This window comes from Siphateles boraxobius, unplaced genomic scaffold (genome assembly GCF_051911475.1).
Source record: "Siphateles boraxobius isolate OS27281-9 unplaced genomic scaffold, OSU_SipBor_1 66, whole genome shotgun sequence".
In the NCBI taxonomy this organism is placed as follows: domain Eukaryota; kingdom Metazoa; phylum Chordata; class Actinopteri; order Cypriniformes; family Leuciscidae; genus Siphateles; species Siphateles boraxobius.
Window position 1 is genome coordinate 18007005 of NW_027509193.1, and position 576716 is coordinate 18583720.

General features: G+C 39.1%; 26 protein-coding genes, 2 long non-coding RNA genes and 2 other non-coding genes across 49 annotated transcripts; 12 read left to right on the top strand and 18 right to left on the bottom strand.

The window, feature by feature from the left end:
* Nucleotides 1-27329: 27329 nt before the first annotated feature.
* LOC143721821 (protein kinase C and casein kinase substrate in neurons protein 1) lies at nucleotides 27330-46581 on the bottom strand. 3 transcript variants are annotated; one of them, XM_077212657.1, is made up of 12 exons: nucleotides 46439-46581; nucleotides 42198-42789; nucleotides 41293-41329; nucleotides 38749-38815; nucleotides 36016-36172; nucleotides 33165-33400; nucleotides 32817-32972; nucleotides 31444-31619; nucleotides 31176-31296; nucleotides 30345-30418; nucleotides 28600-28679; nucleotides 27330-28510 (listed from the first exon to the last, which is right to left on the bottom strand). In XM_077212657.1, exons 4-12 carry the CDS (start codon nucleotides 38806-38808, stop codon nucleotides 28401-28403), a joined length of 1170 nt encoding a protein of 389 aa, XP_077068772.1. In that variant the 5' UTR covers nucleotides 38809-38815; nucleotides 41293-41329; nucleotides 42198-42789; nucleotides 46439-46581; the 3' UTR covers nucleotides 27330-28400. The 3 variants fall into 3 exon arrangements, with proteins under 3 accessions (XP_077068772.1, XP_077068771.1, XP_077068773.1); XM_077212656.1 differs by lacking the exon at nucleotides 46439-46581 and having other exon boundaries at nucleotides 41293-41332; XM_077212658.1 differs by lacking the exons at nucleotides 41293-41329; nucleotides 46439-46581 and having other exon boundaries at nucleotides 42198-42741.
* A 105-nt stretch (nucleotides 46582-46686) lies between these two features.
* Nucleotides 46687-48056, top strand: LOC143721823 (uncharacterized). The gene is made up of 3 exons (XR_013196785.1): nucleotides 46687-47026; nucleotides 47369-47405; nucleotides 47753-48056. It is a non-coding gene; the product is annotated as an uncharacterized LOC143721823 (long non-coding RNA).
* Nucleotides 47464-47553, top strand: LOC143722510 (small nucleolar RNA SNORD88). Its single transcript, XR_013196918.1, has one exon. It is a non-coding gene; the product is annotated as a small nucleolar RNA SNORD88 (small nucleolar RNA).
* LOC143722511 (small nucleolar RNA SNORD88) lies at nucleotides 47842-47932 on the top strand. Its single transcript, XR_013196919.1, has one exon. It is a non-coding gene; the product is annotated as a small nucleolar RNA SNORD88 (small nucleolar RNA).
* Nucleotides 48057-49316: 1260 nt separating the features above from the next.
* Nucleotides 49317-190315, bottom strand: shank1 (SH3 and multiple ankyrin repeat domains 1). The gene is made up of 28 exons (XM_077212665.1): nucleotides 190052-190315; nucleotides 148682-149209; nucleotides 130017-130220; nucleotides 127006-127077; nucleotides 120128-120236; nucleotides 118773-118927; nucleotides 118499-118666; nucleotides 117374-117490; nucleotides 116980-117057; nucleotides 116246-116312; nucleotides 115722-115891; nucleotides 115213-115337; nucleotides 114876-115024; nucleotides 107577-107690; nucleotides 107130-107205; nucleotides 77295-77377; nucleotides 76412-76536; nucleotides 76127-76262; nucleotides 75951-76031; nucleotides 63079-63087; nucleotides 62839-62865; nucleotides 62682-62738; nucleotides 60830-60942; nucleotides 60534-60654; nucleotides 53829-57375; nucleotides 52392-53294; nucleotides 50506-52111; nucleotides 49317-49863 (listed from the first exon to the last, which is right to left on the bottom strand). The coding sequence occupies exons 2-27, from the start codon at nucleotides 149156-149158 to the stop codon at nucleotides 52024-52026; spliced, it is 7371 nt and encodes a 2456-aa protein (XP_077068780.1). The 5' UTR covers nucleotides 149159-149209; nucleotides 190052-190315; the 3' UTR covers nucleotides 49317-49863; nucleotides 50506-52023.
* A 5892-nt stretch (nucleotides 190316-196207) lies between these two features.
* Nucleotides 196208-231250, bottom strand: kmt5c (lysine methyltransferase 5C). 5 transcript variants are annotated; one of them, XM_077212664.1, is made up of 11 exons: nucleotides 230958-231244; nucleotides 227187-227319; nucleotides 222666-222831; nucleotides 221984-222093; nucleotides 221594-221757; nucleotides 221448-221467; nucleotides 205036-205172; nucleotides 204653-204813; nucleotides 203549-204460; nucleotides 203240-203410; nucleotides 196208-197045 (listed from the first exon to the last, which is right to left on the bottom strand). In XM_077212664.1, exons 2-11 carry the CDS (start codon nucleotides 227297-227299, stop codon nucleotides 196945-196947), a joined length of 2055 nt encoding a protein of 684 aa, XP_077068779.1. In that variant the 5' UTR covers nucleotides 227300-227319; nucleotides 230958-231244; the 3' UTR covers nucleotides 196208-196944. The 5 variants fall into 5 exon arrangements, with proteins under 5 accessions (XP_077068779.1, XP_077068778.1, XP_077068776.1 ...); XM_077212663.1 differs by lacking the exon at nucleotides 196208-197045 and having other exon boundaries at nucleotides 197329-203410; nucleotides 203549-203653; nucleotides 203729-204460; XM_077212661.1 differs by lacking the exon at nucleotides 196208-197045 and having other exon boundaries at nucleotides 197329-203653; nucleotides 203729-204460.
* Nucleotides 231251-233884: 2634 nt separating this feature from the next.
* Nucleotides 233885-246496, bottom strand: ppp1caa (protein phosphatase 1, catalytic subunit, alpha isozyme a). The gene is made up of 7 exons (XM_077212699.1): nucleotides 246057-246496; nucleotides 238769-238900; nucleotides 237489-237719; nucleotides 237179-237283; nucleotides 235960-236183; nucleotides 235735-235869; nucleotides 233885-234791 (listed from the first exon to the last, which is right to left on the bottom strand). The coding sequence occupies exons 1-7, from the start codon at nucleotides 246109-246111 to the stop codon at nucleotides 234678-234680; spliced, it is 996 nt and encodes a 331-aa protein (XP_077068814.1). The 5' UTR covers nucleotides 246112-246496; the 3' UTR covers nucleotides 233885-234677.
* A 13286-nt stretch (nucleotides 246497-259782) lies between these two features.
* cldni (claudin i) lies at nucleotides 259783-267485 on the top strand. The gene is made up of 3 exons (XM_077212705.1): nucleotides 259783-259899; nucleotides 261073-261205; nucleotides 266324-267485. The coding sequence occupies exons 2-3, from the start codon at nucleotides 261074-261076 to the stop codon at nucleotides 266825-266827; spliced, it is 636 nt and encodes a 211-aa protein (XP_077068820.1). The 5' UTR covers nucleotides 259783-259899; nucleotide 261073; the 3' UTR covers nucleotides 266828-267485.
* coro1a (coronin, actin binding protein, 1A) lies at nucleotides 267473-275926 on the bottom strand. The gene is made up of 11 exons (XM_077212692.1): nucleotides 275558-275926; nucleotides 273684-273887; nucleotides 271990-272112; nucleotides 271182-271311; nucleotides 270707-270888; nucleotides 269856-269975; nucleotides 269669-269773; nucleotides 269432-269577; nucleotides 269266-269323; nucleotides 267973-268188; nucleotides 267473-267837 (listed from the first exon to the last, which is right to left on the bottom strand). The coding sequence occupies exons 2-11, from the start codon at nucleotides 273879-273881 to the stop codon at nucleotides 267748-267750; spliced, it is 1368 nt and encodes a 455-aa protein (XP_077068807.1). The 5' UTR covers nucleotides 273882-273887; nucleotides 275558-275926; the 3' UTR covers nucleotides 267473-267747.
* An 8668-nt stretch (nucleotides 275927-284594) lies between these two features.
* Nucleotides 284595-301036, bottom strand: paqr4a (progestin and adipoQ receptor family member IVa). Its single transcript, XM_077212702.1, has 3 exons — nucleotides 300747-301036; nucleotides 285849-286067; nucleotides 284595-285144 (listed from the first exon to the last, which is right to left on the bottom strand). Exons 1-3 carry the CDS (start codon nucleotides 300910-300912, stop codon nucleotides 284711-284713), a joined length of 819 nt encoding a protein of 272 aa, XP_077068817.1. The 5' UTR covers nucleotides 300913-301036; the 3' UTR covers nucleotides 284595-284710.
* Nucleotides 301037-305346: 4310 nt separating this feature from the next.
* On the top strand, nucleotides 305347-310012 carry prf1.9 (perforin 1.9). Its single transcript, XM_077212666.1, has 5 exons — nucleotides 305347-305463; nucleotides 306931-307485; nucleotides 307958-308096; nucleotides 308182-308399; nucleotides 308635-310012. Exons 2-5 carry the CDS (start codon nucleotides 306956-306958, stop codon nucleotides 309488-309490), a joined length of 1743 nt encoding a protein of 580 aa, XP_077068781.1. The 5' UTR covers nucleotides 305347-305463; nucleotides 306931-306955; the 3' UTR covers nucleotides 309491-310012.
* A 420-nt stretch (nucleotides 310013-310432) lies between these two features.
* On the top strand, nucleotides 310433-314237 carry prf1.1 (perforin 1.1). Its single transcript, XM_077212667.1, has 5 exons — nucleotides 310433-310507; nucleotides 311277-311833; nucleotides 311970-312108; nucleotides 312238-312455; nucleotides 312975-314237. The coding sequence occupies exons 2-5, from the start codon at nucleotides 311322-311324 to the stop codon at nucleotides 313843-313845; spliced, it is 1740 nt and encodes a 579-aa protein (XP_077068782.1). The 5' UTR covers nucleotides 310433-310507; nucleotides 311277-311321; the 3' UTR covers nucleotides 313846-314237.
* Nucleotides 314238-314569: 332 nt separating this feature from the next.
* Nucleotides 314570-334532, bottom strand: LOC143721828 (uncharacterized). Of its 7 annotated transcripts, XM_077212668.1 has the most exons (26): nucleotides 334359-334532; nucleotides 332191-332235; nucleotides 332044-332070; nucleotides 331896-331952; nucleotides 331663-331680; nucleotides 331361-331432; nucleotides 331109-331261; nucleotides 330989-331021; nucleotides 330642-330677; nucleotides 327962-328012; nucleotides 327631-327678; nucleotides 327374-327424; nucleotides 326628-326678; nucleotides 326335-326379; nucleotides 325660-325719; nucleotides 325492-325542; nucleotides 324220-324276; nucleotides 324080-324127; nucleotides 323615-323695; nucleotides 316791-316940; nucleotides 316536-316568; nucleotides 316392-316448; nucleotides 316240-316314; nucleotides 315525-315575; nucleotides 315390-315440; nucleotides 314570-315296 (listed from the first exon to the last, which is right to left on the bottom strand). In XM_077212668.1, the coding sequence occupies exons 1-26, from the start codon at nucleotides 334423-334425 to the stop codon at nucleotides 315292-315294; spliced, it is 1473 nt and encodes a 490-aa protein (XP_077068783.1). In that variant the 5' UTR covers nucleotides 334426-334532; the 3' UTR covers nucleotides 314570-315291. The 7 variants fall into 7 exon arrangements, with proteins under 7 accessions (XP_077068783.1, XP_077068785.1, XP_077068784.1 ...); XM_077212670.1 differs by lacking the exon at nucleotides 325492-325542; XM_077212669.1 differs by lacking the exon at nucleotides 325492-325542 and having other exon boundaries at nucleotides 324220-324279.
* Nucleotides 331196-332190, top strand: LOC143721830 (uncharacterized). The gene is made up of 3 exons (XR_013196786.1): nucleotides 331196-331253; nucleotides 331398-331417; nucleotides 331871-332190. It is a non-coding gene; the product is annotated as an uncharacterized LOC143721830 (long non-coding RNA).
* An 8991-nt stretch (nucleotides 334533-343523) lies between the features above and the next one.
* Nucleotides 343524-345969, top strand: cox6a2 (cytochrome c oxidase subunit 6A2). The gene is made up of 4 exons (XM_077212708.1): nucleotides 343524-343701; nucleotides 345143-345220; nucleotides 345404-345546; nucleotides 345706-345969. The coding sequence occupies exons 1-4, from the start codon at nucleotides 343539-343541 to the stop codon at nucleotides 345793-345795; spliced, it is 474 nt and encodes a 157-aa protein (XP_077068823.1). The 5' UTR covers nucleotides 343524-343538; the 3' UTR covers nucleotides 345796-345969.
* A 181-nt stretch (nucleotides 345970-346150) lies between these two features.
* Nucleotides 346151-355344, bottom strand: armc5 (armadillo repeat containing 5). The gene is made up of 7 exons (XM_077212688.1): nucleotides 354778-355344; nucleotides 354626-354656; nucleotides 353335-353445; nucleotides 352024-352921; nucleotides 350443-351248; nucleotides 350222-350354; nucleotides 346151-348008 (listed from the first exon to the last, which is right to left on the bottom strand). The coding sequence occupies exons 1-7, from the start codon at nucleotides 355198-355200 to the stop codon at nucleotides 346778-346780; spliced, it is 3633 nt and encodes a 1210-aa protein (XP_077068803.1). The 5' UTR covers nucleotides 355201-355344; the 3' UTR covers nucleotides 346151-346777.
* Nucleotides 355345-356011: 667 nt separating this feature from the next.
* LOC143721849 (uncharacterized) lies at nucleotides 356012-358500 on the top strand. Its single transcript, XM_077212703.1, has 2 exons — nucleotides 356012-356270; nucleotides 357615-358500. Exons 1-2 carry the CDS (start codon nucleotides 356177-356179, stop codon nucleotides 358241-358243), a joined length of 723 nt encoding a protein of 240 aa, XP_077068818.1. The 5' UTR covers nucleotides 356012-356176; the 3' UTR covers nucleotides 358244-358500.
* LOC143721843 (uncharacterized) lies at nucleotides 358454-361728 on the bottom strand. 2 transcript variants are annotated; one of them, XM_077212694.1, is made up of 4 exons: nucleotides 361614-361728; nucleotides 360986-361294; nucleotides 360208-360448; nucleotides 358454-359898 (listed from the first exon to the last, which is right to left on the bottom strand). In XM_077212694.1, the coding sequence occupies exons 2-4, from the start codon at nucleotides 361292-361294 to the stop codon at nucleotides 359177-359179; spliced, it is 1272 nt and encodes a 423-aa protein (XP_077068809.1). In that variant the 5' UTR covers nucleotides 361614-361728; the 3' UTR covers nucleotides 358454-359176. The 2 variants fall into 2 exon arrangements, with proteins under 2 accessions (XP_077068809.1, XP_077068808.1); XM_077212693.1 differs by having other exon boundaries at nucleotides 360986-361726.
* Nucleotides 361729-366578: 4850 nt separating this feature from the next.
* Nucleotides 366579-379114, bottom strand: elob (elongin B). Its single transcript, XM_077212709.1, has 4 exons — nucleotides 379003-379114; nucleotides 377782-377916; nucleotides 368050-368158; nucleotides 366579-367972 (listed from the first exon to the last, which is right to left on the bottom strand). The coding sequence occupies exons 1-4, from the start codon at nucleotides 379003-379005 to the stop codon at nucleotides 367860-367862; spliced, it is 360 nt and encodes a 119-aa protein (XP_077068824.1). The 5' UTR covers nucleotides 379006-379114; the 3' UTR covers nucleotides 366579-367859.
* Nucleotides 379115-379498: 384 nt separating this feature from the next.
* Nucleotides 379499-385679, bottom strand: LOC143721845 (uncharacterized). 3 transcript variants are annotated; one of them, XM_077212695.1, is made up of 13 exons: nucleotides 385478-385679; nucleotides 384397-384595; nucleotides 384226-384252; nucleotides 383595-383662; nucleotides 383406-383502; nucleotides 383236-383313; nucleotides 383049-383123; nucleotides 381605-381844; nucleotides 381373-381479; nucleotides 381121-381286; nucleotides 380319-380406; nucleotides 380185-380229; nucleotides 379499-380053 (listed from the first exon to the last, which is right to left on the bottom strand). In XM_077212695.1, the coding sequence occupies exons 1-12, from the start codon at nucleotides 385564-385566 to the stop codon at nucleotides 380198-380200; spliced, it is 1266 nt and encodes a 421-aa protein (XP_077068810.1). In that variant the 5' UTR covers nucleotides 385567-385679; the 3' UTR covers nucleotides 379499-380053; nucleotides 380185-380197. The 3 variants fall into 3 exon arrangements, with proteins under 3 accessions (XP_077068810.1, XP_077068811.1, XP_077068812.1); XM_077212696.1 differs by lacking the exon at nucleotides 385478-385679 and adding an exon at nucleotides 384871-385080; XM_077212697.1 differs by lacking the exon at nucleotides 385478-385679 and adding an exon at nucleotides 385021-385062.
* Nucleotides 385680-386657: 978 nt separating this feature from the next.
* Nucleotides 386658-397371, top strand: LOC143721847 (uncharacterized). 2 transcript variants are annotated; one of them, XM_077212700.1, is made up of 2 exons: nucleotides 386658-386952; nucleotides 387154-390233. In XM_077212700.1, the coding sequence occupies exon 2, from the start codon at nucleotides 387356-387358 to the stop codon at nucleotides 388265-388267; it is 912 nt and encodes a 303-aa protein (XP_077068815.1). In that variant the 5' UTR covers nucleotides 386658-386952; nucleotides 387154-387355; the 3' UTR covers nucleotides 388268-390233. The 2 variants fall into 2 exon arrangements, with proteins under 2 accessions (XP_077068815.1, XP_077068816.1); XM_077212701.1 differs by lacking the exon at nucleotides 386658-386952 and adding an exon at nucleotides 397207-397371 and having other exon boundaries at nucleotides 387211-387896.
* Nucleotides 397372-400446: 3075 nt separating this feature from the next.
* On the top strand, nucleotides 400447-402314 carry LOC143721832 (uncharacterized). The gene is made up of 4 exons (XM_077212677.1): nucleotides 400447-400922; nucleotides 401489-401650; nucleotides 401834-402035; nucleotides 402180-402314. Exons 1-4 carry the CDS (start codon nucleotides 400800-400802, stop codon nucleotides 402290-402292), a joined length of 600 nt encoding a protein of 199 aa, XP_077068792.1. The 5' UTR covers nucleotides 400447-400799; the 3' UTR covers nucleotides 402293-402314.
* Nucleotides 402315-402789: 475 nt separating this feature from the next.
* arl6ip1 (ARL6 interacting reticulophagy regulator 1) lies at nucleotides 402790-421218 on the bottom strand. Its single transcript, XM_077212676.1, has 6 exons — nucleotides 421055-421218; nucleotides 420026-420159; nucleotides 414497-414616; nucleotides 413776-413893; nucleotides 412153-412237; nucleotides 402790-403665 (listed from the first exon to the last, which is right to left on the bottom strand). The coding sequence occupies exons 1-6, from the start codon at nucleotides 421088-421090 to the stop codon at nucleotides 403547-403549; spliced, it is 612 nt and encodes a 203-aa protein (XP_077068791.1). The 5' UTR covers nucleotides 421091-421218; the 3' UTR covers nucleotides 402790-403546.
* Nucleotides 421219-421797: 579 nt separating this feature from the next.
* On the bottom strand, nucleotides 421798-477292 carry smg1 (SMG1 nonsense mediated mRNA decay associated PI3K related kinase). 2 transcript variants are annotated; one of them, XM_077212686.1, is made up of 62 exons: nucleotides 477031-477292; nucleotides 474334-474491; nucleotides 472835-472987; nucleotides 472601-472737; nucleotides 472449-472507; nucleotides 471833-472046; nucleotides 471624-471749; nucleotides 471468-471540; nucleotides 471290-471387; nucleotides 471036-471209; nucleotides 470640-470861; nucleotides 470383-470484; nucleotides 470033-470302; nucleotides 469712-469842; nucleotides 468613-468774; nucleotides 467956-468074; nucleotides 467707-467794; nucleotides 467494-467595; nucleotides 467220-467360; nucleotides 466783-466982; nucleotides 458703-458899; nucleotides 458421-458582; nucleotides 455715-455869; nucleotides 455474-455610; nucleotides 454818-455019; nucleotides 454609-454718; nucleotides 454093-454237; nucleotides 453851-454007; nucleotides 453632-453752; nucleotides 452866-453111; nucleotides 452500-452769; nucleotides 447987-448131; nucleotides 447743-447881; nucleotides 447258-447479; nucleotides 446996-447176; nucleotides 446731-446892; nucleotides 444461-444681; nucleotides 444218-444372; nucleotides 443882-444104; nucleotides 443550-443796; nucleotides 441411-441640; nucleotides 435856-436104; nucleotides 435615-435753; nucleotides 435430-435539; nucleotides 435111-435329; nucleotides 429936-430129; nucleotides 429623-429795; nucleotides 429248-429527; nucleotides 428368-428640; nucleotides 428002-428236; nucleotides 427683-427909; nucleotides 427436-427592; nucleotides 427070-427259; nucleotides 426475-426947; nucleotides 426261-426398; nucleotides 425848-426180; nucleotides 424834-425061; nucleotides 424488-424699; nucleotides 424306-424406; nucleotides 424050-424226; nucleotides 423165-423271; nucleotides 421798-423078 (listed from the first exon to the last, which is right to left on the bottom strand). In XM_077212686.1, exons 1-62 carry the CDS (start codon nucleotides 477105-477107, stop codon nucleotides 423001-423003), a joined length of 10926 nt encoding a protein of 3641 aa, XP_077068801.1. In that variant the 5' UTR covers nucleotides 477108-477292; the 3' UTR covers nucleotides 421798-423000. The 2 variants fall into 2 exon arrangements, with proteins under 2 accessions (XP_077068801.1, XP_077068802.1); XM_077212687.1 differs by lacking the exon at nucleotides 474334-474491 and having other exon boundaries at nucleotides 477031-477183.
* A 4555-nt stretch (nucleotides 477293-481847) lies between these two features.
* On the top strand, nucleotides 481848-486818 carry clec19a (C-type lectin domain containing 19A). Its single transcript, XM_077212680.1, has 5 exons — nucleotides 481848-482055; nucleotides 483050-483227; nucleotides 483327-483420; nucleotides 483898-484030; nucleotides 484540-486818. Exons 1-5 carry the CDS (start codon nucleotides 481968-481970, stop codon nucleotides 484626-484628), a joined length of 582 nt encoding a protein of 193 aa, XP_077068795.1. The 5' UTR covers nucleotides 481848-481967; the 3' UTR covers nucleotides 484629-486818.
* syt17 (synaptotagmin XVII) lies at nucleotides 486084-507339 on the bottom strand. 2 transcript variants are annotated; one of them, XM_077212678.1, is made up of 8 exons: nucleotides 506138-507339; nucleotides 504372-504389; nucleotides 502984-503132; nucleotides 499929-500080; nucleotides 499226-499842; nucleotides 495773-495893; nucleotides 494548-494703; nucleotides 486084-488861 (listed from the first exon to the last, which is right to left on the bottom strand). In XM_077212678.1, the coding sequence occupies exons 1-8, from the start codon at nucleotides 506150-506152 to the stop codon at nucleotides 488665-488667; spliced, it is 1425 nt and encodes a 474-aa protein (XP_077068793.1). In that variant the 5' UTR covers nucleotides 506153-507339; the 3' UTR covers nucleotides 486084-488664. The 2 variants fall into 2 exon arrangements, with proteins under 2 accessions (XP_077068793.1, XP_077068794.1); XM_077212679.1 differs by lacking the exon at nucleotides 506138-507339 and having other exon boundaries at nucleotides 488524-488861; nucleotides 502984-503118; nucleotides 504372-504385.
* A 2165-nt stretch (nucleotides 507340-509504) lies between these two features.
* On the bottom strand, nucleotides 509505-512614 carry itpripl2 (ITPRIP like 2). The gene has a single exon (XM_077212681.1). It carries the CDS (start codon nucleotides 512220-512222, stop codon nucleotides 510747-510749), a length of 1476 nt encoding a protein of 491 aa, XP_077068796.1. The 5' UTR covers nucleotides 512223-512614; the 3' UTR covers nucleotides 509505-510746.
* Nucleotides 512615-518071: 5457 nt separating this feature from the next.
* On the bottom strand, nucleotides 518072-521698 carry LOC143721850 (NADPH-dependent 3-demethoxyubiquinone 3-hydroxylase, mitochondrial-like). The gene is made up of 6 exons (XM_077212704.1): nucleotides 521522-521698; nucleotides 520952-521121; nucleotides 520612-520726; nucleotides 520074-520213; nucleotides 519647-519715; nucleotides 518072-518263 (listed from the first exon to the last, which is right to left on the bottom strand). Exons 1-6 carry the CDS (start codon nucleotides 521610-521612, stop codon nucleotides 518186-518188), a joined length of 663 nt encoding a protein of 220 aa, XP_077068819.1. The 5' UTR covers nucleotides 521613-521698; the 3' UTR covers nucleotides 518072-518185.
* Nucleotides 521699-525986: 4288 nt separating this feature from the next.
* On the bottom strand, nucleotides 525987-528270 carry apnl (actinoporin-like protein). The gene is made up of 3 exons (XM_077212707.1): nucleotides 528043-528270; nucleotides 527309-527440; nucleotides 525987-526834 (listed from the first exon to the last, which is right to left on the bottom strand). Exons 2-3 carry the CDS (start codon nucleotides 527410-527412, stop codon nucleotides 526384-526386), a joined length of 555 nt encoding a protein of 184 aa, XP_077068822.1. The 5' UTR covers nucleotides 527413-527440; nucleotides 528043-528270; the 3' UTR covers nucleotides 525987-526383.
* Nucleotides 528271-529608: 1338 nt separating this feature from the next.
* Nucleotides 529609-531513, bottom strand: LOC143721837 (DELTA-stichotoxin-Hcr4a). Of its 2 annotated transcripts, none has more exons than XM_077212682.1 (3): nucleotides 531356-531513; nucleotides 530461-530574; nucleotides 529609-530236 (listed from the first exon to the last, which is right to left on the bottom strand). In XM_077212682.1, exons 2-3 carry the CDS (start codon nucleotides 530559-530561, stop codon nucleotides 529810-529812), a joined length of 528 nt encoding a protein of 175 aa, XP_077068797.1. In that variant the 5' UTR covers nucleotides 530562-530574; nucleotides 531356-531513; the 3' UTR covers nucleotides 529609-529809. The 2 variants fall into 2 exon arrangements, with proteins under 2 accessions (XP_077068797.1, XP_077068798.1); XM_077212683.1 differs by having other exon boundaries at nucleotides 531345-531458.
* Nucleotides 531514-576716: the final 45203 nt, after the last annotated feature.

Sequence of the window (576716 nt, forward strand, 5' to 3'; positions counted from 1 at the left end):
AGAAGATGTAAGCTGGTCGTCAAAATAAATCAGACATAGTCAACAAATTGGAACTGGGCATCAAGACCTGCAGTGTAATGCGGCCTAAAAGATTAATTCACTAATGAGTTCAGTCTGCTGGTTACATCGCTGCACTAGTAGGTGGTGATAAGTGAGTATTTTGTGTCACTGGGTGAATCATTCACTCATCTATTCACTCATCTACAAATCTATGCTGGGAGTACACTGCAGTTTTTTACACACTCGCCAACAGTTTTGTGGAAATCACAGACAAACGCGTGTAATGTGGAGGCAATTCAGTGCTCATCCACGTGAGTGACAATTGCGTAGTGTATTATCAAAGACAAGATCTGAGTGCCGATGACCGTGATGCCGGGTGCACACTGCAAGATTTTTAAAGTCGTCGGATCGCTGTTATTCTCCCACTACACGACTGTCTGAGGTACCATTTAATTGCTGCTGTTTGCACATTATACCAGTATTTCCCAACAGTGTTCCTAGAGGCACAACAACAGTCCACATTTTTTATGTCTCCCTTAGGGCGAATTCACTCTACAGGACTGTAAGAGTATACCTGAACTGCTGTGGTGCTCACACTAGACAACACGTTTTCTTGTCACCTGTCATTGTCTTGTCATAGCAGCACACATACTACACAACACAACACTGACGAGGTGCACCAATACAAGACATTTGGTCAAGAGGCAGTCCTGACCAACAGAGGGGGAAAAATCCTTCTTCTCAAATAAATTAAAGCGAGAAATTCACCCAAGTTATTATGAGAGCTTTCCATTTATACCATCTGCACTGTGATTGGATGAATTAGTTCCACCTTGTCGTTGCACTGCACACACTACAAGATAGACTCAGATCACGTAGCCGATGGCCTACTATTCCATAACGAGCATCAGCGACCTCAACGAGCACCGATTTCAAAAAAAGTTTCTCTAAAATACCGGTAGTCAACTCCATGAAAAAAGTCACTGTGATGCACTGATGAGATTATCCTGTCAGTCTAATTTATATAATACCCCTGTATTATATGTCCTATATTTGGACTCATTAACTACAACAGATCCTGTGTAATTATTTCAGATGGGATAACAACGTGGGCTGTATTAATATATACAACTTACAGCCAAGGGTGCTTTCAAATTTAAAAATCAAAATTATTTTAGGTACAGAACCTGAACATATGCATTTCACTCTGTCTAAACTGTCCAATATTACAGTCCTCCAGGGGCGTTATTATGAATAATCATTACTAAAGGTACTATAATCCTACTAATAAAGAAATACGAGCATCTGTCAACACACCATGAATTAAAATGTCCATACAGCTAATCATTTTGTGCTTGAATGTTTACTGTTCATATATTCCATCATCAATGAGATGGTGTCAGGATCTCACACATACAGCTGCACTGAAAATTCATACAGTGTGAAGTGCATGATGCCTGTGCCTAGAAATCCTTCCTTTTGACACCATGTAAGAGCAAATAGTCAATTTGGAAGGTCAGAAATCTTTTTAAATAATATAGTAGCAAATTTATTTAAATCAGCTTTTATAGTGAATGTTCAGCTGTCTTTATGAATCCAGGTAATAAAGCTATTTCAGAAACATGAATGCCTCCCAATGATTTATACACAATCGTATACAGTATCGATGAGGATTCTGTTGAAATAAAGGCCACATAGAGAAGTAGCCTGAAGCATTGAGCACAATGATTGGGGTATAAATGAGTGTAAACAGCTGCCTCTGCTAACTGTCAGAGCAGTGCACGCTGAGAAACAGAGGGGGACAACAGGAGAGGACAGGGCAGAGAGAGAGAGAGAGAGAGAGAGAGAGAGAGAGAGAGAGAGAGAGAGAGAGAGAGAGAGAGAGAGAGAGAGAGAGAGAGAGAGCACAGCAGTAAGGCTATCAAGAGAAAAAGAGAGAGGGAGAGGACAGACTTAAAGACAAACTAAAAGAGAGCAAGACAGGTTAGAGAGAGAAGATCTGAGACAAAAAGGGCTCAGAGAGGAAACTGAAAGCTTGGCCTCAGGCGGCTACCACTGAGAGCTCATGTCACTGAACGAACATGTACTGGCACTGCTCCTGTTTCCTACTGGAAATTATATTTACACACACTCATGTACACAGAAATGTGCATATTCTTGGACACCCATTTCTGGCTGAGGAAATGCTGCAATTCAGCTGTGGAGACGTTTTCATGTGCACAAAATAATGAGCCCATGAAAAGCTGCACAGTGGGATTTACACTAGTAGGACGTGTTCCTGGATATTCTAACTCAGAAACTTGTACAAAAAAATACTGGAACCAAAAGGATGTCATGACATTCTGTTCTATTAACTTCCTTCAGTGCTGCCCAACCAATGTAGCATGATTCGCCAATGAATGGCTTTTGTGATTACAAATACGAAGACTCTTTTGAGCCAGTTCTTTTTAATGAATCGATCAAAAAGACTCTTGGATGCATGATTTCATATAAAAACAGGTCTAATGACTAATTGACTGAATCTGTCTTCATGTATTAAATGAACTGGTACTTTTTGTTTGACTCTTTTAACTCAGTTCTATTTGGCCAAAAAGATCAGTCGTGAACAGTTATGTTCTATATGTATATGTACTTTATTTGGTACTCATGTGAAGCAGTCGAATGACTCTTTTACTGACTGAAGCGGCCTTCATCAAGCACTACAATATTGCAATATTGACTTTGTTTTTGAACTGAATTGAATCAACATTGAACTGAATTGAGCTGAATAATGATGACACCCTAGCTTTTCTTCTTTATAGCTGCTTATAGCTGACTTGAATTCATTTCATTATTGATTAAATTTAGTTATTAAACTGAACTTAATCAACATCGAACTGATTTGAGCTGAATAATTGAATCTTCTGAAGAACTGCTTCACAGTAGAATTAGAATTTGTCATATCTGATGTTCAGAAGATCATTGATCATTATTTTCCTGTTCATTACTGTGAAGCTGTTTTGAAACAATCTGTATCGTATAAAGCCCAATAGAAATAAAGGTGGTTTGACTTGACTACTAAATTAATCGGTAATGGAATTGATAAGGAATGGTGACATTTCTCACAATTTCCATCACTATTCATGCATGGATAAACATCCTTTGTTGCTAATGTAACAATATTACAGTCAACCATTGTAGCCATAACACTACCTATAAATAAATGGGTGAAGTTGATCCAAGAACATGCCCTTCTTGTACGAATCATGTTAAACATGAAGAGCCATCGAAAGTGACGTTTGACCTTATTTTTTTTAATCTATTTTGACTCCTGACTGTCTGTAAAATCTCGCACCAGACTTGAGAGGTAAGGTGGCGCGCCGTGCTGATAACGTCTCAATCCTCGGTGCCCAAGTTCACCTCTCTCTTCCGCAACAGTTTGACTGCCCTTCTTCACTGGATTGCTCCTTTTTGAGTTCTCCATTTTATTTTGTTACCATGACAACCGTCTCTAAGTGAGTCGCCCACATCTCTCATTCCCTTTCCTCTTTCATTTTTTACTTTCCTTGCAGTGACTTTCATCTTTCTGTCTTCTCGACTCATTCCCCTACTCTTTCTTGCACCATCATTGTGACTCTAACTTTTCCACTCTTCAGGCTTACCCCCCTTTCTCACCACCACAATATGTGGTACAGATTTATGTTCAGTCTTCTTCACTACAGTCTGCTATAAAATATTTATGCTTCATTGCAAACATCTCCACCATATACTGTGGAGTTTCAGAAGGGTGCGGAGGTTACTTTTTCTCCCTTCCTAGTACAGTGTGTCTGAAACTGCAACCAAACAGACTTTAATAAAGGCTTATTGTGAGGATGACAAAGATCAGTAAGCAAAATATTTAAAAAAAAAAAAATATATATATATATATATATATATTTACCAAATTACACATTAAATACATCACCTAAATTTGGATGGATGGATGGGGATGGATGGGATTGGGGTGGATGGAATTGGATTGGATGCTTTCATGCTGTTGTCCTCCAGGAACAGGGTTGAGAAACACTTTACTAGATCTAGTCTCATTACTAGTCTCATTCTAGCATTTAATGCTGAGGACGACTCTAGCCTACAAGCATCCAAAGGACTGGTCTAGGAAGGCCACATCCTCACTACACTCTAAAAAACGATTCGTTGGCTGAACAACCATTACTTATAAAAGTAATTAGATTGAACCCAAAAAATTAAGTATTCATAACTTTTCAACCTCTACTTAACATCTATAGTGTGTGTAACACAAAAATATAAGTTACTAGGTGAACTTAAATGCATGCATAAATAAAATGAAAAAACATAAGTCATGTCAACTACTATAATAATTGCTTAAAAATTAAGTAAATTGAGCATAAAAATTTAAGTAACTATACGAGCCACGTGATATGCAATTTCCCGAGATGCCCTTCCAGCCAAAAATTGGAGCCATTTTGTGAAGCAAATGTGAAGACGCTGAAAAGAGGTAAGCTTAACTTTTTTTTAACTTAAGGTACACTCGATTGTTTTTTGCATTTTTTGGTCAAGAAATTAACTTTTAAACTGAATTTCAGAATTGCTACGGATTTTGCATCAACAATTAGTGACGTGTTACTTACAAAAACGTATTAAAACGTTTGTAGCCTAGTCTACATGTTAATGTATGAAATGAGTGACTTTGCACGCAAGTATATTTGAATTATTAAGCGAGTGTGATTCCTTCGAATGTATCAAGTCGTGTCAAGTGTTTATAGTCAGAGTATTTATTGTGTTTTTCGAAATGTATGACCATGACGTTGCGTATGCATTAAGAGGACAATTCGGACTGTGCTCTCCCCCACGGATAAATTCGTAGGCCTAAATTACTTTATTGACGAGTTGTCACGTAGCTTATACTTGAGTATTTTATTAGTTGGCCTAAATGTTATTATATTTTATGATTTATTATATGCAGGGCAGGCTATGAGTTTTCGGATAAAAAAATTTACTTTGCGTATTTACAAATTCCCATATTCTCTAATATCTGGATTACGGGAAAGGGGGGGGGGCGTTCAGTCCTTGGGCGCGGGTTAGCCTACTTTTGGTAACGTTAACATACAAATATTAAATTCGAAAACACATTGGCTACAGCTCCGTGCGCACGATTTACCATTAAATAATGGCGATCTTGATTCAAACACAATATTATTCCTAAATGACAGCGACAACCCTGTCTATTAAACCTTCAAAATTATTATCAAAATAAGTAAATACCCTTTAAACAACAGTTTAACTTCAAATAAAGATTGTAGATCTTTATTTACTGTTTGGCTATTCCAGTAGTGACTGTTAAAGTGTTTTTGAAGAGATTCATTCAAAACCTCTGGAAAGAAGTCTTCATTAATTAAATTCTGTTTTGTTTAAATTAATAGATATTATTTAATAGACTAATTTTTATATTTATAGGCATTTAATAATGGATTAATTTGTAACATTTAATTATTATTATTTTTTCTTTTTAGATAGATTTTTGATCACCAGAAAAAATTAATTGTATATACACACACACTACCAGTAAGATTGTTAAATGTTTAACAAGTCTCCTCTGCCCACCAAGCCTTCATTTATTTGATCCAAAATACAGCAAAAACTGTAATATTGTGTTTTTTTTGTGTGTTTTTTTTTTTTACAATTCAACTGTTTTCTATTTGAACATATTTTAAGATGCAATTTTTTAAAGTTTTGGGTCAATTAGAACTTTTTAAAAAAAAAAAAAAATTAATACTTTTATTCAGCAAGTATGCATTAAATTGATAAACCGTGACAGTATAGACATTTATAATGTTGCAAACTCTTTCTATTTCAGATAAATGCTGTTCTTTTGAGCTTTCTATTCGTCATATCCTTAAAAATATAAAAACACACAACTGTTTTCAATATTGATAATAAAAAATGTTTCTTGGGCATCATCATCATATGAGGAACTCCAACCTTTAAGGACACCAATTTTCTTTGTGAATGAATAATGTATCGTAAATAAATGCTCTTCCTTAAAATACAGTTTGCATAAGTCAGGACACTCCCATGTTAAATTATCATGATATGAACCAGATCATCAGCTCATTAGATGAGAGTTCCATGGACTGAACTAAGCGTGTCAGATAAGTGAGACATACAAAATGTTTAGAGTGGTGGATCTCGAGGACCAGGATTGAAAAATCACTGCTTTAAAGTGTTTCATTTAATATTTTTTGTTTGTTATATTTCATTTTAATAATGTGAGGCAATATTAAAAGTGGGAGAAGGTGCCAGATTTGACTTCCAAAAGTAATGTATAATAAAAACTGTAACTCTATCATTATCAGTGATTTTATGCTGCTAATTTTTTTTTTTTCTCTCCATCCTTTAATCCATGCAGCTGTGCAAAAGGTTTTGGTGCAAGAACTGGGATATGAATAAATTGAGGTAAGAATTCACAAATATATATGTGTTAATTTCATACTTGTCTAATTATTGTTTTTGACAAATTAGCTTTGCCAAAAAAATTGATCATATATCACATTTAGTTCATATGGTTCTATTTTAGATATAATATATTTACTGAAAAAGTCTGTGCTAGTGAGAGGCTGCAATGTCTTGCACATTCACACAAAATTTAAAACAATGTATTCATTCCCGAATTAATGACAGAATTTTCAGATCATTGTTGTGGTGTATAGCAGCAGAACTTGAGTAGAATTTTCTGCTCTTTCAAAATTAATTTGGCTTCCAACTTAATTTGCCATCAGTAGTTATACAGTCAATGAAGATGAGTTTGTTACATAATGCTCCAACTCTATGGGATATCTTTATAATTGTTTTGTGTGTATGCACCATGAAAAGCCACATTTTGTATACTTTTCAGACCAGTCCTGTGGAAAAATGCAGAGAAGTTGTAATTCGATGCTTAATTGTCTACCTCTCGGAAAATCCTGAGAATCTCATCAAGCATTATGAGGTGAGCATTTAAATTCGATCAATAACCAAGTTGAGCTCCAAACCTAAATAAACAACTTGTATAATGGCAATTAATTAATTTAACCAAATTAGATGTGAGATGCTGTAAGAGATTTATTTTATTTTAAAATATAAAGGTACATTTCTTTCTCATTCTGTGTTTCAATGCAACGTATTTTCAATGCAGTGTATTTTTTGCAACAATCTGAACAATAACAAGTGATGTTGCAAGTAAATGCAGATTTGCTGTTTTTTGTTGTTGTTGTTTTTTAAGGAAACTCATGGGAACGAAGAGGAACTGGAACATCATACATTGAGGATCATCACGAAAGGTGGCTCAGCAGATGATCCTTTACAGACTGGGGTAACGCTGGAAGGCATAGAGGTGATGACGGGGTTGTCAGGTGTTGCGAAGGCTTGTGTTTATCTACTTGGCCTAATTTATGCAATCAATCTGAGTTACCCCAAAGAGCTCAGATACTCGTTTGAATTTTTTCAGAAGATTCTACTGGAACTAGACAGTGACAAACTTTCTCCAAAGGTTTACTCTCTGAAGAACAAGCTTCTTTGTTGAAACTGAGATATTGAGATATTGATGGTGTTGTTCTGACCATTACGACTCAAAATATGTTCACAAGACCTGTTTAGCCAAACGCATCTGGCTTTAGTACAGTGTTAGTTTGCAAAGATTTGATTGTAGTCTTGTTTTATTCTCAGGTTGTATGTTCCAAAAGTGAATGTTGAAAAATTTTGCATATTTGGAGAAGTGTTGCAAAGAGTGAAAAATCAAGAAAGTTTTGTGAAACTTTTGTAAAGATTGCAATCTCTCTTACAAAAAAAAGGAAAGAAAGAAAATACTTTGGTTTTGTGCTAGTTTTATTCTTAAAGGACAATTCTGGTGAAAAATGAACCTAGGGGTATTTAACACATGGTTACCAAATCGATCGTTCTCTGGGATGCGTTTTCATGATAATCGAATGTAGAGTTTTATCTCTAAAAACAGATTAGCTTATAACGCTAGTATATGGGGCATAGAATAAGCAGTAGTAAATCGCTAGTTAATACCACTAACAAAGCTCAAAATAGCCTCACACTAACACGGTAGCATAATGAGGGTCCCTACATGCAAAACGAAGCATTGAGAACTTTGTAAGTGTACAGACAGTTTAATAATTAGATACTTTATAAAGACAGTACATTACGCGTATACAGGCAGGAACCATCTTGGAAAACAGTCTCGACTAGCCGAGCCACGAACGCCGAAATGATCTGGTTGATAGGAATTACATTTGTGAAACTAATCATATGGAAATGCATGAATTATATCTGTTTATTAAAATAGTTTCTTCCGGAAACAACGGACCATATGAGATTCAAAGTCACAGTTCATCTCACTTAGCACACCGTTCGTGGCTCGGCTTGTCGAGACGGTTTTCCAAGATGGTTCCTGCCTGTATACGCGTAATGTACTGTCTTTATAAAGTATCTAATTATTAAACTGTCTGTACACTTACAAAGTTCTCAATGCTTCGTTTTGCATGTAGGGACCCTCATTATGCTACCGTGTTAGTGTGAGGCTATTTTGAGCTTTGTTAGTGGTATTAACTAGCGATTTACTACTGCTTATTCTATGCCCCATATACTAGCGTTATAAGCTAATCTGTTTTTAGAGATAAAACTCTACATTCGATTATCATGAAAACGCATCCCAGAGAACGATCTACTCGGTAACCATGTGTTAATTACCCCTAGGTTCATTTTTCACCGGAATTGTCCTTTAAGAGTTTTTTTATGTTCCAAAAGTAAATGTTGGAAAAATTTCCATTTGTCGAAATTTTGTTAAATTTCATGTGGTTTCAGGCTTTCAAGCCTTTGGCACAAAAAAAATAAAAAATAAAGTTAAATGCTTTATTGTGTGTGTTTTGCATGTTTCATTTATTTTAAGACATTGAATGTACTGGAGCAGTGCAGTAAGCAGACCAATAGCTAAAGATCTAAAATAAGTTAAAATGGTTGGTTCAACTCATTTAATTGTCTTATTTTTATATATTAATGAGCTTAAATGTTAAGTTAACAACTAAAATTTGTTTTGATCTCACATGGCCTGCATTCTGTTGGATTTACTTAAAAAGTATGATGCAAAAATGGTGCATATACATTTTAAGTAATCCCAACTTGGAATAATTTTACTTAAAATTAACAAGAAAAACTTTGTTATATGTACTTAAATATTTGAGTTCACCTAACATTCTTTACTTAAAAATATATGTAATGTGATGCATATATTTTTAAGTAAAGAATGTTGTGTGAACTCAAATATTTAAGTACATATAACAAAGTTTTTCTTGTTAATTTTAAGTAAAATTATTCCAAGTTGGGATTACTTAAAAAGTATGATGCAAAAATGGTGCATATATATTTTAAGTAAATCCAACACATCATTTTTTAGAGTGTAGGATACAGACTCCGTTTGAGAACACCCCATGTCTACATGCGTAAGGGTAGTTTCCACAACAACGATATGCTTAAAACGGAGAAGTTTTTCCTTTGAGTTTTCCGTGTACAGACGACAACATTGTCAAAACGATCCCCATTCACATGGATCTGCGAAAACGACTAAAACCCTGTATTCTGCTGCCAGGCCATTAGATGGCAATGAAACACATAATACGCAAGACGTCATCGTCATGGAGACCGTTTTCAAAAGTTTTCATTTTCAGGCACTCAAAACGTTGTTGTGTAAACGAATGGCCAAAACGCATAAAACGTTTTTAAGTTTTTAGTTGAAGCCCCTAATTGCACTGAGTTACTGCCATGCGGTTGACTGATTCCATATTTGCGTTAATGAGTAGTTGAGCAGGTGTTCCTAATAAAGTGGCTTTAAAATTTCAGCTTCTCTATCCATACATTTGGAAGTAAAGAAGCTACATTTGAATGAGCAATATGAATAAGACACATGAATGACATAACCATGAAACTATTTGCCCTATAGTGCTAAGAGAATATTCAACCACACATGCTGCTGTCTGGCATTAGTATCATCCCCATCAGGAAGTCTGGGAACGCTGTGAGCCACAATCGAATGGGCAGTCATGAATGAGATGCAAGAATGGAGTAACTGCAAATCTTAAATGTTAATTGCCATATGGGGCAAAGAGAGTGTTTGAAAAAAAACTTTGCTGCAGAATTTAGCATATAGCCCAGGGATAGTAGATTAGGCTTCTGTCTGAGACATTTGCTTGGCCAAGTTTAAACTGAACGTGCAAACCTAATCGGATAGCAATCCAAATGATTAAAGAGCATGAAATGACAAAAGTATAAATGCATCCTACGTTGCAAAGAAGCCGTGCTTGCTTATTTAAATCTCTGAGAAGAGAAATATGTGCATGTTACATCAAATTGTGTTAGGGCAAAATGTGTCTCTAAGACTTATTTGGCATGATCATGTCCCTTTCCTTTTAAGCTAAAGAGAATAGTGATGAATATTCATCGCGTGTGGCTGTTTGCATGGGAGTGATAAAGTGGCTAAAAAAAAACAGCGAGTCCACTTCACCCGAAGCAGTCATCTCCTCAGCGTCTCTCTTCAAAGCAAATACTGCTGTTCACACATTTCTCACACCCCAGGGTTACACTGTGGCAAAGGCAGAGGGTGGCATAGGGAGGCGTCTGCTTTCACATGGGCTGATGTTTTTCACTACTGAAACAAGGGGCTCTATATATCACACTTCTCTGGCTAAACTACTCTGCTGTTCAGATGTCCATTTTAAAGCTTGATGCATTGTTGGTTGTATGGAGTTGGCCAGCAGACCACTAAAGCACTCTGCACAGAGAAGAGAATTAGAATTGGGAGTTCTCTGTACGGGTATGAAAGTACATGGGGGATAGATTTAAAGGTGACACAGGTTACCAGACACTCAAACACTGCCAAATACAAAGAGATGCAGGGAGGTAGACCAATGCAAAGAGAGGCTGTGCTGCATTCCGATCTCTAGCTGCCTACATTGTGAAGGATTTTCAAATAAATGCTTTTTTAAAACATCATATTGAAAGAATCCTGAAAAAAATGCTACATGGATTCCACGTCAAATATTAAAGGGTTAGTTCACCCAAAACTGAAAATTATGTCATTAGTAACTCACCCTCATGTTGTTCCAAACCAGTAAGACTTTCGTTCATCTTCAGAACACAAATGAAGATCTTTTTGATAAAATCTGAAAGCTTTCTGTCCCAGCAATGACAGCTATGCATTGACCACTTTCAAGGCCCAAGAAGGAAGTGAAGACATCATTAAAAGGAATCCATGTGACTCCAGTGGTTTAACCCCAATTTTATGAAGCGACGCGAGTGCTTTGTTTGCGAAAAACAATTTACCACTTTATTTACAAAATATTAATCTCACACGCATTCACAAGAGCACCATGGCACATGCGTGTTGTGTTGACGCTACCTTTATAGGGCTTAAAAGTGGTAGTTGTCTATGGAGGGATTTCATCAAAGAGATCTTCATTTGTGTTGCGAAGATGAACTAAAGTCTTACGGGTTTGGAACAACATGTGGGTGAGTAATTAAAGACAGAATTCTCATTTTAAGTAGCACAACTGTCTTCAACATTGATAATAATAAGAAATGTTTCCCGAGCACCAAATCAGCATATTGAAAGATTTCTGAAGAATCATGTGGCACTGAAGACTGGATTTTAATCTTAAACTGGATGGTTGTCAAACTTTTATGTCAACCGTCCCATTTAATTATAAGGGCCTTGATTTTCTAAACTCATTATGAAGTCACACATTAAGTGTATTTGGTATCTATCAGCAACGTCATTGTAAAACACAGCATTATGTATTTTCATATAAGCTTTTAAAAAGTACAGTGCTATCTTGAAATATGGGCAAGTCCTGCATTTTAAGCAAAACTGATATGTGTAAACATTGGCATTCAGACATTAAACTAATATAATGCACATAAAACTACAGAACATACATAAATGAACAAAATGATATGTCTGTGGGGGTGGGCTTTAATCTTTATTTGCTCTTTTAATCTAGAAACTCTACTGTACTATTTCCCTTTGCATGCACATTAGGTATGAAATATAATCTCTGCTCATTATTGTGATTACTTGAGAGTAATTTTCTGTCCTTTACAACTGCTACTTGTGAGACAATGCGACCTTAGTGAGAAAGTCGAGGCAGACTGCGTATCATTGGTTATCTTGCATGTCAGACTGTATCAGATACATTGTAGTCAAGACTTTGGTCATGACCGACATCACTTACGGTTTTACGTCATCAGCCCATGTCATGCATAACTACAATGATAGCCACTCACCTGGGAATTGTATTTCCTCTGCTATCTCTCTCCGGGTCCATTCTTGGAATTTCAGTGAACTGAAACGATTTTGACAATGGGACACTCTTAGAAATGGCCATATATAGTAAACACATCTTGAGAAATGCAGAGAAAAGACTTTCTGTTGAACCTGAGAGAAACAGTTCAAAAAGAAGGAGTTAAAAGACAAACATCTTGAGAGAAATCTCAATGAGGTGGGGGAAGATGGGGTGGTGAGGGACCTGAAGGAATAAAAAAACAAAACAAAGCAAATTAAAAAAGGCTTTGTTTATTTGTTGTGTCAGGGATGTTTGGTTTCACAAGCTAATGAGAAGCAATTAGACAGCTGCCAATTAAGCATGACCATTAGACTGTGACTGAGAGGATGGGGAAAGACAGAAATACTGATGAGGGATGGAGCCCAGTGACAGGAGACTATTGGGCTTTAGGGGAGAACGAAGGAGGAAAAAACGCAGGAAGTAATTATACAAACAGAAACTTCTGTTAACCTAGCAAACCCCCAACGTGTTCATCTCTGTCTGTAAACAAGGAGCCCTCAGGGCCGCCTGAATACAAGCACTCAGTGATATTGGTCAGTCAATGTGAAACCCATGTGCATGATATCTCCCTCAACATGGTTGAGTTTTGGAAACAGAGCCATCACTGTGGCAAATAAGCTACATGCTCACTCAGTCGTTGTGCCTGGCACTAGGGAGCTCCACTCCTCATGGCGGAACAGTCACACTGTGGAGGAGCAGAAATCTGGAAACAAGTGTGTCTATGTGTGTGTGTGTATGCACGCACATGTGTTTGTGTAAGTGTAGTCCTGCAGGGGGTGCTACACTCAGTTCTTGCTCTGTCTCTGTGAGGGTTCCACTCAGCCATCTGGCTCTCAGCTGAAGAAGTGATGCTGAAGTAATGATTAACCTCTACAGCGCTATGGCTCTCTGCTAATGGAGGCTATTTCTCTCTCTCCCTCTCTCTCTCTCTCTCTCTCTTTCTCTTGGCCCTTCCCCTCCTGCTGCTACCTGAGACTGGTCACTCAGAGAGATTGCATTGATGGTTGACTAGGGGTGTACAAGGGTAGATGTCACACATAGAGTTTTTTTCCCCCCCATAAATGTCAAGATGGGGCAAGTTTTCATATGTGTTTTAAAGGGTTGGTTCACCCAAAATTAAATTTCTATGATTAATTACTTACCCTCATGTCGTTCCAAACCCGTAAGACCTTCGTTAACATTTTTGATGAAATCTGAGAGCTTTCTGACCCCCTATAGACTGCATTGTTATTACCACTTTCAAGGCCCAGAAAGGTAGTAAAGACATCATTAAAATAGTCCATGTGACTCCAGTGGTTCAACCTTACAGCTACAATATGTAATTTTTCACCGTCAGAAGTCGCATTTTCAAAACAATAACAAAGGCGAAGCTTGATGATGCTATGAAGGAGAGAGGAGCGATGAGAGATGTTGTTTTCACCATCCAGAGATGTATGGTATAATTCATATAATTCGCGAATCATGTTCACGGATGGGGTAATAAATTCGTTTTTATTACCTGTACGTTTAATCACACTATTTTATGTCATCGTAATGAATTAGCTGCAAGGAACATGAAGTGTAATGCTATATTTGCCTGTTACTGATATGTGACTATTTGTCAAATGATTTGGTGGGTTAAAGCTGTGCAGTTTTACTCGTTTAAAACAATCGTACAAAAAGTACATTTGAACGAAACCACAGTATTTGCAAGTAATAGCTAAATATTTTTGAGGTAAACATACTGTATTTAATTTCACTGCCATAGACTTGGTCACCAGACTTTATAAGTGTTACTGAAGTACAAACAAAGTGCAATATAACTGTATGTGTACAATATATATTTGCTTACCTGTCAGCAGAGTCTCTGTCAAATCCAAGTTTGTCGCGAAGCTCTCTCCGTCCTGAAAACGCCACGCCGATATTGATCATTGTTTTATTTCTCTGTTTTTCCCAAAGCCTGCTTGCCTCAGTTGATCTACAATAATACTTTTTGTGTGGAAAAACACCTAAATCTTATTTATTGCTTATTTGGTGCTCATGTGAACAGCGTCAGAGACAAATATTATTCTTGCACAAAAATTATTCTCGTTGCTACATAACATTAAGGTTGAACAACTGTAGTCACATTTCTTGACCTTTCTGGGCCTTGAAAGTAGTAAAAACCTTGCAGTCTATGGAGTGACACAAAGCTCTCGGATTTCGAATCTTCATTTGTGCTCTGAAGATGAACGGAGGTCTTACGGGTTTGGAATGACATGAGGGTGAGTAATTAATGACAGAAATTTTATTTTTGGGTGAACTAACCCTTTAAATGTATATATTCAATTTATCAATTGCAATACTTGTTGACCAAACATATTTGTTGATATTTCTGTTACCTTTTACTTTTTTTTTACGTTTCACATGGATCATTTTGTGTTTTCTAAATGTTCAATAACTTGACAAACTTGGCTTTTCAAGCTAAAATTATAGTTGTGTTAACTAATTTTGAGTTTATTTTCAAATCTATGTTCTTATATTCAAATACAAATTGTAACTTTGCATCCGATTTGCTACCTTAATTCAAATTCAGGATTTGAACTAGGCTACATTTGCATTCTCATTTCATTTCTGAATGGTACACAACCAGGTACAACTGTACCAACTGGGAATTGTATCTTTTTCTCTGTGGCAATGACAGCTGAAACGTACCAAAGCCAATACAATTAAGGTATGTAACTAACACAAAAAATATTTCAAAGTAAATCTACCCTGAGAAATAATTAAAAAGAGAGATATATAGCCACAGTTTTCCCTGTACATTCATACATACTGAAAGTATCCAGAGTGTATTGCCCATCTGAGCCTTAAGCTTTCTGAGGATGTTGCACACACACACACACACACACACACACAAAAACGCACACGCACACGCGCACACACACACACACACACACACACACACACACACACACACACACACACACACACACACACACACACACACACACACACACACACACACACACACACGCACTATTTCAAGTCCCTCTTCTCCAGTCGACTCTTATTTAATTAGGCTAATTAAGAAGCTAGAATAACCATTTCCTGATTACTCATAATTTTGTTCAGTTAAAGAATTGAGCAGACAAATAAAGCCAGCACGAGTCTGTTCCCTTAACTGACCCAGTACACACACACATTTTCTTGCTGTCTCTCCCACTCACGCTGTTAGTGTGAAGGATGACTTGAAGCTCTACTACTTTCTGTCAAAGGTTTTATATGATGTGACACAATAAGCTCCTTAACACATGGAGTTAATGGACTCCATATGGGGGAAAACGAAACAACGAAGATGAGTGTCCTATACCGAACCTTGCTTAATTTACAGGCTTTGAAGATGTTTACATCTGAATATTTAAAAGATCTGATAGTGTTGGTGTAGTCTAACAATACTATTTCAATACCAGTAAGGGGTTTTTTCAGTGTCAACTGCTAGTGTCGCGGAGCGGGCATGTTACGGATACATGGTGTAAAATTTTTAGTAATCTATGAATTTTTTTCCCACATTAATTCTGTGTTGTGTTTCACATGAAGACATAAAACATTAATTTAATTTCTTTTACAGTAATCATATGAAATTAAAAAAATTTGAGCTTTACTGTTAAAATTAAAACATGGAAGATTTTTTTTTATTATTCATTATAAAATAAAGTTTTGATGCTTATTTATTTGTTTTGTTGTTTATTATTCACTTAGCATTATAGAATTATATTATATATAGTATTATACATATATTCACTTAGACACATAGTATTGTATTAATAAAATAGTGACCTTTTTATTACATTATTATTTTTTATTATTCACTTATAAATAGTATTTTATTAAAGCTGCAGTCTGTAGTTTTTCCTCTTTGTCGGGTCCGGTTGCAGTCTCTTTTTATCTGTAGCCACTCCAAAGTCCGAACAAAGTCTTTTGCATTTTACAACGAGTGAATCTCCAGTTGTCACTGGTGATTGTCGTTTGAACCTTTCTGGATCCGCCATCAAATTGATAAGTTTATATCAAGTGAGAAAAGGCTATAAATCTCCACTTCTAACATCCTCACATGCAACATGCAATATAGCCTACTAGCTGAGACACCTTCTTTATGTGTACAGATGTGATGTAATAACGCAAAGACATGCTCGAATTTCCCGTGCCACTGTAATTAAAAACATTATTACTAGCTTACCATTTTGAAATGAGCTAAGGGAAGCGGATAGTTTTGAACACTGGCTGTTTATGTACTTGCTCAAAAATCTATTTTGGATAATTTTTAACCCAAAAAAGTTACGGAATGCAGCTTTAATAAAATAGTGACCTTTTATATTACATTGAGACATATCTAAATTCCACTGTACGACAGTAATATATTTATGTCAAGTTAAACCGAACTTTTGGGAGGGCCTCCCCCAAAAACAATAATAGGGGAAACACTGCCAGGTAAAGGCCAAAGAGATGGTACTGGATGAGATATGAGATACCACACCATCACTTGAGCAAAGGATATCCTCCTTCAATATCCTCCACAAAACATTTCTTTCAATTGCTGGTCAGATGCACAAAGGTCAGGAGAGATTTTTCACCATTCCTCTTTACAAATAGTGTTTCAGCTCATCAATAACTTTGGGATGTCTGGTGAGAATCGCCCACTTGAGGCCATCCCAAATTTATGGTAAATCCAATCAATTGCTTTATTGTAGGAATTTGAAATAAAAATGTTTTCAACATTTTCTTTCATGTCATTCAAAACCGGATTGCTTTTTGTGTTTGCTGTTCAGTGGGACATAAAATAGTTTATTTAGCAGAATATCCAAAGTTATCTTCTCCATACAACAAAAGTAGCAACAAAAACCCCCATAAAAGTCCACTATATTCCAAGTGATGTGATGATGGTTCACAGGATGTTCATTTTTGGGTGAGTTAACTCTTTAACTGGTATTTTCCCTGCCATTAGTCTGTGCTTAAGGTCACTACAAATTTTGATAAGCAAGCAACCAAAATGTGTCCTCATGTCTGTGCTGACCTCAACCTCTGCAACACCATTTATTTGTACCTTAACTGGGCTAAATGGAATTAGGCTGCAAGTGTGACATACATCTGTGACTGGATGAAGCAACTAGCCATCTTATAACTCTTTGCTTTTTCATTACAGCTCTAGGGTCAGGGAAAAAACATTCTTTGGCTGCCAATTTCAGTCAAAAATCTTTTGTATTTTTCTAATAATAGTAGCAGGGGGTCAGGCAGCTTTGTTGCACACCAGTGAAGACTGATGTCTTGCTCTAAAGTGAAGCTTTTCTTTTAGTTTTTGAAGCTTTCTTATGGTCGTTTATGCATCGATTAGTCACTGTTTTTGTCACAATGAGGTTGTGAGCATATGCTGTAAGGAGGTGTTACGGTCAGCCGATCATTATCACAAAATAAACCCAGACAGGGTGACCTGGTATCACCCTGAGGGGGTTTATTTTGTGATAATGACTGGCTGCTGCTGTACATTATCCTATTTGCTTCTCACAATATAAATAAGCATGTGAAAGTTTGAGCAGAGTAAAAATTATTTTATAATCTTACTGCTTATCTTAAAGCTTCCACTAAGGATAATTTCTGTCCACTGCTAGGTCCCTGAAGTAAAAACTTCTTTCATTTTCACCACATAGGAAAATTGATTTTTAAACGTTTTTTTTTAACTTACAAACCTTTAAAGAGAGACCTGTTGTGAGATCAGAGTTTGTTAATCAATGGTAGTCTATATGTTTTGTTGAAGCGATCAGTTCCCTTTCAAAAACGTTCACTTCGTTTTGGTTCTATACGCAGTGAGAAAACTCCCTTTCTCAAGAATATATAAGTCATTATTTTAAAACGCAGTGCAGCTGCACAGCGAGCACTGAACAGAGCGTCTAGCTTGCTCATTGGCTGTGCTGCAGCAACTGCACGAACCTATGGCGAGACGGCTGAGACGCGTAAACCAACCGGGTCAATTGGTCAATCAGAACCCGCCAGAATAGGCGTGGCTTATGCCTATATAAGCAGACCATTTCGCCATAGAATCAGATTTAATCTCCTTCAGTGAACAGTGAACACCTTCTTCTCTGATCCCCGAGCTGTCACATGCCTGTCCTGTCTTGTGTTGCACATGGGTGTTTTGTTATTGTGGGCCATGTGCTCTTGTCCTTGTCTGATCCCTCCCCCTCGTTACCTGATTATTGTTTGAGTTCTTCCACCTGTCCCCTCTTGATTTGTTCCCTTCTTAAGTCTCCTCTTGTTTGCAGTCTTTGTCGGATCGTTGTCTAATGTTTTGTATACGTCTCCTGTTTTCCCGTGACCTCCGGTATGTTTAATGTCCCCACACTTCCGTTCCTGTTGTTGCTTCTCTCTTGTGTTTTGTTGTTTATTCTTGGACTGTCTTTGTTGGAATTTGACCCTTGCCTGGACTGGATGTGAGTACGGATTACCCCTTTTAATAAATACCTGCTATTGGATCTACGCTGTCTGTGTGTGTGTTCGTGACAGAACGAATCCGTCGTCACAAGATCCAGCGGTATGTTTTGCAACATCTCTTCCCCAGCCACCGATCGGGAGAGAAGGGAGTTGTTTAAGGGGACCCGGTTGGTAAAGTTCCGTGGGACCCGTGGAGGTCGCCGCAGAGGAGGTGAAAGGGAGATGTATCACGTCCCGTCTCCACAGTCAGAGACTGTTCACGTCCCGTCTGCCCAGTCAGAGACTGTTCACGTCCCGTCTGCCCAGTCAGAGACTGTTCACGTCCCGTCTGCCCAGTCAGAGACTGTTCAAGTCCCGTCTGCCCAGTCAGAGATTGTTCACGGCACGTCTCTCAAGTCAGAGACTGTTAACGTCGCGTCTGTCCAGCGAGAGACTGTTCACGTCACGTCTGCCCAGCGAGAGACTGTTCACGTCACGTCTGCCCAGCGAGAGACTGTCCACGTCACGTCTGCCCAGCGAGAGACTGTTCACGTCACGTCTGCCCAGCGAGAGACTGTTCACGTCACGTCTGCCCAGCGAGAGACTGTTCACGTCACGTCTGCCCAGCGAGAGACTGTTCACGTCACGTCTGCCCAGCGAGAGACTGTTCACGTTCCGTCCGCCTTCCTGGACCTGGACTATCTGGAGCGTCTGGCTCGGATCCTGGACATGCCCGTGTCTGCTGTTCCAGAGCCGGAACCAGTGTCTGCTGTTCCAGAGCCGGAGCCCGAGGCAGAGCCAATGGCCATTCCAGAGCCGGAGGCAGAGCCAGTGCCCGTTCCAGAGCCGGAGGCAGAGCCATTGCCGGTTCCAGAGCCGGAGGCAGAGCCAATGCCTGTTCCAGAGCCGGAGGCAGAGCCAGTGCTGTCTGCCTTCTTGGATCTGGACTATCTGGAGCGTCTGGTTAGGATCCTGGACATGCCCATGTCTGCTGTTCCAGAGCCGGAGGCAGAGCCCATGCCCGTTCCAGAGCCGGAGGCAGAGCCCATGCCCGTTCCAGAGCCGGAGGCAGAGCCCATGCCCGTTCCAGAGCCGGAGGCAGAGCCCATGCCCGTTCCAGAGCCGGAGGCAGAGCCCATGCCCGTTCCAGAGCCGGAGGCAGAGCCAATGCCTGTTCCAGAGCCAATGCCTGTTCCAGAGCCAGTGCCTGTTCCAGCGCCTGAGCCAGTGTTTGTTTATGTGTTTGTGTGTGTCCTTGTTACCATTTCTGTTCTTGTGACTGTTCCTGAGCCGGTGTCTGTTGTTCCTGAGCCGGTGTCTGTTGTTCCTGAGCCGGTGTCTGTTGTTCCTGAGCCGGTGTCTGTTGTTCCTGAGCCGGTGTCTGTTGTTCCTGAGCCGGTGTCTGCGGTACCTGAGCCGGTGTCTGCGGTACCTGAGCCGGTGTCTGCGGTACCTGACCCGGTGTCTGCGGTACCTGACCCGGTGTCTGCGGTACCTGACCCGGTGTCTGCGGTACCTGAGCCGGTGTCTGCGGTACCTGAGCCGGTGTCTGCGGTACCTGAGCCGGTGTCTGCGGTACCTGAGCCGGTGTCTGCTGTACCTGAGCCGGTGTCTGCTGTACCTGAGCCGGTGTCTGCTGTACCTGAGCCGGTGTCTGCTGTACCTGAGCCGGTGTCTGCTGTACCTGAACCGGTGTCTGCTGTTCCTGAGCCGGTATCTGCTGTTCCTGAGCCCGAGCCACCGTGGTGGCCACCCGAGGGGTCTTCGCCGCCCTGGCCTCCCGATGGGGGGTCTTCACCGCCCTGGCCGCCCGATGGGGGGGTCTTTACTGCCCTGGCCGCCCGATGGGGGGTCTTCACCGCCCTGGCCGCCCGATGGGGGGTCTTCACCGCCCTGGCCGCCCGATGGGGGGTCTTCACCGCCCTGGCCGCCCGAAGGGGGGTCTTCACCGCCCTGGCCGCCCGATGGGGGGTCTTCACCGCCCTGGCCGCCCGATGGGGGGTCTTCACCGCCCTGGCCGCCCGATGGGGGGTCTTCACCGCCCTGGCCGCCCGATGGGTCGTCTGCTTCGCCCTGGCCGCCCGATGGGTCGTCTGCTTCGCCCTGGCCGCCCGATGGGTCGTCTGCTTCGCCCTGGCCGCCCGAAGGACTGTCTGCTTCGCCCTGGCCGCCCGGTGGACTGTCTGCTTCGCCCTGGCCGCCCGATGGGTCGTCTGCTTCGCCCTGGCCGCCCGATGGACTGTCTGCTTCGCCCTGGCCGCCCGATGGACTGTCTGCTTCGCCCTGGCCGCCCGATGGACTGTCTGCTTCGCCCTGGCCGCCCGATGGACTGTCTGCTTCGCCCTGGCCGCCCGATGGACTGTCTGCTTCGCCCTGGCCGCCCGATGGACTGTCTGCTTCGCCCCGGCCGCCCGATGGACTGTGTGCTTCGCCCGGGCCGCCCGATGGACTGTGTGCTTCGCCCTGGGCGCCCGATGGACTGTGTGCTTCGCCCTGGCCTCCCAGGACTAAGCGTTCTGTCCCTCCCGTCCCGCCCTGGTCTGTCCCTCCCGTCCCGCCCTGGTCTGTCCCGCCCTGGTCTGTCCCTCCCGTCCCGCCCTGGTCTGTCCCTCCCGTCCCGCCCGTCCCGCCCGTCCCGCCCTGGTGTTTCCCTCCCGTCCCGCCCTGCCCTGGTCTTATGGAGCGTCTGGTAGCCGCTCCGTAGGGAGGGGGTAATGTCACATGCCTGTCCTGTCTTGTGTTGCACATGGGTGTTTTGTTATTGTGGGCCATGTGCTCTTGTCCTTGTCTGATCCCTCCCCCTCGTTACCTGATTATTGTTTGAGTTCTTCCACCTGTCCCCTCTTGATTTGTTCCCTTCTTAAGTCTCCTCTTGTTTGCAGTCTTTGTCGGATCGTTGTCTAATGTTTTGTATACGTCTCCTGTTTTCCCGTGACCTCCGGTATGTTTAATGTCCCCACACTTCCGTTCCTGTTGTTGCTTCTCTCTTGTGTTTTGTTGTTTATTCTTGGACTGTCCTTGTTGGAATTTTACCCTTGCCTGGACTGGATGTGAGTACGGATTACCCCTTTTAATAAATACCTGCTATTGGATCTACGCTGTCTGTGTGTGTGTTCGTGACACGAGCCTTCGCCGCAGTAGTCAAGACATCGGTGGGAAGCAACGCAGCTCGCTTCCTTCGCACCGAATGGTCAAACCTACTAATGAAAGGAGCTGTCGAGACAGTTCCCCCATCAATAAGCAAGTCTGGCTTTTATAGTTGCTACTTCCTCGTTCCAAAGAAGGATGGCCGCCTCAGACCAATTCTAGATCTCAGACACCTGAACAAGGCCCTTATGAAACGGCCATTCAGAATGCTTACAACCAAACAAATCCTCGCGCAAATACTCCCAGGGGATTGGTTCTTCTCAATGGATCTGAAAGATGCTTACTTTCATATCCAAATAGCCCACCACCGCAGGCCATTCTTGAGATTTGCCTTCGAGAGGCGGGCTTATCAATATACAATCCTACCTGTCGGCCTGTCTCTGGCACCCCGTACATTCACAAAATGCATTGATGCTGCGCTTATTCCCCTGAGACAGCGGAACTACCTTGACGATTGGCTCGTCCTAGCCCAATTATATTGCCATCTATAATGCCTGGGTCTCAGGCTCAATCTTGCAAAGAGCCTGCTGTTTCCCAGCCAGCATACAGTCTTCCTGGGAACAGTTATTGACTCGAGACAAATTAAAGCGTGGCTCTCATCAGACCGCGTCCTTATTATTCAGCAGCTAGTGATGTCATTCAAAGTGGGCTCTCACAGGCCGCTCAGAACGTTTCAAAGGGTTTTGGGCCTTATGGCCTCCGCGTTCTCAGTACTCCAACTAGGCCTACTGGTCGAACCTGGAGAAGTGCTTACATATCAACTGCCTCGAAATGAAAACGGTTCATTTATCCCTTAAAATCTTCCTCCCAGATCTGGCAGGACACCACGTCCTGGTCCGCACAGACAACATGTCAGTGGTGTCCTACATAAATCACCAGGGAGGCCTCAGATCGGCCAGCCTGGACATTATGGCCAGCCTCCTACTCCTTTGGGCACATGCCAACTTGCGCTAGCTAAGAGCGGTGCACGTACCGGGCATCCTGAAACAGGGCGCGGATATGTTATCCAGAGACAATGTTCCCCCAGAGGAATGGTCTCTCCTCCCTCAGACGGTTCACATGATCTGGAGGACTTGTGGCAAGGCAGAGGTTGACCTCTTCGCCTCAGAAGACAATGCTCACTGCCAAATATTCTTTTCAAAGAAAAGGGACGCACGCACTGGCCCACAACTAGCCCAGCCGCCCCCTTTATGCGTTCCCTCCGGTCTCGATGCTCCAACAGGTCATCGAGCGGATCAGGGAGAGCAAGTGCTCGATCCTCCTCATAGCCCCCCTCTGGAGAACCAAAACTTGGTTCCCAGACCTGGCGAAACTGCTGAAGGCAGCTCCCTCGCCCATTGCGCAGAGGAAGGACCTCCTTACGCAGGCGAACGGGTCAATCTGGCATCCACGCCCAGACCTGTGGCCGGCCATTCCATGGGGAAAAGTAACCTGGTCATTCGTTTCCTCATGGGGGCCAGGAGGCTTAACCTGCCTCAGCCCCCTCTGTTCCCTAATCATGGTCCTTGGGGTCCTTAGGGGACCCCCGTTTGAGCCACTCCAGACGGCTGACCTTAAACCGCTTTTACTCAAAACCGCACTCCAGCTAGCGCTGACGTCGGTCAAAAGAGTAACCGACCTGCAAGTGCTTTCCATAAGAGTTTGGGCCTGGCGACTCCAGAGTCGTGCTCAGACCAAGACACGGCTAGGTTCTAAGGTGCGGACAGTCGGAACAGCTCTTTGTGTGTTTTGGTGGCCGCACTAAAGGTCTGCCGGTCACAAAACAGAGACTTTCTAGATGGATAGTAGACGCTATCTCTCTAGCCTACACCTCCATGGGCCTTCAATGCCCCATAAGTGTTAAAGCTCATTCCACTAGAGGCACGAGCTCCTCATGGTCTTGGTCCAGTGATGTACCAATCGAAGGCATCTGGCTGGTCCTCACATACACATTTGTGAGATTTTATAACCTAGAGGTCCCTGGTACACGGGTACTTTCTATCTAAAGGCCTCGGCCCCGAACCTCTGCAACATTATACGTTAATAAAGGGCCTGACCTTTGTCTGGTCCTAAAATGAATTGTGACTTCCAAACTTTACTGTTGACGTCTGGGTTGAATGTACTGTTGAAATGGGTTCCCACTGCATATAGCTACGCAATACGAAGTGAACGTTCTCGAAAGGGAACGTACTCGGGTTCCCTGAGAGTAGGGAACGAGTATTGCGTAGCCTGCCGTGCTATTACGCTTGACTCAGGTGCTGTCGCTTCAGTCGATTTAACCTGATTCTATGTCAAAATGGTCAGCTTATATAGGCATAAGTTTGTGCGTGCAGCTCTACTGTGTTTTAAAATACTCAATATTCTCGAGAAAAGGAGTTTTCTCACTGTGTATAGGTACGCAATACTCGTTCCCTACTCTCAGGGAATCGAGGTTCCGTTATTAACCTAGTACGTTCGCAATATTTCAGCTTATTTTTCAAATAATCATGTTTAATAGCATTATGTCTGCAATGTATTTAGGATAGCTGTATAAAATTTTAGCATAGAAACTAACACTAAAATTTAAGATGTATTTTTCTTTCAAGGGAAAATATAAACTTAAACAGACCTACTCAAATAGATAAGGATATAATCTCCATGTCTTAGTGTGACTGTTTCAATCTCTTGATCTTTCTCGTTCTATTTTCACACACACACACACACACACACACACACACACACACACACACGACAGTGAGTGGGAGCCTATATGACAGATTGCTGAACTGCTCATGCTATACCTTGCTGAAAGAGCGTGAGTCACCGCACAGTTATTCATGTGCATATATCAGAGACGCATGGAATAAAAATCATCAACATACATCCACGCATGTTTGTTTGCATAAAGCATTAGTAGACTTGATGATTTGGTGGTTCAAATAAACATAAATATAGACCTCCATAATCACGAGAGGCTTTCTGCAAGCAAGCGTGCAAATCCTACTTAAAATATAGTGACTCGCTTCTTTTGTCTGTTGGTGTAAGTAATAGGATAGCAAAATCAACCTGTTTCTCAATTAGAAGTACAGCTAGCTAATGCCAATACAATATTTGGCCTAGGGTTTGTTGTTTCATGTGCTAAAACTACCCTTCTGTTTTTTTAATTTTTTTATTATTATTTACCTACAAATGCGGCGATTTTCGTTTTCAGTCTATGTCAAGCTAATATTTGTGCACGTTTTGGGTACATGTAATCAAATGTTTGTTTTAAATACATTTTTTCTTACCTTTTTACAAAAAAAAGTTGTCACTTGATTTCCAAAATAAAATGTAGGTCTTGAAGCCAGACCCAGTTGTGTTCGATATCAGCCTTTAGAGGTTTAGCTGTAACACCATCAGTTATCAAAGCTAATTGCTTCATGAATCAACTGCGCCCTCTGCTGACTGAGACCATCGTCAACTCTTACACGACAGCAGAACGTAGGCCTTGCCATCTATTTCTATGGAAGTTATATAACAATTACCCACTGGAAATGATAAATAGAGTACATCAGTATTGTAAGATAATCAGCTTATGAGAACATGCAGGCAAATTCTGAAATGTGAGAGGCACTTGGTGTACGTTGAAAATAATATCGATCTATAAAAGCATCCAGCATGGATGAGTTTGGAATACAATGTTCTTTCTGACAGACATTAATGTTCAGTAGGACACAGCGTTCACAGCATATATAAATATATTCATTCTCTTTGCTTAGTCTATTATTACCATGTATTCCATTTTGAGTGTGAGATGTTCAGTTCTCACTGAATGAATATGTATCTTTGCATATTAATGAACTTCATGAAATGTGAGAGAATGTTATGTATCTAAAATGCATAAAATTAAAACATTAAATGTGTGTGTGTGTGTGTGTGTAATAATTTAAATACATGATACATTTAAAAAAAATCTGTGCTCTGTAACTGTGGAACTAATGGTGTACAAAAATAATATGATCTCAGCCAATGTTGATTTGTAGAATCCACAAAGTGTACATAATGTACATAAAGTTCTGTTGTGGTGAAATTGGGAGATAGGATGGGTTTTATGAGCAGAAAATTACCTATATTTTAAGTAAGGAATATATTTTTTTCCTTTCGTCAGAACCCTCACAGAAATGTGCCTACCAGCAGGAAGATGATTTTTAAAAACCCTTCATTTACCATCAATATTGAAGCCTTTTTGTACAAAATATCCCAAAATCTGCTAGTGGAGAAGTTTAAAGCCCTGCAGTGTCCTGTTTGGTGAAGGTACCCACCCAAGTAGCAAAAGTGCTGCCAGCACTGACCGCAGAGACCACAGTGGCAGAGGCGCAACATATGCACAGTCAGTAGGGAGGCAATCGGCCTGACATCTGGGATTTAAGAATTATGGATAAACTGAACAGAGCATGGGACGCTTTTAAGCCTTTTCACTAGGCCTACTGTACGGTATGTTTGGCTATAGTTACTGTCATACATGCAATGGGAAAGAGTAAAAAAAAAAAAAAAGCAAATTGCTTGGTAAACAGTGTGTCTGTGAGAGTTTTAAAACCTGTGAAATTAAAGCACATTTTTGGGTTCATCATTGACCTACTCATAGTTTGTGCCAGCTTTACTTAGCCTGAGTGTTATTATTTTCCCTGTAAGGTATTTTATGCAGACAGAGAGCAGTAATCAGCACATTTTAGGCTGTGCTTATTTTTACAAATGTGAAAGGTTAATGTTGCTCAAAACTGTGGGAAAGGAATTGACCGTAGGAAAATCAAGCCCAGAGGGAACATTTCTGACTCATGTACTCGTCATGATGCACGATAAGCATGTATGTGACTGAGAATGTGTGTGACAACCACTCAGGGCAACACACTGAATGATCTGACACTATTAAAAGATGTGCTGCCTGTGGGGTCCTGAAATCCTGAGATAAGTAAGCAGGCTGACTAATATGAGTCTGCACACAAGCACGCACGCACACACACACGCACGCACGCACGCACGCACACACACACACAATGCAATCTCTCTAGCTCCTCATCCTAACCCATCACAACTAAGTGCCTAACCCAAACTCTTACCATTAATCTAATTATATAACTTTATCCCTAAAACCAAGTCTTGACTTTCAAAACAGACCTTTAAAGGGGTCTCAGAAAGTGAGGACCATCCAAATGTCCTCAATTTACTCTCCTTATCCTCACTCCGATGGTGTAACGCTCAAACCGGTCTTAACACACACACACACACGAATGTTTATTTAAAGCCCCATATATTAGCACTGACATGTGGCCAGGGGACAAGCGCAGAATGAAATATGAACAGGAATAATAAAATGTATATTATGAATAATAATGTGTATGTGCATAATGAAAGTTTTTCCAAGATGATTAATAAGAACAAGACTCCCAGTAATCTGTATCCTTTTTAATACTGGTAGTATTTGCATTTGATTAGTGATGGTGCATAAACTACGGCCCTGATCCGATGTAATTTACTCCCACTACTGCATGCATACTTTTTCTTTGGTTAGAATGACATCTTAAAACACAACAGAAATACACAAGAAGAGACCGTAATGGGTCCCATGGATATCACTTTAAAATGGTGTTGACTAATACTGATACTGCCCTTGTGTAATTCAAATTATTAAATGTGGGACAAGTGACATTTAATAACAAGATCAAAGCGGATAAAATATAGCACATTATCATACCTATTAACACCTTGCATGAAATTGGCAGCTGTGAATGACATCATACCCATCTGGCCCCTTTTACACAGGCATCAGATGTAACAATTCTCATCAGAAGAAGTATGTCTTTAATAAAATGTAAATATGCACTGAAGTCTTTGGTGTGAGACATTGTCCTCAAAATACTCTGTAGGTTCATGCATACATCAAGACAATGCAGTTCATATTCTCTATATATTAGAGGATCTTTGCACCAATTCATATCATAATTGTATGAAAATGTCTGAATATTTCGATCTAAAGCCACAATGTGATGCACAATAAAACATATATGCCCAGTTTCACAGGCAAGGCCCAGACTAAAATGCAAGTTTTAACTGAAAGCAACTTGCACTGATGTATATTAAATTATGTTAGTGCCATTGTTTTGTCTCAAGATGCACACTAGTAATGTTTTTTTTTCTAAGGCCCATTTATAAAAGCTACTTAAATGTCCTAATTGAACTAAGGTTTAATCCTGACTTAATCCAAGCCCTGTCTGTGAAACCAGGCCTACATTACAATGTTCTAAAGTAAGATCGTAATGAAAGCACTTTGGATGCATTTACTCTTTCAGATCCCAGCTTCACACACTTAATTCAGCTCTAAACCCATACCTGCACCATCTGTCATCCGCTCAGAGAAAACAAAGCAAACTTCAATAAACATGGCTGTGAAACTGGCTTAAAACTGTGTGCCTGTAGGCATTTATGTACCCCAGAGCGGGAGCTCTGTGTCGGCCTGTGGATCTACACCACCTCCACGTAGTTAGCAGGGTAAAGACCCTCTTTTCCTCCATCCATCATGCCTCTGCACCAACCCTGATCATCCTCATCCTCGATCTTTAGAAACTCCTCACCTGAACACACACACAAACAGAAAGCATCAGAGGTGGTACACGTACATATAGACACAAAATATGTATATACAAACACAAAGACAGCTGACCTGCTTTGAAGGAGAGTTCATCTGTCTCCTGTCCAACATAGTCATAAAGAGCTCTGACTCTCACTCCTCCAATCATTACACTGAGACGAGGAGGGAAAACAGACAGACAATAAACTAAGCCCTGCATTAAAAATGTTGCAGACCACTCCAACCTTATTACACCTCCTAAATATCCACCATATCAGCAGACAAGCGTTTGCTCTTTTCTAATGCAAATCTTGTGCTTGGATCGTTATAATCATTTTTTTTGTGTGTCTTTTGTTCATAAATTACGGAAGCCCATTTCCGCATAAAAAAATGCTTTGTTAAATAAAAGGTCAAAATGATGATGACATTAAGTTAAAAAGTCTAAATTATGACAAAAACATAACTATGACATAAAAAAGTTTAAACATAAATAATGGCAAAATGTTATGAGACAAAAAGTCATAATTATAGCATATAAAATCGAAATTATGAGATTGGTCTCAGACTAAAACGCATGTTTGAGCTGTTGTAACTGAAAGCAACTTGCAGTGGCATATCTTAAAATATGTCACTGCCGTTGTTTTGTCTCAAGATGCACATCAGTAATGTTTTTTTTTCTAAAGCACATTTAAAAAAGCTACTTAAATGTTCTAATTGTACTAAGGCCTAATCCTGGCTTAATCTAAGCCCTGTCTGTGAAACCAGGCCAAAAAGTTATAAAAACTCAAAATGGACCAAAACATAACAAAAATTTGAAATTATAAGATAAAAAAGTTATAATTATGACAAAAAGTTGAAATTCTGAAATGATTATGACAAATTTTGTCAGTTATTACAAAATTATTGACTTTGTCGTAATTATCTCAATTTTGACGTTGTATCTCATAATTATTACCCAGTATGTTGATTTTGATGTTTTCTCATAATTATGACTTAGTATCTCATAATTTTGACTTAGTATTTAATAATTGTAGCTTTTTATTATAATTTTGACTTTTTATGTCATAAGTATGATTTACCACTGTATTTTTCTGACACAGGTTTCCACAGTAATACTGTACATCAGAAAAACCTGATCATCTTTTTTTTAATTTCTTATATAAAACTTCTAAGTACCATATAACTCACAAAACAGTGAAACACTAGACAAAAGAAGGATATCAATGGAAGTTAATGAGGATAAGATAACTTTAGGGTCGATTCTTTCAACATCTGAGCAAAGAGAATGCCACATACTATAACATTTCGGATTATTACCTTCCTTGGACAGGTTTAAAAAGAATGTATCCGATACTCTAAAACGTTGCTAGAGCACTTGCGTATAATCATGACACATGATTTACTAACTTAACATCTTTTTATTATCATATCGATTCAGTTCATTGAACTGTATTGTCCATAGTAACTGTAGTGAATGTGTTGTTAGAAACATTAGGAACAGTTCTGTTGTTCACTTACACTAATGTTATCACTTGTAATGTCTTTCAAATGAGTTTTTTCTCTTTTAAGTCGACTGTGATCAGCATTTGCATTTGTAAAGACCAAAGATGTTTTGCAATGTTTTCACACTTCATTTAAGCATTGTGTGTAATAACTATCAATGTTTGCTACTGTATTTTCCTGAAAATCACACTGTTCGAACTCCAATTCATGTCCTGTTAAGCTTGTCTGAGCAACAGTAACCAAGTTGGCTGAGTTTAGCAAAGGGTCAATACACAGCAGAAAACAACAACAAGGCTGTAAGAGCCCCACAGCAAATATCAGTGTAGTAAACTGACCTTCTCTCCATCATTGCTGCTTTCTGCTCCACCTCATTCTTTCCCTTTTTATGCTTCTTGTCTGGAGTCCACTCCTGAAATAGAAAGAGAGCGAAAGACAGAGTGAGAGAAGGAGTAAATGTGGGTTTTGGCACAACAGAACGCAGACTATTTGAAGATGTGCCTCTGTTAGATACATAATTAAATATCACAGATAACAACAGAAATGAACTCTAACACACTAACTCTGACACCCTCAGGAATGCATTAACCTCAAAACAATACTTTAAAACAAACCCTATTACAGCTTTCTTTTGCTTTGGACATGAGTGATATGAATGCCACTTATTGCACATTTCTCATTGCAGATGATAATATAAGGGAAAACCCCATAGACTTAGTGAATAGTGAATGAGAATCCAGGATATCAGAGACACATGAGTGACCCTAACATCGTGGCAGTTATGCACAAACAATCACCACGTATTACTCAAGTTTTAGTCAGTGTTTGGGGAACACTCAATAAGGTTCATTAGTTAACATTAGTTACACACACACACTGACAGCATTTATTAATCTTTGTTAATGTTAATTTCAACATTTACTAATACATTATTAAAATCAAAAGTTGTATTAGTTAACATTAGTTAATGCACTGTGAACTAACATGTACAATGAACAAACAATGAACAGCTGTTTTATTAACTAATGTTAACAAAAAATAATAAATACAGTAATAAATGTACTGCTCATTGTTAGTTCATGTTAGTTAATACATTAACTAATGTTAACAAATTAACCTTTTTGTAAAGTGTTACCGTGTTTGAAAGTAAAAATGTATTTGCAATATACCTGAAATTGAGGCCAGTCAGTGGGCATTCCTGGCCCATGTGTATTCTTCCACCAGCGCAAATCCTCCTGCTCGCTGATGGACATCAGAGTGTTATGGAGCTCATTGTACACATCTTTTATGCTAACAGAGAGAGAGAGAGAGAGAGAGAGAGAGAGAGAGAGAGAGAGAGAGAGAGAGAGAGAGAGAACTTGTATAATTCACTCATTGTGAGTAATACTAAAATTGACTGAAATTGAGATTTTGACCAGAATGACCATTCTCACACACCTGTCATTGTTGGTAACATCCAAGTGTCTGTGGATGGAAAGGAAAGCCTGTTTGAGGAAACTTATCCTCTTCCTCTCCTCCTCTTGTGATTGGTCAAAGATAGACTCCATTTCCTCCATGTATCGTGGAGCATAACGCGTCACTTCCTCGAGAACCTTCTCATAGCGGGCTCGCACCTGCACACAGGAATTTGCAGTCAATCAGTCAGATGTGTTGCTCAGTGCTTATGTGACCCATCAGATTGACTGTCATCAAAGGATCCTAAAAACAATGTATCACCGTTTCCACAAAAATATTAAGCACTACAGTTTAAACAATGACAATAATAAAAAAATGTTTCTTGAGAACCGGATCGGATCATATTAGAATGATTTCTGAAGGATCATGTGACACTGAAGACTGGAGTAATGATGCTGAAAATTCAGCTTTGCCATCCAGGGATAAATTACACTATTCAATCTTCAATCGGCCTGTATTTCGGTCTTTCGACGCAGACCACAACAACTTCGCCAGGCTTTTTGGTCCCTGGCCAGACCCATCCAGTCTCTGCCGATGTCTTGTCTAAGCAAGTCCTACCATCGGGTTGCGGGGCGGCCGAGCAGTCTTTTGATGTCGGGTGGGAGCCATTCGGTCACGTCCCGCGTCCATCGCCCGTCCGACCTCCTGGCCACGTGTCCGGCCCAGCACTTTTTGGCCTGTTCGGCCTGGTTGACGTCATCCTTGACCTTGCTCGTCTTCCTCAGTAGCACGTTGCTGATGTGGTCCGTTCTCTTGACGCAAACCATCCGCCGCTCAAAGGGTTCGGTCACTGCCAGCTTCTGCCTGTCGGCCACAGTCAGTGACCAGGACTCAGCCCCGTTTTTACTGGTTTTACATTTCAATTGTACTGTATTTTTGATCAAATTAATGCAAATGAATGCAGAACCCAAACGTTTCAACGATAGTGTATATATATATAATTAAATCTAATCTAATAAAAACATATTTACATAAAAAATTATTTTAAATATTAACATTAATTAAATAACAACCCATGTCCCCTTAAAAGCCAATCAAAGATTGTCACAAGACTAACATGACCAGATTTACATGTGTTAAGTTGTCTCTTTTGTTTCCTTTTCACCTGAGTTGGTTTTCCACCTCCTCTCTTTTCTCTTTTCTGTTGAGTGCTGTAAATTTACTCTTGATCATTAGCAGTGTGACATACATTGTCACACTGTAATGTACATTCTAATGTACAGTCTACATTTACAGACATTGCAGTCTGTAAATGTACAGTAAATATAGTTTTTTTCATGCTTCCTTTTTTTTCATTGAATCTCCATTATTTTCTCTCTCTCTCTTTCTGATAGTTTCCCCCACACAACACTCACTTTCTCTGTCTCCTGGTGAGCCAGTTCAGTCTCTTCCTGGATTTTCCTCTGTTTCTCGATGGCAATGTCAGGGTTGCCTTGGGAGTCGGTCTCCCGCTTACGAGCCATGTGTTCCTTGCGACAAGCTTTGTGAAACACTGTCATGGCCTTCTCTAACTGTCACAAAAAACACACATTCAGAGTGGTCAGATTCATTCAGTATTGCACACTGTATACATTCATTTTCAATAATTCAGTTCATTACTCGCAATTATTCCACAGTTACTCTATATAAACATGCTTATCTGGAGACAGAACAAGTGAAATAAGTAAAAAAAAAATATCCCAAATCCGTGCATTGCTTTCTACCTTCTTCAGTCTCTTGCCCCAGGGCTTCTGAGCACGTGAGAAACCAGTTTCAAAATCCTTGGACTCCTTGAAACCTCCAAATATCTTCTTATGGAAAGTGTCCTTCTGCCACGTCCGAATGCGATCTCCATCCTCTGACACCAGAGCCCGGCAGATGGAGGAGTGCTGTAAGGAGAGGCGGTCAGCAGAAGAGAGGAAGCACTGCCACGCTCGTAACAGAGAGCCGTAGAGAGGGCCTGGACAAAGACAAACATTCATGAAATAAATGAGAGGTGCTTTTAGGGTCACAAGTAGACACTTCTTCATCAGATACTAAACTAAAGATAATGTTATGTTAAATATGCTACTACTCATACTATTTTTTCAGTATGCACTATGTAAACACACAACAGTATGCACATTTTCATTTAAGCCATGCATTTACTAAAATGTGGGAAATACTTTTTTTTCTTGCAAATGAAAGGTTACAGACATTAACAGTGAGAAAGAAAAAATAAAGGGGGGGGGGAAATACGGACATTATAAGAGAATGAATTAGGCTACACAAATCAATACAATATTACATTTTTCAATATGAAAAATTAAAGGTTCCTTACAATAGACTCAAGGATGTGTGGGAAATACTGTATACAACAATACTTTTTTCTTCTCATTATTTACTTCTTATTTGATCATTCTGTCCATATTTAACTTATTTTTAGACAAAATTTGATGTAATTTTATATGAATTTAAAAATATTCATATTTATTCCCAAGATTAACTAAACAGTGAGATCATGTGACAATATTCTAGTTTTAATTTTGTATAGTTGTAAAATTAATTGAATGTAAACATAACCTCAGGAAAACATTTATTGTTATTTACTGCATACTATTTTTTTTTCTTTGGCACACAATATATAGTAAGCAATATGCTTGTATTGTGTTCTAAATTAAAAATTTGAATGAAAATGAAAAGTCTTATAAATACTTGACAACACAGTGAGGTCATGTCACAATCATTTAGCATACAATTAGCATAATTGTAATGTTAAAGTAAACATCAAAATGCATAAATAAAACAACATACATAAAACATTTATCATTATTTACTATTATGCATACTTTTTTATAAATATGACATAAAATCTACAGTACATACCGCACAGTACGCAATAGGAAATACGCTAGTTTTGTGTTCTAAATATTCAAAATTTGACTGGAAATGCAAAATTTTCCAGAGGTCATAGATCCTCTTCTCAATATCATAAATTCATCTTTGTCACTAGGATACATACCGAAAACTTTTAAGCTGGCTATGAATATACCACTTGTTAAAAAAATGCAACTTGATCCTATAGAATTAGTCAATTACAGGCCGCTGATGAAGGACCTGCGCCTGGACACGACGACAACGCAGTCCTGAAGTGTCAACTAGTCTCTCCCTTGCTAAGGCCTCCTTCTCCTTCCCTTTACCTCTGTACTGATAAAACGTTGTCAGGATAATTCCGATTCACGCGGCTAATAAAAAGCAATAAAAAATTCTCTGAGCCACCAGGCACTGTTCTATGCAAATGAACGGCCGGATTGCATTAAAGAATTTTCTGTTAGAACGGTGTTGCGGCACCTAATGATCGTTGCGACGGAAGTGAATCAATCAAAACTAACTTTAGCTGGACAATAACTTTATTCTAGAGCTGCTGTAAAGCCAAAACAATCTCTATTACTTTAATTTCCTTTTATCCTTTACTGTAAAGCTGCTTTGAAACAGTGAAACACTGTAAAACAGTCCATATTGTTAAAAGCGCTATATAAATGAAGGTGACTTGACTTGACAAAATATTAATTTTTATTATTTCTTGTTGAATTTAATAACATAGTCAGGTCATGCGACAACCATTTAGCATTAAGTTAGAATTGTTGTAATGTTGAAAAACAACATAAGCAAATATGACTTTTAACATTTATTGATATTGCTGAATATAGCACACATTGCATAGTACACAGTAAGCAATATGTTAGTTTTCTATTCATACATACAGTTCAAAGGTTTGGGGTTGGTAAGATTGTTGGTACAGTAATATGCTTTTGAAAGAAGTCTCTGTTGATCACCAAAGCTGCAAAGCTTTTTTTTTTAAAGTAGTTTATTCCTGAATTTTCAGCATCATTACTACAGTCTTTAGTGTCACATGATCCTTCAGAAATCATTCAAATATGATAATTTAAAGCAGGGGTGTCCAAACTCAGTCCTGGAGGGCCACTGTCCTGCAGAGTTTAGCTCCAACCCCAATTAAACACACCTGAAACAGCTAATCAAGGTCTTGATTAGCTGTTGAAGGTCATTAGGCATGCTAAAAACTTACAAGCAGGTGTGTTGAGGCAAGTTGGAACTAAACTCTGCAGGACAGTGGCCCTCCAGGACCGCGTTTGGACACCCCTGATTTAAAGCATCAAAACTTTTTTTTATTATTATCAATATTATTCTGAGAATAATAATTAACAACAAATCCTGAAAATAATAGTTTACATGGTTAATACGGTTTACACAAAAATACTAAAGTGCACAGCTTTTTTAATTTTTTTAAAATTTGATAATAATAGTGTCAAATCAGCATAATAGAATGATTTCTGAAGGATGTGACTGAAGACTGGGGTAATGATGCTGAAAATGACAGGAATAAATTACATTTTAAAATATAATAAAATACAAAAGAGTTATTGTAAATTGTAATAAAATTTCATAATTTTTGATCCAATAAATGCAGCCGTGGTGAGCACGAGACTTTTTTCATAAACAAAAAATGTTTTGCCAACCCCAAACCTTTGAACAGTAGTGTCATGTCAACGTTCTTGATAAAACTGCAGTACTTACTCGCATCCACTAGGGGTTTCCATTTGGTACTCCACTCACTAAGTTGCTGCGCGTACTGTCTCTCGACCCTGGCCCTCTCCTGGAAACACGTCACTATGTCATTACATGCCTGGAAGGCATCTTCGGTCCTCTTCACTGTTCGGTGGTAGTTCCCTGGCTGAGAAAGAACATGGACAGAACTGTAAGGTTAATAGTATAATATAGAGGGAAAAGAAAATGAAAGACTGGCTTTTGGCGCTAAAGGTTTATAGTCTATTTAAAAGGTCAAGAATGAGGTGTATACTCTATGACAGGGAAAATGTCCCCCTGTCATCGGAGCGATTGGCCTCATTTCTTTTCCAGCAGGGTCACTGGGTTTGTTTGCTATGGATTGGAAAAGTTATCAGTATAGTGTAAGCTTTGTTTCTAATATAAACGGCAGAAGACAACATGTGGTGTGGAAAACCAGAGCACATTTCAAACATTATACCCCCGAAAAAAACATCTGTGACTAGATGAGGACCAGCGAGACGAGAGAATTCAGGCCATAGTAAGTGGAGCATAGCATGGACAGCGCAGTGAAAGGGGTTGATTAACTGCAATAACACGATAAATGAGAGAGAATGCGAACGTAATGACAATTTCAGAATGGGCGTTTTGTTTGCTGATGTGGAGCGTGTTCTACTATTTTGCTGGCAACCATTAGTGGCTCCCCCACGATTTTATCAATTCATCTCTCTCTTCTACACCTTCCTTTTGTGCTGTTCTTTGTCGGTTCTTCCCCCCTCTCTTTCTCTCTGTCTCTCTCTCTCTCTCTGCTGTGGTTTGCACCACATATTTTCCTCAGTCTTAGAAAAAAGTAAAAACAGCTGAGGAATTTCAACTCCGGCCAAGAGCGGTGCAGAGCAGCACCTGCCAACCAATCAGAGAATCGCAAAAACCCAACAAATAACACAATCCCTGTCAAACGAATATAACATTCAGCTGGATTCAAAGCTGCAGTATTTAAACAGAGCTGTTTCACTGAACAGACAAGCCTATTTAAAAATCAACCCCATTCAACTCTGGCTAGAACTTTCAGCATTTCATCTCTGCCAATGCTGTGGTTAACCAATCACAGCGTCTGGGATGAACACAAAAACCCTACTGCACTCAGTTCTGTTCAGCCGCCAGCCAATTACAAGGTAGGACATGCAACAAAACCCTTGCAGGCGATATCAGTGTGGTTGTAAACTGACTAAACATCAGTGGTCGGAGCATTTCACTGAAAACCGTACCACTGGCCAAGCTCCAGATGGTATGGCAACTCAGCAAAAAGTGCTCAGGCTAAGAGGAGAGCTGAGGAGAATCTTAAAACAGCTTCATACAAAGTGGTAGTGGGAGCTCTAGATGGCATGGCATTGACAATAACAATAAATCACCACAGAAAACAATACATACTAATTAAATACAACTTACTTGATGCTAAATTAAATGCAAATTATATGCAAAATAACAATTTAACCAATGAAAATATACTGTAATGATCATTTTTAGATAATTTATCCCAAAAAGGACAGTAAAACCTAAAATTACCTACTTTGTGGGGACCAGCCAACAGTCCCCAAGAGAAAGTATAAAATTAATATATTTATTTAATAATATCGAATAATGTCAAATAAAAATCTGAAACTGCACAAAGGTTTTTGTAAGGATTTTGTGAGGCTTAGAGGCTAGAAAATATCATTAGTTTAAAACAAAGACAACAATAGAATGATACAGGAACAAGTTTATATATGTGTGTAACTAACATCAGGTTGCTCCAAGGGGACTGAATAACTTTGCTAAATAACAGTTTTCTATTTGCTTTAAATATAAGTCTGAACATGAACATGACAGTTAAAAGTGCCTGTATATAATTATATATACAGTACCATCACATTATTGCCATTATCAGTGTCACAAGAACCTACACTATTAGGAATATTTTAACGACTGCAATAATTAATATAAAGTATTTTACACACACACACACACACACACACACACACACACACACACACACACACACACACACACACACACACACACACACACACACACACACACACACACACACTCACACACACACACGCGCCCGAGTATATATATATATATATCCCCTCATGAGCAAAGACACCTCATTTTTATCCACATACTGTAGGCATTCACATTTCCACATGTGTTTTAGATTAAGACAGAAAGCCTCAGAACATCTTTAAAAAACTACAGAATTTCTACAGTAGAAAAATACTGTATTACTGAGAACTATTCTCACAATGGTGAAACAACTAGACAACAAATTAATAAAGGTTATAAAACTATTAAAAGGCAAGCTACTGCATGATTCCCAGCAGCAGTATTGGGGAACAGAAACGTAAAACAATTAAGGAGCTGAGAGACAAAAGCTAAGCTAATTAAAATGGGTTTCAGGCACAATGGATGAAATTTATAGATGGAGATTAAAGTTTAAAAAAAAAACTTAAACCATGCTGAAATAAACTCAAAGAGGTGAAATCACTTGACTTGAATTTCAATCTTAATTTGGCTAATAGAGAGTGTTCAGTAGCTTTTGTGAACCATTTAACTTAATGTCCGAACAAATCTTAGGTTTTAAAACCCAAGACAAGCTACATCACCCACGTGCATTTCTGGTAACACATATGCGGATGGTATTTCTTAGAGGTCCATCATCCTGTCTGACTCATTGATGTCCTTCCTCCCCCTCTCACTTACCATCCAGAAGCTCTGTTTGTTGGCATCCTCAGGGCCTGTCTCTGCCGGGAGGGTTGACATGATGAGTCTGGAACAGAGAGAAGACATTTGAAAGCATTAAAGGTGCACTCATTTTCCTCATTGAAAAAAGTTTACAGAAAAAGTAATGGTCACACTTTAGTTTAGGGTGCAATTCTCACAATCAACTAACTATTAACTACTTAAACTTCGACTTTTTCCTCAATAAACTTCTATTTTCTGCTTACTAATAGTTAGTAAGGTAGTTGTTAAGTTTAGGTATTGGGTAGGATTAAGGTATGTAGAATATGGTCATGCAGATAAGGCATTAGTACGTGCTTTATAAGTAGCTTACTAATAAACAGCCAATATCCTAGTAATATACATGCAATAAAGCAACTTTAATAGTGAGAATTGGACCCTAAACTAAAGTGTTACTTATATACAAATAAATTATACCTTTATAAATTACATTTGAAATATGTTTAAAATCACTATATTCACATGAAATCAAGATTATTTTTTTATTCTATATGAGGTGAATACTATTTCACCTTGGTAACCACTCTGTTGTTGTACAATTTCAACTGTGCAATAAATTGATCCTGGCATCGACAACAAAATCATGTTTGTGTGTGCGTGTATGCGTGTGTGTGTGAATCTGCATCCACACCACTAGATGTCAGTATAAGTCCAAGATGACTGAAGTATCAAACAATACAACAAACAGCTGTTACTGATGTATATTTAGAGCAAAATTACTTGTATTTTTTATAGATTCATTTGTTGTGAGTTGCAATATTAGCTATGAACAATAGAGGTCAATACAATAGTTTTGCTTGTACTCGCAATTTGACATGTCAGAAGGACAAATTTGACATGTCAGAAGGACAAAAGGCTGGAATTTATTAACAGGCATACAATAGTAAGATATGTGTAGAGCTGAATATTGTACTGTGTCTAATAGAATGCTGGTAAGGCGTTGTGTTTTACAAGCTTTCTTTTATTTGAACTACAGTTTACGAACTGTATTGGAAAGTGCATGGCTCCAACAAACAAGTTTAATGGTCTTGAAGTACATGAAGAAAGGAGGATAGTAATATACAAGGTTATTTACTGAGGATCAAAGAGTTTTCTGGATGAAAAATGTTACTAGTTAAAGTGTAAAAAAAAATTGAAATGGCTAAAAGCAGATGTGAGTGTCGTAGTGGCTTTGAGAGTTGTGGGTTATAGTGAGACAGACAGTGCTCGATATTTTCCACTGCTATCTGCCTTGATCCAGAGCTCTGGGATTTGAAACTTGAGCCATCCCAAAAATAAACAGGGGTGAAAGTTCACCAACACCAACATATACTCAAACACACACACACACAAACACACTAGTTCTCTTCTGAAACACGTTCATGAGCTAGCAAACACTGGTACATGTGGCTGACCGACAAGCCCACACAGGCACATGTTTGAGCTGCCCCAAACACACGCCATTGACAGCCCAACATGCCTGTGGCCATTTGTTTCTGTAAATGTAATAAACCACATTTTGTCACAAGACACGGAGTGAGAACAAGATGACAGAGGGGAAGTGCATGAACAAGCTGTTATTTGTCTGTCTTCTTTCTCTCTCTCAATCCCTCTCATGGGTCTATGTCCCTCAGTGCATTATCCTAAATGGTCTCTTTCTATCCCCTTTTCCCACTGCAGGGGTCATGGGTATAGTAAATCACCCTATATTTGAACTTTAACCTCACTTCCTGTTCCTCTCCCTCCAGACAGCCTTGTGCTCTTAGAGAATATGAGCAGGGAGCACAAGCTTAAAGGGATAGTAAACCTAAAAATTGAAAATGCTGTCTTGAATTTCACATCATCATGTTATTCCAAACCTGTTTTACTCTCTTTGATGCTTTGAAAAACATTGTTTGCTGAACAGAGCCTAAAGCTTTCAAGCTTCCAAAAGGATGCATAAAACACCAGGAAAGAATCATAAAAGTGGCCCGTAGGATTCATACACTACATTCCAAGTTTTCTGTAGCTTTGTGTGAGGAACAGACTGAAATGTAAGTTGTTATTAAGATGGATCTTTGGAATGAGACCTTTCATTTTGTTAGAAAAAAAAAACTGATCTAAATGGAACGTTCATAAATCAAATTGATACGTTCTTCCGTATTGTGACTTCCATACATCTGAGAGAAACAGATTGTAGGGTGGGGACTTTGTTTTATCTATCAGTTGTTGATTGGACAGAGACAGATCTGAATGCAAGCTTGTGTTGTTTGTAAAAAGAGGCGTGGTTTAAGAGGACTGAATCATTGGAGAAGTCCAGAATATGTCACCAGAGAGAAGTCTGTCAATTCACTGGATGATTCAGTTATAACATTTTGATGAAAAATGACGAGCTCAATAAAGATAAAGTTAAAAACATGTATGGATGAATCATTCACAAAAAGATCAATACAATGCATTTAGAAAGTAAATTGGTAAATTTGCATTTCATGTTGACTTTAAGGGATAGTTCACCCAAAAATGAAAATGCTGTCATCATTTACTCACCCTCAAGTTGTTCAAAAACTGGATGAATTTCTTTCTTCTGCTGAAGACAAAAGAAGATAGTTTGAAGAATATAGGTAACCAAACAGTTGATTGGCCCCATTAAATTCCATATTATTTTTCATACTATGGAAGTCAATTAAAAGCTCACTGGAGGGGAAGAATTTCAGTGAATAAATAAAAGAGTCTGTTTCACACCCAGAACGTATGACTAAGACTTTGTACACTTTTTTGCCTGTTTACATTCAGCCTTTTGTGTAAGGTTAACCCAGAAGAGTTAATTCTTCGTAACTCATCTCTGTGGGTCACACTGGACCCTAATGCACTGTTATGTGTAAGTAAATAAAAGGATGAACACATCTGCTTGACTGAATTAAATCATCACTCCTCGGAGGGTGGGGGGATTAGATTGAAGTTTTGAGGTATTGTAAAACACCCCCAAAAAACATAATCTAGATTAGCAGATTACAAAGAATAGCATTTTAGAGAAGACAAAGTGCAATCAAATTGATCAAAATCGAGATCAAAAATAGTTTGAAAGGTTCAATAAATTTTGAGAGAAGGGAATGACTCATTTCTCTGAAAAGATCATCATGCCGACGTTGCTGTTAATCTCCCTTTTCTCTCCTCTTATTTTCTATTTTCTCCCCCTTTCCAAAGGCCTTCAAACCCCAATACCCCTCACCCACCCTGGCTCTCTTTCTCTCTCCTCCCCCTGTCCCCGTTTTGAGTGTCACACATAACTCAACACACACCCACACACTGAAGAAATATATAGCAACTTATGAATACATCAGACAGAAATAGTGTATGAATGCTGCAGAACTTATCAACGCAATATGATCTAATTTGACACAAGCACATCAAGAATAAATGAGGGGCAGAGAAAAACGAGACAACAAACTCACCTCTTTCTTTTCCAGGGAAAGTTTCCTTTTAGTTTACCCTTTTCTTTTCCAAAGTAACAGATTTTTCCACTTTTAAGACCACCATATGGTTATGGTATGTTCTGGACACCCTCTTTCTCCTCTTCTCTGTCTTTGACCCGCTGTCAGTGTTTAATGATGTGGCTTCCTGTCACTTTCTTTCTCTCCTCTTCTCTCTCTCTCTAGTTCCCCCTCTTTCCGAAGCAGCTGCGGACTTTTCGCTCTGAGGATCGTACTACATGACAACACTCCTCCCTCTCCCTGTCTCTCTCTCTCATTTGAGCAGAGAGCTGTTCCTCATAGTATAAAGTAGTAATGAAGTGGGTTCAGTCCAGACAATTAGTGTGGATGCATTTTATTCAAGAATAACCTAAGAGACCCATATCTGTTGCACACTTTCTCTTTTTACTTACCACCCCTTATTAGGTAGAACTATTTCATTTTCTGTGAATTGTGTCTGTTGTAACAGCCATATTTATTACGAACACAATGTACATACCTCAGAAATGCCCATGGTCCACACAACAGCTGTCTGCCACATCCAGTGGTTCTTAAGGAGGGAAAGAAAGGGGGGCTTGGGGAAAGGAGTGTGAGACCCTCAGATTGTGTTGAACAAAGTATATGACTCAGTATTAAAAATATGGCAGCTGTTGTACACACTGGCAAGAGCCCATCCCAAAAATCTCTATGTATAATCTCATATTTAAGCATTTTGAAAATTCATATAATTAACCTTCATAATTTATATAATTACACACAAAATAATATTAATAATAAATAAATTACTTATATATTTATGCTGATGCTGGAGCTTTAAATGTATACCACTCTTAATGAACCAAGCAAAACTCTCTAACTAGTGCTGTATCCCAATTCGCCTACTTATCCTACGCCGTAAAAGTATGAAAGTATGTACGTACTCTAAATAAAAAGTACATATTTTGAGTGTGTAGCAAGAGAGTAGACAAGCTTTGGGACATACTATCATGTCATTGAATTGCATCTTTTACATTTACATTTATTCATTTAGCTGACGCTTTTATCCAAAGCGACTTACAATTGCTATATATGTCAGAGGTCGCACGCTTCTGGAGCAACTAGGGGTTAAGTGTCTTGCTCAGGGACACATTGGTGTCTCACAGTGGATTCGAACCCGGGTCTCTCACACCAAAGGCATGTATCTTATCCATTGCGCCATCACCACCCCCCAATGGTGGTGGATGCTCTATCGCATAGTTAGTTTTACATGCATCCTGTCACTGGCTGCATCCGAAATCGCATAGTTCCCTACTATATAGTAGGCGAAAAACAGAATCCGAATTCACAGTACTCAAAGAGTAGACAAAAAGAAGGGAAAAAGTACCCAGATGACCTACTTCTTCTGGCGAGATTCTGAAGTGTGCATTAGATGGACACTTGAGGCCACGGGGGGCTATTTATGAATGGCAGTGAAGCGACGTAAAAGAGTGGTGCAGGTATGACATCACTTTGTAGGCCAAAACGCATAAACTTACAAGTATCATAAACTTTTGTTGATCACAAAGCTTGTTTTTAGCGATAATCCAAAAGCATATGGGAAATTTTGTCAAATTTTGCCTACAAAGTGACGTCATATCTGCACCACTCTCACATGATAATGATAACATGGCAAATGTAGTATGTCCAGATTACATTCACACACAATGGGTCTCATTCATGAAACACAAGCAGAACGAATTTTTGTGTAAATCGTGTGTAAAGTGGTTCTGGCGTAAATTTTCGGATTCATTAAAATGTTCGTATTTTCCAAATGTTAGTTGGTATACGCAAGAAATCTACACCTGCTCCCAGCCACGCGTAATAGTGCGCTTAACACCCGAACGTTTTGCTCATTAATAAGGCTGCATTTTAATTCACCTTAATCGGGTACATATTTACACAGCATTTTGAAAAAATATTATATATAGTAGCCTAGGCTAATTACATGCGGTTTTTCTTATTATGAGAGCCAGTAATAGCATCTGCGATGGTGGTCCTTCTCCAGTTTTAATACGATTTTTTCGAAGTGAACTAATTTGTTTTTTGCTCTCAAGCTTAATGTCGAACCATTTTCTTCTCACTTCTGGGAATGTTCGATTAACAGATGAAACTCCATTGACTGCATCTGTAATATGCTGTAATATGCTGTAATATGCTTTTTTTAGGACCCGATACGCCACTATGTAGGCTACGCTTGAAAATAAAATGTGGCGTTTTGAATGAACTTCTGATAATAAAACTTCAATTTCTGCATCTGAGATTTTTTTTTTCATTCGCATTCATGTCATAATATGATGCCCATATATAGTTGTCAGTCGGATTTAATGGGCGGGATTTATGGTAATTGAGAATGAACATGGACGCGCATCCCATTTAAGATTGATTGGAATTCATTAACACACACACACATTTCACTATCACATCTGACGTTTACGAAGTATTTGTGAATCAGGAGAAGAGTTTTCGGGAAGGTCTCTTTACGCGCAAATTACTCGCATATTTACTCGTATATTTACGAATGTTTCATGAATGAGACCCATTCATACTAGAACGTAATTTTTTGCAGTTGTGATTCAAAATAAGTAGGCTACCTGAGAGTATGCGATTTTTCTTGCAACCAATGTAAAGTGGCCTAATGTAAAAGTTACATTAAAAGTTACATGTACAAGTTACAATGTAAAAGTTAGGCCTAATGGTCAAATGAATTTTTATAAAAGTCCACATTGTTGTTGCAGATGAAATATAGCCTAACACAGATAAAGTAAAAAAACAATTCTAAATCAGGTTAAATGTTGATTATATATTAGTCCCTCAAACCCCTTAATAGAGTTTTTTTAACATTTTTTTATTCGTGTATGTAGTTCTGAGCCAAATCCTCCTCCAAAGCACAATGGGTTGTGGGCAATATTAGCTGTTATAGCCTGCACGGATCAATATACATAATAAATACATAGACGCCCCATTGGCTGCTTTGGACGTTGCTGCGATACGTCAAAAAGTCGGCCATATTGATCCAGACAAGACCACTCTATTAACAATGCAAGAAAACGGGGAGCTGCGGCTTTTCTGGACAAAAAGCACAATAATATTTATTTCTTAACCAATATCAATGGTTTATAATCTGCCTGGAGTACGAAAAAGGTTTTGTCTCCAATTATTAAGAATCTCGTAGGTTGGAGCTTGAAACTTATTCATTGTTATTAGGAATTGTGAAACTCATGCGTGTCAAGCATAGATTTGGTTTATTTTTCTGGGTTAATAATTGTAGAGACATCCCTAATGTAATTAAATTTAATGTACATGAAATATGCATAGCGTATTTCATTGTGAAAAATGGCTTTTTCTGTCTTAAACAACATAATATGAGCTTTCTCTCTTGAATCACATGTCATAGGATGTGAAGATAATTTGCACTTCAACCTTATTTTTCTGAAGCATTTATCTTAAGGCTCTTTTCATTTATGCAATTTATTTCTATATATAGTTTGCCTCCAAACCTTGTGCTGCAAGATTTTTTCATCACAGCAATAAATGTCTTTGTAGAAATGTTATAATATAGTGAAAGAACTAAAATTGTCTCTTCATTTTAAATAAACAGCATTACATTTAATGTGTCTGGCAACTTGAAAATGTGTTTTATTGTGGTCTAATAAAATAAAGCTTTAGACTTTATTGTCATTGTACATATTACAACTTAATTCTGTCTGGTGAATCTCAGTTAAAGACCTAAACAAAAACAAAACTTAGCGTTTCACTGATTTTTACTGTCAGTAGTTACAAATGAACTAAATGCATTTATTTCCATTCAAAGGGATGTAAACCTGTAGAAAAGGATTGGGCTTAAAAGATTCCTTATCCTGTGGGTTCCTCTAATGGGCAACATTATTAGCACAGCTTGGACCCCTAATTATAAGATAGTCTTTATGGATCCAGTTAAAAAATAGTACAACTACAGTATAAATTGCATGAAATATAAGCACAACATAAGGTCAGATGTAATAATTCAATACAGTATATGGCAGTTTTATTCTATAGAATATTATTATGATAAATAATATTCTTCATAAGAATCATGTGAACTTTATATTATCTCTTATAAAGTCTAATTTTTCATAACCAAAAACCGCAATAGTTTGACTTTGGTGGCCAACTAGCTGTGTAAACATAATGTTGTAATACAACCAAAAACAACTGTTCAGACTTACCAGTGAAAGGTAATTCGCCGAGATCTGGTTTGGATCGTACGACGGTTTGTAAAACCTCAAAATAGTCAGGCACCTTTTCTTCAGTCCACTTATGAGAGTTACGGCAAGTTGCCCGGACAAATATGGCGGTGCCGTTGACGTACGATCCAGCGGCCAATGGGGCGTCTTATGTCTACACTGTGGAAATCGACCAGTTCCGGGGACTTTTGGCATACTTTTTTCAACATCTTTTCGGGGACACTTATTCTAATCTAACCTACTATTTAGGGTGGATAGTATGCACATAGGACGCAGGGAATTAGTATGAAGTAGGCTCAACCACAGACTAATATTTAGTGAACAAGTTTGGTACAATTGAGGGTACAATAAAAAAATAATTTAAATTAATTAAATTGATAATACAAACAAAACATCTAGAAAGATGCAGATCACTTTTAAACTTCATATTTATAAGTAAATAAGAATCTTAAATTTGGAAAGGCGATATTAATGGACACCTAAAGGTCCTACTCAGGCTATATATACCGCCACACTGCCAGCTACAGAGTTCTCAGTCAGCATTGATAGAAGTTGGTGCAACATGTGCTGGTAAGCTCTTGGGTTTTCCATCGTTTAACTGTGAAATGGATATTACCTGTTTGTCAGAGGTTTCTGTAATTATGTAAAAAGATTACTAGAGGTTAGTTCATAACATAATTTTCTAGGTAAGTTTAGTCAGCGCTACCTTCACCACGTGGCGCGTGTAGATCCTGTACGTGAGCGGACAGAATGCTAATTTACTTTAATAAAATACAAATTTGACTTTTGCCTGTCAAATGGTTCCAAGGTGCTTTTGCACTGTATGCAAATGAACATTAATGAGTTTTGTCTCAAAAACAGATAAGCCTTAACGTTAACTTACCTGCGTCCATCATTTGCTATCTTTTGCAGAATACGAGTAAATCAGGGCTATCACCGCTTCCTTGAGGTGAGATAAAGCTGCGCAGCTTTAAAATGAGTATACATTTGTTTTGTAGGTTTGTTAAACGCTTCTATGATGTTTTAGCACTGGGCTCTGAACTTTGTGTAGACAAAAGTGCAGTTCTGCTCCTGACATGGCAGAGGCTGAGAAGTGTTGAAATGCAATTAAAGACAACATGGTTTGATCATCCAGATTAAAAGTTTACCTTCATTTGGCATTTAATGTAGAGTTGCCGCTTTGGGCATCTGAACATGTACATATTTGTGTATGAGTGTATTTTGGCTCGGTCTTAAGTGTAAACATCTGTTATGTGAGATAATGGCAGTACTAAATCATTTGCTTTTCTTTTGCAGAAGACCGTAAATCAAGACCCATCACTTTCCTTGAGGTGAGAGAAAGCTGCATCGCTTTAAAATGAGTATACATTTGTCGTGCTTGTAAGAGGCTTCTATGATGTTTTAGCACTGGGCTCTGAGCTTACGTGTAGACTAAAGTGCGGTTCTGCTCCTGACATGGCAGAGGCTGAGAAGTGGTTTTGAAATGCAATCGAAGAAAGGATTAAATGCAAGATTCATAATAAAACTGGTCTTTTCTTACAGGGTGAAATCTGGTGAGAGTGGCCTGTTGACGAGTTTCCGCTTTTCTACAAATGTTTTAAGATTTTTTTCCTTTCTTGACAATAAAAATGCTTAGTTTATAGCACTTTTTTTCCAAGTGTTTTTTTCTGTTGTGACAACCATTAAATGAGACTTCAAGACCCCACAAGCTCTGCACTGTTTTTAAATCGCGTGATCTGAAATACTGTTCTTATGAGATGGATGTTATACCAGGGTTCCCACAGTCATTGATTAAAATAACTTCAAATGGTTTCCAGACCTGGGAAAAGTCAAGGTAATTTAGTCATAAACTAACTAGAAAATGAAGTGCTAAGCAGTCATGACGATCTCGTTTCTGAGTATTTGTAAGTACATTTCATAATGCAATATTGCCTCATCGTATGTCAAAATAAAGTGAAAACCAGCAGTGACTAGCATGGGGGAAAAAATGCCTGTTCAGATTAGAAAACTAAGAACCTATCTTCCTGGCAGTCACATAAGATTGTAAGAGTTTTACTGCCATTCAGAAGCCATCTACATTTTAAGTAGACAAAACAATTTAAGCAGATCATCCTTTTTAAAAGTTTACATCCCTTTGGCGTTTCATGTAGTGTTGCTACCTTCTGTATCTGAACATTAGCATATTTTTGTAATTATGTCCCAGAGTTCTAAGTGTGAATAGTTAAATCTAAATTATATACCATTCCTTTTGGGAACGCATGCAGAAGATACTGGAAAGCCAAGGAATGTGTAGGATTTTTAGCTTCATTATTCAGGACAAAGCAGGAACAGCTATTACAAAAAGATCAGAAAAAGATACATGCCATAAAAAGAACTGGCTAATTTCAGTACATTGTGCTATTATATTGGCTTGTGAACTAAGTGTAAACCTCTGTTATGCGATAGTTTATTTAGGGCAGGGCAGTACTAAATAAAAAAATCCTTTTTTCCAATAATAAACATTTGCAGATTCTGCAAGGGGATGTACATTTATAAGATAAGGTTTAGAATCAATGTCTATATGCCAAATAAATAACTTGGTAAAATAGTAAAAAAAAGTCACAAAGTAATTCCTGAATCATTTATTATAATTCTAATAGCCTTTATTCATTTCTTAAACGTGTATATGAATATGTATAAACATACACATATATATTTTGTAAATAACCTCTTATCTGTTCATAGTTAATTTTCTTCAATTTAAAAGAAAAAATATGCTTTCTGCACACCCTGGATAGCTACTGCATCAATTGCTCCTGTGTGTAATAAGTGACCTTCCTGGGTCACATTGTCCAGACCCTTCAATTACTATGTGATCTTCAATATCGATAATTTTGCAGCTTGAAAAGCTGTCTGCATACTGTTCTGTTGTTAGAAGTTGTAATATTTAAACTGTCTGGGAAGAGAGAACCATACGACTTTTACTCCACCTAGTGGACAATACAAGTGAGAATTACCATTCATTAGGGTACAACAGCCATTATTGAAGCAAATCAGTTCGATGAATTTGACTGTGAAAAGTGAAACAACAGAGAACACAGGATGTGTAGAAAGCATGATTCGATTACACGTTAAACTCATGTTAAACATTTGGAAGACAGAGATTCTTTAAAACTTGGAATCCTTTTTTTCCATCTCAGAATGATAATTTCTTTCATTGTCCTTACTGTTATCAACATCACTATACTTACCAGTCTTAAACATCAAAAATACAATAAGTTCTTCAATCTTTTTATCCAATATTGGTGATAATGCTAAAGCGAGAGCTGTGATGAATGATGCATAAATCCCACACGTTCTGAGAAGACGAACAGATGCAAGATGGGTAGAGGGAGATGAAGGAGGGGGCGAGATCTTTACTGATGGTCCTGAAAGAGACACAGACAGGTAAGTAACAAAGGTGAAGGCGTCAGTGGTTTGGACTCAAGGTGACAGCAGAAGAATGGAAGAGAGAAAAGAGGAGAAAGGAAGTGCAGTGCAATGCGATGAGGAGCCCTTTTAATTGATTGAGCAACTATTTGTGATGTGGGAGATGAAGGCTGGAGGTCACTTGATTTACTTATTAGTTTGGGAAGTGAAGGGATATGAATGTAAAGGGTTTATATACTACCACATACAATAAACTCCTTGATAGTCCTTGCATACAAAGTGGTCACATTAATTTTGTGATAGAAGGGAAAAGCAGGAGGGTAAGGAACATTGTAAGATATGAAAGTCTCATCTCTAATTTAAGTCTTAGAGGTACCAAAGATCTGAACACATTGCATGTTGTCACACACACACACACACAAAAAAAAAATCAAGAATAAACACCCGTCCAGCTTTTGCGCTCAGAAACAAACAAGAATCACTGCATAATAGCGATAACAGCAAGGACGATGAGAACAGTGACTGCAATAAATAACATTATCTCTTGTTAAATCAACAACAGAATTCCAGACTCATTTAGAGTTTAAAAATTGTTATAGGAACAATCATTGTATTAAAACATATTAGCACACATCCCTCACCCATGTCAGAGTTCATGTTCGTCTTGCCTTTGCTCCATAGAAAGAGTGTTTTTTGGAAGGAGAGAGGGAGAGTGACTTGGAAAGAGAAATACAGGCAGTTTGGTTTTCCCTCTCCCTCTTCTCCATGTTGTCTCCTCTTTTAAAAGTGAGCCTTGATATCGTCAATAGGTTTGCTGAAGTCGTAGTCACCTCTATATTTTGAGAGTCTGTGGTAAAAATGTTGATAAATTTTCAGTATATATAATACTTTTCTTTGTACAATGTTGTATGATCTTTCTTCTTTAAAAGATTTTTTGCTTGTTTTAACATGATCTTTATCTTGTATCCATACATTGATATTTTAGCAATATAGACATTTGTGTCCCATTATGTTATATAAATAAAAGTATGTTGCTATCAGTAATCTGAGGATGTAATGTCTTTGCATGTGTGTGTGGTAGAATGCTTGTGTGTCTATTCTGTTGGTCTGGGCACTTATTTTTGCTACGGGTTTGTAATACAGTGACCAGTCTGTATATGTATGCATGTGTATATATATATATATATATATATATATATATATATATATATACACACACACATATAATTTCATTATAAGACATGAGAAGGTAAATAAGTTCTAGTGAAATAAAAGATAAGCACAAGCCCCAATCTGGCTTTGGCAAAATAGAATCCCTCCATTGGTGAGGTAAAAACACATAAACCACGGTCATGCCTCTAGTGATAACCTTTCACATTATCATGTATACACACAGACACATGCGCGCGCACGCACGCACGCACGCACGCACGCACGCACGCACACACACACAGACACACACACACACACACACACACACACACACACACACACAAACAAACAACAGGAACCCACGCACAGTCTTACCAAATAAGTGCCTGTCGTTAAACTGACCTCTATTTTAAGGGCTTCCCTAGTCATGCCAGACAGGAGGTTTGTCAGTACTTGCCCTCCCTGCATTGGTCTCAATTGAATCTGCTCTAAAAACGAGACCGTTAGTAAATGTTTGTTGATGATTGAGACTCGGCTCAAAATCTGAGAAAAAGAGAAAAGACAGCAAAGGAGGTTTCAATATCTCTCTTTCTCCCTATCTCTTTCTAAAGAACTACAGGAAAAACAACAAAGCTAAAGAGCATTGTGAATGCTTTCCTCAAATTATTTGGCTCAGATATGTAGTATGTTACCTTCTCATGTTGTTCATTCATTCAATTATTTCCATTTTGATCACCTTGTGAGTGCCTGCAAGTTTAAACTATGTGTTCTGTTTAAATGTTGATATGTACGAATGTGTATGTGGGTGTTCATGTTTTCGTTGACTGAATTACACATGTAAGTGCAGGCGTTCACAGTTCGACAGGCCTTCAACTCTCTCTCTTTCTCCAGTATCGCTTCATCTGCAACCTGGAAGTTTGATATCGAAGTCACCTCTTCTTGCGTTTTTCTTCATTCAGGGAATAATCTCTGATGGCAGCAGTTGTCACCTCATCTTTCTTGTTCTCTCAACTCCGGTTGGCCTCATCTCTCCTTCTGTCTCTCCGTTCATCTCGAGGGGAGAGGGCGGAAATGGGGAAAGTGCTAGAAGAGAGCCTGATAATAGGGGGGAAGGTGGAAAGTCTTTATAAGGAAGTAAATTTAGTTCTGTTCATCCCCCACTTTCTGTTCTCCATCTCTTTCCCCATGCCATCCTGGACCCCATGCAGCAGCCCACTCCAAATGTTCCCATAAGTTAGCAATCAATAGCATATCAACGTTTCACCTCATCTGTACTAGCTTTATTTCTCATGCACTAATCCTTTCTCACCCTAATCCCTCTCCATCGCTGTCCTCCCTTGTGTCTCTCTGCCTCCCCTTCTTTCTCTCCTCTCACCTGTCCATCACTCTCCTGAGCGCCCTCTCAATGTTCATACGATGGCCAACCCTGGTCACACCCAGGTCCAGGTAGTCGTCCTTAGTAAGAGAGGGCAGGTGCGTGCCATCGATCTCGTTGTCTAGGAAACGCTCCCTGTGCTCACCCAGGTTCAGGTAGCCCAGCCAATCCGCAACGTCATACTTAGTCCAGTATGGGAGTGGTTTGGAGGCAAAGGGTTTGGTGGGTGAAGGGGGTGGGAGGTGGGGGTAACTCAGGCAAGTGGGTGGAGGAATGGGGTGAAGAGGTGGGGATGAAGTCCCTGACAGGAAGTGGGTGGGGGACAGGGAGCGAGAGACCACCAGAGAGGAATTCGGAGGCGGGGGAGCACCCGAGGGGGCAAAGAGAGGGGGAGAGGGGGAGAAGTAGGGGTCCCCAAGGGGATTGGCAGGTGAGGGTGGAGTAATAGAACCACGGAGGTCATAAAGGCTGCTATAGAGGGGTGTGGTGGGGAGAATAGGAAGAGAAGAGGGGCGGGGAGGGCCAAGCTTGGGCCGGTCAGATGGAGAAATTAACGGGCTGGGTGCTCGCCTGCGCTGGGCGTGATGTGACTCTGCCTTACGAGACTCTCGGCTGGGGATAAATTGGAACTCCAGGGCTTTGGTTCGATAAACGGGCCGGTGTTTGGGCGAGGTGGGGTATGGTGAATATGAAGAGGGAGATACAGGTGAGTGGGACCTGGGAGGAGGCTGGGATGAGGCAGCAGGGGGCTGAGGGGAAGGAGATCGAGCCCAGTTTGGGAAGAGTGGCTGGGAGGAAGGGGTCGGGGAGGGAGACAAGGCAGGCTGAGAGAGATGAACAGGAGATGGGGAGCTAGAGCGGACCGAGGGAGGACTCAGTGCACCTGTGGAGTCCTCTGAGAACCTGAAATAAGAAAATTTAAGCACAAATTACAACATATTATTAAAACACAAATTGAGTCAAAAGACTGAAAGATTAGACAAAAGGAGAAAAAAAGAAGAAAAAAAGAAACGAAAAAAATGACAGTAAAGAGAAAGAGAGCAAGACGGTATAGTGAAGCAGTTACCTGTGTCTGATGTGGGACAGACATATGGACATGGACAGTGCAATAAAAAGCAGAAATCACAAAAAGAGAGGAACAGTTTAAACAGACACAATTACACAATACACACACAGTTCTGTGGTGTTTGAGACATTGTTAATAAAAATGGCAGTTACAAAACCATTTTAGAGCAATGTCGTAAATTAACTGTTAGTCTAAATACCCAAGGAGTCATTTAACTAAATGGTTCAGATTTCTATGACTTCAGGCATCCCAAATCACACAATGCTCATGCAGCTGAGAAACTCTCATGCCAAATGCCTCCTTTCAAGGCCACCATGCAGACATTAACATATAGCCATGCACATAAACCTTTACTGATAACACACAAATACCTATGCCGGCTCAGTGATCTCTGAGCCCCCCAGTTCTCTGTTCCTTTGCTCCTCTGCTGTAATTTGGTGCTTAGTTCGTTGATGATGCTTGCCTTCATACCGGACACGGGAGGATGCAGCTTACGTGCCTCCACATATGTCCCCACAGTCTGGCCCCCTCCCTCCCCCATGGTCCCAGCCGACCCATCACCCCACAGAGGTTTTATCTCTGGAGTGTGTGGACGGTCAAAGTACATTACAGAGGAGCGAGCGATCCCTGGCCCTTCCCTCATCACATAGCCATCACGGGTATTAAAATCTTCCTCATCTCCCTCTTCTGCATCATCCTCTTCCTCTTCCTCCTCCCTACGACGGTGGTAGGCAGGGGGTGCCGTGCTGGTTTGGTGCCGAAGATCTCCAGGCCGGCTGCCTTCTCTGTACCTCTGTGTTTTTGGGTAGGTGGATGCAGTGCTGGCGGCTTTGGCATTGTGCATTTCAAAAGTCTGTCCATCAAGGTAGCTCATGTAAGACTCTAAAAAGTCTGCCCCACTTGTTCTGTCAGCCTCGGTTGACCCACCTCTCTCTCCAACTCCTCCAATGCTACCTATCCCTGCTCTCTCTAACCTCTCTCTGACCCCACTACCACTGAGTGCAAGGATGTTGTCTAAGTGATGATCACTGCTGCTTCGGCTGTCCAGCTCCTCAATCCCAGAATCCACCACTGTCTCCTGGGACTCGCCGCTCTTGGCTGCAGCTGCACAGGGTGGTGGACGATGCTCTGCACTAGGCCGCCTGCTACCACCTGTAGCTACTGTGGAGACAGTTGCCATTCGTGTGTGTGGTATGACAGCGGCAGCAGAAGTAGTACTAGAAGAAGAGGCAACAGTTGTAGAAGCAGTTGTAGAACAGCTTGCGGTCACAGTTGAGGCGCCTCTGAGAGAAACAGAAGTTGCAGGGGTGGATGTTGCTACTGGGGGCCCCCGGTAGGCAGGTGGAGCTGGAATAGAGAGAGGAGGTGGTGTGGGAGAAGAGGAGCGCCCAGTAGAGTGTGTACTGTTGTATAAGTGTTGCGACTGAGATAGGCCAAACGGTCTATGGTAGGAGGTGGGTGGTGGCGGAGGTGATACAGAGGGAGGTGGAGGTGGCCCAGAGGGCTGCAAGGTAGAGGGGGAGGGAGGCGGAAGAGGGTTGGGGGAAGATGGAGAGGGAGACGGGGCTGACTGGGTTAGGTTGGCAACCTCACTGTCATAGGAAGTAAGACTGGAAGTTGTGGAATCTCCTGCCTGGGGTGAAGGCAGTGGTGTGTGAGGTGGGAACCCAGCCATAAAGGAGTCTTTTGTAGGGGGAGGAGGTGGTGGGGGAGGTGGTGGTGGAGGATGAAGCTGCTGACGGGCTGTCACATTGTGAGACATCATTGCAGAGTAGCTCAAACCACGATCAAAACTATTGGCAAACTCCAGAGGTGGAGGGAGGGGATCGACAAAAACAAACTCATCATCTGCATCTACCGAGGGAGCTGGGGGAGGAAGAACCATCAGACCTGTGCCACTTCCACCTTCACCTGTGGCTCCTACTGAAGGACGTTTAGGGGCTGATGTTGAAGGAGGAGATGGTGGTGTTAATGAAAGGATGTATGCCCCAGCCTCACTCTCCATCCTCAAGAACGAGGGGCGTCGAGACTGCTGGGTCGTTAGCTGTGTAGACTGTTGCAGTAACTGGGTCTGAGCTTTTTCTATTTCTCTCTCTCTTTCTCGTGACCTCTCTCTCTGACGCTCTCTTTCACGCTCTTTGTAGGTGGGCTGATAGTGCTGAGACTGATAGTGGTGCGTGTGGACAGTTTTGTCCTCAGAGAAACGAACCCTTAGGCCTTCTCTGGGAGCAGAGGTGCTAGCAGCTTCCCTATCTGCACGCTCTCCTACCCCTGCTTCCTCACCCCAACTGCTCCCTGCTCCACGCAGGATCCTAGGAGATGGAGGGCGAGTGGATGTGGTGGTGGCAGCTAATGATGAGGAGGTAACAAGGTATGAAGAGGAGCTTGAGGACTGAGCAGCAGAGGAGGTTGCAGTGGAAGAAGATGCCATTGAGTAAGAGTTGTGTGATGTTGATTGTGCAGTGGATGAGGGAAAGGCCCCAATGCTGGACAATTGACGGCTAAAATGGTGTTCAGTAGTCCTCTCCCTACGTATGCGACCATCATCCTTCAAGGCACGTTCACGTGCAGCCAATGCCAAGCCTAGTGGGGATGAAGGGTCCAGGACTTTCCCTGTTAATGGGTGAATGAACGTTGTAGTGGAGGCTTGCTGCTGTTGTTGTTGTCGGCCTTCTGCCCCATAGAAGTCAGCAGGTACAGACTTAGGCTGGTAATCCCCAGGAGGAGCAGGTGAGGAGTACTCAGGCAGGCCAAAGGCAGGAGGCATACTGCGTGTGTGGTGGATAAAGGTATCACCTGAGAACATGCCTTCATCTATAGATTTGGATGGTCGCAGACGTGGTGAAGGCTGGGAACTCAGCTGTTGTTGGGAATTCTGGGTCCGTCCTCCTGCTCCACCCAACTCTTCCTCAGCAGAAAGAAAAAAGGAGGCACTCTTTCGTCGTGCTTCATGGAATCGCTCTCGATCCCTGCGAGCTGCCCCTACTATGGCAGCACCAAACTGGCTGGTGAAGTCCAAACTGTCTTGCATACGAAGTGATGGCAGTGATGGGGGTGGAGGAGCAGGTATAGATGGAGGGACTGGTGGTGGAACAGTGGGTGCAGGTGGGGGAACAACAGGTTGGGGTTTAGAACTGTCACTCTCTCCTGGAGGAGGCGGTTCAGCTTCCACGCTGCTGCCTTGGCTACTGCGACCACTGCTGCTGGTGGAAGGCGCTTTAACAATTATGGTTGGGATAGGAATGGAGCTCTTCTCCACGGACCCCTTCCCTTCCAGTGTGCCCTGGCCCTGACGCAGATCCTCCACCTTTGACTGCTTCACCAAGGGCCCCTTCCCTCTCCGGGCACCACCTTTTGGTACACCACCTGCCCCTGCTCCTGTCCCTATCGCACTGCGGTCCATCCTGGAAGGTTGGCCCTGTGTAGTCTGCTGCTGTTGGGGTATCACAGTAGCGACACTGGTGGGTGGGACTGCGTTGCTGTAGCCCCTTCTCAACACTGTAGCCTTGGCCCCTGCTGCTCCTCCAGACCCTACAAGGTCCCCTGTGTACCCAATCACCTTCCTGGAGGCAGTCCTGCTTGGCACGGAGGGATGGGCTTGAGCATGGGAATAAGCAAGGTCCCCGGCCCCGGGTCCAGTAGGTGGTCCAGGGGACCTGTCTCGGGGTCCATGAGTGACATGTACTGACTGTGAGTAGAGCTGATAATGTGCAGAAGAGGAAGTGGATTGGGACACAGAAACAGACGGTTGCTGGGATGTCTTGCCCCTAAAGCCAAGAGGAGGAGCTGAGGAGAAAGGGGGCTCAGGGGGAGCTGTAGTAGGAGGAGGAGGTATGTCATCTGGGCCAGGTACTGAAAGACTGCGGGCAAACTTCATGGTTGGAGGATGAAGGAACTGCTTCTCCTCCTCAGGAACCCCTGAAGAAAAAGATAACAAAGAGGAGAGAGTTTAAATACCTTTTCAAGGAAAGTAATGAAGGGAGAAATAATAGAAAGGATAACATGTTACAAAACAAAAAAGGTATGCTTGAGAACGAAGAAGAATGTATGACAGCTGGAATTGAGAAAAGAAGAAAAATAAAACATATCTTCATTTCCTATGAGCAGAGGGCAAACAAAACGGGATACAGAAATTGAGACCATCTTGTAGTATGTCTGTCTGTCTGTCTGCTTGTCTGTTTGTTACCTTAACGGGTTAGTTCACTCAAAAATTAAAATTCTGTCAGTAATTCCTCACCCTCATGTTGTTCCAACCCCGTAAGACTTTCGTTCATCTTCGGAACACAAATTAAGATTTTTTTTATGAAATCTGAGAACTCATAGGCTACAAGGTAATTGATATCAGCCCAGAAAAGTTAGTAAAGACATCGTTAAAATAGTCCAAGTGACTACAGTGGGTCAACTAAGTTTATCAAGCGACGAGAATACTTTTTGTGCGCAAAAAAACTAAAATAATGACTTTATTCAACCATCTCTTCTCTTCCATGTCATTCTCCTAAGCTGTTGACGTAGTGTAACAGCGCAACGCTTCTGGGTTGCATGTCAGAACGTAGTGAGCCTACGTTCTGACGTATAACCCAGAAGCGCTGCGCTGTTACACTACGTGAACTCACTCAGAGGCCCACACAAAAGAAAATTAATAGTTGAATAAAGTCGTTATTTTTGTTGTTTTTTTGCGCACAAAAAGTGTTGTCGTCACTTGACAAACTTAAGGTTGAGCCACTGTAGTCACTTGGACTATTTTAATGATTTATTTACAAGTTTTCTGGGCTGTCACATATCAATTACCTAGAAGCCTATGAAGGAGTGAGCCAGCACCCAGAATTCATCAAAATATCTTAATTTGTGTTCCGAAGATGAAAGAAAGTCTTACGGTGTTGGAACAACGTGAGGGTGAGTAATTACTGACAGAATTTTCATTTTTGGGTGAACTAACCCTTTAACTGATCTCCCAGCATGAACATGTACAAGCCATTCACTTCTCTGCTTTCGCAATGCTGTTTTGTGTCAGTGCAGACTTTAGTTACAGTATATTAAAAGTTATATATAAAATTTCACTACGGCTGTTAAAAACCTTTGTACTACCATTGGTCTTTGGCAATTAAGTAATAGGTAGGTGTGCACGGAGGCTCCGCCTTCTTTCAAGCTGAAATCTTTATTATTTAAGGTTAGGGTGAGTCCGTCGAGGTCAGATATATGTGAGTAAAAACATGAACACACTGGAGAGCCGCTTTACAGTAGAAAATGAATTTGTACTTCTGATGAGATGAGGCACTGACACTGTTTATATCTAATATGGTAAAGCTGCTTGATTTTAAGCAATCTATTGTATAAAGTGCTATATAAATAAGTGTGACGTGACTACTAGAGTGCCGAATTGCAGAGCTCATGCAAACACATCCACGTTGCTATGATCAGATGCTTTTCTTATGCTTTATTAAAAAATGCTTGCTGTTTTCTCAATTTTGTTGTGCGTTTATTTTTTTATTGAGAGGAAAGTGCGCAGCACATATATACATATTCATCTAAATGCTGTTCTCAGCAGCGTAGGTGGCGTCAGATGTTCTCTAACAGTATATCGCTGCTCAAGTATTTCAAACTTCGTTTTACCCATTGAAGGGCCGTGCATTTCAAACCTAGGCCTTCAGTGAATTAATAACTTTTAATAGCATGGCAGTGCACAGATTCTCTATAATTGTTGTGAAATTGCTGTTTTCATTTTGCACCGGCAGTTATAGGGTTAATGCATTGAGTTGAATGCGGAAAAGGACGGGTAGAGAGAAACGAGCGAGTGAGTTCGGCTGGTGCGTTAGTGTTCAGTTGTTCTTGAATTCCGATTATAAGTTCAGAAACGGAGCCTCCCTTGTCTTGTCCTTCAAGGGTTACAATAGTCCCTTGTCAGACGTTACAATAGTTTGAATATTTGAAAAAAAAACATTAGATCATAAATTACCAGAAAAATTAATTAAAAAAAATTAAGAAAATCCTATTCACCACGGAAAAAACGGGGGCAAAAAAAAGCAGTATACTCACCAAAACTACTGATTATGTTTTACACAAAATCCATCCTAATTTCTTTCCTCAAAAAGACTTCAATTACTCTGCTGTACAGGTTATCTGTGAATAAGGGATTTTTTCCGGTAGTATTGAACCTGCTGGGGGTCGAGGAGGGAAAGAAACATTAATTTGTGGGTTGAAAAACTATTAAATCTACAGGAATTTATTTTAGTTTATGCAGTTCGCTACAGATGCGGTTAGCTAGCTCAGCCTCTGACTAGTAATAGTACGCGCTCTGACCACCCAATCAAAGGACGTGAAAATGCCGACGTTATTGTGCGCCTGCTAGATGGCCCCGGTGCAGTCAAATCGAAATCTGATTGGCTGATTAAATCTGACTGATTATCTGATCGGTCAAAGGAATGGTTTCATTTCCATTCATTTAAGCTACAGGCACCCGCACTGTCGATTCTGAAAGCCTCAAGGCAGATTTATTCTACCCTGGCAACACATGATGGCTAAAATATAATTGGATAAAAGCGCTAAAATAAATATATAATACTGGAAGCAGCGCAACCAAGAGAAAAGCTGTGAGATTAAGAGAATGGACTATTGGGAATAATTTAATACTCATTCATGGAAAAAATATATTAAAGTGCAAGACAGTGATTCTGATAGTGTTTAGGCCAGCAGAGGCCTTGCTGGCCCTGACGGCCCACCACTGGTTTTACCCCTAGGCGAAGAACAAAAAAAACAAAATTTCGTTGCGAGTATATCGGGGCCTTTATGTTGAGCGCCAGATGAAAGAAATAACATTCCCCTTTGCTATGACAATTTATCTCTTCTGTAACCCAGGCAAACTCCTGACAAGATTCTTATGGACCGTTTCAACAAACTGAAATGTACAGTCAGACTAGAGCAACTAGAGCAATAAAGCATTACAGATTATAAGTATTAAAGCAAACCCACAGTTGCACTCTTTTGAGTGCTCTAAACGCACATACCATAGACGTATAGCAGTATGGCTAAACAGACAGACAGGTGGGCAGACAGACAGGTGGACTAACAGACAGCCTCACCGATGGACTTCTGTCGCAGCATACCGTGCGGAGGGCCATGGCCAGACACAAATTGACCACGGTCGTAGCCTAGCCCTGCCCCAGATGATGTCATCCCCATTCCCGATTGGTCGAAATTTGGCTGCCAAAAGACATGGGGAGAAAGTAGATGATTTTCATTGAACATTATGGATACATTTTTAAAAGTCTGCAAATTTGCTGAAATAATTCTGCAAAACATAGCTCAGTAAACCCAGAGCGTCAATACCTCATTCCATAATCATCATGATCTTTGTGATGGTAATCTACACACATACCTCATTATAAAAGCCTCTGCCCCGTTCTCTTTTTACCCCCTGAGCCCGGGGTCCTGGAGCTTCATTGGTACTGATGGACTGCTGTGCTGCTGCTAAAATCTCATCCAATTTATCTGACATAGAATAATAGAGAGAAAAAAGAAAGAATTAATTAATTAACTTACAAACAATTTATTCTTGGCTTGAATTAGTTTGAACTAAAGGAATTGTTCACTCAAAAAATAAAAAATAATATTTTTAATAACATTTTTTGTGATTTTCCTACCCATATTATTTTGAAATCCTTTTTTTTCCCTTCCACTGAATAAAATAGTTATTTTTAGCAAAATACCCAAGCTGCTCTTTTCAATACAACAAAAGTAAATTGTGGACACAGCTGTCAAGCAAGTTTGTCAATGAATTATAGTATAAACTAAATTTCAGCTTACGCTGTAAACCCTTATGCTCAAAAAAAGAATTTGTTTAAGTAAGGTAAACTTAAATTAAACAAATTAGTTTATTTAATTTGTTTAATCAAATTAACTTGTATGAGTATTTAGAAATGTATTTTGGGTGTCTTAACTGTTTAATTGTTTTGAGTTTTATGAATTTGTTCTTTTAATTTAGACAAACTTAAATTTAACTGAAACTGGGCAGGGATTTCTATTTCCCAGCATGCTTTGCCAAGACACTCGAAAGGGAGAGTAAATGCTAAAATTAAGTGTCAAGTGTATGAATTAGCTTACTCAAATATTTAAAGTTAAGAGCAATCAAAGAACTGTCAGTTCTGCTTGCTTAAACTTTGAATTTCTTAACTTAAAAGATTTGATGGAACTGATTACCTCAAATTTTATTTATTCGGGTTTAAAGTATACTATACCACAGTGGTACCTGCAACTGTATGCTCTGTCCAAACCATGAATGACCTGAGAAAAAATTTATCTGAGAATATTTTAGAAATTATAATGTTTCCCGTATCTCTGTCGGCTGAACTAGCAATGCCAATGAATCATTTGTGAAATAATCATTCAATCAAAAACGGCCTGAATTTATTAGCAATTCAGTTTAGATTAATTTGTATCACTTCATTGAATCATTTGGTTTCTCGGTCAGTATATGCGAGAACACAAAAAAATGACGATGATGGATGAAGTGGATGTTCATACCAACAATCAATTGAAACAAAAGGCTGAGGTAACTTTGAGAAACTTCAACAAGTGCTAAGTGAATAAGGGGCCATTCACAAGGAAAAGGTGTACACCCGCGCTGTTTTAAATTGTAAACATGCACTATATGTATATTTTTTTACAACTGTATCACGTTTTGTTGTTTATGTGTTTTAAAATTTGTGCTGTCAAAAAACACATTTTCGTTCTGCTCAGGTGTTGCGTTCATTTATTGTTTTGTCGAAGGGTCTCTAGATGTGCATTAGCCAATAGATACATGAATGGATGAATGTACTGGAATTCATATTCTCAAGAAAATGATAAATGCTTCATAAAAAGTTGAATTGAACCCCGACCTCCCCTTTTCTGTGTGTACCCTTAGATAAAATCCTGCAGGTGCCCCTGCTATACCCCACACAAAACAATAATTTGGCTTCAGAAGACTTGGAATATAGTTTACAAGACTTGGACTATTGTTATGATGCTTCACAGTGCTTTTTTTTGTATTTTTTCAATTACAATTACAATTTTCATTGTAAGACAGCAGCTCAGTAATTCTGCTTAACTTCTATTTAGTGCTCAGTCATACAGGTTCGAGTTAATAAATGATGACTGAATATAATTTTTTTTGGAGAAATATCCCTTTATTTATTTACTTTATATATGACTAGACATATGACAATGCATACAACTATTGACCCTCTTACTCAAAGCCATCTGATAAACTGTCCTCTTCTTCTCTGTAGCTTGTGAAGACTCGAACTCTGTAACAGAGGGACAAGTTTTATCTTATAAGAATTATTTACAGACCCATTAGGTCAAGTGTCTCATACAAGACACAGAGAGTGGAACAAAGAGCTTTACCTGATTTTTTTTTCCATGGGGCAGAGGCTGTGATCAAGCAAACAGAGAGTCTATGTAAGGTGGAAAACCTAATACTCTGTGAGCTGTTAATGCTGCAATCACATTCCCTTCAGCTAACAAATAGGTTAAAGACTTTTTTACATTTTATTAACACTCCTTTCCACGATACACACAAAATGCACACCCAAACTTGTACAAATGCAACCTAAACAAAACAAGAGAAACTGAAGTGCCTCTTACCTCTGTCCACTGTGTAGGGAATGCCAGGACAGACAAAAAGATTAGGGAGGTTATAAGACAGATTAGTTAGGGCTTCAATCACTAAGAAAACAACCTGTGCGACAAGTGTGGAGGAAAGGTTAAAAAAGCCACAGGTGAGTTTGTAGGGAGAGTGTATGTGTGTGTAATGTCTTATCCTGTTATTGTCACTTGCACTTTGTGTCACATGTATAGTATAGCCTTCTCTGTCAGCGGTGAGGACTACACATGTGATAAATGTAGGGGGATAGTCAGGCTGACGGAGAAGATTTCAAAACTAGAGATGCATCCAAACTTTAATCGAGGATCATAAGAATGCAAGGGCTTTAGATACTGCTTTGGATGCGACTAGCATAGTGAACTCTGTACATTGTTCGGTAGGGATGGGAATCGAAAACCGGTTCCACTCGAGAACCGGTTCTAAATTTTACGATCCATCGATATTGTATGCCCTCGACGTTAACGAGTCCTCTTATCGATGCTCCTGCTCTGAGTCAGCCATAGTATGTACAGACCGTGAACTCACAACTGTCCCTTTTGTCCTTTATCAAGCACCATAGCACCGCGTCCAAAGATAATCTTTGTCCTGCAAAGTCTTATTTGATCAGTGAGTAAAATTGTCTCTCTCTGGTAATGTAGATGAACCGCTGCGCTTGTGACAGGGCGCATGTTAAACTGATCGAGCAGAGAGAGAGAGAGAGAGAGAGCCCCGGTCGCGCGCACGCACTCTCTCTCTTCGGAGCAAGGCGAAAGTAGGCTTCACCGTCTCAAAACCAAGCGCTGTCTTCCTCTCTCCCTCGCACATATTAATCAAAATAAACGACACGATGGTAAGGTAGGGAGACTAAAGTTTTATGTGGAGCATTCGGCGATTTGTTTTTCCTGAATTGCCGCTGGGTGTGAATTGTGCTAAAATACGTTGCCTTATCTTCTCTGAAAAGTCTTCCGCACATTCAGCTGACATAATCACACTTCAAATAAACGAAAAAAAACGATCCAGTGATGAAATGTTTTCTGTGATGACACACATCTTGTGGGATGTCCCAACTGGTGGGATAATCACACAACGCGCACACGTCCGATAATGACACGTCCAATTCGCGAACTAATGACTCATTTGAACCGATTCGTTTTAATGAATGGTTAAAACAACTGATCTTTCCAACACTGAACTCACGGGACGTTTAATCGGTGTATAACTAATCGGTAACACTTTACAATAAGGTTCCATTTATTACAGAAATTACATAAAAAGTACAGTTTGCTTAGTCAAGTGTAAGCATTAAAACGACTTGTTTTCCCCCCCGAAAAAGACTACTTTTTCCCACACAGTGCTATCAGGAATCGATAAGAGAATCGTTAAAGAATCGGATCGATAAGCAGAATCGTTAGTGGCATTGATATTGATAAAATCTTATCAATTCCCATCCCTATTGTTCGGTTCCGGCTGTAGAGCCCGTGCAGCAGGACAACTGGGTGACCGTGAGACGCTGTAGTCGCGGGAAAAACACCGCTCTTCTGTTCCGATTACAACATTAAACGGGTTCTCCCCACTCAGTGAAACACCTACTGAGAATCCTGCTGAATGTGCTCTAGTTCAGTGGTTCTCAACTCCAGTACTCGGGACCCACTGCTCTGCACATTTTTTATGTCTCCTTATTTAACACACCTGATTCAGATCACCAGCTCTTTAGGAGAGACTCCTTGATCTGAACTGAGTGTGTCAGATAAGAGAGACATACAAAATGTGCAGAGCAGTGGGTCCCGAGGACTGGAGTTGAGAACCACTGCTCTAGTTATTGGTGATTCTATTATACGGAACGTGAAAATAGAGACACCAGCCACCATATTCACATATTTACCGGGAGCCAGAGTGCCTGACATCAAAGCAAATTTAAAAGTGCTGGCTAATGCTGATTGTAAATTATCTAAGATTATAATTCCAAGATTCCAAGATTATAAACACCCCCCAAGATTACTGTTATAAAAAAACGAGCCAGGTTTGAAAGGAAAAGGGGGTGGTGTTGCTGTAATCTATAGTAATATCTTCAGAATTACTGAGAAGTCTAGTTTCAAATATAATTCTTTTGAAGTGTTGGTGCTTAATGTAACACTATCTAGTGTAAATGATAAATTGCACTTGACATTTGTGCTAGCTGTATACAGGCCACCAGGGCACCATACAGACTTTATCAAAGAATTTGCTGACTTTCTATCAGAGTTAGTACTGGCTGCAGATAAAGTCCTAATTGTTGGTGATTTTAATATACATGTAGATAATGAAAAAGAAGCATTGGGATTGGCATTTAGAGACATTCTGAACTCTACTGGAGTTAGACAACAAATGTCAGGACCCACTCATTCCATAATCATACTTTAGATCTAATATTTTCACATAGAATCAATGTTAATGCCGTTGAAATTCTTCAGCAGAGCGATGACATCTCAGATCGTCTAGTCTTGTGTATACTCCATTTAGGCAAGGTTGCAAAGCCGACTCCGTGTTACAAATATGTTAGAACTATCACTTCTGCCACTAAAGATTGCTTTATTACTAATATTCCTGATCAGTTTCATCTCCTTAGCATCCCAGATAGCTTAGAAGAACCTGATATTGCGACAGAAACTTTTGACTCTCCATTTTCCAGCACTTTAGACACAGTTGCTCCTTTGCGCTTAAAGGTGCTCTAAGCGATGTCGGGTGACGTCACTTCTTGTTGACGTTTAAAGTATTGTCAAACAAAACGAAGGCTAGCTAGACCCTCCCTCCTCCTTATCCGCGCACTAACCCCCCAAACCCCACCCCCAGACCCTTCTTATCGGTTATTGGCTGGAACAGTTTGGTATGTTTCGTGGTGCGGGTAAGTCCAGTTTGTTTTTGTTGTCGTTTGTGGAGCCTGGGGTGTCTAGCGCATAGTGAGTAGATGTTTTTGTATGTGACAAAAAATGTTTTGCCCTAAAAAAGCGTGACATCGCTTTGAGCACCTTTAAAGAAGATTAAAGAAAATAGTCCAACGCCGTGGTACAACGAACACACTCGGGCCCAAAATAGAGCAGCCAGAAAAATGGAGTGCATCTGGAAGAAAACAAAACTAGACGTCTTTCGAATTTCGTGGAGAGAGAGCACGATTGCGTACAGAAAAGCCTTAAAAACTGCTAGATATGCTTATTTTTCGACTCTCTTAAAAGAAAACAAACACAACCCTAGGTATTTATTTGACACAGTGGCTAAATTAACAAGACATAAAGCTTCTACTTCTGAAGTTTCCAAAGAGCATAGCAGTAATGACTTTATGAACTTCTTTACTTACAAGACTGATAATATTAGAGATCACATTATAACTATGCAACCATCTACTACAGGTGCTGGTCAACGAATTAGAATTATTTTAAATAGTGCAATCATGAAATTCTTTGAATGCATTTTTTGTGCAGAAAGCAAATCAGGTGTTCACCGCACCTGTCCTACTCGTTAGACTAATCACAGAACTCGTTATCTGGAAAAAAATTTGCTCAGCTGAGCTTTCCAAAAGGCCCATTTAGGCCATTTAACTGTGACACTGTTGTTTTATTGAATTAGAATAATGGTGAAAGCGTTTCATTGAATTGCAATAATTTTTATTATAATTACAATCATCACTTTCTCAGTATTTTGTGGCTGCCCCTTTGGCTTGTATGACTGCCTGAAGTCTCCGCGGCATCGATTTGACCAGCTTGTCGCAAGTTTCCGCACTCACAGCTTCCCAGGCAGTGGCGATGTTCTGCTTCAGTTGGTCCAGCGTAGTAGGCTTTCTGTCGCGAATTTTCCGCTTGACGATGGCCCAAAGGCTTTCAATGACATTGAGGTCAGGCGAGTTGGCCGGCCATGCCAAAACTTCAAGCTGTTTTTTAGTGAACCAATCTTTGGTCGACTTTGCCGCATGAGCCGGTGCAAGATCCTGTTGAAATATGAAGTCTTCTTCGCCGAACTGTTCCTCAACAGTCGGAATCAGGAACGTTTCCAGAACATCTTGATATACGGCAGCATTGACAGTCTTCTTGAGGAAGCAGAGTTTCCCTACACCTCGAGCGGACATGCATCCCCAGACCATAAAGCTCTGGGGAAACTTGACGGATCTTTTCACGCACTCGTGGTTGTAGGTTTCGCCACCACGACGCCAGACACGAGGACCTTGGTCACCGAAGGAGATGCAGAAGCGTGATTCGTCACTGAAGACCACTTTCTGCCAGTCTTCAGCAGTCCACTCGCCGTGTTCTTTGGCCCACTTCAGCTGTTTCACCATTTGTTTCTTGTTCAGCATCGGTTTTACTGCTGGAACGCGAGATTTGAAGCCGAGTTCGCGCAGACGACGGTAAGTGGTTGATCTGGAGACGTCAGCGCCGGTCTGCTTGTTCCACAAGTCGGTGAGCTCGGAAGTGGACTTGAACCGGTTGCTGACTGCGATCTTTCTCAGCTGCTTGTTGTCGCGAGCAGAAGTTTTTCGGACGCCGGAACAGTTGGTGCGCTTGCTGCAGTTTTTCTTGAGAGCTTTGCAGACGGAAGACTGGCTGATGCCGAGCTGCTCAGCAATTTTAGTTTGGGTCAAGCCTTGTTGGCGAAGGGCTTGAATTTGAGCCACTATTCCGGTTGAGAGGTCGCGCTGCTTACCCATGATTGATTTTACAACTTAGAAATTCTACTCAACCCTGACTTTATACTGCACAGTGAACACTCTTCACAGAAAACAAAAATTTGAGCATTTATTCTAATTCAATGAAACGCTTTCACCATTATTCTAATTCAATAAAACAACAGTGTCACAGTTAAATGGCCTAAATGGGCCTTTTGGAAAGCTCAGCTGAGCAAATTTTTTTCCAGATAACGAGTTCTGTGATTAGTCTAACGAGTAGGACAGGTGCGGTGAACACCTGATTTGCTTTCTGCACAAAAAATGCATTCAAAGAATTTCATGATTGCACTATTTAAAATAATTCTAATTCGTTGACCAGCACCTGTACAGTATCACCTCAGTCAGGGCATTGTAATGTCCCTGAGGAAAAATTCCATTCATTTGTTGCAATAGGAGAGGAAGAATTGTCTAAATTCTTTAAATCATCTAAATCATCAACATGTATGTTAGACCCTATATCGACTAAGCTACTGAAAGAAATGCTTCAGAGGTCATAGATCCTCTTCTTAATATCATTAATTCATCTTTGTCACTAGGATATGTTACAAAAACCTTTAAGCTGGCTATTAATAAACCTCTTATTAAAAGAGTTTAAAAATGTAACTTGATCCTAGAGAATTAGTCAATTACAGGCCGATCTCAAATCTACCCTTTTTGTCAAAGATACTAGAAAAAGCAGTATCCTCACAACTATGCTCCTTTTTTAGAAAGAAAAGGTATCTGCGAGGATTTCTAGTCAGGATTTAGACCGTACCATAGTACTGAGACTGCTCTCATTAGAGTTACAAATGATTTGCTCTTATCATCCGATCGTGGTTGTATTTCTCTATTAGTGTTACTTGATCTTAGTGCTGCATTTGATACCATTGACCACAATATTCTTTTAAATAGAGTAGAAAATGATGTTGGCATTAGTGGAATTGCATTAGCCTTCTTTAAATCATACTTATCTGACTGTAATCAGTTTGTAGCAGTAAATGAAGAAATGTCTTTTCGATCACAAGTTCAGTATGGAGTATCACAAGGCTCAGTACTAGGACCGTTGCTGTTCACTCTGTACATGCTACCCTTGGGAGATATCATTAGGAAGCATGGGATTAGTTTTCACTGTTATGCCGTTGATACTCAACTCTATATCTCTTCGCGCCCCGACGAAACTTGCCAATTCCAGAAATTAACGGTATGCATAGCTGATGTTTGGATGACTAGTAATTTCCTATTACTTAATTCTTTAAAAACATTTTCTAATGATTGGACCAAAAACGTCTACACGTACTAACCTAGAAAACTGTCTAACAATTGATGGCTGCTCTGTCAAGTCTTCGTCTTCAGTTAGGAACCTGGGTGTGCTCTTTGACACCAATCTTTCATTTGAAAGCCGTGTTTCTAGCATCTGTAAAACCGCATTTTTCCATCTTAAAAATATATATAAATTACGACATAAGCTTTCAATGAAAAATGCCGAACAGTTAGTTCATGCGTTCATGACCACAAGGATAGATTATTGTTTTGATCTTATGGGTGGTTGTCCACGCATAATAGACAAACTAAAGCTGGTCCGAAACGCAGCAGCTAGAGTTCTTACTAGAGCCAGGAAGTATGACCATATTAGCCTGGTTCTGTCAACACTGCATTGGCTCCCTATTAAACATCGTATATATTTTAAAATATTGCGGACTACTTAAAAAGTACTAAATGGTTTAGCTCCCCAGTACTTGAGCGAGCTCTTAACGCATTATAGTCCTTCACGTCTATTGCAATCTCAAAACTCTGGCCAGTTGGTAATACCTAGAATATCAAAATTTACCACCTAAACTCTGGAACAGTCTTCCTAACATTGTCCGGGAGGCAGACACACTCTGTCAGTTTAAATCTAGACTGAAAACACATCTCTTTAACCTGGCATACACAGAGAAAATTATACATTCCTATTATTCAAATCAGTTAAATGATTATTAGTCTGCACTAATTTCTACCGGGAACACTTCCTATAACACCGGATGTACTCGTTACATCATAAGAAGAATGGCATCTACGCTAATGTTAGTCTTTCTGCTTATTCTCAGGTTAACTGTTATCAGCTGGATCAAGGCCGTTTCCAGATCGGATGGTGGACCTGCTCCTAGACACGATCACAACGCATGATGTAGTCAGCCGGATCCGGGCCGTATCCAGACCAGATGGAGGACCTGCACCAAGACACGACCACAACACATCTCTGAAGTGTCACCAGAGATTGTGTCAACTAGACTCTACCCCTGTGAATGCCTCATCGACACAACAGCCATCGACACTGATCCTCAACAAACCCGTCTCCATACCGGCGTGATTTCGATCTTCAACAAGATAGAACTGGATAATATTCTGATTGTTCCAAACCAATCTGACTTCTGACCTATAATGCTGCCTGAATCATAATCATACACTGTTCGTTCTTTGGCCAGAGGAGAACTGATGAAGTTTTGGTTCCTTGCCACTGTCGCCTTCTTCAACCTTTGTTGCCATTGGCTTGGCTTGCTTAGTTGGGGACATTAAATGTAACATTTAATTTAAAATTCAACAATAACATTGATCTGCCTGCATTGACACTATTATACAAGAACTGAACTGAGCTGGATGATGACATCACGGTTTACTTCAGAGCGGCTATATATAAATGGAGTAAATGAATAACTTTTTTAAAACAAAAATGAAACTTCACTGAACTTACTTAAGCTGGACTGTGATGCTATTTTCTTCTGGAAACAAACTTTTTTGCATTATTTTCCTGTTATCTCTCTAAAGCTCCTTTGAAACAATCTATATTGTAAAAAGTGCAGGGTTCTCAAGTCTCACGCATTGGCCGTGAGACACACGCAATTCAACTAGTTCACACGTTCACACGCCACACCGTGTATTTCTCACGCTGAAAAGGAATGCCAACCAAGTTGTCCTGCGAGCTTTATATATAACGTTGTATTCGAGGCGCAGGCACACAAAGTGAAGTCTCCTGCCGCCAGCACGTATCTCGGCCAGATTGCGTTCGTTACTAGCTAGGCATCATAGATGCGCGAAGCCGCGAATACGCGGAAGTTGACGGAACATTCTCGGCGTCCGTACGTTCGTTACTAGGTAACCAACAACATCGCGCGAACACACGTCGTGATGGAGAAGGTAAATTGGAAGAAAGCTCGTCTAACATTTTGAGGCTAGAACATTTAATATATAGCCCATCGTATACATTACTATTGATGCAGTCAAAAACTCTACAACTACTTTGCAACCAGGCCAGAAGCTTTGGCTCAGTTTGGCTAGCTTACGTTATCTGAAACTAAGGGAAATGTTAGTGGGGTATGGGAAGGAATGAAGATGCATTTCTTCATTTTATTTTAAATTATATATTATACTGTATTAATAGTCTTTCTAGTTACATTAAGGCAACATGTATTAAAGCAAAGTGCTCTGGCTAATATTTTATATCCTGTCAAAACATACATTAATCTGGGCCATTGCATTTGTATTTTTCAAAGATGTCAGGGAAAAAGCAAAAATATATTTAATTTTTCTGGGCACCAAAGGGTAAGCCCCCTAAAAAGGTTGCAAGGCATCAAAATGTGCAACAAACACTTACAACACAAAACACATTTCATAAGCTGGATTGTGTAGCCTACTCTCTTGTGTACACAAACACAGACACACATACTCTAATATGTCCATTTGTTCACAATGTCCCACCACACAATAATTCAAAATGCAAAAAGATTTGTAATTCCAAACTGTTTGGAGCAATTTGTTATATTTTTGTAATTTTGAAATATAATATTAAAGAGTATATTTGATGTGATGAATTGCGCTGTCATTTATCAGATTTACCAATTGTTATAATTTCAATTTGTGCTGGTTAATTATGAACAATGGGTAAAATTGGGGGGCGGGGATGGGTGGGGGCGGGGCTCCATTAGGGCTCATCCCCTAACCGCATGTGATCTCACTCCAAGCTTTTGATAAAACTTGAGAACCCTGAAAGTGCTATATAAATAAATGTGAATTGACTTGACTTGTAAGTGTTTCTGTGTGCATATAAACCTGAGGGATTCTGGGGGAATTAGAGGAGGGCCGATCTGCTTGCCTGTAAAGGCTAATCATCTGCCCTTTTGTCTTCATAGAGTTGTTTCTGTCTTTTTCATTTAACTGCCTTTTATAAGGTACAGTACCATTGCAGCGAGACATTAATGCCAGCACAATCTCGGATATCTTTAGATCCCGGCAGCCAATGAGGTGAGCTTGTGAAGATTCGAACTTGTAACAGAGGGACAAGTTTCATCTTATAAGAAATATTTGCAGACCCATTAGGTCAAGAGTCTCATTAGAACAGCACCGACCTTTTTTATTTTTTATTTTCAAGGCTTGCATCTTGGAACCTTTTTCAAGGTTTGCGCTCTCGAGCCACCAGACACTGTTGTTGTGCAAATGAGCGGTTAGAACGGTGTCGTGTTAGCGCCCCCTAAGCTAATAGCTAATGATCTTTGCAACGGAAGTGAATCAATCAAAACTAACTTTAGCTGGATAATAACTTTATTCTAGAGCTGCTGTAAAGCCAAAATCTCTTTTACTTTAATTTCCTATTATCACTGTAAAGCTGCTTTGAAACAATCTATATTGTTAAAGCACTATATAAATGAAGGTGACTTGACTGCACCAGGTGACAAGGTGAGTGCGTAAAAAATGTAAGAGTTCTTCACTCACATTAAATTGCTGCAACTGATTAGGCACATGGTATATAAAATGGTATAGATGACATAATATCTGCAGACATTAAATACCCGAGACAACTGGAAATGTTCTTCTACACTGAGAAGAAACATCAGTAACACATCAAAACCACTCTGATCATGTTATTATAACAGAGTATTAATTTAAACAGCGTTAAATGTAAAAGCACACATGCATCGCTATTATATGTCCTACATTAGTCTCACATTAACATCTGGATCTACATAGCACACCAACCACACATTGATTTTCTTGTGACACCACAATAATAAACTGGTATGCAACAAAGTGGTAGTTCGCTGAATAAGCTGAATATTAGAGTTGTACAGATATTGAAATTTTGGTTAATAACAATTATTGACAAATATATTTTGATCTTTATAACTGATATATTGGCCAATATAAGATATACAAATGTAGAGCTATCAACCACTGGAAATAAAGAAATTATACATACCCATGGCCAACGTTCTTTAATAAAAACTAAATGGAAAATATAACGTTCATAAATATAATTAAGAAGAATAACAAACTGAGATAATTTGCCAATAATTTATTGACTTACACTTCCATTCAAAAGTTTGGGGTCAGTAATATTTTTAAAATGTTTTTGAGAGAAGTCTCTCATGCTCACCAAAATAGCAAATCAGAATTTTCAGCATCACTACTGCAGTCTTCAGTGTCACATCAGAAATCATAGTAATATGCTGATTTGGTGCCCAAAAAACATTTATTATGATTATCATCTATGTTGCAAACAGTTGTGCTGCTTAATATTTATGTGGAAACGGCGGCACATATTCTGCATTTACAATGCATTTATTAAAAGTATAAAGTCTGGTGCATTTTGATAACTTTTTGATCAATAGCGTATCCTTGCTTTCCTTGCTAGTGTATCCTTGCTATCCTTTAATCAGCACTCACTATTACTGAATTGCATTACCCTCACACTAACCCTGACTACTGAATTATGAGAACTAGGCTGAGGAGAGAGTTGAGCATCTACAGTAGACACAGTGCCACAAGGGGCTCTGAGAATATTGCTGGTTCTGCAGAGAAGGGAGAAGGGTAGAATGTGCCTCAATGAAAGGTAAGGTACAAAGGTAAGGTACCCTACTGGTCTTGATTTTGGTTTTAAAAGTTAATAGGGGAAGGTCGTGTATACATTGATTTGGAGGTGGACCGTTAAAATGATCTAGTCTGATTCCATTGATGTTATAGAAGCCTGATTGGTAAACTAAATGACTGTAAGTGATCGTGACACCTCTCTAGCAATTCCCATCGCCCGCTGTGTTAATAGCGACCCGCACAGTGCTCAGAAACCCGTTTCTCTGACAGCCTTAAGGGAGGTGTTTTAGATTTAGGTTTAGGGTTAAAGCTAAGAGGAGTTGCATGTGGAGGATTCGGGGATAAGGTGGAAGGCAGGGGAGATATAAGAGTTGGGAGGGGGCAGTTTTTGGGGGGTTACCTGTAGTGGGGGTGCTGGTAGTGACAGTGTGGAACTTCTGAAAGAACAGTGAAAGAACATTCTTAATGCTGTCTCTCTCTTTCTTTTTCTTTTGCTCTCTATCTCTATGCCATCCTGTTCATATGCTTCGCTCCATCATTTTGTACTTCCTTTTAGTGTATCACTGTGATAGTTTACTTTTCGATTCATTCCCATCCCTCCCCCTTCTGACCATTCAAACTATTCCTTTTGGCTCTGTCATCCTCTCTTGAATTCTTCTCTTCACTGTCCTCTCTCTTTCTCTGTCTCTCTCTCTCTAAGTCTTCTGGTTCTGTCCTCTAGTGCAGTGATTCCCAACCGAGGGTATGCAAACACCAGGGGTAACATAAGCAGGGAGTGCTTAAAAAGATTTTGCTTTTCTTGTCACTACCAAAACAGTGTGTGTTTTGGCTGAGACTGATTTTAACCACACCCCTACATTTTTGATCAGGAAATATTTTTGGGTAGCCTCTCTTTCATTGTAGATAGGTACCATCATTTTGAGGGAAATGTGTTCAAAAGTCTGAAAATCTGTGTGTAACTTTAAGGGACGTCACTATCAAACACCTTTTTTCCTGGAATTAAGCAAACTTTTTTGGGTGTAATTCCATAAAATGTAGTTTTTATGTGTGTACAACTGTTCAGAACTGTGCTAGATAACCATGTGCTGGTTATCATCGTTGAACTAGGCTCAAAAGTATCTTAAATTGTCACTACCGAAACAGTCATAACAGAAATATGCAATCATTGTTTTGGTAGTGACAAAAAGGAACACATAATCATTTATTTGGGGGAAATAAACAAAATGTTTGTACATTTTTGAATTTTTTTGTACAAATCATTAGTTTCTAAGTATGTTTTAGTAGTGTTTTAGTGTGCGAGTTAAAATTCTGTAATGTGATGTGGTCGCTACCAAAAAGTAAAGTATACTGAATGATCAACTAAGATGTTATTATAGTGTTTGCTTCAATGTATATTCAAATTAATGAATCCTTAACTTTGAAATCAGTATGATTAACTTAATGCCTTTTACAAAGAAAGATTGGGTTCAAAATATAACAAATCTTATAAATTACACTTGAAATATTGTTAAAATTGTAATTGTTATTGATAGACCTGTGAACACTTTTAAACAGCAAAAAATATATTTACTAAGGTAGATGTAAACAAAATATTAACAGGTCAATATAAGCCTTCTTATTAAATTATTTATTATTGTGTTTTGGTAGTGACAAATTTGGGGAGAGGAAAAATATTCCAAAACATTCTGAAAATACAATATGATAATTAACTGCACAATTACTAGAAATGTGTACCTTGGATATTATACATTTTTCATACATACAAAATTTGTGGAAAAGACACCTTTTTTCTAAGACATTTCCAACTCTGACTTTGAACCAATTCTGTAGAATGGCCCATATGTACTTTTATTCAGCAAGGATGCATTAAACTGATACAAATTACAGTAAAGTAAAATATTTCTATTTCAAATAAATCTTTCTATTAATAAAAGTATCCTGAATTTTTTTTTATCAATTTCAACAACAATACTAAACAGCACAACTGTTTTCAACATTGATAATACAATACATTTTAGAAATTACATATAAAAAACAGTTATTCAAATTATACTAATATTTCACAATATTACTGTGTTTACTGTATTTTGATCAAATGAATGCAGCCTTGGTGAACATAAGTGACTTTTTTAAAATGAAAACCCTGATGACCCTCAAACTTTTAAACAGTAGTGTATGTGCATATAGACTACATAAAACAGCTGACAGATTTCGGTGTCACTTCATTAAACCTTTGTGGTTTGTGTTGATGATGGGGTACTTCAGTCATACTGAGGGGCTGTAGGGGCCAAAAAAGGTTGGGAAACACTGCTCTAGCTTTTTTTATCCCTTAATTTTTCTATCCTTGCATTTCACAAGCCTTACCCATCTCTTCCAGTTCTGATGTCATGGATTTGGAGCGCAGAGCGATAGCTGGTGTGCTCAGTCTTTTACTCTGCTGTGGGACTGTGTTGAGAGAGAGAGAGTCACCAGTGTCATGATCATCACCACCATCATTATGCTTCACTGATGTCTTTATTGTGTGAATTTGTATCTCTTACTTTTCTTTCTAACCCCTTCCTCCATATCAGGATTCCGGGTAACCATGACAACCTTGACCATGAGACTGTTGCCACCTTGCCTGATCATATTGACCACCTGCCTGTGTCCCACCTTAACCACATTCTGACCATTTACCTAGAAAAGAGAAAGAAACAATATACAGAAAGATACAGGAAGAGAGAGAGAAAGCCTTAAGTAATAAGGGAAATTCTAGAGAGAAACATCAAGTAATGATACAGAGGGTTGAACAGAATACAAGTTCCATGATGCAGATATGCGGACACCTCGATAAGGAAGTCTCCCATTCGCAGACCAGCTCTCCAAGCCACGCCTCCCTCGTCGACAGACTCAAGGTACTGCAGTGCTGGAAAGGCTGGGGTGGGAGTGAACTCTTCTATAGGGGTCTGAGCTACAAAGAGAAGACATTTATACAATCAGTCTAGCGTGCTTATCCAAAATGTTTTTTTGAGGTTTACAATACGTGGACAATTATAAGCAAGGAAAACTATGAATAATGATGAAAGATGTTTTTTGTCGAATGTTCTAATTCCAGTTTGGAAATGCAACAGCATAACACACACTCTCTCTCTCTCTCTCTCTCTCTGTGTGTGTGTGTGTGTGTGTGTGTGTGTGTGTGTGTGTGTGTGTGTGTGTGTGTGTGTGTGTGTGTGTGTGAGAGAGAGAGAGAGAGAGAGAGAGAGAGAGAGAGAGAGAGAGAGAGAGAGCGAGCGAGAGAGCGAAATAACAAAAGTGAATGTGCCCTCTCTTATGCTGTGTGTGAATTATTCAATGACTTTCAGGGGGGTCGACTTATCAAAATAATTGTTGTCAATAGTTTTTGGGGCACAGTCAGTGGTTAATGTCACACACAACCCAATTGTGTTTTTGTCTTGTCACAACAACCCATCAACTTTAATCATATTAAAAGTTTTTTTGATGTATGTTTGATATATTGTGATGATCCTGTTAATGAGTGAATATTTAGTGCACAATGACAAAATTGTGATCTAATTTTGTGGCTAATAAAACGCTGAAACATATTTATATGTAAAAAACAAAACAAATGATATGCTTTTTAATCCCCCAACCTGATTTTGACTTTCTCTGGAGGGTTCAAGCTTTAAGGAACCCTGCAAAACCCCTACTAAATTGCCCCCCTGCTCTTACCCTTGGCTCCTCTCAGGACAAAGCCAAAACCCTCATTGTCTTTTTTCTGCAAGAGGACTGTCTTCTCCTTGATTATGTAGTCACTAAAAGAAAGAAAGAAAGAAAGAAAGAAAGAAAGAAAGAGTAAAGGATAGAGAGATTGCAATAGAAGAGGCAGATAAAAGAAGAGAGAAGAGATGGTAAATATCTAATTCCTGAACAAGCCATTGAGTGGAGGAGGTGGCGGGGGGAGGGTCAGAGGCCAGAGAAAAGCAGAGTACAGTGTATGAACCATAGACTGTAAAAAGAATATGTATAAAAGTATGAAAGCATACATTACAGGACAGCCTGTACTGACTCTTAAAGGTGAAGTGCTAAAACAGTGGGGAAGCACAGATGTCATATCAGTGGAAAAATACACAATACACATGTATAATGTGTTTGTAGACGTGACATGGCATTTTCACTGTCACACAAGATAAAAATGAATGTAATTAGTATTGTCATCATTTAAAATGCAGTAAATGGTTAAACATTTCTCTGTCTTACATGGACCTGTTGTTTTAAAAACTGCTTTGTTATTAGATTTAAAAAAAAATCTATAACAAAAAATTGTGTGACTGTCTCAAGCATGGTTCAATAAATTACAACTTGGTGTAACTACCCATAATATGTATAATAATATTTTATGCTTTCATTTGCATTTTAAAATGCAGTGATACTGTATGCACAGTTATGTATTATAAATATAAATTAACATTTAAATGTGTTACGTATAAATAATATAACAGGGCTCTAGACTGCAACCTTTTTTCTTGCCGGTGTGACCACCACGTTGCCCAAATGATAAGAGCTGCCATTTCTGTTGCATATGAAAAAACAGAAGCTCAGAAGGTTTACTTGCGGGCCGATCTCAATCACGCGACACCATTACTACAGAGAGCTGGGAGATCTAGTGCAAAAGCTTTTAAATTTACTGCAGTATAATAAACTTAACAAACTTAATGATTCTTGGACATGAAATTATCATATTATAATGATTTTTGAAGGCTCATGTGACACTGAAAACGTCTAGGTTACTAATGTAACCCTCGTTTCCTGAAGGACGGCACGCTTTGGGCCTCGTAAGCCAAGGCGATGGCATCCACTATCCAGTAGGCCATCCTCTGCTTGGAGACAGCCTTTCCCTTCTGCTGGCCTCCGTAACAGATGAAGAGCTGATCTGAGGTCCTGAGGCTTTGCGTTCTGTCCCCGTACAGGCACAGAGTGCGGACGGGACAGAGAAAAGCCAGGGCTGGGTCTGCCTCCTCCGAAGGCAGCGCTTGCAGGTTCACCACCTGGTCCCGGAAGGGGTCTCCGGTATCCGGGCCGGGGTCTCAGAATAACGTGAGAGTTAGCCGGGCCGAATTCGTCGACCGAAAATGCATGCAGGTCCCTTACCCTCTTGATGGAGGCCAATGCAACCAGGAGTACTGTTTAACAGGACAGAAATTTTAACTCCGCTGACTGCAAAGGGTCAAAGGGTGGTCTCTGAAGTGCCGAAAGGACAAGAGACAAATCCCAAGAGGGTATAGAGAGCGGGCGAGGAGGATTTAGTCTCCTCGCCCCCCTCAGGAACCTGACGATCAGGTCGTGCTTTCCCTACGACTTACCTTCAACTGCATCGTGATGTCCGGCGATAGCGGCAACATACACTTTGAGGGTGGAGGGAGACAGCCTTCGCTCCAACCCATCTTGCATGAAGGAAAGCAAAGCTCCGATCAAGAAAGTTTGGGGGTTCTCCTCGTGAGAAGAACACCTCTCAACGAATAGGTTCCACTTCAACGCATAGAGGAATCTCAGAGGAATGGGCCAGGAAGGCGCTGTCACGAGGAGCACTAGTTCCAGGAACCATGTCCGGTTGGGCCAATATGGTGCAACTAACAAGACCTGCTCCTCGTCCTCCCTGACCCTGCACAACGTCTGTGCAAGAAGGCTCACTGGGGGAAACGCATACTTGCGTAGGCCCGGGGGCCAGCTGTGTGCCAGAGCATCCGTGCTGAGGGTCCCCTCGGTCAGGGAATAGAACAACTGGCAGTGAGACCTGTTCGGGGCGGCAAACAGATCTACCTGTACGAAGCGCCTGAAATCAGCTGGACCACCTTGGGATGGAGTCGCCATTCTCCCGGTAGCACCTGCTGCCGTGAGAGCTCGTCGGCTGCACGGTAAAGCAGGCCCGGAATAAAAATGTCACGAAGCGACCTCAGATGCTTATGACTCCAAAGGAGGAGATGGCGGGCGAGTTGTGACATGCGGCTGGAGCGTGCAGCTTTTGCGTGCAGCTTTTGGCACGTTTGGCTTGCCATATTGGCACCAAAATGCTTCCATATAACAAAAAGTTTTTCACACACATCCGGGAAGGCACGGGGCGGGGCAAGGCGATTACGCGTTGCACTGCGCCCCCAGTGTAACCCGGGAAAGCATGGCTGTCAAGTCTGAATCTGATTCAGCATGAGCATGCACACCATTATAGTGGGAGCTCAGCATCATCTTCATTTCCAGAGGAGCAGGACCCTCTCTCTGATGCAGCAATCGACGTCTAATCCTCCCCTGGAGCCCCAAATGAAATGCTAGGTCCATCATGAAAATGACCAGCATCCCATCCAGAAGCTGCCAGGCATGCGAGACAGTGAATGTGGCCGTCAAATCGACGGCACACAGCATGCTGATCGCTTAACCTTAATGAAAAAAGCAAGACGAACAATGTGCTGACGTGGTCACGTTCTCATTGGAGAATATAACATGTTTGCGATGTGATAGAGTGAGGGGCCCACACGGATTGGTTACCGGGCGGGGAAGCCCTCACTATAATCCTCCGGTCACCCTGGCTATACGCAGAAGTAGCCCTTTTCTGGTGCACCAGAAGAACTAGATTGGGGCATAGGCGAGGGGACTCCACCTAGTTTGAGGCACTTGAGTCTCGACCGCGCATCTAGAGCGCCGAACCACACGCGCAGGGTTGCTGTGACAACCCGCGCTGTCAGCCGGTAGCTCGACGTCACACGGCATGCTCAACACTTAAACCTTAATAAAGAAGGCAAGACGAACAACGTGCCAACGTGGTCATGCTCTCAGAGCGAGAACATAAACCACACACGAGCACAGTTTCAGCACACTTAACCACAGGCATGTGAAAGTGATTGTGTCCGTCACATGAGGATAGAAAACGACCGAATCCAGAAACACACGGTTTGAATGACGTCTTGAAAAAGACGCAGTGTCAAACCGTGTATGCTCTTTCAGGAAAAACTGCTCTCTCTCTGGTGCTGAAGCACCCAGGGATGACCGCGGCTACATAACAGGACGATAGTGCAAGCCTGATGTGAGCACTCACATTCTCATTGAATTCGCAACATTCTGAGCTGTGAAAACAGCTGTTTTGCCGGCTCTCTGTGAGATTGCGGCTAGCGCTGTAACACCAACACCAGTTTTGAAGAGGCATTCTCCTGAAGAGCAGACTCGTTTTCTTCTTTTGAAATTTAACACTGTCAGAAGATTGTAGAGCAGGAACAGTAGAACCGCTCGGCTGAAAGACAATATGCGATGCACCTGCTGCTCGTTATATGCGCGTGCTGCAAGCAGAGCAGCTGATGCAATTATAGCATGCCAATGTGCATTGGCTCGTTTTAATACTCTCGAAGTAGATTGGTCTCTCAAGGCGATCCCAATTACGTAGTCACATCGACGTTACGTCGAACGTGAACGACTGAAAGGGAACTGGAGTAATGATGCTAAAAATTCAGCTTTACATCAAATTAATAAATTACATTTTAAAATATAAAAAAACAGTTATAATTGAATTGAATATTATAACATTTTGGAATATTACTGCTTTTACTGAGTTTTTCATCAAATAAATGCACCAATAGATAGTTCTGTCCCACTAGTGGTTTCCATTCATAGCAGAGCCCCTCTGACTAACTCCACAGCTTTGTTTACAATACTCTGGCATCCGTGTTCTTGAGTCAACAAGTGCACTGCAGTTCAGAACACAATATCCCATCCTTTAGCTCTATGTTCAGGAGACTTATCCAACAGTATTCTCTCATTGCCCGAGGACCAGAGGAGAGGGACCAGGGGGACAGACCAAGTCAATGCAAAACACAACAGCAGGTCAGACCGAACATGGCGATTCTCCTTCTCTAAACAGCATAACAAGAACAATTTGGCGGGAAACCAGTCAACGAGGCTTGATTTGAAGGCTGTCTGAAGTTCATCCATTGGACAAACCTTCACAACATTGTGCCAATCTTGAATGAAGCTCAAACGTCATACAGCAGTGGACAGGGTAGGACAAGTCTACTCACATCAATAACACAATCTCACTGTTGTGAAGTTGGGAAAGAGGCTCCATATCTTCTGTAATGTTTGCATGTGCAATGGGCACTGCAAGTAAGATGTTGGCGGTTGCCTAAGCAACGGACAGAACTAGATATAGGAACTAGCCAGACTAATATGTAGACATGCACAGTGAGTGATACAGTACACACACTTGGCAGCCATATTGAACAGAATTAGTCATACCAATGTTCACCTCGAAGGTGTTTTCAAAAGCAAACCAGATTATGCTGGGTCAAGTACATAACTGGTCAAAGCAAGAATATAAAAAAAAAATGGCAAATGCCTGGTTATTATGTCTGAGATCACATCTATATTTAGGCAAAGGACTGTTTGAACTGAATAGTAAAAGGTTTGCAGATATTTGCGCACACACATATATGTATGTGTGTGTGATTTTTACAAGATAAACAATCTACCACAAATATATGTTAAAAAAACAGGTATATGTGCAAGTAAATAAATAAACTGCCATTTTAATTTTGGTGGTGGGGCCAGTAAAAGTGAGATAGATGTGTTTATCCTCCTTAATGAGTGAATTAAGATTCATAGTATTCCAGAATGATTCATGAGCAGTCGAACTGATTCACATTTTCTTTTGTCATTATATACCTCACTCTCATTCAGTCACTGGTCTGATATATCTGTGAATGTGTGAAGTCAGCAGTCAGCTATGCTGCTGATACTAGGATGGTATAGGTTTCAGTGAGTTAGATGAGTCAGTTATTGTGTTAGTGAGTCAGTATGGTTGTTTGTCCAACAGTGTCTCTGTCCATGAGTCATATGGCCAGTGATTTCATGAATCATGTGTTGCAGCTCTGATAAATGGCATCAGAAATACTTCTTTCATGCTATACAGCTCCAAACTAGCTGCAGGTGTGCACATATATTATCATGTACAGGCACATATATTAGTAAATGCACTGAACATGTGAGCGTATTTAACTCACTCTCCTAGAATACCCTTGGCTGACCTGGGTTGAAAACAACGGAAGTTCACGGCTTGAATTGTGGTTTTAAATTTTAAAGTGCCCCTATTATGCTATTTTAAAGGTTCCTAATTTTGTTTAGGAGGTCACCTACAACAGGTTTACATGCATCAAAAGTAAAAAAAAACATGTTCATTTTCTCATAAAAAACATTGCACTTCACCACATTATTCAATGATTCTCAAACGACTCGTGGATTAATCAGTCTCTGTTCCGCGAGCCTTCTCTGTTCTGATTGGCTAAATGGCTCAGTCTGTTGTGATTCCACATACAGTGCCTGTCGGAAGCAGATGCCCATCACCATAACTGATTTCAGCTCAGGATACTTCCTCAGTCCTCAGCGATAGTACACACTGTAAAGACAGTAGTGATGACGTCGATTTTACAATATCAGTCGGAGTGCGAGTCCAATGATAATACATTGGAAGAACTAGTTATTAAACAGAACCTCCATCGCAAGGACGACTTGAGTAGGACGTTTCTCAGTCATACGCTACTCAGTTTGAGGTACATTATGAAATGTTGCAACTGTAATTCCTCACCAGTATTAACAAGAGTATGTCCATCAACAATGTATATTCAAATTTATTGTGGTGCAAATGCGGGAACTGTATCAATAACAGCGCATATGTTCGCCCAGCACTAACGTGAATGACCTAACAAACGTTTTAAAACAAATCTTGCTCCATCCTTTATCTTTACTCAAAGTATTAAGAACGTCTCGGTTACGTATGTATTGGATAACACTGGGAAAGCGTTCCCTCAAGAGAGGAGGGAACGCTGCGGAAGCCCCAGCCTGACTGAGGAAGGCCAGGAATACACCTATGTACTAGCCCGAAGGAATTGTGAAACATATGGCAGTCCCTGAGGTAGTCCCAATCCAAGGGAAGTGGGAGCGTACTCAACAGGGACGACGAACGAGTCCGTCAAGGGGAAGACACGGCTGAACTGCACGTGGCCTCATGGGTCACAAATAGAAACCACTGGAGCACCCAGTCTATTGCAGCTCCTTACTAGAGGTAGCAGACCTGGTGCCGGGCGGTCCGCCACGCCCAGCACCGGAGGGGTGAAGGAGGAACTCACGAGGCTCACCAACGTAGGGCGCCATACGGAGCAAAGAACGCACGTATCCGCTGTTTGAGGCGGAGTGGCGCAGCAAGCCGACACAACCTATTCCCTCGACCCACTGGCCGTAGCCAGAACTCGGGAGGAAACAGGTTCCACACGAAGGCTATAGAACCTAGCGAACGTGTTAGGTGTCGCCCAGCCCGCAGCTCTACAGATGTCTGTCAGCGAGGCGCCTTGAGCCAAAGCCCAGGAAGCGGCAACACCTCTAGTGGAGTGAGCGCGCAACCTGGGAGGACAAGGCTCACCCAGAGACTCATATGCTCGGGTGATAGCATCCACTAACCAGTGGGCTAACCTCTGCTTGGAGACGGCCTTCCCCTTCTGCTGGCCTCCGTAACAGACAAAGAGCTGATCTGAGGTTCTGAAGCTTTGCGTTCTGTCAATATAAACCCGCAGGGCACGGACGGGACAGAGAAAAGCCAGGGCTGGGTCTGCCTCCTCCTGGGGCAGCGCTTGCAGGTTCACTACCTGGTCCACGAAGGGAGGGGTAGGAACCTTGGGCACATATCCGAGCCGGGGTCTCAACACAACGTGAGAAAGGCCCGGCCCAAACTCTAGGCACGATTCGTCGACCGAAAAAGCCTGCAGATCCCCGACCCTCTTGAAAGAGGCCAATGCCAACAGGAGCGCTGTCTTAATGGACAGGATATTATCTCACCGTCAGCAAAGGCTCAAAGGGAGGACTTTGAAGAGATCTAAGTACCAGAGCAAGGTCCCAAGAGGGTACAGAGTGCGAAACACGAGGTGGATTTAACTCCTGGCACCCTTAAGGAATCTGATGACCAGGTCGTGCTTCCCTAGGGACTTACCTCCCACTGCATCGTGATGCGCAGCTACTGCTGCGACATACACCTTGAGGGTGGAGGGGGACAGCCTCCGCTCCAACCCATCCTGCAGGAAGGAAAGCACGACACCGATCGGGCAAGTCCGGGGGTCCTCCTAACGGGAGGAACACCAATCGACGAACAGGTTCCACTTCAACGAATAGAGGCGCCACGTAGAGGGGGCTCTAGTGGAAGTGATGGTGTCTACCACTGCCTGTGGTAGACCACCTAGAACCTCCGCGTCCCGTCCAGGGACCAGACATGGAGTTTCCAGAGGTCTGGACGCGGGTGCCATAGAGTGCCCCGTCTCTGAGGAAGAAGGTCCTTCCTCAAAGGAATCGGCCAGGGAGGGGCTTTCCCGAGGAGCATGAGTTCGGTGAACCAAGTCCTGGTGGGCCAATATGGCGCCACAAGAAGGACCTGCTCCTCGTCCTCCCAGACCTTGCACAGAGTCTGTGCAAGAAGGCTCACTGGGGGAAACGCATACTTGCGCAGGTCCCGGGGCCAGCTGTGAGCCAGGGCGTCCGTGCCGAGGGTCCCCTCGGACAGGGAGTAAAACCACTGGCAATGGGTCGTGTCCGGAGAGGCAAACAGGTCTACCTGTGCGACTCTGAAGACACTCCAAATCAGCTGGACCGACTGGGGATGGAGTCGCCACTCTCCTGGCAGGGGAGGCAGCCGTGAGAGCTCGTCTGCCACACGGTTGAGCTCCCCTGGAATGTGAATGGCACGAAGCGACCTCAGATGCTTCTGACTCCATAGGAGGAGGTGGGAGGCAAGTCGCGATAAACGACGGGAGCGTAGACCACCTTGATGGTTGATGTACGCAACGGTCGCAGTGCTGTCCGTACGGACCAGTACGTGCTTGTGTCTGAGAACCCCTCTGAGGCGACGCAAGGCTAAGCGTACTGCTTGCAACTCTAGGCAGTTGATATGCCAATGCAGTTGAGGCCCCGTCCACAGACCTGAAACTGCATGCCCGTTGTACGTGGCCCCCCACCCGGTGGCAGAGGCATCTGTGAAAACCACAGCATGCCTGGAAACCTGGACTAAGGGCACTCCGGCCCGTAGAAACACAGGATCCGACCACGGGGAGAAGTTTTGGCGGCAGTGCGGGGTCACTTTGACCCGGAACGTGCCGCTGTGCCACGCCCACCTCGGGACTCGATCATGAAGCCAGCGCTGAAGCGGTCTCATATAGGGCTGCAACTAACGATTATTTTGATAATCGATTAATCGGACAATTATTTTTTCGATTAATCGGATAGAAATTAAATTAGATTTTTCTTTTTATTATAACTAAATAAAACCGTAAATCAGGGTATTTATGTGTAAAAGTGTACTTTAAAAAGTGCAAAAGCCACACATTGAGTTTTACTAATATCAATATTTGCATTGTTTTTAATGATAATTGCTGATGGCAAGTTGACAAACATGATTATTGTTAAAAAAATGATATCCAACATATTATGTTTTAACACAATTTTTGTTAAAACAAATTTACACAGACATGTTGTTCAGATGTGAATATCTGAACTAAAAACAAACTAAAAACATCTAAAATATATAATTCATTTAATTTTTATTTAAAATTAATTAAATATAAGGAATATAAGGATAAAGAATATAATATATATTATATATATAATATATAAAAGAATATAATGTAAGGATAAATTGATTAAATAAATATAGAAAGACTGAAAACAATTGTGTGAATGTAGAGCCGCAGTAGATCGCGTTTGAAAAACAATTAAAACTTAGTAGACAAATGCTATAAAAAGAGAACGGAATGGAGGTAACGTTACCCAGCAAGCTAACAGGCTTGAGTAAAGGACAGGAGAAATTATGCATTAGTGCACAAGCATTCGCTGAAAACCACTGAGTACTGTGACTAAAAAACAATATTTTACTGCTGCTGTTATTAACTGCCTTTGTATTTAATGCTTCACTTTGTAAACACCGTTTTAATTTAACCTATTTCTGCGGTAGCGCTATTTTAATCCATCACTTACGTTGCGAGCGAACTGATTGCACAACCTGATGCTCGAGACAAAATACAGACATCCCGGAAGTCCCGGGAGTCTCCCCAAGGGGGTAATCCATCAGCCGGAAGTTGAAGCTGCCTCCGGGGGCCGCCATTGTAGCTGGCTATCACCTGCTGTTAGCATCCCATTGACTCCCATTCATTTTGGCGTCACTTTGACAGCGAATAACTTTACATCTGAGGTGCCCAAAGACTCCATTTGTCCATTATTTATTTCTAAAGAAACACGACAATGTATAAAAGGCTCCATTACTTTGTATCTTACGTTATGGCCCCGTAGAAGCCATTCTTGTAAAAATAGGCTAAAAATTGCGTCATAACCACGCGACTTTATGTCGCACAATAGAGACATTACCGTATAGACAGGAGGAGAAGCTCGCACAGTCTCGCAGGCAGTCTTTTACTGTCTAAAGTCAGCCCATGGCATAGATACAGTCCATAAAAGCAACGCGACAAAATATTTAAACAACGTTTTTGAGGAATTGGACATAATTCGATATGTGGCAAGTGAATACATATGAAGTAACATTTATCCACAAACTTTAAATTATTTATCTACTACTACACCTACGGGGGATGGGGAAATTAATTATCAGGAAATTAAACAGGCAATGGAAGAAGAAAAAAAACATCTCAATGTCTATCGCGGTTAACGTTGTTCCTTTATTTTTTTACACATCTACGCTTGAAGATGAATGTGATCCCGTTCGGAAGCCATATGTACAAAATGCCTACATAACGTGAAATAAAGAAAAACGGTTTTGTTCAAGTGTTTGTGACCGTGATTTATTAGCCAAAACTACATGATTTTACACCTAGCTCACAATTCTTTATATATTGGAATATTATATGGTCATGTAATATTGAATGGATACGAAAATGACTCGAGGGGACATCATTATATGGTTCCTGGGCTCATACTAAGAAGTATTTTTTGGATGGGTTATTATTCTGTTTGATGTAGAAGGAAACGAAAAAGAAGGGAAAATATTATTTGCATATGTGCCTATATTTGAATCATTTTTAATAATTTTGGAAGATTGTGCTGTAGCCTACATGCATTTATTTATCTGTTATGTTTGATTGTATTATGTGTGTGTGTGTGTGTGTGTGTACTAGCCAAATATTTAAATCTAATGGATATATACATAAACATGTTCAAAATAAACTAAACTAACTAACTAAAATTACTAGAACTGCAGATAGGCTACTCAAACGATTACAATCCTAAAGTAGGCTATTTTAAAGTCGATTTTAGCCACTTCTTTTATCATGTCATATTGTAATTATATAGCGTAATATGTTATATTAAATTAATTATTATAACCACGTCCATGGGGCTGCTTTGACAGGGTCAACCACACACACCCACACTACTCTTAAAATGTTACTGTTATTAAACTGCACATATCTGTCTATATTGTTCATACTGCATACCCATGTGTTCTGCTCATAATGCTACTGTTAATACACTTCACATATTCTTGGCACAGCTACTAGAAGATTTACAACTGTCAGTCAGATTGCTCACGTGACATCTACGTCATCAAGCTCAGTTTGAGCCTGCGCAGAACGCTTGGCTATCAGGAAGTGAGTGCCCATGTTTGGCTTCAACTCCCTCCGTTGAAATCAACGGGGTCGCTGTGTCCATTTCTTTTACTGTCTATGAGTCTCCCGCATATTGATTGCGGCTCCCTGATGCACGCGAAATAGTTCAAACTCCCGAAATCTAGAGCGCGCAAGCAAGAGCGCGCATGCGAGACAGAAGAGACTGCTCCAAACCGTGTAGCGCGCGCGCTCGGCAGAGCGCCTGAGGGAGAGAGACCTTGCGTGTGTGTGCGTACCAGTAAACGCTCCCCGTGACGTAAGCAGACCAACTAATCGATAATGACATTCGTTGACAACGATTTTCATAATCGATTATAATCGATTTTATCGATTAGTTGTTGCAGCCCTAGTCTCATATGTAACAGGCCGAGCGGCGTTACTGCGGCTGCCATATGCCCCAGGAGCCTCTGAAATTGTTTCAGTGGAACCGCTGTCCTGCCTCGAAAAGACCTGAGGCAGGTGAGCACTGACTGGACGCGTTCCTCTGTGAGGTGCGCAGTCCGGGCGACCGAGTCCAGCTCCATACCGAGATAAGAGATCCTCTGCACAGGGCAAAGTTTGCTCTTGTCCCAGTTGATCTGAAGCCCCAACCGGCTGAGGTGCCGAAGCACCATGTCCCTGTGATCGCACAATACATCTCGCGAGTGAGCTAAAATGAGCCAGTCGTCGAGGTAGTTGAGGATGCGAACGCCTTGTTCACTCATGGGAACAATGGCCGCCTCCGCGACTTTCGTGAAGACGCGGGGTGACAGGGGCAGCCCGAATGGTAGGACCTTGTACTGATACGCTCGACCGTCGAAAGCAAACCGAAGAAAAGGTCTGTGTCGAGGGAGAATCGAGGCGTGAAAGTACGCATTCTTCAGGTCGATCGCTGCAAACCAATCCTGGGGACGGATGCATTCGAAAATGCGCTTCTGCGTAAGCATTTTGAACGGGAGTTTGTGCAGGGCCCGATTCAAAATACGCAGGTCCAGGATTGGCCGTAACCCACCGCCTTTCTTGGGTACAATGAAGTAAGGGCTGTAAAACCCAGACCTCATCTCGGCAGGAGGGACCGGCTCGATCGCGTCCTTCGCCAGCAGGACATCGATCTCTTTCCTCAAGACAGGGGCGTCCAATGACCGCACACGGGTGAAGTGGACGCCCCTGAACCTGGGAGGCCGGCGTGCAAACTAAATTGCATAGCCGAACCGGACGGTGCGGATGAGCCATCGGGACGGATCCGGAAGCGCTCTAGCCAGGCTTCCAGATAGCGTCGCAATGAACCCACCCGAACCACCGGCGTACCCGCGGAGGGGCAGCGAGGTGGAAGACAGGGACTGACGTCACTGCTATCTGCAAGCTGGGGAGAGGGGAACGGGAGTGGTGCAGCTCGGGGGCGGCACGCACTGCCATTCTGACCCTCTCGGATGGAGGAAACTGGTCTTATTATACTGCCAGTCTCGACCGTGAGGGGAACGAGGGACGAGGCCCGGGGGCATCGAGTCCTGGTTTCCCCTCACCCAGCGAGAGACGAGAGTGACAAGGCCGTAGCCCTCACTGCCATCTGAGCGCTGGGGCCTGTGAACGACTCAGAGGAAGTGGACTGCTCAAACTTTGGGTACCGCTGATACAGCGGCGGAACAGAAAAGAAAAATTCTCCACCCGGCCCTCCCCCGGGGGAAGGAGTGGTGATGACACGCACTCCCAGAGAGCAGATCGTCACACACTCTGGGTCGCTCATCTCAGGGTTGCTTCCCTGCGCTGGGGGAAACAAACTCTGAGCGGGCTGGTTTTGAGGCGCTTCTGGACCACCAGTGTGGACATCGTCTAACCGAGGGCCAGCGCTGTGACTAATCACGGTCAGTCACTAAGCACAGCTCAACCCCGAGTTAGAACTACGCACGTGCAGTGGTAGTGAGAGAGGAAAAACTTCTGCAGATTTAGGCATGTTTGGCTTGCCATATTGGCACCAAAAATGCTTGCATGCTGCCAAAATTCTTCACACACATCCAGGCACTTTAGAACAGCCCAGGAAAGTGTGGCTGTTAAGTCTGATTCTTCAGCATGAGAACACACCATTATAGTAGGAACTCAGCATCATTTCAGAGTATAACAGCCCTCTCTCCGATGTAGCGATCGACATCTGTCCTCCCTGGGGCCCCGAATGAAATGCTTGGTCCCTCATGAGAAGGACCAGATTCTCATCCGAAAGCCTCAACGGCACACGGCACGCTGAGCGGCTCAACCTTTACGGGAAAGGGGAGACGAACAACGTGCCGACGTGGTCATGCACTCCTGAGAGAACATGAACCACCCACGAACGCAGTCTCAACACACTGATTAGGCATGTGAAACCGTGATCGTGGCCGTCAACCAGGCATGCAAGATAGTGAACGTGGCCATCGCTTCGATGACACACGGCACGCTGGGCGCTCAAGCCTTCAGGCAGGGCGAACAACGTGCCGACGTGGTCATGCTCTCATAAGAAAGCATAAACCACCCACGAACACAGTCTCAGCATGTTTGCGATGCGCTAGAGGAGTGAGTGGTTCGTGCTCACTGAAACCCTCAGATCACCAATGTTATTCACCAAAGTAGCCCTCCTCTGGTGCACCAGAAGAGAAACTAGATCGGGAAATAAGCAAAGGGACTCACCTCATAGAGGCACGCGAGTCTTGATCTTGACCACGCATCTTGAGCGCCGAATGACGCGCGCTGGGTTGCCGTGACAACCCACGCTGTCAGCCGGCGCTCGACAGCACACGGCACGCTGAGCGGCTCAAGCCTTTACGAGAAAGGGGAGACGAACAACGTGCCGACGTGGTCATGCACTCCTCAGAGAACATGAACCACCCACGAACGTAGTCTCACACACTGATTAGGCATGTGAAACAATGAACGTGGCCGTCAAATAAGGACAGGAAACGATCGCATCCAGAAACACACGAGTGAAACGTCATCCTGAAAAGGACGCGATCTTCACTCGTGTTGCTCTTTCAGGAAGAAAGTACTCTCTCTATCGTGCTGAAGCACACAGGGACCCAACGCGGCAACACAGCGGGGAAACTGCAAGCCCGCTGTGCGCACTCAACCGTTTACCAGCTGTGAAAACAGCTTTTGAATTAACAGCTATAGACGCAGCCGGCAGACAGGAAACCGCGCGGTCGCTGAAACGCCATCACACCAACACAGAGAGATCCCCTCCCGAAACAGCAGACTCGTAGCCGTAAGAAAAATACAATCTTAAAGCTCACTCACTCAGAGAGGACACAATCGGTCAGCTCCGAAGCTAAAAGCATTGCGCAATGTTTACCTCCGCCTTTTATACCCGCGCTGGTAGGCGGGTCGCGGAATGCAAATCTTGCATGCCAATTTTCATTGGCTCGTTTTAATTCACTCGAAGGCAATTGGTCTCCCTAGCGTGATCCCAATTCGTCAGGGAACTCCCCCGACGACAAGTCGGAGTTCCCAGGACGAAAGGGAACGACAGACAATCTACATTAATAGACAGTTTTAGGTAATGGCGGTCCACGGCTGATTAGCAGAAGTATTTCAGTAAGACTGTAAAAACATGAATTTGCCGGAAACATGCACAATATAAAACACAAAACTACGAATTTTGAACAAACAGTAGAAAATATATACACCAATAATTATTCATACTTCCAGGTTGTGATGAGGATCTAGCTGGTCTAAAAAAAACTGGGTACGGACTCATATTTCAAGAGCAAGCATTTTGTGAATCCCGAGTTGAACTCCAAGATTTGAGAAGTCGTCAGTAAAATGACGTTTGAGGGCTGGTCAAGTTGTTCGCGGACGGACGAATCACAACATAGGCGGGCATTATGCAAATGTATTTTCTAGTGACGTAGAAACATAAAGCAGGAAGATTTTAATTAAAAACGACTCTTAGCCCTTTAAAGCCTGACACATTAAAAAAATGGCAGAAAATTATATATTTTTGGAAATTAGATGTTTATTAAGCCTTGAATCAAAATCAAAAAAAAAAATTTTTGCCAACTCATTTTGTTTATGATTTTTTGTATCACATTTGATACATCAGGCTTTTTGGGAACATTTTGCTTACAACAGTGTAGATTTTAGATACAAAAAATCTATTATGCCTTTAACATTTTGAAAACATAGAACATTTTAGGCAGTTTTTCTCTATTGTATTTTTTTTTCCAGTCCTTTTATTTTACTTTGTGGTAGTCATAACATTACTACAATTTGACATTACTGTTTAGACATAGAGCACCATTAATACCTGCAGTATCAAATTTGATACACAATTTCCAACACGATTTACTTGTAATTTAACGATTAAATTATTAAGTAATTATGCATTATTTCAATTCAGAAAGTGTTAAATTAATTATATCAGGCGCAATCCAATATTATTTTTTACCTTAACAACTTGAAATTAGCCTTTATTTTCCTGCCGAAAGCGTCTGGCTTGATCCAATCGCAGCCGCCATTTTGAAAAGCTAAAAAATCACCCTTCTACTGCCTGCAGTACTGTGAAATTCCACAAGATGGCAGAATACACGTATCAAAATAGATACAACAGGTTTTCAAAGAAAGTATTGCTCTCAGATTCAATATATGTCTTAGAAACTCGTGTATCAAATATGATACGTGCGGTTTTAAAGGGATATAGGCACTTCAGAGTCGATTATTTCTTTTGGGAGACAATAACTTTATTTATCGTGAACTTTCGACTTTACCACTCTGCAGAACGTTTATGTTCACAGACAGCTATATTACACACTGCATGAAATTTATGCATTGATTTATTTGCTGTAAAACAAAGGAGAGAATTACCAAATTAATACACACAGATGAACAAATCAAATAAATGATGTTATTTTAAATTATGTTGAGTTTGACACACTGAGCCCACAAAGCTGCTTTTATTTACACAGTAAAGGAAGTGTTTTTCATGTGTTTTTTCCAAGAGGCAACATTCTAATCTGAAAAATGAAGCCTACCCGGAAGTGCGAAAAACTCCAATACATCCAAAATCCGCTAGGGGCAGGTCCCAAAAGGGAGCAAATGTCTATAGCCCCTATGTTAAAATGTCCATTTTCACAGCATAAATTGTAGGAATTGTAGGAGTACTTCGCCCCATTTTGTCCTATTTCACATAGTTACGCACTATTTAGCATTTGTGGGCAGTGGCACTGCAACAGTTAGCATTAAATCGCCTCAGATAAGTTAGCGTCCGAAGTACTTTACCTATGGTTATAACTGACGTTTGAAACACTGTAAATGCGTCTGCCAAATGAATAAATGTAACATAAGAATAGACTGATATGTACCACATTGTGAATATATTTTTAAATGCCACTGACCACTCTAGCGCAATATAGATGTTATATTATGTTAAAAAAAATAAATGAATGTACACCTAATACAATACTAAGATTTTGCAAAACGTTGACGGAATAAAGCGAGCTAGTTGATGTTAACGTAAATGAATGTTAACAATGAAAAGGCCGCTGCATATTCAATGTCACAGGGTCATACGGTCAAGTTAAAGTTTCATAACTACATTACGAATAATAAAATGAATATAGAGATGGGCAACGTTAATCAATAAAAAATAAAGCCAAAGATCAATGTATCTGTAGTGAGTTGGAGTACCTGCCTAACTTACTGTATATTTTATACTCCATATATGGATTGGCCAGTAGGTGGGCGGGGTTAGGATTTCACAAGATTTTCAAAGATGGCGCCGCCCATACCCCCCATAAATGGCCTCAAAGCCGTTATTCAGAAAGTCTATGGGTGACGTCACAAACGCTTTGTCCATTTTTTTCTAGTCTATGGTTTTTTCCCACAAACTTCTGTTAAGACAAAAAAACAAGACAAAACAGGCTAGGCCACTACACTGCCTAAATGGGTGGCTGAAAACTCTTCAGGTCTTGAAAAGTTTGCCACAAAACTGTTCTAGTATAAAGGCAGCGCTAAAAGCACAAAAGTTAATGCTGTGTTTAGCAATTATGTGTATACACACTCAGCAAAAAAAAAAAGTGTCTTCTCACATTAAAGTTTTTTCCCAGCAAATGTCTCAACATGTGTCAAAAGTAGCAGTCGGTATGTGGTGTGACCAGCAGCTGCTTAGTGCATCTCATCCTCATGGACTGCAGCAGATTTGCAAGTTCACACATCTGGGGCAACACATTACACGTGGTTTGGCAATGCAAGGACGATCAGCTGTCCTTCCTGTCTCCCTATAGCACTGTCTTACATTACGGACATTGCAGGTTATTGCTCAGTTTACTGTACATCTGCAGTCCTCATGCCTCCTGCAGCAGGTCTATAGCATGTTCATGCAGCATATCAGGGACCCTGGGTATCTTTCTCATGGTGTTTTTCAGAGACAGCAAGGTCTCTCTAGTGCCCTGCAACTGTGTACCTTATTGTAACTGTGACCTCAATTGTCTACTACTGCATGTAAACTGATATGGCCTGTTTCACAGACAAGGCTTAAGCCTAGTACCAGACTAAACTGCATGTTTGAGCTGTTTTAACTGAAAGCAACTTGCACTGATGTATCTTGAAATACACACTTAAAAAGCTACTTAAATGCCCTAATCTAATCCTGGTTTAATCTAAACCCTGTCTGTGAAACCAGGCTTTAGTGTCTGTTCCACAGGTGCATGTGCAATAATTGTTTATGGTACATTGAACAAGCATGAAAAACATTGTTTAAACCCTTTCCAATAAAGATCTGTAAAGCTTATTTAGATTGAATTATTTATTGGATTATTTGGCAAAATGATCTTTAAAATACAGTATCCTGAATGGATGTTTCTTTTTTGCTGACTTTAAATACTGCAGTATCAAGTAAACGTGCCACTTTGCAGCCAGATTATCTGACTTGCATGTTTGCTTGCAATGCAAGCCTGTGTGAATGCTCGTGTGTCCAGTGCTAATCAGGTGCTGCTGAAATATTGTTTTAACTGTACCATACTGTACCCACATGCTGATAGTCACACTGGCTGATAGTCACAATCAGCCCTCAACCCACTCCATCTGTTCATTTCTCTCCCTCTCTCTCTCTCTCTCGCTCTCTCTCTCTCTCTCTCTCTCTCTCTCTCTCTCTCTCTCTCTCTCTCTCTCTCTCTCTCTCTCTCTCTCTCTCTCTATCCTTGAATGCTTCTGAACTCCAGTCTCCATCTTAAAGCCAAATGTAAAAGCTTTCAGTGAACCTCTTAAAGAACACGAACCTGAAGCCAGGGGTCGCTCATATCTCCCTGTGAACTCTTTCAGTTACTCCTCTGTGTGTCACCTCCTACCCTGCTTTCTATCTTAGTCCTCTCTTCTCTCCAATAGTCCGTCCACACTCCTCCTCACATATCTTCCATCGTGCCTGCACAGAAGGATGCCAATGGTGGCCATTCTCCATATCACCCACTCATCCCTGCCCAGATCGAAAACAAGCCAGGAATGAATTGATGTGCAGAAAGTGATGGTCTTGCTTCAAGTTGGCACACCCTTTTTAAAGTTACAGACGTCTCACAACCCGCTGAACCTCTCTGCCACAGACATCTCGCCATCCTCTCTCTCTCTCTCTCTCTCTCTCTCTCTCTCTCTCTCTCTCTCTCTCTCTCTCTCTCTCTCTCTCTCTCTCTCTCTCTCTCTCTCTCTCTCTCTCTCTCCTCTTTCGGCATTAATTTCTCCTATTAAGTGATACAGACACAGTTAATATAGTGGCCACATCTCTAACTACTGAAGCCTACACAATCTCAATGTACAACTAACAAAACAACACTTGCAAACCACATTGCAGGCATCGTAAACACCACATGATGAAGAACGGTTGTCTTTTTTGAACTTTGTGAGTTTTAACCACAGACAGGTCTAATAAGAGCCACCACATGATAACATCACTGAACATAGCACACAAAAAATGCAGAACGGACACTGTACAAGATCATCAGCACCACATCAAACTAAACACGCAGCAGGGGTTACAAGAAACCAGCACAAAAGTCCCCTCGTGAGTCGTGAACAATCATTATTAATTCCTCGAATGTAAACATGCAAATCACACACACACAGTGTGCATGATCACACACACAGTAGAAAACCCAACAGCATCAATCCCTTCCAGTGAAGCTGGAACTCCTCTAAAAAAGCAGCTAATAGAGCCCAGCACAGTCTCTCTCGATCCCACACACGCGCCAACTCGCAAGCACAGAAACACACCGGTTTAGCATTCTGTCCATCAGAGCAGCGGTCTATCTAGCTGGAGGCAGACATTGTTTTCTGCGGCCGTTAACAGAGAGACAGAAGCTGCGATTCACACACACACGTGCGCACAAGCATGCATGCAGCTGTGGAGATGCGTTACGCTGCCTAATGCGCTCGCTCTTCAGCACATAGACACGCACACGTCCAATTGTGCGCACACACGCACGCATTGCAACACATCCCTGTCTGTCGATCCACTCCATCACTCCGGCTTGTTCCTTGCACACATGCGGCGCTCTCTCAAGGCAACCTCCCTCCCTCCCAGCCGTGAGAATAACATGAAAACAGCCAGTACCTGTAAATGAACCAGACGCTGCGATTCATAGGGCCTAGCGACGGCCAGGACGACGAGAGGGAGAGGGAGAGAGAGAGATCCTCCTCTCCACATCCTCCCATCGCCATTTCCCCCCCCTCCTCCTCCTCCTCCTCCACCTCCTCCTCCTACTGCTGCTCCTCTTCCAGCCAGAGAACAGCGAGCGAGAGCCGCGCGAGGGGAGGAGAGGAGGAGAGAGAGACGGAGAGAGTGAGAACGAGGGCCTAGCTCTCCCAACCCTTTCATACTTAAGACGGAGAGAGAGAGCGAAAGAGAGAGAGAGAGAGAGAGAGAGAGAGAGAGAGAGCGATGGTTCACTGTGACTGCGACAGAGGAGGAGGGAGAGTGAGCGAAGCAAGGAGAAAGAGAGGGAGGGAGGGCGAGAATGAGGGACAGAGAGAGAATGTGTTCTTGGAAGACTTGGTTTAGCATGAAAGAGGACAGAAATGATGTAATTTGATGAAGGGACAGAGAGAGAGAGAGAGAGAGAGAGAGAGAGAGAGAGAGAGAGGAGCTTGAGGTGACTGAGTTTGTGTGCTGATTAGCTAATGCATGCATTGAATTTAAAGGATGCTAAGGGGCCGTTCACACATGACACATTTTTGCATTTTAATAAAGCTTGGAAAGAAATGCAGGTGCCTCGAGAAGCATTTTTCATCATTGCACCTCAAAAACGCAACAACACTCAGGGCGTGAGATGCTGAAAAACAGCATGTAATGGTCAAAGGCGTCCTGCTAATGTAGGGGAAAAATGGCACATGCCTAATGCGTGCATACGCAGACCAGCTGCAGTATAGGAGGGTCAAACCGTTGGGAAGGTGCAATTGATATGCCAAGCACCAGTTTCACCAGGGTAAGACACCTGTCACACACACACACACACACACACACACACACACACACACACACACACACACACACACACACACACACACACACACACACACACACACACACACACACATCTGTCTCTCTTTTACTCCTCATGTACACATCTGCCTCTTCTTCTCTTCTTCAGCGCCCGTGTGAGTTGAACAAAGCGATGTTTCTATCATTGCCTCCACTAGTCACCGGTTTCCCATTCATAAAACTGGCAGCAGCGTTTGAGAGGTAGAGAGAGACAGGAAACGAACAAGAGAGAAAGAGAGAGATAGAGTGCTCTTGTCGGGTAGCCGTAGAGCACTACAGCTCTGAACCAACATCCGCTTATTACATCATCAATATCACAAGCTTCTTGAATGAACATTTGTTTTTTTTATTTCTACACACAGGTGGATTTTTCAAAGCCATTGCCTGTGGCCACACCTGATTCACAATCTTCGGGTTTATTGTGCACTGATTGACATGTAATACAGCAGTCTGTTTTCTAGTTATATTTTTCAAATTTAATATATTTCTGTGATGTCAAAGCTGAATTTTCAGCATCATTACTCCAGTCTTCAGTATCACAAGGTCCTTCAGAAATATTTCTAATATGCTGTTTCGGTGCTCAAGAAACATTACTTATTACTATCAATGTTGAATAATCTTTTTTAACATTATACATGTTTAGTAACATTATGAATCTAACATTATAAAGAAATCTTTTGTAACATTATATATAGTTTTACTTTCACTTTTGATCAATTAAATTAATCCTTGCTGAATTAATTTCTTCTTCAAAATTCTTACTGACCCCAAATTTTTAATGGTAGTGTATATTGTTACAGTATATGCTTTATGTAGAAGTATCTTGTATTCTAAAAGCGTAATAAAATAAGTTACTGTAAAACCTTCAAGAATGAAAGGCATTGTCTAAGACGTTAACCTTTAAATGTATAAAAGAACACAAAAAGTATTTTGTGCAGAGTTAAGCATGACTGATCTATAATAATATTTGAATAAAATAATTCACATAATTACATAAAATGAATTAACTGTCAAAAAGTCGTTGGCGTTTTAATGAGCTCAATGTTTGTAATGGTCCGAGAGTCTCTACATGTTAATCAGGTTAATAAGAAGACCATGAGTCAGTGTCAAATTAGCCACGCATGCTACCACTAGTACACAGTTGAGTGATCACTGACCACGTTTACATGCAGCCAATTTTCGGGTTAAGGTCTCTATTCGGGTTTCTGAAACATTAGGAATAACCCGTTAACATGCGTGAGCAGAGAGAGTTTCTCCTGTATGGAATTGCAATATCCCGATGTAAACGACAACGCACGGTTAGCGTCTGGACGTACGGACAACCTTAAGACGCGATATGCGTCATTTACGATTCTTCTTCCTGTATCCAAAGACAACAACAACAGCAGCAGCACACGGATAATGAATAGTTCGGGGCAGATAGCGATCGCCTTTGTTTGCGCTTTGGTGCTGGTACTGAACTCGCTCCAAATGTATGCTGTGCTACGTCTCGCCATGTTTACTCGTTACATGTTTACATGTTATACTGCACGCGAGTTTTTGTATGCGCCGAGAAGTTCCTCTACTCAAAAGACCAAGATTCCTTGCGAATAGAACATGCGCAGAAGACAAATCACGATGGGGTTATTGCTAATATCCCGGTTTTGAAAGGGTTATTGGCTGCATGTAACTTAAACGTAGTCACTGTCACAAAAGCAATAAGAGTAAGAGAGATTAATAATAATCTCATTGGACAGAGCCAAGTGGATCTGTTTACTTACACTACCAGTTTATCTCTAACTCTTCTTACTGACTCTTAAAGTGTATGTGGGTGTGGAGAGGGTGGCGTGGTTCCGCAAGGTCTGTAACGGGAGAGAGAGAAAGGAGACGAGCAAGTAAGTAGGTCAAGTGCAAATGACGAACACCTGTGTCTTGTTGCAGTAATTGCCGTGGAGAGACCGGATATAAGCCGCTGTGGAGTGAGAGACAGGAGAGAGAAGGACTGTGGATTCATACACCATAAGCACTTGGAAAAGAGATCCGGAAAGAGTTGAGCTGATCCAGCGGAGAGTGTTGAATTGATAGTGATTTGAGCTGTAGTGAATGCTACGGTGAATGCACTGTGTTTTGTTTATTGTTGTTTTGAGTTTGTACATATAAAACATATGAGTCCAGTCACGCCGGCCTTGTCTTCTTCCTTCCAAACGCTGAACCTCATCACAGTGGGTATTGCTCTTTTTTGCGGTGTATTTTTCGTCCTTCTCTAAACTTGTTGCTCTGTTCCTGTCTCTGCACCGTGACAGATGTACACACTTCCACGTCCATCTGCTTCCTCTTCTGCCTTATGTCCATCTGACCTTTGTTCCTTCCTCTTCCTCGGCTTGTCCTCTCACACCTATCACACTCTGTCCCTTTCTTCTTCATTGAGCTCGCTGCTCAACCTTCAAATACTTGGTCAGCATTTGCGGTAGCAGTACAGCACGCTTTCAGAAACCCTCCACCTTCCGCCTGTATAGATCTGCTACGGACAATACAAGTATGCTATATTGTACAGCAGCAGCATGTCTTACTTGCTCACAGCAGCGTGTCGTGTATGTACTGGCAGTAGCAAGTCCCGTACTTGCTCTGCAAAAGCAGCAGCAATAGCCAACAGCAGCATATCAACACTGTCATATCCATTTAAGGCTAGAAGCTTACACTGCTATTTTGAACCAATAATCCAAACAAAAAGCAGTTGAAGGGTGACGTGAATAATTCAGTTATTTATCTGCCTCCTATATAATTAATCTGACTCCATTAAAGTTGTTGTTATTCTTTAACCTCTTATTAACTGATAAAACATAGGATTTAACCTGAATGCTTAGATAACAAAAGTTACGATCACTTTAGCTTTCAACATTATAAGTGTAAAAGATTATCAGTGTAAAATGAAAGTTTCTTAAAGCCTTTAAAGCAGGCACAGTTATTTATTATGTAACATGTTTAAATATACAGACAGTAGAATGGAACACAATCCTGTACAGAAAAACATAGCTGTAACAAATAACGCACTGCTGTGGAGGAGGGGGCATATAAAAAGCCTTACTTGTAGTTTGAGGTTACGCACCGGTGTGCAGGAGTGGCAGGGTTAAAGCCTTTCTCCCCGATCAACAGTTATCTTTCCTTTTTATACCCTGAGCAAAGCATTGTTAAACATGAGTGGAATACCAACACCAAAGCCAACTGACAGGAAACCAAACGATATGGCAAATGAATGATGATCAAGAGGGGGAGAAGAACATAACATTCTCCTTAATGCATGTTTAAGTAATAGTGCCTACTGTAGATTGTACATTAGGATACTCTAATATCTCTATTAAGTTCACCACCTTTCAGTTCAGTTTATAAGCTGTCAGATAAGACCAAACAAGACAGCTTTATGTTAGAACACAAAAGTAGATAAATAGTAGTAGAAAGCACATGTGTCACATGTGAAACAAATGGTACTGATGTGTCATTGAGGTGTAATTGACTCAATTACCCCTTTTCCACCAAAGCATTTTGAGAGCCGGTTCGGAGCCGGTTCGGAGCCGGTGCCTGCGCGCGAACCAGTTCTTTGTGTTTCGCCAGCCAAAGAACCGGTTCTCGGCCAGGAAAACTGGTTCCAAAGCGGCACCAACTCTTTGCTGAACTAGAACAGTTCTTTTACCACGTCATGCTTACGTCGGGGGCTGGGGGCGGGTTAAGATGTGTTCTAAACATCTTTTCTGACCATAATATGGATTGCAAAGCCAGGAGAAACATTTGCAGAAACACGATGTAGTCCGCCATTGTAATTGTTATGCTTGAAGTTGGCGCAAGCGTTTTGTAGTTTTTTTTTTATTGAAAACATTATGTAAGCAAAGAAGAAAACAGTCACAATATAGAACAAATAAATGGAAAGTAAAAAAAGACACAAGACAGGGGTACATAACTAATCAGAAAAGATTACATATCAAAGGAAAAGGTTGAAAGACTTACATATTTCAATTGTTTTTAAAGCCTTTTTGGTTCACGAGTTAGAGATAATCCCAAAGTAATGTTGTAGGTTTGCAAGCGTTTTTAGCTAAGATGTATGGCGACGTACACAGTGACGTAACGACGTCATTCGCTGGGCGCTCTAGTCAGTGGAAAAACAAACAGGTTCTGAGAAGGTTCGCAAGTTGAACCAACTCCGAACCAACTTTGAACCATCACCAGTTCCGAACCAGTTCTTTTTTGGTGGAAAAGGGGTAAATGAGTGTCCCAACAATCCTCAACCAGCATATTGATGAAGCCCTTGCAATAAAGAGGCATTAGCAGCATACTGTGATAAAGAAGGCCATTGTGCCACGTTTAATTCACATGTATACCTTTAAAGGGATTTCTGAAGTACTAGGGCAGTAAAGAGTTCTACTCATATTCGCTCAGCCTTACCATGCCAGCCATCCATTACCATGCCAAACACTCAGAGAGTTGTCATGATGGAAATCTTATATGGTATCAGATGACTTTGAAAACAGTGCACAAGTAGTGCACATTTTATGGAGTTTTTTAGCTTGACAGCCCCCCGAGCATTTTTCCCAGTATTTTTAACCCATACATTTTCATGACTTTTCCAGTTGGTTTATGATTTATTGAATAAAGATTAAGAATAATGATTCTTTAAAAAATTGGTTTGTACGTGCAATTTTCCACCCAGAATTTTTTGGTAAAATTTATGTGACTTTTCCAGGTCTAGAAATCACACTTTTAAAATTAGGCTAACTCATATATACTGGTTCATCAAAGAACGCAAACAATTGGTTAATGGGTGAATTAAAATCCAAAGTATCTTGATTTTTAGTTGTTTTAGCTGATTTTACTTCAAGTCTTGTCTTATTTTAAATAATTTTAGTCATATTGAAGCCCCTATTGAATAGGTTATTGAAGGTTAGCTGATATCCCTTAGTGGACTCTGGCCCCATGATTGAGAACCACTGCCCAAAACTGAAAACAAAACGTAACATCTAAATAAAAGTCAAAAACATTAATAAATATCGTCGAATCAACCAAAATACTTACCTAAAAAAATTGTTTTGAGATTAAAACATGAAGCAATATCTCTTTAACGTAACAATTTTAGGTTACCACTTTTTACAGTGTAGAGTCACCATTCACTTCCAAATGTGTATGTTCTAAACAACATGATAGAATCATCATTTTAGTGTGAACTATCCATTTAAAACCAAAGACACAATGTACCCGCCAGCGGACAACGCAAACACAAGAAGGTAGAGAAAGACCCCTCCCCCTACCCTTGTCACCTCCCCCTCCTTTAACAATGTCTGTAAACAAAGCGGAACCTATGAATGCAGGAGGAGAGGGAGCGAGGGAATCGAAAAAGAGGGAAACACAGCCATGCATCTCCATCGCTCAGGAGGAAAACGGTCAGGGATGAGAGAACCGGGAAGAGAGAGACGTGAAAAAGAAGAGAAAGAGTAAGCTAAAGGGGAGAGAAAGCAAAAACTCACATCATCTCTGTCAAAGACTCTTTCGTTGGATGTCGATGTTGGTCCTCTTTGCCCTCCCCCTCCGTCTCCCTCTGCCTCCTTCGCTCTCTATGGCATTGCTGGATCCACAATCTACTGCCTTATTCTTCCTCTTTCTACAACTCTCACACTCTTTTTATCCTCCAGCATGGTACATGGTACTACACCACACCGCTGTTCATTCAGAGCATGTGTGTGATGAAGAGAGTGTGAGAGAGAGAGGAGGAGAGAAAGAGCGAGAGTGAGCAAAAGAGAGGGAGAAGCAGCAGGAATAGAGGGGGTAAGGAAGTGTGGATAGTGGCAGAAGGCGTATGTGTTCCTGTACAGTACAGTATGTATTTGTACACGTGTTCTTAATGCCAGAAAACTTGCTGGCACATTTTCAGTGAAGACCGCACAGGAATCATTTGGTGAACTTTTACCTAAAATTATAATGTACGTCCTTGACCCTATTTCACAGATCACTGTCCTATAAAGAGATCACGTGCGTTGGAAAGGGAAAAAGAGAGTGCTGCAGGGCGCTCAGGGACAGGGGCGCTGGAATTGTGACACAAATGAGCGTGCACGGACCGAAGGAAGACAAGGAGCAGAGAAGGATGATGCAGAGTAGGTTCATAATTATTTACCAATATAAAATGTGTTCATTGTTATTTGATGTTCATTGATGACACATGAACTAATATTAACCTTAAAATGTATTAAATGTATAAGTAGACATTTTGTAGAATATGTAGAAACATTAATCTAGATCAGGGGTAGGCAAGTTCGTTCCTAGAGAGCCGCTGTCCTGCAGAATTTAGTTTCAACCCTAATCAAACACACCTGAACAAGCTAATCAAGTATGTAGCTAATCAATGTCTTCAGGATGAGGTTTTTTTCAGTGTTGGAGCCAAACTCTGCAGGACAGCGGCTCTCTAGGACCGAACTTGCCTACCCCCGATCTAGATTAATAAATGCTGTAAAAGTATGTATACACTTAGGGTCCCCTTGCATGTTAAAAAGACTTTCTAAGGTGCCAAAAAGTTGATAGTTGTCAATAGTTGCAAGATGCCTCTGCATCCATTCATTCATCCATATATTTCTCTCTCTCCCTCTCTCTCTCTCTTCCTCCTTAGTGCCCTTCATAGTCTGACCTCCAGATGGAGTCACCACAGGGGTGGGAGGGTGATGGAGAGAAAATGAAAGAGTGCAGGGGGTGAGTAAAATGGGAGGAATTAAAAGAGAGAGAGGGAACGCAAGGGAGAGTGAAAGTGGGATGAAGGGAGTGAGGAAGCCAAAAATAGAGGGGTAAAAAAATACTTAGAAACAGAAAACAGAGTAAAGAGTATTAATGTGTCTGTTACTGTATTTCCACATGTGCGCAAATGGGAGCAAGTGTGTACGACCCACGAGATTTAGAGAATAAATAATAATGTGACTTATAATGTGTATATTTGTAAGTAAATAATTTTATGTGCTTGTACTGTGTTGTATCACAGGCTGCTGGGATGAGGTGAGTGTGAGCTCTCTCCATGACTGGGACAGAATGACATCACATGAAGCAGCTATGTTTACTGTGAGGCGCTAATGAAAAGAGCTCAGTAGTGTTAATTTACCAGCACGGACTCACAGACAGCTAGACAGACTGAGAGAGAGAATTAGATTACAATATGGCCATCAAAAACAAATATTACAGTCTACAGTTTCATGGGGCCGTCATTTAAATTCAAAGGGGCTGGGACAATCGTTTTTAGACCCACCCTACTCCCCGAGGCAACAACATAGAGGATTTCAGTAACTCCCCTCATTTTCCCAAGCCCCTGAAGATGGCCCCGAGTAGATGACAAATTTTAAACGCTGCAAAAGATGCAAAATGCAAGCGCAAAGGTCAAGTGCACATTTATATATACACTAATTGTCCAAGTCAAAATATCCAAAACAAAAACTTTTGATATATTTAGAATTCTTTAAATCATTACAAAGATGCAAAACATTTTTTGTCCCTTTTGGGGCTCTGTAAATTAAAGACTTATATAAAATAATCAAATGTATCACTGCTTAGTTTTCACTTTATGAATTAAATATATATTGATTCTTATTAAAGCTAAAAAAGTTATTCAGCCAAGAGCAGTGAATGATTTTCTCTTTGTCTTTTTTTCATGACCCAGATTATTGCAAGCTGTTGCGATATGTATATCACGATATATACATTTGCAATATTTCGATAATTTCTATATATTGTGCAGCCCTACACCTGTAATTAAGATATATTGGAGAATTACAATCAATGCATGTATCGCTTTACACTAAATAGACTACATGAATTATCATGTACTTAAACCATTGAAGTGACACATATCCCATTCTTCAATGTCAACCTCAGCTATTTAATTCTGAAATTAATTTAACATAACAGAGTCGCATCTGACTTCTAAAACAAGCTTCACAGATCCCAAACATTGCAATGCATGAATCCCATACTGGCATCTCCATCTCCATGCCTGTAAGTCTATCACTCACTCACACTCACAGCAGTGCAAGAAAAGGCGCCAAGGCCTCCTCAGGTGAGCCGATGCCAACGGCAGCAGTTCAGAAGAACCGACAGAAAATTCTCCACGTGCACAAATGAAACTCATTCAAAGACATGAGACACACGAGTAAATGATAAAGAATGCACATCTCTTTAGTAGGGATGGGAATCGAAAACCGGTTCCACTCGAGAACCGGTTCTAAATTTTACGATCCATCGATATTGTATGCCCTCGACGTTAACGAGTCCTCTTATCGATGCTCCTGCTCTGAGTCAGCCATAGTATGTACAGACCGTGAACTCACAACTGTCCCTTTTGTCCTTTATCAAGCACCATAGCACCGCGTCCAAAGATAATCTTTGTCCTGCAAAGTCTTATTTGATCAGTGAGTAAAATTGTCTCTCTCTGGTAATGTAGATGAACCGCTGCGCTTGTGACAGGGCGCATGTTAAACAGAGAGCAGAGCAGAGAGAGAGAGAGAGAGAGAGCCCCGGTCGCGCGCACGCACTCTCTCTCTTCGGAGCAAGGCGAAAGTAGGCTTCACCGTCTCAAAACTAAGCGCTGTCTTCCTCTCTCCCTCGCACATATTAATCAAAATAAACGACACGATGGTAAGGTAGGGAGACTAAAGTTTTATGTGGAGCATTCGGAGATTTGTTTTTCCTGAATTGCCGCTGGGTGTGAATTGTGCTAAAATACGTTGCCTTATCTTCTCTGAAAAGTCTTCCGCACATTCAGCTGACATAATCACACTTCAAATAAACGAAAAAAAACGATCCAGTGATGAAATGTTTTCTGTGATGACACACATATTGTGGGATGTCCCAACTGGCGGGATAATCACACAACGCGCACACGTCCGATAATGACACGTCCAATTCGCGAACTAATGACTCATTTGAACCGATTCGTTTTAATGAATGGTTAAAACAACTGATCTTTCCAACACTGAACTCACGGGACGTTTAATCGGTGTATAACTAATCGGTAACACTTTACAATAAGGTTCCATTTATTACAGAAATTACATAAAAAGTACAGTTTGCTTAGTCAAGTGTAAGCATTAAAACGACTTGTTTCCCCCCCCCGAAAAAGACTACTTTTTCCCACACAGTGCTATCAGGAATCGATAAGAGAATCGTTAAAGAATCGGATCGATAAGCAGAATCGTTAGTGGCATTGATATTGATAAAATCTTATCAATTCCCATCCCTACTCTTTAGATTGTTGACAATTGTGAGAAAAGAATCTTAAGGTTTGGACATTTCTTAACTACCTTAAACAGCAATATTTCTTTTGACTGCCAATTTTTTTATTTTATACTGTATTTAATGCTTTAGTGTCCTTCAGTACAACATATCAGCAAAGCACCAACATAAAAAGTGTAAAATTGTTCTTACCTGGGCGCGTCAAAGCTGTCGTAGGATCCAACGGTGTAATGTCGGAAGAGTCGTTTGGCTCTCTCACTGCGGCTCTCTGAAAGACGCAAACACAACCGCATCCACATCATCATGATGGTCTAACTACAGCATGACAAAAAAATATATGTCCATCTCGAAGTTTCCCGCTCTGACAGAGCGTGGTGGCCCAAACCACGGCGAGTTTAGCCAGCGTGAAATGGCACAATGGGTCTCTCTCACACTCCAGTAGTGCTGTAAACTATTAATAGTCATCATACAGTACCTGCTCTCAAGTCTGACATAACAACTTCACAGAGAAGCAGTGGCAGTCCGACTGTCCTACAATTACATCTGGGAAAATCAAAATGACAGCTCCGAGTGTAGCGTGGATGTCTTTGATACTTATAACGTGAATGTAATGTGTGTGGTGCGAGAGAGGAGTCTCACCTGAACGAGACTCCAGGCTGCGGTGAGCCACCTCCTCCACGCAGTCAGAAGGGAACCAGCCCGTGCGCCCTCGAACCGTCCCCTCCCAGTAGCCTCCTTCACCCACACTCAGCACTGAGAGAATCAAAAGAAAAACAACAGTGTGTGTGTGTGTGTGTGAGCAGTAAACATATGAACAGCGTACAGCCACAAATATACAGTATATAGACCAGAAGCGTCATGACCAAGAAACATTTTTGAGTGGATTTTAAAGGTAACTACAATCTTTCATAGAAAAGTTTCATGATTATTGTAGGCAAAAAGTGTTTGTCTAAAATGCTGTGACAGAAATCACTCATTTAAAAGTCTACGTTTGTTCTGTCCAATTGAGTTTCCACCGATTATTTACTTTAAACTTTATGGCTTTTTCGGTTCATGACTTTTTTCCAGTCATTTTTTCAAACATAGCTGCAAGCATGGTTCACATCCTTTTTTACCATTAGTTTCCATGACTTTTGCATGACTGTTCCATACAGAAATTGGGCAGAATTTCAATTTTTTTCAGACAGTTTTTGAAATTAGTTCAACCAAAAATGAAAATTTGGTCAATAATTACTCACCCTCAAGTTGTTCCAAACCAGTAAGACTTTCGTTCATCTTCGTAACACAAATAAAGATATTTTTGATAAAATCTGAGAGCTTTCTGCCCCTTTTTGGGGGACAGCTACAGCTACACAACGGACACTTTGACGCTTCAAAAAGTTCATAAAGAGATCGTAAAACTAATCCATATGAATTGAGCGGTTTAGTCCAAAATGTCTGTAACGCTTTATATGATGAACAGATTTAATTTAGGCTTTTATTCACATATAAACATTCATCAACTCACACATCAGTTGTGGTAAACAGAAGCTCAAGCATGTTCACTTGACGTGAGTGAACCAATGAGGTTCATTCTCATGTTACACAGCACATTTGAGCTCCGCAAGAGTTTTGTTCTTGTGCATCAAAAGCAGCTTCAGTTCAGCTTCTGTTTATGTGCACTGATCAATGTTTACATGTGAGTAAAAGCCTAAATTCAATTTGTTCATCATATAAAGTAGTGATCGACCAATATCGATTTTTTATAACCGATACCAATTATTTGCATGTTTATGCGCCCGATTGCATACAAAAAAAAAACCTTTATATTCATACACAAATAAATAGAGGGGTCTGAGTCCAAAAAATAAAGTGCACTGTTACTAAATTACCGGTACCTGAATTTTTTTCTGCATAGCTATTTTAGTAGTATAACTTAATACTCCCAGTTAAGCAGAACTAGGTTGTAGTAGAAAACAGAGTCATTCAGCATTCTGCCCTGTAAGCCTGCTTCGTTTGCTTTCATAAATGGTAAATAAATCAAATTCGAATAAAAAACATTTAAATTATTACATTATATAATTAATATCTAAAGTATACATATAATTTATAAGCATCAGCAGCAACAATATTAACAATAGGCAAAATAAATGTTAAAAGTCTAATGTTTTCATATAGCCTAGAGAAAATAATTGACAGGGGAGTCATATCACCTTTGCAGAAATGTAATTCATTTTAAACAGTTTTAGAAGGTTTATGTGCCGTTTAATAGGTTTAAACTAAGAGTGAGGAATAATTCACTGGGTATTATTGATTCACTGAATAATATTAGCTGGAATATAACATTGTCAGAAAAGTAACAAACAAAACAGCATATACATCATTGCATTTTCCAACTAGTATGTTATTTATAATTAATAATATTTTTGTCGGTCTAGATCATGAAATGCTTTCTGACAGAGTGCTGTTTATCTATGCATTTACACAGAACAATACTCAACCGCGATCGCGCGTGCAGATAACAAATAATTAATTTCCACAAAGCGGTATATTTAGATGTGTATTAGCGAAATAATTGCTATGTAGTAAATTATAATATAATCTAGGGTGTTTAAACAAGATAATCTTGTCAAAAGTTTCATTCAGTGGCCGTGCTTGAGCATTCCTGATCATCAACCCAGTGAGTGCTCAGCAATCTGAACGAACTTTTTTTTGGAGACTAATGATGAGCAAATACAACAGATAGAGAATTAAATTCAGCGCTTTTATTTTCAACATGCACTCATTCATGTCTGTTTTATTGAATTCATGTAAAGTTACGTCTTTATTGCGGCAGGACATGACGGATTACGCTAACTTACGTGACTCCATGAGTTCGTCTCAATTTTTTAGAACTGCATAAATAAACTATATCAGGCATTTATGTCTCAAATCTCATTTCTGCATGTCTGTTATGTTAAATAAAGTTGAATAATTAAAGCGAAGCAAGTAGAACATACTTTACCTGTGCACAGAGCTGTTGTTGACTGATCTCCTCAGACGCGTGCTGCAATGGCGGAATTCTCAAAACGGCCACAAGATGGCGACGTTTATCGGCGAATCCGATATTACAAAACCGATACCCGATTATGGGAAAATGCTTAAATATTTGGAAAAATATCGGTAAACGATACATCGGTCGATCACTAATATAAGGCCATAGACTCTTTTTAGAAAATTTGGATTAAATCGTTTATTAAAAATACGGATTTGAAAAATCGCTTTACATTACAGCCCGGAAAGTACTGCGTAATTAAGATAAATTTACAGTGTAACTTTCAGTTATTATAGTGTACCTATGAAGTACTTGCATGAAGTATAAGGAAACAATATGTAAAGTTTGGGGAATAAAGGCGTAACAACCAGGAGAATTAAAAAAACATTTATACTGTAAGTATTATAGAACTAAGGGGTACTTATTTACTATTATGATACAACAATCTTACATTTGGGAGCAAGTTAGTGAGAACATACACTGTACCTTTTTGTAATAATTGTGTACCAATACAAACTGTATAGGCTTTTTTAAAAATTACAGGGTACCTCCCCTATGGGTACATCTATACATTTATACAGTTTGTATTTTATTTGTATTTTTTTGTTAGCAAAAGTGCACTGAAAACAAAAACATTTGCAACTTATGCTTAAATATTGGGGAAAGATAAACCCGTTTCATGAAGTGGTGCTTGTTACCCTCTTGTTCCATGTAGTTACAGGGTAAGTACAATACAAATACATACACAATATTATATCAATGACTCGGAAATCTTTATTTGAAAAACAACTTAATTCAAAACAGATTTACAACTCTTCTTTTTTGTTTAAAACTGCTTTTTTAAATCAATTCCTTTCAAATGCTTAAAAGGATAGTTCACCCAAAAATGAAAATTAGCCCAGGATTTACTCACCCTAAAGTCATCAGAGGTTTATATGACATTCTTCTTTCAGACGAATACAATCAGAGTTATATTAAAAAAAATGTCCTGGCATGACACGGCTCTTCGGGTCTTCTGAAGTTAAGCGATGCATTTGTGTAAGAAAAATATCCATATTTAAAACTTCATCAACTTAAAAAACTAGCTTCCGGCAGACGGCCGTACAGACTTAAACACTTGAACTTGACGCACAAATAAACAGGGCTGGGTAACCGCGTTTGTCATAACGTTGTGCGTCAAGTTCTACTCTTATGGCGTGAGTCGATGCATGGCCGTCTGCCGGAAGCTAGTTATTTTAGTCGATAAAGTTTTAAATATGGATATTTTTCTTACACGAACGCATCGCTTCACTTCAGAAGACCTTTATTAACCCCCTGAGATGCGTGGAACATTTTTATCATGAATAGATGCGCTTTGATGGACTTCCGAAGTCATCCAGCCATTCACTGCCATTATCAACCTTGGAAGAGCCAGGACATTTTTTAAAGGGGTGGTAAAACATGATTTTAATTTTCTAACTTTAGCTAGTGTGAAATGTTGCTGTTTGATCATAAACAACATCTGCAAACTTACAATGCTCAAAGTTCAAAGCAAATGGAGATTTGCTTTTAAAGAAAAGGACTACAACAAACGGCTGGTAGGGACTACACGACATTCCTCCCGGGTTAGTGACATCACCAACCCTAAAATGTATATAAACCCCGCCCCTGGGACACTCAGTCCATGTTGAGAAGAGGAAGAGCTGTTGTATAATGGCGCTTTTCCATTACCAGTACAGTACCAGCTCGACTCGCCTCGTCTCGGCTCACTTTTAGCTCCGTTTTCCATTGCGGATAGTACCTCCCCAATAGTACCTGGTCGTCATAGCGAAGCCGCAGGAAACTGCCGTGACGTAATCTTCAACGCGAAACACACCGGCTATCCACACACAGGACAATGGAGGAAATCGAGTGTCTGTTTTTGATCCTCGGGATGTGGCTGTTTCTCACACGGCGTATTCTTCCGAGTTGCCATGGGCAGGGGCGTAGCACAAGATCCCGGGCCCTATGTATAGGCAGTCCTGGTGGGCCCCCATGTTCCAAATAAAATATATTCCAGACTTTTCAAGGGCCCTCTCTCCCCTTGGGGCCCTGGTAATCAGTACTGGTTTTACCCCCAGTCCGACGCCCCTGGCCATGGGTAAAGTTATATCTAGTATTTTTAAATAAATCACGCAAACTCTGGCCAAACTATTTAAAATGGCAGGGTTATTCAGGATGCTCCGTCTGGCGCGTGCAATGATGACGCAGTGAATAGTGTCGATTCTCTCTGACCAATCAGCAGTCTGCTGTGTTTACACGTCACATTTTAGTATCGCCTCAGCTCACTCAGAGAACCTCGCCGGAGGTGATACGAAAAAAGTACCAGAAAGCAGATACAGGTACAACTTTTACCCATTGGAAAACCAAACAAAGGCGAGTCAATTCGAGCTGAGGCGAGCTGGTACTGTGTAGTGGAAAAGAGCCATAATAGTACATTTGTGAGTTAGCTCAAACTTTAGCATCCTTCTTTTCACATGCAAAAAAAAGTCACTCTTTGTGCATCTCACAACAGCTCCTAACTTATACGAGCGATTTATAGATTATCATGACAGAATATGCTAACTGAAGATAGTAAACTACACATCAGCAACATAAATTCAGCAACTAACCATTCAGAGACGTCCTTTTGCATCCTACATGTTGTCACTTCTTGAGTCTCTCTATCTTTGTCTGACTCTGTTTTAACATTAAAGTCAGCACAGTTTCTGTCATTTTAGTGTGTCTACGTGAGGTAATCGCTCTGCTAACACACAAGAGCTCTTGAAACCCGCCCCGTCCTCTGAGGCAGCTCATTTGCATTTAAAGGGCCAGACACAAAATGGTGCGTTTTTGCCAACCCTCAAAAAAGGGACAACTTTAACATGCTGTACAAAAATATCTGTGGGGTATTTTGTGCTAAAACTTCACACACACATTTTGGGGACATCAGAGATTTATTTTACATCTTGTGAAAAGGGCATTTTACCACCCCTTTAATATAACTCCGATTGTATTCATCTAATGTCTTTTCATTTTTGGGCGAACTATCCCTTTAAGCATTTGAAAGGAATTGATTTTAAAAAGCAGTTTTAAACGAAAAAGAAGAGTTGTAAATCTGGTTTGAATTAAGTTGTTTTTCAAATAAAGATTTCCGAGTCAGTGATATAAGATTGTGTATGTATTTGTAATTGTACTTACCCTGTAACTACATGGAACAAGAGGGTAACAAGCACCACTTCATGAAACAAGTGTATCTTTCCCCAATATTTAAGCAAAAGTTGCAATAAAAAAATAAATTAAAAAAACTGCATAAATTCATAGATAAATGCTGTGACCCTGGATCACAAAACCAGTCTTAAGTAGCATGGGTATATTTGTGGGAATAGCCAACAATACATTGTATGGGTCAAAATTATCAATTTTTCTTTTATGCCAAAAATCATTAGGATATTAAGTAAAGATCATGTTCCATGAAGATATTTTGTAAATTTCCTACCGTAAATGTATAAAAATGTATTTTTGTGAGTGAATGCAGCACAATCGCAAACATAAATGGACAACTTTAAAGGCGATTTTCTCAATGTTTCGATTTTTTGCACCCTCAGATTAAAGATTTTCAAATGTCTCTGCCAAACATTGTCCTATCCTAACAAACCATACATCAATGGAAAGCTTATTTATTCAGATTTCATGTGATGTATACATCTCAATTTCAAAAAAATGACCATATGAGGTTTTGACATCCAGGGTCACAGATATGTACCCTGTAATTTTTAAAAAGCCTATACAGTATGTCTTGGTACACCATTATTACAAAATGGTACGCAGTGTATGTTCTTGCTAAATTGCTCCCAAATGTAAGATTGTTGTATCATAATAGTAGAATAAGTACCCCTTAGTTCTATAATACTTATAGTATAAATATTTTTTTAATTCTCCTGGTTGTTACCCCTTTATTCCCCAAACTTTACATATTGTTCCCTTATACTTACATGTAAGTGCTTTATAGGTACTCTATAATTACAGAAAGTTACACTGTAAAATCGATTTAATTACACAGTACTTTCCGGGCTGTTATCTAAAGTGTTACCGAAAAATTCATACGAGTTAGTTTCTCTTTACAATCTCTTTATGTACTTTTTGAAGCATCAAACTTTTAGTTGCATAGCTGTCAACGGAGGGACAGAAATCTCTCAGATGTTATCAAAAAGATCTTCATTTGTGTTTTGAAGATGAATGAAAATGTTATGGGTTTGGAACAACATGAGGGTGAGTAATTAGTGACAGAATTTTCCCCTATTTGGGTGAATTAACCCTTTAGTATATTTAAACAATTAGGCCTATATGTATGCGTCTAAAATGATCAGAGATTTAACTCTAGCTCAATGATTTGGCTTTCTAAGCCAGAGAAATTTATATCCATAGATTTACATTTTTATTTATACTACTCTTTTTTTTTTTATGAAGTCTCTTATGCTCACCAAGGCTGCATTTATTTGATAAAAAAAACATTAAAAACAGTAATACATAGGTGCATGACGCCCCTGATAAACACTCACTGAAACACACACACATTAAATCACAAATCACATGCAAAGTCACCATCACTTAAGAGTTTACTAATGTATGATGGGATATGATATGATGCATATATGCAAGCTATGGTGACAGATCTAAACATGACACACACACACACACACACACACACACACACACACACACAAACTTGCATGCACGTTGACATTCTCACAAACAGACATTTACTGACATACCAACACGTATCACCAGAATACATACACAGACAACGTTTATCCACACCTGTGAAAAACATACAGAAACAAACGCACATTTAATGGCACTCTTGTCAACAGACAGAATATAATTGCCCCTGTCCCACACACAAAGAGTCAAACACACACATTCACCTTTGACTTTGTCTCCCTTGTTGAAGCTGATCTCACGGTCCCCCTGGGTCGAGTGCGAGCGGGTGGCCACAAACACACGGCCAGGCACGGCACTGTAGAGACGCCGCCGCTGCCCGCTTGCTGTGCCCTGACTACTGATGGAGCCCGCACTTACAAAGGCACACATATCAGACAACAGGGTTAACATTCTTTTAATGCACATTAATTATTACCGGCTCTACTCAGTCCAGTGGCCATTTTTATATAGAAATGAAGACGTGTATATTGATGACGATTTAGGCATAGAGGTTCAATGAATGACAAGCTATAATCCTTTTACTTTTTTACTCTTTCTCACCCTTGTCTTCCACGCGTTTGCCGGCTTCGATCGTCTCTGTCACCTGTTCGGCCACGGGATGGGGAACGGGTTCGTGCTCCACGGGGACTGCTGGAGCTACGCAAGGTGCCGCCATGCTTTAGACCCTGACAGATACACAAATACAATGAGAAGTAGAGTAACAATGCAAGTTTCTGTTAAAATCTATGGGTAATTAGTTTGTGCAAATCAACAGAGTAAAACAATACTGTACACCCAGTGTCAAACCACGGTTTGACTGTTTAGTATGGCCCAGTTAGTCCCTTAACTCCCATTGAGATGAACAGGAATGCTAATGAATAGCTTTAATGAATTTAAATGTATAATTTTCACATTTATACACATTTTTAATATTTATTAAAAAAAATACTTTTTATATTACTAATTATATATTACCTTTCAAAAGTTGAATGGTAGTGTAAATATACACACACACACAATAACATTTTGGTGGGGGAAAACACACACACACACACACATTCATAAATTACCTGCACAGAGACAATGTTCGATCCAGCAGCATTGGGAAAGGCGATCCAGTCTGGTACGTTCATGCTGTTGTCACTGTTGGCCCGCAAGAAGGGGTGAGGATGGGGCAATCCAAGAGTACGTGAGCTCTCCCTCCTCTGGGGGGCATACTTCGGAGACTCCAAAAAGGGAACTGACATCAAATTAGGAGAGAAATAGTAATACAGAGAGAGAAGAGATGAAAAAAGAGACAGAAGTACACTCCAATTGCCCCAATACTGTCCTGCGAAATAGATTTCATAATATATGCACGTGTCATCTGTGTTTGATGACGTTGCAAAGCATTACAAATAAAGTGAACTTCAACATTTCCCCTGCTGAGTGTGTTGGGAGCAGTGAACACTGCTTAGGGACTGTGTGAATCGCAACACAGCTAAAGAGAGACAAAAGTATCAAGCTCCAAATGTCACACAGTTTGCAAGGCAAATGAATTATATAACACAGAATAAAAATACAGGCACAACCAAAATAAATCTCCGCTCCTTACCTACGTCTGATTCTCGATGGTTTTTAATGATTTCTCCCAGCTCAAAATGGCCAGACATCACAGCCACCTGGAAAAGAAGTTCACACACGCTTAATATTTGCATCTGTGAATGACGCACAGTGACGCAAGGCTTGGGAATAACATAATATTAAACAAACACACACACGCATCCACTTTCCTCCATATTAAACACAAACGCATGATCACAGTCACAGCTGGGTCTGTGGAGATGGCTGAGGTTAAGTAAAACTATTTCGGCTCGCTGCAGCTTCACTCCACCTGGGACTCGCAATAGCATACAAAAATGCTTCACGATAACACTCTACAAACTACAAAACAACAAGGGAAATGTGTCAATTCTGTGCTACTAGCAACACCAGATGGAAGTGCAAAATTAAAAAATGTGTTTATAAGCACTACAAAACATCACATTTTAAAACCTTGATCATAAAGACTCCAATAAAGAGTTTTTTCTCCAGTTTTGCCATCAAACAGAGACGTGCACTAAATAAGCTGACAGAATTATGAAATTTACATCATCTTGCACATTATAAGTATTATTATTATGCTAACGTAGAGTATTTAACTGTAACAGAAGGATATATTTATCAGGCTGGAAGAGTGTTTGTTGGAGTTCGGTTTTCTTTAATTACTTTGTTTAAGCTGTTAATAATATGCAGAGCGTTTAAAAACAAACCCAAAAAATAACGTGCAAGTGACAGTCTAATAATTACCTGGAAGGGGTTCTGCCCACTGTTATTCTTTATGTCCTTATTGGCTCCTCGATACAACAGAATTCGGACACAGCTCTCCTAAAAGTAGAATTAGCCAATAACAGCCACAAGACATCTGATCCAGGCCATAAAATAAAGTAAGAACTATTCATAAAGTTTAGCACCGTAGTAAATATACCACTTGTACACAAAATAATAATTCCTTCTCAGGGACCTTTAAAGCATCACTAGAAAAACCATGGTACCAGCTTTACCAGTTAGTGAAAAGCATGGCTTAAATTATGAGGATGAAGAGCATGGAACCAAACCAGCAGTAACAAGCATAAACCAGCCTGGAAATTCATGTAGATTTTAATATATGTCTTGATTTTTGTGCCTTTTATTGCAGTTATACCTTGTTATATAATGCACATATGTGCAGGGCAGTGTTTCCTGAGGCATTCTGGGATGAGGAATCTGCACCATAAAAAAGTAGGTGCTCTAAGTGTTGAGAGTTCCCATTTTGACAAGCCTGGAGAGAGGGAGAGAGAGAGAAAAAAGGGAAAGGAAATAGGATGGATAAAGAACAGCAAAGGACCCACAGGATCGTTCAGAGAGGAGGAAAGAAAAAAGAGAAATGGATAGGAAGAGGCAGAAACAGTCACTTGACATGAAGGTTGAAGAGAGAGAGAAGAATAGATTTGTATACATTGTCAGAACAGACACCTTTGCTAATTAACACCGCAGTGAATGTGAGAGTGAGAGGAAGAGAACGAAAGAATCAAAATAGATATGGAAATGCACACATGCACAAAGAGAGGACAAAGACTCAGCAGAGATTCTCAACCAGTGGTGCTTGAAAGAAATTCGAAATTGTCTCTGTTGCCTATACCTATGTTTGTATTATGTTTGTTGTAGTATTATTATTTCACTTAAATGTGTAAAATTTACAGTGAATTATACTTTTCTAGCTTTGATGATAATTGAATTAAGACTGCAAATGACTTTACTTTTGTTCAACATTTAATCTGGATTTCAGTCAAATACCAAGTCAAATACCCCATAAGGACTTTCTCTGAGAAAGTTTCTGAATGTTTTTCCCCTGAACTTGAATGGCAAAAAAAAGCTTAGGTGACTTTTTAAAGGGAACAGAAACTTAGTGAGTCTGTTTTTCACCCACTGTACTGCTGTATTACAGTAGTTTAAAAGTAAATCATTGTAATAATACCCATAATAATATTAAAACTTATAATGCTAAATGAAATCTAATATAATAGAACAATATAATCTAATATAATAGGTACTTGAAAGAAGCTGGGACAATAATATAATAGAAGAAAAAATAACATTTTGGGGTTTTGTTTCGTTCAATGTTTTTGAAAGAAGTATAAAATTGTTTTATCAGCATAAGAATAACTGAAAATCTGAATTCAAGAAAATTCAAATTGTATGTTTAAAATAACACTCACTGACAATTATGAAATGGCACGTGTTTCCTGTATATGTCACACACAGTCTTCTTCTCAGCATTTCTTTGTACCTGATGGGTCTCGTCCCAGCCATTCTCATCACGGAGCCCCAACTTGGCTCTGTGGTACAGGAGGGTCTCGCAGCAGGAGGTGTCCCCCCCTATCAGCACAGTGTGGTAAAGAGGTGTGAGCCCACGGCGGTCCTTATAATCAGGAGATGCCCCCAAAGACAGCAGTGTCTAAAAAAGATAAAAACTTAGATTTAAATATTAATATTTAGTTATGAGTATAATTTCATCCCGATCATGAGACTGAGGTTCTGTTGTGGTTTTGTATATGTGTTACCAGTAGGGCAGTGTGTCCATGTGCTCTGACAGCCTTGTGGAGAGGAGTCAAGCCATCCTTTGCCCTAAAGTCAATGTGAGCTCCACCCATCACCAGCACCCTGATGTTCTCCCCTCCGCCCGACTCAGTCTGCACGGCCAGAGTGAGTGGGGTCTCTGCCACACACACACACACACACACACACACACACACACACACACACACACACACACACACACACACACACACACACACACACACACACACACACACACACACACACACACACGCGTTTACTTGACTTTATTTATCTGCCGAAATGAGGACATTACATAGACTTCTATTGATTTTATATACAGCTAACCCACACCCTAACCGAAACATTTAGTTTATTTTTCAATATTTTTATTCCAATATTTATTTTTATACTCTTCTTACAAATTAGGTTTTGTCATGTTTACCTTTCTTCAGGTCACAAATTTGTCCCCAAATACATTTAAGTACATACACACACAATACATTGAGTACTACTGAAAAATATCATAAAGCTGTTAACCACTGCAAACAAATCATTATTTAGGTTTGGAACAACATGAACAACATTATTTTGATTTTTGGGTAAACTATGACTGTAAATGCAACAAAATATCATAGTTTTCCAGATCAGCCCCCTAGTGGTTGCAAAGAGTGCATCAGTTCTCACTCCACATTAGCAGGGTCTGCTTTGAGAAATGACTGTCAGCCTGCCAAGCACAACATCAACTCTGTTGCAACGCAGAAAAAAACAAACTGTGAACAACACTCAAGGTAGTTGTCTGACACGTCACACTCTGCTGCAAATGGACACTAATATTACTCTGCATAGTTATTTTCCATAAAATGACTTTCACAGAATGTCTTGCCACATCTCCAGCTCACCAAAGCGCTAAAAACTTGTATTAATATGGCATAAAAGATGCTGCCCTGTTTCATTCAAATTAATAAGTGGCTGTCCTTTGTTGACACGCATTGAACTGAACCACTGAGCTGCAGTAATAGTCTCATCTCATTAAACAGCCCAAGAGCAGTAATTGTGTTTTTGTTTGTTTGTTTGTTTAGTAAGCAGCCACTGAGTCTAAAGTTAACCTTACGCTTTTGCTGCATAATTCAAACTCCAGATGACTTTTGTTAGAAAATGCATGGATCGCTTGAGAAGATGCAAATGTCCATTCCTGTAAACACTCACTGAATATTCAAGTAGCCCTATTTCCATAAGTATATAGCATGTGTGGGCCAGTTTATGCTCTGCTGCCAGTAATTCATTATTCAGGCAGCTGCACTAATGGGAAGTTCATTGACTCTCACAGGAAGTAACAGCGCAGTGCCTGACACCTCACCTCCTGTATCAGGGTCGTGGTAGTTGGGGTCAAGTCCTTTGTCTATAAGTTTGGCTACCTTATCCGCAGCGCCGGTCTGTATGCAGTCCATTAACTTCTTCAGACTGGCCTGTAGAGAGAGACACATACAACTTATGGCTCACAGCCGTTCTTGCCAGAGCCCTGAGGATAAGCTACTTATCGTACATCGTACATGCACATTCGTACTTAAAGGGTAAGTTCGGCGTTTTACAAGCCCTGTTTTAAGATAGTTTCTGATGAAATCAAACGGTTAAGATAAAAATTTGGACACATGCTGCTGTCCCGAGAATCTTAGGTTTTTGTGTTAGCACCCCCCCCCCCAACCCCCCCCCCCCCCCCCACCTATACAATGGTTTCATAGGTGCATTAGAACAATCATTCATATAAACGCATTAACCTTTAGTTTACAAAGACATGAAACGCACCGAGTGGTCTGGGGTGTTCACTGATATGCTCACGCAAAAATCGCTGCAAAAGAATCTTTTAACCTAAAATTCTCGGGACAGCAGCATTAGTCAAAATTTTAATCTTAACCGTTCGATTTCATCATAAACGATCTTAAAACAGGGCTTTACTTGTAAAACGCCGAACTTACCCTTTAACGAAGTACATTTACTTGAGTATCTGTACTTTATTTGAGTATTATTTTTTCTGGAAACTTGTTACTTTAACTTCACTACATTTGAAAGACAATATTGTAATTTTTACTCCAGTACATATCTGTCAAGGTCCCTTGAGTAGAAAGTAGTTATGTTAGTCAGGGCATGATTTTTTTCATTTCTAAAAGGGGATTGGATTTTTGCGGGCGACAGACAGCCGATCAGCAATCACTTGTGTAAGGTCACGTTTCGTGAAGTTCGGCGATTAGTACAATTTCTTTAGTACGAATTTTCATTTTCATGGCAAATAAGTATTTCTGTTTTGCTCTTTGTTAAAGCAGTATTGCTGTTGGGCAGTTATTATACAGCTATGGTTGTGTAGCCGGTTTTTTTTTTCCTGATCAGTCTGTATTTACAGAACGTCTCGGTTACGTATGTAACCCTAGTTCCCTGATAGGGAACGAGACGCTGCGTCAAGCTGTGGGAACGCCTCTGCGTGTGTGCGTCATGAAGCACGTATGGAATCAGTCCAATGGAGAGACGGAACGTCATAGGCGGGTGACGTCATCGACCAGGAAACTATAAAGCACCCCCAAAACACAAGCGCGACAGCTTCTGATAGGCCTGAAGGAAGTGCTAATGGGCATGCTGGGAGTATGGCAAAACGACGCAGCGTCTTGTTCCCTATCAGGGAACTAGGGTTACATACGTAACCGAGACGTTTCCTTTCAAGGGAACTCGAGCTGCGTCAAGCTGTGGGAACGCCAATACCCACGTCGCCATAGGAGCAAATGACCGTCATGTGCGAACTAGCTCACAGAGGACGAGAGCACCTGCGCCCCAGGAGTGGAACTTAAGTCCAATTCATAGAACTTCACAAATGTATGCGGTGAGGACCACCCAGCCGCATCACAAACATCACTTAGCGATACTCCTGACAACAATGCTTTAGAAGCAGCCATACTCCTAGTAGAGTGGGCTCGTACAGCCAAAGGTGAAGGCTGACCAGCCGACTCATAAGCAAGTGAGATGGCCTCAACCACCCACTTGCTCATTCTCTTTTTAGACGCGGGACACCCTTTCCTGGGTGGCCCAAAGCACACAAATAACTGTTCTGATTTCCTCCAAGGGGCAGCTCTGTGGACGTAAGCGTCTAACGCCCTAACCTGGCAGAGAAGGTTAAATTTCTCCTGATCTGATGACACAAAAGGAGGAGGATAGAAAGCCTGCAGCACTGTAGGTCTAACAGCATTAGTAGGGACCTTAGGGACATAACCTGGTCTAGGGTATAGAACAGCTTTAACCATACCAGGCGAAAACTCCAGGCACGAGGGTGCAACCGAAAGGGCCTGCAAATCTCCGATTCTCTTATGTGAGGAGATTGCAAGCAGAAAAAGAGTTTTATAAGTGAGAAATTTCTCAGAAACTTCCTCAATAGGTTCAAAGGGGGCCAAAGAAAGGCCCTCTAGTACAATGGCCAAATCCCAAGTCGGCACCCTCGTACGAACTGCAGGCCTCAGCCTCACAGTGCCACGAAGGAAGCGAGTTATAAGTGGGTGTCTCCCAAGAGAAACTCCACTGAAAGGGACATGGAAAGCAGCTAGTGCCGCCACATACACCTTTAGTGTGGAGGGGGATAACCCTGCAGAGAAACGCTCCTGCAGAAACTCCAGCACTGCACCCACTGGGCCGTTAACTGGGTCCTGCCGGTGTTCTGCACACCAAGAAGTGAAAAGTTTCCACTTCAGGGCATATAACTTCCTCGTGAACGGAGCTCTGGAGTGAAGGATGGTCTCAACAACCTCAGTTGAGAGACCAGATTCTATGAGCTGGGCCCCCTCAGAGGCCAAGCCCACAGTTTCCACAACTCTGGGCGGGGGGTGAAATATCGTACCGCCCTCCTGAGAGAGTAGATCCCTCCTGATCGGAATCTCCAAGGGAGAGCCGTCCAGAAGAGATATTAGGTCCGCGAACCATACTCGGGCCGGCCCAACGGGGCTACTAGAAGTAGGCTGACCCTGTCCCGGCGAACCCTCTCCAGAACTCCTGGTAGCAGAGCAACCGGGGGAAAAGCATACAGACGTGAACTCGGCCACGGCTGTACCAGAGCGTCCAACCCCAGAGGGGCTGGCTGACTGATGGAGAACCACAGATAACAGTGCGTTGTCTCCTTGGAAGCGAATAGGTCCACCTCGGCGCGACCGAAACTCAACCAAAGGAGCTCCACCACCTCGGGGTGGAGCCTCCATTCCCCCGGCCTCGGCCCCTGCCTCGACAGGGAGTGTGCTACCACATTCAAATAACCAGGAAGATACATAGCTCTCAGAGACCGTAACTTCCCCTGGGACCACAGGAGGATCTGACGGGCCAACTTGTAAAGTGGACGCGACCGCAGGCCCCCCTGATGATTTATATACGAGACCACCGACATGTTGTCTGACTGAACTAACACATGATGACCTCTGAGGTCTGCTAGGAAGTGTTTCAAAGCTTGGAACACCGCCAACATCTCTAGACAATTTATATGCCATGATATGTGATGGTCCTGCCACAGACCTTGGGCTGGACGACCACTCATGACCGCCCCCCACCCGTTACGCGACGACAAAGAGCCCCCAACACAGGCCCTTTGGATAGGAACCAGGTTTCTTTCCACATGACCAGAGCACGAAGGCAGCGCCGCGTGACTTTGATCGTGCGGAGGGGATTTCCCCTCGGGGAGAATCCCTTGGTCCGGAGCCACCACTGCAGTGGTCTCATGTACAACAGGCCGCAAGGTATAACGTTGGACGCTGCTGCCATCAGACCCAACAGTCTCTGGAATTTTTTACAGTGAGTAGCTGGCCTAGCTTTACTTGTTTCATAGCTGAAAGAATCGAAGCGATGCGGGTCGGAGAAAGTCGCGCCCGCATCGAGATCGAATCCCAAACGACACCCAGAAAAGTGGTCTTCTGAGAAGGAGATAATACACTTTTCTTTGCGTTCAGCCTCAACCCCAACTTTCTAATATGTGCGAGAACAACATCTCGATGCGGATCGCCATCTGCTCTGTCTGAGCTAAAATCAACCAATCGTCGATGTAATTGAGGATACGAATGCCCTGAAACCTCAGGGGCGCTAAAGATGCATCCATGCATTTCGTGAAAGTGCGGGGAGATAAAGCTAGGCCAAATGGAAGAACCTTGTACTGGTACGCCTCGCCCCCGAAGGCGAACCTCAGAAACTTCCTGTGTTGTGGAAGGATGGAAATATGGAAGTACGCGTCCTTCAGATCTATCGTGAGAAACCAGTCCTCGGATCTGATTTGTGACACGATCTGCTTGATAGTGAGCTTCTTGAATTTTAGCTTCCCTACCGAGCGATTCAACAGGCGCAGATCTAAAATTGGACGCAACCCCCCATCCTTCTTTGGAACGATGAAATATCGGCTGTAAAAACCTGACTCCAACCTGGGAGGAGGAACCCGTTCTATAGCCCCCTTTTGAAGGAGCGCTTTCACCTCTTGTTCCATTACCAGAGCCTGCTCGGGGCGCACCACTGTGGGCAGAACCCCTCTGAATTTTGGTGGACGACACCTGAATTGGATAGTATAACCCTTTTTACTGTGTGCAGAACCCACTGAGATATTTTTGGAAGGCTTTTCCACTCTGCCAGAAATACTACTAAGGGTACCAGTCTCTCGAGACTGGCCTCTGGTGTAACTTGAGCAGCAAACACAGCGCCCTGTAACGGCGCACCGGCAGGGAACGACTGGCTTAACTGCTCTGAGACCCTCCTCAGAGGGGGCGAGCGTCCCTTCGGGAAAGCGCTCGCTGGGACCGTCTGTGCCCCGGCATGAAGGCGGGGTTGGCAGAACGGGCCCCTGAGGGCACCGAAGAAGAGCGGGCACCGTGTAATGCGGTGAACACCTCTCTCCCACGGCAGGGACCACCCTCAGCATCCTGACCAGTGGTGTCAGGACTTCCTCTTTGCCGAAGCCTTCTTAGCCATAATAACTGTCCTCAGATCAGTTTTGCCAGAAGACTTCGGCTGAGAGTGCCGCGTCTGGTCCCACTGTTTGGAAGGGGGAGCGCGAGACGCGACACTCTGCTTCTGTTGATCCCTATGTTAGGAGCTGACTGACGGCCTGGACTGCTCCCGCCCAGCAGTACCGGGGACATGAATTTTAAGAGGCATACATTTCTGAGACGGTGCCGACTGTTTCTTCTCTTCCTGAAATCTATCTATGACAGTGTTTACAGAATCACCAAAAAGACCATGAGGAGAGAGCGGAGCGTCCAAAAAGAAAAGCTTTGTCTTTTTCTTTCATACCAGAGAGATTTAACCATAGATGCCTCTCTGCGGCCACCAGGGCTGCCATAGTACGGCCCATTAGCTTGGCCGACTCCTGGGTGGCGCGCAGAGATAAATCTGCAGCCTGACGCAGTTCGCGAACTACGTCAGTGCTGACCTCTTGAGTGTCACTCACATCCTTTAATAAGCCAGCCTGGTATGCCTGCAAGATGGACATCGTGTGCAGGCACGCTGAGGCTTGACCGGCCGCCGAATACGCCTTACCCACTAAAGCTGACGTAATTCTAAGAGGCTTAGAGGGTAAAAGTGGTGCTTTAAAAGAAGATGCAGCTTCAGCAGAAAGATGACTAGCAAGCGCCTCTTCTGCTTTGGGCATCGCCCCATAACCATGAGATTTAGCCCCCACAATGTTTGAATAAGTGGAAGTTTGAGGGCTAAAAACACGATAAGAGACCGGCTTTTTCCACGATCTCGAAACCTCTGTGTGGAGATCAAGGAAGAAGGGCAAGCACCGGCGTGGAGGTTGAGAACGGGAAGGCAAAAATCTGTCATCTAATTTAGATTTTTCTGTAGACTCCTGCCTAACAGCTGGCCACTCGATGCTTAATTTAGAAACAGCACGAGTGAGCACCTCCATAAGCTCCTCACTTTCGGGAGAGCGAGATGGCGAATCATCGACATCTCCCGCATCCAGACTAACAACATCCAGATCCTCAGAACTGGATAGTTGCAGTACTGGGGCCTCAGTTCAGGGGGAAGAAACCGCAGAGCGTGCTTCCGAACCTGAGACTGAGGCACTGGATCTAACAGGTAATGGCTGAGATAGGGCAGAGCCCGTCTCAAGCCCCGCTGTTAGATCCATCTGCGATCCCCACAAATGACGTCGCCGCTCAGCCTCGGCATAAGCGGGACGCGATCCGTGGGGATCGCGAACCGAACCACTCTCCTCAAAGAGTGATCGGCGGGAGCGGAGCGTTCTAAGAGGCAAACGCTCGCAATGCTCACAATCAGCCGCCTCGAGAGCTGACTGGGCATGCTGCACTCCCAAACAAACAAAACATAAGCTGTGTGTATCCCCGCTCGTTAAATAGCGCGAGCAGGGAGGAACACACTTCTTAAATTGTTGTTCGCTCGCCATTGTCTCTCAATATTATATATATATATATATATATATATATATATATATATAGTTTTTGGAAATAGTGAAACTCCTCCTTATTGACAGACAAAAACACTTGAGACAGATCCACATATAGCGCTTACTGATGGCAAAGAAGCTGTCGCGCTTGTGTTTTGGAGGTGCTTTATAGTTTCCTGGTCGATGACGTCACCCGCCTATGACGTTCCGTCTCTCCATTGGACTGATTCCATACGTGCTTCATGACGCACACACGCAGAGGCGTTCCCACAGCTTGACGCAGCTTGAGTTCCCTTGAAAGGGAACACTTGATTCAACTGTGCATGAATGGATAGATGTGTAGCCTACTTCTTTTATGCGGGTGGCAGGAGTGTTGAAGATGATTTGAAGTCTTTTTTTTTTGTAAATTCATTTTAATTTCTTTAGGTTTTGTAACATTCTAAAAGCTCTTAATTCCACATATTACAAACTGGTAGGTGTATTCAACTAGGTTGCTTCAGAGGCATAAGGTAGCCTACTGTAAGTATTACATACAACAATAATAAACCAATGCATTGGCATTTATTTTTTACTTTTGATACTCAAGTACTTTTAAAAACAAACACTTCTGTACTTTACTTAGGCCCAAGTAAAAATCAGTCTTTACAATGGAGTAATATTTGTCCAGTAGTATCTGTACTTACACTCAAGTAAGGAAGTTGTGTACTTTGTCCAACCATTGCTTATCGTATTTAACACACACACTAACACGCAAGTAGCACCCCTTGAATTTTCACTATATATTTGTTTGCAACCAAGAATAAGATGATTTCTGTGGAGATGCCTACCTTAGTGTGTAGTTTGGCCAGCTGTTTCTCATCTAGATTTGTCTGTTTGTACACCCTGGTTTTGTAGCGGAACTGTGTGAAAGTAAATCAAAATTAGAGAAAGAAAGATAACCGAGAGCTGCCCAAAAAACTTCAAGGCCTTTCATCAGTTACATGTTTTTAGTAATGTATAATAAGGAGGGTTAAACAGCAGTTTTCTGGGGGTTTTTTTTATAAACAAATTGTTCAGAAAATGGCACAATTCATTTATGGACACTTCCTTTCATAGTAAGGTTGTGTATATCAGATAACAGTAACTTTAACTAAAACTATTTTAAAAAAAGTTTTAGGTGATTGAAATAAAGCTGAAATAAAATATAAATATTACATGAAAAACTTTTTAAAAAACTGGACATTTATAAATGTTGCCTTGTTTAAACAAATATGTTAAAGTTGAAGTACTGAAATGACTAAAACTAATAATAAAAGCTAATTTAAAAAAAATAATAAATACTGTAAAGACTAGAACTAGAACAATCTTTAATGACAAAAATCATAAACTGAACAGAGAGTATATATGCAGGGAATAATTAGGGACTGAATAAGATACCGCTGATGAAAGTTTATCACAGAAACAAACAGGGGTATAATCAGAAACCAAGAAAAACCAAAAACTAAACAGAGTAGGGAAACAGTCCATAATCGTGACAGTACTCCCCCCTCCTGGAAGGTGCGTCCTCATGCCGTAACTCATAGTTTGAGCGAGGAGGGAGGGAGGGAGGGGGCTTTGGAGGAGTGTGTGGAGCTGGTGGTGGACAGGGATGAGGAGCAGGAGGAAGCGAGAAATACCACGGTGGAGCTGACGGCAGGAGGAGCCAGGGTGGAGCTTTGGCTGAATCCCCAGGCGGAACCCGCAGACTGACGGCTGGAGGTGGAGCCAGGGTGCGTGGAGAATCCGGCGGACCAGGGCGACATCTACAGCCCGGAAGCCCAAGGTGGAGCTGCTGGTTAACAAGACTGAGGCAGAGACGGTGGCTCGGCAGACCGGGGTGACGATGGAGGGAGGACAACGGGGAAGCCAGAGGGAAGGAGAACCCTGGTGGAGCCAAAGGGGTGGAGGGTTGAAGCGCAGCCAGAGATTCCGTGGCGGAGGCAGAGCGACAACTGACCGAGGCTGAGCCGTAGGGACGAGGGAACCCAGAGGAGTCTTAGGGCTGATGGATTACAGTGGAGTCTAGGGAGCACAGAGCCATTGCCGAGCCGATGGGCTGACAGGCCGAGGTGGAGACATGGCCCTGGAGGCTTGGGGAGAAGCCAGGGAATCCGCATCCTTTTGCCGTGCTGGTGATCGGGAAGCCCGAGCTGAATCCAATGAGCTGCACAGACTTAGTGGTAGGGGCAGAGTCGAGGAGCAGGACAACACCAGTGGAGCCGATGCATCCAGGGGACGTAACCAGCGGAGGAGATGGGACCAGGAAGACGGGCGGTAACATCGGATGAGGAATATTTTTGGACAGGTCCAGAGCATCCAGATAGCCGGACTGGACTGGCAGAGAAGGCGCCGATTTGAGGGTGGGGACTCAGGAGGGAACTGGATCCAAGGACTACAGATCTATAAGGAAAAGGTCCGCTCCTGACTCTGGGAAGGACTGAGTAGCGCGAGTAGACTCCGAGACTCTGATGTGAGCCGGCTCTGGCTCAGTGAACAGACTCGGTAGTGGTCTCTGGCTCGCAGATGAGGATATGGGAACGATAATCAAAACATAGATAGAGTAGATCGAGTCCATCAACATCCCAAAAGCTTCATAGTCCTATAGCTCGTCCTGGGTCGACATTTCATTCAGTAACGTTAGGCAGTTTTGATTTATATGCTGTTTGATCATGTGTTGATGATCACGTTATTTTTGCATTTGCAATCGTTTAACATATGCTATCATTTTTTTTGCTTCTTCTTTACATGTCTTTTGATCATGATTCAGTACTCAGATTCAGTACTCAGCACCCCCTACCTTATATCAGTGAAAACATGGAAAGTAAGAAATTTCTGTCAGTGGCGGGGAAAGAGTTAAAGACAAACACTCAGGAGAATACTGGAAACACAACCATCGAAGTAAACATAACAATAATCAACAAAGGACTAAACTGAACAGAGAGTATATATGCAGGGGATAATCAGGAACTACATAATCTACAGCTGATGATAATTAATCACTGAAACAAACAGCAACATGATCAGAAACCAAGGAAACCAAAACTAATTAGGGAAACAGGAACTGAAGGAAATAGAATATCAAAATATGAATCTATAATCGTTACAATAAATAATACTAAAATAACCTCAATAACCTTTTGCATCAACCTCAAGGTACTGTATCAAAGTATCAAGCATTGCAACTGAACAAGCAGAAATGTTGAAACCCCTAAATTAAGTTGCTAGTCTTATTCTGTAATGAATTATTAAAATTAAAATAAATTAAAACTGAAGCATCCATTTGATATATATATATATATATATATATATATATATATATATATATATATATACATATATATATATATATATATATATATATATATATATATATATTCCATAGTAAATGTTAAAAAGTATGGCTTTTAAATAGATTTATGGAAGAGGTGTCATTATTTATAGGCCTTGGTAAGTAGCAATTGGTATCAGATTGAAAAGAAAATATCAACTTCAAATGAAAAGGGCTTGGCTTCTTGTGAGTTAATTAGACTTTGAGTTGCCTATTGTTGTATAATAGTAATTACCCTGTGCTTTAAAAAAAAAAAAAAAAACATTTTAATCTTTTTCAGTGCAAGACAAATCTCCAGTAAACTATATCAGGGTTATTAGGATTCATAGTTACCAGAGAAGCCGCTTAAAGAATTATCATCACCTAGGCAACAAACAATTTGAAGCAGCAGTTTCCTAGCACCAACATTAACATTCAATTATGGAACAAGAGTAAAAAACAAAAGTAAACAAAAAATGCCTAAAATGAAGAGGAGAATAAAAGGAAGGGTACCTCCAGGTAGGGTACTCCTTTCTCAAAGGATTGTGGGTACTCGCGGAGCGGCCTCTCTTCCTCCAGGAACTTGGCATCGTGCCCGTCAGTAGCAGGTTGGAAAAGGCCATAGTTTAAAACATCCCTTAGGGATTCGGTTAGACTACACAACACCTGCTGCTTCGCCTTCCATACGGTTGCATCAGGGTTGAACCTCAGACACTTCTACAGAGACAGATAGGGGGAAAAAAGACAGTTAAATAAACAAAATGATTCAGCTATTTGCATTTTATTATATACAAATCTTATATTTTATTAAAATATAAATATATTATATATAATAATAATATTAAATTTCAATTTTAAATATTTGTTTTTATATATTTTATTTATATTTAGACACTACCGTTCAAAATTTGGGGTTGATTTGATTTTTTTAATGTTTTTGAAAGATGTCTCTATGATGTATGACAGTAATATTGTGAAATATTATTACAATTTAATCGTTTTGCATTATAACATATTTTAAAATTACATTTATTCCTGTGATGTCAAAGCTGAATTTTCAGCATTTAGACTTCAGTGTCGCATGATCCTTCAGAAATGATTCTAATATTGATGATTTGCTGTTTAAGAAATTTTACACATCTTGAAAACAGTTGTGCTGCTTAATATTTTTGTGGAAACCATGAAAATACAGAAAATCCTTTTTTTCGGGATTCTTTGATGAACGTAAAGTTCAAAAGAACAGCAAGTATTTTGTAACTTTACTAATGTATTTACTGTCACTTTTGATCAATTTAATGCATCCTTGAAAAATAAAAAATGTTTTATTTTAAAAAATGACACCAACCATTTGAACAAATGTATTGTATTTTTTAAATTATAATTAAGTATTTATTTAGATATATTTCACATTTTATTACATATTAATAAATATACTTGTTTTTTCATTAACTAATAATAACACAAATTGGACCCTATTTATCCCTATTGACCCTGAAGAGGGGAAAAAATACAGTTCTGTCCAGTGTGCACTAGAGGGAGACATTGTGATTCACTCAGGTGAAACAGTGGTGCTTGTCGGATTAGCCGACCCCTGAGCAGCAACTGGCCATTAGCTTCATCAAGATCTCATTTGAGTCTTTGGTCACACTGGTAGTGCTAAATGGCAATGCTAATTGATTAATTAGCCTGTAGTAATAGCTATAATTCATAGCCTGCTAAGGTGTCATAATAGTTGATTATTAAGAATGTCAGGAATTCCGCACGGTTCTTGCTATGACATTGCCCAAAACTCCTTGCAGCCTTCTAGCTTGAGCGCTAGCTCCAGGCTAAGGGATATGTTAGCTTCAAGCTGCTCAGGGTGGATTTTAGGACAGCAGCACTGTTCCAGGAACTGTGAAAATGGAACAACCCTGCAGCGGGGTGCTTGAATCAAATCCCATCCTCTGACCTTGAGGAGTTGCTGTGATTGGTCCATGCATGTGTTTAGGGTTTAAGTCTGAAGCAGTCAGTTTCCTGCTTTCTCTACCATGTTCCGCTTGAATGTGTGTGTTTGTACAGAGAAGTGTGAAATTTCTTCCTCCCTCTGTTATTCAGTCTCTCACTTTGCGCACAGCCAATCCCCATCACCATGGCAACCAGTTCATTAGTGGAGCAAGCTGCAGGTTGCCATAGAAACATCTCAGCAGTCCCTTGGTGCGCTATGGTATGGTGTGCATGTTTCAGTGTGATCTGACGGACTATATGTGCACTGGTGGGGGGGTGGGGTTGGGTTCTGCTCGATAGAGGTCATAGGTGTAGTGGATGACTTCACAAACAATTTGGAGTATCAAACCATGTCAAGATCAATCAAATGGCATTGTATAAAAGTGAAACATCTTGCATATGCAAGGATATGCATAAAGGAATAATCAAAAGATGATGGCTGTGTCTGAAATTGCATACTCTCTTGAGTAGGTACTTCTTGCTAAGGGGTGCAAGACCGTAGGGTGTCCCGAATCGATCCTCTAATGGTGTTCTCCAGGGGTGATCATCAGCGCACTTAATGCACCCCTTTCGCAAGTGCGCATCAGACAGACCTCACTTTGCTATGGGCTCTGACCATAGACCGTAAAAAAGTATGGACGTAGTGTCCATGACTTCACCCGTAGGTTTCTGAAGAGCGTTCTTTGAAGCCTAAAGTGGGCGGAGTCGGCCGTCGCCATCTTGGCAGCCCGTCACCGCGCGTCTCTCAAAAATGGGTAAAAAGGTGGGTTTTGGGTGGAGTTGAGGTGTCTGGATGCTGAAACTACGCGTACTTGATCGAGTTTGCTCAGACCAAAACCACTTTAGACACCAGGCTGTAAACATTTTTCTGCTGTAAAGTTGGGCATTTTAACATGGGGGAGATACAGATTTGACTCACTTTTGCTGCCAGCCTCAAGCGGCCAGTCGATGAATTGCAGTTTAATTCACTTCCATATTGGTTTGAAGAGAGAGACCATAGATATATACACTTTAAAGTGTGTATATATCTATGGAGAGAGACAGGGATGTTGCCGCTTGGCTAATACCCAGAATCCTTGTAGTGTCATGTCGTTTCGAAGAGCTAAACAATGGGGGAGCAAAACGGTTGATATTGTACTGGTCGGCAGCGGGAAAACTCAGAAGAAAAAGGAAGCCGGATTGGTGAAGTGTTGGGTCCCACCGAAATATTGGGTCCCAGCTTAGGACCCAAGAAATCCGATTGGTTCAAAGCACGTTTTATGGGTAATCGCTTTAGTGCCTGGCAAACATCAGAAGGACTAGCCGAGTTAAGGCTGTTCCAGGCGGGTTATATGAGCGCTGAGCGCCCAGTGATCGCCTGGATCTCACAACTCCGAAGACTTCAGATCAAATTTTTAAATAGGTGCTATCTTTACAAATAAACCACTGATTTGAGATTTAAACAACTACATTCTCAACTGAAAAACTTTTAAAACTAAATTTCGTGATACAATAAAAGTAGTATTTTTTAATTTCGCAGCCTTTCTCCTCTGCTGTTGACGTAACCTACTATGAAAAGCGCTATACAAATAAAAGTATTTCTTGATGGCAACAAACTGCTTTTATCGAGAGTGACAGGCTTTTCACGGGGCACAGAAATGCCTCTAGCCAGGGTTAAGTTAACATGGCCATAACATGAGCAGACAAGTTTGTTATTTGAAAGTAACATAGACAGTAAAATAAATGGACACAGCGACCCCCTTGATTTCAACGGAGAAAAGTGAAACCCATTAGAAGCACTCACTTCCTGATAGCTGAGCGACTGCGCAGGCTCAAACTGAGCTTGACAGCGTAGATGTGACGTGAGCAACCTGTCTGACAGTTGTAAATCTTCTAGTAGCTGTGCCACATACCGAATTATTTCCAATTCCTCAAAAACGTTGTTGAATTATTTTGTCCCGTTGCTTTTATGGACTCTCTATCTATGGGCTTCTCCCTTGACTTTATGCCTCTATGTTCCCCCGATTTCCTCATAGAGAGTAAAAGATTGCCCGTGAGCCTCATGTCTATACGGTAATTTCTCTACTGTGCGACAGAGTCGCGTGGTTATGACGCAATCGTTAGCCTATTTTTACAAAAACAGCTTTAACGGGGCCATATAAGATACAAAGTAATGGAGCCTTTTATACATTGTCGTGTTTCTTTAGAAATAAATAATGGACAAATTAAGTCTTTGGATGCCTCAGATGTAAAGTTATTCGCTGTCAAAGTGATGCCAAAATGAATGGGAGTCAATGGAATGCTAACAGCAGGTGATGGTCTGCTACAATGGCGGCCCCCAGGGAGGCTTCAGTTTCCGGCTGATGGATTACCCCCTTGGAAAATAAGGGCTTCATTACAAACAGAAGTGACGTAGATAGTGACGTGTGCAAAACTGTCCCAATTCTGCTCTTCACAGCTTCGGCCCTTGCACACTTTACTCCGCTAAGTGCACTTTCAACCAGTGTCCACTTCGAGGAAGACCTTAGGGCTCAGTGAGAGTATTGGGACAGGGCCTATATGTCCAACTGGTAATGTCATACTTTGTAGTAGTGCTATTGTGGCGTAATATTCTGTTTGGTTGTAAAGTGTATTACCTGAACGAAATGAAATCGAATGTATCGTCCTGTGGAATCATTCATTCACAGGCAGTATACGAAGATGCTCAACTAATAAATATCTTCATCGCATTGCTGGCAAACAAAATGAAGAATTTGCAGATTTGCTTTCACTTGACTGTAGGTCCACGGAAACTTCATCCAACGCTTCCTGTTACGACTCTGTGAAACCACTTCAGACAATTCAGTGCGTGCAGGAAACTGACCAAATCATTCAAACTGATTTGCGAACCAATTTTGACAGATCTGCCAACTTGTTTGATGTCTTTGAACAGAATCGACTCAAAAGAGTGATTCATTTGTGAACTGAGCATCGCTCATGTCCCAGAAAAAAACATACAGCGCGCTTGGAATAAAATACGCATTTAACAACATGTATTGCATTAAAATAAAGTAACGAGAGGAACTTTACCCAATGTAACCAAGTAAAAGTACAGTTTTTTCATTAGAAATGTACTCGAGTTAAAGTAAAAGTATACCCACATTTAAATCTACTCTTAAAAGTACTCTTAAAAATACTCAAGTAAATAAACCTACTTCGTTACTACCCACCTCTGCCTACCAGCGTCAGTTACGTCGCTTCACTTCCATTCACAAATCCTCTCCCATGACCTCATGGGATTAGCCAGGCTATCATGGGATAGTAATGTGTTCATCAAATGCACACTTCAGAATCTCGCCTGAAGAAGTAGGTCATCTGTTTACTTTTTACCTACTCTTTTTTTGAGTAGCCTACTGTGAATTCGGACACTTCTTTTGTCACATACTGTTTTTCATCTACTATATAGTATGGCATGTGCAAAACTATGGCTTCAAACATATAGTCTATAGAATATAGCGCACAAGTCCTTTGGATTACTTTTACCCCTATAGTTCCCATCCACTTTCACTGAATGGAAAAAAGCAGTGTGAACAATCTTCACAACATCTCCTGCGTTTTCCATGGAATAATAAAAGCCGTACAGGAATGAAACAAAATGAAGGTTAGTAAATAATGAAAGAATTTTCATTTTTGAGTAAACTATCCAGTAACACTTTAGAAAACGGTTCCTTCGTTAATGAATAACTACACAGGAACAAATGAGTAACACAATATAAACAATCTAGTAACTACTATTAACTAACAAGACATTCTGATTAACAAATTAGTAAGTAATAGCACAAAGGTGAAAGTGGCAGTTCACTATTAACTAATCAATAACTACAATTTTTTTAATGCTTCCCAGAGAACTACTGAAAAAGTTTCATAATTCATGCAAAACTAATCAATAACTAATGCAGGACAAATGTCTAGCACTACATTAACATTTTAACTGCTACTGTAAACTAATACACAAGGTTTATCAATATGTAATACCATAGCAGACTTATGATTTGGGAAATAATTAGCCTATGCTCTCTCCTAGAGAACTATTTATCAACTGAATAATTTTAAAGAAATTGATTTTTAAATGCAGTTGTCGGGACCTTACTTGTCCCGTTGCCAATTTTCCGGCATTCCTCTGGACTCGCATTGAATCACTAGAGTCACGGTGACGACTGGAACATATTGAGTCATCAGCCATCCAAATACCATATAGAGTGATTTTATTATTTAACCTACCTCACAAAAAATATGTTTTTATGTATGTCTCCTAGCTCAGTGGTTCCCAACCTTTTTTGGTCTGAGACCCCCTTTTTCCCAAAAAAATATTTTAGGGCCCCCCTTCACATTTAATGATATTATCGCTCTTGTAAGCTTGCAGCAAGGATGACAAAATATGTTGTTTTCAAACAAATGGTATATTTACTATAACCAGATATGTTTATGCACAAATAATAGCCTATATTATTGAAAATACAATAACAAAAACATCAGTAGGCCTGTTGTAATTTAAAAACTGCAATGCAAAATTGAAAAAATATTTTCAAAAAAAATATTCCCACTGGTGTGTAGGTAAAAAAAGAAAGAATATAGGCTATTATTAAATGACTGCTGTCTGGGGCCTCAATACTTGCAAGTTATTTGTGAGGCTTTATCAATGTGAGGCTTTATTTTTTACGTTTTTGGCGCTTTAGCGAGCTATAATAAACTTGCGTTTATTAACAGAATAATGCGTCTTTCGGAAAAACATTGTAGCCGGAACTACTTCTCTCTGTGTAGGTCTATGACGAGTCACGCAGGTACTGGGCTACTCCGCAGCGGCAGCGATCCGAACCAGTGTAAAATAGTCCCAATGTAAACACTTATTATAGGTGTACCATAGTGGTTCAGGATAAGACAAAAACACGGATTGATAGATTCATGATGAACTCGCTCATTATATAAATTTTGAACAGGAAAAAGTTAAGGACTTTTATTTAATGCTCATTGCTCCAAACTTTTCAAAATATGACGCGACCCCCCACAGAGCTCGCTGAGGCCCCCTTGTGGGCAGCGACCCCCCTGTTGGGAACCACTGTCCTAGCTCATATATGTGTGTGCAAATATCTTATTAGAAGATTCTACACTTTAGGATTGGCTTTTCATTAGTAACTACTGTAAGAATCATGGTAACTACTAGTAATGACTCTAGTGTTACTACATACTTCTAAAGGAATTACTAATTATTTGGATCCGTATTCTAAAATGAAGATCACGGTAACTAACTAGCAATGACTAAAGTGTTACTACATACTTCTATGGGAATTACTATTTAAAACTTCACCAAAAACCTCAAAAGCTTAAAATAATTAGTAATTCCTTTAGGCGTATGTAATAACACTGAGCCCGTTCTCATCCTTTGGCGGCATATGTGACGCCATATGACAAAACGGCGTAATACTACGCACATGGCACCCTTTAGCGTGAATATAACACGCGAACCCAAGGCGTCATAAAGTTGACTGGCATCCTTTAGCGTGAATATGAGACGCAGACCCTACCCCACACCTAAACCTACCCATCACAGTGCGTGTTATATTGACGATAAAGGGTGCCATGTGCGTAGTATTTCGCCGTTTTGTCATATGGCGTCACATATGACGCCAAAGGATGAGAATGCGTTGTAACACTTGAGTCATTACCAGTTAGTTGCCATGATATTCACTTTAGAATACGAATCCAAATAATTAGTAATTCCTTAAGAAGTATGTGGTAACACTCGAGTCATTACTAGTTAGTTACCATGATCTTACAGTAGTTCTCTGGGAAACATTTAAAAAAATAGTAGTTATTGATTAGTTAATAGTGAACTACCACTTTCATCTGTGTGCTATTACTTACTAATTCGTTATTCAGAATTTCTTGTTAGTTAATAGTAGTTACTAGATTGTTAATATTTTGTTAATCATTTGTTCCTGTGTGGTTATTCGTTAACAAAGGAACCGTATTCTAAAGTGTTACCAACTATCCTTTTAACACTACGCACACAATGCAAATTATTTTTTTTAAAAAGGCACACAACACAGATGCACATGGGACTTCATTTGTACCCTTGTGAATAATTTTGTTGGAATGATGATAATCAACCTGGAAAATGATTTATTATAATGATATATAATTATAGTAATTTAGCGTTAGTCTAAGAGCCATTATTTTCAGATCCAAACCACAGCCTTCTTCATAATACTGTCCTCTTTTTTCCACTGGCAATAAGCGTGACATCCTGTGTTGAGAAACAATTTATAAATAAAGGTTCTAAACAGATTATTTAATTAAATAAAAAGTACCTAAATGTCCTTGCTTGCATCTCCTGGTCTAAAGGGTTTGTTGATAAAGATTCCGTTTCCCTCTTTTGCCTTTTACATACTTGTTTTATATCTCATTAAGCTTGGTTTCAAGATGTACAACATTTAGTTAAAGTTAAAATATCAAAAATGCTTCATAGTTCGTTTAATAGTGAAAACTGTTCTGCTCCAATGACTTTGAGACGGGTCCTCATAATCTATTTAAATGTACCAAGTTAATGGGAACAAATCTTTGATATTTCATGTGCAATGATGTAAAAATATTTTTAACGCGCCTCTTTTTTTAACAGCATCTCTATTACTGTATGTACAGCACCCTCAGGAGGAAAGAAATTGCACATATACTTTACATACATGAAGAAAATAATATTTTGTGCAATTTTGACTGTCAGAGTGACAAATGAGTCTTTATCAAATAACAATCAGGCAAGAATATGCTCATGTTAGGACAGATTTGCTAACGTGACCCTTACAAAAAAATGCACATAATCGCATTTAGTTGTTCCACATTATGTCCTTAGCCTGATTCAAACTGCATTAGTGATTCAGGGGGCTAAGATCCCTACAGAATGCATATAATATACAAAAGAGAAAAGTGCCAACATTTGCTGCTATAACACATAATGGTTGTTGTGCATGACAAACAAATTCATTCACAGTGCAGGGTGAAAAAAAAGTAAGAATAGATTTAATAGGATTTAATAATAACAATTCCGGTCGAATCCTTTGCCAGCAATAACCTCCACCGAACATTTCCTGTAATTGCGGATCAGACTCGCAGGAGGTCAAGAGGAATTCTGCACTATTCTGCTTTACAAAACTGCTTCAACTCTGCAATAATCTTGGGATGTCATGAGTGAATCACACTCCTATACTCGTTTCAAAGCATCTCAGTTGAGTTGAGGTCAGGACTGGGCCTCTTGAAGTCATTCTGTTGTTGATATACTCCTGTGCTTTAGGTTGCTGTCTTGTTGCAACAAGAAACTTCTGAAAACTCAAAAAAGGCTGGAAAGCTCTGAACGACATCTCAAAATCAGTGACATTCAGTAAAGATATATGGAAACTTATCATTTTTGACTTTTTTTGTTTGTTGCAATTGTGATACAAGTAACTGAGCTAATCATGGAGAGACCATTTCAATATTATCATGAAAATATGCTCATAAAAGTAACTATCCCCAATAATAAAGAAGGAAACCATTGCTGTAATCTGAAACGGTCTCATGTAAATGTTACATGATGTCACTGGCTCATTCCATGTCAAATCAACCAGAGGTCCCTGGCTCAAATGTTTTATTTTGTCAATATTTTTTTCTGTAGAAAGACAAACATAAATAGTGATGAAAGACAAAATATTAAATGTCTCAGATGTATATTTTCTGAGTAATCCATTATTTTGTAGAGGGGGGTCAAAATTACAATTTTCACCAGAGATTGATACAAATTAGAGGAGTGTAAAAATGACTTTAGAAAGATGGCAGCATTATTATTTTATTTTAACACAGAGTTTTATTTTTAACTTTGTGTCATTATATACCAACAGTGACAGTTCCAAAAATGACAAAAAGCACTTGTGACGGCCCTCGATGGTTCAATCTCATATTAATGAGATCTTAATGTGGCTCTGTGAGTAAATTGGTCAATTGTACACATTTTCAGTGGTCAAAAACCAAATGTGGGTCACTTTGCATACAAATTATACTTTTCTTTTAAAGAGGAATATCTGAAGAACAAAATGTTAAAACTATAAATGTATCTAATTTTTTTCTATCAGCTCAATTGCATAGAACATACCTGTCTTGAGTGCCATACATATTCTTTTTCTAAAGTTTTCATCCCTGTAACTCTAAAAGTATAAATATCTTTCTAGATTCTCATTCTTAATGAACTTTTCTTTTGGAATCTTCATTTTCAAGGCCCTATATTGTTCAGTGCCATCGGTATGGGGATATCAAAGCAGCTCCATGTTCAAATAGTTGAATTTTATAAATTTTTAATTGCCAAGAACCAAATAGGTAACTTTTTAAACAGCTTATAGTTATTTTGTTTAAAGAAGAATGTCTGAAGAACAATTAACACTGAAACTAGAAATGTATCTGGTTTCCCTCTATCAAAACAATTGAATACAACATACCTCTCTAAGTGCCAAAAACAAACATTTTCTAAAGTGTACATGTATTTAATTCAAAAAGTGTTAAAGATATCTTAATGTCATTTTAGATTCTTGTTCTTTTCTTTTGGAATCTTAATTTTTAAGGCCCTATATGGTGCAATCCCAGAGATATTGGGATGTCAATGTGGTAACGTAGTTACGAAACTGCACATTTTTTAGAAGCTGGGCAGCTTCAGATGCTGTTAAAACGAACAAAATCCCATCTTCCAAATATCCCTAAAACTGATTCAAATATAGATTCTTATAAATACACTTTTGAGAGCAAGTTAATGTGCCTCAACCATTTTCAGTGGATTTTTGGTACTCAGAGATTATGTGATAGAGGGAAAAAAGATACATTTCATGTTATTTATTCTTCAGACATTCCATTTAAATGCAATAAGTATTATCTGTGCGCAAAGTGAACCACATTTTGTTTTCGAAAATGGGTAAAACTCAAGAATTTGAACATGGAGCTGCTTTGAGATCCCCGTATCTATGGCACTGAACAATATAGGGCCTTGAAAATTAAGATTTCAAAAGGAAAGTTTATTAAGAATGAGTATCTAGAAGGATATTAAGATATCTTGAATACTTTTTGAGTACCAGGCAATTACACTTCGGAAAAACAATATTTATGGTACTCAAAAAGGCATGTTCAATGCAACTGCATTGATAAAAAAAAAACACACAAGATACATTTCAGGTTTCAACATTATTTGGTTGTTCAGATATTAAGAAGAAAAAGGATCAGCTGTATGCACAGTGACCCACATTTGGTTTTTGACCCCTGAAAATGTGTACACCTGACCAATTTACTCACGGAGCCGCATTAAAGATCTCCATATCTCTGGTATTGAACCGTCCAGGGCCTTTAAAATGAAGATACTAAAAGAATAGTTTGTTAAGAACCAGAATATTAAAGGATAAATTAAATATTAAAATATTAAAGGATATTAAAATATCTTGAATATTTCTTGAGCTACATTTTGAACTGTCACCGTTGGCATATAATGAAACAAAGAATGTTAAAGTCAACAGATTTACTAATAGACCAACCAATCTCTCTGTGTAAAAATAAAATAATGATGCTGTCATTTTTACCCCCCTGTAAATTGGCTCCAAATCTCCAAATTTGGTGAAATTGTCGGTTTGACCCGCCCTCTACAAAATAATGGATTACTCTGTAAATATACATCCATGAATTTTAATACTTCGGCTTTCATCACTATTTATGTTTTTATTATATAAAAATATAAATATTTAATATTAAACATAAATATTTATTGTTTTAACTATTTATGTTTAAAAAATATTAACAAAATCAAAAATTTGAGCAGGGAAGTTTCCAAAATTTGGTTGACTTGACACGGAATGACTCTATTACTAAAGTGTTTACTCATGTTTGACTGGTACATTGTTTGATGTAACCCTCCATGTGTGTCTCTCTCTCGCTCTTATTTCGTCGGCTCCCTCAGGCCCATTTCTGCAGGGCAAGAGCAGGGAGGATTAGTAGTCTTTAATGAGACCTATAGGGAAATAACCTTCACTGCCTCCTCCTCCTCCTCTATCTCTCTTGAAAAAATAACGACTTTTTTTGAGAATTTCTTCGCTGTTCAGATATAAACACAGTGCAGCACTTCCGGGTTCCACGTCAGAATGCCGGCTTTGTATTGGCCGGCTCCTGCATCAGCATTACACGCCTGTGTCATGGTGCTCACGTGAAAAGCGTCGGCCAATTGGCATCGGCGTTCTGACGTAGAACCCGGAAGCGTTGCACTGTGTTTATGTAAACAGCGTAGTAATAAAGTCGAAAAATGTAAAATTGAAAGTGGTCGTTACGTTGTTGTGGGAATCAGAAAGCTCTCGGATTTCATCAAAAAATCTTAATTTGTGTTCTGACGATGAACTAAGGTCTTACGGAACGACACAAATTAATGACAGAAATTACATTTTTAAACCCTTTAAAGTAAAGCCAATGGAGTAATACAAACAAATTTAATTTAAGATATACATTAAATCACAACTGTTTTGAACATTGATAATAATAATAAGAAGAAGAAATGTTATTATCTTGAGTATCAAATAATCATATTATAATAATTTCTGAAGGATCATGTGACACTGAAGACTGGAGTAATGATGCTGAAAATTCAGCTTTGCCATCAGAGGAATAAATTATATTTTAAAATATATTTTTACTGTTATACATGCAGTCTCATAGTCAGTATAGGAGACCTCTTTTTAAAAAATCCAAGAAATCTGAGTGACCTCAAATTTCGGAATAGTAGTGAATTCTCTAAAAACAAGTCGTATTATTTTATGGAAGTTTGGTTATCAAGTACAATAGATGTATTTTGTTTTAAAGATGTTATGATACACAAAATACTGAGAGATTTATTTCGCAGTTTAGTAATATTTTCCCTCCCTGACTTCTTTCCTATCCTCTTTCCATCCAGCTCACTCTCTTTCTCCCTCCAATCCATCTTTACTTCTTTGCTGTTGCTCCCAACTCTCAGTGATCACTAGTTCATAGACCTTCAGGCAGACTCTGTGGTTAATGAATGTGAGATGCAGGCTTGCTCTGTTACTGCCCTGAAGCCCCTCAGGGTTCAGCGCCCCACACTGCCAACACAGCTGTTCCAGTAAATAAAGTCACATATACAGATTTCCTATTCAGTCATGTTAATCATTTTGCTTGCAGCTCCTTTGTTTGTGGTAATATTAATACATTTCAATATTTGATTTCAAGGACATTTTGAACGATAAACTGTTTTGATGTCCGTTGTAAAATCTGTGTCCAAAAGCGTTTAGTGTATTACAGGGTGAGTGGGCATTCCATTTGCTCGGTTGTGTTTGTGCACCTCGTGTCTCTCCCTGAACTCATTAAACCACAATTAACAAGCAATTGCAGTTTATTGAGGGTGAATTAGCTGGTATGTAGAGCAGGCCTAATGTACTGGGATTATACAGACATATTACTCCACACAGAGGAAACCGAGAGAAAGAGAGAGAGAGAGAGAGAGAGAGAGAGAGAGAGAGAGAGAGAGAGAGAGAGAGAGAGAGAGAGAGAGAGAGAGAGAGAGAGAGAGAGAGACTCAAAAGAACATGGTTTGAGGCAAAACAGAAATCAGGAAGACATAGGAGAGAAAGACATGAAACAGAATCTGAAAGATATCCTTCTTTAATGAATACAGAGAATAAATAACAAATTATTTAAAGTCGCAGTATAACGTAAGTAGCAACAGATCTTTTCTTCCATATGTGACGCATCAGAGTGAAACGAATTTTCAAAAAAAAGAAAAAGTAGGTTGGTAACTTGGTTCTATTGTTGGTTGTTGATTGGTTGAAGGCTGATCTGATTGCGAGCTTGCGGTCGATTGTAAGAAAGGGGTTAGGGTTTAAGAACAGAAGTCTTTCATTCCACTGGAAGATCCAATTTGATTAAAAATGAATAGGTAAAATAAAATAAAAAAAATGTAAACATATGCATGGCTGAATTGTTCAGAAGAACATCAATAGCATGCACACAGAAAATAGATAGGGAGAACTCAAATCAAGATACTTTATTTCAAATTACAATAGATGAAATTATGTTAAAAGCTGTTTTAATACTATAACCTAAAGCACCATGAATGCATTGCTATATTGCAGCATTTGAGTCATTATATCATTTTTGCACAGGCAGGTGTTGAAGATGGGCTGAAAATCACAAGAAACAGAGTTTGGCAGAGTGTTTCGATCCAGCTCAGATCACCTCCAGGTGTTTCACTGTCATCCTGTTTCATCTATCTACCAATCTTATACTAATTACAATTTGCTAGTGGCTTGCTGGACTAAATATGCAGCTTTGGATAACTGGAACAAAGAAATAACCACTCATTGTCTCTCTCTTCCACTCGCACACAAACTTCCCCCTCACAAACATTGATTCTACATTAATTCTTCAATCCCACAATAGGAGAGGGGGGAAGGGGGGGGGGGAGCAAAGCAGATACTGTTCAGTTGTTCCAAAAACTAAACAAAAAGGGAAAGACAGAGAAAGGCTGTCAGAAACCTTAAATATACTGCCTTAGGCACGTCCAAATCTAATATTTGCTTAACATCCAGTCTACTAAAATGCCTCCATATGGTCAATATTTAAATGCAGATATCCCACAATCCGGTGCTTGTGGTTTGGCAGTTAGTTGCAAGATTAAAATCCTGTCCGACTGAGTGATTTAAACAAAGAAATTTCGCCAGATTGTTTTTATTTTTCTAGAAAAAGCATTACTTAAATTATTAATCTACCAAGAAAGTCTCTAAATATTTGCTTGGTTATGTCTAAAGCTCACAATCATTAATTCTGCATCATTAGTGTTGTTGTCATTAACTAAAACTATTAAAAAAACACTTTTGTTGATTGAAATAAAGCTGAAATAGAATTAAACAAACGTTAGATATTACATATTAAATGTTGCCTTGGCAACTAACTGAAATAAGTTAGTTGCCAACTGAAATAAGTTGGAGTACTAAAATTACTAACTGGAAAAAAACCGAATTAATTAAAACTGTCTACAGAAATATTTAAAAAAAAAAAAACACTAATAAAAAATTTATAAAATGACAAAAAATAATTGAAATAAGTTTAAGCTGAAGTAATAAAATTACTACATGAAATAAAACAAACTAAAAAGGAAATAAATCTAAATTAAAACTATAGAAACTTAAAAAAAAACTTTAAAAACCCCCGATAGAATGGCAAAAGTACAAAATAAAATTACTAAAAATAATCTCATTCAAAATAATAAAAACTATGTTAGTATATAAATAATTCTAAAATAACACTGGTTATATTATGGTGCCAAATTATATTAGTGCCAAATAGCGAGTTATAAAAACGTTATGTGAGTCATTGGTCGACTGGGCTGTTTAGAGGCAAAGCTGCCTTCAATTTGAACACTCTGGGTCCATGTCTACCAACATTTTTAATTAAATTATCATGCATAATCATATTATTCATGAATCATTAATCTTTTACAACTTCCCACAGTTATAGGGCGGGCTGTGGAGCATTATAGAACAGTAAACCTCATTATTGACATTCGAAGGTGTAAAGTGGGTGCCAGAAAGTCGGGGCTACCCCTCGTGGAAGCAAAAGGCTCTCCTGAGAATTAACATTTGAACCCTCCCTTGCATAATGATGTATAACAGCAGCAACCGAGACGCAGCACACAGTGCAACTCACACCTCACACCTCACTTGGACAATCTCTCCCTTCTCCTGCTCACCTGAAACTCACTGAAAACCCATGAAATGTTAAATGTGTACAAAAAAGTAACTATACATGTTTGGTATCATTTAAAGTGTCTCATTGCGCCTGGTAAAATGGTCTCATTTTCCCAACCATAATGAAAAGCTAAAAGTTTGATTTTATTCTGATTCTAAATTTGTTCTCCCAAGTAGATTAACTGGATTCGTATGCTCCCGCAAGTTTGCGTCAGATTGGCGACGGCTAATACTTTGGCACTATAGTTCAAGTGTACTTGTTTTGCAGAGATGGGGTTTTCCGTTTAGGGCAACAAACTCGCTGCTTGACCAACCTAAATTTGGGTATGTCTATTCTACCTCTGTCTTAATTTAATGTTACTTTAGATAAGTGTACGTGAGAAATCACGGGCAGTAAATCAATCCAAACTATTATAGGGAAGTATAGTTGGTCAACTCATGCCTATAATAGGGCCAAAACCTCTACTAAAGTAAAACGATTGAATTAAGTTCAAGTGTATGCAATTCAAGGGGACTAAAAAGAAAAAGTATCTTTGATTGTGTAAGGGTGAATCCGACCGTCTGAGATATTAGTCAAAAACCTCTATTTTGGTGTCCAAAAACTGGCGAGATTGTGAACATGAGACCCGCAGAAGATGCGAGGACCTCTGAGCGGCATAACTTCCTGATCTGAACGGGTAAAACATTTAAAAAGAATAATCAAATATTTTTTCACTTAATGATACCCAGATATCAGTAAGACCCTTTTCATTTATGGAGTTAGATGAAATAACGAGTCAATACATATGAAAAAATGTATTTCATTTAATCTTGAATGTTGCGGAGAAGGAAAGACTTGTAACACGCAGAGCCCTTCACCCGCTGATCAGAAGACCCTCATTGGCCTGACCCAGCGTGCGTTTACAAAGGAGTGAAGCACAACTATAAACATCCTAGATGCTGTCATGTATTTCTGGTCTGGGAGGGAGCAGAGTCATTGTTTGCATCCCTCTTGGCAAATAGGTCCACAGTGACTTTAATTAAAAGTGCCTGCTTTAATTTGTAAAATACAATAAACGGTTTACAGCAGTGATTTCATTCCTCAAATCACTGAACCTCTTAATCAGTCTTGTAAAAAAAGAGCTTCACTTGAACCTTTTCATTGGGATACTTTAAACCAAGATCTTTTTCCCCTCTCTTTCTCTCCATCTAAAACAGTCACATTGAGTCTGTTTCCATTTGAAAGACATACAATTGTTAACAGGATTTTTGTTGGGCAGGGTTTTATTATTTGATGTTTGACTAGAGTCCATTTACCTATACTTTCCCTTGTTCTTTTATTCTTTTTTCCTCTCTCTCTCTCTCTCTCTCTCTCTCTCTCTCTCTCTCTCTCTCTCTCTCTCTCTCTCTCTCTCTCTCTCTCTCTCTCTCCCTCTCCCTCTCCTTTATCTGGGAAAAACATAATTTTGCTGACATTCGCACTTCTGCATGGAGGACACGTTTGGATCAAAACTACTCTCACACACACACACACACACACACACACACAGACACACGCTGTACGAGTGTCCACTGGGGGGGGATTTCAGCAGATCCAGTCAGCGTCAGCCCATATTTAAATATAAATTCCTGAGCTATCAGAATCCTGTAAAACCATATACCATATAAAGAGATGTAAAAATATAATATAGTTTCAGAGTTCAAAGTAATTGGACAAGTCAGTGATTTATTTGAAACTCGTCCTGACTTTAATGAGTCCTGAATAACTAAAGTGAGCAGTTATCAAAAGTGATCAAAACTGTCAGTGGTGAATCAGTGAATCAGTTCTGATGAAACCAACCTGAATGTAACTGAACTGAGTTCAGTTGGATCACTGAGCCACTAAGTACCATTACTGTTCAAAAGTTTGTGATGATGGGTAAGATGTTTTTGGCAGAAGTCTCTCTCTCACCCAGGCAGCATTTATTTGATTTATTTTAAAGGCAGGGTAGGCAATTTTTTACTAACACTTTTTGTTGAAACTATTCACATCCTGATAGCAATCAGTAATAGAAGTGGTCTAAATATAAACATTTTTACATACTCTATAACTTCTGTGGCAGTCTCGGCACCAAAAGATTTCATCCAATCACTGATACGATGTCCTACCTGCCTGTCAACATATGTATTTCCATACCTTTGCACACCCTGTTCACACATACAACATGTCACCAGCGTGTTACGCAAGGCTATGCAGAGTTTTGGACAGCAGCCGCCTTTAACAGTTCCTCCTGAACCAAAACATCGAGCTTATGCTGCGTTCATGCCATGTCATATCCGTAATTACGAGATGACAACCTGAGATGTTCTACCAGGAGCTGTTCACATCCACGGATAAATGCATTTCTATGGCAAGACTATTAACGCCAAAGTAAGTAGCTCAAAGTAAGAGCTGTGTACGTTGTTGACATTTATTATTATTGTAATGTTATGTGCTTTGAGACATGAGGTAATTTATCGCTGTCTCTCGTGATGCTTTGTTGACTCTGCTATGTGTGTTCATGCGTTTTAAAGGAGGCGTGGCTTTGGAAACGCTCTGAAGGGAGGGTGAGATCTAATCCTTTCAATGCTAGCTTGCTATTGCTAGCCTCTCTGAAATTGCATACGCTACATTTAAGTAAAAACAGTAATATTACTACAACGTAAAATAAGTGAAAAAAAGGAAAAATCTTCCAAAAAAAAATGTTTCATACTAACCCCAAACTTTTGAACTGACATATACATATGCAAACTGTAGTCTAATGTGCTTATAAAGCCGAACTACAATCACATCAAGGAGGTTTGTTAGTTCGACTTTTGAGAAATCTGGAATGGTTTTAAGCATGTAAAAAAGATGAATTATTGCTTTAGTCAGACAGAAATCCAACATTTAAAGTGCATGTAAACAAACTTATTGAAAGTGCTAATGACACATCTGCTTTGTGGTGATAGAAGCAGCATTAAATACGTGTTTGTTGAGTGTGTGGCCCACCAGCTGGTGCGCACTGGAATCTATTTCAAAGTCAATTCACATTTTATACATGTATAAGGTAGCAGGTCTTTTGTGCAGCAGAGGTCATGTGTATTGACCAAGAAAACGTCTGGCTCTATTGAGGAGAGAGCGAGGTCTGACCTGCCATAGCAGAACACATGCTCCAGACTGTTTCAGATGTTCACACTGGCACTGAACACTTGAGAACAGCTTTCCCAAGTCTGTGTAATTTTGTCCTGCCCCCCACCCTCAAAATTGTATACTGATATCACTCCCGGTATTCGCCTAATTGATTTTTTGAATGGTGTTTGGCGGCACTCTGACTGCCTGGTTAATATGTATAGTGTGGGCTCAACCAGGCATGGTTACCAAAAGATGGATATTGCACAGAGTATTAGTGGGTAATTGGGAAACAGGTGTGGGTTTGTGTGCGTGAGACCAACCGTCTGTTTGATATCAGGAATGCCAATCCGAAAGACCATCATAGCTATGTGTGTGTCGTCAGGTGCGTTGCTCGAGCTCCGCTCTCGTAGCTTCCGCTGCTGTTGCTGCTGATTCGCCGGTGTTTGGTGGGTGGGTCCAGGGTTGGACGAATAAGGGTTGGCCGCATGGCCCGGGTTGCCAGGTCGTAGCGGTCTGTCTCCTGGGAGTCGTCCAGCCATTGTGCCTTTTTGCCTGTGCCCCTCTTCCCTGCCTCCTCTCAAACGCCCTGGTCCACGCCTGATGTCATCTTCGTCATCCACCTCCTCTTCGTCATCCAACTCCAGCTCTCCATTCTCCTCCTCGCCTTCCTGGTCCACGCCGTCATCGTCCATTTCCTCTTCCTCCTCCTCTTCCTCTCCTGGAAAAAGGTGTTGACTGTTTCCCAGCATCCTTTGCTGCTCCTCGTCACTGGAGAGGGGGCTGAGCGGCATCGTCATGGCGACAGGGAGAGTGGCACTAGCGGCAATGGCATCATCCCCAGAGACACACTGTGAAAAGAGAGGAGGAGTGCAGGCATGAGAAATAGCGAGAGGTGGATAATGAGAGGAGGAGAGAGTAGACTGAGAGAACAGAAGTAGGACTTCGAGAGAATATAAAAGAACAAACAATTCCACATCACTCCATCACTCAGTGGCTCCCACCAAGTTGCAACAGGCCATTCATGCCAGAAGTATTCTTGCATCTCGGCATTTTTAAACATGCTCTAGAGTGACATCTTTGACTGTCACAACATGTCTCTGTTTTTTCTTGTGGCACAAGCATTACATTTCACTCTCAGAAAAAAAGGTACAAAAGCTGTTACTGTGGCTGTACCTTTTCAAAAGGAACACCTTTGTACCTAAAGAGTGCATATTGGTCCCTCAAAGGTACATATTGGTACCAAAAGTGTACAAATTAGTGTACTAAATGGTACATATTTTAACCCTTTTAAAGGGTCCTGTCCCAGTGACAGCTTTTGTAGCTTTTTCTCTGAGTGTTTGAGACTCAGTGGAATGGAACAGAATCAAGACGAACTTCTTTTAACTTCTCAAAACGTGGCGCTCACGGCAGGACTTTGAAAAAATAAGTGAGATTCGTTGCAATGGTTACAGCGTCCGCTTAGTGCATGTTTACAAAGAAAAACAATGAACAACAGCCAGACAGATGCACGAATGCATCTAGTTTGAACAGTCCCTAAAAGGAACTGTACTCCCCCAAATTTTCTTTGTTCATTTTATTTATTTATTCTCACAAAAATTCAGTCATCATAGTCATCATCATCATCATCCTGTGCACCAGCTTCACAGTTACGTCCAGTATGTGGCAGAAATGTGCAGCTGCACACCAAACACACATTTAATTTCCTTGTGCTCAAATAAAACTAAAAGCTGTAACACTGCTTACATATAGGGTTGTTTTTCTGTTTTGCAGATTTCTTAAAATATTATCTGTATTATTATTATTATTACTTTTTAATAGGTTTTTACCATGTATACCATAAATTGGTGTAAAACATTTCTTGACTTTAATATAATTTTTTTTGTTTACCAAAACAGGAGCACTTGACTGACCAGTGAGCTGCATGTAGTTGTTTGCTGACATTCTTGGGTGCCTTAAGCATAAGAGGTTAATCACGATGCCATTGTATTGAATTAACAATCAGATATTCTTTTGTGTTTTAAAGTAACAAAAAAAGTAAAAAGGAGGCATACAGATTTTTTATTTTTAGGTGAACAGTACCTGTAATGGCAATTCCAAAAAAAAAATCTAAACACATTATAAATGTTAGAAATATATTGCTAAAACTTTACAAAGACTGAACTGTGAAATACTGAATTGTGGAGTTAGACGGTTAAACAGTTTTTCACCATTGCTGTGTTCCAGATTTTTTGGGCGCGGCTAGAACAGGGGCACGATGACGCACTGGAGCCCCTGAGCTCCTGGACACGCCCCTACTTGATGACACACTGGAGCCACCGAGGCTAGCCCCTCCCCTAACAATAGAAATAGAGTACAGTTACATCAGTTTACCGCTTAATCGCGAGTTACTTCGTCACGGAAATCCGTACTACCTGGATGCGATCACGTACAAAACAGATCGGTGTCCTTATTTAAATTTCCGAAAAACGATCAAATCAAGAAGTGGTGGATTAATTTTGTTTAAATGACGATTTTAATCACTCGTATTACTGCAATACCTTACTGCGTCCAAATCACTGCCTGTGGGTATGGGAATCGGCCTTGTTGTGAGTGCAATATTGAATGAAGCCTTGTTTCAAAAGGGTGTTACTAGCCTGGCTAGCGTTGCTAACTGAAGATAAACTAAAACATTAAATAAAGTGAAAATTTTAGAAGTTCAAATGGCTGCGTTTTGATAAGCGCCTGGTACTCGGCCAGTGCTACAATAGCAACAGCTTTCTGGGTGGCGTCCAGGGTTTTTTTTCGACTCGGACGCACAAAACATACCAGAACGCTTGAAGTGTGGAAGTGACGTCATATCCGAGGGCCGAGTCGGTTCGTTGACAATGATAGAACGCAGGGTAAGTTGCCTTGTGTGCTTTTGTTATAACATAGATATATACACTAGATGTCGCCTTGGCTACGGCAGTTCATTGGAACGAATGCGTCAATAGAGCCGTCATCATGGAACAGGGGAGCCCCTCCTCTTTAATGCATCAGCGTCAATGTAGGAAAAGGTCTAACGGAAATAAAATCACCATAAATTGTCATGAATGTGATTTTCTAGTTTTTTTGGTTCGTTCCAATGGTCAGACATGTATTTATCATTGAGTCTACAATCTAATTTACAAAAAATCTAAAAATTTAAAAAATTTCACATTCTTGTGAAATGTAATCCCTAGCTGTCTGGTTTTAAGATTTCGTTCGTGTGAACATCCATACACATGAATTCGAAGTACAGGCGGAGATAGCAGCGTTACCTAGCTACTTCCTATGACAAGACCCCTGTTCCAAGATGGCGGAGGTTTTGACGCATGCTTAGAACCCCAAGTCGACATCGAGTGTATATATCTATGATGTTATAATTATAGTAGGTAGTCCACAGTAACTCGACGGCAGCTTTCCCGCAACACCCCCCCCAGCGTTTGAGAACAGCTAATTTTTTCAAGATTTTGATAGCTTATTTTATGTAATTGCTGGCTTTTTTTATCATTCAGATCTGGCTGGGTGGCTAATAACACATTTTTTCTGTGGTGTGACAAACTCAGAACACATACTTAATTTTTACTTTACAGAGACTTTAAGAACATTTCAAATTCTGAAGACACCTACATTCTGTTCCATTCCATCGCACACCGTCAAGAACAGTCTCCGTGGGAACGGCCCCTCGGCAAGAGGCCAATTCTCATTCACAGACTACAACCCCTAATGTCCCACTTGCCCTTGTGCAAAACAAACACACTCCTTACAATGACGAGAGTGAACTGTCCATGTACAGACACTTAAGCACTGCTTGTTTTACAACAGAGAGAGGACGTTTGGCTTCCACCGGCTCTATTTCCCTACAAGCATGCACTCTTGCACCTCTCGTATTACAGCACAGACGGGACTCTTGCCTCCAAACAAACACACACACACACAGACACAGCACAGTGTTGTATCTCCTACTATGTCCGAGATCAGCAACAAAACAACTGTAGCCCAGGACTCTCAGGCACTGAGAGTGTCTCTCCTTCAAACAGACCTCTTCAAAATAGGATTACTGTGTTTAGCTGAGGAAACAAAATACTCCTCTGTAGTGCCACTCACACCCAGCTGCTGTAAGGGCTCAGATTTTGCACCCACACTTTAGATGAAGAGGATATCATATGAAAACGTGTCTTGTTCTTGTGCCAATCTGCTGTGGCATCCCAAAGTGTTCACTATTATCCATAAAATAAAGTTTTTCAAATATTTTGATGCCAGGGACCCTCTAATATGATTCTAATATGATGATCCCTGGTGTGATGTGATACGATATAATGCATTTTCCAAAAATAAATCATATTATATAGGCAGCTTTATTTATACTGTGAAAAAAATGAAGTATTATATTAAATTATATAAAGTAGTACTTTGGCAGCGACTGATGACGTTTCACAAGTCCACAAGAAAACAAGTACAGACAAGACCGCATATTGAGAAACGGCCAGGGTGTGTGTGTCACTGCCATAGTGAGAAAGAGTTGCGACACGCTTTGATGTCGCCGCTATTGCTGTCACGTGGTTCATGTAAGCCCCAATAGTTCCAAAACATACGCTGGCTGTCATGTTCTTCTATGGGACAGACAGCAGCGATTACATTTTTGAACGGTAAATATAAAATAAAACACACACCCAAGAACTTTTTCAGTTGTTACTGCATTATTGCATTTAGTTAATGTCAGTTTTGCATTTGGAGAGGCAGGGTGACAACGAAATACTGTATATTTCTTAGATAAGTTTCAGGGTTTTTTTGGAGAGAAAAGCTTAGTGTTCATGTTCGCATGGGTAGTAGCACTGGCTTTAGCGGCTCATCTGATGATGGACGTCTCATGATATTTATTTTAGCACAACTGGGCTGTATTAGGCTATTGATCCGTGATCTTGCTTATAAATTCCGATTCAGCCATTAGCCTACCTTCGTGATCACGCAAAGAGGTCTGCAGTGGCGGTCCGTTCAGAATTCCAACCAACATAAAAGATAAATAATTACGCTGTGCATGTACAAATGAATGATTTAGGAGGGAAATGGACTGCTCCCATAACGTAGAAAGCAACGACTATATTTGCAGCAATGTTCGGTAAATATTAACTTCATAAAATGAAACCGGAGAGATAGTTAATGAGTGAATTAACTATGCTTCTAAATACGTAGCTAAATAACTGTTAACGGGATTCATTTCAGTATGGCTAATGTACCCCTTCATCCTACCCCAATCATAGACTAAACCATTCATCAGAAAACACACACAAATACATGTATACGATGTACTGTGTAAAGGTAAACATATATATTTCAAACACACTACTAACCCTAACCCATACACGTAATATATTAATTGAATATATATATATATATGAATGCATGTGTATTTATGTAGGCCTGTATGTATTACACAAACACACATTTTGACAAATATGCATATATAAACACATAACCCTAACCCATTTAAATAAATAAATTGTGTGTGTGTATGTATATATATATATATTAAGTAGGCATATAAAAATATTATTATTAATAATATTATATATTATATACATCAGGTTACCGTAAGTTAGCTAACGTTAGTGTCACGTAAGCTATAGCTGCAATTAACCTATTATCTTCCAATAAACATTAACTAAAACTGGCTACATAAAATATAACTACTGACTAGATTCACGAGAGGTCGGCTAATGTGTTTAAAAGTAATAAAATACAGTAATTTCATTAATTTACCAGCGAGCGTACTTCGGAAACACTGAAAATGAATGGGGTTCAATGCTGGAACTATCAGTGTTTGGAACTATTGGCTGATCCACGACACGCGTTACTTCCGCATTCCAAAGTTCCCATGGCGGTCTATGGGAGTGTCGCAACTCTTTATCTCTATGGCACTGGTGTGTGTGTGTTCACCTGAGCCTCATTGGTCTGTCACTGCTCGTCAATGTCAGAATATTTGAGATGACCAATTAAATCAAAGTAGGCGGGCTTTATGTTCTTAGAGCGAATTTTTGCAGAGCGACTCGACGGCGCCATTCAGTTTACGGTCGGTCAAGTGCGAGATAGTTTGTTGTAAATTAAACATTTCCTATTTGACAGTTTTTTTTAGGTCATAAATGTTAAACAAATCACAAAAATAATCAGGCAAACTAATAAACTTTTGTCTATTTTCGCCATTTTTAACTGAAAATAGACCACTATGTGACGTCACGTGACTCATGTAATGTAACGTTAGCCTAATAATTAGTTTACATTGTGGGGGGACAAGACACATTAACCAGGGTACCCGCGGGATCTTAAAAGCATTGAAAAATAATCTCAAATTAAGGCCTTAAAAGCCTTGAATTTGGTACAAAGTCTTGGATTTCGTTACGTATTATATATTTTTTGCCTTTACTAGGATTTAGAAGGATTAAGTTCATACCATAACAAAATTAACTTTTACTAAAAATTCATGCAACGTTGAGTGCACCTCGCACTCCACGTCATAGGTCATAGCAGAAAGCACGAAAGCGAAAAGCGAAAGCGTTACTATGGTAAAACGCGAAAGCGTTACTATGGTTACTAGGCAAGTGAGTTACAGAACAAGATAGTAACGTTAGCCAAGCGTAGTTTGTCGTCTGAAATATGAACGTTTCAGTTTAATCCGCTTCTTTATTATATTGTTTATTTTATAAAAAAAACTTGTTTTCTACCCGGTCTTTTCATAGCTGGCAACCATGCGCGCGCTCTACACTGCTCAAGAAGCCCGGATGATCTGAAAACACAGACAAGCTGGAGTTCAGCAATCTTCATTTTGAGATTTTCAACTTAAATTGAAGTGTAATTCAGTCGGTCTATGTTCTGTCACGAGCCGCTTGCACTGTTTGTGCGAACAAAATGCAGGCTGAAATCCAGCAGTTTTTAATGTTGATGCAATGTTTCCCGAATCCACACGATATCAAATGTGACATTGATTTTATACAACAGTTGAAAAAACAAAACAAAAGGGTAACATTAAGTGATTTACTACATTTAAAACAGTATAGTCAGGCTTATTGCTCTATTTTGCAACGATATCTGTGGCTTTGAACGAATCGTGAGATTCAATGAATGACTCGATGACTCACACATAAAGACAATGAGTACCGCCACCTAATGGCGATTTTAATATAATATTTTTATTAATATTAAACGATTTTTAACATTGCCTATTTATTGAACATTGTTTTATTTAAAGGTATAGCGGAGGATTTTCTTTTTCCGGGTGGGTAGCCTATACTATTGGTCCACCTAAGTGTCAATCATTCTGGTGATATGTTTACGTAAGGCCGTTGTACGTGCTCGTCCCTATGTAGTTTTCGCTTTTCTGCGCATGCGCACTTTCAGGTGTATTATGTGTGATGAGTTACGGTTTCAGCCATTCCTTTGAAAATAGCTGAGGGTCGAAAGAGAAAAAATTTATACGAAGTGTATGATAAGAAGAGAAAGGCCGCAGAATATAGAAACAAGACCAGAGTGATTTTGGGTGAATATTTCAGACGCTGGCGTGCGCTAAAAGCACAGGTTGGGCTTCCCACTGATGCCGCAGTCGCGAAGATTCTACTGGACAGGTAAAGTTTGTCATGCTATTTGGAGAAATCCATTTAAAATCACTGCTAGTAAAAGTTAATGTAAGCTATGATTAGCGATGCTAGCCCTGGCACAAGTCATGCACCGCGTAGACACGGTAAACATCTCAATTTGTCTAAAGTAGCCTTATGACCAAATGGTAAATGGTATCACGCTGAAATATTCTAAAACCTTGTCTGTTCATTTTCGATAATTACAATGTGTTCACCATAGTATTTATTACACAAATGCAACAAGCTACTTCTCCGTTGCATATCATGTCTTGAGTCCTCGGTCACTCAACACGTTTAATAGGCGTTCCCTCTCGGGAGCAAATAGAGTGTTGCGCATGTGCATTTTTTTAAAAATTGGAGAGGGCGGGTCTTCTCTAAAATTCGGAAAGATCCTCCGCTATACCTTTAAGGAATTATTTATTTTTTAAAGGTATTACAAAGGTAAAAAAAAATGAAATGGAAAAATTGATTAAAGGGGGCAAATATTGTCCCTTAATGGAAAAGGTGTGGCGCACTGAATCATTCTTTGTTTAAATAGGTCAAAGTTACTATTAGATGTAATGTTATTACCTTGACAAACTATACATCATTAAAAAGATAAGTTTCAGTATTTGTCTTAATTTGTGTCAGGAGTTATGCAATTCCATATATACATATATATATGGAAAAACAATTATTTTTGACCCTGTCTAAAATAATCAAATTTTAAGGGGCGGCTCCTTTAAGGCTTGTCAGTAAACAGCCAGTGTTATGATTGGCTAGCGTCATTGCATAGGAAACTGTATCAACGCACACCTGCTATTGCACGTGAGTGCGTGTTTAGAAAACATCCAAATAAAACCGTCATTTACATACAAAGCATAATGAAATCGTTTACTTATGATTTGCGATGTAGCCGGTGTCAGATCATCCAATACAGCTGCCTGCTTCATCTATCAACAAAAGTTTCTTTGCGAACTCATTACACTGTCCCTCATTAACAAAATCTGCTGTTAAATTCTCTGAACAATCAAACGAGCTAATATTTACTCTTCCACTGCTTCAGGTGTGTGTGTCCATGGTTTGCAGTTTGTGTGTTTGCTACTCCTAATGTGTGTGCATTAAGGATTCAATGCAGAGGACAAATTCTGAGTATGATTTACCGTACTTGGCCTTGTCATGTCGCTTTTCACATTTGTCCTCTTGTCGGAGTACAGTATATTGTATCCAGTGTAGACAGCATAAGTGATTATAATGGGCTATTTGCTTTTGACATGGCGCTCTCATCCAGTGTAGGCAAGTGTTTTAGGTGGCTGAACGATCAATGTCTTGCTTTGGAGGCAATCAAATGCAGATGTATTGCCCGTGTGACATCTCAAGTCTGGTTAAATAAATGCTTTGTTTATGAAGAGGCAGTTTTAAGCTCTGAAACATGCAGGATATTTTAATGGTACAAATAACTCTTCACAAGACAATAAGAACAATATGTCACAAGAAGGCAAATTTTATTTCTCGTTATTGTATTTTATTTCAATATAAATGACCCCTTTAACTTTCACAGCCATAAAAATACATTGTCTTTTTTTCTGTCTTAAATTTTTCATGGACCACTCCAGGTTGCCCTCATGGTACCTTAGGGGTCCCCAGACCCCCAAAAGTCCATGTCTGCCATCACCTCAACTGAGTTTTCATTAGAAGCTCGGTTTTACCTTGGAAAGATAGGAAGCGATTGAAGAATTGAGCAAGACAGTATTGCCTGCCCGCCACCAGGGTTATTGACTCAGTACTGGAGGGCAGCTGGTGTTAAGGCTGATTTATACTTCTGCGTCGGACCTACGCCGGAGCCTCTACGCCGTAGCCTACGCTTCGGTTTTAATTTATACTTCTGCGTCGTTGTCCGCGTTGACGCACGCAGAGGGAGCATGTGAAACCCGAGGAAGCGGTTTGAGCAGACCAATCACAGCGTTTGCGTCCGTGTAGAATTGACGCGTTGTTACATTTTTGGAGAGGTGCACGTCAAGGTACGCCGAAGGGTACGCGCGCTACGCACAGCCTATGGCGTAGCTACGCGTAAGTTCGACGCAGAAGTATAAATTGGGCTTTAATGTCTCTGCAGACACTTAATTCACAAGCTGTTCCTGGAGGTACTGTAACATAATTTCTTTGTCTCACATGCCCATATCCTCAGCACAAAGCAAACCATTTAAAAAGATAGGAAAATAGCCCTAGAACAGCTTAGCTGCATGAAGAAGTTCAGTCATTCAATTGGGGGGGGGAACTGTAAAATATACAGCGAGCGGCGCTGTCAAAGATGACAATGTGCCAGATACAATTACACCCAATTTACATCTTCAACAAAGCACACAAATCATAATAGCTGTGAGCTTGTGGATTTGTTGTGAAGTGCCCACAGTCAGTGAAAAAGACAGGCTTCCTGAGACGGAGTATCTCTACACGTTGCAACATGCTTAAGGACTTTCCCGAGTTCAATGCAATATTCTTCTGAGCGTTTAGATTGTTGACCATCAGACATATAACGCTCGAATATGTTTATGAAAAGAGAAGTCGATTGTGTGTGCGTGGGTAATGAAATTACAACACTGATTGCCTTTTATTCTCTCAGAGGTTCGTATGTGTTTATGCATGAGCATGATTCAATTTCTGAGCGTTAATGAGTTTTATGCTATTGATTTAGCCTATCACTTGCAATGGAAAGTGGCAAAGAAACTGCACCTGTAGTAGTATATATACTATTTAGCCGATGTTAAGACCAATAGCACGATTTTGTGACATTGTTTCATGATAAATAAGAAGTTAATATTGTATGACTTAGCCTGTTTCATACATAGTAGTGACAGTTACTTGGTCTATTTTTGCTCCACAAATGAATAAATATATCCAAAGGAAGCCGCTGCAGTTCTATCAGTTCTATCTATTCAATTCCATTGAAACGCACATGTTTGATTCCCAACTGAATAAATTGAGTAAATGACTCGCTCATAATAGTCCAAATGCATTACTTGTCGCCACCTATTGGCGTAGCGATTCAACATGCTTTTTGCATAGAACTAAATGGATGAATATGCCTGTGCTGAACATTCCAAAAGGTTGGCATCGGCTGGCATCATTAAGATTTGTAATGTCTCTTTTGCTCACCAAGGAACATATTTACGGTGAATTATTATTACATTTAATATAACTGTTTTCTCTTTTAATATATTTTAAAATGTAGGCCTACAGCTAACTTTTCAGCACAGCAGCCTTTACTCCAGTGTCACATGATCCTTTAGAAATTATTCTAATATACTGATTTGGTGCTCCATTCTTTTCTTTTTTTATACTGACAATTCTTATTATTCTTTGGAATATTGCAGTATTTATTATAAATTATTTATCCATTCATCCCATTAATGTTTTTAATTCATGTGCCCTTGTAATCTTTAATCAAAATAACTTCACCTTCTTGCAGCAACATCTCTCCTCTGATGATGTGTTTACTGGCTTGAGGGCAGGATCAATCTGTCGCTCACATGACATCACAGCAGTAGCAAACCACAACCATCCAACTAATTTCCATTGGACAAAGTCAAGTCCTGCCCTACATTATTTCATGTTCAAAAAAGCCGTTCACTCGGATATACATCACAATAGAGAAGAAAAGACTATATCAACTTCTGTTTCATTCTGACTTCAACTTGGCTGATTAAATCACCTTTGGAGTGAAATGTGACTGCATAAAATAGAATACAAAAAGTGAGAAGTGTTATGGAACGGGGCATGTTTGATGCATAATGACAGGCCTGACCTGATCTGACAAAGAGTGAGGGACAGAAAGAGGAGGAACGGCGATAGATAATGGAGAAGATATGGATGCACCAGAGGGATGAAAAAGAGTAAAAAACTAACAGAAAATATGGGATGGGAACATTAAAGGGTTGTAAAAGAAATAATACGACTGTCAGAGAAAATAAATGGCAATGGCAGAGAGAATTGGAGTGGGAAGAGAGGGTAATATGAAAGAAATACAATAAATGAAACGCAAAGCCCTCTTATTTACAACCAATGATCAAACTAATACCCCTTTGGCAAGCTCTGTGAAATTGTGCAATCCTCCTTTATCATTACTGGCGCCCTGAAACCAAGAAACTGAACCACAAATGGTGTGCAATTTGGGCAGACACACTGACCATATTCATGATACTGGCCACCCAGAAAATCCCTGTTCAACAAAGCAATGAAACAGACCCCAAAAAAACATGATAAGGTGAGTAATGACAGTACAGAGAGTAAAATAGAGGAGGTTGGAAAAAGTAAGATAAAAAATAGTAACGTTCAGTGGTAGAGCAGCTGGCAGAATCTGAAAAAGCATATGGATAAGGAAAAAAAGAAAGAGTGGGGGGGGGGGGAATGGCAAAATAACAAAGTAAATTTTTTTCCTGCTGACTAATCACAGATGAGGGGGGGTGGAAATGAGGGTGAGGGGAAGCGGGAGGGAGCTGAGATAGAGGGCAAAAGGAGAAGGGTGGAGAGAGCTGCGGTGAGAAACTGAACAAAAGATAGAAAGAGTGGAAGGCCAGGATGGTGATAGAGAGGGATTAGTCTCGGCAGGTTTTGGATCCAGGGAAGAGGAACTCTGGCACAGCATGAGGAGAGAAATGTGAATTGAACAGATAGATTAAAAAGCAGAACACTGAGGAATGTGGGGAAAGGTGTATAAAGGCATGCTGGGACGTATGTGAGAGTTAAAATAGAGAGGAACTTAAGAGCTAAAAGGAAATTTAAGGAATCTAAATTCTGTCATCATTTACTCACCATCAAACCTGTATGACTTTCTTCAAAAGGAGATGATTTATAAAATGTTCATGTTGTTCTTTTCACTATAATGAAATGAGCTGAAAGCACTGAGAGTTACAAAAGAGCAAGTTTTTTGAGTGATAGGCAGAACAGAGCAAAATTAAATATTATTCATTGATAATTTTCACGCCTGCAGTTACCCTCCAATAATGTTCAAATGAAACACAATAAAACCTTATTAATACTATAATTTTTTATTTAGTTTTTGTGTTTTTCAGTGCTTGCCAACCCCAGTTACTAAACATTACGTAAGGAATAATTTACGATGGGCCGTGCATATAATGTACACCTGAGGTGGTAAAGTTTTTATCCTATTGTTTACCACATTTATTTGCTTGGTCAGTGTCATTGTGGGTTTTGGTTCTTTCGCCCTTAATTATTGGCCCAAATAATTGCTCACTTTAGAACGTTCGTCAACCAATCAGATTCAAGCATTCAACAGCCTCATATATGGGTTTGGAGTGACATGGAGGTAAGTAGAGTAGACTATTTTGGACAAGCTAGCAATAGCAAGCTAGCTTTGAAAGTATTAGATCTCCCTCTCCCTTCAGAGTGTCTCCAAAGCCACGCCTCCTTTAAAACACATGAACGCACACAACAGAGTCTACAAAGCATCACGAGAGGCAGCGATAAATTACCTCAAAGCACATAACATTACAATTATAATGAATGTAAACAACTTACAGAGCTCTTATTTGTACCACCTGACTGCAGATTCATTTTCGGCGGGTAGAACAGCTCTGGGTAACGTTATGGGTTGTCATAGAAATTTTAAACTGAATATTAAACTAACCATGTTTTAACATTTGACCTTATTTATCCTGCTAAATCTCTGTTACAATGTACTAAGACATCCTGTACTTTGGATGAATGTATGTGTGTCAGACCCCTGACTGTGTATAAATAACAAATATGGGAAATGAAAATAGACAGATGACTAAGTTAGAACCTTGAGATTAACAATGAAGTAATCATTAAAACAAAGTTTGCTTTACCTAGTAACAAAGGTTTGCATATGAAGTACCAATCATATTAATGTCATTTGACATACCTCCCCATTGTATAAAAACGGTTGTATTATTGTTTACTGCATGGGGGATTCTCAATGGGATTTGTCTGAGATCCACCGGCCTTGCTTCTTCTAGGGAGATTCTCTGAGAACAGCTTGAGAACTCTCCTGGCCGTACTTAAAAGCATTTAAAACTGCAGTAGGGAGTTTTGAGAAAATGTTGACTTAGCCTGAAAATATGAACAAGCACAACTTACAGGTCAAACCCCCTTGCTCTCTGCTGCGCTACAGCCCTCCCTCCACAGCTCCTCCCTTCACAGCTCCTCTCCCACAGCTCCTCCCCCACAGCTCCTCCCTCCACAGCTCCTCCCTCCACAGCTCCTCCCCCACAGCTCCTCCCTCCACAGCTCCTCCCTCCACAGCTCCTCCCTCCACAGCTCCTCCCCCACAGCTCCTCCCTCCACAGCTCCTCCCTCCACAGCTCCTCCCTCCACAGCTCCTCCCCCACAGCTCCTTCCTCCACAGCTCCTCCCTCCACAGCTCCTCCCCCACAGCTCCTCCCTCCACAGCTCCTCCCCCACAGCTCCTCCCTCCACAGCTCCTCCCCCACAGCTCCTCCCTCCACAGCTCCTCCCCCACAGCTCCTCCCTCCACAGCTCCTCCCTCCACAGCTCCTCCCCCACAGCTCCTCCCTCCACAGCTCCTTCCTCCACAGCTCCTCCCTCCACAGCTCCTCCCCCACAGCTCCTCCCTCCACAGCTCCTCCCCCACAGCTCCTCCCTCCACAGCTCCTCCCTCCACAGCTCCTCCCCCACAGCTCCTCCCTCCACAGCTCCTCCCTTCACAGCTCCTCCCCCACATCTCCTCCCTCCACAGCTCCTCCCTCCACAGCTCCTCCCCCACAGCTCCTCCCTCCACAGCTCCTACCTCCACAGCTCCTCCCCCACAGCTCCTCCCTCCACAGCTCCTCCCTCCACAGCTCCTCCCTCCACAGCTCCTCCCCCACAGCTCCTCCCTCCAGTGCTCCTCCCCCACAGCTCCTCCCCCACAGCTCCTCCCCCACAGCTCCTCCCTCCACAGCTCCTCCCCCACAGCGGAGCCTGCCGTGAACGCGCAGGCTAGTAAACAGGACCACCGATGACGGCGGATTATAAACAGTTATGGAACATTCACTAATAGGGACGAAACATCAACAATATGCTTTACATTGACTATGGCCTTCCCATACTTTGACTACAAACTTGGTCCTCAAATCATTCTGTATTTTGCAATACATGTAACTTTATAACGTTGCACTCTTTCTTTAAGTTATAAATAGCTAGTAAGATAACGTTAAAGGATTAGTACACTTTTAAAAAAACTTTTGCTGACTCACCCCCATGACATCCAAGATGTCCATGTCTTTCTTTCTTCAGTCGAAAAGAAATGAAGGTTTTTGATGAAAAAATTCCAGGCTTTTTCTCCATATAATGGACTTCAATAGGACACAAACGTTTCAAGGACCAAATGACAGTTTCAGTGCAGCTTCAAAGGGCTTTAAACGATACCAGACGATGAATAAGGGTCTTATCTAGCGAAACGATCGTTCATTTAAAAAAACTAATAAAAAAACGCACAAATGCTCGCCTTGCTCTGTTCTGTGATGTTAGTGATCCTGTTCGAACTCGTTCATCAAAATGAACAAACTTTTTTCGAGTCATTTCGTTCGTTGAACGAAATGACTCGAAAAAAAGATTGGATGAACGAGTTATGAACAGGAGAGTCACGAACGACAGTACGCGCTCGCGCTGTGCAAGAGAGGGGTGATCAGCGCGTACACGAGCGTGATTGTCACTGCTAAGTGCTAAACTCGGCTGTAGTCGACTGTAGACTCGCTGAAGTATAGGATTAGAAGGATGCTGTAGTCAACTGCAGACTCGCTGAAGTGTGAACTCAGCTAACGTCAATGTATAGGGGCGCTGGAGTATAAGTTATTCTAGGGTAGGTTAGGTTTAGGGAAAAATCCACTACAGTTGTCATCTCATAATTACAGATATGACATGGAATGAACGCAGCATAAGCTTGTTTCTTTTGGTTCTGGAGGAACTATAATAGGTGGCTGTTGTTGTCTACAACTCTGCATAGCAAAACGTAACGCTCTAATGATAATAAGAAAATATTTTTGCATTTGGACCGAATGTTATGATTGGAGGAAAATATTTTGGTCCTCCTGAGACTTCCACAGAAGATATATGTAAAAAAATATATATATTATATTATAAAAAAATTTATATAATTTATTAAATTTATATAACATATATATATATATATATAAAATAAAATATTTAGACCAAAATATTACTGATTGCTATGTGAAGAGAGTTTCAACCACTATAACAAAAAGTGTTTATGAAAAAATATTTAAATTAACTTTTCCTGTAAGGTTTCGATTAAAATGAAGTAGCAACAGATTATTTCTTCTGTATTGTGATGTACATCCAATGAAAAATGTTGGTTCTTCTATCCATTAGTTGTTTATTTTGAGATGTGGGTGTTGCACTCATAAATGAATGTGAACTTGAAGTTGATTGTGGAGGGATGGGATTTAAGTTGACTAAATGATTGGAAAATGTTTGGTACACATCACCAGACCGAAGTCTGTCATTTCACAGTAAGACACTTTGATTAAAAATTACGAGGTCAAAAAAATAAAAGTCAATAATAAAACATATGCATGAACCACTCACAATAAAATTTATAACACACATTTACAAGATAGGGTGGATTTTCATTTAATGCTAACTTTAATCTTTTTTGCATAAAATATGCCGCATATCAGTTTGGAGCGACATGCAGGTGAGTAAGCAGATCTAATTTTGGAGTGAACTTTTTCTTTAAGGACAGAGTTGGAAAGGACATGCAAGATGTCAGAGCACACAATGAACTGAGCATATCTTAAATAATCATCAGCAAAGGAGGAGAGATAAATGAAGACAAAGGAAGTGATTGATGCTCTCTAAAGGGGAAGAACGAAATACTGTACAGAGCGATAACAAGATTACAATATCTCTCCCTCTACAGTATCTTTCTTTTTTGTTCTCCTCCCATAGGTTCCTTCTAACATTTACTCTGTCCAAGTGAACTTCCACTTTGTAGTTCTACACAATTGTAAAAGGCTTCAGGGTTATGCTGCCTGTTGAACGTTTACTCAGTATCATGGTTTCTAAAGTTTGACGTAGCACCTCAGGTTGCCATCATGTTATGTAGTTTAGAGTCTTTTTTAAAAGACAAATCTTGCCTTTCCTACATTATAACATGTTAGATTGACAATTTTCCCCTAAGTGTTGCCCCAAGTAGCATCATTTACTCACCCAGATGATGTCATTTCAAACCTATATGACTTTCTTTCCTATATTGTTTTTGTAACCAAACTGTTTTGTTTACAATTGATATATTTTATGGACAAAAACAAACCTCTTTAAAGATATTTCTCAAAGAAAGAAAGAAAGTGATACAGTTTTGAATCAACATTTTTGGGTGAACAATCCCTTTAAGAATTATATAAAACCATTAATTTGAGTATTTTAAGTGATGATTTGCTGAACAAGCTATCTATATTTGTCTTGATAACAATTTATTGACTGAATAAGACATTTTGCATTTACTGCAATTAATATTATTATTATTTTAATTGCAAATTTCAATGCAACATGGTGCTTTTTTAATTAATTTTTTTACTTTTACTCAATTTAGTTTTTATAGTATTGAGACTGAGAAATAGCAGCTATTTCCCCAAAAATACAAAGAGATTTGTGTCTGTTTGAGTTGTTTTAGAAGGACTTTTGTGAACTTTTCAGCTGATCAGGCAGGGAGACCATGCTTAAACCGGTTTAAACTATTGCTTATAGTAATTGTTAAGCCCCTGGACGCACATGTCAGTCATCAGCTCTTGAAGTTTATTTATGTTCACCAACTGCAATAGTCAGATGTACAGGACAACTAACTGGTCATCTCTCACCGTCAAGACCTCCTGTGAGTTTTCAGCTGGAAAATCTGAATAGGCCTTCCGCCATCCCTAAAATGGCTGTTCTCTCTTATCGCTGAACACTCTCAGGTGTTCTGAACTCTCTCTCTCACGCTCTCTCTCTTTCACCCTCTCTTTAATGTAGGACAAAGCATCTATATAGATAGATATTTTCAGTATCTCGGCCCCCAGGACATTACACTGGGAAACTTCCAAGGAACAGACCGCCCCACTTTTACACCATGAAACTGGAGCGGCCAATTTCTCTCTGATACACACAAACGCATACACACACACACATACGTACATATATACACGCCCTTCCATAGGTAATGCTCTATGCGTGTTAGAGACCATACAGGTAGGACAGGAAATGACGTGTGTGCACCATTATTCAATAGTCTCTCACAACCTCACGATTTTGTGTGTTAGAGCACATACCAATCAACCAACTAAGACACAAGCTCAGCCCCTCAGAGAGTTTCAGTCCTCAGAGAGTTATTCTGCAATCTCCTCCGCAAAATGGAAGCAAGTCATTTTAATTCCCTCCCTCCATCAGCCATCTTTACACAGGAGCTCATAAAACAATAACCGCCACACCATGACGACAACTATCACCAAATATCATGATGTGGGTAATAACAGTGACCTACTTTTGATGCTCATTTCCCCGCCATTTTCTACAAATTTTGAAGTGTTGGGAATTTACAATTATGTCATTAAAGCCGTTAAACGGGCCCAACTGAAGACACCATACAAGGTCACATTTGAAACTATCAGAAATATATTCCCACAGCAAAAGATGCCGAAATCTCAAATCTCTACTGTTTACTCTGTAGGATTCTGGTCTGGTTATATAACAGAAATCACATTAGAGAGCTGAAAACAGCTGTACTTCCACATAGACGTACCTTAGGGGAAGCTACAAATCAAACTCCTCCTCTGAGTCGACAACTCGCCACCATGGGGCTAATTAAGATCTCAGATCCCGCTCTCTCAGACTGTCTTCTCCAAAATGGATGCCATTTCAAAAGACGTTTAGAAAATATTACAAGATTTGTTAAATATTTTGAGGATATTATGCGCTCGACCATAACATCTCTATCTCTTTTTGACATTTCTTACAGATTTTGTAGATAGGTAGATAGATAGATAGATAGATAGATAGATAGATAGATAGATAGATAGATAGATAGATAGATAGATAGATAGATAGATAGATAGATAGATAGATAGATAGATAGATAGATAGATAGATAGATAGATAGATAGATAGATAGATAGGCAGGCACACATTTTTTTGACAGTGATAATAATTATAATTGTTTCAAGCACTAAATCAGCATACTAAGGATCATGTGGCACTGAAGACTGGAGTAAAAGTCATTTTAAATTCAAATAATATTTCACAAAATTTTGAACAGTAGTGTATAGTTAATCATACTTAATACATACATTTTTGTAGATCGGGGTGGAAAAACACATAATTTCCCGGAATGCATTAGTTGGTTAATTTGGTGTACTTCAGTAAATTCCTCTTTTTGACTTTCCAAATCAAATTCCAATTCAACTTCCTGTGATTCATGGCCAAATCAATTCAAATTCCAACTTATGAACTGAAAACGAGACATTTTCATTCTGCAATGAACTGTTCTGTACTGTAAGCACACTATTCGGAGTCAGAATCTGCTCACAGTTTTGAATAAGCTCACACCCTTAAAAACATTCTAGCGTATGAAATTGTGGCCTGTCAAGCAGATATAAAAAAAGAGAAGAAAAAGAGCTTGAAAAGAGAAAATTTCAAGGGCCACTAGTCTCCTGAAACAACTCAGCATCATGTCTACATTACAGCTGAGTGATTTCATATTCTTTTCACACAACATCAATCACCAGTGACCTGTGGTTCTATAAGGAGAGCGAGTGTGAGATTCTTACACAGAGCAGCGGTACACATACAGAGTATTTATGAGCATGTTTCATAGAGACAGAGTGAGAGAATAAGCGAACATGTACGAAATAGATGAAGAGGGGAGAGGTCACAATGTCTTGCAAATAAGTAATGGCAAGCGACTTCCACCTTTCTTTTACTTGCTTGTGACAGTAATGTCACATCATGGCCTGTTCATCAGCCAGCCATTGCGCACATGACAGCGTTGTATTTCCTCGGGGTACAAACCTGGCTCAACGGGCGCAGTGATAATGTCATAACAAGAAACCAGCTCTAGCCCAGACCACCTCGGAGATGCCGAACAATGTCTCGCTAGCCTGCATTTTCTGGCTAGACTGATAAGAGCACAGACATCTCAATGGGAAAAGAGCTTGCCTGAAACATTCCTGAATGGAAGCACATAAAGAGGTTACACACATTAGAGCGAAACGCTGCAGGGGGGAGAGGGTGTGTGGGCTCGAAGCTTGGGTGCTTCATGCTTAAAAATGATTGGAGACACCATGCATGATGGCACAAATGCAGGACGGATCATCCCACTACGAAGTACGAAGACGTTAATGCCATGCTGCTTTTAGTCTGTTTCTTTTATAATACTGCAGAAGATAGATGTAGATGTAGTCAAGAATGTTGTCTTAAAGGCACAGTTCGCCTAAAACTCCAGTTTCCAGTGTTTTCGGTAATTGAAATGAATCAATAAAATAAATATTAGTTGAAAATGTTTAACAAAAATTAAAGCTAGCCTATATAAAATTTAAAAAACTAATAAAAATGACAAAAGCAAATACAAATAAAATGAGAATATATAAAAAGCTCATGCGAAATATTAATACTGTATTGATTTAGTATATATAATAAAAGCCAATGGGTTCCAATATTGTTATTGTATGGAAAACACAGTTGACACACTCTATAGTACAACCAATCTCATTACATATGTTCTCCCATTAATAGTGTGGAGAGTGCCATACATAAATAAATGAGGTTTGTGAAGCAGAGACAAAATAACTGCATTACTGCTTAATTGTTAAATGACACGACTGTGTTACGCAATCAAACTACCTCCTCTTATTTTCCAATACACTCTCCTGGCCTTTCTTTTTCCTTGCCTGCATGTCTGAAAAGACACCCTCAAGTGAACTTTAACAGAACAGAGCGCTTTGGATCTGTGCAGTCCACAAAAGCTTTACTGACTCAGCCGTTGTGGTCAGTGTGTAGGTTTTCTGAGCTAATGCACTGAGGTTTGTGTTAAAAACAGAACTAATGGACACGGATTATATAATACAACTAGGAACAACTTAATAAATTCAATGTAAGCTATCATAAAAGCTAACAAAAGGATCAGACACATAATATGCTCACAATAAATCAACATTGCGAAGTGAAGAACCGTTTTTTGTTCTTAGTGTAGGTATAGTTTTGGATATTACAAATTAAAGCTCAGGCAGGTACAGAAAAAAAGGTAATTGAATGTAGTCTGAAGTAAATCAAAGAGAAAGATAAAACAAGTGGAATCAAGACCAAGATCCTTCACTCATCAAAGCTGCTGCAAATATTAAGGTGCTTCCCATAAATCCCTTAAACACTATAAGCTGAAGATGTGTTTGTGCATTTCTCTCCATAAACTCCATAAACTGAGACAAATCCCTTGTTATTTCATCTTGGAGGTAGATTATTTAATTTACAAATAAATGTGTTTGAAAGTATTAAAAATGAAACTGAAAATTCTTCTCTGACTGCAATTGGTTTGTAAGGAAAACGCATCGAATAAATGGAGTCCAAACAGATTTTGCCACAAACTAATCCTCCACAAAAATATGATGATGTTTTTGGGTAAATCCTAGCTATGTTAACATGTCAAATAAAGCTGTTGAGACAGTGCTGTGTGACGATGTGTCATCACCGTGGCCTGAGGGCTTCCTCCAACTGATGGTGTTTGACAGAGTTTCCTGACAGGCCACACTGCTGTTTTGCCACGGCTCCCTCGGGTGCAAGCCAAGCTGACTTGTCGTTTTGTGATGGACATATTTTGCAATGATCCAGCCGTCAGAGGGATTTGAATGGGCGAACACTGGATTAAAATCTCTCTGTGTGTGTGTTTCAGAGAGATGGCTGCGAGGGAGGGCGGGAAGAAGCTGGATCAGTGGGGCTTGCACTCAAATAAGTGCACGCTTCTCTCTTCCTCCGCAAAAGCGCAATTCACAGGCGCACTTCAGATGTCAAAATTCAATTTCACAAACATAGGCCAAACCGAATAGTGATATGGTAATGGAAAATGGGAAAGATTACGACACGTCCCATTAAAACAACCCCTTTTGGTGTCTGGTAACTTTTTTTAAACAGTTGAGCACAAATTATGTTTGTTGTTGAGAGAACAGTTAGATGTGTTAGATAAACAATTATCCAATATGAGTGAAAAGTAGCTATAGTTTTAAACTATTTCGGCCTGTCCCACCTTTGGAATAATGAAATTGATGACTGCATAATACAACAAATCATATATTTTCATAATTTTGACATTAATCAACTTAATTAATATTCCATTCCTTGTAGTAAAAAAAAATCATTTTAATTACCAAAACATAATATTACACAGTATTAGCATGCAACCCTGTAAGCACATTATTTTCACACATCACACACACAAAAAACATTCCTTAAATTTGTGACACTCAATAATTTATATACATTTAACATTTTGACCGTTTCTACAGCATGATTGTAAGAGATGTAAATAATATTTTATTTTCTCAAGTTTTACATAAATTGTAGTGTTGAGTGCATACACTGTAAAATTTAAATTAATTGATTTTCATTTAATTTAAATTATTAAAACAATAATTTAAAGGTATGCAATGTAACTTGTATAATTCAAAATTAACAAAATTTAAATAGCGAGTCAATACATCATCAATCCTTGTTCCAAAACGTGTTTTTGTCTTACCCTGATTCACTATGTTAAGTCTATTACAGTTTTTTTCAATTGCTTACACACTAAAATTAAAACTTTCCCACTATTAGCAAAACCTTACACTCAAGGAGCAAAACACCAGCCTAGATTTGCACAATTGTAAGCACGTTGTCAGCTTCACCCTTTTTGCAAAACATTACACACTGTGATTTGTAAAACTCTACACACATTTTCACACCTTAGACACAGATGAGGATTGTGAGGTTACTTCCTTGTCATTACAAAGCCCCGGTTTGCCATTGACCACACTAATGAATGAATTGGATATGCACATCCATCAGGCGTGGAAGCACACATGTGCTAATTTGAAAACGCAGCACTCAGGTGTGCTATAAATGGCAGCAGGTGAGTTCACCTGTCTTCAACAAAAATGGAAGGAGCTAGAAGAAGAAGAAGAAGAAGAGTTAGAATAAGAGGGGGAGCTCAAAGAGGAGATGAAGGAGGTAGAGGAAGAGGAGAAGGAGGTAGAGGTGAAGGAGGTAGAGGAAGAGGTGAAGGAGGTAGAGGAAGAGGTGAAGGAGGTAGAGGAAGAGGAGAAGGAGGTAGAGGAAGAGGAGAAGGAGGTAGAGGAAGAGGTGAAGGAGGTAGAGGAAGAGGTGAAGGAGGTAGAGGAAGAGGAGATGGAGGTAGGGGAATAGGAGAAGGAGGTAGAGGAAGAGGAGAAGGAGATAGAGGAAGAGGATTAGGAGGTAGAGGAAGAGGAGAAGGAGGTAGAGGAAGAGGTGAAGGAGGTAGAGGAGGAGGCCCAGGTAGAGGAAGAGAAGGAGATAGAGGAAAAGGCATAGGTAGAGGAAGAGGAGAAGAAGGGGATAGAGGAAGAGGCCTAGGTAGAGGAAGAGGTGAAGGAGGTAGAGGAAGAGGCCTAGGTAGAGGAAGAGGTGAAGGAGGTAGAGGAGGAGGCCCAGGTAGAGGAAGAGGAGAAGAAGGGGATAGAGGAAGAGGCCCAGGTAGAGGAAGAGGAGAAGAAGGGGATAGAGGAAGAGGCCTAGGTAGAGGAAGAGGTGAAGGAGGTAGAGGAAGAGGTGAAGGAGGTAGAGGAGGAGGCCCAGGTAGAGGAAGAGGAGAAGAAGGGGATTAAGGAAGAGGCCCAGGTAGAGGAAGAGGTGAAGGAGGTAGAGGAAGAGGCCCAGGTAGAGGAAGAGGTGAAGGAGGTAGAGGAGGAGGCCCAGGTAGAGGAAGAGGAGAAGAAGGAGATAGAGGAAGAGGCCTAGGTAGAGGAAGAGGAGAAGAAGGAGATAGAGGAAGAGGCCTAGGTAGAGTAAGAGGTGAAGGAGGTAGAGGAAGAGGTGAAGGAGGTAGAGGAGGAGGCCCAGGTAGAGGAAGAGGAGAAGGAGATAGAGGAAGAGGCCTAGGTAGAGGAAGAGGTGAAGGAGGTAGAGGAAGAGGCCTAGGTAGAGGAAGAGGTGAAGGAGGTAGAGGAGGAGGCCCAGGTAGAGGAAGAGGAGAAGAAGGGGATAGAGGAAGAGGCCCAGGTAGAGGAAGAGGAGAAGAAGGGGATAGAGGAAGAGGCCTAGGTAGAGGAAGAGGTGAAGGAGGTAGAGGAAGAGGTGAAGGAGGTAGAGGAGGAGGCCCAGGTAGAGGAAGAAGAGAAGAAGGGGATTAAGGAAGAGGCCCAGGTAGAGGAAGAGGTGAAGGAGGTAGAGGAAGAGGCCCAGGTAGAGGAAGAGGTGAAGGAGGTAGAGGAGGAGGCCCAGGTAGAGGAAGAGGAGAAGAAGGAGATAGAGGAAGAGGCCAAGGTAGAGTAAGAGGAGAAGAAGGAGATAGAGGAAGAGGCCTAGGTAGAGGAAGAGGAGAAGGAGGTAGAGGAAGAGGTGAAGGAGGTAGAGGAAGAGGTGAAGGAGGTAGAGGAGGAGGCCCAGGTAGAGGAAGAGGAGAAGAAGGAGATAGAGGAAGAGGCCTAGGTAGAGGAAGAGGAGAAGAAGGAGATAGAGGAAGAGGCCTAGGTAGAGGAAGGGGTGAAGTAGGTAGAGGAGGAGGCCCAGGTAGAGGAAGAGGAGAAGAAGGGGATAGAGGAAGAGGCCTAGGTAGAGGAAGAGGTGAAGGAGGTAGAGGAAGAGGCCTAGGTAGAGGAAGAGGTGAAGGAGGTAGAGGAGGAGGCCCAGGTAGAGGAAGAGGAGAAGAAGGGGATAGAGGAAGAGGCCCAGGTAGAGGAAGAGGTGAAGGAGGTAGAGGAGGAGGCCCAGGTAGAGGAAGAGGAGAAGGAGATAGAGGAAGAGGCCTAGGTAGAGGAAGAGGAGAAGAAGGAGATAGAGGAAGAGGCCTAGGTAGAGTAAGAGGAGAAGGAGGTAGAGGAAGAGGTGAAGGAGGTAGAGGAGGAGGCCCAGGTAGAGGAAGAGGAGAAGAAGGAGATAGAGGAAGAGGCCTAGGTAGAGGAAGAGGAGAAGAAGGAGATAGAGGAAGAGGCCTAGGTAGAGGACGAGGAGAAGAAGGAGATAGAGGAAGAGGCCTAGGTAGAGGAAGAGCTGAAGGAGGTATAGGAAGAGGTGAAGGAGGTAGAGGAAGAGGAGAAGGAGGAGATAGAGGAAGAGGCCTATGTAGAGGAAGAGGAGAAGGAGATAGAGGAAGAGGCCTAGGTAGAGGAAGAGCTGAAGGAGGTAGAGGAAGAGGTGAAGGAGGTAGAGGAAGAGGTGAAGGAGGTATAGGAAGAGCTGAAGGAGGTAGAGGAAGAGGTGAAGGAGGTAGAGGAAGAGGTGAAGGAGGTATAGGAAGAGGTGAAGGAGGTAGAGGAAGAGGTGAAGTAGGGGATAGAGGAAGAGGCCTAGGTAGAGGAAGAGGTAGAGAAGGACTTGTAGAGTTGATAGAACCTGAACAAAGACGACGAGGACCAAATTTGACTCAAGAAATCCGTGCAACACTTATTGGCCATGTTATCAACAATGGACTGACACCGATGGAAGCTGGACAAAGAGTTCAACCAAATCTCTGGTTGATACTGTAACTGAATAGTTACAGTATTCTTGTTGCTTTTACAGTAGTTTTTCTTCAGAGTCAAACTGTATGTACTTAATGCAGTAATTTTTATTTGTCTACAGATTTTATTTTTTTCATTGATTTCATTGTTGGTTGATTACTGTAACTGATTATGGTAAGAAATACTGTAAATAAATACTTGAAATATGAGTCTGCAGAAATCAGTGTTGTGCAGTGCATGGTAAGTTTATAGTAGGCCTATTTGTGTACATTCTCCCTATATCTCAAACTAATCATGAAGAATGTTGTTTATTTGTCACAATTTTTTTTTTCATCTAAATTATCCCTTACATAACAATGTCTGGCCAAAAATCTAGCACATGCTATTTCCTAAAAATAGTTTTTTTACAAATGTGTTTTTTATTTATCACAGCAGTGTGAAACTGGTTGCAATAGTGTCTGATCATTGAGGACTGTGTTGGTTAAATGAAAACTAATAGCATTTTCACAAAAATGTGTATATCTTTTGACTGAAGTGTGTATGTTTTGACAGAAGTGTGACATTTTGCAAACAATCTTGGAATTATGCCAATTGAGTGTGGTGTTTGGATAATTGTGATTACATTTTGAAAAAAAGAACCCAGTTTTCAAAATTGCGTGTAAACAATTGAAAAAAAATGTATATTATATATAATTATATATAATATATATTATATAGCCTATAGTGTTTATATTTTTGACCGGGGGATGGTTTTACGGGAAATTGTATACAAACGTTACTCGCCGGTTTGTGTCTGTAAATTGCTCATGTCTGTAATTAGAGACAGTATGGTATGGGAGTGGCAGAGGTTAGTTGTCACAATGAGAAAGGAACCTCTGGGGAATCAACATTGGCTTGGCTTTTTGGAGATGGCGAGAACTGAGCGATTTGAAATGCTGTAAGGGTGACGCGGTGATGCTGTTTTTATTACTCAACAGGTGAGTAAGGTATTTTATTGAACAGATGATTGCCTTAAGTATCACTAACAGAGTGCATTGTAAAGCATTATCGGTAACACTTTACAATAAGGTTCATTAGTTAAAGGGACATTGTGTAGGATTTTCTCCCATCTAGCGGTGAAATTGTATTTTGCATTCAAACTAATTGTGCTCTCCAGCGCCTAGCTTTTTCAAATGCGTGTTGCATCTACGGTAGCTTTTATGTACCAAAAAGCTATGACAAGATGTCTTCTAATAGCACTTCGTCGAGTTTTCCTTCGGGTGAACAGGTTTGTTATTTCAAACAAACTGCAACTTGACACAACGAACAAACGAATGTTACAGTATGATCTACTGACTGACTTGCCGGGGCAGTGACAAGCGCCTCTCACTGCTCTGCGCCTCCGTTTCTGCTGCTTTCAGTTACGTGACGCTGGCTCTGAACGAAAACGCATTGGCCTAGTACTTTTTGACCCTCTTTGCTATTATAGTTTTTCAAGATGGCGTTATAGTTAAGCATTATAGTTTTTCAAGTTTTTATTATCTGTATATAAAGATAATAAATTCTTCGTTTACGAGGATAAGTCAGATAATTGGCCGAGGTATTTGTACACCATTGAGGACATATTTATGAATAAAAACATTGATTTTAGATAATAAAATACCTAAAAAACTACACATAGTCCCTTTAACACAAGTTAATGTATTAACTAACATGAACTAACAATGAGCAATACATTTGTTACAGTATTTATTAATCTTTGTTAATATTAGTTAATAAAAATACAGCAGTTCATTGTATGTTCATGTTAGTTTACAGTGCATTAACTAATGTTAACATAATACAACCTTTGATTTTAATAATGTATTAGTAAATGTTGAAATTAAAACTAAACTGGTTATATCTCTTAAGCCTTTGATAACCATATTCATCCAGACAGTCACGCAGAACCAAAGCACAAACAATGTTCTTCCACAACAATACTTAGTTTTGATTTTTAATCACTACAGTGCCAAAAGTTAGTTTATTCTTAATATAAATACTGACAACTTAAATTTGGTGTTAATTTAATGTTTATTCTAATAACATTTCAAATTAAAATAAAAACACAGAAATCATGTTTTATATAAAAATAAAACGGCACCAAAGTATTTAAGCACCTCTTTTCAATGAACTTTTTTAAAATTTGTTGAAAAAGGCAATATTTTGTTGCTTTTTAAAAGTGCTTACACACACACACACACACACACACACACACACACACACACACACACACACACACACAATGATTTGAGCAGTTCATCCATCAAACAGATCTATACAACCTGCTGTCCCTTTCTAATAATAGTGACTTTAAGCATCAGCTGTGGATGGAACAGCAATGGAGATTAGATTAGTAAATGTAATATTTTATGGTTATGTGGCATTTTAATTGTATCTGTATTTAATTTAATGCAAAAAGCAACCCTTTTCTTGGGTTTTTAAATTACATTTTCTTTTTGTATTGTGATCAATGATTAAATGATCCATTACTCTGTGCTCGTTATTGTTGCTTAGTGATTCTTGCGTTCTTTGGCTATGGCAGTTAACGGTTTACTACCAGTGCCGTTCCATCAGCAGCTGTTGCTTTAAGTCCCTAATAGGCCCGTTTCACAATGACGTCAGAAAACCAGTGACACAACATCACTGGGATTTGAGTTCCAGTATCAAAATCTTAACCTTCAATTTAAATCCACCCCATTTGGGAAACTGACAATATGAGTGACAGAAAGGACATGTTAGCTATTATACGAGCTACTACTGTGCCCTGTACAGTGTATTTTCATTGCACCCTCCAACGCTTGTTCTTCCACTATTCAATTCTATATTATTTTGTAATATTGTGCATTTTGTCATTTGTCACCTTTCTTTTCTGCAGCACCATCTGAGCATAAACTACTGCCAAGAAGTGTCACCTACTTGTGTAAATGATAGCGGCCTGACATTTAGAAAGCTCCTTTTAGCAATGTCAATATTGCAACACGTGGTGCTGATGTCATGGATATCAGAGCACTCTTCCTGAGAAAATGAAGTTGCTTGGTATTTAATGGAGTGTGTTCAGTTCTGTGGGCAGCTCTCTAACCGCCTTCAACATAATCAATAATAAATATTCCTGCCAGCCCTTAGAGTGACATGACCACCATAAAACATCAATGGCACGTAAAAAGAAAAAAAATCTGACAGATGGCAGGCTCTCACGGTTAGATTTCCCGCTGTGTTATATATACTGTGAATGCCATAGCACATTTATTAGTTAATAAAACATAAAAAAAAATAAAGGTCCCAAAGAGAGTTTTCACAACGATGGCATAGAAGAACCATTTGGGGTTCCCCAAAGAACCTTTTAGTGACCAGTTCTTAAAAGAACCATTTCTTAGTGTGAGGAACAACCTTTTTCCACTGTAAAGAACTGTAAAGTTCCACACTCTTAAATAAGTTTCTTTATCTGTGTAACCCTTTCGAATTTAACATTCAGAATGAAAGTATATTTATTTGTAACTACGGTTGATTTAGGCTATATACCATAAAAGGAGTTTCTGTATTTTAGGTGTAGTATTATCCTTAACCTCTAGAGGGTTAACGCTGTGGTTTGTTGAGAGTCAGCGTATGTTGAAAATTAGATGAAGAAGCCTGCTGACTATGTACGCACGAGGTTAGCGTGTTGATGCAAAAAGACGATCTAATTTTCATTTGTTCTTCGGTTCAATGTGCATATTCTTTTATAAAGAGTAATATTAGTCATCGAGGTTGTTTATTTATCCAGTTGCTGAGGAAAACAACCGGTCAAAGCTTTTGGTTACTGGTTTTTCTTTTACACGAACTCTGATTGTTTTTTTTGAATGCTGATTCAATTTGAGTGATCTAATGTTACCATTTGAATGGCGAGCCAGACCCTGATCTGCCCCTAAAAGAATCGTCGTGGTCCATCACGGATGCACACAAGAGAGCTTGGCACATACATACTACCCGGGTAGCAACACAACAGGCCTTTACACACAAATACATTGAAGCTCTTTACACATAAATACATTGAAGCTCTTTACACACACACACATGACCATTGGAGCTTAACACATGGACATTTGAGTTTTTTTCATATGGACATTTGAGCACTTCATATACTACAAAGGATCCAGAAGAAATTATTGACACTGTTTCATTTTTGGTATTTACATTCAACTTCTGGTTTGATATGAATCATTTTGTGGTTGGTTCATAGAGTTGAGTGGAGACCAGACAAAGAGTCAAACTGTTAGAATATTGTTTAAATATTGAATGTGAATCATTGTAAATAAAATTGCCGGCTGATAATTACTTAAAATTGATTTGGTCCACCCTTTTGCTTTTAAATCCTCCCAGAGCCGAACCTAGGCTGAATTTAATCTCTGTAGAGTAACATAAATAGAATATTACATTTGTTGTCCACGTTACATCTGCATTTATGGTTCCATGAAGAACATCGACTGAACATTTGCATTTCACAAAAGTTTATTTATGGTAAAAAAGAGAGGGTTCTTTAGATTTTTTGAATGTTCTTATCACTAAGAAAAAATCTATGGCTTCACTGTAAATACCCCCATTTTTGACTTTTTTAACCTTTCTTTTTAAGAGATATTTCAAACCATTCATTCCACATTCTCCATGCATTCAGAGTCATTAGCTTAGCATCTATGAAAACATAAAGATAGTTGAGAGTGGCTTTTATCTCAACTACATGTTTTTTATGTGCATTAATTGCATTATTCATTAACATGCACTACTGCCTCTAAAAGCTTCTGCCTCTGACAGTTAACGACAGAAGCCTTGATTTTCTAATTAATTTTAGAGGAGTTAGATGGAAAACAGAGAGAAGAACACCAAGAACCCGAAGATTAAATTTGACTTTGTGCGTTCAAACTGTGGAAGAAAGGTGAAAACCGACATGAGAAATAGTCTTTATATCGTTCTAATCTATTCTATATAGGCCAATCAATATGGCAACACTTCAAACAGCACTTCTCTCCCGCTCCCTCTCCTCCAGGCCCCTGTGCTTCAACAATACATGTACTTCGTAATTGTGTTTGCATTTTGAATTATTCAAAGCAATAAAAAGAACAGAAAAGACACTTAGCATTCCTCCAGCTTCCACTTGACTCCAAATCTACGGCAGTCACGCAAAGCCGTGCATTATGCTTGAGGAAACGCTGAAATGATAAAGCGTGATTTCATGACAGCGGTATTTGATTATAATTAGAGTAATGCTTAAAGAAACATCTGCAATCTTTGTCAAATTTCACAAGAAAGGGAGGAATTTTTACTCAATTATGATGTAAGCAGGCATGGGATTTTGAGGAGGTGCATATGCACAGTACAAGAAATTTTGTCACGGTATAATCTTCTTAATTATTTTTAACATAATTAGTCTAACTTTATAAGTCATGTTATTGATTCTATAAAATCACTTTCCAATAAACACTTTTGATGAAGACACAAATTAAGTAATGCTCATTATTTGCTTTAATCTCGAAGACTGTGATCAATTAGGCATTCAATGGCCCATGGCTGATTTGAAAATAAAGCAGTAATCTGGCAATAATGCCTTTGAGGGATGTGAACGAAATCAATCCTGTCTAGTGTGATGGCTTTCTGCATTCAAATGTTAATGTGATCATTACAGCCATCATTATGCAGTCCTTTTTCATAATTACCAAAGCTCTGGAGAATCTGCGCCCTGAATGACATAAGATCACCCAATTGGATGGAGTATGAAGAGCCAACAACATTGACCTTACGTTGAAAGGAAGCCAGAAGTAAGACTTAAGGAATTGATAATGGGGAGAAAATACATTAATCCGTTGTGTTTGTAAGAAAAGCTTAAAGGGGCATTCGGCAACTATTTTAACTTAATAAAACCGTTTAGAAAGCATTTGTATGGTTTAATAACCTGTTCTGGTGAGAATGGTGACTTCCACGCTCCCCCCAACGTTCTCAGGCGGAAAAACAACCTTGCAACATGAGGACTAACGTCCCGGTAAGTTGGAAATAGGAAGTCTTGTGAGAAGCGAGAACAAGCGAGAAACACAAACTGCTTTACGGCAATTCAACATAAACACACACGCCATATGATACTGTGTATGATGTATTACCCACCTCGGTAGACACAGCTCCACACGATAAAGTTGGCCGGCTCCGATAATAACAAATACACATGAGCAGCGGTAGAAAGTGGGAGGAGGGGGCCACAAGTGAGTTTTTTACGACACTGTTGTAAAATATACACCTCACAGCTGTAGGGGGAGCTCGTTGAGAAAACATGAGACAACAAAGGTGAAAATCATCAAAGAAATGGCCTAGAGTTGCCGAATGCCCCTTTAAAGAAATGTTGGGTTCAAGTTAAGCTCAATCAGCAGCTAAATCTGAGTCAGAGTGAGGCACTTCAAATGATTGAGGCCAATTTGTAAATGTTAAAATTTCACTGTTTCAGTAGTATAGCCACAAGACGTAAACAATATTTGTGTTAACATGGTTTTATAAGTTGGTTATATTCAACTTTACAACTTTTTTTTCTGAAAAATAAGTTTTCAGGTAAATGGAGCACTGAAAGCAGCAAGTTTTTGTTTGTTTGTGTGCATCAAAGTCTGCCAGTGTACATGCACGTCTTCAGTACCCACATCGCCCGCTATTTCTACAGCTGTTAGTCATGGCATTTGGCGTCCACCCCCAAACCGGCCTCGCAAGCAAGCAGGAGGGTTAGGGCTGAGCGGTTAGGGAGGTTGTGTCATATATCATTACACATTCACAGCGCCGCCACCCTCCACTGTTACTAAAAATACAACCAGCAGCGCCTCCATTATTAATGTGCACAGCCACTCCAGCCAATCACACCAATCTATCCTAAATCCATCATCGCAAGCTGAACGGCACCACCTCCAGATGCCTGACTGCCTGGTTGACCCACCCACAGCTTTCTGAATAAGGCCTGCAGCTCAGCACAGGCTTTAGAAGAGGATCAACACAGGGATCCTGATGTGGATGAGGGCCTGGCTCATTCACAATAATCTCTTATAAATGGGATGAACGGATGACCGAGCACATAGTGAGGGCAATATAACTGCTCACACACCTGAGGACACACTGTCCCAATGCTACACTATGAGAGAGTATTACAATAATATATCTCTTTTTGTGAAATATTACGGTTTGTTTCCGGTTAATCTCTTGAGATTAAAATCTGGATGTTTTCGTTCGAGGCACAACACATGACAACAATATGAACAACAAAAACAGAGGATGATGTGAAAAGAAATGTGACTAAGTACATAAATGCCAAAATGACTGCTTAAAACATCTTGAACCTGAAACCATTTAAAGGCACTAGAGCTTGTAATTTCATAATCTTTTGAAGTGTAAAAAGTGATCAGTAACCTGACACTGAGCAGTCCACAGCAATATTGCAGTAATATTAATACTGAAGTCTTTGGTCATTTTCACTACAACAATCGATAACGGAGATGCAAGATGGCGGTGGTTACATTTGTATGAAATGAGAAAGAGCAAGTCCACAGTGTGAAACATCAAAGTAGTGCTGGTTTTAGATAATAGTGAATAATTTAAAATACCTAACAGCTTTTTGTTGTGAGTGACCAATTAGAATAAAGTATTCCAGAGAGCCACATAATAATATACATCCTGACAGAGAACGTCTATTATGGTCATTATTACAACTGATGGTTGAAATTTGTGTCATATGTAATAAATCTGCAGATAACAGGTATCACAGCCACTTGTTCTTAAAAAAAACTTGTAAAATATAACTCAAACCATAAGTGATTGTTAAAAACTTAAAGCAAGTGCACAGATGGATCCTTGTTTTCTTATAATTTATGCTGCCACATATTGCTCATCTCTTCAGGCTAATAGCTTTAGGCTTGAACACGCACCTGTTTCGGTGAAAAAAAAAACTGTTCTGAATCTGTTTTTGTCATTCTCTCCTCTTCCATTTCTCAAATAAAAAACCCCCACAAATGCCTATCCTTGTATTATTTTTGTTTAAAACACAAAACAGCAGGTTTCCATGGTCCTGGGAAAACACTTATCCAAAACTTGGCTAATTAATCTATGGTGATACCAAATATACAAAGTTCTGAGCAAGTACATGCATGTTTGTTGTACGTTTCAAGGGATAGTTCGCCCAAAAATTATATTATGATATATAGCCTAATATCTGCCTGATATATAGATAATATTTATAGAAGATATTTTGATACCTTTCTTTTGGGGTGAACTATATGCAACAAAAATAAAAAATATTGTATAATAAATCATATATTTAAAATATCTTCTTTTGTGCTCCACGGGAGAAAGTGCTGCATACCTGCATTAGTAAGGGTAAGTAAAACAAAAATGTGTTACAAAATTAGTGAGCTATCACTTTAAGTGCCTAGAAAATGCACAAAAAACAACATCACAGGTAAAATAACAGATAAACATTCAGAAACGCAACTAATTACACAAGATAACCTATCAATTACCATCAACCCAGTTGAACATTAGTCTAGAAAAGGACATGACTGACGAGTTGGGTGGCTCTAAAAGCCTATTGATCTAGTTGTTTACTTGAGCTGACACTGCCAGCGCAGCTAAGCTGAAGGTTGATGAATGCAGCTGACATGGATAAACTGAGCCAAAACCGTCAGCACATGGAGAGGTACATTAGAAAGTTTAGCATAGCTGCTGCGATAGAGATCTAGAGCTGTGAGCTGAAGTATGTGGCCATTAGACCTGCAGTAGATGAGCAGAAACTGAAGGATAGCAGGCATGCATCACTGGCCTTCAACAAGCTATTCATCAGCTAATGCAGTGGATCACACACAGAGTTAATCTGTTCAGCGCAAGTCTAAAACACGCTCCTAATAAACAAACCGGGTGGCGTCATTTGCCTTAATTGCATTCAGTCTAAAGGATCTGCATGGGGGAGCCATACCCATTTCAGCTAACTGGTATTCTCATCAGAAGCGTCAGCTGTGTTATAAAGAAGAGCAAACGTTGGAGGATTAATACAGGTTTTGTGTGCAACTGTATGATTTTGCCAACAATGCGATTTTATGCCGAAGTATTCATGAGTAATGGATTGTTTCCTGTCTTCATTAAGCACGTCTCAGTAGCATAATCCCTCTGGATGAAGATGAGCAATTCTTAGCCACACACACTTCATTCTCCATTGCAGGTAACAAAACACGTTTGCCCAATTGCCTGACATGTGTTACTGATGAGACTGAATAGTATTATGCATAATTGATAGGAAATTTGGTAAAACATTTGCACCCATAAAAAGCTTTAAAGGCTGCTGAGATCCGTTATGTGATTAAAAGTACTGGATGCTGCATTATAAAGTCAGTCAGCGATGGTACATTTATTCAGCAGTGGTTCTCAACCTTTTTGACTCCAAGGCTCCCCTTTGTCCATAACTGTTAGAAGGCCCAACACCTCATAGTTTCTGTAAACTTTTAACAGCTGCATGTATTTCAAGGCTAATTTTAATTCATTTTAATGAATTTTCCAGTGATCATGATTTACTTGATAAGAATTAGGGATAAGGTTTATTTTAAAATATTTTCTACTCACAATTTCTGCCTGATACAATATTTTAGAGCTTGGCATAACTAGAAAAATGTATAGTAATTATATATTTTCAAAAAGTTACGTTTTAAGATTTTATTAATCTACAGTGGTTTTTCTAAGTCTGGAAATTACACTTTTAAAATTAGGGTACATCATATGACAGTGGGAACCCTGGTTCTTCAAAGAAAGTTGTTAGAGGAATTGATTAAGAAATATCCTGATTTTGAATTAGTTGAGAACCACTGCTATACATTATACTATTATTATAAAACTATGGCTCTCAATAAAATCAAGACGATCATGAATGATCTCATGATTTCTGTCTTTAAAAAGTAGCGGGGAAACAGTAATGTAAATGTATTTATATATATATATATATATATATATATATATATATATATATATATATATATATATATTATATATATATTTATTTAATAACTTTTTTTCCCCGCTGAAATTTAGATTCCCTAGCAACCCCCGTGCTGACCTCAGTTTGAATACTCCTGGAATAGGGCATTAAATACTCCTAAGAGTCATCTTACTGAACCTGAACATCAACACTTGATAAATGTGCATAAGCAGCAAAACCGTCCATAGAAAAGTCAATATGGGGCGTAATGCACTGCCACGGCAGAAACTGCTGTTCTGGGCCATCTGGCTCACCACCACTACTTGTGAGTCTAAAAATAGCTGTACTTTGATGATGCACTGGTGACTGCTGGGAAAATTCATGCCCCACTCCCCCTTTTTTGCTGCATCCCTTTTTCCCTCTCAATGGTGCAATTAGCTCTAATACACTGGATCTGGTCCACAGAAGAGCAGGAGACTCCAGCGGATCATTCAGATCAATTGGCATGAATGAGCTCATCCTCATGCAGCGAGCGGGAAGAAAGGAAGGGGTACGGCAGCATGCGGCTGCATTATTGCAACAACATATCTCTTGCATTTGCAGCAAAGCAACGGGAGAAGATAGGGAGGAAGCGTCAGGAAGAGGATGAGAGAGGGGAACAGAGATTAATGCTGTCCTCTGAGATTCACAAAAGGATTCTGTTCCACTTATGTGCATACACACGCTCAACCACTGCTGTGAGAAACACCCCAATGCCCTGTGCTCACACTGATGCAGACACGATCACATGCTGGCTGTGCCCGATTTTCCAAAGTGCTAGACCAATCTCAGCAGCAGGATTGTGTTTGGGTCACAAGGGGGAACAGCTCTGTCAGGGCAAGGGGGCTTTGGCAGACCACTCCAGATATCCAGTTCATAGCCAGATAAGACCAGAGTGCATGACACCTGTCTCTGTATAATGCTCCAGCAATCATAAACTAGACAATCTGAACAACATCAAACTCCGTTGCTGAAAAGACCATGCTTAGACCAGCATAGTTATGGTTTGGTGCTCATTAGCTGATGGAATAGCGCTGTTATGCTATTTACCTGCAAGTTGTGCTGGTCAACAAGAATGGTCTCTTTTTTTTTTTAGTAAAGATGTTTGACCCAGGACATTTGCTGGTTAATATAGCAAAAAAAAAAAAAAACCTGCCATTGCATCATATTCTGATGAACCATTATGTGGCGAGCAGGTACGACCGGCAAAAACCTTGCCTTTTTCGTGATCATCAGTGTGCACTTTTTCGCAATATAGCCATATGATGCAAAATGGTCAAGCGATAAACATAAACACACACACACACACACACACACACAAACACACACACATGGTGGAGGAAGAGTTTAAAGTCAGCTGTCAATGATAGAAAGTTACACAAAAGTAATAATGCAACAACTTAAGTAAGAGCAATGTAATATTGTCATGCGTTAGTTTTACAAGGAACTTCCCAAAACACTAGTCATCAGCCTGTACACCAAATAGAGACACTCAGGGCAAAAGAGGGAGAGACAGATGGAAAGAAGGAAAGAGGAGAGAGTTTGGGCAGGTGAGAGAGAAAGGACAGAGCTGAAGTAGGCCAGAGCGCAAGGGAGACCGCCTGTCCCAGATCAGTCCTTTACCGCGAGCAGAATGAGAGAGGGAGGAAAAATGTGAGCGGAAGTGCGTAAAAAGACTGAGCTAAGTCCTGAAAGCTTGAACTATCCCTCCCCAAGAGCCTATACAGCAAATATTAGAGGAGGGAGAGATTTCACCATCTTAAACTGATGGACAAACACACAGGGAGGGAGAAGACGACGAAAGGTCAAGAAAAACTCACTCACTGTGCAGGGGACCGAGAGAATTAAAGTGCATAAAGAGAGGGCTAGGAGGAGTTGGAGTGGTCAGGAATAGCAAAAAAGACAGGATGTAATGAAGAACAAACATAACCTGACAGTAGTTGTGTAAAATAAACAGGAAAGAAAACAGTGAACACCATATCAAGTCTCCATGCTGGCTTAATTCAAACTGATCCATTGGTATCGATTCAAGCTGGCAAGGTAGCGCCCACTGCCTAGACTCATCAGCTTAGACATGCAGGCAAACGTGTCATTAGAAAACACTCAGGATGGAGATGTTTTTAGCATGACATTAACCGATTGCATGTTTTTATCTACTCATTTTATAGGACAGCGTGAGAAGAACATCAGACATTCATCACAATTGGCCTGTGTTTTCGTCAGGTTGTCCACACTTTCAGTATATTTTATGCGAGTGTGTGATCCTTTATATAAGCCTGTTAAAATGGTTTGAGCAGTTACTATGTTAAGATGAGAAAATTTCTCCTCATTCAGTTAAAAGTGTGAGGATGCATGGCAGGAGATCGTTGTGCTAAGCATAATGAGAGAGAAGTGTTCGAACTACAAAAAGAGTGGTGGTTCTCTCACTACAGCACGTCTCTAAATAAAGTCATGGAAGAGGCAATACACACAATCATGAAGTAATTTGAAAGAAATAATTTCACTCTACGCATTAGGGATGATTCAGGAGGGTCGACTGTATACTTGCGGCGGTACCTCACATACAGCAGTATCCCTTTTATTCAACAATACTTCATTTAAATTGTTCAAAAGGGACAGTGAAAACTTTTACAGTGTTACAATTAGTTTATATTTTAAAGTCAGCATGAAATGGAAGTTTCCGACCTTCTTTTTTCCCCTATTGTGACGGATATCTAAACGAGCTCCTCGAACAAGAAAAACGGGTGTTTTTAATTTGGATCGTGGTTTGCTATTGCTGTGATCTCATGAGAGCGCCAGCTTGCTTTCGCACCAAAAATCACGTCATCAGAGAATAAAAGATATGTCTCTGCAAGAAGGAGAGGATGTTATTTTGATGAAAGATTATGAGGGCACAGGAATAAACGAAAATAATGATGTGCATTGATAAATCATTGATAATAAATACTGCAATATTCATGTGAAAGATCATGTGACACTGAAGACTAGAGTAATGATGCTGAAAATTCAGCTTTGCCATAAAGGGAATACAATACGTTTTTTAAAACAGAAAATAGTTATTTTAAATTGTAATAATATTTTTACAATATTATAGTTTTTACTGTATTGTTAATCAAATAAATGCTGCCTTGGTGAGCATAGGAGTTTTATTTTTTGTGTATGTGTGTGTGTGTGTGTATATATATATACTCTAGACACGTTCACGTGAATGCATGAGATGGAGAGGGCAATGCAGATGAAGGGAGAGGCTGGGTTTTCCAGAGCATTGAGCAGAAGGGTGTCAGTGCCGTTCTAGTTTCCCAATTTATCAATGGCCCGTTCGATGTTGCTAATTTTAACTCCCTTTGTGTGCCTTTGTCTGATTATCCACTCTGTCATCCTATCTCATATCCCCCCCGAAGCGAATACACTCACACTACACAGGAGAGACTCTGTGTGTACGTGTGTGTTTGGGGAAGACGGAGGGAGAGAGAGAGAGAGAGAGAGAGAGAGAGAGAGAGAGAGAGAGAGAGAGAGAGAGAGAGAGAGAGAGAGAGAGAGAGAGAGAGAGAGAGAGAGAGAGAGAGAGTGTGGGAAAAAAGAGCGTGTGACAGTTGTGACAACGTGTGACAGAGGAAGAGATGTTTTATTACAAGCTATGTTGGCAACACCATTCTGCCCCAATATCTGTGCCAGGAAAACATTTTGTTTCTCAGCCCATTTGTAAATTAATAGTTTTTTTATGCTGTTTTTATTTATTTATTTATTATATTTGTGAGGAAATAATCTACTGTTCAGTTTTTACAGTATATAATTTTCACTCCATCCACTGCAAATGAAAATAATAATTCTCATTCATTGAAAAATTATTTCTAGTTTTAAGCATAAATCTTACCAAATGTAGTCCTTTAAAACACACTCTGAAGAACAAGTCTTATTAGTTTTAAGAATATTTTATTATTTTACTGGAAAATAAGACTTAAGACAAAGATTTTTTAAGGGTAATTTTTCTAAATATTGTCTTTATACACCTATATAAATACTATATTACACAGTAGGTCTTTGGCTTCATTGCATATTATATTTCCCTCCCCCATGTTCTCTCTTTCTCTCTCTCTCTCTCTCTCTCTCTCTCTCTCTCTCTCTCTCTCTCTCTCTCTCTCAATAACTAGAAATACATATATCATGTAATTACGGGTGACCGTAAAGACCTGCAACAATTTCCCTCTTCTGTGCAGACAGTGTATCAGAGGAGGATAAACACGCGAAATAAAGGCTTCTAATAATAGATTCAGCAGATAATGGCAGAGGAGAGTCCCAAACCAAATCCACACACACACTCCCTGTGCAATAACACACGTATACACACTGCTGCTGCCTCAAGATCACTTCACATCTGTGCAGAGGATAGAATGTTTTCTTGTCAGTTTACTGCCTGAGAGATGAGGAGTTTGCGATCTACTTGAGGGGCATTCAGTGGGTTGCCTGAGCACCAGTTTGTGTCTGTGGGCGGAGAACAATCTGTAGCAGAAACTGTGATTAAGGAAATTGCCTGAACGTACCTGGACCACTTACTGTATATTCACAACTTGTTATATTAAATATTAATCTTGGATAAATGGCATGTACCAAATAAACAATGAATGAAAAAAATAAAAAAAAGTTCACTCAAAATTTCACACTGTTTTTCCATATAACTTGTTTTCCATTTTCATTTCCATGCACTTACATTTAATGAACACCGAAGCTTTTAAGCTTTAAAAATGTTTCAAAGAATCATAAAAGTGGTCTATAGACTTTGCAATATTCTGCATCATCTGCAATATCTCTTTGCATTGAAAACACCGATATTTAAACTGTTATTCACTGAAGACTTGCTATAGCTCTCCTTGCCTTGTTTGTGGAAGTTGAGACAAATCAGTTTCAATGAATCGTTGAAGCACATCAGAAAACCCTGGCTGAATGTGAATAACAAAGTGAATACTAATCTAAATTTTGGTCTGTTCTAACACAGAAAGCTATTATGGCTTCGTAAGACTTGGGTTATAGTGCACTAGTCGTGTGGACCACATTAATGATACTCCTATGGGGCTTTTCTGGAGCCTCAGTTCAGTGTAATTGCATGGAAAAGAGTGGCTGGCATAATATTCAATATTCCACCTTTTATGCTTCACAGAATGAAAAGTCAGAAAAACATGAAACGACATGAGAGTGAATAATTGACTATTGAAATGTCTTTACTTAAAGCCTATATAATGTATTATAAAAGTATTTTTAATGCATTAATGATGCGTTGTAACGCAACTTATAACGTGTTGTATGGCCACATGAATCATTCTAACCACAGATTACAATATGTTACACCTTTAGAAGCATAATGATGTAAAAACATGACAAACAGCCAATTTCAGATGTAACCAGGAATCTCCAAACATTATAATGCATCTTAACTTTGGTTACAATTATTTAATGCATTATCAAATACACTATGAATACCTTTATAATACATAAAGGCTTTAAGTAAGAGTGTTATTGAAATGTGGCATTTAAGAGCAGCAATCGCATGAGAGATCTGCCATGCTTGCAGATCAGTCCGTTAGCCCTGCTGGGTGAGTAAGTCTGCATGCATGCCAATGTATGTGGGTGGGTGTGTTTCAGGGACATACTGCATATCAGTCTTTTCCCTTTAAAATACACTCTGCACAAGGAACTGATTTACATTCACTTGTAATTCTATCATTATGATGATCTCTTTCTGTGCCAAGCTCTTTCTCCCACACCAACGCACATATATCCAGAAAAACTTACTACCTACTGATCCATTATCATGCACCTCCTGTTTTAATCGAACCTCAGCAAATGTGTTCCCCCTATACAAAAACATACACCGTTGCAGCCAAAATACAGATAATGAGCAACACCAACCTAGCTTGATGTCCTCACATCATTCACTGCCTACAGCAGATACAGCACATGCATAAGTCGCCTCTGTTTCCCAAAAGCTCATATTTCCAGATCTGAATGGTTCAACTTTGAATGGCTACTACTCTTAAAAACCTCTTCAGGATCCATTCAGCTCTCATCCTGTGCACATTTTAGCCAGTCTCCCGTTCCATGCATCACCCCGGCACAGGCGTGAATAGAAAAAAGCCCCACTTACTGTCTTACTGTGGTTGCCTGTATTTGTAGATCCCTCCTTTGTAAATGGAGAGAATGACAGCAGTTATAAACGAAGGGGAAAATCCAGCAGCTGGTAAAGAAACGGGGGGAAAATACAACAACGACAAAAAAAAGGAGAAGAGAGGAGATAGAGAATGCAGATAAAGCAACAAAAAAAAAGAAAGAAAAATGAAATGGAGGAAAATAAATCACCGTGGCAACAATTAGGCCTTTGGAAATTACATTTTAGAGTGTGTCCTGCGAGCCGGTGAGCGCTGGGAGCCAATGCATATCCTCAGCGGGCAGACACCGCTCCAGTGGCCGTGCAATAGTAACACTTCTATTTCCTCGGTTCTGACAATCGATCTCACCCTCTCTCTCTCCCTCCTCCCTCATTTTCTCCATGCCACGTTCAAACAGCCCCAATCGCTCGTTCTCTTTCAGCTGGTTGGTTGGCTTCATTCCTCTCTCATCCTCTTGTTTCCCGCCCTCCATACGTGCCTTTCTCTCTCTCTCTCTCTCTCTCTCTCTCTCTCTCTCTCTCTCTCTCTCTCTCTCTCTCTCTCTCAATTGCTGTTGCCCCTCCCCCTCTCCTCCGCTGTCTTCTCCATCAGAACCCAGATACAAGGCAGACCCCTCCTTCCTGCACTCCTTCTCCCCAGCTTTCTTTGATGTTGTGAGGAGTTGTAGACTCTTAGCCGAGGACAAAGAGGAGATGTCTTTGACAGACTATAGCGGTTGCTGAGAATGGCATGAAAGTAGGGGAGAGGTGAAATAGAAAAAATACATTCTGCACAAGGCAATAATGTGAACTCTGGAAGACAATAGGAAACCAGTCGCTGCATGGGGCAAAAATGACTGAGGACTACACGTTAAATTAATAATTAATTAATAAACTAATAATAATGAATATTAGACATTATAGATGGGATAAAGAGGTTCAGTTGTTGAGGATTTCTTTCTTTCTTTCTGTTGAGGGGGTGGGGGCGGGGGTTACATTACAATGTAAATGTCTCATACATTAGCAATGCCCAGGTTGCCTAATTATTAATGAAGAGAAAATATATTCAAGAGCCCCCCAAAAATGCCACATATGGTGTTTCATATATTTAAAAAATTGGATTTTAATTTGATGGATTTTCAATATTAAACATCCTTAAATAGAGAGGATACTTCTTGGTGCTAGTGCCCTTCTAATGAAGGAAATAAACTTAACAGAAATACATTTAAATAAAATCAATTGATTGAAATTTATATAACCCTAATGGGTGTAACAAGACTTAACTTTTTTCCCCAAAAAAACGTTCAAATGTTTTAAAAGCCTCACAGACAGACGGATCAGGGTAGAAAAAGAAAACTATCCAGGATGCCATTAATTTCTTTGAACTGAAATTCCACTTCATGCCATTCCAAGTCAGCTTCCTGTATGGGTGAATCTATTTCAATTTAAATTTTCACTCACATCAACAAAAAAGGGAGGCAATTCTTCAGGTCTGAGGTGTGCCTAGCCCTGCTGTCAATACCAGGTGTAAACAGGGTCACATGTGACTGGCTGGCTCCATGTTCAGCTTGGTTAAATGAGCATGAAGTTTGTGTTGTCACGTGTGAAGGATTACATGTGCATGAGAGATCCGATTCATAGCACATCAGATGATCATGATTCATGACTGAAAAACAACAAAAATTGTTTTACATGGACTGTATATCAGTTTGCAAAACTGTAATGATGCACAACAAATCAAACATCAACAATGCTCTTACCTTGTGGTCAAGCAGTGCAGTAGTGAATGTGATATTCATTACCGTCCCTGCTATTGTCACAAACAATACAAATCTTTCTCCACTGCAAACGTTTGTCTTTACAACAGCTCCATCACTTCCTTTCATGCTTCCTGCTACTAGGGCAATTCTCAGGAAGTCCCTCTATGGTTCTTCAACATTAAATCAATCATGCTTTTAACTTCCATCTACAAAATTATTGCTCCATTTTCATCCATTGTTGTTATCAAGCTTTTATTACTCCTACCATTTACTTTGCTTTATAGAACTACAGGTGCTTTGTCTCAGAAACTCCCCATAGATCTTTCCTTACTCATCCATTATCTCTCTACAAGCAGATTCTTTCAAGCCATCTACTTCAAGACTGATTTATAACACTTCCTTGTCTCCCTTTTTGTTTCATCACACAACTGTTCCTCATAATTAAGCATAGCTGTTTTACATCAGTGGCTCTAATGTAGATAAATCTGATTTTAACATCTTAGTCTGTAACATCCAAGCAACAACAATCTTAAACTTAAACCCCCCACTAAGATCACCTCCAAACCACATTCAAAAAGGCTTAATATCATTGTGTTTATGTAATTGTATATTATATCAACGCCAACAGTCTTTGATAATACTGTCTCCAGTCTCCAGCAAACATAGACAAAAACACTGAGAAGAGATAGCTTACAAACAACGTTACAGAGTAAAGGGCTGTTTCATAAAGAGTAAGACGCTAAGAACACCTGATTTGAATGAACATAACCAATAAATTTGGGCTAAAGCGGTTAGGTCATTGAAGTTCACGCAATCCCACTAATTTGACCCAGGTTTATCTAGTCTCAATAATTGCGTATGCAAGCTTTTCTTAAGTACATATTTTGTGCTGTTTTATGCGTTTGAGACATGTTTTTTTCTTCAGTACAAAACTTACATTTCACAGGTATATTCTACATCTGTAAATGTTAGAAAGTCGTGCAAATATTTCAATTTTTGCTGCTAAACTTCACATAGAACGATCGCTGCTGCGCACCAAATAGGAGCTAAATAATTCTGACTAAAATATACATTTTGCTTGGGAAATTAATATTCGATATTTTATAACACCAGAAATATCTTCTAACTATTATCATTTATCTTTCGGATGCTGGATAAGTTGCAGTGAATAGCTCAATACACAGGTTAGCTATTCTTGTAGCTATAAAAAAAAGTGAACAGAAATAATTCAGGGGAGATATTTGTAAGAAACCAAATATAATAAAGATACAAAATATAGTTTTTGGTATAGGACATATGCTATTTAATAAAGATGAGTTATACTTATTTAGATTAATGAGAATGACAGCTTTTAAAGCAATAAAACATTTTTGGAGAAAGCAAGAATTCCCAGTTTTGAATGATTGGTTAGTTTCTATGGAGACTATGGAGAGTATAAAATGAAATTAAGAACAAAAGTATACATTTTGAACAGATATGGGCAACTCTAAAATTAAAGGAATAGGTATATTACATTAATTACCTTATTTATATATCCCTCCCTCCCTTTAGTTATTTATTATTTTATTTATTTACTTATTTAATATTATTATTATTTGATATTTCGGCAATATTACTTGAATTACCGATTAGGAATTATGTGTGTTTTATCAAAATTATAAGAGTTTAATATAAATATGTTAATGTAAAATTCTTTATTAATATTTTTGTGTTTATATATATTATATATATATATATATATTAATATTTTTTATGTTTAAAAGTGTCTAACTATGTACTTATTGATTATTGTTCTAATTATGTGTTTTTTATGGGTTGGTGGGTATAATCACAAAAGTAAAAAAAGAAAGTAAAAAAAGTAAAAGTAAAAACAAGGAATAATTATTGGGGGAAAAATATGTCTTTAAAGGAAATGCCCATTTGTACAATTGTGTTAAATGTATTTGAATTGAAAGACATAATAAAGTACACACACACATCTATATATATACATCTATACATATATAAATACATCTATACATATATATATATATATATATATATATACACATATGTATATGTATATATATACATATATACATATGTATATATACATATGTATATATATATATATATATATATATATATATATATATATATATATATATATATATATATGTACACACACATATATATGTTCTTCTTATAACCATAAAATGTACAGCTGCCAAACAAAATCAGAGAGAATACTGTAAATAGGCTACAATGATACAAGACCTACAAATGTGTTCATTATATTGTATAATATCAATTGTTAATATATAACAACTTTAACATAAACATTTCATTTACAATATAATTGAAAAAGTTTGTCTATATTGTATCATTTATCATTGTAGCCTTATTTGTTGATTTTCTTTATATTTATTTTGGAGTGATAGTGGTTAATAAAGTCTAATAATGGTATGGAGAGTGTCAGTGGTAATATCATTGTGTTCCTGGTGTTCAGTGTTAGAGGAACGGTGAAACAACTCAGGCTTATTAGCCTGATAGTTAGCCTGCCCTGGACCAGGTTAGTTTCCCTGCATAAGTTGCCAGAGTAACAGAGTTTGAACTATTTTAAGTTTGCTTTATGAAACAGAATTCACAGACAATAAGTCTGACAAACCAAAATAAGCCTGGAACAGCCTTCAGGTTTTAAATATACAATTTTGTGCTAAATTAGCATGGAAACTTTGTAGAACTTGAAGGTCCAGTTAAGAGCAGAATTCATCATTCACTTCTGGATCGATTTCATTCCCTTCCCACTAATACTGGCAGCTTGTCTACATCACCAGTTTCAAATCTAAAGGGATGCACAGTTCTGAGGCCGCTGGCCCTTCATGTAGAAATAGATAAATGCTACAGTTTTAGGGGCCGTTCACACAGAACGCGTTTTTTCATTCCAATGCACTACTTTTCCATTATTTTTCCTGGGGTGTAAAGTCCAGGTTCAGAAAGTAAAAGTCCTCCTCAGTATTTTGTTCCAATCACCAGGGTCCTCATTTATAACCATTGCGTACGCACAAAACAGGCCCTGAAAGAGGCGTAGGCTACGCCACTTCCGACGCACAAGTTGTGATTTATAAAAACAAACTTGACGGGAAAATTTGCGTCCCTGCACGCAAACTCTGACCCATGCGTACGAACATTTTGGAGATGGAGCAGTTTGGCGACACTGATGGTGAGCTGGAGTTAAATGTCTTTTTGGTCACTTTTAGACAGGAAATCTAAAAAAAATTATACATATACAGAAAGATAATACAAATATAATTTCACTTGCCAAGCCTATCACATGAAGCAAACATCCATCCCTTCTTAAATGTCCGCGCCAGCGAGCGCGTTGGGCCGTTTAGTGAAACTGACGCATAACGCATCTAAAACCGTATAAATCTTCCTTATAAGTCCTAATCATAAATACAGTTCATGTTCACAATAACAGTTTAAATAAATAAAAGAATGATTTGAACTTTGTTTTACTTCTGTTGTAAAGATTTTAGATTATATATGCCATTCTGAATAATGGTGTTAAAAACTTAAATGACATGAAATAATTACTGAGAAGTTACAAAAAAATGTATATTCAATAAATAGAAATATTTGTTGTGGATGCAATGCTTTCGAACACTTTTCCTCTGGCATGCTGTGTTTTAATGTTTTAACTACAGAGATAATTGCTTATCATGATAATAGCAGATTGTCTGAGAAAATAGTTTTGTGCAAATAATGCACAACAAGGTCTATCTGTTTCCATTAAAAACATAAATCAATTAAAAATACTCTTTGGCCACTGGAAAAGATTGAGAAAAACTTTCTCCGAAATGTATTTTACACTGTTTGATTTATTTATTCAAAAACAAGGCAAGGATAGGCTACTAAATTATTTGTATTAAAGTAACTAATGTGACAGCACATCCGCATTTCATATTTTCCTAATGTCTTGTACCGTTAAACATGTTATCATGTGGATGAATAATCATATGCAAATGATATGCAGATGAGGATATGCATAGTAAAACTAGGCGTTGTAAGCTCCATATATGGTTATTTCGGGGTGGAGACACATGTGCGCACAATCTTCCGCTAACTGGGATTTATAAAGTGAATTCTCGGTAGATTCTGGCGTACGCACGGTTTTATAAGTCTGAATATTCTTTTGCGTACGCCATTTTTAGCTTTCTGGAGCACGTACACTTTTAGTAAGGATCCTACGCACAGTTTTATAAATGAGGCCCCTGGATTTGCTAATTTGCAGTTTTTCAGCCAGGAGATAGAACTAATTAGTGAAATCAGCTGGCTGAGTTCATGGGTGGAATAAACAAATGGTAGGACTTTTATTTTCTGACCCCAGGACTTTACACCTCTGTCTTTTTCTATGTAAGCACGTGCTAGATGGACATGTATAACCATTGCATTTGTGTCTTTCTAAAAGGCGTTCTAAAAAGTTCTGTGTGAACGAACCCTTAGGTTATAAATTTCCTTTACAAAGTTAGAAACATCATAATATTTTGGAGAGGGTATTGAAACTAAACGTTGAACTGTGACAGAACCAGCAAAAAGAGGGATGGACATATGGTTGGATGTACCATGAACGAACACATAGAAAGGATCATCTTGTCATTCTAAACTTAATTTTTAGTAACATTACATGCACAGGAACGTGGCATTCCATCTTTTCCAAATTACATGTTATTACATCACAGATGGTAAGATCCAGAAATTTGAACGATGTTTAAGTATTTTACGTAGCAGCTGCTACATTTCTCTTATATGACATGCAGGAATCCAAGTAGAGTACATGCTTGACATATGTGCACCATTGACTGCACAGTCCTATTCAACTTGATAAACAGCCATTGAAACAATCCTACATTAAAAGCATATGAACTTTGCTGTGGTCCTTAATGTGCAGACCCAAAGAAACATTCAAGTTCATTTCACCATTCTAAACTCAATGTTTAGTAACATTATGTGTACATGAAGGTGGGAGGAAGGGAGGGAGGATGGCTTGGTGTGGGAAAGGATTACTGAATAATTCAAAAAGAGAAGAAAGCACAGATGAATCAAGCAGGCTAGTGCCTGTTTCAGACACAAGCATTTTAAAATGGAGGATGCTACTGTACATCTCTTTTGTTGCACAAATACGTCAGTAATATTTGCCAGTGAGGAATATTTATATTTGCCACTGTCTTCAAAAGAAGCAAAACCTTGGGGCACTAGATGTTGAGGTCTTTCTTCACCTGCTTTAACACAACTAAGGACAGGGGTTTATGAATGATTACATCTGAACCAAAGAATTCATGGTGATACAGTAAGGCTTTTGGATCATACAGTGTTTTCCGCAGTGCCTCAAAGGTTCAGCTTTTTACCGCCTCACTCTCTATCCACTGCCTTGCTGCCTGTGTCCTCGTTATGAAAAAAGCTGTTCCACTTGGCTTCAGAGTTAACCCTCTGCTGACTGTTGAGGAAAGAAAAAATGGGTCATGGGTGGGGAAACGGGATGAATAGGTGGCAAGAAGCAAAAAGAAAGTGGACAAAGGTTCAAAGAAGTATTGTGAGATGAGGAACAACCAAAAGCACTGTAACAAAAGGAGCAGGGAGAAAGTATTTTATAAGTGTTTTTTGAAAGGCAAAAGGTAAGAACTAAATAGTTTAGAGAAAGACAAAGTCAGAGAGAGAGCGAGAGATCCAAAAACAAAATATCGCTGCTACATTTCAGTATGCTAAAATACCAAGAGCAGTTTCTTTTAAAATCATTTTATTTTAATTGCATTACTTTCATTTTTTACAATTTTACAGTGGAACATTACAATTTAAAATTCATCTCAAATGTCCTAAGTAACAAACAGGATCGCCATACAAGACATACCGGAAAGAGACATCTGAATTGTAGATATTAAAAAACGGTAAAATACACAAAGTTCAGTACAATCAAAAAATTAAGTTATATTGAAGCACCATGTTAAGAACATATTAAAATAAATATAATGAATACACTAGCTTTTTATAGACAAAGGCAAGGCTTAACACAACTATGTCAAAAACATGTAGGACAGCCAAGGGCTCTCATGTCTGCAACTGTTAAAACTGAGAAGAAGCCAACAAACGCTTCAATCTCTGACATGGACTGGGGAGGGAAAAAAAACAATAAAAAAAAATAATATTATAAGTTTGGAGATGTCAGGTTTTGGGTCTTGGTGACCTACAGGGCTACAGTACATTATCGTAACAATATTCTATCAAGTGTTAAGTGAGTCCGATTAAGGATCAGCTCCGAAGGACACTAAACATCGCTCTAGAGTAATTCATGTATTTACTATTAAATTAAGAGAAATTACTATTAAATTATGCATTTGCCCAATGTACCAAACCAATACCCAATATGATACAAAACCCATGAAGCTGATATAGACAAATGTTTAGAGTTAGAGGAAAAAAAGCATCAAACGTCAAAACACATTTGTGCTTGAAAAGTGTGTGAGATTTGTGTGGAAAAGACGGAATGCTATTCAAATACATTTATTTGAATAGCAACCCATCTTTTCCACATTACATGTCATTACATCACAGATGGTAAGATTCAGAAATAGGTGTTATTTGTAAGCATTTAATGTAAAAGCTTCTCTTCCATGACATGCAGGAATCCAAATACAGGACACCTGAGAGCTGCTCCAAGTATATGCTTGTCATATGAGCACCATTGACTGCACACTTCTATTCAACTTGTCAAATGGGCATTGAAACAATCCAAAATTGAAAGCACGTGAACTTTGCTCTGGTCCTTCATGTGCAAACCCACTAAACCATGCAAGTTGACAAACACTTATTTTTCCTCACATTTGATAGGACATGTTCTTTTAACAAAAAGCAATCTAGATTGCCTACTCTAAACTGAAAAGGAAATAGAGAAAATTTCCACATGGTGGAGAACCGCATCCCCATCATGTGGCAAGTCTTGTGTACTACAGGATCAACAGAATATCTATTTTCCTTTGTGTTTGTACGTACAGTAACCACTAGCATGAAAATATTATCTTCTATAATAATGTACTAAAACTTCATTAAATGTAGCATACAAATAATTAAGCAAGTGAGCTAATAAAAATATGTCTTTAAATATTTCAAGAAAAAAGTCTGTTTTGATGCTAAGAACAGGACAATTTACATAAATCCATATAAGTTTAATGAACACAAAAAGAACACCTTAATACATTGAAGTTTTAAATAAATAACTTCTTAGCATATCAACAACAAAAGGATGTTATTAATCAGTATATTGTAGGTCCAGATCCACTGTACCGTCAGTTACCACAAGCCTCAGTCTCTTGGGCTTCCGATCCGTTATGGCGGTGCTTTGCGAGTGGGAGGTGGAGAAGTGTAGAGAATTATATGGGTGAGTTCCAGGCTCCCCCTGATGCTGCTGAACCTTTCCAATTTGGTCTACGTGGACTTTAGACCTACTCCCAGAGGGAGAAGGTGTGAAGTTTGAGGGACCACACGCTTCTACAACCAGCTTTCCTTGTGTTCCTGAAGGCTCCATAAGACAATGATAAGTGTAATTCGCAGGTCCTGAACCAGTGTAATTTAAGTTTTCACCATCACCACTGTACCCCACAGTCACAGAATGATCTCCGGTGAAGTTCACTACGTAAGACTGGTGAGGAGGCTGACTGTGTTCAAAAGTGGTTGACTGAGTTTTAGTCAATGGGACCTCATGGATTGAGGATTCTCTGCATCCCAGATGAGGACTGCTGTGCTGCGATACAGGAGGTGAAAGAGAGGAGCTGAAGTTGAAATCAGAAGATCCACAGTGAGAAACGTTTGGACACATCTGATTCTTATTGGGCTGAATAGAAGACACCCCAGAAAGTTGAGTGTTTTGAGTGGGAGCAACAACAGCATGGGGTTTTTCTAATTTTGAGAGTTTGCTTTGTGCTGTACTGTAACATTGAGAACCTTGAGATGAGGAAAATAAATATGTGGAGGGCAGGGATGGATCTTTATCATTTCTTGAAATCTGAGGCTTCATACCTGCAATGTTCTTGAAAGCGTTTGTTGTGGTTTTGCTAGAGCTGACGAAATAAACAGGGTGAATGTGATCACCTTGCTGACTGGGATTTGCAGGATACTGTTTGGAAAGGATGTTCTTTGGGCTTTTTTGCAGATTTTCAGGAAATCTTGAGGACCCAGCATTAGGCCATCTAGCTGAAGAATCTTTCCCACTGTGAGAACTTGATGGGCCGGGCCAAGCAAAGAGGCTTTCCAGGTTGTTGTGAGATTTTGAGCTGCCTGCAGCCATGGAAATTTGACAAGCATTTTGGCCAACCTCGGTTTTCGAGACATTCTTGGGGTTTGGAAAAAAAGGAAGCTTCTTGTCATTGTTACGAAAATGTGCATTACCAGAGTTGAATGCACCTGAACACTCTGCAAGTGAGATTGACTTATTTCCTACGTGAAGGGAATGGAAGGGTGTGACAAGGTTACTCTGAGTTCCGGCACCGTGTAAGCTTTGCGTTGACTGGTTTGCAATTACAGATTCAGATTTAGTATTAGAGATTTGCAAATTGAGAGGTCCATGAGTTTTGTCTTTAGCATCAATTTTAGCAAGGCCTGACTGAGAGGACTTTGTGTTTACAAGGGATTCAAGAAAGTTTAACTTTTTATCCTGAGGATGCAAGCGTACAGTTGGGTGTACAGGCTGTTTAGCACTTGTAGATGGATTAAACATTGTCAGGTCTTTGGGGAGATATGGTGTTGCTGAATCTTCCTGCACCAGGAGATCTATGGGACTTTTTGACAACTCGGCATCAGACAAATACAGATCTTTCTCAGGGTCTTGAAGAGGAGCAGAACTTGTGGCTGTATTACATAACTTATCTTTGAAGAGTAGTTGAGGCGCACAAATAGATGAGGATGTGTCAGATTGAGCAAAGACAAGATCCGGGAAGCTTAGATCTTCACCGCTACTAAAGTTACTCACTGGGCTTGGGGATCCTAGGTAAGGGGTCTCCGGATTCCATGCATCAGTGGGACTTTGGGAGAAGGGGCTGCTGAAGGATCCGGTGTTATGTGGTTCCCCAGGACAGTAATCTATCAAAGAGCTCGCCAAGCTGTTTTGTGCAGGCATCTGATCATAGCTTTCTAGATTTAAACATGGAAAGTCAAGCACATCCTCTGAATAGTTACTAAAGCTGCACTCTGTGGAAAAGGGAGAGATGGGAGGAGACTGATTCTGAGAGGATGTTACACTAGTATTAGTGGGAATACTTTTCTCACATATTTCTGACTGGCTCAGAGCCTGGAGTTTTGACAGACTTTTATTAATCTGAAACAAATTGTGACTCAAGCACATGTCATTCCTTTCTTTATTCTCAGTCCTACTAACTCCAGTCTTAAGAATATTGGAATTGTCTGACACGTGCTCTCTTATATCCTCTTTTGCTTCAATACTCCCACTGACATTACTAACTCCTGTCAGCCCATCATAACAGGGAGAGTAAAGCGATAAAGGTGAAAGGGATAATGGTAGAGGTGAAGTTTCAAAACTCACTGGATCTTTGAAGGTCTCAGTCCCCTTGGTACAACTACGCACTGCCATTATTTGCTGGCACGGAGAAGGGTTTTCCTCTTTAACTTTGCCAAGAGGCATCTGTTCCAGTATCGCTGCTGTAGAAGAGACAGATGTTAACTTATTTGGCTCCCTGTACACAGTATCAATGCTCCCATCTTCATTTTGAGCTTCTTTCCACTCCACCTCCCACTTGCCTTCAGCTCTCCTGCACAATCTAATCAAAGGTAAAGGTTTAATGTCATCAATGTCTGTTTCAATTTTTGGACCAGATGAGTTTTGTTGGAGTTGTGCATTGATAACCTCAGTAGTGTCTTGAACAATTTCTTTTGGTGTGCGTTTACTGGTTTTCTTGTTGATGCAGACTTTTGATACTTTTTGCTGTCTTTTACATGGTTTAGTTGCACATTCTTTTCTGCAATGCTCTAGCACGTCTTGGACTGCTTTGGTGGCTTTCTCCAAACCTATGCCTTTATCAGCCTCCCCATGACCCCGAATCCTCTCCATTTCTGCATTTAAAATTGAGACAGAATCCAAAATGGCCCTAAAAGGGTCAACTAAAGCCAAGCATTGCTGTGGGCTTGATTTGTCCGCAACACTTTCGGCTTCATCTGTACTATCCATTTCCCACTCCTTTCCCCTTTTCCTCTTAAGGCGGATTCTGACATTTAGCTTCTGTTCTTCTTCGGTCTTATCCAAAACATTTGAGGTAGACGACTCATCTCCGATGGCATCTTCTATATTATCCATAATCTCACAGCTCTCTACTCCTTTAGTTCTTTCTTCCACTCCTTCCACACTTTTCGCTTGGTTCTCCTCTCTCATGTTGCATTTAAGAAATGTTCCTTTAATTTTGGATTTTTCACTCTTACGGTCATTGATTGTCCTCTCACAAACAGGTACATTATTTGTGCTATCCCTGTATTCACAAACTCTGACATTGTTTCTCACTGGTCTATGTTGAGCACTCTGAAGAACTTTAGAGCATTGTTTCAACTTGGATGAGCTACGCTTTTTGGACCCAACGCCAACATTGCCTTTATGAGTTAGACTTGATTCTAGCAATGAACATTTCAGCAATGTTGTCTCCACACTACAGCATTTTTTCAACTTGGATGAGCCACGCTTTTTGGACCCAACGCCAACAATGGCTTTATGAGTTAGACTTGATTTTAGTGATGAACAGTTCAGCAATGTTGTCTCCGCACTGTTGCTTTCACTTGGCTTAGGTAACAGATTGTCCGAGTTGAGTTCTGTGTCCTTATTGACATTTGTACACGGTTTTGCAGGTACATTAACATCTTGTTCTGGGTCTGTATCAAGCGATTCTCGAAATGCTCGTTTCTTTAAGGGAATACTGCTCTGAGAACTATGATCCAGACAAACCATGCACATGGATGGAGGCTCTGGGGAAATCAAAGTGTTTTCTGACTGTCTCACTTGAGTATCTTGATGTATATTTGGCTGATCAGCTGCAGTGAGTCCCTGAATAGAGTGCTCATTTCTGTTAAGTGCATCATGCTTGTCCTTTGTCTCGTTATTGTCAGCAAGTGATAGTGTCTTCATATTATCAACTTCTCCGTTGCCACTGTAACTGCATGGAAGTTGGTGGTCATCAGCATATTTATCTTGTTGATTACACTTGCCACTCAAACTCTTTTTAATATCCGTCAGCAGTACCTTTGCCTCTTTAACAACAACAGTCTTGCTCCCAAAATGCACTGTTAACAACTTTTTCAAGTGATTTCCATCTCCCAGCTTATTGACTCTTTCTCCATCCTGCACCTCAGGTATACTCTCAACATTTGTTTGTTTCGTATCCTTGTCTACTCCTTTCTTTTTCTTTATAGAATCTTCAGATTTATTTGGAATTGTGACATCAACAGATGCAACCGTTACAACATTATTATCTTGCTTAACTTCATTTTCATGCTCACTGTGGCTATCCTTAACATACATATCCACAAGTTCTTTCACAGCAGGTTGTGTTTTGCCAATCTCTAAATCACATGTTACTTTTAGGTACTTATCTGCACTCTCCATATTTACTGGTCTGAAATACAACTCCTTCACACCTTTCTTACCTTGTCTATTGCTTTCTTCGCTCCCATTTAACTTTGTGCTCTGCTGTACAGATTCAGCTGCTGTATCATTGTCTCTTTTACTGTCTGACTCCCTCTGACCTGTACTCTCAACCTCTGGTTTACCTGGGATAGGCACCCTGACCAGACTTACTTTGAGGTAACGATTTAACCCTGAGAGGAAAGAGATAGGACTGTTAAGAGATGGTGAAGACAAGGAGGGTGTAATGCTTAAATCGCTAGATACAGACTGCCTATGGTTTTGCTTATTATCCCCTGAGGTCTCTGAAGCTACACAATAACTAACATCACCTTTCCTAGAAGTAATGGAACCGCTGATGTGTCTACCGCTCCCAGCCACTTCCCTGAGGCGATCCCTAAAGACTCTCTGCTGCGCCTCTCTGATCACCATGCTCTCTGCTTGTGATGATTTGTCACTGTTAGCTCCAGCATCTCCATCAAGATGTACATTTTTATCAGTACATGGTTTACCTGGAGAGATTAAAACAGGATTAGTGATCTCCTTGCACTTAACCTCACTTCCTTTTTGCTGCTTCCCATCTTTTGTCTGCGAGTCAGAGCATTCATTTCGGTCTGTAGAGATTTTAGAGTTCGATTTGATCCGTCTGGTCCTCCTCTTGTTGAATCTGGAGCGTTTAGATCCAGTTCTTGCTCGGAGACTGCTGCAACGACTACGAAGAATATTCCTGGTCCTTGAGGAAATGCCCTGGTGGACAATTCTGACAGAAGATGCATCAATATTACGTCCCTTGGCCTTCATACTGTTTCTTTCATGTACACTTGAAACACATCCAAGAGTGAAGGGTTTAAATCTAATGACAGGGTCTCCATTTAACACTTCTCCATCCTCACCCGTTCTCTCCTCTGGTCCATTTATGTTAGCCCTGCTGGGTATTGGAGAGACAGATTTGCTGTTCTTTGTGATCCTCTCTGGTTTTGGTCGCTCTTTCTCAATTAGGTAAAGCAGGGCTCTTTCTTTGCTCAAGGGGTCCTTACAGCTTAATAGGAAATTTGTGCTGTGCTGATGGAGGCAGATGCTCAGCTCCTTTAGTTTGAGGTGAGGAAAAGATAAGAGGTTTTGTGTTCTCTTTTCCACCTGTTTGCAATGCTCCACCCTCCTCCGCTTATCGGTCTTTCTCATCTTGCTCGAAACAAGGGCGTTCCTCTTCGTCCTTTGGGAAAATGTATTCCTCATTGGCAAGACTGACAAAGAATGAGATGAGAAGAACAGACAGCCAGAGTTAAATGGTTGATAATAGTGAGATTAGTTGACAATACTAGCTTCTTCACCACATTATTAGGCAATTGCATTGGATGCTTAATTATATCCTTTGCGATTTTACTCTGGGACACAAGTAATATAGGAAAAGAAAACAAATGGTATAACAAGCATACCCGAGTTTGAAACAGTGAGGAATGGCTTTGGAGGGCCATTTCCCCTATTCCTGTTCAGCCTTAGATCGGTCTCTCTGAACTCATATTTCTGTCCTGAAGGATCCCTGGAGCAAGCCACATCTGGGAACTGGTCTCTCTTCTTAAACAATCCCTCTCCTCTCCTGCATAGATTGGCATCATTAGATAATTTATCTTGAAATAAAAGCATATTTAAAATGCTTTGAATGGATTTGTGTCATTAGAAACCTAATTGACATTAAAAACCTAATATAGCTCAGAATAATTTCACGCATCCATTGAGATAATTATGCATCATAGACCTAACATCACTAAAATATCAATAGCAGATGGCCATAAAACAGTATTAACAGATTTACTCTCACCTCTCACATGTGCAACATTCACACATTTCATTATTCTCCCCAAAAAAGCTGTCCCCATAGTAACAGGTTATCTCTTCCCCTGGAGAGATGGGCCGCATCACTTTTACACAGGCTCCATTCTTATCTCCCGGGACAAACTAATAGGTGGAACAGAAACAAACATTATGAGCAAATTTCTTTTCAGTATGAGCTGTTTGACTATAATCTGTTTAGTCATATGCCAGGAAACAAGTAAAATAAATTAAGTAAATGTAGCTGGGGGGGTTCGGATGAGATCTGTGGAAACTGCGATGCATTATTTTAAGGATTATTTTATAAATTTCAAAAGAACAGTATTTATTTGAAACAGAAATATTCTGTAACATTATAAATGCCTTTACAGTCACTTATTTGCTAAATAAAAGTATTAAAATCTTACTGCCCCCAAACTTTTGAACAGTAGTGAATTTTATTCCTATATACGTCTATGTATAAATTGTTGGCTACATTTAGGACTACAAATGACCCAGACTTTTGACAAAACTAAAGAAGTCATAAATACCACATAAAAATTAGATAGATAAAAAAAAACATTTAAACCTAGCTCATGTTTTAATCTTATCAAAATAATGGACCGCGTTTAAAATGATCTGTCAGTTTTTTTTTCAAAACCATGTATATGACAGAATATTTTTGGCTAATACTAAGGTGGAGTTAAAAATATTGATTTCTTGATTTTAATCAATTCTTAATCAATTTGACCAAAAGAGCAATTCTTGCGGTTTATGGGCTTTTTCAGATATGACTATCTGAATGGACGAAATAAGCTTATGCAATTTAAACATGAACGCGACCGGAGATGGTGGAAAAACACATTAGCAGCTTTCGTTTCTAAATCAGATATAGATAAGGTAGCACAGTACAAACTACATATATATGAATGCAATAGTGAAAGAGCGATTGCATGTGAATTAATTGTACCTGGCAGGATCTCTTTAATAATAGTGAGGTTGTGGGTTTTGGTTACTAAGAAACATAAGCTAGATCTATTAGTTTCTAAGATATTTTATTGATAAATAACAGAAGATTGTTGACAATAAATTTCTGCGCTACTGAATGTTTCTGTGCACACAATCTGCACCTGATGTGCGAGCTACAGTCTTGTATGTGTGCAAATATTCAATAATGGATGTATTAGAAACATTTGTCAATTATTATTAAGCATTGCAATAAGCATACTAAAATTAATGTTGTTCACTTTTATTTGTTTGTAGGCTACTTGTAAAAGTCTACTTAAAAGGCTGTTGTCCATTACATGATACGCTGTGTACTGAAATTCCCACAAGGATTTCAACAATATTATTTGAAATGCATCATAGATACATTTTCCAAAGAGGTTTAAAAAAGTTTGTACTTGTTTAAATTCAAACAATAGCATAATACACGTGACTAGTCCTGATTGGTCCAGAGTCGTTGAATGGTTGTGATTGGTTCTTATGATAATGAGCTCGCTCGCACCTCACTCAGACCTTAACAGATATGCTGTGCGTGCGTGTGTATACATTACTTGAATCTGATTAGGTTTAGAAGTCTAAATTTAACCTGTTACAAATATATATATATATATAGTGCGATCGTGTCTCTTTAGAGGACTAGGACGAAACCACGTGATTTATATGGATTAGGTGATGTTTTTTGCGATTAACGATGCGATGTAAATCTCTCAGGTTTAATTAAAATATGTCCGTTTTTCTTTCGAAGATGAACGAAAGTCTTGAATAGTTTGGAACTACTTATTTGTACCCAGCTTCTTCAAGTTTGCATGACGTGTGACATTTGGAAACTCATTATATTGTGATTCTAGGTAAGATATGCATTACATTATTAACGTTACTTGTCAGTGTCATTTGTTTTTTTTTTGACAAAGTGTAACACGTCCTTTTCAGTTCAGCTACATTAAATTTGACCAATCAGAGCCAAGCTTTTCAAGTCGAAGCAGACTCGAAGAGTTGAAGATCTGTTTATTCCAAGCGTGCTGTATCTTTTTTTATGGGCAGGAGCGATGCTAAATTCACAAATGAATCACTCTTTTGAGTCGATTCTGTTTAAAGACTTCAAACAAGTTGGCTGATCTGTCTAAATCGGTTCGCGAATCAGTTTGAATGATCTGTTCAGTTTCCTGCACTCACTGAATCACTGAAGCGCTTTCAATTCACTCGACTCGGAGTCGTAACAGGAAGATTTAAAAACATCAAGAGCATTGGATGAAGTGGCCGTGGACTTACAGTCTAGTGAAAGCTAATCTGCAAATGCATCATATTTTTGCCAACGATGAAGATCTTTATTAGTTGAACATCTTCGTAAGCTGTCTGTGAATGAATGATTCCACAGGACGAGACAATCGATTTCATTTCATTGATTCAGGTAAAACATTTTACAACCAAACAGATTATTAGGCGACGATAGCGCTACTACAAAGTATAACATTATCCGTTTTTTGGACATATACATTAATTTATAGGCTACATTAAATAAGCTTGTCCACAGTTTATGAAATGAACCCCACCCGCAGTAATGTGTGTGTATATTGCGCAGTGGCGTGCGAACTCGACTTGAAAAATGCCTTTGCCTGCCTTAGACACTGTCAGTTTACCATTTTAAACATGCTTGCAGAAATATATATTTGATTACATTTTGGAGAACAGACAGAAGAAGATCCGTCGATGTGCATTTGATCGTTGTTTGTGTTCAGATGTTCAGTAGGGGTCATGAGCGCGAGCACACGTGAAGAGTTAACTCTTTCTTCTCTGTCAATGGTTCCCTTACATGCCTTTGAATGCAAAACTCTGCAGAGTCAATTTATTTCGACATTGTCTAATAATCCAAATGTAGTTGTAGTTTTCCTTGTGGTTTTCCTGTCACGAAACCTGAAGACTGAAAAATAAAGCAGCAGGACTTGACAATTCACTTTAGCGGCCCAACAGCCGAATACTTGTTCAGACTATTGCCCTTTTATTTTGCACTATTTAAAAAAGGTTGTTTATGTTTAGCCTAATTAATAGTTAATTATTTTATTTACAATTTAATATAAATGTTAATTTGCTGTTAATAATAAAGAAAACTGCTTTATAATGATTAAAAGGTTGTTTAAGTTTAGCACAATTCATAGTTCATTATTAATATTTACAATTTAATACAAATGTTAATTTGTTTATTTGTTAATAAAGAATACTGCTTTATAATTATTCATTTCCATTGTCATTTACAAGCTACATGTTCTTGATCGCGTCTGCAGTGTGTGACACGGCACGGGTGAGTTTATTATTATTTTTTGTTTGGGGGGGGGGGGGGGGGGGGGGTCTCCCGCCACACCACGAGATTTATTGCTTCTTCACCGCGGTAAGAAAAAATCCAATACCGTCACAGCCCTACACGTGGAACACTGATGTTAACCGCTGTAACATGATGGTGAGAGTGATTTCTAACTTAAGCACTGGGTATTTAGTAAAAGTCTGAAGTCTTTGATAAATGTGTTTAAAATCTATGTGGATACATTTGTCTGTCTTAAAAAAAAAATAAAACATTATCCAATGCATCTGCAAAAAACACAATTTGTCATTATTATAACATGTACAACATTACATTAACATTATTTTTATTTGCCAAAATGAAGCTGTGTATTTATTTCTGATTTCCTGAACAATTTGGCTTCATTGTTATGATGTAAATGATCTTTGAAAAGTTTTTAAAAAACATGTTATGAACATAAAGTTACTTTGTCTTGAGAGGACCTGCCAATTGGTACTGTGTGTTGATTGGTGTTTATATCTGTTCAAGCTTGACAACCTTATTGCCTTTTTGATTACTTACTAATATATATTTAGAATTACAAATAAGTACAATTATTATATTGTTAAAATGGATGCTTATAAGAGAGCATACATTTGAAACTGCTAAGTCTGCGAAGGGTTTTGATTATATTACCCACCAAGTACAATGTACTCTGCGTACTATCATTGATACAAAGAAAACAAATCATTTATCATAATTTGCCTGCCGTGTGTGTCTGTATACATATACATGTATATATAATCTCTCTTTTTTTCATATTAATATTTGTTGTTTTTCAGGCCAGCTGCTATGGAAGAAAAACTGAAATCTGATTGCAGAGACGAGCAAAGAAGAGAGTAGTAAGTGTTGGGCTTCTTCTAATCTCATGTTCAATGTAACTCGTAGAGTGCTGTATAGTGATGACAGACAAGAGGATAAAAGTGAACACTCATGTCTAGCTTGATTAGGATATAGCCAAAGCTTTTAAAGGTAACTGAGAAGTCAACGGAATTCTAATGCATTTCTATGCAAATTATTATACATGTATACAAACATGGATACAAAAAGGTTAATCATTGGTTAATTTTATATAAATTCTTCTTCCCTTTAACAGGTCCTGTGATTAAAGCAGTTTTCAAAAACTACCATGTCTGAACCACAAGCCCTCAGTTGCAGAAAATGAGTCGTACTCAAAGAATTGACCGTCCACTTGAAGATGAAGATGTGACATTCAAACTCTTCTGTTCTCTTTCATAGGTTCACTCAACGCTGCGGAAAGCGCAGTGGGATATTCTCTGAATGTGCCGATTGTCTGAAGCCTTATAGAATCACGCCAATTCATTGGCTGATGGCGTCCGCGCGATATGGCTCCGCCCCGACGCTCTTACGTCGCATCATTACATATTCGCGCGCGCGCCATCTGCTCCTCAGATTTCTCTACCTTCAGAGCGAAGCGGTCACGTTGCCCTTCGCTCGTGATTTTTCTGAGCTACAAATACATCTGGATTATTCTCGGCGCTTCTGCGACTGTTCAAGCGGAACTCTGTTTCTCCTTACGGTGAAGTTGCCATGGATTTCAGACGCTGTACTCCACCATGTGCTCGTTACATCGCTAACGACGACCCACACAGTAAGTGCGTTAAGTGTTTGGGTTTTTCACATGCACGTGAGGCAGTTATAGGATCGTCTAAATGCAAATTCTGTGAAAATTTGTTGCTCAAAACCCTTAAATCGCGGCTCGCGGTCTTTGAGAGGGAATAATTCGTCTCCCCCTGTCGCGCTCCCGAGGCCTCTCGAGGATCCGCGACATGGGGTTCGGATGTAGAGCTTGAGGATGTGGAGTTCGAGCAGACGAGCCCCGCTCTTTCTCTCCCTCCCTCCCCTCGGCACGCGCGAGGCATGCCAGTCGAATTTTCACACGATTATTTGCGCCCCAGCCCGGGAGCACGCGACGCGGTTTCTTTCGGGCTGGAGGATATACTTTTTACCGAGGCTTCCGACTCCGAGGATTTCGGGCCTACTCTCGCCGACGAGGTTATCCCGCCGAGCGGCCAGGAAGCGCGGCCTACTGCGGCCTATGCGGAGCTCGTTGACGTGCTTTCGCGCGCTACGGAGAAGCTCACTATTGATTGGCCCGACGAGCCACGTGAGTCTCAGTCGTCGAAACTCGACGAAAGGCTTCTCAGTGGCCCTAATTCTAGGCCTCAACGGAGGAAGCTGCCATTTTTCAGTGATCTGCATCATGAGATTTCCAGATCCTGGAAGCAACCTTTTTCTTCGCGCCTCACTAATGCGGCTGCTGCTGATTTCACCAACCTGGTAGGCTCTGTGGAACAGGGCTATTCAGCCATTCCGGCGATTGAGGAAACTTTAGCCGACCATCTTGCTCCGTCGTCTGCGCCGTCCTGGAAATCGCGCCCCCTCCTCCCTTCTAAAGCATGTAGGACTACTTCCTCTCTCATTGGGAAATCCTACATGGCGGCTGGGCAGGCAGGCATGACCCTGCACACTATGGCCATTCTCCAGGCCTACCAGGCGGACGTCCTGAAGGAAATGGACGAGGGCGACGGCGTGACTCCTGAAGCGGTCAAGGAGCTTCGTAAGGCTACGGATTTAGCCTTAAGAGCCACCAAGCATACCGCACGCGCTATAGGTCGCTCTATGGCTGGTTCTGTTGCGGTGGAGCGCCACTTGTGGCTTAATCTCACGGAGATCCGTGACAAAGAGAAGGTTTTCCTCTTGGACGCCCCCATTTCTCAAACGGGGTTGTTTGGTGAGGCGGTCAACACAGTGGTTGAGAAATTCCGCTCCTCCAAATCCCAATCGGCCGCGTTCAGACAGTTCATGCCCAGGAGGGCTAGGGAACCTTCTGCTCCCGCCCCGGTGCGACCCAGAGAACGTCCCTCTCATAGACCAAATTTCTCTTCCAGAAGAAGCGAACCAGGGCATCTCCCACCTACCACGGTTTGGGGAGCCCGCGGTCGCCCGTTTCCCCGTCAACGGCCTCACAAGCGCCTCCAGTTGAGGCGGTCCGACAAACCGACTGCTCCGGCGGCCCAGAGCCGTTCCTGACCTTCCGGTCAGAAAAAGGAGAGCTCCTCTGCTTCCTCAAGGTTGGGTCAGACCGCACAAGCGTTTCTGCCCACCTCCCAGCTCTCCTTTCCTTGCCCTGTCACCTTCGCCACTCAGAGTGTCTCGAAGTGCAGGTCATATTTCACCTTCTCTACTCAGTCTGGTGCGGGAGGAAGGAGACGCTTTCTGCTTTCTCCCCTCACCCCCCACACTCTCTATAACTACCGGCCGCATCCTCGGAGGCACTTTCCGTTTTCCTCCGGAGCAGGCGGATCTGGTCACCATGACCCCAGCATCGATGCCTCCCATCACGTGCCAGGACGCCGATGGCCCTCCTGCACAGTCAACCTCTTTACTCCAGGAGCGTCAGCACGGCACCCTCACTCAGGTATGTCGTCTGCATTACAACATCCCTCCTCCTCTATCACATTTCCTTCCAGAGTGGGAGCGCTTACCAGGGGTATCGTCTTGGGGTCTTCGCACAATTCGGTTCGGCTACACTCTTCAGTTTTGCCGCAATCCCCCCTGTTTCAACGGGGTGTTTCCTACTGTAGTAGACAGCGCCACTCAGGCTTCTGTACTTCAGCAGGAAATCTCTTCCCTCCTTCTCAAAGGAGCAATAGAGGAGATTACTCCAGGGGAAACCGAGCGGGGCTTTTACAGCCGTTACTTCCTGGTCCCGAAGAAGGGCGGCGGTTTGCGTCCCATACTGGACCTCCGCCGACTGAACTTCGCCCTTTACAAAGGGAAATTCAAAATGTTGACGCTGAAAGCTATCATATCTCAGATTCGGCCAGGGGATTGGTTCGTGACGATAGACCTAAAGGATGCTTATTTTCACATCCAGGTTGTTCAGCGACACAGGCAGTTCCTCAGGTTCGCCGTTGGAGGAAGGGCGTTCCAGTACAGGGTCCTTCCCTTCGGCCTATCTCTGGCCCCGAGGACATTTACAAAGTGCATGGATGCAGCTCTGGCCCCATTGCGGCTCCAGGGCATCCGTGTTCTAAATTACCTAGACGATTGGCTCATTTTAGCCCAGTCCAGGAACCTAGTGGCCCACCACAGAGACATCGTTCTGAGTCATATCCAGTCTCTCGGTTTGAGGTTGAACTCGGAGAAGAGTGTTCTTGCTCCGGCTCAAAGCACCGTTTTCTTGGGGGTGCACATGGATTCCGTTCTCATGCAGGCCCGCTTGGCCCCTGCACGGATTTCCAGCCTGATGACATGCTTGGCTCGTTTTTTGCTAGGCCATCATGTGTCTGTGGGCACCTGCCTCAGGATGCTGGGCCTTATGGCCGCGGCCTCCTCCGTGCTACCGCTGGGCCTACTCCACATGAGACCCTTCATGTGGTGGGTGAAACTCTCAGGGGTTCGACCCTCCGGGTCAACCCTTCGCCTACTGAAGGTATCGCGCAGTTGCTTTCGAGCCCTGTCAGTTTGGCGGGACCCTCTTTTTCTTCGGAAAGGGATCAGCATGGGTGCGGTATCTCGTCGCCAGATGATTACGACGGATGCCTCTCTCACCGGCTGGGGAGCAGTTTTCGAGGGCAGACCAGCGTGTGGGGTCTGGACCGGAGAGGCTCTCTCTTGGCACATAAATTGCCTGGAGTTAAGAGCCGTTTTTCTGGCTCTGCATCATTTCCTCCCTCTTCTGGAGGGTCACCATGTCATTGTCAGAACAGACAACATGGCAGTGGTGTCTCATGTGAACCGGCAGGGAGGTTCTCGGTCGCGCACCCTAGACAGGCATGCGCGTCACCTTCTCCTGTGGTCTCAGAGCAGATTCCTATCTCTAAGAGCGGTTCATGTCCCAGGGGTTCTGAACCTCGCGGCAGATTTTCTGTCGAGACAGAAACTCAGATCGGGGGAATGGATGTTGAACCGCCAGACGATGGCCCTGATCTGGGAAGTTTTTGGAGAGGCGGAGGTGGACCTCTTTGCATCTCAAGAGTCGTCCCAATGCCCGCTTTGGTTCTCCCTGAGTCCCCCGGCCCCATTGGGGATAGATGCGTTCGCTCACCCTTGGCCAACGCAGAAACTCTATGCCTTCCCGCCCATCAAACTGATCCAGGCGGTCTTGGCCAGAGTGAGAGAGAGCGGAGTCCGCCTCCTCCTGGTAGCTCCGTTCTGGCCATCTCAGCCATGGTTTTCGGAGCTAATTCCTCTACTGGAATCTTCCCCCTGGAGGATCCCGGTCAGGGAAGATCTTCTGTCCCAGCTACAGGGCAGGATATGGCATCCTCGCCCAGACATGTGGAAGCTGTTCGTTTGGCCGATCAGAGGCCGTCGGCATTAAGCTCTGGTCTCCCAACTGACGTTCAGGAGACCATTGCGAGTGCTAGAGCCCCTTCTACAAGGAGATTATATTCTTCCAAATGGAGGGTGTTTGAGACTTGGTGCTTAGCACATGATAGGAGCCCAGTTAACTGCCCTGCTGGTTCAGTACTGGAATTCCTGCAGGAGAAGTTTGCTGCTGGAGCAGCCGCTACCACTCTCAGAGTTTATGTCGCGGCTATTGCAGCGCATAGGGAATCGGATGAGATTCCCCTGGGCAAATTAAGGTTAGTTTCTGCCTTCATGCGTGGGGTGAAGCGCCTGAAACCGGCTCGCTCCCCTAGAGTTCCCCCATGGGATCTTTCTGTTGTCTTAGAGGGTTTGACGAAAGCCCCCTTTGAGCCCTTGGAGTCAGCTCCGGAGAGGATTCTGACTCTCAAGGTTTCTCTTTTGTTAGCTTTGTCCTCATTAAAGCGGGTGGGAGATTTACAAGCTCTTTCTGTTAGCGAGTCTTGCTTGGACTTTGCCCCTGGCCTGGTCAAAGTTTCCTTGAGGCCGAGACCAGGGTATGTCCCCAAGGTTCTTTCCTCAACTTTCCGCTCACAGGTAGTTAACCTTAACGCTTTCCACCCTCCTCCATTTTCGTCTGAGGAAGATAGGAAGCTTAACTTGCTCTGCCCAGTTCGTTCTCTTAAGATATATGTAGACCGCTCAGGCGGTTGGAGGAAATCTAACCAGCTTCTGGTTTGCTTCGGTGCTAGCCGCCGTGGGCTTGCTGCATCAAAGCAGAGGATTTCTCACTGGGTCACAGAGGCCATCTCGTTGGCTTACGAGGTGCGTGGCTTGCCTTCACCTCTTAGCATTAAAGCACATTCCACCAGAAGTGTAGGATCTTCTCAAGCTCTTTTCAGAGGAGCACTTTTGGGGGATATTTGTGTTGCGGCAGGCTGGTCCTCTCCGCACACTTTTGTAAGGTTCTATAGCTTGGATCTTGACATGACCCCGGGTTCCCAGGTTCTTTCTGTTTGAACTCATTTCGGTCGTTGTTTCTTTTATCTACCAGTTATAAAAGCGCTCTGGCTTGGCGAGTTTGGTAGTCCGTTCCCACTGCGCTTTCCGCAGCGTTGAGTGAACCTATGAAAGAGAACGTCTCTGGTTACTTGCGTAACCTATGTTCTCTGAATAGGGAACGAGAAGCTGCGTTAGCGGCCAAGCTCCTCGCGCTGCTGACAGTTTCTTTTCGGCAGAGAAATCTGAGGAGCAGATGGCGCGCGCGCGAATATGTAATGATGCGACGTAAGAGCGTCGGGGCGGAGCCATATCGCGCGGACGCCATCAGCCAATGAATTGGCGTGATTCTATAAGGCTTCAGACAATCGGCACATTCAGAGAATATCCCACTGCGCTTTCCGCAGCGTCTCGTTCCCTATTCAGAGAACATAGGTTACGCAAGTAACCAGAGACGTTTCTCTGGTTCAGCCATTTGTAGGCCTAAGTTACTTTTATTTTTTCAGAAAATTGCATTTATTGATGTAATATTCATAGTGTACTTTTCAGTAATACAGGTATAATTGAAATGTTCTACAAAAAATATATAAATATAGCTCTGCCATTGCATTTCACTTATCTTTATGTATTTTGTTCAAGAGATTATATATCCTGCTGTACTTTTTTAATGTACTCTTTTGTATTTATTTTGTAATTAATACAAAAGATACAATATTAAAGTTTTCTTGATTTGAAAGTCTGTCTTAACATTTATATTTAATTATTTTTGCACTTTTAATATTCGATTTTAAATACTGAATAAAACAGCTTTATTATTAACTATTAGTTAAATGCTAATACATTTTTAATACTATTTAAATGTTCTTAAAGTACATTAAAATCAAGCTTCAAATATATTATATGTACTTTAAGACATATGAAAGTATATTTATAAAGAACTGTAAAGAAATACACTTAAATGTACTTTAAGTGGTTCAATTTTAGCACAATTTAATATATTAAAATATAGTATAAATAGCTTAAAATTGATCTTAAGCATATCTTAAAATACACTAATATACTTGAAGTTGTTTCAAAATAATACATTTTACTGGGTATATTGCTTGTATGTTTCGAAGACACTCATAATGTATTTGTAATGTACTTGTAACACAAAGTACACTTTAATATCACTAAGCATATAATTAGTCCCTACACAGGCATATACTTAAAGTAAACTAAGTATACTTAAAGTTGTTCCACTTTAGTACACAAAAATGTACACAAAATACACTTAATGTAATGCTTTACTACAATTTAATTACCATTAAAATATACTTAGTACAATTAGTTGTTCCAAAATAGCACACTTCAAGTTAACTAATCATTAACACACTTGAAGTACTGATAAATAGTCTGGCCACTAGTACACTTAGTATTTTTTTTTTCACTAGGGTCAAGCCTACTTTTTGAGGACTTGTAAAACTCTGAAGATTAATAATCCCCTAAAATCGCCAAAGGTTTTGAAATCTTGACTATATCCAAGTGTTCTTATTACTGTATAGATTTCATACTCCATTGCTATGGAAATAATCATGTGGTTCAAATGAACCTGATTATGCCCTCGGGCACTTGAGTAAGTAAATAAATAAATTAAATATGTGGCAGCAGTTGTGTGCAGTAAACTTTCTTTTAACAAGCCTGTTTTACTGATGTGATGACCAGTGATAGTTTTAGTGCTAGTAAGCCAATTTAGAGGTGCGGATTAATTCAGGTAGGACTGTGTGTAGACATATTTTATTATGTGTATTATGAGGTGGTCCGTGAAAATTCTTGATTACAAAGTGGTCCACACACAAAAAGTTTGAAAACCCATGATGTAGACAACAGGTTAAGTAAAAATATAAGGATTATGTAAGTGCATTTTAGAAAATTTCCCCTTTCTATAGTTATTTTTTCTTGCTGACTAACGAGTTTGAGCATTGAATGGATTTTGTGAGGTAAATTTGACGTTATGTGACAAGCTGTTCAATACAAGCTCTTTCCAAGGTTGAAATCCTGATTGAGTTATCTGTCAGGTCACAGGTTCAATTTTTACTAAAACTAACAAACACATTAAAGGTGACAATTAAAGGACAACTCCGGCGCAAAATGAACTTTTGCTCTAATTACACGTTGGTACAAAGTCAACCGTTCTCTGAGATTTGTTTTCATGATTATCGAATGTAAAGAGTTTTATCTCTAAAAACTGTTTAACTTGTAACGCTAGTATATAGGGCATAGAGTATTGAAAATAAAAAAATCGCTAGTTAATACCACTAACAAGGCTCAAAATAGACAGTCCACACGGGCTCAACATAAAAAAAAAGCCCACTGGCCCCAGGGCCAGTATATCAGAGTTTTACTGGCCCCAGGGCCAGTATATCAGAGTTTTACTGGCCCCTTCTATATTTTTACTGGCCCTGAAAAAATATAAGCACTTTTCCATTAAACTATTTATTGTATACATTAGGATTAATTTTTCTTGTCCCCTCACAATGACAGTAAACTAATTATTACATTACATGAGTCATGAGTAAAGTAGGCCTATTTTCACTTCAAAATGGTGAAATTAGACAAAAGTGTATTAGTTATGGAAACAAATATAAGGAATGTAATGTAGGCTATGATATATATTGTGTGCAAAAAGGTGGTTAAAATCACATCACATTCTAACATTGTAACATTACAATCTAAAAACAAAAATAATGCTTTTATTTTTAAAATGACTAAAGGCTAAACTAAAAATCTAAATAAAAACAAAAGCACAAGCTAATTATATTAGCCTGCATTTGATTACCCCATGCTCACTTTCATAAAAACATTTCATAGGTTTAAAATTCCCCATATGGAACATTTATTGTCTCCAACAACAAATATTTTAGCAATATGTATATTTTAGTCAGAATTGTTGCGCTACTATTCTACTGTGCTCCGTCTGTTTGGTGCGCATCCGCGGCGGCGCTTATTAACGGAAGCTTGAATATTAGCGGAGATTCACTTGCAGAAGCTCGTCCTCTCCTGACAGTGAAATTGACATATTTGTTTGACTTTCTAACATTTACAGATGGAGAATATACCTGTGAAATGTAAGTTAAACACTGACTACGTTTACAAGCAGCCAATTTTCGGGTTATGGTCGGGTTAAGGTCACTATTCGGGTTTCTGAAACATTAGGAATAACCCGTTTACATGCGTGAGCAGAGAGAGTTACTCCTGTATACATGGAATTGCAATATCCCGCTGTAAACGGCGACGCACGGTTAGCGTCTGGACGTACGGACAACCTTAAGACGCAATATGCGTCATTTCTGATTCTTCTTCCTGTATCCAAAGACAACAACAACAGCAGCAGCACGCGGATAATGAATAGTTCGGGGCAGATAGCGATCACCTTTGTTTGCGCTTTGGTGTTGGTACTGAACTCGCTCCAAATGTATGCTGTGCTGCGTCTCGCCATGCCACTGCATGCGGGTTTTTGTATGCGCCGAGAAGTTCCTCTACTCAAAAGACCAAGATTCCTTGCGAATAGAACATGCACAGAACAAAAATCATCATGGGGATATGCCGATACGCGTTTACATGACCAAAAATTCGGGTTAGAAAAGGGGTACCCCAGGGATCATATCCCGGTTTTTAAAATCCGGGATATGAGCATATTCGGGTTTTTGCCGGTGTTTACATGGTCGTGCGTGACCGGGTTATTGCTAATATCCCGGATTTGAACGGGTTATTGGAACGCATTAAACAGCGCAAGTATCTGTCAGTCAGCAACAGTATCTGTCAGAGCATCTGCAGGGCAAGCTGCTTTAAACTTGTTAACTATATATTACCAGTTATTTTGAAGCGCTTAATATAAGCTTTTGTCATGTTTAGGACAAATTGTACTATGTACTTTCACTGCAGGAGATCACACGGCATACTCCGCTATTTTTCAGATGTGCTCGTATCAAACTACTGTATTGAGATAAACGGTATTGCTTGGAATTGCCCTACTAGGAATGTCCTTTTTCTTGTATCAGCCTCGTAGTTCTTTGACATTTTAACACGTTATAAATAACCTGAAGTAACATTGACATTCTTCGCGCCACTGTGTATGACGTTTGCTGTTTGTTTTGCTGATGGCCCGGGTGGGCCAGTGACTGGCCAATCAACTAGCCCAACATACTCTTTTACTGGCCCCGGGCCATTGCCTATGTCAAGCCCTGCAGTCCACTTCGCATATACAGGCAGGAGCCATCTTTAGAAAACAGTCTCGACCAGTTGAATCATGAACGCCGAGCCAAGTGCGCTGGTGAGATGTGAAAAGCCGGGAAAAGCACAAACACAAACCATTTTCTTCTCGTCAATATGTACACGTAGCCTACTGTTCGCTCACCTTATCAAAACTTCTGGCTCGTTCAGATCTCACCAGCGCACTTGGCTTGGCGTTCATGATTCGACTGGTTGAGACGGTTTTCCAGAGATGGCTCCTGCCTACATACGCGAAGTGGACTGTCAACAAAATATCTTCTTTTTAAACTGTCTGTACACTTACAACGTTCTCAATGCTTCAGTTTGCAGGTAGAGACCCTCCTTATGCCACCGTGTTAGTGTTGGGCGATTTTGAGCCTTGTTAGTGGTATTAAAGGTGCAGTGTGTGATTTTTAGCGACATCTAGAGGTTCGGCTGTGAGTTGCACTGAGGGCTCAGCCCTTACGAAGTAGCTACGGTGTCTAAAAAGCTTGATATTTTCGCTTTGACATGCGTTTTTGACACGGAAAGCTGACCCTCGCTGTCCCCGTGCTCAAACTCAGTGAGGTTTCTTCCACTGCAACATTGCTGCACGTAGTCTTATTTTATTACGTTATCAACATAATAAATGCTCATCACAGAACATGCAGGTAAAAAGGTACGCAATTTTTATTCATAACATGTAAATTTATATTGTCACCAGACGCAAATTAATATATGTGGTCGCAAAGGCTAACGTTTTAGCCACATTCTGGAGCCTTGTGGAGTATGCATTTATTTGTCATTTGATTTTAACCATTAGGAACAGAGCGTAAAAGTGGACTTCAGAGATTTCTTATACAGCTGTGCCCTGTATAGGCCACATATACTTTACATTAAAAAGATAAATTTGTAAATTTAATGTAAAGTATAAAAGGTTTAAGATTGATGGAAATTTTTTAGCTTGAGAGATTGTTTTACAAACTTGACAATGGGAACCTTATGTATAGGAACAAATTGTTTTTTTTTTATTTATAATCTATGTTTGAACTAATGTTCTCAGAAACTCATGAAAACATCAGAAGGATTACTCTGGATACAATGGTTTAATTACTGGATTGTTTTGATTATAATGAATGTATGGCATGTAACCATAATGAACCAGAGAAAGAATTTTATAATAAGATATATTAATGCAACAATTATTACAAAAAGAGTTTGTTATATTTCATGGTACAATGACGATATCTGAGAATGTGTTAATGCTCAAGAAATGATTACTGAATTTAGTGCAAGATATTTGAATGAGAAAATGAGTTGCTTTAAAATATTCAACCCAGAGGTTAGAAACTGGACATTTACAAGCTATGATAGAAAATAGTTAAGAAAATGGTTAAGTTTGACAACGTGAACAAAGTTTGTGCCACACCTATGTCTGAGAATGAAGGATAATGAGTTATGATAATTGCATGAAGGGGGAGTTTTATAATAATCAAGGAAATGCAATTACCTGCCTCCTTTTTTATTGTAGATGCCTTTTTGTTCCACATATTTAGCCAATTTATTGAATATAATGCACTGCATTCAATGTTATTTATTTCTGTTTGTAAAAATTGGCGTATTGTATTGGCATAGATGTACAGTAATTGTTTGTTACAGTAAATGTATACGTGCGTGTGCCTACACATGAGAAAGAGGAGCAGAAGTGTGTGCAATTATGTGTGCGTGCTCAAGGACACAAAGAACTGTGGTTCTACTCCTAGAACCTTAAAAGGAAATCAGCCATCTTGGTTGAGATTACTGGAGTTAAAGGACATGAAGAGGTCGATAGCTTGCACATGCAAGCCCTTGAGAAGAAACTGGGAAACTTTAGGAAAGTCACAACTTAAGTCAATCAAGAAGATTAGAAACTAACACCTGTGGTAAACAACAGGAGTATAAAAGACTGATGAGCTGATTGTCTCTTTGGATATTGACACGTCAGTACCCCCAATGCCTAGAAGACCAGAACTGAGGACAAGAAACTCGGAGCGGAAGAGAAGAAGCCCAGAGCTGACTACACGTTTGATTCGAAACGTGATTATTGTATTTTATACTTCATATAAGTTTTATTTGCCTTTACATTTTTGTTTATTATTTAAATTAATCTATTTAAATCGAATCTTCAATTTATGGTGTTGTAAGAATTTTAATAAGAAAATACCACAGAGAAGTCTTCTGACTAAATTGTACGTGATTTTAAAATGCTTATAATTAATGCCAGACTCGACTTACTTAACCTAACCAGAGAATAATAGCCTAAATAATAAGGTTAAAGGAGTTAAGGTCAAAGTACACACCACAAAACTAATGCAAGACCACATGCACCGATCTATTGTTACTCCTCCTTTACAGAGGATTTTAATGCATTAATTGTACAAAATGTACATTTACGCTACAACATATGTACAGGGTCTTTCAAAAACCAATCAATTCAAAAGATTCCCCACAAAATTAAAAGTAATAATTTAGTATCTTACCTTACAGTTAGGTCTGCAGTCTTTTCCAAAGCAATTAAAAAGAAAAAAGAGAGAGAGAGAGAAAAAAAATCAGATTTTGTACCTTACCAAAGACCACATTTTGAAAAAAATATTACTGATCAGTATAAGTATAGAGACTCTCTCACCATGATTAATGAAGGCAGCGGGCCCCAACCAAAGCTGAGCACATCTCTTGCGCGTCGAGTACATGACACTGAAGTCATTCACTCCTGCTCTGAGCACGGCACTATCCTCAGGGCTCAGCTCAGCTATACAGCCCTGAAGTACCTCCACCCGTTCTCCCACAAACCTGGAGAATTCAACATCATATCCTCAAATATGGTGGTCAACAAAATGAAAAAGTAGACCAATGTTATGATTACATTTCAAGTCACCTTTATTTATATAGCGCTTTATACAATGCAGAGAGTTTCAAAGCGGCTTTACAGTGATCAACATGAAAATAATGATAAATTGATCAATTATTAAATCATTATAATTACTTTATAATTCAAAAAAAAAAAATGTGTTCTAACCAGTGTCGGGTGGATGTGATTTTGGCTCCATTTGTCTCAGAGGAATAGCGGGTACACGGCTCAATGTTCACGCCGTTGTCCAACAGAAATGCTGTCATATAGCGATACATCTAAAGACAAGAGATGAATTAAAAAAAATAGTTTAAGCGCACAGCAATATTCAATTCCTTGCTTGTCTTTAATCAAGACAAAATGTTAATGGCTTGCATTACAAAAGCCAAGCCCTCACAGACAGGACACCACACTCAGAACGTTTACAACTGGAGCGTTCGGAGTCAAATTCAGAGAGACAAATTATGGTACAGCGAGCTTAGTAGGTACTAGGTACATTTCTGTTGTCTTAGGGCAAAGTATCAGACAGTGTAGATTTCCAAGAAAGTTCTCGATTTCATTTCAGTTTCGGAATCATTTGGATTTCATTCTGTATATTTACACTATCAATCAAACATTTGGGGTCAACAGGATTGTCCACTACAGTCCACTAATGTGTGCATATAGATCCAGTGATCCAGCAAAGACAAACACGTTGAAGTAAAGGCAAACCAATGTTACTACCCTAAACACAAAAACAGCTACACATTCAGCTCTTTCAACATTCACACATTCCTATTTGGTGATGATGACATGTACAAAAAGAGGAAAGGTGAAAGTTCATACATTTTGGATAACATTATATACTCACATGCTGCTTTAACAACTCATGTCGGTGTGAACCCAGCCCAGTGAAATAGCCACTGACCCATTCCCCATCCAACAAAGCATCAAAGGTGGCCTGGAAGTCATGTGTGCGTTTGAACCGCAGAAGGGTCTCTCTGAGGTAGCCCCATCGCCGGATCTCAGGGGGAGGACTTTGCACATTCACACAATGAAAAATCAAATAATTTCAAATGGAAGAAATCATTGAAAATAAACTAGAGTTCAAAAGTCTAATATTGATAAGAAGAAATGCTTCTTTAGCATCAAATCATCATATTAGAATGATTTCTGAAGGATCATGTGACACTGAAGACCGGAGTAATGATGCTGAAAATTCAGCTTTGCATCATAGGAATATATTACATTTTTAAATATATTCAAATAGAAAACAGTTATTTTAAATAGTAATGATATTTCACAATATTTCTGTTTTACTGGGGGTTTTTTATCAAATAAATACAGCTTTGGTGAGCATAAAACATGAGCCTGAAAAACTGACTCCAAACTTTTGAACAGTAGTCTAGTATTGCTGCATCCCAATTTGCCAACTTACACTATGTCCTAAAAGTATGTACTGTTTTTGTGAAGAAAAACAACATACTTTTGGTGTTTAGCAGATTAGCAGGCAAGATTTGGATCATACTACTTCGTCATAACTTAACTACTTCGTTAAATGCATCCTGAAACTGTTAAAACCGCACTGTCAATCATCTTGTAATAGTTAAAATACTCCACATTCAATTTAATTTAATGTCCTACCGTATCGGAGAGAAATGTAGTAGATGGTTCTAATCGAATCCTCCGTACAACACACAATGGGCTGTGAGCAATATTATCCGTAGAGCATGAATATACACTTCTGGGTATCTTTGGAATACTTATTTCAAGTCCCCTATGATTTGGGACACATCAATTCTAATTTCGAATAATATTTAGGACGGACAGTATGCGAATTGGGACGCAGCATGTTTTACATTACTATGTAAAACAAACAGATTACAGTTCAGCTTTTATTATTCATCGGTATATGAAAATACTATCAGAATAACTGAACAAATATTTTTCTTTAAATACTGTGCATAAAATCTGTCCATCATTTACACACACACACACACACACACACATATATATATATATACATATATATATATATGTGACCCTGCCTGTGAAAACCCAGCTAAAGTCATTTTTTTGTGATTCACTGTTTTCTACATAAAATCATCCTACATAATGTAAAGAACATTCTGTGAAAATATAACCTTGATATCTTTAATATTGACTGAGTAAGGCTATGTCAAAGATTTGCTGAATTTCGGGCTCAGAAAATCATGTTTTTGAGAAATTCCAATTTTAAAAAAAGCTTATTTTTAAAACTGCAACACATTTGATCCATAATTATCCTCCATATGTGCCATATACCACATTAAGGCTGAGATTATCCCATTTTTAGTGATATATGACACATTTATGGGAAAATTCTCATAAATTTTGTAAAACAGGCGTATTTATTATGATGCGCATGTCCAAAAAGCTAAAAGCATAAAAACAGAATAGTAGTACCAGAAGAGCTTGATTGTAGCAACAATTACCATGTCAATTCAGTTGAATGATTTGTATAACTTTATTAGTAAAATGAAATATCAGTGAAAATATAATATCAGACTAATGGCTTGGGGTTCAGTCACCAAAACTGGCTCATCTTCATCATCATGTTGGTCACTGCCTGAAAAAACAAGGAGAATTGTTTCAATTCAAAGTAAGAGACATAAAAGGAGACCTAAACATGCAGGGGGAGGGGGGTTATCCATTTTAAATCCACATTTAAAATGGATAATGAAGCATTTTATATGAAAATATCAGACTGGATCAGATTGATTGAGGGGAGGGCATAGGGACAAGAAACAGGTAAGTTGGATATGGCCATGGCTTCAATTCAGAGTGTAATCAAACAAATAAACATCATTTTATAAAAGTAATTAATTTAAACTGACTCAATCCCTATCAACAAATGTAATAAACATTTAAATCCACTATTTTTGCATCACAGGATACATTCTGTGTTAGCATTACATTGGCTGAACACTGACAGTATGTTAACGTTACATATTCAGCATAAAAAAAAAAAATGACAAAAACTTACCGTCAAATTCCTCGTCAGTTTTGTCAAAGAATGTGTCCTGTTCATCATCACCATCATCCTCCAGAAACAAATCCACTATAAAACCGGTTAAATCTAGGGCTGGTCCGAATACCATTTTTTGAGCTTCGAAGCTTCGGTAGTAATGAACATCGAATATTCGAAGCTTCGGCGAGAGGGGGCTGAACATATTCTTTTCACTAATAAAGGCAGGAATCTCTGTGTTGGTCTGTCTTTTTGCATTTTGATTATTTCGAGAACCGTTCATCCAACCGACTTCACAAGGGAGTGCAGTGTTGCATTTGGTGCAATATAGATGGACACGCGAGACGCGACACATTCAGAATTAATAAACTTTTAGTCAGCTACAGAACAGCGCGAGCGGGAAGCAGCGCACCTCACGCGGGCAGGGTTTATATGCTCCGAGAACGGACACTCCACTGTGATATAAAACGCACACACACAGGTCTGTTAAATTAAGCAATACTTTTAAGGTAGTCTAATATTTTTCTGACTAACAAATTACTGACACAGTAAAGGGTAGATTTAAATAAAGAAAAACGAAATTTAAATAAAGAAAAAAATAAATTTAAATAAGGAAAAACGAAATTTAAATAAAGAAAAAAATAAATTTAAATAAAGAAAAACAAAACTTAAATAAAGAAAAACGAAACTTAAAGAAAAACGAAATTTAAATAAAGAAAAATGAAACTTAAATAAAGAAAAAACGAAATTTAAATAAAGAAAAATGAAACTTAAATAAAGAAAAAACAAAATTTAAATAAAGAAAAAAATAAATTTAAATAAGGAAAAACGAAATTTAAATAAAGAAAAAAATAAATTTAAATAAAGAAAAACAAAACTTAAATAAAGAAAAAAATAAATTTAAATAAAGAAAAACAAAACTTAAATAAAGAAAAACGAAACTTAAAGAAAAACGAAATTTAAATAAAGAAAAATGAAACTTAAATAAAGAAAAAACGAAATTTAAATAAAGAAAAATGAAACTTAAATAAAGAAAAAACAAAATTTAAATAAAGAAAAACGAAATTAAGTTAAATTAAAAATGAGATTAATTTAGATTGATAATAACGGGTAAAAGGCTAATACATTTTGTTTCTATTATTCTATTTTCCACAATGTCAAAGCAACGCAGCTTAACCCAAAACACAAGCTCAGGCATGCACTTCGGTCCATACAAACTCCGCTGTTCTGCGCTCTAGCCAGAGAACACTCCCGTTGCAGTTTGGCGTCGGTTCTATTTCTAGCATGCACGCATTTTCCGCGTGGCTCGAGCCGCGCCTGAGACGCGTGTTTCACACAGGCAGTGTGCAAACTCCAACCTGTTAACATGGGAGCTGAAATAAAAACGTACATGCCACACAGCTGAGACGCTCACGCCATGCAGCCAGTGTGTCGCCGGCCTTATTCAAGCGCGAGTGAGAACCGTTTCGCGGGGGATCCCAGGTGTGCAAAAAAAAAAAAAAAAACGAATATTCGAATGTCAAATTTTCAAATCGAATACCAACCCACCAAACGAATATTCGAATATTCTGGTCCAGCCCTAGTTAAATCCTAATTTGGGGCAATTCCACCGAGATTAATATCTAACAAGCTGTTAGCAATCAGCTAACTTATTTTACGTTCCTGCTCATGCTTCGGTGCTGCCATGTTAGATGTCAAAACAACGCAGCAATTTACCATCCAGCAAACGAATTATATTATTGACACTTAGCAGGCCTAAAATGTCCTTAAAATAACATTAATATTATTGGCAAAATACTGAGCTACAAAACAAATAAGCTGTTCTTAAATGTTTGACGATGACACGAAACAATCTCCTCAGACATCTGAAACAGGCTTAAGTCGCATTTTTTTTTTCATTGTTTTGACCTGATTGCCACTCGTGCGGATTGATATTAAGGTCTGTTTACTCTTTCTAATAGAAAATAAGTAGAAAAGAAGTTCCTGAACTGAATGATATAAGAATCAGCAGGTGTTATTACGCCGAAAAATAAACCCAGAGACGATTGAAATGTTTAGGAAGCCCACGTCCGGTATTTTTTTTTTGCGCAAAAGTATAACGTAGTGTCAATAAAATCATTAATTTTAGTATTTATCATGTTATAAATGAAAATTTGAGTATTGCATCTCTAAACCCTTGGTATAATCTATAATTTACAGCAATAAAAACACATGACCTATTTTTGTCATTTTTATGGCTATGACTACTTTGACGCTCTTTTACTCATAATTAGATTCTGCGACTTTAGATGGGGGTTCACAGGCGGGGTCACATATATATTACACACACATACATAAAGGCCTATATATTTATAGTAGCAGAACAAAAGAGTCCAAAATAAGTACCTTATGTTCATCTTATGGGTGCTGAACCCCAGTAAGGGATCCAGCACCAGACTCGTGGCCAGATCATCGGTCTCGCAAAGCTCTCTCACACTCATTCTATAAGATCCCTCCATGGTAGCCCACCATCAACATGCTGGAACAAAATGAAGCCGGTGAGTTACGCATTCAAGCAGCTGCAGGTCATTAAACACAAGCATAACGTATGGAAAAGAAAGGGAGCAACCGAAAATTTATCCTCTCAGGTCCTGTTTACAACTGGTACTAAGATGCATTTTGGTCCATGAATCACAAGTAGACAACGCTACATACAGGTATAAACGGGGTCTGAAACGTTTTGAGCTTGTCCACTTTCATCTATTTTCAGAGGCAGTTGAAAACTCATTCGACCAGATTGCTTTCGTTGTGTAGACGCTCATGTGGTTGAATGTGTTTGAACAACCAAAAAAGTCCACCGACTAACCTAATGCGAGCTAGCCAGTGGGGATTAAACTTTGTCAGCTGAAGACCAAAGTTTGGTTTGAAGAATCGTACCAAGCACAATGTTCCCTCACCATTCCTAATTTCTAACATGCACTCACCGCGTTCGGCTGGTCTTGCGGCTGTCAGAGCAGTAACGAAAGCTGCTGCTCTCCGTATGTTTTTCCGTCATCTCCAGTCACGTTCATATGTAAATTGCGTGAGCTTATTTCGTCCATTAGATTGAAAGATCTGAAAAAGCCCATACATTTACCCACCCATAGACCCTCCCCTCAAAGAAATCAGGAAAGAAGAGGTTGAAAGTGGACAAAATAGACGGATTAAAAAACCAATTGTAAATGGGAATGTGTCTCCCTCATCTACTTGTAATACATTCGAACAAATCGCACCTTAATGCCAGGTGTAAACAGGCCCTTTATCTTACAGTAAAATAAATCGATTTACAGTGGTGTCCAAATGCTAACCTCTATTGAAAATTTCTATTTTGAAAGAAATTATTTATTACAAATTATATTCATCACAATTGAAAATGTGTTTTTTTTTTTGCCCTAATGACAACATTTTCATTCAAATAGTCAAGCAGTGCAAATTCAAGTTCTATGTAAAACCTGATGATCAGGTTCAATGACTTGAGAATGTTAAGAGTATCTTGAGCTTCAACGTAAGCAAGAACATCTGACCATCTGTACTAAGTCTAGACCTAGAAACAGATTCTGAAATATCTCCAATTTATTTTTTATCATAACCTTATGCGTGTTTTTTAAAATTCCATAAAGCTTTGTTTTTCCATATTTGGATCAGATTTTTAAACCTAAATGATTAATGCACTCTCAGGCTTTTAGAGTCCATTGTATTTTCCACAAATTTAAGTATCCTTAACTTATTTAGATTGTGATAAATTCAGTTTTACAGTCTAGTTTTCCCTCAGTGTTTCTGTGTTCAATAACATTTAAAATATGCATAATCCATTTATCACATATCAAAGTAATAGCCTCACTGCTTTGATATTAAATAGTTTACATGCTCTCATGGCACTTTTTCTTTAAGCTGTCAGGAATAATGTGTATAGCAGTGCTGGTCTTTCAGTGCTGGTCTTTCAAGGAGGGAAGCTCATTTTCGCCCTACATCATACAAATTGTTAATTTATTTATACTTATATACTGTATGAATGAATGAACAAATGATCTAAAAAAAAGATATTAAACTCGACGGAGGAAATGTGGGAATTAGGTGTATAATTGTATGAAATGCATGATGAAACTTGCCCTAACAATTTCACCAAGCAAACACCAAGAAATAGGTTGCAGCAGTTTGTCTTTCGACTAAACTTGCAAAATCCGCGATGGTACAGAGCTCGAATAGCTTCAGCATCAGCGACTTTTTATAGTACAAAAGTGCTGCTGTCAATCAAAAGGAGATGCAGTCTTTGGACAGACCCTCCAATCATCACGCAAAAGCCCGGACACCAGCCCCGCCCACTCCTCCATTCACCCCAGAGACGCTGATCATCCGCGGGCGGGACATAATCGCAGATTTATCCAATGACCGTCTAGTTTCGAACCACTGAAAAAAAAACTGTTCAAAGCAGCCCCATTGATGTCAATGGACGCTAGGCTCCAACAGTGAAATGCACTGTGACTCCGGGAATGAATGAGAAGGAAATCGAGTCAGCTATATGAAGCGGATTCTGAACGAACTCATCTTTGAGATTAACGTGTTCTAATGCATTTTTAGTCAATAAAATGTTAACACAATAGTACATATTTGACTATTAATCTTTTGACATTATAGGGGAAGCCTTGCAGTCTTAAAGAAATCCCCACTGGTGTATAACAAAAGTCTAATGGTGCCTACCGTACCTATATCATTAAACTATTGAAATATATTAAACAGCAGGCACGCTAAAAACAGTCTCGAAGAGACACTGTAATGAACACTCACTGCATATATTAAATATTTAAAAGTCATAAAGTTTTCATTTTTACAACTACCGTACAAATCCACCAGAGTGCTAACAATGCATAACAAATATTCTTCACTGTTTGCTGACTATTTTTAACCTAGGTTGTTTTGTCATTATTGTTCGTAACTTTTTGTTGTGAATTAAGAGCTCATCTTTTTACATTTGTTGATTGTCACCATGGATCAAGTGCTGAGGTCTATGTCAAACATCTTAATCAATATCCCAGTCTGATATCTTTGATTTGAAAGGTCAATGCACCTTCAGAAACAAAGATAGCAAGCATGGTTCAAATATTAAGTAAATTACAGATCAATTCATTGTTATAATTGAAAATGTATTGAACAAGAAATCTTGATACATTTATTGGTTGAATGTGGCAATATGAATTAAGGACAATTACTAAAACAATAGTACATTTTGAAAGGATAAGGTTCTCTCTACAATTAATTTTTACAGTGTGTACACAGCAGAAGAGCAAAAAGTATGCCAAAGCAAAAGCGATACCATACTTATTTCCTCAAGAAGAGACTATAGTTGGCAAATGCTGAATTAGAGGCCTCGATCAAGCTTGTTTATGACAGATGCCATTTAGTGTTCAATTGTATTTTTTCATGTTATTTACCCAATTTACATACATTATTGTATACTGTATAACCTTGTTGATTCTGTCATGCGAGCAAATATCCTCCTCTTGTAGATTACTATATGTATAAAGCTTCTCTCCCCTGACAGGTCAGGAGTCGCACTACAAAGCAAATATTCAGTCAGAAAACACTTCAGCACTAGAGTAATCGAGTTCGAGTAGTACGTGTCGCGAGCGTGAAAAGAAGAGCTCCGAGAATATGCGTGTTAACACCAGCTCAGAAAGATCTCAGCGCGAGCCTACAGTGGCGAAAAAATGTAAGAAAAAACATATATAAAAATTGGAAATAAAATTAGATGATAGCAAATAATACATAAGATACAATACGCATGGTCTCACGGTTACACCCCCATCGGTCATCGACCACCTTTGATCGCGCCAATTAGTAACTGTTATTAAACAACACACCTCACAGGAGGTAAAGGGATCATTGATTTTTTCAATTCATAAATGCTGATTATTAATGGTCACAGGCGCGAGGGGCCATATATAACTGTCTTGGAGTCGAGTTTACGGACTTCAACCCAAACCACCGCGGTCCATTTAGCTCACTGGACAACATAAGCAGACCCTCACGGTCATATTTGAATCTTTTAAACATGCTATATTCTTCACTTTGCATAATGTATGATTTCCAAAAGTGGCGCCAGCATATCCATGTAGCATATTAAACAGCAGAGTATTTTACCTGACGGGCTTTCCTTCAAATTTATGGTCGGTTTTTCCGTAGTGAAATTCGCCTGAAAGCTAACAGGCTAGCTCTTCCTGTTGGTTACGAGTGCTGCAGCCATCTGCTCCTGCGGTCTCCATATTCCATGATTCTTTTGTTTCTGCTTTGGATATATAATCATAAACCAGAAAATGGACAGCTGAGTTGAAACGATTCGGGAATTATTCAAATATTATTTTTTCTGTACTGCGTTTGTTTTCGAACGTAGAAGTCTTGTCCTCCTGGAGTCGAAATGAATTCAACCAATCCTTGACATCAATGGTCGCGTTCCTATTGGTTAGTGTGAAGAGTGGGCGGGATCTCGGCGTATTTTACCATATTCTATTGGCTGGCCAAGTTACACGGCGTTGAGATTGGCCTATAAGAGTACATATGTAGAAAATTCCACAAGCTTCTACCAATCAGTGGGCGAGAAAGTAGCTCCGTTCCCCGCCTCATCTCTGTAACCGTGTCCTGTTGACCTCATGGAGTTACGCAATTTAATAGCAGACTGTTTGTTAGGCAAAATGCATGTTTGATGGGATTAAGGTTTTTCTGGTTCTGCTCAGTAGATGTTTAAATATTCATTACCCTCACTGTGTTCTTTGTACTGTTTAAATTTAATATTTGTTGTCTTGCACATTATCTGAAAACAATAAGCATTGGTTTTAAATATTTTGATTGTTTTTAAGCTTATTTAAAATATTAAAAGTTGAAAAATACCAAATTAGGATTTCAAAAATCTTTGAACCAACAAATAACCTACAAATTTCCCAAACTTTCCCCTGTGGGTTTCATGCTTCAAGGCAAGCTGTTTTTTTTTATTTTAACAATTCTTAGCTGTAAGAGTAGTCTACTGTCAGGGTGGAACATATTTTGTACAAAGAAAAAAAACTTTATTCAAGCAAATCATTGTATGGTTTCAACCAGGACCAATTTAAAAGACAATGTTTCTCATACTCAATTAGTATCTTTAAGACACCTTATTTAGAAGTGAAAATCGTTCACATTTAGATGCCCAATTATTAAAAATCTTGAAGGAATATCAAAACAGCCAGTACAAATACACTGTTTTATTTTTGTTTCCAGTAGCTGAGAAACAGGATTTGTGGTTGGAAATCAAATTGCATTGAAAAAGCAAAATCTCGAAAGCCCCTCCCCTGAAGCCACCAATTAGCTTATTTATACCTATGGTACAGTTGAAATAATGTACTACACTGCATTAAGGAAAAACATCCCTGATTGCTTTATAAGAGAAAGAAAAATTACAGCATCTAAATATCCTGCTCTCTGTCAAGTAAAACAAATAAAAGTACAATTATATATTGATAAACAACAACAAAGAAGTCTACTACTAATAAAGTCTTAATCTCAGTGTTGCTGCAAAGCAAAATGTGCAGAATCTACCAGCCTTGCTGAGGAGATCAGAGATAATAGAAAGGCCATCAACCAAAAGGAAATACATCAACTTTTTGCTTCTTTTTTTTGATGGCATATACTCAGTTCACCCCACCCACCAAAACATATACAAGATCTATCAGAAAAGAGCAATATTATGATTGTATTATGGTTATGATACTTGATTTGAGACTGACCATAAGATGCCAGTTGAGGAATGACATTGATTTTTTTTATTCCGTTGCCACTGTTGTGATCTGTATGTGACAGTCAGTTCCGTGATGCAAGAAAGCAATTAGTGTGTCTAGCGTGGTCAACTACTTCTTTGTATTACTCATAACTCTAATTTTTCAGTGCGTCTCCTACATTGGCCTAAAATGTTACATCAGCAATGAAAGACACACCTTGACCTGAAGACCTTTCTGAGCATCTAAAACATTGTTAACCATAGATTTTTTTTTTCAAACTAGGCCACCGTATACTGTATTTTATATCAGGAGTGTCCAATTCTGCTCCATGAATACTAGAAACTTCCAAGCAGCCGTGTTGAATGTAAACTCTGTAGGACAGTGGTCCTCCAGGACTGAGTTTGGACACCCCTGGTTAATATTTTTATCTTTCTCTTTCATATTATAAAATACATTTAATCTACATGCTTAACCAAAGATTACCTGCTTATTTAAATAATTTCAGATGTTGGTACTCTGCTTTAAATTACAAAACTATTAATTTCAGAACATATAAAGCAGTTGACAACATGGGGGGGACGACGACGACTAATGTCAGTGTCTTTGAGCCAGCAGAGGACACTAGTGTATTGCTTTGCAATATTCTTATCCCCTATGAACATATTGAACTACTAGTATTTTGTGAAATGTGCCACCTGCTGGAACCAGTGATATGAGTTTGAAGCAAACAAAATTCTTAAATCCTAATTACAGTAGCAACTCCTCTGAGATTTAAATGGATCACACTTTAAATCCTGTCCGGCAACTCAGAACACACAGTTTGAAATGGAGGGAGGGGAATGAAAAGGACAACAGATCTCTAGAGGTAAGAAGACAAGTTGAGCTGGCAAAGCAAGATCCAGGAGTGACGCCCAGTGCTTCAAAACCCAGATAATGCTAATTAGCAAAAAGTGAAAAGAGAAGGACAGACTAATAGGACAGATAAGAGTAATTCTGTTTGAGTAATCAAACCGGTAAAATGGAGAATAGCATAATTGGAAAGAAAGGGGAGACTGAGTTTACTGTTGAGAGGAAGCAGACAGAGAGGAAGCGGCAGCAAGCAAGTTGGAGACAAACAGAAAATGATAAGGTTTACAATCTCGATCCTTCACAGCAAATGTCAACTTTGGTCAACCTTAAAAGACTACATTCAATCCACTTTAGTTAAATAAACTAATAAAACGAAAGAAAATAGAGAACAGGACAGATTCGCAACACCTGAGGAAGAGAGTCATCATAACTTGGGAGAATGGGACACAGTAAGATAGATAGTACAGGATGTTTAAATAAAGTTCTCTTTATTGATAATTGTCTTTCAAAAAAGACACTAAAAAAACACATAGTAAGCAAAGAATTTCAAAGCTTTTGTTGTAATCCATCTACAAAAAAGAAAAAAGAAAAAAAAAAAGAAGTAAAAAGTTCCAACATGATTGATTGTTTTAAATCACTGGATCTCTAAATGGAAATTATGCAGCTGTGACAGTCTCTCTCTACCTCACGCTTTCTCTGCACATCCATTCTCTCTGCGTGTGTGTATACATTTATCACATTTCACTCAGACTGGCTCTCTAACTAATGCAGGATGTGCAAGTTCTGTGTTTAAAACATTGCAGGTTGGTGTCAGGACTTCACCCGCACCTCTCGACCTGCCCCCCTTGACTCAATCAGTCTCAATCTTTCCCAGAGCCTGGCTGGGAGTTCAAATGTAGACTTTGTCAGAGGCTCCCTGACAGAGACAGGTGGAGAGATGGGGGCAATGAGCGGTGGAGGGGAAGCGAAGGATGGGTGGAAAGACAAACACAAAGAGCCTAACAAACATAACCGAAGCACACACACGCAGTCTTATATATATATATATATATATATATATATATATAAACACATTTGTAAAGTTACATGAAGAAGAAAAAAAAAAAGAGAAAAAAGAAAGAGAAAAGGACTTCAACCCTGGGTACTGTTTTGCTTTATAGCCATTTGGAGATGGAAAGAAAGAAGGGAGGTAGAGAAAGAGTAGGGAGAACAGGGAATTTTCAGGAGAGACGACGTTAGGGGTGGAGGGATCATCCAGCGGGTGTTATTTCTTGGCTTTTCCACCCTTGGCTGAATTTCGCGGCGGGGTGACTGGACGTCCTGAGCCCATTCCACCTCCTCCACCGTAGTACAGCTTCTTATCAGCTGGCTTAAGGATCTGAGAAAAAGACAAGATGAGAGTGAGCAACGGCGCACGACAGCTCACAGACTTCCAAATATAGACACGTCCTCCCACAGAGAGAGACCTTTGGGGCACATAAGCTCCGTTTCAAAATCTAGCGAGCTACCTACATAGGGACCATCCTGACCACCGTAGAACCTCACAACTGACCAATTCAAAACCCTCTAGATTGGTAGAACCTCTGTGTGAGAGACTTGACTAACAATTGATTTGAATGCAGTTTGACATTAGCAATACAAAGCTACTGATTTTTGTTTGCAAAAAAAATCTTTTCCTTTTAATCCTCCCTTGTTTGGCTTATGCTACTCTTGAGCAATGCCTGAACTTTGTATTTTGAGCACTTCATGCGTTTTTTTTTGCCTCTTCACAATGACTTGTGTCACGTAAGTCGCTTTAGATAAAAGCGTCTGCTAAATGACTAAATGTTAACTATGCCAGCTCCTTTAGCTATTTTCATAGCAAAAAGTTTTTTTTTATTGAAATAGAAACTGAAAGATATTTAAGGCGCATTTCCCCCCCAAATTATAAAAATAAATTAACTTGATTAAAAAAATCACTACAATAATGACGGAAAAACGTGTCTTGTTTCCCCACCATTTTGCTAATGTGACTGCACATTTAGAACGAGCAATCTTAGATGGTAGTAAAATTAGGTTGCCTAGTTTTTTTGTCTTTATGCTGAGAGCGTGCCCATGATGCCTTAAAAAGCAGCTGTAGGCAGAGCACTGGGTTTTGATACAGAACAATAGAATCACTGTAAACGCAGAGAACAAATGTTCCGGAGAAGACCTAATGCAAATTTACAGAGGAAGTTGGCCAGACCGTCATATTATACTTTATGTAGTTGCAGAGAAATTGGAAAGCCTTGTAATCAGGTATAGGCAAAAGAGAGGGAGGAAAATGACAGCTCATCTCTTACCTGGAAGGAACACATGAGTGTCTCATCCACACTCATCATGGCCCCGGCGTTATCAAACTCGCCACAGTAGTTGGGAGCGGAAAACAGCGTGACTAACTGTCTCTTCGCAAAAAACTCATAACCATCCTCCACCACCTGCACACAAGATGATAACGTCACATTTTGTAGTCTGTTAATGTTACAAGGCTTTGTTAAAGCATTCCTACAACAGCAGAACATACTAACCTGATGTGCCCTGCATATTAGGTCCATGTCATGTTTGTGAAGAAATTTGGCCACCACGTCTGCACCGAAGGTGAAGGACACACCACGGTCATTCTCTCCCCAACCTAGCACATCTTTGTCTGGGTCGGCCCAAAGCAGGTCACACAGCAGCCCCTGGTCAGGCACATCCGTGGGCCGCATGACGCGCCGCACCTGCTCCATTGACTGCAGGTCTGGAGAGAGGCCTGGAGCAGAAAACAATTCATTATATTTTTAGGGAGCAATTTTTTCTTTTATGCATCCAGACACTGTGAGGCTGCAAAACAGCACAAGAAATGACAACACATTTCTAAACAGCTTTACAAGCTAGATGAAGAAATTATGTCAGAATCCTTCAATACATGATCAATGTCTCCTTCAATTGGTGATCCAAATTTAAATGAGATACGGTCTTAACATGTCTCCAATAAAAAGTTGTCAAGTATATTTATTTTTCACTAGGGGAATCTAATTCAAACCAGTCTTTATGAGAATAATTTAAAGAACCAGGTTTTTTGTGTGAATCCGACTACACTAGTCGCGTTGCATTTCCTGTATTGTTTTGAGCTCAGTCAGTAAAGACAACTAAACAATTCAATTCAGACTGCACGCTCACAAAACGGTAATAATTTATTTTATTTTTTACTGTGGTAGTGAAATTAGTAGTGCAGGAAATGCTGGTTGTTTGTGCCGTTTCTCCCATGTATGCATTCATGACATCAATCAATAGTTTGTGAACCCCTTAAGTTTAAGCTGCTTAAAGCAAAAGTAAAAAAAAATATATACCTTAACATCTTCATATGAGCACTCCATCTGGATCTTTATGTTTAAAACAGTTCATATTAACTGCATTTCATTGCTAAGCACAGCAGTTATTGAGGATATGATGACGACCACAAAAGAAAAACACTAATCAATTAGTTCATTTCCAGAGCAGATTACTCCCACATCATTTGCAAAACCACACTAGCTTAAACGAAGTGTACACAAAAGTATTTCTTTTTATGAGGACTGTAGTTAGTACCCTGGTGTGTTGTTGAGATTTTGTGCCAATCAAATGAACCAAACTTTATGGTCTCCCAGTCATATGGCTATAAACGGGTATATTTTAACTTATGCAGGGAAATTGCAAAGTCAATACAGGAGTTATGGCAGAACATTAAAATTGCCATGGGGACAGAAGACCTCTGCCTGCACTCACCTCCATGGCAACAGAAGATCTTCTCGTCTACAATGGCAGCCACAGGTAAACAATTGAAACAGTCGGTGAAGGTCTTCCACAGCTTAATGTTATACCGTCGCTTACCTTAGAGGATAGAAAAAATAGCTTATGAGCACCAATTTCTATTTTCTCATCAAATCAATTCTCTTCTATTCCTAACCCTACTAACTGCTAGCCTATAGAAAATGTTTGTCGTCTGGTAACTGACTGTTATAATCAACATTGCGACACTTGCAAGACATCGTCGATATACGACAAGATCAAATTAAGAATTTATACTGATACCTACACTCATCATAGAAGCCATATATACGGTTGATAGAGGCGCACTCGTGGTTGCCACGCAGAAGAAAGAAGTTTTCAGGATATTTGACTTTGTAGGCCAACAGGAGGCAAATGGTCTCTAGAGACTGTTTCCCTCTATCCACATAGTCCCCCAGAAACAAGTAGTTGCTTTCAGGAGGAAATCCCCCATACTCAAAGAGACGAAGAAGGTCATAGTACTGGCCATGAACATCACCTGCACATGCAACAGAAAAAAAAAAAATATGTTCAGTACAATAATTTCCACTACTTAAGATCTGAATTCCTTTAAAGGGGTCATATGATGGGATTTCTTGTTTTCCTTTTTCTTTAGTGTTTTATGTAGCTGTTTGTGCATGTATAAGATCAGGAGATTTACAAAGCTCAAAGTCTCAAACCCGGAGAGATATTCTTTGTAAAAGTTAAGGCGCAGCCACGCCTTCCTAAAACACTTCGTTCACACATGCCCCCACTAATCTACAACAGACTGTTTCCAGAACCTGGGAGAGTACAAAGCCGGCTATGCACACAGGCTGATTCTAAAAAGTGGGGCAATTCCATCTTTGCAAGTACAGTCTGGCGCTTCTGACTCAGACTGTAAGTATTTTTTCATTTAAGAATTTGCTAAAATATGGATAAATTATTTTGAGTTTTGAGCAGTATAGAGTAGCGCTTGTTTGTCACTTCTACGATCACATATGCAGGCATGGTTTTATGTTTACAAAGTGTTCTCCCCCAGTAGCACGGTGCGTAAAAAGACAGTATAAGTCATTATAATCAACAATTAAGAACCCAATGAAATAAAACCATACCAATCTGATATGTTCTGATCCAGTCACGCTGGCAAAGTTGATCAATAAGTTTGGTCATCTGCATTTTCCGGATCAGTTTCGGGCTCGAATTGATAAAGTAGAACCAACATTATCACCTTGCTTTGGGAGCTGATGTTCCAAATATGGTAAGGGGCGTGACATTTACACTCGCTTGAGGTATTCGGGCCAATCATAATGCACTGGATTGCTGGCCAATCAGAGCACAGTACACCACGCTTTTCAGACCGATGAGGTTTGTAAAAACATGTTTCAGAAAGGAGGAACATAGAGGAGCAATAATAATGTACGGTATGTGTAAAATTACTTTTATGAACCTAAAACCACGTAAACGCATTGCATTAAACAAAATCTGCAAAATATGTTCTTTTTAGAACAATCATATGACCCCTTTAAGGTTTTCCATGATCGTGGGAACCCTGTAAGACAATCATACCACAGATCTTGAGCGGTGCTTCCAGCTCCAGCAGGATCGGCTGGCTGAGGAAAATTTCTCGGGATTTGAGACAGAGGCCACGGATTTCACTCTCTGTCAGCTGTACGTTCTTGCCGGGCCGGGAGCCTTTAACTGGAAAAAGCACAAAAGAGACAATGAGAATAGTAGGAATCAGGCCAAAACAAACAAAAAGCAAATGTGCCAGATTAGACCCAGTAATCAGAAAATAAGTGCTTTTAAAAACTAGGAACAGCTAGAAGATGAGAGGCTCTCTGAAATGATGGATGTACAGAAAAGTGACGCACAGACATCAGTTCACTCAAACACTAGATCATATGTCTCTGCTGAAGCAGGAACCCCACCCGCGCAAGACCCGGCAAAGGCATTTACAGTATTTAGCAGGTTTGTTAAAGCAGTCCTTAGTGTTTCAAACTAGCACAACCACACATATGGCTTTTATAAACCAATGTTTAAATATTCACACAAAAAAAAAAAACATAGGTCAACAGATCCCACCACACACAAAAAAGCCCCTAATACCCCTTTTCCACCAAGGCAGTTGGAGTGCCGGTTCAGAGCCAGGGCCTAGTTTCAAATCAGTTCTTGGTCTTTCGACACCCAAAGCACCAGCTCTGAACCAGGAAAAGTGGTTCCTAAGTAGCACCAAAATATTGCTGGCCTAGAAGTAAGAACCGCTTGCCTCAGTGGGCTGGGTTACCGTGACCAACAAGACGAACAAACTTGTGACCACCATTTTTAAATAGCAGCTAATCGAGATAATAGCAGCTCGATTGTAATCTCCGTCTATGCAAGTTACAGTGAGTTGCACGAACGCGTCGGATTCGCCGTGTTTGGATGTCGATGTAGGTTCGCGAACCCATGAACATCAATAGTAACGCAACGACCGCTATTGTTGATGGAAGGCTTGTTCGAGATGCATCGGAGTGGTGCAACCGATCAGAGTGCTGCGGGAGTGTTTGAAGAGCATATGACTCCAAGTGGTTTTGGATTGCTCTCACAGTGCTTTGATGTCATGCGCCGATCGGTCTGCGAGAAGCCGATGCATCTCGAACAAGCCTGGTGTGTTTGGCGCTGCTGTGCTTGCGTTGCTGGGCAACATGAGATGTATACAGTGACGTAAGATCTGGCTCTGTGGTGGCTCTCTGGCCTGTGGAAAGGCAAACCGGTTCTTAGAAGGATCGTCAGTTGAACCAACTCCGAACTGGCAAAAGCTCTGGCTCTGTACTAGCACCAGGTTCTTGCTGGTGGAAAAGGGGTATAAGAGAGTTGCTGGCATGCTGTGACGAAAGGCTTGCAGGTCTAAACAGACTCATCTCACACAACGCAGACCTGTGGTATTATTCAAACATGCCCTTTTAGATTGGCAGCATGCCGCGATGTTTGGAGAGCTCAGTTGGCAGCAGCAGATGAAAGAAAGCACATATGATGCATCTGGAAAGGAGGAATATTGCCACCTATTTGGACAGGACTGAAGCGGCCATCTCCGAGGTCACAATGGCCAAAAATCCGAAATGATGCATCTGTATGGGGTTAGGATTGTTGCATTATTCCAAATAAATAAAGTGAGATTCACAAACAAATGTAAAGAGATTCACAAAAATGTATCAAATTCACAAATACATAGATTAAGATCCACAAATAAATGTAAAATTATAAAACTCAAATAAATAAAATGAGATTTGCAAATAAATAAAAAATATTAATTTTATAAAATATTATGCTCGGGATCTGTATGATGATCATAATTTGTGTGTAATCCTGAGTTTATCCTGATGGAAATATAAAGAAGCCTTAAACTCCAACAATCTTTTGGAAACGGGGTGTTTTAACAACACAAACATCTCAATTTGAATGAAGCGCCCATTACAGCTCCTTTCAGGGGTGCAATTCTGCAAAATTAATCAGATCCAGTTCTCGCCCCAAGTGTAAAGCCTAACATGATTGGTTGTAGCGAAAATGTGCTACAATTGGTCAGCTCAATGTGGCCATTATCTGATTGGCTTAGGTAAACGGTGGGTGGAGTCCACTTATTTGTGGATTTATCTGCACGTCGATGCTAGAAGAGTTTCAAAATCCACAGATGCCCGAGGGGATTTACAAATACACAAGAAGTGATTCACAAATAAATGCTAGGCAGAGTTGTGTTTGTGATATTAAAACACATTTGCAGATATTTTTTATTTGCAAATCCCATTTTATTTATTTGTGAGTTTTATAAAATTTATGTTAAACTCTTTACATTTATCTGTGGATCTTAATCTATTTATTTGTGAATCTCTCTACATTTGTTTGTGAATCTCAATATATTTATTTGGAATAATGCAACAATCCTAACCCGTACATCTGTGCATGGGATGTTCAGAATGTAAAAATAAAAGACCAAAAGGCATCCCTGCAGTTGTAGTCAAGCCACTTTTGGGTTTTAAATATACATTTCACATGGCTTGCTTCAGGCAAGAAATATTGTAGCGAGCACAGAGCGTATCCCGGTGACTCACATAATCGGGCAGTTATGCAAGGATTTGGAAGACGGCTTATTTGTGCACAATCACAAAATCGATCCAACCAGCCTACACCTCTAAATAAATGTTTAAAGAATGTTGCTTTACAAAAATTATCCAAGGACACAAATAGGCAGTACTGAAATGTTATGAAATCACAATGCCCACATCATACAAACTGAACAATTTTACAGTGCATGACAAACTGCTTCTTTGAATCCACCCATCTCTACAGATGTCGTCTCATTCAACGTGACATTCCACAGAAAAAACAGCTGGCTGACTGAATGTTCACCGACTGAATACATATTCGTGCAGCTGCGCAGACAGCTACAGCACACTTCACAGTGTAAAGTGAAAAACTCCTGCATGCCATGCAGTGTCACATTACTAAAATGTCAGAGCATACCACTGAAATTTCGAAATTGTCAACATCAATTTACATACCACAGCAACAATTAGTTAATTTTTAACCTAATGATATCACTTCAATTCAATTTAAAACTTAAATTACATCAATCACTATGATACATCATCACTATTTTGACCAAGTAGATGCCATTCAAGCATGTATTTTACACTACTATTCAAAAGTTTTTTTTTTTAAGAAGTTAATTTTATGCAGCAAGGACATATTAAATTGACCAAAAGCTACAGGAAAGATATATTATAAATGACTCACATTTCAAATAAACCATTCTTTTGAACTTTCCATTAATCAAAGAATCCTAAAAATTTGTTTTAAAAAAGCAGCACAACAGTTTTCAACATTAACACCATAATAATTGCTCTTGAGCACCGAATCAGCATATTCGTGACACTGAAGGATGGAGTAATGAATGGCTGCTGCTGAAAATCCAGCTCTGTCATGACAAAAAAAAAATACATTTTGAAATGTATATAGGCAATATATATACACACATATATATATATATAAATTGTAATAATGTTTCGCAATATTTATAGATGTATTTTTGATCAAATAAATGCAGCTTTGATGAGCATGAGACGTTTAAAAACATTTTTGTTTAAAAATCATACAGACTTTTGACTACTTGATGTAGCTTTTTTTTACCATGAGGACACTGAATTCATTCTGTATATGATGCTTCTAATACTGCAGAAAGATTGTATGCATTATGAAGATGTATTAAAAGAATTGAAAAACTATTGTTACATTTCCTTTATTTTAATATCGATTTGGTTCAGAACTAACTAGTGTTGTTTGACATTATGTGCCCTTTATTTGCACTATATTCATCTTGCCTTGGGTTTATAGTTTGTACATTTTGATAATGCATATTGTATGGTTGCTACTACTTTGTCACGAACAGCGTGTGTTTGCATCAAAGTTACCTGGGAAGCTACATTTCACTTTCTGCCCTGCAAAAACAAAGGAGAGATAATACACTGAATTTTACTTTCATTTTAGGGAACAAGCACTTCACTTTTTTTTTTTTTTTACTGATAACTGACGTTAACTACCTTGGTTTGAGGACTTTTGAGAAAACAAATCAGATGATGTACATCAAACATGCACCAATGGTGTGGTATAATAGTTAGGTAGGGTCTCAAAAAAGGAGGCTTTTAAGGTTTCAGCACTTGAGTGATCTGAGGGCCAGGTCGGTGACCAGAAGCCTGTCAGCTCAGCCAGTGAAAAGTGGGTATAAATAGGATCCTGCCACTCGTCACTTTAAACCCAGATTAAGGCCGGCTAATGCTTTAACAGCACTTGCTCTAAAGTTAGTCACGGGGCCAATAAGCATCACAGAGTTTAGACCCAACACAAGGTTGGGGGTGGACCTATACGACAAACAAGCAAATAAAGCACTCAAACAATAACCATAGGTGTTCTAAGTTAGGTGTGCTAAATTCCATACATAAGCAGAAAAACAGTAGTGCAGAGAACAGTTCAAACACCCACCAAAGAGTACTTGGTTGATAAATAAACCATTTTAACGGTAGCTTGTAGGTGTGTTAAGTTCTTTAAATAAATCACAGAGAACAACAAAGGCAATCAATCAACTTTAACTACAAGTTTGCATCTCGCCGCCTCATGCGAAGGGTATATACAGTCATGCTTAATCGTAATGAAGACGGTTATCACATGGACATCCAGGTGTTTTCCCTCGGAATCTGCAAGTTCTCAGAGGTGATACCCTCTATACTTGATCCAATGAAGGCAATGAGACAGAGGGACAATCTGAGGAGAAGTAAACAACTTATTTATGTGACACCTCAACAGAATGACAAATGTTAGCAGATGCTGGGAAAAAACAGCAACCAGCATAAAACAACCAAAAACAACAGCCTGTGTGCAAAAGTTTCCTTCATGTCACCTGTAATCAGTACAATTGACTTTCCGTTGGTTGGCCATGAGGCTTTGGGCACAACAGCGCTGCAGTATAGAACAGCATGAACCAAAAGGATCTAGACTTAAAGGCTGGAATCACTGAACATTCCCCCGAACAAGTCTTAGGATCCGGATTTTTTAAAAAAGGGTACTGCCTGTCAAAAGACGCACCGCTGGGTTCATTAAAAGGGAGGATTTAGTTATGTAACTTGTAATTATTTCCAACCTACAAGCCTAGTAACCCAAGTACACAAGAAAACTTTGGTAAATAGGACACTCTGATACGTTCACTGTTTTATACGTGTGTATTGTTAAGCACAACTGCCTGCATACAGAGTCTGACCATATCTGCATGTCAGACAGAGCAATGCGCTTTTTTCCCTACCCTCAAAATTACTGACAGCAGCAACAACTTGGGTCCAGAGAACAGCATAAAATTACATTGTTTTGATGTTTAATATTTACTACTTATGGACCAAATGGCTGTCCATTCTAATGGTTTTGAATGTGCTTATAAATAATAGTGGAGTTGAGAACATGAAAATATTAATTACTCAATCTCTACTCAGTAAATATTCCCTACATTTATATAAAATCAGAGTAGATATGACCATTATAGGCACAATAAATTAATACATATATGTATACATGTATAATATCTATATGAAATATATAATATTATCTATAAAATAGCGATATCTGTGTAATCTACAGAGCAGCCATAAAAAAAATATCATCCTCAGGAGAATCAGGACTTCAGATGAAGGCATCAAGCTTTGAGGGAAAATAGGACAGCAGGATTACATAAGGAGATTTACATACAACTATTATCAGGCTTGTTTATTTATTTTTTAACTGCAATTTGTAATAGAAAAAAAAACAAGGTTTACACAACCGTGCTGCCAACAGAACCCAAAGGCAATAGGTAAAAGATACGATGTACGTGGAAAATGTTTTCTTTGGATGATTGTGAGTGTCTTTTCCTTTTATTAGGCTACATATGAAAAATACTAAAAGAGACATTAAATTTCATGCCAAATAAATAAAATCGAAACGGTTCAATCACTCTTGCAAAGGCAGCCAAACGACCTAGCACCATCAGTAATTGTGATGTCTAAACTTCACAACTACTCATGAACAGGCCCAAACAGAATCTGCAAATACATGTAATTTTGTAGAATGGATTCAAATATGGCAAAATTTGTTAAATGGCGCTGAATGCACAATCAAACAAGCCATTTAACAAACATGGGGCAGAGATTTGTATGAATTTTATGAATGCTGAATACCGCAGAAACTAAAGAGGTCTCTGTGGAGTTCTGGGGGCTCAGATGCTGTGTGGGCCAGATTACGACTTTACTCAACTTCCTTTGCAACGGAAACGGCTGGAAAGATGGTACATAGTTTACAAAATGGCCTGAGGCATTCCCATCTTGCAACACACATGCTTGATGCGAGTCAGATATTTAATAAACTCCTTGCTTAGGTTTATTAAGCCCATCTGTGCTATGGTTCACCCTCAGTAAGCATTATGTTCAAGAGACATTTCTGGTGCAGCTAAAGAGACAATGAACAAATTCTGTTCCTACTACCCAGCTTGATTAAAACCTAAACCGTTAATTACAACCAAGTATTTTCTGAAATATTTAAACTTTGCAGAAATAAACAAACTGTAAAACAGCATTACAAAAAACTCTGCAAAAGGGCTAAAGTATCTACAATCAATGTAAATGCATAAACATTTATGTACAGAGATGTTCTCTTCAGATAATAAAACAGCTTAAATTTAGAATCTATATAAGCAAAAAAAGAAAGTGATTACGTTTTCCACGACGTATGCCGTATTGTGAAGGCCTCTATTGTGAAGATCACTTGGTAATGCACTTCCATTAACTACATCCTCATTAGTTAAAGTAATCCTATTGCTGCAGGTTTTAATTAGACACAGGACTTCCCCTGCTAAAATTGAAGGTAACGTTAAACAACTGGACACAGATAGAAATGAAAAGCACTTGAAAAACTGGAACACCAGTAACGTTAGTCATTGAATGAAATATTGGCCGATTTTCAACTCATAACCTTAACATTAAGAAAATATGAAAAAAAAGAGCATACACTTGTCATCTATGCGTGTTCTTTATTATGACAGATATGTGACCGACTGTAAAATCGCATGCAGCGTTTTAGTAAATTAGTGTAACATTAGACTGGTTGTTGGCTAGTAACGTTAACTGCTAATTCGCTTCACTTCCCCCGGCTTTTTTCAGAGCACAAAATATGATTAACACTTACTACTATTCTATAATACGAAATACATGCAATACAAACACAAACGCACAAGTATTTGATGGTTTTACACGTTTCATTTCGGATAAACAGTTAATTTTTAAAAGATATTTGAATTTCTTCTCACCTTCCAGGAGACGCTGTATTATGGAGTCAATGTTTAATTTGTCCGGCTCCGCCATTTTAGTGGATTTCTATAGGGTTTATTCAAACAGGTCGAGTCTTCCGTTTTCTGTTATCTTGGTCAAAAAATAAGACCCCAATCCGGAAAAGCAAATCGTATAAAAGATATCGTTACGGAAATGTGAATTTACTGGCTATATTTCCTTTATCGTTTGGTTGATAGCTAGCTGCTAACGCCGTTAGCCTGATGGCGCTAGCTATTGCCTACCCGTATTTAAACACCAGGAAATGGTTAATATGGTACAAAAACGCCCAGATATACTCCTTCACCTCTTCTTTTTATTATTTTTATGTCCCGCGAACATCTAAAATATTCAAACTGTCCCTATTTTCCGTATCTTCACAACCCCCCTTCTCTCATCGTCTACGGAACTTTAAAAAAAGACCGTGTTGATGAAGAGCGAAATCAACGGAGGCTGATAGGGCCCGCCTCCACTTGTAAATGAAAGGAGATGATTGGCTTACATCTCACATTTGAACTGAGGATTTGGTCATTCATTGGCTAATGTTCACTCACATCTCATTTCCAGAGTTCCACCCCGAGTTGTAAAGTAATGACGTCAATGAGGTGAAAAAGGAGAGAGCGGGTGAGGTGATGTTCATGTACTATGAAATTGCTGGCACTTGTAATGTACTATAGGTTTAGGGACAATATGCTTAATGATAGACAATAGTTTAAGGCAAAATTATTATATCGAGGCACTCATACTGTGATTCAAATGGTTTAATGACAGGTTTGTTCATGTTTGTGGATCATTTTCTAACACACTAGCGCCCTCTATTAGACGTTACGGAACACCGCACCTCCTTTTTCTTGAGTTTTTTCCGTTTGCAAGTTTCACTGTTTGATTGTTGTAAAATAAAACAAATCACGGCTGGTCAGTTTCAGTTTAGTTTTCATTCTTTCATTTAGTTTTCATTTCATTCAGTTTAGTCTTTCATTCCTCATTAGGCACATATTTTACACCAGGTTTGACATAGAAGATTCTGCTCTATATTTTGATGAAAAAGGCTGAAATGTTTTTGTGTCCCTTTTCACAAACTATATTGTGCGAATTTTTACTGACAACAACAGCTTAAAATAGCCATACAAAAAGCTGGTTTATTGTTTTTTACAGGCTGTTTTTAGTGAGGATTAATGCAATTCTTGTTGAAACATTTAATCTATTCTACTGAAAAGAAGTGTAGAATTAGTTTGAATACAATAAAAGCCAGATGTGTTTCTAAGGCCTTGTTGTCACGGTATACTATTCTCTGGTTCCTTCTCGTCTCGTGTTTATGTTGTTGTATGAATGCACGTGCGTAGTGGGCGTGAGTGTGATGTCATTACCTGATCCGCTCCAGCTGATCATCATATCACCACCAGCTGCAGTCCATTTCCTCACCCTATTTATACTCACCGGTTTTTGTCCTCTTTGTCAGATCGTTGTTTGATGTCTCCTGTGTCGGTGTTCCAGTCCTGTCATCCCGCTCGTCCGGTGTTCGTGTTCTTCGTGGATTGTCGTTTCGTTGTGGATTATCGTTTGGGTTGTGTGGATTCCGTCTTCTGTGTTTCACCACTTCACGGTTCCTGTCATCACTTCTGGCCATCGAAGTCCCTGCGCCATCATTCCACGCCCGTGTCATTGTTGTTGTCATTAATAAATTGAGTAACTTGCTATTGCTTCCTGTGTTCTGTTCCCCGCCATGACAGAACGATCTGACCAAACCATGGAAGCAGCGAGTGCACCATCGACTTCGTTGGAGGACTTCATTCGGCACAGCATACGAAGGATGGATTCCCAAGAGAGAAATTTGAATGACACGGGTCGTGCGGTACAATCTTTGGTGGCGCAGGTGTCCGAGCTTACCCAGCAGATCCAACAAATGCGAGCTCCCACTGCGCCACCCGCACCAGCCGTTCCCCCCACACCACCAGAGTTCCACCACCAGTCTGAGCCCTGCCTACCGGTTCCGGAGGCTTATTCCGGGGAGTCCGGGTATTGTAGAGCCTTTCTGACACGATGCTCGATGCATTTTGCGCTACAACCAAGAACTTTTCAGACCGAACAGGCCAAGGTAGCGTTCGTCCTGACTCTTCTGACGGGAAAGGCGGCGCTATGGGGAACGGCGGTGTGGGAGAACCAAGACCCATGCTGCGCCTCGTTCCAGACACTCTCCTCTGAAATCAGACGAGTTTTCGACCGCGCCGTCGCGGGGAGAGAGGCCGCCAGGGTGTTGGCCGACCTGCATCAGGGAGAGAGGTCGGTTGCGGACTTTTCCATCGAGTTCCGGACCCTGGCGGCCGAATGTCGATGGAACGAGGAGGCGCAGTGGGACATGTTCCTGCATGGGTTGGCTGACCGCGTCCAGAGGGAGATCTACGCCCTGGACCTCCCCACATCTTTAAATGGACTAATCGAGCTGGCACTGCGGGTGGACGCTCGACTCTCACGAGTCGAGCGAAGAGGGTCGTTCACCCGCACACCGGAAGGAGCCGAGGGTCCAAGGTCCAGCGGCAGGGACGCGGTCAGTCCCGTCTACGATCACGAACCCATGCAGGTGGGGCGAGCTCGGCTTTCCCGGGAGGAGAGGGAAAGGCGGAGGTCCCAGGGCCTTTGCCTCTACTGCGGGGGTACGGGACATTTCGCATACAACTGCCCGGTAAAAGGTCAAGCCCGATAGTAAGTATGAGGCTACTATCGGGTGGGATCTCCGCCAAGAAGACCTCATCCACATCTACCCTCCTCCCGGTAAGACTAAGAAGGTCAGTCCACCAGCACGACTGTAGAGCACTTTTGGACTCCGGGGCTGAAGGTAATTTTATGGACAAATCATTTGCACTCAAGTTTCAGATTCCCCTCAAGCCCCTCACTCACAGGATTGCAGTACACGCACTTAATGGTCAAGAACTTCCCACTATTTCACTCACGACTGAAGATATTACCCTCATCACATCTGGCAACCACACTGAGACTATTTTTTTTTACATACTGGATTCACCCCTCGCACCCATCGTTCTTGGACACCCCTGGCTCATCCACCACAACCCCCGAATAGACTGGCAGCAAAGAACTGTGCTGGAGTGGAGCAAGGAATGTCATAAGTCCTGTCTTGTGTCTGCTTGTTCGTCTGTGCCTGTTTTTATGTTTCAGGAGGAAGCAGGGGATTTGTCTAACGTGCCCAGGGAGTACCTGGACCTGAAGGAAGTGTTTAGTAAGTCTCGTGCTGCTTCTCTCCCTCCGCATCGTCCCTATGACTGTGCCATAGATTTACTGCCAGGTAAGTCTCCGCCCAAGGGCAAGTTATACTCACTGTCTGTTCCTGAGAGGGAGGCCATGGAGAAATATATTTCTGATTCTCTAGCAACCAAGTTCATTCGCCCTTCCTCTTCTCCAGCGGGGGCGGGGTTCTTTTTTGTGGGGAAGAAGGATGGTTCTCTGCGACCTTGTATCGATTACCGGGGGTTGAACAACATCACGGTAAAGAATACTTATCCTTTGCCGTTGATGTCTTCAGCTTTCGAGAGGTTACAGGGAGCTTCCGTCTCCACGAAATTGGACTTACGTAACGCATATCATTTGGTTCGCATTAGGAAGGGGGATGAGTGGAAGACTGCGTTTAACACCCCCAGGGGGCACTTTGAATACTTGGTCATGCCGTTCGGGCTGTCCAACTCCCCTGCGGTCTTCCAGGCACTCGTCAATGATGTGCTGCGAGATATGATAGATCAGTTCATTTATGTCTACCTGGATGACATATTGATTTTTTCATCTTCTCTCCAGGAACATGTGCAGCACGTCCGACGAGTGCTTCAGAGGTTGCTAGAGAATGGGCTTTTTGTCAAGGCGGAGAAATGCGAATTTCATGCACAGTCTGTTCCTTTCCTAGGGCACATCATTTCGTCTGAAGGAGTGCGTATGGATCCTGAAAAGGTTAAGGCTGTGGTCGAGTGGCCAAGCCCAGATTCCCGTAAGGCCCTACAGAGGTTTCTGGGCTTCGCCAATTTCTACCGGCGTTTTATTCGCAACTTCAGCCAACTAGCCGCACCTCTGACTGCCTTGACCTCCCCCAGAACAGCGTTCAGGTGGACAGACACAGCGGAAGCTGTGTTTGCCAAACTGAAAGGCCGCTTTGTTTCAGCCCCCATCCTTATTGCCCCTGATTCTTCACGTCAGTTCGTGGTGGAGGTTGATGCGTCAGAGGTGGGGGTAGGTGCAGTGCTATCCCAACGCTCTTCTACAGACGACAAGATGCATCCCTGCGCGTTTTTATCTCATCGCTTGTCCCCAGCCGAACGTAATTACGACATCGGTAACAGGGAGTTGTTGGCAGTCAAAGTAGCGTTGGAGGAGTGGCGTCACTGGTTAGAAGGGTCAGGGGTACCTTTTATCGTCTGGACTGATCATAAGAATCTAGAATACATTAGAACGGCTAAAAGATTGAACTCCAGGCAGGCTCGGTGGGCACTTTTTTTCGGCCGTTTTGATTTTACTCTCTCGTACCGCCCGGGTTCTAAAAACATCAAACCCGATTCATTATCTCGTATTTTTGAGCCTTCCGAACGCCCGTCTACTCCCGAGTGCATTTTACCCGAAACCCTATTTGTTTCCACACTCACATGGGAGGTCGAATCGAAGGTCAAGTCGGCCTTAGAAGGGGTAACGCCTCCGCCCGGTTGCCCACCGAATCGTTTATTTGTGCCGGAGGAATTACGGTCCGACGTCATTCAGTGGGGTCATTGCTCCAACGTGGCTTGTCATCCAGGAGTCAACCGAACCAGTTTCTTGGTTAAGCAACGATTTTGGTGGCCACTTATGGCTCGTGACATTCACAGTTTTGTCTTGGCTTGCTCAGTTTGTGCCACTGGTAAGACTTCTAATCGACCTCCAGATGGGTTACTCCAACCGCTGCCAGTCCCTTCGAGACCCTGGTCCCACATCGCGCTAGATTTTATTACCGCCCTCCCGCCCTCCCAGGGTAACACAGTCGTTTTGACCGTGGTGGACCGGTTCTCGAAGGCGGCTCACTTTATCCCCTTACCCAAATTACCCTCAGCTAAGGAGACAGCGTTGACTGTCGTAGATCACGTCTTTCGTTTACATGGCCTCCCGATGGACGTGGTCTCCGACAGGGGACCCCAGTTTGTGTCCAAATTTTGGCGAGAATTTTGTAGATTACTGGGTGCGACGGTTAGTCTGTCCTCAGGGTTCCATCCCCAGAGCAATGGCCAAACTGAGAGAGCCAACCAAGATCTGGAAAGGATGTTACGGTGCTTGGTCTCCAAGAATCCTTCCTCATGGAGCCAACAACTATCCATGGTGGAGTACGCCCACAACACGTTACCGGTATCGTCCACGGGCCTTTCTCCGTTTGAGTGTAGTTTAGGTTACCAGCCACCTATTTTTCCCAGTCTGGAATCCGAGGTCGCGGTCCCCTCTGCTCACGCCTTCGTCCAGAGGTGTCACCGTACCTGGACTAGAGCCCGTGAGACTCTACTCCAGGTGGGGGCGCGCACCAAGGCCAAGGCCGATCGCCACCGGTCAAGGCCTCCCGTATACATCGTCGGTCAAAAAGTGTGGCTTTCTACCACAAACATTCCTCTCCGCTCCGTCTCCAATAAGCTTGCTCCCAAATTCATTGGCCCGTTCACTGTCACCAAGATCATTAGTCCGGTGGCAGTCCGCCTCAATTTACCTCCGGCGTACAGGAGGATTCATCCCGTCTTCCACGTATCCAAAATTAAGCCCGTGTTTCATTCGCACATTAATCCGCCAGTCCCGGTTCCCCCCCCGCCGCGACTCGTAGATGGGGAGACCACTTATTCGGTTAACCGTATTCTGGACTCTAGGCAGAGGGGACGCGGATTCCAGTACTTGGTGGACTGGGAAGGTTACGGTCCGGAGGAGAGAAGTTGGGTACCTGCTAGAGACATCCTGGATCACTCCCTTATCGATGATTACAATCGACAGGTAAGGGAGTCTGAGAACGCCAGGAGGCGTTCTTAGGAGGAGGGGTACTGTCACGGTATACTATTCTCTGGTTCCTTCTCGTCTCGTGTTTATGTTGTTGTATGAATGCACGTGCGTAGTGGGCGTGAGTGTGATGTCATTACCTGATCCGCTCCAGCTGATCATCATATCACCACCAGCTGCAGTCCATTTCCTCACCCTATTTATACTCACCGGTTTTTGTCCTCTTTGTCAGATCGTTGTTTGATGTCTCCTGTGTCGGTGTTCCAGTCCTGTCATCCCGCTCGTCCGGTGTTCGTGTTCTTCGTGGATTGTCGTTTCGTTGTGGATTATCGTTTGGGTTGTGTGGATTCCGTCTTCTGTGTTTCACCACTTCACGGTTCCTGTCATCACTTCTGGCCATCGAAGTCCCTGCGCCATCATTGTATAATAATCTGATTTCTGTAGCTCTGACTCCTGACCTTCTTTTGTAGAGAAGACAATTTCCTGCAACATAAATTAAGACAAGACAATTTTCCACAACATTCTCAGCTGGCCAACTTGTACTTACCAAGGTTATTTTCATAAATTAAAACTGAAACTAAGACTAAAATTATTGGTCAAAAAACATTTTCGTAAAATTAAATAAAATAGAGATTTCAACAAAAATGAAAAACTAAACTAAACTAACAACAGTTACTGGAAAAACTAACTGAAATAAAATAATAATTAACTAAAATAGATTTTTTTACTTTATTCTAGTCTTTTGCAGCATCTCGCGCATGGCTAAGTTCTAAAAACGCGGTACTCAAGTTAAAATAAGTTAAACTTTTAAAAGGCACGCCTCGAGACCTTGCGCTTTTTCTCCATTCCACTGCCCGCGTCTCGCGTTTTTCAATGCAAAAACGCTTTCCGTGTGAAACAGCACTCAGTAGCAGAAACGGCCAAATAAGTATTTGCAACGCTATCTCACGACCTCACTCGTACGAATTTGTACATTTGTCTAAACCCACGTGATGGGTAGGTTTAGGGGCGGGGTCAGTTGTAGGTCATTCGTACGAATTCATACGTATTTAGCAAAAATCCTACGAATTTGTACCTGTGAGTAGTGTTGTCAAAAATATCGATATTTCGATAAATATCGATACTGAAATATCTGAACGGTACCAATACTAATTTCCCGAAGTATCGATACACCAATACTAGCCGAGCAGTCACTTTCACTTCTCTCCAAAGGCGCGTTGACAAACACCACACGTGACGCACTCGTCTCATTCGCTCTGGTTAAATAGCAAAAGTGAATGGAAAGATGGCGAGTGCGGCGTCCCCGCGACCGGCTTTGGTTGATTGATAAAGAACACCGCGAGCGGGCATGTCGGAGTCGGAGAATGGCGTGGACAGGACACGCGCTACACACCGCGAGCGGGCATGTCGGAGAATAGCGCGGACACGCGCTTCACACTGCGAGCGGGCTGCGGGCACCCAAAAGATTGTTTGACTATCAATATCCCTCTCATCACTCATTTTGTAAAATTATTTTATAGATGAAAACATTTAAGGAATTGGCTCTAGGGGTACCATTTAGCAAGCATATGCTCAGCATCAGGGGTGTTTGTTTTTTGGACAGACCTGCACCACTGCTAAAAACATCCTAAAACACTGTAACTCTTCTCATTTTAACTTTTCTGAAACATTAACCAAGATGGCCTAGTATTGTTGTTGATATGAGTCTGTGTTTCGTTTTTTCACTGTAATTCTTAAAGTTAACATAATCTGACTGAGGAATCGTAGACAAGTAAATATTGTAAGTGGTCAGATGTAAATTAACTTGTGTCTGTTTAACTTTATTCAAAAATTATTATTTAATTCTGCAATTTGCCTTCATTAGCGATTATCATCAATTTGATTACACATATACTAATTAAACTAAACTGAGCTAGATAGACAATGGCATCTCTGAATTCAATAATGAAATGCCTTTAACTGAAAATTGAATGTTTAACCTTATTATTATACATTACTGACACTCTATCCTCCAATTTGATACAGTTAAGTGCTTCGACACAATCTGTATTATTAAAAGCAATATATAAATAAAGGTAACTTGACTAGATGCTGATCCAGTGAGCATTGTTTCCGCGTGTGATGCACACACGTTTGCGTTTAAATCTGTTCATCAAATTAAGTTAATGTATTAACCAGCATTTATGACCGATGACCAATGCATTTGTTACAGTATATTTTAATCTTTGATAACAGTAGGTAATAAAAACACAACGGATCATGTTAGCTCTGGTCCAATGAAAAAATATTAACAGATAGAACTCAGGACATTTTTGTTCATGTAAAATATACCTCATTGTCATGTTCTAGACTTGTAATATTTAGCTTTAAATAAAAAAAAGACCTCCTTAATATTGTGGCAGTTTTTTTCTCTGTGGTATCGAAAATGGTATCGAATATCGATATTTTTCAAGGTATCGTATCGAAGTTAGAAATTCTAGTATCGTGACAACACTACCTGTGAGATCGTATGAATTCGTACGAATTAGCCATGTTGTAAAATTCGTAGGCTATCAGGTTGGTATTTCCATCATGTCTCCTTTACATGCGAATACAGCTGTAGGTCTACCTTAATTCCAGGTTAGATAAGCATCTCATTTAAAACTTAAAGGTGCCCTAAGCGATGTCATGCATTTTTTAGGGCAAAACATTTTTTGTCACATACAGCAAACATCTCCTCACTATCCGCTAGCTGCCTGTCCCCTGAACACACTGTAAAAAAAGCAGTCTCTGCAGAAACCCCAGGCTCCACAAATGGCAACAAAAACAAACTGGGCTAACCCGCACCACGAAACATAACAAACTGTTCCAGCCAATAACCGACAAGAAGGATTTGGGGGGGGGGTTTGGGGGGTTAGTGCGCGGATGAGGAGGAGGGAGAGTCTATAGCTAGCCTCCGTTTTGTTTGACAATACTTTGAACGTCAACAAGAAGTGACGCCACCCAACATCGCTTAGAGCAGTGATTCTCAACTCCAGTCCTCGGGACTCTGCACATTTTGTATGTCTCTCTTATCTTGACACACTCAGTTCAGATCAAGGAGTCTCTCCTAACGAGCTGGTGATCTGAATCAGGTGTGTTAAATAAGGAGACATAAAAAATGTGCAGAGCAGTGGGTCCCGAGGACTGGAGTTGAGAACCACTGGCTTAGAGCACCTTTAATAATAGGCTAAACAAGATACCACATAGACACTGAGCTGAAAACGGAAAAAACAAATAGCATGTCTAGCCCACATAGACGCAGGCCTACATTTTCTGAACTAAATATCATGAATATCAGTATAACTGTGAGTATGATTTTAAAAGATACAATAGATTAAAAAAAACATAAATGGATCAATACAAGAATAATATGTTTGAAATCGAATAATCATAAAAGAATAATCATAAGCATTTTATTTCTTACATACCACATGTTTAACAAGATTTCATCTGAAATATGAATGAGTTTGAATTAATAATTTTTACATTCATACTTTTAAGCTGCATTTGTTTGGTTCTTCGTTTAATCTCAAACAAAGATTTTATTTTTATTATTAAGAAGTTTGCACAAGAGTTTACTGTAAACTGCAAACATTAAACTTTGCTGAAATTAAATATCTTGGAAGTGTTCTGTTAACTTTGCTAAACTATAATTACTAAAACTAAATAGAAATTAGGGCTGGGTATTGACACAAATTTCACAATTCGATTCGATTTCAATTCACAAGCTTCCGATTCGAGTCGATATTGATTATTTTGGATATCAGATAGGCTACAATACATTGCAAATTCTCAAGGAAAACAAATCTCTTAACTAATGCTGTAAACTATGGGAGTCAGTTGTAGCGTATAGGCTTCATTAGCCTATAATATTGAAGGTATTGATTCGTATACAAACACTTAAATTACACTTTTATTTATTTTTATAATAATAATAAACCTTAATGTAAAATAAACATTTAAATGGTGGCTGTCATAAGAAAATTGCATTAACAGCATTAAATATTGAAGAACATTAAAAATTATAATGAATATGTGTTATATGCATATATTTAGGCAAAATGCTCCTCTCTACAGTTAATTTTTCTAGCTGACTAGTTCATGGTCACTGGATATGTTTTTTCTGAGGTAAATGTGACGTTACATGACATTGTTTCTTTGCAAGCCGTTTTACTGACTCTTTCCACGGTTGAAACACAGATTGAGCGATTCCAGGTAACATGATACGGATTTCGATAAGTTTTACTATCTTTTAACAAACTATCAGATGCTCATTCATGCACGCTGTAGCCTCAACTGGTATTATTAAGACGGAAGAGAAGATCATGTGCTTCTCTTGAGCTGCGCCAGAGCGATCTCACGCCACAGCGCCAAAAAGGTAATTATGTTTTGGAATTTCGTAAGAAAATGGACGTAAATTGAAATATGAGACTTTGTTTCATAGCAATAGTAACAAAACACAAAGATTATTGCGATTTATTGGATGGGAGGCGCGCTACAATGTTCTATTCATTCAACTGAAAACAGGATGACTAGCTAATAGATTCGGGATTTAAGAATCGATATCGATTCGTAAAAATGAGAATCGATTAAAATCGAGAAATCGATATTTTTTATCCAGCCCTAATAGAAATGTGTTTACAAAATAAAAACTAAACTTAAATTTATAGGAAATTTGAAAATGATATTAAAATAAAAACTTACCAAGACCAGTAAACCAGTTTATTTCAGCAAGGATGAAGCTGCACAAAAATTGGCATCTTAGTCATATAGTCAAATAGTCATCTACAGACCTGCAAAGAGAGAGAGAGAGAGAGAGAGAGAGAGAGAGAGAGAGAGAGAGAGAGAGTCCATATGAATTGAGCGGTTTAGTCCAAATTTTCTGAAGAATATATAAATGTAAACATTCATCAACTCACACATCTGTTGGTAAACAGAAGCTCAAGCATGTTCACTTGAGTACGAGAAGCAATGAGTTTCATTCGCTTGTTACGCAGCACATTTGAGCTCCTCAAGAACCTATGAGGTTCATTCTTGTGTGTTGTGCAGCATGTTTGAGCTCCTAAAGAGGTTTGTTCTGATGTGTGAAGCAGGGGCCTGTTTCAGAAAGGAGGTTAAGTGAAATCTCTGAGTAATTTAACCCTGAAATGAGGCAAACTCTGGGTTTTCCATTTCAGAATGGGAGGTATGTCAAACCCGAGAAAGCAGCTAGTAAGTCAAGCCCGTTTCTTAAAGAGAGGTAACTTATACTCAGAGTCAGTTACCATGGTAACTTACTCCGTGAACCTAACCTGGTCAGGAGCAGGTTTTCTTATATAAACCCAGAGTTTTTCTTTTAGTAAATGCATTTTGATTGAATAATTTTTAGATAATGCTATAAAAAATGCTAAGTAAAAGCTTTTTTTTTTTTTTTCAGTGCAGTACATTTATTAATTGCACATTTTTCTATATACATCGGAGAGAGCACATTAGTAAAGCTGCTGTATCAGAGCGGGAAGGGAAATGTGCCTCGCTTTCACACTCATTCTGAGAGTTTTTGTGTTGTTTCCTGGACACAAACTCATGAGATCCATCAAAGAGAAGTTTCACAGGAATGCAGGACAGTGGTGGAGAAATCAGTTTAAATTCTGATAAATGACATTCACTTGATAACATCTTGCTGTGACCTCTGAAAGTAACCTAATAATTAGATTTTCCTTTAGGATTTCCAATGTGGTTGGATGCATTGATGACATGCACATTCCCATCATCGCACCTTCCGAAAATTAAACAAATTACTGTATGGAATGGAAGGATAGTCTGAGATATATGTTGTAACCACCACAGCTGTTGAATACACACAAATTTACTTTTTATTTACAATTTATTTCCTACAAATACACGAGCAACATTTATTCTTTTTCCTGTTGGATTTTAATATTCTTCCAATATTGTGTATCTCCTTATATGTGGAAACAGCTGCTGCATAATGAAATAGATACTGAATTATATTTATTAAATGAATTATGAATTTATTGTTCATTTTTAGTTGGTACCAGTTTTATTATTTATTTTTTTCTTTGACTGTGGGATACCATGAAAATGGGTAGTTCATTAGAGTATTATGAATATTAGTGTTACTTACCTTTCTGTCAGTTTTCACCTGATAAGTGAATAAGAATTATACTTGTGTATTGACTCGGAAGTATGTGTATGTCTTTTTGTCGGGTGCCGCTGCCATGGTGAATTGTAATTTCGAAGATCCATTGATCATGGCTTTTCATAGTCATGCACGTGTTTAACTCAGTGTCAACGTACTCAGAGTTGATTGCACTTGCTCAGTTCAGCAGTTCTGAAACCAAAAACTCAGAGTTTCCCATCACAGGGTATATCAACTTTTAACTAAGTTTTAACTCAGAGTTGATTGAACCTCCTTATTGAATTAGGCCCCAGGTTCAGTTGAGCTTCTGTTTATGTTTGCTAATCAATGCTTATGTGAATAAAAGCCTACATTCAATGTTCATCATATAAAATGATTCTTTCTGACTAAATTTAAATTTGGACTAAACTGCTTGATTCATATGGATTGTTTTTACAATATCTTTATGACCTTTTTGAAGCGTCAAAGCGGTAGCTGGAACTTGAGCTGTCATTGGAGGGACACAAATCTCTCAGATTTCATAAAAAAGATCTTCATTTGTGTTCCGAAGATAAAAGTCTTACGGATTTGGAACGACATGAGGGTGAGTAATTAGTGACAGAATTTTCATTTTTGAGTGAACTATCCCTTTAAGACATGACAGTGTCTCATGTAGACTCAAGATTCTTTTCATTGTAGATTTATAAATCAATGCATTTTCAAGCATAACTAAAACTCATAGTCATTATGTTTGCTGATGACATTTTCTAGATTTAACAGAAGAGCAACATATATGTTATATGGGGGGGGGGGGTCTTTTTGTTTGTTTGTCCGTCAAAGAGAGACACAATGATGAAATATGGTGTCATAGGGATTTTCCTCATATTTTTCTTTCCCAGCATCAGAATTACATACTGCATTATATATCAATGCCTCATAAGCAATACTCTTAAGTTCACAAAAAACAGACAAGAGAGAGACTGTGAGACCGAGAGTTGTGTCGTAATCTTTCTGATACCTTTCCTTCTCCTGGCTCTATTTTTGTTCCTTAAACTTTGTCTTTTTTTCCAATCTCTTATTTACATAGTTTTTTAATTAATCCATTCTTGCCTAACCCAGCTGTTATGACGATGTGTCTCCCAATCCTGATGTTTCAGAATTTAAAACCCACCCACTCTAACTTGTTTATATTTGTCATGTGTGGTCTCAATGGTGACTGGGCAGAGCTTATGAGGAGAGGTTTGAGGTTGTTTTTGAGATGTCATTATGACAGAAGATTCAAAGGAATTATGATTCATAGTATCATGATGCTGGACCCCCCTGAACGCATGTTTCCATTGAGTTTCACGGAAACGTGACATACAGTGGGAAAAAAATAGTTTTATGATATTCGTGTATGTATGAATATTTTGTTTTTGAAGAAAAAAATATCAAACATGGACCGTCACTATATAAAAACCAGAGGAAGATGATATAAATATGGTTGAAGAAAGCAGTAGAGTAAAAAGGACAAGTCCAGTCTGGCCTTTTCCTCTTTACCAACCCGCCTCTGTCTCATACCCCACCCATTGCATTCCTCCACAAAATCAGCCCCACGTCCCAACACCTTCATTAGAGGTAACCGTTTGGTAAGGTGGGAGACAAACTTAAAGCCGAACCGAAAAGAAATTGTCTTCAAACTGCTACAATAAAAGGTAATGTTCAAACTTTTTTTTTCCTTTTTGCAAGGTTACATAAATTATTTAAAAAGAAGTGTGAATTATTTTATATAAGGTGGTGCCTTTGTGTATTGTGTTAGGCCCAAGAAGTATTTTGAGTAAGGCCTGGCAGATATCCATGTTTAGATGTTTTTTTCTAAAGTGTATGACATTGTTAACATTTTTCATTTTGTCTTTGTATGTAACATCATACTTGAAGCATGTCATATTGAGAAATAAAAGAAACAGCTAATGTTTCACTGTGGACTTACCTTTCTGTTAATATTGTTATAATGTAACTGACCTGAAAACTGAACAGTACAGCACATGAATACATAAAAAACTAAATTCCTCAGTCATTCATGATTTTAGCTCAGTTAAGAGCAGAATTATCATTGCTTAGATGGAAAGAATAGCATGTTTTTGTTCAGAGAGCTGTTGAATGATTCACGGTAAACTAAAAGCAGCCACAAATACCGTTAGTCATTTTGCTGGTGCCCACGCACCACCTGTTTACCCCTTCCCTATCCATCCTTCTATCCTTCTCACCAATCCATGGTGCTTTGTGCTGAGTAGGAAGATAATACAGTGCACTACAGTGGACTACGGGGTCTTAACTACAGTCCACACATTCTAACAGTAGTTTTATGAATCGGCCAAGAGCAAATCCTGAGGAAATATAAAAGGAAGTTCAGAGAGATCGACATGAATAAAAAGCCACAGACATTTGGGAAGTGAGTGCACAGAAATAAGAACTGTTCAATAAAAAGTTAAACAAAAAAATTCCTGCATCCGAATAGAACCGAATAGAATAGAATGAGCGGGACCTGAGACCCTTCTCTGGGAGTGGCAGTTCACTAAATGCAGATAAACATTGTTAGAACCTGTCGAGACTTGAGGCTTTTGCTTTATGATGCAAGTTTTCTTAGCGTTGATATTTTTTTTCTGCCATGGCCCTAAGAAACAAATTCTTGTCTGGGCCTGTCTAAAGGGAGGAGCCATTGAGTTTCTGTGCAAATACATTAAGCACTAGACTAGAATATTACAAAACTTACCACTCAACAACACAAACAGGAAGTAGTCAACAGGAAACTACTGGTTCTGTAGTCTACCTTTGCCATGCCATTTTTTGGTCTTTCAGTTTTAACACCATCTTCCTTACTCTTTCAGAATGGGCTCCTCTGCTGTACAGATCGTGTGTTTGGCACTGGGAATTTTAGGTCTCATTGCTGCGGTCGTGACCATTGCTGTTCCAAGATGGAGGGTTTCTGCCTTTATTGGTCAGAACATTATCACTGCACAGGTAAACATTTCGGTTAAAAGAAAAATAATATATATATATATATATATATATATATATATATATAAAAATATTTTTTATTTTTTATTTTTTTTTTTATAAAGAGATCTTTAACAGAATGACTGAAGATTAGGTCGTCAAGTAAAATGATACAAAAGCACCATAAAATAATCTATGCGAATCTATATGGTATATCCGAATCACATGAAGCCATTATATAGCTGCGTATGAGGAAGAGACTGAAATTTTCACTGCATGGTCTGAGAGCCATGATCAATTTTCACCTGAAGTATCTTTTCAGTGTTCTTATTGCTAATACAAACAGTCAGAAACTGTTTTCATTAATTAAAATAAAGCTTACATAAAATAGAATATAAATATTACATGAAAAACTTAAATGAAAATGAGAAATCTTTGGCAATCAACTGAAACAAAATCACTGAAATAATTAAAACTGAAATAAAAAAAAGTAACGGCTAGACAGAACTATTGGTAACACTTTAGTAAAGAGTCCAATTCTCGCTATTACCAATTATGCATATTATTGGCTGTTTATTAGTAGGTAAAGCACATATTAATGATTTATTCTGCATGATCTTATTCTACATCCCTTAATCCTATACCCAATAGAGTTTAGTTAATAGTCGTAATAAAGTCGTAGTTAATAGTTAGTTGATAGTGAGAATTGGTCCCTAATCTAAAGTGACTGAAATATATTTTTTAAAAATATTAATAAAAATGGCAAAACATTTTTTTTTACTAAAATACCTAGATAATGGAAATATAGCTTCATCCAGCATGTATACACATTTACAATTGTCCTTGACGTTGTGTGCACCATCCGCTAAACAGAAGCGAGGCATGGCGTGTATTTAAAGTCAGAATGACACAAGTTGCGATATTCCTTTCTTCTTTATTGTGACATATATGCGAGTGAAACAGCTTCTGGAACAAGAAAAAATGTAGTAGGATGGGACTTCATTTGGTCAATTGTAATTTGATTGGATCGTTGGATGGGTTGTGATTTGCTACTGCTGTGACGTCATGTGAGTGACAAGTTGACCCCGCCCTCGAGCCAGTAAACATGCAAAGTTATTCTGATTAAAGATTACGAGGGCACAAGAATTTAAATTATGTGCACGGAAATAATCATTTATAAGAATCAGCAATATTCCATAAAAAATAAGATTTTACCATTAAATATTTCATTAAAAATAAGATTGTTCATTTTGATTTCATGTTGACTTTAATTATTGTAATATTCATAGGTGTCATTTACACTGGGGACGCTGGGGACATGTCCCCACCACTTTTTGAAATGGCTGATTTTGTCCCCACCACTTTTTGAAAGCATTTGGTTAAAATGTTCTGAAAAATCAAGCGAACCAAGAAAAGTTAAAGGTTTATTTGCACAAAATAAAACATGCAATGTAGTTTAGATACAGAAAGAAACAATGTACATTGTCCAAAAAAAGTAACTTAAACAAAATAAACTAATACTGATTCTAAAATGACCCAAAAACATGCATGTGCCGATCAGTAACTTGAACAAATTCTTGACACAGTTTCTCCTTGTCCAAGTTATCCATTCTCTCTCATGACAAACAGGCACTGCATTCTATGTGGGTTGCAAAACCCACATTGTTTAAATTTTATCTGGTGTTATTTGATGCAGATATGTTGGGTTGTATGCTTATGGTGTGTTTTTTCTTTTACATAGGCTATGTTAATGAATTTCATTGTAATCGTTGACTTAACGCGCTGCTGTTTTCTACATTAGACATTAAGCCTTTTCATGTGCTTGTCCTTCGGACAAGTAAATCTGTCATTCACTTGTCCGAGTAAAAAAGTTGCTTGTACGGTTTTTTTAATTTTTGTGTGTGTGTGTGTGTGTGTGTGTGTCTGGGTGTTAATTTATTCTGAAGCAATATTCTCATCACTGTTCAATCAGCTTTGATATTTAAATCGGCATTTTGTAATATCTGCACCTTTAAAGGGCATCTCCTCCCCCAATTTTATTAAATGTATGCTTCATCTTTCATTTTAAATTCCTTAATTTGATCAATAAATTCAATTATTTAGAATAATAAAACACTATAGGGCTGTTACCCTAGGTGGGGCTGATCAAATTAAATAATTTAAACTGAAAAATTACAATTGCATAAAATAATGTTATGAAATTGATTTAAATATACAAATAAGAAACGTTGGAAAGAATGATACTACTTTTAAACATAACACTAAACCGCCAGTAGGTGGTGTCAGCAACCGTCTTAAAGGGGTGGTTCGGAATTTTGGACATCGGGCCTCATTTACAAGTTAGCCTGTGTGTTATTTACCAGTGGAGTCAGTTTTCGAAAATGTTCACCCAGTCCTTCCAGTTGCATAGTTCGCCGGTGCTAGGCTAGCGCGAGTCAATGGTATTGGTTAGCCTACCATTAAAACAGTTTTATCCACTCCACAGTTCACCAAAAGCACATCAATTATAACGCCAGACTATCGATGTAAATGTCTGTTGAGAGAATAATGTTAGAAATCAAACTACCCTTTCATCGCATTGCAATAGTTATACTTTGTTCCCTGTATTTATCAGCATAGTCTACAGGGGCGGCGGAGTGATATTAAGTTACCTAGGCAACCGAGAGAGCCGGTCCACATGACAATCACGCAAGTGTATTTACCTGCCGCTGACACTCGTCATCACTACAGAAACAGAGTTTATTTCAAGAATAAAGCAACAAGACATATGATTATGGCCACATTTGAAAGCCATGACAATGTTTCGGACTTTGAAGACGATGAAGATGAGGAAATGTGTGTTATTCAACGAACCATAACGTTACATGTATGAGCCAGAATACACAGACGAAGAACTAATCGAGATGGATGCTAAAAGGTCAGAAAGAGAAAAAATTATCCACAATGCATTGAACTGTAACGTTATCTCCACTAATGTTGTCGGTGTCGATCTATCAGTTATGAAAGAGTAGCTTCATTAGCTAGCTAACGTTAGAGTAGCCTAACAAAAGTTATTACCTGTTCATCTGTAGCTGTTGGTGAATCTGGAAAGACGGCTGGAACTGCATTCCAACTCAGTGACTTGTTATCGTTTCGATCACTTTGTACAAAGTCGTCTGATCTAAAATGATCGCTACAAATTCGGGCATTTAGTAGTGTCTCTGTCGGTGTCTCCTTATCCAAGCCAGCAGCAAGAAGCCACAGATGGTTCCTTTCTGGATCTCTTACTGGAAATCTGTAGAATTTTTTTGCTGACCATCTTTAAAACTACAATTACAGTACAATTAAAACTACAGTGAATAACCATTTTGCCAATTCTTTCAATTCCGATCGAAGGTTTCAAAATCGAGGCTACTTGACGTTCCGACTGAACGTAGTGCGATTCTGTTGTGTTTACTTTCCGGCGCAGTACTACTCCCGGAGCAAAGTAAAATTCCGCCGCTGCTTAGAAACTAGTTCCTGTAAATGTAATTCGATCATTGAAATATATTTTGATATGTCAAACTACATTGAGTAGTTTGATTTCTAACATTATTCTCTCAACAGACATTTACATCGATAGTCTGGCGTTATAATTGATGTGCTTTTGGTGAACTGTGGAGTGGATAAAACTGTTTTAATGGTAGGCTAACCAATACCATTGACTCGCGCTAGCCTAGCACCGGCGAACTATGCAACTGGAAGGACTGGGTGAACAATTTCGAAAACTGACTCCACTGGTAAATAACACACAGGCTAACTTGTAAATGAGGCCCGATGTCCAAAATTCCGAACCACCCCTTTAATGAGTGAGTCATTGAATGATTCATTCAAACGGCTGATTCATTCAAGAATGAGACAGATGTTTATGAATGGGTCATTGAATCTTTGACTCAACAGATTCGTTCAAAATGCTGAATCATTCAGTAATGAAAACAGGTTGAGTGTTCCTGTGAGATGCGCTGTGGTTCTGCTGTGATTTTTGTTTGGACCTATTTTTGCTGCTGAAACAGAACAAAAACATGCAATATTGTATCTAAAATGTAAGTGACTTAATTTTAACTGTTTATTGAACTGTTGTAGGAAATCAATGTCACATTTTCAATTGTGATGATATTCAGGTAAAATAATTGAGGTTGCTTAACATATGTTAAAAATATAAAAACTCCACATTTAGATTATCTATAGGCAGTATGTTGTTAACTGAGTGTGTGTGTGTGTGTGTGTGTGTGTGTGTGTGTGTGTGTGTGTGTGTGTGTGTGTGTGTGTGTGTGTGTGTGTGTGTGTGTGTGTGTGTGTGTGTGTGTGTGTGTGTGTGTGTGTGTGCTGCGCTCATTTGTGTAGATTTCTCCTCGAGAGGCTGCGCGGGCGTCAACAGCGCAACCTTAGTTGCTTAGCTAATAGCCTACATTATCCACAATCGATCGCAACTTACAATAAATGTAATAAAATCAGAATCATTCTCTTGGATTAGTGATTCCCTAGTTATTTGTTTATTTTTGTTATTGATATATATATTTGTTTTAATCAGGCTACTTGTCCGGTCGGGCAAGTAAAATTCTCTTTTACTTGTCCCTTCAAAAAATCCACTTGTCCCGGACAAGCGTTAATGTCGAGCCCTGTATGGGCCACAGTATGGTGCTTTGGCACAGTTCGGTTGAGCTGGTGTTGCAGGGACTGTGACATGTGCAATCGACATTGTTGAGGGTTTTATGCTGAGTATGTTCGTGTTGTTGACTGGCCTACGCTATGCCCATTTATGATGCGTTGTAGGCTACTCAATATTTTTCCCGTCCTGCTGTAATGTTTTTTCATCTCATCTTTTGTCCCCACCACTTTTCAACACAAACTGACGCCCCTGCTAATATTAGATTATAATGTGTCATGTATACGCTACAGAGAGACGGAGACTGTGTACTTTAGTGTATGGAGCGACATTCGGTTACATTTTTATTTATTTTATTATTCGTTATTCTTGAAAGAATTATGTGGATGGGAGGGTAGGCTATATTTCATATTTTGTCATTTGACGATATCTAAAACTAACTTCCCCCAAGGCCATATTTTCCATGAATAACCTGTATAAATAAAGCTTAATAAAGATAATTGTTTCTCTCCTCACAGGTTCAGGAGGAGGGCTTGTGGATGGAGTGTGTGTCTCAGAGTACCGGACAGCAGCAGTGTAAGTCCTACGATTCGCTGCTCATCCTGAGGTCTGACCTTCAGGCGTCCCGTGCCATGACCATCATCAGCTGTATGCTCGCTGTCCTGTCTCTGCTCATTCTGTGCGCCGCAGCCGACTTCACCACCTGCATTGACAACGAAGAAGTCAAACCCAAAGTGAGTCTGGTGTCCGCCATTGGACTGATCATCGCGGGCTTGTTGCTGATCATCCCCGTCAGCTGGGCGGCTCATAATATCATAAGAGATTTCAACAATCCCCTGGTCGCTCAGTCTAATAAAAGAGAGTTGGGTGCATGTATTTTCGTGGGCTGGGGAGGAGGAGTCCTGCTCCTGCTGGCCGGAGGCCTCCTGTGTTGCTTCAGCATTCCCCGCTCTGGAGGATCGAGCGGAACCGCCAAATACTACAGCAATAGCGCCTCGGCACCAAGCAAGAATTATGTGTAACTTAGATAAAGAAAAATGAGTTTAACTAATAAGTAGTATTCGCAGTAATCATAGCTGGAGTCTAAAATGTATTAATGTTAGTAAGTAGTCTTTAGTAGTTGGTAGGAAATAGAAAAAATTAAATGGGAAAAGGTCAAGAGCTAGAAAATTGTAAATTACTTGTTAGGAGCGTTCGTAGAAATACAGTCTTTAAGCTTTTTAATTAATTAGTTTTATATCTTTTACAATTTACTGCTGCGATTTCTCAGTGCAGCTAATAAACTATGCACTTGTTTATTAAAATTCAGGGATGGGCTAAGCTTGTGTCCAAAATACTTTCAGGTCATTTTATCTGTGGCAGTCCTTGGCATTTCAGAAAATGCCACTGAATAAATGCGGTAATAAAGTTTACAGTGTTTAGGCTACTTGGCCTATTTTTGAGTAATAACAAAATTTTCAATCACTTTTTAGGATATGGGAATCTCCTGCAAATACTATACAGTTGCTAGACAATTTTGTGTTAGTTCACTAAGATTTTTGTTTTGTGTGTGTGTTGTGTATTTGGTCATAATCATTTCTATTGGCTTTCATATATTTTCATTAAAACTGACTGATGTAATTTGTGTGTGCAGAATGAACAATGACTTTTTGACACATAAATAAATCTTTGTTAAAATAACACTGACCTTTATTTCAAATCCTATAAAACATATATTAAAATGGGCTTCAAACAAATGCAATCACATTAAAAAAAAAAGTTAAATCCCTGAAGAGCAAAATTTGGTCTGCAATGGACTGCAAAATGGTATCCAATGAAAACCTTTCAATAGTTCTACAAATCTTTCTGATATGAACCTTTTACAATTCCATTATTCACGGATCTTATTTGTGTCAATTTGCATATTTCTGTTAAATCTCATTCTACTGGGGTCTCTCTTCAACTAATTGCTCTCCAGTTCGCTCACTCGCTTGGTCAATTGCTCAACCATTTCTCTCAGCTCCTTCACCTCATTCTGCAAGGCCTGCACGTCCTGTATGTGAAAGAGAAAGAAAGCTAGAATGAGATTATTTGTGACAGACAGAAACTCAATTTTATATACAATTCATTGTGTTTTCGGTTAAATAAAATGCATTAAAAAGGCTGGGGTAGTTATCTGTTCTCGTACCCCACTGTCAGATTGTCGGTTGTTCGAGGAAGAGGATGTTGTGGCCATCAAGCTCTTGATGACTTTGAACTCTTTGTTTTTGGTGGTAGCCACAAAACCGTCTTTCAATGAGATCAGGATTGGTTCCCCATCTTTACCAGCAAACCAATCATCTGCCTCCACCGATGGCTCTGGACCAATCGTGTCAGGGTAAAGGTCCTCTTGAAACAAGTCAGACTAAAGCAAGGAAAAGATAATGTTGGACTACATGCACTAAATCAACAGTGTGGCATTAATACACCATCATTAAAAAATTTGGGGCTGATATGATTTTTTGTTTTGATAAAAGCTGAATTTTCAATCTTTAGAGGCACATGATACTTCAGAAACCATTCTATTAATATTATTTTTGGATTCTGTGATACTTTTTTTCAGGATTCTTTGATGAAAAAAAAGTTTAAATGAACAGCATTTATTTGAAACACAAATCTTTTGCAACATTATAAATGTCCTTGCTATCTTTTTCAATTAATTTAAAGGTGCACTGTGCAAAATGCAACCAACAAAAGTAATGGTGGCCGACAGGAAAAGATGTCGTCGCCTGAGACAGCAGAGAGTAGCCAGTTAAGCAATGAGGTTTCTTTACAAAGATAAATTAAGAAATTAGGTCTACTTAATTATTCAGTAAAACGATATGTTATTGCGAATATTGTTGTTACTTGTTCATCATTGTGTCAGTGTTTAATTTGCTGACTTTAGCTAGCTTCTTTGCACGAAGAACAACAGAGTGACGACAAGCGTTTGTACATTAAGGGCTACTGTAGAAACATGTCGGCGATTTCAATGTAAGGGGACCCGCGGTGTATGTAGATAGAAATGGCTCATTCTAAGGTAATAAAAACATAACGGTTCATTAAGTAAGGTCTTTATACACCACTGAAAACATAGTTATGTATATGATATTGCATTTCTGTCAACAGATCCTCCTAAATATTACACAATTCACCTTTATAGATACACTATATAACTTTCGTCCCTCTAGCAGTTAAAAAGGAAAATGGCATGCATCTTGAGTAAGAATGGATGAATGTGCACACATGGATACAGAATGGATGGAAAAATAAATTTCTTTTTTCTTTTTTTTTTACAACCGTTAATTTTCATGATAAACAGTAAATGTTTCTTGTTCGTTTGCAAATTTTTAGCTGCACTGCACTCTTCCCACAGTCGGATTTTAGCTGACATGCACAGGCAAATTAATGATTACGACATATCATAATACCATTATTATATAGGTATTAAATCCAAACTTACCTTACGAGGCACAGTCATAACAACAGGTTCACACTTTCTCTCATGAAGTTTATAGAACCTGAAATAAATATAAAATAATCAAGAATTTAAAATGCTGATCTTCTTAAATGTTTGTGGGACAAAGCAACTACACAATAGGCATTGATGAAAGGCTGGGCATGTTTACCTTGCAATCTCACACTTGTTGACTTCTAGGCCTCTCTTAGGCATGTAGCCCATGCCCTTCTGACTCTCTTTGCTGCTGTACATGGAGAGATAGTGGACGTATGGAGCCTCGTCTGTCACCTCAAAGTATCTGATGCTGCTGTCACCCTGTCAAACCATATGCACTTTTAACACATACAACTTCATGAACAAATAACTCATCATGATCATAAAACTTGAACTTGTGTTAGATCCTTGCCTTGCCACAAAGGTAGACAACACCAGTGTCAGGGTCAAAGAAAGGTAAGAGCACTCCACTGCTGGTGTCCAGCTCCTGCAGAGTCAAGGGCTCATCCAAGTTGTTCTGCAACCAGAAACAACACACTTTTGTGAGTCACTTGTCTGTAAAACTGAAAAAGAGAGCTTCTGAAGCACAATGTACTCACAGGATCCCACAGCGCCACCTGCCGCTCACTCATGCGGCTGAAACCGGTGGTCAGGATCTTGCCGTCAGACACAAACACAGCTCTGACTGGCCTGGAACCTTCATGAGGCTTGTCCTTCTCCTGAAACACACATATACAGAGAGAGAGGTCACATGAGCAGTGAATAAGCTGACAGAAATGAAGGTGTAAGAAAGAGAGGAGTAATAAGCTATAAAATAACACTATAAAAATGTTCAGACTGTAAATTGGAATAAATATAGGCATAGTTTGAGTTAAATTGATTTAGTTCATTACTTTAAATGCATTCACTGGATGTAAAATGTTAAAAATGCAGTCACATTAACTGTTGTTTGAATTTTCAAGGGCGAATTAATGCAATCGGTAATTTTGCACAATGCAGATTTTGCAACAGGTTCATGTTGGATACGAGGATTCACCGCGTTGGCTAACAGAAAGTGAGCTGTGATTCATAAATGACGGATGTTACTGCACCTTAAGAAAACATTACATTGACACTAAGATTTCCTGTTATTTACTACAGCTTTAAATTATTCAGTATCATGTGCTCAATCTCAAGTTTTCTGAATACTTGCATTAACATTGAGAAAAAACAACAACACTGATTAAATGCTTTAAAATGGCATCAAACAACTAACTGATCTTTTTAAGTCCAGCAAAATATGCATCCTAACACCACAAGACAACTTCTTGCTAGATGTGACAGCAAAATCAATGTGAATGGTAAATAATACAAATACATTACTTATTTATACCACATACATTTCTTTTAATCATTATTCACTTCGGTTAGCATTATTTGATCATGTTTTAAATTGAAGGGATGCACGCACATTGATGACGGAGCCCTTGCGGGGGTCGAACACTCGTAGTTTCTTGTCCTTGCAGGCAGTAAGGATCTGAGAGCCGTTTCTGTTCCAGCAAGCACTGTAGATCAGATCAGTGTGCACTGAGTCAATGCGCACCACTGCCTCTCCACGAGCCACGTTCCACAGGATGACCACGTTATCACAGCCTGCAGACAGAAACGAGAGAAAGAAAGAGAGAGAAGGCCGACAAGGTAAATCAAGAAGTATAGGGGGAAGGAGGAAGATTGATGTGGAAGAAAGAGAGAAAAGGAAACAGAAATGTCAAATTTATAATAAACCTAAAGAAGAATCAGCAGAGGGCGCCACCATTCCACTCAACTGTAAAAGTGACCTCTATATTGCACGAATGAGTACATGTTCTTAGCCATGCATACATAGGTGTAGTTCAAGACTGTAAAGGCACTTTTGGCTGTTGGGTGGATGTCTGATGTTGGTTTACCTGCACTCATTAGCACATTGTGGGCAGTGGGGTGCCAGCTGAGGATGCCCACACGTTTAGAGTGCCCATCCAGCTTCACAACTGGGTCCTTCATGGGCGATATGAGACCTCCCTCTGGAATCTCCCAGATCTATTACATAACAACATTGACCTTATGTTATAATAAGTGGTGTGAGTTAGATCATAATTTTCACACCAGTATGATTTCCACATTCAAATTTGTTTTTACGGCATTACAGCTGGTTAGATGCTAGATGGAGCAATTTTCAATAGAAATTAAAATAAAAAATGAATATTAATTTACACAATTAAAAGATTGAACGTGTTTGTTGTCTATGAAAAGTACCTGTACACATGAGCATTATTTAACATCCATTAGGACTGATATACCATAGGCACTGTTGTTTTATTCATAATATTCCCCCTTTAAACCGGTATATATTTTCATACCGACATCATCCCACATAACCGGTATTACCATATATTGTAGCAAGCCTAATATGAGCTGCTGTTTTGTAAGCATAATTTTAGTATTCATTAATGGATTTGATATTTATGATAATCGTTAGATAATCCGATATATGTATAGAGGGCAATGGAGGTCTGAAAGTTATATAGTGTAGCTTTAAAGGTGCATTGTGTAATATTTAGGAGGATCTGTTGACAGAAATGCAATATCATGTAAATATACTGGTCCGATAATTATGGATTATATTAGCATTTCACTTTAGTACGAGTATTGACTGTTTTGCTGCATAAATGTCATTTTATCAAGCCAATAAGCTAAAGGCACTTGTATGTCACTCACCATGACACTACAGTCTTCAGAGCCACTGGCAATGATGTTGTCATTATGTGGGCAGAATTCAATGTCCAATACGGGTCCAGTGTGACCACAGACAGTGGGCTGGGACATGTCGATGCGACCCGTCTAAAACAGAAATCAGAGACCCAGAAGGGACAAATGGGTTACTAAGGTAAACATTGGTATGAAGGAGTGGAAACACAAATGTACACAAATAGACCCATGTACAAGTCCTTCAAAGAACTAAACATAGAATATGAACACTTTGAAACTTTGACCAACAGAGCAGAAAAAGAGCAGGAGAGATCTCAGACAGATGAGGAGGGCTGTGTCAGCTGATCTCAATTTTACAGCTATGCCTTCAATTACGCCTAATAACTACTAACCCGTTTAGAGAGGACAGCACCGTGCATGTGTTCCCATCATGCACACGAAGAGCACATTCACTCAGCAAAAATCTTTTGTGTGCAAATCCATGTACAGGAACAGTCTATAAATTATTTCAGGGGCTGCAGAACACAAGTAAGAACTTCAAATTACAACAAATTAATCTTTTCCTAAAGGGTCTAACTAACTTACGGTACAATTGGGTCCAAAATTCTGAAACCACTAGTTCTACATTAATATTTAATTTAATCCAAAATATTAATTACAAATTATAGTATCAGAATGACAATTTGAGTAAAAGGTAATTTCATATTCCCCCCTTTTAATGGCATGCGTGATACTTCACAAGTGTGTACAAAACCTGATGATCATGTTATCAGTCTCAGAACCGAGCTTTTAAAACTTCCTCAAGCCACCCAAACGAAATGAAAGGGCTTGACTCGAATTCTCGTGTTCATTGGGAAACAATGGCTGCCATTGAGCAAAGCATTGAGTGTAAGATGCACAACAGATAAAATATGACAGATCTCCCATTCATTCTCCAGCATAAGACCCAGGAGTGCAGACAGAGTAACATACAGAAACAGAGTACCAGAGATGGTGGACTGAGAAGATGAAAAAGAAAGAAAGAAATGACATATGAAATAACCTCTTCAACAGCAACAAAAAGAGGAAGACAAAAAATAGTTTCCACCATATTGCCACCCCCACATATGAATGGTATTTTGAAAATATCAGAAAGCTTTATGAAGTAAAAAGTACATAATCATATTTTGAACCAAGCTGATCACAAGAAAAAAGCAGGCATATCAAGTCTAAGTGGCAGCTGTCCTTTTCTCATAGTTTTTGTCACTCACTCAATCTGCAAGCTGTCACCACATCCTGTGCAGGGTTGACAGCAGCGCACTCCAAATATGGCAAAAACAAGATGCAAGAGAGCAGAAAGAGAAGAGATGCTAGGTCTGGTGACACATACATATGAAACTCAACCTTGAACTTCCTTATTTAGACAAACACTGCATGACATATGTAGAGTTCGAAATTCAAAATCATTTGAAACAGGTAATGGGGTAAAACTACAGTTGGACCTAAAACTATCAAGTCCAACTAACTTAATATCTTTATCTAAATATTGGCATTTCTCTCTCTCTCTCTCTCTCTCTCTCTCTCTCTCTATATATATATATATATATATATATATATATATATATATATATCAAACCTTGAATGAAGGGCAATAAATACCCACTGCACACTGCAATTAATTTGGCAATTAATTTGAGCTTAATGAGTCGTTAATCTGGATGCACCTTGCTCAGGGGCAATACAATAAAAGCTCCTCCACCACTGGCATCCACAATCATGGCCACAAACTTGGGGTTGACGGAGCAGAAGTTGCTGTCCCAGGTCATCTGGGAGATCCTGATGTCATCATAGCACTGGTCTGCCTTCACTGCCTGGCCAAAGACATGGCGGAACTTACTGGTCCTGACCACCTTCCTAGACATGATGACCTGAGGATTGACAGAAGAGGAGGAGACAGGGATGGAGAGAGAAAACACATAAATAAGAGAAACAAATGGAAAAGTTAATTAAGTATGATGGTTTTCATCATTACTTTCAAACATTTCAGTAGCTCAAACAGTAGAGCATGGTGCTACCAATGTTATGGTTGTGGGCTTGATTCCCAGAGAATGCATGAACTGATGAATTGTATACCTTCGATGCAATGCAAGTCACAGATAAAAGTGTCTGCCATATGCATAATTGAAAGTCACAAGTTTTCTTTTTGTGGGTTTAAAATGGGCATCTTAATATAGGCAACAAGGTAATATATTCATTGAAGGAAGCTGTTTGATGAGGTTTTTCTGTATTTGTAATTTGTGGTGAAAATGGCTGACTCCAATTCCTGCATTTGATGGTGATATGAACACTTCGCTGTTGTCAGTATGTTTGCACTCAAGTGGAATTCTTGGTTTAATAACTACATTCTCTTGAATTTGAATGAATTCCTGTAAATTAATAGTTACAGATTTTTTCATCTTTCTATGTTTAAAACAGTGTGTAGGCAATAAGCCCCAAGAAAGAGGAAGGAAAGAGGAAACTAGCATGAAATAAATTAGAAGGAAATGCTACTTCTCTAAGTCTGATGCCATGTTGTTTGCAGGTTGTAGTGATAAAGTACTTTGCTGTATACCCTCTTCTCATATCTCTCTCTCTCTCTCTCTCTCTCTCTCTCTCTCTCTCTCTCTCTCTCTCTTTTTGACACCCCTTTCCATTTCTCATCACATCAAACGCAGTCTTGTGCATATGCTTAATTAGTTGACTAACAAATGTCATTCTCATTTGCAATGCATCACTGAAGCCCTGTATCCTCACAGAAACAATCTGAAAATAGAAAGATGCAAAAAAAAAAGAGTGAGCATTAGATAGACGGAGAGAGGAAACTTGTAACTGGACTAACACCACAGCAACTGTTGGAGTGCAGGAGATGTTCAGAACTTCAGTTACACCACATCCTTCCACACAAACATGCTGCTTCAGAAAGACTTTACAAATTTTTCCATTCATTTAACTTCTATAATAATCCTGACTGAGACTGAGGGTGGGGGTGGGGGGGGGGGGCAACTATCCCTTTAAGGATTAAAAAAATATATATTATTTTAATTAGTTAAAACAATTTTTTTACAGTGCTTAATTCTTTATCTGTTTTTTTAATATCTATTTCTTTCTAGCTCGTATTGAGCAAACTCTTATATAGGCTACAATATTTGCAAAAATCTGTGAGAATGAGTAAAGAACTCAGTCATATCAACTTCATCTTTATCTGGAAATATTGTTTAGTTCTCTTACAAAACTTCCTCAAATGTTTAACCGTGCCTTGCCACAGTTCAGAAAAGCACAGACACGTTTAGCAATGGAAGTTCTCGTTGAAATAATATAAAGCAACAGTTCTAAACGGAGTAAAAAGACTGAATCTAATAGGAACGATCTGCAGATTAGGGCTGCGTCTCAAATCCTATTTAACTGAACAACATTTTAGGCCGTATATAGGAGCGTCTAGGCGCACCCAACAGGCTGTCTAGATAGTCAGCTTACTAGGTTTTGTGTTTAAAAATAAAAATAAAAACACCGCAGAGGAGCACAACACCACACCATATTATGATGGGACGGGGCACTGTACCTGAGAACTGTGGCTGGGAGGGACTCTGGCTCTTGAGGCGAGAGGATGAAGCGCTGGGCTCGTTTGACAGATGGAGAGAAGCGGATGAATGCCAGCAGTTATGGCCAGATCTCACTGTAAAGCATGGAGGAAGTGAGAGTTTAAGATGTAGATGAGAATGGGAGGTGTCCTCGCTTTATGTTTCCTTTTAAAGTGATTTACGTTGCATGAAGCTGAACCCCGCTTGATCTCGCACTTTATCGTGGTCATAGCAACACAAACGTGACGTAGCTTGCATAAAGTTTGCTGTTTTGCCGACATGTTTATCTGAACGATTATCTCTTTATCGAACCGTTACCACACTCAACATTTTATACGCTTTGTTTTCTAACAATAGCCAACTAAACGCCAAAGTATTAATGCAACATTAAAGTTAACGCCCTTAGGCTACAACCATTTTCATGCACCTTATTTCCGCCATAATTCCGTAATTCTGCAATGTACAAATAAAACTTTGAAAACTTGACATAAGCCACAAATTTTGTCATCCCAAATAATAAATATTGCGAAAGATTCTTGATATCCATTTGTTTTGCCCTGTTTTCACAGCACGGTATTATTTAACCTCACTCTAACATCTTTATGTATGGATGGCTTTTTAATTTATTTTTCATAAATAGAAATATTTCACAATAAGAAGTCATAAATCATTTTGTTTTTTTATTTTGTCTTGAACAAATGTTTCCATCTGTAGGCTACATGTTGGAAATAGGTAACGTTAATATCATGTGCACGTTCAGATTTATATTTAGAAAGTAAACTGGCACTGGCATTGTGTATTTTGCACAGTAATTAAGCATAAGCATTATCATATGTATTGTGACGAGTAGTGTTGTAAAATTATATGCATCTAGTTCCCTTTCAAGAACGTTCACTTCGTTTTGCGTAGCTATAGGCAGTGGGAAAACTCCTTTTCTGGAGAATATTGAAGCCATTATTTTAAAACGCAGTCCAGCTGCATAGCGATCACAGAGCAGAGTGTCTAGCTCGCTCATTGGCTGTGCTGCAGCAACTGCACAAACCTATGGTGAGGCGGCTGAGACGAGCGAACCAATCGGGTCGCTTCACGCGTCAGAACCCGCCAGAATGGGCGTGGCTTATACATAAATAAGCAGACCATTTCGCCATAGAATCAGATTTAATCTCCTTCAGCGAACACCTCCTTCACTGATCTCCGAGCCTTCGCCATCGATGAGCCACTGCAGCAGAACGAGCGAACCTGATGAGTGGACACGGACACCTTCAACTCGGCGCTTGCTTCCCCTGAATCGCCGTTAACCTGCGGCCATCCGGCGAGAGAGAATCCTTATATCCTTTTCGGCTACTTCTGTGTGTTCGCCGTCACGACACTCTAGAAGTTGAAATAGCAAATTTTCTAAACAGCATTGTTTCAAATGCTGCGTTCCGGTTGCACTTCATGCAGAGCCTCTCTACATGAAACTGACGGACACAGCGAGTGCCCGTGGACTACCTGGGACTCGCCTACGCGGAGACTGCACTCAACAATGGCGGCTGCCCGCACTGCGAGAGCCTGCCCATCTCCATCCTGTGCTCGTGGCTAGCACTCCTCTTGGACAGAGACCCCACCAATCACGGTCCCGCGCTTCCTTCCCTCCTCAAGCCTTGACGGAAGAAGCGATGAGTTCATAGGATGCCTGAACCGAGCAAGCCCATGCGTGCCCGATCCCCCGTACCTTGCTCTCTCCTCGCGAGACCCCCTCACCAGTTTTTTTCTTGCAAACGGATCTATGCCCCTCCTCTCAAGCGACAGGACTCGTTTCGTTTGACGCATGATGGCGACGACAGCCTGTCTCTGGCTGCATCTGAGGGAGAAGATTGGCCGGCTACAACACATTGCACCCCCAGAAGAAGCTGTGGCCGCGTATCTCTGCCCGCCCACCTGTATCGGATGGAGAACTAAGGCGGTGCACCTTAGTCTGCCCTCGCCCCCTTAGCCAGCCAAGCCCATGCCGCTGACTTCTCAGCCCCGCCCAGCGGCTGAAGTTCACTGACGTCTGCAAAGCACTACCCGTTCCCGGCGCGTCAGGGCCCCCGACCCAAGCTTGTGTTGGACACTGAGCCTCGGAAGCCCTCCTAGTCGAATGACAGGGGGGGAAAGAGAGGGTTTAAGTCCCGATGGGGCCGGACCTCTCTCCAAGAAAACTCGTGCACTTCTCCATGTCCCCTCTTCAGTTCAGGTGACTGGAGATATTTTAACTGTAGTAAGTGGGCCCGTTACAAAACATGCACCCCTGCAAACAAACGCTGTTTTAACAGCGACCCAAATAAAGCACAAAAAGAGCACTTTTCTATTAACCCCCATATAACTGCAGTCAATGGGCCTGCTGTAAGGCGCGCACCACCGCAGAAAAACACTGTTTTTAAAGCAGCGAGAACAGAGCGAGAACAGTGTTTTCCTAACAGCCCCCCTCACAGTTCGGCCGGCTGGAAATGTTCAAAAATCAGTCACCAGGCCAGTTACAAAGCACGCAACACTGATAACAAAAACTGCCTTTATAGCAAACCCAAAGACACTAGAAAAAAATATTTTTCCAGCTCCCAAAGTTCGGGCGGTCGGGTCCCCGTCACACGGCAACCGGCCCCCAGATTTCATTCAACCCCTAGCCACACTGGCCGAGGCCTGGTAGGCCACCCCCGGGGTATCAGACTGGGTAATGAAAACAATAAAGCAAAGCTACACGCTCCAGTTTCGCTCGCAGAACGCATGCTTTCGCGTTGTAGTCGAGATATCGGCGGGAAGCAACGCAGCTCGCGTTCTTTCCACCGAAGTGTCAAACCTACTAATGAAAGGAGCTGTCGAGACAGTTCCCCCATCATTAAGCGAGTCAGGCTTTTACAGTCGCTACTTCCTTGTTCCAAAGGTTCCAGGTTCGCCCAGTGGATTTGTTCTTCTCAGTCGATCTGAAGGATGCTTACTTCCATATCCAATTAGCCAACCACCACAGGCCATTCTTGAGATTTGCCTTTGAGGGGCAGGCTTATTAATATACAGTCCTACTGTTCGGTCTGTCTCTGGCACCCCGTACATTCACAAAATGATGCGCTTATTCCCCTGAGATAGCGGTGAATCCGTATCCTGAACTACCTTGACGATTGGCTCATCCTAGCCCAACACAGAGCCTGGCTCCTCAGCCATCTAGAATGCCTGGGTCTCAGGATCAATCTTGCAAAGAGTACGCTGTTTCCCAGCCAGCATACAGTCATTCTGGGACCAGTTATAGCCTCCGCATCATCAGTACTCCAACTAGGCCTACTGCACATGTGTCCCCTACAGCGATGGCTGAAATGCTGAGTGCCAGCTCATGCGTGGCGCTCCGGTCACTTACGCATCAGGGTGGATCACGGCTGTGTCAAAGCCCTGACCCCTTGGAAGTGCACTGACTGGTCATTCGTTTCCTTAAGGGGGCCAGGAGGCTCAACCCACCTCGGCCCCCCTCTGTTCCCTTGAGGAGGCTGTGCCTCTAGTGGAATGAGCTCTAACACCTATGGAGGTGTAGGCTAGAGAGATAGCGTTTACTATCCATCTAGAAAGTCTTGTTTTGTGACCGGCAGACCTTTAGTGCGGCCACCAAAACACAAAAGACACAGGGGACCCCCGTTTGAGCCACTCCAGACGGCTGACCCTAAGCTGCTTTCATTCAAAACTGCAATCATGGCGTCGGTCAAAAGAGTAAGCGACCTGCAAGTGATTTTCATAAGCGCTGCATACCTTGAGTTTGGGCCTTGAGACTCCAGAGTAGTGGTCAGACCAAATCACGGCTATGTTCCTAAGGTGCTCTCAAAACCGGTCAGAGCCCAGGTGACTGGTGGTATCGCCATAGGTTAGTGCAGTTGCTGAAGCACAGCCAATGAGCGAGCGAGACGCTCTGCTCTGTGCTCAGAGTTTTAAAATAATGGCTTCAATATTCTTGAGAAAAGGAGTTTTCCCACTGCGTATAGCTACGCAATACTCGTTCCCTACTCTCTCAGAGAAACGAGGTTACGTTAGTAAACAAGTACGTTAGGCTATATCCCTTAAAGGGACAGTACAGCCAAAAATGAAAATTCTATATGAATTTCTTTCTGCTGAACACAAAGGAAGATATTTTAAAGAATATGGGTAACCAAACAGTTGATGGGCCCCATTGACTTTCATAGAATGGAAAGGAAAAATAATACTATGGAAGTCAATGGGGCCCATCAACTGTTTGGTTATTGACATTCTTCAAAACATCTTCTTTTGTGTTCAGCAGAAGAAAGAAACTAAATACAGGTTTGGAACGACATGAGGGAGAATTTTCATTTTTGTGTGAACTATCTATTTAAGAGTTATTTTTGACCGTTATTTTTGAAAGTTAGATACAGGTTAGGGACAGATTTAATATATATTTCAACATAATAATACAAATAAAAAATAAAACAAGTGATTTTAACCGTCACACAAGCACACACCTGTGAAAATAAACAACCTGTCAAAATATAAAAGCAGACATATCCTGTTTACATCAACAGACCTTCTCCAAATCATTAAGAAAGTCAAAAGAGACCATTTAAAAAATATAAACCTCAATTTATTGCACAATCGCTGCAGGAGACCATGGGGTTTAGAAGATCCGTCTGTGTGAACAAATGTAACCGTGGACACAAATAGACAGAGAGAAATATAGGCCCATATATAATAAACCAACAGAGACACACGCTTGTAGATAAACCCATTTACAACAAGAAAGAAATGTTTATGTAAAACCAAAGTTATAGCAAATTTTACAATAAATTAGTTTAGGAGGCATAATAAACCAACAAGAAAGAAAGATAAATGGCCAACATGGCTCAGCGAGTGACCTTCGTGACCGACTTCATCCAGAATGTCAACACGGTTCAACTGAACATCATTTATGCTGTAACCTACATATAAAGACAATAGAGTGCTGTGTCCACCAGATGGAGCCAAACAACAACCAAAATAAACAGAATCATACAGAGTAAAAAAAAAAAACTTTAAAAAAACGACAGATCTTTCAGAGACCTCCTGTCATCCTATGTGCATTAGTATTCTCAGGCTTTGTACTTAAATTAAGATTATCATTGATAGTGGTAATCCATCTCAGAATAATACCATAATAATGTGAGATGTAACGGAGTAGTTTTTAAATTATTATTAACAGGCTATCCAGCACCTGCATACTAAGAAAAAAAAAAATGTTATTATAGTTTCTTACATCATGTCATTATTTTTTTACCACAGAACATTTAGAATATACAGACAGGAGAACATCATCCATGAGAATATCATCCTTGTTCCTCCCCTAAAACATGAGTTATGATGCAATGCATTTGCTTTAGGGCTTCAATGTAACATGCTCTGCACATTCTCACATCACTTAACTATATAAATAAACACATTCTTGATCAGCATTTATGGACACATTCGGCCCCACAAAGGCAATATGCATCAAGAAGGATGCATAGTCCAAATGCTTGATGACTGACAAGCCATCACGATCTTTGCCCCTAAAAACATAGAACTGTCATAATTTTTTTTTTTTTTTTCAGTTTCAAATCTTAACCAGAACAAGCAAAGACATGACAGGATGAAAAGAAAACTGGCCCGAAATCAGTTGTTGAGGTCACTCAGTACAAGTGAGCACTGACAGGGCACCCTGAGAAGAGGAAACCCCAGGATGACATGGTTTGAGCAAAACAAATCTGTCTCTTTTCAGGACTGGTAAAACTGGCAAAACATCTGGTTTTTGGAATTCACATGTACAAACATGTTTGTGTATATATGTACAAATTTTGATTATGCATAGTTATCCAGTGGGTTTCAGAGGTAATAGCATATCAGGACCCCCATTTTTCAAACCAAAATATCTGTATTGTAGCCTCTCCCTACTTTTCAAAAATTAAAAAAGAGATTTTGCCAACCAAACTAAATAAAATCCCTTCTAAACTTTTTAAAAACCAAAGACCGTGTTAATGACATTATGACATCATAGTAGTACAGACATATTATTATGAGTTAACCCTACTAAATAATGTAACCGCATTCTTAGCTCTGCCACCAGGCCTGTCATTGAGATGAAATACATTAACATTCAACACATTTTCTTCCAACATTGTTGCTTTAAATATTAATATGAATATATAAAAATGTCAGTATGTATGCCACTTGCATTTTATGCATATAGTCCACATACAGGTATTTACGTTACCCATATGGACTTTTAAGTTCTTAATTGGTTTTCACTTTGATCCAAAGCCCTTTTGGTAAAAAAATCAAATAAAAATCAACAGTGCAGTTACTTGATATGGTTGTATTGCCTCTGGGCTGCTCTCTTGATTTCATTCCCTTTCTATAGACAGATATATTTGATGCATTAGCTCTGTTACTGCACATTAAGCACATATGTCAGTGACTGCATTGCACAAGCATTTGGGAATCGCATGTTGTGTTAAAGGAGATTGACTTACTAGTAATTCCATGCACCACTTGATTTTAGAGTTTAATGTTTCTCATTTAATAATAGCATTAAAGGGGTTGGGATAAATTGGCCTGTATTTGTGGCTTGTATTTAAAACCATGCTGGTCTGCTAAGTTCAGGACCATCATGTGTGACACCTGAAGCCCCAAAACAGATAATTTGGCATAGAGTTTGTTTAAGTGTTTGTCAGATACATCTGAGCAACATTCTACCTAACATGCACCGATTCTACACTAATAATAATAACACTAATAGGTCTGACCTCTGCAATAGGACTATCAGAGTACTGTGGTTATGTAAAGATATGTGATCCCCAACTGGTAAAATAATAATAATAAAAAAAAAAACAGTAGTAGTTGCATTCAAATAAAATATCGTCCACAAATTTTAAACAGTAAAACATCATCATAAATAAAATAAATATAATGCCAGTGATACGAATACTGGAGGTAATTGAACTGAGATTTATGGCAGGCCTCACTGATGTTCATTCTGAAAGCTACAATGTGATTGTGTCAACGAAGTTATCACAGTTGTGTCATTTGTTTGTCCGTTTTCTTTCAAACTAGTGACATTGGAAGGGACAGGGGACATTCACACAGAACGCGTTTTTCCATTCCACTGCGCTACTTTTCCATTATTTTTCAATGTAAACGCACTAGATGGATGTGTTTGACCTTTGCGTTCGCGTCAAGCTCTTAAAACGCGGCACTCAAGTTAAAATAAGTTCAACTTTTAAAAGACGAGTCTCGAGAGCTTGCGGTTTTTCCCCGTTCCACTGTTTTTAACAATGAAAACGCGTTTTGTGTGAACCACCCCTTAGAAGGGTCATTCTTGGTTTGTTCCGCTCAGTAGTGCATAAGCATGCTAAGGTAACAAATTCTAATGTGCAAAAAATGCAGTCACATAATTCAACCCATTTAGTAGATGACAACATCTCCATAGTGCAATCTGCTCCAACCCCATCCCCCCCCCCATCTATATCTATTTAGTAGATTTAGATGGGACTTTTTTCAGCTCTGTTAAACTTGAAGTCTTTTTGGCAACTTATCTTAAATCAGAGGGGCTATTATAAATTATATCTAATCAAATTCATCCCATTACTAAAGACTTAGATAAACCTTATATATAGCATTAATTTGTCAGTAACAAGTGAGCAGTACCAAATATTGCCCTAGTCTTCATTGGTGAATTATAAGTGTATTGACATGTGTAATATTGCTGCATTCTGGAGTCTAATATTCCTCTTCCACATCCGATTAAGCAGGAACATCAGGTGTGCGCTGGTCGAGGATAGCCAGCAGAGAATTAAAGCCTTTGTGCAAACAGCAGGCCATTAAGAAAATATTTTGCCTTGTCTTGAATCCAAGGTTACATGGATAATTGAGGTTAAAGGTCAGAAAGAAATGAAATCTAATTTAGAGCAGTACAAAATCCAATCTTCCAAACTACAGACTAGGATATTAAAACCACGAGTGTACAAGGTTGAATCGACTGCTCAGTGACACAACAGAGAAAATATTTTCTGCCGGTAATATGAAATGTTTCCCAGGGTGTTATTAGTCGTGCTCTTGCAAAAAAAAAAAGGTATTAGATAAATGCCCCTTAGATGCTAACAAACATGATCAAAGTCACAGAGGGCAACCCAAAAATTTAAAAGAGCACTCAGCTAATTTAATCACCTAGCAAAAAAATATAAAATTAAATAAATAGATAAATAAATAAATACATAAATAAATAAATACATAAATAAAGGCTACAACCCAAGGAATGACCCCTTCACCCACAGCTAACTGGCATGAATGTGTAAAATATGGACCTGAACAGGGAGACGGCATGAAAAAAGACACAAGCATGATAAAACAGCTAAAATAAACTCAAGTATTTCCAGTAAATGTTGCTGTGAGACTGGACTTACAGTACATTTTGTGTGTGTGTGTAGTGTTAGCATTGATATAACATCTGATATGCTGCATAGTCTGCAATAGAGTAGCAAGTTGAAAGTTGGAGGTGGATACATTTCCACACCAGCGATCTTTGTTTGTGTCACCAGCAAAATTGAGAATAGAGACAAACCGTAATTAGTTTTCACAAAAGCCATGCTATTTTGAGCAACGAATTTTAGATTGTTATACGTTAAATCTCGCTTTTTGAGAGCCAATTATTTGAGGGCTCAATATTATCTTTTATTCTTTAGCTAAAACTAAACTTAGAGGCTATTTAATAAATGCTTTAAATGCTGGTGAATATATGACATCAAAAAATGTCAGATCCTGTGTGTGTGTATACGCCTATAGAATGTAGGTCTCGAACCAAAAGAAAATTTGCCTTTGTTTGAGCTAGTTGGTCTAAACAGTGCCATGCACAGACAATGTTTATGCAAACACAGATATGTACATTCTGGCTACTGACAGCACAAACAAGCATGTGTGTCGAAGCTGGCACTGGTGTCTCCTAAAAAACATGTAAAACACTTCTTATGGACTTTCGTGCACACATTTATATATAAAGCACAGTTTTCCCCCAACCCATACCGTTCTTTGCCCAATAACGTCACATTCCCAGACGACTCATTACTAAAAGAGGTCCTCGCGCCCTATTACGCACGATTCCAGACTAGCAGGGGTCACTATCAGTCTGTGGGACAGTGATAGGTGTTGATCCACAATAAGTCATCCAGCACCCCCCAGTGTAGGTACAGTATGGAGACTACCACCAGCACATGCATGATTTGATGGCTGTTGCACCAGTAGTCAAAGAGGCCCGGCCGGAAACGCTCAGGGATTCGCGTGATATTGATGACGCCGCCCAACACTGCTAGTGCATCCATGGTGAGAAAGTGGCGCAGTGAGGTGGGACTCCCTCCGCCCACACCTACCGAGCGCAGAAGGAAAAAGGAGAAGCGGTAAAGCAGCTGCCAGGCGAAGGAACGCAGACGCCGCACTCTGCTGCGTGCTGTGATGGCACAGTAGATGGCGTAACTGGATAGCAGGATGTACATCAGCAGAGCCACTGTGCGGGTGAAGGGGTAGCAGAGAAGTGTGCTGTACACGATGGGTAGAGCTCCTGTGAACCAAAACATAGTGTTACTAAGATGACAAGCTAAGCTTGTTAACCTAATATTCAACTGTATAGTTTATATCATTCAAGCATAGGTGAATATTAAGTGTATTGAACACACCTGCTTCCCACTGTACACTGTAAAAAAAATGGCATATTTACTGAAATAAATATGATAGCAATATTTCAGGATGGCATTGGGCGGTTATGATCCCTAATATATACAGTCACCCCAAATTATATATATATATATATATATATATATATAAATGTTCCTTTGTTTCCCAACTAAATGATCGATAATTATAAAAACTTAGGAAAAGCACTTTAAATTAGCAAGAGACAATTGAAGTTCTGTGAAAGTGCCTTTTCAGTGCTGCTTTACACGACAACAGAGAAAACGTTTTTGTTGTACGGCACTTCAATGGATTCCTTTTGTTTTCTCTTTGTTTCTTTTGTTACAGCATGTTGAGCAACACTGTTTTCAATTATATAACAGCCAGAGTACGCACAGATAAGTGGGAAACTCAGCCTGTTTTTGGTAATCACAGCTAAAAATGAGGTATGAACAACCTGTACAAAAATATCAAATTTGAGGTGTCAGGAAAAAAATCAGCAGAGGAAAATAGAGAACAGAATTGACAAGATGTATTAAGAAGATAATGGGATGGAGAGCTCGGATTGATCTGACTGCAGTTTGAGATGCTGACCTAGCGTGTTGATCATGCAGATTCCGCACATATCTAGCGTGAGCAGGGTTTTATAGACGGGCTCGCCGCCCTCATGGTTCATGAAGAGGTGGTAGACCACTGAGCCCAGCTGCGGCGATAAGCAGGCCAGGAAGTGCACCACGCCGAGCCATGTCACAGTGATCTGCGACCAGGGGATGTTGAGCGGGAGCAGCACCAGGAAGCAGAGCAGAGGGATTCCTGAGTGAAGAAAAAGAATCAATGAGACGACGAGGCTCAGGAGGGTCATTGTGTACTGTAGACGTAAAGTGCTGTTAAAACACGCAAGGGCATGAAGAGAGCGAGAAAGTTGTTTTGGACATTATGCTCAGACAGGCCCTGCAGTGTTCAATCACGTCCCTTGAGTTGAATCACTGCAGCCTAAACAACACATGGATTTATGGAGGCCCAGGGTACGGCCCAGTGCAATAAGGGTCTCAGCGGCTTTGCTGTGCTAATTTTAGCAGCAGTTGCCAAAATGCAAACTACACGCTAAAACAAAGATCTTTAGCAGTGAACAACAGTTAGTGGCTTTATAACAGGGACTCAAAGTAAAAGAAAAAGACAATCTTGAACAATCTTCCGGTTATTTGTGAATCTCTCTTTCTCTCTTAGCCCAATGTCAAATGATTTACCCTGGTCAGGTAAAAGCACCAATGCCTTCTAGCACTTCTATTTTGAGTGAGTTATCTCTGCTGGCTTAACTCTCACTTTGACAAAGACACTATTGTTAGAGAACATGCACTTTACCCTAGAAAAGTACATGCATTTGAGCGGGACTTCTGCTTTGTACATAATTTAAATAAATATATATATATATATATATATATATATATATATATATATATATATATATATATATATATATATATATATATATAGTGTAATCGAAAATGTTCAACCCCCATTTCAAATTAGGTTTATTGGCAAAATGTACAGACTTGCAGCTTTGTGCAATGAACAAGTAAAACTAAAGTAATTGAAATAGCCCAACACAACAAATGTGACAAGTGGTTTCCCCAAATTCAACTGAAAATGCAACTTTTAATGACTTCTGCAGTCTCAAAATTATTCAACCCCCTTAATAGAATCCCTCACAACAGCACAAATCTGCAAAACAGGTGTTGTCTCAATCACACGTTGCAACTAATAAAGGGCTTCATTAGCTGTACCAGGTGTTTAAACTAGAACACATGAAATATCTGATCTGACTAGGTTTGTTGAGTCACGTTTCACTGCATGTTAGAAATTATGTCAAAAGAATGGTCCAAAACGTTAAGAGAAGATATCATCGCCCTTCACAAACAAAGAACAGGATACAAAAAGATAGCGAAGGCACTAAATGTTCCTAAATACACTGTTGGAACCATAGTTCGCAAGTTCAAAGTTAAAGGAACAGTGGTTACACTACCTGGACGGGTCAGAAAAAGGAATCTATCAACGGCTGCAACCAGTTTTCTGAGAAGACAGGTTCAGAAAAACACTCGAGTGACTGCAAAAGACCTGCAGCAAGACTTGGTGACAACAGGTACTGAGGTTTCAGCTGCACAGTAAGACGCGTATTAAACGCATGCGGTTTCCATGCCAGAAATCCAAGACGTACACCACTACAGACCCAAAAGCACAAGAAAAGTGATCAAAAATCATGTAAATAAGCCACAGAAGTTTTGGGATTCTGTTCTTTGGAGCAATGAAACAAACTGGAACACGGCAGTATGTCTGGAGGAAGAAGGGGCCGTTCACATATTGCGTCTAAAAACGCGTGGAAGGTGGGACTGTGCCGCTGTTTCCTTCTTTCCAAATCGCTTGCACTCCCGTGGCGTCTGTCGTTGCTATGCAACCATGAACTGCGCTCTCCACAGCGACAAGGACGTTCAGCAATGGATTTCCACCACCTAAAAAGATTTATTTACGGAGAAGAGAAAAAAGCTCTGTAGAAAACCCTTTGGGTGCACCCCATCCTTCATGTTGACAGATTTCAATGTTGTTACGGAAAGGGTGAAGCTGATTGGTTGGTTCTTGTCACATGACATGCGGTTCGCTTGCAGCATTTTGAAAAGTTTATATATTTTTTTATCTCGCTGCGCCTGGAAAAAACGAGCGCGTCGCACCATGTGCGTGTCATTATGAGCGTGATAGCCGCACGCCTACATTTGAAATAAGGAACTTGAGTGTGCAAAAAGATGCGATATGTGAACAGACCCTTAAGCATCTGCTGAAAAGAACACTTTATCAGGAAATCCTAAAAGAAAACGTCATGCCATCAGTGAGAAAGCTGAAGCTTGGGCGTCATTGGACCTTCCAACAGGACAATGATCCCAAGCATACCTCAAATTCCACCAAGGCTTGGTTGCAGAAGAAGTCCGGATGTTTCCAGTGGCCATCATCACAGTCACCTGACTTGAACCCCAATCTCTGGTGGGATTTGAAGGCGGTGGTTGCAGCACGTAAACCCAAGAATATTACTGAACTGGAGGCCATTGCTCATGAGGAATGAGCTAAGATTCCTCACAAACGCTGTCAGAAGCTGCTGTCCGGTTAGCCATCTCCTTTGCAGCAAGTCATAACTGAAAAAGTGTGTTCTACTAAGTACTAAAGATGCTTGCCATGAAGGGGTCGAATAATTTTTAAACTGCAGAAGTCATTAAAAGTTGCATTTTCAATTGAATTTGGGGAAACCTGTTGAAACATTTGTTGTGTTCAGCAATTTAATAAGGCATACTTTTGTTTGATTTGTTCATTGCAATCAGCTGGAAGTCTATACATTTATTTAGATTTGTAATGGGAGTTGAATAATATCAATTACAACTGTATAGCCTATATAATGCTTTGGTAAATCATAACTATCATAATTCATAATTGACTTTTCAAAATTACAGCTTTTTATTTCATAAATAGCCTACCATTTTACAATGCATGATTGTTATAGTAGTTGGATAGTTGATGCACACTTTAGCCTATTTAAAGTGTCAAAAGGGATATTTTATAAAGCATCAAAAGTGGCAGTTGCGTGGATTGTCAACGGTACGGACAGACATCTCTCAGATTTCATTAAAGGGGTAGTATATTGCCCTTTTCACATGATGTAAAATAAGTCTTTGATATCACCAGAGTCTACCTGTTAAGTTTTAGCTCAAAATACCCCATAGATATTTTCAGCATGTTAAAATTTTGAGCAAAAAAGCACCGTTTTTGTGTCTGTCAATTTAACTGCAAATGAGCGGAGCTACAAAAATGGAGCTTGTGTCCTGAAAATTTCAAAAATGTTTATCCTTTTATTGCCAAACCGGAGTCAGACAAAGATGGAGAGACTCAAGAAGTAGAGGTCTGCACAGGCTTTAAAGGGATAGTTCACCCAAAAATGAAAATGCTGTCAGTATTTACTCACCCTCATGTTGTTCCAACCCCGTAAGACCTTTGTTCATCTTCGGAACACAAATTAAGATATTTTTGATGAAATCTGAGAGTTGGATCACTCCTCCATAGGCTTCTTAAGGGATTGAACTTGCAGGCCCTGAAAAGTTATTAAAGACATTGTTAAAATAGTCCAAGGGACTACAGTGGCTCAACCTTAAGTTAATCAAACGACGAGAATACTTTTTGTGCGCAAAAAAACTCTAAAATAACGACTTTATTTCAACTATTCATTTCCTTCTCTGTGGGCCTCGAGTCAGTTCACTAGTTTAACAGCGTAAGCTTCTGTTGTTGTACGTCACACGCATCACACACATGACCAGTGTCGGCCAATAGTGAGCCTACGTGTGACGTAGCTCTACGAAATCACACTAAGTTAACTGACTAGAGGCCCATAGAGAAGGAAATGAATAGTTGAAATAAAGTCGTAATCTTTCAAAATAATATCAAAAAGTATTCTCGTCGCTTGATAAACTTAAGATTGAGCCACTGTAGTCACTTGGACTATTTTAATGATGTTTTTAATAACTTTTCGAGGCCGGCAAGTTCAATCCCTGAAGAAGCCTATGGACTAGTATGGAGGAGTGATCCAGCTCTTAGGTTTTAATCAAAAATATCTTAATTCGTGTCACGAAGATGAACGAAGGTCTTACGGGGTTGGAACAACATGAGGGTGAGTAAATACTGACAAAAATTTCATTTCAAACTATCCCTTTAAACTGATGCCCGAACCCGGACCGTACCCTAACATTTACACAACCTTTCCATTACAGTTATATTTTAAGCCCGAATCCGACCTGAGGTCCGTTTCTCACAGAAATACCTTTTTTTGTTGCAATAAGCTGTATTTTATGATTGCTTGCAACGATAATTAAGCACATTTACACGTACAGACAACGTTTCACCAAGGGACAGCGCCCCCTTCAGCAGTCAGCACACAATAAAAAAAGAGAAAAAACACGGACTTACTAATTACGAAACTTTGATGTGGCTGAACAGGTGAAACTTACAAATTTCTCTGGAACTCAAACATTAAACTTCAAAACAAAGTTTGCGCAGTTGCACAACTATTTACATAAATATCTTCATACTTCTCAGTACGAGTTATGAAGGAAGAGAACAGCATCGAAAGTTGATGGTTTCAGCACGTCCTCCTCTGATTGCGGTGTTGTGACTGAAATAGTGTGTGTGGACGCACATGCGCAAAACAGTTTTGTAAAATATTTGCTAAAATTAAAATGATTCATATATCATTTTACAAAACGGTTTTGCGCATGTGCTCCTGCAGCCCGCACGCACTATTTCGGTCAGACCACACCAATCAGAAGTGGACGGTGGCGCTGAAACTGCGCACGTACTTTCTCTCCTGCGTGCTCATATATACGAATACTAACACGGCAAGCACAGCATGCAAACTATATGTATAGTCTATATATTTTTTCTTAGTTACAAACCCGATCCGAACCCAAGGCTATTCATTACATATTAACCCATTAAACATCTACATGTTGCCACTTCATGATAGAGGTCTGCTACCCGACCCGAACCAGACGGTCCCGAAAAACTCACAGGTTTCGGGTCGGGTAGCAGACCTCTATCAAGAAGTGACAACATGTAGACAACATTTCTGAATGGTAAGTTGATGAATTTATGTAGCTTATGTGTAGTTATCATCTAGTCATTGATTAGCATATTCTGTCATGATAATCTATAAATCACGTTCCCGGGGGAGGGGATTAAGTTCCCTTAATTTTAGGGTCTGTGATGTAACTCACCCGGGAGGATGCTTGTGTAGTCCCTACCAGCCGTTTGTTGTATAGTAAAAGCAGTTTCTTAAACCCTTAAAAAGCAATTTCTTTAAAAGAAAGTATCTCCTTTTGCTTTGAACTTTGAGCGTTGTAACTTTGTAGATGTTGTTTATCCTCAAACAGCAACATTACACATTAACTTAAGTTAGAAAGGTGAAATCATAATCAACCTCCCCTTTAAAATATCCTCTTGAACAAAAGTCTTACAGGTTTCTCCAAGTAATCGAATGGGATGCCAGCCAAACAAAACAAAAATCCAATTACATTTCCAAAGATGGTTTCTGTCATTTGGTTTCTGTCATTTCTTATCACACAGAAGTATGTTCAAATTTATTTATTTTTTCTTTCTTCCAATGAACAATTTATCGTGTGGACAATAAAAAAAAATGGAGGCCACAAAATAAAAATAAACTGTTTCAAACAACATGTGGTTGAAATAATATATTTTTGTTTCATTTTTGAGTGAACTCAGTTTTGTGGTGTATATGCAAGTGTCAATCAATTTATGCACAAGCCTGCTATCAGATCATAGCCCTCCATCAGTGACCAGACAAAGAGCTTATGGGTTAGAGAAGCCCACAGACCCAAAACAACTTCAGCAAATGTGGTAAGACCAGGAACAGATCAGAAAAGATTAATAGTCATAGTCAAGTGTCAGGCTGAGTCTTTCTAAATCTTTCTTTAAACAGCAGTTTTAAACAGCAGATGTTACAGGAACTAACGCATTCTCATCCTTTGGCGTCATATGTGACGCCATATGACAAAACGGCGAAATACTACGCACATGGCACCCTTTATCGTCAATATAACACGCACTGTGATGGGTAGGTTTATGTGTGGGGTAGGGTCTGCGTCTCATATTTACGCTAAAGGATGCCAGTCAACTTTATGACGCCTTGGGTTCGCGTGTTATATTCACGCTAAAGGGTGCCATGTGCGTAGTATTTCTCCGTTTTGTCATATGGCGTCACATATGCCGCCAAAGGATGAGAACGGGCTCCAGGAACCTATGAAGAATAACACATGTTGCTGTGAAGACATGTCATGCAAACATGGGATTAAATTGTGCATACGAATCATGCAAAGTAAAGCACAAATAATTAAATACAAAGCAAACTGTAAAGGATCATGCACATCGATTGCGTTCAAATGCAAGAATGGAAGTCGGCCTGTGTTAAAAAAAAGACAATATCTACAAGGAATCTTCATTCCTCCATCTTCATTATTGTCAGTGCTTCTTTACAAACTCTAACAGGAGGTATTTATACCAGTCAAAACAGTAGACACACAGAACAAATGCTCCTATATTTCAGCTTAAAAAAAGACAACCAGGTGCAACTCCATACAGCAAAGTCATCTCTTGGGTCAAGTTAAGCTGTGTAAGCTAAGTTAAGCTCAATTTAAAACTCTAATTTCTGCTTATTTGACTACAGTACGCAAGAACACTCAAAAATATACTCTGAAACAGCATTGGCTTGAGAACACACAGCAAATTTGAGAGTGTCCACAGATGACATGTTTATCTCAGGTTTTCAGTAATGTACATTAGTATTAGGGTGACCAGACGTCCCGTTTTTCCCGGGACAGCCCCGTATTTCCACTCTAATTTTAGTGTCCCGACTTATTCTGAAAAAATCATGTTTTGTCCATTATTTCATCGTTAATATATATATATATATATATATATATATTTATATATAATAGGTTTCGTTTCCGAAAGGCTAAGTGAATATATATGTTACGTTCAAACCGTGTAGCGCGCGCATGACAGAGAGGGACAGACCTTGTGTGTGTGTGCTAGTGTGCCTAATGAAGCGCATGTAAGACGCATTAATAGAGGGAATGCATTAACGTCACTTTCCCGCCGGAACACGCCCCATCAGCCGGACTGAGTGGCAGAAGAGCAGCTGCGTGACTGGATTTAATAGGGGAAACTGCGAAAACGCAAGTAAAACAAACGATTATCAGTTTAAACTAAAGATTGGACTCAATATAGTGTTCCTTACAACTTACTAAAGATCCAGTGATCCATGGATATTAACATGCAGCCAGGAATCGTGTTTCCTGACATTTATATGTGCCTGATTTCGACACCAGGGAAATACATACAGCAAATTTGCCTGTGAATGCTTTATATAAATACAAAATAGGCAGGTCTAAATCCAGGTGATCACTTATCAATGTTATATACATCATCTTAAAACTTGTATAGTTTTTTGTCAGTGTTTTACAATGTCATGAATTGTAGCGATCTATTTGCTTCTCTGTTCTGTAGCTTAAGGTAGTCTGTAAAAATATTCCTCATATTTCTTGTCAAATCTAGTTGTACAGTCAGTCTCAAAGCTCTTTCCCGTTTTAGACGCGTTTTGTGTGTTTTTCCGCAGCATTCACACTGAAAACCAATGCTGCCGCTCAGTCATTTTGCCACTTGTGGGCGTAACTGCAGTCACTCCGGCCAACGGTGACGTCACGTGCATTCCCTCTATACGCATGCGTTCTGTATCTGTCCCGTATTCCACTCCGAGAAATCTGGTCACCCTAATTAGTATGAATGTGTCACTCTTCATCATAAAACAATATAATAAGACTTTTATATATACAGGTCCTTCTCAAAAAATTAGCATATTGTGATAAAATTCATTATTATCCATAATGTAATGATAAAAATTAAACTTTCATCTATTTTAGATTCATTGCACACCAACTGAAATATTTCAGGTCTTTTATTGTTTAAATACTGATGATTTTGGCATACAGCTCATGAAAACCCAAAATTCCTATCTCAAAAAATTAGCATATTTCATCCGACCAATAAAAGAAGTGTTTTTAATACAAAAAAGGTCAACCTTCAAATAATTATGTTCAGTTATGCACTCAATACTTGGTCTACTTTGCAGAATTGACTGCTTCAATGCGGCGTGGCATGGAGGCAATCCGCCTGTGGCACTGCTGAGGTGTTATGAAGGCCCAGGATGCTTCGATAGCGGCCTTAAGCTCATCCAGAGTGTTGGGTCTTGCGTCTCTCAACTTTCTCTTCATAATATCCCACAGATTCTCTATGGGGTTCAGGTCAGGAGAGTTGGCAGGCCAATTGAGCACAGTAATACCATGGCATTTACCAGTGGCTTTGGAACTGTGAGCAGGTGCCAGGTCGTGCTGAAAAATGAAATCTTCATCTCCATAAAGCTTTTCAGCAGATGGAAGCATGAAGTGCTCCAAAATCTCCTGATAGCTAGCTGCATTGACCCTGCCCTTGATAAAACACAGTGGACCAACACCAGCAGCTGACATGGCACCCCAGACCATCACTGACTGTGGGTACTTGACACTGGACTTCAGGCATTTTGGCATTTCCTTCTCCCCAGTCTTCCTCCAGACTCTGGCACCTTGATTTCCGAATGACATACAAAATTTGCTTTCATCTGAAAAAAGTACTTTGGACCACTGAGCAACAGTCCAGTGCTGCTTCTCTGTAGCCCAGGTCAGGCGCTTCTGCCGCTATTTCTGGTTCAAAAGTGTCTTGACCTGGGGAATGCGGCACCTGTAGCCCATTTCCTGCACACGCCTGTGCACGGTGGCTCTGGATGTTTCTACTCCAGACTCAGTCCACTGCTTCCGCAGGTCCCCAAGGTCTGGAATCGGTCCTTCTCCACAATCTTCCTCAGGGTCCGGTCACCTCTTCTCGTTGTGCAGCGTTTTTTGCCACACTTTTTCCATCTCACAGACTTCCCACCGAGGTGCCTTGATACAGCACTCTGGGAACAGCCTATTTGTTCAGAAATTTCTTTCTGTGTCTTACCCTCTTGCTTGAGGGCGTCAATGATGGCCTTCTGGACAGCAGTCAGGTCGGCAGTCTTACCCATGATTGCGGTTTTGAGTAATGAAACAGGCTGGGAGTTTTTAAAAGCCTCAGGAATCTTTTGCAGGTGTTTAGAGTTAATTAGTTGATTCAGATGATTAGGTTAATAGCTCGTTTAGATACCTCTCTTTTCATGATATGCTAATTTTTTGAGATAGGAATTTTGGGTTTTCATGAGCTGTATGCCAAAATCATCAGTATTAAAACAATAAAAGACCTGAAATATTTCAGTTGGTGTGCAATGAATCTAAAATATATGAAAGTTTAATTTTTATCATTACATTATGGAAAATAATGAACTTTATCACAATATGCAAATTTTTTGAGAAGGACCTGTATATAAAATATAAATAAAAATCTTCTATGCTTTTACTATTTCGTTCACCCTAGCTTCTGGACGATGTTTGAAACCTTTTTTGTATACTGTAGCTCTGTATAGCAACAAAAAAATATTACCAGTCAACATTGTTTCATTGTTGTTGAAAGTTTCTTGGAAGCGAAGGGTGTATATGACAGTACACCTGCAGGCAACTCATGACCCATCTTAATGGTTCCACACTGGACTGAAATTGAACCTAATAGTTTACAAGCAGATAATTCCTTTGGAGCTGACATTTATGCCTGATTATACATTTTTATATATTTCGTCTCGGCAACCAATGTACTAGAATGCTTATCTAGACACTGCTCCCTACAGCTGCAATACAACAATTCAACACAAATTACTTATTTGTGCCCCCCAATCTGATCCGATCCAAGTAATTGAATATTGAGTATCTGCTGATATTGAATCCTGATCCGATACTTGTATTTTCCTAGTGCTTGGTGCACACTTCAAGTACATTAAAGTTATTCAAATAAATCCAATGTATACAGGGCATCTATTGACCACGGAGTAATTCCAATAACATTTAATGCAGATAATATGATTTATTAATCAGATTATTAATCACAATTATCCTCATTTGAAATGATATACAAATATATAAATGACAAACCACAGATTCAGATCACTCCACAAATGCATATTCGTGCAGACAGAGCGCAAATAATCATACTATTTTATTTTTATGTAGTTTTCAAGTGCTTTACATTATGAAAAATCATGCTAAAAAGTGAAATTCCTAATATTAATTCCAACTATACCAAATTATGTTACATTTTTACTTTATATTGTAGCACAAAGGTTGCACAGACACCATTTATTCGCCAACCTCGCAAACAATATGGTCAAGAATCCTGTTTGGATTTATTACAAACTATCACAGGTTGCTAACAGATAGTAGCATCCTAGTTAAGGAACACAGACTGGTTGCATGACATTTTCATTCGATCAGAATTTCACAATGGACATCGTTAAACTCCAACATGTTTGTCGGTGTTGTCAGATTATCAGAGCAGCTCAGAGAGAGCGTGTGTGCATGGTTGTTAGATTAAAAAAAGTATCCATTTAAGAGAAAAGCCCCATACTGTGTGTATATACACACACACACACACATATATATATGTATATATATATATATATATATAAGACATTGGTGTATGTAAAAGCAGAATAATCCAGGCCACTTGCTTTTGAACTGTTACTGTCACTACAGAGCACTGAGCACAGAAACAGCCAGACACAATAAAAGTTTCTTTCCTCAGGCCATCTACCTTATGAACAGTTAAATGCCCCCACTTTGCAATAAACATGCGCAATGCACAACACTATTTATAGTTGTATTTATTTAGCATTGAATACCTCGTATTCACATTCCCTTGCACTCTATTTAACATACCTGTACATACTGTGCATATATTGTCCATTTTCTATTTTGTATATTGTGTATTTTTTATATATTTATTTTTATACACTTATTTTATTTTTACATCTGTCTTGTTGCTGTCATTCTGTCTGTGCACTGGAAGTTTCTGTCACCAAGTCAAATTCCTTGTATGTGTAAGCATACTTGGCAATAAAGCTCTTTCTAAATCTGATTCTGAAAAAAATAAAAGCCCAGATATACATTCATGGTTCTTTTTCATTCTTCACTTATTGGTAAAACAGCAAACATTTTTTAAGAAAGCATAGGAAAATCATCTGATCGTGGCAACATGGATATGTTTGCACGAGCTCTGCAATTCAGCACTCTTGTAAAGTCACGTCATGTTTATTTATAAAGCACACAACAGATTGCTTAAAAGTAAGCAGTTTTACATTATTAAACATGAAAAACAGTATCAATGTCTCATTTCATCAGAAGTGTATATGTTCATTGCGCTTATGTTTTCACTTGCGGACGACTGACCTCGACGGACTGAACAGAAGAAATTAACCGGAGAAGATTTTCATGTGAATGAAGGCCAAGCCTCAGAGCACACCTATCTATTACGTTATTGCCATGGACTAATGGTAGTACGAAGATGTTGACTAGCCGGAGCAAACTTTTCTGTAAAGTTCGCTTTGACAAATTGTTTTTAACTCCCAAAACAAACTCTAAACAAATTTCATTTTGCCCTGATTTTGTTTGAAATGACAATCTTCAATTTCGCTTGAAGTATATCGGAGCCTTAATTGCAACAAAATGAAAAAAAGTGGAGATAAGGTTAGAAAGCATGAAGCTCACAGTACCAGAATGCCAGTCTGTCATTCAAGTCCGAAGCAAGACGCAACCCATAGCAACCTTAGCGGAGATAAAAAATATACAGTAAATAAATTACTTTCGAGGGATTCGTAACAAAAGTGTGCATCAAATATGCTTAACGCAGAAGCTCGAACATGCGTGTGTGACATGCTAGCAGAATAGAAGTCAATTCAAGAATAAAGCACACACAAATATTTAAGATTCTTTTTTTCCTTTTAATGGCAGTTGGCAAACCCACTTGAAGGAGAATTATCCGCAACCAACTGCACGACACCAGCATGACAGCTTTTGTAAAATAAAGGATCTTTGAGATCGACTCGAGACATCCTTATAACATGATGGATGGAAAGATGCCGTTCTTTGCATTTTTTGGTGTAGCTGTACAATCATTTAAAGGGATATTTCACCCAAAATGGAAATTGTGTCATTTATTCACCCTCATGACGTTCCAACCCTATATAGGACAATTCACACCGCACAGACAAACCCCAACAAACACCAAAAAAACAGTTGGCCAATAGATTTATAACTTTATGAAAAGTAACTGTCATGTTCACACTGCCCCAAAAGACAGTGACAAGTGCTGATTTAACATGTTCAGTTGAGTGAAAACAAACCTTGACCAACACCAACAGATGCTGACAGGGGCAACACACTGTTCGGACGAAACCCAACAAACGTGTTTGTTGGCGTTTGTGCAGTGTGAATTGGCCTTATGACTTTCTATCTTTTGTGTGAAAGAAAAGGAGATATTTTGAAGAATGTACTGATCTGTCTTTTCCATTCAATGGTGTTAAGGTTAAAAAAGGACACAAAATCACAAAGCCATCCTTAAGGTGGTGCAACCGGTGCAGCCCCAAACTTAAGGGGGCCCTGCAGCAAACAAACCTCCATTTCCTACCACTGCAGAAAAATTAAGCCAAAATATCCCTGAAACGGTCATTGCTGGTTACGTCATTTGGAGCCCGAGTCTGCGCAGCAGTGATCCTAAAGGATGGGACACACGAAACCTATGGTCGGCCGTCAGGCACTGTCGACTGTTTTTGAGCATCAGTATGCTTAGTTTTTTCGGTGTGTTCCGCACAATTGGCTCTAGTCATACGCCGTCTGGGTTTTCGCCGTCAATGAGAGAGAGAACTCTGATTGGCTGTTCGGCTTAGCAATCGAGTCAGTGCACGTGATTAAAAGCGAAAGTGATGAAAGCGAGCAAAGAAGTCAAGACGGTACAGACAGAAGTCTATTATAATTTTGTCATCTTACCTGTGCATTCAAATGCAAATATTTTGATAATAACATGAGCCGACTGGAATGAAGAAAATGATTAGCGTGATTGATATTCAAAATGGTAAGCAAGCGTTGCTTTGTACAGTTTGTATATCTGCAGTCTTAGTTTCGGTTTCCCTTTTTGAATGACAAAAATAGTCAGACTATTGATGCCTGGTGATATGGACAGATATTTACTTACACGCAGGCGTAGAACGCACGTGAAAGTTAACAGTCACCTTTAGTCCTTTTGGTGTGTTCAAAAACAGCTTTTTGGCTGAGACAGTCAGTGGGAGGCAATAACACAGTCAGCTTTCATGTGCGCTAGTTCTTTGACGTCGGCTTGGAGTGTCCCGGGCTTTATGTGGAGTGGCAGTATCAAGATCCCGCCCATAAACCCGCTCCTGCAGACTCAATCGCAAGCACAGCTGTCAAACATGACATTACACCCCGTTTTTTATAGCATCAAATAACTAACTAAAACCAAACTTACTGGAAAAACGAACACTTGAACATACGTCTCCATAATAAGAACTACCTAAAATGACAGAAATCATCTTTGGAAAAGAATTACTTCAAGTGTATTTTTATTTTTTTGTTAAGATCATGTCCCAAAACAAATGTTTTGGCATCACTTTTCAGGACATGAGCGGCACACTTGGGCTATGTCCGAGATCGTCCCCTTTACCCTTAAATAGGGCACTATTTAACGGGGAGTTGGGGGGAGCGCGACGATAGCCATTTGTATTTGGTGTCCAAAACCATAGTGGACATTATCGAGTGCACTCATTCAATCCCACAATGCACCGCAATAACGACTGTACAACCAATGAACGCTCAATGGCTAGAAAATACCCATAATGCACTATGAGAGTAGCGCACCAAATTAATTCCAGAGTCTCGTCAGAGGATGCGCCCGCAGCTGAATCATCCATCCATCCTGGTCCACTGTGGCTACAGCGTAAAATCATACAGATATAAATTCCTATTCTATTGATTATTAAATTCTTTAATTAAAATGTATACATAGTTTCCTTGATAGAGTTCAAGATAAATCTTATCTTATTACTACTGGAGCTTCCAGTTTCGTAAGTTTCAAATAATTAAATAAACTATGCAAAAGCGGCAGCCCTTCAGGCACACTTTTTAGACACAGGCACACCTTTTTAGACACAGCCTTGATCTACACTTGTTTTCGCTTATCGGACATGTTGGATCATGTTTTTTCAGGGCGTGGAATGTCTGTGAACTTATGTACTACAATATGATGATTGTCTGTGTTGGTTAGGTTTGGCCATAAGAAGTTAGAGTTGGCCTTAAGACTTTAAAATATTTAGCACACAAGTCATGTGGACTACTTTTTTACACTGATTTTGCTCACTTTTTCAGGCTTGACAATGAATGAGGACTGCAGATGTCACTGCATGAAAAAGAGAACATTCAGGACATGCTTAAAAATTTCTCCTTTGTGTTTAACAGACGAAATACAAGTTAAGACCAATAGGAGCATAAATAAATAATGACCATTTTCAGGTGAAGTACTCCATTAACACGTAGTTTTATGAAAGAGCCAGTAAGATGCAGTTTACAAACACTCATTCCTTAAGTAGGACATATAGACCATTTCTTGTTTCTGGTGGTATAGCAAAACTGATAATTTAAATAGGGTTTAGACTATAGCTATGAATGGGTAATGCAAATGAAAATACTGGTAAGACCGAAGCAGCTAGTATGGGTAAAGCTCTTAACATGAATAAAGTTATGCGTAACTTTTAAGCATTACGTTGTTGTTGTTGTTTTTTTAGTAATACAATGACACAAAAAGTGAGGCAGATGTAAGTTAACAAGCACATAAAGAGAGAGGGTAGCCTACTGTCAGCTTCCTCTTAGGAGGCAATATCTCACTCACCATGTGTGTAGATGTTTCCCAGCTCATTGTGCAGATAGAAGAGACTCTTCATACACTCCTGGACGGAGGAAATTGGTCTATAACCAGTCAGGACATATCTGTTGAACTGTAAATGTGGAGGAGAGTTTGCCCAGTCCAGCAGTCTGGGACCATTTAAAAATGCCATAGCAACCAGAAACAGTCACAACGACGACGCAAAAATAACTACGCTATACATCTACACTTACACGTAAAACACACTAAAAAAAGATTTGACACCCTAGACATTAGTCAGATAAGTGCAGTCCGGTCATGTGCAGCCAGCTACATGGCTAACAGACCGGCTCTTCAGCCAAAATAATTTTAAAAATTGACTTTTGCCTTTAGCGGCGGTTTATTTTCGAGCGGTGGCGGCGGCGTCATCCACACGGGTTGACGTAGAAATTCCAGGGTGCGTTCATAGTGAGTTTTGCTGATTTATACAGTGCAGCATGTAACATTTAAACGAAGTGCGGTCACACCCTGCTCAAGTCTTTCAAACAAAACCCCACCAGCTTCTGTCAGCTCGACTTTAGAGGCGACCCGAGGAGAGGTGGCTTTCGTTTGCTGCTCATCAAACAGCCGCTGGATAATTTCACCATCGGGAACCGCAGGGGTCTCGTGAACGCGAAGCCGTGTTCTCGGTTCAGGATAACTTCCTCATATTCCCGTGGAGTGAATCATCATCATCTGTCCGTCCTGAGCGTTGGCATTGGCATCTAAGCTACCAGCGCTCTGAGAGACCCGTGTGTTTGCAAAAAAATTATACAAAAGACTCATTTACAGGACATTTCGACCTGAAAGACGCCTGAGACAGGTGTATTTTCGGTAAACAAATACCGGGATACGTTTAATATAGTGACGATACGACAATATTGCTTGGCACCAACCATAAGTAACGTAGTCACTATAAAAAATATACAGTAGGCTACAGTGCCTGAATCGATATGACATACCACGGGATTTATGGGGTTAACATTAAGATATTCGGCTTACGTAAAAAAAATTTAAAAAATGCACTCAAGTTTGATATGTAGCCTACTATTATCAAATTCTCATAGATTTGTCAAGTTTTCCTCCCCGCCCAGATATCAAGCATCTCCTCCAGCACTAGTATCCAATAAGAAAGTGTACCGTGCGAATAAAAAGTGCACACACACATATCATGTGCTTTGCTCTTTCAATTTAACAATAATGATATTTTTATATCAGACGCGCTCAGTGCGTTATCTGTTCCCTGTCATACACTACCCGGATAGCTCAAGAGCTAACGGGCTAGCTGCCGTCACCTTGATTGTGCTGACTGCAAAAACACACGAGCTTCACAGTCACCGCTTTAGCAACGGTTAAACTTCACAACCGGTTTTCCCAAAAAGCGGCACAAGCATTCCTGCAATTCTCCCCATTCCGACTAAAAATCTCTGTATCCATAGGCTTGGCATTTGTCATCCAGCAACCGGAGGAATGTACGCCGTGCTCAGCTCACAGGAACACGTCTCCCTGTGCTGCCAAGTGATGTTGCTGCTGCTAGCTTGCAGTGATTTCAGCCAGCAGAGTTTTTCAACGTGGGCTTTGGTAAAGAACTCCGTTTCTGTTAAGTGGCTATGCCCAAAAAAAGGTTACTATCCTCTAGAGTCTCCCGGCTCATTTCTTAAGGGCTGTGTGATACCGGTGTGCGGGAACATGCGGCTGGTGGAGGGGCGCAGCGGCCCGGCCTTCACTCCTCATCATCCGCTGATGCTGCAGCGCTCTAATCCAGTCTGGAGTCTGGACCAACTGGAAGAAAGAGCCGGGGGTGGCGCCAGTTTGTGTCTTTTAGATATTTTTTCCATTAAAATATATTTTCTTAGAGTGAAATAGCAAAATGACATAAAAAAAAATCACTATTTTCGTTCAATGTATTTTATAATATTAGTAGCCTATTTTATAAGGATAGCTCAACTCAAGAGTAGCGATGTCCATTTCTGAACGAGTCGGACCTTTTCAGTGAATTAGTTGGACAACGATTCGGAATGAATCCGTACGAGCGGAGTCATTTGACCGAGCTCTCTTGTCCGATTCGCAATTAGCCAATTTGGAGTGTAACCGTAACGTAATCGAGGATTTGACTGATATAGCGGTAAGGTAGGCCTACTTTAAAGTCACGATAAAATCAAAATTGACAATTCTTTTTTTTATGGAATATTGTGGTATTTAGGCTATTATAAATTATTTATAGCCTATAATCATTATTATTATTTTGAAATAAACGTGCCCTCGTAACCTTTAATCAAAACCTGTCACTTTCAGGTGATCACAGCAATAGTAAAACCCATCAACAATCCAATTGCTGTGCCCCAATTCAGGGGCTGCATCCCTCGAAGGCCACAAAGGTCGGACTGAGTGTTGTTCAATGGGACGGTCTATACTACGGAGTACTGTTCTTGTCGCCTATAGTCTAGCAACTGTGACAGCTGCCATTGATGAGTGACAGTAATGTTTGTACTGGACTTTTTTTAATTAAACTTTCTGAAAACAAAATAGGGTTCACAAAATGTCTAAATATGTTTAGGTCCATTTCTGTGTAAAATAAAGAGTAGGAATTTAAACTATAGCCTACATAATGGCATCTTAAGGTATGTCAGTTTTAACCGTTTTAATTTTTTTACATTTGTATTTTTAGATATTTGAGTAAGTTGAAACCCAATACTTACATTTAAAAGTGTAATTTTGCAATTTCTCTCAAAAAAATCATGTTGTTACCAGTGCACAATTAATTTTAGGATGGGCAAAGCCACAAAGGATCCTTCTGAATCTGATGTATCCTTCATTTCACGGGAAACGAAGGACGGATTTTTAGGCCGCATTTAAAGAAGCCTCTGAATTGGGACATCCTTTGTCGAGCAGTGGTGATGCATTCGGCCTTTCGAATGCGGCCTTAGAAGGATGCAGCCTCTGAATTGGGCCGATGGACAAAATTCCCAATGGACAAAATCAAGTCCTGCCCTCCTTAAATGTTTTATACAGAAGCTGTTTCACTACATAACAATAGGGTGGGGGCAGGGAGGAAAGACAATCACAACTTGTGTTCCACCAACGTAAATGGCAGAATAAAACAAAAGTTACAACATATAGGCAATACTGGGAATAGGTTTAGCATTTATATGTTCAGCCAGGATATTTAAATGAATTTTTGTCAATTGTACATGCAAATTAAATTTAGGTTCTTCTTTAAAGAGCTGAATCACGGCTGCAAATGAATCGAGACCATCACTGTTAATTTAACATTGTTAATAAAACAACTACATAGGCCTATAGCCTATTTTATGCTTTAAATTTATACTTCGCCAGGATGCCAAGAGCCACGTGAGGACATAACAAATTGTTGATTCTTTTTACCGTGTTCTTTGAAATGAATGATTTGAAACAAACTATTCACAGAAATGAGTCAAACTTCCCATCATTAAAAGCATGTATAGCGCAAATAGCCTAATTACAAGTGTGGGGCTCTGCAGACCCCTGTCTCAAACTGGAGCACACTCACCATTAATAAGGGTGGGCATGGAATTTTTACATTCAATGAATGACTATTTATTTATGGTGCATCTTTTAGAGTGGAAAACCTTTTGTCTCTGACTTTAGTATGCTTAAAACTTTATTATTGGATAAAACATTCAATAATATAAAGCTCTTCACATGCTTAAGCTGTAGCTTGTTTGAGCAAACAGTTACTAAGTTGTCTATTTTTGTATAATTGCACATTTATTTTAGCAACAAGGCCCTGCAACAATAAGTTGCATGCAGGTCGAACCTTTTAATTTCTTTAGTATTATTTTAACATCTAATGCAACACAATGTTCACAGATTTTAGTGCTATTCTCTCTCTGGCTATTTTAGAGATATAAAAGTATGTAAAAATAATATTAAACACACTCACACAAGCTTCACACATCACACAAGAATCTAAAATTTCCAACCACTAGATGAAAAGCTAGTTCTTTTTATGAGTCATGATGCCAGACCACGCAGACCACAGTCATAGGATGAGCTTATTTGTCAGAGTATTACATGCATGTATTTTACAAACATCTTTATCTGCATCTGGGCCTGTGTTTAAGACCTCTTTGGAGTAAATCTGCAAACATGTCTTCAACGAATGTTTGCATTTTAATTTAAAAGTAACAAGTTAATCAAGATAAAACTGGTCATTAAAATTGGTGTAAAAATAGTTAAATTACCTAAGATATATAATTTGCCTTATAGATTCATATTCATTTAAACTTCAACATTTATGATTAAAAAACATGCATTATGCATGCGTAGCTCATGCATCAACTTACTATTTGCATTGTTTAGATCTCAACCACCAGGAAGGGCTGTTTTAAGTGAGAGTTTGATTTGCATCAGCTTACTTTCTTTGATTGTTAAATTTTGCAAATCATTCAGAATGTCTGTTTCTGCAATTAAACATGATAATGGTTATTGTGAGTATAAAGTTTTGCTGAAATTAAACCACATCCTTTTGTCAAACAACACCTTTTTACCCATGTTCCAACCTTTCACACTTGATGAGTCAGTGCATCTAAATGTAAATGTTCTCATACCTGTCCAGTGATTGGACATACATCTTTGTTTTGTGGCATATAAATATGAGCACAGCACAATACCTCTCAATCTACATGTGGGACGCTATCAGATTATGATTACAACGACCTTCCAGGTAAGTGAAAAACAGTCTAAACTCACTTCCCTGTGAATGAGCATTTGCTGAAAGCAAATAAATAGTTAAATAATTAAATATATTATTTTGATACTGACCTCTGCTCCTGTAAAACAAAAAAAGTTTTGATGATGATGATGATGATGATGATGCTTTAAACGTGTAGAGAGAAATGAGCTAAATATGTCCCATCACAAATATGCCATAATTCATAACTATAAATCCGTAAAACGTACGTATAAAAAAGTATATATAAAACCGTACTTAGTGTTATTTGATTGTAGAAGGAATGAACAAATTCTTAAACCATTTTTATTTACAACTTGGCATTCTTGATCTCCTACCCGATGGCAAGATTTCAAACTAACAGTTCAGGGAGTGTATTGTATCATACAGAATCTTATATGCCTCCCTCAGCATGGACTCAGGTCTGGAGCTAAAAAGGCTAAAAAAGATCTTCATGGCCGTTTGAAGAAGACGTCCAAGCCTGGATTTCAACTGTACTTTCAAATTACCATACCAAAGGTTTATTCCGTGTCACACCACTCAACAAACTGGTTAATTTCTGGTTAATAAAAGAGTGGTAAAATCTTGATTTGTATATAATAAGATAAGAATAGCAGTATCGTAACTAAATTTCACAATGTAATTGTTAATGTTTTTGCTCACACAATCATTTGTGTACAGTGTGTAGACAACTGGGGAGCTCACACACCCTTGAGGGACTCTTGTACTGATAGATTGAGAGTCAGAAATCATCTTTTTAACCTTAAACCGTTAAAAAAAGAAAAGTACCATTTTATAATACAAGAATTTACATCCATCTTTTTCAATTTCTCCAGTAATAAATATGGTTGCAAAGTGTTAAAAGCTGAACTAAAGTCAATAAAAAAGGCGTGTATATGTATAAGTCCTCCAGATGTTTAGAGACTAAATGTGTGATACTTATAATGCATCATTCGCGCTCCTCCTGAATTTAAAACCGAAGATAAAAATCATTCGTTCAGTAGCCTTCTGTAAATCATCGATTTCATGAGGTCTACTCCATTCCATATTAGTAACATCCTTCATTGTGTTCCATAGGTTTTTAGAATTTGAAGTGAAAAGCTGATGCTCAATAATATCCTTCTGTCGTCCCCAGACTGATTCTGCATGGTAACAATATCATAGCGAATTGGTGAGCCATCAAAAATCAAATGCTTAAATGTCTATATAAAATGTTTAATTATAAACAGAAAACTTATTTTATAGTTAGTACATTTCTACATAATGAAGGGTCAAGGATACACTAATCCCACACAAAGTACACACGTACAGTATATATATGATCGCTTAAATTTGATTTTAAAAAAACTTGCAGGTACCTGATTTTATATTAATGGCAGTTTAAAAATATGAATATTGCGCATACAGTAATAATCAGTGAATTTTTTTTTTTTCATTTTTTATTTATCTATATCAAAACAGGATAATATCACACACCCAAATCGTAATGATTCCTCTAGCTATCCTGTGGTCTGGGCTTCTTGTGAACCTTCCTCCTCCAACCAACCCAGCATGCTTTCTGGGTAAAGAAGCAGAGTGTCAAGATGCTGATTTTGCACCAGGATCTGACTTGGCTGGAGAGGGTTTCGACATTACTAAGATGCAACGCCTGGGGACCTTTGTCATCGACATGAGTAAGTGGGATCTCAAGAACAACACATGTAACCTGTGCAAAAACCCATTCATGCAGAACAAAAAGCAGAAGCTCCCAGTGTCTGTGATTTACTGGAGGGCCACCCAAAAGTGCAGCAGGTCAGTATCCAGCTCCATTTATGAGTCCAGCGAGTCCCTGGTCAGCTCCAGCACCTCCTCTGTAGAGAACAACTGGAAAGTCGGCCTGAAAATAGGCAATATCATGAATGAGATGTCGCTGATGTTGGCTGGAACTAACTCCAAACTTGCTGAGTATTCAATGAAGAAGACCAAAAAGGACAAGTTCAGCTTCATCAAACAGTCTGCGTCCTGTGAATACTACAGGTGAGACTTAATAGATCACACTTTATATTAGGTGTCTTTAACTACTATAGCTACCATGTACTTAAAAAACGAAGTAAAAAAATATATTAAATGTTAGGTACAATATACTTATTGTGTTCGTATTGTATTGCAAAACACTTTTAATGCTATTGAGGTGGGAAACGGGTAAGGTTAGAGACAGGTTTGGTTTGGGAAGGTGTTTTTAATGTCCTTACAGAAATGAATTACAGCTGTAATTACATGCAGGTATTTTTTTAAATATTAGTACAATGTAAAAACACGCATACACAATAAGTGAATTGTATCAAATTATTATTTTAAATCTTATACAGTAGTTAAAGACACTCCGTATACATTTGGACCACTCTCTCTCTATATATATATATAGGTCAATTGTTGTGATGAGCATCATAGTTTATTGTTTACTGTATGTAGATTTTAATGTGCAGCAACTATAAACTATTGTCTTCAGTTACAGGATTTCCAGCCACGCTCATTTACATCGCGAACTAAACCATGAATTCACAAACCTTCCAGAGACATATGACAATCAAACAAAAGAAAGCTACTTGTCACTTGTTGAAAAGTTTGGCACACATTACATTGTCCAGGTAAATCCAATGAAATATAAATGCTTATACACACTGCAAGATATATTTTTATTTTTACACTTGTGCACTATTGTTCTTTGTAAAGGTGAAAATGGGTGGAACTGTGCAATCTGTGACCAGTGTCAAACAATGCATGGCTACTCTACAGGACGTCAGTATGGATGAGGTTAAAACATGTCTGGACGTCGAGGCATCTGCAAGTGTGAAGATGAAGATCAGTGTAGACACAGAATACCATCACTGTAAACAGGCCAAAGACAAAAAACTGAGCACGCACAGTTTTGCTAACAGTTTTAGTGACAGGTTTGTGCTTTAGCTTATGAGACTGTGACCATGAATAAAATACTAGTTGGCTAAACATTATAGTCTGATATAAATACTGTTCAAAAGATCAGGGTAGATTTTTTTAAAAGAAATTAACTTTTTTTCAGCAAGGATATAATATAATATAATATAATATAATATAATATAATATAATATAATATAATATAATATAGGGGTTCACACTTAATTCTTTTTCTAACTTTCTTTTTACAAGGTTAACGGAAATCACTGGTGGCCACACTCAAGACACTGCGCTTCTCTTCTCAGCCAAGAATGACCCTGGTGCTTACGCTCAGTGGCTCTCCACAGTGCCAGAGAAACCAGATGTGATTTCCTTTTCACTCAAGCCCCTCCATATGTTGCTGCCAGTCAAGAACCCAAAATATGAGCAATTACGCCGAGCCATTCGTGACTACATACTGCAGAAGGCCCTTTGGAGGAAATGCTCCTCACCTTGCAAGGCCGGTATTGCAACTAACCCCAAGGAACCCTGTGTTTGCAGCTGTCATAACAGTCCTGGAGTAAAAGCAAACTGCTGCCCAACACAGCGCGGACTTGCTCAAATTACTGTAACTGTGACAAAGGCGACCGGTCTGTTCGGAGATTACTTCTCACAGACTGATGGGTATGTCAAAGTCCTGAGAAATCACAAGCTCTTTCTAGGGGAGACACCAGTGATTTGGAACCGAAACTCACCAACCTGGAACTGGAAGTTTAGTCTCGGCAGCTTCGTTCTCTCTCAGTTTGGGGGTCTGAGGCTAGAGGTTTGGGATAGAGACAACAAGTGGGACGATGACCTCCTGGGGGCGTGCAACATACAACTAACAGCTGGTGTAAAAAGCAACTTCTGTCAACTCAACCATGGTTTGCTGTACTACAAGACGGATGTAACTTGTGGTCCTAGTTTAGCTGGCTCCTTATGCACAGACTACGTGGGCTCTCCAATGTCTTCCCATCTGGAAAAGACATACATGTCACGACATGCCCAGCCCATCCCGAAAGATGTGTTGGTGGAAATGGGGGTGCTTTTAGATGAGCGCCGCTTTCAGTTCAATCAGACCAGTGTCTGAAAGAAAAACCCAGATTTTGTGAAAGCACAATAAAAATATAATAATAAAAAAATTAAACATTTAATTTTAATAATTATATAAAAAATACAAATTTGTGTTTTGCATATCAGCATTTGCATTAACTTGTCTTTGTTTTCTTTATGTTATATAGATCTTTGATATAATAATTCTGATAGTCCACTTTAGACAGTCTACTGACTATAAGTAGCTTTGCAACTACATGGCAATAGTAGACAGTCTGCTTAATATCTACTAATTTTGATGGTCCCCAATACATCTGACTAGAAATAACTTTGCAAATAACTGCTTACCCGAACTCCAATCCTAACCCTAAGCAAACATCAACTAATACTCTGAGTTAGTTTACATGTTGCAAATTAATGAGCTAGTTAGTTGACATGTAGTTGAAAAATTACTTATAGTTAGTACAATGTAAAAAACAAAGTGTAACGTTTTTCTATATTCAATATATTTTCTGATCTGTACTTGGATGCTAATTTGTGTGGTTAATAAAGCAATGAAAACAGCAGCTTAAGTGATTCTTCTAAGTGATTCATGTCATGCATGGTTAGGTTGCTGAACTGTGAAAAGCGTGTAGGAGGTTAGGTCTGTTTAATACCACAAGAGGAACTATGTGACTAACATTAACACTGTAGCACATTTAACATTTAGTAAAGTTGTGATCTGACTAATTTTGTTACGGTCAGGCTGTACATGCTCCATGTTTTAACAATGCGCAGGTCAATGTGTGTATGAATAATCACATGTTCCACTGACATGTTGTCTAGTCCCCCACCACAGAGCGTATTCAGCGCTGCAGTGGCTATTTAAGACCACATAATTCCTCTGAACTGAAAAGCGTATACCCTCACTTACCCACGACAGATGAGTGTGTATTTTTTTTATTGGTAGCACATAACGGTAAAGCCCACCCACAAACTTAGGTTTATATGTCATGCAGAACCCCTCTCGCACATAATACACAAACGCCCGTCAGACAAAACAGAGTAGCTGAAGGTAAGAAGAGACTTTTACATCCCCTTTAAAAGAACATAGTGCTTTTTTCTACCTGGTTAAGCTGGTCATGCCTATGATGTAATGCAAAGGAAATAAGCAACTGAATTTGTTATTTTTTTAGTATTATTCCTTATGATCCCTGTAGGCGAGACCCACTAAATTGTCTCACAAATTCCATAATCCTAACTACTATACAATAGAATTACCCCTTTTAATGCACAACCCGCTGTTATTAAAAAACCTGCAGCACAAGGCATCCATCCTGTTATTACAGTCTTGTTGATATTTCAAAATTAGTTAGTCGGTTGTAATAGGGACTACAGTTTAAAAGAATGGCATGTTTTATTTACTTCAGAAGTGTCAGTTAAACTACAACAATTCCATTTGGTAATGACAGGTATTACTTCAATATTAATTTTATTACATTACACTTTTTGAATACTTTTTGAATTATATTCATAATTTTAATGTTTTTAGACTATATCAAAGTATTACCCTGCTCTCCTGATGCTAGTGGCAATACATAATTGATTTCTAATGACAAATAGGAAGAGATAAAATACATTGAAGTATACAAATACATTTTTTTAAACTTTATATTCTATTTTCCCACATCTTGTTGATAGGATGTGAGCAATTATCTATATAATAATTGTGTATTTTGAGTGCGTGAGTTTAAATCTGTTATTTTTCTCACCACTGAATGTATCATTTTATAATGCCTTGTGAAATTCCAATAAAAAAAATATAACTTTCATCTCCTTCAAAGGAAAGAAGAGCATCCGTACACCTTATCTCGACCCATTTTACAGAGATGTGGGCCGGGTTTGTTATTTACCTCTTTCTGCCCATCGTGCAGTCATGCACTAAAGGCAAACCGAATGAATGTGCACAAGCAAACTTCGCCCCCGGGTCCAACCTTGCCGGAGAAGGATACGATGTGACCAAGATGCAGCGCAAGGGAGCCTTTGTCATTAACACAGATGTCTGGAGGCGAAAGGATAAATCCTGCAGTCTTTGCAGGAACCCCTACATGGACGGGGCAAAGCAAAGGCTTCCCATATCTGTGGTGGACTGGAGACCCAGCCAAAAGTGCAGCATACACATATCAAGTTCCCTGTACCAGTCTAGCGAGGAACTGATCAGCTCCAGCACCTCCTCTATTGAGAACAACTGGGGGGCAAATTTGGGAATAGATATAGGCCAAAATAAAGGTTCATTCATTACGGCTGGAACTAATTCGAAACTTGCGGAGTACTCGATGGAGAAGACCAAAAAGGACAAGTTCAATTTCGCCAGTCAAAGTATTTCTTGTGCTTTTTACAGGTGTGATAGTTTCACTGATTCCCACCTTCCTTGACAATTGATTGATTGCTTTATTGATTATAAAGGAAACAAATGAGTAACATTATGCAGTCTTCTTCTATCGCCTCTAACATGGGGTTTCAATGTCTACCTACAGTTACAGGGTCTCCAATAAGCCTGTTCTCCATTCTGAGTTCAAGCGCTCTGTAAAGGAGCTTCCCAAGACATACAATCTTGTTTTCAAACCACGTTTCTACAAGTTTATTAACACCTATGGAACCCATTACATCACTAAGGTAATTTTGGTTTCACCCTCTTTTCAATAACTTGTGTTGTATGGATTTCAAAGGCCCAAAATGCTTCAACAGTAAAACACAATGCAAGTCAAATCCATTATTTAGAAGTGCTTAATGACATTTTTCCAGGTAACTCTTGGTGGAAGCGTTCAGTCTGTGACCAGTATCAGACAGTGTGAGGTCGCTCTACAGGGCCTAAGTGTGGATGAAGTGAAGATATGCTTGGAAGTGGAGGCAAATGCCAGCATTCTTGGCAAAGTAGATATGAAAGCAGAATCTAAGCACTGTAATGAAGACAAGAGCAAAGCAGAGCACAAAAGCAGCTTCTCCAGCCGCTTTAATGACAGGTGGGTTTAAATAAGGACGCACTATGTTTTATATTTAGATTCGCTCTGCCATGATCTAAAACTCACAAAGTTAATCTTTAAAAACAATGATTTAATAACACTGTAAAATGTAATATTTAGCAGATCTCAAAATTCTGTGTCAATTTTTCATATTGTACATTATAATGTTGTGACACCTTAATTCACTTGTAGAATTTAAAACTACTATTTGTTTTATTCTATTTATTTATCTTTTACCATATTTTTTTTATTTTCATTTTATCTAAACATTCTTAAATCACAATACATTTACTTGAGAAGCAACATGACAAGATAATATACTATGTCAATTTGCTTTTCAAGTAAATGTATCTTGATTTTAGAATGTTTAGATATTTGTGCTGGAAAACAAGACAAAAAATCTGAGTAAGAAATTCACTTTTTCACAGTGGACATGAAAAAAAAATGATTAGACAGAACTTTAATATTGGTGCATCGCTAATTAGCAGATCCCAAATTATTATTGTTTTCCATTCAAAGGCTGACCGATGTCACTGGAGGTCACACCACAGAGCCAGAGCTCCTTTTCTCCGGAGGAAAAGACCCGGCAGCGTACAAAGAATGGCTTGCATCTATTCCACAAAACCCAGATGTGATTTCTTACTCTCTGGAGTCGCTACATGAGCTGATCCCCACCAAAGATCCAGTGCGCAAGCACTTGCGCCAAGCCATCCATGACTACATTCTGGAAAAGTCCCTCTGGAGGAACTGCACAGACTCTTGCAAGGATGGCGTCAAAGCCAACCCAAACAATCCATGTGCCTGCACTTGTCGCAACAATCCAGGGGTCACACCAGATTGCTGCCCATCCAAGCGTGGACTTTCTCGGGTCAAGGTCACAATCGTGAGGGCTGAAGGTCTGTGGGGTGACCAAACCACAGCGACAGATGGGTACGTTAAAGTGTTCGACAAACATAACGTGCAGATCGGACGCACCGACATGATCACGAATAACAACTCACCCTACTGGGGGAGGACCTTTGATCTGGGTGATGTTGTCCTGGCAGAGAATGACAAGATGAAACTGGAGGTCTGGGATGAAGATAGTAAATGGGACGACGATTTGCTGGGAACCTGTGAAATAGCCATAAAAGCAGGTCAGAATGTCAATTTCTGCAATTTAAATCATGGTGTGCTGTTCTACAAAACAGAAGTGATATGCGCCCCAAGTTTGTCTGGCCCCTATTGCGCAAAGTATGTGGGTTCTCCCATGAACTCTCACCTGGAGAAGGTATATGTGTCCCGAAATGCACGACCTATGCCAGCAGAAATGCTAATGAGCAAGGGAGTGCTTCTGGACAGACTTTACGTATATCAGAAGACAAATTACAGTGCTAAAACTATTTTGTAGTAAGGTTTGGCTTTGGATCTGATTATCCAACGACTTTTCGTACAACCTGATATGTGCTTATATCTTATTTATCACATAAGTCATGTAATTTAACATTTCTCAATATTAGAGACAATGTGCAATACGTATTTATTATCTGCTGTCTTCATTGCAGGACTTCCATGCTTGCACGGGCAATTTTTCAAAAACACATCATATACATTGTAACTTTAATGTGTTATTATACTCTTTCAGTCTGCGCACTGTATTATTTATAATCATTTTTATGTTTATTGTCAGTAGCATGATTTCATGACCTTCACTATGATGATAATTCATCTTATTTATGAATAGTGAATAATATTCTACTAAAAACGTAATGCTTTGTGCCAATAAAAGCTCAAAATGCCACACATCATCTGCTTGGAGTCGTATTTGTTTTGCTTCTTCTGACCCATCTGCTTTCTTTAAAGGGATAGTTCACCCAGAAATGAAAATTCCACCCCCATTTACACAACTGGACTTTCCTTCTTCTGCAAGATACAAAAAGAATATAATTTGAAGAAATTTTAAACTGTTTTTGACCATTCAATGAAAATAAATGGGGTCCAAAACAACACGGGACCCCACTGACTTTTATTGTATAGAACAAAAAAAACACTTTGTATTTTTTCTATTGTATTTTTTACATTTTGGGGAGAGAAAAAAAGTGAAACAGGTTTGGAATGAGTGACATGAGTGCGAATAAATTATGACAGAATCTTTATTTTTCTCTCTTTAACAATGGCCCTGATTCATTTTTTCTTAAATGGTGTCTCACCAGTATGACACAGGATGCTTGTTGTGTGGTTTTCCTGTAGACGGATGAGAACTGTGAGCAGTATGTACACCCATATCAGAGCTCACAAGATTATCACTGTTAAGTTATACTCAGTCATTTGGTTACTGTCTTACATAAGTTAAGAGCTTACATAATGTTTAATTTGATAAGACAAAAAGAAATGTCCTCACAATAGAAATCAAAACCATCTCTTGGGTTGTTCTGATGCTAATAGCGCAGGTTCAAACCTCATCATCACCCATCATTTTTATGACATCCTAAATGATCATATGGTTGTCAAACAAACACTAAGGAGTCAGATTAGGAGGTGGAATATTTAGTGTTTCATAAGAATTAAAATAACAGCCAATGAAATGCTTAGCATGTTTTAGTAAGATACAGAGACACACAAGGACATGAAACACTCCACTGGACAAGACAAATAAACAGACTGGGGGAACATCCACAAACATCAAGCCACATAACAATAAACACCAAAACCACACATGCCCACACAAATGGGCACAAAAGTAAAGCTAAAACAATATGCCAGACAAAAACATGTCACAAAACTGCACAATGGCGAGGAACACTGGGCGAAAAGGGGCCAAAAAACACTGACGAGGATAACAGCATGGCCCAGGAAATCAACCTAAAAAGCCAGAGAGGATGAGAAGATATGCATGAGAAAGGATAGAATACACAATATACTGAGTTAAGAATACTGATCTTCTACATCATCTACCTTTGTACCCATTCCCATAAATGCCACTAAGTTTGCTTCCATCCTTCTGTCCTATAGAAGAAAGATTGAACATAGTGAAACTAATCGAACTTTAGGTAAACTTGTTGGTTTAACTGAAATCACTTCATTACTCACCACCATAGGAACCTTGACCACCAGTGCTTAGCGCTGCTGCGTAGCCTGTGCCTAGAAATGATCAGTCATCACACTCGCTATTAGTCAAAAGCTTGTATTTAGTCACTGATGTCTGCTAGCCATTAAAATGTTAGTGGAGAAATGATCAAGACAAGAACACAGACAGGTGGTCAGTTATCAGTCCATAAAAATTATTTAATTATTTAATCAGTCAATTTGAAATATTTAATGCATATACTACAGTTTAAACATTTGGGGTATGTAAGATTACAATACAACGGCAGTGTATTAAATGGATATTAAGTGCATGCTAATTTTCTCTATTTTTATATTTAAACCTAACCCTCACTTAAAGCTAATATTTAGAAAATCACAAAATGAATATCCATTTTCCATTGAGATGCCTTTTATTTATTTTATTTATTCAGGCAAAATGGCACACAGTTTTAATATCCGCCATTGATCGGTTATCAGCCATTACAGGAAAGTAATTAGCATGATAGTGATAAGTCGATGAATCTATGGCGGTTATATAATAATGGACCCATACAGGTAAACAATATTTATTGAGCAATTTTGAGTTACTTTAACTCTCCAAATTACTAATAATGCAATTCTAACGGCCACCCAAAGTTTAAGAAACAAATATGCATAATGTTCATGCTTACTGATCTTTATATAATATGTGAATCAAAAAAAATGCACATATTCTCACCATATTTGGCAGCTGTCTTTGTAACATCAGCGCCCAGACTGAGTTGCTCAGCGCCGAAAGGATAACCAGCATCACCTGTGGGTAAACACATTTACATCTGTATCACAATCAGACAGTCCAGTTCTCTTTCTCTCTTTTTCTTACCAACTTACCGTCAATCCCAGCTGCAATGACTGGTGCGCTGTAAGGATTCTGGCCTACAGCTCCACCTGTACCAGTAGCAATTTGTTATAAAAGTAAGAGTGATTTAGGTATGAAATATCATAAAAATATTTGCTAAAACTCCACAATGTTACCTGCTAAAGGCTCCATTGCTCCACCTGTACCACCTAATAGAGACATACCATCTTTACTTCCTTTTTTATATAAAGTTACCTGTTCTTAAAGTATCATATTTGGTTTATTCATATACTTTATTATCTTGTTTAAATCATCTTCTTTCTTTTTCTCACAAGAAACTTTCACGTTCAAGTCAAATCCTCAGGCAAAGCATCAGGAAAGCCAGGATTTGCATGTTTCATTTGAATAACAAACATGTGCTATGCACGTACCCAGACCAGTGTCTGGCCCGAGGGTTGGTATACCTCCATATGTAGTTCCACCATAACCACCAGTCTTGCCTTGAGGGCCGAGTCCAGCTGAGACCACAGGCTGGCCTCCGTAAGGCAAGGATCCGGCAGCTCCAAGCACTCCACCAGCCCCTTTAGACAAATCAGAGACATGACAGGATCAAGCAACCACAACAAATAAGCCATATCTCGACAAAGAAGAACACACATACATTAGCTTGACTGAACACTGATCATTTGAGCTGGAGATATTCAGTGTGTATATATATATATAAAAAAATATATATATTCTGAATATTTCCAGCTTTCCAGGACTAAATTGATGCAGCAAATCAGCATATTAGACTGTTTTCTGAAGGATCATGTGTCACTGAAGACTGGAAAACATTCAGCTTTGCCATCACAAGAATAAAATATATTTTAAAATATATTAAAATAGAACAGTTATTTTAATTGTAATATTATTTCCCTTTCAGTCGAGAACGTCAGACGTAGTCGACGGTCGACTGAATGGATATCGCTAGAGAGCCTGTCTTCGTCGAGTACTATTGAACGAGCCAATGTAATTGGCGTGCGTGATTCGCATCACACACTCCGCCCCCGCGGCGCGGGTATAAATACGGAAGTGGATGCACGCACTAGTTGCCTTTCGCTTCGGAGCCGATCGTTTGATGTCTCTGAGAGTGCTGTTGTCTACAACGAGCGAGTGTGTCGGTATTCTTCAGGAAGACTCTCCCAGTGCTGGTGTTCTACAGCGCGAGTGCAGCGGTGATCGCGAGCTTTGAGCTCTCAACTGCTGTTTTAACAGCAACAAATTTCTAAATGTTTGTGTGTGTTGATGGCTGGTTAGAGGGCGGAAAAGTGAGTGCTTCACTGTTTCAGTTCTCTGTTCAGTGTTGCCGCGGTCATTCCCCTGTGTGCTCCGGCACTGGTGACGGTCCTGTTTTCTGAAAGAGCAACACGGGTGCGTTTGCGTCTTTTTCAAGATGTCATTCCGCCCGTGCGTTTCTGGGTGCGGTCGTTCCCTGTCTCTCTCTGATGGTCACAACTGTTGTGTCACGTGTTTGGGCTTACAGCACGCTGAGACAGCTTTTGTGGACAGCTCATGTTTTCACTGTGGGAACATGACTGTCGCAGTGTTGAGGGCGAGACTCGCCTTCGTTCGCGGAGAGCGAGTCCCCATTACCATGCCCCACCCTCGGGTGCTGTGTGGGATGGGTGACCGGAGGATAGTGTTGGATGTCCCGCCCGGTAACCATTCCCTGTGGGCTCCTCACTCCTCCCTTCCACTGCAACCACTGGAGCCTCCTGTGTTGTCTGCTGGTCCATCTGTAATGGGTGGGCCAGCGATTTCACTCGGGGCTCCCCTGGAGGACAGGACGCCGATTGCAGCATCGGAGGGTGAGCTGACTTCTAGAGATGATGACTCGGCTGCATTGTCTCCCTCCGAGAGTTCAATGTTGCCCGAGCCGGATCCAGAATTATCAGCTATGCTGAAACGGGCCGCCGAGGCTGCCGGGCTCGAGTGGAACCTCCACCGTGTCCCGTTCAGTCTCGGTTGGAATCTGGAGTTTGGTATCTTTGGGCGGGCCGCGCTGGTTCTCAGCTCGCCGCCCCAGTGCCTTTCTTTCCCGAAATGCATGGAGAGCTTATCAGGTGGTGAACAGCATCTTTCTCTGCCAGAAACTGCCTGAATAGCTTTTCCCCCTCAGTACCCTTGATGGAGGAACGGTGAAGGGTTGCGAGGTGTCCCTCCATTGGAGCGGTCTGTCGACACAGGTGCACCTGTGTCCGGCGGCCGCTGCCTTTTGGGGGGATCCTCGTCTCCCCCCTAGGGCCTGTGAGGTTTTGTCCGTTCCGACGGGCAGGGCTTACAAAGCCTGTGGACAAGCCGCTTCCTCTTGCATGCCATGGCGTTGCTGCAGGCTAGGGCACCCATGGCATGCACGAAGGTAATCCAGACCGTGCTCTCATAGGTGAGCACCGCACTGCATCCGACCTCACCCTCCGGGGTGCGGGTGTCGTAGCGTGCGTGATCGGTCTGGCGATGTCCACCTTCGTGGTCCAGTAGCGCCTTCGTTGGCTCAGCCTGGTTGGTATGGCGGATGCGGACAAGGTTCGGTTCCTGGTCTCCCCAATTTCCCAGGTTGGGCTGGTCGGCGACGCGGTGGAGAACTGCATCCAACAGTTCTCTGCCGCTCAAGCGCAGACGGAGGTCATCCGGCACATCCTGCCCCGGTGGCCAGCTGCTGCCTCCACCCGCCGCCGGTGGCAGCTCCTCCGCCGTCTCGTCGCCGTGGGCGTTCCCCGGCTGCCGCTCCTGCTTGCCCGCCGCAGCAGCCTCGACCCAGGCCTTAGCATGGAGCCGGCCGCAGTAGAGACGCCCAGTCCGCTCCAGGCGCTGCCAAGCCAGGTGGCAAGCGACAGCGAAAGCATTCCGGAGCGGGCCGCCCAGGAACGGAGGAGATGCTCTTGGAGTGGCACGATCACTCCCTCCCCCCGGGTGAGGGCCGGGTGGAGCCTTTTGTTTGTGTGTGTGTCTGTTCCGCCGCTGGCTCCCTAAAAAAAAAAAAAAAAAGCGGAGCAAGCGGTACCCACACTTCAAAGAGAGAGCAATTTCATCTGTTCCTGGGTCCCAAGAGGGCCAGTCTGGCGGGTGTGACCCTGTATAGCCTTACACCCCTCAGCTCCCCCTTGGTCGCCAGCAGGCAGCTTGGTGCGTTCGAGGACCCGGTCATCCGCCTTCTCACGCGCCCCCTGCCACTTGTGGAGACAGGTAAGTGTTGCACAGCACACTAACACCACTCTCTCTACTTTGCTGCCCCACCTCAGGCTCGGCTACCCCGCTCAAGTCAGTGATAGTCATCACATTAGGTGTTGAGCAGACGTGCTCCTGAAAATTCAGTGATATTCATCACACCGAGTGTTGAGCAGTGCTCCTGACTTGTGCGTGCTTATCTTATCCTGCTGGCGAAGGATTTGATATAGCCGCTCCTCCAGCCGGTACGAAGGCCAGTTGTAAACTCGTTCTTCGTGCTACTAGGTGGTGGGTCGTGACCATCTTGGCCCAAGATTGGTCTGCAGCTTTGACCTGAAAGACATGTGCTTCAGATTTCTACCTCCCGCACCGCAGGCCATCCTGTGTGTTGCGTCTAAGGGTGGAGTATCAGTACAGTGTCCTTCCCCTCGAGTGCTCCAGAGCCCGTTGGGTCTTCAGGTCAACTGGAAGAGAGTAATCTCGCCCACGGGCTGAGTATCTCTTTTTTAGTTTTGGAGAGGTACTCGGTCCAACATGTCTCTCCAATGAGAATGTGTTCAGCTGGTGTTGAAGTGAGAAAGGGTCCCACTGAAAGAACTTTCAGAGGCTCCTGGGGTATATGGTAGTCGCAGCCTTTGGCTTCCTCCATATGTGACCGCTTCAGCGCTAGCTTCACGATCGAGTCCCGAGGTGACCGTGGCAGAGCAGCTCACCCTGTGTGACTATAGTTCATCCCGGTCTGCTGCCAAACCCTCTTCAACAGAGGGGCCATGTACAAAGGGCGTGTTTTAACGGGGGCCTGGGCGACCCCCGACTACACGGGCATTCGTGCCTCGAGTTGTTAGACATTGCGACCGTTGCGCAAGCTTCCCCTGCATGTCACAAACTCACCCGTCACCTCCTCCTTGGAGTCAGACGCTTCTGAGGGCGCCTTGTTCCACTCCTCCCACTTACTCAATCGTGCCGCCATCGAGCCTCACGACAGTTATAGCCAGGGCAAGTGGAGACTCCATCCCCTGGGTCCGGCTGGGTCATGACCATTCCGGGGGCGCTCAGTTGCCCCCCCGGTTTTATTTTTCCGCCAGTGTTTGGGTAAACCGAGCGGACTACCCTTGGACAAACACTGGGTCTCAGCTGCCCCAGGGGCCCGCAGAAATGCGTTTAACCCCAGTGAGCCTTCTAAAAGTGACTGCGACTCATGGTCGCCTTGCGCCTGCTCAAGTCAGTGAAATCATCACTCTTCATGTTGAGCAGAATTGCTCCTGAAACTCAGTGAAGTTCATCGCACTCAGGTGTTGAGCAGCAATGCTCCTGTAGCTCTGTGAGTTCATCACAGGTAGCTCAGTGAATTCGTCACACGCAGTGCTGAGCAGAAATGCTCCTGGTGCTCAGTGAAGTTCTTCGCACTCAAGTGTTGAGCAGAAATACTCCTGCAGCTCAGTGAGTTTATCACACTCAGGTGTTGAGCAGTAATGCTCCTGAAGCTCAGTGAACTTGTCACACTCAAGTGCTGAGCAGAAATGCTCCTGTCGCTCAGTGAAGTTCTTCGCACTCAAGTGTTGAGCAGAAATGCTCCTGAAGCTCGGTGAGTTTATCACACTCAGGTGTTGAGCAGGAATGCTCCTGAAGCTCAGTGAACTTGTCACACCCAAGTGCTGAGCAGAAAATGCTCCTGAAGCCCAGTGATCTTCACATGTTGTGTTGAGCAATGCTCCTGTCTTATGCGCCCGTCGCTTGCACCTACGTGCCAAGTCAGGAGAGGAACAGGTCTTCATAGTTGCCCCTTATTGGCCCAACTAGACCTGGTTCCCTTCAACAGCCTTCCTGACTTCCCCTGAAAACTCTTTCGGGGACGGGGCACGATGGCACACGCGTTCTTCCCCCGGAGATTCCGGGCGGTCTTACATCTGAACGCGGAGGTTCAGGTGGCTATCACAAGAACATGTGATAGTTACCATCACTTCTGCGAGCACCCCCTAGAATTGGGTAGCGTGCTTACGCCTTTAGAAGTGGAACCTAGTCGTTGAGTGCGTCTTCTCTCCAGAGGAGATCCTGAAAGCTTTCGATCACTTCAGTGCTCTCTTTCCTGCAAAATGGGTTGCAGTAGGCTGTTTTCCTTCACCCTCAAAATGATGTTGCCTCGTTGTTTAAACGACGCTCATCGTGTTGCAGAAGTATGCAGAAGCACGTTCTGATCGTCAGGTTCCTGAGGAGCAAGGTCTTGTAAATCCTTGTGTCCCTCTTTATCCTCTTGGGCCTTGTCCCTGGTGCGACTGCACTGCAGAGACCGCCCCTGAGCCACTGCAGGCAGTGAGTTAAAAATTCTGTTATATCAGTTCTCCTGCTCGCGTGGTCTCTACTAGAGGGTAGGGACTTGCTCGCTTTCGGTCAACGTATTGTGCCTGGAGTCTGGGCCGGCTAACTCTCACAAGCTGAGACCCCGGCTCGGATTGTGCCCAAGGTTCCTACCTCTCCCGTAATAGGAGCAGGTGGTGAGCCTGCAAGCGCTGCCCTGGAGGAGGCAGATCCAGTCCTGGCTTCTCTGTCCGTTCGCTTGGACGTGTACAGAATGCAAGTCATAGACCTCAGACCAGCTCTTCAAATATCTGTTGGAATTCAGCAGAGAGGGAAGGCTGTTTCCATGCAAAGTTGCACTTAGTGCTTGCCTTCATTTCGGCAAAGATCCGAGATGCAACATGTCCACTTAGGTGTTGAGCTCCTCTATGATGAGTGTAAAGTGCTCCGCCTGGGCGTTGACGATATGCTTTGCTAAAACAGATTCTAGAATTGGGGGCTGGACGACACCTAGTTGAACCGCTGCCTCACGTGGGCTCCCTTCTCATGAAGCCAGTTTCACCGTGAGCCCGGTTCAAGTGTCGGCTTGCTGCGCCATTCCCCTCCTATGGACTGGATACGTGCGCCTTTCTACTCCAGTTGAGTTCCCTTAAAATTGAACCCTGTTGAGTTCCTCCACACCCCTCCGACGTCGGACGTGCGGAACGTCTGGTGTTAGGCCTACCACTCGTAAGCAGTGTGGAACCTGTGTTAGGCTGGGTCCATATGTTGCGGTCCCTTCGGCGACCCCATATGTGTATTCTTCCACGATACGGCTCCCTGCGGTGAGCCCGTGTCTTCCCTCGGCAGAGTCTCTCTGCCGTCACTGTCCGGTGTGTCTCCCCCCGTCTTAGGCTGGAGCCACCCCAGTGACATTCCATATGTTAGACTGCCCGGTTTCCGCCCAGTTCATATGTGTATTCTCCACATTACCTCCCTCTGGGTTGGATGTGGCTTCCGCAGCGTCCCTTCCTTCCAACGTACGGGGAACGCTTTCCCAGTGGTCCTGTAGGAACAGCAGTGACTTCCATGGCCTAAGCCCTGTCCTTCCCCGCCTTAAGTTTGCGGGGGCATCAGGAGGCTTTGGTTTAGGCACTGGAAGGTGGCAGCGTTAGTGGCGTGTTCAATGGGTGATCCCAATTCAGTCGACCGTCGACTACGTCTGACGTTCTCGACTGAAAGGGAACGTCCTGGTTGCGTATGCAACCCACCGTTCCCTGAAGGAGGGAACGGAGGACGTAGTCCCCTTGCCACTACCGCTGGACCACCGCTGACCCCGGGTTACTCTCGGCTCCTCAGCGAAAAGCAACTAGTGCGTGCATCCACTTCCGTATTTATACCCGCGCCGCGGGGGCGGAGTGTGTGATGCGAATCACGCACGCCAATTACATTGGCTCGTTCAATAGTACTCGAAGAAGACAGGCTCTCTAGCGATATCCCAATTCAGTCGACCGTCGACTACGTCCTCCGTTCCCTCCTTCAGGGAACGGTGGGTTGCATACACAACCAGGACGTTCACAATATTAGTGTATAATAAATGGAGCCTTGGTGAGCATAAGAGACTTCTTTCAGAAACATTAAAAGACCCCAAAATTATGAATGGTAGTGTAAATACTGTGTTTAAATTAATTTGTTTGAATTGAATAAATCTCATTTTTGAATAATTGCCAAAGTTAATTTTGGCTGCTGAGTCTTCAGCTGTCTGTTTTCTTACCATACTTTCTAGACTTGGCATCAGCACCCAGGCCGGGGTTCACTATCATCCCTGGACCTCCGAGGCCTCCAGCTCCAAAACCTGCAAGAGCAGACATTGCGAGTTCACTTCTCATGCAGAGGATGCTGCTTCTAGTTAACACTTGCTTTACCATTCCTGTATTCCAGTATTCTAGTAGAAAATGACAGTCTTGAGCATGTAGATTACCTTATAGTATAAAAAACATGTTCAAAGGCAACCTCTGCTCTCTCTAGTGGGCAAGCTATTGCAGTTCAGATACTTCAGTTACCCAGATTAAGCTTGATGAGGTTATTTCTACAATCTTGAGTAAAATAATATAGCGTATAATCACAGGACAGAGTGAATTAAACGCTGGATGACGTGTTGACGTTACTGTAGGTGTTGTGAATCTCTCTTCAGTGTGAATGTGATGTTGTTGGTTAGACTAACAACCTTGAGCCTTACCAGCTGCACCGTTCAGGCCAATATTATCAGCTGATTGGTAGACAGGTCCTGTAACATAATTATAATTGACACTCAATTATTAATTATTCCTATATGTTGGTGGGACATTAGGACACTTGTAACAATCCAGTCTGACTTACCTCCCCCGTAGCCGTCGGCTGTGCCATAAACATCACTGCCATATCCATTGCTGTAGCCTGCTGAGAAAACAATATTCAACTCAACACTCAGTGCTGGAAAACAATGGTAAAGTGTTAAAGTAACACAGGAAGCACCTCTGTGTTTTCTCAGTCGAAGTCAACCACTTTGCAACCAAGATGATTCGGAAAAAAAAATGAGTGTGAAATTTTGGGTGTTTCTTGCTCAAACAAGCATGCACGTGTTTCTGCAAGCAACAAAACGCAGAGGTCTTAGAGGGGCAATTTGCCTCTAGAGCGGCTCTTGACTTTGTGCTGAACCAGCAGGCTGCTGATCCGACCACACTCTGGGCTTAATGCATCAGAGCACCAATATATGATATTACACATAGTTTCACTTGAGTACAAACAGAGACAAGATCAGTTATCAGAAGAAACACCTGGACGTTGTTTAAATTGTCTACATGGGGGGAAAGACAGAGTAGTTGTCACATTTGTGTTTTACTACAGTAAATATTTTAGGGCATTATAGAGTGCATACAAGTTGTCACAAATGGAAGCCTACCAAAAAATTTGAAACAGGGAAATTATGAAAAGTAATTCATGAAAGAGTAAAAATGTAAGGGTGACAAAGAGACAATTTGCCCCAATACAAATGAGACACGCGCTGTTTACACAATACTATAGAAAACATAAGATGATATTGGAATTTTAGTGTCAATCATTTGCATTTGAACTAGGTGTTAGAAACCACTATACACTTCTGTTAAAAAGTCTGGGGTCTGTAAGATTGTTTTTGAAAAATTCTCTAATGCTCACCAAGGCTGCATTTATTTGATCAGTAAAACAGTAATATTGTGAAATAACACCATGTAAAATAACTCTTTTCTATTTTAATACATTTTAAAATGTAATTTATTCCTGTGATGGCAAAGCTACATTTTCAGTGACATGTCACATGATCCTTCAGAAATCATTCCAATATGATGATTTGCTGAACAAGAAACATTTATTATTATTATCAATGTTGAAAACAGTTGTGCTGCTTAATATTTTTTGTGTAAATCATGACTTTTTTTCAGGATTCTTTGAAGAGTAGAAAGTTCAAAAGAACAGCACTGATTTGAAATAGAACTATTTTGTAACATGAGACATCTTTACAGTCATTTTTGATTATTTTAATGTGTATTTACATACCCAGCCCTTGTGGCAACTTCCAAGTGTGACAACTAGCCCCGGTCTCCTCTGTATAATGAGGAAATATGCATTACTTACTAATTTGCTTTCCCGCTCTAACTCCTTGTGGATATCCACCAACCCCAAGACCTGCATCAGCAATAAAGTAAAAAAGTTAGCTGTTACCAAAATATGAAAATAATAAAGCATATATTTATGATAATGTGCCTTCTGGGAAAGAAACAATATTTTACAATTTCTACATACCTGCTCCATAACCGTCAGAAAAACCAGCTCCAAGATAGCCAGCAGCACCAAGGCCGTACCCTGTGGACAAAACATGATAACTGTGAAACTTTGACCACTAGTATATATATATATATATATATACTTTAATAATAATCATAGTTGTCACAGAATTCTGTGATCATTCAGGGGCCTGTGGGTCAGAATAATGCAAGATACTTCACAGTGTGACTAGTCCATACATATGGCCTGCGGGAGAAAAATAATGCAGCATGCATTGGAAACACATCAGAACTGAGGTAGATATAAAGATAAAGGCTCATGTGAAGCATATAAAAAAAGAAAAGTGAACAGAAAAGAGAACAGCCCCAAGAAGTAGATGAAGCATTAGTCCAGCACACACACACACACACACACACACACACACACACACACACACACACACACATACACAAACCCTTCTGAAGAGCTGTGCTAGAGAAAAGCACTTATTCATAGACCTGCAGCTGCAATGAGTCCATGATGAGGGGTGGATTTTCCAGTCCACAATCACTAACACTCTAATGTGTCATAGGCCATATTTTCCTTTTATTTAATGACAGTTTGAGTACGGTATTGATTTTAGACTGGGGAAACACCACCTCATACATGCATTCAGCCATAAACCGGTGACATTTTAATATGGAAGACGTTTACCCTTATTGGATGGCTTGGTGCCCTGTCTGCTGGGCAAAACTGCTCCTGTATTGTATCACAACAGTGGTTTATCTCAACACTGGGAGTCCAACATAGTTCCTATCATCTATGCAATATATTTTTTTATGCATTGCCTTTCCGTCTCCCTTTACTTTCAATGCACATTGTAAATCACATTTATTTACAGGAACTTTTAACCGATTACTTGTAGATACTCAATTTGTGGTGTGTAAACCACCGAACAGATAGTTTCTATGTCTCTGAGGCGATAAAAAGTACAGTGAAGGCTTTACCGTTGTTCATAACTCCTTGTCTATTCGACATATCTGCTGCTGGACCATAGCCTAGAGATTACAACAGTAGTTACCTACATAAAGTACAGGATCTTCTATTGATCATTTGATCTATTAACATCTACACTACCGTTCAAAAGTTTGGAGTCAGAGAAGTTTTACGTTACATTTTTTTTTAAGAAACTAAATGCTTTTATTTAGTAAAGACACATTAAATTGATCAGAGAGCGGCAGTAAAGAGATTTATAGTGTTAAAAAACATTTCTATTTCTAAAACTCCATTCGTAAAAGAATCGGATAAATACAACAGATCATATTTTCAACAAAAATATGAAGAAGCAAATCCGTTTTCAACTGCTAATAATAATAAATGTTTCTTAAGCATCAAATCATCATATTAGAATGATTTCTGAAGGATCATGTGACACTGAAGACTGGAGTAATGATGCTGAAAATTCAGCTTTGACATCACATTACATTTTAAAATATATTAGCATAGAAACGTGTAATTTTAAATTGAAATAATATTTCACAATATTAACTTTTACCGTATTTTTGTTCAAATAAATGCTTGATATGTCTTGGTAAGCATAAGACTTTTTAAAAATCTTACCGGACCCAAACATTTGAACGTTAGTGTACAAGGAGCAGAATTTGAGACAAAATATTTTAAATGTTCTAAAATCTGATGTGCTCTGATTGGCATTAATTCAGGTAAATGCTATAAGCTGATGGAGTGCGTTTACCCTTAATTTGAGCCCCCAGTCCATTGGTCACTCCTGGTCTTGCGGGGAAACCTATGGACCGCAGCTACAGTTACTTCCAGTCCCACATAAAACTGTAAAACTCCCAAATACTCGAACTTTATCCTTGCTTGAACTGTATACTAACTATACTGTACATATTTGACCATTTACTACAACTATCCTATTAAAACAGAGACGCTACAGTAATTAATATCATGCAAAAACCAAGTCACACATGCATCTGGGATGAGGTTTACCATTGGTTATAGCACCGTGTCCATTAGGGACCCCTCTGTGACCATAACCTAAACATCACAACACCAGTTAATGTTTGCTAACAAGATACTATCAACACAGCAGCTGCAAATGATGCAATAGCAGTGAGAGATGATCAGCAGGAGAAAAATCGAAGAAAATCAACACATTTCAGGACATAGTGAGGTAACAAAAATATACCACCCAATAACTAATTTGTGCTTATTTTCACAGGATTGTATGGTTTCGTGTACTGTAAACAAAATTTCAGAACAGCAGATTTAAAAAGCTATAAAAAGCATGAAAGTCACACGTGGAAGTACTGAGGTTTACCATTGGCCCTCTCTCCCTGTGACACGAGCTGGCCACCAGTAGGCCCAGCACCTGTGAATACAGACATATCAGCAGGAAGCAATGATTTCAAGGGTTAGAAAGATAAAAAAGCAACATAATATAAATGGCACTTAGTAGTGTTAATTTGACAACGATCCGAGTTGAAGCAGCATGATTTCTGGTTTTTCAAACACCTATATAAAGTTGCAAAGGATATTGATTGTGGATTTGACAAAGATCACTAATGTACAACAGGATATCTCTATTGTGTCACGGCCGCGAGACAAACGCAATGATGGAATAACACAACAGATACTCTTGCACATACACAATAACAACATCGACACAACAATGGCACTGAATGGAACTGTACAATCCTGCTTTCTAAGTCTGATCAACCTTATTTTTGTCATAATAGCAGGCAAAAACATTAGCCTATGTTATGCTGCTTGAGGTTGCAAACTGCTTTTTGTCAGTTGACAAAATTTACACTTTACAATAAGGTTTCATTTGTTAACATTAACTACATTAGTTAACATGAACTAAATATTAGCAATACTTCTACAGCATTTCTTAATCTTAGTTAGCCTAATGTTAATCTCAACATTTACGAATACATATTTTAAGATTTTTTAAAATTATTTTGATGCATCGGGAACTAACATGAACATTAACATTTTTTATTAACTAACAGTAACAAAAGTTAATAAATGTGTGTTTAGTTTATGTTCGTAAATGCATTCAATAATGTTAAGAAATGAGACAACTGTAAAGTGTTAATAATTTAATTTATTATCAGGCCTGCAATACCTGCCGATTCAATGTAAATGTTTCCTCCAATTGTTTTTGCATAGGCAAAATGCCTTCTGCAGGCTGGACAACAAAACTGAGCTTTAAAACTGAAACCTGAACCTGAGAATCTAGTTCAGAGGTCTTCTACCCTGCTCCTGGAGACCCACTGTCCTGCAAAGTTTATTTCCAACAGACCTGCCTCAGGTGTGTTTGATTGGTTGGAGCTAAACTCTGCAGGACAGTGGCTTTCCAGGAGCAGGGTTGAAGAACTCTGATGATGATGAGGATGATGATGATGATGAGTCCTTTTTATGCTCTATCACTTTCTAAACCTTCAAAAATAGCAGCACAGAGTCAGGCCCAAACGTCAACAACACAAGTCAAGAAATGCTTAAATGAGCATGAAGGGACAATAAAACAATATGATGGAAGACAAATCTCCTTATTAGGCTACAAATCAGAAAATCGAGATTTAATATTTTAAATTAAGTAAATGCATCTTGGACTGGAAAACATGACAAAAATACTGAGGAAGAAAATAATTTCTTACGGTGTATATGTAGGCCTGCCTTATTTTATCTTTTCTGTTTCAGGTAAAATTGTTCTAAATCATTTCTTATATTTACCAGTTTAGTTCATAGATTTATGAATGTGAATTTTGATGCTCTATGAAATGCAATTATCCCTAAAAAAATGCAAGAGGAGTCAGGAACTCTGGAGATGATTGGCAGGTTTACCCAGTTTTGATGGCTCTTAGCCTTGTCTTTGGGGTGTGCCAACTGCTACACCATATCCTGAAGATCACAAAATCAGTTTCACAGCTTTGAAACACCTAATCTCGAGGGGGATGAGCCTTTTTGTTATCTGGCTACTGTAAATGCATGTACATTACAACACTGATGAATCGTCCGCTAGAACAGAGAAAAGCGAAAAATTTGCATTGGCTCTAACACCATGCCCAGCAGAAACACCTGCCATATCATAAAAATCTGAATAAGCTTTGAATCAACCCAGAATGCTAATTACAGATGCTATTGCATAGCACACACAAGATCACTGCAATTAAACAGTAAACAAAGAAAGTGGCTCAAATATTCCAGCAAATACTTGTCATAGCAACGTTTTCTTAGGGTAAACATTTAAACATTTAGATTGTGCACACATAACACAAACCGAATGCACCCATGACAAATACGTTGTGCATTTAAAGAAACGGCCATCCACAGCCACCTATAGCCTATACCTGATAGGACGTATGCATATTCTCTCACTAGCACATCCACAACATTAAATCATGTGACCGCAGCGTCACTTTTTCCAAAGCACTAAAATGACTTTTGAGAGATTGGGGCATGCATGCAAGCATATAGTAAAACGATGACAAAAGTATATTAATGATTCTGAAACAATTAAGTGTCGACAAACGCAAATTAATTACATCTGAGGTTTTACCGGGTTGCAGCGCACATCAGTGGCACATAACAGTACTGCAGTCAACAACTGAAAAAAAATATTTGCCTACTTCATTCAGCATTTAAAAATTTAGGCCAGCAGCTTATTAAAAGGCACTAAAAGTAATAATTATTGTATTCAATACCTATTTATTTGATCAGTGAGGTCATGCAATGCAATGCATAACATGCAATGTCAAAGGATCACATTTGAAACAGGGTGATCTAATATGCAATATTTTTTTTAATTACTGCAGAAATCTGAAATAAAGAAAATATTATTTGAACAAAAAAGATCCAACCGCTTCCTGAAATGGAAAAGTGGATAAAGCTGTCCAGTTGCTGTAGCAGTCTCAGTAAATGACAAACCATTGTTCAGACACCTGAGTTTAAACACAAACATTTTCATAATGCTTCAACAGGTAGAGTTTACATACCGCGTCCAGCGCCGGGGTATCCTCCTGCACCGTAACCTGGCAACAAGACAAGAGAGATGTCAAGGTTACAGAAAGAAGACATAAATGCCTGTTTAGTGGAAGCTGACACATAAACTCCCACTCCCACACGACTTCATCAAAAATATGACAACTAATCATGGCAAATGGACAGCATATATCACTATGTGTGAAAGATTTTAATCACAGTGCAAGGTTAAATTGTGATTTATTGGTTAGATCAGATCCAATCTGCTACACAACGTTTGGGTCGGACAATGATGGCATTAAACTGGAATGTGTCATATAATGTTTATTGATTTTTGGGATGTTATGGTGCGTACACTCACCAAGCTGTGCTCCATAACCATTACTGGTATAACCTAGAATATGTCATAATCAAACAGGAAATAAGTCTGCTGCCAGAGTAATTATGTATCATGAATGCAAAGCAAATGAGAAGCTCTCACCTCTTCCTCCAAGCTTTCCTCCTGGATAACCCAAGGCTCCTCCCAGCCCGTTGCCTAGGCCATACCCTGTTCCGAGTCCCAGCCCGGCAGCTCCAAGGCCAGTTCCAAGGCCAGTTCCAAGGCCGGTTCCAAATCCAGTTCCAAGGTTTGCGGCTAAGACCAAAATAGTAGGACCATGGTGATGAATGCAAGTATAAGAAATCCATGAGATGTAAAATTTATGGAATGATTATTTAGGAATGACAGTTTTACCTCCTCCATAACCGAGTGTTCCATATCCTTGTTTAAGGCCTCCTCTGATCGCAGTGGGTCTGTATGCTGCCCCTAACAGATACCATAATCATTACACATACTACACACACATTGAGCCCATATGCACATAATAACCCAGACTATTGTACACACACATGCTTGCATGCATTTTACACTACCGTTCAAAAGTTTGGGGTCAGTACGCATATGAGACTTCTTTCCAAATGTTCAAAAATCTTACCAAACCCAAACTTTGAAAGGTATGTGTGCACAAAATGAAAGAGAAGAGTAGATGAATTCACCTCCAAGATAACGGCCAGCTGTTTGGGGGGGAAAAAAGCATGTTTGACAGAATCCAAAAGACTAACAATCACAGTTTATAAATAAACACCCTAGTAAACTGTCTCATTGGCTCTCCTTTTCAAAATCAGTTCTGTGTATTTTGGCATGTTTATACTCAAATGTTAATGATAAACCTTTATTGATTTATTGATTTCATTTTCATCTCAGGTTGATCAGAGGTTGATGGACTCACCACCTGTCTTTCCCGGCCTGCCCACCCCATAGCCACGGGCTCCAAGAATACCAGCCACTGGACACAGGACAGTACAGAAATGAAAGAAAGTAAGCACATTTCTAATTGGGTTCAACAGCATCCATCAGATTCAGGCAGATAGACTTACCTCCGGTCTTTGCACCGATACCAGGACCTACAGAAAGTCAGGATTGGTAATGAAACTCATTATCTGATGTAATGCTCTGACCTCTAACCCTCTGTAATATCTCACAGAAACACCACATATATTCAGAAATGAAAAATTGCAATATACCTTGACTGGCCAATCTTCCCAGGGCTCCTGTCTGTGGCCTAACTCCTTTAAAACAAGGGGAATAAAAACTGTGTAAATGCATTGAGCCTAAAAGATAGAAATAAAGAATAACCATAGAATAACATTTTTTTGTGTGTGTGACATTTACCATGATGATACCATGTTTTCTGGCAAACCTTTGAGTACTATGTAAACATATTTGTGGCACATAAATATTCGATCAATGTCAACGTATTACAATCTGATAACATTATTGTACCATAACGATATGCTTTTTAAAGGCAGGGGTCATGAAGGTCGTAAAGCAGTGGCAGGTCCAAAAAAAAGGAGATCAAATAGATTTTTCAACTTCCTGATGCACATGTTATGTGTGCAGAGTAGAAAAGCTTGACCTTTTTTTGTCTTCTCTTTGAGACTCCTGTTTGAATTCTTAGAATCGGCCTATAAAACTTCCATGGTTGAGAAACGGTGCCATCTAATAAGAGATTAGCAGTGTGAATTTCCATCCTCTCCACATTTTTGGAACAGGCCTCCATTGATGCTCAAACACTGTAGGACAAAGTGTACTGACTGTGTATGGGTCGTATAAAGTCAGCACTGACAGGAGGTCGACAAATTTTGACCACCGCTGTCATCTGTAGGCCCAAGGTTTTGATCTTCAGACATGAAAGATCATTCAAGCTGCGGTCAGGTTTAGCTGAGGCTGGAGCGGATCCTGCAAACTCAAACACGTCAAGATGTGACTCACTTCCAGAGGTGTTTTTTCTCTATTTATCAGAGCTTTCAGACATTTAACATATAATCGTTGTGTGCATTTTATGCCGTCATTTTCTAGACACCTTTTAGTCTGAGGAACAAACATTCTTGACTGTTGGCTAAACATTTGATGACATAATACCATCATATAACCAGTATCATGCAGATATATCGTCTGTCAAGTATTGATATATATCATTAGATTGTCAAAGTGAAAACAAGTAGAAAGATATGTCTCACACTTTTGATTTGTCAAACAGCTACTTTTCTCATTGTTTGGGTATTTCCAAGTAAAGCAGCACAAGCACTTAATTCACAAGGACTGATTCACCAGACCTCAATGAAGTGTTTTCATGTCATAGTCATCAGAGGACTGGCAATATTATATGGGGAAAGGGATTAACCTAACCCTATCTAAACCTAAAATGTGTATGTTTAGTTAATCAAATATAATGCAAATAGTAGAAATATATGCAAAACCTTTACATGATGTTTAATTAAATCATGTTAAAATTTCAAAACCCCAAATGTTCATAGTTTTATAATATAACTTTGGCTTTGAGTATAATATGTTTAAATGTATGTTTTTAGCACAAAGTAAATCTCAATAAAATGTCCGGTCCATATGGGCTAGATGTGGTTAAAAAAAGGTTAGTGTTACTTTTGTTCACCGATCCAACTACTTTGTTTTTGTCTAAATATTTTGTTTCAAATGGTTTGCAAACAACCTCTAAATCTCAGTTATCCTGCATTGCAACAAAATATAGAATAACATTAGTGGGTGAGACATGTATAAAAAAGGGTGTTAAAGTGTAATTGCAATTTTTAACCCTATAGTGTATATATACATACATATATATAGTAATTCATTGTTTCTATTGATTTTATTTTAATAGACTTTTTCATGTATATTTACCTTTAATTACTAAACTGTCAGTTTGTCCAGACTGTTAGACATTCAAAGTGATATTCAGAGAGCAAAACAAAGCATTGAACAAAGGTCTCTCCACTTAATGACACATATATTCCCTATGTATTGCTCTGCTATACAGTGCCAGTTAAAATAAAAAATATATATTTTATCAGCAACCAAAACCACACATCATATTTGAAGCCAATTAAGGGCCTCCTCAAAGGCACAATGGAGGTCTTGAGTACATGAGTTATAACCGTACAGCCTCTGTGTTACCAGACCGATTCTTTTCCATTATAATTAGTCCCATTTCCAATTAATCTGGTTTAATTTTCAGTCATAATTACAATGATTTGACCCCATGTGTGCTCAAATATCATTACAAACCACTACACTTCTTTCTTACCACTCCTGCATTCACAAATTCTCCTCGTTTTCTATCCTTCCACCCACCCTCAAGCCTCTTCAACAAGCACTTCAGAAGACGCATCTAACTTACCTTTTTGTATGGTGTTCTGTACCAGCCACAGGACCAGTGAGGTCTGCAGGAGTGCCCGTACCAGCATGTTGGCAGACAGACAGACAGACTTGGTGACAGCGGACAGTCAGAAATGCACACAGGTGAAATGAGAGTTAAGCAGCCTTAGTTGAAAGAAGCACCACTGGCCAATCTGCCCGCCCGGCCTTTATTTATTCTCTGGAAGCCCTTGTCTTTCCTCTGACCAGCCCTGCCCTCTGCTGTGCTATTGGGCACCCCTGACCAAATCGCCTGCCCTTTCTCCCTTTCTTTCACTCCTCGTCCCATTCTACCTCCTGTCCTCATGTTCTACCAAGCCTGAAGAAGACAGCCAGCTTCATCCAGATGTTTATTGTGATATGCTCCTATAGATGGCGCACATGGTGGTCACATATTTTCCAAGGTTAAACTTTACTTCAATGTCCCACTTTACACATTCTACTAAATAGTAATTTTGCAACTACATGTCAACTAACTATCATTAAACTATTAGTAGACTATTGAGTTAGAGTTAGGTATCAGGGTTCAAGTTAGTAGAATAAGTCGACGTAGTTATTTTAAGTTACTTATAATCAGTAGAATATCTGTTGAGGGACCATCAAAATAAAGTGTTAGCAGATATTAAGCAGACAGTAATAAATGAGAATTAGTTGACATGTAGTTACAAAGTTACTTATAGTTAGTAAAGTGGACCATTGAAATAAAGTGTTACAATTTCCTAATATTGACCATCGTCCATGGCAAGGATGTGTATCAGCTCATGAAATCCATCTTATGTATTCATGATCAATTGTATTGAAAATTACATCAAGGACTTCAATAATACAGTATTACTGTGTTTGGGATGATTGTTTTGTTGTAGTGGCCTTTTTTTCTTAGCGAAAGTTAAGATAATATACTATATAATATACATACAGGTAATATTATAAAATAGTTTAAACTAAAACAATATAATATGTCCATTTATTTATTTGTACGAAGAAAGGGATAATGTACAGTCGATCAGTCATTATTGAAAAATATGTAATATAATTTTATGAAACAATGTCACAATAATATATAACACATCACCACACAGATCCCATAAGTTCTTATTATTATTTTTAAAAAGTGCAGATACTACAGTACAGCTACTAATTTACTTATTGATGACTGTATAAGGGGTGAGCATTGAACCAAACGATTAGTTTAGGTCAGTCTGCTTAAACACGTGGCCTGACATTCAAGACAGGGCTCCACCTCACACTGAAAATCAAGTACCATGATTTATAGCAGTAAAAACACCATATGAGTCACAGCAGTAGCTCATGTTGGCAAAGATTCAGAAAAAAATAGGCTTTCATACTGTTCTGTTTTCTAAGCAGGCATTTGTCTAATGAGTTAGTCTTAACAGTCCGTGTCCTGTGATGAAAACAGCCAATGGAGGGAGGACAGGGACTCTGTTGTGGATAAGGTTAAAAGGTTTACCTCAAGTCCAGACAGGTCTGCCAGTTAGTTTTCTGTAAATTTGTGCGACTTTGATTTAATTACAAACCGTGTAAATATCCTGCTAGTGAAGCTTTGTAAATATGTAAGGGTAATAATACAAATCAGTGTAGGATGTGGAGATGCAGAGTTCCCCATTAAGCATTTATAAAAGTTTGTTTTTCACGGGAGGACAGTCACTGGCAGAGACTCAGTCCAGTGAAGTCATATTTGAACAGAAATTTAAGGCCTCCACCATAACATCATCAGCAGTTTATTTCGGCTTTTGACGTTTTCTGTCTGCATTCGTTCTTTTACGCCTTTTTGTTTTCAAAAGGCATGAAGAACCATCTTGCACTGAACATGCTCTGAGTAAAACACAGAAGCCAGGTTCACACTTTCACTCGCCCTTTTTGCTGAACAATCTATTTGTTTTATGATCTATAGCAGTACAAACACAGACACCCATCAGACAAACAGACACCCATCAGACAGAATGCACACATAAACAGGCGTAGAACTAGACTAATGACTTTTTCACCATCCATCCATCCATCCATCCATCTATCTCCAAACTTACACCTGTTTATGTGAGTGCCCTGTCTGGTTGTCTATGTGTTTGTGCTAACTTCGTACTATAAGAAAAGTCTGATGAATGATGAATATGCTCATTAAGCTCTCAATATGTTTGTTTGGACAATAACTTGGCTTTCCACTCTGGAAAACACTTTCAAGCAGTACATTTTGTACAGTTATATTCTTCTCTTTCACTTTAATAACTGACATTTAATATTGTTCATTTATTTATTTCTAGGCTTTTTTAAAAATAGATGTAGACAGCTTTCCTGACACGATCGAAGGCTGTTAAAAAAAAGCTAGGAAACTTAATTTGCGCTGCCCCCTAAAATACCCTCTTTTGACAAATTCTAAGGCCAAAATCCCAAAATGCATAGCGTTGTGCTCAGCAAAAAACATTTCAAATAAAATAACAATTCCAAAATGATGGATAAAGCAATGGAAATATTAGAAATTTGTAAAAAGATTTAATGTAATTAATTTAATACTGAACGATATTAATTAAAAAAGATAAATAATTAAAAACCAAACCAACTTACTAAAGGGGTAATACTTGATAATACTTTCATTATTTACTCATTCTGTCACTTATTTACTCTCACTTTCTTTGTTTTGTGGAACATAAAAGAAAATGTTTTAAAAAATGTTGGTTGCCAAACAGCTTTGGTTTTAAAAAATAAAATATTCTTCAAAATATATTTCTTTATGTTCTGCAGTAAAAAAGAAATGCATACAAGTTTGGAGTGACATGCATGAGGGTGAGTAAATGATAACAAAATGTTCATTTTTTGGGTGGATTATACCTTTAAACATTGTGTCATTCCACTCACATTGCCTGTAGACATTAGGACTGCATCTGAAATTGCACACATGCATACTATATAGAACATACTTTTTTAGCAGTCGTTAAGTAATTACTTATTCAAAATAATTACCTACTCAAGAGAGTATGCGATTTTGGATGCAGCCTATTATAAAAAAGCACTAATGAGCTGCAAGCTCAGCTGAGCTGGCTTCAGCCATTAAGTTTATTCAACAGACTTCATTGCAGTCAGTGCACACACTAAAATGGCAGCGGATCATGATGAAACAACTGTTATGTTGTTAAAGTTACAAACAAAGGAAGATTCAAATGGAGTTACAGAGATTTTATACACAACCCAAATATAGATGTAGAGAGAGTACAGGCTTGATGTTGCTGGGAATCTTTGGGCTCTATTGTCCACTTAAACGGACACCCAGACACTAACCACAAGCCACCCAGACGTTTGGAACACATACTGTACCACAGGATAATACCTGATAGCTGGTGTCAGACCCATTAATAAGCAAATTTACCATTTTTAAATATACCTCACACACAGTTTGAGGCCTGCAGGAGTTTGACTGTGTGCCACCACCACAGAAGAGGTGAAGATAAATAATCACTGTCAGATTCATCCTCTGTAAAAGCTTTCGCATGTATTTGTAAGAATGTGTGTTTTGGTGTAAATGACAACGCTTTCGAGTGTTTAGCACTTTTATTGCACTGCAACAGTCTTCCATGCTCATATTGCATAACACACTTTTGCAGTGTAACTCTACACACACACCTAGTATTTCTGTGGCACAGCGCTCCATGTTTTTAGCCTACAGGTATGGCAGTCACTCTGCCTGCACCTGTGATGGCGGTGCTGTTAGCGTTTCGCTCCACAGAGTGTAGCATAAACGGTGGGAACACACACAGAACCACAGAAACATGGTGGGGTTTTTTACACTTTGTCCTTCGTATCAACTTAGTTTATACTTGTTTGTCCAATTATATGGTAAAAATGAGTTTATCTGAAGTTTAGGGCCCAATGAAGCCATGTTTTTAGACATTGTTTTATACAGTGTAATCTAAAGTGATTTTTTTGATAGTGTACAGTTTAAAAAGAAATTTGCAGTGAATACAGAGTGGTAAATAGAATGGCCAACAAACAAACAAACAAACAAACAGACAGACAGACAGACAGACAGACAGACAGACAGACAGACAGACAGACAGACAGACAGACAGACAGACAGACAGACAGACAGACAGACAGACAGACAGACAGACAGACAGACAGACAGACAGACAGACAGACAGACAGACAGACAGACAGACAGACAGACAGACAGACAGACAGATAGATAGATAGATAGATAGATAGATAGATAGATAGATAGATAGATAGATAGATAGATAGATAGATAGATAGATAGATAGATAGATAGATAGACAGACAGACAGACAGACAGATAGACATGTAGGACTGCATCCAGTAATATTCCTGCTTTCCAGTATCCTGCTGACAGTCAGACAGGGACAATATTAGTGGTGCATTCTTCCATGTTAAAGATTTGTTCAAGAGTCTACGGCAAGACGCCTTTAGTAAAAACAGACAAGCACAGTCCTGTCCTGCTCCAAAACATACAGAGAAATGAGACAGCAAGAAAGAGGGAGAAGGAGGTCCAGACAGACAGAAAGCTTATTATGTTATTTTTAATTATCGTGAAAGGACTCAACAAAATGTTTAAAACATTACGAATCTCTGATCACTTCTAGAAGCTGGTTCCAGCTGACTCTCCTTTTGGGCTTTGAGTGAACCCATGGTACTTCTAGCTGATGTGATCCTATCTGAGTGATCGGTGAGCATATATGCAATATATTGAGGTCATAGGCCATTCAGTGATTTATAGACCAGTAATAATAAAATCAACCCTAAATGAAACTGGGACTGGGAGCTAGAGTTTAGACCTAAGGACTGGTGTGATATGTTCATATTTTCTGGTTCTGCTCAGAATCCTGGCAATAGTGTTCTGTATGAGCTGCAACTGTCTTATGGTCTTTTTGGGAAAGCCAGTGAGAAGTCCATTACAATAATCCACCCTGCTGGTGATGAAAGCATGCAAGTCTTGACTGGAAACAAAGCATCTAATTCTTGCAATATTTTTCAGGTGATAGTATGCTGATTTAGTTATTTCTTTGACATGACTACTGAAACTAAGGTCTGACTCCAGAATCACACCGAGATTCCTGACTTTTTTTTTAGTTGATATATACACTACCCTTCAAAAGTTTGTGATAAGAAAGAATTTTTTAATGTTTTTGAAAGAAGTCTCTTACTCACAAAGACTTCATTTATTTGCTCAAAATACAGTAAAACTGCAATATAATAAAATTTTACAATTTAGAATAACCGTTTTTTATTGTAACATATTTTAAGAATTTATTCCTCTGATGTCAAAGCTGAATTTTCAGCATCATTACTCCAGTCTTCAGTGTCACATGATCCTTCAGAAATCATTTGAATATGCTGATTTGCTGCTCAAGAAACATTTCTGATTATGATCAATGTTCAAAACAGCTGTTCTGCTTTTGTGCAAACCATGATTATTTAGATTCTTTGATGAATAGAAAGCGTAAAAGAACAACATTTATTTTAAAATGGATATTTTTATAACATCATAAATGTCTTTACTGTCACTTTTGATCAATTTAATGCATGCTTCCTAAATAAAAGTATTAATTTAAAAAATAAATAAATAAATAAACATTCCAGGACACAGCACATATCACTTTATAGCCCTGTCTTTCAGTATGTATCCCTTTCCTTCCCATCCCATCATCACTTCAATATTTTGATCCCTTTTTCTTTTCCTCTGCCAATTGCACACAGGAATCCTCCATCCCACCTAAACAACTACTGACCACATAACAATGAAGATTTCCTTTATCACAGCATGTGCAGCCAAACAGACTGGAAATAAAACGTGCATGACCAGTGGGGGAAAACAGAGTGGGTGTGAAAATATTTAAAAAGAGGAGGAAGGCAGTGAAAAAGAGTCTCTTGAACACCTTTCAGAGCATATATTAGTTACATTCATCCTCTGAAGACACTGACCACGGCCTCCTCTGAGGGTGGCTGCGTGTGCCAGTGATGATATAGTGTCATGTTTCTGACCAGTTTCATGGTTAAAGATTTCAGTAGTTTATACTGTGGATCAAGTCAAAACCAAAGAAATCTTTACTACTCTGTTTATACACATATTCAACTGTGTTGAGTCTACATGTCTCCTAAGACTCAAAATTGTGCCAAGTTTACAGAAACAGGTGTATGCTAGATTAACCCAGAGAATGCAAGAGAAAGCAAAGTTGTTTTCCACACGAACTTGCAAAATGACTCTTCAAACTCACATAGCAATCAAATGCTGGTATTCGTGCGGATATTTCTCACTTGTGTTAAAACACGCTTTTTACAAGCTTCTCTCTGCATCTGTGTGTGCATGCAGCAAGACGGCGATTCTGCCCACAAAAACATGGGAGCAGACGCTCAGACGAATATCCTCAGTGTGTTGCCTCAGACGAATATCCTCAGCCGGGGCCTGGGCTGCAGGATGACTTCAGGCCTGGCACTGATGTCTGTTTGTATTGCAAACATGGAAATGGAAGTTTTGCAGACAGCGATGTGCAGACGACTCTTTAGAATGAGATTCACACATGTAGGTTGTACACACTGATGCTTTTAAGCAAGGCAAGTTTGAAAGAAAAATATGCACATGATTTTCCAGTTATTCATGAACATACAAGAACATATAGGATAATCTACCAATAGGCTTATTAAATGATTATTCTGATAGATATACATTTCACAGCTAGTTTTCATCACACAGCTGCCATCTTTTGATAGTTGTATTTTAGTCAGCTCCTGTATCCGTTTGTATCCATGGAACATTTCTAAAGGTTATGCTCTTGTTCAAACAACATGTCTTTGAGTTGAAGAGTCAACATTAGGAAATATTAAGATCCTATTCTTGGTTTATGGTGGGTAAATGCACACAAACTCATTGAAAATATACTCAGAACACAATTGCAAACAGCCCTGAAATAACAAAAGAAGTGCAAAAAAGTACATTCATGCTGGTGGAAAAAGGTACCAAACAGTGAAGGTGAGTTTATTCAAGTGGGAGAAATTATCAATTGAAACTTGAATAAATTCCTATGATGAGCAAGACTATCTTTAGAACAACAGAAGGGCCTTTCCCTTTTTGAAGTACAAGCAAGCTCACAAAGGAAAGGAACTTCTATTATTCAAATGGCAGGAGGAACAGGGACCACTGAAAAATAATTAATAATTTTTAAAAAACAATCAAGACCAGTAATCCATCCAGCTTTAAGCGCAAAAAAGAAGGGAAGTGGTAGCAAATATCAGTCACATGTCTGTATACTGTCTGGCCAAGGATAAAGCACCCATTTCCAAACTATAGAAGACAAAAAATAGATTATGTATGATGATATGTTATATTGCATAGATATTAGATTTTTTAATAAATCTAATAAGCTGCTATAGGACAGTACATCTAAAAATTAGGCCTACAATATTTTTAAGATGATTCTCATTGTTGTAATGCAGCTGCCAGCAATGCAAGACTTACAGCGCCACCTTGTGACATGTAAGTTTATTACATACTGGCTCATTTTATGAGAACATAAAAATTATCCGAACTTAAGTTACATAGTTGGTATAGGCTACAACACAACAAAGGTGAACCACTGAATAATTTGAGAAGACAATACAAAATATAAGAATAAATAATCTGAAATAAAAATAGAACGTAGGGTTATCTACTACAATTATGGCGTAGGCAGGCCTATATAATTGCATTATTTATCTAGACCTACAAGTTTAAAACATGTTACTTTTCAAAATCGTGGTTAATAAATAATCATAAAGGTATTGCACGTTGTCGTTGTTTCTTAATTTTTTTCTGTCTGTCATGGCATTTAAATTTATTTAGCAAACCAATTACCTTTTGAACTCATGAATATTAATAAGGACTTGCTGTCTTTACGACCGCTCCCCAACGTCGTCACACGAAATAATTAGGCTTGTTTGTTTGAGATGCGCCTCGCCTGAAATGTAGGCGAGAGTATGAGTCTGCAGTGAGGGGAGGAGGAGTAAAAAAAGTGCAGGCAAGACTGTCCGTTCACTGAACTTCTCTCTTCTCGCAGTGGATCATCAGACACCTGCGACAACAAAGACGCATATCGCGGGATTCACGCTCATGCACGGTGTTGCTAATGAACTGGATGTAGCCTACTTTAAGTTCTGTATAGGCTTTTAAATGAAAATAAATATAATGAACAAGACACCCAAAGTACTTGTTATACAAACCAAAGACGTGTTTATCAATCATTTTACTTTAATTAGCCTACAGACATGTTATATATATATATATATATATATATATATATATATATATATATATATATATATATATATATATATATATATACTGTCAGAGAGTTTGGGAATACTCACACATAATACACATAAAACATGATTTCAGAGTTTTAAAATCAAACATTTTAAAAGAGAACAATAGGCTACATCACTGTTGTTTTAACCAATGAGCATTAAGCTGTGTCGTCAACAGCAAGTCGTTTCTCATCATGCTTTAGTTTTGATCAGGGCAGTCGGTGGACAGCAACTGCGCGCGACTGCAGAATCCGGCACGTCCGCCTTGCGGTCGCGAGAGGTTTTTGACATACGTCAGCAGAGCAAGTCGGACCGCACATTTCTAACCGACATGCATCTCGCGGTGATCACCGGTGATCGGTTCTGCACAGATTTTGCCCATCTCAAACAAGCCTATTCATATTCATAAGTAATGCAGTCACGACAGAAGTGAGACTCGTAAATACACGCTGTGTGGTGGCTGATGCGTCAGAACTGCGGAAGTTGAACTAAACCGTTTGTCAAAAGAGAAGTGTAGTATGCTACTGAACACGTAGAAACAAAAAGAGAAAACGGAAAGAGTGAGGTGACATAAGGTCACTTACGGTCACTGAGTCACGTACACACAAACACGAAGAAAGTAACCCAACTCCTCTAGCTGTCAACGAAACAGCTACATTTCCTTACTTCATTAACTACTTGTGCTTGTCTTGTCTACATATTAATACATCCAAACCTATACCTGTGAGCTGGCATAGTCCTACAAATACTATGAAAGACAGTTTGTGTTTTCTTCTGTCACTTATTGGCTACTCACAGCTCCCTCTATCTCTCCATTAGGCTACAGATCTGCCCATGCACTTGACCAAATATAAACTTCATGATTCTTGGCAGACAGACAGATTTCAGCAGGGAGGAGTCTCATGCTTTTAGGCCAGGACAGACCAAAGGACAAACAGACAGAGGTGTAGAAAGAGAAAGTGGCAAACAAGTGAGGAACAAAGAACAAAAACACCTGACCACCCTCTCTGAAAGACGAGAACGTAAGTGTCCTTTGCATTAGATGTATCGTTTTAGTTGCTTTGTACTGTTGGTGTTAAATATTAACAGTATTGGAGGAGCATTTCATTAATTTAACAGCAGTAAAACAACACATGACCCACAACTGAGAGCTTGTTTGTCCTTGTGCACAGGACATGAGACTGATCAAAATAATCAAATCTAAATGTATGACAGTTCTTTTCATTAAATGCTACATGTGCAAAGTTTTAAGGGGAGTTACGATATCAAATAGCATTCAGTGATGAAGGACAGGAAAAACTGCAGAGGTTTTTAAAGGGACGAGATAAGCAACAGGCCGCAGCCTGGCTAATATTTGAAACCATCTAAAAGTATTTATTTATTCAATTCATTCATTCATTTTAGACAGCATTATAGAAGAACATTATGTAACATTCTCTTCTAATTATATAAAGACACCATACAAAGTTTACATGAATGTAATGGATATTCATGTCAGGTTTGGTCATTATTTGACCTTAAACTTTTTCATCACCTTCACTTTTAACTACTGTTCAAAACCCCAGTAGGCTAAATGTGCAAAATATTTTTTTGCCGTGCTTCCATTTTCAACTTTTTGATGAAGGCGCTATAAAGATTTATGTTAACAAATATCACTGAGACTTAAGCCATTTCACACTGTATGATTTTGGCCACGGCTGTCGACATTTCATGGTTTTGTGAACAAGTAAAAGTTGTTACATTTTGCTTTTGCCCAACTTCTTTAGCATAAAAGAATCTTTATCACTTTTTTATCTGTAATATTGGAAATGTTTTATACTATATGTAAAAAGTTAAGAAATTAATATTTCTATTCAGCAAGGATGCATTAAATTGACTTACCCCAAATGACAGTACATTCAAGACAACATTCGTTCATTATGTTACAAAATATTTCAGTTTCAAATAAGTGCTGTTCTTTTGAACTTCTATTTATCAAATAATCTTGGGGGGAAAAATGGATCACAGTTTCCAAAAGAAAAATTATTAAGCAGCACAACTGTTTTCAACATGGTTAATAATAAGAAAATGTATGCCACAATGCATATGAAAAATAGTGCAATCACCAACATTATCAAACATCATATAAAGTGAAGTGCCCATGTTACTGAATGAAATGTCGACCCAGGACGAGTTATGGGACTGTGCAAGCATTAGGGGTGTTGATGGACTTGATCTACTCCATCTATGTTTTTAATCATCGTTCTGAATCCAAACTGGATGTAGTCTTTTACAAAAATGCTGGCGGGGAAAGACTTCATTTAGCCTAACTAGAAAACATGCATTTTAAAGTGTAACAATATTTCAAAACATTACTGTTTTTCCTTTATTTTTAATTAAGTAAATGCAGTTAAATAATAAAGAGATTGAGATCATCTCTTTAAGTATAAAAAAATGAAGTCTTGCTTACTGTCTTTGCTTCAGAAATGGCGATGTCACCCACTGCTATGGTGGCCCGTCGGGCTCTCGCGGCTGCGTCGCAAGGGAGCCACGAAGGAGGAGGTTTGTTATATTAATCTATATCTATATATTTCAGGTAATTTAAATTCCACACAGAAGTCAGAAATACTGACACAAAATCAAATCATATTATTAAAACAAAAACATTGCACAATATTCAGTGATCATTTTGTCATTTTATGCTCATCAACATTAAATGAGATTAATGATTTGAATCAAACACAGCAAGGACCTGGAAGATCCTTTCCTTCGTATTGGCCCTGCCAGGTGTGAGTGTCTGCATGGCAAACGTTTACATGAAGATGCAGGCCCATTCCCATGAAGCCCCGGAGTTTGTGCCATACCCACACCTCCGCATTCGAACCAAGGTGCCTATATTCTTGTTTGTTTTTCTTTTTCAAAGTATTCATGATGTGACTTCTCTATGATCCCTGTACTGACTAAATAAAATGTTGATGCCTTCAACACCGGCATATCAAAATTATAAATATGAATTCTTTTCAAATAGCATCATCTTTCTTTCCCAGCCATGGCCCTGGGGTGATGGGAATCACTCCCTCTTCCACAACTCTCATGCAAACGCTCTGCCCACCGGTTACGAGGAATCTCACCACTGAGTGCGACGGAACTGGTGGTCACAGATGCCAATCAACAGAGTCTGCATTCAGCAGCGGCCGACGGACACGCATTTAACATTTTAAACAGAAATAAACTACTGTTTTTACATGAATTCATTGTATGCACCTGAATAAGAAACGTATCTGGTCACTACAAATAAATGGTAAAAAGTATTTCAGTTAGTTTTCTTTAAAATTGCTATCAGATTTGTCATTAGAGCGATCTTTTATTTGTTTCCAAAACGTTTTACGCAATGCTGCTACAGAAAAGCTATACAGACAGCCCAAATAAAAAGTCTGGGACTGAAACCCAAAAGACTGGGTTGGGACTGAAACAAAGACATTGTAGACAACATTAATGCAGAGCTCATTTATTGAGAACCATCCTCTGCCTTCACCGACATTTGGCCATTTCCACGATTCAATTTCTCATATATACAGAAAAAAAAGATAGCACTCCAACAAACATCATATATAATCCAGATTTCTATAAATGAATTGTACAGTGCCATATACAAAAAGAAAAAAATATAGCAAACATAAACAATTCTTTCTCTATGACATCTTATTCACATAACATACTGTACAAATACTATACTCGTACTATATCTGGATGCACCATGATGAATGTGGTATCAGCATTAATCACTTTTTTTGGCAAAATAAGATAAAATACAAAAACAAAAAACAACTTCTAAATATAAAGTAATAAGAGTTGGTCATTCTACTCCACATACAAACATGTCTAGGAAAAAAAAAGTGATGACGAAAATATTAGGAATTAGAATGTTCTAAATATTTTTCAAAATATTTTGATAGCTACTTGCTAACTAAAATTTAATAACTTATCCCAAATGCTCCAAAAATCCAGTAATTCCGAATCCCTTTCTGTATGTTGTGTGTGCAATGTGCTTTAAAGCAGCTACTAAATTTGTGTACACAATTTATTACATTCATTTCACTATCCACTACAGTTTCCCCTTCAGCTGAGGGCTGTTTTGATGAGGCTTAAGATGTCCTGCCTCAGCCCTTTGGCGCAGTCCGCCTCTCGCGCCAAGCGCAGGAAGCAATCAGCAGACAGAGAGGGGTGAATGGGTGCAGAATGGAGCCCCTGAGGTCGCAGCAGTATAGATAGACAGGCCTGGCCCAGTCGCAGGTAAGAGTAGCGCTGTGAGAACCAGTACACTTGTGGCAACATAGACCTCAGCCAATTTCCCTTAGTGTCAGTGTCTGAAGAATATGACGACGATGGAAACTGTTTGGAACTCTGAGAGGGTTTAGAATCTTGTTTGAAACACTTTGACACTTCAGTTTTAGTCAAATGTGGTGATCCTTCAGGACCCTTGGAGACTGAACCCACATCCATTCTGCTGGTCGTGTTATCATTTGAACAGCAACGTTTGCTCAGGCTTCTTAGGACAGAGTAGAGAAGACCAACGCACAGGTCCTCAGCTGCCCTTTGTAAACCAGGTACTAAAAACCTACAAGCCCCACTCATCATTTCAGCAAATGGGGTTTTCTGGAATTCATTCTCTTCTGCCAAGCATGATTGAAACTCGTCCTGAGGTCTACCCAGCCCACCAGAGACTAGAGAGGCCAAAACAAGACAATTTGTCTCTTGCTTTGACATGTGGTCTTTGTTTCCATCTGTCAAACGACATCCGTGCAGGTAGTGGAGAACTGGTAAGAGCATCCCACTGTTTACATCCTTGATCCGGATGGCTTCCCCTCTAGCTTTCTGTGCCTCCCCAAACCCTCCCATCAAAAGGGCTCTAAAATATTCAGACCCGACGTCATTGGGTTCCTCTTCCCCAGTGACAGCCTTATGATTGGCTAGGAGAAGGGTTCCATCATCAAGAAGGAAAGATAGGTCATGAGTTGCTTTCAGGTAGGGGCATGATTGGCTCTGTTGCGGTTGGGACTTATCAAGAACTTGGGTTGTTTCCATTCTGGAATCTATGTTACAATTATTTCTGTCCTCCTTGGAAACTGACAGGAGATTGGAGAGGCAGCCAATCAGAAGAGAGACATACAGGAATTTAAATCTCAAAGAGGACACTTGTTCAAGAGGATGCAGCCAGCTGGCAAGAAATGTCCTACATTTGTCAGACTGTCCATCTTCATTATCATCATCACTGTTACAGCCAATCAGTTCAAGAGCTGCAGCCAGCCCACCACTATCCAGCAACAGCTTCTTCAAAAGAACTCTGTTGCTGAAAAAGGAAAAAAGGAGGTTGTCAAACTAACAACTTGGGCCAAGGATGTAAAGATACAAAATACAATTCATACACCTCTTCCATGATGTGCATGTTTTTCATTTCTGTATTAAAATTTGGTATTTAAAATTATTTTAAATAATAGTTCAACAATGGAATTCCTTGTTACCCTATATTCCACAAAGAATGATCTACCAATCAGAGAAAGCAAACTAGAAAATCACACCAAAAGAACCTTTAGCCCATGAAGCATGACGAATGACTAAAGCCCTATTCTCACGGGATTAGTACTATCTGGGGACCTCGTGTGATTTAAAAATTACCCCGCCAAATCTGAATTTCATGTGGCGCATTCGCATGGGATAACCGAAGCCTGTGATTTTACTCAAATTTACCAACTTATCTCCCGGATATGACGTCAATAGGCTATTGCTTGGAAATGTCTTTTCATTATAGGTCTAGCTGTATGATATATTATGACATAAACAGAATAAAGTTCCTTAGCGCATGCTGCTATACATGTCATTCATCTCCATCTAATCATTCTTTTTGTTTTTGCTCTTCTGATGATTTTCAGCTTTCACTTTCTGCAAATTGTGTAGTTGTGTATAGCGATATGACCCAGCACCCAAAATACTATCTAAACACTCCAACGCAGCCTCCATTCTTCGCGAAAGATGGATAAAAAGGCGCACATGAAACAAAAACCTTGAAAAAATTATATAGGCCTATGTTCCGGCCAAATCACAGAGATGCCGATTCGCACGGGACTAGCTTTATCACAGGACCTCGGTGTTCGGCCAAACATAGTAGGTCATTTGCGGGGGAATTTTTACTTTACAAATTACAGACATGGCCGATTCGCACGGGATAAAGATCTCAGACAAACTCCGCAATTATTACAAATTACTAGAGGTCACCAGGTAATACTTATCCCGTGCGAATAGGGCTTTAGTCAGTTGTCAGTACACCTATATATACAATAAACAAAATGCTTCATGTAGTTCTTTCCCTCATTAAAGCTGTTAAGCACACAGTATTGTAGTTTTGTCTTTTTTTGTCCAACTTTCAAACTTTTTTATGCTTCAAATGAAAGTCTGTAATGTTTTGATGCACCTTTTAGCAGTTTAGTTTGGTTTAAAGCTTATAATTCATTAACAAAGATTCTTTTAAATTCCTAAGGGAAAAATACTTCCGGTACCAAGGCCACTGTAAATGTGGCTGGGCACTGTTGCACTCAAAAATAATGATATCTGTAAAAAAAAAAAAAAAAAAAAAGTTTTACATTGAAAAATATATGTAATTTTTGTTTTGTTTTATATACTGATTACAATGATTATTTTCTTAATAATGGCAAAAACATTTTAATTTAATTGATCAAATCAATCGTCGATTAAGCAAGGTCATGCTCATGCGTGCTGCTAAACCGCAAGACACAAAGCAGACACGAGGAAAAATAAAGCAGGATACTTTTTTTTTTTATATCTTAAAAGGATAAACTCATACCTTCATGACTACGTTTGCGTGTGCAAATGTAAGTTGTAATATTGTTTATTTTGTGTAGGACTATATATATCTGATTTCTCTCATATAGGATGCACTTAAGAATTAACGCTTTTTAAATGGTGTGCCGGTGATCATCTTCAGCTTCAGCGCACGCAGCACAAACAGCAATGCTAGACTAAACTATGATTGGGACTGTCATATTACATAACATTATAAAGAGAACAATATTGTTATAAAACGTTATGAATTATCTGGGTTTAGGTGCCTGTTTAGGTGCGTTGTTCCAGGAAGTCCACAACAGGAGTTACGCATTCTGAATAGCATGCATCTAAGGCGCCGTTGGTGACATGTGTATTAGACGTAATATTCAACCTTTTTTTACAATCCTACTACTAAGCCCAAATATATTTAGACTAAAAACCCTTCTGATTAATTTGGTGAGGAACATGTCGTTTTGAGCAGCATTTGCACAACCTGTCATTCTGTTGGCTTTATGCCACTACGGTAGACATATATTGCAGTATTTAGGCTAACGATTAATTGATCGTTAATTTAAATGACGATCGATCATGGGAGTTTGTGTAAATTGACATCCCTAGTTCAGTTTCTCCTTTTCTTAATTGCTGACACACCTATTTGTGATTGACCCACATACATTAGACTATAAAAGGATTTAAAAAATCCTGAAAGGCAATAAATCATACCTGTTAATCAGAGGCAGAGAAAGGACACAGTACAGCTTGTCAGATTCGGAGCCTGACAGCATGATATGTGTAAGAACTCCAGAGCCGAATCCAGACTCACTCTGAACCCTCAGGTTACTGAGCAGACACAAACCTGAGGAGCCAGAAAACATATTATCCTTAAATGAACAGCAGTCTTAAATATAATATGCATCAATACTATATATTAAAAAGTCACAAACCTAGTTGTGTGATTTTGCCTCTGACTTTTTCTGATTGTCTGTCTATCCCTCCGTTGCATCCCCCGATCTCCTCTCCTCTCACACACAGTCTTTGACTGATCAGAGCCACGGCTCCAGTTCTAACCAAAGCCTGCAAGCAGTTTGGGTTGCAGCTGAGCCGCCCTAGCATCCGAAAGCACCGCCCGCTGGGGTCATGGTGCTGGGTGAGGTAGTACAACAGCCCGGAGAAAACGTTTGTGTTGATAAGCGCTGTGCTGGGGTCTGAGGCATGGGAGAAGCGTGACAGGAGCAGAAAAATGGGGGATTCTGGGGCCCAGGCCTCGGGATGATATGGGTGATGGTAGACTGGGGTTTTTGACATCACAGGGGGGCTCTCCAGAGCGACCACACCATAGCAAGCGGAGGATGCAGAAGAGGTCGAAGACGCACGGAGTCTCTTTCTGGGGGGAGAGGAGATTTGGAGGGGAGATGAGGGGGAGATGGAAGGTTTTGTCGCTGAAGACGGTTGCTCAGTTTGAGGGGTGGAGGTACAGGAGGGCTGTAAAGAGGAAGGCGACCCTGGTATGTTTCGAGGAGATACTGGAGTGGAGGTGGAGGTGGAAGAAGACAGTCGGGCGGGTTTAGAGCGGGTGGAGGGAGAGAAGTGGGGCGAACGCAAGGTCAGGGTTTGGGAGAGCTCAGAGCAAGGTGTAAGTGGTGATGATGAGATGGAGGATTGAGGGCTTCCACCAAAGATATCAGATCCAGTAGGAGATTCAGTCAGCTCACCCTCAGACGAGATCAGACCCTCAGATACCAGCCAAGACCTGGAGGCAGGAAAACACACAGATGAAAATGTGCAACATAAAAGCTATACATTCCATAAAACACATATATCAATGTGAATATCAGACATTTATCATATCACTTAGGGTGAAACTGCCAAGTGTAAAAAATGATATGGTGAGCATGTTCATAGTTGCAAAATTGCTTTATCATTTTGTACTCCCTGATTTTGACTTTTCTTATTTTAAACTAAAATTTTGTTAATAAAATGGCAAGAAAAAAAGAACACAAGATAATAACAATCCACTAACAATGTTTTGAGAAAAAAAAAGAAAAAGTTTGGTCTGATTTTGCTCCCTCCTTAACTAAAACATTAATTTAATAATTTTGTTTTAAATTTTAAATGTTTTCTGTTTTTGTTTTAATTTTTTATTTTAATAATTTTGCATTTTCTAAAATAAGATGCCATTTTATTCAGAAAAAAATAACTAATATTAATTCAAAAATTAGTCCGAGATTCGTCAAAATGCCAATTGTGAAAATATGGTATGATTGGGATGTTCATGTGTAAAATTTCAATCAACATTGCATTTATGATTTTGCACTCTCTGATTTTGGTCTAGTCAATGAAATCACTGACAAAAATGTTTGATGATCACAATGATGATCATACGCTTTTAAACATAACATTTTGTTGATGCCACATAGGAAAACGAGGTATGATGGGCATGTTTATTTGAGCAAAACTTTCATCATTATTTATTTACATCCCAGATTTTGTGCTCTCTGCTTTTGGTAAAGTTATGAAGAACTGACCTGAGGCTGAGGAAGCTGGAGGATCCTGACGTCTGGTCTTTACTCACATCTTCCTTCTTGTTCCCTTCAAGGGCTGAGAAGTCGAACGAGTCAAAACACGTGGTCATCAGTTCAGAGCATGGAAAGCTAGAAGACAGGCTGGTGTCCATCTTTCCTGCGGTCAGTTCTTCTCCTTGAGCAAGCTCCACCAACCGCTTGATCAGCAGCGGCACCAACCCAAGCTCCTGCAGCTGTTCAAGGGCCGATTCATCGTAGACAAAGTCCACACAAGCTAGAATGGCGAAACGAGTGAGTGGATGGTTTTGATGGCTGGATAAAAAGCTGATCAGCACCTCCAGTCCCCCGCTCTCCTTTATTTTAGCCCTGTTCACAGCCTCTCTGCAGCAAAGGCACAGGGCCTTGAAGAACACACCTGATTTCAGAGGATCCTTCTTCACCTCCTCTGCGAACTTCTGAATGACTCCCAATGAACCGACCAGTGGCCTTAGGCAGCCTTGAGAGCACAAGTTAGCCAGAATCTTCAAAGCTAGCTCTTCCAAAGGCCGACCACATTCTCCTGAGGCGAGGACCCCCAGCTGAGTCAACGCGCCGGACCTGGAAATCTCCCTGGCACACTCCGCACTACAACCTCTGGTGAGCTCATGAAGGGCACGAAGAGAAGCTCGTCTCAGGCCTAAAGGGTACTCCGGAGCAATGAACAAAGCAAGAGATGGAAGAGCCCCTTGTGAAAGCAGCAGGAGTCGGTTTGCCGGCGTGTCAGAAAGGTAGATGAGCGCCCGGGCAGCAGATTGGAGACATTCCACCTTAGGAGCGCAGAGTTCAGGGGTTGGAGGAAGTGAAGAGGGAGAGGATGGAGGTGGAGAGAGAGACAGGCAGAGCAGGAGAAGTGAAACACCACCTAAGAGAGAGAGAGAGAGACAGAAATATAATGATTATATTGCTCAGAGAAGTTCTTGGAAAGAGTTAACAGTTAAAAACCATGCATGCTCTGTTGCACGTACACAGGAAACATTAATGCACATATAAGAAAGAACATTAGCCTTAGCTTGAAAGAAGCTGTTTGTGGCCTAAATATCCTTTTGGACATTAAAACCGACTTTAACTTTAAAGGAAAAAACTATGCAAAGCTTAACACTGCATATCAGATTACCGATCAGCACTGTTTGTCTGTTGTGAGAGAGACTCAGTATGCTTTACAATCTGTGACTATATAATAATGTGGTAAAAAATAAATAAATAAATAATTTTTTTTTGTTTGTTTTGTTTTTTTACAATTATATTGGTATAAACTCAGGAGATTCTGGGACTAGCCTGCAGAGTGGACCTCAGCAGAACCCTCCGGGTCCATGGCGAGATTTCCCAGAGCTCGTGCTGCTCGATTCTGCAACGTCTCCACAGAGACATTCCTCTTGAGAACATCCACTACAAAAATAAAACATGAGTGAGTGAGCAGACCACAAAAAATGTTTACACTCACTATGACAGTGACCTACAAAAACAAATCGACCTGAAGTCACATGACATGAGAGAGAGTGACCCCTGGTCAAAAATAAAATAATTTTGAGTTCCCCAAAGAACCATTTTTTAGTGTGAAGAACTTTTTAATAATATCATATTAATAATGTTTTTTCTATTGTGTTATATACCATACCATAATCGCAAGTTTCAGCTTCCAAGGCTTCTTAAGCATTTGAAAACACACAGTTATTAACAATGTTGTCGGTTTTACCGTATCAGTCCGAGTTGGATTCTGAAAATGCAGATAATCAAGCTGAATGATCGGAACCAACTTTGAAAGCACAACTCGAGCAGAATATTTCAAAGTGGTAAGTAGTCTTTGTATATAGCCGGTATTGTACTCTCCTAGGTTCAGGAAGCTGTCCTCTGTAAAATGTGCTGTGCACATGCAAACTTTTGGGTTATACTGCTAAGAAACAGCTTTATGAATTAATCTTAAACTCTGGTTAACCTCTGAATGCTGTTTTGCCTTCTCATCTAAAAACACAACGTCTCCACGACATGATAACTATTTGCTGAAACCTCGCCTTCTTTCTTAGCGTAAGCCTTCGGGTGGGCATTATGCTATCATTTCACATTGTGACGTGGACGTTTGAGGAAGTAATATCTAGACTTCAATTGAGGTGTTTTAGGCAGTTCTGGATCAGTGTTCTCTGTTAGATGGAATAAATCGCTTTGTGGGAGACTATGAGCTTTGTAACTTTGCAGATCTTACAATGCACACTAAAGGAAAAGGAAAACATTAAAAAGAATTATATTACCCCTTTAAAATTTACGAGGGAAAGTGAATTTAAATAAATAAATAATGATGTGCAGATAAACAGATAAATCATTTATAATAAACACTGACTGAAATAAAAAAGAGAGTCAAATTTTGATTTTATGGACACTTTAAAAAGTTAATGTTCCTAAGCGATTTCACCAACCCATATGTTTCCCCTGAATATATAAAAAAAATTTGAGTGGAAAACCTTGTCAGATGGTAGTGAAACAGGGCGCACAAAAAAAAAATCATTTTAGAGATGTAGTTTAACAAATTAACAGAACTGATCTTTAAGAAGTGAGTGACCTTTGAGTGACTTACCGACAACAGATACGCCATCAAGCTTTCTTACCTATGAGAAGAATAAAATAAAACATTAATCAGAAAACATTAAACAAAAAATAAAAGCAGTAGTATAATCAATGGATGCTTTAAACAGAGCAAAATTCCTGCAATGTCAGCATGTTTCTTACTTCTACCCGCGTCCCCTTTTCAGTGCAGCAGTTGGCCAGTATGCTAAGTGCCAGGTCCAGAAACTTTCTGGAGCTTTCTGGTCGCTTGAGGAGATCCAACAAAGGAGGGAGTCCTCCTCGTGATTGGTAGTGGGCTATCCTGCCGCCACCTCCCTTGATGTGCTGCGTACGAATGGCCACCAGTGCCCTCCATTGACCAGCTCTGAGTCTCTTGTCTGCATCCCTGGCTTTGTCTCCTCCATTGATGGACTTATTGTCAGCTCCTGTTAGTCCACTGCTGGGACTGTCTGCTAATGTGCTTGTTTTGGACAGCTGAGCCAAACACCAAGTCAGAGAGGATTCTGGGAGAGTGGTGGAGGCCTCAGATGTGAAGTTTAAACGTTTTGAATTTAGTTTAATTCCTTGTTCTAAAGGTGCAGACATGATGAACCAGGAGCCCAGAACCACCTCCCCACCGCCACCCCTCCTTTGAAACTTAATTATTGAATCTTCTCAATATTTAAGGCAAAATATTAGAGTGGCTTTAAATAGGTTTGCTACAATGCCAAACACATTTCTAGAATTAAAAAAAGAAATAAAGTAAAAGAACACAGAAACTAATACAAAATTATCCTATGACGAAAACATTTCATCCACAGAGAAACAAACATTTGGAAACTACAACTACCATGTTCACCAATCAAAACAAGCACAAAGCAATGACTTCTGGGAAAAGAAGTCTTTTAACCGTGCGATATATTTCATAACGGCCTACAGAGGGTGGGAGGCCACAGTCAAATAAAATAAAACATTGACAGTGCTGCCTGAGAGTAATCTATTTGGGTGTATTTTGATGTTTCGATGAAGAGTGAGAAGGCTTCGTTAACTGTTCATCTTACTCACGTCAAGTTTCCTACGCGCTACAAAGCGCAATCTCCTCAGATTTGCACAGGCGCCATCTTTTAGCAGAGCGACAAACAGGAGGGTTTTTCAGAAAGGGGGGGGCATTTACAGACTCGACCTCTTGAAAGCATATGGGAGTTGTAGTTTCAGAACATCTCAATTTATGTCTTTTTATAATACTTGAGATTACGGAAAAATAAAAACTGTATAAATTCATAAATACAGATACTAGTTTTTATAAGGAACGAAACAGGCCGTGCGTTTTGACGTTCTAGATTGCGGGAGAAAGACTTTGTAAAAACAATGGCATGCGTTTCCCACAAATCCTGCATCACGCGCAATGTTCATTTCCGGAAAACAATACACCAACACCCTGTCCAGCACTTCTGGTGAAAACGAGGTCGTTGTTATTATCATCGCTGTTGTCGACGCTCGAAAAAAAACTAATCGCTGGAGTTGTTAAAATCCACGATTAGTCGCCATAACGTTTGACGATATAAATACAAATAAATGCAACATGGAGGTCATTGAGTCAATTGTCACAGATGCCATTGAAGTGGAGGACTTAACAACAACGGTTACGACTTTGGAGAGCGAAAAGTCAAAAGCAGGTGAGAAATGCAAGTAAGTTAATGAAGTAGTGTGCAGTCTGTGCATCGCCACAGCGAGGAGGACACGATGAGCCTGATGGAGGAACTGATTGGCCCTCACACAAGTTTAAGTCACACACGTACTTAGGAGAGTTTCAGACCTTCAAAACAATAGATTTATTGTGGTATATTGTAAACTAACAATCCCGTTTTCCAGAATATTTTGAATGCAATATTTTAATTGATTAATAGTTTGTGATATGAATAAAAATCTCGTAACGTGCAATAATGGTACATTTAATAAAATGTAACACACACACACACACACACACACATATATATATATATATTAGTTCATTCTTTAATTATATAACAATAAATAATGTTATGCATGCATACATCTAGAAAATTCAAGTAGGAGCTCGATCAGATAAATGTATTGAATACTCTTTACCCAAAAGGTCTTAATTTATAGTTTGATCTCAAACCATTTTTGTGAATTGCTGTTTTTTTTGTTGTTTTTTTGTATTCGGGTGACATTTTGTAGTTTACTTTTCTGTTCATAATTATTCCCCCGGTTTCACAGACAAATCTTAAACTAGTCCCCGACTAAAATGCATGTTTGAGCTGTTTTAACTAAAAGCAATTTGCATTAGCATATCTTAAAATATGTCAGTGCCATTGTTTTGTCTCAAGATGCACATCAGGAATGTTTTTTTTCTAAGGCACGTTTAAAAAGCTACTCAAATGCCCTTATTGAACTAAGGCTTAATCCTGGCTTAATTTTAAGACATGTCTGTGAAACCAGGACATATTTTTTCCCCCGCTTATTGGATGACTGGGTAATTAGTTGATTAATTAGGTCAGGTGTGATGCTCATGCTGATATAAATTTTACGTTTCAATTAACTTTTATGTGTATAACCCTTTTCACAATACATGAATTTTAACGCTTTTCACAAAACAATACATATCGTTTCACAGCAGCTTTACAGAAGGTGCATGTGTCTACGTTACAATTTAAAAGTGATCTGTTATCAGAGGTGACTAAGTTATGTATTTCAGAAATGTACATATACAAATCACGCAGTCAGCTTACAATGTATTAATTTACACAATGTATTAATTTAAGACAGAAACAGTGAGCTCATTGAAGTAAAGAATACATGTTAACAAATTATTAGGATATATAGAACAATTTAGCATTGGTGTACCTTTCTGTGTATTTGTTTGCCAGACAAAGACCTTTGGGTTGAAACCTTGTAATTTATTCAAATTAATTTATTAAATATACATTTTCTTCCAATCCTAAATATTTGGTTAAATTCTTGTTCTGAAATAACTGTAATATTTTTGTTTTATTCAGAGTTTGTGTGGACAATACAAGCTACATGGCATCTGGTCCACGTTCGTTTGGACATGGACCCAGAGTTTGACCAGCCTGTGTGCAAAAAGAAGAAGCTGTGGGAGACTGTGGCCGAGAGGGTGACGGCAAAGCTACGAGCCGATGAAAGCACAGATGTTTCAGTCAAAGCCTTCGAATGTGACCTGAAGTGGAGAAACATGCTAGCGACGTACCGCAAAAATGCGGAGCGAGCCAAAAGACTGGGAACCAGTAGTGTTCACTGGGAGTTCTTCAAGGAGATGCATGAAGTGCTGGGAAGGAGCTACGAAGAGGTTGAGGCTCAACGCAAGGCAAAGCTTAATGGCACTAAACTGGGCAAGGCCATAGCCAGTAAACGATTTACCCCAATTCTACCCACACCCACAGCATCACAGTTACCCAATGCCAGGCCTCCTCAGGATTTGCTGCAGTTGTACCTGGAGCTGCAGGAGAGGAAACTGAACATGTGGGCTCAGCAGAAAGCTCTGGAAGAGAGGAAGATTGAGGCCATCAATAATCTGGCACGTGCCATTACTTGTCTGTCTCAGAACAATTCCATGCAAATACCCAAAGAGTGTGTTGTGTCGGGCACCCCTTCTACCCAGCAATAGGAATTAGTCATGTTTTTGCCATTGTCTTTTCATACGAACAATTACAGTTTTATTTTTAGAGAAATGGCTGATATGTTGAACCTTGAATGAATTACTTGAATTGAAGAGTAACTTAAAAGTGTGCTTGGTTTTCCTTTCCTCCAATAATTGTAAAATATTACAGAGCAGTTTAAATTGTTGCATTCATGTAAAAAAAGTAAAGACAAGTTGTACATTGTATTTGTTTTAATAAAAATCATACATCATGTTTATCAAAATGTTTCTGCAAGACTTTTTTTAAACCACCAAATATCCATTAATTATATATTTTCAGAGTTCCAGTATGACATTTTAAAGGTTAAATTTTGTTAAACTAGGTCTACATCAGAGCTTTAAAGGGTTAGTTCACCCAAAAATGAAAATTCTGTCAGTTACTAACCCTCATGTCATTCCAAACTTATGAGACTTTCGTTCATGTTGAAAACACAAATAAATAGATTTCCGTCCCTCCATTGAAATTCCGGGTAACCAAAACTTTGATGGTTCAAAAAGTGTATAAAGGCACAAGAAAAGAAATCTATATGAATTGAGTGATTTATTCCACATATTCTGAAGAGACAAGATCACTTTATGATGAACAGATTTAGTTTAGGTTTTTATTTATTTCATTTGTTAGCCTAAAATTAATTATGTTATGTCTTGTGTCTCTTCAGAAGTCTGCTAGGTTCATATGGATTACGTTTACAATTGTTACTTTGGACATATGTTGCATATACGTTTTTTAATGGATAGACAAAAATTAAGAGAGAATATTAAAAATATCTTTATATGTGTTCTGATGATGAATTAAAGTCACAGGTTTGGAATGAAATAACGGTGAGTAAATGATGATAGATTTCATTTTTGACGAACTATCACTTTAAATATGCAAATTTTGACAATACGGTCAAAATCTTATTGTGTTCCCGATTCCAATGCACTATAAAGAAGATTCACTACAGTCTCCCTCATTTTCACCCCAGAAGCATCTTCGTTTACCTCCTCCACATCTTCGGCCGTGCTTCTCTCTACCAGTCCCTTTGTCACGTCCCCCATGTCCAGAAAAACATTGTGTAATATACAAGCGGTCAGAACCACAGCTTTTGCCCTATCGTAGTTCCCCATATCCAAATATCTCAATTTCTGGAATCGCTCTTTAAGGTCAGCCACAACCTGGTTGAATCGGCCTAAATGGGTTACCACAGATCGGTTGTAGAGGTTTTCCTGTGGGCTTCGACCTGTTGCAAAAGGAGTAAGTATTTGTTCTGTGAGCGGGTATCCAACTTCGGCTATCAGGCAGGTCCCTGGAGGCACCATCTCGGGGTGTTGCTGAAGCCTTTCAGCTAAAGCACTTCCTCTGCGTTTTTCTGAGCCTTTGCTGATGTGGCAGTAAATGAAGCGGCCCTTATCATTGCAGACCAATTCCAAGTTCAGCCATGAATCTGGATGTGGTTCGTTCTTAAGTCTCTTGGCTTCCGGAGCCTCACTCTCGCTTTCCGGTTTGCCAGCGGGAAGGCGGATGGGGATGCGTGTGTCACCCACAACCCCGAGGACTTGAGGAAGACCTCTCTCTTCCAGTCCCTCATTGCGACTCAGCCAGCTGGAGAAAGGAAGCAGATGCTGTAGGGCTTCCTGTCCTACACGCAGAAGCAGAAAACAGCTGTACAATGAGTAAACCTTCTGATCCTGAAATATTGATATTATTGCTTTTCTCACATAGACGACAAATATTGCTTAACTGGAAGGATTTGGCTGATTGATGCTTTTCCATCCCAGCCTGTATATTACACTTCTACATCATCATCATAATCCAGATTTATATTTAGAATGTTAGTACTAATTTGTCTGTCTATATTTGTACTTTTCAGTGTTCTATTGCCATGTGTTAATGAGTATGTATTTATGTATATTCTGAAATGAACTTAACAACTCTTATTAACTCATACCTGTAGGCCACTGAATGACCCGATCCTTTTGTGCAATCACTTGATCACAGAAAGAAAAGAAGATCCTGTGAATATTTCCCTTCTCTAGATGGAAACTAGAGGACACACTGCGATAGCTGATGCGTTTGGACAGGAGGGTGAGGGACAGGAGGACAGTGTGAGACAGGGACAGTCGAGCTCTTCCAGACAATCGGTTCTTGCTGTAGCTCTTGTTGGAGCTTTGCAGAAAATTTGTTACATACTGCAAGAAATAGCAAGACAACATAATATGTAAAGCAGGACTTTGAAACCTTTTTTAAATTCCAAGGCCCCATGATTTTTACAGTTGTTCATGATTTACAGGATAAGTATTAATGATATTAAAATGTTTTAACTCACAATTCTAGCCGATAAAATATTTTAGAGCTTGGAATAAATAGAAAAATGTATTATTGGTATAAAATAAATACCCATGGAGCTAAAATAATCAATTTGCATTACTTTTCAAGGTCTTTACATTTAGGCTACAATTATTCAGGTTTAGGAAGCGACAGGAATCCTGGTTCTTCAATGAAACGAAACAAAACAACAACAAAAAAATCAAAATAAGAAATGTCTTGATTTTAATGGTTATTTTTTATCCTTTTTTTTATCTAGTTGGCTTATTTTATGCCCCAAGTCATCTCGACGCCTCCTTGGAAGTTACTGAGGCCCACAGGTTGGGAACCACTGATGTAAATTAAGCATTACAATTGCTGTGCTATAATATGATGTAAAGTGCACGAGACACTTAACCTACCTGTACGGCAGGATTTGCCTCCATGGCTTCAGTAACATGTGAACGCTGCAATGCGCAAACAGACTCTGACAACCGAGGAGGAGTCTCTGTTTGCGCCTGATCTGGAGGCGTTGAATCCTCCTGGGCTTGCATGGTCACAGAGGCTGACTGCTCCTGAACCTGGGCTACCAGGTCAGCCTCTATCATTTCTTCCACTGCACGGTCTAGTCGCTGATCAAGCTCCCAGTGAGACAGTGGCTCCCACTCAGCCTGGATGACGTCCATTATCACCCGTCCTGCGGCTGCCACCTTCTTTTTACGAACCTCCATCTGGATGCACGTTTTAATCGGATTAATGTAACGTTAGGAGAAAACAGATGATTTCGGTCAAAGCTAGCCTAACCAACTAAGTTTGTCTCTTAAACGTTGCTATTACAACAGATTAAATTGAGTAACCGGAGTAAATATCCCAGTTAGATATAAGGTAGATACTAGCGCACTAACCGTGCATAATTAATGTAAGTTAACGTTAACTGTTACTAACTAAAGTGGTGGATAGCTTAACTTTCAATTCAGTAAACAGAGAGATGTGACTTTGAAATTCTTAAAACCTAAATTACTTAGTGGTTAGAATGTGATAAATTACAACCTGAAACCAAAACACGCGGAAGATATTTAAACAGAAAGGTCTTTAAAACAGACGATCCATCCTCTATCCATTAGCTTCTGTTGTTGCTAAATAGATGAATATACTGCGCATGCGCATAGTCAACGGTGTTTGGTCCTACTTGATTTCCCCTTTGGTATTGTTTTTTTTTCTTTTAACTTGTTCTTGACTGAGTTCATTAGTTTTGTTAATAAAACAAAATTCTGAATTTGACACGGGTGATCGGAGATTCTACCAGTTTCATGCGTCAACTGGTTTTAAAAAAATGAATGGGCAACCTATAAATATAATAAATACGAATTTCAGCTGAATTACACATTTTAGCCTAATATATAAACCACCGCTATTCCGTATGCTTTTTGATAAAATTGCCACACAATCAAGTTAGTCAAGTCCTGCGTACATTTCAAATACTATGGTTCATTACGAATCAGACAATACGAAAGCACTGGAACCGAGCACACCTGAATCGCTCAGGTTTTGTGAACCGTTTCAACTGATTCACCCAGCAATTACACAAAAGTATTTGGGAAAGTTTTTGCATGTACGTGTGTAAATGTGAACTTTATTTTTGAAATAGGTGTTGTTTGGTTTAATTTTAGTAAACGATAACAACCCTGGGGCCTATACCTAGGGATGGCTGACGCGAAACAGTCGTTCCGAAGCTTTGCGAGATCCCGAAGCGCAGATGTTTCGAAACACTGATTCGAAGCGTGATTCAAAACACCCATGTCACGTGACTATGGCCAAACGAAGCCTCGAAGTGTTTCACTAAATGTTTCATCAGGTGTGATCCGCCGAATCAGCGTTTGATTGACACGGTTGGAAACAGACCAGACACAATCGCACATCTGTATAAAAGTGAAATCAACGCTTATTGACCTCGTGTGTTTTTGTGAGAGGAGTTTGATTTTGAGATAGCGGATTTTTGGTATAGTGACATTTATAGTGCGATTTGTTTAGTTATATTTAGGCTTGCATTTAAATTTACACAACACATTGACTGATAGGCTAGAGACACAGAGTATACATATAGTGACACATTAATAGATACATAGATATAAATATATATAGACAGCTAGATTAATAGATAGATAGATAGATACATATATAGATAGATTAAAGATAGGCTACATATATAAATACATAGATTATAGATACATATTATATATACATTTCTAAATACATAGATAGATTGTAGATACATATATCTAATTACATAGATAGATTAGAGATACATATACAGATAGATTTGGATAGATAGATAAAATGGAGGCTCCCCAGAAGAGTACATCTGTGGTGTGGGAGCATTTCCATTTAGAAACCCCAAATAAAGTGAGATGTGTGTATTGTGATCGGCAGCTCGCCTACTGCAACAATACTTCATCCATGATGCGCCATTTGAGGAGCACTCATCCTGCCATTTTGCAGGGTGCAGAGGATGGCATTCCCCCTGTACCTAGGCCTGCTACTGACACTGCTGGGCCATCTAAGCAAGGTATGCATAGATGTATCCATCACCATCAACATCATCACCATCAACATCAACATCAACAACAGTAGAAACACAGGACAGTTTATGGGAACTTTTTGATACTCGTATCCATCAAACCCAGATGATACACAATGCTACAGCTGATGCCACAGTGGAAGTGAAAAAATACATCAACGATGCATATTTGCCCAGAACTCATGATCCACTAACTTACTGGAAAGAGAGAGCAGTAATCTTTCCTCATTTGTATGTCCTAGCTAAAAAATATCTTTGCATGCCAGCAATAAGTGTCCCTTGTGAGAGGATTTTTTCAAAGGCTGGAGAAATTATCTGTAAAAAAAAGAAGTAGGCTAAGTCCTTCCACAGCAGAGAAATTAATATTTTTGAAGAAAAATATGTAAAAAAGTGAGACATTGTGGCTTGATTTATTTTATCAATATTCATTTTGCAGGACCAAAATAACATTATGCACAGTGAGGAGCCTATAGGTTACAAGATTCACATATTAGAAAAGTACAATAATAAAAAAACAACAAATTTTCATGGCTCGTCAAGGTTGTTTCAGATCAACACCTGAAAGTGACCACTAGGTGTTACCGTTGAGACGGGTGTCGGATTGATTCGAAGCCTCGGAACAATATGGACCATTTGGTTCAACTGTTTCATTGCTTCACGAAGCCTCGATCTGCCCATCACTACCTATACCATGAAGGCGGATTAGGTGGCTAGCCAGCTGTGTTTCAGTTTAGTTTGCGTCAACCCTGGGTTTTAGGGACCATGAAAGTGGTTTGGCTTTTAGCAGTGTTCATCGCCATAGTAACTTACTCTACACGGCTAACCTGGGGCCTATACCATGAAGGCGGATTAGGTGGCTAGCCAGCTGTGTTTCAGTTTAGTTTGCGTCAACCCTGGGTTTTAGGGACCATGAAAGTGGTTTGGCTTTTAGCAGTGTATATCGCCATAGTAACTTACTCTACACGGCTAACCTGGTCCGGGGCAGGTTATGTTCCAGGTAAGAGGTTGCAAACTGAACTTGGACCAATCAGCTGTGAGCAAAGTGACACATGTCGTCTGCGATAAAGTCACTCCACCTGTTTCTACTCCAAATTAAAGGTCAAATACATAGCAAATGATATTTAAAGACAAAATCGTCTGGTTTTAAGTGATGGTTATTTAGAATAATAAATTTGTATGATTTAGATATTATTTATGTAATTATTATACCCTTTATCAATCACACATGTACAATTTTAGTTCATCAATTATTATTACGCAGTTTAATTGAATAAATATATAAAGGTAATATATATACGCTTTAGCATCAATAGATGAAGCTATAAAATAACTACATGTGAGCTTAAATGTTCAATTCTCTCTATACCTTTATCAGCTGTATAAAATTACTTCAAAACTTTTACTTGCACTGATATACAGTAGTGAGACTTTTTCTTTTAGTTGTCCTCTTTCATAGACAGCTGTTTTCTTCTTGCTGTGTAAATTTGTTTACATTCTTACTATTTTAATACTTTTATTTAATAAGTGAATTTCGCTGCTTCTCTCGCGAGAAATTAATCTCAGTTTCACTCTTTCTCAACATGTGATTGGCTGTTCGCTACTGATGTCACACTTAAACTCCTAAACTCAGGATCAAAGCCTGAGTTGACAGAGAAAGTTGATGATCAGCATCATGGTACCAACAAAGCCTGGTTGGATTGGTTTGGTTTTGTCAACTCTAAACTAATCCTGTAACCCTGAGTTTGTTCAACTACCATCATGGTACAGGCCTCTGGTCCAGGGCAGGTTATGTTCTAGGTAAGAGGTTGCAAACTGAACTTGGACCAATCAGCTGTGAGCAAAGTGACACATGTCTGATGCGATAAAGTGACTCCACCTGTTTCTACTCCAAATTAAAGGTCACTACATAGCAAATGATTTTTAAAGACAAAACCATCTGGTTTTTAGTGATGCTTATTTAGAATAATAAGCTTGTATGATTTAGATATTATTTATGTAATTATTATACCCTTTATCAAACACACATGTACAATTTTAGTTCATCAATTATTATTACGCAGTTTAAATGAATAAATATATAAAGGTAATATAAATACGCTTTAGCATCAATAGATGAAGCTATAAAATGATTACATTTGAGCTTAAATGTTCAACTCTCTCTATACCTTTATCAGCTGTATAAAATAACTTCACAACTTTTACTTGCACTGATATACAGTAGCGAGATCTTTTCTTTTAGTTGTCCTCTTTCATAGACAGCTGTTTTCTTCTTGCTGTGTAAATTTGTTTAAATTCTTACTATTTTAATACTTTTATTTAATAAGTGAATTTCGCTGCTTCTCTCGCGAGAAATTAATCTCAGTTTCACTCTTTCTCAACGTGTGATTGGCTGTTCGCTACTGATGTCACTCCTAAACTCAGGATCAAAGCCTGAGTTGACAGAGAAAGTTGATGATCAGCATCATGGTACCAACAAAGCCTGGTTGGATTGGTTTGGTTTTGTCAACTCTAAACTAATCCTGTAACCCTGAGTTTGTTCAACTACCATCATGGCACAGGCCTCAGGTCTACTCCTGTCAAAACAAAACACAAACAGCTTTAACTTTCAGTATCTACTGTTTATGATGACTATATGATGAATCAATGCTTCTGAATGGTATTTTGTGTATTTTCATTTAAAATTAAGTAAAAAGCCACTGTGAACTACCCTAAAAAATCTAAATAAATCTTATCCATCTGTATGTAAATTATTTATAAATTTACTATTCATGCATCTTTTTTTAAACAGATTTTACCCTGTTCTTGCCATGAAAACAGCTGTAGATTCTGAAATGAACTTAACTCTTAATAACTCATACCTGTAGGCCACTGAATGACCCGATCCTTTTGTGCAATCACTTGATCACAGAAAGAAATGTAGATCCTGTGAATATTTCCCTTCTCTAGATATTGCGTTTGGACAGGAGGACAGTGTGAGACAGGGACAGTCGAGCTCTTCCAGACAATCGGTTCTTGCCGTAGCTTTGCAGAAAATGTGGACTTTCTGTTGTCTTTATTTTTGAAATAGGTGTTGTTTGGTTTAATTTATACACACAAATTTGAGTTCAGTATAACTCATTACTCATATTTGTATGACTTATTCCGGGTAAGTTTCACATACATAAAGGACAATTCTCCAGTCATAAACCACAATTGAATGCATTCCACAACTAATTTCAACAGTACTTTAAAACGTTTTGTATCTGAAAACACACAAGCAAGGAAAATAGTTTTTTGTTCAAATTTTTTGTCATTTACTTGTAATATTATTTCTTGTTAATTTTCTCCCCCTTGCCTTTTATTCCTTTAATGGTTATTTTGTTATATTGCAATTATATCTGCACGTTATAAAAAAAACAATACTATTAATAAGCAGACATTGAACATTAAACAAGGAGTGGAAAAGGGCTGATTTTAATTAATTTAAACGCAGTTACAGATACTGCAGCATGATTTTCTTTTCAGTTTCTATTTTTGCTTTTTGCAAGAGCACTGAGAAGGATAAAGGTGAGTTCGCAAAAACATTAGGAGAGTCTGTTTTTCGGGATGAAGACAATGTCAGCGTTTGTGTAAAATTGAAAACATTCACTTGTTCAAGGAACTACACCCAAAGGCTTCATTCTTATTGATCTTACATTTTTAGTTGATTCTTTCCACCATTTCAAAATGTCACACACAGACAAAAGAAAAAAAAACTAGCATTTACACTCCCCTTTGATTTAATTACAAAATCAGGGAATTAAATGTCAATACTTAAGCTTCCAAACAAAAACTCAAAAAGAAACTAGCAGACACTAACTCCAACACAAAATTGTAAATAAATGCAAAACACTTCAAGAAGCAACAATGCATGTGGAAAAATGTATTTACAATGAAACCACTGTATGTCAGAATTCACCATAACCATGTGCTGGGAATTAATCTGCAGATATAACCTGATGGCATCCATGCCCATTCTGATGTTCAGTCAGTTCCATGTGCATTTACACCAAGTTGGTAACATAAAACATTTCAGGCTATTGTCTTTAGCGCCCCAATAAAATTATGAAGGATCTAAATAAGAATAATTATAATATCAATAGTCTTAACACACAACAGCGTACTGTAAATGCGATCAGTAAAGTGGGCATTTGTAAAAACTCACAGCCTCCGACACAAACCCACCCCGGCCCTAACAGATCATAACACACAAAAAAGCACAAATTGTTTAACTCTCCAAACATAACTATTGCGTGAATTAAATAAGAAGCACAGGTTTAAACACTCTGATATCTAACCACCTTTGACGGGTGACTAACAAATGAGCGATTCATTCAGAAATGAAGGGAAACATTACCAAATAAAAATGTGCCTGCGCCCAAAGGGGTGTGATTGGTGGATTAACCAGTAGATGAGCACTGAGCAGACACTGAATATTGGATGGGTTTGCGACGATACAGTGAGAGTAAGCTGCTAGTGCTTGATGAAACGTGAGGCGTAACAGGGAGAGCGGTTCAAATTCTCAGCAAAGTTACAATATCACACAAGATCACTCTCACTCATGCTTCCCCCTTCTTTATGTAACTCGATACACACCACCATCTTAATACACACACGTTTTGCTTGTCCGCTGTTTTGGACACTCTTTACCTCTGCCTTACCCCCCTCCCCCCCAACCCCTTTTCTTGTTGGTTCCTCCTTCACTGCACGGCTTGTTCGTTGGCGGTGCTGCCCGAGTCTTGAGGCTTCATAACATCAGGAAGCTCAGGAGGGCTGGAGAAGGCCTCTATTCTTAGAGGCTCAAAAGCATCATCTGTGATAAAAACAGACACAGTAAGCAAATCCGAATTACCAAAATACAACAGGCAAGTGTTGGAAATGGGAACTCACCACTGATGCGAAAAGCCAGCCCTACTGTGGCCGGAGCCTGAGGCCTGGCTGTCTGGTTTGTGAAGCCACAGTCTCCAAGAGTCTTACTATCTTCAAGAAGCATATCCTCCTGTGGGACATGGACAGATTGTTTACTAAAGTGCACCACTTCAACTCAAACTAGTCCATACCTGATTTGTGTGAGGTCATTGATAAATTGGTCATTCCTGATATGCAGCACACTGTCCCACCTTTACAGTCTTAATATGGATGTATGAAAGTATAAAATGCAATTAAAAAAAGAAAGAAATACTATTCATGTACAGATGTTGCCATTTTCTCCCCATGCTGCCAGATAGGTCTTAGTTTTTTCCTTTCTATGGTGTTCAATGTACAATGCGTTCTAAACAAAACACGTTTTCTTGGAAATGCTGTTCAAATTAATTTAAAGGTACATTATGTAACAAGTGCAAATACATTACCAACCAAATATAAACATCTTTAGTCCCCCATTTTTTCATGAGCAAATGAAAACTGCGCTACTCAAGGGGACATACATGTATGCAACAAATGCCCCTTAAAACATTTTACATGCTCATTACTCAATTATACTTGGCGTTAGCTTTAAAGAGTATTGTCTTTTTCTGCGCTTTTTCGTGCGCTTAATGAATTCTTTGCACAGAAGTTATTAGAACATCGCAAAGAGAAACAAATGGACAGCAAATACATTACCGACCAAACAAAAACATTCTTTCCATGAGTGCTGTTGCGAGTTGCTCTCTCACTGATATGTAAGGGATAATGTAGAACGAGGCGGTTGTTATAGCGAATACAACCCCGACAGAGTGACCAGGTCTTGAATCAGCCTGAAGGGGTTGTATTCGCTATAACAACTGCCTCGTAGAGGTGGGCGATGTATCGTTTAGACGATAATATCCAAATTGTTGTCTGAACGATATGCAAAATTGGGATATCGAATATTTCATAATTTGTAAAATCCGACCCCCCAAACATGAAAAGAGCTGAAGGAAGTTAAAGAGAAAACAAATAACGCACACTATAACCTTCTAAACAATTATATGTAGCGATTTTAATACTGTCGGGGTTTGTTTGACTGCATTTTTTGTTGTACAAAATCACGATCGTTCCTCAATTGCACGAGAGTAAGCTGCTACTAATTTGCAATACAACTACGAAGTTCTTACCTGTGTGTTATGACGTTTCTTAGGTTGAGGCAACAATCCAAAAACGTAGAGTAAAGCCGATGTACGATAAATAAAATAGCTGCTAGAAAAGGCAAAATATGTGTTGTTTGCGGAAAACTGAAGTTAAAAGTTTTTCTTAAATGTCTGTGGCGTCCTCAAGTGGCGAGCTTCGTGATTGCATCATTAGAAAATTGAGTCCAAAAGAAGGAATACCATTCCCAAGAGATCCACTGGAATAGCCTCCGAACAGGGCTTCTTTTAACTTCTAGAAAAAAAAAATTTTTGTACAAACTAAAACATTTTTATTAATATGGGGAACTGCCCATTATGCCTCAGTGCCCCTGACGTCTTACGTCATTACAGCGTGCCGTGCGTATGCTACTCAATCACTTGTTATCTAGCTTTGAGCGCAACACAAAAATGAGCGAAGAAAGCGAAAATACAAAGTCATCGGGATGTTTGCTTTATTGCACATTTTACCTGCAGAGCAGTGTCTGTTTTATTTATTTTGTTCCTTTTGCCTTTTTTTATCCTCATCTTTTATATTAATATAATGTGCAAAAATGTTATAGTGTTGTGTTCTAATGTTTACATTTTGCAAAACAACTTTTTAAAGAGGTAGTCACATTGTTGTTTGTCTATTACTAATAGCGTACTGTTTGCAAAGCACAAAGTTAATTTATTACGTACATATATACGTATTGTACTGAAAAAGCACTGTACAAAAAATTTACTCTATTACAATAAATATTTAGTACAATAACTTCATGTTTAAATCAATAATGTCTCATATCTTTATGTACTAGTAATTCTATACAATAATAGGTCAAATGCAGCAAGTCAAAAGACCAACTGAGCCTTCTTTGCCAGTTTGCACACATTTCTTTGAAGGATTGCAAAAATATTGTCTGAATACCGATATCGAGATATTGAAAAAAAATAGAGATATTCATTTTTGTCAATATCTCCCACCCCTACTGCCTCGCTCTACATTATCCCGCTTATTATATGGCTACCTAACAAATAAATCAATAAACTCCTCTTTGAATCAATATTTTGTGTCAAATTATTGATTTAAAAACAATTGTATTGTTCCAGAGTGAACAGAACTGTGTCCATGGCAACGATCTGTTTTTCATGGCAACGGTGTGTTATACTTAGCAGCGGTCTGTTATCAAGAAATAACAGACCGCATTCTACATTAGAATTCAACCAAGCCATGTAATAAACCCGAGGTAATTATGTAAAATACAATTTATCATCATGCATAAAATCCCACAAAGCACAAGCTTTTGGGTCAGGTTATGTTGTAGCGCTAAATATAACGGTAGAGTTGTGTGTATTACGACCCGCCTGGACATGATATGAGATCCACCAATCAGAGAGGTTTCCGAATCTCAAACGATTTTTTGACTGGATAAAATTAATGGAGAATCTCTCGTTTTTCCGCGGGTGCTAGGCCATTTCCGCGGGGATCAGCGCCTATGTCCTGAAAAACTATGGCACGCCGATATGAAGTGTTTATATTCTGACTATTTTAGACCGGTGGGACAACAAGCGCTGTGGAGTAGCCCAGTACCCATGTGACTCGTCATATACATAAATAAAACGGCATGCGTCTTGCGGAAGAACATTGTAGCTCTGTTTATTAACTGCAAGGCTCAAATAGTGTTGCTTTCGTCAACGAAAATTATGACTAAATATCGTCAACGAACCTTTATCATTTACATTTATTCATTTAGCTGACGCTTTTATCCAAAGCGACTTACAATTGCTATATTTCAGAGGTCGCACGCCTCTGGAGCAACTAGGGGTTAAGTGTCTTGCTCAGGGACACATTGGTGTCACACGTGACGAAAACTAGAAGAGACGCAACGTAAATGCTGGTCATGTGACGTTGACTAATTAAATGTATAATGCAATATTGTTGACGAATATAAAAATGAGACTAAAATGTGGTTTACAAAATAAAAACTATGCTAAAATGTCTCATTTTCGTTGACCGAGACGAGACTAAATGTTATAATGTTATTTTGTCTCGTTTAATCGCGTTATTATTATTATTTTGCAGTATTTCTGTTTCCTGTGTCTCACTCAGGGGCATAGACAGTAAAATAAATGGACACAGCAACCCCCTAGATTTCAACGGAGAAACGTGAAGCCCATTAGAAGCACTCACTTCCTGATGGCTGAGCGACTGCGCAGGCTCAAACTGAGATTGACGACGTAGATGTGACGTGAGCAACCGGTCTGACAGTTGTAAATCTTCTAGTAGCTGTGCCACATACCGAATTATTTCCAATTCCTCAAAAACGTTGAAATATTTTGTCCCGTTGCTTTTATGGACTCTATCTATGGGCTTCTCCCCTGACTATGCCTCCATGTCACCCCGGTTGCCGCATAGACAGTAAAAGATTGCCTGCGAGCTTCTCCTCCTGTCTATACGGTAATTTCTCTACTGTGCGACAGAGAGTCGCGTGGTTATGACGCAATCGTTAGCCTATTTTTACAAAAATGGCTTCTACGGGGCCATAACGTAAGATACAAAGTAATGGAGCCTTTTATACATTGTCGTGTTTCTTTAGAAATAAATAGATGACAAATGAAGTATTTGGACGCCTCAGATGTAAAGTTATTCGCTGTCAAAGTTACGCCAAAATGAATGGGAGTCAATGGAATGCTAACAGCAGGTGAAGTTCTGCTACAAAGGCGGCTCCCGCGAGGCTTCTGTTTCCGGCTGATGGATGGTCCCTTGCTCAGGGGCTGCATCAGATTGCACTGCGCAGACGCAGGCGACATCACTTCCTCAAGCCACACTCGCGGCATTATTTAGAAGATGCAGCTGCGTGAGTTACGGCTGTTTCACACATACTCCGTGTGTAGTGCGTGTTGCGGTGTGTATGCAGGAGCAGCACGTGCTATTGTGCTTTCACATAAGCTGCGTTTGCTGTTAGATCAGTGCGCAACTGATCTACGGCTGTACCACAATCACAACATTTATTCTCTATTTTTTATTTCAAAAGTCATTATTTTTATTATCAGCGACTTTTATAAAATAATACAAAAAAGTTTCAGCATTGCGATTCTATTTGTACACAGTAGTTATAGGTCTACTCTAGGGCTGAAACGATTCCTCGAGTTTCTCGATTACAAAAATTCCTCGAGGCAAAAACTCTGCCTCGAAGCCTCGTTAAATTCCTATGACGCGCACTATACGCGCGGAGCAGGGATTTGATTGTTTCACACGGACCGTTTATTCACACGGACCTGTTCAGGAAGCATATATTTTGAATTTAGTCGGCGCGATGGCGGAGAATAAATATGTAAATAAATGGCAGAAATTGTCTAAAGTTTGGGATCATTACACACTTAATTCACTTAATACACTTAACTTGCTGAAACAAGGTAACGTAGTCTAAGCCTATTGATGTTCGCTGATTTTAAACCAATACTGTATTTGTAGTGATGTCGTGATGCGGTTTGACTAGATATGATTTTTAGCTTTGATGACATTTAAGTAATAAACGTAACTATCACGTTCAATTTCAAGAGTATAGCCTAAAAAAAGAACCCCCCCACACACACACACACACACACACACACACACACACACACACACACACACACACACACACACACACACACACACACACACACACACACACACACACACGCCAGTCAGACCAATTGCAGCAATGCATCACATATGCTTAAACTTTTATGTAGCCACGCAACAATCATTTCAGCATGCATTCACTGTACACACCGGGACGTGATGGAGGAACAAATATTGTATTGCAGTCTTTGCGAGACCTTGTTTGTATTTCACGTCTGCCAAATACAGACAACAACAAAAAATTTAAGTCCCCAGCCTGTTGGTTTTTAATAAAGATTCGGAGTACTCATTTTTCAGTTAAAACGCACAGAACAAAAAGTGCATCAGCTTTTACTGCGTGTTCAACAACAAGTCACGTTACAGCTCTTCTTCAGCGTTAAACTACCAGAATACACAAATATGCTTAGATGCTTAGAGTGGTTATATTATAACATCTTAAAGGAAGATTCACATATGAGATAGCTTTATAACTTGCATACTATATAACTTATAATATATAACTTATAACAGCTTTAACTGAAATAGACACAAGTTTAATATAACTATTCTGTTAATAAAACACACACACACAAAAATATCCGATTACTCGATTAATCGTTCGATTAAGTGCTAGATTAATCGATTAAAAAAAGAATCGATAGCTGCAGCCCTAGTCTACACTCTTTCACAGACGTATTCACGTTTAAACTCAATTCACGTATTATTAAATGCATTACTTCTATAAAGATTTATATATTAAGTTGATCAAGCAAGTGGCAAAACATTTAAACATGTAGGCCTACTTATGTTAAAATCGCTAACATTTTAAATTAAAACATACAATTGACAAAAACAGCACTCTCATACCTTTTCTTTTGCACTTAAATCTTACAAGTTATATTATTTACTATATTTACTATATTTATTATCTTGTAAATAATATTTACAAGAAATATAACTTGTTTTTCCACCCCCACGAAGAGACAAGTACATCCATTATGTCGCGTTGTTGAGGTACTATGTAGTTTTCCTTGCTTTACTGTGTCTTACCCTCTTACTTGAGGGTGTCAATGATGGCCTTCTGGACAGCAGTCAGGTCGGCAGTCTTACCCATGATTGCGGTTTTGAGTAATGAAACAGGCTGGGAGTTTTTAAAAGCCTCAGGAATCTTTTGCAGGTGTTTAGAGTTAATTAGTTGATTCAGATGATTAGGTTAATAGCTCGTTTAGAGACCCTTTTCATAATATGCTAATTTTTTGAGATAGGAATTTTGGGTTTTCATGAGCTGTATGCAAAAATCATCAGTATTAAAACAATAAAAGACCTGAAATATTTCAGTTGGTGTGCAATGAATCTAAAATATATGAAAGTTTAGTTTTTATCATTACATTATGGAAAATAATGAACTTTATCACAATATGCTAATTTTTTTAGAAGGACCTGTATATTACTTAGATAAGTTTTAGGGTTTTTTTGGAGAGAAAAGCTTAGTGTTCATGTTCGCATGGGTAGTAGCACTGGCTTTAGCGGCTCATCTGATGATGGACGTCTCATGATATTTATTTTAGCACAACTGGGCTGTATTAGGCTATTGATCCGTGATCTTGCTTATAAATTCTGATTCAGCCATTAGCCTACCTTCGTGATCACACAAAGAGGTCTGCAGTGGCGGTCCGTTCAGAATTCCAACCAACATAAAAGATAAATAATTACGCTGTGCATGTACAAATGAATGATGTAGGAGGGAAATGGACTGCTCCCATAACGGATGAAAGCAATGACTATATTTGCAGCAATGTTCGGTAAATATTAACTTCATAAAATGAAACCGGATAGATAGTTAATGAGTAAATTAACTATGTTCCTAAATACGTAGCTAAATAACTGTTAACGGGATTCATTTCGGTATGGCTAATGTACCCCTTCATCCTACCCCAATCATAGACTAAACCATTCATCAGAAAACACACACTAATACATGTATACGATGTACTGTGTACAGTACACATGTATATATATTTCAATCACACATTACTAACCCTAACCCATACACATAATATATTAATTGTATATATATATATATATATATATATATATATGAATGCATGTGTATTTATGTAGGCCTATATGTATTACACAAACACACATTTTGACAAATATGCATATATACACACATAACCCTCACCCATTTAAATAAATGAATTGTGTGTGTGTGTGTGTGTGTGTATACATATATATAAAAATATTATTATTAATAATATTATATATTATATACATCAGGTTACCGTAAGTTAGCCAACGTTAGTGTCACGTAAGCTATAGCTGCAATTAACCTATTATCTTCCAATAAACATTAACTAAAACTGGCTACATAAAATATAACTACTGACTAGATTCACGAGAGGTCGGCTAATGTGTTTAAAAGTAAAGAAATAAAGTAATTTCATTAATTTACCAGCGAGCGTACTTCGGAAACACTGAAAAGGAATGGGGTTCAATGCTGGAACTATCAGTGTCTGGAACTATTGGCTGATCCACGACACGCGTTACTTCCGCATTCCAAAGTTCCCATGGCGGTCTATGGGAGTGTCGCAACTCTTTATCTCTATGGCACTGGTGTGTGTGTGTTCATCTGAGCCTCATTGGTCTGTCACTGCTCGTCAATGTCAGAATATTTGAGATGACCAATCAAATCAAAGTAGGCGGGCTTTATGTTCGCAGAGCGAATTTTAGCAGAGCGACTCGACGGCGCCATTCAGTTTACGGTTGGTCAAGTGCGAGATAGTTTGTTGCTAAACTAAACATTTCCTATTTGACAGTTTTTTTAGGTCATAAATGTTAAACAAATCACAAAAATAATCAGGCAAACTAATAAACTTTTGTCTATTTTCGCCATTTTTAACTGAAAATAGACCACTATGTGACGTCACGTGACTCATGTAATGTAACGTTAGCCTAATAATTAGCTTACATTGTGGGGGGACAAGACACATTAACCAGGGTACCCGCGGGATCTTAAAAGCATTGAAAAATAATCTCAAATTAAGGCCTTAAAAGCCTTGAATTTGGTACAAAGTCTTGGATTTAGTTCCTATGGGAGTGTCGCAACTCTTTATCTCTATGGCACTGATGTTAGCCTAGTAGTAATATTAACTGCACCATGAAATGTGGGATATACATATTGAATTGTATTACATTATTAATGTAGACAATGTATTAAAGGACTAATGGAATATAATTACAGTATTTAATAATGTATTTAGGCTACTGTTTTTCATAAAAACAAAATTCATAGAAACCATAAAGTTACATTTTGCCATGATAGTGAGGTGCTATAGGCTATGCCTGATTTTATCTGTGGTTATGATCTATTCTAAATTCATGATACTGGATGACCAATGGTTAATTTTAATAAAACTCAAACAGAATATTTTTATATTTTTTTAACAGATGTTACTGTTTTTTTTAATGAACATAAATTTAACATGGTAGTATTAGCTTGAGTTAGGATGCAGATTTACTGTCAACTCACTGTCAAATATGCGTGTTCGAGAGAAAACATGTAATATTAATATTGCAGCCTGCACTGCAAACTGTGCTGAAGATACGTGCCATCAAAGTCACTTTACACTAAACAATATCCCCCATTAGCACATGCAGAAACTAAGAAATAAATTTTTCTATTCAGATATTTATTTTAAGGAAAAATGACAAATGTTTGAATGGTTTGTAAAAATCTCAGATTTCTACCTCAGATTTGTGAAATGTTCAACTGTTTGGCAAGTGTTTGTCATGATATGTTCTGACAATAAAGAGTAGTTTAAAACCACAATAAACGCTCTGGTTTCTACAACTTTAAGTTAGGAGCAAAAATCTGCCTTTAAACTTGAAAAATAAAGATTTGACATTTATCGTGATAATTATCGATATCGACTAATATAAAAAAAATATCGTGATTTTTTTTTGCCCACATCGCCCAGCCCTACTAAAATACAATTTTCATTGACTACAACAAGACGAAAATGTCATCAGTTTTCTTCGACTAAAACTAGACGAAAATAGTCATGGATAATTCTGACTAAAATAAGACTAAAATGGTCACACTTTTAGTCGTCTGAACCTTTAGACTAAAAAGAGCATGAACGTGACTAAAACTAATAAAAATTTAAATGACAGTTTGACACAAAGACTAAAACTAAAATTAAAACAGGCCGCCAAAAACAACACTAGGCTCCAAAAGTTACATAGTGTACCTTTAAGTCTTTCACTTTCTATTCTATTAATCTCGTAAAACAAAAACAAAACAAAAAAGACAGCAGCCACTCACATTTATAAAACCCTGTTTTAATTTGTGAGGGTTATTTTTTTAGCTCAAGGGGTTTTAGCTATTATTAGGAATGGATGTGATTAATTCTGTGATAGTTTGTGGTATTAGTTACTCTACCATTCAAAAGTTTGAGATCGGTAAGAATTTATTAATGTTTTTGGAACAAAAATGTTTTTTGATCAAAAATAGTTAAAACCATAATATTTTTGCAATCTAAAACAATATTTTCTGTTTTTATGTATTTTAAAATGTAATTTATTCCTGTAATGTTAAAACTGAATTTTTAGCATCATTACTCACGTCTTCAGGGTCACATGAACCTTCAGAAATCATTATAATATGATGAAATGCTGCTCAATAAATATTTCTAATTATTATCAATGTTGAAAACAGTTGTGCTAATTAATGTTTTTGTTTAGTTTTGTGGAAACAAGGATAATTTTTTCAGGAATCTTTGATGAATAGAAAGTTCAAAAGAACAATTTATTTGAGATAGAAATCTTTTGTAATATTAAATGTACTTAATGTCACTTTTGAGCAATTTAATGCATCCTTGCTGAATAAAAGTACAGTAACATTATTGACATAGATCAATGAATAATAATATTTTTAAAAAATTTGTTGACCTTATAAAGCCTCTGATCCTCTGGTGCTCGCTTTAGGATGCCCTCCACAATCCGCTTCAGCTCGTAGACTGTGGTAGACTCCTTAGCATCTGTGAAGATGGTTGTCTTGTGACGTCTGATCATCAAAAAGACATCCTGAAGAGAAAGGCAAGCAACGTTCAACCCCATCTCAATATTACAACTTATCTTTGAGATGTGATTCTATACTGCACAGTATCCACTCATGGCTCAAAAACCTTACGGAGCATTCCTTGTCCTTCACAAAACATAGGGAAGCATCAATTATTTTAGAATAATAATCCTGAACATCAAAACGGGTACATAATAAACAACTAACGTCAATATATCTTAACCCTAAAGCGGTGTTTGCAATTTACAACTGAAACAACCACTGGCTTTCAAATTAAATAATGAAAAGAAAAGCAGATGGCGAACAGCTGAAACATGTCAACTACACAAATGAAACGCCGACAGCTGCAGTTGTGTTAAGTTGTTGTTGACTTAGTTACTGGCAACACCTAGGAAATGTAGCGCGTTGTTGTGCGGTTTATTTACTACAAAACCATAACCAGCTTTATGGAGAGCTGAATTCTCGGTGAGACTAACGTTGAACAAAGTATATTCAGCTGACGACAGGCTAGCGCAAGTTATCTTTTAAAAATGGACGTGCAAACTGGAGCTAGTAACGACGGCAGGCTAGAAACATGTAACGTTAGCAACCAATCTGCTCTCGAAAATCATTTTACTGTTCATCTACTTCAGTATATGTGGCTAAATTAAATCTCTCGATGACCATCTGAAAGGCACAGCCCAGAATGATCAATGACAGGACCAGCCCGTTCCTACATTACAGAGCTGTCACGAAATCAACACCGCGATTATCAGCCCCTTTTCGGCCACAGGGACTGCGCAGCGCTCATACAAATAAACAATACAAAACTGATTGTACACGATTCTCCATATTGGCTGACCATGTCCGTCGTCGAGCACAATTTAGTGTCAAACTACCAAGTTACACAATAAATCGGGCGGATTTAGCAGGGAACGTTAGCCGGACTGCTAAAAATATTGCGAAACAAAGAGGTCTGTGAAAAGGCTACCTTTACACAAGCTAGCCACTTCATCCAGCAGCTAGTTTAGTTAAAACACTCATAGTTATGTTTTCAAACGACAAAACGAATAAAGACGTTTGATCTAGCTTTTATTTGCTTGCTCACTCACCATTTCTCAACGGCGGTTTCGCTGACTTCTTCCACTATCCCACGCTGCACTGCGGAAATCAAAGAGCTCGATCCAGTCCTCCACAATCCCAGATGTCTTTGCGCGAGCAGCGTGAACTCTTCTGTCCCGGAGACAGTCGCGCTCTAGTGGCCTCACATAACTCATTACATTTATTTTTTAACTAACACTTGTTGCTTAGACACTAATATTTACGTTTTCCAACTATTTAGTGCACTGTTTTTGGCTATTCCAGTGAGAACAAATCTTAAAGCATATAATATTCGTGCTTTAGAATGATATGTATGATCAGAGAATTTCTAATGATGTAGCACTAACTAACATTTGTTTTTACTGGGATTACTGGAATAGTAAAATGTGTTAATTAGAATAGGATATCATAATACTTTTGGCTATTTAGTGTTCATTCTAGAAAGTACTTGGGATTGTGTGGCTTGGAATGAAATGGACATGAAATACACAATGACAGACATCAAAATACGTATAAACGCTTTATTCTGAATAAGACTTTGCTGGAATAAACTGTTGAGTCAACATTATAAAAAGGTTTATTTAAAAAAGTATTTGTCATTAAATCAAGCACACTTCATTTCAGGCCCCCACAATATCCTTTAGGATTGCCTGCAACTCACAGGAATATGTGTGGCACCATCAGTTTATAAAGGCATCATGGTAAACATAGCTATTGGTTGATAACATTAGATTATCTTTTGCTGGCTCAGTCTAATGGAATCAGTTATTTATAAACAGTAAAAATGACCAAAAAAAATTCACACTCCTTTCAAAGCAGTTTATTTTACAGTTAATACTATTCTCTCAAATACCTTTAACGGTATTTCTTCACAATGCTGCATAACATTTCTATATGAAAAAAATAAAGAAAATAAATAAATAAACAAACAACACCTCAGTTTGGGTCTCAATTGACTTTAACGTCATTATCTTTCATCCTTTAAATCAACGTGGTCTGTATGGAGCTTCCTCACTTGACCTTCAGTTTGAAATCACACACCAGTAACAATATTCAGGCACACTAGCAACAGAGGAAACAAAGTAAAACAGCTGAATATGCAGTAGTAGTGCATTTTTCAATTTATACAATTTCATGACAAGATAAAAAAAAATCAAAAAAAAAATTAAGTACTACAGTTAATTCATACTTACTATGTTTTTTGCCTCATGAAACGACAATGCAGTCTGCCGATTCTCCTGTGTTAACAAAAGTTAAATGATAATGAGCGCAGATGTGAAGGAATGGTCAACTGATAGAGATTTGGACATGAGGTGATCATACTCACTGAATATTTGTTTCAGTGCCTCAATTTCTTTGAAAGGGTTTGGTTTCTGTATTTTGAAAGTGTACTTTGCAAGGTCATCTTCACTGAGCTTGATTGAAAAAGCAAAATACATACTCAAATTTAATAATAGACTTTATGTATACAGTACCATTCGAAAGTTTGAGGTCAGTAGAATTTGTTTAGAAATAAATGAATACTTTTATTCAGCAAGGATGCATGAAATTGATCAAAAGTGCCAGTAAACACATTTATAATAACTTCAAATAATTGCTGTTCTTTTGAACTTGAAAAAAATATATCACGGTTTCTACAAAAATATTATTATTAATGTTGAAAACTTTTGTGCTGCTTAAGAAATGTTTCCTGAGCAGCAAATACGCATATTACAATGATTTCTGAAGGATCATGTGAAACTGAAGACTGGAGGAGTAATGATGCTGAAAATTCAGCTTTGTCATCACAGGAATAAAATTATATTTAAAAAAAACATTGAAGCAGAAAACACTTAATTTTAAATAGTAATATTTCACAATGTTACAGTTTGTACTGTATTTGAGCACAAAACACAATTTCTGACCCAAAGTTTTGAATGGTGTATATCAATTATTTTGTTGTGCATAAATGTGTAAAATCACAAAACCAAACTTTACTAACCACCGCATTTGTCCATGACTAAAATAGCAGTGTAATTCTACTCATGATTCCTGACATAATCATAACCAATAATCAGTTGGACTTGGGCTGCCATTGTGGACAAAGCTGTTGCAATGTCACAGTAAATTTCAGTAAATACAATACGTACTGGCTGATCTCTGGGTGATGTATGAGGTTTAGTTCCCGCACTGCGATGAAGAGACAGAGGTCTGTGTTTGGTTTCTGGGTGCACACTGCAGTTGAAGCGCAGCACGCTGACAGGCAAATGAACATGCCAACTTTCTGGATGCTTCTTCACCAGATTCTCTACCATACTGTGGACAAACAGTAACAAAAATGTTTCAAAATAACTCCAGGCTCTGGAACATAGTGATTTACATCCAAACAATTCCAAACTCACTTTACAATGTGGTATTGTGTGTGAGGCTCAAGCTGTGAAGCCTGATGATGCCGAGAGACAAGTGAAATATCCTTTATCATCAGAATATTATTGAGTGCTCTGTTTACCTTGACAACAACAAAAAAAGCAAAATGGGAGATGCTCACAAACTAAACTGCACTGAGACATTGTAGAAACTTTTCAGCACATTTGAAAATTATAAATAAATAGCCAATCATAATGTAGGACTTACCGTTCTGACCTGAATCCCTCTGGCACCCCAAGGTGTGAGAAATCCCAGAGGAAAACCATACCGGGAAATGGCATCACACATAAGCAGAGCAATGGAATCAGAATTAGGCTTTTCCGATGGAAAGATTTCAATCCACTTGGTGTAATAGTCACAGATGACCACAATGTGGCTATAGACACCTTTGCTTTCTTGAAATGGCCCTGTTACATCTATACTCAGCCATTGCCATCTCTCGGTCACCTGAAAAATAGAGACATTAAGGTAATAGAAGACCAGGGGTTAAATGTAAAAATGATTTTAAGGCCGTGACACACCAAGCTGACATTAAAGAACTAGCGGCGACGAAAGCTGACTGTGTTGTCACCTTGCGTTAGCTTCATCTGGGACAAAAAGCTGCGTTTGAACACACCAAAAGGACTAAAGGCGACTGTCAACTTGCACGTGCGTTCTGCGTCTGCGTGTATTTAAATATCTGTCCACATCAGCAGGTATCAATAGCCTATATTCGTCATTCAAAAACGTTTAACCGAAACTTGGACTGCGGATAAACAAACCGTAAACAAAGCAGCGCTTGCTTACCGTCTTTAATATCAATCACGCTGATTACTAGCTGATCTCTTTACGATCACAGAGTTCGTTCGATGGACAGAGGAGAATTGGCCCAAAGACTGAGCCTGTTTTTTTTTTCTTCTCTCCATTCTGTCACCTGATGGAGTTTAGGTTCCATGCCACTGTCGCCTCCAGCTCACTTAGTTGGGGACACTCAATATTCAGCAATATTATTGATTTGACTGCACTTATACTATCAGATGAGAACTGAACTGAGGTGGACGATGACATCACTGTTTTCTGCAGAACTGCTTTATAGATGAACTAATAACTGATGATCTTTACAACGGAGTGAATCAACACTGAACTGACTTCAGCTGAACAATGACACTATCTAAATCATTTTTCTGTTATCACTGTAAAGCTGCTTTGAAACAATCTGTATTGTATAAAGCACTGTATAAACATAGGTGACTTGACTTTCTTCATTCAAGACGACGGCTTATGTTGTTATGAAAATACTGACATACTGGAATGCTAAGGAAAGATACCGTAAAATTAGAACAGCCTTGTGTCTATGTCATCTTGACTTGGCTCGCTTTTATTCTCATACTTGTTCGCTAAACTGAACAGCAATCAGAGTGATCTCTCTCTCACCGATGGCCTCGACGGCAATTCAACATGCCGAATCGGCCACACTGCCACCGCAAAAACCAGCCCGACAGACGCTCACTGGCGGCCCAAAGTCCGACCGTCGGCTTGCCGTGTCATGGCCTTCACAGAAAGGAGGCATAACATTTCTCTTTTATAACTATATTATGACTACAGTTTTAAATCTTCATACAAAAAAATAACAGTAACAGACAACTTAAATTCAAATCTGTAAGAGGCATACCCTGATAAACTGTGTGTTTGGATTTTCAGGCTTTTCAAGAGGTGCATCATCATAACCGACATAATTTCCAGGATCCTGTATGTAAAAAAATGTAAATAAATGCTAAAACACCATTCAGGAGATTTCCAGATCTGTCAGGCCGAAGTTTTTACTTTTACAACCTGAAAGGCTGTAAAGGTCTACATACACTAGTGTCATTGTCGTCATCATCATCATCATCATCCTCATCATCATCACCTTCTGATAGCTTCATCCATTGAAAGCTCTGTGAAAACACATTGTGTGGCATACAATATACAAGTGTATAAGATGCTCGACAATCAGAAGCCTAAAAACAAAAAATCAACAATTATGAACCTGCGGTTTGCAGTAGTCATCGTGAAAGCTGCCAGCATGAAAGGGGCCACTGGCACCATCAGAATCCACAGTCACACGAACAAACTTTCCCTGAAGCCTACCAAACCACGACCGAGAGATGTTAAGTAGTAAAACAATTAGAGAGAATCATTTATTTGAGAAAATTTGAATAAATTAAAAATACCCTACCGTGGTGTTACTGGCGCTGACACTGGGGTTGGTTTTGGTTTGATAGGCACTTCAACTGGCTTACGATTCTGGATGTAAAAATGATAATGAAAGATAAAAGACTTCCTAAAAAAGAGCTTTAAAACAGTGGTCCTCAATTAGTTTTGATTTGAGGACCCAGATTTTACACAGGACATCAAGTGGTGTCCTAAAATACTAAAGTATCCCTTAGATTAAGGTCATTTTTAATCATTTAACAACACATTGGATGTTGGCTAATGGTCTCATTACATGTGCGAGTGTTTATTTTTGATTGAAAGTGTTTATTTGTATTGTTTTTATTTTTAAATTATTTATTGTTATTTTACATGTTTATGATATCATTAATTATTAGCTTTTCATCAAGGGCCCCTGCAGTTCCCTCACAAACCCCAGCTAGTGAAACCCCACAACAAAGCTGAAGTTTATTAATATTATCATTAACTGCATAAGCACAACAATATGCAAAACTATTAACATGACAAAGGCTGTAAAGGAAAACCCAACAACTTTGGTTTATTTAGAAATGGCTTGATGCCGCCGTTTTTGGAAATTTAGCCACTAAACTTTTTACTAGACATAAAGAGTGATTACTCTAACCTCCAATACATACCAGAGATCGTCTCTTGACAGCTGGTACCTGGGTGTAAACATTTACAAAGAAAGGAACAAATTAACAAGAGTTTATGAAAGGAAAACTGCTGTACGTAGCAGCAACAAGAAATACGCAAATATGCATAACAACCTCAACATTTAAAGACATTCAAAAACTGATTTGACTTGCCTTCCACTGGAGATGTTTAGGGAAATTAAAGATGGTCGGGACAGCATTTTTTCGCAATCGTTTGTGGCTGCCCATTTGTTCAAAGCAGTCCTTCTCGAAATGATCCGAGCACAGGACTGAATTTCCAGTTGGCCACCAGTTCTGCCATCTCATCCGACGGAGCCACTCTCTCACTCTCAAGCCATCAGCTAATGGGAATCTGCATGTTTTACACATGAATCAACAGACACCCATAGAAATACACAAGCATGTTAATGGAACTGAATCAACACTGAATTTACTGAACATTGCTGAAAAACAGCCGAAATGCGTAATTCTCCTTTTATAACTGTATACCTGCTTCGAAACAATCTATATTGTATAAGCATTATATTAAAAAAAAGACTTGTCTAATGCATGCGTGACAAAACTGTACACATGTTGGACGTTTTTGTAAGGTTGTTTGAAACTACGAATATGAGATATTCAACTTACTTGTGAAAAGAAAACTCGCCCCTATTGTATGCCTCTTTATACTCTCTATCTGAACGCTTCTTGCACTTATACGCTGAACACACAGGCATTTTTTACAGAGACAGAATGTATTCAACTTCAAAGCAATTTAACACGTTATACATTACTGACATCATTGAAAGAGCGTATTTAGTATTTCCGGAAACTGTCCTTCGAGTGGGATTTTAGGACAGATTGAATACTGATAGTACTGCCACCTACCGGATAACTTTACTTCTAATAATCCCACGTTCCTTCTTGCAGAACGCAGTCTGTTCTGCTCTTCACTAACTATTTTTCAGCTCTGAATTAAACAAAATATACTACCTCCACCTTCAAAAGACTCGAGTCACTGGAATACATTATATTCTCCATCACGACCAACAGCTCCTCAACAATGCAACACACACGCCAACGTTGTGATGACAACAGTCCCTTAAGATGGTTACCATTATTGCAATACTTTGTCAAAACTGTGGCATGTCTGATTAGCAACTACACGATATTGAAACAGTTGTTATATGAGTGTTATATTTTGATTAGTGGACTTTCCATTTGAGGTTGAATTGGAACTTGCAACAAAACTTACGTGTGAAAAGAAAACTCGCCCCTTTTGTATGCCTCTTTATATGATCCATCGGAGCGTTTCTTGCACTTATAAGCTGAACAAACAGGCATTTTTTTCTATTAGAATATGTTACTGTTCCACTCAATTCCGCCAGTTAACGTCGCACAGGGGCAACAGCCGAAAACGGCTCTGTCTGTTTTTGTATTTCCGGATGCTGTTGTTCACAGAGAGACGCATTACCGCCATCTACCGTACACTGTATGCACTGCAGTCAGTTTGACAAGCGGCGATCTGAACAAAACCTTGATCGCATAGATTTGGAAAGACATGGCTTTAATTGTGTTTTTTTGTAAAGAGGAAAACGTGAGCATTGTCCATTTATTTTATGATTATGGCTTTTTTTGTTTGTTAAAAAATACAATAAATTTTCTTTGATACAAATGTTGAATTTAAAATATGGCATAAATACACTTATCATATATGGAAAATCAACAAAAAACTACATTTACTTATTTAAAAATAATAGGTTATTATAAATAGATCACTAAACCTTCACACAACATCTAAGAAATAATGTATTAACTAACATGTAGGCTTACTTACAATGAGCAATACATTTGTTAAAGTATTTATTAATATTTTTAATGTTAGTTAATAAAAATAGTTGTTCATTGTTTGTTCATGTTAGTTCACACTGCATTAACTAATGTTAAAAAAATACATCCTTTGATTTTAATTACATTTTAGTAAAGTTCAAATTAACAGGCTAGCCTAATAAATTCTTTAGAAGTATTGTTCATTCATGTTAACTGAAGTAGTTAGCTGATATTAACTAACGAAACCTTATTGTAAAGTGTTACTGATTGATACTCTTTATGATTGCCTTTAATAATATATAGCCTATGTATAATGTGTACAATAACAATAGCCTACCGAATTACACGTGAAACTTTTGACTATGAATTTCATACATTTATGAATTTATGAAAAGGCTGCCTGTATTGTTTAAATATGATTTACATAGTTAAAGTATTGTTTAAATATTGCATTGTTTAAATAACAAGTCAGTAGAACAGACTTTCTTACGAGTAGGCTAAATAAATAAATAATAGAAGAAAATGAAGCTGCAGAATAGTTTGTTGTCCTCTCATGTCTATACACTCCGGTCCTGTTAGTGGCAGTAATGCGCCAAAAGATGCTTAACAACCAAGAAGACAATCACAACAACGCAACCCAGTAAATGACAGGTTATGTCCTTGACTACAAACTTTAAACACATATTTTACATTCAGACGTCTCCATAGTAGAATGACACAAATGAATATTAAATACAATAAAACTTGTAATATTACCGTCATCTCAGACGCAACGACGTTTCCAAACAAGACGAAATATCTCGAGGTGATATGCAACTTTAAAGATGATGTTTATTAAAGAGGAGAGAAAGGATACGTTTGATCCTGAAACCTGCGTAATACAACATGATCAACAAGGAGGTTTGTGTCTATTCTTGATTGTTTTTAAATAAATGTTGACAAAACTTGCTATAGACAGTTAATCAGATTCAGTGTCGTTTTAAAAATCTTAACAGCCACTTAGACAAACAAATAAATAGATGAAGCAAATAAATGACAACCAAATGATTTTGTTCACTTTTATATTTTCTTATTTCCATTTGTCCCGTGCTGTCATTTCAGACCAGATGAAACTTAAAGAGGAAGATCTGAATAAAGTGGACGAGAAGCATCTGCATCAAAAAGCTCTTGATTTCCTCTCTGGAGAAAAATCATTGAGTTGCTCCCAAACAGAAAAAAAAATCTCACAAAAAACAGACAAAAAGCCTCAACCTGCTCTCTGTGTGGAAAGCGCTGTGCCCATAGAGGCCACCTCAACGATCACATGATAACTCACACTGGAGAGAAGCCATTCTCATGCCCTCAGTGTGGAAGGAGATTCTCACGCAGAAGAAACCTCAATGATCACATACTAATTCACAATGAGGAGAAGCCTTTCGTCTGTCCTCAGTGTGGGAAGAGTTACAAGCGTAACGAACACTTTAAGAGTCACTTACTGAATCACAACGGAGGCAAGCCCTTCACCTGCACTCAGTGTGGAAAGAGTTTCAGTTATAAAAGGAGCCTTAATGGCCACATAAAAATCCACACTGGAGAGAGTCTTTACACATGTCTTCAGTGCGGAAAGAGTTTCGTAAATAACGGACACCTTAAGGAACACACAAAAATCCACACCGGAGAGAGACCTTTTACCTGCCCTCAGTGTGGAAAGCGCTTCATGAGCAAACGAGACGTTACGTATCACATGAGAATTCACACAGAAGAGAAGCCTTACAAATGCCATCAGTGTGGAAAGGGTTTTGCATGGGCAAGCTGTCTGAAAATTCACATGCGCCACTCTCACTCTGAAGAAAGGGAGTTTACCTGTGAATACTGCAATAAAAGTTTTGTTTTGAAGTCATACCTAAAGAGACACCTGAAAATTCATCAAAACGAGAAACCGTATGTCTGTTCTGTTTGTGGGAAAGGCTTTTTATGGCATGCGTATTTCAAAGCGCACCAGAAAATACACGAGAGTGTGAAAACCAATGTGTGCTCAGAGTGCGGGAGAGCCTTTACTAGAGGCGATTATTTGACGAAACACCAAAAAGTCCATACGGGAGAGCGACCGTACACGTGCTCATATTGTGGAAAGACTTTCAGTAAGAAAGCAAACCTGAGAGAACATGTACGACTGCACACTGGAGAGAAGCCGTACACTTGCGCTCAATGCGGAAGCAGTTTCACCTCAGCTTAAGGTCTAAACTGTCACAGAGAAAAGCAGTGTTCTCAAAGCACAACCAATTCATGTTCAGCTGAAATCAAAAAAGTGTCAGAATTGGCCAAAGATTGAGTTTTCTGCCAAAAGATCTACTGCGTCTAGAACCTTAAGTGGGGAATAATCTGTCATTCAGTCAAATGTAAATGGAAGCAGAATGTTTGTGCATTCAAAAGTCGTTTATCAAAGAAAATGTAGTCACCATGAAATCAAAATGGACAATTATTGTTATTTTATGGTATGTTGCAGTATTTATTATAAATTATTTATTTCTTTAATCAAAATAACTTATCGTGCAGTTTCTCTGATTATGTGTTTACTGGCGTGAGGGCGGGATCAACCTGTCAGTCACATGAGATCGACCAATAGCAAACCACAAAGATCCAATCAATTCCGGGTGGACAAAATCAAGACCCGTCCTACATTTTTTCCTGCTCGAGAAGCCGTTTCACTGGGATATACCATAGACAGTAAAAGAAATGGACACAGCGACCCCGTTGATTTCAACGGAGAGAGTTGAAGCCAAACATGGGCACTCACTTCCTGATAACCAAGCGTTCTGCGCAGGCTCAAACTGAGCTTGATGACGTAGATGTCACGTGAGCAACCTGACTGACAGTTGTAAATCTTCTAGTAGCTGTGCCAAGGATATTTGAAGTGTATTAACAGTAGCATTATGAGCAGAACACATGGGTATGCAGTATGAACAATATAGACAGATATGTGCAGTTTAATAACAGTAACATTTTAAGAGTAGTGTGGGTGTGTGTGGTTGACCCTGTCAAAGCAGCCCCATGGACGTGGTTATAATAATTAATTTAATATAACATATTACGCTATATAAGTACAATATGACATGATAAAAGAAGTGGCTAAAATCGACTTTAAAATAGCCTACTTTAGGATTGTAATCGTTTGAGTAGCCTATCTGCAGTTCTAGTAATTTTAGTTAGTTAGTTTAGTTTATTTTGAACATGTTTATGTATATATCCATTAGATTTAAATATTTGGCTAGTACACACACACACACACACACATAATACAATCAAACATAACAGATAAATAAATGCATGTAGGCTACAGCACAATCTTCCAAAATTATTAAAAATGATTCAAATATAGGCACATATGAAAATAATTTTTTCCCTTCTTTTTCGTTTCCTTCTACATCAAACAGAATAATAACCCATCCAAAAAATACTTCTTAGTATGAGCCCAGGAACCATATAATAATGTCCCCTCGAGTCATTTTCGTATCCATTCAATATTACATGACCATATAATATTCCAATATATAAAGAATTGTGAGCTAGGTGTAAAATCATGTAGTTTTGGCTAATAAATCACGGTCACAAACACTTGAACAAAACCGTTTTTCTTTATTTCACGTTATGTAGGCATTTTGTACATATGGCTTCCGAACGGGATCACATTCATCTTCAAGCGTAGATGTGTAAAAAAATAAAGGAACAACGTTAACCGCGATAGACATTGAGATGTATTTTTTCTTCTTCCATTGCCTGTATAATTTCCTGATAATTAATTTCCCCATCCCCCGTAGGTGTAGTAGTAGATAAATAATTTAAAGTTCGTGGATAAATGTTACTTCATATGTATTCACTTGCCACATATCGAATTATTTCCAATTCCTCAAAAACGTTGTTTAAATATTTTGTCGCGTTGCTTTTATGGACTCTATCTATGCCATGGGCTGACTTTAGACAGTAAAAGACTGCCTGCGAGACTGTGCGAGCTTCTCCTCCTGTCTATACGGTAATGTCTCTATTGTGCGACATAAAGTCGCGTGGTTATGACGCAATTTTTAGCCTATTTTTACATGAATGGCTTCTACGGGGCCATAACGTAAGATACAAAGTAATGTAGCCTTTTATACATTGTCGTGTTTCTTTAGAAATAAATAATGGACAAATGGAGTCTTTGGACACCTCAGATGTAAAGTTATTCGCTGTCAAAGTGACGCCAAAATGAATGGGAGTCAATGGGATGCTAACAGCAGGTGATAGCCAGCTACAATGGCGGCCCCCGGAGGCGATATTTTTTTTCACAGGATGGTAGGGGAAGACTCATGAATATTCATTAGGGAACTCATGCCTGATTGGTCTGATGACCTACCCCCTAACCCCGCCCCTAAACCTACCCGTCACTGGGGGTCTGATCACCTACCCCTAACCCCGCCCCTAAACCTACCAGTCACTGGGGTTAAGACCAATCAGGGATGAGTTCCCTAATGAATATTCATGAGTCTTCCCCTACCATCCTGTGAAAAAAAATATCGCCCCCCGGAGGCGACTCATGAATATTCATTAGGGAACTCATGCCTGATTGGTCTTAACCCCAGTGACTGGTAGGTTTAGGGGCGGGGTTAGGGGTAGGTCATCAGACCCCCAGTGACGGGTAGGTTTAGGGGCGGGGTTAGGTCATCAGACCAATCAGACATGAGTTCCCTAATGAATATTCATGAGTCTTCCCCTATCATCCTGTGAAAAAAAATATCGCCCCCCGGAGGCAGCTTCAACTTCCGGCTGATGGATTACCCCCTTGGGATATACGTCACAATAGGGCAGTAAAGACCATAGACATCATATAGGTAGACGCCCTATCGACCGCTACTGCCTATTGGCACGGACGAGAATTGGAGCCGCCATCTTAAATCGGTCACCCGCTCCGCTCAGTGTAATCTGAATGGCAGGTGAAATGAGCTGTCAGCGCATTAAATTAATCATCAGACACTCTGACTCTGACTCTGACTCTCTCTCTCTCTCTCTCTCTCTCTCTCTCACACACACACACACACACACACACAGAACGCAGCCACCTGTAATAAAAATTGAGAAGAAGATTTTCAACGTGTTTGCATCAGAAATTTTTAAAAATTAATTTCGGACAACATTAAGCCTATACCTTTTTTATTGTATGTGGATGTGGGAGGGGAAAATGTCGAGACTAAAGCCCTATTCGGATTAACTTTACAAGGGTAGATGGAGTAAGTTAATAATGTAATTTTACCACAGGACTTCTGTAATATCAATAGCCAAATCGCTTGTGATAAGATATAGGTTATCAATAACACTAGAAGTTGGAGGGCTAACTCAATTTGCGCATCGCTGTCATGCGTGTATTACATTGCTTCCTGATATCTTGTGCGCAAACACAAATAACCTATACAACAGGGCAGTTGAATGCTTATATGATAACCTAGAAGCTCTTGTAATTATTACTTTAACAGTTAACGTTACCCCACCTCTCCATGCTGTGATATAAAACAGTTTATATCGTTGTTATAGGTAATATGTTTTAGTCCATTAGGTGGCGATCGAGTTTTTGCTAAGGGTCAAGTTGCAGACATCCAAAGAAAAACGCTAGTCGACATTTATCTGGAGAGTAACGTTAGTCACATTGTGTTTGCATGTAAGTTACAGTAAGAAAAGCTTGATGTTAATAAAGCTTAGACTTTGAGAAACTAAGTTGCTTTATTGGAACATTACATGGTGTCAGAAGTGGAGCGCTGTTAGCACCATGGCAAAGTTTCAGCCCCCGGACAGTTTTGATTTTGGTCACCCCGAACGATGGCCAGAATGGCGTCAGAGATTTCGCCGCTACAGGACCGCCACTAAACTTGATAAGGAAGAGGCGGACGTACAGGTCTGTACACTGCTTTATTCACTGGGAAAAGAAGCTGAACAAGTGTATCAGACATTTACGTTTGGGGAGGAAGAACGAGAGGACTATGAAACTGTGATCGGGAAGCTCGATGACTACTTTGTACCCAAAGTTAATGTTATTCACGAGCGCGCACGATTCCACACGAGGGCTCAAAAGCCAGGTGAAATGGCCGAAGAGTACATTCGTAGCCTCCACGAGCTAGCAAACACGTGTGACTTTGGTGCTGCTAAAGATGAAAATATTCGCGACAGGCTCGTGATCGGGATTCAGGACCGAAAGCTGTCAGAAAAGCTACAATTAATACCCGAATTGACACTCAGAAATGCCGTAGAGCTCGTGAGGCAGTCTGAACAGGTCCGTGGACACGTTAATGAACAGGCTGCCAGCGTCAGTGCTCAAATCAGCGAGGTCGCCGGCGCGAGGAGGAAATTCCACCAAAGTGAAAGAGGCAGACAGCACCGTGGCTTAAAACGAAACCAAAATGAGCATGTTTATGACTGGAGATGTAAAAGATGTGGCAGAAATCATGGAAAAGGTGAAATTTGTCCAGCAAAAAGTGCTGAGTGTCGCAAATGCAGGAAAAAGGGTCATTTCGCTGCAGTTTGTAGAACCCGGGAAATCCATGATGTCAGCAGACCACAAGAGGGCAGCAATGTAACGCATTTCCTGGGTGAGTTAACTCACATTGATGACAAAAGTGGAGCTTGGATTGTCACACTCCCAATTCAGGGTACCGACATAGACTTTAAAATTGATACAGGCGCTGACATAAGTGTCATTTCCGAGAAAACCTTCTCAGTTTTGAAGTATAAACCAAAACTTCACAAAGTCAATGTGAAACTTGAGAGCCCAGGGGGAATATTGCAATGCAAAGGTCAGTTCAGAGCTAAGACTACCTTTAAAGATGAGCAGTATATTTTTGAAGCATTTGTGGTAACTGGTCCTCATGTAAACAATCTCCTTAGTCGTGATGCAGCAAGTGAAATGGGTATAGTTAAGAGGCTAGAAGAGCTCCGACCGATTTATTTTTCTGAACTGGGATTAGTGAAGACAAAACCCATTAAAATCTGCCTGAAAGAGGATGCTGTACCATACAGTGTGCACACTGCAAGACGGGTGTCCGTGCCCTTGCTTCCAAAAGTCAAGGCGGAGCTAGAGAGAATGGTACAATGTGGTGTTGTTGAGGAGATCACTGAGCCTACTGAGTGGTGCGCCCCTATGGTGGCCGTTCCAAAAAAGACAGGGCAAATAAGGATTTGTGTGGATCTAAAACAACTAAATAAAGCTGTAAAAAGAGAGAAATTTGTGCTGCCAACAATTGACGACATCCTTCCTAGGCTAGCACACGCCGAAGTTTTCTCACTTCTTGATGCAGCTAGTGGCTTCTGGCAGTTTCCACTGGATATGGACTGTGCTAAACTGACAACGTTCATTACTCCTTTTGGTAGATATTTTTTCCGCAGGCTACCGTTCGGTATCACCAGCGCACCCGAAATCTTCCAACGGGAAATGTCGGTAATCCTCAAAGACCTTGAAGGAGTTGCAGTCTTCATGGACGATATTTTAGTATTTAGCAACACTCCAGAGGAACACGAGCAGCGACTGCAGAAGGCTCTGGAAGCCATTGACCGGGCTGGTCTCACGCTGAACACGGAAAAGTGCTTGTTACGTCAGAGTCAACTCAGATACCTGGGACATGTCATAGACAAAGAGGGCATTCGCCCAGACACAGCAAAAATCGAAGCTATCACTCACCTTGAAACGCCAAAGAACGTCTCAGACCTACGGAGAATGCTAGGAATGATTCATTACCTGGGCAGGTATGTTCCTCATCTCTCAGAGGTTATTCGACCTCTCAACGAGCTGTTGAAACGTGATGTAGTATGGTACTGGGGTGCTGTACAAGAAGAGGCCTTTGAAAACGTGAAACACCTAATCACTAAAGCTCCTGTGCTAGCATTCTATGATGTTACAAAGCCCACAGTCGTCAGCGCAGATGCGAGCAGCTACGGTCTTGGAGGCGTTTTGCTGCAGGACCATGATGGACAGCTGAAACCAGTGGCTTACTGTTCCAGGGTGCTGACCGATGCTGAAAAACGGTACGCCCAGATCGAAAAAGAGTGTCTGGCGGCCGTGTGGTCCTGTGAAAAATTCTCACGATTTCTGTATGGATTGGAAAGTTTTATCCTGCAAACCGACCATAAGCCACTGATTCCACTGATCAACGCAAAGGATCTTGATTCCGTTCCACTGAGATGTCAAAGGTTGTTGCTGCGGATGATGCGTTACAATCCTGTCGCACAATATGTACCTGGCAAACAACTGGTGGTCGCTGATACGCTTTCACGACACCCTCAGCCAACCATTTCATCAGTGGTCTCTGAATTAGTTCAAGAAGTGGAAGCCTATGAGAATGCTGTCAGTGGTGCATGGCCAATTTCTCCCACAAAGCTGGAATCTGTGAAAAGAGAGACAGAGATGGATTTTGAGCTACAAAAGGTGAGGCAGTATGTGACTGATGGCTGGCCCAGGTATGCAGCTAATGTCCCTCAAGCCTTAAAATCATACTACAGTGCACGCCATCATTTGTCAATTTTCCAGGATCTACTGCTTTATGATGACAGGATCATAATTCTCCAAAATATGAGGTCTGACATACTGCAAAGATTGCACAGCGGTCACCAAGGCATTGTGAAATGTAGAGAGAGAGCCAGATGTAGTGTGTGGTGGCCAGGCTTAAGTCAGGAAATACAGCAGCTAGTTAACAGCTGCAAGGACTGTCTGGAATCAAAACCTACCCAAAGGAAGGAGCCACTTTTAACCACTCCACTGCCAGACCGTCCATGGGAGAGAATCGGTGCTGATATCTGCAAGGTGAATAAGCAAAATTACTTGGTAGTCGTGGACTATTTTTCAAGATATATTGACATTGCTCACCTTCAAAACTTGTCAGGTGAAACAACACGTGCGTGCCTAAAGAACATGTTTGCACGATGGGGCTGTCCCAATGTTCTCTTTACTGACAACGGCCCACAGTTTAGTGGAAGTGCTTTCAAAGACTTCGCTAGAGACTATGATTTTCAGCACATTACTTCGAGCCCTTATTATGCCCAGTCAAATGGAGAAGCTGAAAGGGCTGTGCAAACAGCTAAAAGGATCCTGAAACAGTCTGACCCATTCACAGCTTTGATGAGCTACAGAGCCACACCCATTCAAGCTACAGGCGTAAGTCCAGCACAGCTGATGATGGGAAGACAAATAAGAACTACAGTTCCCACATTGGAGTCTCACCTGCGACCTGAATGGCCTGATCTGCGTCAAGTAAGAAAGGCTGATAAAAATGCAAAGAGGACCTACAGGAAGTATTACAACAAAAGAAACGGTGTTAGAACATTACCAGAGATTCCACCTGGAACTTCTGTTGCAGTCAAGCTGGATGCTGAAAGAGGTTGGATAAGATCCGGGACTATTCTCAGAAAGTGTGAATCACCACGGTCTTACCTCATCCAATCTGAAACTGGAGTACTTCGACGAAATCGACGACACCTGATGCCTACAGTCAGTGACACTGAACCAGCATCTATTTCAGTTCAACAAACTCAGAGAAAAAATGAAGTTCGTGGTCAAAATCAACTTGTAACTGAGCCGGATAACGTCCCAGACAGTACAGTGCAGTATGAACAACCAGGAACTGATCTGCCTGAGTCTGATTCTAGCCACACCATGGTTAGTTCACCAAAAAGAGTGCAAACAAGGTCTGGACGAATTGTCACTACTCCTAAGAGATTCAAGGACTTTGCAAGATAAAGAAAGACTTTGAGAGAGAAAAAAAAATGTAAACAAATGTTGTTTTCTGACTATTGTAATTTCACAGTTCAATGTTACATTTGTTAAGTAACTCATAGGGAAGGGTGATGTGATATAAAACAGTTTATATCGTTGTTATAGGTAATATGTTTTAGTCCATTAGGTGGCGATCGAGTTTTTGCTAAGGGTCAAGTTGCAGACATCCAAAGAAAAACGCTAGTCGACATTTATCTGGAGAGTAACGTTAGTCACATTGTGTTTGCATGTAAGTTACAGTAAGAAAAGCTTGATGTTAATAAAGCTTAGACTTTGAGAAACTAAGTTGCTTTATTGGAACATTACACATGCCGGGTGAACACCGGCTGATGCAGTAAGTTAAACAGCATTTCGCAACGATTTCAGTAGGCTACAGTAATAGCAAATATCCTTGCTCCTTCTCGATTATCTGGTAATATTCTATTGACAAAATACAACCAATAGTACAGTAATGTTAAGACTTACTTGTGAAAAGCCCTATTTTCGATGGTCCGGCGATTAGAACAGGAAAATGCTACACAATGCTAAAAGTCGTTTATTTTTATTTTTTTAAATGAATTTTATTCCTGGTCAAAAGTATACTGTATATCATCCATTGTGGTGATTCAACCAATCAAATTAAAAGACCCAACTGTATTGAAAAGAATATACTATGAATATACTATGCATTATAGTGAGATTCTAAAGCATGTAAGAGACCAAAAACCTAAACAAACACAATTTTAATGTGACTTTCTTTTTATACTTTCATTTTATTCCCCTGACAACTTTATTTTTTTGTTCTTTTGGTGTTTCTTTTTTTACGAAGCTAAATATAAATCAATGTAATGTATGTACAAAGTATGATTACTCATACTCTTGGCATGTCACACATATGTATATTTTAATTACTCATTGTGTTTGTAAAAGCTTAATGTTCTGGAATAAAAACAATAGAATGAAATGTATAGCGTGTCTGGTCCATGTAACAGTATGTGGCTAACGCACTATTTAAGTTTGCGTGCCGCTGTTAAACGAAAGAAAAGAAAAGTGTCTTGTAACTGGAGGGGAGCTGTAGCCTATGTGTGCCTGTGTGATGTTACTGTAAAGATGATTTTCGTCAAAAAGGAGAATGAGGTAATGTGGGATCTAGAACCCTGTAAAAACATTAGAAATAAGCAGGGTCCATTGTTAGTTTTTCTTTATTGATTTTTTTGTAATATTCGAAGCTTCAGTTAGCTCACCAGATTCAGCGTCTGTTGTTATTAGAAGAAGAAAAAACAGATACAGAAAGAAAATGACTTCAAAATGTATCCAAATCATCATAATCTCTTCTGGGCTTCGGTTTTATTTCCTTTTACTTTTTTTAGATAGCCCAAATGATTTTCATCATTGTAATGTTGTCATTTTAGGCCTGATGGAAGACAAAGGAAAGTCGAGATCTGGATGAAGTTGAGGAGAAACATCGTCATCAGAAAGCTAATAATGCCATGAATAGAGAAAAATCACTGGGTTGCTCCCAAACTGAAAACCATTGCTTACAAAGCAGCACCCAAAAAAGCAGAAGTTAAAGGGCCTTACACAAGTGGAAATAATTATGGAAAAGCTTCCACACATAAAAGCAACCTCACTGAACATAAAATAGTCACTCTGTCACTCTGGAGACGGTCCTCCTTACACATGGATCAAATATTTTAAAAGGCACCAGAAAAACATGGGAGTGTAAAAACTCATGTGTGCTGTGAGTGTGGGAAAGTCTTAAGTAGAGCTTACTATCTGATAAAACACAAAAAAATCCTCACTGGAGAATCGCTATTATTGTGGAAAAGGTTTCACGCAATCAGGAATCCTGAAAACACACGAAAAACTTTTCACTTTTTTACCTGCCCTCAGTGTGGAAAGAGTTACACACGTAAAAGATGACTTAATGAACATATGATAATTCACACTGAAGAAAAGAACCCTCACACATGTCCTCAATGTGGAAAGACATTTGCGCGAAAAGGAAACCTAAATGTTCACATGAGAACTCATCCTGGAGAGAGACCTTTCACCTGCCCTCAAAGAGATTCCCACCCACACAAAGGAACTTTTAAGAGGCACATATTAAGTCACAAAGAAGATAAACGTTTCTTTCGTTCTCAGTGTGGAAAAATATTCAGATGTAATGATAATCTTATATACATTTATTCACACTGGAGAGAAGCCGTACACTTCAATGCGGAAGCAGTTTCACCTCAGCTAAAGGTCTACTAAGGCCTAACTATCACAGAGAAAAGCAGTGTTCTCAAAGCACAACCAATTCATGTTCTGCTGAAATCAAAAAAGTGTCCGATGAGCTCAATGACTTGTACTGCGATTGAATACAAGGAAATATGGCCAGTTGGGCTATTCTGGAATTGTTTCAGTATGGGGGCAAATTCAGTCAACTTTGATCATGGGGTCTTTTATTTTTTTAAATATATTATTTTATTCTAAATTTGTAGAATTTAACTAATTGGCCACTAATGTTTGTGTCCTGATTGTGCATTATATATACTTATGCTCAGATAAAATAGGGATGGAACACCGCAAAATGTGTGGGTAGGAAATAATCATAGAAAAGCATTTGATCTTTTCTGATTTGATGTAGAATGGGATAGGTACAAGTATCAGAGTTATCATGAGTGAGGCGGGAGAGTCAGATGAGAAAAACCATGTCGAGTAAGCGGTGTTGTAAAACAGGTTACTTTAAGAAATTAACCATCTTAATAATAAGTTTTTATCCAAATTTTCTAATATATTTTTAGGGACATATTGTTTGTAATTCTGCATAAATTTACTTGGTGATGTCTAAACCTCTCTCCTCTGTTATTTTAGAAATAATTTGGATCTGATAGATCTCATAATTTGGTCACCAAATCCAACAACATAACATTAAAGGTTACTGGAAACGTGCCTCCCTTCACACAGAATGGATTTAATGTTACCCAATTTCACTCTGGTGATTTCTAGCCTCCTCTATTTTATTTCCTTGAAAATATATTCCTCTGATGTGCAGCTGCAGACAGAAATACAGCAGGTCAATCCGACAACACAACATTAGGGGTTGGGTCATTCTTCAATTGGGGTGGCAAATGAGAGGCAGAAATTGTAAAAATGCTTGTTTGTTTTCTTTTAATAAAATGTATTGCTATGCATTTAAAATTAGTTTAATATTCTATGTCAATTAAAATTGAAGCTTAATAACATTTAGATTTTTAAATAATTTGAATCAAACACTAGTGAAACAACCACTTATGTCTATGGTGTTACCAATATTTTAAGTAACATTTTGATTAATTCTAAATAAACAGGCATATGCAACTTTAGGTAATAATTAATAAATAAATAAATTACTTTAAGGACTCAGTTTCATTGATAATTTAAATATAATTTTTTGAAATAAATGTTTAATTGTTCATCTTCCCCTATTTTTGCCAAAGAAAAGTTTTTTTTTTTTTTTTAAATTGTATATACATAAAAAAGGCAGGAAAAATGGTCTGTGCTACATTTATAGTCTTTCTTCTAAAATATTAAAACCATTTTACAGTCTAAAAACATTAAATTATAAGATTAAATGGCTCTGAAGGAAAGAAATGTCGGATACGTTTTGAAGTAACACCACAGACGTAATATAACACCACAGACATATTGCATAAAAGGTTTAACAATTAAAAATTTATTGAGCAAAATAATGAAATTAATCATGAGTAGGATTACAAGTAATTATATGATTACGGATGTCCTGTGTGTTGTATTAAAAATACAACATTATTGGTATATTGTCTGTGGAGTTACTATAGAGTCTGTGGTGTTACCAGGAAAGACAGTAACACCACAGACAGTAACACCACAGACAAATTAGCCTAAATCCAGACTTTTCTAAAATGGAGGCTGCCATCATGATGATTTCAGGATCAGAGGACATTCTAGAAATATTAATAAGTATGCATTTATCAAATTTTTTATTAAAATATGTAAAATCTGCAAGTTATCAACATAACACCACAGACACTAACAAAGTGCGACACATGAAATTGTCAGGAATTTAGCTAACTTTAAGAAAATGAATAAGAAAGAATGTACTCACCATGCACCCCTCAGATCAACCAGCACCTGCAATGACCTTTACACACAGGAAGTAGTCCAAACAGATTTCCCCCTTTTCTTAAAGGGGCGACATCCATTGATGTAACACCACAGACATGAATTTGGGGAACACTACTTTTTTCGTGAATATTGCAAAATATGTATTTTTTAAAACAATTTAATAAAATTGTACATGTTAAATAAAAACTATATTTATAATATAACCTTTTTTTTTTGTTAAAAATGTTATATTGTTGTAATTAAATTCCATGATATCTCTCTGAGATAGGGTGGGAACATACATATTTTGTTATAAATGCAATCTCTCAAACTCAATTAAATATGTATTTTAAAACTAAAAATTATTTATTAATAGTGCACAAATTGTGTTTATCCTACAGAATACAAAAATGAAAACATTTTATAATTTATTGGTATTTAAAGTTCATTTCAACTGTTGTAAAGTAGAGGGACACCACTTGCCACCACAAATGAAGAATGACCCGGTTACCGAAATTTTAGCCGCGGTTCTCTACCGCCACAAAGACCCAATGGTGATCCTCCTCTATTTTAGATAATAGAATTTTAAGAATGTTATTTATTTGTATTATTATTATTTCCCCCCTGGTGTTTTACTTCCTTTTTTAATATTTGGAAAAGTACTCACATAAATGCGTTTTCACACTTGCAGTTTCAGATAAAAAAAATATTTTGTTTGGACGTTGCTATTAGCGCCCGTTGTGACCAATAATCAACAACAAACGATCTATATGAGAATCAAAGTAGAGGCGGAAATAAGCCGAAAGGAGCAAATATCATTTTCAGATTTGTATTAAGTCTTGTCATCACTGAAGAGGAGAACTTCAACTGCAGTGGTGTCTTTGAAAATCATCAGATGAGTTCAATCAAAGAGAGTCCTCCAAACTCACCGTACGTAATGTGCAAGCGGCCAATGCATCAAAGCACACTGACTCTTGGCGATCAGACTAAATGTATTTATTCTACAACACACGCAGAGGTAAGAGCACATTATGAGCGCATATAATTGAATTATTATTATTGTTTTTTTAAATTATTATTGTACTTGTTGGTTACCAGTTAAGATCATACACCTTATTCAGGACAGTGCCATGACAGGTATGAAGCGAGGCTGTGAGAGACAGTGAGGCTGTGCACTTGCTAGAATGTTCCATTTACGTGTTCTCCGAATGCTAAAGAGGAGCCTCGTCTAGCCTCTGAAGGAAATGACTTGGAAGGATCAATCCTGCCAAGGAAGCATCGTTGACATTGAGAAACGGCTCGTGTTTTAAATGGCGGTACTCTGCATTTGAGCCAGATTCCGAGCTCAGAGTCCTCGAACAGCATGCCAATTACACGCACACTCTCCACTCTATCCAAATTACATGCAGGCCTATGCTATGTGTAAACTCGTGAAGTGAATTTTATTCATACATGTCCGCAGAGATAAATGTGGCTTAGTTGGAGACGGATGACAGAAAATCGACTTTTTTTTATAAAGCCTCCTGAAAATTTAATCTAAATGAATGTTGGTGACAGATATAGTTCCAGTTCTGTTTCTTAAAGAGTTTTTCAGGGAGAGGACGCGACGGTCAAGAACTGGTCTTTCTCCACCGAGATTCACGTGATCCCTCTCAGCATAATAGAAGTGACCTTAGAAACACGCGTGGTGTGACACAAGCACAGACACACTCCAGAGATCTACATGGCCCCAAGGACATCGTACCAGTAAGTCTAAAGTGTTTATTCAGACAGAGTGTATTTGTCTACTTGTAGTGAACATCTTGAGAGTAGATGGCAATATTGAACCTAGAGTATGTAAAAAGGTTCAAGAATCTGCTTAAAACACATCGTTCAACCGTGCAATGTACCTAATTATTATAAAAGGTGCTGTGTCGTGTATGTGTGCAGCATCATGTCCTACACAGTGTGGGGGTACAGAACAGGGCACAGAACCGTGATGGTTTCGTGATGAAGGAGGTCACCAACCCCACTGAGGCCACACTGTACCAGACCACATATCAAACAGTGCACTGCTCCACTTCCAGCAGATGTCAAACAAATGAATCAAGCGGACAACCTGTCTCCTGGCACAGGCATAATATTATCACAGGTATACTTTAGTCTGCATATTCACACAAAGGGGCTTTTAGCGAAACTCATTTCTACAGAAGTAGATGATGTTTGTGTTCTGCAGTATGCAAGTGACTCATAAATGACCATGCAAAGAGCCATATTGCAATATTTTTGGCTACAGGAGAGGAGAAGGCTGAAGCAGGGCCTGGGCGGCCCAGAAGACAGTCTGGGGAGAGCATTCTGTGGGCAGCGCGGCGCTGGGAGACACATTGCGACTCCTTTCGTTTGTACTGAATCTCTGAGCTAAAAAGTCACAACACCAATAAATTATCGAAATTGGACACGTCATTGTCAAGTCACCTTTATTTTTCATAGCACTTTATAATAGAAATTGTTTCAAAGCAGCTTCACATAAACAAGAAAGTATCAGAACTTTCCTGGTATTAGACAGTGGAGAACAATAACAGGTTTAAAACAATAGGAGTATGAGTTAATATTTTTAATGCTATATTTTATATTATATCATATTTTGGCTTATTTATATACAACATAATTTATTAAGATTTTGAATTAGCTTTTATTTTCATTGTGGTTTAAGTTTTCGTAATTGGTATGTGCTTTTGCCACTTTCATTTGTTTCTCCCTTTGTTAGCTTTATAATTTCAGTACTAACTAATAACTTGTAAGTTCATTTTTCTTCAAATTTTTATATTTTACTTCAGCTTTTTTTCAATGACCAAAAATTATTTTAATAGTTTTAGTTTACAATACGACTGATTTGAGAAACAAAATGAGTTTTGAATAAGTTTATTGTTGTGATGAACACAAACACAAAATGACAATTAAAAGAACAAGTAGAGAAGACAGACTTAAGACAAGCCAAAGAAATACAAAGAAAAAAAAATGAACATATATATAAATATATACACAGCCCAGAAACAGGTGTTGGATTGGTAAGTGGCTAGAGCTAGAGGACAGTAATGAGGTCCACACAGCACTAGTACAGCAGTAAGGGTCGAAAATCCCCTACACAAATACTCCAGTTCTGTTTTCCAGTGCAATTTTCAGAACAGTGCAGAAATGCATGTTTTCAAGCCATCCAAAGAAGAAAAAGCTACATTTCAAGACTTCTGATGTTGCGTTCTGTGCATCTAATTGGTTAAAGTAAATGTTCGGTGGTTGCTTCACTGATTGTAAGAAATTAAGCAGTCTTTATATTTTGCACAGACTTAACATTTACTATGACATGCAAATAATCATAGATGCAAGACAATGAACACATTTCAGTTTTGGGAAAAAAATACTTCTGATGACAAACAAATGTATAATTTGAAATTAGACCTAAAAACAGAAAAAAATTACAAATGAACCTCAAGAGATTTCAGCATACATTTAAGCTCTTTACTAGATGTTACTTTTCACTATCAGCTCAGTATCTGCAAAAGCTTCACGTTGGTCTTCAGAGATTTGACTGTAAGCATGGGGGGAGAGGACCTTGTTTAACTCTTAAATTTGTCAGAATTTAACTTTTCACTTGAGCCTTTTCTTTTACTCATTCTTCTTCTCTTTCTGCTTGATAAGTTTGTTGATCTCTCTCTTCACCATGCCAGCATACTTGGTGATGATGCCATGCTGGTTGAGGCCAGGCAGAAGCAGAAGGAAGCTCACTGTTGATACAAAGCAGAAAATGAGTTTACAAACACTAATTGGATGGCCCTGTGAAGGACTACAACTCATCTGTGCCATAGACACTTCAAAATGAAAAAGTAATCTTCTGGATTATGGAATTTGGTGTAGTATGTCATATATAATTAATAAATAGTATATGATATACTACATATAGTATAGTATGGAACTGTATACACTATCTGGTCGGGTGCACATAAAAGGTGCGGTAAAAATAAACGATGTGCAGCAGAAAACGAGGAGGGAATCGCTTCTGAGTACTAACATTTCTGGGGACAGGGACAAGTTTACTTAATGGAGTAGGATCATGTTACTTATAACGTGTTAAAATGTCAAAGAACTATGAGGCTGATACGAGAAAGAGGACATTCCTAGTAGGGCTGGGCGGTAAACAGAGTTTGTACAGTATATCGATTTTTTTTTAAACGATATGGAATGAGGCAATACTGTTTAAATATCAATACAGTAGTTTGATACGAGCACATCTGAAAAATAGCGGAGTAGGGCCTACGCAGTGTGAGCTCCTGCAGTGAACGAACATAGTACAATTTGTCCTAATTAAACATGACACAAGCTTATATTAAAATAACTGGTAAGATATAGTTAAGTTTAAAGCAGCTTGCCCTGTCAGATGCTCTGAGAGATACTGTTGCTGATTGACAGATAAATAGTTGCGCTGTTTAATGCGTTTGAGACGTGGTGCTTTCCTCAGTGCTTAACTGACATTTCACAGGTATATTCTCCATCTGTAAATGTTAGAAAGTCAAACAAATATGTCCATTTACCTTTCAGGAGAGGACGAGCTTCTGCAAGTGAATCTCCGCTAATATTCAAGCTTCCGTTAATAAGCGCCGCCGCGGATGCGCACCAAACAGACGGAGCACAGTAGAATAGTAGCGCAACAATTCTGACTAAAATATACATATTGCTAAAATATTTGTTGTTGGAGACAATAAATGTTCCATATGGGGAATTTTAAACCTACAAGTATATTTTTATGAAAGTGAGCATGGGGTAATCAAATGCAGGCTATGATATATAATTAGTTTGTGCTTTTGTTTTTATTTTCATTTTTAGTTTAGCCTTTAGTCATTTTAAAAAACAAAAGCATTATTTTTGTTTTTAGATTGTAATGTTACAATGTTAGAATGTGATGTGATTTTAACCACCTTTTTGCACATAATATACATCATAGCCTACATTACATTCCTTATATTTGTTTCCATATCCTTCAATATCAACATTGTTTGGATATCATTGAGCAGGATGTGAAATAACATTTTTTTAAATAAATACAGATTTTCTTTGTCCAAATAGAAAAACGTAGAAAGTACCGAGATATATATCGTATATCGCCATTTAACCAATAAATACAGAGATATGATTTTTTGGCCATATCGCCAGTGTCATGGAAAACACAGTACACCTGGGTGGAGAAAGGCGATGAGGACATGTACTGTTTCCTTTGCCCGGAGATTTACAACAAAATCCGACCAAAATGCAAAATGCATAACCGGCCTGCCGACGGGCTACCTAAAAATAGTGTAATCAAATTCCCCCCTAAACTTCTGCCTAGCCCCCCTAAAATGTGATTAAGTGTAAGCTACACAAATTCGTTTTCGCTTCAGTCTTGTTATAATCAGATTCAGCGCGTTCTTCATTTTTTCTTCATTCACAGTTTTTTGGGTCATAAATGTTAAACGAATGACAAAAATAATCAGGCAAAGTAATATACTTTTGTCTAATTTCGCCATTTTGAAGTGAAAATATAGCCTAACATTACTCATCACTCATGTAATGTAATAATTAGTTCACTGTCATTGTGAGGGGAAAAATTTATACTAATGTATACAATAAATACAGTTTAATGGAAAAGTGCTTTTCCTTCTATTTCTTTCAGGGCCAGTAAAAATATAGAAGGGGCCAGTAATACTCTGATCTACTGGCCCTGGGTGTCAGTGGGGATTTTTTTTCATGTTGAGCCCTGTTGGAAGAAGTGAAAATCTGTTGAAAAATCTCACACTGTTATCGTGTGTGTGTGTGTGTGTGTGTGTGTGTGTGTGAGTGAGTGAGTGAGTGAGTGAGTGAGTGAGTGAGTGAGTGAGTGAGTGAGTGAGTGAGTGAGTGAGTGAGAGAGAGAGAGAGAGAGAGAGAGAGACTTTTCAGTGCATGTTTTTATTTATTTTATAAGACCAAACATGCTGTATTAAATTATATAGTTTGTTCCATGGCAAATCGTTTTGGCTGAGGGCAAAGTGAAGTTTCATAACTTTATATATTTAGGCTATTTAACTTTAGTCAGCTCTCTAATAGGCTACAATGTTAATGTTTGACTGAATTGTTTGCTTTATTTCTCATTGTATAGCTTCTTATAGCCTACCTATTAGGCTACTTATACTTTTATACTGGATATTATTGATCATTAAAACTGACATTTAACAAAAAGAGACAGGGTTGTGTAATGTTATATATTCTAAAATATATAAAATATTATTTATATATATTTTAATATGCATTCTCTTCACTGTATGTGTACATGTATAATAAAATAAAACGATACAACCCTGTGTTTGTTAAATGTCAGTTTTAATGATCAATAATGTTTGATATTTTTAAAATGAAAACAAAAAGCAGCAGGGTTGTGTTTTATATTTCGTGTTGTTATAAATATATGCAGTAGAGCCCGACCGATATGGATTTTTGGGGGCCGATGCCGATACCGATATTAGGGAGTAAAAAAAGCCCGAGACCGATATATCGGCCGATATTATTTATGTGTACATTATAATACAGTAGCAATATTATTTATGTGTATTTTAGTACAGTATACCAGTCAAAAGTTTGGACACTTTCCTATTGGTGTGTACAAACTTTTGATGGGTACTTTACACAGTAGCTATAAACAGAATAAATATATTTTATAAACACGTTTTGCAATGATCACTCAAATGTGGTAATCAAACACTTGTGTGACAGATATGTAATGGAGGCAGGGGGAATGATAGAATGAGAATTATACAGCTGAGCTGTAACCAAACTAGTTTGCATTGCATGTTATATTATATTATATTCTAAATACTGTTGCATAATCTTCACTAACGACGACTTTGTCTTTTAATTTAGTCATAACTTGTATCAATAAATATATAAAAAGTGTCACTGACAAAACCTTATTATCTTCTATTTTTACTCTTAATTCCTCTAATCTCTACCAGTGGAGGAAGAACTCAGATCTTTTTACTAAAGTAAAATGAATAATATCATAATGAAAACGTTTTTAATTACATATGTACAGTACTTTTATACTATTTTAAATAATTAGTAAGCGAAATGTACTAAACGTGAAACTAGGCTACTCTTAATGCAAAATGGCCCTATATAAAGTGTTATAATTATATACATTTTTGGAATATTGCTTGATGTTGTAACGTAGCATTATCAGGCAGAATGAGCTTTAACACTGTGTCTACACCGGACGCGGCCGTTACTGCTCGCGTCGCAACAGCTGTTTACCCTAGACAAAGCAGAATCAGTTTACTGTCGGAGATCGCTCGCGCCACGCATTTTAATCAATGTTTCATCAACCAATTGCCTTAATAAATAAGAAGAAGGCCTAAATATAGCAGACAATATAATCAGGACTTCTCAGCTGCGCGCTTGCAATAGTCACAAGCTCACACAATACGTGACAGAGGCTTGTAGCAGAGAAATCAATTCTGTGAATTACACTGCGCAAATCACAAGTAGGCTACTACCCACCGGATGAAGAAGGGTTGGCTCTCAGTCTCCACAGGCTACATAAAATATTCATTTTATTTTATTTTATTTTTCGTGTTTGCATTTATGAGGAAAAAACAATGTTACAGACGCGACAGTTCAGCACTACGGACGTGAGCGATCTGAAAGCGGCACTAATGCTTTGAAACTTTCACATAGACATCAAACAGAAAGCACAAAACCTTTCGTTTCAAAGTGAATTTCGTTTTGTATTGAACTGGATTTAATTTATAAGAAGTAAATTTAGCAGACAATAGATAATCTCGACACGGAGGCGCCTGCGGGTGAACTGGAGCTCGTCTCATGAACCGAAACTCAGCGTATAGACCTGAGAATTGAAATAAATCTATATTGAAATGTCTACTTTTAAACAGAACAATTCAAAACGAAAGACAGACAGACTCATGTAATCGTATGAAATGTGCATTTCTCTCTGGCGCGCGCTCACTGAAGATCGCGAGTCAGCATCGTCAACTTTATCTTTGGCTGACACTGACTGAAAACACTTGTTTATTAATAAACAATTAAAATGTCTCCTTGCTATATTTGTTGTATTCATAATCATTATTTTTGCCAGTTCTTGTGACAGCTTTTAGGTGCTTTATTGGCAGCGCCACCCTTACATGAATCACCGTACCCGCATTTTTTAAAATATTCATTTATCGGCCATTATAAATGCCGATACCGATAGTTAGGAAAATGCCTAAAATCGGCCGATAATATCGGCCCGCCGATATATCGGTCGGGCTCTAATATGCAGTGAAGATAATCAATGTGCGTTGCCTGAACCACATTTGTTTGGCCAATATGTTTATGATAATATGTTCATTTATAATGAAAAGAGGTGTTTTATATAAGTTACATTTCGTTGTATTGTTGTATTGTTGAGAGGCAGAGTTGTATTTTATACCATATTTCGTTTTATTGTTGCCTAAAATATACATAAAGACATAACCGGAGTAGCAGAGCGAGCTGAGTGACGCGATCAAGAACGCGCTGTTCCATTTGCAGAATAACCGGACTCGCGTCCTCTCGTCTTCGGGAGTTCGTTCTCCTGAGTCGAACTTGGCAAGTCTGAACTACCAAGGACGCAAGTCCGAAGTTTGCGTAGGTTACTTGGTATTGAGAAACGGCCAATATTGACCCGCGTTCTGTTTTCTAGCATGCGCCAAGTTGAGTGTGAAACAAGACCAACGCTGCGGGGGGCTCCGGGAACAAACGCGCTCGAATTCGGACCGCAGCAAACCAGCTGTAGCCTGACATGCACTTCTCCAAAAGTGAACACGGAGCAGTTTTTCCGTGCGCGGGATTTGAAAACCCGGAGTGGACCAAAAGCGAAGCGATTACAAAATGCTTAGAGTGGATAGAGGAACGTGCATTCGCTCCAATCCAGGCTTTATCACATCCTCCTCAGCAGGGTGAATAGGCCTACACCTCGTCTTTCCTTAATTTAAGACCTCTGCAAACTAAAATTAAGACATTTATCACACTATTTGAGAAACGAAAGCCTATTTACGGCCTTAAAATTATGAAAGGTGAATTTAAGGCATGGACAGACGGGAACCCTGCAATTGACGGAAATCCGTCATAGACTCGCTGCAATTAACGGAAATCCGTCGTAGCGACGGAGAACTTTAATCCCTGCACTTATTTTACAGCTTGTGTTTGTTTTATCTTCTTTTGTACAGCACTTTGGTCAACCTCGGTTGTTTTTAAATTGTGCTTTATAAATAAACTTTGTATTGTATTGTATTGTGTTCAAAAAGAACTGATGCTCACACTGAAAACATTACAACAAGTTTTATATTTGAAAATCAACAAACAACCAAAAAAATAAGCAGCTCTATGCACTTTTTAAAGCAAGATTCTATTGTGTGGCATTTCCTTATAATGCCCGTTGTCAATAGCAACGCATTATACAGCGCACATCCATGTTATCACAACGGACGCACGCTCTCATTTCATTCAAATACAACTTGCCGTCTTCTTTGTTTTTGATTGTATTGAAAATGAAATCATTGTTAATTTGTTTACAGAATTTGATAATATTGTTGTGATCATCTTGCCTGGTCGAGTTTTGTACGCTGTACAAAATGGATTTAACATGTAAGATTTAAAACATTAATCTTAATTCAATATGTCCCCATAATTATGTGGTACAACGAAATATTGGTGGAATAAGTGTACAATAAATATACATTATTATCTCTTAAATGTCACCCTTAATAGCCTAGTCTTGTTTGAACTTCATTCATTCATTCATTCATTCGTCTTTGGCTCAAAGCAGCTTGCTGCGAACTTTTCTTCGCGGAAGCTTCACGTTCCTTTCAAGTGAGTGAGAGAAAATATTTCGACTCCAAAAAAATTTTTGTGCCCAAATATTTCCCAGACGTAGTTTTGTTATTGAGGTCAAAGTTTACTTGCCTTGCGTTCGCTACAACAGTGGATGATGGTCACACAAAATGACTCGGCAGATTTGAAGTGTTTACCCCTATTGCAGCGACTTTTTTGTGCATGTTCTACCGTCAGGGTGAACATACTCGATTAAGTTTCCCTCAGGACTTTTGTAAAAGCCAAAATATGACCACACCTCAGATTTGGTCCTCTTAAAAGTCGGAAAAATCTCCCGAGCACGGTAACTGCCTTCCGCCATTCCTTCTCCAATAAAAAAAAACATTGCGCGGCGCGCTGCGTGCCTGCGTCAAGCTGTTGCTGGTTGGACAGGATTTATAGTGATTTATTAAAATCACGATAATCAAACACGGTTTTAGGGCTGCAACAACTAATCGATAAAATTGATTATGAAAATCGTTGTCAACGAATGTCATTATCGATTAGTTGGTCTGCTTACGTCACGGGGAGCGTTTACTGGTACGCACACACACGCAAGGTCTCTCTCCCTCAGGCGCTCTGCCGAGCGCGCGCGCTACACGGTTTGGAGCAGTCTCTTCTGTCTCGCATGCGCGCTCTTGCTTGCGCGCTCTAGATTTCGGGAGTTTGAACTAATTCGCGGGCATCAGGGAGCCGCAATCAATATGCGGGAGACTCCCGGGACTTCCGGGATGTCTGTATTTTGTCTCGAGCATCAGGTTGTGCAATCAGTTCGCTCGCAACGTAAGTGATGGATTAAAATAGCGCTACCGCAGAAATAGGTTAAATTAAAACGGTGTTTACAAAGTGAAGCATTAAATACAAAGGCAGTTAATAACAGCAGCAGTAAAATATTGTTTTTTAGTCACTGTACTCAGTGGTTTTCAGCGAATGCTTGTGCACTAATGCATAATTTCTCCTGTCCTTTACTCAAGCCTGTTAGCTTGTTGGGTAACGTTACCTCCATTCCGTTCTCTTTTTATAGCATTTGTCTACTAAGTTTTAATTGTTTTTCAAACGCGATCTACTGCGGCTCTACATTCACACAATTGTTTTCAGTCTTTCTATATTTATTTAATCAATTTATCCTTATATTATATTCTTTTATATATTATATATATAATATATAATATATTCTTTATCCTTATATTCCTTATATATAATTAATTTTAAATAAAAATTAAATGAATTATATATTTTAGATGTTTTTAGTTTGTTTTTAGTTCAGATATTCACATCTGAACAACATGTCTGTGTAAATTTGTTTTAACAAAAATTGTGTTAAAACATAACATGTTGGATATCATTTTTTTAACAATAATCATGTTTGTCAACTTGCCATCAGCAATTATCATTAAAAACAATGCAAATATTGATATTAGTAAAACTCAATGTGTGGCTTTTGCACTTTTTAAAGTACACTTTTACACATAAATACCCTGATTTACGGTTTTATTTAGTTATAATAAAAAAAAAATATCTAATTTAATTTCTATCCGATTAATCGAAAAAATAATCGTCCGATTAATCGATTATCAAAATAATCGTTAGTTGCAGCCCTACACGGTTTTAATGAGAATTAAATTTTGAACGATAATACTAACCGTCAGTACATTTTAGGTTTATAGTGAAACCGGTAATCGTCCCATCCCTACTCCCGGTTATGTCATAAGTGAACAGTTGAGGAAGAAATCGGATGTTAGTCAGTATATTCGGTCCATCCATGCATTCGGTCTCAGACAATAGCAGGAATATTAGGCTGCTGTCACTTTGTCATTAATGATAATAAAATAAAAATACAGCTTTAACAAGATTAACCTATATTTAATTTCTACAGTGAACAAATAGTGTTATTTTAAATTTAGGCAGCTGGTAGGATAAGTGTGTCGCGTAAAGGTGCTTCCTTGAGAACCAGGCCAAAAAAAAGGTATGTGCACCCCTGCCTAAAGTACTATTTATTTCATAAAGAGTAACACTTTTATAACAAATGAAAAATGAGTGAGTGCACAAGAACATTTCACCTAATTGGTACAAACAGACTGAACAAATCTTGTGTGCAGGGAGGGTAAGAGGCACCATATTTTTGGATTGGAACTTTGGCTTTCCATGACCTAAATACAATGGCCTCTTTGTCGCACAGCCTAGTCACAGTTTGCATGAGCCCGGCTTTGATAAAGGACCGTGACTTCTCTACAGTTTGCAGGCTGGTGTTTCATTGCATTGCAGTGCAGTGCTCTAATGTAATACGACAGCCTTTCAACACAGGGGATTTATTCCATGTAGTTTGCATAATTTTTAGCCCAGATAAACCGAATACGTACCGATCAGGTAAGTAAGGAAGAGGTTATGCACTTGTTGTCCGATCCAGGCCACAGCCACAAGACTGCTGATCACAGAGAGGAAATACTGTAGAGAAGTAGAACAATGCGTTACATGGAGTACACTGAGAAGAAGTAGTAAAAACAATATTACAGAAATGCAGAACAAAGTTTTTCACTTGCACACTTGTGAGGAACATCTGACATCCAATCAATACATTTGTATAATATCAAATGTAAGCTTTAGTAAAGGTTTCTCAGAGAAATCTTTTATGGTCACCAATGCTGCACTTATTTGCACAAATATAGAGTAAAAACAGCAATACTGTGAAATATTACAATTTAAATAAACTGTTCTCTATTTTAATATATTTTAAAATGTAATTTATTCATGTGATGGCAAAGCTGAATTTTTTTAGCAGCCATTACTCCAGTCTGAAAACCGTGATATAGGTTTTTTCCCCCCAGTATTCTTTGATGGACAAAATTCTAAAGAACAGCATTTATTTAAAATAGCCATGTTTTGTAACAATATAAATGTCTTTATGGTCACAAATTGATCATTTTAATGCATCCTTACTAAATAAATGTATTAATCGTGATGTAATTGTGACGTGATATATAGTTGTAGCACCTCTCTATATAAACACGATTGAACAATAGGTATGTTGAAAGATACAGTACAACTTACCGAAATGTATGGCTCATTCATAATATCGATCAATTAGCTAGTTTTACAAGCTTGGAAAGGGGTCAATAAAACAGCTGGAGAATAATGTCACTGTTACATTTACCTCAGGAAAGCCATTTAATGACCATATATAGCACGTTAGTTGGCTAGAAAAATTAGCTATAGAGAGGAGTATTTTGCTAAATAGTCTATGTGCACTATATTACATATTTATTGTATTTTTACTTATATCATTAAAATATAATAACGTTGTTATTATAATAAAAACCACATTATATTTGAGTTATTTTTAACCTTTTAATAATAATACCAGCTGACAGGGCTCTCTGTATAGCATTAGGTGAGATTTTTTTCTTGAGAAAAATTAACATGCATCTACCTAATATGTATCAAAATGAATCAATATTGAATCAAGATCGAAATCAAATCACAAGAAATTGTGAAATTTGTGACAAGCAATAATAAAAAAATAGTAGCCTACCAGTCACTGTTCCATGTAAACATTGTAACATGTTGTCAATAAACCTAGTAAAAGTATGTTCAGTTGCCAAATTTTTGACAATCACAATACATTTATTGTGATGTTACCCCCGCCCTTCCAAAATTCTCACTCCAAGCTAAACTCAAAAGTATGCAGCCCTGTTATTAATGCATGCTTGTGCAAATGTCTGTTGTATTTGCACGACACAATAATACTGAATATCGACTGTGCCCTTAAATATGTTATCCTAACGGCACAAAGAGCTCTTTAATTATGTATGGGTAGAGCCATGCACTCAGGCTCATGTTTGTTTGTTCTTACTGCTGGGTAACAGGGTGAAAGCCAAATTAGTGGTGTGAAATGGCAGTTTACAGTGTGAAATGCTTATGAGTCACTAGTGAGTTCTCAGACATGAAACAAGGAAGATGTTGTTCAACAAGTCAAAGGAGCGTACCATTTTTGGCTTTTCTTCCTTCAGGGCAAACAGACGTTTCCACCAGCCAAGCACACGACGCTGAGTTTTCACAAGGTTCCCACAGATCTCATGGAAACGCTGCTGCTGTTCTGTGGTCCTGTGCAGGAACGAAACAACACTCTTCAATAAACATACATGATAAACAATATCTTTATGGGTAATACAAGCATCCAATGACGAGGAAATCTGCTTCTATTTCTGCTTAGCCAATGCATTTTATTTCTGGGCAAAAAAACATGACCATATTGAAGGCTTAAAGCCACAGGAAGCTGCCAAACACTAAAATAAACACCAGGGCTCTGATCTCGCATTGCAAGACCTCTCACTGCAGAGAGAACGGACGGGATCAGCACACTGAAGATCTGCTGAGTCAAACCAACGCTGCCTGACACTGGATACTCGGCAGCAACTGCAACTTGTCAATCAAAGACACCAGAGACCCATGGTCCTGAACTAGAGCAAGGGAAGTTGCCAGGGGTGACAGACTAAAACGGAATCAGAAGAGGCAAGAACATACATGCTGTGCAAATACCTGCATGTGTTCACAGGGGATCTGAAGTTCTTGCCGTTTATTACATAGAGAAATGAACAATTGAGTTCTAAAGATAAACATGTTATTTGATATTAACCTTGCTATTAGATGAAGAGATTGCGATGAGAGCCTGTGGTCAAGAGCGGGTCTTGTTGTCCATTCACTCACCATTTGTTAGATCCAAAGACACGGGGGGCAAGAGTGGGCACCAGGTAATCAGCCAGGCACAGGATCATGACACTGCATGACAGACCAGTAAGCACAGAGGGGTCCAAGTAGTAGATCAGCCTGCCAACGAAGAGAAAGGAAATTAAACTCTTACTTTTATTTCATTATTTGATGACTGTGCATAGGCCTGTCACGATAACAAATTTTGCTGGACGATAAATTGTCCAAGAAATTATTGTGATAAATGATAATATTGATAATAAACGATAATATTGTTGTTTTGAGACCATTTTTATCTAAAATAATGATAATGGCATAATAATGCAGGTACACCTTTTCAAAGATCAATAAACTTTTATTTCTAAAGACTATTTAATACGGAAAACGGAAAACATTTTAAATATCCGCAATAAATGAACAAAACAACCAAAAACAATAAAAGCAAGTGTCTGTTAACAAAAAATGCACTAATCAATGTGTGACTTCCGTTCACACTGAGAATCATATGCATCATCTACTACTGTGTGAGCATGCGTCTCATATGAGTATGTGCGCTAGTTTGTGTGTGTGCTCGCGTCTCATTGAGTTTGTGCGCGAGTTTGTGTGTGTGTGTGTGTGCTCGCGTCTCATGAGTATGTGAGTGGAGAGTTTGTGTGCGCGCCCGCCCGTCTCATATGATTATGTGCGCGAGTTTGTGTGTGTGCGCGCCTGTCTCATAGGAGTATGTGCGCGAGTTTGTGTGTGTTCGCGCGTGTCTGAGTATGTGCGTGGAGAGTTTGTGTGTCCGCGTGTGTCTCATATGAGTAGGCTATGTGCGTGGAGAGTTTGTGTGTGCGTGCATCTCGTGTGTGTAGAGTTTGCGTGTATGTGCGTGAGAGACTTTAGGTGTGTCATTGTGCATTTCATATGTATTTGTTTGAGCATTCAGTAGTATACATGCATGTTTGACTACTGAATGAGCGTGCGTGAATGAAGTTTGATTTAAGCTCTAGATGGCGCCTCAAATTAGGGAGAGAGAGCGCGCGCGCGAGAGGTAGTGCTGCGGGAATGTGCTATGGCGCTCTGCAATCAAATAGGATTTTAAATAGGCTTAGTAAAAAAACAGAGAGAGAGAGAGAGAGAGAGAGAGAGAGAGAGAGAGAGAGAGAGAGAGAGAAGCATGCAAATGGAAATTATCGCGGCCGGAAAAATTGAGCTAATTTTTTTTATCGTGCGATTAATTGATTTATTGACTATCGCGACAGGCCTAACTGTGCAGAAGTAATCACAACAGAAAACAAAGTGACACACGATTACTTGAAAGTAAAAGGGGAAGGGAAAGGGCATCGCTATTAAGAACTTGTTTATTCTTCTAATCGTTGTGGCATGCTACACTTAAAAAAAAAAAAAAAAGAAGCAAACATGAAAAACATCAGCTTAAAGTTAAAGCTTAACAGGTTCAATTTTAAAGCTAAAGAGTGTAATTTTTTATTTACTTTCTGAGACTGTTGGCCTGTGTTTTAGAGGTGGGTGATTCTTTCAGCAGGTTACATGCTTAAGCCAGTAGAGACCAGTGAAAAGACTTTTGAATGAATCTGTTCAGTCAGTGATTCTACGACTCACTCAAATTCATTCAGAAACAAAATAATTGACTGGCTGCATCTGAAATCACATACTCCCTTACTATATAGCAGGCAAACAACAGTATGTGACAAAAGTAGTATGTCCAGATGACCTACTACTTTCGGCGAGATTCTGAAGTGTGTTTGAAAGTGCGTTTAAGAGTTTGCATGTGATTCATGCTTAAAATGGGCATCATAAATGTAAGGAATTTGTCTATATGGACACCAAATTAATATTGTAGATTTTGGTCATGTCACTTAAGGTGAGTGTCAGAACACAAAATGACCTCTTACCTTGGGGCACCAGCTAAGAAAGTTGCCTTAACAGTAAATTAACGATCAAAGATGATTGTTGAATAAATACAATTATGTTAATGGAAAGGAGCCTGTCGCCCAATCTTAAGGATTTGTGAGATATCATTAACTTGTAGAGCCTCTTCTGTATTATCAACACACGGAAGACAGAAGTGTAATAAAATACTTTTTTTTTTTTTTACCAAAAAGATAAACAGGAGTAAAATCAACAACTACTAAATGAATTTTGTGAATGATAAAAGGAATTCAGTACATAAGATGCTTAAAACACAATTGATAAAGGCAGATGTGGCTATGATAGCTATATTACCTTATGGAAAGATACAATTAATAAAGGCAAAGACCACTGACCTATATGACTGGTTCGCTCATGACATCATAAAAAGTGAAGCCACTGTGCAACCATATTGGTAATGGTAAGAAAACATAACCTAAAAACTCAGCGTTTTTATATCTGAAGTCTCCCTGTACATTCTTACAAAGCAAACATCCTAAACATTTAAATGGTTATTTGTTTAAAGTCAAGAAATTCCCCCGCTTATTTAAAGTTCATCAACATTCATCTTCATTATAGTAGCAAATATCAGATCAGATGGCCGACAAGCAGTGGTTAAATTGGGCCGGGGCTCTTCGGGGCTTGGAAGCCTCCGTGGACCTACCCGTCACATGTATATAAAGATAATAAATTCTTTGTTTACGAGGATAAGTCAGATAATTGGCAGAGATATTTGTACACCATTGAGGACATATTTATGAATAAAAATATTGATTTTAGATAATAAAATACCTAAAAAACTACACATAGTCCCTTTAATATTTCCGGCATAATTATGTAGGTTTAGTTATCAGCATGCAGTAGACACCAATCTCAACAATTTCTGTATGCCACTTAAAAACCACCATAAACATCAAAGATATTGTCTGAATCAACAATTCAGGGATTCAGGGGAAGCGGGACTTTTATTTTGACGGGTGGCTCTGAGAACACCAGCACCTGAGAAGAAAACGGCAGCGCCTGATCACACAGCGCTCACTCACATTCTCAGTCTTCATTAGTTTACGATCTCTGTCAGTCACATCTAATAGTTTATTAGACAGAACTGGTAAACAAAGAAAGTAAATGGTATGCGGAAAAGTAAACTGATTGCTTTTATATTATTTGTAACAGAAAAGGCAAACAATCAGGCTAAAATATTTTTATCATTAAATATTATCTCATTTACCGTCAACATTCAGCAAATGCGCATCTACATCATTTAAACAAATCTCTGAATATCTAATGAACATTTAATTTCACAAACCTTGCAGATTTAATCGAATCCAGCTGTGATATCTTGTGAAGTGTGCATTTGTATCCTGCATAAACGTGTTCCGGCGAGTGACGGTTGGTCCGTGAAGTGAGTGAATGCGAACAGAAGATCAGCTTCACATGAAACTTTAAATCCTTCATTTTTAAATATGCTGTGCTATATCCAGTTGCCCACTGTGTCATATTCATATCGGTTTCACTGTGTGCTGTATGTAAAATCAGTGTTACCTTCTCTTTATTTGAAAAAATATGTTTATCAGTGCGCACAAAATTACCAGATTACTGAGTGCCCTGTTACAGCGTTTACTTCCTTTTTATTCACATATTCATATACATTTAAACGATTACTTTATTTGTGAAAAATACTGTAATAGGATTGCGGATTCAAGAAGATGCCATCTAAAGTATAAGCATGTTTATTTTAAAGATTTGTTTTCTAATTTATTAATAATAAATATAAAGTATAGGCTTTATATATCGGCCACCTTGCTCTCCGAGGTATCGGCAATAAATAAATAAAATCTTAGATGCACCTCGTTGCGGACGTGGATGATTCTGAATCGATTCACAAATGTAATAAATCGATTTTCTAAAAAAAAAATTAAAAAAGAATCTTTTTTCTTTTTCTAATAATGTAATATTGACGGAACGCAAAAGGCGTAACTCTGAAGCGCGGACAGTCTGTGGCGTGCATATAACAGAGACGCATGATGGCTGAGCGCCAAATCCGAACCACACCCTCTTCGTTAAAAGCCAACATGTACACAGTTGGGGTGGGGGAAAACACCACGAACGTCGTGTGTATTTGAATGACAAAAATGTCGTATTGCGAGTCATTGACGCCTGCCGATCGGCAACGGTACATTGCAAAATTAACTGCAATAGGTTATGATTGCCCTTATTGAATTAAAAACTGGGTCAATGACCCAACCAAATGGCCGTTTCCAGAAATATTTTGTTATCTGGTTGAATCTCCAGGTAAGACATCGCGGTAGCTGTAGCGGTAACATTAGCCTAACTCAATCAACTTTTGTATATGTTGCATACTATAACTCCATAAAACCTTGTCACTTACCAATTGTACACATGCTTCACCTCAAACTATTAATCCTTTTGTAAAACGGTGATCAGTAGTACGAGGTTGCCGAGGGACTGTGCTGACAGTGATCCCTAACTCACAGACTGCAGTCTGTATGAGTGTAGACCTTGAACGAACTTACTCCATAGGTTCACGGCTCGCGTCATTACGTAGCGATTGGACTATCAAGCTGATAACGCTCATGTGAATGAGACATCCCTTATGAAAAACAACTATAGGAATCTTGTAGTATATTAGGACAAAATATTATTATAATCATATAGGAATACTATAGTATTTTGGGACATACTATAGAAGTACTATAGAGGTATTACAGAACATCACAGAAGCATTACACTACTATTTATTGCTTGTAGCCATTTTGTTCTCCTTTCCGGATCTGTGTGTTTATTAGGAAAGATGTAGAACTTCAATTCATAATTTGTTTGTTTATTGGCGGTACAGAAAACGACACAGCACCTCTTCGGCATGATTGTAAAGTGTATTTCAATGAGCGCCAAGGCAATGTTTTCCTCCATGGGCTAAATTCACATCATGTGACGGGGCGTTCCCAGACCAACCGTCGCTATGTATGGAAAATTGGCATAATTTCATTGTGACCTTTTTTCTATTTTTGTATCAGAGCTGCTTTCTGTATTGTTTTGTTTTCACATCAACATGCTGTAAACAGATCTGTTATTACGTACGTTATACATAGGCTTGCTGTACTGCCCTCCACAGTCACAGTGTGTATCAGTGCTATGCCAGTCACAAAATGTTTTTTCATTTTGACTGTGCTCTCTGCAGATGTTCATTTTATTTATTTATTATGGTCTTATAAATCTGCATACTGTTGGGAACAACATTTCCAAGTAAATACAACACTTATGTTTACTTCAGCTTACTTATTGATACTGTTATGTTTCAACCGCGAATGCTTAGGGTGCCATTTGGGACCAGGCCATAGAAGCTGCACTTGCCTGCCCTAGAGGCAGTTCAAAGATGGCCACAGAAGGAAATGACTTAAAGGGACTTTGGTATAAGTTTAGAATGCGTAACAACCTATATATATCTGAGGCACAAGATAGAAAGCGATGATTGTAAAAATCATTAAATACTTTAAGACTTAAGCTTCCAGTGAGTGACCTTATCTGATTACTTTAAGTTAAAGATTAGGCCTCAAGTCAAGAAGTAGAACTAATGCACACTATGAGCCGCAGACTCACGTGAAGAGGATTGTGGTGGCGGCCACTAATGCTGCAGGGTACCACGGCTTCTCCCAGCGCAGGAACTGATCTCCAGCCAGGATGACCTCTCCCCATCCTTGCAGGTGCTCTTCCAGCTGACTGGTCTCCTGAGCCTAGAGAAATGCTTCTAGTCAATATTAGTGTTTAAACAATGAGTTATCTTATGTCATGTGACATGGCATTATCGGGATTGTTTTAAAATGGGAGTGTCATGAAGTCTTGGGATGGGCACTTCCAGCTGGAATGTCAGGAATGCTAAAATTTATACAAACACAAAATAGTCACTTATGAAAGATAAATGAAATGGTAAATATATATAAAAACAAAAAAAGGAGCACGTTTTTTTTAAGACAGGGACGGTGAAATGTTCCGTTTAAACCAGCTGGTAAAGTTTAAATGGCCACTTCCTTTGTAACTTCCTTTCTGTGATGTATTACTTAAAAATAAGTTAGTGTCATTTTTTAAAATGAATTTTAAAAGGCTAAAGCATGAACTTCCACCAGAGTTCTTGGTGGCTTTACAACTAAGTTAATCTAAAAAACATTTAGACACGCATGTGGAGAATTTCGTCTCGCTATCTCCAGCAAAGATCCATGCATTCTAAAGGTACAACTTAAAAATATTCATCAAAAAGTTAATACATTAAACATAGAAATCCAAGATTTGTGTGCGAAAACCATTTAGTAAGATGCTAACGTTAGATAGAGTAATCTATTTTTGTTAGCACTGCATTAGCTTGCTAACATCTTATCACGCACTTCATTTCCGTGGCGTATTTACAGAACGATTATTCTCTGCGTTAACACGTCTAAAAAATACAAATAAGAGACGGATTAAGTTTTATGGTACTCTGTCGCGTATTTATATAATCTGGTTAGCAGTACAGCAGTAACTGTTAACGTTACGTTAGATGTCCGCGTAGCATATTGCTAAAAAGATTGCCACGATAGGAAATGTTTCGACAGCAGGCGAACTGCTTGTAAGAAGGAACATGATCAGACCACTTACCAACAAATTTGCACTTTTATTATCGCCCTCAGCCATGGTTTATTTTGGGGAATTTCAGATTTTGTATTCCTCGGAGAGAACGATTATATATGAACCCGCTTCCCCTCTAACGTTACTGCCGCAGTCTGTCAACCGACCGTTATTTTCAGGATGTTTTTATCTGAAACTCGGAATACAAGGAGTCATGGGAAATGTAGTTCACAAGTTATCAACGAAAGGTGCTTTAAATGTGCTGATCAATTAATTGTTGAAAAACAATCGGTAACTGTAAAATTTAACCTGCCACTCAGTAAAAATTAAATAGTGCGAGACCAAATGTTAATTTTTAATTACTAATAAAATTATATTTCCCCCAAACTGTAGTTAGACAGCTGAGCTTACTCAATCTGATGAACTACAATCTGATGGCAATGGGAGAAATCATGCATCATCATGCATTTTGGACTCAAAAACATTGAGACAGGGCTAAATATTAGTTTAGGTAAATAAGTACAAACTTCACGACAATTGAATATCAATGCCATTAATGCTACTGTTTGTGGTCAGTAAGATGTTTTTTTTTAAGTCTCTTATGCTCACCAAGGCTACAATTACTTGATTAAAAATACAGTACAAAAATACACACACACAACCACAATATATATAGACAATTCTGGGTAAACAATTCCAAGTATGAAAATAACAAAAGCATCAAAATCAGACAAACACAACTAAATACAGCAAACACTCCAATGAAGACCAAAGAGGTTTAATAATAATTTTATTTGACCAACAAAATGGAGTAAAACCACTGAGACAACAATTGTAACCATCACCACATCACAATTCCATTACTTATTTCTCCCACTAAAAATGTAAAACTAGGTCAAGTTCAGTAAAACGCAAGCTTTAACAAGGAACATGTATCAGCGATAATACACTTCCACAGGCAAGTCAAAAAAAAAAAAAGGAGCAATCAAGACAAACTAAATTTATAGTAAAGGAGGAGAGGGAGAAAAATCTACAATACACAAACAAGATCAGAGATGCATACTAAGAAAAAAGCATTTAGAAACCGATTTGCACATCTCACCACACTGAGCCTGGGTCATATTCAAAGATCAAATCAAATAGAGACCTCAGACTGAACACTTACCAACTCCAAGCATATCATTCATTGTGCCAAACATTGAGAAACTCATGACAGTAAATGTTCCCAAAACCACTTTGCGATTCGCCTTTTAATCAAGAAATCTGTGCAATACATTAGAGAAGGTGTAAAATAAGTATTTGCAATGTTTCCTATATATGCTAGAGGGGAAAAGGTCTTTTGGTGGTTAAGAACGAACTCTAAGGTCTGTCAAAGGCCTTCTGGCTTTGAATGGAGTCCCTTGAGCCTTCCAGTTACACAGCCCTCCACACCTGCTCCAGCAGGAGACAGCTCAGCCGTAAGTCGTGCATGACCCCGAGCCATCCAAAAACAGAGGCCAGAGGATGCCTCGAAGACCGGATCACCCTTTCCTTCCACTCTCGCACAAATGTAGTCTAGAAACTCAATAATTACCGCAGACCTCTGCTCTAAGAGTGGATAAACTGTCTCCTGCAAATTTTCCCTGTGGCAAATCCTATTTGTTTTGATAGTTGACAGACGTTTATTTGTTGTTGTTGATACAGGGGTTGGTTGGGGGGTAGTTCAAGCCATGTGCCTTATCCCCCCCCCCCACCCCGCCTCCCCATCTTGGTGAGCTCCCACACATCACGGGGAGACAGATGCAGACCCATTTCGTTGTGTTAGCTGGATCGCCGGATGTAGCTATGCTACGGGGATCCGGTGTGGGCCTGAGGGAGGGTTTCTACACCCCACCTCCTTTTCCTGCATGGTGCTCTGTGGCTCCATTGCCCCAGACCCAGTGGATTTTGGTGGATTTCTACCCTCGCTGGACCAAAGTGATCTACAAGGATCCCGTTCACACCCATGCCGTCCATCCCTCGTACAACTGTGCAAGGTTGTCCACGTTCGTCGCCTCTTTGATGACATAATCCACCTGAGTGAGAGTGAGAAACAAATGTGCATTAAGACACATGCAGAACAGTAGCAGTAAGGTCGTAGGTGTAAAGGAGGAATGCTCACCTGCTCAGTGACACTCATTCTCCTGTTAGGGTCTACATCTCTCCCTTCCAGTTTGGCTTTTACCCTCTTCCACACACTAACAGCGTAGGAATTCCTTTCTTGCACAGCTGTAGGAAAAATTGCTGATCAGTGATCTTAGCAAAGCTTAAAGTTTATATAAAGCATTTCATAGCTACAAATACTTTAATAAAAAGGTACCAATTTCGTATAGAAGATAATACACAAACAATCCATTGTAATTAAAAACTTAAAAAAATTTTTTTTTAAACTGGCTGAACACATGAGCATTACTTAACTCGAATATAAAAAAGCACTTCAATCATGAGTGTCTATTGTAGTTCAAACACACAGATCTAAGGTTCCTACGCTACACAAGCTTGGGGTCAGTAAGACTGACTTTAAAAGAAAATTATATTTTTATTCAGGAAGGACAGATTAAATTGATCAGAAGGGACAGTAATGACATTTTTAATGTTACAAAACATTTCTGTTTCATATAAATGGAGTTCTTTTAAACTTCATATTCATCAAATAATCCTGATAAAATGTATCAATTTCTGAAGGATCATGAGACACTGAAGACAGGAGTGCTGAGCTTTGCCATCACAGGAATGAATTAATAATAATAACTATTATTATTATTATTATTTATTATATACCTAAACTTTTGAACAGTAATGTATATAATCGCTGATAGCTGTTAAAACTTGTTCAAACTTGCTCAAACGCATGAGCAGAGTTGGTGAGAGAGAACTTGATTATCAAAAAGCACTTGACTGATCTATCTGTTAAAGTAATTGGTCAAACATGCAGATGTAAAGTCACATTTGAGTGATTTTAAAATTGAGTGATGTATGAGACTAAGGAATTTGCTTTATAACTAACCTCTCCCAGTTTTGGGATCCCGCACAGCTCTTTTGGGGCTCGGGGCCAGTCCTTTACTGTTGATCATCAAAGTACTGGGGGGAGTGTCTGTCGGGGTCCCAAAGTTTCGAGGAATTACTTTGCGGGCATTCTGAGACATGCTGTCCGGCTGGGTCTTCACTCCAGTGCAGCGCACTGCTACAGGGACAGAGAGATTAAGTTCAGTAATACTGAACAGAAATCACCTAAAAAAAAAGAAAGCAAAACACAGACGTACCTGCAGCAAAGCTGGTCTGGACTGTGGAAGTGGGACTCACACAATCAGTCCCTCTCTCAGTAACAAGGGGAGAAGCGAAGCCCACCAAGCCATTGTAGATGCTGGGGGGGGATTAGGGGGGGGGCAGTTAGAACTACAAAAGCCACTTCAAGTTATGTTCTGAAACCAGCTTAAGCACTCACCCCTGGCTCTGAACCTTTAGCTCCTTCAGGGTGGCAGGAATCTCCTGCAGCAGCTCAACCTGCTCTTGGCTGCGTGGTTGACCTGTGGCTTGCACTACTGTGAACAGCACTATCTGCACATTATCTTGCCATGCCTTGTATTCTGACAGGAACTGACGCACACTGCCCTCATAGGTCACTTCCTCTCCCTCTGCAAGGGCATTTTCCTCATCCTGCCAAATTGAAAAACAGCTAACATTAGAGCATACACAAAAGCTATTCTAACACACTTAAAACTAATTTTTGGAAGCGGATAGGCACCCAATAAACTTAACAGATCAACCATTTTGCATTGGATATTAAATACCTTTGCCATTGCACGCAGTAGGTGCTTAACATCAGCAAGTTGACGGTTGTGATTGGACAGGATGCCTTTAATGGAGTCCACCAGCAGCTGTAAAGTCTCTGTCACGCTCTCCAGCTGCTGCTCTCTGTCCTCCTGCATGGCTCTCTGACTGGACATCTCCTGGGTGAGGTGATTCTGCGCATACACTAGCCACTCAGGCCCACCAATAGACAGATCCATGGCAGGACTCTGCAAAGACACAATCCAGTGGTTTTCAATTAGAAACGGACAATGACAACAGATTACAGAGAAATAGTAGATGGATCATATGGGTAATCACATGTTGTGATGTAATATGTACAAACAGGAATGTTGATGGTTCAGCTTTTAGAGTCACTGTCAAATACATTTCAAAGTGAAACTTAGCAAGGTAGTGATATGTTGGGATGCACCAAAATTAACATTATGCAATTTTTTTTAAATATATAAAAAATAAAGCAAAAAAATAAAATCAATTCATTTTGAGATTTGCAAGAATTAAGTGTTATTAAATTACTAGTGTTTTGAAAGAATAATTTGTAAAAATGTGAAAATGAGGGGAATGATAAATAATAATAGCAATACTCCAATGTACAGTACTGTTCAAAAGTAAGATTTTTTTTTTACTTTGAAAGAAATTGAAGCTTTTATTCAGCAAGGAAGCATTTAATCAATTCAACATGACAGTAAAGACATTTGCACTATTTCAAAAGCCTTCAATTTCAAATAAATACTGTTCTTTTGAACATTCTATTTCAAAGAATACATAATTTTCTTTATCACGGGTTCCTTTTCTGAAGGATCATGTGACACTGAAGACTAGAGAAATGGCTGCTGAAAATTCACCTTTGCCATCACAGGAATAAATTACACTTTAAAATGCAAAACAGTTATTTTAAATTGTAGAATATTCAATGTGTATATTAGTGTATATGCATCTATTCAGTATAGATGGATGGTGAAACATGTAAAAACCTAGCGACAAGCAACACCCACCAGTCTATGAAGCAGCTGAAGTTCCAGAGGGGAAACAGATGTGCTAAACTGGGCAGCGTAGGAGCAGGTGGCCTGGCATCGTTTCACAAGTTCAAAAAGTGTGGCATCCATGTTCAAGGCTTCAGCGGTACGGGTACGCAAACCTTCAAAGTTGAGGATGGTGCTGCAGAGAAAAGTAACCTGGTTTGCACGCTGACTCTCCTTCATCACCAAGGCACGGCGTTCTGCTATAGTGGCCTCAAAGTCCTGTAGCACTGGGGCGAGTGCGGGGTTTGCACCACCGGCCCACTTCAGCCTCTGCTCTATGCTGCCCTCTAGACCAGCCAACTTCTCCTGCAACACAAAACCCAACACAGTTTAGATTAAAAGGTTTCCATTTCACATTGTTCTCCAAAACAAGCAAAGGCTTTAACCTGGACGCTGCCAATAGAAGCTTCATCCTGACTGAGTTTGTAGAGCTTCTTCTTCATATTGCTGAGGATGATGGAACGAGGTGGGGGATTGACCGTCATGGGCTGCGTCCTTGCACCAAGAATGTCCTCATGCTGCCACTGATGAGACAGATCGGAGAGTTACAACCAAAACCACTGTCAATTTTTTCATAAATGAAAGAGAACCGGTTCTTACCTGGAACATTGTGATGTGAAGCTGAGTCCTCTGAAGGCTGACCTTACAAGCGTCGATGCTGACCTCCAGACGTCGCACCAGGTCTAGTTTTTTCCAGGCCGTGTCGTAGGAGCTGGCCAGCACTGTGGCCCTGTTGAGCAGAAGCTGGGATATCCGCCCTGCCTGCACACCTTGCTCTACTGCTTTCTTGCACAGGTCATCTAGAGAAACTTTCCCCTCAGCGCCAAAGTCCTTGGCCTCGACTTGGGCGATGAGGTCCATGCCGAGCGCACTGAGGGTGCTGCAGATGGCTAGGCCCAGAGCCTGGGTGGGGAGCCCCATTAGCATCTGTCTCACAAAGTCTGCCGTGAAGGCTTTGATGGGCCGCATCATCTGGTCCTCGCTCACTACAGTGGAGCCTCGATACACAGGCTTCACAATGGGTACTGGGCCATTAGAGGGTGGAGGCTCATCTGTGGGTGTAGGGCATGTTCCTGTTGAAAAAAGTGAGAAAGGTGCCAAATCAAGAACATAGTACAGTTGTGCGCTACTTTATATTACTTAATTCATGCTTCACTCTTAATATATTGAGGAAATAAATTTATTAGCCATTTACCAGATAGTGTCTGTGCAAATGATCCACACAGACGGAAGAAGTCTCGGATGGTCTGGAGTCTCTTCAGAAAGAAAATCTCTTCCAAGACCTGCCTGGTCAGAACATTATCAAAGAAATGGAGCTGTGTAGCTCTGGACTCCCGGATCACATCCACCTTTCTCCAGGCAGCAGGCACATCCATAGAGTTCAGCTGGATGAGAGAACAGGATTCATTAGACAACTCTAATCTAAATAAGCTACAGTCAGCTAAGGACAAAAAAAAGAGGGAAAAACTAGCCCCCCCTGCACATCAGACTCAAATATTAGGCAACATTACACCTCTATCCAAAAAGGAACTTTCCTTAAGGTCACTATCAGTTTTTTTACCTTGTCAATCAGAAGTCCAAATGCAGTCTCCAGCTGTGCAAACATGCCATCAAAAGCTACCAACAACATCTGACCAGCACTCATCTTGGGTGTTTCCTGCACAGAGCTCTCCATGCTGCGTGGCTGGATCAGTTCTGAGTACTGGGCCCGCAGAACCCTGACAAGACAAGACATAAAGATAAGTCTGTCCTAAAAGTAATGCAGCTTCAACACACAGAATGGTAAACTTTTCTATTTTCCATGTTACCTAGTGACATCCAGATAGTGGTCATCCGGATCGTCCTCCAGGCCCATGGTGGTGTTACGAAGGTGAGCCTGCAGAACTTCCCCCAACCCCTGCAGCGACACTCCATCTGCGCACTGATCAATAAGTGCATCAAGGTCTGCTAGCATGGTCTCTAACGTGCTTTCCCCCTTCAGCATGCATCGCAGAGCCTCTGGGAAGATGATCTGACGGAAGTTTGTGTTGAGCTCCTTCAAATATTAACAAAAAATGTTTGATTCACTGAAAAACAATCAAATCACTGAAGCCACAGAATACCATTAAACACTGAGAACATCCTTACCTGTAGACAGGTGTACACGCCATTGGCCAGGTAGACAACTTGCGAGGACTCGGCAGGACTGAGGATATCCAGGTCATGTGACATAAGCTGGCACTGCTGCAACAGTTGCACAAGGCATGTGATGTTCCCACTCATACTGCAGAGCTCCTCCAGGAACCAGGCGCCATCACGGGATGTCAGTTCCACCAGTTGCTCTCCGGCACTGGCTGCCGCTCCCTCCATCACCAGGTTACGCCTGCAAAGCACAGAAACATACTATACCCTTTAATCCTTTAAGGACAAATTAGGGCATGGAGGACCAGAAAAAAATCTTAAATGTGATTTTCACAATTCTTGTAAGCTTTTTTTTAAACCACAGATTCAGACCTGGTGAGGGCACAGAGTGCAGAGACGATGATGCCTGCTAGGCTGAAGGAGCCGAGCTCGGCATCCTCATGCAGGAAGACTTTGATACATCGCTCAATCTCCTGCAGCTGCTCCTCACACACAGGCACACCAGCGCCCTCTGCCTTCAGACGCTCTACCTGCCGCATCAGACGAGTGTTGGTTTCTGCTGCATGGTGCTGCAGCGCCATCTCAATACTAGATAGAATCTGACATGTGGCAGGAGGGGGCTGGGGTGCAAACTGCATTTCATACCTAAAAAGACAAGTTTAATTTAAGATTAAGATAAGATTTAATTTATATTTGATTAATCATTAAATATTATGAAAATGAAATGGGAAACGTCACAGAAACCTTTGTGATTGAACATTTTAAAATGATTACAATAATTTAAATGTATTTGATATTTCCAAGACATGGGAATCCTGATATACATTACCAATTGTATAAATTTGGGGTCAGTAAGATTTTTAATTAATAACAAATTGATCAAAAGTGAAACTATTTTAAATCTTTACAAAAGATTTCTATTTAAGATAAAAGCTTTTAAGATTATATTGAAGGAAGTTCCTCAAAAATTCCTGAGCAACAAATCAGCATATTAGAATGATTTCTGAAGGATAATGTGACACTGAAAAAATTCAGTTTTGCATCACGGGAATAAACTGCAATTTAATAGATATCAAACTACTTGAAATAATATTTCAAAATATTAATGTTTTCTTTTTAACTTGGTGAGCCTTAGAGACTTTTCAAAAATGAAAAAAAAAAAATCTTACCGACCTCAAAGGGAAGGAAAAGCAGCCAACAAGTGTCCACCATGTCTTTTGACTAATAGGTAACAGTTAGCAAATGCACTTACTGATGATAGACGGTCTGGCAGTGATCGACAGTCATGTCACACACCAGCTCCTCCATCCACTGTTTCCACGTGTGAACTCTGTGCCTGTGCAGCACTGCACGGGGGTACAGCAGGGCCACTGTGGCGTAGCTGTGCAGGTGCTCAAGACAGCCACGCAGCTGAGAGCGCCGCTGCTGTAACAGAGCGCTCACCTCCGCCTCCAGTGCTTCACACTGGCTGATCAGATGTGCTTGGCCTGCATTCTGCAAGAAAGATGTTGCTGGCACATAGCTGGGTGGACCTGCAGTTTAAAAGGACCAAAAGAAAAAATTGGAAGTTTGCTTGATCAAATTTCAGTTCATATTCAGTAAAAGATACCCAAAACAAATTCTGTACCTAAATCAATAGGGCTACTGATCTCCTGGAGGAGGCTGGCAAGCTGGGTGGCCTCTAAACTGGCAAAGGCAGCTTGATACTGAGAAATCCACTGATCCAAATCTGACAACTTCCCCTGAATGGCATCCTGGACAGTCCTCTGCCTAGACTGCAACTGAGTGTGCTCAGAGTATCTGAAAAGGGACAGGAGAAAGAATGAGAACCTTTAATCCATCCCATCAAATCTACAATAATGATTAATTATCAAGCAATAATCATGAACGGCACAACACGATTCCTTCCAAAAAACTCTTTGGCGGTCTCATCTGCTGACCTGTGCTCCAGGGAGTGGATGTGATGATCTGCTCTGGTGTCGGCATCCTCCAGGAACTCCATCTCCTCCAGCACCTTGCCCTGCACTTTCTCTACCTGTGTGAGCTGCTCCTGCAGGCTCAGGTACTCCTCCACGGCCTCCTCCACCTGCGGCAGTACACCAGTCATCTCATCACGGTTCTTAAACCAATTCACCTGAGAAACAAGAAGAAAATTTTGCTCAGCAAACCAAGTCAAGTTAAACACATTGTTTTCAAAGCAGCTTTATAGAAATTCATAAGGTTAATGTTTATAACATCTTAATATCTTCATGCCTTATAGCCACATTTAGCAGATAAGAGCTGGGCGATAATACAGTTTACATTTTGTAACCATACAAGCAATCAAGCAGTAGCGATTTGCTATATATCTCACTACACGAGTATACTGTACTTGTATATTTTATGTTATATTTAACAAATTATCTGTAAAACTCACTCTGGGATCTATGGTCCCATTCCCCCAACAAGGGCAAGAAGGGTCTTGGTTAAATTGACTACAATCAGATAAGTTGGTTTTATTGCTGTTAAAAAATGTGGTCAAGCAGGGCTCCAGACTCACTTTTCCACTGGTTGCACTGGTGCTACCAACTTTCTCAGTTGGTCGCACCAACATATGATTTGGTCGCACCTTTTTTCTTTTTTTTTGCTAAATGCCATGGGATTAATCAATGCATGTTGATGAATAGTGGTTTTAATGGACCAAGGCTAGCAAAGACTTTCTGGGTTGCAGCAGAAATACCTGTAATATATTATATAAAAACATTTTTATATTTATACTATATATAAATTACATATTACGTTATATTATATTACATTTTTATCTCAACATTTGGGTTAGTCCAAATTTGAGTTTAAACAACCCAGCATTGTTTAGGAGTGTATAAATCTATCTATCTATCTATCTATCTATCTATCTATCTATCTATCTATCTATCTATCTATCTATCTATCTATCTATCTATCTATCTATCTATCAGCATCATCTTTCTATCTTTTAAAAATCATTAAACATTCAAATGTATGCATTACATTTTAAAAGACTAGAGTATTATAATATGCTGATACAGATTTTCCGTTATCAAAGTTTATAGTTGTAACAAAAATTAGAAATCTCACACTCCTTACCTTCTGCATTTTATTATCATTTTCATCTGTCGATCGATTACTATCAGCTAACCGCTGAAAAGACGTAGGAAGGGGCTCGGTATTTTCGTGAGACCATTTCATTTTTACATGCCTGAATTCATAATTGGCGCGTTTCACCATCAGTGTGCAATGCGCGTGACGTGTACGTTCATCAATAAATAAACTGCATGTGTCTTGCGGAAGAACACTGTAGCCGGAGCTACTTCTCTCCGTTAATCTCTATGGCGAGTCACGCAGGCACTGGGCAACTCCGCAGCCGAGCCGAGCCCGGGATAAAATAGTCAGAATATAAACACTTATTATAAGCGTACCGTAGGGATTCAGGATAAGTCAAAAACACCGTTTGGAAAATGGATTCATGATGTACTCGTTCATTTTAAACATAAGTTACAGACTGCAGCAGCTGATACAACGGCGTTCTGTTGCGCGAGCGTCAGATCGCACAAATGCGGCCACATACAATTTTAACTCGCACATTCTCAAAAAACGGTCACATATGCGACCAATTTGGTCGCAGTCTGGAACCCTGTCAAGTGGAAAAAGCAGAGGCCATAGAAAAGACCCACAGCCTTTTAAACAGATTTTGCTTCAATTTATGGACGAACTGATCTATAAATGAACATGCACCCCAGGACCTCCTCTTAGAATGCAGTGTGTGTTTGTTATATCTGAGTATAAATGGACACAAACGCCATGGCATATGTCTAACCACACTTGAGATGGCGTCATAAATCCTCCCAACAGATTAATCTCCCGCTTAGAAATTCCCCCTTTCTTATTGGTTGATCCAACCCTGAAAGGTGGGACTTTTCTCAGGCTTTAAATGGCCTCTACACAAGCCCTTTCCTCTCTTGGCAGTTCTTGGTACGTTCAGGGTGCTTTGCTACCCTGCGTGGCCTCAGCAGGCCCCAGGGCAGCAGGCCTTGACTCACAACCAGCCATGTGCTCATGGAGAGAGAGAGCTTTCAACCAGAACAGTCTCGAATTAACCATGCAAGTTCATCATATCTTCATCTAACGGAGAAGAAAACGATTGGAACTTCAACGTTTGACACTGACGGAACCATCAAGACCCTTTTTCTGGAACTTCAAAAAATGCTTTCACTGCAAAGGCCATGCAAGTATAAATTTAATGAGGTGCTCTGAAAATAAGCTGATGGTTCTTTTCATTTTCAATGAATCTTTTCCATAGCTTCATTTCATTTCCGGTTTCATGCTGTCATTTACCATCTACCCATGTATGTGTAATTGTTTGTATGTTAGTTATGCGTTCGTGATTTAGTTAATAAAACTTGTGTACAGTATGTATTTGGTTCTGATTCTCTGCTTGCAACAAAGTTTATTTTATGATATAGATTTTGACTACAGGCTCTTAGTGGTACAGTACATTGAGAAAGACATTTCCCATCCCAGAAATGAAAAATTCTTAGAATTAATAAACAATTAACACTGAGTGTTCACGGGATGAACAGGTTGATTGATTGTAATAATAATTTTACTACATTAAGTTAATTACATTACCTGATCCAAATATTCATAATAAATTATAGCAAGTTATGATTATTAATATTTCTTTAGAGCTAATTTGCTACAGCAACTTTAAATAAAGAGCTGGCCATTTGGGATGAAATAAATCAGGCAATTGAGATTTCCTATATAGCATATAAGTATATAATTTATTTCAAAATGTATATATAGAGCTGTGAGATAAATTATAATAGTTTACATTTTGTGATGATATGAACCAGTTTGAGTGTCATTTTTATGTCTATAATCAGGGCTCAACGCTAAAGATTTTTTCTACTGGCCCGCCCGGGCCAGTGGTTCAAATTTCTACTTGCCCTGCAAAAAGTTTCACTGGCCGCACCACAAAAAAGTAATAAATAAATTAATTAATTAAATAAAATAGGCCTAGTTATTGTTTAAGTTGTATTTATTCCGTGTAACCTTAATAAATAAGGTTATGAAACCACAAACTACTAGTCCAATTCATAAATTTTTGCCTGTTGTTAAAGACATTGGCCCTCATTTATCAAAAGTGCGTACACCAAATTTCCAGCGTACACCTGGCGTACACCCAAAACCACGGTGACTTTGAGATTTATCAATATGGACGTTGGCGTACGGCACGCTCAAATCCTACGCCAGCTCAGGAGGTGGTGTACGCAAGTTTTGAGTTAGTGCGGAAATGCGCAGAAAAACAATTCCTAACACCACAAAACGCACTGACAAAATAAAAGATATGATATATTATGACCCACTGTAAAAAACAACAACAACAACATAGTAATTATAAACTTCAGTGTTTATATTTGTGCAACATGGACTTCAATGTTTAATTTGTGTGACTTTACCAAAGCATTTGATTTGTAGCCATATGTATTCCTTCAGTTGCGAGCCTGTGTGCTTTACCCTGACGTTTCAGGGTTAGGCCCGGCAGGTGCGCACAGACTGGGTTCGGTAATGAAAGGCTTTCAATGACCAAAAAATAATTCAGACTGAAAAAATAATAAATACATTCTTCTTCTTTAAAATAATAATAATAATACAGATAATAATAACGACGTTCTTCTTCTAAATAACAATAAGCGTCATTAATAATAAAAATCATAATAATAAGAAGAATATTACAAATTGTCATGCAATTATTAATGTGAATGAATGGTACTCCACATCACATCATCACTATTGTACACCCCAATACATGTGACGTGATTCGAAATTGAATGCTAATTGTTTCAAAAGACGTGCTGTAAAATAATGCATTATGATAGGTCATTTCGGCTCCACGTCGGAGAAGTTTCTCTTCTGTGCCGTCTTCCGTGTGTACATGGCGTAAAATGAGGGCGTGGGGGAAGCGGAGACTTGAATATATAGGGGCGTGTTATTCTAATGACGATCGATTTCAGCCGCAGGATTTATCAAGGGCAGGTATTGCGTACACCTGGATTTCAAAGGTACGCACAGCTTCATAAATCAGGCGGTGAGAGGAGTGTAAGCATAATCTAACGCCAACATATACGCCCGTTTCTACGCAAGAATGATAAATGAGGGCCATTGTCATTAATAAATTAAGAACAAATTATCAAATTACAAGCAACAGCACAAATAAATACAACAGAACAAACATCTAAAAATTAAATAGTTATTTTTTCATGCTTGTCTAAACTTGATTTTCAGGTACAGAAATAATAATCAATTGTAAAATCTCACTGCACAGTTTTCACTGTATAAATATAGATTAACCATTATTAATTAGCAGTGAACATTTTCCCTTTTTTTTGTTTGATTAACAAAGTAACAGCAGGCTTATATTCCTTCTGCTGTCTGTTTTTATAAGAGCAAAACAAACACTACACATGCATCTTATCTCACGTTTAAGTTCACTAAAAAGACATAATCGATAATGTTTATGATGATACTCGACAAAACAGGCAATTTGACAATTTTGTGTGAATATGCCCGTGCAAGCTGAGCTCAGGAAGACGTGAAAGTATTCGCATGCTGTGAGACACGGCGTTCCGGGCAAGCGTTTTGAATGCGTGTTGGGTCACACACAAACCTTAGTTGTCACACAGTACGCAAGTACCAAACTGAGAAAAGTGGGTACTTTCGAGTCTTTGTGCACTTGAATATTTAAATTGGCAAGGCTTAATGCGTAAATGATCAACTTCCATGAAGATGCAGCACTGGCTCGATTGGACAAGTGACAGTTCCGTCAACTGGCCTGAGTGTCTTTCATGCTGGCCCCGGGCCATCCTTATTGTTGAGCCCTGTATAATTAATCTATAATAACTATAATTAGTCAATTAGTAGGTTGATTCCCCCTTTAAAAAGTGATACAGAAACATGGCAATCAACCAACGGGAACAGTTTGTAATTGGACCAATTCCATGTGCTGCAAGCAACATAAAATTAAAAAACGGCATTCCTCACATTTAAGTGGTCAATGTGCATTTCTGTACAATTTGCACTTGCAAAATGTTTACCTTAATTTCAGCCACACGGGAAGAGAAGAGGCTACGTGTGATGTCTCTCTCCATCTCTCTCTTGCTCTGCTTGTTCTCTGCCTGCTGGCCACCTCCTCCGTACACAGCTCCTGCAAAGCCCACCTCACCACCTGCTGTCCAGTCCACCAGGGGGTCATACACAAATGCCTCTAGAAGAGTCAAGAGGGTCTCCCTACCACGCCGCATTATCTGGATCACCTGAAAGGGAAGGACACAATTCAAATTTGAATGCACTTTCTAAATTAGACATTAACATAAATTGATAAAAAAAATCAAAATAATAAAAAAAAAAGCTCACCTGTTCACAGGACAGCTTAAAGATACCCTCCACTCCTGTGACCCCCAAAGCGGTCTCAATATTGTGGGTCATACGGAAAGGAACCTTTTCTGGTACTCTCAAGCTCTTTCCTGTCAGGACAATGAAGTATTTAAATGTCTGTGCGAATGAAGTGTTTGGACATTAACAAATGAACAAGCACTCACCCTTCTCAAAACAGACATTGTAGTCAATATGCACCACCTCGCCTGTCGTCATATCAATCAGCACATTGTCAAGGTGACGATCCCCCAATCCAATGATATATCCCACCATCGACATCACAGCAGTGGATCTTGCATAAGACTAAATGAGACACCCAAGATTGTGTTATAGTATGATGAAATGGGTCTAACACTGTGCCGAACATGGTTAGGAGTAAGACATGTGAATAGTGGTTCCTCTAACCTGAGTTACGCTCCACCACTCACTGGGGGTGGTGCAGGAGCACCAGAGCTCCTTTGCCAAGAGATTAGGGGGTGTGGCCTCCATCAGTTCTCGTAGAACATCTCTCATGACACTCAATGGCCAATCACGGCGCGACACATCCAAACTAAGCCCGACAGCCTTTAAGGCAGGACCGATCTTACTGTAGTAGAGCTCACTGGGGCGTGGGACCATGGGAAGATTCTGAGGCTGCTGGAAGGAGTCCTGTGCCTAAATTTAAGAAAAGGTACTACAGTTGGTCAAAATGTTTAAATTTACACATAAATGTCCATAACATATAGTCAGGTGCAGTAAAATAAAAATAAATGACTGCAAAAAAAACATAAATATACATATATACATACACACACAACTTCCGGTACTATGGGGATCACCACTGAACAATCGAGGCAGAGGATCGGCCGATATTTACAACCAGCGAAAGGAAAGTTTAAACCGACCACAATGAACCTTCTGTGTGGTGTGCTACGGGGCAGACTACGGCTAGCGGTGGCTGTTGGCCTTCTCTTAATCTTAGCGGGTGTTGTGGAAAAGAATCCCGGCCCTGGGAGATGAAAGCGTGGAGGAGTCTCAGACACGATGTTCAGGATGGAGAGAACAACCCGACAGACAACATTGTTTGGAGAAGCGGCTGGCTCAGAACCACACACACACACCTTCACAAATCAAGTCCCTTCAAAAAGAAGTTAGGGACTTAAGAGAACTTATTAAAAAGTGTGTCGAGACAGTTGAGAGAGACTTAAGCATGAAAACGCTGAACTTAGGGAAAGACACGATCGCATGGAAAATCAGAAAAGACGAGATAATCTTGTCTTTTGATGGCATTCTGGAAACGGATCGGGAAACATGGGAAGAGTAGGTGCTGTGGGAAAATGTTACCAAATATTTTGATCTGGACGGAGCCAAAAGTGCTGTGGAACTCCTGATTGAACTTGCTCACCGGGTTGGGAAGAGATGCCGGTGGTTGTCCGTTTCACCAGGTGGAAGGATAAGGATGAGATTTTACAGAAGGCATGACAGAAAACACGAGAATGTCATGAACAAAGTAACAGTGAAGATGATGAATCTAATGGCCGAATTCGGGTGTCAGAGGACTTCAGTACTCGAGTGCGTGAGATACGGAGAAAGCTGGTTATTTATAAGCAAGCTCTGCGTCTAAATCAACCTAACACGAGGTTGTCGCTTTGTTTGATAAACTTTTTGTGGACGGTAGAGTTTTCACTTATGACACCGAGTCAGAGTCTGTGTATATGTACATGATTCTATTGTGAAACATTTTTCTCAAATCTGTAAACAAGCAACTGACTGTATATTTTTATACTCTGACAAAGAGAGTGGATTATTTATCGAAAACATTCTTTTTGCCTTTACGTATATTTTTCCTGAGGGATCAAGTTCATATAGAAATAGAGAAGAGAAAAATGACTAAATTCTCTGGAAAATAACATTAAGTGTGCTGGATTAAGTAGGGGAAGACATAAATCAGTGTGATGATTCTGAATATATAGCATGTGGTAGATATTACACTGATTTTCTATTCCATTCAAAATAATCATTAAAGGATAAGGATGTCAATACTTTTGGTCGCGTCATACTTTTGTGTCAAACAGCTGGATGCAGTGTGATGGATTACTTCATATCCAGTGAACTCTTTGCACATGTTAAGGAGTTTGAGATATTGAGAGCAAATAGGGTTGATTCGAGGATTAAAATGAAGAATGATAGTCTTGCTAGACCCTGGATAAGATTTAAATGGGGAACTGATGGCGAGAGGCTATTTCTGCACACTCTTATTGAATGGAATGTTTTAAAATAACTTTACTGCAGTGGAAGAAAATACTAATGCAACAGCTATGATTTTGACAGACTGTTTACATGAAGCAGGTAGATTTTTGATTAATACATATTTACATCTAAAAGTAAACAACCAATGTGGTGGGATGAAGATTGTTCATCTCAGAAATGTGTAAAAAAGAATGCTTTAAATCAATTCAGAAGAACAGGTAATGTGAGCAATTTGAACAGTTATGTCCTTGAGAGGCAACATTGTAAAAACGTATGTAATAGTAAGAAAAAGTAATATAACTAATGTTTTAGGTAATGTGATACAGAACAACATGACAACAACAGCTGAGGAAAAAATTTAAAGTTATGGAAAATCGAACACAAAGGCAAATGATATCAAGGACGACATGTGGCTAAAATACTTTACAAAGTTATTGTCCGTTTCCAAATTTAATATAGATGAAAACTGAGAATTTTGTGGTAAATTGTGTGAACAATCATGAAGCTGCCACTTTTGATCACGTTTGATCACTTTTTCAGCAACACTGACATAATAGTTTTAAGCATTTCACCATAGGTAATGAGCAATGGAAAAGCACCTAGGTCCAGATGGCATTATTATTGAGATGATGAAAGCAGCATCACATATGTTATGTCCTATCATGCTCTCTCTATATAACAAAATATTAGACACAGGTAGGGCTGCACAATTAATCGAATTTCTTATCGCGATTACGATTACGTATGCCACGATTACATAATCGTTCAAAGCCGCGATTACAAAAGAAAATCTAAAATGTGTTTAGAGCATAATTATCTTATGAGAGACGGATCCCGACTACTTCAGAAAACCCAGCATAATATGACATACCAGGCAGTGACGTAAGTGTACGCTGAAATAAAAAGACTTTCACCTCAGAATAACGGACTTTACTGTCCTGTCCAGTTATTCTGTGCTCGTAGCGCGCACTCTTCAATTGCACGCGCAAATGCGGCGGCGCGCGCTGTGTATCGCTTCACTGTATAAAGTGCAAAAGAAACTACGAGCATGCAACGTCGTTACAATGTAAATTAGTAAGTCACGAAATAAAAGTAAAATACCAATAAATCACGTGTTAGCTGAGAAGGATTTGCATGCAGGTATGATTTTCATTCAGGAGCTGTTTCATTAACAGTTCTTGTTATTGTGTATTCACCATGGTAACTGTCGTTTCCATAACACCAAAATGCCACTTTATTTTCACTTTGTGTTATTTTTTATATTTTTAAATGACTGTGGTGGCTCATATCAACATTGTATTAACAAAAACTAGTTTGGGACTGCTATTTAATTGCTTTAGCATAGTCCTAATGTTTATCTTTTAATAGTCTTTACTATTAGTCATTCTTACAATTTATGTGTATGTTAAGTAAAGGGTGACAGCACTGTGTGTGTGTGTGTGTGTGTGTTTAATTTTTGTTTAAACGTATTATAATACGCCTATATATATTCAATGTAAATTGTGATAATCGTAATTACAATTTCAAGGGAATAATCGGCAATTATGATTTTTGTGATAATCGTGCAGCTCTAGACACAGGTGACTTCCAAAGCTTGGTGTGAGGCCGTGATTTGCCCAATTAAATATGAGTGGTGAAAGAAACAATGTTGAAAATTATAGAGGAATCTCATTGCTTAATCTACTTGGTATAATTTCTTCAAAGATTTTGAACAGGAGACTAGTAGCTTTTGTAGAAGTAGTAAATATGTTTTATGAAGAACAAGCAGGTTACAGGTCAGGCTATTCCAGAATGGATAATATTTTTATTCTATAGTCAGTCGTTAAGAAATATATTACGAAGTATATTTATTGATTTCTCCAAAACTTTTGATAGGGTCCAGAATAGTCTCCTGTACTTTACTCTCAATAGGAATGGTACTGGTGGAAAAGTTTAGTATACTGAAATCTATGCATTCTAAACTTAAATCATGTGTGAAAGGAACTGATGGTTTAACTGAATATTTTGGCTGTGCCATTGGTGTATGACAGGGCTGTATGATGAGTCCTCTTGTTTATTCTTTTCCTAAATGAATATATAACTATGCTAAATGAAAACTGTAAAGGTAAAGGTATTCGGATTAAAAGTATCACAGAAGTGCAGACCTTGTTGTATGCTGATGATATGGCTAATGTGTCAGATACAATAGAACTTTCTCACAGCTTCCGAATTTGTGACCGGAAATGCGCAATCGTCGTGGAAATCTTCTTCCTCCCCGGTCAGGGCAAAAGGTAAACAAATGGTGCAACCAACGAGCAAGAGTCGTTGTAGCATACCGGGCTGTTGTAGTTATTCACAAAAGCAGCCATATCTGTCGTTTCATTCCTTCCCTGTTGATAGTGAAGTTAGACGGAAATGGATTCAGGCTATCCAGCGGGATGGAAGGACCAAACTTTACAATTAAAAAGGGGAGCACTTAACATTATTGTCACTACACACAAGACGTTCACTTGGACAACAATAGACAGACCAAGTTGATACCATAATGCTTCATTAAAAGCAGACTATAATGCTTTAGTAAGATAGTATATATCCTCTATAATATACATATATTATGTCTAAATGGACACGCTAATGATTTGCAGAGGTGGGTAGTAACGAAGGACATTTACTTCGTTAACCGTTACATTTACTTGAGTATTTTTTTGGAGAAATTGCATGAGGGATGCTCAATTCACAAATGAATCATTATTTTGAGTCGATTCTGTTCAAAGACTTAATCAAACAAGTTGGCTGATCTGTCTAAATCGGTTCGCGAATTAGTTTGAATGATCTGTTCAGTTTCCTGCACGCACCGAATCGTCTGAAGCGCTTTCAATTCACACTCGACTCGGAGTCGTAACAGGAAGATTTAAGAACATCAAGAACGTTGGATGAAGTAGCCGTGGCGTGGACCTACAATCAAGTGAAAGCAAATCTGCAAATGCATCATATTTTTGTCAGCGATGAAGATCTTTATTAGTTGAACATCTTCGTATGCTGTCTGTGAATGAATGATTCCACAGGACGATACATTCGATTTGTAAAAATTTGTACCCTTTATTTTTATTTTTTTGGTGACGGAGTTTTCTCTAGTCTAGAAAATATTAATAATTATATATTTATTATTATTATAATTAACAATAAATATCAAACAGAATAAGTTTGTTTGTTTAATACTTTAACGTCTTAGCATCAGGGCTATTTGCATGCGAAAACAAGGTCAATAACACAATCCATAAAATGTAAATTATTATATAAAATATTTCAACTTAAAAAGATAGAAAATCTAAAACACATTCGGTGATACATTCTGAAGTATTCCATGTAAACATGTTTCTGAATTCAAATGAATTAAGAAATATTACTAGTAGTATCTGACAGTGAAGCAGCATTAGCATATTTAGCATATTAGTATTTTAATTTTAGAGTTGTACTGTCTTCATTTCCAAATGTTTTTTTGGTGGAAAACCGCAGCAAGACCTTCAAGCTTCCCTATTATTTACAACAGCTGGTTTATTAGTTTTTCCGATTACAATTACACATTTAAATGTTTTTTTGTATTTATTTATTTTTTAGTATTTATTTATTTTTTAGTTAACGCAGAAATGGAAATGTTTTTTTTTTTTTTTATGATTTTATTTTAGTTAACCCTGGCAACAACATTATTTAAAAAAAATTCAGAAGCGTTTTATGTTAATTTTCTCTCTCACCTTCTGGGCTTGGACCACAGCCTCACGCTGCTGCCAACGTTTGTACAGGCCAAATAGTGGAGTGGCTCCATCCACCCACTGAATGAGGCCTGATCTGGTGCCTAGCGGTGTGACGGAATAATGACGGGCGTGAAACCTCGGGCTCTCCTGCTGATTCACCTTAGTGAACATGGTGTTGACGATAGACAGGAACTGCATGATCCTCTCATCCAAATGCAAGTCCTCTAATCCTAAAACACATCAAAGTTGGCATGCATTAAAGGGATAGTTCATGCAAAAATAAAAATTCTGTCATCATTTACTCCTGCTCATGTCGTTCCAAACCATCATCACATAGAGTGACTTGGATTAAACCACTGGATTCACATGAATTGCTTTTTAAGCATCAAAGTGTTAGTGGAATGGACTTTAAATGGAGGGACAGAGATCACTCAGGTTTCATTAAAGTATCATTAGGGGCTTTCGCACCAGAGGAACCTTTTCATAGTTCCTAGAACTATTGGTGGAAGTTCCTGGATTTTGGCGTGTTCGCACTGCAGGAACTAGAAACTATTTCAGTTCTAGGAACTCTGAAGTAGGAGCAAAATTAGTTCCTCCAAAAGAGTAGGGTCTAAACCAGCACTATAGGAACTATCCGTGAAATTAGTGTACGCTGATTGGCCGAAAGCATACGAACCCCCAGCATCCGCCATTTAAAAAAAAGGCCTAAAAAAATTATAGCCTGTATATTTACTCCAGAAACTAACTCTACGAACATGGAAAACGGTGATAGATGGGCCTCTTAACCTTTACGCTGAGGAGAAAATCCAACGCAACTTTTGAGGGGACCAAGCGATAACATGCATTTCTGCTCAGCTAGCAAGACTGGAGATCAAGCACACAGCATACGCTAAAACCTTTTCATATACTGTCTTTCTATGTATAACAGTTCTATCTAATAACGTATTAGACCGGACTTAGGGCTGGGCGATATGGCCAAAAAAAAGTGTCACAATAATTTTTTTATATCAGTCGATATCGATAATTATCACTACAGATGTCAAATCTTTATTTCTTTCAAGTTTAAAGGCAGAATTTTTGCTCCTAAGTAAAAGTTGTAGAAACCAGAGTTTTAATTGTAGTTTTAAACTACTCTTTATTGTCAGAACATATCATGACAAACACTTGCCAAACAGTTGAACATTTCACAAATCTCAGGAAGAACATTCAAACATTTGTCATTTTTCCTTACAATAAATATCTGAATAGAAAAAATATATTTCTTAGTTTCTGCAAGTGCTAATGGGGGATATTGTTTCAAGTCTTGAAACAGGTTTGTGTTGCCTGACTTTGATGGTACGCATCTTCAACACAGTTTGCAGTGCAGGCTGCAATATTAATATTACATGTTTTGTCTCAAAACGCATATTTGACAGTGAGTTGACAGTAAATCTGCATCCTAACTCAAGCTAATACTACTATGTTAAATTTATGTTCTTTAACAAAAACAGTAACATCTGTTAAAACCAATGGTTTAAATCACTGAGACATTTGTGTTCTTTGCTAAATTCAAGCGCTTCTCACTGGATCTCGTGACGGAGACCGATCAGAGTAAACGCATCTACTCTAGTGCGCTCGCGCTGCCGTTTGGACTTTGAGCCGAGCAGATAAATGGTCCATGTGGCGCGCGGTTCAAATGAGTTTCGCTCCGCTTTTGGCACATAAACATAATCGAACTCTTGATATCGTTTTATCGAGAAAAATTATATCGCAATAATTATCGTTAACGTTTTATCACCCAGCCCTAACAGGACTGTTAGACAGATCGTAAACTAATGAACACGGAGTGTGCTCAGGCTCTGCCGTTCTCAGCACCGTCAAAATAAAGGTCCACCGCGCAGTCAAAATAAAAGTCACAACAACAAACGTGGCTTACGTCATTTAAGAGTTCCAACCAGAAAACGTTCCTAGGGGAACCATTAATATTCGGGGAACCACCCTGATGGTAAGTTCCTAGAACTATCCGGTGCGAAAGCCCCTTTTATTTGTGTCTGAAAGATGAACATTAGTCTTATGGGTTTGGAACAACAAGAGGGTAAATTAAATGATGAATTTTCATTTTTGAGTGATGTTCTTACCCATGTTCTTACTTATTCATACCTTTGAACAGGTAAGGATAGGTTCTGCCATCAGAGCCTAAGAAGTAGAGCTTCTTGGGTTTGGTTTTAGTTGGCAGGATTGTGATGGTGTTGCCTACACTCTGAATGGTGACTGCATCTGTAGCAGACACCTCCCCCGGTAGCGCCATCTCGGTGTTGGCCATGGCAGTCAGCCGCGGGCTGATTTCATCCAGCTTTAGAAGGTAACTGGCTCTTTTCTGCGCCCTCTGCTGCAAACTCAGCATGATCTGTGACAGGACGGGTAGAATCACAAAATTGCATTTCAGCTGTTCCTCATATCATCAGAATTCTTGATCACACAGCTGTCCTAACCTGTTTGAAGGGCACCCAACTGCTGGCAGGATTGGCTGGATTAAGAGGGTTCCTAAGTCTCTCTAGAGCATTGTGGATGGACTCTCCGTACGTCTCCTGAAACCACGCCTCGTGAGGCGTCTCCGCTGGAGCAGCCGTGATGCTGCGTACGTGATCCAGTGCAAAAACCACAGGTTTCATCAGAGCAGAATGTTTCTCTCTCATAATAGCCACCTTCTCATCCCTAAAAAACAACAACCACAAGAAAAGAAAAAGGTTTAAATGATTTTCAAAGAGGCAAGAGTTATGCTCAGTAACGAAGTTTCTTTCATATCGATTTCCAAGGTCATGACTCACTTGCGCAGAGTGTTGTTGTTCTGAACTCTTTTCACCTCATCCTCCAGCTGTTGAATCCTGCGCAAAACATGCATGTGTTGCTGCTGCAAGACCCCCAGCCAGAGCTCGTCCCAGAGCAGAGTGACCCTCCTCAGCTCACCCACCAACATCTGCACCTGCACACACAAGAACCAACATAACTCTTACACAATGGCCTTTAACACAATCACACACTTACAGAACAGCAAGTCCTTTCTTTAATACCTGCAGCACCATGGTGGGGTTGGCAGAGGAGAGCTTGTCTACGATCTTGCTGTAGCAGTCCTGCATCATGGCTTGGTCCTCGCTAGAATACATCACCATCTCCTCCCCGCGGTTGCTCTCCTGAGAAGTCGGTCCACTGCCCGCCTCACTCCCACCTCCACAAAGAGCCTCTCCCTGCATGTTCCCCAGCAGGGTTGGCAGGGATGATGGCAACTTATTACCTGGCAGAGGTGAAAAAATGTTTTTTTTCCCCAAAGAGGCTAAACTTGAATATACAAACCCCTAAACGGAAAACTGATTGGATGTTTAAGGCTGTGTGCAGAGGTGGAATGTAACTAATTACAAATACTTTCGTTACACTACTTGAGTAGATTTTTAATTTTTTTTCTACTTTGAGTATAAATAAATTGTGGTACGTTTACTTGAGTTTACAATAAAAACTTCCAGTTCAGCTGGGAGACAATCCGAGCTTTGACAATCACTGGCCCTCACGTTTTGAATCAGTATCCCTAACGTTTCAATATTTTAGTGAATATAAGTGAGTAATTCTCATATTGCGATTTTAAATTGAAATGGGTGATACCATTGATATTACTAGAGCACTGAGCAGTTGAAGAAAATAGAAAACTCGGCTCATATAAGGACGCAGGTATTCGATGGAAGGAGCAAGAACTATGTATTTTTTTTAACAATGTAAGTAAGTGTCTAAAATGCACGCACACAATTCAGTTGAGTGGTAAAGCTTGCCCTCTTTAACAATGCAGTTAAACTAAATGTACAAAGCAAACTTTGTACGAAGCTGAAATAACCTCAACATTAGAAACTGTGAAATAAGATTGCATGAATTATCGGTTATCAGATACACGTAAAAGTGTAGCACGTTGCTATAGCAACAGTGGGCTCTTTTCTCAGTAGAATAAAAAAAAAGCATTTTATTTAACATGCTAACCCATATTCCACTATTTTTTTACTGCCACTTTTCCATTCATACTGTTTTAATCCCTTATTTCTTTTATCAGACCTCTCAATTACCCTTTGTTTAAAAAAACATTCAAAAAGATCTTATTTTGGAAAAATTAGTAACGAAACAATAGCTCTTAGCAACAAGGATAGCTATTATGTTTGCTTAGCATAGTATCAAAGGCAACAATTTATGAGATGAATATGATGTTTTGCTCCAAAATCACTATATATATATATATATATATATATATATATATATATATATATATATATATATATATATATATATATACATATACATACATACATACATACATACACACACAAACACACATCAGTCGTGTTTGAAATAACTTGCTTCAGTGGTCCCATGTTGCTTCTTAACACTGAGTGAGTCAGAAAATATATAATATTATAAGAATTCTATAATTTGATACAGGCTATGTTGATTAGCGTTGCATTATAGATATACATCATTCTTGCAAAAATAATTGACTGACTTGAACAGATAAACACAGATCATTGCAATCATGTTTATTATCTTCATTTTTCATTAGTCTCTATCTGCATGTTATGTTTTGTGCTCCATATTGCTGACATCGCCTCATTTTGGATAAAAATAGAAAAATATACTAAAGTACTTTGCCGAAAAACTACTCAAGTTACTAGGTTACAAACTACTTATTTACTCTTACTTGAGTCATACTATTTTCCAGTACTTCTACTTAAGTACGGTTTTACACACTGGCTATGCGTTTTGTCTTTAAGTCAGCGCATTTTTTAAATTGTCTACAATAGGAGTGCTGCGCATTTTTAAAAAAGCCTGGAGAATGAAGAGACACTATGCGCTGATCTTTTTTTCTTTTTCTGGTCGACCGTTAGTCTAATTTGAGCAGTCGTTGAATGTCTATCAGTCCAGTTTTTGCTGATTGAGAATGTTGAATCTGTGTCAAGCAGTCGGTAAGAGAGATCACTCTGATTGGTTGTTCAGCCAATGCACAAAAAGAAAAACTAAGTGATGAGAGCAAGCAAATGACAAAGTGTCAAAAAGGGCACACATAAAAGGCTCTCCTAATTTTACATCATCTCACCTGAGCATTCCAATATGCAAATATTTTCATAACATGACATGGCTGATATTGCTGGTCTCCAAAAATCCATGTCTGTACCAGAAGACATTCCTAGACTATCACAATATTAATATGAAAAATAGTGCTTGGAGGAACATTTTGTTCCCCATGGAGACATTTGGTGGACACACAGCCCAAGGGAATCAGGATGCCCCTGTCTGGAAGTACAGTACGTACCTGCCGCCTGAGCCTCTCCGCCGAGAGATATAGATCCCACAATGGCAGGGTAGAGAATGAGGTGGGGCGAATCTTGGGCCACTCTGCAAAGCAGGCTGCAGATGCTCTGTCGGATGTAGGCCTCAGGGTGATTTAATCTGGAGAATAACTGAGGAATGATACCTAGCGAGAAAACAGACAGCTTAATCCATCTGATGCTAATATAAATATCTACATGATGTATAAAGGAAGGAGTTTATTACTGTATTGAATATCCATACTCTACCTCTCCAGGGCGCAGTGGGAGTGGATGCCAGGCCGTGCTCAAGACCCTCTCTCAATTCCCCAGCATGCTTCACCAGCAAGCGCAGCAGACGGAGGGTTGCCATGACAATGACATCATCGCTGCTCTGTTTGCTGCTCTGGTTGTTCAGGAGCAGCTTAGGATCGTCTTCATCTATAGGCACCTGATGACACCAAGAAATTTATCAATTTCAGGTTTAGAAATTTCTCCAATCACTGCATAAATATTGGAGGAATCCTCTGACCTGTCCAGCGTTGAGTTTGAGGAAGGTGAAGTATGCCCTGCATGAGACCCGGTACAGGCTGAAGATTCGATCAACCACTCTCCTCCACACTCCAATCAGCCCGTCAGTCACAGTGTCATCCACCTCAGACAGCCACGGACAGGCACTCAACAGCTGTCGGCCGATCACATCCACCATGTCGTCCTCCTCATCCTCTTCATTCTGCAAGGCCATGTCTTCATCCTGCAGGAACACAACACATGAATACACAAAGCCAGTGTTTCCACACAGTTTCCAAAGCATCATCATCATATCAAAATTATTTCTGAAGGATCATGTGACACTGAAGACTGGAGTAATGATGCTGAAAAATCAAATTACATTTAAAAAAAATATTAAATTGGAAAACAATTCCTTTAAGAATGTCTGTTTTCTAGTGTGTAGTGTTACCACAGTTTGACTACCACTGATCTAGACTAATTTGTACAAATTGTCAACTCCATAACCTGAATTCCTGCTGGGCGACACATGGCTTGACCCAAAATGCTGAAAATGGTTTCCTTGTCTTCATCACTGGTGCCTGCTGGGAGTAACTGCTCTATTTCTTTCTTCTCTCCAAGGAGCAGAGGAACCCCCTCTCCTTGACTATGAAAAAAAAAACAAAATAATAATAAATAAATAAAACAGCAGTATGAGCACATCCATTTTTGTCTTTCTACTAATATTAACACTTTCCATAGTTATAAATACCTGGCATTGTCCACAACCTTCCTGCCCCATCTGTACGCCCAGCTGGCTAGAGCTGCCCATGATTTCGCAACTTCAGGAGCCTGAGTAGTTGAAAGCTGGTAAAGCTGCCCAAGGACAAAGTCTGGCTCCCCAACACCAACACTGACTGTAGACAAAACAAACAAACCTTTGTGATCATGAAAGAGAAACAAAGCCAACTGGGGTCCTTCATTTCAGGGTCACACTCAGGGTCTTCGGGACCAAATGGTCCGGAAGGGTTTGATTCATATTTATTAAAAGAAAATCATATTTTTTATTTTTTACTTGTTTTTTATAATATTTTTTCTTTTCTTTTTTGGTGTTTTGAGATAATTTAAGATTTATAATTAATATTTATGCAATAAATATGACCCATTTTCCCCCCATTGAATATAATAGAAAATAAAAAAATATTTTTTTTTTTTTTAAAGCTGTATTTCATTTTAGAGTCAAGCCTAGACCTCATAAAAGCAATTTTTGAAATTAGATGGATGCCATCTGGTGGACAAACTGAGCATTTTAAAAATGCAAAACCCATATGTAATCTGAATTTATTCGTTTGTTTATGTATAAAAGTGTTTGTGTGTGTGTGTGTGTGTGTGTGGATGTGTCTGTTTTGCACTCTTGATGTTTTATAGATTCACCCCTTCACTGTTGTGTGCTTTTTTTCTGGATCGTGGCTGATTTGTAGATTGTACGCACAAAAAAACTCTGTATTGTCACATTTTTGCCAATTTCCCATTCATTTCCTATGGCGGGACCATTTGGTCCCGAAGGCCCTGAGTGTGACCATTTTTTTTACAACCACTTAGACTATTCAAATCCTTTCCCCAATTTTTTGGGGTGTTCATATACCAAGTACCAACAAAGTAGGGTGACCAGACGTCCCGTTTTTCCCGGGACAGCCCCGTATTTCCACTCTAATTTTAGTGTCCTGACTTATTCTGAAAAAATCATGTTTTGTCCCTTATTTCATCGTTAATATATATATATTTTTTGTATATATAATAGGTTTCGTTTCCGAAAGGCTAATTGAATATATATGTTACGTTCGTTCAAACCGTGTAGCGCGCGCATGACAGAGAGGGAGAGACCTTGTGTGTGTGTGCTAGTGTGCCTAATGAAGTGCATGTAAGACGCATTAATAGAGGGAATGCATTAACGTCACTTTCCCGCCGGAACACGCCCCCTCAGCCGGACTGAGTGGCAGAAGAGCAGCTGCGTGACTGGATTTAATAGGGGAAACTGCGAAAACGCAAGTAAAACAAACGATTATCAGTTTAAACTAAAGATTGGACTCAATATAGTGTTCCTTACAACTTACTAAAGATCCAGTGATCCATGGATATTAACATGCAGCCAGGAATCGTGTTTCCTGACATTTATATGTGCCTGATTTCGACACCAGGGAAATACATACAGCAAATTTGCCTGTGAATGCTTTATATAAATACAAAATAGGCAGGTCTAAATCCAGGTGATCACTTATCAATGTTATATACATCATCATATCGTCTAGAGACTTAAAACATGTATAGTTTTTTGTCAGTGTTTATTTAAAAATGTCAAATTATACAGAATATACAGTGGTAAATATTTGATTGATGAGTTGTCACTGCAATATATAACAATACAATATATAGAGAATGATTTTACCACTAAATTCAGCATATTGACACAAAAAGGATAACTGCAAATCCACCTTTCGCTGCCTGGAGTCCAGTTGTTTCTATGAATTGTAGCGATCTATTTGCTTCTCTGTTCTGTAGCTTTAGGTAGTCTGTAAAAATATTTCTTCATATTTCTTGTCAATTCTAGTTGTACAGTCAGTCTCAAAGCTCTTTCCCGTTTTAGACGCGTTTTGTGTGTTTTTCCGCAGCATTCACACTGAAAACCAATGCTGCCGCTCAGTCTTTTTGCCACTTGTGGGCGTAACTGCAGTCGCTCCGGCCAACGGTGACGTCACGTGCATTCCCTCTATACGCATGCGTTCTGTATCTGTCCCGTATTCCACTCCGAGAAATTTGGTCACCCTACAACAAAGTCACCAAATTTCGGACCATTCTGATGAAGCTATGATTTTACACATTTTTTTATTTAAATTCTTCGGGACCATTTGGTCCGAAGAACCCCAGAGGGTTAAATACTACTACACACCAACAGTCACACTAAAACGCAATGCTATCATCATATTTTTTCATAACCATTCATGACGCAAATAAAATAGCCTTAATATTATTCTTATATCTTGGTTAGGGGTGGAACGGGTGGCAGTTGATCCGTACGGACCAGGCCCCACGTTTCGGCATGCATGTGATTCAAGGATTAACTGCACAGTTTAACCATCATAGTGTGAAAGTTTAAAATATTTATAAATAATTAAACGGCTATGTCAAAAGTGAACAGTTGAGAAAGAAACCGGATGTTTGTCAGTTTTTTTTGGTCTGTGCAGTCAGTCTTAAAGTGACAGCACACACCTAATATTCCTACTGTTGTCTGTCACTAATATTGACAAAACAACAAAATACAGCTTTAACAAAGATGAAAGTATTTCATTTCTACAGTGAACAAATAGTGTTATCATACATTTAGTCTTAATTATTAATTTCAAACTGAATACTACTGTTAGACTTTGTTATTTAGTAGCCTATTCATCTCTGCTTGTAATTTGTGTATTTGTTCTTATTTTATTACTGACTGTTAACTTGTTTTAAATAATGTGTGAACTTAATCAGTTAGGCTAGTAGTTTTTGATGTAGTAGCTATCAAAGAACTTCATGTGAGCTTTAAGTAATAAATGAAAAGCAAAGTTACACCTATATGTGACCCGTCACAGAAACCAGGGACACAAGTCGGCAGCACAACTTTCGAGCAAAATGAGAAAGAGTTTTTTTTCAAAATTGGTGATTTTCAATTTTTTGGAGAATCTGTTAATTGAAATCACGAAGAAGCCTCTCCATGTTTGAGATAGCAGTATTGGTATATTTAAAAGCTTACATTTTGAGGTTGAAATCGGCTTGTTTTCGGAGATTCTAGCATGCAGTAGGGGCGTGGCGTGTCATTGTCTGTGTGTATTTCCATACTGAATAACCCGGCGCTTTTGCCCCCGCCCTCCAAGTCAACCACATGGCTACTTATTATGCTGTGCTCTGGCCAGCTCTCTCTGATATCAAAATTCAATGAAGATGGATGCCGCAAAGATTGTCGCAGACGAGATGAACCGTCTGGCAGTTACACCGAAAATGTTTTCGCCGCACTTCGTGGGCTCGGGAAACTGAACCGGAGGTATGGGCGCAGCGCGCGCGCCCTCAGTGCTTCAATATGGCGGCTCGGCTCGCTGACAGCGGTGGCTGGCTGTTTCATATGTGACGGAGAATCGAAATAGAGGATGCAGTTAAGACCTTTGCTGCGATGAAGGCCTGCCGTGCGTGTTTCTGAAATGTAAGTTAAGCTTCATTTGCTCTTTAGTCGTTATTTAAGATGCTGAACCTGCTGATGATATAATGTGCTTGCGGACATTTCATTTGTGTGTGTATACGCACATAAGAAAGTGGTGTAAAGAGATTTGCAACAGTAATTTGAGGAGGTGAAATGTGATTATTTGGAAAATTGCAGAAATGACTGCTTAAAGAAAAATGCCAGCAGGCATTTGCCTCCTACATAAACTTTAATATTGTTGACATTTTGGGCACACGAGCGTTGCGCACTATTTGCGCTATATGTAGGCCTATGGCTTATTGGTCTTTGTCTGTTGTTGTTGGTTTTGCGTTATATGTATATGGCATATTGGCCTTTGTGTGTTGTTGCTGGTTTTGCGTTATATGCAGATTATATGGCATATTGGTCTTTGTGTGTTGTTGCTGGTTTTGCGTTATATGTATATGGCATATTGGTCGTTATGTGTTGTTGCTGGTTTCGCGTTATATGCAGGCTATATGGCATTATTGGTCTTTGTGTGTTGTTGCTGGTACGTTGCAAATAGAGGGGCAGCACAATTGTTTTTCGCCTAGTGCGGCAGAAGTGCACTCATTCGAAGTGTAAAAAAAGCTGTTAAGCACATGGAGGAGCTTTACAGGGGGTATGGCTTATCTAAATGAGATGTAAATGAGCCCTATTGTCACCCCCAGCAGCAGAGACAGGTGAGAACTGCACAATCTTTAGAGCTCGTTTTCTCCTCTTTGAGCTTTTTTAAGTGCCTACTTTAAAATGGCCACAACTTCTCCAAATATTATCAGATTTCCACGTTACACATCGTTGGAAAGCTTGGATATTACACTCTCAGAATCTATGAATAACTCAAAATGCCCCAGAACCGACTTGTGTCCCTAGTTTCCGTGACTGGTCACACATATATATATATATATATATATATATATATATATACACATACATACATAATTTTTTTTGCTGATCCGAACCGTTATTTTTGTGATCCGTTTCACCACTAATCATGGTAGTCTATTTGGGCCGAAAGACAAAGTGTGGTCTGTTTTACCTGTAGTCTCAGTAGTAATGTGTGGCATTCCCTGATCTTCCAGTGGCAGCTCCAACAGGCCAGAGATGCTTTTGGAGAGAGCTGAAGGGCTAGTAGAGCCAGAGTTCCTCTTCACTACCATTTTAAGTTGCGGAGTCAGATCTTTCCAGTCAGCCAAAAGCCATTTGCACAGAGTGAGCACAGAGCGACATGCTGCACGCTCGCACTTCCCAGAGTGGCAGTACGAAAGTGCATAGGAGCTCAGCATTTCCATAGCTGATACGGACTGACCTAAACGGGGAACAGGAAGCGTTTAAACATTCAGACTGAAATACACCACAACCAAGTAAACTGGCCTAAATCAGATGGAACTCAAAAAACACTTACCAGCAGCAAACAGAACTTTAGCCTTCTCGATCTCCAGCTCTGGTCCCCACTTTTCACCAACAGTGCCTTCTAGTGACAGCTGCCTGAAGCTTTGCACAAGGTCCTGACCTTCTGAGTCATCCACTGATGGCTTGCTGCACAGGCTCAGCAGACGAGTGGCCAGGGCGATATTTCCTTGCTTACGAGCAAATTTCACCGCAGTCAAACAAAGTTCCATCAGATGAGAGTCCACTGGAGCAGAGGAACCTGGAGGAATCATTGAAGAGTTAAAGGGGTACTTCACCATTGGCAAAATGGGCTTCAATAAAACGTGGCTGCCTATACAGTAAAACGTCAATTTTTTTATTTATTTTTTTATCATTGCAATCCAACTAGAGCAGTGGTTCTCAAACTTTTTTGGTCACAACTCCCTTTAAACCTTAAAAAAAAAAAAAAAAAAAAAATAGCGAAGGCTGCAAAGAATTACAAATATGAAGAGAATGCCGCAACGGACAATCTGGGATTTTTTGTTTGTTTTTGTAGTCAATTTCAAACAGGATGACCACAAACACAGTGTTTTAGGCCCAACCGCCGAAGCAAAACGCCATCACATACAGGTGAGAAACTGTCGCCATAGCGTTCCATTTTTACCATAATGTTTAAGTAGATATAGATAGAGTAGATATAATACGATACAATTTCAGAGATAAACCCACCCTTACAATAACTGTTACACTTTAAACGAGACTTCATCTCTTATGTAGGAGTATGAATTTGGAGATCTTACCTTTGAGTTTTTGGAAGAGCTGCCGCTGGAAAGTGGTGTATCGGAGAGCATGCAGCCATGGCTGAACATCCTGCTGCTTGCAGGTGGTCAAAGCTTCACTAAAGAGTGGAATAAGACAGTCCTACAGAAAGAAAAACAAAGAACAGGGATTTTTTAAAAGGGAAATTAGCAAGGGATTATGTATTTGCAAATTGATGAGGTTGTGGCGGGGGCTCAAACCTCTGGGTGCTGGTTACAGAGGGAGTTCTCTAGAGAGTTGGCACAGTGCAGCTGCAGGGTGCTGAGGGTGGGCAACGAGTCAGACAGGGTGAGAGTGGAGAGACGCAGAGGACCCAGAGAGATGCGACCTGTCTGCTTTAGGTACTTCACCAGGGTGCTGAAAATGAATACCACAAAGTAGAACTGCCATCAATAAACGCTCAAAACTTGTAGGAAAACTTACTGTAGAAATATGTACTTACTCAGATGACGCGAGAACCTTCTGGTCTGGTTCATGATTGGTTGCAGTGATGGTTCCCACAGCGCTTCTGAGGAGCTGTACCTCAATGGCCTTCTGGAGTTCTGATGGGTCTGGACTCAACACAGCAGGAAGAAGCCTCTTCAGGTCTGTCACAACAAAAGACTATTAATTACCATTAATTGACCATTAATTCATACAACACCAAAATGTTGAGTGAAGCTGATCATTAAAATTTATTGCACATGTTCTGACCAATGGAAAACAAATGGATCATGATTAAAAAGTTCATGAGTAAGGGATATGGATTTTTTTTTTCTTTCACAAATTATTTTTTGAAGATCATCCTTACAAACAGCAAGTTGTAGTCGAAAAAATATATTTGAATTGAGAATAATTAGGGGGAAAAATGATGATGATTACAACAACAACAATGATAATAATACCCAACAGATTTTGTTTTATTGCAAAAAAAATTATGGTTTTCCATTAGTATGGTTAGTATAAGCTGTGATCATACCAATCTTGTCTTTAGTTGTAGAGTTGAGAAGGCCATAATCCTCCCCGGGGAGCAGCTCCAGTTGGGCACGGCACCCTGCAAAATCCCCCTCCTCAAACCTGCTCAGAGCTCTAGAGGACAGAAAGACCAAAACAATCATTTAAATGAACAACTCGAATACCTACAGTCAGGTAGGTTAATTCATAGTCAACAGTTCTGCTGCTTCACACCTGATATAGTTAAAGTCTGTCTTGAGAATTACACTGGAACTGCTGTTGTTCTTTTTGAGGTTCATCATGCTGGCCTGCCACTCCTGCACGGACTCCCAGTCGCTCAAGGCTACGTAACACGCACAGGCCTTATTAGCCAGGAAGTTCAGCACCTCAGGAGAACACTCACTGGACTTTAACAACACAGTTTTTCTTCCCTCTCCTATTAAAACAGCCAGGACAGGTACAATCAGAAACATCTTAAAATAGATAAGGGGTCAACAACTTCTGATATCAATAAAGATTAGGGATGGGAATCTTTTGGAATCTCCTGATTCGATTCAATATAGTAAAAATACATTGTACAAAAAGAAATTTCTAGAAGTTTTTCACATCTTTCATTTTTATAACCTTATTATATGCATTCATTCATATGGCTTATTCATTTAGAAACAAAGCAAGTCATCTTCATGAATGGCTCATCTAATCATTCACTTAAACGTTTCATTCAAAAACAGATTTATTCAGTAACGAAAAACCGCTGCTTGGAGATTTGCAATGGTTCAACTCAAATCGGTAGAAGATATAAATTGAGATTCATATGTGAATCAATTCCCCCTACCCCTATTAAGTTAACTTATGTGAGGGATTTAGTGTGATTTGTGTAAACTCCTCACCACTGGTGGTGTGTTTAGGGCTGGAGGTGTTGGTGCCAGTGAGTTTTAACAGGGAGCGATCAAAGCCTTTAATGGAGCAGTCCATCCCTGTGACAGCACACAGCTGCTCTTGGTACTCTAATGCTGCCTTTTCAAACCTTGGGAACAAAGCAACATCAACATTTGATGAGAACAGAGCGACTAGACAAATTTGTATGGTAAAAACTGGGTTCATTTATTTTTTAGAAGACAAAACACATACTTTCCCTCTGCCTGCAGTGCCACTGAGCCCAGCCAGCCTAGACTCTTGCCAGTGTTGGCCAGACTCCAGGCTGCCAGACCTTGTATGGCCTCAGGACATCTCAGCTCACACAACGCCTCCACCAGCATGGTGATTGGCACCTCCATTTCTGGACCCTACAGGGCAAAACACAACCAAAAGCCTTACTTTATAGTCTTTGCTCTATTACGGTCCAAAAGGTCAAGAGCCGGTGACTTGCAATGATTGACACCTCAAAAAGGAGCAGTGTTGGAAAGATATAGGGTAAGAGTTTAAAGTCTGGGACCTTTAAAGGGGTGGTTTACTGCTTTTTTTTCTTTGCATGATTGTGTTTATGGGGTGCAATATAACATGTCTTCGTGTTTTTTTTTTTTTTTAAAAGCCTTATTTTTCATAAATTTCACCTTTATTGTAAGCCGCTTTCTCCTCTGTCATTTGAACGACCGGTTGACTTCCTGATTCTATGAAACCACTCCCTCAGAAAGAGGCAATGGGCTCAGATTGGTTAGTTGGGCCGGTGTGTTGTAATTGACCCTTCGCAAAGACCCACCCCCCTTAGTTACTGTCGCCATGTCCGACAAGCTACGCCGCTCTCACGCACACACCATGTTCTCACGCAGTGAAAAATACATCGCGGATCAGAGAGGAGACTATCAATACGCTGACAGACAGGACAGACTAGCTTACTTTTCAGTTACTTTTGATATTAAACGTATTAAACAAATATCATTTCATTTTTAAAAAGAAATTTAAACAATAAATACCGTTTTGTGGCTCTTTAATGTGTTGTGACAGATCGCTGTAGAGCCTCAGTTAAAGCTGCTCGTGAACCGATCATCTCTTCCTTCTAGTTCATTTACAGCATCAAACAAACATGAATGAACATAAGGAGGAATGTTGTTTTAACCGCGGAAAGGCGTCAGTATATTCAGTTTTTCAAGTTCAAATCCTCCCATGTTAATCTACTAACTCTCCTGACTGCTTTGTCGGACAAAATGGCGGATGGCGAAGTATGATTGGTCAGATCACCTGTCAATCAAGCTCCCTGGGAAGGGCCATTTGGCTAAACTGCGTAGCGCACGTTGTCCGGAAACTTCACGCCCATTACCTTTACAGTCGAAAGCTGCATGTGCTCCGGTCAAATGTAAATAATGGTGTCAATAGTGCCGTATCAGTTTGAGCCAGAATCAGACCCAGAAAGCGGCAATGAAGAGAGTCAAGCAGAACCTCCCCAAACGCAGCTCTTACAAAACGTTTCTGAATCGTACATTTTTGTATTATTATTATTCTATTCTACTATTATTATAAAAGAATTTTGATACACCGTTACTTGAAAATGCTACTGCTGCTTGTAAGCTTTTGAGATACGGTTTTCTCCTGATTATATATTTAATATAACTGAATAAATGACTGAGTAATACCGTTTTTTAAAGTTATTGTTTTATCGATATAATGAACAACCGTTTATCTATTCACAAAACTTAGTTTACTCGGTGTATCGTTTTCTTTAGGTGTACATGTGTCAACGGTGTTAAAATGCCAAAAGAACGTGAAAACATCTGATAACAGCAGCTGAAGTTTGCTGTTGCGATTACATATAATTTTTTGAACTTTATACACGTTTGTCTTATACACACAAAATAGCATCGAACTAACTGGCTACTATAAACAAACAGCGTTGGCACTGGTTTACGTTCTTGATCAAATCGAAAAATTACGTCAAAATATAAATAGAAAATACATTTACAAAATTAGTACATAATTACAAATTCAGTTCCAAAATGTTTGTACGTGTTTGTCATAGACACACGAAATAGCATAACTAAATGGCTACTAAAGCCAGCGCTTGCATTTGTTCACGTCCTTTTTAAAAACTAAAACATTACGTCTAAAATTATACATGCAAATACATTTAAAATGATTAAGTCTTACTTACAGGTTGTGACCCAACAACTGCTGCCTCTGGTTTTGAAGTTGGAACTGCTTCATGCTTTAGTAACAGTTTCTTGTTGAATCCGGCATTGAATTTGTGAAAATTCTGGAAGCTGTCTTCCGTAAAATGGGCAGCACAGAGAGCTAAATTACGATTGTAATTTTCTGGAACATAATCAAACATAAATTGTAGCCATTGTTGACGAACTACAGCGTCCGTAGGGAGCCCGAACACAGAAGACCTGACAGCTGGGTGAAAATAACACACTTTCGACGGCATGGCTACTGCTCTCCACTATCACTCTTCCTCTTCGACAAAGCCGCAGAAATATGGCCATGCCCCCTTTTTTGGATATTCCAGAGGGAGGGTTGATTATGGTTTAGTTACGTATAAAACCCTGGAGTATCTCGTTGTAGTCCCATTCGAGTCGTTTTTGTAGGCATTAAACTTCCTGATTTTTAAAAGACGATATCTATGCTTACGTTGAACTTTCAGCGCAGCAACTTTGCAGGTACTGTTAATGCACCAACTGCAACATTACACATTATTTAAAATGAAAAAGGTGAAATCGCAATCAACCACCCCTTTAACATTTCAGTCATATATTTGCAAAATTTAAATGTATTACATAAATTACCTTTTAGATGTTTCATTGTCCTTCACACATTTAAGTTTAAGACTGTATTTAATTAATATCTTCATTTGTTCACAAAATTTTTTTGTACTCTGTTGAACAACACTGGTTTAAGTCTTACCTGTGCACTGCTGTTCTTGATCTCAGTGAGAAGGTCAAAGCCATGACGGACCGTGACTGCTGGCTGACCTGAGAGAAGGCCCACTCTCATCAGTGCCAAACGAATTCTGGTTAGCCAGTCTTGGCACGTCTGTCTGTTTGTGTAGAAAAATGTTCTGATGCCCTAAATAAGGAGAGAGGAAAAAAATTAAACAAATAAGAACATGAAATGTCAGTGAAAAAACAAAGCTAGCACTCCACAGTGTTAACATCAAGGCTAGCTGTCTATATACAGAAGACAGACCTTTGGTGGTGCAGTGAGAGCACTGGCACAGCCTTCATAAGCATTATACATGAGTTTCTCCAGGTTCTCAAGGAACTGCAGAAGTAGAGCCAGTCGGAGCTGATTGGTGTGGTGACCCTCATCACTCTCTCCTCCACTCCAGTGACTCAACTCCTGCTCAGTGTTCAGACTGTGAGCCGCCAGGCTGCGGATCATACCTACAGCAGCACAGGGGACAAAATTTTGATTACTCACACATGAGAGTCTTTTTAACAGTAGCATTCAAAAAAGAAATGAAGCACTGTTTATTTTATTTGTCTCATAGTATTTGTCATTGTTTGTAATTTGCTTTTTTGCTTATTTTTAATAACAAAGATACAATTAAATTAAATATCTTTATTGTAATTATAAAATTACATTTAAAAAAAAAATTGAAATAACTCGTTTCATGAAATAAGATTTTGGTCATCCCAACCTGTTCAGAATTGTGAAAGGTTAGCAAATATAAACATGATTGATAATGTCAATGCTGCAAACATCTTTGTAAGGACGTACACACTGGCACTTGCTAATTATTATTATTTTATTTAATAAAGGGGAGGGAATGGTCAAAAAGCAGGGAAGGAACAAAGTCAAGTGTTTTAAATTAATTTATAAAACAATGAATTGTAAGTTCTTTCATATTTTTCAGTACCTTTTATTGTTTGCGTTTTTTTCCCCATGGTATCGATTCAGTATCTGTATCAAGGTATTTAGTCTGGTATCGTATCGAAGTCATAATTTTGGTATCGTGACGACACTAGTTTAAGGTCAATAAGTAAGAAATTACTTTTATTTCAGCAAGGACAATACATTATTTTAAATTATAAGTGACAGTAAAGACATTTACAAATATTAGTAAATTTTCTTTTCAAATAAATGCTTTCTTTTGGACTTTCTATTTATAAATTGAATCCTAAAAAATGTGTGGTACACAAATATATTAGGCAGCACAACCGTTTTCAACATTGATAAGAAATGTTTCCTGAGCATCAAATGAGCACATTAAAATGATTTTTGAAGAATCATGGGCACTGAATACTGGATTAATGATGCTAAAAACCCAGCTTTGCCATCACAGGAATAAATTACATCAAGATAAAACATTTATTTTCAATTATAAGTATTACTGAACCTTGATCAAATAAATGCAGCCTCGGAGAACTTCTTTCAAACACTGTAATGATACTGTGCACTCATAACCCAAAATAATAAAAAAATTAAAAAAATAAAGTATAAGAGGTCACAAACTAATTAGTCACCCTAGTTGATCATTTTTTGGGGGAGACTGGTTATTACACATTGCAATTAAACTCATATTTACATGGAATTGAGTGATGAACACGGTCTTCAAAACAAACAGAACTACTCTGTTCAGTTATTTAGTTAACTACTCTAATGACATCCAATTATATACTATCTGTACACCTGCTCTATCTGTCACAACCGACAAAATCTCTGATTGTGTGCATGAAATAAAAGATTGGCTTCATTCAAATTTTCTAAAACTTAACATGGACAAAACTGAGATTATATTTCCTGACCTCCATCACTCACTAGCAAAATCCCTACCAATTTCACCAGTGAGATTGCTGGCTCTCACATCAAACCATCTAGCACTGTTAAAAACCTTGGCATAATCTTTGACTCCTCTCTCTCTTTCCAGGCTCATATTAATTCTATCACTAAATCAGCATTCTTTCATCTCTGTCGCATGGATACTGGTGAAGGGACGGAGTAGGGCAAAGACGCTGAAACTGTCATCCATGCATTTGTCACATGTCTTGATTACTGTAATGCCCTTTTCATTGGTCTATCTGCTAGCTCCATTTCCAAATTGCAATACATTCAATACTCTGTTGCTAGAATATTTACCAACACCAAGCGTTCTGCCCATATCACCCCAATCTTTGGTCTTCACTGGCTTCCAGTGGCTTATCGTATTAAATTCAAAATTCTCTTGCTCACTTTTAAATCTCTGCACAGCTCGGCTCCGCCCAATCTCGGTAACCTGCTCCACCCCTACACACCGACTTGCTCTTTACAATCCTCTGACTCTAGCCTTCTTGTTGTTCCTCAGCATTGCCTAGCTTCAATGGGGCACCCAAACTATGGAACTCTTCCCCAATCACTCTGTTGTTTTAATACTATTTCTGAATTTAAAATTATGCTCAAAACTCACTTATTTTCTGAATGTCACCATTTTTAAAGGGACACTTCACCCATTTCCATTAAGCTTTGTATCGTTAGAAATCCAGTCATATTTTTGTCGTGCATTATTTCCTCATTTTCCCCTGAGAAGGGGAGAAATAAGGATTTCAGTGTTGCAGTTCCTGGTTATAATAGGGACTTTAAGCAACAGCTGCTGATGGAACGTCAACGGCAGCCAGAAAGTAAACGGTTAACTGCCATAGCTAAAGAACGCAAAAATCACTAAGCATCAGTAAAGAGTATGGCGTAGGGGATAATTAAATCATTTGACAAAATACAAATAAAGAAAGTGATTTTAAAAAGCTGGAGAGGGTTGCTTGTGGCATTTAATGATATACATTAACAATTACAATGCCACATACCATAAAACATAACATTAACTTTCTTAATCTTTCACGTACTAGCGACTAGGGTAAATCAGCTGTTCTCCCGTAGTTGACGGTTACAGTAGAACAGCCAGAATGCCGTTGCCGTTCCACCAGAGGCTGTTGCTTGAAGTCCCTAATGATGTAAAAATCATAATTTTGCGTCATTCTAAGCAGGAAGTCCCATATCTGTGTAGAGGGGTTGAGACTACAAACACTCATTCCACATTTTTCCAGGGGGTGGGAGCCACTCACAATAGACCTATTACAGATCAGTGGTTAGGACTTCACTTTACTAAGCTAACAGGCGCTGTGGAGCCAGATGTAAAAAGATACGACAATGGCGAAATGTAGCTACTCAATATGACATGGAAGAAGACGATTTTGAAAGTCTGATGCTCGAATCAGATGTTCGTGGATACTTTTATGAGCCACAATATAGTGAAGAGCAGCTTGAGGCTGATGGAGGAACAGGAGGCAGAAGACCTGCCTGTCGCGGACGAGTAGCCCGGACTGGCTCAAGCTGGGGCGGACTGGTGGTGCCTGTGCTCTCACTGTGACCTATGGACACTAGGGCTGGGCGATAAATCGATTTTATCGATTAACTCGAATGTGTAGTTTACGCCGATTTTTTTGAATGAAAATCGGTTTTCTCTTTAACAACCGCCGACGCTCCGATCTGGGCTCCCGTAGTTCCGACCGGGCTCAGCGCTTGCCATGATAAAGATACACAAACAACATGGCAAATGAGCAAGACCGCGGCAGCAGAAGCACACCCGCCGAAAACATTTAGGCTACAAGCTGAATCTGCAGGGCTGCCAACTCTCACGAGTTCACTGTGAGAGACGCAATTCTGTCACTTTTTACACGCTCTCACGCCACACATCCATTTTCGCACGCAGAGAAAAATCGCAAAGCAAAGAGGACACTGACACCAACAGACAAGACAGAGCAGGTTACTATAGATATGAAACAGATTCTCATCTCTCAGATTCTGTCAATTTTATTACATAATTCAAACAATAAACACCGTTTTGGCGCTTGTAAATGTGACATGAAAGAACGCTGATGATCTCAGTTCAAGCAGCATGTGAACCAAACATCTGTTACTCTTTACTACAAACTTACCGAGATGTAATAAAATCGATCGATCAGTGTTTTTCAACCGCGGAAAGATGTCCATAAAACAGCTGGAGAACAACATGTCACGTAACATTACATTTACCTCAGGATGCCTTTTAATGACCCATAGCACACATGTTAGACGCATTATAAAATAAAAAACGCATTATATTTAATTTGAGTTGGTTTTAACCTTTAATAATACCAGCTGACAGGGCTTTCTGTATGTTTACAGCATTAGTTTTTTTTTTTTTTTGAGAGAACAATTAACACATTAACGCATCTACTGTACCTATTTTTCCCAAAGGAATTAATATTGAATCAAGATCAGAATCAAATCACAAGAATTGAATTGAAATTGTGAAATTTGTGTTAAGCAATAATAAAAACAGCAGCATACCAGTAAACTTAATAAAATTATGTTTAGTTACCAAATAATTTGACAATCACAATACACTTATTGTGATGCAAGTTTTTTGTTTTTTTACACATCCCCAATTCCAATCCACCCATTTTATTCTATGTTACATTTTCATTGTTTTCAAAGACAGGGCCTGTCCTCTTGTCTTTTTGGCTTGTTGTTTCTGATTGCACTTTAATCGAGATCAAATCCCAGAAGGGAATATTAAAACAAGATAAAGTTAAAACTTGTTTTGAACAATTTCTGTGTCATCTGCAGATTGATTTTAAGTAGGGAGAGAAAAAAATCGATTTAAATCGTAAATCGGATTTTTTGTGAAAAAATCAGGGATTTTTTTTTTAGGCCATATCGCCCAGCCCTAATGGACACAGAGATAGAGTCCGTCTGCTGCAAAGAATTTCAATGATGGCAATTTCTCCTGGACGAAATCTCTGAATCAGACGAGGAAACGGACGTTTGTGTTGTGATGTGAACCATCCTTGTTTCGGCTCGCATATGTTCTGACTGAACATCCCGGTATCATGCAATAATTCACCATTTCGAAAGAAATACAAACGAGGAGTAATTCACTAATGAGTTTGCCAACTAACTAGAAATTTTGTGTGAAATAATTTCAAGCTCTGGTGGCAACTAGCCTTGTAGACGGAAGAGTGATTTCTCTGATAGGCGGATACCTCATAGGCGGTTAGTGGGAGTGGCTTGCGGAGGTTTGCAATATGGTGCATTGTGGGAGTTGTTGTCTTTCATACAAATGTGCCCTAAAGTTACTTTCTGTCTTTCCTCAGTCCAGAAGGTCCAAATTCGAAATTTATTTTACATTTTGACTAGATATATGACTAGGGATGGGTACTGAAACCCGTTATTAAACGGGCCCCGGGGCTGAATTTTGAAAGACCGCTGTATCGATAAGCTCGGACATTATCGGTTTTGCTGTCGGTACTTGAGAAATTAAGAATAGGCCTACTATTTATTATTGCTATAAAGAAGTTATCTTGGACATGTTTATCTCGCAAGCCTTTTCTATATATATAATAATATTAAACCATTTGTCTGACACGCAATTTTGCTATACGCAGTCCAGAAGAGAGTGAGAGCGACCTCTCACTCGGAGCCACAGCGCGCACAACACGACAGATCCTGCTTAATGAGTGACAATGAGGACAGAACTATAAATTCAAACGTGGTTACACTTTAGATCTGGGATATTATTCTACTTGTATTTTAGATTTCGTATTTGAGATGAAACCATTACAAACTACACGCATTCTGTCTAGCGCAACTTCCTTCCCTTCACAGTGATGCGCTGTCATTTCTTCCTAAAACCAAAACGTACTGTCAGAATCAGCACGATCGGTGATTGTTGTAAAATGCAGTCTTTACTGTTGCTAAATTGCGGACGCGTTTAATTAAAAGAGCTATTAAAAGCACAAAAATCTGCGCAAGAGACGCTGTTCACAAGGCGACGTGCACTACGAAATGGACTGCAACGAGACAAGTATACTTAACTTTGGGCTTCATGTGCACGTCTAAACTATCAAATATACATAAAATATAAAAATGACCAGCTCTGAGATTCACTGAAGCACAGTTTAAGTCTTAACCGGACGTAAATAGTTGGGAGAAAATGGTGCATCAGTCAGCTATTAGATCTGCACTTGGTCTTAAAGGGAAAGCAGTCTAATAAACCTGCTGACGATTGAGCCATTAACGTGAATCAAACAATAAAAGGCAGAGAAAATCACTCACAGCTCTTGAATGAATAACTTCAACTTTAATAAGCATTAATCTATAGGGCTGTGAATCTTTGGGTAGGCAGCGAATCGATTCGATTCACAATTCATAGGTTTTCAATTCGATTCAAGAACGATTTTTGCAAATTCAGAAAGATTCGATGCGATTCACATTAAAGTTCGATGCGATTCGATTAATTCGATTCTTCATTTTTTCTATGCATTCATAGGATTATTTAAATGCTTCCCCCAATGGGTCTAAGTCAGGGTGTGAATTACACAGTGGTCTTCGGGGGTCAGAGAGTGGAAAAAAAAAAAACGACATTTTGTCTATTGTTAATGTTAGTTCATGCTATTTTTTAATTAATTTATTATTATAAAAAATATTTCCAAAGCCTATAAATTAGCTTTTGTAGAAATGTAAGCCAAGATTTAAAAAGCATGATGAACTAACAATACTTTTAAAGCCTAACTATTTTGTAGGATATGTTAATGGATACACAACCTTAAAGTGTTCCTGGTACATCCTTCCATTGTGAGACTAAAAATACCATGAACTTTCCCACTAAACCTTAACTAACTTTCCTCATGGAATAGTAAGTATTCCTCATGGAATACTCTTTGTTCTCTTTATAGGCTAATGAACATTTTCCTATGATTCTGAGAGAAAACGCGCCGGGTGTCTACTTTTGCTATAGGCTAGTAACGATTACGAATGCAACTTTAATGCGCACTGATTGATGGATAAACCACGCGCTCTTATTTCAGTGTAATATTGTAGTTATTTCAGCAGTTTCCTTCGTACATTCAGTTTAATGGCATAAAGTTAAATTTCATTCATGATTCATAGAAAGCGTGTGTATTTTAGGTCTATTTGCGTCTGCTCTTTCCATGTAATAAATGCGCACCTTGAATAAGTGGGGTTTTACTTCAGCTGCTCAGGACGGGTATGACCCATTTCCGTAAAACTTCAGTATCTTATCTTAAAGAAAATAACGGTGACGTTTCCACGCAACGAACGCGTTGTTTCATAGCAGTGCCCGCGCAATGACATGGCAGCTTTATCAATGGCTTGAGCGGTTTGACTCAAGACTTGCTTTCTCGATAGAAAGCTGTCACCTGGTCATGTGAACATCAGTGGCTGCTCAGTGGCAAACATGGACTGCTCAAAAATCTGTAGATGAGAGCTATATGGGACCAAGCGCGAGCGAAATCCAGTGAAAGATGGTAAAGAATGCAGCGAGTATCCGTGAAGGAGAGCTGGGAGGACGCCAAATGACGTCGCACAAGTAACGCCTCCATTAATTCACGCATGTAGTCATTTAATGTTTACATATTGTAAAGCACTGAATCGCTATAGAATTGCAAATTATTCGATTCTTAGCATTTTAAATCGATTATTGACCGAAATAAACGATTCACGATTCAAAATACATATTTCAAGATCGATGCATATGCATCGTCAGGATTTGTAATCGATGCATCGAGAAAACGAGTGAATCGTTACACCCCTATTAATCTATCTATGATAAACTATGCAGTGTTATTTTACATTTGATTACTTAATTAGTAAATTTAAAAAATTACTAAATTTTGCTTATCGTATCCTATGTCATGTATATAAAACAAAAAAGCCTGCACACTGCTGCATAACAAATAGATATTTTATTCGTTTAGTTAAAGCATTACTTTTTCTTTTGATAAAGATATTTTACATTTCAAAATATAAAGCAAATGTTAATTACCCGAATGTTAAAAAAAAAAAAACACACCAAAAAGAACCGATAATAATACCATTAAAGTACCAGATCGATAAGCAGTATCGGTAAGAGTAGTAATACTGTTAAAAACTTAACGATACCCATCCCTATATATGACCCACTTTCTACATTTCATTGTGTCTGATTATATTCTGCTGTATGCTGCCCTGTCTACATAATTCTCCTTTACTGTACTTTTACTCTCATCTACCTACTGTTGTTTTATTTGTTATCATTGTCCATTGCCATTATTGTTGCTTGTTCATTGAAAAGGCGCTATATAAATAAAATTATTATTATTATTATTATTATTATTACAGTCATACAGATTTTGAATGACATATGGTGAGTTAATAGTGTCAGAATTTCAACAAGATGAACTATTGCTTTAATAAATATTGGAATGGTTTTGGGATTAGTTCATACAAATTCCTAAAGCGACAGTTCACTAACCCTCTATGGTCTGGAAAGTATCCTGGGCTCGTCCCAGAGGGGTACGGAGTTTAGAGAGAACAGTGAACTGAGCGGCCTCCCACACCGCCCACTGCCACAGCACTGCTTCAGTCTTTAGCAGGGCACGAGGCACCATGGCAGAGTCTTTCTTCTCCAGCCGCTGACAGCTGTGGTACAGTCTCTCCAACCAGGGCTCCTTACTGAGAATTAAAGAATGAATATTTATTAAACAATTCAGAAGGCGACTCCAAGCACCTGCACAAACTGATTTTATTTTAGCTGTGAATCAGCTTACAGGGTTTAATAAGTTCCAATAACAAATATAAATTATATTCAAATGAACAAATATGTACCCATGTGTTCTCAAAAAGGTGAGAATAAAGAAATGAAAACATGCCACCAGTGGCTGTACGCTGACATCCTGGCTGCCTACTCACCCTCCACGGTGGACCGTTCCATACAGAATAAACCCAATGAGGTCAGAGAAGTCCTGTGGGTGGAATGTGTTGCTAGGCACTTTGCTCATGTGTCGGCGGATGGCCAGAGAAATCTCCTTAATCTCAGAGTGACTACGGGCACTGCTGGGAGACAAGCCGACAATTACAATCATATCAACTACAGCTGGAGATAAAACTACAAGGTAGGTTTTTTTCTCCTCCCCCAGGTTTCTACTTTCTGGATTAGAGGCAGATGAAAAGAAGTCTGGCAAACCTCAAGGCGATGTGCATGGGAACAGACCGAAGCAATTTCCCAAAGGCCTGGCGGACTCGGACTGCTGAGTGGACAAGCTGCACTCGGCACACGTCCACACACCTGCACAGAAAGAGGGGACAGAACCAGTGCTGATCAGACAAGAGCAGCAGGAAACGTTGCAGCACTAATGAATGTTCCTGCAGGAAGACAGTGCAGAGAATGTGTGATTACCTCTGGAGAAGCTCTGTGGTCAAGGAAGACGACAGAACCTGGAGACTGTTACATGCCTGAAGACATATGGCGGGGTCTTCATTCAAGGCTACACAGAGGAATAGCAACATGTAACTCCACATTCACTTGGTCACCAGATTATTATTTTCTTAAACCATTATTTGTTTACCCCCTCCCCCTAAACTTCATAACATTGTTTTGCCTCTGCAAACTCAAAATGCCGAATTAATAATAGGGATATTAGCTCACAATTTGCAAGTAACCCTTTGCAGAATTTGAGGAAGGAAGGGAGTGAGAACAGAGGGGAGTAGGTTTCAGATTTCTTCATCATCAAAGACAGCTCTAGAGACCAGGTGAGTAACAGCCGCCTAAAAATGGGTGGTAAAAAAAAGACAAATAATCATTATGGTCTTATGGTAATACAAGGAAATTACATAGAGTGTGGTCCAAGAACATACAGAAAATCTGTGATTAAAAATCTAATTGAAGTTTAAGGAATCAGAAAAACATCATAATACCAAGTAAAATAAATAAGAAATACGCTAGCTAAAGGAGATTAAGGACGATACATCACAAATACAAAGAAATTTTCCAACTTGTGTAAAGGTTTTCACTGAAATTATGATTTAAAAAATTTTTTTCTTATTGAATTTGAATATTGAAAACTTTTGTTTAGCATTTTTGGACCCCACTGTATATTCTTACATTTTGTTTACAATTCTAAACTAAAAAACTAAACTGCTGCCATATACAGACAAGGAATTTCATTTTCTTTTTAAAATGATTAAAATGAGAAAGAAATGTGCAATTCACTGTACAAGTGATTATAATAGCTGTGAGAGCCAGTGGTTCAGATAAATGAATCACAACAAGGCTCATTATAGCCAGGCAGTGTGAGCTCTGTACCTCGCCTCAGGGTTGAGATGATCCTTACTGAGTAGCATACCCAGCAAATTAAGGAGTGTGCTGAAATGCCTTTTGGTTGCCGTGGTAACTGTGCTGATGACAGCACCGTCGAAAAGGGATGGAGACGAGGAGCTCAGGCTGCTTGAGATGAAGTGATCATGTCTTGGGAGAAATATATAGAGAAAGGGAGCAGTCTATCAGTAATCACACCTGCAGTGAGTGAGGCTCATTTCAAGCTTATGTGCGAGTCGAATGACAAAGTGTTCTTTGACAGTTTTTTGTACACTGGGGGTGGGGGGGGGATAATTAATAGATTATTTATTTTCAGTTTTCAGCAAAGTGCCACCTGAATTTGTTTCAGTCCAGAATTTTCATTTCGGTGCACCCCAGTAACAGTATGTTAGAGCTTGCAAAAAGTCTTTGATGACACAGACTGCACCAGGTTTATTAGGCTGCTGTCACTTTAGGTTAATAAAAGAACAACTAAAGAAAATCACTGATCTTAACTTTTGTAACTTTAGTAAGATTTTATTTTACATTTAATTACAATTTCTGTACCTCAACCTTGTTCAGTTGTATTTATTTGTGCCATTGCCAATTTGTTTATTTGTTCTCATTTTTTTACAGTTAACTTGTCTTTAATAATCTTTGAAATTTATATTAGTTAGTCCAGTTGCTTTTGCAGTGGTATTTTTGTTAAAACCATAGGAAAATGTTAGATATTCTTTAGGCTGCTGATATTTGTTCTTTGGAAATCAGCTGCAACAAAAGTCACGGAATAAATATGTTTGATATAAATGTTTGACAATGTTTTTACCATACAGAAATAAACAAGCAGAAACCGAATCGCTAAAATTCAAATGATACCAAGACCCCTATTAAAGAAACAACATAAAAACACTACCTGATCAAGAATTGCTGAATTAAATAATTGATTTCTTTAAAAAACAAAAACAAATCTTACTGACCCCAAAACAGCAGTGTATAATTATATTATATTATATAATAACAATAATATGTATAGTCATGCATTTTCCGGTCTGGAAACCATGACATCTAGATGATGCTTCCTGAAAAATGTACAATGTTGCATTGTTACCTGGTGCAGTGAGAGTAGAGAGTGTAGAGCACTGCATACTGGACAGCAGGGTGATGAAACGCCAAATCAGAGTGAACTACAACCAGATTCTGACTGAGCAGGGCAAACACAGTAGGGGACAAAGCCCACATCTGTAACGCACATAAAATATAAGTACTATTACTCTTTTTCTTTTACACATTTGTTTGTATGGCTAAAAAAAAAACTGTTTTCACAGAACTGATAATAATAGTGTCAAAGTTACAGACAGCATCTCAAAACAGAACTGATAATAACGGACTGTTTAAGAATTGAAGAAAAACTGTTTGAATTCATGCTGACCCCGATGAGGGAGTTCTTGGTGTTGCCAATGGTGGTGAGTGCACTGAGGTTGAAGATGAGGATAAACTCGGCTCTCTCTGGGCTGAACTGCAGCTGGCTGAAAGCAAGATGTTGTATGTGAGGACAGGCGGCAGACAAACCCAGAGGGCTCAGCAAACTGTTCAGCGCACAACCCATCTCGCCCAGGACCAGTTTATATGCTGCCTCCAAAATAGGGATGTTTTTCAGGCTCAGCACAGCATGATACACTCCATGAGCTGCTGCCATCACCTGTGACACAAAACCCATTTAAAATGTGTTAACTCAATGCAGTTTGAAGAATTTATACAACCGTGTACAACTGATCCTACCTCTCTTTCTCTGTTGAAGCGCAGCTCTAATAGTTGAGAATTTGGGGCCAACAACTTTTCCACAAAAGCAGCTGGGAGTTTGGTGTTTATCTGGTCAACAATCTACAAATGACCCAAACAAAAATGTATTAAATGTGCGATCATTTTAAAAATCACAGAAAAACAACTGAAGAGAGGCCAAAGTATGGGCAGTGAACAATATTTACATTAAGCCCATCAATTCTATTGATTATTGGATTAATCGAGTCAAGTCCTACCAGTGTAAGCAGCGTGAGGACCGACATGCTGTATTCTGGTCCGCAGCACTGGCAGCTGTCCAGCTGGTCTAGGCCATAAGTGATTACAGCATCAATCAGCAGGCTGCCCAAGTCCACGCTCACCAGCAGGACAGACACACACTCGTTTCCTGCTGTCAGCACAGCCTCCGAGAAGAACACCTGCTTGGCTGTGGTGACACAAGCCAAAACACGGTTCAAAACCTGTGAGCGAGAAAACACAAACAATATATGTCAGATCAGTAAAGGATTGTGCGTGTACTCTCAACATGTTAAAAATAGTTTATTTACAATCGACAGCAATTTATCTTAGATGATCTATTTGTATTGCAGAAACACAGATAATTGAAACGGAGTTAATGCGTGTTGAACACTAACATCAGTGACATATGCTTCTGTGATAGGAGGCCCTCGGATGGGGTTGAATCGTTCTCCGATACTGTGCACAACAGTGCTAAAAACTCTCAACAGGGCTGCCAGTTTTGGCAGAGATACTGTGGGAGGGGGAATGTCCTCGTCTCCTGATTCTCCAGATACAACGTGACTCAAATCCTATGAAGAAAAGAGTATAAGAACATCAGGCAAATCATAATTAAGGGACAATGGGAAATCAATTCAAAAGTTTACTTTACCTCAGCATATGCCTCCATATCTTCCAAAAACTGACCCAACAGTGTGGTTGAGAAGGCCAAATCTGCCACCCAAAACTGCTCCAGACTCTGTAACCAGCCTAGAAAGGTAGATTGAGAAAGGTTAGACAGGTTATTTCCCAAAAAGGGGAAATGAAACTAAATCTAAAATAAATCTTACCAGACACTTGTTGAGTAAGAGACTGCTTCTGTGTGTGATCTATATGCCAACCTACTAGGATATCCACTGTGTCCTGGAAAACAAAACCATCCGTTCACTTACTAATTTGTCCTTTCATATTTTAGGACTAAGGTTAAGACTGCTTGTCCTTCTTACTCTGAAGTTGGTGCTGAATATGTGTGGATAACAACGGGCCACAAGCAAAATACACTTTACACTTTGGCACAACAGTTCTGGTGTGTCCAAGTTCTCCAAGATAGACTGAAGGCTGCCCATCACCAGCTGAATGACAAAACGGTAAAACTTTTCAGTCACAGAAATAGATTATAAGTGTAATAGAATAGAAAAATAAGCTGAATATATACCTGCATTACAGCTGAAAAAGCCTTCTTCTCCCCTGCTGTTTCAAGTGCTTTGTGCACTGCCACCAGGTACAGCAGCTTCACCTCATCCTTTGTGGATACACTGAGCTTGAGGAACATCCACTTGAAGATTCTCTCGGCTTCATAACTGAGGGCGCCACAGAGCAATCCCAGACAGCACGCAGCCTCTTGCCTAAGCTCCTGCAGGAGCTTACTACTGTAAGGCCAAACAGAAACGTACAGAATCTTGTGATAATTGTAGGGGTTTATTTTTCAATAATGACTAGCTGACTGTACATTATATTGCAATACCCCAAGTTTAAAATTATTTTATTATGTGCCAAACCCAGTGCAAGAGATTGGCTGCTAGGGACAATAGCCAAATATACATTTTATCGGTCAGTTTACAAAAATATCAGACAGCAGAATGAAGTGTTGAATGAAGAGAAGTGAGAATACAGTATGTCCTGTAGTAATGGCCAGCTAAATGCTTTATGACTAGGATTCAGCTGGATGTTCATAACACTTAATGAACAATGAAGTGCTAAATATACCCTCAGGAGTGAATTCTAATAACCCTCCTCCCCCATTTTGTTAAAAATAGGCTGTGCAGTCGAACCTTTCATTCAAAATGTCATTCAGGGTGCTCAAAATGGAATCCAACTGTTTCACTAGGACCTGTAATGCATGGATACAAACAATACAGATTAAAAACTGTTTAATTCCAGGTACACATTTAAATCCATTTGTGCATGTCAGCTCAGATCATACCACTTTATTTTCAGAGTGCACAATGAACTCCCTCATTTGTTTCACAGTGGCCAGTCTGCGTTCTCTGTCATCTTCCCGTGATGCTCTCCGCAGAAGATTGGCCAGACGAGACTCCTCAGAGTGAGCCAACGGTCGGTCTGGAACATAACAGAGAATGTGATGCTAGTAAATAAACAACTTCATCAGCCTTAGTCAATCTGCAAGCAATGTATGAGCACTGAGAGGTGAACATACCCTGTGATTTCCTCATGTCCTTTGTAGCTAAAGCACGGTTTCCATGCTGAAAATTGGTTATATCAGAAGTCACATCATTGATTCTCAACTCTTGCCCCAGCGACTTCCTACCATAAGTATTTTCTGAGAGGCCTCCATCAGCATTATATTCCCCTAGAAATCAAGCATACTGTCAGTTCCCTTTACTGAAAGCATAACATTGAGTTTTGTTTGTGAAAAAAAAAACCCAACAAAATATATATGTAACATTGTACCAACAGCAAAATAGGCTTTTCAACCTATAACCAACATATTTTCAACCTAAAACCTGTAAAATTGTTTTTCAACAGCAAAAAAGCTAAGCTTTGATAAGCAGGGCTCCAGACTGCGAATGGTCGCGTTTTGCTACCTTTTTTCTTGCAGGTGCGCGAGTAAATTTTGTTACAGTTGCCCACCATGTTGCCTAGCTGATAAGAGCTGCCCTTTCTGTGGAATATGAAAAACATCAAACAAAAATAATGCGGAACGAAAGTGCACTTCAGTTTACCAGCTCGGACCAATATTAGACAGTGCGTCGCAAGCTCAGAAGGTTTACTAGTTTACTAGTGAGAACTGAAGCATTCAAATTCGGCGCAGGATTCTGGTATAAACAATGATAGATCTCAGATCAAACACCACTGATGTGTAAACAAGGAGAAACATTGTCTCATGAACAAACAATTTATAGAAGGCTTTCCAGTACACAAATCACCAACATTCACCATGGATTTAATGTAGGAACGCTAACTGTAACCACCATAGTATTGTGTACACTGTGAGAAAAGTTTATGGCACTTCAGTGACATTACTACATTAAACTACTATATATAATGTTGAATATAATGTATAATAATGCAATGGGGGAATATTTGTTTGTTCTGGTAATCATCAAATAATTATATCCTAATATAATTATTTTAATAATAAAAACACTCTTTATTTTGACTTAAAATATTGCGATAGTATAGTATTGTGAGTTCAGGATCGCGAATTCTATCGAATTGTGATGTGCAAATCCTTTCATTACACCCCTAATTATGTTAGATATTTTCTTTTTTTTTGGTAATAAAAAAGAACAATGTAAATAAACAACAGGACAAATATATTGATACCATACACAATATTTAAATGTCTATAAATAGATAATTTCATCACCACAATATATATCATCGTACTTACTAGGTCTAGATAAAAAAAGATGCTAACAATCTAATTTAAGTAAATATGGACTTATTTGCACAAGGAAACTCTGGGACCTTCCAAAAAAGAAAGAAAAACACTTGCTGAGGTTACTTTCTCTTTTCATTTCTAACAGAAACCTTAACCAGGGAAAGACACAAAAGATGAATCAAACCCAAAGATACTGGACTAGCAGAATGAAATTGATGTTGAAACCACAATAATGCAGGTGAAAAACACTGGGGGCATGTAATCCAACTGATTAAAGCCAGGCTAAACAAAGGGCCAGATGAAGCACGCACCTCCTTCTTCGAGTATGTCTGTGGCAGTGAAGGCATCATTGTGCAGTGGTGGGGTGCCAGGCTGGTCAGAGGACAGAATGTTGAAAAGAACTTCTGAACCGCAATCTCTAGAGACACTGCACTTCACACCGTCCTGGCTGGCAGACAGACTGTTGCCTCTGAAAAGCATTCAATATACCATCAGTGACTTCACAGACTAAACTTTTCCGTGTCTTTGCAGCGTTGAGCTTTGTAGCCAATGACAGACATATCTGTTGAGAGCATGAACGTGATTGGCCAGATGTTTTTTAGTTAGTCAGAAACCACTCAACAAGTTGGAGTTTTTGTTCATTGCAAGTTCTGCACACTCACAAATTCTTTCATTATAATACTATATAGTATGAACACAATGTCAATAAGAGATTCATTCCACAGTGTGGACAGTTTCATTGATTATAACGAGTCTTTGCAAGACTGCAGCTTGGTGTACCTCACGTTAAACTGAAATAAATGTCAGCTTCAGTGATTTTTGCTTGCATTCTGTAGCCTTATATAATATAGCCTACATTTTTCATGCCTCTAACTACACATTGCAAAGTTTCTGGATTGAATACCGTATTTAAATGAATTCGAATGACAGTGATAACCATAGTAATGAATGGAAGAAAACAATCTGATATTGTATGTCAACTGATATGTGCATAAAGTCTTGGGATCATAAATGCAATATAACAGACCTGCCACGTTTCTATGTAATGTGTTACTTTGTTGTTCATTTTTACTACTTACAAAACAGTCACTTAGTGACTTTTTACATATAAATGTACAGATTTTTAAATATAAAATAGTTCTAAGCACTTTGTTTTAAGTTCAGGCCTGATAGTGATTTTTTATTTCATGACATAACAATTGTAAATATTACAAACTTTGCATTTCATTTTCTTTCTTTGCATTTATTTTGGATTTATTTATTTGCATTTATTGTCAGTACCGGCTCACAGTTTACATGGGTACGGTACTTTTAACTGTGTGTGGATGACATGGTTCGTCTGCCGCCACCACCAAAGACAATTTTTGACCCAGGAAAAACCCTTCACATCAAACCTATACAACTTTCTTCTGTGGAACACAAAAGGCCAAATTACATCAGTGAAATGAACGGATCATTCAGGTTTAGCGAACTGGATCAGTTGATTCACTGAAAAGATCAATAAAAAGAATTATTTGATCACTAATCTCTAATTAACTTTTTTTCGCCTCCCATTTTGGAACTTAGATTAAATTTGTGGCTATTACTGTGGTGTGGCTATGAAAAATTCATATTTTCAAAAATTCATATTTTGTGTTCCAGTGAAGATTTGAGAAAGAAGATCATGCAGGTTTGAAACGTGTCTATGGAAGTGAATGAGTAGATAACTGGACCTTCCTTTTCGGGTGAACAATTCCTTTAGTAAGGAATATTAATTTACCAACATTTTGATTCTAACATAAAAAATATATAATGTTGACTATTTGCAGCAGCTGCCAAACATGTAATGAAAAACAAAACCTTTTTACTATGGCAAAAAGTATTAGCAACAGTACTCACAATTTGAACAACTCATTTGATAGAGATACTAAGTCAGTATAAGCAAAATTAATAAATCTTCCAGACTATTTATAAAATTGCATCTGCATCCGGGACTTATGGTCAAGACAAGATATCATTTGACAGTCCCATTAAGATTTCATTTTTCCACATGGTTTCAACTTTCAAATAAAGTAACAACTAGACCAAACTGTGAATGAACTTTCAAAATAAATACACCAAATCGTTGTTTCAATGTTCATATTCTGACTGAACAATGACTAGGCTATTTGATTTTAAGACAAGCTGAAAGACTGAACTCAAACAATTAACCAGTTTTAAGCTCAAAGTTCAATACACTCACTGCCAATTCATAAGCTTTCCAGATAAACAGAGGTACACAGAACTGACTGACATTAAGGCCACGCTTCAGTCAGATTGTCCGCTTTAAACTATGCAAATATCCAAATTAAAAACTGTTTAAATGTAAACTTTCAAGGTTATAGATACACTTGAAATCAGCTGCACAGTCAGGAGTATAACAAATGATTGTTAGTAAAGTGGCATGAGGAGTTGAAAAAGCGTTAAATAAGAACGTGACGAAAATGATCCCATATGTACCCAATATACATTCTACAACATGAATCGACTTGGTAATTGCTATAAAAACCAACGTTATATAGCTTGTGGCTAAACGTGTCAGACCAGACGCGTGTTTCCTCACAATACCACAAATGAAAGCCACGACACTCTGGGAACATCAGCTTGTCCGTCGAAAACACAAATCCCTACCGTTTTAGTCACATTTACGCTCAGTCTACAAACCAATGCTGGCAAACAAGCACTAACATAACAAATATCGCCAGTGTTCGCCGATTGTTTGTGAGTTAGCTTATGCTAACATCTGCTAACCAACCTGAAAATGTGAGCATGAGGGTTTGACATTTGTCAGTTTAGCTGTGAGGCGTTGTTTTTCCCACGGGCTAGAGCTCAACGATAGTATCATGAGATGTGAAGTGAGATGAATGCTTAGAAAAGTCTCCTCAAGCGGAGAGAGGCTGCTGTGTTTGATAAAGGGGCGAACGAGAGCTAGGCCTAGCTGAAGCTTCGGCCTGTAGTGCGAACGCTCGGCCGTGTGGTGCGCTACTGACCTGGGCTGCCAGTCATTCCAGTTTCGCTGCAGTTTGTGGGCGCTGCTCAGCCGAGACCCGAGGGCTTTGCGGCTCATTACCTTTCCGAAGACAGCATGACCCGTCTAACACGGGAAGAGTCTGCAAACAACCCCTGTTTTCACAGTTCACTTTATGTCCATGCACAGGTTTGAAATGCACTTAGCGTGTTTGAAACTGAGAGGCAGCGGCCTGACCCTCCCATCTATTTCTCTACACTTTCCTTTACCGCTGTAGTGTTCACACGGCGGCAGCTCCATCTATCGGTGTATAGAAATAACTGCAGCTATTGTTATCAGTAACGTTACAGAGGGAAATTCACTACGAACAATAGCAGAAACACGGACATAGGCTACTTAAAATAACTCCAGGGGTTTTTGTTCACTTGTAGCTTAAAATAAATGAGTGGTAAGCGTAGGATAAGCAAAAATACAACAACTAAGATAAACAACTGTTAGTGTAGCCAAATTCACTGTGTGGTTGCCTAGTGACAACAGGATGTGTATGAAATGGAGGGAAAAGAAAGAAGAGAGCGTCAAACAGAAGAAAACAATGCAAACCAGAATTGTAGTTCTGAAAGGCGTCTTGTAAAAGTTTTCCATTCATCATAGAGGTAACGTTATCATCTGTCCTACTTAAAGTGATAGCTCACCTAAAAAAGAAAATTCTGTCATTATATACCATCAAGACAGACAGTTTACGGTAGCCAACGACTTCCATAGTATTTTTTCCTACTATGGAAGTCAATGGGTCAACTGTTTCTGGTTACCAACATTCTTCAAAATATCTTCTTTTGTGTTCAACGGAACAAAGAAACTCATACAGGTTTGGAACAACATGAGAGTAAGTAAATGATGACGGAATTTTAATATTTGTTGGTGCATTTTTCTTGGTAGTTATGCTCTTAACACAGTTTCTCCGATTCTCCTGGGTTAAAGTTTTTGTAGTGCAGCATGAAATGGCTCCTGTACTGTAGATTTTGTGAAGTAATAGATTACAGCTTATTTGCAACAGATGGGACCCCCTGACTTTAATCTTAAGCAAAAATAAATAAGATAATTATTACACAATATTAACAATATTATTAAGAAGCAAATATGTTTGGTGTATAGGATAGTTATTATTCAAGATCAAACTTTATGTGCATATCCATTCACCACACCCAGGTTGCATAATTATACCACAAGATGGTAGCAAGGAGCTATAAGTAGAATTCATCAGCCCATTTCCCCCCCTCCTACTTATCTCTCAAGTCTTGCAGTGAAATCCAGTAACACTCAAACCATTGCATTTGTTCCAGTAATTAGAAAGAAATGTTCCACGAGAGCTGCCCGTTCTCTCTCACAGAGCATTTGCTGGTTTGCTGGAGTGATAGGTTTTGTGTCACCAGTGCCCAGCTCAATGCATGGATTGAAGTTGCTAAGCAACAATGTGCACAATAAACACTGTGTCAGTACACGGGGATGACAGCTGGTAACTTATCAAGATTATCTGGCTCACAGTGTGTTATTGCACCCTTTGAGTTAACTACGACTATTAATTAAGACTATAACTATACTGCAACTCATTTACTGGCCATGTTTTGTGTTTTGTCTCTAAGCACTACAGAAAGCAATGGGAATTGCACATTTGAGGTCAGAAAGCCCTCATAATTAACAGTATGTGCAGCTGTTTGATTGTGCTGCGACAGAAAGTGCTGAATGTCACAGCTGTTCTGCTGTGTGTACCTTCTGCACTACATCTAAGGGATTACAAGCAATGTAGGAACCTGCTGCAAAAGGTAATTGGAAAAATGTTCCTGAAAAGAATCATCCTTTTTCAGTGTAAAATGTATAGTCTATAAGACATTTTTTGTTGTGAATTCTAAAACAAGGGGTGATATGTTTTATCTCATGTCTGCACATCAGCTGGCTTTGAACCGACTCAAAATCAATACCAGACTCAAAAGGGATATTTTTAGCCAGCACACACACATCTTAGTTCATCTTCCTCAAAAAGATCATGGTTACGCCCAATGATGGAAATGTCTGAACTACTTTCTCATTGTTGGCTTGGTCAAATGCTTGGTGATCCAGGGAATGAATTTAGTGTGACTATGAAGAACCCTGATCAATGTATTGGCAGTATTTACAGTGACGTATGTAAATGATGCTGAAAGCTCCGCCAACAGTATATACAGAGGGACTCTTTTAGAGACCATATTTAGCAGCAATCCCATCTGAAAGTCTTAAACGAAGGTCTTCCGACCGTATAAGAATAAGTCATATCTCCATACTCCTGCCCTTAGCTGTTATAGGCGACAGCCCTCACAAAGATAAGGGGAATTCTAGGCCTTTAATAGCATGTGCTCTGTAGGCCCTGAGATAAAGCAGACATGCTATCAACCGCAAGACGGTGTCAGGGGACACTAATGGAACTAAGCAAGTAGTGTGAAGTAGGTGTTCAATAACTCTGCAGACAAGCTGGACATCATGATACTTTCAACAAATTATTACAGTGTAAAATGTTTCCATGGATTTGAAGGTTAACCATACTTTGGATATTTTGTTGCTTTATTCTATAGGCCAAACATTTTCTGAAGCATCATTAATCTTTACTCTCTCCAGGTTGCTGCGCGGACACTCTTACATCATCTTGTCCCATTCATGCCATAATGGCATTTGCAGATTGAATTATTAAAGAATCAAGAAGGAATCACAGGTCATTTGTGTTTAATGTTTGTGCAAACAGTGCTAGATGCAGGTTATGATCTGGTCATTTAAAACGTTGTAAAATTTGAGAATGAATACGTTCATAGCAATTCATAATTTGACCAATAAAAATAATATCGATTGATATTGATTCATAATATTGATTAATATTGAATAATAAATTAAATTATACAATTAACCCTTTAACTGCCAGCTCGACCAAATGGTTGAGCACATTTTGAGTCACTATATTTTATTGAGAAGAGTACCTAACTTAACTCAAACTGATTGAGCCATCTCTACCATCTGGTTGAGGTATGTTATGCCAAAAAAAAAAATCCAGTAGATGTCACAGTGTCAATCAACAGCACTTGTCACAACACTTCTCACTTCTTCGACATGGATGTCAGAAACAAATAAATCACCCCAGCCATGTGAAGTGTTTTTGGTGAAATTTTGCAAGGTAAGCATTTTTTGTTGACATATTACACTGTAAGATCCCTAACTTTACAAAATTATGTTGGTGCCATGAATAAACTTTAGTATGTTTTTAACATTTTTTCAAAAACATGCTCAACCAAACGGTTGATTTGGCACATAACGGTTAACTGTCATCCCCCTTTTTGAGAATGGACATTACAATACACTATTAAAACTTAAAACCTAAGTTTTGTCTTGTTTTAAAGAAAACACTCAGCAGATTATTGCTGAAGTAAAAGTTATGGAAGTTTTAAATTTACATTAAATCAATCATACTGTATTTAATATTTTTTCTTTTATATAAAATATATATTTTACAAAATATTTTTACTATAAAATCCAAGCCATACATCTAACCAAGTTGTGTTCCAAATTTGAAGTTGATATCACAAAAATTGAAGTTCCCATGAGATTTTGTTTAGGTGTAAATACCAATTAGGTGTAATACCAAAAATAGCCACCGGGTGACATATATTCCATTTAATTAATTGTATGCATTCTGCCGTAACAAATTAATACATTTCTGTCACAAAATATGGAACCTTGAGACTCAGACTTTTCTGACAATAGGCCTATGTGTTTTGTCAAGATTAGAAAAGATTTTGATAATAAATTATGATGGGGGCAAAGAAAAAAAACATAATTTTCTTGTGTTACAATGAAAACCTGAAATATTTAATGGCATACTTCAATAGATAAAGAAGATTTAATATACAAAAATATTTTATTTTGATTATGTTTTTAAATAAAATTGATTTAAAAACATAATCAAAATAAATATTTTTGTATATTGAATCTTCTTTATTCATATATAATACTAATTAAATACTAATTGAAATTTAATTAGTATTATAGTTCATATTTTCTGATTTTCATAGTATGTGTATGAATTCCGGTACTTTTTTTTTACTTTTAAGTGACATCTCAACCATTTGGTAGAGGCCGATATTTTAAAAATCATGGGATGTGTTGAAAAAAATCATGGGATGTGTTGAAAAAAATACATTGATTGTGGTTACTAGCCACATAAGGAGATAAGAAATGCAAACAAAAAAAATTCCATCACTTTTTTCTTGGTGAGGACTTAAAAGGGTTAAATCTGAACCAGATCAACAACTTCAAACAATAAAAAAGCTTGAATTTGTTACTATTTATTTATTTACATACAAAAGATAAATCAAAACTATTGATATCTCTTTATAAGAAAATAATTTAGAGTACTGTCAGAAATCATTCTAATATGCTGATTTACTGCTCAATAAATATTTATTATTATCATCAATGTTGAAAACAGCTGTGCTGCTTAAAATATTTGTGGAATCCGTGATACATTTTTTTTCTTTCCAGAATTCTTTGAGGAATTTATTTGATATAGATTTTGTAACATTATAAATGTCTTTACTGTCACTTTTGATTAATTTAATACCCTTGATGAATACAGGTATAATTTCTCTAAAAACAAAATGCTGAACCCAAACATTTGAAAGCCCAAGGAGAATTACATTGGGTTAATGATGACCCAAAATAACAATTTTAGGCTTCTCTCTTCCTCCCTTTACACAGTCTGATGTCAGTGTTCTGGACTTGACCAAGTAGGATGAGTCCAAAAAAGGCAGGGGCTGAGAGAGAGGCTCACACATCCTCTAATCTCCCAAAAAATCCACACAGTTCTGCAGCACACATGCTCACAAACATACACACACACGCGCACACACTTCAAATCTCAGTCTCATCTCTCTTGCACTAAACATGCTCTTTTGGGAATTGAGTTTAGCCCTACTGTTCACCGGCTTTCCAGCGTGGGCTCTGCCTTCAACTAACATCAAGATCACACAAGGTGAGTGCCACCAGAACCAAAGACAAGGATACAACGCAGACACAGATAATATGTGTTAATTAGTTTCTTTGAATAGACAGTCTCAAGCTAAACCAGAGCTGTTTTGCCAAGTTATAGATGCATCTGTTTGTAATGCATAGTTTTCACCTCTATTTTGCAGTCAGTTGTTCCATTGAATGAATGTGACAGTATACAGTAAAAGCTATGCTTGAAATGTTTTATTGGTTTACAAGAGCTTGGACTAACAGTTAAACCATCTTTAAAGGTTAAGTATGACTCATAGTAGGCAAGAAAAGTTTTCGTGAAAAATATTGCCACAATATTAAGTAATGGAGGTAACACTTTACAGTAAGGTAGAAAAATACATTAGAAAAATACTTTTAAAGCATTTATTAATCTCAGTTAATGTTAATTTCAACATTTACTAGATTATTAAAATCAAACGTTATAATTTTTAAAATTATTTGATGGATCTCAGCTATACATGAACTTATATTTTTATTAACTATATTAACAAAGATTAGTCTATGCTGTGACAAATGTATGGCTCAGTAGTTAATGTTAGTTAATGCATTAACTAATAGGACCTTATTATAAAGTGCTTTCCGTATCCACAAATGCATTAACATTGGAATGAATTGATCAATTATTTATTTAGGAAGGTGACATTAAGCTGACTTAAATCATTGTAATGTAATATTTAAATTGTGTAATAATCAACATTTTCATGTAAAGTGTAACCTATTTGATTTGGTTGCATAACAGACTTTCTTTAACTCTTGCATAGCTCAAACTAAATTGAATGCAGGCTGTTGCGAAAAGGAAAACAATGACAATGTATTTTGTAATCAGTTAGATACTTTCCACATGATGTTTCAAATAATGTAACGGTGTTTTCAAGTGTATGATCTATTAAACGCTCATGCACCGAACTGCTGATTCAAATCTAAATAGACACTGCAAAAGGATTTAATGCCATTACCATTTCCTTTAGCACTGCCCCTGCAACTGTCAGACTCAAACCAGCCTGTGACATGTCCGCTCTTCTGGACTGAATTTGAGGGTTACTGTTACCGCTTCTTCCCCTTGAACCGCACCTGGGCCGAGGCAGATCTGTACTGCGCTGAATTCTCAAACGGACACAAATCAGCCAAACTCACCTCCATCCACAGGTATGATTCCTTACCGACTGAGTGCTGAGATGCCATGATTTGTTTTCGAGCACAAGTTTTTTGCTGGAAAATCTGACTTTCTAATAACTTTTTTCATAGCTGGGAAGAAAATGTGTTTGTGTATGATCTTGTGAACAGCCGTGTACCAGGAATTCCAACAGATATTTGGATTGGGCTTCATGACAGAAGACAGGTAAACATGATAACATTCTCTTTTAAGTGCAACGTAAAACATTCCCTTACAATGCATTTTATGAATCATTCATTGATGTTATATTTACTCGGTTGCAATGGGAAGCAGTTCTTAGTTACGCGTGAAAAACACTAACAGCTACATGACTTACATATGTGTTGTAAAAGGCAAGCCCAGCCTGTCACTAATAATCTCATTTACGGAAAATATAGTTTCTTTGAGTGACGTTTAATCATTTCCAGACACTGGTGAACCAACATTTTGGTCTAACACCAAGTTGAGGTAGATAGTTTATGGATGATGTAACAAACCCTCTGATTGGTAAAGCAAAGGTTCTCAGAGATCCTGGATCAAATGATGCAAAGCTCCTAAACTGTGAACTCATGCCTGGCATGATGACTTCAATTATCAGTTCAGGGGTCAAAGGGCAAGGAACAAGCAAACGTGATAGCGTTGTTAATCACAGTTTGTTGGTAGGAGGGCACTATGGAATGGACAGATGGGTCACCATATGAATACAATTACTGGGATGGAAATCAGCCAGATGATGGCATCCACCGCATCCCTGAGGAGGAGGACTGTGTGGAGATCTGGTACAGACAAAACAGTGGTGAGTGTTGCAATGGACTGAAGCACTAATTATTATGGCTATTTTTAACAGTGAATAATTTAGTTCATTTAGTACAATTATTATAACATGATAAAAAATGCTTACTACAACTTAAATAACTGTTTTCTATTTTAATATATTTTGAAATGTAATTTTGGCAAAGTTGAATTTTCAGCACCAGCATCCTGATCCTTCAGAAATCAGAATTCTAATATGCTGATTTGCTGTTCAAGAAAAATTTCATCAGTTGAATTTTTTTTTTTTTTTTTTGGGAAACCGTGATAAAAAAATTTCTTTTTCAGGATTCTTTGATAAATAGAACAAATCTTACTGACCATAACAATTTGAACAGTAGTGTATATTTACAAAAATATTACTTTGGTGAATCAGCATATGTTGTAATTCATTCTATTTTTTTTATATTAGTTGATTGACAGCCCCACTAATTATGTAAAATTAAAAGGCATTTGAAAATGGAGAAACTGTTAGCATCTTTCCATCTTTTACAGCTCTGAGGTCTTGGAATGACAACAACTGTGACAAGGCCTTTCCATTCGTCTGTAAGATTCCTACACTGGAAAGCTCAGCTCAGATCTAAGATTTTTATCCAGTTCTTTATCATCATTCATCGTCAACACTGACACTCCAACATCCCTCGATCACAGTGTAGCAACAAGATGTCAGCTCGTCTGCATCCCTGCAGTGATGATGGTCTCACTCCATCCTGTTATAGGCACTTCACATGCGTTTCTCTCCCCTTCCCTCCAGTTCCCTGCCCCCATCGTCCCTTGTTTTCTTGTTCCTCTGGGGCCATGACTCATGACATACACATTCCTCACTTCAACACTTATGGAAATTAACCTTTTCTTTTCTCACCAGAGGAGCTGTTGCTTATATGTTGATATTGACTTGGTGGTGTTGTTGTTGGGAATTACCCGTACTGGTCTGCGCAGATATATATATAGCTGCAGTATTTGGTGTTATAGACCGAACACTTAGTTCACAAGGAAAACTGAGGTCCACACCCTTAATCATCTGGCTGTTACTGTTTGGTGGACTTTTTATTTTATTTAATTTTTTACGTCTTTTCAATTGGGTATATTTGCTGAGCTCCCAAACTTCTGTTATTTTTGTAAGAGGATGGTTTTATTTTTAACGTGTGTCCACTTAATGACGATCTGGCATGCAGTAAATTCTGCCATAATGTCCAGCCATGCACATTTATCTATCACTGACCTAGAAGGTGAGATTCTGAATGAGAAGGGATTTAAGTCTCTGTTGACTGCAAAGCTTCAAACAACAGAAAGAGCTTAACCTCAGCTAGGCTGTTGACCTTTTCTTCTTTTCTCTCCAATTAGTGACCAAAATTTTTTTGCCACAGACAGAGACGAGTAAAAATTCTGAATTTTAAAGACTGTCTTCTTTACAAATGAGCTGATTTGTATTTTCACTTTTTGAGTCATGAGCTCATTTAAATTTTAAATTTGAATTAGAATGAAATAGAGGTTTTACTATATTACAATTCAACAGTCACACAATAGTGATTGGTGATGAAATAAATACTTACACAATTTTCACTACTTTTTTATGTAAACATTTGCAAAATGGACATCATTGACCATTGTACTCGCATCTTTTGCAGTGTCTTGCACATGTCACTAAAAGTGAGTTCTAAAAGTGTGACGCTAATGTTAAGAAGTTGTAAAAAATGCATCTCCATTTCCATGAGTCTTGTGATTTTAAAAATCTCAGCTGGGGGCCTGTAATTGCTGCTTTGTAATACATGACACAATGCAGAAATATCTTAAAAATCTATTTCGAAATAATTTATGTCAAGAGCAATATTCACGTTTGTTGATGATTTCATCTGTAATCATGGTATTTTTCATCATTTTGTGCCTGACACAGACCCAGGACTCATGTGCACAGTGGGGTTAAGCTGTTCCCTTGTTGCTGAAGACCAGTAATTAAGTGACCCTCTTCTAGCCCTCGACACTAATTATCTTCCTCTTAAAACCTGTAGAGGGAATATTTTTACACAAACAAGCCTGAATCATTTTTTAGTGGTTTAATTAGTGTATTGTCAGGGTCATCAATTTTATGGTTTAAACAAATCAAATGAATAACACATAGGGTTCACACATTAAAAAAAACTTCCAATGATGTTATTGATGTCCAATCTGCACCATAGTGCAGGTATATGAAATAGGTCTACAAGTATAAGAAGATTCAATAATAAAAATAAAAAAGTCTATAAATATTACAAAGCATACTGAAACAAGGTAGAAGCCCAGTAACAAACATCACTTTAATGCATTGTGGAACAACCAAAATACACTTTCCACACTTCATACATCTCTCTGAAGGATTCACACATTACAATCTCCATGAAAGAGACCTTTAAAGGGATTCTGCTGATTTCTTCTCACACTTAATAAACCATTACATGGACAGCATCAGCGTAACAAACTCTCAGAGGGTTCAGATCAGACAAGGAGACAGTGGGCTAAACCTTGTTTTGTTTGTTTTTTTTTGTTTAAAATATAAAGAAGACATTTAAATACAGTTCCCTTTGAAACCAAAATCTTTGTCAGTGAAGTCATTTCAATAACCTTTTCATTTATCATGATTTATCTATATTCTATCCATTTCTTTTTTCATCTATTGTGACATGCATTTGTTCAATTCTCTGTAAGTTATAAATGTATACGGATATGTTTTAGAGATAAATATATCTATTATTAAATCAATTTTTATCTAAATAAATATAAACATCTTCACTGGCACAGCTTCATTATTTTTTATTATTACCACTCTAATCATTTGTACTGTCATCTACACGAACATTGACATTGGTGGAAACATACAACTGACTGTTGACCTGAAACAAGCACTTGTCTCGCACAGGTCACACACAGGATTACGACGAAAGATACAGTAAAGTTTCTGATTGCACTTTGATTCTATGATAACATTGTTTTCCCAATCATATCTTGTTTATGCTAATGAACTTCATAGACTGACTGAGAAAAAGACAAAATAGAGCTCCAACATGTCGATAATATACAGTATATGAACTGAACTTGGCAAAAGCGTTGGACTAGGAGTGAAGGTGATAGAAAAGAGAAACTGCATGTATCTGCACCTTCTTGGCATGGCATTATATTGCCCAAGCTGTGAAGACATGCTGTTGTGCAGACACTAACACTAATGCATTTACACAGTGATACAGACCTCTACGGAAGCCCTGAGAGGCCAGAAATGATTACTTCTCTCTTTTGTTGGGAGTCTTTTGACTTCATTTTCTTGTGATCTCGAAATAACAAAACAAAAGTTGTTTTCTCAAAAGTTGGGGGTTGGTAAGAATTTTTTATATTTTTTACAGTATTGTATGCTCACAAAGGCAACATTTATTTGATCAGAAAATACAGTAAACAGTGACTTTTTTACATTTTTCAATTTTTTACCCTGTGATGTAAAAGCTGATTTTTCAGCATAATTACTCCAGTTTTCAGTGTCACATGATCCTTCAGAAATAATCCAAATATGATGCTCAATAAACATTTCATATTATTATCATCAATGTTGAAAACAGTGCTGCTTAATATTTTTGTGGAAAACGTGAGGCATTTCTTTTCAGGATTCTTTGAAGAATTGAAATTTCAAAGGATCAGAATTGATTAAAAATAGAAATCTTTTGTAACATTATAAATGCCTTTTGATGATTTTAATGCATCCTTGCTGAATAAACATATTAATTCATTTAAAAAAACAAAAAACATTTTTTAAGAAAAACCTTTGAAAGGAAGTGGATGGATATAGAATTTTTTTAAGAGACGACATGAGAAAGAGTGAGCAACATACAGAGAACCAAAAATAAAGATTTAAAACTTTGATATATTCATATCACAAAAAAATTAAGTCAAGATTAAGAAAAAAACAAGACAAAAATTAATAAATAAAATCAAATAATGCATGGCCTCTTAAGGTTTCTGTAAATCTCAGCTGCCTTTAGTGCAAACATTTACCAAACATACACTCACAAACACTTACACACACATCAAAGGTCAAAATGTGCATGGAGGACAGTGATACGGGTCACAAAACACAAGCTTTGGTGTAAAATCAGATTTGAAACAATCAAACCGGGAAATTAAAAATTTCCATCTGTGCTGTCACAGATTCCCAACTACCTCAAAAACTGCAATCATATTGAAGTCTGAAGAAAAGAAACAATATGATTGAGACACTACCAGTTGTTAGTTGTGGTCCAAACTGCCTGAATGCAGCTGAGGATCAGATGATGATGAGATTATTCAGCTCCCGTGTAAGATAGTATCAATGTGATAAAAAGAAAACATGGACAGCAGGCTTCTGCTCATCATCATAAATGGAAAAACTCTCCGAGGTTTTTTCTACGATCTCTGAAGTCTCTTCAACAATCTACGTCTCCCCATAATATTAATGATAAGAGAGAGTGAACACAAATAACACCGAGATAAAGCCCCCCACATTCTATAGAGAATAGATTCAAACCCTTAAAAATGACACACTGAAACCTCAAGACGCTCCCAGATGTTTGCGTTTTAAGTCAAAGTTCTTTCCCATAGATCACTGCCTCTCCTGTGTTACTATTATGTGACCTCGAGAGAAGCGGGAGAGACGCGGTCACACTCGGCACGGGAGCGCAGGCTGTGCCACTGTTCCACCGGGGTTCGCTGGGAGCTCATGAGCCGGCGCCAGTGCGTGGTTTCCTGCAGGCCAGTGGAGAACTGGCCAATCACAATGCGACCGACAAAATCGTTGCTGCTCTTCATGTTGTGCCCGTAAACTAAGAAGGAAAAGACCTCAAATCAATGTTACATTCGGAAGTAATCAGACTAACACCTTATTAGTGATAATGGCTGCTTGGAGTTTCTGTACTGCGAATGAATTAAAGGGATAGTATTAATTAAAGGGATATTTTTCACCCAAAAACTAAAATTTTGTCATCATTTACTCGCCCTCAAGACAGAGTTGACAGTAGCCATCGACTGCCATAGTATTTTTTTTCCTATGGAAGCCAATGGGTGCCGTCAACTGTCTGGTTACCAATATCTTTTTTTGTGTTCAACGGAACAAAGAACTCATACAGGTTTAGAACAACACGAGGGTGAATAAATAATGACAGAATTGTCAGTTTTGGGTGAACTATCCCTTTAAGATTTCCCCCTCTATCCATTGTTTTATAAACACATATCAGGGTTTTTACCATTAAAACATTTTCATTACTTGAAAAAAAAAACATTAACTGAAATAAAATAAAATGTAAAAAAAAGGTAAACTTTTTTATTTCAGCTATAGATGCAGAGGGAACATATCTCATTTTCATTTAGTTTAATTTGAAGTACTAAAATAACTTTAAATAAACTATAACATAATAAAAACAGACATTAAAAAAACACTAATAAAAAATTTCCAAAAAACAACAAAATTAAATTAGAATGAAAACATAAAATAGAAGTCAAAATATGAATAAAAACTATAATTATATACAGTATCATGATGCTAAAATAACACTGACACGAATGTATCCTCTCATTTAATTAGCTTATTATTCATCTTTTCTGTCAATCTCTTTTTCTCCGCCTCAATCCAATTTTGTTAATGGAGTCAGGTCAGAGTATGAGACACTGTTAATTTCATCACGTTGCTCATAAACAAGATTGAAGACTTTTCCCCCCACTGATTTCCCCCCTTTTTCCTGTAACTGGCAGCGGAGTGCTGGGAAAATAGCAGGAAATGCAAATAATATTGTCACAAAGCCCAGAGGTGGCAGTCAAGGATGCAGCCGTGCTTCAGACAAGGATCTCATAGCATCACGACTCCAGCTGCAGACCAGAGCTGGTAAAACGCCGTCACCAAGCAACATCAGCGGCTCTTGAGAAGAGCTTTATCCAACTGAAGGCCAAGGACTCCTTCACCTTGGTGTGGCTCAAGTATACAGCTAAAGTTCGTATTACAGCCTACAGGAGCGAACATAATATTTCAACTACTCCTTCTCCTCACCACTATTTGAGTTCAAGTTGGGAGACAGTTCTATTTAAAGTGGAGAGTTAAAGAACCTTCAATTAGATTAGCTGACACTCTTTTGGGGAACAAAAGGTGAATATATGGTGAATTTTGAAAAATATCAAAATGTAAAAAAAAAAAAAAAAACATAATACAAATATTACGTAGTACACATGCGTTATATTCCAACCCAAGCCAGTGAGTCTAATATCTTTAATGAATCAGCTGATTCAGTTCATAAAGCCACTGTGAATTACTGTATGAATGATCACGAATCCATTTCTTGAGTTCATCTTTCAGACTCAATGATCCAGTTGCAACGGTTAACAGCCAATTAAAAGGGGAGATTATCAGTGAAAATAAATAAATAAACCAATTTCAGCAGTATTTAAAGGAGTAATTCACTTATAAATGAAAATTCTGTCATCATTACTCACCCTCAAGTTGTTTCCAACCAGTTACTGACATTCTTCAAAATATCTTCCTTTGTGTACAGCAGAAGAAAGAAATTCATACTGGATTGAAACAACTTGAGGGTGAATAAATGATGACAGAATTTTCATTGTATGCAAGTGCAAGTGAACTACTCCTTAAGAAGATTTGGAATATAATGCAGAAGTTGAATGGACGACTTTTATGATAATTATATTGTGTGCTTTTGCATCCTTTTTAGAATTTGAAAGCTCCCCATTCATTGTAATTGCATGGAAATGAGCAATCAGCAAGTTATCCAAAATTTAACCAAACAAATGTGTTTGGAACAACATGAGGGTGAATAATTGATTTCGTTCAGAATTTTTATTTTGTCACTTTTTTGATAATTTCTGACCAGTCCTTTAAACAGGAATGATTGAAAAAACGCATCAATATTAATCTTTCTTATAACCCTATTATTCGATAAAAGAGTTTGTTAAACCACATTCATATGTCTTCATGCTCTGCAAAATATATGTCAGTTAGGAGACAAACATTGAGCTGTTTGGATGGCTGACATCATCAGTTTAAAGCAAAGGAACAGGCGTGGTGAGTGTTTGGCGCAGACGCATGCACTGGACTCGCTATGTTGAGATCATCAGCATGTGTCACATTCAACAGTCCTGTGTTTTCTTATAATGCATGAATATCTCCTACTCCACAAATGTGTATCAAAGGAAGCAATTTTGAAAAGGAAAGAGGGAAATCTTCAGTTCAAAACAATACATAACAGCAGCAAACCAATATGAACACTATCATTTACCCCACTATCATTATTTTAAATAACCCTGTGGTTCTGTTCAAAAATTACCTTTTTTTTATTATTTAAACTAAATGATTGTATTATATTTTAGTTCAATATTTTTTATTTAAAATTTTGTATTTTTAAGGGATTTTATGGCACTAAATTATATTTATGCAGTAGCCTAGTTATAATCCAATTATTCATTTTTTGAGCATGGAACTGAAATTTAATAAATCTTTAATGCTTTGGAGAACAGACTTAAGTTTGATCTTTTTTTAAAAGATGACACTTGGGAGATTATTGCTGAAGTAAAAAAAAATGTTTGAAACAGTGTACTTGAATTTTTTTTTTTTACATTTATTGTTATGAAAAATACACAAAAATACAATTTTCATTTTAAATACAAATGTTTAATTTTAATCATGTGAAAAAACTAAATTAATTATGTTATTATTATTATTTGTATTAGTATTGTTATTATTAATAATTCTATATTTTTATTACTTTATTTTAAAACACTGGATGTTTGTATTAACCTAATAATAATTAATAACAATAACAAAAATAATAATATACAATCATTAATTTATGACTATTATTACTTGTAATTTAGTGTTTCATATTATTAATATTACTAACAAACAAAAAGCAAATTAATAAATCAATATTGTATTATTACTGTAGAATGGTAACTAAACTAATATCGGATTACTTTGTTTTAAAGGAGTAGGTCACTTTTTAAAAAACTTTTGCTGATAATTTACTCACCCCCATGTCATCCAAGATGTCCATGTCGCGTTCGTGACTCTCCTGTTTGAACTCGTTCATCAAAATGAACGAATCTTTTTTCGAGTCACTTTGTTCATTTCGTTCGCTGAATGAACGAAATGACTCGAAAAAAGATTAATTCATTTTTCATTGTTCTTTTTTTCCGAGTCATTTCGTTCGAACAGGCGAGACACGAACGTGCATCACAGAACAGAGCAAGGCGAGCATTTGTGCTTATAAAACTTTTTTATTTATTTTTGAAATGAACGATCGTTTCGCAAGATAAGACCCTTATGCATCGTCTGGTGTCGTTTAAAGCCATTTGAAGCTGCACTGAAACTGTCATTTGGACCTTGGACCGTTTGTTACCCAGTGAAGTCCATTATATGGAGAAAAATCCTAGAATGTTTTTATCAAAAACCTTAATTTCTTTTCGACTGAAGAAAGAAAGACATGGACATCTTGGATGACATGGGGGTGAGTAAATTATCAGCAAAAGTTTTTTAAAAAGTGAACTACTCCTTTAAAACACTGGATGTTTGGATTATACCTTAATATTAATAATATACAATCAATAATTTACAGTGTAACATTATTAATATTATCAAACAAACCAACAAACAAATACATATTTTTATTATTAGAAAAGTAACTAAACTAATATATGATTCATTTATTTTAAAACACTGGACGTTAATGGCATTTTGCTTATGTTACCTCAGTATACTCATGTAAGTACATTTATGATGTTTCTGTGCATTAAAAAGTCTGTGTAAACACATTTTGTACTAAACAGAACAATCCAAGTATCTCAGACCACCAGTGAAAGCACTACACCTATGCCGATGGGGACAGTTTTGACCCTTTCCAGTGCGCATAGCTGCCTAATGGGAGTCATGTTGAACAGAGCCAGAAGATCTGTTTCCACTCACTGCTTATGGATAGCATATGGACATAACACCACCCTTAAACTCCTATTACCTGCTCAGCCAGAGGGATCTTAAAGACAAAGAGAATGATAAAGGGATATACAAAGATATAAAAGTAAAAGAACTGACAAAAAAAGCGATCTAAAGAGAAGAGAGAGGCTCATCAAACAGACCAGGAGTGAGAGACAGAGGCCCAGCAAGGATAGGATTACAGGCAGAGTTTGATTGCAAGTCTTTGTAGTCAGACACATCAGAGAGAAGCGGTGGGCAGACGGCCCTGGCTGGTACCACTGAGAGAGACACATGCTGACCAGCCTAGATGGGGCACAGGCTGCACTCACCCTTTAGAGTGAGATATTCCTTTATTTAAATAACACTATTGACTCAGCAGACTGATTAAAGCTGAGGAAGCCATTGAAAACTAAACGTTGGACTGGGCTTGCTGCTCTCTACATTCTCAAATGGCAGGTTATGAGCGTAGGCCACTCTCGGCCCTATGCAATCACAGTACATGGCTGCACCTGGGTGACGAGTGCAAATATTAAATGTCAGTGTGTACCAGGGCATAAAATCGCAGCATGAACAACTAGGTACAGGTCAGGTTCTGACTGGCAGCATTGGTAATTGAATAAATCCTATTTGAATTTAAGTGAACCTTAATGAGGTCTCCCAAGGCAGCCCTTGGTCACAAGCTTTATTACACTAATTGTGAGGAATTGCAACTTACATATTACCAGGTTAAAAATGGGCATGTCCTACATGTGGCTATTCACCTTTATTGTATTAGGTATCCAGCTAGATAGCTTCAACTGTTATGAATAGGGCAGTGACTTTAATACATTAAATTAGTGTGAATTATATATTGTAAATATACACATATGCATTACTTGAAACATATACAAAAATAGGGTAAAATCAGTAATATTGTTAACTATTATTCCAATTTAAAAGACCTGTTTTCTATATTAATATATTTTAAAATATAACTAATTCCTGTGTTTGCAAAGCTGAATTTTCAGCATCATTACTCCAGTCTTCAGTGTCACATGATCCTTCAGAAATCATATGATGATTTGCTGCTCAAGAAACATTTCTGATTATTATCACAGTTGTGCTGCTTAATATTTTTGTGGATACAATTTTTAAGGATTCTTTGATGAATAGAAAGTTTAAAAGAATAACATTTATTTGAAACAGTAATCTTTTGTAACATTATAAATGTCTTTACAGTCACTTTGATCAACCGAATGTGTCCTTGCTGAATAAAAGTATACATTTCATTTAATAAATCCTTACCGATCCAAAACTTGTTTATATAAAAAAATATATTATTCATATTTTAGAATTGCCAATTAAATTAATTTGAAAAATTTTCCTACCACTTGAATCTTTAATATACACAAAAAAGTAAATTAAAAATTGTGTTTGCTAGAAAGGTCAAGAAAGGTCATCATAAAGACATTTCTCACATATTTCATTGTTTAGAGATCTGTATGAATGTTTTTTCTGTTTGCATATTCCTGTATAAATGTTTATGTTCAAAACAATACCTGTGAACACAAGACTGACTTCACACAGGCCCTCTTGAGGTACACGGAAGCTAAAGGACTCATTGTAGCAGGGGTCAATGGTGCCTCTCATACAGGACGTTTTCTTAGTCTTCATCAACTTAAGACCTGTCACCATTTGCACCTTCACAAAAGGATCTGATAACAGAGAAGTAACTTTGTTAAAGTTTACGTAAATTGCCATCTGAAACAAATTTCACTTTTGTAATGTTACATTTCTGAGTGAGGTTACTCAGTGATAAAAGATCCAGGGCAAGACTTGATTTTAATCATCAGGAAAAGATTGGATTATGAAAGTGCGCATCACATACCAAAATGGAGCAAGACCACACTGTAAAATCTAACGGTTGTTCTAACTAACACTATTTAGTTAACTTTGCTTAATGTCCTAACTTAATTGTAAAAATCTAGTCATTTCTTACTCAGAAAACCCAAATTAATATTAATTGATTGGTTTGAGTACCATTTTGTCATTCTTAATACAAATTTCACTAATTTCTTCCACTTCTGCAGCTATCTTTCTCCTTAGTTGCATTCACTCATTTTCCAAAGTTTAAGAGAACATTGCATAAGTTGTCTTCATAAATTGATGTTGATTTCCTAAAATGGGTTTGTATGAAGTCACCATTATGGTAATTACTATTCCATTTAGTTGGGCACTTTGAATGTCATATATATTACTAATTCCCTTCCAATTGATGCAGTGATGCAACAGAAATCAGAGTTATTTGTGCTTTCAAAGGTAGAGAAGTAATAGGTTGCTTTTAAAAGGTGACCTAACTTCTAAGAACATTGACTAGTCTACTTGTCATGTAGAAGTATGATCTATTAAAACTGTATTGCTAACACTTATGTCAATTAACACCTTGTGAATCATAAAACTTTTAATTGGGTTTATATAATACATTTTTTATTTATTATTTAATAATTGTAACACTAACAGGTGTATTTGCAATTGCTTAATTTATTCATGCCCCAATGCACTCTGGGAGTCATTCATTTTGAGTATCTACACTAAGTCAAGAGTAAATCTGAAGTAAATTATCAAGTACTCTCTACAGTTATTTTTTAGTTAGAACTCTCGTGTAAGTTAACTACACCAAATAAGAATATGTCAGTACAACATTATTGTACTTACAAATTACTATTCCTATTTCATTTAGATTTTAAAGAGCAGAATGAGGAAAACACACTGAAATAGATTTACCTGAACCTTGGCACATGTCAGTCTGAAGCAGCTGCTTTGCTCGGATGATGTCCACATTTAACCTGCCAGCACTGGGCAGGTAGTTTAAGGACAGAAGAAGCTCACCAAGCTCAACCTCATTCTGAGAAACATCACATTCAAGAAATCAGTGTCATGATAATGATGTCAGTAAATTAACACTTTGTATTTATACTACCTTTTTAAATGTGACAAAAACTGAAATGAAAGCTTTAATGTCAGAGTCCTTTTAAAATGAAAGCATTTGTAACATGACAAGTTGATGGTTTGTTCAGATAGTTTCTTGACAAATGCTTCAGGTTAATATCAATTGGAACAGAGATAAATATACCATTCGAAATATTACGGCCTGTAAATCTTTTATACGATTTTAATGCTTTTATTCAGCAAGAATGCATTAACTTGATCAAAAGCGACAGTAAAGACTTGTGTAATGTTACAAAAGATTTCTATTCCAAATAAACTCTTTTCTATTTAACTTTGAATTCATCGAAGAATCCTGAATAAATGTATCAGTTTAATGAAACATATTAAGCAGCACACAACTGTTTTCAACATTGATAATAATAAAAAAAAATTTTGAGCAGCAAATCATCATATTAGAATGACTTCTGAAGGATCATGTGACACTGAAGACTGGAGTAATGATGCTGAAAATTAAGCTTTGCAATCACAGGAACAAATTAAATTTGAAAATATGTGTGTATGTATGTATATATATATATATATATATATATATATATATACACACACAGAACAAAATTATAAACGCAACACTTTTGTTTTTGCCCCCATTTTCATGAGCTGAACTCGAAGATCTAAGTATTTTTCTATGTACACAAAAGGCCTATTTCTCTTAAATATTGTTCACAAATCTGTCTAAATCTGTGTTAGTGAGGACTTCTCCTTTGCCGAGATAATCCATCCACCTCACAGTGTGGCATATCAAGATGCTGATTAGACAGCATGATTATTGCACAGGTGTGCCTTAGGCTGGCCACAATAAAAGGCCACTCTAAAATGTGCAGTTTTATCACACAACATAATGCCACAGATGTCGCAAGTTTTGAGGGAGCGTGCAATTGGCTTGCTGACTGCAGGAATGTCTACCATAGCTGTTGATGGGTCACATATACCGTGACCCATTGTTGTGCCATTCACCAACGACCATCACCTCATGTTGCAGCATGATAATACACGGCCATGTTGCAAGGATCTGTAGACAATTCCTGGAAGCTGAAAACATCCCAGTTCTTGCATGGCCACAGTCCCGGGCGCCATGGGCGGGCATTGGGGGGCCTGGCCCGCCCCGCAATGGACGAGTCTGTCTCCCTTCATCAACTCCACGTCAAGTCCCACCAGTCCTTGCTTGTTTGCACAATATATATATTTTTATCAATAGGCTACTGTTATCAAAATTTATCGTTTTGTAAATACATAACTCCTGAATAAAAATAGAAATGTGTTTGGTCAGATATTTTTTATTTTTTTTTATTGTAAACGGATTTGATTGGTTTGTTGATAGTGAGCTCGGAAATGCATGTGATGAGCGGTCTTATTAAAGGTGCTCTAAGCGATGTCGGGTGACATCACTTCTTGTTGACGTTTAAAGTATTGTCAAACAAAACGAAGGCTAGCTAGACCCTCCCTCCTCCTCATCCGCGCACTAACCCCCTAAACCCTTCTTATCGGTTATTGGCTGGAACAGTTTGTTATGTTTCATGGTGCGGGTTAGCCCAGTTTGTTTTTGTTGCCGTTTGTGGAGCCTGGGGTGTCTGCGGAGACCGTGTTTTTTTACAGTGTGTTCAGGGGACAGGCAGCTAGCGGATAGTGAGGAGATGTTTGTTGTATGTGACAAAAAATGTTTGGCCTAAAAAACGCGTGACATCGCTTTGAGCACCTTTAAGCGAGTCTTTGATCATTCATTCAAACGATTAGTTCAAACGGCTGATTTATCAAGAATGAGGCAGTGAATGGGTCATTGAATCTTTGACTCAACCGATTCGTTCAAAACGCTGAATCATTCAGTGATGAAAACACAATTGTGAGTGTTGCTGTGAGACGCGCTATGGTTCTGCTGTGATCTTTGTTTGGATTGGAACTATTTTCGCTGCTAAAATAGAACAAAAACAGTCAATATTTCCTCTAAAATGTAAGTGACTTAATATTAATTACTTGTTTATTGAACTGTCATATGAAATCAGTGTCACATTTTCAATCGTGATGGTATTCAGCACTCTTGGTCGTGTGATGTTGCTTAACTGTATCATTTTATAAATATAAAAACTCCACATTTTGAATTTTTACGGCAGTATGTTAACTGAGTTTCTTTTTTGTGAGCTGTGCTCATTTGTTTCGATGTAGCCTATCCTCGAGAGGCTGCACGAGCGTCAACTGTGCATTTGTAAGGTCCCTGCACACTGAGTTTGAAATCGAAATCCGTTTTTTCGTATTGGTCATTCGGTTGCTGTGAATTGTAAAAACACCTCTCAAAATGCTTGCTACGGATGCGAAAAATGACCCCCAATTTAATGTTATTATGCAATGAGGTTGATCGCATTTGTGACCCCCAGAAAAATGTAATGTCCGTCCGTGAATTTGTGTCTGGCGCCGGGTCTGCATGGCCAGCATACTCACCGGAAATTTACCCATTGAGCATGTTTGGGATGCTCTGGATCGGCGTATACGACAGCATGTTCCAGGTCCTGCCAATATCCAGCATCTTCACACAGCCAGTAAAGAGGAGTGGACCAACATTCCACAATCAACAACTTGATCAACTCTATGCGAAGGAGATTTGTTGCACTGCATGAAGCAAATGGTGGTCACAACAGATACTGACTGGTTTTCAGCATTTTAGAGTGGCCTTTTATTGTGGCCAGCCTAAGGCACACCTGTGCAATTATCATGCTGTCTAATCAGCATCTTGATATGCCACACTGTGAGGTGGATGGATTATCTCGGCAAAGGAAAATTTGTGAACAATATTTGAGAGAAATAGGCCTTTTGTGTACACAGAAAAAAAAAGTCTTAGATCTTTGAAATCAGCTCATGAAAAATGGGGGCAAAAACAAAAGTGTTGCGTTTATAATTTTGTTCAATGTATATAGAAAAGTGTTATTTTAAATATTTATATAAATACTTAATATTTCACAATTTTAATGCTTTAACTGTATTTTTGATCAAATAAATGCAGCCTTGGTGAGCATTACTTTCAAAAGCATTATATAAAATCTTAAAGACCACAAACATTTGAATGGTAGTTCATCTTTTTGAGTCACATATCAAACCTCTCAAAATTCTGCAATGATTTCACATTTTACTAAATAACTTAATTTAGTTTTATGTGAACTTAATACACTTCATCATGTTCGTCATTGTGCAAGCGGCACACCTAAAATAAATGAAAGAAAAAAAAGGTACGAGTGGTATTACCTGAGAACTGGGCACCAGGGCCTTCCACCAATGCCCTCCCTTCACTAGGTCAACCTCACTAAGAGGAAGAGACACTTTCCCGATGACACAGTGGCGTGAAAATTTGTCAAAGTCAACCAAAGAGAGCAGTAGGGTGCGTCTCTGGGCCTCCAGGAAGGGGAGCTCAAAAGTGAAGCGCTCTTCAAATACGGGGTTCTGGGTCTTGCGTTTAACCCCAGTCTGCCTGGAGTTCTTGTGGTCGGGGAGCAGGCTCATCTTCACGTAGGGGTTTGAGTGGGCCATGTCTTGGCGAGCACTATCGCACGTTACCGGAGGGGGCAGATCCCGGGCCTCAATGACTCGCACGCTAAGGTGGCCATTGATAAGATCATACTGTGTGCTAAAGTGCAGCATGCCTAGATGGTACCGCGCCAGGATCTCTTCATCTGTCAGAGAGTCAACATCATCACTGCATGAGTCCAGGGAGTACAGATGAGGCTCCAGTTTGCGGAAGTAGTCATCTGGTGGTGTCGGGGGCTTACGCAGGGGCTGCACCACTTCTTTCCTGGGTCCCATGGCCCAAAATTCAATCGGCTTTACATCCACCATGGGGGAGCTTGGTCGTCGGGCATTCAGACCTGTGATATGGGAGAGCCATTAAGTAAAATTCAAGTCAACATACTCACGCTAATCTGTTTAAATTGAGAGTGAAGTCTGGACTCACTGGAGAGCTGGCCAGCCAGGCTGAAGGTGGATCGGGACGTTTCTGTGGTGGGTTGCCTGCAGTTTGTTGCGTTGTCAGATTGAGTAGGTAAAGCATGGTCGAGAGTCATGATGTGAGAATTTGTGCCTTTCTCTTCATTGCATTCATTGACACTGAAAGAGATGACTTTGTTAAGCCTTAGTGACACTACTGGCATATTCCCTGTTGAAAAGACCAACGTACATTGACATTTACACAACTGTTCAAAGGTTTGGGGTTGGTAAGATTTATTAAATGTGCTCAAAGCGATGTCACACCTTTTTGGCTGAAACATTTTTTTTGTCACAAACAGCAAACATCTCCTCACTATCTGCTAGCTGCATGTCCCCTGAACACACTGTAAAAAAACTCGGTCTCTGAGGTCAACAAGAAGTGACGTCACCCAACATCGCTTAGAGCACCTTTAATGTTTTTAAAAAGTCTCTTATGCCCACCAATGCAGCATTTATTTAACCCAAAATATAATAAAAACATTGTGAAACATTATTACAATTTAAAATAACTAGAAATCAAACCCATACCTTTACTTTAAAAAAAGTAGCTGCCTTAAATTCAGTACAATCAACTTGGATGTTCAAGTAATTTCAACTTAAATTACATTAAACAGACTTAAACAAATAAGTTGAATCTTGTATTACTTGTATAACTAAAATTGCACGTTAAAAAGTATTATATGTTGTCATAACTTATTGATCATATAATTATTTACAGTGTTACTGTTCCTACTGTTCGAACTATAGGTTATGTTACCATTTTAACTATAGCAAAACTTTCTTGGTCAACCAGCGGCAGCAGAAGGACTAGGGTTATTTAAGCTGTATGATGTTTATGAAACATTATGTGTGGGGTAATATTACTGTTATCTCTTTGCATGAAACAGTATGATTACAGATGCTTCTGCCCATTAAGTCTATCACACAAATTCAGGCTAAACTAGTGCCAACTTCTGAAAAGAAACCACATTTAGAACAAACTTTTGCTAAGTTATACTATTTGGATGTCAGTTTATACACAGCTTACAATATGACAAAAAGCAGAGTTTGTTGACCAACATAGCCTGACAGTGAAAAACAAATCATAATATGATTAAAAAAAAAGAAAAAAAAAAGAATAGAAACATCCGGCATGAACTAGCAAAACAACTTACAATCCAGCTCTTCAATTTATTTTGCAAATCTGACACCATGACTGGATCTACTTCTTACTGAATGTGCTTAACTCATATTATGTTGTGTAATATCTGTAACATCATCATCTAATCTGGTTGTTTTCCAACTATAGAGGTAAATATTCGGTGCGGGATATCTTTGTCCAGGCCTGATTCCGAGTCATCCCTTGGGGATCATCAAGGACCCTGTGTGTCCATGACTACAGCTCAGAGGGAGATAGTTGTCATAGCAACGGATGATTCTAAAACAAATGGCCGTAGGAGCAATTCGAGGCAACGAGAGAGGTTGGACTTATAGGGGGAGGTATATGTCATAACCGAACAATCACAGTCTGTAAGTACAAGCTATATTCAATTAAAGGTGCATCCCTTGCATCTCCAATGTATTATGAATTTAACACCCTTCTATGATCACATATTTTTGGAAGCACATAGTCAAAAGTCTTGTCACTCATCCAACCATTTTGTCCCCGTTTTTGGTTTTACACAAACATCCAATTCCCACAAAGCATGAGTTCAACAAGACCAGCATAAACCAGTAGTCTCTGGTGACCACATCATCTCCATCCCAAGTTCTACAACAGGAAACTGATGATAATAATGAAAATATTACAAAATGGAAAAATAGACATGTATGGCCACCTTTGTTTAGTCCTGGTAAAAGTCACTGAATGATATCATTAAGAAGGATGATTATAAAAGGCTTGCCAGCTTGCGGTGAATGTGTGCATTCAAAGAACAAATTATCCCAGCAAATACATGAATCACTTCTCCATTTAAATCATATTACCCTTGCTGTTCCTGCATGGGAACACAAATAGCTCCACACCCCAGTCATTATGATCTTGAGTAACAGGGAACAGACAAACAGGATCCGAGAACGTCTCAGGAAAGCCATCTGTTGCATCAATATCACTTCCATTAGCCCGGAAAACCGATGACTACAAACTAGAGCTACATGATTTACTGATCTGTTAACAGTAGTTAAAATTAAGCAGGTAATTTGCAATGTAAGTAGAGATGTAAAGATATTGTAACTTTATAAGAAGCTTATACTCAGTAGAGGATATCCCAACTATGATGCCATAACCTTGTCCTGAGCATCTTGAATTTCACAATTACATTCATACTATTTTTGCGTCATGTATAGAGTGCAAACTATGCATTATATGCACATGCCAAAAAGTGTTGGTGTTACATAGGCCTACTTCTATTTTCAGTTTGATAAATAAACAAGAAGCTAGCCTATATCAACAGAGCATTATATATATATATATATATATATATATATATATATATATATATATATATATATATATATATATATATATATATATATATCTCTGAGTCAAATCGGAGATTTATTTTACATCTTTTGAAAAGGGCATTATACCACCAGATTAATAAATGCTGTAGAAGTGCAGTTTATTATTAGTTCATGTTAACTAATGAAACCTTATTGTAAAGTGTGATTGAATTAACATGCAGACTTACTGTATCAACTTAATTGCATAACTGCTAGCACCATTTGCTGAATTAAATATGAAATATATTGAGGTCATGTGACAATAATGTAGCATACTACTGTTTATACACTACCATTCAAAAGTTTTAGGTCAGTAATAGGTTTTGTTATCAATAATCAATAATTTTATTCAGCAATGATGCATTAAATTGATCAAATGTGACATCATCAAAAACGAGCCTTTAACAGATGGGATTGTCTTGATGATTGGTTCAGTAACTCTATGTATTAAGTCTCATTCTGACTCTGACTCTTATGATGCGAGAGCAGACAGATGAGTTGAATGTTGTTCTGGGTTATTTTGTGTATGGGTGTGTACTCACAGCCATGATGGAGTCTGAGCTGGAAAAGGCCCCAGAATCTCCACCTCCTCATCAGTGGACTGACAGCAGCTGCACTCCCAGCACCACTGCCAACAGGAGCGACACGACCAGCGACACAACAGCAAGTCAGACAGTCTGGACAGAAGACCCTGAGATCAAGACCGCAAAGGGACACAAAGAGACCATCTAGTAAACAGTAACTGATTGACCTGCACAGGCACCATAACATACTTACAAGGCAAATTATGATAAAATGGCAATGAATGATCAGTGCTTCAAAGATTTTAGTTTTGTTTTGTTATTCTCTGGTCAACTGCAGCTTGAAGTATAAATGTAACAAGAGCCTCAGAGAAATACATCTCGATTGGGACTCTATTCTAGTGGGACTTAGTAAACTATAAGTCAGAGCCAATCCACACAGAAAAATTAAGTGATTTAAATTAAAGATATCTACAGTACTATTCAAAATATCTTTTGAAAGAAATTAATAATGTTTCCTTAAGGATGCATTCATTTGATCAAAAGTGCCAGTAAGGACATCTATAATGTTATAAAAGATTTCTATTTCAAATAAATGCTGTTCTTTTGAACTTTCTTTTCATCAAAGAATCCTGAAATGTGTCACAGTTTCCAAAAACATATGATAATATTAGGAAATGTTTTTTGAGCAGCAAATCATCATATTAGAATGATTTCTGAAGGATCATGTGACACCGAAGACTGGAGTAATGATGCTGAAAATTAAGCTTTGCCACCACAGGAATAAATTACATTTTAAAATATATTAAAAACAAAACAGTTATTTAAATTATTATTTAAATTATATAGACTTCTTTCAAAAACAGTGTGATCGTAATTAGGTTGACCAGAACCGAGACCAGATGTTTGGATAGAGGTCCTTCAAGAAAGAAATGTTCTAGTCTTTTCACAACAAAACTTGCTTCATTTAGACTAGCTGACTCCAACGAGACAGAAAAACACAAGATCATAAAGATTACTCGCTCCAAAAAGCCAAGTCACTCTCACCTCCGCAGAGGCTGAATATGTAGTTGGTTAAATAATGAATGACTTGAAACATGTTGAAAAAAAAATCCAGCCCAAAAGATAGAAATAAAAGGTCAAAATACAACTCTGATTATGTAAGCACAATCCTTTTTTTTTTTTTTAATGGAAGCAAGTTTATGTTTCAAAGCATTCAATGGTCTGAAATGTCTGAGGGTGTTAAGCTTCTAACTGAATTTCTAACTTATGTGGAGTCATGTATTTATGGATAAATTGTTAAACAGGATCTTGGAGTTGCTATAAAAATACAGTAGGCATTTTTCTACATTGTTGATGAACAGATATGAGCAGTTAGAAGGCTGAATGAATTACTTTTCTGTACATACCTCATTGATAGGCTCCAACTGTTCTTTTTCAAAGGTAGAATGCAGCAGAGAATTGAGAAAAAAGAGTTCAGTGAGAGGAAAGGTCTCTTTATTGAATTTTCACTATTTGTATTCAAATAATAAAAAAACAAACATTTTAATAATACAATATATATGAAATTTGTTTTAATAATGTTAAAATTAATAACATTATTAGAAATATCTCATCATGTTCATGTTTTCTATGATATACATTGCCAAAAAGTATCAGTAAATAACATTACACTGCTTAAAATAATTCATTAAAGAATCCTGATTTTTTTTTATCAAACTTTCCACAAAATTATTTTGAAAAAAAGCAGCACAACTGTTTTCGACTTTGATAATAAGAAATGTTTCTTGAGCAGCAAATTATTAGAATGATTTCTGAAGGATCATGTGACACTGAAGACTGGAGTAATGATGCTGGAAATTCAGCTTTGCACCACAGGAATTAATTACACTTAAAATATATTAAATTAGAAGAAAGCTATTTTGAATTGTAATAATATTTCACATTATTCACAATATTAATGTTTTTCTGTATTTCGATCAAATAAATGCAGCCTTGGTGAGTGTAAGAGTCTTTCAAAAACATTAAAACCTTTTACAGACCCCAATGCTTTGTAGTATATAATATTGGATAAGTGCTCTCTGAGGTGCTGGTCTGATTGAAAAATAAAAAAATAAAAAAGCAGAAACCTTTGAAGCTACATCCAGTAATGAAAAAGTTTCTATAACCTCAAATATGTTCCTACTTGTTTTGTATTATGGGTTTTAATTTAAGAGCACTGTAATATTCCACCTTTGCATTAAAGTGTTATTGCACTAATTAATTTTGATAAGCATCCCAAAAAGCCACATTCAAATTAATCTGTAGCCTATTTAAAAAATATCTAACACCATTTGTGTTGATTTGTAAGGGGGAGGGTCTAAAACACATAACATTCTATCTGACTGCTTACACACAGGACTGTTATATTCCTTCCTTTCAACACCTGTGAACATCTACAGGTTGATTTCTCTCCCGTTCCCCACCCCCTGTTCCTGCTCTCTTGCTCCTCATCAGCGGCCCAATGTTGTCTTAGCAATTAGCTGTGGCTGTAACCATGGCAACAGTGATACGAACTCCTGTCCCACCCAGCCCGCACCTTGCTGCCGCCGGCTCAGGCAGAGATGACGCATTAGGGTTACTGAGATGGGAGGGATGGGACACTATCCCCACTGGTCCACATGGCCAGTTCCAGCAAGCGCTATTCCCATACCAGTGGTCTTCAGCACAGTTCCATAAATCATAACACAGCATACAGACACACAAATACACCGCCACAGAGTTTAAACGTCAAAAAGAAGCTTCATTCATACTTAATTCACAAAAAACATCAGCGAGTCTGTCCGCAGCCTATACTGTTTCAAATGAAAATATCACTCACATCCCAAATCCCATATAAATCAATTTTTAAGTTTTTAAGTTTTAAGTTTATTAAGTTTTTACTGTATATGACATAGAAAAAAATATGTCCACAAATATATCTTGAGAATTAACTCATCAAATCCTAATATTTCATAAACAATAAGACATTAAAGTGAATAAATACAAACAAATCATACATTTAGGAAACTGAAATGGTTTTAGGCCTTGACCATAAATAATCTGATTATGAACGAATGAGCAACGGAAGACACATATGAAGATGAAAAGTGTAATCCAGAAGGATCCAGATGGAAAAGTAGTGACTGGGACTCACCTGTGTGTACGCCATCCTCCTCTTACTCGCGCCCCACTGTCTCACTTCCCATCCAGAGCAACATGACACTCTCTGGATCCAGATTTACTCAGTAAAAGAGAGAGAGAGAGTGAGAGAGAGAGAGAGAGAGAGAGAGAGAAAGAAAAGAGGGGGGGGGGGGGGTGATTTGTAAATGTGACTCAAGTAATGAATTCAGGTCTCTATGGACATGGTTCCTCTAACCAGCCTAACAAAATCTACTTCAAGAGTGATGAGCCAAATACAAAACAACCCCCCGCTTCCCTCTCTAGCTATCTCTCTATCTCCTCTTCCTCCCCATCCTCTTCAGTCCCACCCACTCAGACACCTAATCTCCCTTTCTTTCCTTCCTCCCTCTCCAGTCGTGCCTAGTCCTCAGAAATGACACGCCAGACAGCGAGCTCTCCTCTCCCTGGAGAGAGCAGCGCCCTCCTTCCCCCTCCTGCCCTGAGTTTCTTTCAGAGACCAGTGACTCATCCAGGTTTGCAGAAGCACTGATGTATATCAAATCTGTTATGTGCATCCCTCCCCGCCTCCTCCAGTCTGTCTTTACAACACCTCGCTGGCTGCCTGCAACCACTTGTTGTTCACTTCACCGCAAACAGGGGGAGAGTCTGAGGAGAGACGGGCAGACGGCAGGTGAACGGGCTAATTGCTGCCACGGCAACACGTTAGTTACACTGAGTTTATGAGAGCCGGGGTCTGTGCGGCCACACCTGCTGCTGCTCTGACTGTGACTGACTGAGGTACGCAGACGTGCTACCGTCTTTAAGACATGACGCACAAGTTGTTCAGGAGAGTCTATAAGATGTATATGATGGTCATTCCTGGTGCTGTATTGTAACCTGAGTGGTTGAACACAAGGAACTTTAAAGCAAGTTTCCTTGGAAACGGTAGGGACACACGACACGACCTGTTGCTGCGTCAGCTGTTCCATCTCAGAGCTGCCTCGCTCACCGGATGAAACTACGCATGTACTCTGAGCATCATGTCAGGTTATGGGGTGTAGAGTTTCACAGAGAGCGTTTGATTGATCTACAGCACTTGAAAAACTTAAAGAAATTAAAGGGATAGTTTTAAAATGTATTACACACCCTAGAGTTGTTCCAAACCTGTATGCATTTCTTTCCTTGGTTGAACACAAAAGAAAACATTTTGCAGAATGTCGGTCACTAAACAGTTTCTGGTCCCCATTGACTTTCATAGTAGGAAAAAAATACTATGCAAATCAATGGGGACCAGAAACTGTCAGCAAATCAGATTAGAATCATTTCATGAAGGATCTTCTGACTCTGAAGACTATGACGCAGTAATAAATTACTTTTTAAAATATATTAAAGAAACAAATATTTCACAATTTTACTTCTTTTAAAAACATTAAAAATATCTCGCCCACCCCAAATTTTGTCATTTCATTCACTTCAATGCATTTCTAGTGAGCTTTTCGCAATAAATTTGTACACTTTACAAACAAAACTGTATAGAATAAAATAGTGCTTTACAAACTAAGGCAAAGAGTGCCAGGGGCAAGGAAAACTAGGAAAAACCCTAGATGTTTGAGTTAACGAAGAAGACTTACCTAGAAAGTCATAGACTGGCGAAGAATATAATATAATATAATATAAAATAATATAATATAATATAATATAATATAATAGTTCCTTTAAACCACAGTATTTGAAATAAATAAAAATCAGAAAAGAAAGTTTCAGGTAAAAAGAAAGATTTTAGGTGAAAACCACATTGTGTGTAATACAGGATGATGTACAACATTTATATTTTAGCTTGTAAGGATGGCATGATAAACAGTTGGATGTAGATAGAATTAGAATTAGAGATTGTTTGAATTTAGTCGCTTCGTTTGTTTCTGCTCTTGAGAACATGTTGCAAGGCATGTCTCATAAAAATCAGACTTACAGTGACCTCTGCTGTCATATTAGGTTTTTAGCTTCAGAAAGCTTGTTGCATGAAGTTTGTGCTTTTTCCCCGTCATTTTTGGAGTTTGACAGATACTGGTATATTGATGGCACTCAACACAAATTGTTTATGTCCCTCATTTTGGAGGGAAAAAAAGTCTTCTAAATGCATGAATGTAAACCAGCACCCAGCATGTTTCATTGAGAAGTTTGAGCATGATATGAAGTAAATGAATATCATTTAATTGTAGCTGCCATACATCTATTGTTAGTTCCAAATGACTGCGTTTAAAGAGAATGTTTGAGTAAAAATATACGACCCACCTACACCCAAAGACATCTATCATTTGAGATAATTTTTAGAGAACCAGACATTGTAAAGATACAGAGCATAATGTGAGATTGTTAAAAGCTGAATTTACTGTCCTAAATTATTTATCCCCTAAACAGATACTGACCTCAAGGTGGCTCCCACATTCAATCATGACTCCATGACTTCAGATTACAGCTGTGGTTTACTTTGCCAACAAATCAAATCCTGCAAGCAAGTACATAAATTAAATGATAATTAGAAAGGATGAGATGATGTCCTAATGTTAGAGAGCACCAGCTTTTAGCCCCAGTATAATTTACACTGAAGCACATCACTCTAAACATAACACTCTATTGAGAATAAACACTGGCAAACAAGACTATACAGACGATAATTAGCATGACTGTGTCTGAGTGCAAGGAAAACATTTTGCATTTCATAATTATGAAAACATCTTTTTTTAATAGAACACGTTGTACTGTGCCATGTGACAAGCATGTAGAAAAATAATGTTTACTGATCTAAATATATATATATAAAATAAATCTCTTTTTGCAGTTCTAAGATATATTGTGTACCAGGTATATTTTGTTTCAATGAGACAATCTCACCACCTATTTATAGAAAATTATATGGGAAATAGTAATATTAATAATAAATTGCTATTGTGAAATTCTTTCTGTCTCCATGCCATATTTTCTCTATCACTGTCGAAAAAATAAACAATTGTTTCTCATGTTACAATCAACAAATATTCAACAAAAGTCTGTGCAGTCCAAAATATAGATATTTATTTATATTTATGTAATAAAATACATGTATATATTATATCCACTAATATATATATATATATATATATACATATATATATATATATACATACATACATATATATATATATATATATATATATGAGTTCAGATGCAAAAGCCTCTAAGTGCCATCTGAAAATTTCTTCTAGAATGATCAATTTTATTAAGCTTGTATATTTAGGTTCAGTAATTTCAATTAAATGGCAATGTAAATTACCTATTAATTGTCATTTAAGTGAAATTATATATATATATATATATATATATATATATATATATATAGTATATACACATACTCACACACATTGTTTTACACTATGTACATAAAGTACAATTTGTTTAAAATCAACTTACATTCACATACAGTACCAAATATACATTAAAATGCATACACATTAATATACATATACATTCAACATGAGTTAATCTGTATTTTATATTGCTTGTTTTGGTTACATTTAACCATTGTCTTTAGAGCATGTCCTTTTTCATTTCCTTATTTATTTTCTGTTCCGCTTTTAGGCAACAGACAAAAACAAAAACAAAAAAAAAGCTTCAAAGAGTTTTGCTTAGGTACCACAAACATTTCCCTACAAAGTTGATGAAACTATGTCTGACATAAATGAAAATGAACACATTGTTCAATAACAGGCAGATGGATGAGATTTGTGCAGGAAAGAGCCTAAAGAAACTAACCCTGTAACACTCAATAAGGATCAATAAGGATCTCTGACTGCTGCCGTAAAGTAAATGCAATGCAATCAGCCATTAAAACTACAGCTAGTGCATAAATAAGTGACCCTGGGCTGAGGTAGCATGTCTCCATGGTGACAGCCTATAAAGACATGTCTCTGAGGGAAGAGATCACGTGAACAGCACACAAGCTGGGGTCTCTTTAGACAGGCAAGATGAAGTGAAGCTATGCTATCATTGCCTTATCCTCAAGTGTGCCAATTAAGGTAATAAACTGAGGTGAACTAAAGCACTAATTATGATTTGACACAACAAAGGAACACTTTAACAATCAATTACGCAATACTGAAATTGCTACAGTTATGAAACATTATTATTAATTCATTCAAAATAAAGAATATATTTGGGTCTGTAAGAAACAGCAGACAGATTTTTACAGTGGTCACGCTGCAGTTATTCCCTATAAAACAGGAAGCTCATCTGTTTAGGCTGGCATTACTAATACTGAGTGGGTGTGGAAAAACTTTGGTGCATATGATGTTTTGACTGCTCACTACCCCTGTAACCATGACATCATGGTCAACCTGAGTCAACACAAGTCTAGTATCAAGTCTAGTAAAGTACCAAGACTGATTTGTTAAAAGTATTGGTATACCTACTAAATGCAACTATTGTGATCTAATCTAGTGCTTTGACTGCTATCTTAAAAAAAAAAAAAAATTCTTAAACTTATTTTAACTTCATTTTGAAAAGTCAGATGCAAAAAAGATAAAGATATGTGACATTAATTTCTGAAAAAACATAAACCAAGATTTAGCTAGCTATCGATACGTGTTCAGCAACATCATAGTTGACCTTCACTCTGCATCAATATATTTGCAGTGAACACCTCTGCCAAGGCTGGTTCTCTGCGGTCGCCCGAGGCGAATTAGGCGAGGGAGGTGGTTCCATGAGTAAGCCAGTCGGGCGGAGACCATATCGAGGGTGATGCCACTAAATTCTGCCCACAGGTTGGAGGGTACCATCTCCTTCACAAGTTTGGGCAGGGTGACAGAGTCTGGCAGAAGCCCATTAACGCCTCCTAGGAATAAATGGCAAAGAGCCCGAGACTGTAGGCTCTCCCTTAGACTGCGAAGAAGATCATCCAGCCGCTCCACAAGGTTGCACTCGTCCCAGGCCTCAGGGGGCGTACTGAGCAGCAGACGAATCCAAGCGGTCTTCAGAGCATAGGACGAAAGCACTCCTCCCCATTCAGCTCCAGACTTCAAGTCCAGTGTCTCCCCACTGAGGTTACGTACCTCTTTTAGGAGTTGAAGGCACTTTAGATGACAGGAGTTGGAGGGCAGTCTACCTTTCAGCCATGCTAAAAGTTTCTGCTCCTGCCTGGGAAAGTACACTGTCCAAAGGTCTTCTCCTCGCTGACCCCGCCGGGATGCCACCAAGAAGGCACCATCATTGAGAGGAAAGGCTGGGATCAGCCGAACGCCCATGGAGATGTGGCAGCAGACATAATCAGAGCGGGGTGTCAGATGGAGGAGCACTTGCTGCTCCTCACTGAGAGACAGGCTGAGGGAGCAGCGCTGCTCAAACATGTAACGGAAAGTAGCAAGGCAGCGCTGGGTGGCTGTGTAAAACCAGCGCTGTACGGAATCTGGGCTCATCCTATAGACACTTTGAGCATTGTGCAAGTGCATAAACGTGTCCGTGAAGGCCTTATGATGACGTGCCCACTCCGCCTTGCGAGGCATGTTCAGTGTGCACAGCGGTGGCCCTCCATGTTTGTCAGTGGAAACGTTGGCCTCCAGTTTCAACCCACGAGGTTCCCGCAGAGGCACAAGGATGTCGAAGCAGTCAGGTGAGCCCACCTTGTGCTCCTCATAGGAACTGCCGATCTGGATGAAGTCACCCCGGAAGGCCAGTGAAGACTCCGGCGGGACATTGGTGCGACCCACCCTTACAAGTTCACTCACCAGCTTGGCAACATGGGCTTTGCTGTGGCCCAGCACATGTGGAGAGAGACGCACATGCCGCTCGTAGTGATCGTCCAGTAGCTCTCTCTTGGAGACACATAATTTTCCCTGCCCCTCTGGGACTTTGTGGAAAGCCCCCCTAGCAGAGTGAGGTTGAGTTGAGCAGTACTTTATAAAGAAGTAACATAAGATAAATGCTAGGATGTACTTAAAGAGTGTGACAGCTCCAGGTCCCTGATCAGAGCAGTCGTTCCCTTGGTCCTCAGATCCTCTGATGATGTACTGGTGCAGTAGCAGCAGAGCAGTGAGGATGCAAGTGACCAGCGGCCAGAACAACCTGAGGTTAAGAGTGTAAACGCTCATCCTCCTCCTCCAGTCCACTCCAGCTCTGTGGGAAAAGTTGGAGCTAGCCCATGCTTAACCACTCATCCAGATGCTGAAAACAAGACTGAGCTGTTCTTTCGCCCTCTTGAGCAGAAACCGTCATGTAAGAGGAAGTTTGCCAAGTGAAGTTTCTTTGCAGATGCAGCGTGTGCTGAGGGCAAAAGAAGTCCTCTCGTTCAGGATGTTTGAAAATCCCCCCTTTTGACACAAGTGAGCACTGTGTGAAACTGCAGAGCAGGCTCTCAGTGTGTGAGCTCAGAGGAAATGCCAAACTCTTGAGAGAGAGGAATTTCTGTTTAAAAAAAGAGGCGTTCAAAACCCAGAGCCTGTCCACACTCCTCCTCTCTCTTCTCTTAAAGAAACAGATCTCAAAACGGGAAGTGCTGATAGAATGAGCCCTTGGCTTAGATATTTACACAACAAGAATATACCACATGCATGGATTGAAAAAAATGTGAGCAAAAATCAAATGTTTATAAATGTTAAAAAAGGTGCTTATACTTAAAGTATAAGTTCATACAAAAACTCATGCTCATGTCATTCCAAACTTGTGTTTTTCTTTTCACTGTGGAATACAAAAGTATGTTTCACTAATACCATGACACACCCCTTTTATAAAATGACTAGAATAAATTATGAAAGATGTCAGTAGAGGTGTGGCCCTGGTAAGCTACACAGAAGGTCATTGAGAAAGTTTACTGAAACACTGCGTGCGCACAGCACTTCTCTTTGAAAGGTTTGTTCACAGTAAGATCTCTGTATCTTTATAGATCCTTTACCAACCCCTAACCTCAGCACGAGCCTTCCCCCGGTCACCCCTGACCCTGTGATACTGAACAAGAAACCACTGTCATCTTTCTTAATCAGTCCACAGAGTACTTTTGTACTGCTGTATGGACATAAGCCTTTTAATGTTATCTTGCTTTATGGACATACATTTTTAGAATGGCTTTTTCAAAGCTTAGTCAAATACTCCTAATCACATCTATCACAAATGCATAAAGCCCTGTGTACAGTGTACAGAATTTGAATTTAAACTTAATCAAATACAGTTAGTCCGCGGTTCACTTCATATCAGACACACTGAGTTAGCCACAAACAGAAAACCACACCTTTCTCACCCAGTGCCTGTTGCTACCTCTGCCCTCTGATTTCAAAACAAACAGTGCCCATGGCCATGCAAGTTAGCATCGAGTCAAACACATAGCAGCACCTGACTAAGTCACACAAACCTGTATGACCCGTCAGAGCATAAACACAGAGACAGCTCGCTAAATATGGATGGCTGAACTGTTTGGATAACAATATAACTGGTCTGCTGGAACTTAGAAGATGCCTGAGGAAGGAAGTGATCTTCATTAGAGGGAACTTGAAAAGGCAACGGACAGGAGGCAATTACTGCAGTGTTTCTCTCATGTACCTTCTTATCAATCTTCTTGAGCTATTTTGATAGTGATGCAGCCCACTCTAAAAATACCAAGCTGCCTGAAGGGGATCAGCAACTACAAAACAGATAAATGCATTAATGATTTGCAGTTACAACTGAGTTGAACGCAGCTCTCTTACTGTAAAAAGAATGTCTTGTGGTTAGCATCTGTGTCCTGAGGGAAACAAGCTTTAAGAAACAGTCTCACAATTACATGATTCATAACACTGATGCATAGTAAGCTTCTGAGCACAACACATACACTGTTTGAACTTGTTTGTGCTAATAAGATAAATTCTGAAGTCCTTTAATACTCTTAATGTCATTACTACTGGTGAAGGGTTGACAGTCAAATATCCAGAAATGTTTTGAATATATATTCTGCATTTAAGTTTATCTAAAAGAGCTTCAGCTGTAGTGTGCTATTAAGACGTAAAGACATGTGATCTGTTCACAATGAGCAACTCATGCAGTGTTTCCAGATGGGTCAGCTTCCTCTAACACAGACTTATTATGAGAATAAAAGATTGCGTGGCAGCTTCTGCATTACATTAAGCAATGCAAATGCTTATTTGGAAGATATGCTTAGAAATAAAAACTTTCTGAAGTGGGAGAGAAGGGGAGTATGGGATAGGAGGCAGATTGTGGGTAGTGGGCAGTTGAAAGCCTCAAACGTTGAGTCTGTTAAGGGTTACATGTGGTCACAGTTGATGGTTGCCTGGAAGCTGAGGAGTACTTGTAGTTACACAGGGATTGCATCAGCCTCCTTCTCTCTGAATGCGAGTATACAGTAGCTCTGCCCACTAACAGAATCTGCCAAACTAAACAGGCCTCTCAAGAACTCTTATCCAGTACAGTCAGCATAAAAGATTCTAGACGAAGAGGAGGAAGGGGTCCAGAGTATAATTTGTGCACTTCTCATAGCCTGTTCTCTTCTTATCAAAGCTTCAAACTAAATTCACCAAATGGCAAAATACTGAAATAACCCCTTAGACACAGTAACTGAAATCCAGGCTCTCATACTCTCTGTGGAGTGTCCAAGGATGATTTCATTCCCAAGTCATGGGAACCACAGGGAGATGGAGACAGCTGTTTCCCGCGTCTCCGCAACACAGATTATGTTACATGTTTTCATAGCGACCCTTGTGATAACTTCCCCTAATATTGTATGCATGGATCCCTAGATATTCTAAGATAACAGATGAGAATATTTATAGCATGCCAAATATGTTTATATATCTGTGGTCTTTCTTCTCACATAAAATAATAATTTTAACAGTTGGGGGTACAGATTGCCCTGTCATGACTGGTGGCTGCAAATTACCTTTAACTTAAAAGGCAAAGTCTGCCCTCTTGTGTTCCAAATGGTCTGTGCCAACACACACGTCCTTTAAAGACATATGACTTTAATGTCAACACAATAGTAATAAAACATTACATGTTATTTCTGAATACATCCAGCTGGGCAGGATAAAATAATACAGGCCATGTATAAAATATAATAAATAAATACATTTTCAACATTTATACTGCTTTGAGGAACAGCACCAGAAAATATATCATGATGAAGTATGTAATAGGCACCACTAGTGTCACTAAACTGAAACTGCAAAAATATATAAATACTTTTTTTCCCAACAGGTTTTCTGAATATTTCCCCTGTCTTCCACTGGACAGACAAAGAGATATTAAACAATGCTCAAAGTGGGTCAGCACACAGTACAACCACACCTTCACCTTTTCCTTCATGAGTACTGGCACTTTATCCCCACTTTGGTAATAAAGACCATTATATATATTTTTTATACACACACACACACACACACACACACACACACACACACACACACACACACACACACACACACACACACACACACACACACACACACACACACACACACACACACACACACACACACACACACACACACACACACACACACACACACACACACACACACACGTCATATAATTAGAATATCATCAAAAAGTTGATTTCAGTAATTCCATTCAAAAAGTGAAATTTGGATATTATATTCATTCATCACACACAGACTGATATATTTCAAGTGTTCATTCCTTTTAATTTTGATGATTATAACTGACAACTAATGAAAACCCCAAAATCAGTATCTCAGAAAATTTGAATATTGTGAAAAGGTTCAATATTGAAGACACCTGGTGCCACACTCTAATCAGCTAATTAACTCAAAACACCTGCAAAGGCCTTAAAATGGTCTCTCAGGGGGCTTTCACACTGGCAGTTTAGTTCGGAACGGGGCACGGTTCGCATGAAAAATCGCTAATGTGAACCCTGTCATGGGACCCGGGTGCGCACTGGGGTACCGAACCCGAGACTACCTGGAGGAGGTGGTCTGAGTTCGGTTGCTCCCGAACCGTGCTGCGATTCGCGTGTATGTGAAAACTACACGGACTCGGGTGCGCACTTGTTCAGGAAGTAAAGTATCCTGCGCATGCGTTTTAGTCGATTATGATGTATTTAGTTAAATAAAACACACGTAAGGGATGAAGATTTACCCTGGATACGAGCAAGAGTGAGTCTGCAGTGTATTCGCGCATAGTGCGTGCAATCAGGGCAACAAATTAATGGAAATCCACTGTCTCCTCAAAAGAGTCCATTTGCAAGCAGCGGAAAAACAGCTTATGCGAAACACACACACACACACAGTTAACCTGGGTTGTTTACTCAGCTATGAATAATGGCACCAAATTAATAAAAAACACAATATATTGACCCGCGTCGTGTTTTCTATCATGCGCCGTGCACGTTTGCAATGACGTAAGATGCACGCAAACGCACCAGAGTTCGATAGAATCAAGTTGAGTGTGAAACCAGACCAACGCTGCGGGGGGCGCCGGGAACAAACGCGCTCGGGCTCGGACCGCAGCAAACGAGCCCAGTGGAAAAGCCCCCTCAGTCTAGTTCTGTAGGTTACACAATCATGGGGAAGACAGCTGACTTGACAGCTGTCCAAAAGACGACCATTGACATCTTGCAAAAAGAGGGCAAGACACAAAAGGTCATTGCTAAAGAGGCTGGCTGTTCACAGAGCTCTGTGTCCATAGAGAGGCGAAGGGAAGGAAAAGATGTGGTAGAAAAAAGTGTAAAAGCAATAGGGATAACCGCACCCTGGAGAGGATTGTGAAACAAAACCCATTCAAAAATGTGGGGGAGATTCACAAAGAGTGGACTGCAGCTGGAGTCAGTGCTTCAAGAACCACCACGCACAGACGTATGCAAGACATGGGTTTCAGCTGTCGCATTGCTTTGTGTCAAGCCACTCTTGAACAAGACACAGCGTCAGAACCGTCTAAAGACAAAAAGGACTGGACTGCTGCTGATTGGTCCAAAGTTTTGTTATATGATGAAAGTAATTTTTGCATTTCCTTTGGAAATCAAGGTCCCAGAGTCTGGAGGAAGAGAGGCACAGAATCCACGTTCTTTGAAGTCCAGTGTAAAGTTTGTAAAAGGTTTGCCATGCCATCTGCTGGTGTTGGTCCACTGTGTTTTCTGAGGTCCAAGGTCAACGCAGCCGTCTACCAGGAAGTTTTAGAGCACTTCATGCTTCCTGCTGCTGACCAACTTTATGGAGATGCAGATTTCATTTTCCAACAGGACTTGGCACCTGCACACAGTGCCAAAGCTACCAGTACCTGGTTTAAGCACCATGGTATCCCTGTTCTTAATTGGCCAGCAAACTCGCCTGACCTTAACCCTATAGAAAATCTATGGGGTATTGTGAAGAGGAAGATGCGATACGCCAGACCCAACAATGCAGAAGAGCTGAAGGCCACTATCAGAGCAACCTGGGCTCTCATAACACCTGAGCAGTGCCACAGACTGATCGACTCTATGCCACGCTGCATTGCTACAGTAATTCAGGCAAAAGGAGCCCCAACTAAGTATCGAGTGCTGTACATGCTCATACTTTTCATGTTAATACTTTTCAGTTGGCCAACATTTCTAAAAATCCTTTTTTTGTATTGGTCTTAAGTAATATTCTAATTTACGGAGATACTGATTTTGGGATTTTCATTAGTTGTCAGTTTTAATCACAATTAAATGAAATAAACATTTGAAATATATCAGTCTGTGTGTAATGAATGAGTATAATATCCAAATGTCACTTTTTGAATGGAATTACTGAAATAAATCAACTTTTTGATGATATTCGAATTATATGACCAGCACCTATATGTATATATATATATATATATATATATATATATATATATATATATATATATATTTTAAATTATATGTTGAAATATAGTCATGCCCCAAAATTATGCTGTGTCGGGGAAGGTGGGATGCTCAAACGAACAGAGGAAGCACCACAATGATTTTGCAGAAATCAACCCAAAATGGCTAACTGAATAAAATATTGTAACACTGAAAATAATTACATACTTCAGCCTTAAAGCTACAAAAAATAGAAGCCATTTTTACAAGATATCAGGGTGACTTTTAAATAAGTAATACTTTTTACATTTATACTCGTTCTGAGACATAAATTGCAGCTTTGCAGCCAGCCTGTATGATTGCTTTCATCAGCTGGTATCCAGGCACCTGCAATAAATACGAACAATGTGTCACTAATAGACGCAATGGCAGAGCATGAACATATCTGTGGCTCTAGAAAAATAACTATTAAAACAATTCTTGTTATTAAGATTTTATATTTTAATATGCTAGTTCATGCAGTCACATATTTAGGGCTGGGCAATGTAAAAAAAAAAAATTTGGTATCGATTTTATCGATTATATCATGATATCCGATTATATTCTCTACCTGAGCCCTGCCCCTTCCCTGCCAGAGACAAAACTGCCGACATACACCGTGAACACACATCATGTTGAGTTTGACTGCACTTCATCTAATGATAGCTTGAGATTCTGTTAGTTTAATTTAAAAATGGAAACGTTAAGATTTTATTTTGTTACTGTAGCAGTGTTTATTGATAATGGAAGGAGGTGGGACACGGTGAACGTTTCACAAACTTTAATCCAAAAATAAACAAACACAAAACGGAAGTAAAGCGGCAGCGCCTCACGTTCGACTGCCGCATAAAAACATAAAACCCCAACAAAAATGTTCCAGGCCTGGTCCTCTCTACTCTTCACTGTTGTCGCTCCTCCTTTTATGCTCCTTTTTGATGAACACTAAAGGGTTGGTCCTAGAGACCCCAAAGTTGGCCAGGTTACTATTTATTACCATCACTACAATTGTGCCAGTTTTCATAATTTTTCTATTTACAGTTCATAGGGCTGCCATAGATTCCCACTGAGGAGGAATAATAATAAGAAAACTAATGGATACAATAGGGACTTGGCCCCTAATGATGTTTGATAGGGAACGCATCTCCAAAGCATAGTCGCATACACACACACAAGTTGCCGTTAAAGCAGTCAGTGCCGAACAACAACAAATAAAATACAGATTAGGCTAATTAAAGTTACAAAAGTTATTCTGTCAAGTTCAGTGAGTGATTTTCTTTTCCTTTTGTTCTTTGATTAACATTAATGGTGCCAGCGGGTATATAGCTATTAGGCTGCTGTCAATGCATGGCTCTGGTACGCCTACTGTTTTTCTTTTTCAGCTGTTTACATTAACATAAGACAAAACCAACTGTGTTTACAAGTAAATTTTGACATCATTGTGTGTGTATTTGTCCGTGCACTATATGAGAGGCGGCTCTCTGTGAACAGACGCCAAAGAGAACACTTCCGTGTGCGCACTTCTGAGGTGTGCACATATCCAAGGCGAGCACGCAGAAGTGTTCTCTTTGGCGTCTTCTTGCGCTTAAAGAATGGGCTCAAGAAATCGATTTTCTCTTCCTAACCCTACTAACTACTAACCTATAGAAAATATTTAATTATCGTCGATATGCGATAATATCATCATATCGCCCAGCCCTACAAATCATATTACATGCCATTATTCAGACTTACTGATTCAGCATCATGTTCAAGTCCAGTGTCATGGTGCTCCATTTCATCATCCCGAAATTCTTTAATCATCTGACAATAAAACATTTTTCAAAAAAATCAATCTAACATATTACTGCAGTCAGTAACATTTATTAATCTCCATCATACATATATATATATATATATATATATTATTCAGTGGAGTTCTGTATCTGACATCACTTTAGAAAATGATTCTATTTAGATATTAAGCTACCATTTCATCCTATTTACAAACTATACTATCAGCATAAGCAAACCGTTGAACTGACAATATTTTTGTGATACAAATGAAGCAATTCAATTTTAAATCCTCTTATACATACTTTAAGCAAGAGCCTCATCACTATTCTACAGTTTCTTTGTGTGTAAAGTATGAAGCACACCATGTCTTAAGGATTTGACCCACCTGCAGCAGTTCTGTGTACTTCTCAGGATCTTTCTCCATAAGAGTTCTGATCTGACTGTTATAGTGCTCTGAGATACTCTCTTCTACAGCCACTGTACAGGCCATCGCCCCTTCTTTTCCCAAGAGAGCAGAACCAGCACCTGTCAAAAAAAAAAAAAAGACATCCCACCACTGCTAAATTTTACATTGAAGACTCTTTCTAGTACACAAAGGGTTCTCACATCTTTTGACCAATAATTTTCAATGACAACTTTTCCAGTTATCCATGATAGCATACAATACATTTAAAAAAAAAATCAATGTATAGAGACAGTGGAGCAATTTATTGAAATTTATTAATTTATACCTTTTCCAAGTCTGAATAATGCTATTTTACACTACCCCAATATTTCCAGGTTTTGAGGGTACCCTGTGCACATAAAATAAGTTTTGTGTCTGCACCAACATATTGTATAAAATAAATGAGTTTCCTGGACTGAATTCTTGAGAAACATTATTTTCTAAAACAGCGAAGAAATAATGTAACAGCCACACTCACCAAGAGCAAATCCTGCTATATTCCACAAAGGAAGCAGCAGTGTTGGACGCACCCTGTTGTCACCCAGTATCTCATTAAACTTACTCAGGTGCTGCTTCTCTTGATCCCACATTTCCTTTAACAGTAATTGAAATGTCATCACAAGTTGACATTCAACATCACATTGAATGCATCATTTCACATTAGACCTCAATATTGGTCTTATATATATATATATATATATATATATATATAATAAAATAATAATAAACTTCCAGTAACTTAAAAAAAAGATATAACTTAAGAGAGAGAAAAAAGTACATTTGTGTACTAACTGTCAGCTTTGGTTTATAGCTAATACCTGAATGAGTGGGCGTGTTTCTGTACAGCCGAGAACTGCCATCTGACCAGCATAGATTCGGTTGGCACCATATTCTCCTGCATGGTCCACTCTCATCATCCTGTGAAGCATGGATTTTTCCTCTTCATTATTGGTGGGAGGCAATACACTATATCCCCTTACACATGGCACTGCAGATGAAACGCACATAAACATGCAAAGATAAGCAAGTACCAACTCAAAAATCAGAGAGAACATTATGTTCTCAAGTGGATTGTTTTAATATGCAGGAGCTCTGAGCACTAGAACAAATAACATTACAAGAATAAACATCTATCGTGATAAACACCAAACATTTTCCAAATATTGAAACATTTGGCATACATTGTAAACATTGCATGCAGTCTGTCTCAAAAGCCGCTTTATTAAATGTGCTTTTCTTTTTATTTTCAAGTTTCAACTCCTAAAACTATGACATTTGGGGGGGAATTAAATTAGAAGGCTAGCATCTGTGGATTCAATTCCCCGAGAGAAGTATTACAAATGTGTGGTCATAAGGAAAGTTATGAAATAACTTTCATTGATACTTACATATGCTGTTTGTACAAGACTGACCCGCTGTAGGTAAAACTGTCTTTTGAGAACCACGAAGCATAAGCTGAGCTCTGACAAACCTTTGCATGTTTGCAATTTGTGTTTGATCACGGAAAATTCGTCAAATGTCATTGAAAGGAGTTGGGGGTTGTGGTCGGCGTCGCACGCATGGCGTTACTAAACACTGTAATCGGCGCTTGAAAATTACGTCAATGACCGGCGTACTGTTAACGTTACCTTCGCGCTCAGGTAAAGCTTTTCTTTTGTAAATTGTTTGAGATTAAGTCGTTTAGAACTTACCAAATTCCATGTGTTTTTTGATTCATTTTAATTTTAATTCATTGTTTTATATTATCTTGCATTGATATTGTCGAAATACCTCCATTATATTCCATTGTCGCCATATTTGGATGGTAGTTATTTTGTTTGGAAATTTGATTTATTTTGAAGTAATATAGTTATTTTAATAATTTAAAGATTTCATATTTTAAATATGATATAGGTGTTCAATGATTCAACAGGCCATGCCCAAAACGTTTTGGTAAATGATTGACAAACTGTAAAATTATATTTATTTGTTTCTAATTAATTTTCTGTAGTTTGTTGGTAAACTAATATTTTAATAGGCTACTACTATTATTGTTACTAGTATTGAGTTATTTAGTAGCCTATTTGTATCCAATTTCAATTCAGTTATACTTATTCACTTTAAAGGTTACATATTCCGAATTAATACTAAACAAAACCTGATGCCATGTTAGTTCACACATGGTTCAAGAACTAATAAAAATGGATAAAAAATAAATAGATAAAACAAGATATTTTTATGAAGTAATGGAACTTCCATTACTTCATAATTACTTCATATAAATATCTTGTTTTATCTTTTTATTCTTTATCAACATTAGTAAGTGCTTGAACCATGTGTGAACTTTTATGGCACAGATTATTTATTTTACTGCATTGTATAGCACACTTATATCTGGATGGTACTCCGCTGGATTTGTTGATTTTCTTGTTGTTTGTATATGAGATGCTGTGGTTCTGGACACAACTGAGTGGGCGTCTGCTGGTGGGGGTTGACAGCGCTCCTACTACACAGCGCTTCTGAATACTGCCATCACTGAGATCAGACAACAGGCCTGCTGCTCAAGAACCACTGAACAGTTCAAATATGGGGTAAATAATTTTAGAAGCAAACACAAGTACATAAATACACACAATGACTTAATGTTCTTATTTCTCCTCTGTCTTTTTTCTCTTTTACTCTTCCCTTTGGCAGAGATGGATGGTTGGATGTTAGACTGAAAGCTTTGTTTTCCTTTTTATTTATTTGAAGTACAGTAATATATAACCTGTTTTTATCTCTTAATAGCTTATACTCATCATCATAACTAAAATCCAATAGATATTGTGTGTAAATTGCATGTAGCTCTGAGTCACTTTACCTCATCCCTCCACATAGTGGCACTCTCACACAGCAAAATAGCAGCAGTAAACCAATTTGAATTGTGATTTACCAATATACATCTATTTTCAGAATGAATGAAATGGATTTTTCTTGTGAAAGTGAGCTTGTTGAAGTCACTTAAGGATATCACTGGCAGAAAATGTTGTAGAAGAGAATTCACATTAAATGCAAAGATAAATCCTTGTGATCACAGCTATCATATATGCTTGTCTGGGCATTACCTCTACCATTGTATTCATTCAAGACAAAGATTGGTATTCTTTTATACCAATACAATTATTATTATTTTATAATAATTCAAGTATATTCGTTTCTGAGAGATTTTTTTGGAAGTTTAAATTCCCAGGAATAACATCAACTGATACAATATGTATCTTGAATGCATTGTAAAGGCCTGTTCTGACCAAAGATGGTAACTAAAATCGTTCTAATTCTTTGGGAATACAGAAATCCAACCCACAGCTATAATGATAACTGCACAGAGGAATTTCTTTTCCAGCTGATGAAAGATATGCATTTAAAGCATCATGTGATGTGGAACTGCAGTATGCGCTACAATAAACTAGGGATGCACCGCTATAAACATTTTGGCTACAATTAAACATCATTCTTTATATTTGAAAGCCGATTACCGATATATTGGACGATAAATGTAAATCCAAACTTTATTTAATTTTTGAGAGCCTTATTACAAAAACAAAAGTCTCACCATTAAAAGCCATGTCCCAAGCACACAATTATAATGTTCTCAATATAATTTTATGTAGCCTATATGACACAACATGTTGCACTTAACCGTATTTTCCCTTTTGAAATGTGATTCCAATTATATTTCAAGCAGTTCAAAACCGTCATGGTGAACAGTGCGCATCTGAAGTGTCTCAGCTAGAGGTAATATTATTTATCAGTTTTAATACGGTATATCGGCCAAATTTTCTTATTGGGCCAATAACGATAACATCAAAAATGAACATATGTCGGCCGATACCAGTATGGTGGCCGATATATCATGCATCCCTACAACAAACCGAAACATTATTGTGCATCGGTATGGATGCTAATATGGTATTAGTTATAGTTATCTAGGTATAGTTATCTAGGTGTGAACGGGCCTTAAGTCACCTTGGATGAAAGTGTCAAATGCTTAAATGTAAATGCTGATCCATTTAGTTCTTAAGGCAGTGTCTAGCCCTGTGTCTGGTTCAAATTTGAACAAATAACGTCACTAACATTGGGTAAGGTGACCTGGACTTCTTAATACTGATTTGAAACCATTTATATTAGCTTGAACTCACATATTAGGGCAACCTTTGCCCATTGCCCTGTCTCTGAGATTTTTCTTCCTGGGTTTGTCCTCTCACAAATTACCACTTCTTCTTTTGAGCTCCAGTGAATAAACAGTTAATCCTCCAAATGTCATAATCATAAACAGAAATGGAAAAAAAAACCTAATAATAATTTTGGTTCACAGACAAGTAGTCACACAATTTCACACTTTTAAGAACCCTCCAAAATATCTGCTGTAATATAATGAAATATGTCCAACTTATGTGTTGTTTTTGTCCATATTTTTCTTGAATATATTTTTCAATGACCATCACTGCAAAAAGATGCTTTTTTGGCATCTATTTTCTGGCATAATTGGCATAAAGCTAACAAGCCAAACCTTGAGCCACAGCATTTAGACTTTTTTTGTGAGATCTGTGAACTTACTTTGTCCTATCTCAGTTTAATTAAGTATTTTACGAATGTACAGCATTAAATACAGGTGCAAACCTTATTTATTTGGAGTGTGTATCCATATTAATTGGCATTTCCCAGTGGCGTGCATGGACATGCATACACACGCTCAAATGCACAAATACAAAACAGCGTAAGCAAAATGGGAAATATTTCCCTTGCAGTGCAAAATAAATACACTAGGGAAAGAAAAGAATACTGCTTCAAGCACCGGTATGGGGGAAATCCACACACCTGACTTGGTATACCCACAGTAACATCAGAAAAGCACTTGCCATCTGTTTACAGCAGTTCTCCACCTGTCCATTACATCGTACAACAATGCTCCATAGATATCTGTTAAAGAGATGTTTAGCCTTTTGTATTATGTATGGCTTTCCATGTAAATTCCACAGCACATAGAGAAAGAAACATTTACATTTATTCATTTAGCTGATGCTTTTATCCAAAGCGACTTACAATTGCTATATATGTCAGAGGTCGCACGCCTCTGGAGCAACTAGGGGTTAAGTGTCTTGCTCAGGGACACATTGGTGTCTCACAGTGGATTCGAACCCGGGTCTCTCACACCAAAGGTATGTGTCTTATCCACTGCGCCATCACCACCCGTCTTTGATGAGGCTTTGTGTGAAGAATGGAACGAGAAACAATTCACTCGCTCTCAAACGTGGAATTAAGGTCTAAGAACAGACTTGTTTTTATTTTTGATGTTTGTTGGTAATATTGCTTTAGTCTCTCGAGGTGTGCTCTATACAAACGTTGCTCTTTACGTATGCCCTTAGTGACTGCATTGCTGGTGTGTTAAAAGAGATATCGGTCCCCTTCAGTTTCGGGCAAGTAGTGATAGTTGCTTGCTTGTCAAACTTTTAGTTTGCCAATAATAGCTCAAATTTTACTGATAAATTGGAATTTGATGTTTCTGAATTGTCAATTTTGAGTATTGAGTAAGCTGGAAAGACATCATTCAGTGCTTACTGAAGGAGTCGTTCAGAACAAGAGGAGTTTAAAGATGTAAAACGTGCTCTGCCAGTTCTTTGATTCATTCTTTATATCTTAGTCTGTGTTTTTCGGTTACCATTGCTCAGCTGCCCTCTTCGGGAATTAGGAATTTCCAAAAACATATTACAAAATATTTACACAGGACTGTTTCCAGCTTATGGCGAACAGCTCTCATTTGAGATTTTGAATACACCAATACATACAGAACCAAGCCTTCAGGCTCAGTAAAAAGGCAAAGGTAACACTACGAAGTTGCAGAATAAATATTTATTTCAAAATACCTCAGCAGTGGCAGTCAGTACAGACAGTGTGTATTGTTCAGAGGGATCTCTGCCCTGATGAAAAATTACCCAGAGGATGGTTTGACTGAATAACAATACAATGGCTGCCTGATATGAGAGCGGATTTAGCCTGCAGGAAGCAAGGTCTGAGGCAAACTGTAAACACACATCTGAGGCATTCTACTGACAGAGAAAGCGGACAGTTTAAAGTGTGGGATATTAAAGAAATCGTGCTAGATTTATTACATTGATAAATGTATATGCAAACATTCATGATATCAGTGATAACACATTAGGCATATAAGTATGTGTTAAAAAAAAGTTACTATATGATTTTGATTAAGTAAAATGGCTGACTTATACATTGTTTAACAAACCTGCTGACTCATAGGAGACACCATCTTGTCCCACACCTCCAGTTTTATTATAGCCCTGCCCAAAGGACACATGGTGGCCCTGATGTCCAGGCATTTGCCCTCAAAGTTAATGCCTGACCCATTGGCCTCCTCCCTCACAAAGCCCTGTTGATTTTTTTGATAGTACATTTCTTTATAAAGGCTCTGGTCACACTCCTTTCCTTTCGGGTAGATACCTACTGCAAACCAATTCTTATACAGATTGTAGTCCCAGGGGACAGAAAACATTATGGCCAGGGTCTCAATGTAGTCATTTCTGTTTCGCTCGAACAGGTCGTAGGTCAGAACCCCCACGCTGCCGGTGGCGTGAGCGCTGGTCTTGCTGAAAGTGCATAGTTCAGTCTTGAGGGGGCGCACTGTAGGCTGTGGTGGGTTGAAGGTTTCACCACTCTCCAGATAAACCCTGTGGGATTTATACGCGTGAATAATACAAAAACACACAAAAATTCTTATTGCTACACAACATGCACTTTTAAAGGGATAGTTCACCCAAAAAATGTAAATAATGCCATCATATACTCACCCTAATGGTGTCCCAAACATGTTTGACTTCATTTGAACACAAATGAAAAAACATAATAGTATTTATAAAAAAAGTATTTTAAAAAAATTGTCCTAAAAATGGAAGTTTATGGGGTCCAAAACAACTCTGTATGGACAAACAAGTTTTCAAAATATCTTCTTTTTTGTTTCACAAGAGAAAAAGTCATACAGGTTTGGAATGACATTAGAAAATGAAAAATTTTGGCTGAACTTTTTGGCTCCCTTTAAATGCATTTCACACTCATTTCCTTGAAAGCCTATACATGTTAAGAGACAAAGTTTTAGTTTTGAATGCTTGGTTGAACATCAGATTTGCCTCAGGTTGTAGTCTCACTTTGGGTTGATGAGGCAGTAGTTGTTTGTCAGGTTGGTGATCTCTATGGTTGCGTGTCTCCTGCTGCTCACGTTGGCAACAGCAGCCTCAGTAGACTCAGTCATGATGGTGGACGATAGATCTGATTGACGGCTGAAACGGAGAGAAGTAGGGAGGAGAGGAATGGTGTGAGAAAAGAAGTCTGCACCTCTGTAGAAAGAAGTGGAAATTCAGTTTTGTTCACACTACAGGGTTGCAGTGAAAATACAATAACTTTTCTATTGTTTTTCTATGATATAAAGTTTGTGGTCATAAGTTAATTGTCCTCTATTTGAACTACTGTGCTGAATTGATGTGTTGAATTCAATATTTTATTCTTGAAAAACACCCTGTGTGTATGTGCAAGCACCACAATATAAAACGTTGAAGCATTAGATTAAAGTTCACATACTTCTGCCCCTCTTTCATTACTATTCTCAAAATTAACAAGCAAATAAACAGGGTCACAGTAATTACACGCAGAGACCTTTCCCTTTAAAAACCACTCTGCCTGTAGCAATCTTCAATTTTATAATGCTCTGCTTTAAAAGAGGAAGCAAAAAGTGTATAATAGTGTCCTTAACTGAATAAACTGTCTTGTTATAATTTTAATATGGAAATAAAAGGATATATTAGCATTTAGTTTTGATTATTAAGTTATGATTATTAAGCATATTTTGTCTCCATATTTTGTCTCCATTAGAGTGAAGGCTTACCTCTGTGGGACTCCGGAGTGTGAGTATGTGTGTTGCTCAGTAACGGTGCGTTCCAAAATAGTCACTGCGTTTTTACTGTGTCCCTTTCCCTGTATTCATGAGCAGCAACAAGAACAGTACATGCCTACCTGGGGGAAAAAAAGCAGGCTTATTCAAATTTAGTGTACACCCTCTTTACGCATGGACATGGACACACATGCATATCATCTCAAGAGGCATCACTGACATGGGTGGGAAAATGCTTGGAACAGTTTCACACCCATAGCTGTTAGATTTGTTAGACCAGAACAGTGAAGTTGCATGCACAGATTTGTCTCAAAAATGACTCAGTTTTACTTGAGTACATTTTAGGTGGGGCTTCTTGATTGATCAATAATGATTTGTTTTTATAGCATTTAGTACAGATCGTAGTTTGCTTATTTTATTACGAAACTTTAAGCACGAGTAAGGAGAGGGTTTGTATGGGAATTTTTGTTCTGTTATATGTTTTAAATAACAAGCCCAGAAATATTCTCACTCTATTTCCTGCTTGAAATGCAGTGGTAAAAAAGTTGTTAATGGAAATTAAAAAAATGAAGGCAACTGTTTGCACAGATTTTTTATTATTGTAACAATTGTCTATTCAGATTAATTAAGCCTAAGAGGTATTAACATGGATTTAAATTGTTCAGTATATTGTGCTATAAGAAATTGGTCTCCCTAGCAAAGACAAGTTCATGGGTTTGATTCCAAGGGAGTGCATGAACTCAGGTATACTTATTTATGAATTTATATATAAATGATATTTATATGATTAAAAAAATGTGACGCTCCCATTGAAAACAATGTATACAATGTATACAACGATATACAATGGAAAAACGCCAGCCGTGTGAAAAAAAAGTCCTCAACACCTAAGAGACATGCCAGTGAAAATCAAGAAACAGTTGATTTGTGAGGAGAGCAATCACATTTATCTTCTAAAGTTGAAATAAAAAATTCTCAATATTGCAATAAATCAAGGTCGACACAATAGCCTCTTAAATGTCTACAAACACTCAAGTCTCAGATTAAGCTCAAGAGTTAAAAAAAACCCACATCATTCAAAAAGGTCTTCAATATAATATTAATAAAATAATGTTCACTATAATTAAAGTCTAAAAAAGTAAAAGCCTACTTGTAGTGGGCGTCAGTGGACCTCCTCTCAAATATAAAACACCTGAGATTCAGCAACTAGTTGCTAATCCATTCACATTCATGTAAAGTAGCCTTGTTGACAAGTTTGGGTAAATAAGGGCAAAACGCACAAGATATAGTACTTTCAATGCCCTCTGCTTCTTTTGTAGCAGAAATTAAACTGCTGCAGAAAAAGTTAGGTTCCATATAAAATGTAATGTTTAATTGCATTACTCATCACAAATGTATTGGTGGAAAGAGTACATATACTGATTCAAATATTTAGTCAAGTAGAGAGTAAAAGTTGCTAATATCTTTGATACTCAAAGTATAAAGTAGCCAAAAAGATACTTAAGTACAGTAGGCTAACTAATTACATTTATTTATATTTTAGATAGTGCAAACATAGAATGAGTATTCAAAACAGTCATTTTTTATTTTGACAAATTGGACAGCACAAATGCAGGTATTAATATAGACATCAGAACGTGACAATCAACATTTTAAAAAGCACAAAGCCATGTTTATTATTATTTTGCATCTGATTAATAAGAGCATGTAAAGTATGAAACAATTTTGAATTACTGAGTTAACAGTGAATTTGTTTATTATTTAGCCCATCTTGTCATACACCTCTAGCTTAATAATAGCCTTGCCCACAGTAGACATGGTCGCTCTTAAGTCTACTTTCTTTCCTCTGTGGGTGACTCCAGATCCCCCTGCATCTACACGGGTGAACTGGCTGAAGTCCTTTCCCTCATACATGTGCTTGTACAGGGCCTTGTCACATCCACGGCTGCTCTCAAACAACCCAATGCCCATGACATTCTTATAGAGGTTGTAGTCGAAGGGAACAGAGAACATAATGGCCATGCGCTCAGTGCACATATGATTCTGCATGTTGGAGAGGTCATAGGTCAAGATGCCCACAGCCCCAGTGGCAGTGTTGTCATCCTTTGTGAATGAGCAAACCTCGGTCCTGGCAGAACGGATGGTGGGTTGGGGAGGATGGAAACTGAACCCACTGGACATGTAGACTCTGAGAGAAGTTCATAGTTGACATTTGTCAATAATGTATTATAGAAAATGAATAGTAAATGAAAGGAATTTGCCCTACAATTAAAAAAAAAGTCAGTCCCCTTCAATAACTGCATGTTTTTCTTTATCAGTTTATCTGGTAATTTAGTTTAGGCTACTTTTTAAGTTAACTTAATGTAAATGTAAAATATATCTGCATATGCTCAGGCATGATTTTCTCCTTACTTTGGATTGATAAGGCAGTAAACGCTGCTAACATTGGTGATCTCCACCGCACAGTTCCTATTAGTGTTTATAGTTGCTGACACGGCCTCTGCAGTCTGCATGATGGCGTTTCTTCTGTGAGGGTCAAGAAAGAAAATAAATTCTTGTGAAAAGATAATTGTATTCAGCAAAGTCTTAAAGGATAAAAATATTGTTTCATTTACTCTTTTACTTCCACTGCCATTCCAAATCAGTATGACCTTTTTTCTTATATTAAACACAAAAGGAGATATTTAGGAGAATGTTCAAGCTGCCCCCCCCCCCCCCCATATAAGTGGATGAGGGGCAGATTTCATCACCATTCACTTACATTGTATTTAAAAGTGCAACTTGGACATTCTGTTACATTAAGTGAATTACAGAACTTACACTTTTGAGTGAATTTTACCTATTAAGGAGATAAATTATACAGCTTAGATACAACATTCTAATCAAATTATTTAGATTGCCCTGTGCTTACATTTACACACCAATCAAGGCAAAGCATAATCTGTCTTCATGTCAACTAGTAAATGACAGCAGGTACAGGTAGACAGATGAGCGTTTTCTACGTTTTTAGCTAAGGCATTAAAATATCTATAATAACAGGCCTGACAGTACGGCAGAATAGGCAAGACACTTGCGGGCTCCATATGGCTCAGAGAACTAAATTGTTAGCAGAGACAAACAGTGATTCAGTGAGATGAGAATCGAAGACATGCACCAGCAGACATAGGCAATGAGACTTTTCAGTGCAGATGAATTAAGGGTTAATGCTCAATTCTGTATTTAAGATAAAAGCTTTTTTACATTTTATCTTTTTACAGCGTGCACATGAAGCTTAGCACAAACTGGTTAATAAGTACCTGACAGTTACCTGCTAGTAAGAGATGCTGCTGCTGAGAAAATTGAGGGTTTGCTGCTCTTCTGTTTCAGCGTATGAATGACAGAAACACTTGTAGACACACAAACACCTGCTTGACAGACACAGGCGTGTCCTCTTCTTTCCCCTCCAATGCTGACAGGGAGGGAAAAAAACGGTAGAAACATTTGTGGGAGAGTTTGATGGGAGTTGACACAGTTAGATTGACTAACTGCTTCCATAAATCCACAAAGCTCTATTCAGAGAATTCATGGGCACACAGCCAGTAAAAAAACTAAACAATCACTGATTAATTTCTACAACAATTCATAGTTTAATGGATAGATAAAGGACTCAGTGCCAACGAAAACAGCATGACATAATGTGGTTATGAAATGCTATGTTGGTTACAATCATTTTCAATATTTGCATTGTAAGTTACAATGCAAATATTGAAAATGTTGAAAAGTACCAAATCCACCAACACCCAAAACCTTTGTGAAAAGTCGGAAGGAATTAAAGAGGGCTTAATAACAGGGTACAAGGACAATGGAAGATTATTGCACACTTGTGCAATGATTGCCCTACACTACATTATCAAAGCGTGTTAGAACGTCTCTCTCCTAAGAGTGACAGTGTGTGATTGAACATGTCATGGTCCGATGAAGTAAGAGAGATTGAAAACACACAGCTGCACCCTTAGTGTGTTTGAGTGTTGAGTGTCCAACGACAGGCGTTTTCCTTTCGTTCCAGCACATTTTCAAACTCACTTACACAACTAGGATAAACTTCCATCTCTGACAGTAAGTTAAGGGCCCTCATTCATTTTCCAACAGGGGGCAGCAAATAAACACCTATTCACCCCATTAATCCTCTAATTATGAAATCCTTGATCCGAGAAACAGAAAAACAAAAGCTAACTTTATGATTAGCTGTATTTCAGTGTGAAGTCCACCAAAAAACACGTTGTTCAAAGTGTCTTTTTTTGTGTCCCATAGCAGAAAGACATTACAGAAAGAAAGTCATACCGGTTTAAAGCAACATGAGGGTGAGCTAATGATAATTTTTAAATTGTGGATGAACTATAAAAAAATGTCCCCTATTTCAGATCTGAACCTAAATGTATAATTCACACAAAAATAGAAGTTCTTTGATTATTTACTTATTTATTATTTAAATATTTTCTTTTGTGTTGAGCAGAAGAAAAGAAGTCATACAGATTTAGACAGTAATGACAGAGTAAATGTGACAGAATTTTCATTTTAATTCTTTCCCCATCCTCATATTTGAACTTTTTTTATTTTGTGTTCACTGAAAGTACATTTAAAGATTCAACATAGCCGTTGAGCATATTTACATGCATTAATACAAATTATTTTGAATTGTTCGGATTATAAATGCTCCTTCCGAGTATTCCCCATAAGCCATTGATTTATTTTCCCCCTCTTTACAATGACCAAGAAAGGCTCAAAGCGACTTTTGGAACTAGTGCAACTATAGCAATCCAACAAAACACTTGATTCACATTCTTTCCACCAGCCAAAGTAATTCACCATCAGCTGAATCCTTTCAAAGGAAATCAAAAGCTAACCTTATGATTAGATGTATTTCAGTGTTAAGTCCACATCCCATTACCTGAGCCAATGGAGGCTCTCTAAATGCATAGAGCTGCCGTGCGTCTGAAGGGCTAAAGATTAATCCCTGGAGCCTATGGAACTATTCACAGGTAGGGCCTTTCAGATGATGGACTAATGGGGTTTGTGTGAGTGTGTGTTCTGGGGGGTTATGCAAACAGAAGTGATTCCACACAGTCAGGCTGTATGCAGCAATCGCTGTGTGTGTGTGTGTGTGTGTGTGTGTGTGTAAGGGGGTTGAAGTTGTCGGTTGATTGATTGTTAAGGGGGGTGAGAGGTTCCACACGCTCACTTTGTGATGAATAGGCTGTCAAATGCCCTCCAACTACCCAAACAAGGCCGTGGTAAAACAGGCATTTAAGTGATTACACCAAACCTGTAAATATTAAACGTCCATTACGGAGGGATTATATATGCTGCCACTCCGCAGATGAGAGGCGAAGGAGGGGGAAAAAAGACAGTGATGCGGGGATGAGAGAAAAATGTAATAGAAAAAAGGACAGGTGCTCAAGCTACGTATTTGTTGTTTCACGCCCGACTAATGTTTTTCTGTTTATTCTCCACAAGGACCAAATCTCAGGCATTAATCACATTTTGAGATCACTTGAGGTGCGTTTTGTGTGTGTGAGGGCAGTTTGTTTGTGTGTGTGTTTGTATCTGACGCTTTAATTTGTCCGGGCATGTTACCGCATCCCCAAATTCAAATTAGCCAAGATAAAGAGAATTTACAGAGATGCAGTGGGGTCTAGGGCTAGGGAATGTGTGATTATTTATCTTTTATTTAATGATGATTTGTGCAGTGTGCCCTTTCATTCCTCTGCAGCCCACTAATCGATAGGGCGACTAGCGACATGAATACATTTGAGTCTTCTCTTGGTAACAAGAGCGAGGCTGTAACCTGCAGGAATTATTTAAACGCACCTGTCAAACAGACAGAAGACTGAGAAGATAGTGTTGTCCTTGAAGGGATACAGAATTATGTTGGATATTCAAGAACTTGCACAATTTTGACTCAAACTAGTTTCTGCCAAAGATTCTGCTGAGAGTGGGAAAATAGTGACAGTTTTAATTTGTAAAGTGTGTCATCACATGAATTTCAAATAATAAATAAATAAACCAAACGGGGCAAGTTGAACAGTTTATAAACCAAATTGGGATTAAAAAGGTTAAAGTAAAATATGCAAATAGTGTAAAATATGCATTGAGAATTATGGTGTGAGGTTGCTTTGTGCATGTGATTTCAATATATCTACATTTTTTATCAGTTCTATAATTAAAAATGTATATCTCTTGTGGTATCTAATGCTTCAGAAACACATCCATTTAATGCAATTTTCCAACTAACATTTTTTAGTATTGTCGGACGTTTTGAATTCTGCCTCTTGAAGTGACAGCCACAAGTCTTCTTTCTTTCTTTCTTTCTTTCTTTCTTTCTTTCTTTCTTTCTTTCTTTCTTTCTTTCTTTCTTTCTTTCTTTCTTTCTTTCTTTCTTTCTTTCTTTCTTTCTTTCTTTCTTTCTTTCTTTCTTTCTTTCTTTCTTTTCTTTCTTTCTTTTCTTTCTTTCTTTTGTTTGTTTCTTTCCTTCCTTGTTTACGTAGTATAGTTGTCATATTGGGGACAACTGTCTTTTTTCATTTCCTGTCTTTCATATTTTTTTGTCTATGGTTCCACAAGTCCCTATCTCCCTCATTCCATTTATCTTTAAAAATGTATTTCACAGTTCCTGTTTGTCTTCTCGTTCTCTCTTTCTGTAAGATTCTGTCATGTTTTGGCTCTGCTACCTCTGATTGCTCCCCAAAAATTGGCTCTAGTCTCTCAATTTTTTAAAGCCAGGGCAGTTATCATACCATTGTTTCCATCCTATTCGTCTCTTCCTTTTGTTCTTCTGTCAGTGTAGCTCCTCTTGGTTTTTCAGGCGAACAGTTCCTTTGTGTTACAGGGGCTATTATGCTGTCCTCTACAGTATTTATAAAATAAACACTAAAGCTTTACTTAAAGGGATAGTTCACCCAAAAGTTCTTTCATCATTTACTCACCCTCATGTGGTGTAGTCAGTTGTTTTATATATTTGTTATATACACATGTTCTGTTAATTTACTTTTGTAATGTTATTGTATTTGTGTTCAGTGGTAGAGTAAAGCTTTGGTTTCAGTAGCAACGCTTCACACACTATGATAAAATCACCTCAAAATATAAAATATGTTTTGATATCCTCGGACTGGCTGGAATCATAATCTGAAGCTAAATATCGGAGTCTGTGCCCATCATACACTATGTGATTTTTTTGTGAAATCTGTCAACTTCAACTGCTGACTGGCGCAGACTTTCAGCAACAATTGTCGACGACTTGTAAATCTGAAAATCGGGGCAAAAAGCTTAGCAAAAGTTGTGTAGTGTATTCCAGCCTTAAGTTGACATGTTCTTGTGGAGTTACTCAGGAGAATGTTTGTTGGGGGAGCATCAAAATAAAGTGTTAACAGATATTAAGCAAACAGTCTACTAATACTCTAATGAAAGTTAGTGACATAGTTGCAAAATTACTTAAAGTTAGTAGAATGTCTAAAGTGGACCATTGAAATAAAGTGCTAGCAAAAATGTTCTGCCTATAAAAAGTAAAATATTGCATTATTTTTGTGTTGACCCTGTTACAGTTTTTATTCAACATTACAATTTTATTCAACCTGTTACAATTTTGATTCAACATTACAATTGGACCTCATATGCTAAACAGCCAATATATTTTTATTAATTTTTAAAAAAAAAATTTAATACCATTATTAATTTATTACAAACACCTACATTTAAATATACATCACATATCAACAACCAGTAAGTATATACAGTCTGATATCTTATAACCTGAAGTCTATACATTCACAGTAATGGTTCACGGTTAATTTCGAATCAGCCATAACCGAAAAATGATTGGCGGTTCAGTAAGAGTCATTTGCAAACTTTGAATGAGTCACTGACTGAGTAAGTGTCAGTCAAATTGTGGATCTGTTTCATTACTCTTTTGACTGATTCATTACAAAGAAGATGTTCATAAGCGTCATTTGTTTGCAGATTGGACATTGCACTGTGTTCCGTGTTTCAATGCAAAACAAACGTTTTCCAGATTGTCATCAATGCCAAATAGATTTTAAATAATTCATTTTATATTGATTTTTAAATTGTTTTATTGGATCTCATTTTTGTGATGCGCTTTGAGATGCTACTTTTAAAGGCGCTATAGAAAATGAAGTTTATTATTATTATTAAAGATTTAAAATTTGTCAAATTGTAATTTTTTTGTTTGTTGTTGTTGCCATTGTCGCCTTCTAGAGGCTGAATCCCTGTGAGGGTGAGTAAACGATGACAGAATTGTCAGGAAAGATGAAAAATGGAACCATAATGAGAAAAGGAAAAAAGTGTTGACTGAAAGGAGATAGAAAGGAAAGTGTAGAGAGGAAGGTAAATCAATACTTTCTTGTCTCGCACTCTAGTCAACGTGCATACATGGTATATTTCCTCACCTTATATGTTTTCTCATGCCTCACTGCTCCTTCATCCCTCATTCACTGGTTCGCTTTTCCTCCACAGACATATCCTCTCATCCCTCCTTTATAAGAAATATAATGCCATTGATCTGAAAACCAATGGGAAGCCTTTCTCTGTAAACACACAGCCGTTCAATAGAAGGCCGGGGACTCTATTGGGAATTCACGATAGGTGTGTGTGTGTGTGGTGATTACTGTAAGTTGTGTGTGCATGTGTTCTATATCTGACTTTTGAGATCCTGAGTGGCTTAGAATCAATTATATATCTTATTGCTTTCCTGTCTTGTCACCCCTCATCTCCAACACACGCACACATCATCCCGGTGTCAACCGAGGGCACGAACGCCCACATGTGTGTGTGTGTGTGTGTGTACATGTACTTTCTGTTCGATTTCTCTCACTCCCACCAGTGCAATTAAGCGTTGTGCTCAGTGGACGAGGGGATCAAAGGTGTGACGGTTCTCTTTTGACTGCAGATGAATGCAGAGCGACGACACAGACGGATCAGTGCAAGTGTGGTTATGGATTTCTGCCCCCGTTTCCACTCTCCCTAGCCTGTCTCCCGCTCCCATCGCAGTGTGTGCAAATGTTTAAGAGTATGCATATCTTTGCGTAATGTGTGAGAGTGTGTGTCTCAGCACAGAGTGAGAATGTGTGTTGTGACAGGTTGTGGCCTTAAAGAGAGTAGAGTGCTTTCCTTTCCTCAGAATGATCCTAAATCATCAGCAGACACTTTAAAAGGCCACCACACTGCTTATTACTCAGTATCTGTCACTGTACATGAGTCCTATTTGTGAGAATAGGGACACATGAGAATGTCCATCTTGTGCTCCATTATGCACAGATGTGCACATTCGCTCACATTGCAGAATTAGGACATTTTAGCCTTTTTATATATATTACTTTTGTATACATGTACAATACGTATATATATATATTACACATACACACACACACTTTTGTGGAAAGCCTCATGCACTCACACACATATACAATCTATGTCACCATTTATATAGCGCTTTTAACAATATAGATTGTTTCAAAACAGCTTTACAGTGATAATAGGAAATTACAGTAACAGAGATTGTTATGGCTTTACAGCAGCTCTAGAATAAAGTTATTTTCGAGCTAAAGTTAGTTTTGATTGATTGATTCACTTCCGTTGCAAAGATCATTAGTTTTTATAAATTTGTGCATTTTTTTCATTCTCTAATTCTAGATGCATTTATGTAAGACCAAAAAAAGAGCACCAAAAACAACAATATATTATTCTGTTTGCTGTCTAAGTCTGTGAGTGACAATTATATGCTTCATTTCATTACGTACAAGCTTTAAGAGTGGCCTGCTTTTGAAACGCATTCTGCTCTCCAATTTAAGCAAGACATTTATGATGTAGCTATTCTATTCTAACGTATTCTAACCCCAACCCTAACCTTAACCCTACCAGTCTACTAATACTCTACTAATACTCTAATGAGAGTTAGTAGACATGTAGGTGCAACATTACTTAAAGTCAACAGAACGTCTTAAAGGGACCATCAAAATAAAGTGAACCCCAGGAATATTACAGGATATTAATCAAAATATGGCATTATGTGGCTCATACAGTCCACAAGGTTGGACTCAAAGAGATGCCAGTTTGCTCAAAGCTAAATAAACAGAGGGAACCTTGTTGTGATGAGATGGTATATCAGTATTCTGATTTGATAATACATATTTGGCCTGGGAAAGTTTGAAAACCTGTGGCCTACACAATGACATTGAAATGAAAATGTATTGTTTTTGTCAGATATGTGGTGTAGCAGGACTGTTGAGTGGTGATGCTCATGTGGAAGACAAAGGCTAAGTCTACATTTAATCCGGATATATTTTAAAACTGTTTTTTCGTTACAAAACGCAGTCTGTCCACATTAGCTTTTTCCAAGTGTTTCTTATCCACACTAAATTCACTTTTTGCATGTGTAAAACCTCATAAAAGCTCACTGAGATGATACAGATGGAACAGACATAATCAAGTTCTCATGCTATTCTTCTGGCAGGATCATTTTATTTAGCAAAACATCTCACCATTCACTGATGCGTCTAGGTCGCACTCACTCACCATAATATGTTTGGTCTAAACGCAACTGCCCTCATGTTTTGCCGCAGAACAGCAATTGGGAGTATATTTTCTGTCGTCTTTGCAGGACTGTGATATAAAGAGTGTACAAAGAAACATATCTTTAGCAACAGTGTGAAAGTGAATAGCACATAACAGGCACAATACAGATATATACTGTATTGGTACAATATGCGTCACATGACTGAATGTGTCTTCATTTTGGAAAGCCTCTGTTTTCACAGTCCACACTACAACGCGAAAACAGCGTTTCAAATGTATCCACTTGGGAAAGCGTTTTCAAATTGCTCTGTTTTCGCAGGTCAAAAACTCTGTCTTAGTCTGGACGGAAGGCCAAAACTGAGAGAAGAATGCATTTTCAAACAGAAACATATTTGTGTGGACAAGGCGGGTTTCATGACCGGCCTGCATTGTGTGCTGGTGTTGCAAACCCCATGATTACTTTCAAATAAATATTTATAATAAAAAGTGCCAAAACCCAAAACAGAAAAGAAAGTGTCACTTTTACCAAGTCTCCTTGAAATTCCCTCTTCACATCAAGTCTTTTCTCCCTCAGATTAGTGACATCAGTTCAGCAAGTCTTAAAACTCCTCTGACAATGTGCAGAAAAGCCATTACACTCTACAGCACAATGAGCTGACACACACTTCCCAGGAGAAGTTCATGCATTTCCACAGTTCATCCATTGTCACTCTTTCGTCATGCACACACAGGCAAACATCTGCTCAAGCACTAATGTGTAATGTCAGTATATAAACGACATTGACATTTTCTCTTAAAGGGGACAAATGAAAATCTGATATTTTCCATGTTTAAGTGCTATAATCGGATCCCCGGTGCATCTACCAACCCAGTAACTTTGTTTTGGTAAGCTTTTCTCTGCAATCATGTCAAAAATTATCCAATCAGATTTCACTCCCCTTTTGATGTAGGAAGGGGATCTTATTATAATATAACCGCCCCTTAATCTGCACAATTCCACCTACTGCGTCACCATTTGGCTGCCAGTGTAACCTGTTCTAACGCAATGCAAAAGTTAGACCAAAGTATGCATACTGTTCTGTCATTGGCTGCACAGATGAGCACAGAACACTACATGACCAAAAAATGTCACAGCTGTCTTATAAAGACCTCTGGGAACTGTGTCAACTTGTGTAGAAGTTAAACATTACGGTACATGGAAGTTGATGAGATGAATCAATGTAACTCTACAACAACTAGATACAGTAAATGTATCCACTAACCACTCAGAAATGTCCAGGTGCGTTTAAAAGTTGCAACCTCTTCTCTGTCTTAGGTCAAATGGCGCGATTTTGTTAACCCAAAAAGGGGCAAATTTGACAAGCTATAATAAATTATGATTTTGAGCTAACACAAAAGACACCTTCTGGGGACACCATATTACATCTTGTGAAAAGGGGCATAATATGTCACCTATAAACCGAAAGTTTGTATCTTTAAATTTATTAACAGTGACGTTTACCTGTGCGAAAGTCATTGCCATGATGGTACCTGCAGATTGTTGTGAGTTGTTGCTGTGTAGATGCTGTTTGTACCATGGTGCTATGTGGCTGCTAGGGTCTTCTTTCTGGTTATTAGGTGGTTGTTTACTACAGTAGCTTAATAAGTCTTAATTGTCACGGTTCATCTGACCATCGGGGTCCCTGCGCCACTAACCTGTCATCTCCGGACTTACCACTATCTACTTCATTTATAATAAACTGTTTCACTTGCATCTTGCTTCCTGTGCTTATTACCCTGACATTAATGATTTTCTGATTCATAAATGACTTTAGTCCTTCATTCAATCTAAATCTATTGAAAATGATCAACCTTCAGGTGAAATAATAAAGTAAAGGTACATATCTTGTCAGTAAGGTATTAATCAATGACGCGTTGTTTAAGGGAGGCATCTATCCTTGCAGACTCAGATGTTTAGCCTTTTTAAAAATAGAGAAAATTTTTGATTTAAAAAAAAAAAAAGTTTTTGAAAGAAGTCTGTTATGCTCACCAAGAGTGTAAGCTAATTTGATGCTTAAGAAACATTTATTATTATCAGTGTTGGAAACAGTTGTAATGCTTAGTATTTTTTTATTTCGTGATACCTTTTTCAGGACTCTTTGATGAATAGAAATAGATATTGTTTTTCATAACAATGTAGATGTCTTTATTATTATATATTATATATTTCTATATTATATTTTATGTCTACTTTTTCCCATATTTTCACCATGTGTTTTTGCTTAAGACGAAAAGTATTTGTAAAGGGTTAAATTTACTGTTCCTTATTTCAGACACAAATGCTTCTACAAAAAGTTCAGAAACCCTCACTATTTATATCCATTTAGAAGTACAGAAACTTTTGCCGTTTCAGAGAACTGTCTGGCCCCACAACCTACAGGATAACAGTTACAAAATACACTGTGAATTTGTATCCACCTCAGCACCCTCTTGAGAACCCCAGGGAGTAGATGCTGGATTTGTCTAATGGCTGTTTGTGAGTGTTGTATGGATCATTGTCAGGCCTCACAGAGAGAAAACAGCATGGCAATGACTCATTGTGAGAGACTGAAATGTACAGTTACATCTCCCCAGTATATAAGTTCCCTTTAAGCTACTTACTTGTAACAACTTAAGCTGAAATGACCGTCAATTTTCCTTTATGGGTCGATAAAACTGAAAGTGTACATACTCCCTTGGTGCTTATCTCAATGTAATAAGAAGCCTGCTGACAATAGGAGGTTTGTGGGAGAGATACCTAGCTCTCCAAATCAAGTTTGTTTTAGTCTTTTTTTTCAGCAATTGCTGTTTTAAAGCAGCATTGATATGAGACAATGTTGTTTACATTCACACGTGACATGCTAACCAAACTCTCTCAAATTGCAGGTGTATTCACCCTTAAATGTACAGAATTTTCATTTTTGGGTGAAATATCCATTTAAATGTTCAGTTTGAGTTATAGAATGCAGTGTCACTCCCATTTATAACCAAACCATGCATACCTAACTGTTATAGGGATTTTACGGGTTATTTTCACTCCGGTAAATAAACTTACACCGCTATTACCAAGAATACTGGTAGGGAAAGTGGATATTGTATATAATTTGTGGGCATCAGGGGGCTACTACCAATATGCAGGGTATTAAAATGCTTTTTTTTTTATGCATGCTCGCTTTTCACTTTAAAGGGCACTTATTATGCAAAATTCACTTTTACATGGTGTTTGAACATAAATGTGTGTTGGCAGTGTGTGAGCAAAACCACCCTAGAATGATAAAAATCCACCCAGTGTTTTTTTTACAATCTCAATAAATCATAAGCACTGTCTCAGAACGAGCTGTTCTAAGATTCGGCTCAGTGTGACGTAGAATTGAGCAAGCCCCACCGACGTGGTTTGATTGACACTGTGGTTTTGGCTTAGACCCCGCCCTCGGTGATCTGTTCACCATCCTCCATTGTTTCAACGACAGCCGGTGTTCTGACGATTTTTGCTGTCGAAAATGTCTCCTAAGAAACATAACTGTTCTGAAAATGCAGTGGATGGATTTTATTTAGGAAGGAAAGGCGCCACTTAAACTTCCAAAATACATTTATGTTTCCGCGAATCATTTTCTGACAGACTGTTTTGTGAACGAGGGTCAATTCAAAGCAGGCCTTGCTTCAAAGTTAATCCTCAAGTGTGGATCGTTGCCTACTGTTCGCGATCCAACGTCACCTCCAGTAGAAGTGTATTTTATGATTTTTGAGCAAATAGTAATTTCAGTCGATGTCAGCCAATTCAACAACAAATGCGTCTAAAGTTGTTGTCGTCGTCGTAGGATGTCTGTGTAATAATTTAAACCTTGTTTGTATAGTGTGTAACCACAGGTTTATAAATACATTTTTTAAAGATATTGTATTAAAAACTGTGCATGTTTCATCCGTCTTTTAACCTTCCATACAACAAATAGCGTCAGACAGTTTTATGTCACGTATTATTTTTTGCAACATTACAAATGTAAATAAATTAATACCTGTTCTATCTCCCTGCAGCATATATTTTCTTGTTCTGTAGCCATCTTCTCACATTTGTCACATAAGCAACTGTACGACAAGTAATGTAAACATGACGCAACATGTCCCTCGCATAAATGTAATTTCGTTTGTACGTAGCAAACGTTATCACAGTTTTTGTGTTTGTAGTTTCAAAAAATTGCGCCAACGTTATCACAGTATGTGTGTGTCTGTGTGTGTGTTGCACATCCATAATTGCAAAGGGGATGCGATTACAACTCTATAAGTATACATGTATCAAATAACTATTCCGAGACGTCCTGGTCCATTCTCATTTGTATTTCTTCTGCCGGAGTCTCTTCATCATCTGGGTCTGATTCCGGTTCAAACATGTATGGCTGAATGCCATACAAAACAGCGAGTCTCTCACTGTCAGCCATTCTGCTTCTACCGACTGTTTATTGCCATAGGTTGGCAAGTTACGCCCTCATCCAAAGGCTGGGCGGGGATATGCAGCTCATTTACATTTAAGGTGGTACACACCAAAACAGCTCTTTTTTAAACAGGCCCCAAAAATGACATTTTCAAATGGTTGTAATAAATTAATTGTGGGGTATTTTGTGCTGAAACTTCACGAATACATTCTGGGGACACCCGAGACCAATATTACATCTTGTAAAAAGGGGCATAATAGGTGCCCTTTAACTTTTGAATTCCCAATCACACATACTCTGTGTATAGGGAGCGACGACACTGACCGCACATTTTACAAGATAAGATATTTGAAAATGACGCTCAGGATCTGTTGTGCACCAAATTCTCCACCATCGTCTTGTCAGTCATCTTTCCTTACTCTCGTCATGTGATGAGGGAAATCTGACTCCTGCAAGTAGTGTAATCAGTGTATGGTCGAATACTGTGTAACACCTGTAACACTGACTTCCGCAGCAAGCCAACTGTATTTAGTGCTCTAAAACAGACGGACAACTGTATTCTGCTGCCTTAGTAATTTGTAAACTGAGTTGAAAAGTTGAAAACATGAGGGAATTGAATGAGGAACTTTCACATTTTGACACACGTTTGAAATATGAAATCCTGATCCGTATTAAGCGGTGTGGATATTGTTGAACACAGAGACAAATCGTGCTCATCTCCAATGACCCCGGCGAGGAAAATGAAAGCCCACACCCTATCGGTAAATAAATCAATCAAAATTTAATTCAGACTTGAACACGGTGACCTTCACTTCGGCGGTCTTATAAAAACGGCCATCATGCCACGTGAATTTCATTTACGGCCTCCTACTCTCTGTCCTCTAAAAGCAATAAGGAGTAATTGGGGATGGCACTCACTCATACCAAATGATCTTTTCAGTCCTCCACACGAGCTGTCACGGAAACACAATCCTTCTCTCGCTCTCTCTTGTCTTTTGTGTTCTCTCCGTCGCTCGCTCTCTTTCTCCTCGATGCGCATTTATCCCATTACTCTCACTGTGGAGACTAATTAACTCTGCATAAGTGAAAATGAGAATTGGTTTCTAGTGGGTGTTGGACACATGACAGAGCCTCTCAATCCTCACGTACACAGCTTACACACCTTTGGTTTCTACTGTGATTGTTAATCTGTAATTCCCCAATTAAAGCCCACTGGGGGTGTCATCGCCATGTCATTAGGTGTGTGCTCATTAACACTCAAGGGTTCACTCGTCCCACTCAAGACCTGGCACAGCCTCATTTGTTTCCCCATGTAATGAAGGAGAATGGAAATGAGCAAGATATGTTTGCATCAATTAAGAAATATCACACGAGCAATGGTGCTATTGCACTGAACATCTGTATGACTGTGATTTAACCGTAGACATGAGGACACAGGTAATCACAATCCAGAAACCAGGGGTGTGGGGGAAATAAACCACCACTTTAAAAAAAAATTATTGACCAATCAGTCAGTCAGCCAAATTTATTGTGCAATAATTGTGCAATGTTAATGAATCAGTCATTGACTTGTCACCTCAATCATCACTTCAGGTTCTTGAGGCCAGCTTCATGAAAATCAAAAATGAAGAAAGTTGGACAAATTGTATAAGAACTTTTTAAAAATGGTGTCAAATATTATTTAAAGGGCTAGTTCACTCAAAAATGAAAATACTGTCATTAATTACTCACCCTCATGTTGTTCCAAACCCGTAAGACTTTCATTCATTTTCGGGAATAATAAATATCCGATTAGTTCCAAAATGTGTTGTACCGCAATTTATAACGTAACAGAAGTACGGTATGCGTTTCATTCTGATCGTTGCAAAAGTGTGACATTTTGTCTTCTATCTAGGGTTAGTTTTCTCTTTCAGGTCAACTGATCTGGAGCAACAGATTGAATAGAATATTGTTGAGCAAATCAGTAAAAGTCAATATGTTTATAGCAATTCACTTGGATAATATCACATTCGGTTTAATGTCAGCTATCTAAATGTAACTCTATCACCCTCTTGAGGATCAGTTGTTACAACAATGCCAATACATGCATGTCAAGTTTAACCAGTAAGAGGAAAGACAGGAAGACAAAAGAAGAAACACATTATTAAGAAGTTTTTTTATTGCAAAAGTTAACTTTTTTGTTTGTCAGCATGAAAGAAAAATTCACCTTCATATATTTTTGTTATTTTATCTTATTTTGAACGATTCCTCTATGCATATGTTTCACTTTTAATCTTTTGGTAACACATTACAATGAGGTTCATTTGTTAACAATAACTACATTAGTTAACATGAACTAACAGTGAACAATTCTTCTACAGCATTTATTAATCATAGTTAGTGTTTAATTTAACATTTAATAATATAGTTTTTTTAAGGTTGAATCTTGTATCTCTTTAGTTAATTAATTAGTTAGTACTAATTACATTAGTTAATGCACTTTGAACTAACATGAACATGAAAAAAGGTTAATAAATGCTGTAAAAATATATTGTTCATTGTTTGTTCATGTTAGTTAATGCATTAACTAATGTTAACAAATGAGACCTTATTGTAAAGTATTACCAATTTTTTGACCTCATCATTGTTAATCAAAATATCATAACTCGATCATTCGACTGCAAGCCTTCATTCAGATCTGCCTCCATCCAATCCATAACCGATGAATGGAACCAAGACCTGCCCAACATTTTTACATTAAGTTTCACTCAGATGTATGTCACAATACGAAGGAAAAGACCTGTCACCACTTCCGTTTCATGACGACTTAGTTAGAAAAGGAGAAGAAACTAATAGTAAAAAGGAGTTTTTTTTCTTATCTATGTAATGAATCTGGTCCCTAATTCTGAAAGAGTGCTGGCTGGGTGCTCTGACCAGTAGCATGTAAACACAATTCATAAGAATAATCAAGAACCACAGTGTTCATGAATTACCAGATTTTATTGGAACAGCATGGCAGAACTTCCTTCTGTGTGAAGGCTGTTGGTCACAGGCACTGTTCAAAGGTCTTCTATGAATAGTATGGACTGAAGTAAAAGCAGAACTCTGTTGCCTTGTTTGTTATTAGAGGATTATGTTAGTATCATGGCAGGAGTCAGTGCTTTCTGAAAACAATAATGCAAAGGGAACAGATGTGGCCCACTGTGCCTGGCAACACATGAAATGTCAAGTTCACTTGAAAGAATCACTGTGTGCAGAATCATGCTAACACAATCTCTCTCTCTCTCTCTCTCTCTCTCTCTCTCTCTCTCTCTCTCTCTCTCTCTCTCTCTCTCTCTCTCTCTCTCTCACACACACACACACACACACACACACACACACACACACACACACACACACACACACACACACACACACACACACACACACACACACACACACACACACACACACACACACACACACACACACACAATACTGTGCCCTTCTTAAAGGCTTTTAGATTGTATTCAGCTTTCTCAGTGTACTAAGCCTGCCTGCATACTATTATCTCTCTATATTTTTTATTTTATGCTGTTATTTATTTAATCTTAATTGATTTTTGTTAACCTTGTAGATATGACTAAACCTGTATGTGTGTTTCCATAAACAGTGTTTCTTTAGTAGACCATTACTGTAAAATCTCAGTCATTGATCCAAACTGATTTCTTTAGTTAAACTGCATCAGATATGAAAATGTGGGGCTGCTCTGTTAATTAGAATTAACTTTTTTTTAAAGGTTAAAGGTGAAGTGTTGTTTTCTGTTTAAAACGGAACATTTTTCTCTTATCTTAGTGTTTAGAGATTATAATTAAGCCATTGGTAGGTTTATTTCCCTGGAAAGTGTAAACACCTCGACCAATGCCGTGCATTATTCGTTTTAATTCTTACCAACGGCCTTCTTACCTTACTGTCATTATTCATTCAATTCCATTTGATGCCAGGAATGGAAGTTACAGACTTCACATTTAAAGGCATATCACCCAAAATACACTTGACCTCGCTGACTTTCATTGTATGGCCAACAAAATAAAACAGAACTGAGGTATTTTGCGAATTGGAAAGGTACTCCTACAAGTTTGGAGCAACATGAGGGTTAGTAAATGATGACATAATTGTCATTTTTGGGTGAACTATCCCTTTAAGAGACATGTGCCATCAGTATGAGGTTAAATAAACATGTCTCCTTGCCCAATTCTCTGTGGACAGATTGTATGCAAAAGAGGATCCATCAGAGGATAAGCCTCGGAGTGAGAGTCATTGATCTCCTGTGGGTCCCGATCAGCAATAATCACCCCCTTCCCTGCTCTGATGATGCTAACCTATCGATCTGTTCCGCGCCCCCACTCCAAGCACACATTTATTTTCATTAACATTGCTACACATTGGGCACTTTAGACATCATAGAGAAACAAACAGGCACACAATCCAATGGAACACAGTGGCCAGGGGTCTCTGACCACTTGGGGGCCCCAAACTGTTGCAGATATTATACATGTAAACAAAAATGTTTTTGTTCTTCCTGAGCAATTGGTTGATCAGTGTAAAATTCTGCCATACTAAAGAAAAGATGGTCTGATATCAAGAAGCTATTAATAATCTGTTTTGCACAGAAAACAGAGGGGAATGTTTAGAGAAATCATCAGAGAAAGTTTGCTGTACTAGAACGAAAGAACGAAGTGAAGTCAATTCTTGTTGACGTTTGAAGTATTTTCAAACAAAACGGAGGCTAGCTCGACCCTCCCTCCTCCTCATTCCGTCCCCCACCCCCTCTTCCGTTGCAGGATGGACCGGTTTGTTTTTGTTGCCGTTTGTGGAGCCTGGGTTGTCTACAGAGACTGCGTTTTTGTACAGTGTGTTCAGGGGACAGGCAGCTAGTGGATAGTGAGGAAATGTTTGCTGTTTGTGACAAAAAATGTTTCGGCCTAAAAAACGTGTGGCATCGCTTAGAGCACCTTTAATTCAGCTATATGAAGACTAACCAGGAGTTAAATTTGGAATTTGAATAGGAATTCAGGGAGTGAAATTTACTGAATAAAATAAGTTAATGGAGTTCTGGGGGGGAAATTAAGTTTTTCCATCAAAACTTTTTAAATGTTTTATTTTTTAAGCAAGGTTCTTAAACTGACATTCAAATTTTGTCATGGCAAACTCCTTTAAAAAAAAGAAATAAGTGAAATTACACCTTAAGACGTAATGAATTCTATGAATAATGGTTATATGAATTTATTTATTGATTTATTTTACTTCCTGAATTCACTTTCAATTTCAATTTTACTTCCTGTTTGGTAGTTGCCAGTTCAGATTCAAGAACTGAATAAGAATTTAATAAGCATTCTTAATTCAGTTTTGAGTGCCGCACAACCCTGCAGTTTAAATGTGGAAGTGGACCATGGATCTGACTGGATTTGTTCTCGGTGGTCCAGGATGGATCTTTAAATACACAAGCACGCTAAAGTAGAAAACATTAGGGAAAGGTATACGTATTATTATTCCAGCATCTTGGGAGTTTTAAACAGTTTTTATATAGCATGTATTGTAAAAACCTATTAAGGTTTCCTCCTGGTAAAGTTCTCCTAACTGGGTTTTTAAATGGAATGTAAGTAATGAGCATTAAGGAAAAGGACTGTAAAAGAGTTTATAAGAGATGAGCTATTAGAAAGGGAGAATGAGCTGCGAGGGAGAGAAAATGAGAGACTGTTTTAATTAGTGTGGTCATCTGGGGTGGCTTGTTGAAATCCCCTCATATTAATGAGAGATGACCTACAACCAAAGTCACACTGACTTCAGCTAATAGGTACCGTTCTCCCCCAGAGGAAAGCAGAATGGCCCACGGCACTGCACACTCCCTCGACTCACAAACCGCCCGCTGTACATACTCAGCTCTCCGTCTGAGCACGGAGACAAATCAATACGTCATAAATATATGCTGTAATATTTATTCATGGATGATCTGTGAGCCGCAGAGGCCTCAAATCTAATTCATTCAACATTATCGTGTACAATCAGGAAACAGCAGCAGCCATTAAATAAAGCCCCATCGACCGGTCCGAGCGATTCCAACAGTGCCGCGTCCGATTGTGCCTAACGGCCACACTGGAGCCAGAGATCTAACCAATCACGGTGCTCAGACAAAAATCCACTGATGCTGCAATGCCTTCTGGGACTCTGCCTGCTGTCAGGCTGCAAGTTTGAGGAGGTGTTTTGTTTAACAATTCATTTATCTGGCAAAAAAGAGAAGGATGAGCATTTATTAACTTCTCTCTTGCCCCACTCTTCCTCCCAAAGGTATTGCTCCATAAATAAAGGGAGTGAAGATCTTTGCATAATTGTTTGTTTCTCTTTTCAAAAAAAAAAAAGTAATTAAGAGTGTGGGACTGAAGGGAAGTGAGCCAGAAGAGGAGTCGAGGGAATAATTAAGGATTGATCAACAAGAGAGACATCTACAGGAAATTCAGTCTGTGTTGGCACGATCACAGATGGCACTCTCAAAATATCTTTCTTGTGTGCATGTGTTTGTATTTGTGTACACTTGAGTGTATGTGTGAGGGTGGTTTAAAGGGGCCTTACATTGTGAACTACAATGTTTTAAAAAATGTTTTACAGTCTGACATAAGCCACAAAGGGTGAAAGGCGCAAGAAAGAATAAGGGAAGTAGAAATGCATCTTGATTTGACACAATTAAACTTGGTAAGGAGGGCAAGTATCACTGTAAAAATAATTTTTCGAAGTTGTAAATGAAACGCATCATTGGAGTAAGTTTTACAAGAAAATACTATTTCAGTCTTTCTACTTCAAAATTGCACATTTATTAATTCAGTGTTTATTGCTGTTTCCTTGTAATTATTTTGTGAAACTTACTAGAAATTTCTGAGTGAAAATTGTTTCAAAAGAAATCTTACTTTTTTTTTCATTGTGATCTAAATATAAAATACTAAAACTATTAAAAACGCTTCTGTTTATTGGAATAAAGCTGATATAAATAGTATAAATATTAGATAAAACTTTTTGAAACTTAAATACTAAACGGAAATTAGAAATGCTGCCTTGGCAACTAACTGAAATAATTTTTACTGTAAATAAATAAAAACTAAAACTGAAACTGAAGAGAAACCTATAAATAAAATAAATAGTAATAAAAACGAATAAAAATTACAAATAACATTGAAATCTGAAAAAAAAGTTTTTCAAAATGTTTATAAAAACTATAGGTAGCATTTTATTTCAATGGTCCACTTTAGACATTCTACTAACTATAAGTAACTATGCAACTAAATGCAACTCAAATTATTTTACTTTAACCAAACTATAATAGTGTATAATACTAAACTAACACTGGTAGGGACATGCAATTAGAGGAGGTGATGTTTCCCTCCATAGTCTGATAAAATGACAAAACACACATCCAGACAAGCTGGACGCTGACTGACAGACAGCAGCAGAGGTGGACTTGCAAAATGTAACCTGTCCACAAAATCATAAACCAGTGTCATGTGGTGTAACATTTTAACTGAAAAGCATAAGTATGACGATGCCATTAGAGATACTGTGTGACCTCGACTCAAGCTCTTCACAGGATGTGTAAGAGAAAGCATCAATTTTATCAACTAATGTTGATGAAACAAACTTTTAGGTTGCTATAAATCAGTTTTCAAACTTTGAAATGTCAGGTCCCACTGCGTGCATATGGTCTATCAAGACTCGATTGAAGTTCGATTTGAAGATTTACACTCTTGTAAAGTCACAGTAGTAGCTGCATGTTAGGAAGAAAAGTTTAAATAAAGCTTAGGTGTTGTTTGTGTATGTGAGATATAGGATACAGAATAATTAGCGGGTCAGCAATAACCAAATCTTCTGACAGAGCTCACTGTGGGATATATCAGAGGGAGGGAGGGAGAAAAAGCGCACGGAAGGAATGATTGGGGACCGTTGTGCCAGAGGAATTTAGCCTGTGTCTTCATGCAAAGAGTTCAAACAGGGGTAAGCTAATTATGACAGATTTGCAAAGGCACACGTTTATTATGCTACGTCAAACCCTCAGATTTTATTTTTCATAATCAGTCAGTTGATTGGGCACTTTTGGAGATTTAAGTCACATAAAATGTTTCACTGTTGCATTGCAAGTGGCACTTGCACACACATTTCTTTTTGTGAAATGTTTTGCTTAAAGTGTGATTTGTGCTGTCTTTATACCTGTTGATTTGATATACGCTGTACGTACAAAGTATGTTGAAAAGTTTGAAAAGTTACAAAAGATTTATATTTCAAATAATGCTGTTCTGTTGACCTTTCAATTCATCGAAGTATCCTGAAAAAATGTATTATTGTTTCCACAAAATATTCAGCATGTTATATTAAATATAATATAATAAATAATATTTATAAATAACTGTTTTCAACATTGATACTAATTAGAAACACATCATTATAGAATGCTTTCTGAAGGAGAATGTGACACTGAAGACTGGAGTAATGACATCACAGGAATAAATACAATTTTCAAATATACTAAAATAAAAAAAGTTATTCTTAAATGTCCTTTATATTACTCTTTTTACTGTATTTTGTGTGACTTACAGAATATGTGAGTTTGTGTATTGTGTCTTATCGTTTATTCTATAAATGATGGTTTGTAAAAATGCGGCAACTAATCTGCATATATATGCCTGTGTGCGTGTGCATGTGCGCGTGTGCATGTGTGTGTGTGTGTGTGTGTGTGTGTGTGTGTGTTTCAATAGCATAGACTTTAGTCTGACTGGGCAAACGTTCTGTCTCCCTGCCGTGTCTTCAGCCGTCAGGCCCCAGACAGCTTACCTTGCTGGCCTCTTTCTCCTCCATTCAGCTCTAATGGCCAATCCATCCATTCTTAGAACCCACAGCCGCCATGATGGGCAGCTAATTAATCACGATTGTGCGTGAGCTGGCCTGTTTCCTTTTTTTATAGTCAGGGATGGTCCGATTCCTCAACCTTGCCTCAACGCGAGAAATGCATCCAAAAAAGAAATAATTAATGCCTACACTTAGCTGAAACACACACACACACACACACACACACACACACACACACACACACACACACACACACACACACACACACACACACACACACACACACACACACACACACACACACACACACACACACACACACACACACACACACACACACACACACACACACACACACACACACACACACACACACACACACACACACGTCCCTGTAAAGAGAATGATGTTTTGGTCATGGATGCACTGTCATGCTATTTTCTGAAAAATGCCCCAACCACAAATCAATAACCTGCCATTTGTGATTAAGGGAACTTGACAGGAGACGGGGAAGGATAGTGAGGAGGAGGGCGAGAAAGAGCGAGACAGATAGCAAACAATGAAAAATGATAGCATGAATGCAGAAAGAAATGTGGACAAAGTCTTGAATTGTTGAGGAATGGGTTACAGTACTATAATAACTGGAGTGAAATAACTTTTTGGTCTTAACGAATAGTCTTACGATCAAAATGCAGGCAAAATGTTAAAAATTCTGCAAGTGTAAATGCCGTTCAGTGCTGGTCAATGTCACAATCTGTTGGCCCCACAGTGACATAGAGAATGCAACGAATTGTGGGGGAAATCACTCCTCCATTTATCACCCATAGCTGCTCTTATTGGAGAAACCCTCCTATGACTATATGTCAGAATCCATGATTCATTTCCTGTGTGAAGGAATTCCGGCAGAGGAAATGAATTAAGTCCATAAATTCAGACAGACAGAGCAGATGGAAAAGCATCCAGTCTCAGAGTTTTAGCTCTGACATTCACTAAACCTGCTGTTCTGAGGGGTTAATATTCTCACTGAGGGAGTAAATGCATTCCTGCTCCATCCATGACAGGGATTGGCAAGATTAAAACTACAGTAACCTTAAAGAGGGACAGCATGTTTGAGAATTTGAACTAAAACAAGCTTAAATCAGTCATTCATTAGAATTGAAAATCAAAACAGGGCTGTGAGCGATGGACGCACAGTCTGTTCAATATGTTCTACTGTTTTGTTAATTTCAAATTTTTACAACTTGTTTTTTTGTTCACTGGAAATGTTTTAATGTATCAGCAACACTAAGACATACTGAATGGACTGTACTTCCATCCCTTACAGCTTCATTTGCATTTCAATCAAGATAAAGGTGCACCCAGTAATTCTTTTTTGTTTAACAATTTTCTGTTACCAGTTCATTCGTTGCAGTCAACCATAAGAGAAACTGTCCAATAACTATGGAAGCCCATTTCTGCCTCAGTGAAAAATAAAACAGGTAATTGAGTTTAAATAAATGAATTTTCTATTTTGAGATACACTACAGTTTAAAAGTTTGGGCCAATAAGATTTTTTTCTCTTTTGATTAATAATTTAATAACAAATTAATGTTTGTTCAGCAAGGATGCATTAAATTGATCAAAAGATGTATATTTCAGATAAATGCTGTTCTTTTGAACTTTATATTCATCAAAGAATTCTGAAAAAAATGGACCATGGTTTCCACAAAAATATTAAGCAGCACAAATATTTTCAACACGGATAATAATAAGAAATATTTCTTGAGCAGCAAATCATCGTATTAGAATGATTTCTGAAGGATCATGTGACTAAAAATTCAGCTTTGAATCACAGGAATAAATTACATTTTAAAAATTACATTTATTTTAATATATATTGACAACATTACTGTTTTTACTGTATTTTTTATCAAATAAATGCAGCCATTTCAAAAACATAAAACATTGTACAGACCCCGAGCTTTTGAACAGTAATACAGCCATAATTGCTAGAAAAAGACACAATTGTATGATATAAAATGACAATTTGTAGTTTATATTTTCAGGCGGTAACAGCTTCCATAAATAAAAGGATGGTAAGATCAAGCATTCAGCTGGTCATGTGAACATGACATAATTACTTTGTGTATAACTTTTTTACTGAAGAAAAAATTACAGATTTAAATATGGCACCTCTGACTAATGTCAGAAAGGAAATGCTTAAAAGAAATAAGTACAAAATGATATAGATCTAAAATAATGGGTGATACAAAAATCCTCACCTGATAGCATTTTGGGACATGTCCACAAATGTAAACCTACTGTATACAGGTTATCTGTATCAAAGGAGAGGTAGGTTGACTCACAGCACATGTACCTAGAGAGAGATACTGACTCATGCCATCATAGCTAAACTGTCCCACTCTGTCTCTCTCTCCCTGGGGCTGGAGCTCAGCAGGAGACATGAAGTCTCCTAAGCGAGCAGCTGTAGGGGTGCAAATATCTATCGTAAGTAAATTATGACATTAAATGCTGCCTCTGAACTCTAACTAGAGTCTCTTACAAGGTCTTCCTCATCTGCCTCTGGGATAACCAGGACCAACGGGTAAACACTGTCTCTGTAATATGCTTTAAATTTGGGAATTATGCATCTTATTTTTTTTAGGAGCCCAGGGAAATTAATGGTGTAAATGGATGTTGTTGTTCATGGAACAAATGGCTTGAGCAGCATTTTTTCTTTTTTTCTTTTTCTTTTTTTTACATGGCAGCACATATTGAATGATTTTATTGCTTGAAAAGTAATTTGTAACCTTTTGTTCCGATAATATCGCTTGAGCTGTGTTTGAGGTTGACTAGTTTTACTAGTCATGCAGTCTGGACAGTATAAAGGTTAATGCATTAATGAAATGTGTAAAGCTTTTAATGGCTGCTGTACTGATGTACATGAATGGTTCAAAAGCTCTCAGAGATTTTAGTCGCATCAATTTTTTATTTTCACGTCTCTCCAAACCAAAGCTGTGACCTGTACCGGGGTGTATTCTCTGGCGTTTTATTTTGTAAGTACGTATTTTGAGGCTTTTTAGTCAGTTCCAAAAATTTCTGTCTGTGGCAATCCTAAAATAAAGCTCCACAGTACAAGCTTTAACTGAAAAGATGGTGGGAAGACTATAATATGACATGGTGCACGGCTGACTGTACTCTCACCCATTTTCCCATGTGATAAGTCTTCCAGGCTGACCTAGTCCAAAACCCAGCAGGTCCTGGCACCTGCTGAGAAACACAGCCGGGAACCTTGCTGGGTTTTACCGAAGAACAAACCCCTTATTTTTCTGAACCTGTCTGAAATGCATGTTGATCTAAGGTCAGTAGACTTGGCTAAACACAATTTGTACAGATTTCATGGACTAAAAATAAGAGGAAATGTTGTAAAAATGGGTCAATTCTGAGACACATGATTTACTTGAATGACTTTGTAAAGAACCAAAATCCCTTTAATGCAAGTCAATTCAGTGACTGGCTATCTTGGAAACGTCCCTGCAGGCAGCTTTTTTTTTTTTTTTGTAGGTAAAAGGCATACAAGTACAGCTTCTCCAAAACTCTTTGTCAAGATTAGTTTTTTGTTTTTAAATAGCATATTTACTCATTAATACTTTGAGAACAGTGGTACCAAAAATGTTTTCTTTAGCTTAAATCATGCTAAAAACTGTCGGGCTGGTCCAGCTTACATCTACAGTATATCATAAGAAGATTTACATGGAATTCCCATTTCTACAGCCACCATATTTATGTAAATATAAGTAAAATAAACGTTCATTTTTATAACTTTTCACAATACTCACTGTTATAAAAACAGTTACTTACTTTTATGTATTTGCATTTTAAACGTTATTTGTCCAATTCAGAATGATTGTAAAAATAATTTTGAATTACAGTAAAAAAAAAAAAAAACTGTTCATTGGTACCTTAGCTATCATGGTCATGTTTTGAGTTTCTTTGGTTGACTTTTTTATTATCTGCATGCATTTTAAAGCCATATGAGTCTAAACTTCTGATATATGGTTTTCTGAGCGCACAGAAAACTGGATGTCAGACGGAGCGTCCCGTGAATATTAAGAGTTATTCCTCTTAAACTGTCAAATACACTCAAGGCTATGCACAAAAAAAAAAACACGAAGTTCACATAAACAGTTGGTCACAAAAGCTGTAGTCAGCAAATGGCTTGTTCTGAGACACTGCTTATCATTTATAGGGATTTAAAAAAGAGGAGTGGATGGATATGCAAATAGGTCCCCTTTAATAAAGTATCTGGTTATAAGTTGTATATACAGGCACCACTATGTTATCCCATAATACTAAAAAAGATTATCACAGTGTTTTTTTTTTTTACGGTGAATTTCTGACAACGACAGCTGCCAGTTTTTTTAACATAAGTTTAACGGGATACAATATGTTAAGGGATAATTCACCCAAAAATGAAAAATTCTGTCATCATTTACTCACCCTCAGATTGTTCCTAACCTGAACATTTCTTTGTTCTGTTGAACACAAAGGAAAATATTTTGAAGAATGTGGGAAACTGAACAGTTTTGGGGAACCATTGACTTCCATAGTAGGAAAAAAAAACTACTACTGAAGTCAATGGTGCCCCAAAGCGACCTGGTACAAACTTTCTTAAAAATATCCTCAGCAGAACAAAGAAATGTATACAGGGTTGGCACAACTTGAGGGTGAGTAAATAATGACAGAACTATCCCTTTAATCTGTGGATAACCCAGACACTTTAGCCTTATTTCGTCATGTACAACAAAAGCTGTTTTTCCCTTGGAATTATTTTTTTATGTTGTTTTTGTATGAAAGATCTATTTTGAAACACTGTTGTTGCACCTCTGCCCTATACGGCTGCTCTATACTGTAAAGGCTTTAGTTTCTGTTGCATCTCACCCTCCAGCATGAAATCTGTTCTTGTATATTCTCTGAGCTCAGGACTAGCAACCGAAGTGAACTTTCTTTTGCAAATAAGCCTCCCACTTTCATTAAATCATTCACAATACCACTCTGTTTTGGTTTAGACAAAGAAGTATGTGTGAGAGGTTTGGCAGAGGGAGGTGGCAGAGTGAGGGACAGTAAAAGAGAAGACATGAAGAAAAGGGACAAAATAAACAGTGTTTGTGAGTGAGCATGTTCACATAAGTGTGGTCTTTTTGAATCCAACTCTTTGCCACACACATAATCCCGCTATAATTTAAATCACACTCCTGCACAAAACCACCGCGGTTTCAAAGAAAAGCAGCTTTTAAATGTTTGTGGATAGTGACTGGCAGAAGGTAAAAGAAGTAGACGGAGAACAAAAGCAGAGGAGGAAACGAGTTCACAGCAGTATTGAGACATTGGATCAGTTGTTGTAGAAGCCCGGGCCAGGAAAGAGGGAAGATTTTTTTGTGTGCCGGGACTGGACTGTAGACAATGGGGCGGATAGATGGAAGTGCTAGTGGGAGGAGGTGAGGGAAATAGAGGCAGGAGGGAAGACAAAGCTGGATGTAATGATGTAGCTTTCAATTACCCACCTATTTCACCTGACTGCCTCAAAGGGCAACCACTACACACACACACACACACACACGCACACACACGCACACACACACACACACACACACACACACACACACACACACACACACACACACACACACACACACACACACACACACACACACACACACACACACACACACACACACACACACACACACACTTCCCCTTTCCACTGTGCTGCATCCCTAAAACAGCCCACAGGAAAATTTTATTGCTCAAAGGTTGCTGTTTTATAGTTCAGGGACATAATGTCATCAGTTATATGTCTTTTAAATATCTCAGATATCCCCCTAGTCCTTAGGAGAAATAAAAACGCAAGCAAATAAGAAAATTGTTGACCTAGAGCTACATTATACTACATTATACATTATGCCAACGCAGGACATGAAGGTGTGGGAGTTTTTTTTCTGAAGAAACAGAGGAGCTGGAAGTGAGTTCACAGGTAAGAATAAAGACAGGAAGTCTTTCAAAAACAGAAAGATACAGAAAAAAAAACCCTCAAATAAATAATGTCGTCATCGGCGCGCGATACATTCTGGGGTAAGTAATGCTGCGAAGATCTATCTGTTGTATCCTTCATTGCCCGGGAAATTGAGGACGCATTTCAAGGCTACATTTGAAGGAGCCTTCGAATTGGGACAGGCTTTGTTGCATCGCTGTGATGCATTCAGCCTTCCAATGCGCCCTTCAAAGGATGCAGCCTCTGAACTGGGACACAGCTTGTGAGTGAGAGCGAGGCAGAGTCCAAGATGTACACGTTTTTGATGAGACAGTTTTTCATATTGAAATTTCTTTCACTGTACTTTTTATTGCAGATTTTTGTTTCTTTGGAAATCTGGGTAGTTTGTAACATTCTTGAGATCTATTGTGAAACACTTGCAAGGTTATTAGGGTCTTTCTGACAGGACAAAAACAGGAGACAAGTACACAATTCTCTTTCTTATTGATGATCCTAAAATTTAACCACAAAAGTTGATTCTAAATGTAACATTCTTGACTCTCCCACCCTCTTCCTGTGCATTTCTGCTCTCTCTTGGCTGTTATTTGTTGCTTCAGCCTTGTAGTGTGCACTTTAAAATCACAATGTAATTGAAATACCAATTGAAGTATCTAATTCACTGTATGCGTCATTTGAACTCATTTTTAAAGTTGAACCTTGATTAACAATTTTTTTTTTCAAATTGGTTAAATTATTTTGATTAGTTAATGAATATAACATATGTTGCCATGACTTATTGATCATAGCATTTTTAACAGTTTGTGAAACAAGCTAGTGTCGTTGCTTATGTGAGAGTGGAAATGCTTTCCAGTGGGTCTTTCCTCTGCCAGGTCCTGCTGTTTGCGAATGGCTCTGACATCAGATTAGAAGCCCTTTATGCAGTGGCGCTGAATTAAGCATGGCGTGTGCGCCAGCAGCAATCTGCACATTGCTCCTAACATTCCATAAGCATTTAATTAGTCACGCTGTGCGAGTCACTCGTTTACATATCACACACACACACAAGCAGAGATGCATAGAGCGAACTGGATTAACACACGCACGGAGCTATCTGAGTGAGTGATGTATCGCTGCCTTCGCCGTGCGCTCCTAAAGCAGCTGGCAGTGCGAAGATCATTGTCCTTCTCCCTCACTTCCTGTGCATTCATTCATATGCCAGTCAAACTGCAGCACACAGCTCTCAACAGATGATTTGGCTCATATTTCTAATTTCCTGTAGCTTCTGAGACCGTCTCTTCTGTTAAGTGCTCGGAGACCAAAGGCCCTTCTCATTACAAGTGAAATTGAGGCAGATTGCATCAACATCACAAGTACCACATGTCTAATGTTAAGAAGCCAGTCCATGAAACAGATCAGTTCCTTTTGATGTAATATCTTATGAAAAGCTAATGAACCCCTATCCTACCTACCAGTCTGAGGTCCGGTCAGGATGCTCCAGGTCGGTGCATTATGGTTATTCTCTTACAATACAAAAACTACAGCAATTATGTTATAGCTAAGGGCAAATTATACAGCCTTTTTTTAAGGCTCAAGAAGTTTAGTGATTGTCAGCAGCACCTTAAAAATAGAATGATTCTGGTTCTGATTTTTCTTAATGATCATGGTTGTGTAATGGTTCCATTAACTCTTTTAAGGAAAAAAATATATATGGAAAACATTTGAAAAAATAAGTCCAATTCCATTGCCCAGTTATTATAATTTCAATAAAAAAGTTTTTTTTTGTCATTTTGTCACAAACAGCTCCGAGACAAAAAGGCTGAGGATCCAAATGCAGTATTTATTAAACAGGATAATATTAAACAGGCAGGGAACAAGGGCAAAAGAGTGATCCACGGAACAGGCAAGAAATCCAAAACCAAGAGACATGAAACCAGGGAGAATGTTCAGAGTTGCAGTGTAACACTAAACAAGACTTCGCAGATAATGAATGAGAAAACCAGGGCCCGTATTAATAAAGATTCTAAGAATCCTGTCAGAAGACTCTTAATTTAGCTTAAAAACTTTTATGTAGGAGTCTTAGCTTAAGAGCGATTCGGGACCGATCTGAGAGCAACTCTGAGTAAGGAAAAGACAAACCTTTATCTTAGTGAGGAGGCGGGGTTGACCCCGTTGCTATGTATGACACAATCTTTTGAAGACTGCGATTGGTACATGCGTAATTTTTCCTATTTGACCGTTCACACACACACACACACACACACACACACACACACACACACACACACACACACACACACACACACACACACACACACACACACACACACACACACACACACACACACACACACACATATTACACACACATATTATATATGTGTATATAAATCCTTTTTTTTTATTAACCATGCTGTTATTTTCCTATAAGGTATTTGATTGGCTTAGAATGAAAAAAAAATTTCCACTCTTTCCAATTACACTGTTTGCTGGCATATTTAAGTGGTGGTTTGAATGTTGGTTTTAATGTAACAAACATGGAATCAAAACCAAGAAGGATGAGAAAGCCCAACTGGACAGAGGAACAGTGTTTACTCTGAGCCCATTTAGTGGATGAACACAAGGCCATCCTTAAAGGAAAATTCGGGCCGGGTGTCAATAGTGTCTTATTAACTCATTGTCATCCATTGTCTGCAACACATTTCTTCTCCCTATTCGTCTTTCTGCCATTTTCTCCTCTGCTAAAGAAACTCTTAAGCCTCTTTTAAGGGTTAAGATGCTTTCTGAATTACTTTTTTCTTTACTAGGATGTTTTCTTTAATTTTAAGAGTAAACGCCCACATTTCTAAGAATTTTCTTAGAATTTTGTCACTAGGAGCTACTCTTTGCATTAAGATTCTTTATGAATAAGGGCCCTGGCTTATATGGGGTGAGCTAAACAAGATAATGAGACACATGTGAATGCGATAATGGATGAGAGACCGGTCAGTGAGTTATGGGAAATGTAGTTTGTGAGGGAATGACAACAGTCTGATGAACAGTCTCTGGTGGCTCTCAAGGGCACTCCAGCTGGTCGACCGTTACATAGCCCCCCCTCAAAGGAGTGGCTTCCAGATACTCCTAAAATTGGATTAGCAAAATTGGCAAGACATAGGCTTGGGGGTGGCGGCCATGACAGGATAAGACTCTGGAAGGGCGGCAGCCATGACGGGACAAGACCCTGGAAGTGTGACGGCCATGACGGGACGAGACTCTGGAAGGGCGGCGGCCATCTTGGCTGAGGGGTCACTGGATGGAGTTGATGTGTGTGCTGCCCAGTGAACTCGCTCAGTGATCCTCGAGGACCATCACGGACTAAAGTGGATTTTAACAGGTTGTTAAGTCCATGACAAAAGAAGTCAATGAGAGCATAGTCTGGGAGGTTAGGGAAATTGGCAATACAGGAAGTACTGAATGTGGTCCTTGAGCAATCGAGTTCCTTGACGAAGGCCGACAAGACGTACTGCTGGATCCATAGTGGCGAAGTCTCCTGTCACAAACTGCTCCGAGAAAAGAAGGTTAAGGATCCAAGTGCAGTATTTATTGAGTAGGGTAATCCAAAGATGTAATCCAAAGTACATGCAAGGTCAAACACAGGCAGGCAGGCAGTCCATACAAACAAACACAACAAGGCAGGGAACACAGGCAAAAGAGTAATCCACGGAACAGGCAAGAAATCCAAAACCAAGAGCCATGAAACCAGGGAGAATACTCGGAATTTCAGTGTAACACTAAACAAGACTTCGCAGATAATGAATGAGAAAACCAGGCTTATATGGGGTGAGCTAAACAAGATAATGAGACACATGTGAATGTGATAATGGATGAAGAGTCCGGTCAGTCAAGTGAGTTGTAGTTTGTGAGGGAATGACAATAGTCTGATGTGGCGTGCCCTTGAGAGACACCAGATGGCACTCCACATCAGACTATTGTCATTCCCTATTGTGGACTATTGTGGAGTGCGCTCTGGTGGCTCTCATGGGCACTCCAGCTGGTGACCGTTACACATTTAAATGACTTTTCTCTGTCTTTCATAAATGCAGTCTAATAATTGCCGTTTATTTGCGTAGAATATTATTCATTAATTTATTTACTGTTATATATTCTTTTTTATTATACCTCTTACAAAAATTATAATGTATATATTTAAATTTGTCATTTGAGTCAGAGTCTTAGACGTGTGGGCAAATGCTCTGTCATTTGGTGTGGTTGAACTTCGGATGATTCCCTAAAAAGAAAACTTAGACAGAGTCAGTCGTTCAGAAATCATGACTACACTTGTTGTTCTGTGTCTTTGATTCACTAAAAAGAGCAGGCTCATTAAAAAGTCAGAAAACACAGGTTGTGCTTTCTGTTTTGGACTGTAGATTCAGTAGCGGAGCCATTGAATATATAAGTAGGCTACTTTAGAACTGTCGTTTCATCCACATCAGCTGAAGAATGCACACGCGACTGTTTATGGAACCATTCTGATTTAGTACCCTATTCATGTTGTTTCCCTGTGCAGGTCACATGGTATTATATGGGGCTTAAGTTACTGATACAATCATTGTGAACTCGTCCATCCTCTGCCCCAGTGTCCAGTAAGGTACTGTGTGGAGCCATATGGTCCAGTAGCGGCTGGGTGGAGGTGTCTGAGTGGCATGCAGACTTTTCTCTGACGATTCCTCGTTATGGAGGTAAAAATAGACAACAGACACCTCGTCGTGTCACCTCACTCTGACATCAGTGTGAGACAGATGGTGCAAATTAATGACGGTGAAACTGAAAGAACAAAAATTACTCCTGAAACAACAACCACAGAAAACATACAAATTATATGATTTCAGAAATGTCCATTGGTAATTAGTGCTGGGGCTGAGCTGCAACTCTACCTTTGACATAACCCATGGGTGAACTTATTTTTAATGCTCAATCATGGCATTGTTTGTAGTTATAAGATCCTGCTTGGCCAGCAGTTGCTTGTCTGTCACATTTTTTTTATTTTCTTTATTTTTTTTATTTTAGATAAAGCAAGTTTTGTTACTTTACAGTGTTCCGAGTGTATGAAAAATCATCAGTGTTGGATGAAATGAGAAAATATATTTCACTTCTTACAGTTAATTAATATTTGTGCACCTAAAGCACATTGCAATTTTCTCATATTTTTGTTTTAGTGACTTAATGTCAGAGATATGTATAATAATGTATGAGATTAATGTTTTAAATATAAAAGTTTGAATATAGAAATATCAAGTGGTGAAAAAAATTAAATACTACTTTTAATTATGAAATTAAAACTGCCAGTAACTGCAAATCACCGTCTTAATGAGTGAGTCACAGATGCATTCATTCAAAACAGCTGATTTATTTAGGAATGAAGCAAATTACTGTTCATGAATGGGTCAGTGAATCTGAAACTGATTCGATCAAAACCCTGGATTCATTCAGCAACAAAACACGATTGTGTGTTGCATGGAGACGCATTACTCTTTTGCTTTATTTGGAACTATTTAAACTATTTTAATAAAGAAATAGCGCAAAAACAGATAATATTGACATAAATGTCACTTAATATTGACCTCTTGTTTATTGAACTGTTGTATTTAAAATCAACTCATAATCAAGTATTCTAACTGATAAACAATGTATTATGTATATTGTATTCCATCATTACAAAGAGGGATATATTTGATATTAAAGTACTATGATTTGAAGAGGCAAATGTCTGCTAGTTTGACATCACATTAACTACAATACCTGAGATTATTTGTTAATAATCATTTTAATATTTTGATTGCCTTAAGCTACATCTAAAACACTATTTTGTATAAAGAAGCTTGCTGTTTTGTATATCATTCTCTCTAGATAATATTCAAATTAACTATAAACAGGTTTTAGCGTATACCTTTTTGAAGTGGAGAAGGACGTTTGAGTGGTTCCGATGGTCGATATGGTTCCGATTTCTAATAATAATAATATACTTTTTATTCATTCATTCATTCATTTTTTCATCTAACTTTTTGTCAGATTTGTTAAATGTTAATTTTAAACCACATATTTTTACAATTGCGACTTGCTAGGTGGTTTTCGTAAATTGCAGGGTGCATGGTGTCAGACATTATGACATTTCATGTGAGACTGGTGGCTTTCAGAGAAAGAAGGAATGAGGGAGAGGAAAGATGAATGTAAATATAGCCCTGCTGGAAAGCTCCCTACTGAATGACCTCTGGCAGCCGTTTGCGTTAAATAGCGTTGTAGTTCAGAGATTCAGGGTTTATTGCACAGGTGCTCGGGGAACAAGAGAGGCCTGAGAGGATCTATAGCATTATTAAAGCTCAGACAATGTGTGTGTGTGAAAGGGAGAGAAAGAGAAAGAAAGATTTAGAGGGTTAAAAAGAGGACTCAAGAAGTTACAATTACACAAGAAATTTCCAGAATTTATGAGGGACCCTTACACAGATGAGAGGCATCACACACCTGTTTTATGATTATAATAGTTAAGTGTAAGATGTGTTAGTTTAGTGACACAGTATTTAATAGCATGCCAGGGACCTAGGTTCATATCTTGACTTTATATACAAATTATTTTTGACAGCCAGTTATCATGCATTTTTGTTGTATGGAAGAGACCTGCTTTGACATTTTAAAAATAACAATTAGGGCTGCACGTTTTCAAGTTTTTCATTAACCGTTAACCGAGGCCCTTAGCGGTTAATACTCGGTTAACCATAGTGTACGCGCCGCAACCCCGAGATACAGACACACGAGAAAGGGGTAGTTCATTTTTAACACCTTTAATAACTGCACAAAACAACTTTAACTTTTAGGTGGCAAAATATTGTTTTAGGCTACCTAATTCTGTGAATTACACTGCACAAACCAAAAGTACTAGCCTACTGCCGAATGAAGAAGGGTCAGTTCTCCCCAGAACATAAAATATTCATTTTATTTTATTTTTCGTGTTCGCATTTATATGGAACAAACAATTGGACGTGGCCGTTCTGGAAGCGGCACTAAAACTTTCACAGAGACCTCAAACAGAATGCACAAAGCCTTTCTTTAAAGTGAATTTCGTGTTGTATTAATTGTATCTTAATTTTAATCAATGTTTCATCAACCAATTACCTGGAAATAAGTAAATATAGCAGACATTAGATAATACGGAGCCGCCGGCGCGTGAACTGGAGCTCATCTCATAAACGAATTCCGAAACTCAGCGTAGGCTATAAGGTAGCCTAGTTGTCTCACAGACCTGATAAATAAATATATATTGAAATGTCTACTTTTAAACACAACAATTCAAAACGAAAGAAAACAGACTGCTCTCTGCTTATGTAATCCGTATGAAAAGTGCATTTCTCTCTGGCGCGTTCACTGCGAAGATCGCGAATCAGCATTGTCAACTTCACCTTTCCAGCTGAGTGAGCCTGGAAACAATTAAAATGTCTCCTTGCTATATTTGACATATTCATAATCATTACTTTTGCCTGTTCTTTTTGACAGCTTTTAGGTTATTGGCAGCGCAACCCAGGCTACATTAGCCTACATGAACGCGTCAGCACCGAAAACATGGAGATGGAGATTTTTTTAAAATAATCGCACAACCTATTTGATATTCCAATTAAATAGGCTACTCAGTTAGGCTACTCATTCCAACCAACTATTAAAAAAATGTTTACTTGTAAGCGGTCTTTTTACATGTTAGTTTTTTTCTGTGAGCGGGAATTGAAAACCAGGAGTGGATTGTTAGCGAAGTGATTACAGAATGCTTAGAGTGGAGAGAGGAACGTGCTTTCGCTCCACTCCAGGCTTTGATCACATCCCCCTCAGCAAGGTGAATACACCTCGTCTTTCCTTAATTTAAGACCTATTCAAACTAAAATTAAGACATTACACTATTGAGAAATGAAAGCCTATTTACGGCCTTAAAATTATGAAAAGTGAACTTCTTGTGGACAATTCAAATGTCTGGGAGCGCTCTGGCGGTGCAAAAATGTATTACAACTAAATTCAATGCACGCCATTGACGCCACTTAACCGAGCAAAATGTTTCACTCGGTTACGCAATTTTTAACGGTTAATCGGTTAATCGGTTAACCATGGACACCCCTAAAAATCACAAATTTAACAATAATTTAATAACAACAACAATAAAACTTAAATAGCATTAGTGCTGCACACAGTTTTTATGTAATATTTCACTATTACAAAAAAAATTGTTAATATGACAAACTTTCCTTAAAGAAAAAAAAAAGCGTATTAAACCTCAAATAAAATTTACATCTGAAATAAAATTGATTTGATAATGTTGAGGTTAGGCCCATTACTTAGGCCCGTATATTTTACAGTTCCTAACAATGGAGAAAGCCATGATGACTTTTGGGTATGCCTGTTTTCCCATAAATTAAAAGGTGATTATAAAAGGTGATTCTAAATTATATAATGGTGGTTATAAAAAAAACATAATTTCAAGAATTGGCATATAAAAAAATCTTAAATTTTAAAGTTATTGTGTTTTACTTAAATTATGCTATTTTAATTAACAATAATTAATAATATGAATTATTTTTACATGATTTGGCAGACAAAACTTAGATGTGAATTAGTAGGGGTGTAACGATACCCTCATGTCACGATTCGATACATATTGTCACGGAACGCACAACAGCGCCTCCTCCTGGGATCACTAGGTCCCTCTCTCCTGCATACTAGGACCTCCCTTCCCTTCTTCCACCCCTGCTTATTATCTCATCATCATTGCATTAGGATCACCTGTGTACCCTCAGCTCCCCTTTATTTGGACTGCTCTGTTCTTTGTTCTTTGTGAAGTCTTGTTTTACCAAAACTCTGTCACAGTTTGTATATCTTGTTGCTCGTTACTTTGATTTGTTCTCTTGTGCTTGAACTTGGATTTTGGACTCGTTTGTGAACCTCTGCTGCCTGCCTCTTACCACTGCCTGTTTGACCTCGATTCTGGATTGCCCTTTTCAAGATTTGAGTTTGTATCTCCTTGTTCTCCGTTTATCTTCTCCTTTAATAAATCTCTGCAAATGGATCCGACTGTCTCTGCCTCAGTGTCACACATATCACGATACTGAACTCAAGATATACGATATTATTGCGATACTCCAAGACATATGATAAAAGGTTAACAAAAAATATACTGTTGATTAAAATGCTAACTTTGATATTACATTGTGGGTTTAAATGAATAGGCTTGGACTCTGTGCTTTTAACCCAAGGACAATGGTAACACCACAATAAAAATATTCATGATTCTGAAGCTGAAAATACAGAATTATTTTAGACGAATATTCTTGCACTTTTTCACTGACTAGATATATTTCAAATAATGTTGGACACTTTTTACTGGTCAGGTAACATGACATTTGGTATCATCAGGACCCAAAATATCCCCCCGTTGCATTATACATTATATTCAACATTATATATAATTGGACACTAAAACACTGAAAACATTAATTTTTTTCTCACACAGTAATTTTTTTTTTGTGGGGGGTGAACTATTCACGATACATATTTTCACTATCCACGATACGTATTGTTGCATTTTTGTATTGCGATATATTGTTACACCCCTATGAAGTAGGCTATTGGTTTTACCAATACTCTACAATAATCATGCAAACAAAGTTTTTTTGTTTTTGAGTGACGTACACAAAAGTAAAGACTCATTACTCCAAAACTATAGCAAGGTGAGTCAAAAGTTCACTATCGTTTGATAGAGCACTTTTTACATTTTTAGAAAATATAAATGACATCACATCTGGACATTCTCATGCTGAGAAACTGCTGAGAAAAGACAAAACATATATATTGATGATATATATAATTTTTATTATAGTTTTACATAACTTTCTTATTTGGCATGCAATAAGTCAGGAAGACAAATAAGGTAGGAGGAAGTGAGCTGCATCTGGATCAAATTTTGTGGTGATAGCATAAAGTAATCAAAAGTTACAGCATTTGGAACCAAGACTCTTTCTTTAGCCCTTGACACTCGGAAGGACTTTTTAAAATAGTTGTTTTCTGAGTGAAATAGACTCATAACTCCAAAACTATTTTGGACTAATTTTAATCTGATTCTTTAATGAGAATCTGATGTAAATAATGATGAACCATTTTCTATGATCTGAGCATGTTTCATGAAGTTACGAGTGAAAACTTGACATAAATGCAGCATCACTATACGTATTATACATATAGGTCTTGAGGGGCTACAAAAAAATCGCTCAAGTTTAGTCAAAGCCCAAAACAATTATGCTTGATGTATTGTACTCCATGAGACCTTTCAGATGACAGTAGGCAGTAGTTTTGAAAAATATGATTATTAATTGTTGTGTAGCTAGGTGGCGCCTGCTGGCGGTACACTCCATTTTAGAAGAAGTTGTTTTATTTATATAGCGCCTTTCCGTAGATCAAGGTCGCTTTACATTATATATTACAATGCATTTACACACCCACACACACATTACAACCACATAAGGACACTATGTGTCCATATTATCCAAAATACATGTTAAATAGATATGTCTTTAGCTGAGTCTTTAATGTAGCCACAGATGAGATATTACGAAGTGCAATGGGTAGTGAATTCCATAATTTAGGAGAATTAACACTAAATGACCTTCCACAATAGACAACCGGAAACGAGGGATGGACAATAAACCAAGTTCAGCTGATCTAAGGGACCGGCCAGGGTGAGAGTAAAGTATATCAGACAGATTTGGAGGTGCAAGACCATCTAATGCCTTAAACGTTAGAAGTAATAACTTAAAGTGAATATGTGATGCCACGGGTAGCAGTGAAGATCATGAAGCAGAGGAGTAATGTGAGCAGAACGCCTGGTGGAGGTGACAACTCTTGCTGCTGAATTTTGAACATACTGTAAGAGTTGATCAAAATAGTTAGATGCATTAAAAGGGGGTGGGGAGAGTGGGGCGCAATTATCCCCCCAAAAAATGTTTAAGTTTGATTCATAATCTCAGTCTCATGGGCTTCTTATGACAGAAGAAATGAGAAGAGATATCAGATAAATACAAAACAGAAACAGGAAAAAGTACTATTTTTATGTTCTGTGTGGTTGTTCTCTGTGCACTCCAGTTCTATATTTGATAACTCTGCATGATGATGACAGATTATTGTGTGGGAAATCCACGTGACTTGTTTAAATGTAAAAGTTAAATTGGTTAAATGACAGGCAGATTGCATAGTGGGAGGTTTGTATCCAGATTGAGGAGAAGGCTCAGTAGCTGAACTGTTGATTCTTGTTCTCTTCTGTCTCCTGCCAAATAAGCATGACAAACAGTCTGCGGGTAATTTTACACAAGAAACTTTCTGGTAAATCTGTTTTGTTTCAAGGTGCTCCTGCATGTTCATTTTTAAACAGTTTTATTTCAAATTAAGAAATATGTAGTTAGACTCATTTACACATTGTGTTTAAAAACTATTGGTAACACTTTACAATACGGTGCATTAATTTGCATTAATTCATGCTTACCTAATGCACAGATAATTATGAGTTAATGTATGACTCATGAAGAACTAAACCATTCATTTGTGATTACTTTATCAAAAACTAATAAAGAGTCCATCTGATTAATAGATTAAGTGATATATGAATTGCTATTAATTAAATGTGTAATCATGTATTTGTAATGTCTTAGTCCAGAAAGGAGTTCCAAAAATGTTCAAATAACAAAGGGTTTATTAAAACAAACAAAATAAGGTAATCCATGTGTAAAAAGGCAATGTGACAACGTGTAGAACGTCTCGATTACGTATGTAACCCTCGTTCCCTGAAGGAGGGAACGGAGACGTAGTCGACATGTCGACTGATTGGGATCACGCTTAGGGAGCCTGTCATCTTCGAGTACTATTAAAACGAGCCAATACACATTGGCAAGCGAGATCTGCATCTCACACTCCATGTGGGTATAAATACGGAAGTGGATAAATACAGTAGTTTTTCGCTGAGGAGCCGAGCGGAGCCTGGAGTCAGCGGTGGTCCAACAATAGTGGCGATGGGACTAAGTCTCCGTTCCCTCCTTCAGGGAACGAGGGTTACATACGTAACCAAGATGTTCCCTTTCAATCGCTCACATTCGACGTAGTCGACGTGTCGACTGATTGGGATTCCAATTAAAACGCCATTAGTTCTGCCACCTTCCAGTCCCTAGACAAAAGCCTTCTGATCCCCCTGCATTATTTTAGGTGGAGATGGGACAGGGCTTAGGCCAGGGAAGTCACTGCTGTTCCACAAGACCACTGGGAAAGCACTCTTTTTCGTTGGAAAGGAATACGCTGCGGAAGACATATCCTGCCCGAAGGTAGGTAACATATGGAGAAAACACATATGGACTGGGTGGAAGACCGGGCAGTACAACATATAGAATGTCACTGGGGTGGCTCCAGCCAATGACAGGGGGGAGACTCAACCGGACAGTGGAGGGAAGACACAGGCTCGCAGCAGAGAGCCGTACCGTGGAAGAATACACATATGGACCCAGACTAACACAGGTTCCACCAGCACATACTAGTGATAGGCCTGGCTTCGGACGTTCCGCCATGCCTGTTGCCGAAGGGTATGGAGGAACTCGACAGGGTTCGGCTAATAAGGGGAACTCTACTGGTGCAAGAATTGCACACGTATCCATTCCATATGGCGCAGCAAGCCGGCACTTCGAACCGGGCTTACAGTGAAACTGGCTTCATGTGAAGGGAGCCCACGGGAAGCAGCGGTGCAACACATAGGCTAGTTCTCTAGCAAACGTGATAGGTAAATATAACGTAAATATCACATTCAGTTCCATTGCTACGCAGATGACACCCAGCTCTATCTTTCAACCAAACCAAACTCAATACTTCCACCATCTTCCCTTACTAATTGTCTTCTTGACATAAAATCCTGGTTCACTTCAAATTTCCTTAAATTGAATAGCAATAAAACAGAATTGCTTCTTATAGGTACAAGATCAACATTAAACAAACTCAATAATTTTTCCTTTCCCATTGATAGCTCCTTCATCTCCCCCTCCCCTCAGGTTAAGAGTCTGGGTGTCATCTTCGATAGCACCCTCTCTTTTACGTCTCATGTTAATAATGTTACCCAGTCTGCTTACTATCATCTCCGAAATATCAACCGTCTACGCCCTTTCCTTACGCCTCATTCCACAGCCATTCTTGTTCATAGTTTAGTCACTTCTCGTTTAGATTACTGCAATTCCCTTTTGTTTGGCCTCCCGCAAAAAACACTCCGTAAACTTCAAATGGTCCAAAATTCAGCTGCTCGTATTATCACCCGTACTCCCTCTATTCATCACATCACTCCTATTCTACAACAGCTCCATTGGCTACCTATCATTTACTGTATCAACTATAAAATACTTATTTTTTAAGTATTTCAACTATAAATTACTTCTTACCGTATCAACTATAAAATACAGCTTTCAGCTGCTCTGCTCCCCAGCTCTGGAACTCGCTTCCACCTGACCACCGTAATATTGATTCCCTCTCACATTTTAAATCAAAACTTGAAACCCATCTTTTTAGAATAGCTTACTCCCTCTGATCACAATTGCATTGTATTTTAATTGTTGATAATGTCTGGTGACCTTGAGTGTCAAGAAAGGCGCCTAAAATAAAATGTATAATAATAATAATAATAATAATAATAATAGGTGTCGCCCAGCCCCAAACTCTATTAACATCTGTTCAGCGAGGCACTCTGTGTCAAAGCCTAGGAGGGAGCAATACTCTCACTTAGGGGGAGCTCACCAGCCAGGTGGGCACGAGCATCTTGGGAAATCACCAAGACGAAGGCAACCACATGTAGTGAGCCAACCTCTGCTTGGAAACAGCCTTCCCTTCTGCTGGTCTCCGTAACAGACGAGAGTCGGTCTGAGGTCCAGGCTTTGCATTCTGAGCACGTATAACCGCAATGGAGCAGATGGACAAAGAAAATCATTTAGGCTCACCACCTGGTCCCGTTGGAGAGGTAGGAAGCTTGGGCACATATCCAGGCTGGGGTCTCAGATTTCATGAGAGTTAGCCGGCCCGAATTCCAGGCACAATTCGTTGACCGCAAATACGTGCAAGTCCCTACCCTCTAGATGGAGACCAAGCAAGCAGGAGAAGGGTTTCTCTAAAAACAAGATTTTTAACTCACTGCCTGCAGGGCTTAAGGGAGGTCTCTGCAGTGCAGTAGCACCAGAGATAAATCCCAAGAGGGTAAAGAGGTGGCGCACGGCAGATTCAGACTCCTTGCTCCCCTCAGGAACCTGACATTTTAAGGTGAAGGAGACAGCCCTCACTCCAACCCATTAGCAGGAAAGAAGCACTGATGTGATCGAACACTTTCGGGATCTCCTCACGGAGAGAAGACTCATTTCAACGAATAGATTCCACTTCTAAGGGGGAGTATGCCTTATTTTGAGAGGGTGCTCTCACAGAAGTGATGGTCTCTACGGCATTAAAATTCTTGCATTAGTAACCAGAACCTTCCGCGTCCCGTTCTTTTAGAACCAGACCTGGAATTCTCCATGGTCTAAACGCGGGTGCCATCATGCCCCATCCCTGAGAATGTACTCATATGAAGGAGTCAGGAAGGGCTGTCGAGAGAAGAGGTCTGGTTGGGTGAATGAAGGGCAACTAGCAAGACCTGCTGCGTCTCCTCCCTGACTTTAGCACAGTTGTGTCCAAGGGGCGAATCACTGGGGAATGCATTTCTGCGGGGGCCCTGGGGCCAGCTGTGGCCAGAGTTTTTTCTGTGTCGGGGGATGTCCACTCAGACAGGAGAAAAGAACAACTGGCGGAGGGACGAGTCCGGTGGGGCAACAGATGTAACTGTGCGGCCCCAAAGTGGTTCCAAACAGCTGGACTGCCTGGGGGTGGATACTCCACTCTCCCTGGCCATAGGCTGTTGTGAGGCTCGTCAGCGGCACGATTGAGCAGACCAGAAGTAATAAGTGGAATGAAGAGACCTCAGAAGCTTCTGTCTCCGAGGAAGAGGTGGCAGGCGAGTTGCAACATGCGGTCGCAATGTTGCAACTCGAGGCAATGGATGCCAACGCAGTCGGAGGGCCGCCCAGACCTCCGTTACTGCATGCTGTACGTGGCCCCTCAGCCGGTATTGATGGACACTCGTTCTACGGACCGTTGGCCCGGAGAAACAGAAGGTCTGTTACAGACTGAGGGTTTGGCAGTAGACCAGGGTGCTTTTACACGGTGCGTGCCACTCTGCCACGGCCACCTCGGGATTCGGCAGTAAAGTAAGTGCTGAAGCGGTCTTCATATGGAGGAAGCCAAGCGGCTGCGTCTACCATATGCCCCAGGAGCCTCTGAAGAGTTTCAGTGGGACCATTTCTCACTTCTATACAGCACTAACTACCCACACATTCTTTTTCAGAGACGTGGTGGACCGAATCCATCTCCAAACTAGAAAAGAGATCCTCAGCCCATGGACGGGTTTACTCTTTCCCAGTTGACCTGAGGCCCCAACTGGCTATGAGCACTTGAAGGGTAGGACTTTGTACTGATGCTGAAGTACATGTCTCTCAGGTCGCAGACACTGCAGACCAATCTTGGGAACGGAGCATTTGGAAATGCGTCCCTGTGTAACAAATTGAACGGAGGCTTTCGAAAAAGGGCCTGTCACAATAAACACAGGACCAAGATGGTCGTGACCCACCTATTTAGGGTACAATGAAGTACGGGCTTATAGTAGCCTGCCTTCAAATCGGCTTGAGGGAGCGGCTGCATCGCGTCGTTCGCCAGTAGACTGCGAAGTGCGCACACAAGACAGGAGCACTGCTCAACACTTAGGTGTGATTAAAGTCACTAATTTTAGGAGCATATTTGCTCAACACCTAGGTGTGATGAATATCAGGCGGAAGCCGAGCAAAAAGGAATCGCAAGCCAAGTCTGATGGTATAGTTTGGGGCCATCTGTACCGGTTGGGAATCTTTTTTGGCTTCCATGAACTGGGCCAGGGGACCACAGACATACCCGAGGTGAGGCAGCGAGGTGGAGGACAGGGACCCGGCTCGGAAGGCCCGAAGGCGGCCCGAAGCAAGGTCTGAGTGTGGTGTTCAACACTTACCTGTCTCCACGAGACGGCCAGGGATGCGTGAGAAGGCAGATGACCGGGTCCTCGAACCGCACCGAACTGCTGTGAACTTCAAGCACTCACGCTACTTCTGATAATAAGGAGAACGTTTCAATGGTCTATCACGTGCAGTATATAATAGCTTAAAGGTGCGGTTGATTATGATTTCACTTTTTTAACTTTAGTTAGTGTGCAATGTTGTTGTTTGAGCATAAACAACATCTGCAAAGTTACAAAGCTCAAAGTTCAAACAAAGGGAGAATTTTCTTTTAAAGAAATCACTTTTTAAGGACTACAACAAACAACTGATAGGGACCACACAAGCTTCCTCCCGGGTTAGTGACATCACAAACCCTAAAGTTTACATGAACCCCGCCTCTCAACAAAGGGCTCTATATGGCTCTGCTAAGAACAATATTTACATTTATTCATTTAGCTGACGCTTTTATCCAAAGCGACTTACAATTGCTAGATATGTCAGAGGTCGCACGCCTCTGGAGCAACTAGGGGTTAAGTGTCTTGCTCAGGGACACATTTGTGTCTCACAGTGGATTGAAACCCGGGTCTCTCACACCAAAGGCATGTGTCTTATCCATTGTGCCATCACCACCCGATATGTTGAAGCTCCGCCCTCTGTACCCGGAGCAGCGCTCATTTGCATTTAAAGAGCCCACACACAAAACAACGCATTTTTGCTCACCCTCGAAAAAGGACAATTTTAAAATGCTATAAAAAATTATCTGTGGGGTATTTTGAGCTAAAACTTCACATACACACTCTGGGGACATCAGAGACTTATTTTAAATCTTGTAAAAAGAGGCATTATACCACCCCTTTTATGATATTTATGCAAATAGTTGGCTAATGATTAAAGCAGACAACTGAAAGTTGAAATGCATAGCTTTGACGCATAGTGGTAATTAACACATTAATTTACACTATTATTTAATACTATGTTGTTAAAGGTGCAATTGGTGATTCTCTTCAGAAACTTTTTTTGTTGTGCTGGTTGAAAGTCTCCTCATATCCTGAAAGCAATCACTATGTTAAGCAGTCTAAATGTATTTTTATAAATACATATCATCTATGGAAGGCATATGACCCTAAAATGTTCGTTCAATGAAATGATACCATGTGTTCCCACTCAATCAACTTGTGTTTGCATAGCACTGTGCAGCCTGTTGAGCAAGACATCATATGTCATCAGTGCGTTTCACGTATGGTGTGGGAATGGCAGGCACAACCTAACTTTACTTCTGAACCGATAAAAAGTGACAAGAATAAATTCCAGGTTTGACAGTACAGTTCTATATACCGCTGACTTTGCGCTATGCAGATAATTCAGTGAGATTCGACTGCGTTGCCGCTATGTCATGAAATTGCATATGAATAAAGCTGAAATACAGTGCATTCTTTCCTTTATGTCAGCAGGTCAACATCTGAACTGGAGTCATTTCACAATCACATACTTATGTATGCAAGCAAGCGCTTCTGTTTCTCCCCTCACTGTACTCTAAAGTTTTCTCACGGGTGAATAACACATAATCCAATAACGTTGTCTCTGGTCGTCTTGCTTCTGCTCTGTGCACATTCATGTGTTTTGTAGGAGACGTGACTTTGGACATCGATTGCAGGGAGGGTGGGACCATATGCTCTCAATGCTAGCAGGCTAAAGTTAGCATTTCCCAGACCACCTATTGCACCTTTAAGGAATTAATACGTGATGAGACATTTAATTAATAGCAATTCATATATTACTTCATCTATTAATCAAATGGACTCTGAGTTTTATTATAAGTTGCTGATGCAGTAATCATTGATTAATGGTTTGGTTCTTCATGAGTCACATTATCTCCTAATTATCTGTGCATGAATTAATGCATATTAGTGCACCTGTATTGTAAAGTTTTACCCAACTATTCAACTTCATTTTTGTAGAACATGACATTGTGTGCATGCATATATCATGAAGGCAATTTCATATAGCCACCTCGATTATATCATTATTGTGCATATAAGAGGGGCACCAGATGGTCACCTCTCTCCAGAGGTCCAGTGGAGAGCGGGTAAGTCATCCACTCCGACAGACTGGCTCTTCCCCAGCTGAGGGGCCGTGTGCCAGCCTAAGCCCATATGGCCTCCCTGGCGCTGTAGCCAGGCCTGAGCAGCGTTCACCCACCCTGAGGCTCTGCCCACAGGCATGAGGCTGGTCCTGGAGAAGATAAGGAGCTGGAGGTGTGGCCTTGACAATTTTTGGTGATCTATTGTATCACTGAACAACTATAGCTTCCATTGTTTGACAGTTGTTGTTTTCTGTTAGCATTAGCGGAAATCTCGCGACTTTTGTGTATTGTATTTGGTACAAATAAAACTGTTTTAGCTATTTGGTGGTTATAATACAAATATGTTTGAAGGTTCACTTACAAACAAGGAATTTTTTAGAAACCATTGGCTGTGCTGGCGACGGCATAATGATGGTTAGATGACATTTAGCGCTAGTTTGAGTTTCTGTCAGACTTGATCTCACCGTTTATTTTGCCATGACGATGAGTTCCAAAAATGGCAAGCGCACAGAAAGCTTGAAGTGTTATGTTGCTAGGTAACATTTCAGTGGGCTCTCTCTGTCGCTGCGTTCACACTGCAGGGGCTTAATGCT

Coding starts and splice junctions, on each gene's coding strand:
- itpripl2 (XM_077212681.1), bottom strand. CDS start 512,222: ATGAGCGTTTACACTCTTAACCTCAGGTTGTTCTGGCCGCTGGTCACT.
- cox6a2 (XM_077212708.1), top strand. CDS start 343,539: ATGATTCTTGGCAGACAGACAGATTTCAGCAGGGAGGAGTCTCATGCT. Junction 343,702..345,142: donor CCTCTCTGAAAGACGAGAAC/GTAAGTGTCCTT, acceptor TCTTTGCTTCAG/AAATGGCGATGTCACCCACT. Junction 345,547..345,705: donor ACCTCCGCATTCGAACCAAG/GTGCCTATATTC, acceptor TTTCTTTCCCAG/CCATGGCCCTGGGGTGATGG.
- LOC143721847 (XM_077212700.1), top strand. CDS start 387,356: ATGATAACTCACACTGGAGAGAAGCCATTCTCATGCCCTCAGTGTGGA.
- LOC143721843 (XM_077212694.1), bottom strand. CDS start 361,294: ATGGAGGTTCGTAAAAAGAAGGTGGCAGCCGCAGGACGGGTGATAATG. Junction 360,449..360,985: donor AGGCAAATCCTGCCGTACAG/GTAGGTTAAGTG, acceptor TATTTCTTGCAG/TATGTAACAAATTTTCTGCA. Junction 359,899..360,207: donor GGTCATTCAGTGGCCTACAG/GTATGAGTTAAT, acceptor TTCTGCGTGTAG/GACAGGAAGCCCTACAGCAT.
- armc5 (XM_077212688.1), bottom strand. CDS start 355,200: ATGTCTGCACCTTTAGAACAAGGAATTAAACTAAATTCAAAACGTTTA. Junction 353,446..354,625: donor TGATGGCGTATCTGTTGTCG/GTAAGTCACTCA, acceptor TTATTTTTGTAG/TGGATGTTCTCAAGAGGAAT. Junction 351,249..352,023: donor TCCAGCTTCCTCAGCCTCAG/GTCAGTTCTTCA, acceptor TCCTGCCTCCAG/GTCTTGGCTGGTATCTGAGG.
- shank1 (XM_077212665.1), bottom strand. CDS start 149,158: ATGACGATGCCGCTCAGCCCCCTCTCCAGTGACGAGGAGCAGCAAAGG. Junction 130,221..148,681: donor TTCCTGATATCAAACAGACG/GTTGGTCTCACG, acceptor CTGTCTCTGTAG/AAGTGTCTGAGGTTCAACCC. Junction 117,491..118,498: donor GCTGGGACGAGACCCATCAG/GTACAAAGAAAT, acceptor CCCTCTCTCCAG/GCTTGTCAAAATGGGAACTC.
- LOC143721821 (XM_077212657.1), bottom strand. CDS start 38,808: ATGTCAACCCTCCCGGCAGAGACAGGCCCTGAGGATGCCAACAAACAG. Junction 32,973..33,164: donor GGGGCAAGAGACTGAAGAAG/GTAGAAAGCAAT, acceptor TTTTTGTGACAG/TTAGAGAAGGCCATGACAGT. Junction 28,680..30,344: donor GCAGCAATGATGGAGAGAAG/GTCAGTTTACTA, acceptor TCCTCGTCTCAG/TGTAATGATTGGAGGAGTGA.
- paqr4a (XM_077212702.1), bottom strand. CDS start 300,912: ATGGCATTTTTAAATGGTCCCAGACTGCTGGACTGGGCAAACTCTCCT. Junction 286,068..300,746: donor GGGAAACATCTACACACATG/GTGAGTGAGATA, acceptor TTCTTCACTCAG/GAATCCCTCTGCTCTGCTTC. Junction 285,145..285,848: donor CTGCATGATCAACACGCTAG/GTCAGCATCTCA, acceptor TTTGGTTCACAG/GAGCTCTACCCATCGTGTAC.
- LOC143721832 (XM_077212677.1), top strand. CDS start 400,800: ATGAGTTCAATCAAAGAGAGTCCTCCAAACTCACCGTACGTAATGTGC. Junction 400,923..401,488: donor ATTCTACAACACACGCAGAG/GTAAGAGCACAT, acceptor TGTTTCTTAAAG/AGTTTTTCAGGGAGAGGACG. Junction 401,651..401,833: donor GCCCCAAGGACATCGTACCA/GTAAGTCTAAAG, acceptor GTATGTGTGCAG/CATCATGTCCTACACAGTGT.
- LOC143721845 (XM_077212695.1), bottom strand. CDS start 385,566: ATGCCTGTTTGTTCAGCTTATAAGTGCAAGAAACGCTCCGATGGATCA. Junction 383,503..383,594: donor TCAGCGCCAGTAACACCACG/GTAGGGTATTTT, acceptor GTGGTTTGGTAG/GCTTCAGGGAAAGTTTGTTC. Junction 381,845..383,048: donor CAAACACACAGTTTATCAGG/GTATGCCTCTTA, acceptor TCTATTTTTCAG/GTGACCGAGAGATGGCAATG.
- LOC143721837 (XM_077212682.1), bottom strand. CDS start 530,561: ATGCAGACTGCAGAGGCCGTGTCAGCAACTATAAACACTAATAGGAAC. Junction 530,237..530,460: donor TACTGCCTTATCAATCCAAA/GTAAGGAGAAAA, acceptor AACTTCTCTCAG/AGTCTACATGTCCAGTGGGT.
- clec19a (XM_077212680.1), top strand. CDS start 481,968: ATGCTCTTTTGGGAATTGAGTTTAGCCCTACTGTTCACCGGCTTTCCA. Junction 482,056..483,049: donor TAACATCAAGATCACACAAG/GTGAGTGCCACC, acceptor CATTTCCTTTAG/CACTGCCCCTGCAACTGTCA. Junction 484,031..484,539: donor CTGGTACAGACAAAACAGTG/GTGAGTGTTGCA, acceptor CATCTTTTACAG/CTCTGAGGTCTTGGAATGAC.
- LOC143721828 (XM_077212668.1), bottom strand. CDS start 334,425: ATGCTGGTACGGGCACTCCTGCAGACCTCACTGGTCCTGTGGCTGGTA. Junction 324,277..325,491: donor TAGAGCGGGAAAGCAAATTA/GTAAGTAATGCA, acceptor TTTTCTCAGCAG/GCTACAGCAATGGATATGGC. Junction 316,941..323,614: donor TGCCAAGTCTAGAAAGTATG/GTAAGAAAACAG, acceptor ATTTGTCTAAAG/GGGCTGGTGGAGTGCTTGGA.
- kmt5c (XM_077212659.1), bottom strand. CDS start 227,299: ATGGAGGGATCTTATAGAATGAGTGTGAGAGAGCTTTGCGAGACCGAT. Junction 222,832..227,186: donor ACCCATAAGATGAACATAAG/GTACTTATTTTG, acceptor GAATGTGCAAAG/TCCTCCCCCTGAGATCCGGC. Junction 204,814..205,035: donor GAATGTTGCACATGTGAGAG/GTGAGAGTAAAT, acceptor CAATCTATGCAG/GAGAGGAGAGGGATTGTTTA.
- apnl (XM_077212707.1), bottom strand. CDS start 527,412: ATGACTGAGTCTACTGAGGCTGCTGTTGCCAACGTGAGCAGCAGGAGA. Junction 526,835..527,308: donor TACTGCCTCATCAACCCAAA/GTGAGACTACAA, acceptor TAAATCCCACAG/GGTTTATCTGGAGAGTGGTG.
- LOC143721850 (XM_077212704.1), bottom strand. CDS start 521,612: ATGCAAAGGTTTGTCAGAGCTCAGCTTATGCTTCGTGGTTCTCAAAAG. Junction 520,727..520,951: donor AAACACGCCCACTCATTCAG/GTATTAGCTATA, acceptor TTACTGTTAAAG/GAAATGTGGGATCAAGAGAA. Junction 520,214..520,611: donor TATAGCAGGATTTGCTCTTG/GTGAGTGTGGCT, acceptor TTTTTTTGACAG/GTGCTGGTTCTGCTCTCTTG.
- arl6ip1 (XM_077212676.1), bottom strand. CDS start 421,090: ATGGCTGAGGGCGATAATAAAAGTGCAAATTTGTTG. Junction 413,894..414,496: donor GTCTTTGGATCTAACAAATG/GTGAGTGAATGG, acceptor GTTCCTGCACAG/GACCACAGAACAGCAGCAGC. Junction 412,238..413,775: donor AGGAAGAAAAGCCAAAAATG/GTACGCTCCTTT, acceptor ACTTCTCTACAG/TATTTCCTCTCTGTGATCAG.
- prf1.1 (XM_077212667.1), top strand. CDS start 311,322: ATGTGGGCCGGGTTTGTTATTTACCTCTTTCTGCCCATCGTGCAGTCA. Junction 311,834..311,969: donor ATTTCTTGTGCTTTTTACAG/GTGTGATAGTTT, acceptor GTCTACCTACAG/TTACAGGGTCTCCAATAAGC. Junction 312,456..312,974: donor TCCAGCCGCTTTAATGACAG/GTGGGTTTAAAT, acceptor TTCCATTCAAAG/GCTGACCGATGTCACTGGAG.
- LOC143721849 (XM_077212703.1), top strand. CDS start 356,177: ATGGAGGTCATTGAGTCAATTGTCACAGATGCCATTGAAGTGGAGGAC. Junction 356,271..357,614: donor GAGCGAAAAGTCAAAAGCAG/GTGAGAAATGCA, acceptor TGTTTTATTCAG/AGTTTGTGTGGACAATACAA.
- elob (XM_077212709.1), bottom strand. Junction 368,159..377,781: donor AGGATCAGAGGCTTTATAAG/GTCAACAAATTT, acceptor CATGTCCCACAG/GAGGATATGCTTCTTGAAGA. Junction 367,973..368,049: donor GCTGGCTTTTCGCATCAGTG/GTGAGTTCCCAT, acceptor TTTTTATCACAG/ATGATGCTTTTGAGCCTCTA.
- cldni (XM_077212705.1), top strand. CDS start 261,074: ATGGGCTCCTCTGCTGTACAGATCGTGTGTTTGGCACTGGGAATTTTA. Junction 261,206..266,323: donor AGAACATTATCACTGCACAG/GTAAACATTTCG, acceptor CTCTCCTCACAG/GTTCAGGAGGAGGGCTTGTG.
- coro1a (XM_077212692.1), bottom strand. CDS start 273,881: ATGTCTAGGAAGGTGGTCAGGACCAGTAAGTTCCGCCATGTCTTTGGC. Junction 271,312..271,989: donor CTGAAGACTGTAGTGTCATG/GTGAGTGACATA, acceptor GTTATGTAATAG/ATCTGGGAGATTCCAGAGGG. Junction 269,976..270,706: donor GCAAGGGCTCCGTCATCAAT/GTGCGTGCATCC, acceptor TGTGTGTTTCAG/GAGAAGGACAAGCCTCATGA.
- smg1 (XM_077212686.1), bottom strand. CDS start 477,107: ATGAGCCGCAAAGCCCTCGGGTCTCGGCTGAGCAGCGCCCACAAACTG. Junction 455,611..455,714: donor GCACTGCAGGCAGAGGGAAA/GTATGTGTTTTG, acceptor TTTGTTCCCAAG/GTTTGAAAAGGCAGCATTAG. Junction 428,641..429,247: donor TGCCAGACCGTCTATCATCA/GTAAGTGCATTT, acceptor TTGTCTTTTTAG/GTATGAAATGCAGTTTGCAC.
- syt17 (XM_077212678.1), bottom strand. Junction 499,843..499,928: donor CCTGGCTGGCCAGCTCTCCA/GTGAGTCCAGAC, acceptor CCCATATCACAG/GTCTGAATGCCCGACGACCA. Junction 495,894..499,225: donor CCCTGGTGCCCAGTTCTCAG/GTAATACCACTC, acceptor GATGTTTCTCAG/AATGAGGTTGAGCTTGGTGA.
- prf1.9 (XM_077212666.1), top strand. CDS start 306,956: ATGATTCCTCTAGCTATCCTGTGGTCTGGGCTTCTTGTGAACCTTCCT. Junction 308,097..308,181: donor GCACACATTACATTGTCCAG/GTAAATCCAATG, acceptor TTCTTTGTAAAG/GTGAAAATGGGTGGAACTGT. Junction 308,400..308,634: donor GCTAACAGTTTTAGTGACAG/GTTTGTGCTTTA, acceptor TCTTTTTACAAG/GTTAACGGAAATCACTGGTG.
- ppp1caa (XM_077212699.1), bottom strand. CDS start 246,111: ATGGCGGAGCCGGACAAATTAAACATTGACTCCATAATACAGCGTCTC. Junction 236,184..237,178: donor GATCTTCTGTTGCCATGGAG/GTGAGTGCAGGC, acceptor TTTCTGCTCCAG/GCCTCTCTCCAGACCTGCAG. Junction 235,870..235,959: donor TAATATGCAGGGCACATCAG/GTTAGTATGTTC, acceptor TCTTGTGTGCAG/GTGGTGGAGGATGGTTATGA.